The sequence below is a fragment of the Ascidia mentula genome, chromosome 9 (genome assembly GCF_947561715.1).
Source record: "Ascidia mentula chromosome 9, kaAscMent1.1, whole genome shotgun sequence".
NCBI classification, from domain to species: Eukaryota; Metazoa; Chordata; class Ascidiacea; order Phlebobranchia; family Ascidiidae; genus Ascidia; species Ascidia mentula.
This window is the reverse complement of record NC_138574.1, coordinates 8,153-458,534: the sequence shown is the minus strand read 5'-3', so window position 1 is coordinate 458,534 and position 450,382 is coordinate 8,153. Positions and strand designations below refer to the sequence as shown.

General features: G+C 38.9%; 53 protein-coding genes and 1 long non-coding RNA gene across 75 annotated transcripts in view; 26 read left to right on the top strand and 28 right to left on the bottom strand.

Moving 5' to 3' along the window:
* The first annotated feature begins 1,403 nt into the window (after nucleotides 1-1,403).
* LOC145913666 (1-phosphatidylinositol 4,5-bisphosphate phosphodiesterase delta-4-like) lies at nucleotides 1,404-10,674 on the top strand. Of its 2 annotated transcripts, none has more exons than XM_083001405.1 (18): nucleotides 1,404-1,538; nucleotides 1,636-1,924; nucleotides 3,033-3,212; nucleotides 4,254-4,482; nucleotides 4,885-5,017; nucleotides 5,219-5,371; nucleotides 5,612-5,776; nucleotides 5,980-6,092; nucleotides 6,649-6,874; nucleotides 7,555-7,657; nucleotides 7,958-8,046; nucleotides 8,109-8,297; nucleotides 8,357-8,499; nucleotides 8,559-8,692; nucleotides 8,907-9,092; nucleotides 9,324-9,416; nucleotides 9,777-9,920; nucleotides 10,131-10,674. In XM_083001405.1, the coding sequence occupies exons 2-18, from the start codon at nucleotides 1,663-1,665 to the stop codon at nucleotides 10,322-10,324; spliced, it is 2,736 nt and encodes a 911-aa protein (XP_082857531.1). In that variant the 5' UTR covers nucleotides 1,404-1,538; nucleotides 1,636-1,662; the 3' UTR covers nucleotides 10,325-10,674. The 2 variants fall into 2 exon arrangements, with proteins under 2 accessions (XP_082857531.1, XP_082857530.1); XM_083001404.1 differs by having other exon boundaries at nucleotides 1,492-1,538; nucleotides 1,609-1,924.
* A 711-nt stretch (nucleotides 10,675-11,385) lies between these two features.
* On the top strand, nucleotides 11,386-57,176 carry LOC145913516 (low-density lipoprotein receptor-related protein 1-like). The gene is made up of 86 exons (XM_083001214.1): nucleotides 11,386-11,750; nucleotides 11,913-12,053; nucleotides 12,158-12,280; nucleotides 12,723-12,860; nucleotides 13,149-13,292; nucleotides 13,495-13,679; nucleotides 13,908-14,109; nucleotides 14,313-14,484; nucleotides 14,943-15,103; nucleotides 15,426-15,518; nucleotides 15,591-15,737; nucleotides 16,058-16,198; nucleotides 16,404-16,554; nucleotides 16,915-17,017; nucleotides 17,359-17,579; nucleotides 17,891-17,997; nucleotides 18,611-18,729; nucleotides 19,532-19,759; nucleotides 20,128-20,281; nucleotides 20,846-20,986; nucleotides 21,188-21,316; nucleotides 21,833-21,946; nucleotides 22,331-22,423; nucleotides 22,682-22,843; nucleotides 23,242-23,390; nucleotides 23,717-23,810; nucleotides 23,873-24,004; nucleotides 24,304-24,490; nucleotides 24,773-24,945; nucleotides 25,481-25,697; nucleotides 26,032-26,199; nucleotides 26,430-26,698; nucleotides 26,983-27,170; nucleotides 27,321-27,510; nucleotides 27,831-27,963; nucleotides 28,073-28,229; nucleotides 28,425-28,608; nucleotides 29,110-29,242; nucleotides 29,296-29,423; nucleotides 29,561-29,686; nucleotides 29,896-30,016; nucleotides 30,359-30,446; nucleotides 30,518-30,727; nucleotides 31,071-31,219; nucleotides 31,552-31,700; nucleotides 31,762-31,857; nucleotides 32,015-32,112; nucleotides 32,282-32,432; nucleotides 33,365-33,551; nucleotides 40,862-41,072; nucleotides 41,290-41,476; nucleotides 41,760-41,870; nucleotides 42,266-42,431; nucleotides 42,616-42,737; nucleotides 42,817-42,924; nucleotides 43,124-43,240; nucleotides 43,613-43,729; nucleotides 44,038-44,160; nucleotides 44,372-44,530; nucleotides 44,678-44,816; nucleotides 45,072-45,177; nucleotides 45,343-45,470; nucleotides 45,687-45,973; nucleotides 46,400-46,502; nucleotides 46,712-46,809; nucleotides 47,075-47,194; nucleotides 47,681-47,899; nucleotides 48,126-48,277; nucleotides 48,952-49,051; nucleotides 49,394-49,525; nucleotides 49,737-49,862; nucleotides 50,036-50,190; nucleotides 50,584-50,692; nucleotides 50,755-50,865; nucleotides 51,070-51,220; nucleotides 51,533-51,627; nucleotides 51,707-51,863; nucleotides 52,187-52,305; nucleotides 52,516-52,710; nucleotides 52,778-53,019; nucleotides 53,084-53,247; nucleotides 53,355-53,445; nucleotides 53,873-54,080; nucleotides 54,471-55,338; nucleotides 55,723-55,927; nucleotides 56,246-57,176. The coding sequence occupies exons 1-86, from the start codon at nucleotides 11,570-11,572 to the stop codon at nucleotides 56,423-56,425; spliced, it is 13,608 nt and encodes a 4,535-aa protein (XP_082857340.1). The 5' UTR covers nucleotides 11,386-11,569; the 3' UTR covers nucleotides 56,426-57,176.
* On the bottom strand, nucleotides 33,861-39,527 carry LOC145913524 (uncharacterized). The gene is made up of 12 exons (XM_083001226.1): nucleotides 39,500-39,527; nucleotides 39,261-39,350; nucleotides 39,024-39,104; nucleotides 37,469-37,941; nucleotides 37,054-37,302; nucleotides 36,695-36,826; nucleotides 36,355-36,479; nucleotides 36,035-36,244; nucleotides 35,340-35,855; nucleotides 34,998-35,215; nucleotides 34,573-34,756; nucleotides 33,861-34,384 (listed from the first exon to the last, which is right to left on the bottom strand). Exons 2-12 carry the CDS (start codon nucleotides 39,348-39,350, stop codon nucleotides 34,296-34,298), a joined length of 2,367 nt encoding a protein of 788 aa, XP_082857352.1. The 5' UTR covers nucleotides 39,500-39,527; the 3' UTR covers nucleotides 33,861-34,295.
* A 1,174-nt stretch (nucleotides 57,177-58,350) lies between the features above and the next one.
* Nucleotides 58,351-61,558, top strand: LOC145913529 (uncharacterized). The gene is made up of 7 exons (XM_083001233.1): nucleotides 58,351-58,470; nucleotides 58,717-58,827; nucleotides 59,212-59,355; nucleotides 59,665-59,802; nucleotides 59,926-60,189; nucleotides 60,441-60,592; nucleotides 61,102-61,558. The coding sequence occupies exons 1-7, from the start codon at nucleotides 58,393-58,395 to the stop codon at nucleotides 61,208-61,210; spliced, it is 996 nt and encodes a 331-aa protein (XP_082857359.1). The 5' UTR covers nucleotides 58,351-58,392; the 3' UTR covers nucleotides 61,211-61,558.
* A 266-nt stretch (nucleotides 61,559-61,824) lies between these two features.
* Nucleotides 61,825-63,297, top strand: LOC145913533 (NTF2-related export protein 2-like). Its single transcript, XM_083001238.1, has 3 exons — nucleotides 61,825-61,985; nucleotides 62,732-62,821; nucleotides 62,879-63,297. The coding sequence occupies exons 1-3, from the start codon at nucleotides 61,893-61,895 to the stop codon at nucleotides 63,092-63,094; spliced, it is 399 nt and encodes a 132-aa protein (XP_082857364.1). The 5' UTR covers nucleotides 61,825-61,892; the 3' UTR covers nucleotides 63,095-63,297.
* A 597-nt stretch (nucleotides 63,298-63,894) lies between these two features.
* LOC145913736 (uncharacterized) lies at nucleotides 63,895-66,235 on the top strand. The gene is made up of 5 exons (XM_083001484.1): nucleotides 63,895-64,166; nucleotides 64,657-64,829; nucleotides 65,027-65,251; nucleotides 65,389-65,734; nucleotides 65,959-66,235. The coding sequence occupies exons 1-5, from the start codon at nucleotides 63,895-63,897 to the stop codon at nucleotides 66,233-66,235; spliced, it is 1,293 nt and encodes a 430-aa protein (XP_082857610.1).
* Nucleotides 66,236-74,344: 8,109 nt separating this feature from the next.
* LOC145913520 (protocadherin beta-16-like) lies at nucleotides 74,345-87,449 on the top strand. Of its 2 annotated transcripts, none has more exons than XM_083001221.1 (19): nucleotides 74,345-74,513; nucleotides 80,210-80,346; nucleotides 80,616-80,830; nucleotides 80,980-81,151; nucleotides 81,314-81,427; nucleotides 81,515-81,648; nucleotides 81,919-82,130; nucleotides 82,321-82,466; nucleotides 82,613-82,916; nucleotides 83,086-83,268; nucleotides 83,558-83,690; nucleotides 83,830-84,000; nucleotides 84,263-84,433; nucleotides 84,663-84,884; nucleotides 85,141-85,310; nucleotides 85,382-85,487; nucleotides 85,697-85,799; nucleotides 85,935-86,105; nucleotides 86,313-87,449. In XM_083001221.1, the coding sequence occupies exons 2-19, from the start codon at nucleotides 80,223-80,225 to the stop codon at nucleotides 86,993-86,995; spliced, it is 3,534 nt and encodes a 1,177-aa protein (XP_082857347.1). In that variant the 5' UTR covers nucleotides 74,345-74,513; nucleotides 80,210-80,222; the 3' UTR covers nucleotides 86,996-87,449. The 2 variants fall into 2 exon arrangements, with proteins under 2 accessions (XP_082857347.1, XP_082857346.1); XM_083001220.1 differs by having other exon boundaries at nucleotides 83,086-83,260; nucleotides 83,550-83,690; nucleotides 86,313-87,447.
* Nucleotides 87,450-90,033: 2,584 nt separating this feature from the next.
* LOC145913527 (kelch-like protein 24) lies at nucleotides 90,034-97,450 on the top strand. Its single transcript, XM_083001232.1, has 11 exons — nucleotides 90,034-90,413; nucleotides 90,793-90,974; nucleotides 92,506-92,664; nucleotides 92,885-93,015; nucleotides 93,980-94,131; nucleotides 94,309-94,568; nucleotides 94,870-95,012; nucleotides 95,291-95,417; nucleotides 95,959-96,067; nucleotides 96,315-96,440; nucleotides 96,732-97,450. Exons 1-11 carry the CDS (start codon nucleotides 90,155-90,157, stop codon nucleotides 96,935-96,937), a joined length of 1,854 nt encoding a protein of 617 aa, XP_082857358.1. The 5' UTR covers nucleotides 90,034-90,154; the 3' UTR covers nucleotides 96,938-97,450.
* Nucleotides 97,451-107,009: 9,559 nt separating this feature from the next.
* LOC145913521 (complement C2-like) lies at nucleotides 107,010-113,566 on the top strand. The gene is made up of 19 exons (XM_083001222.1): nucleotides 107,010-107,165; nucleotides 107,220-107,363; nucleotides 107,525-107,743; nucleotides 108,434-108,577; nucleotides 108,768-108,944; nucleotides 109,131-109,328; nucleotides 109,520-109,708; nucleotides 109,920-110,134; nucleotides 110,232-110,373; nucleotides 110,587-110,730; nucleotides 110,793-110,860; nucleotides 111,077-111,257; nucleotides 111,540-111,691; nucleotides 111,868-111,988; nucleotides 112,048-112,172; nucleotides 112,297-112,492; nucleotides 112,845-112,998; nucleotides 113,141-113,282; nucleotides 113,341-113,566. The coding sequence occupies exons 1-19, from the start codon at nucleotides 107,087-107,089 to the stop codon at nucleotides 113,515-113,517; spliced, it is 2,967 nt and encodes a 988-aa protein (XP_082857348.1). The 5' UTR covers nucleotides 107,010-107,086; the 3' UTR covers nucleotides 113,518-113,566.
* A 155-nt stretch (nucleotides 113,567-113,721) lies between these two features.
* On the bottom strand, nucleotides 113,722-115,789 carry LOC145913531 (glutathione S-transferase omega-1-like). The gene is made up of 5 exons (XM_083001236.1): nucleotides 115,570-115,789; nucleotides 115,419-115,464; nucleotides 114,909-115,061; nucleotides 114,482-114,655; nucleotides 113,722-114,236 (listed from the first exon to the last, which is right to left on the bottom strand). Exons 1-5 carry the CDS (start codon nucleotides 115,659-115,661, stop codon nucleotides 114,069-114,071), a joined length of 633 nt encoding a protein of 210 aa, XP_082857362.1. The 5' UTR covers nucleotides 115,662-115,789; the 3' UTR covers nucleotides 113,722-114,068.
* A 5,100-nt stretch (nucleotides 115,790-120,889) lies between these two features.
* On the top strand, nucleotides 120,890-133,261 carry LOC145913525 (1-phosphatidylinositol 4,5-bisphosphate phosphodiesterase delta-4-like). 3 transcript variants are annotated; one of them, XM_083001228.1, is made up of 20 exons: nucleotides 120,890-120,960; nucleotides 123,156-123,231; nucleotides 123,777-123,926; nucleotides 124,208-124,308; nucleotides 124,859-124,989; nucleotides 125,448-125,508; nucleotides 125,564-125,632; nucleotides 125,993-126,127; nucleotides 127,549-127,734; nucleotides 127,871-127,983; nucleotides 128,207-128,351; nucleotides 128,407-128,487; nucleotides 128,542-128,620; nucleotides 129,718-129,851; nucleotides 131,350-131,502; nucleotides 131,619-131,736; nucleotides 132,087-132,262; nucleotides 132,333-132,434; nucleotides 132,508-132,697; nucleotides 132,861-133,261. In XM_083001228.1, the coding sequence occupies exons 3-20, from the start codon at nucleotides 123,779-123,781 to the stop codon at nucleotides 132,962-132,964; spliced, it is 2,226 nt and encodes a 741-aa protein (XP_082857354.1). In that variant the 5' UTR covers nucleotides 120,890-120,960; nucleotides 123,156-123,231; nucleotides 123,777-123,778; the 3' UTR covers nucleotides 132,965-133,261. The 3 variants fall into 3 exon arrangements, with proteins under 3 accessions (XP_082857354.1, XP_082857355.1, XP_082857353.1); XM_083001229.1 differs by lacking the exon at nucleotides 120,890-120,960 and adding an exon at nucleotides 121,492-121,567; XM_083001227.1 differs by lacking the exon at nucleotides 120,890-120,960 and adding an exon at nucleotides 122,671-123,083.
* Nucleotides 133,262-135,672: 2,411 nt separating this feature from the next.
* On the top strand, nucleotides 135,673-136,993 carry LOC145913532 (uncharacterized). Its single transcript, XM_083001237.1, has 4 exons — nucleotides 135,673-135,991; nucleotides 136,125-136,298; nucleotides 136,392-136,442; nucleotides 136,539-136,993. Exons 1-4 carry the CDS (start codon nucleotides 135,825-135,827, stop codon nucleotides 136,666-136,668), a joined length of 522 nt encoding a protein of 173 aa, XP_082857363.1. The 5' UTR covers nucleotides 135,673-135,824; the 3' UTR covers nucleotides 136,669-136,993.
* Nucleotides 136,994-148,126: 11,133 nt separating this feature from the next.
* Nucleotides 148,127-153,640, top strand: LOC145913522 (exocyst complex component 2-like). Its single transcript, XM_083001224.1, has 22 exons — nucleotides 148,127-148,382; nucleotides 148,572-148,745; nucleotides 148,802-148,931; nucleotides 149,037-149,169; nucleotides 149,261-149,372; nucleotides 149,554-149,634; nucleotides 149,693-149,793; nucleotides 149,846-149,972; nucleotides 150,032-150,247; nucleotides 150,359-150,423; nucleotides 150,536-150,688; nucleotides 150,993-151,174; nucleotides 151,330-151,451; nucleotides 151,627-151,688; nucleotides 151,798-151,938; nucleotides 152,238-152,327; nucleotides 152,455-152,571; nucleotides 152,673-152,814; nucleotides 152,871-152,926; nucleotides 152,982-153,166; nucleotides 153,340-153,399; nucleotides 153,472-153,640. The coding sequence occupies exons 1-22, from the start codon at nucleotides 148,184-148,186 to the stop codon at nucleotides 153,545-153,547; spliced, it is 2,724 nt and encodes a 907-aa protein (XP_082857350.1). The 5' UTR covers nucleotides 148,127-148,183; the 3' UTR covers nucleotides 153,548-153,640.
* A 361-nt stretch (nucleotides 153,641-154,001) lies between these two features.
* On the bottom strand, nucleotides 154,002-172,174 carry LOC145913517 (sodium channel protein type 3 subunit alpha-like). Its single transcript, XM_083001215.1, has 40 exons — nucleotides 172,022-172,174; nucleotides 171,139-171,291; nucleotides 170,422-170,540; nucleotides 170,107-170,202; nucleotides 169,833-169,961; nucleotides 169,094-169,215; nucleotides 168,644-168,800; nucleotides 168,319-168,490; nucleotides 167,741-167,861; nucleotides 167,398-167,455; nucleotides 167,076-167,217; nucleotides 166,201-166,323; nucleotides 164,693-164,806; nucleotides 164,387-164,578; nucleotides 163,833-164,148; nucleotides 163,555-163,677; nucleotides 163,236-163,369; nucleotides 162,953-163,100; nucleotides 162,758-162,858; nucleotides 162,557-162,691; nucleotides 162,143-162,316; nucleotides 161,754-161,924; nucleotides 161,369-161,539; nucleotides 161,025-161,200; nucleotides 160,317-160,548; nucleotides 160,032-160,133; nucleotides 159,877-159,973; nucleotides 159,485-159,681; nucleotides 159,056-159,229; nucleotides 158,685-158,807; nucleotides 158,211-158,413; nucleotides 157,756-157,858; nucleotides 157,465-157,585; nucleotides 157,152-157,330; nucleotides 156,783-156,974; nucleotides 156,445-156,564; nucleotides 156,235-156,383; nucleotides 155,974-156,104; nucleotides 155,544-155,780; nucleotides 154,002-155,224 (listed from the first exon to the last, which is right to left on the bottom strand). The coding sequence occupies exons 1-40, from the start codon at nucleotides 172,136-172,138 to the stop codon at nucleotides 154,116-154,118; spliced, it is 6,933 nt and encodes a 2,310-aa protein (XP_082857341.1). The 5' UTR covers nucleotides 172,139-172,174; the 3' UTR covers nucleotides 154,002-154,115.
* Nucleotides 172,175-178,881: 6,707 nt separating this feature from the next.
* Nucleotides 178,882-184,254, bottom strand: LOC145913526 (NADH-ubiquinone oxidoreductase 75 kDa subunit, mitochondrial-like). The gene is made up of 17 exons (XM_083001230.1): nucleotides 183,854-184,254; nucleotides 183,693-183,776; nucleotides 183,497-183,621; nucleotides 183,152-183,310; nucleotides 182,891-183,021; nucleotides 182,558-182,743; nucleotides 182,287-182,421; nucleotides 181,788-181,902; nucleotides 181,503-181,648; nucleotides 181,210-181,338; nucleotides 180,978-181,107; nucleotides 180,309-180,485; nucleotides 179,887-180,040; nucleotides 179,518-179,693; nucleotides 179,326-179,460; nucleotides 179,174-179,246; nucleotides 178,882-179,068 (listed from the first exon to the last, which is right to left on the bottom strand). The coding sequence occupies exons 1-17, from the start codon at nucleotides 183,927-183,929 to the stop codon at nucleotides 178,992-178,994; spliced, it is 2,208 nt and encodes a 735-aa protein (XP_082857356.1). The 5' UTR covers nucleotides 183,930-184,254; the 3' UTR covers nucleotides 178,882-178,991.
* A 2,547-nt stretch (nucleotides 184,255-186,801) lies between these two features.
* LOC145913530 (uncharacterized) lies at nucleotides 186,802-188,352 on the bottom strand. Of its 2 annotated transcripts, XM_083001235.1 has the most exons (5): nucleotides 188,175-188,351; nucleotides 188,007-188,100; nucleotides 187,800-187,947; nucleotides 187,558-187,742; nucleotides 186,802-187,354 (listed from the first exon to the last, which is right to left on the bottom strand). In XM_083001235.1, exons 2-5 carry the CDS (start codon nucleotides 188,051-188,053, stop codon nucleotides 187,141-187,143), a joined length of 594 nt encoding a protein of 197 aa, XP_082857361.1. In that variant the 5' UTR covers nucleotides 188,054-188,100; nucleotides 188,175-188,351; the 3' UTR covers nucleotides 186,802-187,140. The 2 variants fall into 2 exon arrangements, with proteins under 2 accessions (XP_082857361.1, XP_082857360.1); XM_083001234.1 differs by having other exon boundaries at nucleotides 188,007-188,352.
* Nucleotides 188,353-190,049: 1,697 nt separating this feature from the next.
* On the bottom strand, nucleotides 190,050-227,845 carry LOC145913515 (E3 ubiquitin-protein ligase MYCBP2-like). The gene is made up of 92 exons (XM_083001213.1): nucleotides 227,605-227,845; nucleotides 227,320-227,383; nucleotides 226,953-227,042; nucleotides 226,777-226,896; nucleotides 226,456-226,609; nucleotides 226,260-226,388; nucleotides 226,046-226,185; nucleotides 225,729-225,855; nucleotides 225,423-225,628; nucleotides 224,814-224,966; nucleotides 224,448-224,592; nucleotides 223,900-224,009; nucleotides 223,593-223,758; nucleotides 223,074-223,241; nucleotides 222,539-222,724; nucleotides 222,178-222,379; nucleotides 221,852-221,946; nucleotides 221,525-221,671; nucleotides 221,286-221,395; nucleotides 221,123-221,229; nucleotides 220,949-221,063; nucleotides 220,594-220,752; nucleotides 220,344-220,442; nucleotides 219,063-219,193; nucleotides 218,827-218,917; nucleotides 218,623-218,769; nucleotides 218,499-218,565; nucleotides 218,084-218,300; nucleotides 217,589-217,723; nucleotides 217,230-217,419; nucleotides 216,678-216,894; nucleotides 216,403-216,504; nucleotides 216,117-216,277; nucleotides 215,805-215,970; nucleotides 215,195-215,358; nucleotides 214,767-214,927; nucleotides 214,367-214,526; nucleotides 214,180-214,311; nucleotides 213,838-214,016; nucleotides 213,408-213,745; nucleotides 213,041-213,234; nucleotides 212,785-212,913; nucleotides 212,628-212,727; nucleotides 212,344-212,442; nucleotides 212,094-212,207; nucleotides 211,709-211,961; nucleotides 211,288-211,499; nucleotides 210,818-211,009; nucleotides 210,108-210,352; nucleotides 209,874-209,957; nucleotides 209,420-209,584; nucleotides 208,954-209,182; nucleotides 208,551-208,644; nucleotides 208,039-208,457; nucleotides 207,667-207,845; nucleotides 206,974-207,431; nucleotides 206,744-206,800; nucleotides 206,517-206,686; nucleotides 206,418-206,456; nucleotides 206,070-206,179; nucleotides 205,802-205,924; nucleotides 205,407-205,619; nucleotides 205,018-205,160; nucleotides 204,846-204,963; nucleotides 204,575-204,665; nucleotides 204,442-204,510; nucleotides 204,278-204,389; nucleotides 204,087-204,213; nucleotides 203,527-203,632; nucleotides 203,147-203,349; nucleotides 202,841-202,999; nucleotides 202,570-202,730; nucleotides 202,144-202,327; nucleotides 201,852-201,981; nucleotides 201,589-201,722; nucleotides 201,342-201,467; nucleotides 200,944-201,120; nucleotides 200,352-200,579; nucleotides 200,144-200,233; nucleotides 199,802-199,966; nucleotides 199,381-199,491; nucleotides 199,042-199,262; nucleotides 198,836-198,929; nucleotides 198,400-198,609; nucleotides 192,547-192,675; nucleotides 192,071-192,206; nucleotides 191,775-191,893; nucleotides 191,280-191,447; nucleotides 191,109-191,216; nucleotides 190,728-190,937; nucleotides 190,516-190,659; nucleotides 190,050-190,424 (listed from the first exon to the last, which is right to left on the bottom strand). The coding sequence occupies exons 1-92, from the start codon at nucleotides 227,754-227,756 to the stop codon at nucleotides 190,182-190,184; spliced, it is 14,196 nt and encodes a 4,731-aa protein (XP_082857339.1). The 5' UTR covers nucleotides 227,757-227,845; the 3' UTR covers nucleotides 190,050-190,181.
* Nucleotides 192,695-198,237, bottom strand: LOC145913523 (uncharacterized). The gene is made up of 14 exons (XM_083001225.1): nucleotides 197,382-198,237; nucleotides 197,074-197,257; nucleotides 196,795-196,974; nucleotides 196,477-196,596; nucleotides 196,272-196,421; nucleotides 195,624-196,006; nucleotides 195,260-195,370; nucleotides 194,977-195,191; nucleotides 194,546-194,651; nucleotides 194,319-194,452; nucleotides 194,076-194,259; nucleotides 193,777-193,972; nucleotides 193,372-193,577; nucleotides 192,695-193,143 (listed from the first exon to the last, which is right to left on the bottom strand). Exons 1-14 carry the CDS (start codon nucleotides 197,564-197,566, stop codon nucleotides 192,900-192,902), a joined length of 2,598 nt encoding a protein of 865 aa, XP_082857351.1. The 5' UTR covers nucleotides 197,567-198,237; the 3' UTR covers nucleotides 192,695-192,899.
* A 1,553-nt stretch (nucleotides 227,846-229,398) lies between the features above and the next one.
* On the top strand, nucleotides 229,399-243,242 carry LOC145913518 (uncharacterized). 4 transcript variants are annotated; one of them, XM_083001216.1, is made up of 37 exons: nucleotides 229,399-229,519; nucleotides 229,587-229,736; nucleotides 229,797-229,967; nucleotides 230,201-230,299; nucleotides 230,537-230,719; nucleotides 230,777-230,857; nucleotides 230,910-231,086; nucleotides 231,319-231,429; nucleotides 231,627-231,774; nucleotides 231,902-232,071; nucleotides 232,228-232,338; nucleotides 232,470-232,649; nucleotides 232,717-232,893; nucleotides 233,193-233,768; nucleotides 233,822-233,968; nucleotides 234,046-234,210; nucleotides 234,288-234,689; nucleotides 235,131-235,238; nucleotides 235,325-235,510; nucleotides 236,055-236,189; nucleotides 236,291-236,452; nucleotides 236,688-237,083; nucleotides 237,150-237,266; nucleotides 237,427-237,606; nucleotides 237,813-237,920; nucleotides 238,029-238,148; nucleotides 238,359-238,517; nucleotides 238,937-239,086; nucleotides 239,448-239,846; nucleotides 240,227-240,343; nucleotides 240,675-240,860; nucleotides 240,924-241,031; nucleotides 241,112-241,243; nucleotides 241,545-241,676; nucleotides 241,750-241,869; nucleotides 241,993-242,187; nucleotides 243,024-243,242. In XM_083001216.1, the coding sequence occupies exons 1-37, from the start codon at nucleotides 229,465-229,467 to the stop codon at nucleotides 243,197-243,199; spliced, it is 6,489 nt and encodes a 2,162-aa protein (XP_082857342.1). In that variant the 5' UTR covers nucleotides 229,399-229,464; the 3' UTR covers nucleotides 243,200-243,242. The 4 variants fall into 4 exon arrangements, with proteins under 4 accessions (XP_082857342.1, XP_082857343.1, XP_082857344.1 ...); XM_083001217.1 differs by lacking the exon at nucleotides 235,325-235,510; XM_083001218.1 differs by lacking the exons at nucleotides 235,325-235,510; nucleotides 236,055-236,189; nucleotides 236,291-236,452; nucleotides 236,688-237,083; nucleotides 237,150-237,266.
* Nucleotides 243,243-245,894: 2,652 nt separating this feature from the next.
* Nucleotides 245,895-252,544, top strand: LOC145913305 (acireductone dioxygenase-like). Its single transcript, XM_083000919.1, has 5 exons — nucleotides 245,895-246,150; nucleotides 251,170-251,289; nucleotides 251,428-251,525; nucleotides 251,645-251,726; nucleotides 252,267-252,544. The coding sequence occupies exons 1-5, from the start codon at nucleotides 246,031-246,033 to the stop codon at nucleotides 252,387-252,389; spliced, it is 543 nt and encodes a 180-aa protein (XP_082857045.1). The 5' UTR covers nucleotides 245,895-246,030; the 3' UTR covers nucleotides 252,390-252,544.
* Nucleotides 252,545-252,695: 151 nt separating this feature from the next.
* On the bottom strand, nucleotides 252,696-254,998 carry LOC145913304 (cilia- and flagella-associated protein 77-like). Its single transcript, XM_083000918.1, has 5 exons — nucleotides 254,839-254,998; nucleotides 254,351-254,563; nucleotides 253,770-253,991; nucleotides 253,464-253,568; nucleotides 252,696-253,097 (listed from the first exon to the last, which is right to left on the bottom strand). Exons 1-5 carry the CDS (start codon nucleotides 254,899-254,901, stop codon nucleotides 252,969-252,971), a joined length of 732 nt encoding a protein of 243 aa, XP_082857044.1. The 5' UTR covers nucleotides 254,902-254,998; the 3' UTR covers nucleotides 252,696-252,968.
* A 574-nt stretch (nucleotides 254,999-255,572) lies between these two features.
* Nucleotides 255,573-258,077, top strand: LOC145913546 (uncharacterized). The gene has a single exon (XM_083001257.1). It carries the CDS (start codon nucleotides 255,590-255,592, stop codon nucleotides 257,843-257,845), a length of 2,256 nt encoding a protein of 751 aa, XP_082857383.1. The 5' UTR covers nucleotides 255,573-255,589; the 3' UTR covers nucleotides 257,846-258,077.
* A 4,870-nt stretch (nucleotides 258,078-262,947) lies between these two features.
* LOC145913250 (beta-1,4-glucuronyltransferase 1-like) lies at nucleotides 262,948-264,734 on the top strand. Its single transcript, XM_083000841.1, has 4 exons — nucleotides 262,948-263,203; nucleotides 263,473-263,671; nucleotides 263,744-264,463; nucleotides 264,557-264,734. The coding sequence occupies exons 1-4, from the start codon at nucleotides 263,085-263,087 to the stop codon at nucleotides 264,725-264,727; spliced, it is 1,209 nt and encodes a 402-aa protein (XP_082856967.1). The 5' UTR covers nucleotides 262,948-263,084; the 3' UTR covers nucleotides 264,728-264,734.
* Nucleotides 264,735-264,772: 38 nt separating this feature from the next.
* LOC145913249 (solute carrier family 2, facilitated glucose transporter member 8-like) lies at nucleotides 264,773-268,298 on the bottom strand. Its single transcript, XM_083000840.1, has 9 exons — nucleotides 268,152-268,298; nucleotides 267,916-268,078; nucleotides 267,560-267,766; nucleotides 266,850-266,997; nucleotides 266,424-266,599; nucleotides 266,061-266,211; nucleotides 265,669-265,935; nucleotides 265,273-265,463; nucleotides 264,773-265,124 (listed from the first exon to the last, which is right to left on the bottom strand). Exons 1-9 carry the CDS (start codon nucleotides 268,199-268,201, stop codon nucleotides 264,903-264,905), a joined length of 1,575 nt encoding a protein of 524 aa, XP_082856966.1. The 5' UTR covers nucleotides 268,202-268,298; the 3' UTR covers nucleotides 264,773-264,902.
* Nucleotides 268,299-271,806: 3,508 nt separating this feature from the next.
* Nucleotides 271,807-284,452, bottom strand: LOC145913230 (GTPase-activating protein and VPS9 domain-containing protein 1-like). The gene is made up of 35 exons (XM_083000814.1): nucleotides 284,318-284,452; nucleotides 283,878-283,998; nucleotides 283,603-283,700; nucleotides 283,185-283,334; nucleotides 282,997-283,091; nucleotides 282,345-282,414; nucleotides 282,036-282,149; nucleotides 281,701-281,851; nucleotides 281,490-281,644; nucleotides 281,334-281,405; nucleotides 281,010-281,159; nucleotides 280,732-280,855; nucleotides 280,165-280,284; nucleotides 280,044-280,112; nucleotides 279,878-279,987; nucleotides 279,512-279,629; nucleotides 279,276-279,427; nucleotides 279,033-279,130; nucleotides 278,546-278,785; nucleotides 277,579-277,738; nucleotides 276,896-277,010; nucleotides 276,586-276,758; nucleotides 275,878-276,418; nucleotides 275,644-275,718; nucleotides 275,485-275,588; nucleotides 275,252-275,432; nucleotides 275,060-275,115; nucleotides 274,772-274,893; nucleotides 274,249-274,578; nucleotides 274,048-274,216; nucleotides 273,844-273,977; nucleotides 273,605-273,777; nucleotides 273,036-273,150; nucleotides 272,706-272,976; nucleotides 271,807-272,575 (listed from the first exon to the last, which is right to left on the bottom strand). The coding sequence occupies exons 1-35, from the start codon at nucleotides 284,381-284,383 to the stop codon at nucleotides 272,435-272,437; spliced, it is 5,133 nt and encodes a 1,710-aa protein (XP_082856940.1). The 5' UTR covers nucleotides 284,384-284,452; the 3' UTR covers nucleotides 271,807-272,434.
* A 3-nt stretch (nucleotides 284,453-284,455) lies between these two features.
* LOC145913231 (eukaryotic translation initiation factor 3 subunit G-like) lies at nucleotides 284,456-285,712 on the bottom strand. The gene has a single exon (XM_083000815.1). It carries the CDS (start codon nucleotides 285,644-285,646, stop codon nucleotides 284,789-284,791), a length of 858 nt encoding a protein of 285 aa, XP_082856941.1. The 5' UTR covers nucleotides 285,647-285,712; the 3' UTR covers nucleotides 284,456-284,788.
* Nucleotides 285,713-286,232: 520 nt separating this feature from the next.
* Nucleotides 286,233-288,654, bottom strand: LOC145913855 (alpha-(1,3)-fucosyltransferase 7-like). The gene is made up of 5 exons (XM_083001618.1): nucleotides 288,451-288,654; nucleotides 287,917-288,120; nucleotides 287,627-287,785; nucleotides 287,343-287,531; nucleotides 286,233-287,140 (listed from the first exon to the last, which is right to left on the bottom strand). Exons 1-5 carry the CDS (start codon nucleotides 288,642-288,644, stop codon nucleotides 286,534-286,536), a joined length of 1,353 nt encoding a protein of 450 aa, XP_082857744.1. The 5' UTR covers nucleotides 288,645-288,654; the 3' UTR covers nucleotides 286,233-286,533.
* A 2,098-nt stretch (nucleotides 288,655-290,752) lies between these two features.
* LOC145914259 (choline/ethanolamine transporter flvcr2a-like) lies at nucleotides 290,753-292,552 on the top strand. Its single transcript, XM_083002063.1, has one exon. The coding sequence runs from the start codon at nucleotides 290,753-290,755 to the stop codon at nucleotides 292,550-292,552; it is 1,800 nt and encodes a 599-aa protein (XP_082858189.1).
* A 117-nt stretch (nucleotides 292,553-292,669) lies between these two features.
* LOC145913918 (alpha-(1,3)-fucosyltransferase 7-like) lies at nucleotides 292,670-295,453 on the bottom strand. The gene is made up of 5 exons (XM_083001688.1): nucleotides 295,242-295,453; nucleotides 294,807-295,016; nucleotides 294,442-294,597; nucleotides 294,024-294,206; nucleotides 292,670-293,860 (listed from the first exon to the last, which is right to left on the bottom strand). The coding sequence occupies exons 1-5, from the start codon at nucleotides 295,433-295,435 to the stop codon at nucleotides 293,236-293,238; spliced, it is 1,368 nt and encodes a 455-aa protein (XP_082857814.1). The 5' UTR covers nucleotides 295,436-295,453; the 3' UTR covers nucleotides 292,670-293,235.
* Nucleotides 295,454-297,858: 2,405 nt separating this feature from the next.
* On the bottom strand, nucleotides 297,859-305,309 carry LOC145913600 (uncharacterized). Its single transcript, XM_083001320.1, has 12 exons — nucleotides 305,174-305,309; nucleotides 304,615-304,725; nucleotides 304,153-304,219; nucleotides 303,476-303,577; nucleotides 303,053-303,149; nucleotides 302,650-302,725; nucleotides 302,383-302,501; nucleotides 301,835-301,982; nucleotides 300,688-300,854; nucleotides 300,292-300,389; nucleotides 299,413-299,677; nucleotides 297,859-299,333 (listed from the first exon to the last, which is right to left on the bottom strand). Exons 1-12 carry the CDS (start codon nucleotides 305,187-305,189, stop codon nucleotides 298,698-298,700), a joined length of 1,902 nt encoding a protein of 633 aa, XP_082857446.1. The 5' UTR covers nucleotides 305,190-305,309; the 3' UTR covers nucleotides 297,859-298,697.
* An 880-nt stretch (nucleotides 305,310-306,189) lies between these two features.
* Nucleotides 306,190-308,347, bottom strand: LOC145913993 (inhibitor of growth protein 1-like). 2 transcript variants are annotated; one of them, XM_083001767.1, is made up of 6 exons: nucleotides 308,109-308,347; nucleotides 307,766-307,914; nucleotides 307,550-307,663; nucleotides 307,335-307,406; nucleotides 306,787-307,182; nucleotides 306,190-306,584 (listed from the first exon to the last, which is right to left on the bottom strand). In XM_083001767.1, exons 1-6 carry the CDS (start codon nucleotides 308,257-308,259, stop codon nucleotides 306,342-306,344), a joined length of 1,125 nt encoding a protein of 374 aa, XP_082857893.1. In that variant the 5' UTR covers nucleotides 308,260-308,347; the 3' UTR covers nucleotides 306,190-306,341. The 2 variants fall into 2 exon arrangements, with proteins under 2 accessions (XP_082857893.1, XP_082857892.1); XM_083001766.1 differs by having other exon boundaries at nucleotides 306,191-306,584; nucleotides 307,335-307,409.
* A 1,153-nt stretch (nucleotides 308,348-309,500) lies between these two features.
* On the bottom strand, nucleotides 309,501-311,382 carry LOC145913169 (large ribosomal subunit protein eL15-like). Its single transcript, XM_083000731.1, has 6 exons — nucleotides 311,344-311,382; nucleotides 310,980-311,152; nucleotides 310,682-310,818; nucleotides 310,157-310,267; nucleotides 309,754-309,930; nucleotides 309,501-309,559 (listed from the first exon to the last, which is right to left on the bottom strand). Exons 2-6 carry the CDS (start codon nucleotides 311,149-311,151, stop codon nucleotides 309,542-309,544), a joined length of 615 nt encoding a protein of 204 aa, XP_082856857.1. The 5' UTR covers nucleotide 311,152; nucleotides 311,344-311,382; the 3' UTR covers nucleotides 309,501-309,541.
* A 278-nt stretch (nucleotides 311,383-311,660) lies between these two features.
* Nucleotides 311,661-314,777, bottom strand: LOC145913455 (Golgi reassembly-stacking protein 2-like). Its single transcript, XM_083001107.1, has 11 exons — nucleotides 314,580-314,777; nucleotides 314,435-314,515; nucleotides 314,285-314,374; nucleotides 314,106-314,219; nucleotides 313,950-314,036; nucleotides 313,756-313,886; nucleotides 313,386-313,548; nucleotides 312,962-313,124; nucleotides 312,772-312,873; nucleotides 312,358-312,501; nucleotides 311,661-312,253 (listed from the first exon to the last, which is right to left on the bottom strand). The coding sequence occupies exons 1-11, from the start codon at nucleotides 314,640-314,642 to the stop codon at nucleotides 312,132-312,134; spliced, it is 1,260 nt and encodes a 419-aa protein (XP_082857233.1). The 5' UTR covers nucleotides 314,643-314,777; the 3' UTR covers nucleotides 311,661-312,131.
* A 255-nt stretch (nucleotides 314,778-315,032) lies between these two features.
* Nucleotides 315,033-317,943, bottom strand: LOC145914288 (protein FRA10AC1-like). The gene is made up of 9 exons (XM_083002094.1): nucleotides 317,785-317,943; nucleotides 317,555-317,664; nucleotides 317,368-317,497; nucleotides 317,115-317,191; nucleotides 316,832-317,027; nucleotides 315,674-315,846; nucleotides 315,537-315,604; nucleotides 315,274-315,400; nucleotides 315,033-315,199 (listed from the first exon to the last, which is right to left on the bottom strand). The coding sequence occupies exons 1-9, from the start codon at nucleotides 317,806-317,808 to the stop codon at nucleotides 315,157-315,159; spliced, it is 948 nt and encodes a 315-aa protein (XP_082858220.1). The 5' UTR covers nucleotides 317,809-317,943; the 3' UTR covers nucleotides 315,033-315,156.
* A 2,929-nt stretch (nucleotides 317,944-320,872) lies between these two features.
* LOC145914286 (pappalysin-1-like) lies at nucleotides 320,873-330,871 on the top strand. 2 transcript variants are annotated; one of them, XM_083002092.1, is made up of 30 exons: nucleotides 320,873-321,293; nucleotides 321,427-321,661; nucleotides 323,686-323,861; nucleotides 323,945-324,117; nucleotides 324,178-324,366; nucleotides 324,530-324,710; nucleotides 324,823-324,950; nucleotides 325,011-325,156; nucleotides 325,545-325,709; nucleotides 325,763-325,891; nucleotides 325,944-326,091; nucleotides 326,146-326,267; nucleotides 326,386-326,512; nucleotides 326,733-326,928; nucleotides 326,983-327,080; nucleotides 327,266-327,358; nucleotides 327,413-327,539; nucleotides 327,589-327,679; nucleotides 327,734-328,050; nucleotides 328,100-328,172; nucleotides 328,307-328,466; nucleotides 328,518-328,591; nucleotides 328,705-328,889; nucleotides 328,996-329,145; nucleotides 329,227-329,577; nucleotides 329,635-329,770; nucleotides 329,844-329,988; nucleotides 330,112-330,259; nucleotides 330,408-330,546; nucleotides 330,597-330,871. In XM_083002092.1, exons 1-30 carry the CDS (start codon nucleotides 320,937-320,939, stop codon nucleotides 330,713-330,715), a joined length of 4,878 nt encoding a protein of 1,625 aa, XP_082858218.1. In that variant the 5' UTR covers nucleotides 320,873-320,936; the 3' UTR covers nucleotides 330,716-330,871. The 2 variants fall into 2 exon arrangements, with proteins under 2 accessions (XP_082858218.1, XP_082858217.1); XM_083002091.1 differs by having other exon boundaries at nucleotides 328,693-328,889.
* Nucleotides 330,872-331,009: 138 nt separating this feature from the next.
* Nucleotides 331,010-340,286, bottom strand: LOC145914287 (discoidin domain-containing receptor 2-like). The gene is made up of 20 exons (XM_083002093.1): nucleotides 340,054-340,286; nucleotides 338,278-338,377; nucleotides 336,953-337,081; nucleotides 336,727-336,829; nucleotides 335,882-336,032; nucleotides 335,538-335,725; nucleotides 335,286-335,449; nucleotides 334,923-335,143; nucleotides 334,564-334,644; nucleotides 333,631-333,845; nucleotides 333,313-333,471; nucleotides 333,128-333,251; nucleotides 332,959-333,068; nucleotides 332,627-332,801; nucleotides 332,410-332,566; nucleotides 332,267-332,347; nucleotides 331,983-332,198; nucleotides 331,667-331,901; nucleotides 331,447-331,596; nucleotides 331,010-331,260 (listed from the first exon to the last, which is right to left on the bottom strand). Exons 1-20 carry the CDS (start codon nucleotides 340,145-340,147, stop codon nucleotides 331,075-331,077), a joined length of 3,039 nt encoding a protein of 1,012 aa, XP_082858219.1. The 5' UTR covers nucleotides 340,148-340,286; the 3' UTR covers nucleotides 331,010-331,074.
* Nucleotides 340,287-346,072: 5,786 nt separating this feature from the next.
* LOC145914770 (phospholipid scramblase 2-like) lies at nucleotides 346,073-350,725 on the top strand. 2 transcript variants are annotated; one of them, XM_083002609.1, is made up of 9 exons: nucleotides 346,073-346,157; nucleotides 346,313-346,442; nucleotides 346,629-346,706; nucleotides 347,026-347,102; nucleotides 348,442-348,572; nucleotides 348,629-348,855; nucleotides 348,992-349,050; nucleotides 349,643-349,684; nucleotides 350,310-350,725. In XM_083002609.1, the coding sequence occupies exons 1-8, from the start codon at nucleotides 346,152-346,154 to the stop codon at nucleotides 349,676-349,678; spliced, it is 744 nt and encodes a 247-aa protein (XP_082858735.1). In that variant the 5' UTR covers nucleotides 346,073-346,151; the 3' UTR covers nucleotides 349,679-349,684; nucleotides 350,310-350,725. The 2 variants fall into 2 exon arrangements, with proteins under 2 accessions (XP_082858735.1, XP_082858736.1); XM_083002610.1 differs by lacking the exon at nucleotides 349,643-349,684.
* Nucleotides 350,726-351,045: 320 nt separating this feature from the next.
* Nucleotides 351,046-353,223, bottom strand: LOC145914771 (phospholipid scramblase 2-like). Its single transcript, XM_083002611.1, has 9 exons — nucleotides 352,846-353,223; nucleotides 352,534-352,645; nucleotides 352,398-352,457; nucleotides 352,139-352,200; nucleotides 351,860-351,993; nucleotides 351,609-351,713; nucleotides 351,389-351,528; nucleotides 351,275-351,333; nucleotides 351,046-351,187 (listed from the first exon to the last, which is right to left on the bottom strand). The coding sequence occupies exons 1-9, from the start codon at nucleotides 352,861-352,863 to the stop codon at nucleotides 351,161-351,163; spliced, it is 717 nt and encodes a 238-aa protein (XP_082858737.1). The 5' UTR covers nucleotides 352,864-353,223; the 3' UTR covers nucleotides 351,046-351,160.
* Nucleotides 353,224-353,895: 672 nt separating this feature from the next.
* On the bottom strand, nucleotides 353,896-358,404 carry LOC145913150 (transmembrane epididymal protein 1-like). Its single transcript, XM_083000705.1, has 7 exons — nucleotides 358,244-358,404; nucleotides 357,516-357,639; nucleotides 356,967-357,143; nucleotides 356,636-356,767; nucleotides 356,321-356,494; nucleotides 354,684-354,805; nucleotides 353,896-354,304 (listed from the first exon to the last, which is right to left on the bottom strand). The coding sequence occupies exons 1-7, from the start codon at nucleotides 358,402-358,404 to the stop codon at nucleotides 354,247-354,249; spliced, it is 948 nt and encodes a 315-aa protein (XP_082856831.1). The 3' UTR covers nucleotides 353,896-354,246.
* Nucleotides 358,405-360,849: 2,445 nt separating this feature from the next.
* Nucleotides 360,850-366,198, bottom strand: LOC145913151 (neural proliferation differentiation and control protein 1-like). 2 transcript variants are annotated; one of them, XM_083000706.1, is made up of 8 exons: nucleotides 365,220-366,198; nucleotides 364,917-365,015; nucleotides 363,750-363,816; nucleotides 362,346-362,462; nucleotides 362,127-362,220; nucleotides 361,984-362,063; nucleotides 361,752-361,881; nucleotides 360,850-361,683 (listed from the first exon to the last, which is right to left on the bottom strand). In XM_083000706.1, the coding sequence occupies exons 1-8, from the start codon at nucleotides 365,296-365,298 to the stop codon at nucleotides 361,531-361,533; spliced, it is 819 nt and encodes a 272-aa protein (XP_082856832.1). In that variant the 5' UTR covers nucleotides 365,299-366,198; the 3' UTR covers nucleotides 360,850-361,530. The 2 variants fall into 2 exon arrangements, with proteins under 2 accessions (XP_082856832.1, XP_082856833.1); XM_083000707.1 differs by lacking the exon at nucleotides 362,346-362,462 and having other exon boundaries at nucleotides 365,220-366,194.
* Nucleotides 366,199-369,713: 3,515 nt separating this feature from the next.
* On the bottom strand, nucleotides 369,714-374,550 carry LOC145912991 (uncharacterized). Of its 3 annotated transcripts, none has more exons than XM_083000480.1 (12): nucleotides 373,286-374,550; nucleotides 372,906-373,059; nucleotides 372,472-372,609; nucleotides 372,228-372,410; nucleotides 372,022-372,126; nucleotides 371,755-371,904; nucleotides 371,238-371,396; nucleotides 370,941-371,117; nucleotides 370,457-370,609; nucleotides 370,252-370,395; nucleotides 370,045-370,191; nucleotides 369,714-369,926 (listed from the first exon to the last, which is right to left on the bottom strand). In XM_083000480.1, the coding sequence occupies exons 2-12, from the start codon at nucleotides 372,955-372,957 to the stop codon at nucleotides 369,838-369,840; spliced, it is 1,497 nt and encodes a 498-aa protein (XP_082856606.1). In that variant the 5' UTR covers nucleotides 372,958-373,059; nucleotides 373,286-374,550; the 3' UTR covers nucleotides 369,714-369,837. The 3 variants fall into 3 exon arrangements, with proteins under 3 accessions (XP_082856606.1, XP_082856607.1, XP_082856608.1); XM_083000481.1 differs by having other exon boundaries at nucleotides 373,482-374,550; XM_083000482.1 differs by lacking the exon at nucleotides 369,714-369,926 and having other exon boundaries at nucleotides 370,051-370,191; nucleotides 370,252-370,384; nucleotides 372,906-374,550.
* A 534-nt stretch (nucleotides 374,551-375,084) lies between these two features.
* On the top strand, nucleotides 375,085-378,990 carry LOC145912990 (uncharacterized). The gene is made up of 6 exons (XM_083000478.1): nucleotides 375,085-375,555; nucleotides 376,609-376,764; nucleotides 376,894-377,182; nucleotides 377,282-377,416; nucleotides 377,476-377,644; nucleotides 377,715-378,990. Exons 1-6 carry the CDS (start codon nucleotides 375,222-375,224, stop codon nucleotides 378,195-378,197), a joined length of 1,566 nt encoding a protein of 521 aa, XP_082856604.1. The 5' UTR covers nucleotides 375,085-375,221; the 3' UTR covers nucleotides 378,198-378,990.
* A 79-nt stretch (nucleotides 378,991-379,069) lies between these two features.
* On the bottom strand, nucleotides 379,070-387,750 carry LOC145912989 (uncharacterized). Of its 3 annotated transcripts, none has more exons than XM_083000476.1 (29): nucleotides 387,208-387,750; nucleotides 386,613-386,724; nucleotides 386,447-386,553; nucleotides 386,278-386,387; nucleotides 385,990-386,049; nucleotides 385,888-385,928; nucleotides 385,792-385,831; nucleotides 385,619-385,717; nucleotides 385,329-385,411; nucleotides 385,006-385,128; nucleotides 384,628-384,724; nucleotides 384,158-384,255; nucleotides 383,764-383,860; nucleotides 383,524-383,657; nucleotides 383,347-383,462; nucleotides 383,123-383,288; nucleotides 382,527-382,792; nucleotides 382,211-382,364; nucleotides 382,117-382,152; nucleotides 381,919-382,059; nucleotides 381,687-381,854; nucleotides 381,299-381,415; nucleotides 381,102-381,210; nucleotides 380,982-381,044; nucleotides 380,856-380,922; nucleotides 380,560-380,801; nucleotides 380,378-380,508; nucleotides 380,190-380,318; nucleotides 379,070-379,869 (listed from the first exon to the last, which is right to left on the bottom strand). In XM_083000476.1, the coding sequence occupies exons 1-29, from the start codon at nucleotides 387,315-387,317 to the stop codon at nucleotides 379,789-379,791; spliced, it is 3,297 nt and encodes a 1,098-aa protein (XP_082856602.1). In that variant the 5' UTR covers nucleotides 387,318-387,750; the 3' UTR covers nucleotides 379,070-379,788. The 3 variants fall into 3 exon arrangements, with proteins under 3 accessions (XP_082856602.1, XP_082856601.1, XP_082856603.1); XM_083000475.1 differs by having other exon boundaries at nucleotides 383,524-383,714; nucleotides 387,208-387,749; XM_083000477.1 differs by lacking the exon at nucleotides 385,006-385,128 and having other exon boundaries at nucleotides 383,524-383,714; nucleotides 387,208-387,747.
* A 2,903-nt stretch (nucleotides 387,751-390,653) lies between these two features.
* On the bottom strand, nucleotides 390,654-391,619 carry LOC145914086 (cystatin-A1-like). Its single transcript, XM_083001862.1, has 3 exons — nucleotides 391,487-391,619; nucleotides 391,219-391,320; nucleotides 390,654-391,075 (listed from the first exon to the last, which is right to left on the bottom strand). The coding sequence occupies exons 1-3, from the start codon at nucleotides 391,553-391,555 to the stop codon at nucleotides 390,947-390,949; spliced, it is 300 nt and encodes a 99-aa protein (XP_082857988.1). The 5' UTR covers nucleotides 391,556-391,619; the 3' UTR covers nucleotides 390,654-390,946.
* A 1,917-nt stretch (nucleotides 391,620-393,536) lies between these two features.
* LOC145914137 (uncharacterized) lies at nucleotides 393,537-395,860 on the top strand. The gene is made up of 4 exons (XR_014403360.1): nucleotides 393,537-393,894; nucleotides 394,782-395,118; nucleotides 395,245-395,443; nucleotides 395,629-395,860. It is a non-coding gene; the product is annotated as an uncharacterized LOC145914137 (long non-coding RNA).
* A 290-nt stretch (nucleotides 395,861-396,150) lies between these two features.
* Nucleotides 396,151-397,382, top strand: LOC145913733 (uncharacterized). Its single transcript, XM_083001480.1, has 4 exons — nucleotides 396,151-396,402; nucleotides 396,616-396,763; nucleotides 396,913-397,019; nucleotides 397,080-397,382. The coding sequence occupies exons 1-4, from the start codon at nucleotides 396,151-396,153 to the stop codon at nucleotides 397,380-397,382; spliced, it is 810 nt and encodes a 269-aa protein (XP_082857606.1).
* Nucleotides 397,383-399,943: 2,561 nt separating this feature from the next.
* Nucleotides 399,944-406,378, bottom strand: LOC145913316 (aminopeptidase N-like). The gene is made up of 21 exons (XM_083000933.1): nucleotides 406,245-406,378; nucleotides 405,499-405,842; nucleotides 405,153-405,343; nucleotides 404,929-405,079; nucleotides 404,616-404,738; nucleotides 404,395-404,521; nucleotides 403,720-403,874; nucleotides 403,547-403,660; nucleotides 403,111-403,314; nucleotides 402,866-402,931; nucleotides 402,461-402,663; nucleotides 402,274-402,356; nucleotides 402,096-402,220; nucleotides 401,974-402,029; nucleotides 401,684-401,831; nucleotides 401,548-401,621; nucleotides 401,362-401,469; nucleotides 401,090-401,257; nucleotides 400,842-400,982; nucleotides 400,685-400,766; nucleotides 399,944-400,588 (listed from the first exon to the last, which is right to left on the bottom strand). The coding sequence occupies exons 1-21, from the start codon at nucleotides 406,309-406,311 to the stop codon at nucleotides 400,433-400,435; spliced, it is 2,886 nt and encodes a 961-aa protein (XP_082857059.1). The 5' UTR covers nucleotides 406,312-406,378; the 3' UTR covers nucleotides 399,944-400,432.
* Nucleotides 406,379-407,817: 1,439 nt separating this feature from the next.
* Nucleotides 407,818-412,272, top strand: LOC145913683 (mitochondrial potassium channel ATP-binding subunit-like). Its single transcript, XM_083001427.1, has 13 exons — nucleotides 407,818-408,092; nucleotides 408,482-408,606; nucleotides 408,788-408,952; nucleotides 409,033-409,197; nucleotides 409,405-409,586; nucleotides 409,636-409,780; nucleotides 409,838-409,955; nucleotides 410,013-410,148; nucleotides 410,206-410,378; nucleotides 411,067-411,200; nucleotides 411,505-411,727; nucleotides 411,790-411,965; nucleotides 412,132-412,272. Exons 1-13 carry the CDS (start codon nucleotides 407,840-407,842, stop codon nucleotides 412,270-412,272), a joined length of 2,136 nt encoding a protein of 711 aa, XP_082857553.1. The 5' UTR covers nucleotides 407,818-407,839.
* A 68-nt stretch (nucleotides 412,273-412,340) lies between these two features.
* On the bottom strand, nucleotides 412,341-420,013 carry LOC145913682 (transmembrane channel-like protein 7). 4 transcript variants are annotated; one of them, XM_083001426.1, is made up of 19 exons: nucleotides 419,842-420,013; nucleotides 419,177-419,240; nucleotides 418,973-419,099; nucleotides 418,454-418,611; nucleotides 417,273-417,339; nucleotides 417,084-417,165; nucleotides 416,591-416,743; nucleotides 416,412-416,497; nucleotides 416,131-416,276; nucleotides 415,630-415,777; nucleotides 415,119-415,444; nucleotides 414,913-415,042; nucleotides 414,738-414,835; nucleotides 414,488-414,595; nucleotides 413,634-413,840; nucleotides 413,324-413,479; nucleotides 413,135-413,213; nucleotides 413,004-413,077; nucleotides 412,342-412,900 (listed from the first exon to the last, which is right to left on the bottom strand). In XM_083001426.1, the coding sequence occupies exons 1-19, from the start codon at nucleotides 419,855-419,857 to the stop codon at nucleotides 412,741-412,743; spliced, it is 2,385 nt and encodes a 794-aa protein (XP_082857552.1). In that variant the 5' UTR covers nucleotides 419,858-420,013; the 3' UTR covers nucleotides 412,342-412,740. The 4 variants fall into 4 exon arrangements, with proteins under 4 accessions (XP_082857549.1, XP_082857548.1, XP_082857552.1 ...); XM_083001425.1 differs by having other exon boundaries at nucleotides 419,446-419,929; XM_083001423.1 differs by lacking the exons at nucleotides 414,488-414,595; nucleotides 419,842-420,013 and adding an exon at nucleotides 414,201-414,308 and having other exon boundaries at nucleotides 412,341-412,900; nucleotides 419,177-419,525.
* Nucleotides 420,014-420,730: 717 nt separating this feature from the next.
* On the top strand, nucleotides 420,731-430,905 carry LOC145913681 (retinoblastoma-like protein 1). 2 transcript variants are annotated; one of them, XM_083001421.1, is made up of 22 exons: nucleotides 420,731-420,961; nucleotides 421,252-421,391; nucleotides 421,651-421,790; nucleotides 422,312-422,548; nucleotides 422,604-422,668; nucleotides 423,073-423,204; nucleotides 423,384-423,577; nucleotides 424,787-424,842; nucleotides 424,902-425,067; nucleotides 425,299-425,474; nucleotides 426,084-426,196; nucleotides 426,253-426,359; nucleotides 426,828-426,965; nucleotides 427,049-427,213; nucleotides 427,318-427,566; nucleotides 427,942-427,993; nucleotides 428,047-428,144; nucleotides 428,207-428,386; nucleotides 428,886-428,957; nucleotides 429,032-429,286; nucleotides 429,364-429,460; nucleotides 430,090-430,905. In XM_083001421.1, exons 1-22 carry the CDS (start codon nucleotides 420,946-420,948, stop codon nucleotides 430,305-430,307), a joined length of 3,066 nt encoding a protein of 1,021 aa, XP_082857547.1. In that variant the 5' UTR covers nucleotides 420,731-420,945; the 3' UTR covers nucleotides 430,308-430,905. The 2 variants fall into 2 exon arrangements, with proteins under 2 accessions (XP_082857547.1, XP_082857546.1); XM_083001420.1 differs by having other exon boundaries at nucleotides 420,731-421,011.
* A 55-nt stretch (nucleotides 430,906-430,960) lies between these two features.
* On the bottom strand, nucleotides 430,961-432,320 carry LOC145913684 (uncharacterized). Its single transcript, XM_083001428.1, has 4 exons — nucleotides 432,069-432,320; nucleotides 431,584-431,728; nucleotides 431,305-431,411; nucleotides 430,961-431,207 (listed from the first exon to the last, which is right to left on the bottom strand). The coding sequence occupies exons 1-4, from the start codon at nucleotides 432,318-432,320 to the stop codon at nucleotides 430,962-430,964; spliced, it is 750 nt and encodes a 249-aa protein (XP_082857554.1). The 3' UTR covers nucleotide 430,961.
* A 6,856-nt stretch (nucleotides 432,321-439,176) lies between these two features.
* LOC145913559 (carbonic anhydrase-like) lies at nucleotides 439,177-442,231 on the top strand. The gene is made up of 8 exons (XM_083001273.1): nucleotides 439,177-439,295; nucleotides 439,366-439,407; nucleotides 439,469-439,636; nucleotides 439,703-439,767; nucleotides 439,853-440,032; nucleotides 440,088-440,227; nucleotides 440,295-440,376; nucleotides 440,496-442,231. Exons 1-8 carry the CDS (start codon nucleotides 439,259-439,261, stop codon nucleotides 440,694-440,696), a joined length of 915 nt encoding a protein of 304 aa, XP_082857399.1. The 5' UTR covers nucleotides 439,177-439,258; the 3' UTR covers nucleotides 440,697-442,231.
* LOC145913560 (carbonic anhydrase-like) lies at nucleotides 441,986-444,110 on the top strand. Of its 2 annotated transcripts, none has more exons than XM_083001275.1 (9): nucleotides 441,986-442,133; nucleotides 442,334-442,416; nucleotides 442,487-442,528; nucleotides 442,590-442,757; nucleotides 442,824-442,888; nucleotides 442,973-443,152; nucleotides 443,208-443,347; nucleotides 443,414-443,495; nucleotides 443,615-444,110. In XM_083001275.1, the coding sequence occupies exons 2-9, from the start codon at nucleotides 442,380-442,382 to the stop codon at nucleotides 443,813-443,815; spliced, it is 915 nt and encodes a 304-aa protein (XP_082857401.1). In that variant the 5' UTR covers nucleotides 441,986-442,133; nucleotides 442,334-442,379; the 3' UTR covers nucleotides 443,816-444,110. The 2 variants fall into 2 exon arrangements, with proteins under 2 accessions (XP_082857401.1, XP_082857400.1); XM_083001274.1 differs by having other exon boundaries at nucleotides 442,097-442,231.
* A 5,202-nt stretch (nucleotides 444,111-449,312) lies between these two features.
* LOC145913617 (carbonic anhydrase-like) overlaps nucleotides 449,313-450,382 on the top strand; it is a 2,135-nt gene continuing 1,065 nt past the window's right edge. The window contains exons 1-5 of the mRNA XM_083001339.1: nucleotides 449,313-449,449; nucleotides 449,757-449,838; nucleotides 449,909-449,950; nucleotides 450,012-450,179; nucleotides 450,246-450,310. Of these exons, the coding sequence (XP_082857465.1) occupies nucleotides 449,802-449,838; nucleotides 449,909-449,950; nucleotides 450,012-450,179; nucleotides 450,246-450,310 (312 nt within the window). The 5' untranslated portion in view covers nucleotides 449,313-449,449; nucleotides 449,757-449,801. The remainder of the gene's footprint in view (nucleotides 449,450-449,756; nucleotides 449,839-449,908; nucleotides 449,951-450,011; nucleotides 450,180-450,245; nucleotides 450,311-450,382) is intronic.

The window sequence follows — 450,382 nt, the reverse complement described above, 5'->3', positions numbered from 1 at the left end:
TGGCGTTGCTAGCTCACCGTGCAATTAACAAATGTTGCAAAACAAACAATATTCCCATCGCTACACGATGTGAACGCACATAAGCGCTTATCGTGTGCGCTGCAAAATTATTACCGTCACTTAGTTGAGGAAGGAATGTCCTTTTTGTCCACATCAAGTGATCATTGAGCGGTTGCTTGGCGACAGTGTTGTGTTTTCTCAGTAACAGCGCCCCTAGTGTGAAAAGTGTCTTCACATGAAGATATGTTTACTGAAATTGGAGAAACCACGCCGAGTCACCTGCTGTCGTTACACGATTGGCGTAAAGAATTTTTCCAAGCATTTGTTACCTAATCACGATTGGTTGTTATTTAAAACGATTTGCACCCGATAGTAAACAATAGTAGATCTTTGATGACCACAAGGCAAAAACATTACGTCAATATTTTGGACAGCTGCTGTTGCAGACCATATTCCTGGTTAGAACATACATACAGTGCTAATTATCTGTTTTTTAGCATATGTCTAAATTTTGCACAAATAAGTTGTGTAATACTATTTTTAAGCCAACAAAAAAACTCAAAATATGAATGCAGGTAAGCAAGTGAATATATTGCGGCTCATTTTCATTACAAGTTAAGTTATTATGTCGACATTGTAGTTTTCAACAAACTTGATAACAAGTAAAAGTATCAAATACTTCTTTTGTTGCCTAATCTTGGCGTCACTTCCCATTTCCAACAAATTGTCATTTCAAGTAAAATATCCATTTCACATGTGTCAAAGTTACAGCGGTCCAACAAAAAAGTTAAATATTTTGTGACGCTAGAAAGTATTGAGAGTGGCATAAATATAGGGTCCTTATTGGCATTCGCGAAATATTTTTACTACGATTTCTGTGTTTGTATTGATTTGTGTCATGAACCTCCACTTGTGTGTGTTTTTGCATGTACCATGCCTAGGTGAACTTCGCGCAAACATTTGAATTAAACTCACAATAATATGTCGGTTGGTTGGGTGTGAATGGCCGTGTGTTGTTTTCACCGACTTTTTTATGCACGCATAACTCACAAAACATCAACTGTTTAAGGAATCGCACATAAATTTAACAATGATGACAGAATAACGACTTTCATTTTTATGGATCGCTTCACTGGATTGAACCTATTTTAACTTGACAATGCTGTCTCTTAGCATAGTAATGTATTTGTATTACACAAACACTTCTGAAAGAATAAAGTCATAACTTAAGGTTACGTTGTCGGCTATTAATAAATGCAGTTCAATTATTGAGGTCCGCTGTAAAAAAGGCAGAACTAGAGGCAATGATTGGTGGCCTTGGGTTACTTCGCATTGTTGTAAAGGTAATCAACGTAGTTAGGATAATGGGACTTGGTTCACAACTGGAGACTTATTGCAGGTTGAAAATATTTTAAAAATAGTTGGATAGAGCTGCACAATTGGACAGCAATGTGTATTAATAGAAACCTCAGTCCGGTGACGTGACAGCCTTTCTCTCTTGGTAAACAACGGCAAAAAGTTGGATACCTGGTTTGCTGGTAAGATACATAGTACTTTATATAGTGGAGGCAAAATGTCATACTGAAGCGCAGTGTTTGTGCATCTAAGGTGAAGTAATAAACAACGCAAATACAGGTTTATTACGAGAGTAGCGGAAGTTTTATGGCTGGAAAACATCAGCAACCACATGGCTGGGGCTATCATTCAGCAGAGCATCTGCTGAATATTAAAACACTAGCAAGTGAAAAGCATGGGAGCAAAGTGTCACCGGCAGATCCGCACCCTGTTTCACAGAACGGTTCAAATACACTTGTTAAAGTAGCCAATAAACTTCCTGGAAGGCACCACGGTCGACACCATTCCAGCTTACCATATTTTCCGAGCAGGATTCAGGAGGCTTTGACGAGCAATGCGAAGTCATCAGGCAAGTACAGTAATATTTTATCGCATTGTAACTACGGCTTTAAAAGTGATGTTTCACATTTGTTCATAGAAACAACTACTTAAAATTATAACTGTATTCGTTACAAGCTAGCGCGTTTGTGTTGTTGTTTCTTATGAGAAATCAAAATTGTTGTTGCCTTCATTCTATTCTTAAGTAACTTTGCTTTAAATGTTCAACATACAGTGAAACCCAGTGTAGATGTAGGTTGTGTCAGACTTTGCAGTAAACACGAGGGCAAGTGACTTTTGTGTGAAGTGTGATTCGTAGTGTTTGACTACGTGCTGTATCTAGACGCTGTGCAAACTCATTTTACCGTGTTGGGTTTTACAAGCAACTAGATGTTCCTCAAGGCGGGAGGATTTAGTAGGTGCAATTGCCACTTGTGGTAATGACGACGAAGACTGTTTTATGGGATGAGTTTAGCCCTAAAGTTGCGAAAATGGTCGTAAAGTTGATTAGTTGGGTAGTAACGGTTAAGTCTGAGTCATCTTTTCTTCCCTGGCGCGTTGAGCAAGTTTTCTGTTCAACAAAACAAAACCACAAGCGACATCTTTTCGTAACTCCTATCAGAGGACTGCAAATATTTTCTAGGGCTGCGAATTTAATTTTTTGGGGCAACAAAACGCATTTTTAACCACTGAACAATATTGTAACGACACTTTTCTTACCAATCTTTCTTTAAAGCTTATAACTTTCGTATAAATAAAAACACAATATAGTTTTATATAAAACGTTGACATCGTTGCATTTGGTTGACTAGAACTATACATTGACATTAGGAGATTAATTCCAGAGAGTAACCAAACAAAGTATGACGTAACTATCGACTAAAAGGATATTGTTAAAACACTGTGTTACGTCACAATTTGAAAGTTAGATCCGCTTATTTATTCAGAATCCCATGTGCTTTCTTGCAAAAAAATACGATTAGAAATTACTGACTACCTATTGATGTTGTCCCTTTCCTGGCCAAGAACTACTCTAACATCATTTAATGCATTTGCTGCTTAGCTGGAAACTGTTGTTATTCAAGCGTTGTGCAAAGGCAAGAACTTGTTCAAGAAACTAACATCTGATTTTATTTCAGTTCATGATGTTCTTGGACGTCTTCAGCAAGGTCAGACACTTTTAAAGATCAGTAGAAGGCGTTGGAGGGGAAAACATATTCCCAAACATTGCAAAGTTGACACCAACTTGCTTTACTTCAAATACGCCTCGATTACTTCATGCTGTGGCATCCAGATTACCAGCAGTCACGAAAATACAGGTATGGAGTTATTGCTTTTATATATGCCCATTCTGGGTACAAGACATAATGTAATTCCATCTGCTGCTTTTTTGGCAATTTGTTTAATGACGCAAAACCTTTAACTCAGTTTTATAAACGTATTTGATTTTATCCAACACCGTTGCCATCGCTACAGAATAATATTTCCAACGGTTTTTGCAACCACGAAACTACTTTAATTAGAAGACTTTGGTGGTTGTATGTTACGTGAAGATCATAAACACTAACAAGTAACATAATGTGCTGTCAATATATAGAAAGTATTTCGCCTAGTTTCAACGGTTTCTTGCAGTAAGCCGATGCTAAACCGACTTCAATGCAACTTTGTTTGCTTGGTGACAAAAACTCACAAAAGAATTGGTTATGGAGGTTTTAACGGGAGGTTGGAGGCGTCCGAGACCAAATATTTGCAGTTGTCACCTCGCACATTAATTTCTCAAGAATATTCGGCAATCGCAAAAATAAGCGGACGTTACAGCTTGCAGAAACCGAACAACTAGTTAAGTTTTAATACTTTTTCTTCTCTTTTTCTCAAATGCATTTCACATTGTCTTGTCCCCAAATTGCTACAATGAAATCAGCTTAAACTTTCAAGAGATTTTATCGCAAAATTTTCCAATATTTTTAACCACAGGGAACCACACTTAGGATTATTTGGAGTCTCGTATTTGCGATAGGCGGTTGTTTACGTGGGAAGGTTTGGGCATCGCACAAATCATTCGAAGCGAGATGATGAGCTTTTACAAACACTGCGTTAATATTTAGCATTTGATAAAAGTTTGTCAGCTCAAACATCACGTGGTTACGGAAACTGTTGTGGCATTTTCGATGCAACCTGGTTTGGCCGCAGATATTTTGATATTTTCGTGTGCTCTTTCTGCAAAGTAAAATGACACATATGTAAATTGTACAGTTTAGAATGCTGTTCGTCCTGAATTCAACGCGGAACCAAGGATGTTGACAACTTCTATTTCATGATAATTTAAAATTTTCCCAATAAAGTTGACATGTTAATTTCAGTCGATCTACGTCACATCCGCACTGTGAGGTTTGGGAGACTCGAGAACAAAGATGACTCCTCCAGTAAGTTCAGGAAGACTGACAGCATCTCTATCGTCTTCGACAGCTCTTCCCGTCTTCCACTCAACTTCCTTGCGTCCGATGAGGAATCGGCAAAGATGTGGGTGAAAGGTCTTAACTATTTGAGGAAACAGATCCTTGATCTCAAACCTCGTCTCCAGCATGAATTATATCCTTTATATTAACTGATTGTAGCAAATTAGATTGGGGAATATTTATTGTTTTGCTCCACAAACACAAATTCAATCACATTATGTTTGAGTAAATAAAAGGTTAAGGCTCTGAAATAAGCCGAGTGCAGGTGAATTCTTCTCTAGAAGAACGTCAATTTTTGTTTGTATTTCATGATGAGTTTGTCACAGGTTCATGAAGGTTGGAAGTCACTGTTTAAGTGCATCTGTGCTTCTTTGCATTAAACATAAATCTGTAGCAAATGAGTTTGGGGACTCATAGAGAATTTGTACGTTATCCGGAACTCACCGAAATGCCGACATTTAAAACGTAACCCGTATTAAACATCCAATCGTATATGTTTCCGAGATTAAACTGGTTTTACCTTAACATTAATTACGACAATATGGGAGAAGTTCGGCTCAGTGGACCATGACAACGACGGTCACGTGACATTCCATGACATAGAAAGAACAATTTGCAGAAATTCCAGCGTTCCGCATTCAATAAGTGAAATGAGAAGTGTGTTTGAGGTGAGTTATTTAATGAGTTTTCAAATTTCACTAATTAACGTTTTTTACGTTTACAATTTTATGAACATAGAAATAAGTGCATCGACATTTTAAAACCTTGTGTACGAGTCGGGTTGGTGATTGGCTTTGCTTTTTTTTATGTTTTACTGATTATTTTGTTTAGCGCAAATGTAACGGTGACCTCTGTAAACCTTCCAACAGAAGCATGCCATGGAAACGGGAACTTGCGATTTTACGAGATTTTTTGATTTTTACAAATCGGTTTCGTGTCGGAATGAAATCGTGGAAATCTTCAACCAAATGTCTGCTGATCATTCATGCATGACAAGACGGGAATTGTACAAATTTATACAAGTATGTTCAAGTTAAATGCTGGTTTCTGTTGGATAAACGTGTGTTTGTAGATACAATAGGACGAGGCATGAGAAGGTGAAGTTAGAAGATGTTATTATTATTTGATTGCTGAGCAACTCGTACATATTTCTTTCTTTTACTTTTAGTAATTAGGAAGCTTCTGTTGCTACCGAGTGTCGGCCAGTTTTAAATCAACGGTAAAAATTTCCACTTTCACAAACGCAATAAAAACTTTTACAGAAAACTCAGTGCGATTCTCAAATCACCGAAAAAGACTGTGCAGAAATTATTGAAGATTTTGAGTCGGATGACAAAGCGAGAGAAAATCTCCTCCTCTCTCTTCCAGGATTCGCTCTTTATCTTTCATCACGTTTCAGTGAAATCTTCAACTGGAGACACGATGAGGTGAAAGTGAATGATATGAAAAAATCGATATTTTTATTAAAACACCGAAATTTTAACCAGAATGGTCGTAGCACATTGGATATTTGTCAGTTTAACGTTTTGAAAAACTTAAGTTAAAAACAAATTTGAACAATTCCTCTATTTAAACAAAAAGCAAGTTCTTCAAACAAACCCTACATTAAAGATACTTGCATATGTTTCAGGTTTACCAGGATATGAAACAGCCACTATCTCATTATTACATCGCATCATCTCACAACACTTACCTGACTGGGGATCAACTTACTGAGAGCAGCAGCACAGATGCCTACATGAAGTATGTACTAACATCATTTCTATGGTTGATTAGAAAAAGTTCGTTTGAACATTTTCAGAATCACTCGCACTCTGGGTTATAAAAAAACTCTTGTGAAATAACATATGTTCTGCACAGCACGCAATGTTGAACGATTAAATTAAATTTAATACAAACATATTGAGTTCACAGTCTACACTACAGTGCACACTTGCGCCATGACAAACAACGTCGAAACCTTTCATTTGGTTTTGGGATTTGCTCACGTTCCTCCGATAAATCTCTGGGTTCAGGGTTAAAAGCATGGCAAACATTGCGCCAACTCTACCTTGCTTAAACATCCTTATCTCAAGCGAATCTGATACAAAAGTTTTCTGCCTATTAAGGCGTGAAGATTAATGTAAACCTCCACCTGATAAAAATCGGCTTTGGGTTCCTGTCCTTGATATGGTTTTAATTTAACGTATAAAAGGCATTTATGTAACTCTAACAATTAAGAGCAATACGAATTTTAATGTGTGGCGATTTTTTCTGGACCTCTGATAGTTAAGCTGTAATCTTTCTTTGCTTTCAACAGCGCTCTTCTGAAAGGTTGTCGGTGTGTCGAGTTGGATTGTTGGGATGGATCAGACGGGGAACCGATCATTTATCACGGATATACTTTTACTTCGAGGATTAAGTTTAAGGATGTGATTGAGGTTATTGGAAGATATGCGTTCGAAACTTCAGTTTACCCACTTATACTAAGCATTGAGAATCACTGCAGCGTTCCTCAACAAGACAAGATGGCGTTATATCTAAAGGTGGGTTGGTGACCGACCAAACATCGGCTCATCGTCTGTGACCTCATATACACGCATTGGAAGCTACCATTATTTCTATGGCATAAATCCGAAAAAAAGATATTGCCATCAGGGTCGCCATTTTGTATTTATTTCTAACATTCGTCATAGACCTTTTTTATAGTCGCAATGTTAGGTTCCACATTAATGAAACCCGTTTATATGTCAGTATTACGGATTTGCTTACATTGGATTTGCGACAAATATTCTGAATTATAATTTCATCTAGACATCACTCAGGTTCTTCGAATTGGCGAGCGTCGGGGTTTCCTGTGTGGTTTTATTGTTTACTCAACATTTAACTGAACTTTGCCATTCGTCGGTGTTTGTAGCGCCAAGCTGGACGCCCTGAAAGGTTGTAGTATTTTGTTCGCGTGGGCGTGCGGTCTCCCCTCCCCCCACTTCATGTGACGTAACCGGTGATTCATGTATTTGTATTCGTGAAACAAATTTAATGCTGGCTACATAATGCAGGGGAAGTAGTGAATGTAAACACAAGACAAACCATAACATAACTATTGTTAATGTTGTCAATTCGGAACCACCCAGCAAGAATTCAGGCTGATTCCTGTTGCCTAAATTACATTTTTCTCGTGGTCTTCAATTCACTTTGCTTCAATTCAACTTTTTTCTCCTTCCAGCAAATATTGGGCAGCGAACTCCTAACAAACCCCATCTATCCTGAAGAACAAGAAATCCAACTTCCTTCGCCCAACGCCCTGAGAGGGAAGATTCTATTGAAAGGTTTGTTCATGTTTTTTGTGTTTTGGATTCATAACGGCTTCAAACATTTGTAATCTCTCATGTGATGAAAATATACAGTCGTGCTTACATGAAATAGGCAATTTGTTTGTGACGTATGTAACGTTACCTCAAATACTATAGTGTTGATTACAACTGTACAAGCTTGTCGCCACTTTTCAGCCTTGTGCTTTACATTTATTTCATAATCGTTTTTGAATCAGAAAGTTTTACGATAAATATTGACACTAAATGTTATTCGAACAAAATCCCATCGTTAATATCAACCTCTGACATATCCAGGTAAAAAGTTGCCTCCTCAATTAGCGACCAACATAGCCGAGTCCGGTGACGTCAGCAACGATGACGAAAATGAAGAAACAAAATTTGAGGTAAATCGCAGGCAGGGTTTATACCAGTAAAATAAATTGTAACAAAAACGTAACCGCTACAGGTTCAGATGGACGATCTTTCCCCTGTCGATGGTCGCCTAGCAACCGAGAGTTCATTCACAGAACACCGGAACATCGCGCGGATCGAACGCGGCAATTTCTTCACGCGTCATTTTCGAATAAAGAACAATCGTTTTTCTGCAGGTTATTCGAGTTCATCGAACAACAGCTCGTCGCGGAAAAGTTCAGGGGTGAAAACGTCATGTGGTTGTTTTGGATTCTCGATTTTAACGTGGAAACTTTTTCACAGAAAGTGAAACACAATTTATCGAGGCCGCTTTCAGATCTCGTCGTTTATTGCAAAAGTGTTAAATTCAAATCCTTCCAAATCGAACCGAACGATTATGGAAAATTTAATCAAATTTCATCATTTTCCGAAACCAAGGCTTTAAAGTAAGTGCAATGTTCCTCCATAATTTAAACGACTTTCTGAGACTTCAGTGTGGTTGTAGGTTGGTGAAATCGAACTTAAAAGAAGCAATCGAATATCACAAACACAGATTGAGCCGAACTTACCCTAGTGGGATTCGAACAGATTCGAGTAATTACGACCCTCAACCAATGTGGAACGCTGGATTTCAAATCGGTAAAAGTTTAGTTTGTTTTCAGATGATTTTCTGCTTTGAGCATTTGTGCTTTACTAGTACACAAGTATATTTCGCCCGAAAAATTTCATAAATCCTACACATGCACACTGACGTAAGAACAACAAAGCAGAATTTTCTCAAAAAAAATTTCGCATCGCCGTGGTTCATCAAGTAGTGGAACGACTTTGTTTATTCTACTTTAATTGTTCTCAGTCGCGCTCAATTATCAAACCAAGTCAGATGAAATGGAAACTTGCGTGGGGAAATTTCGTCAGAACGGAAACTGCGGTTACGTCATCAAGCCACGTCATCACAGACTTCCGCCTACTTCCGCCGAGAAAGAAGACTTATCATCGGCGAAATTGCTTCACGTCCACCTGATATGCGGACAAAACATGGGTGGGAAATTTGTTTTCCCAGCACTCAGTAATTTTATTCACGCCTTTCAACCCACATCAAGATTTTACGTCGAACGTCACAAAGTTTCTATTATTTTATAGTTGAGCTTTGTGGAAAGGTTTTTACAGCCCAGTTTTATCCGGATACGGTTGCAAACTTTGCTTTTTTGCAAATGTTTATTCTCGTGTGCAACTGAAAGATAAATAGTTTTTTACCCTCATGTAATTCCAGGGAAAGAATTCTCCAACTTATTTGCTGAGGTCAGCGTTTCTGGAGATCCGCAAGATGTCGCTCACAGACTAACGGCAACATCAAAACCAAAAGGTATCTTTAAATATAAGCAATATTTTGGATATATCAGTTTCTTAAATCTCTGTGAATATTTGTTTTCAAAGCTTTTTTCAGCAGAAATGCTCAAACATAAATAAATAAAACCTTAACAATCCTCCGCAATACGATTTTACTCGTGAAGATTCGTCACTTCTTTACAAACGTGTTTCATTAAATTTCATCGTGAAAATAAATTTGTCAGTGCTATATTGTACACCGATGGGTCGAGCTTAAGTCATACGACTGACGTTGTATCCCATGAGCAAACTACTTCTTACCAGGACCATGACTTCCACCTATTTCCTTGGTACCCTTGCCGCTCTATTTTACTGGTTTTTCATTTTCCCCGGTCAGGTTGTGACACAACGTGGAATGAAAAGTTTATTTTCTTCATCAACAAACCTGAGATGGCGATGCTCAAGTTCTTGGTCCGAGATAAGGAGAAAGCACCTGAGAAGATCGGACAACACACACTTTCATTCACCAGTGTTGCTCAGGGTGGGATTACCCACAAAATTTGCAATAAACTTTATCACTACACAAGTATTCCACTTTTCGCTGCAACCATGAGCAAAAACAGAAACAATTTTCACGTAATTTTGATGGAAAATATGATGTAAAGTTTATTCAATCTCAACAGACGACTAAACAAAGTAACGTTAATACATTGTGATCTTTTTGAGTGAATCCTGCATGTTTTTCTGACAGGATATCGTCACGTGCCGCTACTCAAGCGCGACGGCACGAAATTACCGGATGCTTCTTTATTTGTGAACGTGCGAATAGAAGAAGCCACAAAACGACACCACAACCAAGGTAGACTCAAATCGTCACGTGACACAAGCGTGGTTACTTTGGAATCAGGAAGTGACATCATGGAATACAGGAGCACACCTTGTTAGTACTTTGGATAAAGCTGCAGAATCGTACTATGTTCAATCATTGATGTTTGGAGCAGGGACGTTTTGTTGACAATCAATTCACCCGTTATCCACTTCACAGATCTTTATTCTTTCTACCTACGGTTTTAGACAGACAACTGTTTTGTTGGCAAACTTGTTCGTTGTTTTTCTTTGATGAAATGCTTCCCAGTCATTCTTTTCATACCTTGAAACTGTGAATGGATTGTTTTAATTTTATTCGTTTTTTTTTACCTATATTCTTCCTTCTATGTCTGTGTACGTTCAACCAAACAGGTTTTGTCTAAATAAACATTCCTACATTTGCCTTCGCGTATTAATTTCTTGAATTTATTGCCCTAATAAATTGTTGTGAAATACAATCTATCAATAAGTGGTCGAAACAAGGTGTTGTCAATTTTTATAATCTGTTTACTTTGCTCATATTTATGTGTCTTTTAAATGTTTTATTCTCTGAACAAATAGCCAGGTATTTTTGCTTATTTTAAACGATTTACAAAAACTTTAGTCTGCTACGAATCTGAGCATGCGCTTAGCTAAACTATCCAACCGTAAATTCGATGCGAATTCACTTTGAACGCTGCAGGTTTTTGTTTTATCAATTTTAAAGTTTTTTATAAATATGTGCCAGTAAAAGCGAAATTTATATATTTTAAATGAATTTGTGGCCATCCAAAATTGTCTTAAGCAGCAAATATATTTGGATGCTACGAGATGATCGTGATCTATGCCAGAAGGAATTTTCACGCTTGACCTGCTCTCACATCCCAATGTGACGAAAGGTCCCAGATTGTGACAAAAAATATTTTCAGATAATAAAAAACTTTTGTCGATTCTTGAGTAAAATTTGTGCCATGTTTTTGTGAAAATGGAAATTACTAAAAACTTGAAGAAGTTTTACGAGGATAGACCGCTATGAGCTCATAGCGCACGTGTTCTGTGTATTGATTTTGTTGTTTGTTTTTAATGCGTTTGTTTACTACGTCTGCGGATGTCCATGTCAGTTGTGTAAATTGCACCATTACTGTTTTATACAGCGCTGCCTTTTTATTTAGAAAGAAATTATATTTTAAGTGTGTTTAAGTGCAAAGTTGTGCTTTTCATTGGTTGTTGGGTGGACGAGCATGTACAGAAGTTTGTCAATAGTAAGGATATATTGCTGACATACAAGTGATTCAACTACCTTTGGACTAAAAATCTTCAAAGCGGAAATAGACTCACAACTTAATGTTTCCAAGAAGAAAAGGATGCTGTCATTTTTCTTTAACAAACCTGATGGCCATGATTAGGTTTTCAGGAATAAACACAACAGTTTTCAGCAGGTTTTCTTGGATTATTGTGATTTGGGGTTTGTGTCAAGTATTTCTGTCGAGTGCTTCCTTGCCGTACAATACTGATATTTCAACTGGTAAGTATTAACTTGACATAGTAAAGTTTATGATAATGTGTTGCTGTGGATATCTGTGATGCACAAAGTTTCCTTGAGTCATACATCTGCAAGATGCAAAATAAATGCCAAAATCTCTGTAATTTGTTTGTAACATATTTGTTTGTTGGTTATCGCTTTCAGAAAATATCCCATCTAAATCAGTGAGGAATTGTTCGTTATCAATGTTTACATGCAACTATGGATTAAGGCGATGTATTTTGATGGATTGGAGATGTGATGGGGAAATGGATTGTGATGATGGAAGTGATGAACATGGCTGTCGTAAGTATCTGCTTATCACTAAACATTGTTGTATCAGAAATTTCTATCTGTGACAATGGCTTCTGATTAAGAAACTCAATTACGCCTTTTTCTATTGGTTTTAGCTTTACAAGGATGTAAGTTGGATAATTATCAACGCTGTGGTGATTCTGCGGAATGCATTGCATCTGGATGGATGTGTGACGGAGATGTTGACTGCAAAAATGGCTTCGATGAAAGCCCACAGTGTAAGAGCCGGATTTGTTAAGCTTTAGAATTCTTCCCTGTCGTAATGGGACAGCATTCTTGAAACACTTCTGTGTTTATTATAAACTGTTTGTGGTTGTAGTAATGTACTATGGTATTCCTCCTTATAGAAAATTGAAGAATTTGTAATTTATCAGAATAAACATTGTCCCAACTTGTAGTTACACCTCAGACAATGATATGCATGCACTGATATCACTGGTATCATGTAAGCAGTTGTAAAAAAAATTGGCATTTTGTGTATACATTGACAAGGCATACAGGAAGTAATAGCTTTGTAATGTTTCCTTATAGTCAAAGATGCCTATTAACATTTCCCACATGAAGTATTGAATTCAAAATTTACCTGAAACATACAACCACATTTTACCAACGCATAAATACACCGGAAAGAGAGTTACACACTGACTGTTATATCCATAGGTGATATTGATCCACAATGTCAGTTTTACGGCGCTCCGTGTGTGAGTCAACCTGCAATTTGTGTTCCATTTGAGAAACTTTGTGATGGAATTGTCGATTGTCCTGGTGATGGATCAGATGAAAGGAAACAGTGCAGAGGTGTTCCTATATTTCACACAATTTACATAAATCAAAAGAATTGGTAAAAAGAAAATATTGGTTCAGTTTGGGGAAATAAGCAGACAAATCTGTGAATGTTTGTGGTTTGCAAAGAGAGTAGAAGTGGATATTTTATAGGTTTCAACACTTACCTCAACCATAACCATGCTTTCAGCATATAAGCCGTACATGGTTGGTTGGTACAAAAAATGTTGAGTTTAGGAAGTTTAAAATGTTTGAAAAATCCCCCTACGCTTTGATTTTGATGATATTAAGTTGTATTTTCAGCTTTAAGGCCTGGCAGTGGAGGTATTTCTCTGTGTGATGATCTGGATTGTGAATATGGTTGTACAGTTTTACCAACTGGAAACACAACTTGTTATTGTGCAAATGGAACAATACTTAACCAGAATGATAAGCGATCTTGCAATGGTAGTTTGTTTTCGTTTGTTGTTGAAACATTTCTTTGGAAGCAAACATATAGTTTGTTGTCATGCAGAAAAATAAATGTTTAATTAAAAAAATTGTGACATTTTTTTGTTGTTGTGTGTTAATAGTTGTTATTCATTAAAATATGGTGCTGTTTGTTTGATTTTTTAAATATAGCAAGGTTATAAGTGTGCTTTCAATTCAGCCATACCTCCATGTGCGATGGTAAACCCATGTGAACAAATTTGTGGTAACGGAAGTCATGGTTGGGAAGTTCAGTGTTCTTGTCGCAACGGATTCATAAAAAATCCGGAAAACTCTAATTTATGTGTGGTTGAGGCAACTGCAACTGCACCCTACATGCTTGTGACAAGCAACCAACATATTCTGGTATGATTTTATTGTTTAGAGGTGTATTGTAGTGAACTTACATGACATTTTCGTTGCAATTTACATCCTAATTTTGTAAAACTGACAGTAGAATAAAATCTATGTTTTTAATATTGCCAAAAGATCGTTAGAAATTATAATATGCCTGAAGAACTAAACAATAAACATATTAGTTGAAGCTAGGAATATCACAGATAAATACCACAATAAAATATTACTGTTATGTAGAATGTCAGCTTGAGTGGGCAACAGCACAAAGTTTACACGTCAAACATTGGCATGAAATTATATTCTCTTGAATTCAACCCACATGAAAATGTGGTTTGTTGGATTTCCGCACATTCAGATCCCAGTCTCAGCCACTTCATGTGTGCAAGCGTCGACGATTTAACCAATCCGTCCACAATCCACTTTCCATATAGTGTTCATAGTAAGTTGTTTATGTGCGAGAAATTCACTGAATAAAACTCAGATATTTTTGTCTCGACATTTTTTTTACTTTGCTTGATTTTGTTGACTAATTCAGCAAACAATTTATTCCCACAAAAAAATGTTAATTTTTGACAAAAGGAATTTTTCCTGCATTTTGAAATAAGATATTCAAACAAGAAATGATGCAGCTTTTACTTTCAGATGTCAACAAGTTCAGGATTGACTGGATCACTGGAAACCTATATTTTGTGGACAACAAGGACAACAGAATATTTGTTTGTAACAAGAATACAGAGAAGACAGTTTGTGTGACTGTAATCCAACTTAATACTTCATCTCATCTTCAGGGTCTTGCACTGGATCCATCGGAGGGGTTGGTTGGATGACAACTTAAATACTTTCTTATACAATTGGAAACTGTATTGTTTGAATTTAATTAGTTATTTAAATTTATGGAATAGTGTGATGTGATTTTTTGAAAATAAAGAGTCTGGCCCATAGTGCTGAAAACTTTGACATGTTTTATTTATTTAAGATTGGCAAAAACTTAAGCCATCATCTGTTTAAAAAATGATGTGGTTGGTTTGGCTCCCCGGTTATATAGAGATGGTGTCGCTGATCTCAGAATAATGAGTGAATTTGTTATTAGTGTTCCTACATGTGTGTTTACTGGGGAGCAATCCAGCTGCACAAGTACTCACAAAACACGATTAAAAATGGTAGTTGCTTACTGAATGTGCTTTTCTCTGTATAGCACAACTACTTTATCTTATTGTCCATCCCTGATTTGTATGCACTTCACAGTAACTGTGTTTTGTGATGTAACAATAGCTTGATGTTCTATACCGATTCTGGGACTTCCCCGAGGTTGGAACGCTTAAACATGGACGGTACAAATAGAGTTGCGATCATTGATCGAAGCATTGTGCTCCCAGAATCCCTTACTGTTGATATCTATGGAAAGCGTCTGTATTTCGTTGATACACACAGTGGTACGTGTAGGAGTAATTATCTTCAATTAACCGGTTCGGAAAATATTTCTTTATTCAAAATTTATTGTAGGTTTTTTTTATGGTTAAATGTTTTTATGTGAAAATGGCATGGGAGACCTTTGAATACCTTATTATAGATTTGAAAATTTGCTTTGTGCAAACACAGATATTTTTTAGTAATCTGATCACTTTTGGTTTTCTAATATCTTATCTCTTTGTGCACTGCTGATAAGAATGAAGCATTTTTGACAGGACGTTTTTCTATTTTTTTCCATGACACCTAAACATGTGTTTTTCCTAAATTTTGTGTTTTGCTTTACAGACAGTTTGCAATGTGCTGATTATACAGGGAAACATCGTCTGTACATTTTAAAATCATCGAAACATTCCTTCAGTGACCTCATGTATTTTAATGGTTGGTACCCTTTTTTTAATCATTGTTTAACTCAGTGAAATGTTAAATTAATGAATTTTTTTACTGGATTAGGTTCAATATACTCAAGTGATTTCCAGAAGAAAAGTATTTTTAAAATTGATGTATGGTCACCACACAAGAATATCACAAAACTAGTCGGAGGAACAAAATATCCATCATCTATTGCACTTATACATCCCATAGTTGCAAAACCAATAGGTTGGATCTGTGTGTTATACTGATAATGTTAATAACTTTTGTGTATTTGGTGGATTATTATTTTTACCATTGTAAATATTTCAAAACATGTAGAAATCACCATCAGGTTTTGTTGAAGTATTTTATCTTTTTGCTCATAAAGAATTAAGATGGACAATTTTTGTTATCACTATTAAAAAAACAGAAATGTTAACTACTTCGAATAAGACAGATATTTTGAACATGGCATTTTTCACTTTTAGTTATTTAAACTAATAATTAAAACTTCAGATAAGTTAGCATTGAAGCAAGGTTTTATAACAATTGTGGTGTTTTGTTAGGTCCCGGTCACGGATGTTCAACGACATCTTGTGAGCAAGTTTGCCTCCTCCAGCAATCCTCTTCGTCTTCTCCAGAAACATTGGGAGTTTGTAGATGTCAAGCTGGCTTCACTCTCAACTCAGATAACTCAACTTGCAAACGTCAGTAGACATGTTTATAACTTACCCCTAGTACTGCATTGATTTCAATATCGCACTTCTGCTTTATTAAAATTTTACAAATTTACATTTTCTGTCAAGCATTAATTTGGTATTGTAGTTTCCAAACTCATTTAGCGAGCAGTTTATATTCAGTGTGATTAGAAATGATTGTGTATTTGTAATTTCTATGTATCGAATCTTCCAGGACCATCGGGAAATCAAAGGTTTCTACTTTTTGGAAAATCAAACCCTGGTGAGATCAGGGGGGTTTCCCTGTTTGCAGATATTGATCATAATTATTCACCGATGCTCCCAATCGAAAACCTTCAAATTCCACGGGCGATGGATTATTATCGGTAAGTTGTTGGTTACAGATATGTTTATGATTTGTTTGTTTGTTGTTGACAACTATGTTGTTATTTGCCAAATATATGATTCAACTTTTGATCATGGAATTAGAATAACATAATTTGCAGCAAAACAACAAGGCCATAAATAAGTAGACGTTTTGTAACACTTTGACTATTTTGTTATGTAAATATACTTACTCATTATATCAATGTAGCAATAAGTTTAAGTTCGATGTCACTTATTATTTGGAAAAGTCGTTCACTCACTTCCTTTAAACACCATCAGTATCAAATTTAAGTGATATTATAACTGCCCAGCTTAAACTTGGTAATAGTTTGAATAAATTTATAATGTGATATTTCCAGAGATGATGATGGAGTTGATTGGATCGTGTACTCTGATATTTCAACATATGAGATGGGAAGAAGAAGATTGTTGTCTGCGATTGGAGCAGGTGTCTCCAGTGAGGTCAGTGCTTGCCATGGTTGAGATAATTCATGTTTGTTGATGCACAGATTGTTTCAATCAAAAGTAATTGGTCTGTGAATAGACATTCATAATTGTTAAAAACAAAGACAAAACTTGACAAACTTATCAAGTGCTTAGAATAAAACTTGCATTTCCATTGATATAAGGTAATATTTATGAGATAATGTTTAAAAACAAACAACCTACACTTTTATATTTCACCTGCTTCAAATTGATTTAATATTTGAAAGTTTGTCGTCTGAAACTTCTCAAACACCAGACGCTAATAATGTAGCACTGGAACATTAATTCATCTAATTAACACTGGTGTCTACATACAGGTGTTAATTAACACAACCTTCCATGGTGTTGAAGGACTTGCTGTGGATTGGGTTGGGAAGAATGTTTATTGGACAGACGACGGTCATGAGACTGTCAATGTTGCTCGACTCCCTCGCGCTTCCAATGAAACATCAGATCCCGGAACCAACATCATGAGAAAGGTTTTAATTCATGGAAACCTCTCACATCCCAGAGCTATCGTGGTCGATCCAGTTGAAGGGTATGTTTCATTATTGTGTGTGAATGTAAATGTGCAAGTGTGTGTGTATTTGTGTTTTGGAACTTTGACTGCCTCTTGAGTTTGTGGTATATCCAGTTAATATTAAACTTAAACGTGACCTTTACCATAATTCTACAATTATTTGTGTATGGGTTGCTTAATACTCACTCAGTGTTACAACTGTTTCCTATCTTGTAGTGTAAGATGTGGGTGGAAGGATAATTCCTAACTTTGTGAATGTTTGTTAATTTAACTTGCAATAATATGGAGAGCTTTCTTCATATAAATGCATACGACCTTCTGTGTTGTAGGATGATGTACTGGACACAATGGCAAATGGTTCGAACACACAATGGTTACCATGGAAGCATCCAGAAAGCTTGGATGGATGGAACGCACAGAAATACACTTGTGTCAAGTCAGTTACAATATTTTTTATTTGTATATTGTAGGTAAATTCCATTTCGACATGGAAAGATTTAGATCAGGATAAGATAGCCATGAACTTAAGGGAACAAGCCGCAAATTTTAACTTTTCTTCAGTACAAGTGTTAACACGACGAAAACCTCATATCAAAATCTAATATCCTTAAAGTGTTTTGGAACCGAGTGTTCGCGCGGTTTTAAAGCGACGAAATGTCACCAACTTCTTCAGTATTGCCAACCACTGGTTCACGTTTTACAATGTGTGGTTTGTTCCTCAAGTCGTGAAATCACAAGTTCAGTCAGTCTGGTTTTGTATCCCATGTTTATGACGAACATAAACTCCCGCTTTGTTCGGAATTCAATGCTCGCATTTTTATTGTAGTTTTGCATTTAATTTTTAAAGTTTGTGTAAAACTTAATTTAAGCCAAGTATAAATTTATGCTACAAGTAACAATTTAATTATTGCCTTATTTGAGACAACTGTTTATATCCTTGTTAGCACACTTGGTTACGTGACACACAGAGTTGTCATTATCACCAACACTCGACCGCATCCATTAACCACTACTCACCGGGTTGCTAATGTACCTGTTTTCTGCAACAGACAAAAACATTCTGTGGCCGAACGCATTGGCACTTGACCTCAAGAGGCGACTGCTGTTTTGGGTTGAGGCTTACTACGACCGAATAGAGTGCATAGGATTGGACGGGAGTAATAGGAAGGTGTGTATCTTCATTTCTATGTTTTACCAATCGTAACGATATTGGATGAGAGGTGCACATTACCATAAAAACGATGTCGTCATCTCTGAGTATATTAAAACAATTTCTTTCGGGCCCTTTAGACACCTCAATGGCCAGACAGTTACGGCCTTATTTAAAATAAATTGATGTAATGTGTACACTTTCGGAATGCTTGTGAACATGAAGATGTCGATACTTTATCGCCACCCATGCCCACACCCCGCAATCCACGCATATTTCTTCACACAAGACAGGTAGCATTGCTCAGGAAAGACATCTTGACATTACACGCTTGACTGACCACACAAAACCTGCATGCCCTCTGCGACAACACAGTCCCTTTGTCTGCCACTGGTCCTCAGAAATTCGCCCCAAGCCTTTGTTGTTCCTGTCGTCCACATCAATCACATGTTGTAACTTTTGAATAAGGTTTTGTGATTACGTGGCGTCCATTGTAAGATAGAACCATGTGACGAGACTGATTATGAGGAAATGAAAAAAAGTTTTTGACCTACTCAAAACTCAGTTACTAAAAAGGAAATTTTGGAGTACCTAAACATAATATATCTCTGCGTAATAAGCCGACTCCAATGCTTTACATAAACTGGAAAAGCAAATTGTTCGTTGTAAAGCAAAAAGCAAATTCTCAGGCTTTCAATAACTAAATACTTTTATGTAAATTGTTCGCGAATTCCATGGAAAAAGCGCAAATAATCTCATTCAAATTTACCTGAATATTGTTCAATATCTGGATGTTAAAATATCCGGTTATCATGGGCAGGTGATTCTAACCGGGAACTTTAACGGGCAACACAACGCTCTGAGTCACCCAGTGTCTGTGGTGCTTTACGACGAACCAGCCAACACCACTTCCTACCTCTACTGGTCGGAATACAGGACTGGTCAGATTTATCGACTCAACCTTGATGTTGCGATGGCCGCTACTGACGGTCACGTGCCAAATAGCGCTCTGTCATTGGTCATCCAGGATAACCCGCCCATGCTGGAGGTATGTCGTAACACATACTTGTTGAGTGAAGGTATAGTTGATGATCCACGCTTACATAGCTGAAGTCATGACGTCATCGTGACTTCACAATCTTTAGTCGAATTAAATTTGTCCATCAGCAAATTGTGATGGGTATAATTTAAACTTTAGTAAAAAAGAAGATGAACTGATTTCTACTAACCTAAATTGCGGCACTGCAAAATCCATATTCTGAATTAAATCATGGAATTTGTTGCATGACTGCCCGGAATAATGGTCGTCCTTCTTATAGTAAATCACTACTTTTAATACAATGTTTGTTCGGTGGTATCGAGCTTTCACCGGGTTGTTCCTAAAAGGAAGGTAGATTTCATGTTGTTGGTTTCCAGATAGTTCTGTTCGATCCCACCAAGTTTAAAGGAAGAAATCCCTGTGTTAATTCCCCATGTAGTGATATCTGCGTTCCAATCCCTGTATCTCCAAACTACAGATGTTTGTGTCCAGAAAGCAGAGAACTTTCATTCGATGCCCACACTTGTACGGGTAAGTTAAACACACTGGAATGTTTATAAATAATGCAACTCTGTTGAAATCAGTTGGGTTGTTTTTTTAACTTAAAACTATAAATCGGGGTTAATCTGGCAGCCATTGGGCCAAACTCGACTCCTCATGGCCCATACCACGTTTGGTTTGCTCGTATTGAGTTTAAAGTACGCAAGAGTTTAAGCGACCATCCCTGCAGTTGAACGAATTACACTTATGATGTAATACATCCACATGTATGATGTAATGCTGCAAATAAAATGTAAATAAAAACTTCGTTTGTATCAATATTTGCAAAGCTCTCTGGATCGACATTAAACGTGCGAACAGAACCTGATTATGCCAATAGACGAAATTAATATTTCTGTCTGTTCAATAAAAAGTCACATATTATGACGCTTACCGTCTGCTGCTCTTTATTAATTTCCTGTGGTTTACTGATACGTTTAAAGATAGATCTATGGGTCAACATGGTCTTGCCCAGGCTAATGTCTCTAGTCATTTTATGACATTTTCTCTTGTTAACCGTGCGAATTGATGACTCAACGTTATTTGATTCAACAGATAAAGTGAACTACACCTCGCCTTCCCCATGCCCCAGTGATAACTTTGAGTGTGGTAACAGTGTGTGCATTTCACATAAGTGGGTTTGTGACGGGGAACAGGATTGCAAAGACGGAGGTGACGAATCGTTTACAAGATGTGGTGAGTTCAACTTCATCTACTTCGGTTTGATGTTGTGTTCTGCGCTAAAATAGAAACAATAATGTTATTTTGTTGTAAAAATATCGATAAAAACTGTTTTAAAACATTCGCCTTTTGTGATTGGATAATATCATTTTAATATGTATCGTGGCCTCGTGTCACTTTCTGCACGTGGTTACTATGACAACTTTGCTGTTCTAGCGAACAAGAGTTGTCCTGAAGGTCATTTTAAATGTCAGTCATCTGGTCATTGTATAACTCCACGTTGGGTTTGTGATGGGGAGGAAGATTGTACCGATGGTGAGGATGAGGATGCTGGGATATGTTCAGGTAATTCAAGTTGTTGTTAAACTATATTAACTTCTATACCCATCCCCTATGGTTGGTTACGGTTAAGTAAATTGGAACCAAATCACCGGGGAAAGTCTCCAAGTTACTCCTGCCTGGAAGTTATGTTTCTGTTTGGATGTTTCCTGCTAGGTTTTACTGCACAGAATTTGTCCATGTGAATTTATTGGAGTCCTAAATATCGTTTTGACGCAAAAATCTTGAAGCTGACTACTTTGAATAAGAAAGTGGACACATTAAGCAGTCGTTTTAAACGCAACTGTGTTTATTACAACACCAGCACTAATAATGAACACAGTTGCTTGCAATGTTGCCTAATATTTCAAGCATCTTAGCTTTGACTTTCTATTGTAAAACAATATTTTGTTTCTATTTTGGAAGCAGTTTGCAGATCAATGTTAGGTTATTTGCTTAACCTTGACATAACCTTGACATAAACGTTTGAATCGATATAATGGTCTTCCCAGGTATAATATTGACATAATGTTTATTACCTAGAGAACACCTGCATAGTTGGACAATTCCTCTGCAACAGTGGTTTATGTATCCCGGATATTTGGAGGTGTGACGGCGACGTGGATTGTCATGACGGATCTGATGAAGCAAACTGCAGTGAGTTGTCTAACTATCTCGTCTGAGTGACTAATTTAATGGCAATACTGATTAGAAACGTTATAATAAGGAAATAAATTTATAATATACAAATATAATGGTAAGACTAGCTCCTAAAAGTAGGCATCTTCTTGATACAAGCGACATCAATTCATTTAGATACGTAGTCAATTGGTGGAAAAGTGTCTGAGATTGGAGTCAGGTAGCTTATTTAAAATACTTGAAAAATAAAGTAACAAGCACAATGTCTTGTGCTGTGGTGCGATCGGAGGTCTTGTAACTTACCACCACACATTCACAAGATACAACCACATTAGAAGTGCGTTGAGTATTCGTTGAAAAGAAGTCACCACACACTGGTTGATGTTGAATAATTTGTCTTAGCTCGTTCGTCTTGTGAGAGTGGGATACAATTCACATGTGATAATGGAAAGTGTATTTCCGAGGAATGGAGATGTGATGAAGAAGATGACTGTGGTGAGTTATTATAACTCAACAAGCATTGCCGTATACGCAGAGCCTAATTTAATATTACGCATGACAGCAACAAACTATATTAACGTTTACGAAAAAAAACAGGTGGTTTTAATTTTTCAAACTAAAAAAACACAAGGTTTAAGTCGGAAAATTCTCATCAAATATCAATTTACTTTTCTTGATATGAAATAAGAAGCATTTGGTGTTCAACTTGGTATGTGTGGCGATTTAACACCAAGAGTACAATTTCATATTCAGGCGACCAATCAGATGAGAGGAATTGCCCGCCTCCAACCAGTCGCGTGTGTTCGCCACATGAGAAACTGTGTGGTGACGGATCAAGTACTTGTATATTACCAGCATGGAGATGTGATGGTGACAGAGATTGTAAGGACGGAAGTGACGAAGAAGGATGTGGGAGTAAGTGTCGGGATAGGGAAATACCCTTCCGCGCAAGCAATTACTTTGTTGTCAATGAAATGATTGAATCAAATTAGTTCCTTTAATAAAAGCTGGTTTTGATTAAATTCCACCTTTTTCCTCATGCAGCCAGACAAGAGCAAACTATAACATACGTTTATCTTTGCATATGTAAGAAGATACATCCAAAATATAGATGGAAATTAATAGTTCTGAATCGACAGTAGACCTTCTTTGCAAAAATAACGTTTTCTATTAAACATATCTTTTTAATGGTCTCAAGACCTGTTTGCACTCGTCGAAGCAGTGTGCGCACAACTGGCTGCAGCGCAATGAATGTTATGGGTTTTTTTCGTTACATCTGCATTCAAATGCAATAAAATGTTTGACTCCCGCAGACACGACTTGCCCGCAGAATATGATGAGGTGTGGTTCCAGTGGCCCGTGTAGTATTCTCTCAATGTGGAAATGTGACGGAGAGGCCGAATGTCCGGATGCTTGGGATGAAAAGGATTGTCCGTGTCCATCAAACTCGTCTCTAGATCAGGTTGGAGGAATGTTTGCAGGGTTTAACGTTGGTTGAAGAAATGCTGTAAAGAACATATGTCTTGATAGTTTGTTTGTCAGGCATTGTATATTTGGGTGCTGGGATTTTGTTATCAGGGAAAAATTAATTTCATGTCTTTATGTAAGTGAACAAATGCTTGGCAACCAAATAAACACGATATATTGCTTGTTTCGATTGAAGCATTTGTTAGCTGGTGAAAATTGAGCGTAAAGTTTTCTTGTTTCAAGTTTACTTCTTGGTCGAAAGTTCTAAACGGATCAGATACAAAGTTTTGTTCAGTTATCCGGTTGTTTTACTGTGTTCAGGTTCGGTGTCTGACTAAATCTTATCTCTATGATTGCGCGAATCGTTGTAACGGAGTGGAGGAATGTCTCGATCATTCAGACGAAGAAAATTGCGGTAATAATTCCAACACTCGCCTTTAACCTTGAACCCGTGTCAACGTATGGTTTGTGTAACAGTACATGGACAGGGAACGTGCGTTAACGCCGGTTGCAGTCATTCTTGCTATGAAAACTTCACGTTGAACGATGGCTACATGTGCCAGTGTCCGAAGGGGATGGAACTGGATAGAGATCATAAGACATGTAGAGGTGAGTTAGTGGTGCAATGTTTCCTAAACATTTTGCTGTGGAGGAAACGATCATCACGAAGACGTTTATTTCCGCCAGATAAAATCAGTCAGCTTTTTTACTCAAGACAAATATATTTCGTGTAAATACGAAATCTATATAACTTACGCATTGTCAGTGTCCTGACACTGATATATCCGGAATAAATACACTTGTTCATTTTGAACATTGGTTCGAAACTCTGTTGTTTTATTGCGGAGTTACCACCATAATATCAATTGTGATTACGATTGCGAGTGCAAATTTGTTGCAATTTTCAGATATTCCATTCTGCACGAAACAGGGTCAGTGCAGTCAGATCTGCCATCAACACCGTGCAACGTATGATTGTAATTGTTATCCTGGTTGGCATATCAACCCTGATGACGTCACCGGATGGGAATGTGTTCCCGACCATCCGATTCCTCCTCCCTTTGTCATCTTCTCAAATCTCCATGCTCTCAGATAGTAAGTTGTCCTTTATTAAGTTACGGAAGTTGGTTATTGTAGGGCTGTATATTATTCCAAATGCGTTCACCCTATTTATTCACCACCTTCTCTACCTTAATCGTTCTGTCTGTTGATTTCTTAAATTTATTCCGACAAAACTCCAACAGTTTGGACATTTTGCGAAGTTTTACTAAAATAAAAGTTATTGTTGTTTTTAAACGGTTCCTTGTTACAGGGAATTATTTTTGTTTTTCAGTTAGAGCAATATTTCTCCAAATATAATACTTTTTATTCTTGCAGTTTTCCTTTAAGCCCTGGCACAGGATCGGAAAATCTTAAATCTGAACATTTGGTGACGGACATGAAGTGGATTTCAGGTTCTCTTGATTTCCACTACAAGAATCGTGTACTTTACTACACGGATATTGCAGACGACACGATCACATCCATACATGTGACGTACAACCATACAGGTAACATCTGAGGTCAACTTCCATTATTTCATATATGTGTCTTAAACTCTCCTCAAACTTTTAAACCATTTAAAAATACGGATGTTGTTTGTGAGTAGGAGAAATATTAAACAGCATTGTGGGAAATTACTTGGGGTTTTAAAGTTTGTAAAAAATCCTGCATAATTCCATAGTATTTCTTTGTGAGTTATTCTGCGTTACTCTGTTTTAAATTTTATATTTTGTGGCGCTCTGTCGGTATCTCTAACGTACCAGGTTCGTGTAAACAAGCTGCGGTTTAGTTTGAACATAAATTATATGAGAAATTACAAGCAGGAAAAATACATGTTTTTGCGTCAGCGTTACACAGGTTTGTGGCGATCTGTTGGTAACTCTAACTTTCATTGTCCCATCCAAACATTTGTGTGTGCAACAAATTGATGTATTTTAAGGTAGTGGTTTGTATGCAATTAATCCCCATCATCTTATAAGAGAACGCAATACTTAACAACGGCGTAGTTTGTAATGTTGTGATTTAACACATACGCATATGCAGATAACAGTTTAAGAGGAAGCAATTCTACTGTTATTGTGTCTGGGAATCTTGGAACGCCCGAAGGCATCGCAGTGGATTGGATCGCTGAGAGAATTTATTTTGCTGATTCAACGTTTGATCAACTTGAGGTTGTTCAGTTGGATGGGAAACACCGTTGTGTTCTCTTGGCTGGAGGAATTTCAAACCCCAGAGCCCTCGCCATTGACCCACGATTTGGGTAGAACAGTTTTGATAAAAGTAGCAGCGATTTTAAAGTGAAAAAAAGCATTAGTTTGTTACTATTTTTAACAAGTCTTGTTTTTTCTTTTTTTTGTTCTGTAAGTTTGACGTTATTTTCTTTACAATGCCCCAATATTTTAGTTGCGACTCGGTTTGGAGGTTCCTCCAAATTAAGGGTTTGTCTTAAATGTAAATCGTATACAAAAAAAAACAACTCTTTCATATAATGTAGTTTATAGTCAAAAAAGACAGCCCTGCCCAACTATAATAAACACGAACAGCCAATGACTAACCATTGGTGCTTTTTTGAATAACTTTTGTGTTCCGTAAAGTTTAATATTCTGGACTGACTGGGAGGAGGGGAATCCCCGGATTGAGAGGGCAACAACATCCGGGAGTGGGAGAATGCAAATATTTAATTCCACAAAACACGGGGGAGGTTGGCCGAACGGACTCACCGTCGATTTCATGCAGAACAGGATTTACTGGGCCGATGCAAAGTATGGAAATCACATCAACCCATAACATAGCCTACCTTATAAATATGGAAACGAGTTACTTTAGAACACCTACTGTACTTGTAATTCTGAGTATAAAGAGACTGGCCCATACTGTCAAAAACATTGACATGTTTTATTTATGTTTCCATGTATTACAACTTTTGATTGTTTCCACAACTGGATGTGCGTGTGACATGTTTATAAGAGTGTTACTACGAACCCTTGCTTAGATCCGACGCGATCTACTCGTCCCGGTACGATGGTTCGAACCAAGTAACAGTGGTATGGCAGATAGACTGGTTATCTCATCCCTATGCACTCACAATCTACTCTCACCAACTTATATGGACTGACTGGAGGACCACAGTCATCGCTACCGCCTCCAAGTGGCCGAATCGAAACTCTACCGTTCTGGAACTTTCCTTCAGTCAACCTTTCGATATCAAAGTTTACCACGAGAGCAAGCAACCGATGACGAAAAGTTTTACGACGAATGAAAGTGAGTCGGAATGTTTTAATACGTATACTAGTGGTGGTAGTTAATTGTGACAACATAGTGATGGGGTTTGAAACAAAATCCTCTTTACATTACTTATGTTAGAATATCTTAATGCGTTAAACACTACACGACCTTATAATGGTAAACCATAATTCTTGTCAGGTTTAAGTGTGATTTAAAATAGGTTTGTTTTTACTTTGTTTATCATGGCTGAGTGTTTCTTATGATCGATAGAAAAATACAAAATAAATTTAAATCGTTTAACTTTGCCATCTTTCTCACAGCTGTAGTGAACGCGTGTTTGAATCATAATTGTGAACATTTGTGTGTGAGTCATCCGACCGCCATCCAAATATCCTCTCCTCCTTCACTTACATACAAGTGTCTCTGTCCTCATATGCTGGAACTTGCACCTGACGGAAGGTCGTGCGTTAAAATAAACGCCTTCCTCGTTTATGCAAAGTTCGATGAGGTAAGTACGTCATAATGCGTCGTTATGACGTCACTTACAACCTGTGATCATGTGCGAAACAAGTTTATTAAAAAGTTTTATTTATCCTACTGTATTATGACGTTTCATTGTGTCAACAATGCTTATTTGTTACAACATTCTCCTTGTCAGATTCGTGGAATGCGCGTTGAGAATTTAAACTACAGCGCCAGTTACGCTCTGTCGAGTCCAAATGTTAAGAACGCTTCCCGATTGGCTGTTCACGTACCACGTGAGGAGATCTACTGGAGCGACTCTGTACTGAAGGAAATTAAACGCGCGAATGTCGATGGTTCGAATATAGAATCTGTGGTGGAAACTGGTGAGTTGTCAGAATGCAACGGTCGCACATGGGTTCAAATTACCCCAGAGGTTACAATGTGTGCTCCAGTTCAAGTCGGATTATTATAAAGAAAGGCTCGAGCGGGTTGTGACGTCATTATGATGTCACGCCATTCCAATGAGCTGCTGTCCACCTTAGGTGGTATTTCTCATTTGATTAACTCTCCACATTTGTTTTTATACTGGGTATAATATTCACAACTGGTTGATCAAGACTTCGATGTTTTACACTTAACACATAGGTTATATCGCGTATTTGTGTCAACCTCGTGTTAATTTAAGCGTTACTTTGACCTTCAGAATCATCCAATGTTCTCGGTCTCGTCGTTGATTGGATGAGAGATCTCATATTTTTTACGTCATACGACGCAGTCATGCATAACGGAAGTACAGTTAATAAAGGAAAACTCTTTGTCGCTTCTTTGGACGGAAGGTTTGTAACTAAAACTGTCACGGCTGACTGATTGGGGTTAAAACACCATTTTGTGGCAATTATTCAAACTATTGCTGTTGTTGTGAGGATTAATTAAGTGACTTTCCAGATACAAGTCACGGTTGGATGATCGTTCAAGTGGATCAAGATGGTCCAGTCTAAGGAGGCCCAGTTACTTGACCTCTGACCTCTTGCAGGGAATTCTTTACTTCGCTGCCGATGACGGGTTATATAAGATTTCTATGGACGGAACTGGTCTGCAACAGGTTGGTGATTTCTATGGAACAAAATCAATTTTTACCAGATAGCAATCATAGTGCAACGGTTGTTGACCATTTACTGTGGGTTCCTAATATAACAAATTCAAACATTTCTAAAAGTACAAATTACTGGCATGAATGAACAACGTGTGTAGATCCTACTTAGTTGGAAACAATATCATAGGAGGTTATTTTTGCCAGATTGCGAGAACGCAGAACGTAACTGACCTCAAGTTCAACAACGGCAGTCTGTATGCGACGATCGGAGGTGTTTTAAGACGTTACGATTCTTGTGGTAAACTCTGGTGTCCATACAATCTTAAGGTGTCAGGCACCATCCTCTCCATACAAGGAACCGACGGATGGTTGTACGACCCACAAACAAGTATGTGATATTTACGTGCAAAGGAGTCGTAATAATCAATGAGAGCTGCTGTATGTTAGTCGAAAAGCTAACTCAGTGCCACAGTCAACAGCTGCACCAAATGAGACATTACTGGTCGAAACAGTGTCACCTACCTGCAGTTCTTATTATGTGTTACTTATTGTCATATAATGTTGAACTAGGGAGACTTTAGGTCGCAGAATTTCTATGTAAAGCGCTGAAGAATTTGTTTGCGGCAAAATGTTCCCATATGAAGGATAGAATGGTGGTAGAAACATAAACGTTGTGATTCAGGTGAACTGAACGTGAGTTTTTACAAGAGCAAGAGTTTTCTATGCCGACAAAAAAAGTTAGTGGCAGAAAATCATTGAAGCGAAGAGAGAGGCCAGAATCTTTGACCAAGTATAACAAGTCGAGTTGGAGCAAGACTATTGAGGTGTAGAATAATTTTACTTTGCGGGAATTTGTGGATTCTGTCCTGATTATTTTTGTTGACCCCAGGTTCAATTTACCAATTGATCAGAGGTACGAGATGGAAACGGAAACTGGCTCGGAATAACATACGTGGGGTGCGGGACATGGTTATGTTCGACACCCTAGCTCAAAACAACGACTCTGATGTTTTATCGAACATGTAAGTTTGACCTTGTGGGAGTTTGTAACACTGACCACGTGCGTGTTTAACAGAGCGTGTCGGCGAAACAACGGTGGTTGCGAACAGATTTGCTTACCATCGCCTAGCAACCACAATGACGTCACTTGCAAATGTTCTATCGGTTTCGAGTCGGTCAAGGTCAACACGTCATCGTGTGAAGGTTGGTGGTTGTTCGAATATCATGCGTGTGGGTCACAGTATTACTTCATGCCCATGTGAAACATCAGCAGTAAAGTGGGCTGGAGTTCGTCCATAGTCAATGGTAGACAGACTACAAAATTATTTCTTGTTTTCCAGCAATCCGTGACTTCCTCGTGTACACTAGCGGTCAGGTTATAACTGGGGTTGACATCCACGGTGATTCCGAGACACTGGTGCCTATTTTCACACAACTTCATGCGACTGGAATTGATTTCTATGAGGGCAAGTTTTCTTTCCAACTTAATGTTAAATTCCATCACGTGGTGGCGGTATTTCCATCACCAAAACTTGTCTAACCATGGCTTTGTAGAAAGAACAGTTTTAAGATTGGTTGATAGATTGGTGAATTACCGGGTAAATTTTCCTTTAAATCATTTTCTGTGACAAAACGCAGAAGAACCCGAAATAAAATTTATCCTTATATTTTCCAGGCAACAGCACCATCGTGTGGATAGATACGTCGGCGAGTTTAATAAAAGCTGCGTCACGTGACGGGAAATCCCAGTGGATCGTCCACTCCCCATATGTTGAGAGTGGGAACATGGAAGGGAGGTATGACGTCAGTAACTTATCTAAAGTCGGGTTGGTAATTTATTGTTTTTCAACAGTTTGTCACTTAAAACACTGGTAAAATTTCAAAACAAGTATAACGACCTGTTGATTTTATGAAATTTAAAATATTATGCAATAAAAAAAAACATAACATATCAATAAAAGTTAATATTTAGTGAGCATATGTATGCACTTATACTAACACAAATCCATTTAATAAAGTAAAAATCTATGTTAGGTGAGTTTTAAAAATGAACGCCGACCGGTGTTTTAGAAATAATGAATTTACCTCCACTAAATTACCCTCAGGATTTTAAACAAACTTTTTCTTTGTGTTTGTAGACAAACTGGAGAGATGTACGAAGGTGTCGCGGTTGACTGGATTGCACAAAACCTTTACTGGACTGACCCTGGACAAGATCTCATCAAGGTCAGTGACGCAATTAACCACCTACTATTTCCTCAAACTCATATCCTTCATAATCCTGATACGTTTCACAGGTGATTCGTCTTAACGGGGATTACCCTTACACGATATTCAAGGGAGGCGAGAAGATTCGAGCGATTGCAGTTCACCCTGTGGAGGGATTGCTGTTTGCTTCAGACTGGGGAAGTCAGGCTGGCATTATTAGAATGAGGTTGGATGGATCCCAAGTCCAACATATTGTCAATGATCTTGGATGGCCCAACGGTCTCACTATTGATTATGAGGTATGCGGTCGTACATGGTTGTGATATGTCTCGTAATGAACTTATGCAATACAACAACATTTTCAACGTCGTTTCAATTTTTACCCATTTTTAATGGAAAGGAATGTGATTTATGTTCGGTTTAAAGACCAGATTAAACCTACACGGAAAAGTTAACTAGCTCCGATAGAACTTACAGGTTACGGTGTCAAGCGCCCATGGTAAATGTCGGTGATTAATCAGCAATTTCATGTTGTAGTTTTTTGCACGAACTGTTTTTGCCACAACTTATTTACATAACGCCTGTATATGTAATATAAAAAATGTTGATGTCAGGACATCTGTAAATATTTTTGTTTTGTAGAACAACGTCATCTTCTGGTGTGACGCAAAATCTGATTTGATCGAGTCCTCAGATTTGGCTGGAGATAATCGTAGAACTGTTGTGAGATCGAACCTGGATCGTCCTTATGGTCTGACCTACCTGAATGGGGTTTTGTACTGGACGGACAGGTAAATACACAATATAGTGTAGTGATGAGATCTAACGGGTTGAAACTGTCCGCATCGCAATGATTATATAAAGCTATTTTGCTTGCATATGATTTGGGTTTCACCGATAACGCCATTGGATACCAAGCATTTGTTTGGCCATAGTGCGCTCCACAGTGGTTCGTATCAGAGGGACGAATGTTGTTTATCAACTTGCATTGGTGGATAAAAACCCCCTGTGTCGCCTCCAGCTTTACAACCCCTGTTTCTAATGCGTAATCTACTTGTTTCCATTGTTCAATAAATATGGAAAGTTAAACAAAACAATTTAACGAATTTCAAACCTTTTGTAGCCATTACTTGGATGGTTCGATCAACAGTTATGACGTCATCGGCAACACAGTCCATTTGTTGAGAAGGCGACTTTCAAATAGATTAAAAGACATCGTTGCCTACAGCCCTGTACGACAAACCGGCAACAACTCTTGTGGGAAAAATAACGGTCGGTAGTTTCGACTCAAACCGGAACCCGGAAGTGAAATAAGTTGAATGTTTTCCCACAGGTGGTTGCGAGCAGCTGTGTTTCTATCTTGGAGAAAATGTACGGAAGTGCGCATGCGCGTACGGGAGGCTCAACGAAGACAACAGAACTTGCAGAGGTTGAAAGAATTTAATGTTGTGTATAACAAACTAACTTTTATGCATCAGTGGTCAGTAGGTTTGTAACGTTTTTGTGTTGAAATCAATTCCATCCATACTAGCCGTAAGTTTTGCATCTTGTTATCTGAGTTTTGTAAATGTTGTCACTGTACGCAGCTTATGATCAGTACATCCTCTATTCGTTCCGAACTGTCATCCGAAGTATAGACGTTTACGATCCATCCGATCTAAACGAACCCTTTCCACTTATCGAGGTAATAATTCTATAACACCGGATGTTTTACGATCATACATAGAAATCGTACACAATCATATACCGCTTTATTAAAGTTTAAATGAGGTTGATTTTGCTCGCAAAGAAATTATGATTTGACATCCGCGTTGAGGGCGCTTTTCGCTAATTTTGAATTTCCAATATTTAAGAATCCGAAGGTGATGCAGTCGGTGGTTGCCATGGCGATGGATTACACAGGGGGGAGGGTATTTTACAGCGACATGTTGAAGGGGAATATCTACGTCATAATCATGAACGCGAGCGGAAGATCGACTCCCAGCAAGAAGCCGGTTGCGAAAGGTCAGTTTGGTTAATTGGTTTGACTGTTGTGAATGCAGTCAACCTCAACAATTAAACCATGATATTTGTACCGCATGTTGTGACAAATTCTCCATAAGTCTCGTCAAAATTTTAAGTCATTTCCATGTAAACCCGATACTAATTTGGCAAAAGTTTGTTCATAAAAGTTTTTGATTCCGTCTTTAAAGTTTTCTGTTAAGTTAATTTGTTGGAACGTGCTGGAAGGTGGGGTGACATGAAATTAAGTTTATTCCCTTACATTTTTCGCAAATAAGAGAGGTTGTAGGCATAGGCGCCTTATTTTGCATTTTTCCAGGGGGGGGCGGCTATATTATGACGTCATAATTTGTTACTATGACGTCATCAAGTATCGAAAAAGTGTGTTTAAATTTCAATGCATATCGCATAATAGTCAAAAGGGCAGCGTTAACGATGAACACACGAGATCGGTCTACGACAAAACCATTAAGTACCTGTTGACATATCGTACTGCGAGACTGACGTTGCAACAACCGATGTCAGTTACGCAAGCGAAACTAGGTCAACATATTTTGTGTGCGTCGTGTAAGAAACACATTGTTTTTAGGTCTTATTATCTTCAAACGTTACGAATGCGACGAGTTACATGGTATGGACAGACGCGCGTAATAGCCACTCGTTTTGTTTTTTTTAAACCTGGGGGGGGCGTCGCCCCCCCTGCCCCCCCCGGACTAGGCGCCTATGGTTGTAGGTAAAGTACACAGTTATCATCCAAACTTTTTGAACCCGTTAACTTCTCGTCGCTTCCATCCGGCGATCCAACAAACATGTTTCAAATTACCCTGAAGAAGCTTTGTTGGATAACAGGCGAAACGTCGGAATAAAGTTACGTTTTCAATGTGCCAGAAGAACAGATTATTAAAAAAAAATGTTTTAAATTTTCCCACATGCAGATGTTGGAACTGTGGAAGGTTTGGCTTACCACAAGTTGCACGACGCCCTCTACTGGACGAGTTACAACGATAAAACCATCAGAAGAAAATTCCTCTCCCACCCCGAAAGCTCGGGTCATGACATCATCGTTCCAACACAATCTGATGGGGACCGCTTGAGGGCGCTAGTGCTGTACGAGTGTCGCAAGTAAGTAGTTTATTGAATTAGAAATGTACGCTCAGATGTTGCGTTCACGTTCCGTACAGATACAAGAATTATTTGAGCTTTTTGGCAAACTACTAACAACACGTGTTTCAAAACAAAGTGCCATTGACCGAGCTTTGCTTCCAGTAAACAAAGAACTTTCAAAATTAACGGAAATAGAATTTTTTGTATATTTTGTGAAATTGGCATTTTAACAATTGAGGAAAATCCATAGAGTTTGCAATAAGTTTGTGAAGTTTTTCAACACCAGTGAATACGAGACTCACGAGTTAGAAATATTCTTCAGCGGAATTCATAGTTTTGATTTTTTCTTCCGTCCAAGTTCACAAACGATAAAAACACTAATTGTTTTTTATTTTTAACATTTTAACCCCGTGGAAATTACATAATACATGTTTAGTCCGATAAAAAAAATATACAATTAGAAATGGAAATAAAAATATTCAAAAAGTATTTTCTAAACAGATATCAAGAAACTTTAGTCGTGTATTTTTATTCAATTATCTTTTGTGACATTCTCATAATCCTGATATAAATTGCAACAACTGAAATCTCAATCAAAGAAGGTGCAACAGTTGGTGGACGGATTAAAAATGATCATTTCTCATAAACAACAAACAGATAATTAACTAACTAACTGCTTGTTTCATCAAACGATACAACACAAAGTTGATAATTAGGGGATGTTTATAATGCGACAGAGTTGGGATGAGGGCTTGTGGAAATTCAAGGTGAGTTCATCGTCTTGTATTTCTCCTTCTCTGCAGCCGAAAGATTTTTCAACCACTTCATCTTGTATTCTCGAAACACTGTCACTGTGAGAAAAGAAAGTTCGATCAGTTGTATTTGACCGCATACACGGCCACTGTTCCGACTTGGTCTCATCAGTACAACTTTAGTGGATTACTACGTATCTTTGCTTGCAGTAAAGCTAATTTTTCGTGACCTCCACGTTCTTACAACCCCACACATATACTGGGTAATATTTCTTAAACAAACAAACCTTTTGGTGTTGGTCGTGTTACTACTGTCGGTTTATACGGGGTGGCGTCCTCACGATCCATTCTGACGTAGCATGTGTGTGACGTCACCAGTTCGTCGTCATCATTTTTGGTGGCGAAATCGATGGCGCCGCTAACGGTGGAATTGTTGTTGGAGAATGTTTCGTCGGTTGCCTCGATTTGGAACTGGAAGTAGATTGCGGGTTGGATACAAAATATCATATTTTTTGGATGAGTTTTCCGTATTGGCAACTAATTCAATCTTTCATCAAACTGTTGTCACCCCAGCTTAATACAAAACTACTTTTCTGTTAAGTCAGTTCTGTTAAATTAAGTAGATTTGTCTACAGCAGTGAGCATATATATCTGTTGTATTTCCACGTATTTTTATTATGTTTAAACTTCACAATTAACCAGCACACAATACCTGGTAACCCTGCCATCTCCTGCTGTTGAACTGGAGTTGCAACGGTATTTGGTTCACACTCGGTCTGTATCCCTCCCTAAACTTTAACTCTACGACCTCTCGCTCACACAGTCGCATGACGTCACTACGGTAGGTGACGTCACTCGGTTTCCACTCACTGTTGCCTTCCATCTGTGCGCTGATGCGTGACGCAGCATCTTCGGGAACCACGTGCACACCTTCAACCAATCAGAGCGTTGTATTTTTTCACTAAAAATATTACTAATTTCCTGTGAATAACTTTGAGGCTTGCGCATATTTTGTGAGGCAACAACATTGGTTAAGAGAAAGAAAACTTCTTACTTATGACTTGAGGTTGCTTAACTTTCTGGTGCACCATAACAACAGCATCAAAAGTCCGATTGTTTTGGAGTAGAAGATCACAAACCTCCCCCAGGTCTGCTTTGGTAGAGGATGAGCTGGTCGGTTGGACTCCAGCATCAAAAACTAAAACCATAAACTCTCCTGGGAGGTTTGCTTTCACAATCACCGGTTCGCCCTGCTGCACCGCAACGGGATTGAGTAAATCTTTTTGATCCGCGGTAATATCGTCCCAAAATCCCGGGAGACGTTTCTTGCCTCCGTCCGTCCCTTCCACTGTTATCGGACGTCTCGCCATGACCTTGATCTCGGGTTGTGCCCACGTGCGCGATCCCGCCTGGCCATTGGCTCCCGGTTGCTTGGCAACGGCACTGACAGGCACTTGTAGTTTAACGTGTGTTGGAAGTTGGACTCCGTCTATGAGGTTCCCTGACCTTCCCATGCATTGTTTGGTAATGTCGATGAATGGACTGGATGCCACTAACGCCCCTGACACACCTTCACATCAACATGTGGTTGTGGATAATACATAATTTAAACAAAGCAGTTAAATCTTGCGTTCAAACGAAATCATACTTTAAACCAGCCTGTGTTTTTTGCGCTGTTCAGGCCACCTTTAATCTACAACATCAGATACAATACACGTCACAAGATTCCTTTATTCTGCTAACGGTTACCTTCAACTGTTCGTGATTCGTGACTTGTTTTCGTGACCGCCTCATCACGACACTTCACGACGCTCATCTCAATCATGTGAGAAATTTGCTTCACCGATCCCTCGTCCAAAGTAATTGTGACGTCAGGTAATATTGTTGACGAAAAGAGACCACCCGCTGACGTCGTCACAAATCTGTCTGACCTTTGTGACGTAATAACAGCAAACTTTCCTAAACAAGAGAATTCCACATTGCTTTCAAGTTCAATGATTATTCTTTCATTTATGAATGACTCGAACTGGAATGGCTGGAGCGGGGAAACACCTAAACTGACACCGTACCGAGGAACTGGGTGTTCGTGACTGCGTAGTAATGTTGGTTGCCGTCAACTTCCTTCGTTTCAATCCTGGTTGGAGATCGTTGCCAGTTGAAGTGTCGAGATGTTATAATGACAACTTCTTCGTGTCTGTGGGAATTACATTGTTAGAATCACCTTGGGTGGAATGAGATACGTAAAAAGTCAAGAAGTAATTGTATTTTAAAACTCCTTTTCAAATATTTTTTGTTCATCTGCCACTTATAGAATGATTTTAATCAGTGAGGATTTAATACCAAGCTGTCATTTATTTCCGTTATCCATAAGAAATTATTGCAAGTGAGTTATCACATGTATGATCTTACTTATTTATACATTCCTCCAGTATCCTCATTCTTACTGTGGCCTCCTTATGTAGAGAGTAAGTTAGAGGAGCAAGGTTAACGTCGATGACGTAACTGCACAGTTTGTCGTCATCCTTCAGGTCCAACTTTGTGCTGGGGAAGATGTAGAAGTTATTTGTTAATTTTCGTATAATTTTGTTCAAATCTTAAGGAAGTTTCCACAAGCTTTTCGTCCAAACCAAACTGTTTTCATGTATTTGTTGTTTTCAACATTCAAGTCATCAACATACTGGTTATTGGTAGCCTTAAATTGCGAATTTGTACGCTCGGTAATCGTCACAAAGTTTCAGGTATTAAAGCAGTAAGTTCACCCAACTTACTGATCGTAATCTTGTGTTTCGAATTTCATTATGACGTCACCACGAAGTGCTCCATCCGGAATGTCGACTTGGGCGTAAAACGGGGACTTCACCTCGCCCCCCTCCCGTGGGACCCTCGTGACGTAGATGTTGGAAGGTGAGGGCTCGGGGTTTTCGGGGTCAGTCTTGTGATGCCACAATGTTGGGGGTTTGCTGATTCGGAACTGGGTTGGTCGTTTGTTTAAACCAAGTCGTGCGAACTTTGCTGAGCTGGAGTAAATGGTTTTGTTAATTCGTCGTTTCTTGACTAGATTTTTGATATTATTTCTGCTGTGCTTTTGCATGATGTTTTGCGCATGATTTTCGACACCAGTCTTATAATTGACGTCCATTATTGTCATTAGGAATATTCTTGGAAGATAAGGAGGATTTTTACCTGATTCTCATCTGATTCTTCCTTGATTTTCTCTCCAAGTCCTCCGGTTCCTCCGGGATTATAGATGGAGGAATTTCCTCTTTCTTAATCTTCCTTACATCAATCACAGGTTGGACGATCGGAGGTTGTGGATCCTGATTCTCCTTCTTCTCATCTTGTTCTTCCTTAACAAGTTCTGCAACATCCTCATCCCTCTTTATGACGTCATCTTTATCACCAGACTCCGATATCTGCTCGGGAGTAGCAGGAGGAGGACTCGGGAACATCCGATCAGGATCCAGCTCATCTATTTGTGTTGCCATGTCAACCTTGTTACCTCCCACCTCTGTTAAGTAAGTCTTGATCTTCTTGTCTCTTGACTTCTTCTTCCGTCCTCTTGATGGAGATGGAGTTGACTTCCGAGATGGTGGAGGAGAGCCGATGGGAGAGCCCACCACCATGGGCATCCGAGGAGTAGGAGATCTTTTAATTTTCTAACACACAGGTTAAATAGTTATAGAATGAATGTTCTGGTTTCTTGTTCCAACAATGGCTTGGCTTCGGGTTTAAGATGTATGAACTACCCTGTAAATATATAAACTACCCTGTAAATATATGAGCTACCCTGTAAATATATGAACTACCCTGTAAATTACCTGCCTCTCTACCCCTGCTTTGGGACTTTCGCAATTACGATCCCTAGCATTCGTGTGTGGGATTAAACTTCTAATGCAGAAACTTATCAGTTTCGTCTCTGGTCACCAAGTGGTTGTTTGAACGTTTTGACATGAGCGATAATTTAAGTAATGATAAGTTGGTATAAATGTTTTTAGACTTGACCATAGGCTGCTTGCTACTGTATCAATTTATTACTGTACCATGTACTAGTTGAATCGGGTAATTTCCAACTGTGTATACAACCCAACTTTCTGGTCACTTTTTGGCATTCCATCTGTGTATCCTGCCTCGAACTAAAAATTGATCAATCCCAAAACTTCTGTTCCATGATTTTACATCAGCCTGAAGCTTAACTAGCGGCGCTCGTCGTCATGACTTCCATCGTAAAGTTGTGTTTGTTCAGGGTTCTGTTATATTGTGTGAGGAGTTATTGTAATTCCCTCTGTCAACAATTCCCGCGCTACCAAAGTCTGACACTCTCTAACAACAAACTTTAAATGTCTTGTTTGCTTGGCTGCCTTTTTTGTGATTTTTTGCTCGAGACGAACTGGTTGGGTTTAAAGTTGCCAATTCCAAGGCTGCTTAACCTCGTGTAGAAACACAATGTGTGTTCATTCCTGGCTCCAGTACTTCACTAACGAGGAAATGTTTATGCCATGATTACGTGTCTTGTTAACTGTGTAGATTCTCTCTACTAAACAGAGCAAAACCGCCCGTCAGTCTTTCGTTAAACAAACTTCCATGTCGATGTTTTAAATTACTATTTTACTTAAACTGTGGCAGACTAAATTAACCCTGATATGCCCATGGTCACAGTTTGATAGTGGTTTGTGTGTTAAGTGCTTGTGGGAAGCTGAGTCCAACTACAACAACTTACTGTGGATTAGTTCAAACTTACTTTGCCCGAACCACGTTTGTTAGAGAATTGACTCGTGAGAACAAACCCCTGTCCGTGTTTCTTCGTCCCGTCCAAAACTTCCTTTAAACAAACGATTTGTCACCTCCATAATCATTACCGTCTTACGACATGATACCATCGTAACATACAAATTATCTAGTAGATATGTAGACACAAATTATCCTAACCGGCTACTAAGCAAGGACGTTCAACTATTATATTAGTGTGTGTCCATACTTCAATCTTCTTAACGTTGTTTTCTTTGATGGCTCTCATCATCATCTTCGTCTGTTCTTCATCCTCAATCTGTTTCTTCGTCATCGACATCTTTATTTACAGATGTTAAAATACCGATTGTTTCACTTGTTAAACTTTGTCTACTAAGCTATCACGTTCTACGAAGCAACCATTGTTATTGGGTTATATTATGAGAATTTATATCATCCCAAGTTACAACTGAAGCCTGGCAACTCAACTGTGTATGAATAATTGAACACCAATATCCGCCTTCTAATTGTTGAACTCTTTTAAGTAATCCTTCTGGTAAATGAACATACATTATGTTGTTACCAATATGTTTCGTCAGTGTGAATTTCGACTAATCAGTATCAAGTGTGTTTCACCTATATATGTTTCGCCTACAAAGTAATCAGTATCATGGAATAAGCAACGCAGTTTAAAACAGTAGTAAGTAAAAAAGCACACGAACTGTCATGAATATCAAAGGACGCGTATATTTATATCCTGTTTACAGCAAACTTTACCTTTACTCAACCTTGCGAATAATTTGATCATATGCGTCATACATCTACATAATACCTCGCCTACCACGGTCTGTTCATTTCCTAAACCGCTTTATGCGAAGTTGCGTCTCCTCCGTCGCTCTATGGTTTCGTGTTACAAATTGAGTGTACATTCAATACAATCAGTTGTGTATGGTGGTAAGAAATACGATATGAACCCAACAATTCCATAAATTCATTAATAACGCTACAGTGTGGTGAATATCAAACAATGTACTTTAAATTGAATTGACCTTTTTGGGGTCAGTTTCATTTACAATGCTTCATTAACACTTGTATGACATTTAGAATGTTTTGTTATCACACAAATGTGTTTGTATGAGGGTATATGAAAGTCAGTTTGATTTGATCGCTGTGATTTGTAGCCGATTTCAAATAACTAGATTCCATCGAGGGTTACAGAACCCTGTTTCTGAAATAAAGTTTGGGCAAAACTTTTGGGTTATGGAAAGTAACTGGGTGTCGTCAACCTAATGTCACATACACTGTGGAACTAATTTGTCGATAAATTGTTGTTGTATTCTGTTTGTTTGTTTTCCACTTGAAAACTTCAAACACCCGCAAACACGCGACTACCCATTGTCTCCATTCTCGAATTGCTTAGCGAAAAACTTGTCCCTTTGATCATCGGAAACACAAAAGAATCTAAACCGACTTTCACTGGCGTTTTAAATTAGGCTCGAGTAATTCGTTGTAACGAACCGCTATTTAGGTTAGGGTAAGGCTGGGGCAACCGTATTTATTTCATTTTCCTGCAAAATGCAGACGTCTACGTGACATTTTCCCCAGTACAGAACACTGTAAAGCCATCCTCAATAGTTTGAATATAACAAATAAGAGTTGATTTCTATTAATCGCCTGTGTAGTCTTTATGGCTGACAGAGACTCAGTAACGGATCAATGCAGAAAATGATAAATAATCCTAAGTTTGAATATAATAATTATTTTTTTTATAATAAATTACACTGTACAATTATTGCCTCCTCATAGACATATACTGGAAACCAACATGGGTTTTTAAATCCATTTTTTTAGACCGAACTACGTGTTTTGGACGAACTGGAATGAGGAATCCCCGAGTGTGATGAGGGCGCAAGTTGACGGTAGTGACGTCAGAGCTATTATATCCACCAGGGTCAGCACCCCCAATGCTCTCACTATAGATATTGTTACAAGCGAACTTTATTGGGCCGACGCTACACTGGATAAGATTGAGAGATGCGACTTGTCTGGTCGTAACAGACAGGTAAGTGCTTGTGTGATAAGAAGTATTGAATTAAGTCAAGTCAGTTTATTCAGCAAAACAAACAAAATAACTGTAAAAACGTTTCGATACAACTAACAATTATGCGACCCAACCTTACCAGCAGCTTTAAATACTTCTAACACGCCTGTTTTTCCTGGTCTTTGTATCCTTAAACGATTTGAACACGAAATAAATTTTATGAAACACTGTTATTCAGGTAATTTTGTCCAGTGGTTTGGAACATGCCTTCTCAATCGCGGTTCTGGGGAAACACCTTTACTGGAGTGATTGGCAGCGGGAGAAAGTGATGCGCGCCATCAAGTGGACGGGCAGGGACGTTGAAATTATGAGGAATTTAACTTATCTCAATCTCCTGGGAGTGTTGGCAGTTTACAATGATACGTGTATGTTGGGTTTGAGTTCATAACTTGACTGGAGACAGGTTTTAAAACAAAATGATTTTGGTGAAAAATAACTCTGGTTAACTTATTAAGTGTGACTTGATCATTATTTCTAAAAGAATCTGACCCTCTCCAAGGCATTATTGTTTTGTTCTCTGCGTTATCATCCACTGTTAGTGTTGTTTTTAATGAAGCTGCAAGGCTCTGATTGATGCCAACAGATGTGATATCAATATCCTCGCTTTCCTATTCCCATGATCGCAGTGTAAACTTACTTTGTTCTTAGGCATTCCGAACCCATGTGAAAACATCCGGTGTAAATATAGATGTGTGGTTTTGGAAGATGGTCGACCTTCGTGTTTGTGTCCTAACGGGGATATCTCTCGTGTATGCCAGGGTAGGTCATCATGTTAGTCGTTACACATGTCTGTATGTTCATGCAATCACGTTCCTCGAAGCAACCTGTGGTATTGGGTTGGATGGTAAGAATGTTTATGGCTGCATTTCCATGAAGTGAATTGATTTGATTTCGTACTTAGTGACTCAATTTTACCTTGTCCCATGAGAGAAAAGTAAGGGTCGGTGTGAGGGCCTTTTTTTATGATCATATTAGATTGTACAGGGGTTGCCAAACGTTTTGTGGTAGAAATCCCTCAGTTTCAAAGTAAACATCGATATTCAAAAGCCTTATTTTGAAATAAATGGCCCTTATGCACCGCGCCAGCGTTAACCACTTTTTATGGGGTCTTCTGTGTTTTATTTTGTAGTTTTTCAAAAATATTTCGTCTACAGGTGATGAATTGAATTGTGGAAAGAATGGATTCAATTGCAGCGTGTCCGCGCCATCTGGCGGCGACCGACAAGAGTGCATTCCCTACTCTCTAACATGCGATGGAATCCAACATTGCAATGATAGTGCAGATGAAGATCCAGTGTATTGTGAGCGAAGATCTTGCAGGTGAGGAATGCTGTTGTTTCTTGTGACGAAGTCCTAAACCTAGTGGTGATTTCGGATAATAAATAAACATAACATTGTTTTATGAATAAATTAATGTTATGGAACTTGTCCTATTTGATGAATTGTTCACGTTGGTAGTGAACTTGATAATGTACATGTTTATAATAAACATTTATCTGTGAAGAGAGAATTACTGGATGTGTGGGAACGGTCGTTGCATTCTAACCAAGTTGGTCTGCAATGGAGTCGACGACTGCAAAGACGGAAGTGACGAAAGTGATGACGTTGTTTGCGTCGGTCCGTTAGGTCAGTATATTATATAAGATTATTTTGGTTGCTTTGTATCAACTTATTTCCAAAACACATCCAATATTTCATTCCCCAGTACCTTGTGCGGAAGGAATGCACAGATGTGGGAATGGAAATTGTATTCCGATGTCGTGGACTTGTGATGGAGAGGATGACTGCGGGGACGGATCGGATGAGCGATGCAGTGAGTGTATCATGTTATTGATTCCTCCGCAATATACACATTGTCGTATAGTTTGCATGAAATTCATTGTTTTCCATTGTTGATTGTTATGTGAAAAAAATATATTTGAACTTTGCAAAATTTAGATTTTGAAATTTTTTGGAAGCCAAACAAAAAACAAGAATGGATAAACTTAATATATTTGTGTTGACATACACAGATGCTACATGCCCAGAAAACAGTTTCCAGTGTATTAGTGAGGGAAATTGTATTCCAATGTCATACAAGTGTGATTATGACACGGATTGCGCTGACGGAAGCGACGAAGACGATTGTGGTAAATTTCCTTGTTATTTATTTGTTGTCATCTAACTTGTTGGCTTTGACTAACTGGTGACCCCGACGCTGTATTACAGGTGTATAATATAAAAGGCTTGTACGAAATTTTGCCTTCCAGATATAAGAATTGCGACGCAGATATGTTAATTGTTATTAAAATTTTGTGTTGGGAGGGAACATATTTATAAAATATCGTCTTTTCAAAATTAACCTAAAGAAATGTTGTTGTTAATTTAACGAAGGCGACGAGTCTGATACCAACATGAATCTCCCAATATACAATGTATTTTTGTGGACAATAAGTTTTTCACTAAAGTAACTCTGATGCTCGTCATCAGATGTTCCCTCGCTAACCAATATATTGACGCAGTTGGCCCGTGTAAGGAAGGGCAGATGCCTTGTGCGGCGAACCATCATTGCATCCTGTTAAGATGGAGATGTGATGGTGAGAATGACTGCCCTGATGGATCGGACGAAAGATTATGCAGTGAGTAAAACAGTATAGACTGTGTGACTCGATGATGAAGAACAATGTAAACGTTTGCGTATGAATTTACAACAGTTATGTGGGCGACCTTGTTTATTTCGGACAATTATTAGTAATTATTAATACACAAGACAGCAAAAGGTGAATCCCAGTTAAATCATCTTCCCATACACCTGTTGATAGAATGATATTTAATACTTTCCTCCCAGCAACTTATTTTTTCTGCGCTAACTTGCAAGATCATTTTTAAGACAAGCCATCAGTCAGTTGACGACTTATTGCCATCATGTCTTTTGCAATTTATTTAGACGGCACTGGAACTTGTCTGGGAGGATTATTCCGTTGCGAAACATCAGGGAAATGTATTAACATGGATTGGAAATGCGACAGAGACGAAGATTGCGCAGACGAAAGTGACGAAACTGGTTGCGGTAAGCGATAACACTACGTCATTTCCGGGTACTTCATAGTCGACAGTTGAAAAAATATTAAAAACTCCCCTGCACTAAAACGCTGATTCAAGTTTGTTAGTTTTTAAATTATTGCGGTCTTGGTCACGAGGATTTGATTCCCACTTGGACGTTTCGACCACTCTTACGATGAGACTTGTTCATACTTAGTTTAACTTTTGATATATTGCAGTGTACGAACCTTGCAATGCAACAGAGGTAACTTGTCCTGATGGGAAATGTATCTCAAACTTGTGGTTGTGCGACGGTGATCACGACTGTGCTGATGGATCCGATGAGAGGAACTGTACATCTACGACATGTGATCCAACCACTGAAGTGCAATGCAAACGTGAGTCGTGGATATAAGATGCATGGGAAGTTCGGTTAAAAAAACTTTCCTCTGTTTCATCTGGATGAATTGTTTGTTTAACTTTAATAAAATGCTGCAAAAATGTTCATTAGCATTTAATCAACGTAAGTGAATCTTGTTTCCCAGCTGGAGTTTGCCTTCCACTGAATAAAACATGTGATGGAAACAGGGATTGTTCGAATGGAATGGATGAGAGTTCGTGTGACGTCGAAGATTGCAAGAACCAAGATCTATGCGATCATATTTGTGTGGAGAAGAAGTTCAGGTTTTCTACCTCTAATGTTAATCTAATAAGTTCATGTTCGTAAGAATGTTCCTAATCCTAATGTTCACCGACATCGCAGCAGAGGCATTGCGTAGTGGGGCGATCTTAACTAGCTATGCGGAAGCTAACACTTCTGCAGTATTCTTAATTATGCGGTAAATGTGAAACGGAAGATGCGTTTCTTGGTAATAGTCGAGTAAAGTTATTCTGCAGAAAACATTTAGCCGTAAATAAGTTTGTTTATGTTGTTATCAGGTGGGCTTGTGAGTGCAGGGAAGGATACAAACTATCAGATGACTATTCACATTGTATAGAAGTGGATGAGTGCAACGATCCAACGATCAACCCTCCATGCTCCCAGGTATCATCCATTTAGTACTTCACATTTTCAATACTTTCTTCCCAACATTCGTTAATAACAAATTTTTATGTTATTTTGTGAAACTTGACATTTTTAACTTTGTGTATCGACCACTGTATATGTTTGTCACTTTTAATGTTTTGTATCAAGATAGTTTTGTTGTAGATTTGTCGGAACATCGCTGGTGCTTACACTTGTGCGTGTGTCACCGGTTACCACAAAGACCCGCACGACTCAACCAACTGCAAAGTTGATCGGTCAACTGGGAATGGATACGTCATGTTCTCCAACAGGTGGAGTTGTTTCGCTTTAATTGCTTACAAAATAGAAATAATGATGTTGGTTGTTACATTTTATTCGCAAATCTTCGCCACCTTTGATCAGTTCAATTATTCTTGATTAATGCGAACATTTCTCGATAATTTTCTTTCAAATCTTTAAACAATCCCCCCCTCCCTTTTTTATTATTAATTTTGGGTGAAAAAAATTTACTTTAAAACTTGGAACAGACATTTCATCGGGAAAGTGGACCTCGGTAAAACCCAGAATTACAGCCGGAATTTCCACCTCTTCGACCCGGTGGCCTTCGATGTTGACTTGATCAAACAGCGCCTCTACTGGTCGGATGTGGTGCGGGGACGTAGCGTCATCAAGCGGGCATTTCTCAACGTTACATATCTCACTCTTGCTAACGACATATCGTCGCATAGTGAGATAGTGGTTAACGTTAGTGTAAGAAATGTACAGGGTCTGGCTGTGGATTGGATCGCCAGCAATATCTACTGGACTGATATGGGTAGGAAAAGTACCTTCATGTGTACGTGAAACCATACCTTTCGAAACTGTGGGTCTGTAGGTGTGTAGACCCTTTTAATCAAATCACACTTTATGGAGTTTCATTCATTCCAATAGAATTACGGTTAAAAAACAGGGGGCCGCGAGCAAAAAGTTTGTAAGCAGGGATTTACTGTCCTTCATGTCATTGACATCGGTTAACACGGACTATATTATTGGTTAGAAGATTTCTATTGGCTCATGCAAAACATTACAAGAACATTTTTTCCGGTTTTAAAGATTTGAATTGATATTTTTCTATTTTGAGCAAAGTTGAATCTTAACAAATCTTGTTTTAAATGTTAAGGTGTTGGATGTGTTTGTGTTTCCTGGCAGATAATTAGAACTAGGAAAGTATATGTAAAAGAAATATGTTGTTGTTCCACAGAATCAGCGAAGATAGAAGTTGCAAATGCTAATGGATTGTATCAGAAAACATTAATAAGTGGGTTGGACATGCCCAAAGCCATTGTACTTGATCCCAGCAAGGGGTAAGTTTCAACTTGTCATTTTACCATCGGCATTGTAAAACTATGTGGTCCATGCTGTAAGTTTCAACCGACCGACACCAGCAACAATATGCATGCATTCTCAAGTAAATTCAATTCTTCATCTTTGCTTCAATATGTTCAAAATATTTGGCTTGGAGTGTGACGTCATCATCGTGTTAACGTGTTATGTGACGTTGTTGTGACGTCAGTTTCATGTACTGGAGTGACGTTGGTGAGAAACCGAACATCGGTAGAGCTGGGATGGATGGAAGTAGCAGATCAGTTATACTGGATGGAAAGAAATTCGGTTGGTTTATAGAACTAACTACGTTGTACTTATCACAAGAATCTTACACTGGACAATATTAGTATACTGTATACGCACCAATGCAAACATATTTAAACCCTTACCGGACAAGTTCTTAAAGTTTTAAAATTCAAAGAACACAACCACAAAAACTGTCTTCTCAAACATTCAGCTATAATTTTATCATGGGTTAAGTTTGCTGGTGATATCAGAGCTGTGCGTTTTTATAAAGTAAGTTTGTTTCCAACCATGTTGTTGTTTAAAGCTGCTTTCTCTTCCCCTGGATCCCTCACAATCGACTTCCCATCATCAAAGTTATTCTGGTCGGACACAAAGAAAGGATTCATCGCTTTTTGTAACTTGGATGGGAGTTACCCTAGAATTGGTGGGTGGTGGATATCTGAAATAACCTCCTGTAGCCTACACACGTTCGGCCAGTTTCCCTCAAGATATGTTCTCGTTGTTCAAATCTCGTTGCTAAAAATATAGATTATTTCTGCAATATTTTTAGGTCATTTTCTAACTGACTGCAATGTGAAGTGAGATATGACGTCATTTAGACCCAAACTGACGTTGTTATTTCTACTAGGGGCAAAACTAATATTTCGGTTTTCCGCAATAAAAGACTGATCGTCTGCCACACTTTTTAAGTTTTATGGGTGCCGTAGAGACAACCTGTCAGAATACTTTGGTTTATTTGATTCATTTTTTATTTATTTACCGACCTTGAAATTACATATATTTATTATCTTTGTAACAAAGATTATATTTTTAAGACCCTTCAAAAAATCGCTTTAAACCAATAGTTTTTAAATGAAATTTAAACTTTATTAAGCAAAACTGATAATTTTTTTTACTGATAATTTTCCAGTTGTGAAATCAGCGGTTTCCCCACAATTCGCTTCGATGTTCGGGGCGATCTCCGTATTCGAGGATCAAATGTTCTGGTACGACCCCAGGCATGCCAGGATTGTGTCCGCTGATAAATTCAACCGATCAACAAACGACGAAATGTCTGTAGCTCTCACCCACGTGCCTTACAAGGTCACCGATTTAAAGGTCATCCACCCCCACAAACAACCGCGCTATGGTTTGTGATTTTTGGTTTAAATTATTTAAAAGATCGAAAATGTCTTAAAATGGCAAATTTAGATTTTATTTCCCTAAAAACCGGAACATCCAAGCTGATTCTAGGACATTATTTTTTGTAGACATCAGCGTTTGGATAATAATGCGCTTGTACCATGTTTCGTGTTGACAAGTTTGTTCCATCTGTATTTCTATTGTTTTCGTTCTTAAGCATTGTTACGTCACAGATGGAGTGGGTCGTCACCCGTGCGTCTCGAACAGTGGATGTGAGGATTTGTGTCTTGTCACTCCAGGAGGAGGACACAGATGCGAATGTCCCAATAACTTCTACCTCGGTGATGACAAGTATTCCTGCATCAGCAATTGTTCCTTTAGTGAGGTATGACGTCACAATCAGAAAGTCTATGTAGTGGAATGGATGGATTGTTATGTTGTTTGTCAGACCATCTACTAAAATGCCATAGGTTTTGTTTCAATAATGTTTTTTGTTGACGTATTTTTTTCAAGTAAGATAAATGTTTGGTCGACGGATTTTTACATATTGTTTAATTATTTCTATCTTCACGCAGTAATATTTCATGGCATGTTTGGCATGATCGCCCCAATGCGCAGGTCCTTGCTTGGCGATCACAGCTATCGTATCGCGATCATTAGGTTTGCAGGCTTGGTAGCCCATGCATTGCAGCCTAGCTGAATCAGCCACTTTTTCCTGACAAATCGGAGCAAGATTTGAAAAATCAAGCTCCCGGTGAGGTTTGAACTCACGACCCTGTGTGAAAGTTGCCTGGCAAGTTGTGCGCACCAGTGTACCTTGGCCACAATATACCCCGTGAAACCACTGAGCTCCTGTAGCTCAGTTGGTAGAGCGTTTGGCCTGGTTAGCCCAGGGTCGTGAGTTCAAACCTCACGGAGAGCTTGATTTTTCAAATCTTGCTCCGACTTGTCAGGAAAAAGTGGTTGATCCAGTTAGGCTGCAATGCCTGGGCTACCAAGCCTAATGAATATTTCTATCTTCACCCTTCTCCATTCCATTTAACACAAAGTTTTGTTCAGTTCATCTGTACGACCGACAAGTGCATCCCTTTCTGGTGGAAATGTGACACTGTGAATGATTGTGGAGATAACTCGGATGAAGACGGAAGTCTCAACTGTCGTAAGTGTCAAGATACTCCTTGGTGGTTAAAATAAAGTTATCGTTTATCATCTGGAAAAACTTGAAACCTGGATTAAATGAATTTCTAACTAAACAAGTGATTCCAAACTTTCGGTGGTCACGATACCCTGTTAAGTAATCATACTGACCCCTAATTACAGTTAACGTGCAACTCTTGTTGAACCATGTTGTATAAATGTAGAAACGTACGTGAAAGTTGAAGAAAACAGAAAACAAAATTAATTTAAAATAAACAAAAAAACACAAAGCCAATGAAAAGTCCGCAAACCCCAGGATTTTCTGCATTGCTCGGTAAATGTAAGTTTTACGTATACTTCGCAGCGGACTTCTTCTGTACCCCCGGACAGTTTCAGTGTCGCAACTCGTCAAGTGAGTCAAGGGATTGCATCAACCCGACTGGTTTGTGTGACGGAAGGAAGGAATGTGCGGATGGCTCGGATGAGATTAACTGCCGTAAGTTGATCACCACAAAAAGTTTAAATAAAAATAACAAACAAACATCACTTTTGCAACCACAGGCGTAGGTTTTTACTGAGTGTTGTTTTTTCCATTTTTTAAAATGCAATAATGGCATCCACTTGTAGTAAATAAAGCACATTCACTTCACATTCACACACGGGACTCGAACCACCAACTTCTTGATTTAGGTTACTTTTCTATTCAGATCATCATGTCTGTCTGCGAAGTCAGTTCAAATGTTCTCAGTCAGACCCCCCGATCTGTATCCCTGACTTGTTCAGATGCGATGGAAGCAACAATTGTCCCCAGGGAGAGGATGAAATGGATTGTGGTTCGTCATTTTCAAACTTAATAATTTGGCAAACATTAATATTTAAAAGCATTCCTTCCAGTTAACTTCATTAAATCATCTTGATTCGAAATAGCTGCCTCATTCCAAATACATAAGAATGCGTCGTTTTGCACACAGTATTTTTAAGTTTAATCGATAAAACCTGTCTTTAGGAACGTCAACTTGTTCATCGAAGCAGTTCGCATGCGGTCCAGCCAGAGATCTGCTCTCATCACCAGAATGTATCCCGAAAAGTTGGAAATGCGATGGAGCAGAGGATTGTCAGAACGGAGTAGACGAAAAAAATTGTCCCAAGAAAACATGCGGGGTGAGTTGTTTTGTTCCTTGTTAAATACGGGTGTCTTTAACCGAGCCTATTCTGTATGTAACAATCGTTGGGTAAAGTGAGGCGTAAGCATGGTATTTGAGAATGTCATGTTCTGATTTGACAAAAATCAGGAGATATAGGATGAGTTTTGATGGCGAAACTTTAAAATATTAAGGATTTATGTAAAATTTTATTTAGTAAACAGTAGATGGCTATTGCTTGGTTGCTTAGCTGACAAGATCGTTATAAGTCACACCGTAGCTGCACTGATGATACTTATTAGGTCGAAACAGTTGCACTATAAAAACCAATTACTGGCTCTATTGTTTGTGAAACAAAATGTTTGAAATCAATTGGTTGAACGGAAAACAAATTTTATTTACGAAACCCCAGGACAAAGAGTTTTCTTGCGTCACTCACAACTCGTGTATTCCAAAATCATGGAAGTGTGACGGAGAGATGGATTGTGAGGATGGAAGTGATGAAGGAATTACTTTGTGTAGTAAGACTGCCCTCATTTAACCCATGTTAATGTTAAACTATCGGATACCTTATTACTTACAGAACCTCAGGCGTGTTCTGAGTTCCTCTGTACAAACGGTCAGTGCATTTCAAAGAAATGGAGATGCGATTTTGACGATGATTGTGGAGATAACAGCGATGAAACTGGTTGTGGTATGCTCACTATTAATTATATAGGACTAAAGATCCTGATACCAAAAGCTATGTTATATTTATAGTAAATATATTTTACATATAATGCACATTATTTACAGATTTAACATCAAAGCAAATTTGCATTAAAAAGATAATTAAACCATCCCAACATTTATGGCATCTTCCATTCATTGTTTAATCTCCCCAAACATTTCGTTGCAGAGAATCGGACTTGTCAAGAAAATCATTTCCTGTGTAAGAGTGAGAATAAATGTATTTTGAAGGAGTTTGTTTGCGATAATGAAGATGATTGTGGTGATGGAAGCGATGAGACGAACTGCACGAAAACTATTTGCGACAAAAACCAATTCGCGTGAATATAATTTGTGTAAAACTAAGTTTGTATCAAATATCCGCTTAAGATAAAATACATAATTATGTGTGGATGTTAACACTTTCCCATTGTAACCCTTATAATCACAACGATTCCCGCGCTTTGTTTTTGACAACATTTTAGGAAAGATGAGTTTGTGAAGTTAAAATCTATTGGCTTTTATATGCAACAAATCTATGTCACTAAAAAGCATTGTTAGTACAAAACCAACACCTTGAAAATACACATTTCCATAGGATTATGGGTGGGATATAATCACTGGTTTCCAGAAACAATCTGTTATCATTTCAGATGTCAGGGACAAAATCTTTGTATTCCGTTAAGTTGGAAATGTGATGGAATCGCAAACTGCCTCAACCGATCCGATGAGCGCAACTGCAACATTTGTAAGTTGATTAAAACCTTGTTACAGACACTCGTAAGTCGTGAGTTCGAATCCCACCAAATCAACTTCTCACTTCGCAGCTTCCATGTTTGAATGCCCATCGTATATGTTCAAGTGCGTGGATAGCAGTTGTGTTCCAATGAGATGGAAATGTGATGGTTCAATGGATTGTCCGGACGGAAGTGACGAAGGTCCAGTCTGTAGTCAGTTTAAATGCCCACGTGACCGACCTTTCAGGTAAGATCTAGGGGGGGAATTAGTTTCACTTGAATCACTGCGGCGACATCGAATAGAAATATCAAAACAACGGTAAAACGCGATTTGTTCTCCACGTGTTGATGGCATCATCAATAATGCAAGCATTGACAAAATATTAGAAGTAGCGAACACGTCACTGATGACAAACCAATCGCGCCACAATGACGTCATGCATACATGTAAAAACGCATATTACAGAATTTATTTTCTAATGTTTTCCTGGAAATCTGCTCTGTGATTTCATTAAACGAACTTTTTTGTAATAAATGAAATTTTATTCCTGGTTAACCCGGATGTTCCAGGTGCAAGACTTACCGCGCGTGTCTTCCACTCAGTAAAGTATGCGACGGGGTGAGAGATTGTTTACATGAAGATACAGATGAAGAAGAAAGTACTTGCAAAGCTGTTCAACCTAATCTAGGTAAGGATTCATGAAGTTGACTCCATGTATGGATGAACTTAGTCAACTTGAAGTCATCATGCAAGCTGCAAACAGATGGCGCTGTTTCGATCCGATCATATTTCGGTTTCATTTTGCTTTTTGAAAGTCCTTGTAGAATTTATTGGAAACTTACAAGAGAATTGTGCTTTTCTCGGATAAATATTGCAGTAAAAACGTGTTTATTTCAAGGTCATTCAAGCGACGGAACGAAATGCGTCGTTTGGCGGAAACAGTCGAAGTTTGTGTTGGATGAGACGACGGACGGTGTACGTGACATGGTGGAAGGATATACGTGTGGTGATGGAAGATGCGCTGGACTCGCTACTCTCTGTGATGGAATACAAACTTGCTCAGATGGAAGAGACGAACGGTTCTGTTCCCAAGGTAACGACCGAATCACGTGGTTATGACAGCAGTAAATAACGTGTTTTGACGACACGTTTGTGTTTAGACGAATGTGTTGAAAAACACAACTGCAGTGTCTCCATCAAAGGGGAGTGCTCCACACTGCCCCCAGTGGCCACTGGAGGTCGCTACAAGTCCATGTGTAAATGCAGGGACGGATTCGAGCTCGACAGCGACCTCCAGTGTCGAGACATCGATGAGTGCCAGAAGCTCCACCCTTGTTCGCAGAAGTGCACCAACCTGATTGGTTCATTTCACTGCTCATGTGACGACGGATGGGCCAGTCAGGTGAGAGCTGCTCAATTGAATCTCGCGCGCTTTTACCATCGTCAGCTACCGTGTATGTTTCCAGTATCACACTTTCTGCCGGATGTCACGAACTTCCCAGAAAACACCAAGACTCGTTACGACATCTGGTGCCCCCACATCGATTCATGATTACACGTCATTGGATTCTGTCAAGGTCACACGTCAGTCGGTGATTCCCCTAGATTCGCAGGAGATCGAAGTTAGCAGGTAGAAGTTTGTGTTTATTACGTCAAGTTGAATAAATCTTCTAGATGCAGTGAGGTCATCATTATTGTGTCAAGCAATACAACAGATGCATGTTTTCTATTTTACAGAATGACGTCATCAGTGGTTAGTGACGAAATGTATTGGATTGATACGGTTCATCGGTCAATATATTCGTGGAAAAACAAGAGAGCGAACTTGGTAAAATTATCTGGATATCAATTTAGTTATAATGGAGTTGTGTGTGATTATTAGTAAGTTGGGCAACTATGGGTCACATTCAGTCATTGGTTAGATTACAACCTTTAGGTAAGTTTTAAATGTTAGTAGAACAACTTTGTGTCCACGCTTATAGTTATAGAAAACATGTTTCGCTTTTTATTAAAGCATCTTCAGTTCATATTCAAATAGTTTTGAGCGAATCATGTTTTCTAAAACTAGAAGCGTGGACACAAAGTTGTTCTAGTAACATTTAAAATTGGATTGAAGGTTTACTTGTTTCACGTGAAAGAAGTGCTGCTGGTTAGGTAGATTTCATGTTGTAAAAACAATTTATTGCAACCTTTAGGTAACCTTCTTTATACTTTTTTTGTGGAATATCTCATATATTATTAAAAATGTTATTCAGATTCTCCGCCTTTCCGACGGCCACAGACCGAGTGGTCTCAGTTTCGACTGGGTCGGCTCCAATCTTTACTGGTCTGATATTGGTACGCGTGCCATACATATGATGAGGTTGACCAAATCACCAACCAAACTACAACACTATACGCTCTACAGTGGAGAGAATTCACCTGTTAACTGGCCGCTAGATGTCGCCCTCAGCATCCAAAAAGGTTTGAATTTCCTGGCTTCAAATCCCGGTGTCAAAAAAATAAAAAATTTTTTTAAAGAAAACTGGGATTCGTGTCCAGTAAAAAATATATATAGGTATAAAAATTAAATCTAAACCTTTAAACAGAATGTTTTGATGCATTCAAAAATGCTCTGGCTAATATGTCTTGAAGCACCTTTTAGCAATCCTAATCTCTGACCGAAATATAACTTCTCAATTACTCAGGAAAATTACTGGAATGTACTTTGATGTTATTTGATTTCATCCTTTAAAAGTATATAAAACAAAAAGCAAACCAACTTATTAACGATTGCATCGTGATGGGTGTTAAAGAGGAACCTCCTATGTTATCCAATATTTTGAAACAGAAAACAAATGATTTTATTTCCAGGATATATTTTCGTGGCCGATGGAGGAACAAATGTCACAAAACCTTCGATTATTCGACTTCCAATGAACGGGAAAATCAACAATTCCCAACTTGTGATAAGAACACCCAGCATGGATTGGCCGAACAGTCTGGCTGTGGATGAACCTGCTGGACGGATTTACTGGTGTGATTCGAAGCTACAGATTATATGTAGTTGTTCGTTCGACGGAAGGGGGAAGGTCATTGTTAGAATGTTCGAGAAAGAAATTCGACCCCAAACAATCGCGTTATTCGGTGATTACATTTTCGCCACCACAGCTATGACGAATCGAGTGTTTCGAATCCACAAACTCTCTCACACAATCCCATCCAGATCCACCAGGAAGATCAGTAAGTTCCAGCAGACGCTCCCATGGTTCAGCGTCGCCACGAAAGTCATCGACCCTTTCCAAGAACTCTCAAAACTCGAATGGGTCGATTATAGTTTGGGGAATCCCCCGGCGATAGGTGTAATGAACGGGATCCCCCAGCAGACAATCGCGACCCAACTCAGCAAGAAATCGGGTAAATGCACTCGCTGTGATCCAAACTCGTCGGAAAATCCGTTCTGCCTCAACGACGGCGACTCGTACTCGTGTCACTGCCCTGAAGTGACGTCGTCTGGCTTGACGGTCATGGTCGACTGCCGCTGTGTCGGGATCACGTGTTCTGAGAACGAGTCATGCGTTGCAGGCGAGTGTCGATGCGCGAGCGGTGATGCGTGTCAAGTGTCAAACAAACCGCAGTCTGCGTCACCGGTCGTTCCAGTTGTCATAGCAACGTGCCTTGTGGTATTGGTGATTTGCGTGGTTGGACTCTGGTTCTTGTACAAGAGGAATGGAAGAATGGGGTGGGTAGTGTTGATTGTCGCAGTAGAACCACTCCTACTGGTGCTTGCAAAATATTTTAACAACCCCTTAGGTTGTAATATTGCGCTGCCCGCCATGTTAACCAGTAATATTTATGTATTTGTTGCAACAGTTCGTTGTAACGAAATGACTGAAAACCTCCCTAGAGGGTTTAGTTTATGAAATAGTTATGTTGTACTTTGTGTGGCGTTGAATCTTAATTTTGCAGGGTCCCTCCAACAGTTTGTGAAGCCCAGACTTAAACCATATATTGCTCCTGAATATTACGTAACATTACACAGGGGTTATTGCGGATCAATATTACGTAACATTACACAGGGGTTATTGCGGATGAATATTTGTAAACTTCCAAACTTTTCTCACAGATTCCGTCACCTCCTGACACCCAGGTCACGTGGCGGAAATGACGACATGATTTACAGCGAACTTGCTGCGAGCGAAATCACCAGTATGGGTGGGGAATCCCCTAAACTAAGTAACGGGGATTCGCTGAGTGGTTCGAGGAGTTTGCTGCAGACCGACGTTGAGACGGAGAATGAAGATGAGGAAACAAACGTGGACGCAGACATGGTGACTTAAAGTTAGGGTTAAAGTTGATGTAATAGAAACTTGTGTGGGACAAGCTTTAATACAGCTTGGTGTTATTGTATTTATTGGGGCTGATCCTGTATTAAAGCAAGTGTTTTTGTGTATTATGGAAAGTTCTTATCCTCGCATTACTAGAAGTATAATTTATGGTGTGAAGGTGAAACAATGGCCACCTGTTATTCTACCAATAAACAAACATACGTCATATGTAGGTTCTGTAATTGGGTCTAATTAACATGAAATAGCAAACCTCAAACTTGACACATTGACCCCCAAATTTCACTTAAGATTTCTATCCAGACCCCTAACGGAGACCACGTGACCATGCAATTCGACCGGATCTACTTTGAACGTGGAAATACCGCCCGCTCATCCGAACACGACCTGCTCCTACTAGATGGGGAATCACCGGAAATAAATCCGGCGGGTGGCGATAAAGAGTCGAATGACGTAAAAACTTACGAAACACCGCGCGTGTGACGTCATACGATGACGCGCCTCGACAGTATTAAGTGAATTTATGCAATCTGCCGTTTACCACCTTTTGTTGTTTTTACTGCTGGTGAACAACATGATCTTGTTGTCTACCTTCTTGCCTTAATATTGTGGCCACATTTTGTTATTTTGCCAAACCACTGACTGCACTTAAACACATTCAAAGGTACAGAAGTTTATGAATTTTCTACTCTGCATTGTATTTCATCCTAGTACGGTCGCGCACAACAAACCGACTTAAATAGGATACACGAGGCGAACTTTGATACGGCGTGTGTGACCTTTTTCGAATATTTTTTATTTCACATGCAGTAAAACTTTCTATATTTCCTTTTTAGCATTTACACGAAATTGTGACACTTTTGAGCAGGGAAGTCCTGTGGCAATTCATCTGTTTTGTTTTTTTGCCTAGTTTTGATTGCTTGTTTGTGAAGTTTCTGGTCGATTTGTGATGGTTCTTGTGTGCAGGCATCTCATGATATTTCAACTTAAAACTTTAAAATCAACTCCTTAGATAACTTGGCCAGAAAAACTACCACTGTGGAAAGTTTTTTTTTTCATCCCAACTTGTTCTGCCACAATTGGTGATCACTTTCCACAAAGTTGTATTTCATCAGTTGCTTAACGGTTTCAGTTTTAAACAATGTTGCCTTTCTTTACCTGTGCCATAACTAACATACTGTTTGCCGTTTGGTGTCTGCATTCCAATAAACCTTTTTCCCGGGAAAATTTTGACGAAAAACCGAGACGTTGTTTTTTAGTGTCGAGTTTTCGTCAACATAATGCAGTCACTGGCCTACCTTTGGTATTATTTCCATGTTAACAAAGGATTTGAATGCAGAAATTTATTTGATTCTTCCACAGACGTCGGGGAACTAAAATCGTGTGATGAGCATTGCGCAATATGTAGAGTTTAATTTGCCTGGAAAGTTCTGAATTCTTTTGTTGGAAAATTCCAATACCTAAATAAAAAACATGTAGATTTGTTGCATGTGCCATAGTTTATTGACCATTGTTACTCGGTCTATACCTCGCATGTTCATGGTCGTTGCGTGCAGGAAAATGAGTTCTGAGGCACGGGAACCCATCATCCAGTTGGGTCGGGTGAAATCGTGCATGAAGAAATTCTTCCAGAACTCGATCGCGCTCATAAGTCTGCCTGCTGGAAAATTGCTTATTCCCGACATTGTATGTTTCAGACACAAACTTGAGGCGTTGCGGCAATTGGCGCCTTCACCGTGCCTGCGTTGGAACAGTTGTCTCCTTTCAACAGGTATCACTTCGACGATTTCTCAATTGCTTGACCACTGAACCGTGACATTGTGTGAAGAGCAGATGAAAGGAGCAAAGAGAAGATGAGCGGAGCGTTACGTCACGCGCGGTGAATTTGGGGAGGGTTGCCATTGTCGTCTCGGCGGAAGAAAATATCAAGTTGCTTTCTTCACAACACAAAGCGCAGCCTCTACAGGTGACCGTGTATCGAACTATTTACCACCGTTCTGTCGCACACTTCACTGGCGGGGCAGTTTGCAGGGAAGACTCCATCTGCAACGTATGATCAACCGATTGTGAACGTGCTTTGATCAGCAGTCAAGGTTTCACCGCAAGTAGACAGTTTTGCTTCTGGATGTTGTCAGAAACCTTCGACCCTACCCCAGTCTTAACAATTGTGCTTGAGGCAGGTTTATTGCTCTGTGGGGACAAGGCGACACAATGAGTTTAATATTTATCTTGCATTCTTGATTAAACACAAGTCTAGTCGCGAGGAACTGGCAGCACTTAACTTTGCTCTCACGTTGCTGCTAAAATTGTCAATCGATAATTCCTAAATCGCTTGATTACCAACGGGAACTTGCCAAGGAAGGAAGCTTGTGTGTTATTGTGTCGTAGCAAGGTATGTCCAGTTGTAACTTCACTCTGTTATTCTCAGGTTATTTTAGTTTTATTACAAAATGACTGCAAGCAACAAAGTGGATTTGATTGTGAAGGACGATGGTTCGACTGAGGTTTTGATTGCTCCGTCCAGAAAGGTTCGTTTTTGAAACGATAGAATGTCGTATATGTTCAGTATATGTATATTTGGTTCATTGACAAACTTAAGGCATATAATTGTCACACAAATTTATTCTAAAATGTTTATTTGGGCTTCAAAGTTTCATCTTTGTTCGTCCTCGTCGAGGAAAATGCAAGAAAACCTCTTACATCTGTGCAAACAATAAACAACTGACCACGTTGTCAGCTTACAATCGTGAAATAATTGTCCTTGAAATATTCAGGTTGTATTCAAGCAACATCGCAAAAGAATTTGCCTCCTTCTGCTTGCAACTTTCGTCGTCCTATTCATCACAGGCTTTCTGGTATTCTTCTTCTTGCACAAGCAGTTTGTGGTAAGTTTTCATCGCAGGTTAAAAAATTAATAACTGCACCTTATAACGGGAACTTGATTTTGTGCTCTGTTGTCTGGAAATATGTTTGTGACGTCACAAAAGCAATAACGTAACGGTCGAACAGTCCATTGTGTAATGACAAAGGGTTTGGTGAATTTGATTCTTACATCAACAAACGGATTAGTCTCTTCTACGTTTCAAAATATCCACACATTGTTAATATTTGTGCGTGTTTGAATAACTAGAACACTCTTAATAGATGTGCAGAAAAAGCCATAATATTGGGGAACTGCAGACAGGGTGTGTACACGCACTGTTTCGACCTAGAACACTCTCTGTTCTTTTGTAGAGATATGAGTTACAAAAGTTATCATATGATTGTAGTCAAAGGATGAGTACAACTTCAAGATGAGTGTGGGTGGCCACACGACCCGTGGAACCATCAAATTCAACCGGGATGACAACACAATATTCCGGAAGTGTGGAAATGCTGACAGATATTTTCTAAGTTCGATCAGCTACGGGATGGTAACTAACATTATTTTTTATTATGTACGATATGGACATTGAAACCTCGAGAAATTGTAGTTGTAAAAAATGTTCAACTTATAAATTTGTAACATTCGTAACAAAACGAACACCGCCCTTGGTTGTGGAACTTCTTTAACAAAAAAATATTCATCGTATTTTGGCACAACGTTTTTGGTGGCAGCAGAATGTCCAAATCATTATCTGTTTGATTCCTACGCCTTGTATGGAAGTCATTACGTTTCCATGTGTGAAATATGTGACATGTGTGACATATCTAACATGTGACAACTGTATTGGATGTCACAGACTGAGGTGACAGCTGTCATAGTGGATGAAGAGGATGGCAAGCATTGCTTGATCAGAGACGATAGAACTTACGGCTATTCTGCACCACCAGTGTTTCCACGAAGAGAAATCATGGACGTGCTGATGAATGAGACAAACGTATGTGAATGTCATAACGACCATTTGGTTAGAAACATGTTTTAAACGTGATTGTTTTTCATCTATTCTTCCGTGATTTGTGTTCTTTGATTTTATATTTAAATTTCATTTCCATGGTGACAGCTCAATGACGTACCGGTAGTGATGGATGACGTAGTGTGGGAGGAAAACAGGAAGCTTCCAGTGAAGCCGTCGTCACTTCCTCTTCCCATACAGATGCAGTGTGACGGACTTCCCATATTTGAATTGACTCCATGGAAATTGGAATCGGAGCCGGGTCCACAGTACAAGAATCTCGAGGTGGATGATGATAAGGAGGAGTACGTGGCGGAGGACCTCATTGATGTTGATTATGACGAAACAAAGGACGAGTACACTGACAGAAAGGTTTAAACAAAGCTGTTTGTTCTGAGCTACCTAATTTACATATATAGTCAAAGCTAGGACCAGTGGGTGATGGGTTCCTTATTTCGTCATCCAGCATAAACAAGTAAAACCTGGACATGACCTTGCATTAGGTCATTGTTCTTAAACCTACCCTAAATATTAGCTCATTTTATTTGAACCAAACAATGTTTTGTACAAAACCAATATCTTCGATTTACTGCATGGATATTGTTTGCTTATATTTGATGCAGAAACGTCAAACTGAAGATGATGATGATGAAGAAGAGGAAGAAGATGAACGACCAGATTCACGTGCTGGTGACCTTGAGAACCAATGGCGTCCGTCCGATCATGGATTGGGATGTTGTAACAATTGCATGGAACCTTACCAAAGTTGCAACAGGTACATTCACAATATTCAATAATTTCGGTAGTTCATACATGTGGGAATAAGGCAGTGATGTTTATACGAAAACGTTCACGAAAAGGAGAGGCTTCGGCTTTAACTTCATCCCAGACGTCATTGCATTCTTTCGTTCAAGTGTCGATACACCCAGAACTCCACGCTTCATGGAGCATGTGGTGGCGTTCGCCCCGTAATGGTTCTTACCGAAACAAAACTTCTAACTAATGGACGCTTCGGTGTTTTTCAACAAAGATCAACTTTATTAACATGTAGCGTCGGAACAACGCAATAAAATCATTAAAAACACAAGGGATTTAACAAGACTTTCATGTGTTTTCTTCTTAAATCAAAACGCCACAAAAGTAGGGAGTTGTAGGTTTGGTATTGGTTGAAATACAGGATTATTGGTTCCTTGCCTACAGCCTTTGGAAGTTTCTTCCCCCTTGTTACAAAACAAAGGAAATGCATAGACTGGTTGTCACCTCACTTACCAACTTCCTTTTCAGAGTTTGCATTCCTTCGAGGACCAACAACTACCCCTACTTCTATCGTAACTGCAACCACATTCAGTGCCAGATATATTTCCCTTGTCACTACTGGCGTGCAAGAGGTTGAGATTTTTCCATCGAGAATCAAAGTGTAGAGGGTAGTGTGAAATGTACAGTCATATTACGAAAAAATTCAAATTTAAAAATATTCGAAGTTATTTGGCACATTCAATGATTAACTCATGATTATTATTTTACAGAAGCTCGCTCGATTTATGTTTGTTTAATTGAGTAATAGTTGTACATTGTTGCTTGCATACGTTTTCCTGGAAATGTCGGGAAGGTCGTTTTAAGTTTTTGAGTTATATTTCCTTTGAAATCTTCAACTAAGCTTGTACAAAGCAATCCGATGTATCATGCATTTGTGTGAAAGTATAACACGCTTGTTCGAATACACAAAAAACTTCACAATGTGTGTTTGGAGTAAAATATATGAAGGAAATAATTTAGAGAATGTATTGTGATAAAGAAAGTTACAATTGTCAGTGTAGCATTATTACAGAAATTGTCTTATTACAAGGTTTACATGCAAAACAAAATTACCGTTAAATTTAATTTCTATATATTGAAAAAATTTTGTGAAACATTATTATGGTAAACACAAACACTTTCAGTCCAGTTGTAGAAATTCAAAACAAGCCCGCCTTGATCTTTTGTTAAATTCTGGCTCCAGTATATTATAATATTTTACACTATTTCGAAGGGTTCAACTCAATTTAAGGCCAAACAATAGTTGAGAATACGATATTATGGGAGAAGTTGGTTTGCAAATTGAACAAGCAGTGGAAGCAGGGACAAAATTCTGCAATTTGTTTTATGAAACCTATGACAAAAGTAGACATGTAAGTACCAGATTGGAAAGTTTGTTTTTTGCGCGGGAGGATACGCAGACGTAAGCAACGTTTTTTCGTATGTTAATGCATTAGCTAATTAAAGTTGCGCTGATTATCGGTAAATTTTCGCAAAAGTGCGCGGTGGATGTTATCCTTTTCCAATTTGACATTTTTTCCAATCTTGTGTAAGTGTTTATCCTTAAACTTTCTAATAACTTTTTGCACAGTTTAAAGTGTCACAACTAGATTAGCTTATGAAGCAAAACTGTCTGCACAAAAACAATCAGCTAATGCATTAACCTTGGAAAAAACTTAGTTTGTCTGCATGATTGACGTTTGTTGAATAAAAATCCACCACAGAAATTAAAAACTTTCCAATCTGCCCACCAGGGCCATGCCAATTCCAGCAAATATTTTAGCAAATGGTTATATTTACATGAATGTAAATTTGTTTTGTTGTCTGTCATTTGGTGCAAGTATTTAAATATTTGCAATAGTTTACAATTATGCTTATTTCTGATATTTACATTTCGCCTACAATTAGACATTGTCAGGGTTAATAGCTACACTAAAATTTAGGCACAATTTGTCAATAATCGTGTGAATTTTAACTATCTGCATGCTCATTCAAGCTCACTGAATAACAGTTTGAAATATCTTGGGTTACAAATTAAATGTTATGTTTGCATGTGTTTTTTGCTAATTTTGAAATAATTGTTGCTTCATGGTTTTTCTAATCATGACTTCTTTTGCAGAAAATTGGTAAAATGTATCACGACTCAGCAAAACTTGTGTGGGAAGGTAACGGTGTTGAAGGAAACGACAACATACAAAAATATCTAAAGGTTTTTTGAAGCTCAAATCTTCCTTGTGTTTGTTACAAACCTCCCAAATTGTTACAGGATCTTCCGGGGTGTTTCCATCACACAGACTGGTATGATGCCCAACCTGTCCTCTCACAGTTTACCAGTGGAAAGGAGACGATAGCTGTTGCTGTCGGTGGAACGGTGAAATATGACGGCCACCCTATGAAGGCGTTTACACAAAACTTTACTCTCACAAATGTTGATGGGACTTGGAAAATTGTCAGTGACAATTTAAGGTTGCGAGCCCCATGACAACCTTTAAACACAAAAATTGTAGATTCAAGTTTTGTCCCCAAGGGGTGTTGTGCGCTGTATGTTCTGGATATTGAAATCAGTCCAATATAGTTAAAATGTCAGTTTGTAATTTTTCATGTTACATTTTGTTGTGGTGGAATTTCAGATAGTATTTACAGGGTAAAATTACTGTGGACGGTGAAAACGTTATGGGAAACACTTTTGGTGGTAATTTGATTGCTCTATTTTACAAAAGGGAATTACCCTGTTTCAAGATACAGGGTTTTTTGTTTGAAGAAATTTTCTTTCATCGAACTTGCTACCTTACAGCCGTCAGTTCTTGTACCAAGAAAAAATTTACAATTCTTAGCGACTAATTAAAGAAAAAAACTTTGCGAAAGGTATGATTTCTATGCGTGTCAGTGGATAAGTGAGGTCCGGTGCTTGAAACTGTTGCTTTGTCAAAACAAGCGGTGGTTTGTCATTTTTAGTAAGTTGGGTACATTAGTGGCACGTGGCATTAGTTTAAGGATTGAGTTGTTTAAAATAGTAGCAGATTTTGATAGTGTACGAGTGCCAAATTATTGGGGTTTGCTAAGCTGTGTCTGACATTTACGATTGAACAAATGGGCAAGTGGCGGGTTCGATTACAACTACTATATTCTAATGCGATCTCTTGACAGTGGAATGTTTTTTGCAAAAGTCATTAAATTTTATAAATATTTGCGTATTTCTTTTCATCGATGGCTTTCAAATAACTTCTTTGTCGACTGCATTCGTCCTAGTTTTCCACAAGATTGCACCGCAAATAAATTATCATGGGGAAGCTTTTGTACGGTCAGAAGAAGAAGAAGAAATCAACATTCTCACTGTCAAGAGTTAAAAAGATTTTAAATTACATATTATGGGCGTTGAACCCACGTCGATTGCTACCCCCTGTTATATTTGTGGCTGGCATGATTGGGTTGGTTTGTGTGCTTGCTTTGTCCTTTTCATCAATGGATCCTGTACCTCTGGGTGATTACATCAACAAGAGCGTCACTTGGGAAGGTCCGTTCGCCATAAACGAAGATCTGCAAAATGCTCGCAGGTTAGAGGTTGATGGTTGTAAACTAGGGTTGCCATACTTTCATTCATACGTCCGGGAATTTAAGAAAAATGGTTTTTGAACGTGGCGCCAATGAAGTAAAGTAATATTCCGTAATTGTGAAGGTCATCTGTGATATATGACCAAAAAGTTATCGCGCTAAAATGTCCTTAGAAATATGGGACCCCAAAACTTGTGAAGGTTTCTGTTCTAAATCGGTCAGGAATTGTGCTTTGACAGATAAAATAACCCTATTTTGAACACATTTGACGGTTCAAATTTAAAGAAACACAATGAGTTTTTGCTTTGAAAATGCCTTTCAAGGTAGGCATTTTCTTCCACCACCAACCGGGTAGGTCTTGTGATTTGTGGAGAATTTTAACCGACTTCTGGTTCCAATAAATATTTGGCTTTTTTAAATACAAAAGATCTTTATTCCCGTACTTTGTTGTGGCTTTGATTCATTTTCGTTTTCTTTTTTGCTGCGGTTTAGAACCCAGGGTGGCAACGTGAATAGACCCCGGTGTGTGGCGTACGATCCAATAAGCGGTTTGATCTACGTCGCCGAATCGAGCGGAAATATTTTCACATTGAAAGCTGACGAGAATGGAGTCCCAGGAGCCGGGGAGTCAAAATATCTGATCAACTTGCCGGGAAACATCGTCGGTATAACTTGTTCTGTGTTGGAAAAGATATCATGGCTTGTTGTGTGACCACTATTCGCTCATTGCAACTTCATAAGAGTTGATCTGGTAAAGATAATGGAAAAACATATATTTAACTTTTTTTAGTAGAAACTTACATTGATTTCTTGGTATTTTTTGTGGTCCAAAAACCTTGTTTCTTGTACAACTTTCCTCCAGCAATCAGATGCATCATGGGTCTTTTATTCGTTGCTGATTCCGAGCACGGATTGCACACAGTTGACCCTAGGGAGAAAAAATCTGCAATTTTAACACCGCTAGATGGCGTTAAACCCCCGATCAAGGCATTTTCTGATTTCTGCATGTCAGAGAAGGGAATTATTTATATGTTGGACAGCAGTTTGGATAATCCGAGTGGATCGCTCACAAGGCAACTTTTAGAAGGTATTAACGTTGATGAAAAAATAGTTTTTTTAATGTTATTTGACATAGCTGTGTTAAATACACGACATCGGCTGAGCTTAAAATTATGCAGGGAATTTAGTGTCAATGTAAATTGCTTTTTACCGATTTGTTTTCAGGGAAATGTACGGGGCGAATTATTGCTTTCGACCTCCTAAAGAACGTTTCCATGGTGATAAAAGAAAATCTGTGCACTCCGACATCCATAGAAATCACAGGCGACAACGAAGAACTTTTAATATCCGAAACCGCTAGGGGGCGTGTGAGTGTCATGAGACTCAATGACACAGAGATCGTATCTCACACGTATTTCCCCGCCCTCCCGGGAAAGCTGAGATCCAACCGGAGGGTGAGCATCTGGCTCACGCTTCACGCCGTGAAAGATGATTTTTTCACGAAGGTGAAATCTTTCTCGTGGCTGAGGAAACTTCTTGGAACTTTGCTTCCCGAGTTCATGCTTAGAAGGTTCGCTTGAGACAAAATATTAGTTTGGTGGTTTGTGGTTAAAAATCTTGCGTGACGTAATAAAACATTAGGGACGTAAGAACGACGACACACAAAATGTTTGAAAAAATGAAATAACACAGAAGGTGAGTTTTTCAGGTTAAAAATTAAAACAATTTTAATCGTCAATCAACTCAATATTTCCTATATTTACTGCTGATAAAGATTTATGGCGTTTTTTGCAGTTTGGCGTTCGAATATCACGGCGTGATCACCGAAATTCACCAGAACGCGACTCCGATTGAATCCTTCCATGATCCGACAGGGATGGTCCATGATTGGGTGACGGATGTTGCAGAGGGGCCGGATAGCATCTTGTTTCTAGGCAACGATAACTCGAAATATCTTGGTCGGATCGGAGAAAAACGAGAGGATTCTCAGCAACAGGGTGAAGGTCAACCGCAAGGTCAGGGAGGGTTTGGTTTCAATCCAAACGATTTTGCCCAAAACACTGAGTTGTAGTTGGACATAACGTCACCTCATAGCAACACAGAAGAGATGTTTTCTTACACTTGCTCATGTTGATCACTTCTTGCCCTTCCAATTCCAAGTTCAGATCTCGGAATTTCTTTGAACAAAACATAATGTTATTTGTTCCATAACTTGTGGCCAAGTGTATATTTTATTAGTGCCGCTAGATGTCGCGGTACACATAGTTACATATATTTCATGATACTGGGGAAGGATGTGGTTTTAATTTGCCATTTTATTCCATATTTCATTACTTTATGCTATTTTAATTGGTGGGTTTTAATGGTGTGTAGGTATTTTGTTCAACATTCTAGATAGTGTGATTGTTTCGTCATAATTTGTTTAGAGAGGTTTGCATTGAGCAAATTAAATAATCTAATATACCGAGAGTAAAAATTCCATCAATTTGACCTTGGGTAAAATGTTAAATAAATCACAACTTACATCCGGGTCATCAGGCCACAGTTTCAAAATAGAAGGTTTCAACAATATCTGAAGTCAAACTTTTCGACCCTCCCAAGAATTTCTTCTGTTAACAATCTTTGCGTCACGCCATGGGTTCGTTTGCATTCGAGGTATTTTAAAACTCCTTTACGTTAACGCGAGGAATTGGGACTGAGGGTGGTCAGTGAAAAGCAGGTTTGCGTTGAAGAATTTTTTGACTTCAAAACTTCCTCGTGCGAAACAAGGCAACAGTTGCCATGCGGACAAAAACACAACATTTGCGTGAAGTTTTACCCTTGGGGTTCGAACCACTTATTTGTTCTGTTGTCGCAAACGGGATTTCGTGCTAAAATCTAGAAGTTTTTTATCAACCACTCTATAATCTATAATATGTTAATTAGTTATTTGGCTAAAACACAGAACTGTGTTCACAACAAACCCCGTCGTCACATTCCTTCGTCCCTAGCGTTGGTAAACTCGACAACACTTTAAAATAAATAAGTGGGCTCTTGTAGGATCAAGCAAGGTATGGAAGCATTAAATTTAGTCGGGTTTTTAACAAGTCGTCGCGCAGTCAAGTGGCATAAACAATCATTTTCTCTCCGACTTGTTTTTGCCACCAGAAACCCGACACTTCTGTTTTTGCGCGCCCAACCGTGACGACCGGTTACCTTGCGCGATCGTAACCCGTCATGCGTAACGACAAGAGTATGTCGTAATTTTTTGAGGCCCTGGAGTGATTTTTTTTCTTTTTTTTTATGCTACAGTTAAAAAACAAGTTATATTGTTTACTGTCTGTAGTGATGACGATGATACTCAATGTGAGCAATTCTGTCTGCAATAATACAGTTTATAGTAAAATAACGTTTGCCACATTAACTTTTAAAAGGATATCTGACATGATTTATCGCAACATAAAATCAATGCAAGTTTTCTTCGATAAATGCAGTATTTGAAACGATACGGAAATAACCACGCAGCGCGACGCCGAATTAACCACAGACGAACCTGCTATGTTTAAAGTTGCGACGGAACGTTCCCAAATATAATTTATTATTTTACATCCAATGGAGTCACAAGGGACCTCGCGATTTGGTGTACCCTGGATTGTTGACATCTTTTCAACATGAAACTGTCCAAGAAATATTCCTGGCATTTTCCTTTCCACTGTGATTACGCAAAGGATTAATATTTCATAAGCTCCGTGTCTGTGTGACGACAAATTTCTTCAGGTTCTGTTTCAACCTCTCTTGCCAACGGATTCTTAAAGGTTCCAACACTAATACATGGCCTCGTAATTCTGGATGCAGCGTTAAATCAATTCTAACGCTTCAAGTCTTATCAATAACCGGCTTTAAAAACTCTTCTTTTCGTTCAGCGCGTCAACGCCGGCAACAGATATGTCAAATTTGCTTGGATAATTTGGTTCATTTTGTTCTGATTCAAAGGCATGTTCATCACGGGAATGGTTCGTCTGATTCTACTCGCATTCAATAAACTTTCTGGATGCTATTAAAAGGAAATTCATCAAGTAAATGTTGCCATACAGTTCAGTATTGTTTATCTTGGCCCCGAACGCTTTGAATGCATAACATTCTTCAATCAAAACGCTTCAAATCATTTGTTAAACACAAGTTGCTTCATTAATTAATATGTATTGAAGAGTTTCAATAAACATGTGAATCAAACCAAAACATTTAATTAACAATTTGTTGGTATTGGTCTTAAATGTGGGGAATTGGTTGGAGGAAAGCTTTCAATGTAAAGTAAAAACAGACTTTCGTCGGAATAAAGTCGATCCCACGCTTTCTCGAACCCCGGCTTTTCTGTTTAACCACAATCTGGTAACAAAGCATTGGTTGTCGATTGATGACGACGAAAACATGAAATCTAGACGGAAATAAACGAACTCTAGTTATTCCCTCATTCACTCATATGTTGATCGCCGAAATAACTCGTTCGAAACAAAAGCAGGCGCGAGAGCCGCAAGCAAAGGTTTCCAACCGGCCGCGACGCCACTACACGACTTGTGTTTACACCCATAACTAATGTAGTGGGACGACTATGGAGTAAGGAGCATTATATGGGGCTTACATGTTAACTGACTCTGTTTGTATCAAACTGAGTTACACGTATTCGGTGTAAACTCCATTGGTGGAAGGTAATCTGGACAAAAAACCCTGAATCGTCGGAACAATGGCGCGCGACGAGGAACACGAAAGCACTCGTGAGGTGGCTGCAACCCGAGAAGCGCTCCATTGTCACAAAGCGTGTTGTGGACTTTCTATCAGTCTTTGTTGCTCCGCCTTGTACATAGGTTGGTGAATGAGGGACGTGAGTTAGGTTACGCCCACTTTCTCGCGGCCTCGCAATCGGAAACAGAGATTCGTTCCACGAAGTTCTGGTAATTAATTTGACGGAAGAAGTTCCCACGAAAATTAAAGTGTTTGTGTCGCGTTAACGGTTTTTACAACAAACAATTGTCAAACGATTCTGACTTTTCTTCAATTAACATTGTGACCAAAATGCGCTGAAGAAATCGCTTTGACGAAGAAGCACGAAAAAAGGAAAGTTCTTCCGCTGTATTTCTCATGTTAAAGCGATCACCGATAAGAGTTTGTTTTTGTTGCAAATCCGACCAAGTTCCCAGGTTTCCTCCTCAATCAAGACTTTCTTGGCTTCGCAGTAAATTGCCCGAGCCAAGTAGAATCAGCCACGTTTTTTACCAAATAGTTGTACATTTCCACACATGCAATGTTACATTCTTGCACAAGGCTTGTTTCGCTTAAAAAGCGCTTCTTCAGCCATTAGGAATAGGGCTAATTTAATATGGTATAATTTATTTGTTACTGAATGCTGTTCTTGCCTTTTCCAGCATGCAATATTTTTAATTCACATTTTTTCCAAATATTTTATGATTCACTTTTTAAATTTTTCCACCAATATCAGTGCACCGTTTTGTCACGTGACTCCACCACGTACCAATCAATAGGCTGGATATCTGGCTTCCATTGGCTAATAGAAGAATCGATTTCGAACTCCGTCGACGCGAGCGACATCAGATTTTATCGCCTTCTCATCGGGGAAGTCGCGACTGACGTTCGAAATCAAGCACGATTAGAAACGTTAGCCTTCGGTAACAAGATTCGTTTCGATTTTTTCCTCCCCCGCAACAAATTACCCGATAATTATTCCCCCTTTCTCGCGTAAACGGAAATTTGTTTCTTCCAAAACCCTCAAGGCGAGAAATAACTTTAACGCGGTTTTATTTCCGACCCGTGACCGCGTTGAGCGATCTTGATGAATTTCACAAATCGATATTCGGCAACAAATTATCGTGTGGATGTTTCTGCAACAACTTTGCTTTGTTGCGAATACCCAAGTTGAACAACGAGAACACAACATTAATTTTACTGATCCTGGTACAGAACAAAAAACATTTGGATTTTCTATGTATCTTTCGTATTGTGTGATCCAGTGTCAATCCAAACCGTGCACGTATAAGTTGTATACAACATTTCCTTGCAGTGGTGAAAGCAACACGCTTTGATCGACCTCTGCTTGTAACAATATATAACCTTCATGTAATCACACCAAATAACCCGGTCTTTAAAATCTTTACACACAAAAGTAATCACGCGCGTACATTTCACTTGAAAAGCGCAGATTGTCGCGAGTCGCATAGCAACAATGTTCTAATAACGCGTGGACCCATTGTTGCGCGTTCTGCTTCCATTCACATGAAAATTGGGTTATTAACGACATGTTGACGCTTTCACAAAGTCGGGCGAAATTTCGATACTTTTCAACCGAACCAAACATTTTTACTCTGCGAAGTTTAAATTCGATTTCCCAAACTTGGGAAAAAATAACTCCTAGAAAAAAACTGTTCATGTTTTGTGAAATTGCGTTCATCACCTTCGTTTCCAGTTAACCTTTTCTTAACCTTGGTATGACCTGAAACATTTGTTTCAAATTAACTTGGCTTTGACCTTAGGACAACACAGGTGTCCCTTGTGTGGCCTGGGGTCATGAAACAACGAACTAAAAAACGTTCCAAAATACCAGATCTGGGTCAACCGTAGTTCAAAACAGAGAAAAAATCACAAAAAGGAATTTTTATGGATTTTCTCTAAGTGACGGTTCGTGTAATTAATTACATTCATGAATTTTTCATTTCCCTGACAAGCAGGATTGGCGCTGGACCACCGGATAATTTGATTGTCGACGATTTTGTTTTCCTTGTTTGTTTTTAAAATCGGTAATTCAAACGACCGCGATTTGCTCTTGTCGTATTTCGTCTGCGAAGACTCATTTTTCTCCCTCTTCCCCTCAAGGGCCCCCAAGGTCAAGTTAATGTTACTGAAGTTTGCGATCTCACTACAACGTATGATGGATCACCATTGTCACTAATTCGTAGATTATCAATATTGGCTGTACCCCGTCCTTTACCATATGACAACCCATCTTGCTCTGTATGCAGAGCATATACGTGAAGTTAAATCATAAAACTTTAAAATTGCATCTGTGAATATCTTGTGATTATAATTGAATTTGTGGCTCCTGAAGGTCACACACGGAAATTTTGATGATGACATTTGCTCATAACACGCCAAGACTTTTCAACGACATCAAAGTTAAAAGCGTTGTGGTTGCGTTTAAATAAAATTGCAGATATTCTGTAAACACTAAGATATGAATAACGATATCTTCGATTTGTGCTTAATGCTGTCCAAATTGCAGTTAGGTTATCCTATAGCTACGATACTAAACGGAAGGTCGGGTTGAACTTTTTCCGCTACCGGATTTAACTAATTGATTTTCCGTCAAAGAAATTATTTTAAACCAAGTTTGGAAACGATTTCTTCTGTTTGGTCTATTCCAGGTCTCATAATACATAACCCCCCAAAAATGTGTCGAGTTTCATTGAAGTTTGAGCGGAAATGAATGACGCAACCTCTGACCCTGTGTTCCGTGTGTTTAATTCAATACATGGGACACACGTTGGAGAAAACAGATGCGAGCGGCGCTTCTAATTAGCGAAGGTGTTAACTCGCCTCTTGAAGTGATGTTTGCTGATTGCAGAGCTCGCCAAACTACGGGCGGCGTTTTAACTTTGAGGTTGGCGTCTGTAATCTCCCTTGCAGCAAGTTTCGCTTCCGCTGCCTCGTGCTTTAAGACTTCTGCCTTGTTTCAAACCAGCCCACAGTTGGGAGATTTGGTGCAGTCGAGTTTTGCATCATTGTAAGTGCATTAATTGTTGGAATCGAGCCAGTTGCAAAACGAGGAGTTGCTTTAGTTACCACCAGTCCACCGCGCGTTAAAAGTTTGCTTTATTTAGTAGAGACAAAGTCAATGCAGTAACAAAGATGAGGCAGTGTCATATATATATGGAAATATATTTTGCACAAGAAAATCAATACGTAAAACCTTTATAACACTGATTATAAAGTTTTTAACGAGAGTTGAGATTTGAGTTACAAAACCGATTTTTGAGTTGCGTAAGCGTTTCTTATGCAACAATATAGCGTTGTGCCAGGGATACTATTGGATCAACTATTTTCGTCAAAGCTCAAAATTATCGATAAAATATTCCCGCTATATTGGATTAAAGTTCAAATCGCATCAAACTCTTGTGAACCCAAGTTGCAAAAGCTGAAAGTAGTTGCGGCATTGTTGCATTTAATTTACGAACGAAAGTGGGGAAGCAAATTGAATATTTTGAACTAAAATAGGTCACATGTATTGTGTAAAGAAGCATTTAATATTTTGAGCCATGGGCGGTGAAATACCATTAACATTTGAACACTTTCTTATATAAAGTCTGTTCTGAATTGTTTGGCTCTTGTTGCGAAATGTGTTTGCAATTTAAACGCTTCAATGTTTACCAATTTACCAGTTTCGACGCGCGGTAGAATCACCATCATCAGCACACACAGACGAGCAGCCGTGGAATTACATCCAGCATTGAACATACAAGTCTCACATAGCGCAGTTTAAACAAACTATCAACTGTTGACAAATGTAATTCACTGGAAAGCAATTGAAACATACGGTTAACGTCTGGTACAACATCCAGACATGCATTGAGTGAATGTGTTTGGAAACGCCGCGTGTCGTCGCGTGATTTCAAGTCAATCTGACGAACGTAGGGTCTGCCCAGACTGCCTGGAACCTTTTTTCCCTCCCTAGTTGTCGTTTTATCCCCGAGCCACCCGATGGTTGGGCAGTTGTTTATCGTTGGAAGTCCGGGTGACGCGGAACCGAATGTGATCCAGATTTAAGGACGTGTATTGAACGGACTCTACTTTGTACAGGAAAGTGAGATTGAGATTTTGTGTTAAGGAATTGTGGTCGACGTTCAGTGTTCAATTTAGACTAACATAGGAAGGGTTAGTAGGAGAAATTCCGATATTCCCCTGCGCTGCCATGTAATGGTAAAGTGTAGTAACAACGAAACACTTCATTGTTTCGTGCAAAGTGAAGTTATGCAAGCTTGCGTTTCCTAAAGAAGTTAAAACCGATTTGTATTCGAGCCGCACTTCGCAAGCGTGCAGTACCCCCTCCCACCAAGGCAGTCATTAATATTTGCCGTTTGACTAAATACTTCCTCACTCATTCCCTCGCAGTCGAACTAACCAGAAACTGGAGGCGGTTCCTTGAAATTTTTGCGACTAACATCCCCTGGTTGGTTTCAATTATGCAGGAGCCACTTGCAGTTAGTCTGCAATTAGAATTGCGCGCGCGTTCCCTTGTTCGGATTAGCGTTAAACACCACTTGTGCAGCTTGTAGAGGTTTCGCGAATACGGAAGCCTCTTTTTTGTTTAGTGGCACGTGTTTGCATTCAATGGTCAGCGAGGGTAAGAGACTTGATTTATTTGTCCAAAGACAGATGCAGGCGAGGTTGTCGCAGCATCCGCGTGGAGATTGAGTTCTCGCTCGGTAAATAGCATGAGAGGTTTTAAAGCAATGTTTATTGGTGCGCTGTACAGCTTGTGTTGCTTATATTATATAAAATATCAATATTCGTGCGCCTTGTATATTTGTAAGATTTTGGTGGAGGTTTGGATTGTTTTTGTGTTGGAAGAAGACAAACAGCGGTTGACGCTTTCTATTGTTCCCGACGTTCGATTACAGAAAGGTGCGACTTATCGCGGGTTTGACAGATGTTATAATGCGCAGTCATACCAACATTCGGTTTAAACCCCGTTCATCGCGCGTTTGTGTTGGTATTAGGTCGAGGTGTGCCCGTGCCACCGTTGTCTTACACCCACACTCACAATCATAATGTTGGTTTACGGACCGAGTCTTGTCAAAACTCAACCCCCCGATTCGTAGTCGCGGTTTCCCGCCGCTTGATTAGGATCGGGTTTGGGCTTACCTCATTTCCAAGACTTTCTGTGTTTGTTGAAGTAAATATTTGCGGTGAATTTGCTTGTTTGTATCTAACACTAGTTTAACGATTTTCAATGCAAAATTAATTCATGATCTTTGGGAACATAACGAAAATTAAAATCAACCTAAAACTGCTATGGTTTTATATTGAAATGTGATAAACTCAGGTTCACTGTGTAGATTTACTTAATTGTTTTGCAAGTTACAATGCGACGTTCGTTTTTGCATCCTAAACTTTAATTGTTTTAATTTCAAGCTTGTTCTTTCACAACAAAGGTTGTTTGTTGAGACACAATAGGAATTTTGCACCCTTAATTAAACCGTGGCCCGACCCTGTCAGGAGATTATTGATTAAGTTTCACGAATAACCGAACTCACCCAAGCCGAAGTCGCCTGTGCAGAGGATTGGAAACCGCCATATATTGGAAGGTGAGATTTCCTTGTTTAAGTGAAAGCCGTTCAACACAGATGCGTTGCAACTAAACGCAGCTGTCCGAATACACACTGCTCTCGTGTCATTGGGGTCAAACCAATTGTATTCCGACGAGAGTTCTAGAATGTTGTTGTGTTACGTAATGCATTCGAGAAGTCGGTTCAACACAGGGAGATAATTCGAATGCGAAGGGAATCGGGACAATTTACACGGTTTTAAACCAAGTTATGACGGCAAAATTCATGTTTCTTGCCACACAGATGGAGAACTTATTTTGGCGTAACACACTTTTAAACCCCCAGCATTAGTTACCTCAACACCGGGTGTAGTAGGGCCTGGTATACGAGCTAGTCATCACATTTGTTTAACTAAAAGCACTGCCACTTGTCCAGGCGAAGTTTTATTGGGGAGCAGATCAAAGGGAGTGCTTTATCGCATTTTCGTCAAGCGTCCTTTTAATCCAGGCCGCTTAGAAATGTTTTGACAACTATTAGAGCGCGCGGTGTTACAAGATGGACGCCAAAGCGCAGTTGACACACATATACCAGAACTCAAGTATACAACCGACGTTTTAAGTAATCCTGGCTATAAATCGTTGGAAACCCGGTGGGAAATCGAGCTAAAAGTGTGATAACCTCTCTGCAAACTGCCAAGTGTGCAATTAGGTATTAAGTGTTCGGCAATTGATTTAATGTAGGTTAAGAAATTTTAATGACTGCTTTGTTTGAGTGCAACTGGTCAGATTGTGAATGTTTGACACCTCGTAAACCGACACGTCCTACAATTTGGAAAGTTTGATTGCCGTTTCTCGTGTTTTCCCACAAGCGTGGACGTTTGACATTTATTGTTGTGAAGGTTTCGGCTGTCAGAAATTCTTGCCAGTAAGCGAACACTTCTTGGTCCCGGGATAAAATGGATATTTCCCTTTCGGCTAACACATGAATGGCCCAATTAAGTAATTACGCTGGCATTCATAGCTTTGTTTGCTTTGCTACCGTAAGCTCGGGTTGTTCGCAATCGCCCATTTTTTCTCCTCACGCTTGGGCTGAAATCTGACAAATTTATAATTGTGAAACCACTGATTAGCAACAGGCCAACGGCAGTGTTTAAATTGAAAGTTGTTTTGGGCAATTATGACTTCACACCAATACGGCACGCGAGTGATTATGACGTACAATCAACGTGTTTGTTAATTGAAAGCACCAGTTCGATTAAACAAGTGGTCGTTTGTAAGGAGAAGCAAACCAGAAAGTCGCTATAGAGTGTAGTTGTGTTGTAGTAAGCAGGTCCTTCATGCGATGCATTGTAGTTGAGTTAGAACAGCATGTGTTAGTTTGTAGCACCACAGATAACTGTTGAAAACAAGCGATGACCCTTGAGTGCTTGGACAAGAGTTTGTTCGGTTTCTGTTGTCTTAAACCTGCCGACAACATCGCGACTCCTTCTGATGTTAATTTGTTCGGATTTTAGTGAACGCGCGAACATCTCGATATCGATTTCCGCGCTCATCGTGTGACCAGCTTTCCTCAAAACAAATCGAGAGCCATCCCAAGTGCCATCTTCACAAATCCTTAACTAGTCTCCTTCATGTGGGCTTCGCTGACCAACAGACTTAAATAACCACTAGGTTGAGATGTTTATGTTTGAAATATGTCTTGGTTTAAGCGCTTGTCAGAACCGTCCACACATTTGTCGCGTATCTTTATATTTTCTGCGGGAAATCATTTCATTTGTGTATTTGCAAGGATTTGGATCCGACACGTATGTTCCTTCATGGGAATGGGCAACTGTATCGCTTTGGACAATATGGCATGTAATTTCTATCGGCCCGTCTCCCGCCAAATCCTTCACGCTCTATTACGTCATAATGCAATGAACAACAATGGCCGACAAGCTGTGAGGGACAGAGAGTTTCGAACTAAGTCTAATTGTTGAACGTCAATTACCACCATTTGTCTGTGGATGTGGAATTAGGAGCAACCTAATGGACCGTGCTACGATTCAAACTTGATTTTTACGTCATTCACTGGTGGATTATTATGGTGGCGCTTCCTAAAAACATAGTGATAAGTTAAGTTGTTCAGTTGATGGATAGCAGGTGTTGGCAGGATTCATTTAGTTTTCTTCAGGCGAAGGTCAGAAACTTGAGGCAGTAATCCATACAATGTCAGACAATTTAAAGCGTAGATTCAAATCAAATTGTGAAAGCATACTGACAGAATATGACAGTATTCGATAAAATGAACTTTGTTGTCGGTGCAAAAAACTTGCTTTGAGTAAGAAAGCACTTTTGCGAACTGCAGTAAAATATACGTTCACTTAAAGGTATTGATTACTTTCTTGTAAAAAAATAGCTATTGATATACACGTATGTAGTGGTTGGAAATTTGTACGTGACGTAGATTTCACGTAATGATTGGATCGACTCAGACAGCATCGCAAGGTGCGAGAATTGCTGCCAAAATCCAGCTGCGCAAAGGCAGGGGGTCACAACTCCACGGGGAATTTTGAGCCGATTCTATTAAATTTCAGGTTGAGATTGTGTCGCACCCCCCGCTACTGACCTGTCTTCCAAACCTAATTACCTCAAAACGATTCGGTTAGATTGGGGTTTTGGGTTTATATTTTGTAAAACCTACCTCTGTAACTAGACGGGACGCAAATAGAAAGACATTCTACATTGCTTTAACGTCCATTTGTATCAAATTAACTGTGTTTGACGCTGGGTGCTGTGAAACTTGTTGCATTAAATTTAATCTCAGTTAAGTCAGTAAATGTATTTTACTTGTACAACTTGGTATATAATGTAGGTAGTTGATATTCTAAACATCTGTTTGTCTTCTGGGCACCACAGAACCGACATTATTGATTTGGCTCCAGGAATTATAAGATGATCCTTTCCTTCTGTAAAAATATGTCGTACTAACGTTGTCTTTTGTGACGTCCGTCTGTGTTCACGAGACTAGAGTCTGTTTAGTTAAGACACGGTCTCGTGTCTAGGAACGTAATCGTCTACTAATACCTTGTAATTAGGTTGCAGATTAATTTGGCGTGCGTCTACTCACAGGTGTTCCTACCGACTGTGGATTAAGATCTTTTTTTCGCAGAAAGATTTTGGAATACGACAGGTTAAGAAACTCGCACTGTGTTGTTGCTTCTGCTGGTTGCATTGGGAAAAAAAGAATAGATAGAATAGCATTTTGAATTAATAACAGATTTAGTGGAATTCCAAGGTTAGGAAGAAAGCGGAAAGGCACACAGTCGGTGTTTTTTTCACAATATGTTTAGGCTTCGATTGCTTCGAAAATCAGACAAGCTCTGGAATCAGATTATCTTGTGATCTTTTTCCACCTCACTGCACACGTATTGAGGTCGCTCTTCCCTCAACTGGGTTAATGTAATTTTACGGCATTTATGGAAGCAATTCTTGCCCTAAAATGTCATTTTCCGGTGTCTGTTACTGACAGTGGAAGGAAGAAGAACTTTTGGTTGGTTATCCAGGTCGAGTTTAAGGGGAAGAAAAAATTATTGAAACAAACTTTTGAAGTAAGGGTTGTATTCAAATGCGTTACCATTTGAGAGTGGAATTTTCCATGAGACAATTGTGTCGCCCAAAGTTTTCGATTCCTCTCAAACAATTTTGAAACCAGCCGCAAAAATGAAGGCACCAGTGTTTGGGTCGTATCTCGTTGCGTTTTAAAACAGTGAGAAAAGTGTCGAGAAATGTGTTTGAGGGAAAGGCACTGACCGTAAATGCGGTCTCATGCGTGAAGTTAAACATCGTATCGACTTTCCCAAGAAGCGCCGACTTCAGCTTCGTGGTGGTCGTGGCTGATTTAACTCTGGTCTGAGTCCCAAACACTAGCAGTGTTTCTCTATGTTGTCGTGAAAAATATTGCCGACCACCCGTTCGTGATGTAGAAACTGCTGCGTTAAAGTTTCCGTCACGAATATGATTCCGGTCGTTAATAAAGTCGCTTTAAGCTACGACGTATCGACGGGTTCAACATTCAATTCCATTAATCAAGCCACGCGGAAGCCGGCACTCGCGATAATTTGTCTGCATCCGCGTAAACCAAGACGTCAATTAATTAAGTCGATGCCGGCGCCATTGCGCATGCGCATTGCAGCAGCCACTCAACCAAATCTTAATACGACGATAAAGGTTAATCCCCTATCGAGTATAGCACGTAGCATCTGCCGCAAGGGAGCGACCATCTTTCCGCCAGCTGCCCCCCCTCAGCGGGATGTCAACTTGTTGATGGACTTGTGAAGTGATTGGACTTCACACGAGACCGCGCGGTTATAACTGTAGAAGCCGACGCTCTACTTTCATCTCACCGTTAATCCCCTGTAAAGGTGATGGCTCAGCTTTTAAGGGTGCGAAGTCGTTGAAAGATTGTTAAGCGGTTTTAATGAAAGAAAATTTCCAGGATCGAAATTGTTCCTTTTTATCCAATCTAACATTTTGCACAAGCTGCATTTTGTAGAACATTTTACATGAAGATTCGGCACAGAAAATATTCGAGCTAAAATCAATCTTTCGGCATTGGATTGTTGATTTAAGAGGGTATTTTTGTAGAGAATATTATCCAATTTAGTGTGGCATCCCAAGTTCAGGGTTGAGTGGCGTTATTAGCCGACCCTCTCACATTGCCACACGTGGCGTGCAATGAATGGATCGAGATTCTTCCATGCGAGGTCGTTTATCTTTTCACAATTTATTGAAATTCTTTCGTGCGACAAATTTACCTTCTGTGGGTTTTGGTGAAGCCGCCAGTGCAAGGGGAAGGTAGAGTTGGAAGCGTCGTCTGGCCTGACGGGGTTGGACCAGAAGTCAACTCTTAACCTCGCATGAAACCAAGCGAAAAATTGCTTGAAAATTCTGGTTTGGTTTGTCGCGTTGTTGTAGTGCTTTTCAACATGGCGTGTCCATGAAGTGCCTGAACGGGAAAACAAAATGTCGGGCATGTTTTCCTCCTTATTCGGGCTACTTGAGTGGGCAGGATTTAATCTTGTTGCATGAGTTGGCGATTTTTGTGTAAAAGAAAATGAATGGAAATGCTCGAAATATGGACAGGATGTGTTTGGCTTTGATTAGTTTGAGTTGAAATCAGATGAAAGTTTGTCGTAAAATTTTGTGAAAGATGAAATAGCAGGAATGGATTAATTTGCACGATTACCACAAACGAGAAGTGCGGTTCGTTGCCGAACATTTTGCTCATCTTATGGTCAACGAATTCCTAGTCATGATACTGACTCGTGTTTAATTCATTTAAATATTTCAGTCGTTTACTAAAAAGCGCTAATTCGATTTATTACAACAGAGTCAGAAATACTGAGGTATCGCGTATCGTTTTAGGTAGGCGGCGATATCAGGTTTCCTGGTGTTTCCGCAGCTTGCAACTCTCCAGATCGCCTCATTGATTTTCCTCCGTCTGGATTGAAACCCTCGCGTAAATTACCAACCTACACTGGGCGTCAACCGTTTGAAAAATGTTCCAAATTATTTCGATCCATTTTGCTATTACGACAAATCGCTTTAACGCCGCGCTTTGTGACTCACAATCGCCAGATCGCGCGCTTTGGTTGATAGGTTAAGTGGGAGCAATTTCATTTGTGCCATTCTGAAATCGTTTCGGCGATTATTGAATAGTTGCAATTTCTAATAAGACCCATTTTGTTTTTGCAGCTGAACTGTAATCATGACGTGTTTTGTTGCGTCATTATTACTGACTGTCATCGTCACAATCTCTGTGCATTGTGACGTGTCTGCAGAGCAAATTATTAAGACATACAGACGGACGTATTTGGAACAAGAAAGCAGAGGTAAAACAAGTTTCACAATTTTTTTCTGCGCAAATTCTAGATAAGATTTCAACTGTTCGAGTTTTTAAAGAATTTTTCTTTAATTTAGGAACATAACTGACGGTTTTATTTATCTTTAATACGAACAAGATTTCCAATTCACCTTCATTTTACACTGAAAATGATTGTAAAAAACAATCGAAACGTCTGTAGCATGAATTTCCCAACCATTGTATTTTCTTCAACTGTTTTCACACTAAATTGAACACTTGAAATACTTTTTACCCTAGGTTCCGAAATCTATAACTTGAAGAAGGACGTAAAAGGCAACGTTCGATTTACGTTGAGTAGTCAAGTGATGATGTCAGGTTCTGACGTCATAGCACGTGACACACAGTGGGTGAGTTTGAACGAATGGACGGGAGTTTTGTCCGTGAACAGACCAGTGGATAGAGAGGAGGATTGTGGAGTCGATGACATCCATGATTGTGTCATAATCGTGAAGGTATGGAATGTTGTTACAGCTGGTAACAATTTGTGGTCAATGTGAAAAGGAAAATTTCAAAACTTGTGAAAATGCATATTTGCGATCTTGGTGTTCAATCGCTTTAGCATAGGCGATCTTGGTGTTTTAAATAGCCATCTTGTAAAAAGGTTGTTCGCCGCGAACCTCTGCAAATTATCAACGTGGAGTTAGATGTGGCCGATGTAAACGACAACAGCCCAGTTTTTCCTGTTAATCCGATCGTTGTGAACATAAGCGAATCCGCCAATATTGGAAGTCGGTTCAGTCTTGATCGTTTCATGGCAACGGATCGAGATATTGGTGAGTCTTCGGTATATATCGGGTCATTCATATTAACTTTGAATTGAATATAAAATGGAAGCATTTGGGGATGGACAGAATTTCGGTTTTGCTTGAATAGATTTGTTCCTGGGGAATTTATCGTTAATTGAGCAAAGTAGGAAAGTTTTGTTTCTGTTTTAGGCGAAAACGCTCAGATCAGCTACAGCCTGAAAAGAAACTCGTATTTTGGGATCAACGAATATAAAGATGAAACTGACGCTTCAAGACTGGAACTTGTGGTTATGGAAGAACTTGGTAAGAATTTGTTTCTCTGGAATTTATTGTGTTAAACATTGGTTGCTTAAAGTTGAAACATAAATTTGACAATGAACTTCCTCACAGACCATGAACGACTGAATCAAGTCGAGTTGACGTTGAAAGCATCTGACCATGGAACTCCTAATAAAATGACAACCGCTGTTTTCCGTGTCAACGTCATCGATGAGAACGACAACACTCCTGTTTTCACTCAGCCAGTAAGATATCACCTTTGGTCTCCAATCTCCCAATCCATAATTCATGCGCAAGTTAAAAATCGAACTCGAAAGATCTTCTACGATAATTGTTGCAACTTGAAATAATCTGCAACCTCTCCTGTTGTTTAGTTGAAACATTTACATTTCTTGCCATTTTGTTTCGTTTTGAAGCTAAATTAAACAAAGTTTTAAACCAGAAAATACAACAATCGCATTTTGCCGCATATCGAGCGTGGTCAAGTAACCCCATGTATTTCTCCCCCATCTCAGATGGTGACGATGAACCTGAGGGAAAGTTTGCCTGTTGACGAAATAATCACAACGGTTGAAGCGCACGACTCGGACAGCGGAAAGTTCGGAGAGATCCGATATTTTATTCCCACCAGAGGGAACTCGAGAGTTGCACGTGGCCTTGTGCGGGTAGATCCAATCACCGGAAGGTTATATTTACGACGTCACCTCAACCATGCGAAACACAACGGGTATGTATCTCACATATTCACATTCCATTCATAGAAACATTTGAATTCTTCATAAAATACAATGTGTTAATTCACATTCACTAAAACACGGGAAATTGAATTCAGCAACACAAACTTTTTGATCTCAAAAAGGCACAAGATGATTTTACGTGGATTATTGCGATTGTTACGTCATAATGTTTGTTTCCAGACTTCGAATCACAATCGGGGCGCGAGACCAGGGTGGTGAAAATTCGAGAATTGGGAAAATGATTCTTGAAATCCGTGTGGTTGACGTCAACGATAATTCCCCTTTTATTCAAATCGCGATCACAGTCACAACTGAAGGAGGGACCGGTATGTGGCGCTGGAGAGCGTGAAAGTGTTTTGTGACGAAGCGAAATAAATTTAACATTTCACAAAAAATAAACCAAACTTAAATAAATTTCCGTCTCAGGTTTTTGTGTAAATTATTCCTAATTTTTCTTCTTCTCATTTTGCAGCTTATCTGCAAGAATCTGAAAAAGACGGAGTTATTGTTGCACAAATCACCGCTGATGACGCAGATAATGGCGTCAACGGTGACGTCAGAACCACAATCTCGACTCGCACACTTCGTTTTCCTACCGTAACTGACAGAAATGACGCAATGGCTAGTGACGTCAGCCCTGTGGTGGGGGAGCCGGTCAGTGGATTCTTTGAAATGGACGAGAGAGGATTTGTGAGTACACTGCGCTCATTGGATCGTGAAAGCATACCGGGTTTCGTGATTGACATCACATCATGTGATGGAGGATCACCGAGGAGGTGAGATCATGTGAAATGACTGAACGCCGCGCCCAGATACGTCACTGATACGTCACAAATAAACAACTAAACAAATAAAATCCTTGTTTTCATGCAAAAACATTTTAATGTTATGAAAAATGCAATGAAATATTTAAAACACCTCGTGACAATCCCCCTCTTTGTGAAGATGTTCGAATAAGAACCTGACCGTGTACTTGCTCGACCGGAACGACAACGCTCCTATATTCGATGACGTCACTCCCTTGCGATTGGCTGAAAACACCGAGATCGGATCGTCGGTTGCCGTGGTGACGGCGACGGACCGTGACCGCCTTTACCAACCTGCATATCGACTTGTGCACGTAAGTTTGTTGGGGGGAGAGGTTGCGGCATTTGCACTTCGCTAAACCCATCGTTCGCGGGGGTAAAGTTACACAGTTTGGGCGTCTTGATGGAAGTGGAGGGGGGGTGTGGACAGCGCTCGAGGACTTGGGGTTATCGAGTTACAGATAGATTACATCTAAATCCCCTTGCAATAATACTGGGTTTAAAGTTTTAAATCATGTCGGTCTGCTTCCTGTGTTCTCGCTTCGAAAATTGCGTTCGATGTTTTAATTAAACTTTCCAATAATAATTAATTTGTGATTCTAGGGTTCTAGGATCGTCCCTTCCACGAACGGAGTGATTCGATATGGTCTTGATGGAGGGAATAGTTGTTTCGGAATCAACGAAAAAACAGGAACCGTGAAACTGATAGGAGCGCTTGATTACGAGAAGAAGAAGGATTGGAATGTGAGTTTGGTTGTTGTTCATCTACTTGGTGTTTGTCACTTCTATTTATGCTAAATAATCTGTTGTTTTTACTGATATGTCAACCGCGTTACTTCCATCGGTGAATTTTTGAAACTAAAGATTTTATTTTTCACTTTAGCTCAAGATCACCGCTAGCGATGAAGGGGATCCCCCACGTTCGACGCAGGTGACGTTGCGTGTTGACGTCACAAACGTAAACGACAACAAACCGATTTTTACGAATCCTTCCGTTTCCAACTCCACTGTTTACGCAACAATAAAGAGTGAAAACGTCATCACAACACTCAAGGTTGGATCTTATTTACAATGACCAAAAGCTCGAACTTTATTGCAAGCTCTTGTCAATCAAATCTGAATCATTTCCATTTTAATGCAACCGTGGTGCTTAACTACGAGTGTTAGTTTTATTGCATAATATGACATTTGTGTTTGATACAGATTATCTGAAACTTTTCGGTTGATAAATTTGCTTCCAGGACAGATAAAGTGATAAACCCGTGCTATGATACCCGCTGCATTGTTTATACAAATGTTCGTTATTTCTCCTCCAGGCTATAGATGCTGATGATGAAAAGGTTCGATATTCGATATCGCTCGAAAACGGAAAGAAGCCAAAATCTGGTGGAAAATTTATTGTGGATCCGAAAACAGGAGATCTTCGTCTAAACTTCAGTAATCCTCATCTCGATGATATGCTGGGGGATCACTACATAACTCTGAAGGTAAAAAATCATTACGTGCGTTTGAACACTTCGACAGCCCCGTACATAAACTATGTGGGATTTTACAATTAATTATACAATGGTGATGATATCCCTTACGTCTTGTGAAGGAACAGCCCGAAATTGTTATCTCCAGAGATCCAACTATAAATACTAAATCAAACATGCCTTGATGTCACGTGATAGAAATATTGACCAATCAGCGTCTAACACGTCTTCCCTTACACAGGCTCACGACTCTGGACTTCCTGCATCTGCCGGTTACACAATCCTTAATGTAAAGGTTACCGACCTTGCTCTGCATCAGATTAGATCCATGCAGGAACAACTTGACAAGGATGTTGCTACCGGGGATCTCACTATCGTCCTCATCGCCTCCCTGGCTGCTGCAACTGTCCTCCTCATCATTGTCCTCACTGGGGTCGCAGTTAAATGCAAGAGGGAGAACAAGGTCAGTTGCAAAGAAGTTTCAAATATCGTTGGTTGGTTAAAACAACATCTGTAGTCACTTTTCAATTGATATTTTACGCCTATGCTTGTTTACATCACCAGTATCGCTTAAGAAAATATAACGAAGTTGAATTTGCAAACTTCGTTTCCAACTTATTCGCTGAAATTCTCAGATTCCCTTAATTTTTCCTGCATCATTTTATCTGTGTATTTAAAATAAATAAACAAAGATGATTAAACTCACTTTGATTCCACAGGAAATTCGAACTTACAATTGTCGAAATGCTGAAACACGTAAAGGATGGCAACTCACCGCCAGCCAAGGAACTCTCACCAATGATGTAGCAGTGACGTCATCAAAACATTTGATGGCATCACGTGATTCGAACTTAAACAGCGTCTGCTGGGGACAGAACGGAGACAAACGGTACGCTGATTGGATAATATCAAATTAGGCAAAAAGCGATTGGTTTGTAATGTGGTATTGTTACGTAACAGATTGTACAGTGACGTCAAAGAGCCGATGTTAAGGAGTCCGATATCACACAGTTCTTCCAATTTGAGTCAAAGAACAATCGAAAGAAAGATGACAAGTTTCTCCAAGGTAAGAAACGAGGATGAAGATATCACACTGCTAAGCAACTGAGTCTTGCGTAAATGCTGACGATGTTTTGTATCGAAATATATTTGTTTGATATAAAAGTAAACAGATTTTAACCTCTGAACTACGTTGTCATAAATGCGGCCTTCTCGACTAAATACACGATGAAGATATGAAACGATTTTAACTAAATAACAATGTTTTTGTCACAGCCCAACGCTCGCTCCGATAGCGTCCACCAGATGGCGCCACAGATAGATGGTGACAGTGGGAGGGGGGATAGTGACCATGACACCGGAAGTTACGAGGACAAAGGTGAGCCACAACAAACTTATTTAACACGTGTGTTATTTTTACATTGGCGCTCGGCAAATGATCCGTGCCCAGGAGGTTGCCCGGACAACCCCGGGATAATGTACAATATACTGACCGCTGTTACTTCACTCACAGAATCGATGCAGCAGCACGAACAACAACCGAAACCTGTGGTTGTTCATTACCATGACGAACCTTGTGACGTGGCAGTGATGGAACTTAACGGGAGTAGCGACCTTGGTCCTCACTGCACGATCAGTTGCAGGGAAATTGGTCACAGCGATAAGTGCTGGCTTCCAGTCTACGGTGAGTGCTCCGGAATGCATTCAACCTGAACTCAATGTTTGAAATGATTTTGTCAATGAAAGTTTAACCAACATAGAAACCGGAGGTTACGATTTGAACACAAATAGTGGGACATATGTTTGTATGATAACCTGTGTCATCTCTTACACTATCACAATACACGTGCATTCCGATGTTCAGCCATCAATGTACATTTTCCTCTCGTAGATTCTCCAAACACCACCGATGACTACGTAGACCCCAGACGTTGTAACACACCATCGTACAACTACCAGCAAATAATTAACAGCAGCCCTATGACACCTAGTGGTCTGGAGACGATCAGTGAAACCCAACCTCTCCACTCAGTTCTGGAGAACCAAGATGACGAATCAGATGCAAGTTACCTAATCGAGCCAAACTACCCCCACGCCCATGCATCTGAACCTTACTACAGCGATGCAATGTACGCCCACAGTTACACGATGCCCTACCAACACCGCATGGACGCAAGATCCCCACATCAACCCCAACACTACGAAACCGTGACCTCATATTTACCCGGACAGAGCTACGTTCAACGTCAACATTCAGCTTCTGATTTATTCCACGACGGACATAACTCTATCGCCCACGTGCGGCAGCAACCACCGCAATATTATCCTACTTATTCATCCAACAGTCGCTGCACGAGCCCTTCAGCAAAAAGCGACATTACCGCCGCTAAGAGGCGCTCTACAGCTTCGCTCCATGGTGAACTTTTGCACCGACGATTCCTCGCCGTGGCCCAGGGGTCATCTCGGGTCGATGACCTTCAGGCAAGGTCAATGACCCCTACGCAGTACGGTCAAGTTAGCATGCAGGAGACGCAGCAAATCATAGACGACATTGACCAACTTATCGACAATTAAATTCCACACCCACGTTTTGTTCACTTCGAGTTCCAAACTCCAAGATTTCTTCAAATTTGTCACTTTCCACCATGTGATGGTCGCTTCATTTTAAGACAACCACGAGTGATTTCTGCACTCACTTTTTACAATCATGCGTGTTTTTCCCATCGCCCCCTCATGACGTATTGAATCATGCTTGTTTTTCTTTTTTTACATTTGATTTTTGTGTGTAATAAAGTAACCCTGAAAAGATGAAAGTTGGTTGTTGTCTGCGCGTATTCCAACTAATGACCTCAAACCAAAGCGAGTTACAACATGCGCCCATTAATTTTGTGTTGAACCGTGGTTACCAAGTTGTTTGTTGGCAATAAATCATGGCACAATCTGCGAATAATTATAAAATCCGTCCAAAAGTTGATGGAAACAAAGAAACTGCAAGTAAACTTCTGGTGAATCAGCTCATGAGCGCTGTAAAAGTTTCCCCAAGCTGAATTTGTTTTTTGTTTCAGAGAGAAAACAATGTTTTACGGGGTTTGCACTACCAGCGTTTTTTAGTTGCGTGAAAATAAATCTTTATTCTTTAAAAATCAATTTGTAAAATCTTATTTCAGTTACCCTTATAATAATTCAGAAGGCAAACTGTCAGAAATGGGAGAGGGGGCTAAAACAGATTAGCAGAAAATTTCCTCAAAGTTTAACCATTTGTGAAATAAGTATGAAAAGTTTCATTGGAAATGTAAGTACTGAAGACCGCATATCAGTAATTATATTAAAATAGTTTTGCCCGCGGGGAATGCCCGTCTTGTACCTGCGTCATAGATAGTCTCAGTTCCGTCACAAGGCAACCGGTGATGCGTTGGGGTCAATTTTCTGGTTGAATGAGCAAGAAGTCACGTGGTGTAGCCAGGGCGATTTTCAGCGTGTTTAGTGCAGTTTTAGTGCATTTTTTGCTCTTCTCAGTCAGTCAGACGTTTGGTGCAGGGTGCTGCGAAAAGTTTAGTTGAAAAATCACCAAAATGTTCAAGGAGATGTAGCTCAAAATTGAATCACAGAAGTATACCTTAATTTGTGATTTTATGTTAGGCCCGCCTCTTGGCTACGCAGTAAGGTGAAAATTAGTTGCAAGATAGTTGCTTAAAGCACCACCTAGGGGTCTTTTAGGCCCCCGATCAGTCATTATTTTAGCTAAATTGGCTGCAAAAAAATGTAAGATGGTTTTGCGAAAAAATGAATCACAAAAACCTCATCCAATTTGCAATTTAATGTTGGCCCTAACCCTTTTCTACGCAATGGCAAAAAAAATTGTCACAGGAAAGTTGCTTTGGTTGCCCCCTGGGACTGTTTTTGCTATCCTATAGGACAAAAGATCCTCCTGGAGGCTCCTCAGATCCTTGCTGTGTTTTGGCGGATGCAGCTGCAATCAATTTTTTTTCTCTATGAATAGTACCAGTAGATCTTCATGGGTCACTGACCACAGGAATTGTTGTTGGCAAAAAAGCAAATCACTCAGTATGGGTATTAATGGTGATAGCCTTCAAAACTAGATTTTTGGGATTTAATACTGATATGCGGCCTGAATAAAACACCTGTTATCTCAAGTGAAATTGAAAACATTTTATATTCTAATACATTTAGCAGAAGTAAATGAGCCAATATTGATCAGTGAGGTACTGGCAGTCGTGATCACTGTTTCAGTCTCAACTGCACTTGGTGATGAGATCTTGTCGGTTAACTAGATCCACTATAATTGGTTGAAACATTTGTGCTTTGTCTGCAACTCACTATTCCATATTGCCATGGTAATGTATTTGTAACCAAACAGCTGCAAGTTCACCGCGTGAGGGTTTGTCACGTCACGGAAAAACCGGTTGGTGGCGCTGAAGCGTTGATGTCGTGGGAACTTGTTAAGGGTTTCGTGGATGATCGTGAATTGTCTTTTACCAAACTCATTCATTGTAGCACTGAAAATGTTACTTTCAAACTTTTTCAAAATCACGTGACTAACAATGTGTTTGTGTTACAATTTACAAAAATAAGCTGTCAAAGTTCAGAAGCAGAGTTTGAAATTCCAAATTTGTCTGTGACGAGAATCTAAAATACACATTAGCCATAAAAAGGCAAGTTCCAAACCCGGTTTTATTAAAACTGAATCATCCCAAACACGAACAGGTTTGCGGCGAATTTGGCCCGGGGCTATTAATGCTTATGTCACGTGACCGCGCACGTCTTCGCGCCTCGCCACCAAACAACCGTTGACTGCGCATTCCATTACCACAAGTCGCACGACGTCTGCCAGACATGTTAGTAATTGGGTCTCAGTGCGTTCGCTTGGGAATGTTCTATCTAAAAGCTCCAGGTTAAGAACAGTACAGTGTAGGAAGTAGTGACAATGTCACAAAGAAACCGTCAACTCATTTTCCGATACATGGACTTAGCAAGAGATACTCAGATTTAAATAACGCCCATGTTAGTATTTTACAATTTGTATGTGTGACGCCATAAGTACATATGTATGACGTCATGTGGAAATGTTGGGTGTAGTCATCAGACAGATAGCTTATTTTAATTTCATAACGCGAACAAACAATCGGGTGATGTCATTAATATTTCATCAGTTTTGTTTAATTCCCACACCATAGCAGCTGGCAGACGAGAGGAACGTCAGCGCTCGGTGACGCAAAAAGAGGTTTGTAAGTTGTTGACATTCTTCTATCGCTGATCGAGCAGTTTGAGAATTGTTTGACGCCAGTACAAGAGTTTCGCGTCAGTCATCGTTTAAACCAGTGAATTACTGCTGAATTTAGTTTGATTTATTATCCTGAGAAAGGATATCGGCCCGATTCGTTCGACTGTGGTTGTGTTTTTGAGTTCAGACACGAACACCACGTGATCAAAGTTATACGACAACAAGTACCCCCGAGCTGGGCAGCGAAGCGTTCAAGCGTGTCCTGTGTCTGTTGCGTCACAAAGAAACGTGCGCACAACAACAAAGAAGTCACGTGTGAACTGGAAGATCGCACTTCCAGGCTCGGGAATCGTCTGTTCATAATTTTGTGCCTCCAGATATCGAGCTGTGTGTGAGTTTGGATGGGAAAAAGAGCTGCAGTAATAATTACACGCTCTTATCACCAGGCAGTGGTAGTAGGATTAGTTCTCCGTTGAATCACTTTAACTGTTATGCCGCTACGTCTGCGGAGACCAAGTTCACAGATGAGCGTCAATCCGCCAGTGGTGAAGAAAGCAGCCATGGATGGCGACCAGGACTCTGACGTCTTCTCCACAGCCACAAACGAAGTTTACGAATTCGAGAACAGCAAACACGCGAGTCAAGTCCTCAACACTTTCAATCAACTTCGTCAGGGTGGATTATTTACTGACGTCATACTTTCTGCAGCGAACCGGGAGTTCCCCTGTCATAGAGCTGTGTTGGTTGCAGGTTTGTGACGTGGGTCAACATATTTATTGTTATTTTGGAGTGTTAGGGATTTTACCAGGTGGGGTTTGACTATTTGTGCCCCGCGTGAGAGCATCGAACCTTACGAACATCAAGCAGTGAACTCTCTGACGCGAAACTTAATTTATAATTTTGTTTATTTTCTTCCCCTTAGCCCGTGCTTTACAATAACCGGTATGCGAAAAACTAGATAAGCGATGCATGTTCGTTAAATACCGGCTTAAAACGTGTTTGTAGTGACGTGACAACATTATGCATTATTACACGGGCCATTCCACCACTGTGTGTGCAACATTCCAACAACGTTAATTGTCCAACTTTTTATCGATGTTTCGAAAAATAAATTTTTGTTTTCCAACAGGAAGCAAATACTTCCGAGCCATGTTTTGTAACGACCACAAGGAGTCGCGAGAGATGCTGGTTCAGATAAATGGAATGCAAGCTGACGTCATGAATTTATTGTTGGATTATTTGTATACGTCACGATGTTCAATAACAGCTGACAACGTCCAGTTGCTCCTGGAGGCTTCGAATCTCTTCCAGGTAAATTAATTGCTCATTTTGTTCCATTCATGCTTATTTTCACGCTGATACATGATTGGCGTCGTTTTCAGTCCGATGCCGCCAGGTTTACATAAAAATTTCATTAAAATTCTAATTGTTTTACACAAAAACTGTTTCAAAACTGTTACTGATTGTCATGGCATAATCTTGAAACAATGGTTATATGACATCTCCCCGTTACAAATCATTTAATACCGTTTCACGTGCAACGTTTCTTCGCTTTTGAAATGGCTGATGTAGTTTTGTGGTGTGTAAAAACATCGCCTACTAACCGCACCAACCGCACAACATACCACCCATAAACAACTTCAACCCGCCTAGTTCCGTTTCCTTGCACCATGCCCTCAGGTCAAAATACCTCCGCAATGATAAGCTGCAATCAAAATTCTTCTACAAGTTATGTGGCAATCTTTATATTAATTGCCGGTCTTGCTTGGTCCAATATTTGCCATAGAATTACTTAATAATTCCCTTGTATATTGACTAACGAATATGTTCGTTAAAGAATTTTGTTTACAAATGTTGCAATTTGCACTCATCAGGTTTTAAACTTTGTGTAGTCGATAATACCCATGTATGAATGATGTTGCATGAAATATGCACGGTAAGGACATCTCACTTTTCATGCCATTATAAAATTTTGCACGATTTAGTACATGAAAAGCCACAAACATCCACAAACAGCCGAACATTGTACAAAACGTGGTATTTCTACATCCACCTGATCATTACATGTAGCTTTCATCAATAAATGGTTTCCTCCATACGTGCGAGTTACAACAATATGTTTGTATCTACACTCTGTCGTGTCTATAAGGTTTGGTAACTGGTGGTTTAGTTGCAACAATGGCGGCTACGTCGCGTCATCACTTTTCATGGGAAAATACTACTACACCGGTTTACAAAGTTTTTTCCAAAGTTGATTCACATATAAACATGTGTAAAACAGAAATCTATGCGAGTTTTAATGATTAGGCGTGAACAGGGCCACCACCTGTTATTTTTGGTTATATATTTATGTTGAAATACTACACGAAATCGTAGCGTTAACATTCGCACAGATTTCTATGTTACATAGGCTTATATGTGGATCAAGTTTGGTAAAAACTTTGTGGCCCGGTGTAAAAGTATCTTCCCCTTCATGAGGTTTCATCGTTGACTAAAAAACACGCGTGGTGCTTCACTGTTGACATAACCCTGAAGAAGTCTCGCCGGATGGCAGACGAAACGTTGGTTTCGAATAAAACTTTAGAAACCTAAATGCCAGAAGAACAATTCTTATCAATAAATTGCTTGTTTTGGTCAAAGTAACTTATTTAAAGCAAGAGACAAAGTGTGTGAAAAAAATTTCTGTGGCTTTGTAACAATTTGGAGATTACACCTGGGATAAGTTCCCTTGGAGGTGCAGTTGTGATAAATTACCTCAAACTATAGTTTGTATTGTGAAACTGTAAAAAGTAGGGAAGCCAGCAACACAAAGACCACTATATGTTATGACGTCCACACGCAGATAATCCCGCTTGGAGAAGCTTGCACCCGATTCCTCGAAGCCCAGCTTGATCCTTGCAACTGCATTGGGATGAGGGAGTTCGCAGAAGCTCACGCGCTATCCGATTTATTCAACAAAGCTTCAGAACTCATCATGGATAAGTTTGCTGACGTCGTTGCGGTATGACGTCATGTTTATGACGTTTTAATTTGAAACATTCTTTATGTTGGAAATGGTTCTTCTCTCATTGAACAGCAGATTTATAAATTTGTTAACTGAAACGCTTTTTTTGATAACTTTCTTTTTCTGCCTTAAGTTTGTCAGATTTTGATTTTATTTATAATCGACATCCCCTGTTTAAACTTGGACCGGAATTATCACTGAATTATTTCGTTTCAAGCACGAGGAGTTTCTAGAGCTCCCGAAAACTCGCGTCATCGATTACATCAGTGATGACGACATCAACGTGTCACGTGAGGAAATAGTGTACGAAGCGGTCAAAAGATGGGTTGCACACGACCCTGTTGTGAGGTGGGTGACGTCATCTATCATTATTGCGTAACAATCAAACCGAAGACTGTCTAGATTCTAGAATATCTTTGAATATGACATTGAGATCTCACTGAGTTAAAGTTTGGAATATTTGGAAGATTAATTTGGGTCGGGGATAATCAAGTGTAAGCTTCGAAGTTTCCAGTTTCCCATATAAAGTGCGCGACTCTACATTGCTCAGTGGAATTTATAAACGACATCATCATCAACCGCCCCAGGGAATATCTGCCGTCAGAAGAACTTCAAGCTTTGAAATTTCATAGATTTTATTCACGAACCTGTCTGATAATCTTCCAGTTGATTCTTCATCGAGTTTGGTTGATTGCGAAGTTAATCAACTCGCTGATGTTGGAAGTTTGTCTCATTGACTAAAACCGCAATTCCATGACAACCGAAATTAAATATTCGAACCTTTAGGAACCAAACTCACATTCCCCACTTGTTTGTCGACTGATTAAACTCAAACTTTGTCCCTTGTGTTTCTGTGGCAAGGTTTGTTTAATTTCTCCCCACGCCGACCCGATACCCTTTAATCTTCTACACGTAAACAAATTACTTACGCACATAACATTTCACTTCCTAGAAACTATCATAAGGTTTTGAATATCATTCCGTCCAATGACGTCATGGCATTAAAGGAGTGCGCCTTTATTTTTTTACACTGTAGGCCTATATGTATTTCCAATCATATGTTATTCCCCTTACATATGAAAATATTCCTCAGGTTCTATGATTGTATTTTTGGTTTGATGTATTTTCTGCTAAAAACAGACAAACAACTAAAACACATGACGACAATATTAAGTAGGCTACAAATTTAGAAAACACTTTTTTCCACACACGCACTAAAATTTAAATGTAAAAATGACGTTGAAAGGAAACCACAGAAAAAAATCCATTGAAATTAGCGGATGAACAACAGAAAGTTGTTTCTCTTCACCAGGTCAGAAGATTTCGCAGAAATGTTGTCGTACGTTCGCCTACCTCTCATCCACCCCAGTTACTTCGTTAATGTTGTTGAATGCGACGAACAAATCTCAACCAACCCGGATTGTCAGTCTATCCTGCAGGAAACCAGGAAGTATCATATCTTGGGTAATGCTGAAAACTATTTGTATCTGTGTGATTTTTGCACACAATATCCTTCGCGAATATGAACCACCTTTTTGTAGTTCAAAGAACTACTTTGAATAAGAAGTCGTATGTTAACAATGTTCAACATTATGTTAAAAACACACACAGTAAACCGCTTAATCGCTTGTTGTGTTTCAGGTAATGAGATAAACAGCGCGCGAACAAGACCGCGTCGTTCGACTGGATGTAGCGTCGCAGTTGTTATAGTGGGGGGGTACGACAGGGTTGGGGGGTACAACATGCCGTACGTGGAAGCGTTTGACCCAGTGACAAGTCAGTGGAGCTCCTTGGCCAAACTCCCAGCTTTCACAAAGTCCGAGTACGCTGTGGCCTCGTTCAGGAACAGCATCATCGTCAGTGGGGGGAGAATCCACTCTAGGGACGTCTGGTTGTACCAAGTGAGCGTTTCATTTGAAAAGATTTTGTGAATTTGTCGCTAAAATTACCCGAACATTTTTTTACATTAGAACTTTAATATTGGAACAACTTGCTAAGTACCTAACATTTATTCCATTTCTTTATTTGTTTTGTGAATATCCAATTTGTTTATCCTACAGATTGATTTCAAGTATTAATTGAATTTGTAAACCCTACATTTAGTTATAATTTTAGAAATGATCGGTAGCAACTTTGACATGAGTCAACTTGGCTCCGAAGGAAAGTCCAATATTCCTTGTTTAAATCAATATTTTGTTTCAGTCCCATCTCGACAACTGGGTGAAGATTGCTCCTCTCTGCAAGGGAAGATGGCGCCACCGTATGGTGACCTTGGGAGGTCACGTGTATTGTGTTGGAGGTTACGATGGAAAAAACAAACTGAAAAGTGTTGAGAGATACGACAGGTCTGTGCAAAATTCCCGAAGTCCAAAAAAAGTTTACTGGTTTCTCAAGTTTTTGAAACAAATTCGCGCGAAATTTTCCCCCATCTGAACAGAATCTTGCCTGAGACATATTGTGACATATTTCTCGAACACTTGCACGATGTTGTAATATTGGTTTCACTCTGTAGTTTTAATATCTGCGACCTATTTTCCCACTCCAATGTTTCCAAAATTGAAATACTGGAAGTTTGTCTCTCCAGATTGAACGAAACAACATCAATACTTTAAACTTATTTCAGTTTCTGCAACTCGTGGAGCGAAATTTCCCCCATGCCGATGCCTGTGAGTTCCTGTGCGCTGGTCACGTGTAACGGGAAGTTATACGTCATCGGTGGAGGAGGGGAAGACCCGAGTGTGTTCAACAAGGTATGAAATTATTCAGGAAGTCGGGGGGTTTTGGCAGACGGGCAGTTAAAGTTCGTCCATGGTTTGTCCTTCAGACACAAACAAAATAGCGCCAGAGGAATAAGGTCGCTCTATGATGTTCGACAGCAGCTGCCCGTTGTGACGTCACATAGTGTACGTCGCGATATTTCATTGAGACGAATGTTCCACGGGGAATAATAGTAACGTTGCAATATTGATGTCACGTGAAGCTTGATGCATAAACTGATGACTTCGATGTTGTTTGCTTGGCATCTATGCTGGGCTGTTATATTTATAGATTCAATTTCATGCTTTCTTGGCAGCGAACGTCTATGGGTGGTTGGAAAACGTTCATACTGGTGCTTGTCCCGTCCAACGGAATTGCCTGGGAATAAATTTATTGTATTCGCATTATTTATCTTGCCCGGGGATAAGGTTTTATGTAAATAAAGAAAGTATTTGAAAACAACTAAAAATTTCCAAATCTTTTAAGTTTTATGGTTGACCAATTGATCATAAATTTTCATTATTATGTCACAAGGTACAATGTTACAATCCCGACACGAATCAGTGGAGCATGAAGAAATCCCTCCCCTCTCCGCATCACTGCGTCTCAACAGCGACACATAGCGGACGGATTTTTGTTGTTGGTGAGATATTTGCGTAAATTTTGTAAAGTTTCAGTTAGAATATGTTGCAGGATTCTCTGTAAATTTACGACCCTCTGTTTGTCGTTTTTCATGCGTTGCATCAAAATCTATGCTGGTTTTATAATCCTGTTAACTTTCATTTTTAATTCTCTGAAGACTTTTTTAAAGAAGGTGTAATTGTGACATAATAATAACTTAATTGTTTTCGTCCCGCTGGTCAAAACCGTCAGTTTTGATTTATTTTCAGGTGGGATTGAGAAGATGATCCATTGTTACGATCCACTCAACGACAGCTGGTCGTCTTCAAACTTCTCGGTTGAAAAACTTGAGAATTGTGGAATAACCGTGTGTGGTGGAAAGCTTTACATAACAGGTGATATTAGCTGTGCTATGATGCATTTACTACTTGTCATAAAACTGATAACCGTGGTTGGACTATTGTTTTCATCCACATCTGGTTTAAAATATGCTAGAAGTATTTAAACAGTCGCTTATATTCGATCTGCGATCTTTCTTGAGTGATTAAACCAAAAAAATAAACGCACACAAAAGACTTTTTTTGACGAAACAATTCATCTGTTTATCATTCCTTGCATACTTTTCTATTGGTGCCACTTCGTGATCCTTGGGTAATTTTAAATCCACTGTTGTTCATGTTTTAAAGGCGGTAAAGGTGAAGGCCCAGAAGCGTCCGACGCAGTTTACTGCTACGACGCCGCTGGAGGCAGCATGGAGCAGGTAGCGACCATGCCACGCCCATCTTTCCACCATGGTTGCGTCACAATACACAGGTTCGGTCCAGCCAATCAAACGACCGCTGAGCAAACAAGTTCAACGACCAAACCATATGGAAGAACGGTGGAGTTTTAAACGGAGCCACTAGAGGCATTTTAACAGAATTGTGTTTTGTTTCTTTAGCGCCACCTACCTTTAGTTTACTGTGCGTAGGATTAAGGTTACGTAGATCGCATTTATCTTGTTTGTATGATGTTTTTGTCTCCATGTGCGGCAGCTAAGTCGTTGTATTGTTATTTTTTGTCATAATTTTCTAACTGTTTTGACTTTTTTACATAGCAATGTTCTTTATAAACGTACAGCACTCGAATATTTAAGCATGTCCTTATGTTTGGGCATAAATTTAACTGACATTTCACCTTTTGTATTCGTTGTCATTGTGTTGCTCTAAAGTTGAAGGTAAGAGATATTTTCTGTTTCACCTGAATTGTTTTTTTGGCCACACCGGGATTGTAACCCAGGAAATCACGCCCCTGTTCACCTGACCACCACTTTACTCAGCAGCGTCGTCTAGCGGTGCGTGAAGTTGGTGAATCGATAAATGAAACATTGTACAACATGTTGATCGTTAATAAATCGAGGCCCGGTATCATCAACATGTTCTGCGCATGCGCAACCAGAAAATTTTCCAACAGTTGTTCTTGATCGGGTGAAAATCAAACAAAAGATGCAACCATGTAATCCAACAGCAAACATTTGCAGAGATTATTGTTCTATTTCGAACTTAAATCATTCGACTTTGCATTCCGCTGGCAACCGCACAGGGATTCGAACCCGGGTTATTCTGACCACTTGGATTTTCTACTTTGCAAACTCCTGCCTTTGTGTGCTTTGGATTAACAAACATAAACTGGGCGGTGGACGCAGAATCGTTCTTGCCCTACCATAGGGCGCAACCCTTCGTTAGATGAAGAATCGCGCGTAAAAAGCGGATGCGTTCCGCTGCTATGGGAAGTTGTCGCTGTCATGAAAACAACGACGCAGCAAGAATTTGGTGATAATAGCAAATATTCAGGCCATTACGGCGAAAGCCCTTGGCCTAGTTGTCCACGTACGCTGATCAAAATCGATTCTAATGTTGTCAACGACCATGCAAAGATTTGTCAAGACCAGGCGGTGGTCGAAGAGTCGATCTTGCCCTACTATGAGAGACAACCTTCGCGTGAAGGCGTGGGCTCAGTGAATGGTTTCGAGTGGCGAGAATGGTGCGGATAAGTTGGAATTTTGACTGGGGCGGTGCGTGCCACGAGGTGGCAGAGTATATGAATGTAGCAAATATGTAGTAAGGGAACAAATGCCTCGCTTGGTGCAGCATGCGTCAAAAGCTGTAAAAATGTAGGCGATTTGAAAAACAAATCACAGGAATAACTTGATTTTATGTTAGCGTGGAGGGAATTTTAATACCTGATGTTGTTGATTAGGAATACGGTAAGCGTTGTCTTGGTAATACTGAACGTGAGCTTGGTTTTGACGAGGGTAGAAAAATGCAAGTAAGAACGTGGCGTTTCCAAATTAGTGGTTGTCACGCAGATATGTGTAAGTGGGTTCTAGAATCAAGGTAGCGGTGGTGCAAGAGGTTATCATCGAAATGTGTCAGTCAAGTTTATAAGCGACTCTGGACGCCATGTTTGGTGTCTTGAGTCGCTTTTTTCCTAAAAAATTTTTATGGGAGAAAAATAAAATTTGCTGAAAAGGCGATTGTGTGAACGCAGAGTCGACAAAATTGCCGTTTTTCGACCATTTTTGGTTAATTTTTCCCATTGTGTACACACAGAGTTGGTCGAATTTCGTCAAAAAAAGAAAAAAAACGCGCGAAAACACAAAATCGAGCAGATTTGGTCGATCGGATGCCCACATTTCGGTTCGAATGACGAATCTCAGGCTGATAATTCAGCTTGAGATCCATCTTTCGAGTCGAGTTTTTGGCATCCGATCGACCAAAAGTGATGATTTTGCGCCTTCGAGCGACACGTTTTAATTTTTCACAATGGAATTGCTTTTGCGATGCCGCAACCCTTCCATTGCTTGCCAGTCGTTCCGACCACAGGAGCAGACCAACATCCGACTTATCCAAGCTTTCCTTGGCTTCCTCCACCAAGTTTCCGGACGGTAGGTTTGCATGCGCGTCACCCGCGACTTTGCCACACCACTCACTATGCAACATCTCATCCCATCAAATCGACTTGCTTGCTTCGCGGCGCGAAAACAAACACCACTACCACCCTACTCATAGTAGTGCGATATCGAATCTGCGTACACCGCTCGGTTTGCACCAACCACGCAAAACACGGCAAGGCAAAATTACATGAAAGTTTGTAACTCTTACGGTCGGCGTACAGTTGCCCTTCCACATAGGGCAGATATCGACTCTGTGTGTACGTTTGGTTCAGAACCCTCCTGGGCAACCTTCAGACGCTAACCACAATGATGGCCATCATCATAGCAGTGCAATATCGACTCTGTTCGCACGTTTTGCTTCAAGTCCATGGGCGCTGCTGGCTGTCTGGAAATATCAAATTTCCCGCAATCAATCTTTACCAATAGTTTGTATGTTGGCTTTCTGTTCGATCGACAAGATCGAAACTGATCAGAATTCGCTTTCTGCAAATGCAGATCAAACACCATCCGCGCGTTCTCTCAATGTAGTTTAATATCGACTCTGTTCACACCGCTCGGTCAAGGTTTACAAAGTTTGAACTTCACCATCGAAAACTTTTCACAGAACGATACACACTAATATCGACCCCCTTCACAACGCGACGACTTGCCCCATACACTAGTACAATATCGACTCTCTGTCCACAGCCACTCTACAAGAGCAGGCGGTGGTCGAAGAGTCGATCTGGCCCTACTATGAGAGACAACCTTCGTGTGAAGGCGTGGGCTCAGTGAATGGTTTCGAGTGACGAGAATGGTGCGGATAAGTTGGAATTTTGACTGGGGCGGTGCGTGCCACGAGGTGGCAGAGTATATGAATGTAGCAAATATGTAGTAAGGGAACAAATGCCTCGCTTGGTGCAGCATGCGTCAAAAGCTGTAAAAATGTAGGCGATTTGAAAAACAAATCACAGGGATAACTTGATTTTATGTTAGCGTGGAGGGAATTTTAATACCTGATGTTGTTGATTAGGAATACGGTAAGCGTTGTCTTGGTAATACTGAACGTGAGCTTGGTTTTGACGAGCGTAGAAAAATGCAAGTAAGAATGTGGCGTTTCCAAATTAGTGGTTGTCACGCAGATATGTGTAAGTAGGTTCTAGAATCAAGGTAGCGGTGGTGCAAGAGGTTATCATCGAAATGTGTCAGTTAAGTTCATAAGCGACTCTGGACGCCATGTTTGGTGTCTTGAGTCGCTTTTTTCCTAAAAAATTTTTATGGGAGAAAAATAAAATTTGCTGAAAAGGCGATTGTGTGAACGCAGAGTCGACAAAATTGCCGTTTTTCGACCATTTTTGGTTAATTTTTCCCATTGTGTACACACAGAGTTGGTCGAATTTCGTCAAAAAAAGAAAAAAACGCGCGAAAACACAAAATCGAGCAGATTTGGTCGATCGGATGCCCACATTTCGGTTTTCAGGCTGATAATTCAGCTTGAGATCCATCTTTCGAGTCGAGTTTTTGGCATCCGATCGACCAAAAGTGATGATTTTGCGCCTTCGAGCGACACGTTTTAATTTTTCACAATGGAATTGCTTTTGCGATGCCGCAACCCTTCCATTGCTTGCCAGTCGTTCCGACCACAGGAGCAGACCAACATCCGACTTATCCAAGCTTTCCTTGGCTTCCTCCACCAAGTGTCCGGACGGTAGGTTTGCATGCGCGTCACCCGCGACTTTGCCACACCACTCACTATGCATCATCTCATCCCATCAAATCGACTTGCTTGCTTCGCGGCGCGAAAACAAACCCCACTACCATCCTACACATAGTAGTGCGATATCAAATCTGCGTACACCGCTCGGTTTGGACCAACCACGCAAAACACGGCCAGGCAAAATTACATGAAAGTTTGTAACTCTTACGGTCGGCGTACAGTTGCCCCATCCACATAAGGCACACATCGACTCTGTGTGTACGTTTGGTTTAGAACCCTCTGGGCAACTTTCAGAAGCAAGCCACAGCAGTGCAATATCTCTGTTCGCACGTTTTGCTTCAAGTCCAGGGACGCTGCTGGCTGTCTGGAAATATCAAATTTCCCGCAATCAATCTTTACCAAGAGTTTGTACGTTGGCTTTCCGTTCGATCGACAAGAACGAAACTGATCAGAATTCAATTTCTGCAAATGCAGACCAAACACCACCCGCGCGTTCTCTCAATGTAGTTTAATATCGACTCTGTTCACACCGCTCGGTCCAGGTTTAAAACTTCGACATCGGCAACTTTTCACAGAACTTAATAACATAAATATCGACCCCCTCCACAACGCGACGACTTGCCCCTTACACTAGTGCAATATCGACTCTCTGTCCATCGCGACTCTACAAGAGCAGGCGGTGGTCGAAGAGTCGATCTTGCCCTACTATGAGAGACAACCTTCGTGTGAAGGCGTGGGCTCAGTAAACGGTTTCGAGTGGCGCGAATGGTGCGGATAAGTTGGAATTTTGACCGGGGCGGTGCATGCCACGAGGTGGCAGAGCATATGAAAGTAGCAAGTATGTAGTAAGAGAACAAATGCCTCGTTTGGTGCAGCATGCGTCAAAAGCTGTAAAAATGTATGCGATTTGAAAAACAAACCACAGGGATAACTTGTTTTTATGTTAGCGGGGAGGGAATTATAAAACCTGATGTTGTTGATTAGGAACACGGTAAGCGTTGTGTCGGTAATATTGAACGCGAGCTGGGTTTTGATGAGAGCTACAAAGGGGAAGTGAAACCGCAGCGTTTCCGAATCATTGGTAAACATGCGGATATTTGTGAGTTTTAGTGTGAGGCATTGGTCGAAATAATTCTTGGAAAGTTACTAGTCCAAATAAGCAACTCTGGGCACCATGTTTGGTGTCTAGAGTCGCTTTTTTTTCTTAATTTTGTTGAAATGGTTACAAAATCGTCCCCGAAAACGTTTATTTCCCAAAATTTTATTAAAAAAAAACGACTCTCGACACCAATGTTGGTGTCGAAGAGTCGTTGAGCTCACCACAAACCTTCTAAAATTAAGTCGGCGTTTGATGTCCTCCGCCACGAATTCCTAGCCCAAAAATTTACCGCACATATCCGCGCATTTACTTTCGACTTTGGTAACGCTACATTCCTTCTCGCACTTTTTCGCCTTCAATAAAACCCAGCTCACGTTCAACATTACTAAGACAATTTACCGTATTTCTGATCAACAATATCAGTTGATTGACTTTTTAGGCATTTGTTCTCTTACTACATATTTGCTACTTTCATATACTCTGCAACCTCGTGGCATGCACCGCCCCAGTCAAAATTCCAACCTATCCGCACCATTCTCGTCACTCGAAACCATTCACTGAGCCCACGCCTTCACACGAAGGTTGTCTCTCATAGTAGGGCAAGATCAACTCTTCGACCACCGCCTGCTCTTGTAGAGTGGCGATGGACAGAGATTCGATATTGCACTAGTGTAAGGGGCAAGTAGACGCGTTGTGGAGGGGATCTGTATTACCATTATTAAGTTCTATGAAAAGCTGCCGATGTCGAAGTTTTAAACCTGGACCGAGCGGTGTGAACAGAGTCGATATTAAACTACATTGAGAGAACGCGCGGATGGTGTTTGGTCTGCATTTGCAGAAAGTGAATTCTGATAAGTTTCGTTCTTGTCGATCGAACAGAAAGCCAACGTACAAACTATTGGTAAAGATTGATTGCGGGAAATTTGATATTTCCAGACAGCCAGCAGCGCCCATGGACTTGAAGCAAAACGTGCGAACAGAGATATTGCACTGCTGTGGCTTGCTTCTGAAAGTTGCCCAGAGGGTTCTAAACCAAACGTACACACAGAGTCGATATCTGCCCTATGTGGATGAGCAACTGTACGCCGACCGTGAGGGTTACAAACTTTCATGTAATTTTGCCTGGCCGTGTTTTGCGTGGTTGGTGCAAACCAAGCGGTGTACGCAGATTTGATATCGCACTACTATGTGTAGGGTGGTAGTGGTGTTTGTTTTCGCGCGGCGAAGCAAGTCGATTTGATGGGATGAGATGATGCATAGTGAGTGGTGTGGCAAAGTCGCGGGTGACGCGGATGCGAACCTACCGTCCGAACGCTTGGTGGAGGAAGCCAAGCCAAGCTTGGATAAGTCGGATGTTGGTCTGCTCCCGTGGCCGGAACGACTGGCAAGCAATGGAAGGGTTGCGGCATCGCAACAGCAATTCCCTTGTGAAAAATTAAAACTTGTCGCTCAAAGGCGCAAAATCGAGCACTTTTGGTCGATCGAATATCAAAAACTCGACTCGAAAGATGGATCTCAAGCTGAATTATCAGCCTCAGATTCGTCATTCGAACCGAAATGTGGGCATCCGATCGACCAATGTGCTCGATTTTGTGTTTTCGCGCGTTTTTTTCTTTTTTTGTCGAAATTCGACCAACTCTGTGTGTACACAATGGAAAAAAATTTCCAAAAATGGTCGAAAAACGGCAATTTTGTCGACTCTGCGTTCACAGAATCGCCTTTTCAGCAAATTTTGTTTTTTTGCCCAAAAAAATTTGTAGGAAAAAAGCGACTCAAGACACCAAACATGGCGTCCAGAGTCGCTTATAAACTTAACTGACACATTTCAATGATAACCTCTTGCACCACCGCTACCTTGATTCTAGAACCCACTTACACATATCTGCGTGACAACCACTAATTTGGAAACGCCACATTCTTACTTGCATTTTTCTACGCTCGTCAAAACCAAGCTCACGTTCAGTATTACCAAGACAACGCTTACCGTATTCCTAATCAACAACATCAGGTATTAAAATTCCCTCCACGCTAACATAAAATCAAGTTATCCCTGTGATTTGTTTTTCAAATCGCATACATTTTCACAGCTTTTGACGCATGCTGTACCAAACGAGGCATTTGTTCTCTTACTACATATTTGCTACTTTCATATACTCTGCCACCTCGTGGCACGCACCGCCCCAGTCAAAATTCCAACCTATCCGCACCATTCTCGCGACTCGAAACCGTTCACTGAGCCCACGCCTTCACACGAAGGTTGTCTCTCATAGTAGGGCAAGAACGACTCTTCGATCACCGCCTGGCCTGTGTACAGTGGGCAGTATACAAAGAGACGATTCAGTCGATAATAGTTCGCGACAATCCCGAAATTATCATTGGACAATTTCCACCCTTCTAGGTAGGAGCGAGGGGAGTGAACAGAGTTCATCCTGGGGTTTTGTGAGAGGAATCACGCCCTCGCGGATGATCGTAAAAGGTGTGAATCAGTTTCGGTCGTAAATATTTTTGGAAATCTGTTACAGACGTTGTTGCTTTACCGAAACGTACACACAGAGTCGATATCGCCTTGGATAAGTCGGATGTTGGTCTGCTCCCGTGGCCGGAACGACTGGCAAGCAATGGAAGGGTTGCGGCATCGCAACAGCAATTCCCTTGTGAAAAATTAAAACTTGTCGCTCGAAGGCGCAAAATCAGCACTTTTGGTCGATCGGATGCCAAAAACTCGACTCGAAAGATGGATCTCAAGCTGAATTATCAGCCTCAGATTCGTCATTCGAACCGAAATGTGGGCATCCGATCGACCAAATCTGCTCGATTTTGTGTTTTCGCGCGTTTTTTTCTTTTTTTGTCGAAATTCGACCAACTCTGTGTGTACACAATGAGAAAAATTTACCATAAATGGTCGAAAAACGGCAATTTTGTCGACTCTGCGTTCACACAACCGCCTTTTCAGCAAATTTTATTTTTCTACCATAAAAAATTTTTAGGAAAAAAAGCGACTCAAGACACTAAACATGGCGTCCAGAGTCGCTTATAAACTTGACTGACACATTTCGATGATAACCTCTTGCACCACCACTGACTTGATTCTAGAACACACCTGCACATATCCGCGTGACAACCACTAATTTGGAAACGCAACATTCCTACTTGCATTTTTCTACTTTCATCAAAACCCAGCTCACGTTCAGTATTACCAAGACAATGCTTACCGTATTCCTAATCAACAACATGTTTTATAGTTCCCTCCACGCTAACATAAAATCAAGTTATCCCTGTGATTTGTTTTTCAAATCGCTCTTACTGCAAACTCTTGGCACGGACGCCCCAGTCAAAATTCCAACCTATCCGCACCATTCTCGCCACTCGAAACCATTCACTGAGTCCACGCCTTCACATGAAGGTTGTCTCTCATAGTAGGGTAAGATCGACTCTTCGACCACCGCCTGGCCTGTGTACAGTGGGCGGTATACAAAGAGACGATTCAGTCGATAATAGTTCGGGACTATCCCGAAATTATCATTGGACAATTTCCACCCTTCTAGGTAGGAGCGAGTGGAGTGAACAGAGATCATCCTGGGGTTTTGTGAGAGAAGCCACGCCCTCGCGGATGATCGTAAAAAGTGTGAATCAGTTTCGGTCGTAAATATTTTTGGAAATCTGTTACAGACGTTGTTGCTTACCGAAACGTACACACAGAGTCGATATCGCACTACTATGAGTAGGGTGGTAGTGGTGTTTGTTTTCGCGCGGCGAAGCAAGCAAGTCTTGAGTGGTGTGGCAAAGAGGATCGATTTTCGCTGGAGAGCCAGGTTTAGCTATTTTTGCCCGTTGTGTACACACAGAGTCGGTTGAACTTTGGGAAAAAAAGAAAACGCGCTAGAACAAAAACGAGCACTTTTGCTCGATCGGATGCCCACATTTTGGTTGGAATGACGAATCTGAGGCTGATAATTCAGCTTCAGATCCACCATCCGAATCGATTTGTGGCATCCGATCGACCAAAAGTGCTGATTTTGCGCCTTCGAGTGACACGTTTTAAATTTCACAATGGAAATGCTGTTGAAATGCCACAACCCTTCCATTGCTTGCCAGTCGTTCCGACCATAGGAGCAGACCAACAACCGACTTATCGAAACTTGGCTTCCTCCACCAAGTGTTTGGACGATAGATTCGCATCCGCGTCACTCGCGACTTTGATGGCCATCATCATAGCAGTGCAAGATCGACTCTGTTCGCACGTTTTGCTTCAAGTCCATGGGCGCTGCTGGCTGTCTGGAAATATCAAATTTCCCGCAATCAATCTTTACCAATAGTTTGTACGTTGGCTTTCCGTTCGATCGACAAGAACGAAACTGATCAGAATTCGCTTTCTGCAAATACAGATCAAACACCATCCGCGCGTTCTCTCAATGTAGTTTAATATCAACTCTGTTCACACCGCTCCGTCCAGGTTAAAAAAGTTTGAACTTCAACATCGAAAACTTTTCACAGAACGATACACACTAATGTCGACCCCCTTCACAAAGCGACGACTTGCCCCAGTACAATATCGACTCTGTCCACCGCCACTCTACAAGAGCAAGCGGTGGTCGAAGAGTCGATCTTGCCCTGCTTTTACCTTCGTGTGAAGGCGTGGGCTCAGTGAATGGTTTCGAGTGGCAAAAATGATGCGGAAGGTTATAATTTTGACTGGGGCGGTGCGCAATAAGAAATAATCAATCATAGTAAACAGCTCCTGTTGTTTTGTGAGGGTATTTCTGATACCTCAACCTTGGATAATTCGTGCGCTTGTGGATACGAAGAAACATTCTCCGTGTGGATATTTGCATGGTTTATAGAAACAACACTGCGACGTGAAGGTCTGGAAATCTCGGTCTATGGATTGCTGATGGTTGTAATACACACTGATTGTTAAACGGCACAATATGACTTTGAACATTACACACGAAACAATAAAGATGGAATTTACATCAGATAAACCTCCTTTCGCGATTTTGCCGGAAGCATTTACGATGTGTTTCATCTCAAATGCAAGCAGTGAATAATCCTCGACGACGCATAGGTGATTAACGCCCTGCAGGCAATGGAATCGACAAGTTAAAGCACAAAAGCCAAGGAATCGTGTGCAGGTGAATGTAGGTAGCCGTAGGCGGTTGCTAGTCGCACTTGTTTTAGCTGTTTAGCAACTTAAGCGTTAGCTTAAACGTTGTTTGCGCTTTCTTCATGGAATGTTGAAAACTCTTGCACTGCTTAAGCTGTTGGTGATATTGTACAGTTTGTTTCAGAATTGCAGCCGACAAGTAGAAACATGATGATTCGTTACACTTTGCTCGCACTATTTTTAATGTGTTTCTGCGCTAGAGAGATCAGAAGTTCAGCTGTAGAAGGTAACTTAACTTTCCACACTCAACTTTCCAGTGGAACTTACACGTTTATTTTAGACTGCCCAAAGCGAAACAAAACTGAAGCTGCTGCTGTTGGGAGAATTCGGTGCAGGAAGAGTTGCACTCCTGGCGACAACAGATGCAATAATGGGAAAATTTGTATGTGTGCCGGAGAATGTGGATATTCTTGCATTAATCCAGGTATCAAAAACATATTCGCATTCCTGCCTAAACAAGAAACAATTTATAATCTGAAATAACTTTTTATTTTAAAAATAAACTTTTTTATATTATTTTACACTGGCTTGCGTAGAGGAACGCGCAACATCGCTTTAAGACTAAACCGAAGCAATCATGTTTAGCCAACAAGTGTCAGATTCCACCCTCAATTCCGAACGTTTACTACGTGAAAGTGGAGAGACCTACAGGGAATGGGAGTCTGACACCAGTCTACTTTCCTCCGTACGATTTCAACGATGTCGCAATCTACGTTTGCCAGCCAGGATTCACAGTCATCCCGGAAAAGCCGCCGGTATGTCACGGAAGAAAAAACTGGACGGCCAGAAGAACAAAATGTGTTCGTGAGTACATGCATACACATATGAGTAAAGCACCCCGTGTACATATGAGTGGCACCACGTGTACATATGAGTGGCACCCCGTGTACATATGAGTGGCCTCACGTGTACATGTGAGTGGCACGCAGTTTATGTACGAGTGGCATCGCATTTACATGCGAGTCACAGCACATGCATCACTATAAATGACTCAACGCTATGTTTCTTGGCAAGCGATGTCCTGCAAAACCATGTCAGGTAAAATATCTGTGCTGGGCATCTTTTGGCGCTCAATGTTATGAAGTATCAACATGTTGGGTGTGAGATGCGAGACGTACAATTTGCCCTACCAGTAGTTTAATATACTTTTGTTGCTGGATTTGGAAACATTTCACGTTCAACGTTACCTGAAACCAAGACAAACAAAAATTAAATTTTCACATCTTTTACCCTCCGGTCATTTCCTTTCATAAAGCACACGTACACACATCGCACCAGAACAAATCCATTTCATGCGAATAGAATATGTATTGAGGAAACGGATGAGGAATATTTGAACTAAGACAATAACGCTTGTTGTTTGTTGCCACCAATTGCTTCATCGCAGTACTTTTGCCCGTGGCGTTATTCATGTGTTTGGCGATATATAAAGTCAATAAGTGGCAACCTAGTGTTTCGCAAGTACCACGTGACCAACATCTTTTATGCTTCCAGGTTTGTGCGAGAAAAGAGATCCCGCAGAAATAGTTGCATCAAACATGACGTGTGGTACATCATGCGTGACGGATGACGATTGTTTAGCCACAAACAAGTCGTGTTTGTGCGATGGAGGCTGTGGAAGGACTTGCGTCGATCCAAGTATGACAATGGTTGCTTTCCACACAATTAGCTTTAATATTCAACAATAATGTCGGGAGCAATTAGCAATTCTTACAGTGATTTTACATCAATACCGCGTAGTCCAGTAAGCCCTCAGGGTGTGTCGGTAATGAACTAATCGGTTTCGGATCTTGAAAAACAAATGTGTTTGACAAGTTTTGTGTGTTAGACGTAGACTGTGGCGAGGCGCCACCTACCGACAACGCAACAATTGAATACACGGACAACAATTTCCAGCAGGTGGCGCACTACCTATGCGACGAAGGATTTTATCTTCAGTCTGGGTCAACATCAAGAAAATGTACAGGAGGAGGGACTTACGACGGACAACTACCAGTGTGCAAACGTACGTAACCTGTATTAAATACTTGATCAACAACAGCGGATCAAAAATGTTGAGAAAGTATAGAAATCAACTTTGCGGACATGTCGTAAACATGTTGATGTAAATGAAAACAAAACATTTAAAGTTACCCACGGGTATTTATTTGCATCATACAACCTCCTTTTTGTGTTTATTTGTTGCTTGTAGGAGTTGTGTGCGGGGATCCGCTTCCAGTCATGGAAGAAATGGGGGGAGAAATTATCAACTACACGCAAGGACCTTATTACGTTGGCTCTAATTTGACCTTCAAATGTCCTTCCTCGTTCCGACTGCTTGGAGCTAAAACGCGAACATGTTTGAGCGATGGGAAATGGAGTGGACCTTCCACAGTGTGTGACTCAAAATGTTAGGACGAAAGTTTGGATTTGTTGATGTAATCTTATTGTTAACTGTTTTTTAAGAAAATTTAAACTTTTTCGGCCACATTTAAATCTAACGAAGTCTGTACTTAGCACGGACTTGTATTTAAACACCAAATATTTAGTACATGAAAAGTTTTTTACCACGGGAATAACAGAAACGTTTTTGTGACGTAGATGATCGAGAGAACCGGTGTCCCCACCCGGGTGTTCCAGTTAACGGTTACATAGCGAGTGGAAACGATTACGAGATCGAAAGTGTCGTTGAATTCGGTTGCAAGCCTGGTTTTGCGATGGTGGGAGAAGCGAGGCAGGAATGTTTATTCTACAAACAGTGGAGTGGGGATGGCGCGCCACTATGTGTTGGTGAGAATTGTTCCGCCACAAAGACGATCATTGTGCATGCGTGCAATAAATACCCGATTTCAACAAAAAAACAAAATCTTGTTTTCGATATGAAAGTGATATATATTCCCTATCTTGTATGGGCAAATATAAGTTTGTTTTCATGGCTTTAACGTAAGTATAAGAATGCCTAACATGAATAGTTTGTTTCATACACTTTCTCATGTAACAGATCCTCGGTATAGCGACAGCTCATCAGCGGTCATAGACAAGTTACGTCGGAGAACGGCAAGTATTAAGTCAAGGATTCGACCAAACGTTGGGAAGTTTATATCAGCTGGTCATGAGGCCGGACATGAAATCTACTTCATTGTTGACGTTTCGAAAAGCGTGAAGTCCCCGGAACTAAACAAATCTTTGTCGTTCTGCGTCAAACTTATTGACAGGGTAGGTAGAGAAACACGCGGTTGTTAAAATAACAATTTGGTTTTAAATGTTGCAATGATGACCGACCCATGTAACATTACAAACAGATTTTCTTCAGCTTTCAGAAAACGCGACTGGGTCAGTGAAGTATGGACTGATGTTGTTCGCTTCCAGGGTCAAAGTCATTTATCATCCGACAATCAACTTCACAAACGTAGCTGATTTGAAGAGAGAAATTAAAGCGATCGTCCCAAACAGACGTAACATGTTAACGTATTGAGACTGTACATATGCTAAATTAAGTGCAAATGTCGCAGGTGTTATCACGTACAACATCTGTAGTATTAAATATTTCTGGGATTTTCTATTTTGCAAACAATTTTGAATAAACATACGATAAGCAACCAACACGTCGTTTAGTTAGGTGGACACAATCCACGTTGGAACCCGTGTAAACCTTGTGTTGTTTTTAGCAAAACTAACCGAAGAATTGAGGGGAGGAACGGCTACATACAGAGCAATGCAAGTTCTGAACACTCATCTTGGGTTGTCATACGCCCACAGCAGATTGCGGGACACACAGGGAATAGAAAGGCACTGCATACTCATTACAGACGGTAATTTGTCACGCATTAACTATGGTAACTTGCACATAAAAATCTCACAAATACAAATTTAGGTCGTCACACGGTAGGGGAATCCCCGGAAGGGTATGTCGCAAACATCATGAACGCCTTCAACTCGCAGGTAAATAATATGACGACATTTTGCATAAATGAAGTATTTTTTAACATTGGAGTTTGCCACGAGTCGAGATTTGACCTCAGTATTTCAAATAACACGTTAACAGCTTCTATTTTTAAAACCTCGTGTTAACTGCGAATACTTCTGTTATTTACTTTTGCAAATCAATTAGGGCAACTTAGTATGCATTAGAGCAGACAAATTGTTGTTTCTTTTAAGGATGACGAAGGAGGGGTGGAATTTTACAGTGTTACGTCATGTAAGGATTGCCAGAACGCACACACAGATGCATACAAAGAACTTCTAGCCCTGGCCAACGGGAAACAGGAAAATTTCATCCGAATAACCGACTTTTACTCAATAAATCGGTTGCTCGACCAAGTTACAGATGCTAGGATAGGTAAAGTTGTTCACGACCAACATACAGTAGACATTAAATACCATTGATATTTAACAATAATAATCCCATGTTGGTGCCAATCACATTCCAGCTTGCTGATTCACCAAACATTGCCAATATAAATGAAAATAGTGGTTGTTAAAAGCTTTACATCAAAAATAACAAAGGTCAAGTAGCGTGTGATGACCAAGCATGACCATCTAATTCATAAGTTTCACAATGATTTCACACGTGTTTGATCAGAATGTAACATGACACAAAGTGTAACGAGGTTTATTGCAGATCACAGCAAGTGTGGACAACCTGGAGATACTCGGGCGATCCAACAGCACGCGAGGCGTCAGATAGGGAGGTTGATAGGCGGGATGAGAGCAGCTGACGAGAGTTGGCCATGGCAGACTCTTCTAGCAAGATACAGTGGAGATATGCTGACTGTAAGTTTACCTTGACTACATTGCGTTGTAACCTCACCATCTATACAGTTAACCAGGCAACTTTTAGGAATTGTACAACGTCCTTCGCTGCAACCACCTTACTAATATTAAAAACATGTGATCAATATTGAAAATGGCAGTAGTGTTGACATCTAAGCCATCCTTAACTCCTGCAGGCGTACGGAGTAAACAACATCCTGGGTGGTGGTTCACTTATCAACGATAAATGGGTTCTTACAGCTGCCCACGTTGTCAGTCACTTCAAAGACAGCCCTGATGCCATCTTACTTACATTTGGTCAGTGCTACAGCACAAATATATAACCCAAGTATAGTTCACATATATATTGTATGTAGGGATATTTAAACGCCCACAAAAGGAAAGTGAAGAACTCCCGCCAGTGGTTCGAGTTTATACTGCGTCTAAGATTTTGGTCCCGAAGGTGTACGACGAGCCTCCGTATCATTATGATGTGGCTTTGGTAAGTTGAACAGACGAACTTTCAAAACTACCACAATCTCTTTCACCTTTGGAGACATCAAACAGCAAACGTGGCATTTTGTGGCGATTAAATTCATGGGTTTCGAAGTGGTTGTTTTTTTTAGGTCCGGCTCGACAAGGAAATGAAATATGAGAAAGGGGGCTGGGTTGAAACCGGAGTGGTCGGATCCATAAAGTTCACGTCACAGGTTCGACCTGTGTGTCTCCCTTGCATCGAGAACAACTGCTTGAGTAAATTATTGAAAAAAGACGGCGTTCTAACTGGCGAAGAAACACACGAGGAAAGGTGTCGGATTGAAGGTAACTCCACGTCATTAATACCTTGACAAACACACGGGAATAATTCAGAACATGAAAGTCAAAGCTGTAAGTCTGCTGGTAAAATCAAACACTAAACTGTGTTCAGCAGGACTAGTGTTTGACTGAATACGGGAATACGACCAATTGCTAACTTATGTAAATGTGGTATCTCAGCTGGTGGATTGAGGCCATTTGCATTTAATATGATAAAACTGGTTTAGCTCGAACTGAGCTTCGATGCCACTGCATCCTCATGACCGATATATCATCTCCAACACAATTGACGTATCATATACATTTGCATGCAAAAGTACGCGCTGCATGTATTGGTAATGGATTTTGGTCGCAACAGGGGATTGGATGATCGAAAGAGGAAGTGAGAATAAACATATTCTCGCTGTTGCAACTGGATTCGGTCACGTAGAACCAAGAAAATTGGGAGGTGTTACACCTGTGCCTTCGGCTGTATTGAAGCAAGGACTGATCAGGATACGAACAGATAAACAGTGCGTTGTTATTTACTCTTCATTACCTTACTTGTATCATATAACTTGCTGTTTAATATCTGCACACATCGGAGAGTGCTAAAATAAGTTGCGAAAATTTAGACATTTCCCATTGGGGATTTAAACAAAACAACTTCTTTAGTTGCAACGATTCGGCGAACAAAATACCCTGGCAGGGAATAAAGGTTCCATACACAGATGCAATGATCTGCGCAACAAGCGGAGAACAACATTTTCTTGTTGATACATGTCAGGGAGATAGCGGAGGCCCAGTGGTTAGACAGGTAACAACTATGCCTGAATTCTTCCGGGGCAACATTATTATGGTTTGTATATTTCCAGGTTTATAACGAGGAAACAAAAGAGAAATGTTGGATCCAACTTGGCATCGTTAGCTGGGGTTGGGGTTGTGGACAATTTTTAGTTCAAGACGGAAACAGAGTCCAAGCACCAGGTTACTATACATCAGTGGCCGCCGTTATGTCCTGGGTTAATCAAACCATGAATGGTGAATCGTAAAGTTTTATGCGAGTTGTTTGTATATTTGTTAATAAACTGGCACACGAAACAATTTATCAGCGAAAAGCTGCAGAATTACAAAGGTACGAAAAACTTGCCACACACAATTTTAGATGTGACTTTTGCGGCTTCGGACACTTTTTAACACAAATTACACGCTTTTTCTCACCTGTTTTTTACAAAAAACAAAAAGGATAAACAAGATAATTTTTGTGGACGCACCTTTTTATTGGTGATAACATTACACAAACGTTAAAATCTATAAAGAAGGTTACGCACAGGACATTCGCTAACTTGTAACATGGACGGGAAAAAAATTACCGAAACATGCAAAGAGATGCGACTTTTTGTGTATTAAAGTCAAGTGCTAAAAATGCTTGCCACTTAAAAAATGGAGCTAATGATTTCTTTGTTAGTCGTTGCAAACATCTTCATTTAATGCACAAATATAATGCAACGAAAAATTACCAACAATTTGCCTCCAAGCAAAAAATAACAGCAGAATATACATTTGCTTTCAAGCGGTATGTGTTTAACCGGAACACATTTGATCAGAAGGCAATTCCCATTTGTAAGTTGTTGACGTAATATTGCTTGTTTTCATTGCTCGGTTCGTTCCGGAATACATCGGCCACAAGAGGAAGCTCGCGCATAGATTTAACCCATAATTGGACGTTTCTGCATTGGTGACCTTTTAACATTTGCGTCCACTTCCCAATCTAAACCACATTAGGAGTTAAAATTACACCGAACACAAATTCTACAAAGACTATTTTTATTTCAAACATTTCTACTAACATTACTTTAGTTTTTATTCATGTGTTTGTAATATTTTCAATTTTTTTATTAGTTCTCTGGAATAAATATTTCCTGATAATATCAAGAAACCCAGATGAACATAAAGTATTGAACAGTAGGCACGACTTTGACAGTTAAATCTATACTGCGTATACTTATATATCACCTTGTCCAGGTAGGGAAATATTCCATAATCAACAAAGTTTGGTTGATCGCCACCAAAATATCGACCCGTGCTTGTCGTTAAGTGATTTTCCAAAAATGACATCGATTCAAGCAAAAGGTCGAATCCTTCTCGAGGGCTTGTGAGAATAACAGAACGCTCAAAGAAGGGAAGGATCTAAAGCAAATAATGTGCAATGTTTACACGATCACTCGCTGACTTGCAGAAACTTATGTAATTGCCTGGTGTACGAACTCCTATCAATAATTTAGAAGTTTTACCCTTAAAGTGTATGACCTTTCGGGATAAACTAATCACGTACTTGTGTATGCAAAGTTAAAAACAAAGTTAATTGTCAATACATGGCTTGCATATAATTCAAGTAAAGATTTCGCATCTGTACTAAAGCAACAAATTATAAACCACATACATGTAACACAAAATGCTCCGAAACTTTCAATTGCTTTTGTCGTTCTTTAGGGTCATCAGGAATAATCTTATGGCCATTTACAACATTCAAAAGTTCTATTGCATCTTTGTAGCTTGTAATAGCTGTTGATCCGTTGCGAGACAGAGTTGGCAACTGATAAGAAAACATCACGTATCAAGTTACAGTTCCATAATGTGTTGCACGTAATAGAAATAAAAAAGAATTTATTTTATTGATCTAATTTTATTTGTTTTTTTGTCGCAAGACAATTTAATCAAGTTGCATCGCAAACTTTCCACGTTTCGCAATCCCATGGAAAATTTTCGGAAAGTTAGTCGAGCCGTTAACGTATAGAGAAGCCGGCACTTGAATCAGTGAAGCGAATCAGTTGAGTATGAGGTGAGCGAGAGACACTGGTTGGACTTTGACCGGTGTATATGACACGGGTTGTAAAGCCACTTTTTACATTGCACATCGAAGTTTGGTCGTGAATGATAATCAAAAGCTTACCGAGTTCATTGAAGTGTCATCCGTTGCAACGTTAACGATTTTGTGCCTGTATTAGAAAAACACGTTAATAATTATTACTAACTAAGTACTGTAGCGTCAGTATTTCAACAATACTAATTCAAACATACAGGCAGAATCTTTGCACACTTACGGTAATCTGCTTGCAGCAAGAACCAGTTTAACTGCTTGTGACAAAGGTGACCAGGGGCGGTTGTAGAACACGATTGAATCAGAAGAATCCATTGCCTTAAATCTTTAGCACAATAACAACACACACAGTATAAATATATCTTTAACTGTAACAAATACAACAGTGCTGTTATTGGCTGCGATCATTCGATCTGTGTTTATTGCTTGCTGTTTGGTAAAAACACATGCTGACTTCTTATGTTGCACACACTGTAACTGTTTCATTTTCTAAACATATCAGCATTGATATCCTTCACAAACCTGCTCAATAAGCGTTGCAAAATACAAGCAGAACTGTGCAGCCGTGAGTTGGAGAGAGGTTTGAGAACCTTCGGCTCCAGCGGCAACTTTATACAGCCCGAGGGTCTGTGAGTACGTGACAGAGCTGGGTAGTCAATCTCGCTGTGACGTCAACTGTCAAACGGGGGCTCGTGGTTCGTCGGCTGGTCTTATGTTTACATACACGTCGTAAGCCACAGTGAATAGAAAGACGCCCTTGTTTGACTCGCAATGTCCGGGCAAACAGCACTGATTTTCACGTGCCCAAGAAAATTTAAGCGACAGTAGAGGCTGAATATATCCAGAGAAGACAATAATATGACATTATGCTTGCGATACTTACGCCACCCAGCTGGTAATACATGGAAGGAAACGATTTGCCACCAGCTGCAGAATACAGGATACCAAACGAGACTAACAACAATTCATAAGCAAAGAGACTGCGGCTAACATTTTTAAGAGTAAAATAATTGTATGAAATTTGTATTTCTAAATTCAGAGGCAATGCCATTTGCTAACTAAAACCCTTGTTCAAAAATTCTGCCGAACAGATTCGTCCGTTTACAAAATGGAAGAAGCATTGTAGCTTCATGGCGCAGACAACAACGCACGTCAACAAAGTATTGCGTGACCCAAACTAGGCAGATGTCCAACGTCACGCATGAGTGCTTTTAGTGGAAAACATGTCAATGCTGGTTCGATCTCACTTAATCCCCACCACAACATATCTCACTCCATGGAAACACGAACGTTTTTATGGGTTGGGCGTTTAACGAAAACTTTACACTGCGTTACACTTCTCATATCCAGTAAACAGTTTTCGCCACAACAAATACGACAATCTTTGATCACATCAGCAACTAACCAGGCGCATATCTCTCTGTACCAGATCTTACTTGAAGCACTTCACTATAAGGTTTATATGACTAACATACTCTAAATCTCGCAGTCCGTCGTAAGATCCTACGACTAACCAAAGCAATCGCCAAGTAAACCAATAGCAGTTATTGCTGCTTTTACGCCCACTTTTTCACTTCTTTGTTGGAAGCACTAAAGCTGGTTGGTACGCCCCCTGAACGTGATTGGTCGAGCATGTGGGCGGATACGAAGTCGATTGGCTGATTTGCCGGTTGGGCGAGTTGCATATGACGATAGTGAGTCAGCTGCATTTCTTTATTGTTCAAAGCATCCTAAATAAGCCGGTCACGATGGCTGTTACCAAAAAAATTTCATAGTCACTCAGCTAGCTGTGACTGGTGACGTCTTTGTCACAACGGCGCAACGCAGCATGAAGAATAAATACATACTACACCATGATGTAGCGTTATTAAAAATACTTTCAATGTTAGTGTATAAGCTATATGACGTAAATGATGTAAAATCTGCGTCAATTTGCGTCCTGACTAAAACGTCATATTAGAAGCAATGAAATAAAACATACAACTGAAGGTTTGTGTAAAGAAATACAGAAAAAAATCTTTTTTAATAGTGGGCAGCAGATAGGAAGTTTGTTAGTGTGTGACATATTTTTATAATCAAAACAAAAATTGTTTTTCACCATTACATAACAGGTTTAAATATCATTGGCAATACATGTTGGGCGTTGGTTGGCAGGGGATAACTTAATTTGTTCGAAACTAAATAAGCTTGTACTTACATTTAACACGGAAGACGGTTGTGTCGATCTTGCGTTCAGTAGAACCCGAGATGACGTTTGGTCATCTTTCATGGCTTATGACTGCCCCCAGGCGGTTATTCGTAGAACATGTTTTGTCTAAAAATAATACTTGGTGTAAAATTTCAACCTTCAAAAAAGGAAATATAACAGATTAATTCTTAAGCGGTTTCGCGCAGGGTGTCGGACGTTTTCTTCATAGCAAGTCATGTTTATTCAAATGTGACACACGGAGTGCGACGAACTCCTTTGCACCCCCTACAAGCTTTGAAACGGATATAAATAAAGTAGTCATAAAAGTATTGGAAACATCCACACTTGGCGGAAAAGCATTGGTCCATTGACACCCAGGCCTCATCACAATATTTGTTCATACAAGAATTCTTTCACTGAGAATTGAATCGATATTATGTGATAATTTCATAACGTTCTGTGCTGCCCAATGGAAGAGTGGTTACACAGCAGGTTCGAAAGGGCTGACCAACCTTGTTGGTTGGGTTGCATACATGTTACTTCTCAGTGCGATGGGTCATCATTATCATTCGATGTCCGTGGATAATTAAAAAAAAAATTTTTTTGAGTGATAAGAAACGTGATATAAATATAAAACATACCATTAGTTACTCGGAACTTGTTTAAGAGAAGATGTTTAAGTTGTAACGGAGTCTCGCTGTCCGCATCTTTATTGCCTTAACCTCTGGGTTTTCTTTTCAAATTAAAAATTTCTGACAAATGTCCGAATTGGCAGTAAAAATTTCGGACTTTAGAAAAAAAATTTTGGACATTTACCACGTATATTTAGCATTCAAAATAAGTAGCTTGTTGCAGTAATTTGCGCGTTCGCAAAGCACACGACTTTTAAGTTGCATATCTGTACTGTAGGGGAGACCGGGGATACCTCGGACACGGGGATACCTCGGACCAGGTATTTTACGTCACAATTAGGTATTGTTAAGACACTTTTACAAAAGCTTTATGTCTCCATCAAACGTTAACAGGAACTTTGGAATTAAATCATGTCTGCTTAAAAAGTTATAATCGAAAAAGTCAATTTATCAGTGAAACCAAGTTTTTCAATTTGTATGTGGAAGGTTATATATCTGTCACAGTTAATCAAAATGCAGTAATTTTGGGTTGATTGCATAATCAAATACGTATTCTTGGATAGGCCAATGATGATTTTGTGTAACCTTTAAAAATACGGCCATAGTTTAAGAATTTCTATGTCGTCACGTGGTCGGGGATACTTCGGACATCATGGCAAAAAATCGCGAGAAGGCAACAATTTTTGAGTTTTATGAAAAATTATCGGACATAGTAGAGAATAAACAGAGGTTGGATGAAATTATTGAATTTTGGCAGTAAGAAAAAGTCCCAAAGATAAAACATCGTTTGTTGACATTAAATCTATGATATCCGTGCTGCCGTTAAACGTACACGATTTACACAAAGCATCAACGTGTGGAAGGGTCGAAACGATAAGTGGCCACGCCCCGATTCCTGAAAGCTTGAATGATATTTTATGCGCTAATGCCCCAATGCTGATATTGCGCCAAGTTTGATTTCAGTTATTTGTTAAATAAACAAAAAAAAACGTCTGTTAAAACTTGCTGTCCGAGATATCCCCAGTGACGTCCGATGTTACCCCGGTACCGGGGTGACTTCGGACATTTGAGACCTGTTTAAAAAATGGGCTGAATAAACATTTTTAGTGAGCTAAAACGAACGAAAAACCTTTTGTTTTTTGAGCAATGCTTTACTACTTACAACAAAATAAAATTTAAGAATGTGGTTCATAATTTAAAAAAATATGAGCAATTTTCCCAAAACCGTCCGAGCTATCCCCGGTCTCGCCTACGTGTGTTTTTCCAAGTTTAACGAAAAACGCAGGAACAAACCGCATTGTTACGAAACGATGCGGCTGTATCCGAGAGAGTATTACGCGACAATGCACATCCCGTTGCGCATCTACTGCTATGGAGGCCTGAAAAACAAAGCACAACGAATCGCGGTAATGACGTCCAAAGCATTGCAAGGCAAACTTCGCGACGCACTATAGGACGCACTTTGCGCTCGCTGTTATTTCTTTGCCGAAATGCATTCGTACATTATGTCCGAAATGGCTTTAATTTTTTCTGACATTACGTAAAAAATCCGTTAATGACCAACAAATGACACACAAAAATACCAGCTTAACCTGATATTTGCTCAAATAAATGTGTTTGAATTTGTGTTTGTGAAGTAAAATTAACGGATATATCAATGTAAGAAAAACCAAGTGCAATGGTGGAGATTTAGAGTGTGATAAACACAATTGCCAGGCAGTGTCAGGTTTAACAAGACGAGTTAAACATTAAGTGCAAATATGTCAAGAGCACTTGAATGAGAAGGTCGAATCAAACACCATTGTTCCCTGCTTTTCTAACAGAATGAATTTCTTTTCACAGAGCCGAGTTTGAACAGCAAGGTGCAAAGTAATTGAACAAATGACATAATGTGTAACATATAAGAACAATGAATGCTGTTATCGTATAGCAATACGGTGTTAAGTTGGCAACCTCGAACGCAACCTGGGTTTAAACTGCGCTCATTAATGATTTACAAAGCACGCGCATGAACAAACAGACCACCTTGAAACGGGGTGTTTATGTCATACGTTAACAATCTGCAGTGTGAGTAGCGACAAGATTATAGTGTTGTTGTTTTTTCTGTTCTGTTCTAAACGCTGTTACACCCACACAAAATTAGACAACGAGTTGGCATAATAAGAAAATAGGAAATGAGCCATGTGTATGTAGCGGAATATTACAACAGAAATATTGATCATTACGCCTCCACATAACTGCAGCAAACGTACAGTGTTGTACAAACAGTGAAGCAGTCGTAAGAAAGATAGTTTCAAAAAAACGCAACAATTTATGATTATAATTATTAATGTCGAGACGTGAGAAACCGTCAGAGAAAAGAAGGAAATTCAAAAGTGGCATTTTTAACTTTGTTAATGAGGCGTTCGATTGATGAATTAAACATTCACATCAACTGCTTAATACTGCTCTTCTGGCAAACTTTATTGTATTTACGTTTCTCGACGTTTCGGCTATTATGCAACAGTCTTCATCAGAAGGAAGTATCTAAGTCTACCTGTGGTCGAGAAACGTAAATACAATAAAGTTTGCCAGAAGAGCAGTATTAAGCAATAAATATGCCTGGCAGCATCAGTGACAATTTATTCACATCAACATTACTTAACTCGTTAAGTTAGACAGATAGTGTAATGTACAGCAGAGCAAAAGGTTTCACCAGATAAGTCTGTTCCTTTTCCAACTCTGTTGTGTATTTTCTCAAACAGAAACAAATTGATACGATTCTGATCAATCTCAAGTGCCTTCATAGGCAACGGTAAGTACAAATTTGCATGTGAACTGGTTTTATTATCCTTGTAGTTTGTCCGCAAGTGGGCGGTATAGGGCGAAGTAACGCGATAAAGTTGATGCAACAAACGTGTCATAAAAGTTAACAAACAAATATGCAACAGATGTGTAATTTTTTTTTTTTTTTGCAATCCAACACACAACAATATATGAGTTGCCATGTAAGATGATTACTTAAGGTACAGGAAAATTTAGACAAGGCACAAGAAAAATTAGTTGTACGTCATAAACGTTTCCTTCTGTTGTCCAAAAAAAAGTTAATTTTTAGGACCATGTAATGTTTGTATTGTATATCGTTACTGATACGATATCTTGGAAATTCCTTTAAACAGTAAAAGTTCATTGGGTCATGAACGAAAAACAACCTTTAAACAGTTTAAAAAGTTAAGGCGGCATGGTGGATTATATATGTGACGTAAATTGGGTCAAAGGCTAGATTGGCTTTTCTCACTCACACGTTTTACTTGTAAGAGTTAGTTCCCGTTGAAGTTGGGTTTGCTGTCATGTTGCTTGGATAATAGTTAGTGTTGATATAGCACAGGTATGATAACAGTCAAGATGAAGTCGGAATACAGGTACATTTATTTAACCATGTAAACTACTTGCAATGGCGTTTCTGACATCGAATTGGAAAGTAGAATAATGTGCTGGGTTTGTAAAACGGCAAATTAAATGGCACGAATAATGCTGCGCGGCTTGTAAAATTTTAATGATGTTTACCCGGTAACTATGTACAATACATTCAGTTTGACGCTAACAGATAATTTCCTTCAAAATATATTTTGGATGGGTCTCGAATCAAAACAGAACCCGAGTATTTCTGTTGCAGGCGAAAGTAAAACCTAGAGGGAAAATGACATGATTGGTTACAGAACCACACGACGGGTGGTAACGTAGCAACAAAGTGGAGTCTGTTGCGAGTTGGGCGAAAATGGAGACAATTTTACACCTAAGAGATTTTTGAACAGTTTCGTCACGGCCTCTTAAAACTTTCAATACTGGAGCCACAATGTCTCGTTTTCTTTCACCACGGCGTAACCCATGTGCGTTGATCCATACAAAGTGTCTTGGAACTTCGCATAGTTTTAATTACAGGAGTAATTACGAAACGCTGCGTGGGTGTTATAAGCGCCTGTAGTGTGCGTGCGTGCACACCGGACACACGTGGGTTGCGTAATTCCAGAAGGTGGCCATTGACCTATCCAAGTACAAATTACCACAAAAACTTCAAGTTGGTAAAAAAATAAAGCCACAGTTTGTTATTACTCACAAACATTTCCTTTGTTGGTCTTCGGTGCGGTTGCCGTGTTTTGCGCCACAACAATGTTTTATTACAGACACAATTGTAGCGCACGCGGTATTGAAACCCATTGAACTGTACTTAATTATTCTAGTACACGCAAAGAATGAAATTAAATTGTCACCTTATATCAACGAGCGCCCAGGAAGAGAAGCCAGGTGAATTGTTAATATTACTGATAAAAACATCGCCTGTAGCTACTATGATCGTTCGCATTCAGTTGAAAAGAAAAAGTACAACGACTGATACGGTTGGGTGAGCACACCTTTCGTTGTGATGATTCTGCTATTCGCTTGAATGACCCAATGTTACGCGAAGGGACGTTTACCAGACGATGACAAAACACAGTATGTTGGCGTTTAAATACTCGCAGTGGATGAGAAAAAACAGATTTGTTTACAAGTCACTGACTGCGCTGATGTTTGCATTAGACAGGAATAGATTTATGCCAGTTCATATTTCACAGTTATTTCAGAAAGGGCTTCATTCTAGAAAAATGTGCATGAGGTCATCGATGAGTATTACTGCGGTGGTGTAACCGGTGAAACTAAGTTTTTATAACGAAGACAATGTACTTTCAATTAACAATAGGGCAAGGTAAAACCGCCGGTGTTTCTAACTGAAGAAATCTGATGCTTTTGTCACCAAGTAGGCGGATAACAGAATAAAAGTTTGTCTTCAGCACTTGGCTACGTAGCCTTGAAAGCTCATTGTTTTGCGTTTTGTGACTTGTACTTTGAAGTTAAGGTGACTTGTTGTGTTTAATAATGGGCGGAAAAATAAAAAAGCAGGTAAATTATTACTCATAGATACTTCAAAATTACTATTTGAATCTTATTTTTATGTTTGTCTTTTGTTTCCAGCGCAAGACTGGGCCACTGCCGAAGGAAATCTCTCAATCTCGCAACGAAGGTTATTCGTACGAGCCCACAGAGATCGGTAACACTTTTTAATCTTCTGTTACAATCGTTGTCTGTTTGCACATTTAAGTAGGTTGTGTTTGGCCGCTTCTTAACGACGTTTATATGGGTCACGTTGGGCAAGCGACCGAAGACTGAGATACATGCGGTTTGTGGCTTCCTACTTGTGTAAAACGAACTCCGGTCTTTGATCTTTTCTTCTTTAACACAGCTGTCAATTACGGTGGGCGAGGAGAAACATAAGCCAGCCGTAAAACAAACTGAGCCTTCTTATGCAACGAAAGTTATGAGCATCGTATTTTCATTACGTTTTAGAATGCAATGATGCTTGTAGCTGGATAATGTGACGTCATACTGAAATTCCCCACCATTTCTATGGGAAATAAATCAGTGGCGCTAGAGAGCAATAAAAATGCAAAAAAAACGCCTCAGAAACAGGGAGTTGCAAAAAAAAATAACAACATATTTCTGTTGCTGCATTTGCCGCAAACTTTTCTACATAATTAGTTTATGGTAGAAATATTTTGTCGCTGGGTCTCTTAAAAGGTTATTGTGACTGTGCAGATATGGCACTGGAAGCTATGGAAGCAGGGAGCTACTTCATCAAGGTTAGATCAAAAAGTTGGCAAAAGACTCGACATTTACAACTTTCCCGAGATCACCTTTCACTTATCGTGTGCAAAGACAACTGTGGATCGAAGAAATACAAACTACGTACGTTCGATTTGTTGGCAATAAAAAATCATTTGTTCAACTTCACAAAACGTGAAGAATTTCATAAACACCGCTTATCATTGGTGTCAATTTTTCACTGTAGTAATCATCTTACTTGAATTGATTTTTGTTTGTTTGTGGGTGCTTTTATTGTGTTAAATGTTTCCGTACAAATACTACCCAGGTGTAACTTTGATAACAACAGCTAATTCGCCACTACAAGCAATTTGTTTCTATAACATTTATTAAAGTTTTTTAATCTAGTATTTTGTAAATTTCAGTGGACATCAAAAAAATCAAGGAGATACGAAGAGGACACCAAAGTCAAATATGGGAAACACTTGGGCGACACCGGGCGGAAGAAAACCAGTGTTTTAGTTTGGTGAGTACAGCCGCAAGAGTGCACCAAAGAGTTTCTCACAAAATATTTGACATTGCATTGTGAAACATGCATCGGTCAAGATATAAGAAAACCTGATCGGGATTCGCAAAGAAATGGGAAACATTGCGCAAAAATCGGCACGTTTTTCATCACCGGTTCCCAACCTAGGGTTGAGAACCCCAAGCCGTTGAAAGAGCAGTTTTCTCATTAAATTGGACATATTTCAAACATTTGTGTTTCTGTTTTTCTAGGCCTATTTTTTAAAAAGTAGTTTTTGAAAGTCTTTTCTATTTGTTGCATGACGTCAATTTCTATATTGTACAACTTAGTGATTTAGACAGCTAAAGCACAAGTTGGTAATTCAGATTCAACTAAATTTTACGTGGGGTCCGCACACTTCATGATGTTACAAAGTGGTCCTTGAATACAAAAATGTTTTAAACATCTGTTTTAAGTATAGTGGACAAAACAATTCAATATTTACCCCAATATCAAAATATTACTACCACCATACAGGGGCCAATACAATGTAGAAACATCGTCTCTTTAGGTTCTGCGGGGCCGATCCTACCCTCTTAACTTTGTGGCAATCGACGCGCAACTGTGCAACCTTTGGACGAAAGGTCTGGAACACTTGAATTCAAACCTGGAGCAGATGCGCCCGGAAATCAAACAAATGTTGTAAGTGCGATCAACACCGTGAAATTTATAATTTCCAACCAAATACTTTGTGAAGTTTTCAGAAGTGTGGCAGCAAAAAAAGTAATTGCCCCACTGTACTTTGTTCTCATGGTCTTCTGTTAGATAACTCCTAGACTGATCTTAAAATGCGATTAAAATGTCACGAGACAAACACGTTTTGAAAGTTATCACAACATATCAAAGTACGTACAACCCCCAACCGAAAGAACGAAGTCCACATGTCTGGCTGCAAACCGCAATTTTTGTATTCTCTACAAATATTTCCAGGAGGACAATCTTGCTATACCACCAGTGCTACTTGTAATAATGCAGTAAGGGTTCGAGCTTTGCACGCAATGCTAAGACGCGCCATTGAAATTATTTCAATTCCTCGAAATGTTCTCGGGTCACTGACCTTCAACGTTTGTGACGTTTCGTAACTACACAGTTGTTTGCAGGTGGGTCTGGGAACATTTTAAAGCCGCAGATAAAGATCAAAGCGATTTATTGTCGTACAAGGTAAACCACGTTTTAACTTTAATTGAAATGCAACTCATGTTTTTGAATTATCCAGGAAATCAAGTCGCTGCTTGACAAGCTTAATTTTAAAGCAGATTCAACTTATATTAAACGCATACTAACGGTGAGTAAACATAAACAACCAGATCATATGGGGTGATTTAAGTAAACAACACAACCAGAAAAACATAACAGCAAAACCCAACTTGGTTGTTTTGCAACGGTTAAACCACGTTAGAGGTTGATGTGGAAACAATTGTTTGCGTTCGCATCTCTTACATTGACCTGGATAACTTTGCGGCTTGTTTGCAAATTATATGCAAGTTGCGTAACAACTGACAACCACTTTATTATATAACCACAAGTTGCATAACCGCCCGTCACTTACAAGAGCAATCAGGGCCATTAAATTTGCAACGGTTATTCAGAAAAAAATCGTGTCAGGCAAATATAAACTCGTAAACAAACAATTGCTACTTTGCAGGAATGCGACTTGTCTGGAGACGGGAGTTTAAATTTTCAAGAATTCGTTGAGTTATTTCAGAAGATTTCATGGAGACCTGAAATTGAACGACTGTACAAGACCTACTGCGATGCTGACTTGATGCTTAGTGCAAAGGTTAATGTGCTGTGGACCTAAGTTGCGCTTTTGGTAAAGGAAGTGATTCATACATTTTGCCAACTTCCATTATGGTAGGAGCGAATCCGCCAGTACATTTAAAGGGATTAAAGGGCGACACGCATCGCTCCGACATCCGGTACGCCGTTTCTCTTTCATGAATCAGTTGGCTGGGACCTGCCATCGATGATTCACACTGTCGTTTAAGAAGGACACGAAATAGGCCAGTCAACGTTTAATCGATAAAGTGCCAAAATTGACTTTTAGCATGCAAAGTAATTTGCCAACGCCGACGATTTATATTGCGGACTCCCTATCTTTACGCATGGTCGTGTGTGTCAAGAATGGACAGGAATGGTTATTTAGTCATTAAAACCATGCAGTCTGCAAACAAAACTTATGGATCCCGAGAATATCAGAAATATCGATATTTCATTGTGACGACCCACATTTCAAATGTCCGCTTGTAAGGACCTACGGACATTCAGGAAATGTCACTTGTCATTAATGCCAATAATCACTCTTATGGCCGCCAGGAAAGGTTTGGATTCATTAAAAACAACGTCAGCAAAGCAAAGTGATCGATGAAAATCGATGAATATATCGAGCGATACGAGAGATATCGCGCTTTTGTAACCAACAAAACCGATCGAGCGTAAGTTACTTTTTTACGTCATGACAGGCAATGTATCAATCGGTTGATGATTCACTAATATTCCTTCACATAATGCTCCCTGTAGTAGATAGTTGAGGCAGGGCCAACAACTATAATGTCGAGAGGTTGGTGATGTCAATAATGCATGTACGTGGTGTATAAATATTTTTGATCGAAGCCGATTATCACTTCGGTTTGAAACGAGGGAACTGCCACAAGTGATGGATTGACACCATCATCGTGGCGTGACAGATAAATATCTCTTATGTTCACTGGCAGATATTCATGTTGCCCCCAAGCAATTTTCGCTCTCGCGTGCGTGGTGCATTTAGCCGCGTTACGCATTTTACTGGACAACACGTTCGGATAAGTTAATTTGATAAACTTGGTGACGGTAAATTTGGCGTGAAACGTAATTGTTCGCTTGACCTGCACATTCCGTGGCGCATCATGTATCCGACCATCACGAATAAGAAGTTACCCAACAAACATCTCAGCCACGTTTTATTCTCACTTTTCGTTCAGGTCATTTTGTGGAAATGATTCACAAAATATCAATGTGTCATAATTTTGGTCTTAGTAAGAAATTTACCCGTGTGTCTATTTCGGCAATCATAAACCTAAAAACCAACCTAACAATACTGAAAAAATCATTCGTGCACAGGACGCACCTACACATATCAGTGTACAGTAGCTCGGTTGATCTAAATATAAAAAGGTGAAAGACGATGTACATACATCAGCTTAAATCTAATCTGTTTGACAGGAGCTTGTCAGATTCTATCGCGAGGATCAAAATGATTTCGACGTCACTTTGGAAGAGGCCTCCCGCATTATTTCGAAGTTTGAGCCAGACCAAAAGTTTAAACAAGAAGAGAAAATGTCAATCTACGGATTTACGTACATGTTGCTTTCACCTCACGGTGACCTCTTTAACTACAAGCACCGACAGGTGACAATTTATAATTTCAGTTTTAAGTCATGTTGTGGCCTCTACCAAGCACGCCGCCCAATCCGGTCGCGCGGAACATTCCGTCATGGTATAAACACGAGAACGCGGATATTTCTAATTACTTTATAAATTCCAGGTTCACATGGACATGTCGCACCCACTATCCCACTACTACATTGCCTCATCGCACAACACGTATTTAGCCGCAGACCAGCTTATTGGAAACTCCAGTGTTGAATGTTACATTAGGTTGGTTGTTAGCTGATGGGATGTTTAAAGCCGATATTTGACAAACAACCAACAATCCACTTAGATGTAGTATTTTAAATGTTATGTCAAAAAAATATATTTTATACTATCAAACAAAATACACCAGTATTTGTTCCGATGTCAAACACAACAACTTTGTCAAAACACTTGCGGTAATTGATTGAACCCTTGCCAAGTTAACAATGCTTGACTGTTTATAAAGTGCACTGGAGAAAGGGTGCAGATGCGTGGAGTTAGACTGCTGGGACGGTGATAACGGCGAGCCTGTTATATATCACGGCTACACGCTCACATCTAAAATACGCTTTGCAGATGTCATTGAAGCTGTGAGGGATTATTCTTTTAAGGTACGGAATAACAAATGTTGAACGTCTTTCACAAAAACAACTTGTGCATGTTTAGGTTTCGGAATATCCGGTTATTTTGTCCATTGAGAATCACTGTTCTGTAGAACACCAAAACAAAATGGCCGAAATTTTGCGGGTAAGTCATACATATTATTTGTTCTATATGAGTCATACGAATGTTTTGCGACAGACGGTGCTCGGGCCACTATTACTCACATCCCAGATCCATGACGACGAAGATTGTCTGCCATGTCCTGAGGAAATGAAAGGTGCAAATATTTTTGGGTCGGGTCGTCTGGGTTAACGAAATGAGCCAGCTCCACAAAAAAGGGGAAACCACTTTAAGATAGTTTTAAATTACCGTTATCGCATATGCACGCCAATCAGATGCTTTTCGCGATGGCTTTGAGCGCTGTGTAAAAAGCGCAGATTGGTAACGTTAATTAAAATCCTAAGGTTCTCAGGCTTAGCATTCAAGGCATGTGAAGCCTGTAAACCTTATAATACGAGCGCTAAGATCGCCAAATATAAAGGACCTGCGCAGTGGTGCAATCCTGCCATGCTATGCGAAATCATGGGTATTACTTCTGCGTTAAAATCCTAAATAACGTACAAGGGAGAAGCAAAGTAGAACGTTTGTGAACGTGTCGTACAATTATGTTGTAAAATAAAACAATTCCTAATGTTGTTGCAAAGGAGTTTGCAGAATATTAATCTAATTAGAATCATGTATAAGCTGCAGACAGATGGCCACTGTTTCGACCTAAAAGGTCTCATCAGTGCAGCTGGTGTGACTATCATACGACTTTGCTGACCAAACGGCCAAGCAAAGACTTCCACTTTGTGGTGACTATACAATCACCATAATCCGTTGGGCACCAAACTAGGTGCAACCAAAACGGAGAAAACAAGGTGGAAACACTATGGCCAAGCAAAGCTCAACCAATAGTGCCGTCAGGCCCCGTGTCACAATAATCATATGATAAGCAATGTGGAGCCAATAATGTGACACGGGGCCTGACGGCACTATTGGTTGAGCTTTGCTTGGCCATAGTGTTTCCACCTTGTTTTCTCCGTTTTGGTTGCACCTAGTTTGGTGCCCAACGGATTATGGTGATTGTATAGTCACCACAAAGTGGAAGTCTTTGCTTGGCCGTTTGGTCAGCAAAGTCGTATGATAGTCACACCAGCTGCACTGATGAGACCTTTTAGGTCGAAACAGTGGCCATCTGTCTGCAGCTTATACACAATTCATATTATTGGTTCCACATTGCTTATCATATAATTAGAATCAGTTCGAACAAAGGTCCCCTAATGTTGTTGAATTGAAAGTTTGGTTTCGTTTGCTAAGCGTTTTGGTGTGCAGGAAAAATTCTGGTCAAAGGCAAAACGCTTCCTCCAAATTTTGCAAGTGATGAAGAAAATGGAGAAGTAAGCGACGAGGATGAAGCTGCAGATGTTGAGGAAAATGGAGTACAGAGGAAACCACAAACATCCGGAGTAAGTCCAGATAAAGTTACTACTCTACATAAATTTGGAAATGTAATAAATAATTCAACTATTTGGGTGCAAAATATTTGGAGGTAATTACTTTCAATATGAAAGCCAAAGCTAGTATGCTGTTAACCATCTTAAGTTTTCGAACACGAACTGCGTTCATCATCAGTACTATTGAATGAGCTACATGCAGCAGAGCACTGAGATAGACACGCGACTTAACGGGCAGAAAAAAAAATAACAACACCAAGCAACACGCCAGAGTCCATCACGTTTCTGCCCGTTCAGTCGCATGTCTACCCCAGTGTACCGATGATGAACGCAGTTCGCGTTCGAAACGTCTACTTGACTTAAGATGATAATAGCATATTAGCTTTCGCCCTCATATTTAAAGTAATTCAACTATTAATTAAGCATAAAACGACCAAATACAACAGAATGTCCAAAGATAAAATGATGTACCCTAGTGTTAAAAATAGTGCAGTTAATTTGTCAACCGATTTCAACAAAAATTTAATAACAACGGTTTACTGACAGACTTCTACAAAAACTTGATTTAAAAGTAAAATAGACATACAAAGATTGTTGTAAAACTTAAATGCCCCTGTTTAAAAGCTGGAAGTTATCTTCCATAGAAAGGTTGTGTTCCAATATAGTTTTGCAGATCTCAAAACCATGGTCATTGTCCGGATTAGATTGTTCTGACCGCAAAAAATCTTGTCTCAAAAATGCGAAATGTTCAGGATTGGCTGCAGCGCTCAACTTCGCAAATACTGCACAATACAAAATGGCGAACTCATTACACGAACTCCAAATTGTTACGGTTTGCGTTCTTCACAACATATCTTGCAATTGAAAAATTAAAATTGTCACGCTCGCATTCGTTATTTCCAAACTCAATATAAGTGGCTGCAATTTTCGGTAGCTCGCTCAACAATTTTCGGTAGCTCGCTTTAGAAATTAAATTACAGGTGGATTTCTTACACGGAATAATTTTTTGACAGCAGATTTTTATTTTTAGAGTGCCTGAAAAAATAAACGCATTTAAATTGAACAATTGACTTTTCACAATTATTGAAATTTCACCCAATTACAATAAGATAGTTTATTTCTGTGACCTTTGCATAACCCACGGTGGCAGAAAGTTGTGTACGAAAAGTACGGTTTAACTTTAAATAAAATATGCACAAAACTTAGCAAGACGAGCAGTTTTGTTATGTTGCCATGCGCTATGATTCTATGAAAGTAAATTTGTTTAAATCGAAGATTTTGGCCGCTCCGGTATTCCCGACAGAAGCATCGAACAAATTCGGTCCAAATTTATGCCAAATTGCCACTTCCTCTGTATAGATTACTAGTCGTTTGGCAATTCAGTCACGACAAACGTATCTTGCCAGCGATCAGCAAATTTTAAGAAGGATTTTACGGATAATGCACCTCAACCAACCTCAATAAAATAACTTACAGCTTACTAACATTGGCCAAAACAAATTATTTGCAGAAAAAAATCAAGCTTTCCCGTGCATTATCGGAATGTGTGGTTTACGCACAAAGCCGCCATTTTAAAGGTTTCGAAGACGCCCACGATCACTCGTGCCACAAACATATATCTTCCCTGAATGAGGACAAGACAGAAAGTTTGATCGCATCCGAGGTAAAAACATAATTGAGCCAAAGTTATGCAAAACATTTTCCCCACATACATTCAGCTTCCGATCCCTTAAAATAAATTGTAAATTTCCAGCAGTAAGAAACAATACTTTTGTCCAGGGTTCTTCATTTGTTAAACATAACCAATGGCAATTAGTCCGAATTTACCCCAAAGGATCGCGAACAAACTCAAGCAACTACAACCCATTGCCGATGTGGACGGCAGGTTGCCAAATCGGTAAGCATCTCCCCGCAACAAGGACTTACGCATGTTTGCCGTCTTTAACGGAATGACGTGTCTTAGATTACTGACATACCGCACATTACCGGGCCTTGTGTTGAGAAGGAGTGTATTAGCTTAACGGCTGTCAAGTATGCGATGTTAGTCAACAAACATTGCGTCGATATTCTGTTTGAAGTCAACAAACCGATTTTACTTTATTCGATTAAGGTCACAAGTCATTTCTCGAGACACGAATTTGTGTGAGTGGTTAATAACGACGGCAATACGCCGGATTTTAAAGCCTGGCACACCTTGTTGCGTCGCTTACTCCTTGTTAAATCGCTTCTTCTAATCGTATTTCACAGTGGCACTGAACTACCAAACTATAGGAAGCGAGACTTTTCTGAACCAAAGCCTGTTCAGGAGCAACGGTGGATGTGGGTACGTACTAAAGCCGAAGTGTCTGCTGGAAGAAAATTTTAATCCAAAAAGCGTTCCTGACTCATCCGACAACATTAATCCAATGGAAATAACAATAAGGGTATGACGTCAGGCAGTATATACGTCACCATGTTTAAGGGCGTTCAGCAGATTGTTAACTACTTTTTCAGATTATCTCAGCGCAGCAACTCCCAAAGCCCAAGACCTCGAAGTCTAGTGACGTGGTAGATCCATATGTGGCCGTCTCCATCCTAGGATGCGATTTCGATAATGTACGCCAGCACGTAGAGCAAATCCAATAATGTTCACATTGTGATTCCAATGCCACCTTTTTTATCTTTACAGCAAACGAAAAGGACAAAGGTTGTGAATAACAATGGATTTAATCCTTCTTGGGTAAACGAAGATGCTTTGGTGTTTCAAGTACAGGCCCCCGACTTGGCCTTTGTCGAGTTTAAAGTATGGGACAAAGACACGTATGGGGACGACGATTTGATTGGTTCCTACGCAGTCCTACTAACCAGCATAGCTAAAGGTAAAAAAACATACAGTTGTAAAACCGAAGTAAATGTTAAGGAGTTTTGCAAGTGTCTCACTTTTGGAAAGGGTCCTAATCCTGTAGTCTTGAAACTTAAATCTCGAAGAATGAGTCATGACAAACAAGCTCCATCAATCACATTTTCCACAACATTTTGCAGGTTACAGACACGTACACTTGGAAACGCAGGGATCCCAGGTTATCAGTCCTGCCACCCTTTTTGTTAACATCAACGTACAAGCATCAAAATTGACAAAAGTATAAATTACGAATGACTTTCACTTACAGTGCTTTTGTTATACTAATCTGTTGCGATGGAAATGTAAAAACTCTAAATCTATTACAATCTAACAACCCGTGTAAAACAGCTGTTGCAATCAAGGCACATTTGCTTATTTTTTGAAGTTTCCAAACCAAGCATATTATAAGGGGACGTTTACCTCTTATCATTTACTGGTATCTCATTACTATTGTCTAAAAAACATAAAAAATCTTATTCTTGCGTTTTTTTTTTGCTGCATGATCATTTTACTGTGTAATAAACTATTGTCATCGCCTTGACATTTCTGATTGTGGCCGATAATAAAAATTTTAAGTTGCAAACTTTTCTCGTCAACTTTATAAAGTGGACAAAGATTGCAAAACGATGTTTGTGTTGCAGAACTACATAACCGCTCATACTTTATTAGTAAGTGGAACCGTAAATATGTCGATCGCAATAAAATAAAGTAACACCATAACCGACAGCGGCCTATGGTGGTTTTCTATTCATGTCACTTACAAAAGGAAAATTAAAGAACAAAAATGTGCAAAAAAGGTGTGTTGAAAAACACGTTTACAAAGCGGTTGCATGCGATTAATGTCATGTCTGCCAAATGAAAATACGTTGGAACAAGTTGTAAAGGGTTTTCCTGAAAAATACTATAAACATAGCAGCACATGCATCAGTCAAACAAACATTGCGGACTGCTTCACGTTGCCAACTATTCCCTGCAGGCATATCTTAATCCATTGCACGAAATACCACTTGATAAAGATATACGCTAAACCTTGGACTTATATCTGAAAGCAGTTTAGTTCAAAAATCGCACCTGATTAAAAACAGAAATTTCTTGCAAATGGGTGAAACTGGTTAAAATAAGCACCGTAATTTCACGCAAAACGATGAAATGACCTGAAGGTAACGTATCGATATAATAGGGATCGCTACTTATATACACGTCTGACAACAAAGCTTCTCACATGAAAAACATCAAAACTATATATAAAGACGCAGTGGCCAAATCCGCCATTAGTCATTATTGTGATTAAGGTAATCATTAGCTTTTCCGTATGTTCGGTGCTTGATACGTGAGTCACCAGAAACTTTGGCGCAGTGTGATCGGTTATACAGTTGGGTTGACAACAAAATATACAGTTGGGTTGACAACCAGGCAGGTCGCGGCGATCTGACAGGAATGCGTTGACAAAAATATCTTCTTTCTATAAATACGCCATGGATACAGATGTGGGTATGAGCGAAATATTGGTTTTGAAGTCGAACAAAAGTTTATCAATGTTTTCGCGTTAAATACGATTTGTTGTATCTGGGCCACACAGCTTGCTCGTCACTTTCTTCCGTTTTACTGATAGTTGATACGAAAGTGGCAGCAAATAAACACCGGGTCGTGTCCAACTTGGTTATCAGATAATATCTGAGATAAATGCGTCACACTGCGTTTTTACACGAATGCAATTAGGTGGGCCAACCCACCAGTCACGAATCTTTATCTTATTTTCCCTAAAAGATACGCGATAAAATGCAGGCGATAAATACAAATACACGGATTGTAGCAAATTGTCGCAGACTAAAAACTTCGTCAGACATAGATGGGCCCAGTCGTCACACGCAGAGTATGGCAAACAAGTGCCGGCAGAACATGTGTTATCACCGGCCGGCTTCACGGGTTGTGTGGTTTTTCCTCGAAGTTTTTTTATACGGTGGCGCATCCTATTCGGTGTTGAACGTATGTTATTGCAAATGAAACTTCACGTCACGTATGATACTGCAAATGAAACTATTACCTGATGTAGGACTGAAATTTCAGTCCCAAAACAACTCTACCAATTTGTAAGAAGATTATACAAGGATTTTGGAGGACAAAAAGGAAACAATGACCTATACGCGTTGTCTTTATTCTTCCCAATAAGGGATACAGTTTCTTGTACCACGACCCACAATTGGTTATTTTATACCATATTTACGTCACTGATTGTAATCTCAGTCGTGATAAAACGTCAGCAAGTGATTTAAAACAGATTGGAGCATGATAATTCCAAGAATTACCCAAATTCAACACAACTGACAAGAATTTATCATTTCTAGTTGCCTTGCTGTTCGATTTCGAAAAACAAAATGATTATGGCTGATCGGTTTCAACGTGCTGATGTCTGGGTGGTCCGCGTTGCGTCATACGAAACTCAATGGAGAAATTGCGTAACTGGAGAGAAATTAGGGCAACTGTTCGATGACCCGCTCAGAGACATTTCAATTACCTTCCCAATGGATTACATCCGGTACTTCAGATGACTTAAAGATACTTATAACCAACAACCATCCAACTACCATGGAGCCGCATAGATGAGTCGATTAATTCTGATTCATCATCATTATCGTCCGCATACATTAACCTACAGATAGATCGATAATCGCACCTAAAAAAGTGCCCAAAAGTCTTAAACCCACCCAATTGAAGTATTGCCTTTTTTGCATCTCTTTTTATAAAGGTAGGATCTTGTTCGTTCTCCACCAGACTTTTCGTGCCTCCAGTCGGTGCGAAAGTAAGCCCGAGTTCTGAGAAATGAAAAATCCTCTAGACCAATGAGACCGACCAGTTGTATAGATGTCTGTGGAACGATGGGAGTGTTACGACGCACTTCGGTTGTTGACATAATCCCTTCCGCCGCAACAAGTTTAGTGGTTACCTCATGTTTGTTTGTGTAAACACTACCAACACTGTGGAAAGCATCAAGAAATTTCTCATTAGCTGCAAGATAGGAAAGGATAAGTAGGATTACCCAAGCATTTTCAACAAACGCTAACTACTTGCAGGACTAATTACGAATAAGTTGTAGGCTGTTGCAAATGGCATCAAACAAAGGTGGACTAAGAAACCGGCAAAATATGGAAAACGTCAAGCTATTTTGGTTCAAGTTTAACTTCCCCACCAACTCCCTAATTTTGCTGTTCGTATTTGCTTGGATGTTTGGAACAGTTTTTTCACTGCCTACATCTACTAAAGCGATTATCAGGTACTAAACAGTTATTCTAACGATTAGCAGCTACGCACACAGATAGTTTGTGTTTGCTTTTTTTATAATGGCACAGTATATTTACGGCGAAACATTTAAAACTATTTTCAAAAAACGTCGTATTATGTTGCAGAATGAATGACCGTGCAATAACAAGGGGAAATGAGGTGGTGATGGCAAACCAAGACTTCAGCCAAACAGCAAATAGACGAGTTGCCCACCCCGCATTGATATTCAACGTCAACGCCAATAAACGAGCATTTTTTGCCCATCAGAGACAAGACGAAACATCGGACAGGCGAAAAAGGTAAAACCATTTGTTATTTGACTGTTGCCAAACGTTCCTACATAGAGGAATACGTTGCAATTATGCAGTATGCTCATTTTTCTTTGTTTACAGGAGTCCCTCAAAGAGACACGTTGGGGCCAGATACTATCGGACACTGATAAAGTAAGACCTGTACGATATTTTTCTTACTACAATTGAGCTTGCATTACGAAACTTTATGCAACACAACAAGTCACACATAATGTGTTTTCTCTTCAGGAAGTGCAAAACGCTATATGCATTTTCCCAAAAAGTCGGTGAAGACGCAGCGGCAACTTTTCAAAAAAACAGAGATTGGTTTTGTCGCTTTTGCCCAGCAATATTTCCCCACTTGAGAAGAAATTGCTAGCGACCTAAATCGTGACACTTTTACCGCGAAAATTCGTACTAAATTATTTCATTTATTTTTTCGCTCGGTGTATAAACCCGTTTCAAATCCCAAGGAGTGGGTACGGCCTACATGTTATATCGATGTTTGTACACGTCATGTGCACTGTGTCACTGAACTGCATTTTAAATGTCAGACAGTTTGCTTTTATAATCTTGTTGATACCTTGCGAGTGTTACCAAACCCATTTTTTTTGAAGTACAGACGCAAATCTGAGTTGTGTGTTAATTTATTTAATTACCCCATGCCGACAGAATTCATTTTGTTTTTACCAGAACCTTTTGCACGATTACACTTGTTGTTGTCAACAAATAAAACATGACTAAAAAGAATTTCAAACACTTTTGGCAGTTCGCGTTGATGATACAACGAAAGCAGCTTAACCCAAAGTAACCTCTCGCTTTTGTTGGCGAAGTAACGAACTTTGTACAGGGGAATGACATTTAGGTGTCTGAGTTTTATTGTAGCATGTAACCTAGCCTCACACAAAACACCATAGCTGCTGCACGATGTCACGAGGATTGATGTCAAGTGATTTAGCACAAATTTTTGCTGATGGCAAGCAAAGAGACCAAAGAGAATGGCAAGCAAAATGACCAAAGCACAGCGTACTTTAATATATTTATATTTATTTTCGGATTGACAACCTCTTCCCCCATTTGCAAATCTCGACTAGTAACATCACAATAACAAATACAAGTTGTGTACTAAAAGAGCTTCTATGAGAGGTGCAGACAGGTGTACACACAGTTGGAACGCAAAACATTAAGCGCATTTTCTTCCGAAATTATTACGTGCTATGTGCTGCTTACTGCTCAAGGTGCGTAATACTCACGTACAGCTTTTTAATATTTTCACGTATAGCTTTTATTCAAACGAAGATTTATGGTAAAATTGCTCTACTTGCACACACACACATGTCCCACGATAATAACTAACATGTGTGACGTTTGTCAACCCAACAAATCACGCCAAATTCAATGCATCTCAAAACAAGGCACAGAAAATATGCAATTATTTAGCATCGATTTATTTACCCAAGAAGGTTACAAATGACGTAGAAATATCGTGCCGTTCAAAACTTGTACTTGTTTTGACTTAAAACGCCCGCGCTTTTGAAAAAAGTTTGAATGCAGTTCCGCACGTGTGAGTGAGTTAATTTTAGGTAAGGATGTAATGCCAAATGATCATTAGAAAGTGAAGTTCTCCTGATGATCTAGTTTTGGCACAGGAAGGCCGATGCATTTAAAGGTGCAACGATAGCGTCGAAATGGCAAAGGTTCTAGAAAACACGGCGTTATCTAGCTATTGCTTACACCGCATCCGCACGGTCTAAATAAGTGTTATGTTTACGATTAACCGCACGAGACCTTATTTTTGCCTTTCGGGGTATTTGCTGGTTAAGAGAATCGTCTGAAGAACATAATCGCTGCGTCACAATGTAGTGATCAATAAATCCGCTCAAAACAAAGGAAGTTAGCCTTGTGAAATCACGTGCCTAAACAAATTTTAAGGGAAAACACAAATACTAGCACTCAGAACACAATGGATGCGATTATAGGGCCAGAGTTTACATACCCATCTTTGGGTATTGATGCTATTATTCGACATTTGCTTGCGGAATGTCAAAAATTTATTGTTTCAAAGATAAGCGAAAATGTCGACCAGGAAACGGCATTTTCTGGACAAATGTTAGACTCTCCCACGTAGAACAAACATCACAGGGCTTATATAGGGGGCAACCATGGAACGCTATTTTGCAAGAGAGAAACACGTAAGGTGGGAAACGTGTAATCGACAACGTACAAGATTATGTCATTGAAGATTTATGCATTCAGTTGCGCTGCATTGTTTGTAATTGCTGTAACCTCCGCCGAAAGAGTTGACAATGATCATATTACGGTAAGTCACGATTTTGTATAAATAAAAAAAACACCTTTCACTGCATACGGCCTTACTGCCAAATTTCATTTACGTTTTAAGAATATCTCTGTCGAAGGCTTTAAGCTATTTTCTTACTACGTGTATCCAAAACGTCATTATCAAAATTGTATGGATCGAAAATTCAGCAAAAAAATTCTCACGCCACGTGGGCGGTGATTCCATAGATAGTCACGACAGCCACGTTTTGTAAATATTTTAATCCTGACTTATTTAAAATTACGCTCGGACTTTTTCATTTTGTTAAGATGTCACGGCTTCTAGAACTTCACAAAAACAAAGCAGCAGCGACTTTAACAAGAACGGGTTCAAGTGCAGAAGACAAAAAAGTGTCACTCGCGGGGTAAGTTAATATAATAAAAAAAATATAGTAAAGATGGACAAGGTTGCAAACTAAACAAATTAATAAATCACACGGTATCAGACACGTTTACCACTTGTAATTTCAGGTTACGAGAAAGCCATCGATTAGGATGGCCTTCCAAACGACTCTCCGCTTCCTCGCAACAATTTCAGGTGCGAAAGCGAAGAGCTGAAGTCGATGTAATTACTATGTTCCGGCGCTTACAACAAATGAACATGAAGCAGACGTTCATAGCAGCACTGCTTGAAAACATGATTCGTGTCGGGTTTGTCCAAGTAAAAGATTCCGATAGACTGCGCGGCATGGCCCCAACATTATGGAATGAATTACGTGCAAAAGGATTAATGTCTTAAGAGGGTGTTTGAACATTCTGAATATGTGACTGCAACAACCTTAAATGTTTGGAAACTGTGAAAACATACTGCTTTAAAGTGTTGTGAAATATGTATTTCCTAGTTGTTTTGCAACGAAATAAAGACCACAAATGGTAAACTATACGAGTACGTCAACATAGCAAGGATTTCTGGCATACGATGCCTGTTCGTTCACAATTATAGCCTTTACATGAAATTACATTGATATAAAAAATTTAACATAGAAAACGAGCAATTTTCACATCTGAATGTCTGTTTATAGCTTTTTTAAGCTTGTGCTAAACACGTATATTTTCAAAAATTGCTTTTACATGACTCTGCTTCATTAAATATTTAATATTGTAAGGTCAACGAATTTCTAAAACAGTCCATTCACTAAAGTGCTTGCGAAGTATTTTAATATTGTGACGCAAAACATTGACGTAGACGATCGTGCGTAATTTGGGCCGACAATTTTCAGGTTGGTAATTAACCTTTATTCGAACGTGCTCGTACCACGTGCGTATTCAATGCAATTACCTCACGGACATGTCGATTATGCGTTTTCACAAGGCTAACACTTTACGAAGATAAAAATTATTTGAAAGGGACATATGTATCCACTACTGACGCTAAGCAGCTAACGAAACTGCCATAAGTAGAATTGCAAAAGCTTTTGAAAATATGTGAATTTGTTTTCTTCATAACACTAGAGTGGCTTGACATATCATGTATGTGCAGTGATCACGAATTACTTGTAAAAACAAATTTTAATTTATTTTGTGGATGCCATCAAATCCACACGAGTTTTTCAAATCACACAAAATCGTGAGGACGTTCCCGCGAGCGTCTGGGCGGATACATAATGACATCATTCAATACGTTCACTTGAAAAATTAAGAATTTTGTGCACGACGCGTTTTCGAAAACATTCGTCACTCACCAAGCGCATCCTGTATCACGCTATCATGTGTTTACAGTGTATACACAACCACACCGGCATACATTGATTTGTGAAGAGTGCTCACGGAGAAAGGCTTTTTGTAAACTAGTCATTGAAATCAGTCGGGAATGCTCAATCGATGTGTTGGCTTCCATTAAACCAATAATTACTAAAAATTTAGTCATAGTATTGTCAATGCTAATTCGGGAGTGAAATACACCGAAAAATATCAGTTTGTATGTAAATTTAACGTCCCGCATGTATGACAACTTTGTCAGGCAAATTGCAGTTCTAATTCGTCACACGAATCGCCGAGACAGACAAACAACCTGTTTACGGGTTTCAGAACTGCTTCAAAGCTTTTTTGACGGACTCCTTGTCACCGATATGTAAAATTTTGTGGCATGATGCCTTCGGCTGATATTTCAAGGCGGCGCTTTGCAAGCGTCAAATAGAATAAATGCTCGATAAGAGCAGGAATGTGCACGTTTTTTGCGCCCTGAACCAAAATACTGATAACATATACTCCGTGCGCTCCAACGTTTCATTGATTTCGAAACAAGATACAAAATAATTTCCAATAAGGTAAAATTGTATAGGTGTCAGCAGAAAAAGGCACCCATGTTTTACATCACAGTAATTAGTAAACACTACATGTAAATTCATATCCTTTAACAACTGATCGACAAACAATTGTTTGTTGATCTCGTCTCATGTCGCGTAATGTCATCGTGAAGGCATTGGGAACGGGTTGCATTCAGGAAACAATTCACCAGATAGACCCACAAACGCCACAAGATCACGACAATCAATTCACAGTGAACTGCGTGTGGCCCCGAAATCCTTGGCGCGGAAAACAGACGGATCATCGAGATATCTCAAACAAAGTTCACACGCTCATGATAAAAATAGTATCACGATTGCGACACCGGAAAGAGACAAACAATAGGAGATTCTTATTTTACTCCCAATCAAGACCGGAAGGCTCATGAGTAACTGTGAGTATCTCCCTGATACAAGTCCCCCTTTGATATGCATACGAAAGAGAACGAAAAGAGTACTCTTTCCTGTCTCCCAATCAGAATGAGAATCTCAGAATACCGGAAGGAAGTCTCCTTGTTCTCTACTCTGTCAACCTTATACTACTCATATGGCTTGATTGCCAAAATGACATGGTTTGTAACACAACTATAATGTTGCTGCCTCTACTGGCTAACATTTTTTCTTGTGGACAAGTACAGTTTCAAAACTACTTGTACGGCCCTGTGGTTTATACAATCTCAGCTGAAATGTATTGGAAACAACAAAAGATTTAACGTAAAAGTATGCACTTCGCACCAGAAGAAATCTAATTGGAAAATAAGTTTTCGTTGAACATACTTTAGCCGGTAGATGGCGCTACTTCTGCTTTTTTTGTTGTTCAGATAAATCAGATCCCTTCAACAACATATTTCCAACAGTCGGAATTTCACACGTTTTGTGGAATGATTTCTCAACAAACTTGAAAGATACAAGTAAGTGTTTCTGTCGATGTATGTTGATGATCTTAACTCCATTTAATATTTTTGGCGTTTGACTGCTGTTGTTAAATGTGCGGACAAATCTCTACAAACTATTGTGGGCATATGACACTGGTTTACATTTGGTTAATTGTATCCGCGGCGAAAATTTTGCATGCCTCGTTTTGAGTTCACTCGTTGGTTGAAAGGCACGTACATACAAAGACTTTGGTCGTGCGTTCTTATTTCCCCTCGCTTGACTTGTCAAAGATATGCAATGCATTCGTATGGTGCTTTTGCCGTTGAATGTACAGCCGCAAAATATTTATCCTGTGTATTATTCGCTTGTAATAGATTGTCACCACATGCGTGTTTTTTCAATTGTTGCGCCATTTCAAGAAAATGCTACATGTCACTAACATCAAAATGCTACATGCCACTAACATCAAAATGCTACATGTCACTAACATCAAAATGCTACATGCCACTAACATCAAAATGCTACATGTCACTAACATCAAAATGCTACATGTCACTAACATCAAAGTGCTACATGTCACTGACACCAAAATGCTACATGTCACTAACATCAAAATGCTACATGTGACTAATATCAAAAATGCTATATGTCACTAACATCAAAATGCTACATGTGCAATATATCAAAAATGCTATATGTCACTAACTTCAAAGTGCTACATGTCACTAACATCAAAGTGCTACATGCCACTAACATCAAAATGCTACATGTCACTAACATCAAAGTGCTACATGTCACTGACACCAAAATGCTACATGTCACTAACATCAAAGTGCTACATGTCACTGACACCAAAATGCTACATGTCACTGACACCAAAATGCTACATGTCACTAACATCAAAGTGCTACATGTCACTGACACCAAAATGCTACATGTCACTAACATCAAAATGCTACATGTGACTAATATCAAAAATGCTATATGTCACTAACATCAAAATGCTACATGTGACTAATATCAAAAATGCTATATGTCACTAACATCAAAGTGCTACATGTTACTAACATCACAATGATACATGTCACTAACATCAAAATGCTACATGTCACTATCATCAAAATGCTACTTGTCACTAACATCAAAGTGCTACATGTCACTGACACCAAAATGCTACATGTCACTGACACCACAATGCTTTACGCCACAAACATCAAAATGCTACATGTCACCAACACCTCGACGCAAGTGCGGCTTAACGAAATTCCTTTTTTGTATTTGCCCGCTTCCGTTTCAGAACAACAATATTCCATACAATGGTAAGATACAGCGAACAAAAACCTGGTAGTCTACGAAGTGACAAGCAAGTTCAACGAAACACGATGTCATTGAACTATGCTAGGCAATTCGCTTGTTTTGCAGATGTCTATGTTTTAATTATTCTTTGCCACAAGTTTCCTTTGATCACGATTGATCAGCCAATCGTTTAACTGGACGATCGCGTCTGATTTTGTTGTGAGTTTTGCGAATATATTTTAGTAACGTTTGGCGACTATAACTCGACACAAATCGAACGTTTTCCTGACGATCGTATTCGCTGCCATGTTGACCATCCCTGATACAGATCGTTACATGAGTATATGGCCCGAAAGTCGCAAAAAGGAAACAAACGGCCGACAAAACACGGCGATTGATGGGAAATCAGCCCAGACAACTTGAACAGGACATGACCAGCGTGATGTCATTAAAATTATGAATCCATGTTAATGGCAGCCCGCTGCGATAAACACATCGGTTTTGTGATAGAGATAGCAACTACCTACACGAACATGTCAGTGCTCCATGCCCGAAAACAATCCACACGCAATCCGGTAAAGTTGGAGTATTCAGGGTCCATTCAGACAGCATACCGCCGCGATGTATCCTATGGGCCGTTTGATGCTGAGAACAAATTAACCGACAGTTCTCTTTATGCCCGAAACAATCCACAAGCAACCTGGGTCGCAGAAGACCTTGACCCTGAATACACTCAACATTGCAAATCCATTGTACAAGTAAGGGCCAGTAAGAACGCACGGCTAACCGAAACGCCGAGTCTGGCGAGAGACGTAAGGATGTACAAAAGTCTTTGTATGTATGTGTCTTGAACCGCCACGCCCATTTTGCAGTGATTAAAAACATGCTGCTAATTATTGTTAGCAAGTTTAACCGCCTACAACTTTTTAGATGCTATAGACGAAAACCTACTGTGCGCTTAAACGTTCGCAAACTGAAACGCTCGCATTCAAGCCCCACCTGGGATTTACTACAACGATATACTTCTCAGTTTGGTGCGATTCGCGAGATTGACGAATCCGAGAGATTTGCTTTGATTCGCAAGATGACGAATACCGGATTCGCTTGACTCCCGAACATGCAGACCCTTCCAGATGCCTGACTCCCAAATATACTATTTTTTTTTCTTTGTAGGTTAGGTCTTTTACTCCCCGCCCAAGTTTAACTTGGCACGCCGAGGGCGTACCCAAGATAAACTTGGCTAATTTTTGGAGGGGGTAAAATTGTTCATTAAATTTTACTAACTTAAATTTAAATTTAAAAAGTTTAAATTGAATTATATAAAAAAAAATTAGGGGGAAAGGAACCAACACATTGTAGAATGGAGTATTTTATCGTCGAAGAATTTTTTGCGCCTTGTTTTTTATCGGTATTTTTGTGCGCTGTAACTGTCTTGTTTTGTCGCCTTTTCTGCGCGGAATAAAAAAATACGGAAAAAAAATAAAAAATTGTGGCCCTGCGGATAGATCACTGTTCACAATATACAACGCAGGGTCGATGACGTAACGAAGCGAATTCGTCTCGTGCGTACACACCGCGAAACGCATGCGCTGTTGCCGAGTCACGTGAGAGTATGGCATCGATTTGTATCTCGTCCATGATGAAGCGAAGTCCGTTACCACGTTTCGAAAGCGGTCAATCGTCACCACGTTATCAAATTCACAAAATGCAATTATCGCCACAGGCGCGGCGAGCGCGTTTTTAAATCGCACCTCCAAGCGCACCGAACCGGAACGCCGGAGGTCGAAGGTTGCAAGGTCGCTGTGGTTGGGTGTCAAATCCACACAAAACAGACAGTATACGCGCGGGTACGAGCGATACGATATGGAATTGCCCCGGTTTTCACAATGCGAATTGGTCCCCGTGAAAAGCGATAAATAGCTTCTTGTGTAATAACCGCCTTGAAAATCGGGCTTAAATGCGGTGGCGGGGTAGATACGTCCATCTACGTACAAAGCTAGGTATGTAATGTTCATGTGTTTAAACATTTCGTTCGAAGGCCCCGCTGTAGGCTGTGGCGTCGACAAACCCGAACACGCATCTAACAGGGATTTGGCCGGTCACCAACGCGTCGCAAACCGTGGTCATACTCCCGCCGACGATAGTGAAAACGCGAACTTGATTTTCACATTCGCATCACTGGCGGCCATCACAGCGAACTCGTCCTTACCGCGCGTAAGGCGCAAGCGTATGTGGACGCCGTTTAAGATGTAATTAGACTGCTGGCATAAACTGACGTGTAATTTAGACAGCATTTCGATTGAACGGCTCTCGGACGCCATCGCGCGACGAACTTGAAATCCACTGTTACTTCGCGTCAATGCGTTCATCTGATTCTGCCCTGCATTGTCACCATACCAAAGCGATGTGGTCAGTTGTGTATTCTTCGCTTCCGATCCAAATGATAAAAGTGTCTCGATGTACGATTTGTATCAGTAATTATTACTGGCGGGCGTCACTGTTTTATTATTGAGAGACAGTTCTATTTGACTGAACAAGGCTGGTGCGAAATAATTTGAAGGTGCAACGGCAGCGTCGGCGTCCAAATTTGTACCGTCGGCTTTGGTGATACGCACCGTGCACGATAGCAACGTGTCGTTTAAGTCAATGTTATGTTCCCCGTCCGTGGCGATCAGAAAATCATACGGCCCCGAGTCTGTTACCGTCGCGAGGGGCAAATGTTCGACGAAGAGCGACGAGTTGACCTTGGTTTGTGTCGGCTTCAGTGTAAACAAATCCGATTCGCTTTTCGCACAACGCATCGAGTGCTCGCTGATCAACGCCATCCCTCAAGCGAAAATGTCGTCACGGGTGCGCTTGCGTTTGCCTGCCGGTTTTTTGCGTTTACGCTTCTTCGCCGGTTCGCCAGGTGGCAACGTCAAGTTCCGACCCGCAGTGGCTAATAACCGGCGACCCGCCTGTTGCGATCACTAAAATTCGCCCGGTTTCGTAAAGTTCCGCATTGAGCGTGTAGCGCTGCGTGCTGCCACCTTGCGTGATATCAAACCAGCCTTCGAAAAAAAGAGTACTCTTTCCTGTGTCCCAATCAGAAAGAGAATCTCAGAGAACTGGAAAGAAGTCTCCTTGTTCTCTACTCTGTCAACCTTATACTACTCATATGGGTAACTTAGGCAACCAAACTAACTACGTAAATAAAGCTACGTTAAACATAGATATTTCTTTGGCAAATGATAATTAAAGTCCAAATAAACATAATTACTTTCAGTTAACCGGAAATAAAGTCAATCCAAACATAATAACCTATTTAGGGTAGTTTGGTAATCATGCTATATAAGTAACTGACGTAATCGACCTAATCGGTAACTTCAAGTTGCGCAATCAACCACAAATAGCAACTTCTAGATGCGCAAAAAGTGACCAACCGCTGACTATATAAGCAGAGTGACTGGCGCCTGCCAATTAGTGTCCTAAAGTAATTGCCTTTTAAGGTAATTAAACAGGCTCCACAGAGTAAAGTTGGTACATTTAACTACCAGGATCTTAACCATCGTCTATGTTTTACCGTGGATTGAATGGATTTAAACCGCGTTTCAAAGAAACGGTGCAAAAATTGTTGTTACGTTTTGACAGAAAGCAAAAACAATTTTTACGTAAAACAATTCCTAAAATTCTCAAAATTTTGGTGTCTTTGATCAAGTCCCACTAAAAATTAACGTAATAAGTTGACCTACATCTTGCTTTCAACATGGGTTGCCTGGATGTGTTGCATGTACGATCATTTGGGCAGTCCTTTAAATTGACGTTTTTTGCCTTTTTCCAGCAACGCAATACCTTGTCTAGGGCCGGCCTTTCATAATCATGTATGGTTATCGCCGTCTACACTTAATTATTGTTCGCAATTTGTGTAGATTTTTAGGCTCTCGAAAAAAAATGAATTGAATTCTGGACAACAAACATAAATCGATACAAAAACCTTGCAAAACGGTGTTTGTGAAGTCATATATGAAAAGTATGTAGGCTATTACTATTGTCATTCTGGCAGAATATTAAATTAATTTTACAATGAAAACTTTCCGCTTCATTGAGCAGCATTTTACAAAAAGGTTTATCAGAAAAACCTCAAACACGGGTCTTTTTACGCTTTTTGCTTTGCCGGTGACGTCACTTTTAATCCAGTGCCAAACAACTTTCCACTCCCTAGAATTTTTTTAAAATCTCTGTATCTGTCAAAAATTGCGTTGCGATCAGCGCGAAAGTAATAAAAATCGGTAGAGATATCACGTACTCAATCAGAATGATATAACCCAGAAGGAACTCATTTGTATAGGTTTAACCTTGTCGTGAAATGCTGCTTGATAATGCGGAACGTAATTTACAAAAAAATAATTTTGGATTCTGCCTGAATGACATTAGTAGGCTACTGCACATATAAGTTACTGTGGGTGAAGGTAAATACTAATAAGCAAACTATTTAAGCGGTTAATAACAACACAAACACTTTAAAACCTCCAAACCTAACTTAAACAAAGACTTCAATGAAACTAAATTTACTCACCAAAACAACCTGTCCAAGTGATGCAGTTGCAATAACACCACTCTAGTTAATCCAAAAGCATCTTGCACTGTCGTCAGTAACAAAATTCAGAAAATACAAAAACGACAAATTCAAAGTCCTATAATGGTTGAATGTAGATCAATCACGCCACGCGTTGATATCAGCAATCAACTTAACACTTGATTAATAGCTTGAAGCAACAACACCTTGTCTGGCAGCGATTAGAAAATACATGCTGTTTGGCTTGTTTTATTCAGAACTGTTTCATCTTCCAAATACCTGCAGACATTTTTCAGAATTATTGAAATTTCAAATCACCTCCTTCCCAACCACATTCTTTGGGCACTGGCCGAATTGTTTTACAAAAGTTGTCTGCTAGTACTGCTACTCTGTAGTGACGTAACAAGGCAAGTGGCTTGTTTTGTTGCTGAAATTTTTTTAGTGGGGACTCAGAACCGAACATTTTTTTACTTGTTTTTCGGTACCAGTTGTGAAAAACTATTAAAGTTTTCTTGGTTTAATAAAACTCAAATCTACATAGTTTTATGACTGTTTTATTTTACGAGATAGTTTGTCGATTTGTTGTACACTGTACACTGTACAGTAAGTACCACAACTGGTTGAAAAAAAAAAACAGAATGCTAGCCCCAGTTGTCACTGGAATATCTCCAAAGGATGGATTGCCAGGGACAAGAGTTACAATCCGTGGAGAAAATTTGGGTAATAATCAAAGTGACATATTGGGTAAGTCTTAAATTTGATATAAGCATGCATATATTTGACATTGTTACGAGTTTTATGTAGGCTAGCCTATTTTATATTTTGTGTTTATAAATTTTTGACCAAACTTTGCTCATGCACTCCTAATTATCTATGGCCTAATGTCGTTTGATAATCCACAGCATGTTAAGGTTCACCAGCACTTGTTTTCAGGTGTTGCAATATGTGGGAGAAATTGTTCTTTGACTGTGGAATGGGTGTCCCCCTCCAAGTTAATATGCCGTACCTCCGTTGGGTTCGGCAAAGGTGAAATAATTGTTATTACCAGAAGTGGTGGATCTGGAACATCAACTGTACACTTTACTGGGCTTAAACCTCGTAAAGTTGGTAAGGAAATGTACCTTTGTAATTGCTGTTATTCTACAAAGTACAATTATGTGCAGGTCCACTGGAAAGTTCCCCGGTTTGGGTTGATGAAACTGAATATGTAGATCAGAGACTAGATAGAACCCAAAAGACTGCTGCATTGTCTTTACGCACTGACCCCCTAGGATTGAACTCCGAAGATTTGGGGTAAATCTTGAAATATTCTCAATGAAATTAATTTATGTGAACAAAATATTCAGTTAATACCCTTCGACCTTTTGAAGCATCATTTTGACTTGTTTTTGTTCTTAGCAATAAAACACAAGCACGCATGCAGTTGGCTGAAATGTTTGTCAAAGGAAGCCCAGATCCTACAGATGAAAACTTCGTCCCTTCTTGGTTTTTACTTGAAAGACACAAAAATACCCCCTTTAAAAACCTCAAGGTAATAAATATTTGTGTATTGCAAGTTTGATGGCACAAGTGTGAATTTGTTTGCATAAAACCCCTTTAACACTGTTCTTATTTTCTTGTAGGATGGGCATGCTTATATGAAAAGAAAAGCTAATCGAAACACAAATAATGCACCATTGAATCATGTTAAAGATAGTCTTCCTGTGTTCTTCGAAGTCCATGAAACCCTATCTAGTAAGTGCATTGCCGAGGATGGAGTTCAGTTGATAATAAATGTGTACAAGTAAACAGAGCAAACCGAAGTATCCCTAAAATTGCCTTGGCATTCATTGTAGGACAAGCTACATTAAGAAATGTAATTAGCAACAGTTCCAGAAACTGTAATGTATTATATAAGGGTTAACTTTGCTTTTAGATATCCATCATAAGATGCTGAAGGATGATGTAGGGGGCAGAAGTGGGAATATTACAGACAAGCTTGAGGCAACACTTATCGGTATATTGATATTTAATTCAGCATCATGTTAAACATACAATTACATTGCTTCCCACAGATTCAAGTGAAAAAGCAAGTCAGTTATTTGACACTGTTCTCCAATCGAAAGACAGGGCTGACTCCATAAGAAATACTCTCAATGTTCTGCAACGATTCAAGGTATGTTTTCCTGTTACGGGTGACTCGACAAAAACTTACACTATTTTCTTAGTTTCTGTTCAATCTGCCACTAAGTATTGATAGAAACATTCAAAAAGGAGATTATGGTGTAGTAATCAATGACTATGAAAAAGCTAAATCATTATTCTCCGACACCAATGTTGGAGTTTTCAAGAGAGGTAACTAAACATGTTGCTAAAGTTTTGTTGCTTCAACAAGATGGTTGAATGTTAAATAGTCTACAATGAGGTGGAAAAGAGAATCGAGCAATTCCGCGTTCAGCTTAAACAAGAAGTACAAGAACTTCCTTCTCCGCTTGCCAGACAAAAGACATTGATTCGATATCTGCTCGGACTTGGGGACACTGGAGATCCAGCTTGGGAATGTTTAGTTCATCAACATGAGTGGATTCAGGAGTCCATGCTTATCTGCAAGAACAAGTATCTTGAGAAGGGTTAGTTTTCTGTTTTATCTCGGTAATCCTGTTCTGTTGTTTGAGAACTTACCTAAATAATCATTGAACTTAAATTTCTACCTGAAATTTATTTAATTTGTCTTTTTTTAGCTTCAAAGTGCACGAAAAACTCAGATGAACAAGGGAAGGTGGAGGCTTGTGAAGAATATTTGCAGGTAGTCCTTTTGTTAAGTTTTATTGCAAACATTAAGATAGAAAGTAAACGTTTCATTCAGTGAAAATTATACTTTACCGCAAATTAACATCAAATATATGTTGTTGTTTCAGGAACTCACAAGCATTGCTGTCAGTCAAATCCCTGAGCATTGGCATTTATGGCAACATTACTCAACCGGTGTGATTTTAAGTGAAACTGGAGAAAAGACAGCGGATGTCGATAAGTTGAAGGAAGCTGCGTCTAAGAACTTTAAACAAATGAAGGTAAAACAAATTTGTTTAAATGTAATATAGCAACTGATAGTACATCTGTTTTATCCATTGCTGGGCCTTTTTTTATCCAAGTACTTGACAATACACGCCTTATTAAACCCGTTGTGTAAACTGACATGCCAATTCTTGAATGACAAATGCAGTTTACTGAACCAATCACTGAAATTCTTAAAATTTTGATCAATATTCACTTGTGTGCTGTGTGAACAGTATTGAATTTATTTCCTAAGCAACCATGAGTTAATTTTGTGTCTGAGAATTGTTCTTTCACAGTAATGAATATTACTTTATGCAGAGTTTGTTGCGAGATACAGTGATCCTGTTTGTGAATCTTCTACGAGCAGCCTTTCTTCCTGCCACGCTTCATGTTGAGGCGGAAGATGAGGAAGATATCAAGGAGCGAGAATCTTATGGAGTCTGGCCAGGGGAGATCCCCCTTCCTGCAACAGTCCTCTCTGATTGTGTTAGATCAGTAAGGTATTCAAACACATTCTCATAATCTCATTCCACTGTCAAAACTTTTAATGCCATATATACACTTTTGTTTCTTAAATTATCTTTTGCTTATTGAGCTAATAAAAATCAAGCGTGCTATAAAAATTGATATGATGCTGATTTGGATTTGTTTGCAGACAAGCTCTGAGTGAACTTTCCCAACTTAACCTTCCTACTGGTACATTACAATCTTTGAAAGATGTTATTCATGACATGCGAGTTTTATCCCTTAGCACTTTCTTAGCAGAAGCAATGGAAGGTGATTATTAGGAGTAAATATAATGTGACTAAACTAATGAATGTATTTGAATGAGATGTACAGAATGACCTTTAAGTTTAGGTGCAATATGTACAGTATGTACACCTGTTGTAATCCAAAATAATCAGGTTGATTTTGGATATTAAAAAAGGTGTTTTCTGCTGTTTTTTTCTAGATGTTCGTGCCTTGAGACTGAAGGAAGATTGGAAAGTGAATAACAAGGGTGTTACACAGTTGGTTGGTGATTTGTATGTTACTTTTTAATCATATACAAGTAACATTTGTGTTGAAGCAATAATTTATGCAATGCATTATATAACCTTCTCAAATGACTGATTATTTTCAGCCATCCCAGTTCAACACGATAGTACAGGAGTTGGTTGCTGTGGTTCGCGACCTTCTCCAGTCCTTGCCAGGTGAAGAACCAGTGTTTGCAAGAGTCGCTGTGCAAAGCAGAATCTCACACCTGCTCACAAACCTTTTTCTGGTAAAAACATTGTAATTTACAGATAGTGGTGTACAATGTTTCAACCTATAAGGTCTCATCAGTGCAGCTAGTGATTCCAATTTGGTTACCAAAGGATCGACATTGACCAAAAGTACCACAAATTGGAAATCTTTTTGCCTGCTAGTTAAAAACTAGCACAGTGCCATCAGTGCAGCTGGTGACAGATTGTAACAGTGTGCACTACTATATGCGCTTCTCAATCATTGTTGTTTTTTTTTAAATTGAACCATTCACTGTTTTACCAAAGTTTTTTCATATTTTCCATGGCAACTGAATAGGTGTTTACATCATGTATTGAACGAACGTCATTCCTAGATGACGTTGTGCCAGATCCAAGTAGAGACAACGCCCCAACTCCACCCCCGCTGGTTTGTCTTTTTGTTGATATTTATATATTTTAAATAAATGTTGAAGAAAGTATGTTACAACAAACAGATTCTTCTAATGCTGGGTTAAAATACAAGATAAGTTTGAAGAATAATTTTTTGTACTCAGGAGCAAAGACTTGTGATTGGAATAAGTAATTTATTCTACACCACCACAAACCTAATCTTCCCATTGCTGCAACATTTTAAACAACTTGACTTTCCAAACGTTGAAGTGACGGAACAAGTAGGAATATGTGTTGTTTATTTGGTGTGGGTGAAAGCTCAGATAATCATGTCCCAGTGTTACTAAAGTTTTCGTGTTTAAACTTGTGGTGATTTTCGCAGACGTGCGAATCTTCAACAAGCGAACTTGACAAAAAACTTTTCGATGCTTACTTGGAACATCGTGTTGAACCACTAACTGGCGCCCTGGAGCTGGGAATGTATGCTGGTGATTTTGATTGGAACGAATGTCTTAAACCTTCAGGTACTAGGTGATTTCAGTGATATCTATCTAGTGTTAACATGTTGTACGTAATACAGACGTCCGCCCGTACATCAAGTCTGCCCTGATGTCAATTATTTCAATTCATTCCGAGGTTAGATGACTTATTATTGTGGTGAAACCCCCAAACCACGACTTGATACTTTCAGGTTTATTCGATTTGTCCCGCCCTGGTTGTCAGGGTGATGAATGACGTCATACAGGGCGTGGCGGAGGAGTTGTGTCGTCTCATGCAGTGTGTTACACGAATCGGTGTGAACGGTTCGCAGCAGGCACGTCTCGACATAGAAACAATACAACAAGCAACTGTGTCGTTTTCATCACCAGAATCCGGGTAAGTTTTTCTGTTGCCTTGTTTGAAAATTAGCTCATGTTGTGTTTGTGACATGGAACCAATATCATTGGAAATGGAGCCAAAATAACACAATCATGAGGGTTTTTTGTGCTGAAATTTCAATTGACTTACGTCATTTTCATATCGGTTCATGTGGTTTCCGTACTTTGCAGGAAATCTTTTTCAGACGCGTTGAAAACTTTGCCACCGCTCACAAACAGTCTTGAACGCCGGTAAGCTGACGTTGTATGTACAGATACATTGACACTAGTTAGTTCACTCACTAAATGCCTTGTTTTTTGCAGCAACTTGGATGAACTGATTGTGCGTTTTAAAAGTCGTCTACTATTTCAACTTCGTTCATTGGAAGTTGTTGGTTAAACGTCAGCAATTATATTCCTATGATATTAAACGGATTCCCAATTGATTGTTAAAAAGTAATATCTGCGTTGAATGCGCCCGTGCAATAAATAAACAGCGATCACGTGACACACGTGTGTTCGAGAACTCCTGGAATGCAATAATTTGGGATAAGGATGTTTATTCAATGAATTAAGACACGTATATAACGTCAATCTGATTTGTACATTTCAACACTGAACGCATCACAGCAAATAGAGAAAAGAACAGGAAGGTATGGAGGGGGTTTGCCCACACACAGGGGCTTGCGTTATTTGATCGCAAGATGCTGACAATTGTTGATCTTGCGGTAAGTTCAGTGCAAATAGAATTTGATCGCAGGCTGCACCTTTCCGGAATTTTTGTTCGCTGTAGCGAATAAGTAGTGACGAGAAAGTAGAAACACAGAAGTGGATTTGAGCAAGGAAACGTCATCACTTCCTCAACGAGCTCATCCAGGTTGAAAACCGCCCCAACTTCAATCAGGGTGCGCAAAACCTCTTGGCTTAACTATCAGAATCACAGCATGCTGTAGCCCGCCACTCTCCGGTTAAGAAACACTTCGTTTCTCTACTTTTCCATTGCCGCCAGTGGGCGCACCTACGCGGTCGACAGTCATGTGACGAGGATATGTTACAATTGCCTCCGAGTTTCGTCGATCAACGGCGGGAGACGAAGGACCTTCTTCTTTGTATTCGTTGGCTAGGAAGGCGGCGTTGGAATTTCGCGGCGTGTTGTCATTATTGTTCTCAGCGTCCGATTCGGTCGGAACCGGTACAACAGCGCCGTCTAACGGAAAAGGTTTATCGTTTTTTTGTTGTAGTGCGGTGGCGCCCTCCGAGTGCGAGTTGGGCGACGATGACGTGGCCGAGAAGGGCGTGTTGAGCGGTGACGTAGTTGACGGGGTCGAAGACATCGTCATCGTGACCTCATTGATTAGAGACGTCGGACGGTGCATCGTGGTTACTATGGGAGCGGCGACTGTTTGCGTGGAGTTAATGAGGAGCGGGGATCTTGTTCCTGGAGTAGCGGATGTTGCCTCCTCATAGGAAGGAGGATGATCCCCCTGCTTATTAATCTCAACCTCCACTGTGGATAAGTGTTTTTTGATTGGAGAAACTCCATTTTCCGCGTCCACGTGGTTACCAGTAGCAACACCTCCTCCTCCACCCGCTGCGTCGTCACCATCATCGCTGTTGCTATGGTGATGATCGCCTGTACCTCTTGCTGCCTCACGATCGAGAAGATGCATTGATGCCATCCTGACTGTGTGAAGGACGCGGACTCTTCTCCACCATCGCTGGATGATCGTGGATGAGACTTCCTCCTGCTTCCGGCGGAGAGTGGTTGTGATCGGTTCATACGAGGCCTTGGATGGATTGGATGCCATGAACTTCTCCTCCATCTGGTATCTCAATCCCTCCAGAGCATCCGACTCTCCAAGGACTCTCTTAGTGAGAGCAAAGAGGACGTCGAGACAGTGAAGTCTATCCCCTATCACCATGGGAAGATCCATTGCAATCAGACTCCTGTTATTTGGTTTCGGGACACGCAGAGGAGACTCCAGGCTATCCACAAAGTCAGAGAGGTTGGAAAAAGTTATGAACTGGGTCGCCTTCGGGTCGAAACGCTCCCAAACCTCGTAGAACATTTCGAAATCTGCAAATACACGAAGATTGTCACAAATTGCGTTCATTACCAACTGTGACGTCACGATTACGCGAACATGCAGCACAGATTGGTTGCAAAAGTAACATCCAGAGGTATAATGCAACAATTGTTCAATTTGTCAAAACAACGACCACAAACACATTTGCATGCACGAGCGCCAGTGAACAGGTGTGTGAGGAAACCGGATGAGATTTTTAGTCACATGCGGGAATCAAACAGGAAACTGACTCTGTATCATGCGGAAGATAACAACACCGCACAGTCGCACAGAGAAGGATCGACATGCAATGAATCCCCAGCAACCCACCATCCTCGCCAAGTGGGTCTGAGCTCTCCTCGGTGGCAACGCCGAAGTTTTCCAATATAATCGCAATGTACATGTTGACCACAATTAGAAATGTGAATATGAGATATGTGACGAAGAAAGCGCATCCTGTGGTTGGATTCCCACAGTTTCCGAGTCCGTTGGGATTTCCATTGTTTAGATCCGGATCACAGTAAGGTTTGTCTGAGTCAAGGATTGGACTCAAAAGCCCATCCCAGCCTGAAAAGGATTAAAAATTATGTAACTTGTCACTATATTTTAGATATTGTAAATTTTCACTATATTTTAAGAGCTTTTCGTGATTATGGCAAAAAAGAAATACTCGGAATTTATTTTTTCAACTGCAAGAATTACCAAGTTGACACAAACTTTCGTTTGAATCGGAACAGAATTGTTTTATTACAATTCCCACCTGCTGATGTTGTAATCATAAACAAACACAGGAAAGAGTTTCCGAACGTTTCGAAGTTAAACATGTCGTCGATTCCGCTGTCACGTCGGACGTAAGCGAACTGGGACATCCCGAATATAGAGTAAATGAACCTGAATCGAACAAATATCTGTTATGCAGAATCACAAACAATATTTACTAAGCAGCAAACAGTTGTGGTAACTGATTCGACCTGCTTTGTTTCAGCTGATGACACGGCAAATTACGTCAAGGTTAACTTACATGACGAGGATGAGAAGTAAGCCAATGTTAAGAAGAGCCGGAAGTGACATCATAAGTGCGAAGAGAAGCGTGCGAATTCCCTTCGCTCCTTTGATCAGACGCAAGATGCGTCCGATGCGAGCAAGACGAATTATACGGAACAGAGTCGGCTGAAAAAGGTCACAAGTTACTTGAGCGGTCGCGTGTTTGAAATAAAGTCACGTGACGCACCTGAACGAAATATTCTTTTATGAGTTCGCTCATCGTGCTTCCAATGATGGAAAGGATAACCACGACCAGATCAAACACGTTCCATGGGTTCTTCAGGTAATGATGACGTAATGCAAATATCTGCAAAATCAGATCAAAATATTGACTACGTTTTGATAATTACACAATTAGCCCTATTAGACTTTGACATTGAACTGCAATTTCGTTTCCTCTCGCTTCATCAGGTGCAAATAATTTGTTATTGTTAAATTGTTTGTAGTCAAAACCAGAAAAGTACGTTTTGATAAAAAACATTTACGCGACTTTGAACGTCCATAAATGTTATTTTCTCCACCTACCTTAATGGTTGCTTCCCCGGTAAATATTGCCACGAACACGTAGTTGACGTACTCAAGAATGGCCGTAAAAGTGTCGGACATATTGTAAGACTCAATCATCATGGTGAGCATGTTGGATATGATCAGTATCATGATTGTGATTTCAAACATCTGATGCGTCACAATGTCAAACATCCAGCCCTGAAGTTTGTTCTGTAAAAAAACGCTTAATTTACCCAACATGTTTCTTCTATTTATGTTTTCTGCTTCATATTCGTTCCACGAAAAAATCATTATGCCGAAATACAGTGAAGAAGAACCAACAAAAATCATTTGGCTTTGACGGTCTTTATTTTCACACTTGGGTAATGAAAGCTCCTACAAACTCACTTTAGGTCGCGGCACGGGTTTCTGGGGTTTCTTGGAACCGAGTTTTTTTATTGCGTTGAAATATTTTCGTTGTTCTTCAGTCATGAAAATATCCTGACCCCCCAGCTTTTTCTTCTGCTGGTTAAAGTTGTCGATGATCACACCAATGAAAAGATTGAGTGTGAAGAAACTCCCGAACACTGTAAAAAACAAATATCTCAGACTTTCTGTGTTATTTTGGGACCTTAAGTAAATTAACACACAGAGTACGACGTATCTCGCTCATGTTTGCTACATTAAAATAGTTATTTTTCCTTTTATTTTTTCGACTCACCAATAAAAGCTACGAAGTAGAAATAACAGTAAAAGTTGGCTTCAAAACTTGGTTGCTTGTCCTCATACGTAATATCAACTGCGTCATACATGATAAATGTCCAACCTTTAAACGTTGCCACCTGGACAGAAACGTCATCATGTTTATTTCACAAACAAATATGATGGCTGGAAACATAGTTGTGTGCAATCGTGTATCAGATTAACTCTTACAGAAACGTCCTATTTATAATGAAAGTAGCCACGACCAAAAGTTCAAATATTCTGCGTTTGGAATCTGACAACCACGAACCTGAAGCAAAGCAAGATATCCGGCGAGAGCATTGTCAAAGTTAACTTTCCCATTGGTCCACTGGAAGTCGGGTGAAAGACTGGTCAATTCCTTGCACACCGTCCTGCAAATTAAATAGACAAGTTGAGGTGACTTCGTATCTTAACCTTCCCGACAACCAAGCTTCATAAGAAAAACCCGTTGTCCTTGTTGTTCATAAGAAACAGCGTTCTCACAACCAATTGTTAAGTTATACTTTCTATAAATAATTCAACTCAAAAGTTGCTTGCACGACGTCCGAAGGATCGATTACAGTGTATAGTTTTTATGACAGAAGAACTTTATGTCTGGCAGAATCAGCATTCAACTTTCCACTTTGGAAATGTGACCATTTTGTCCTTTTTTGGCGACAACAAACAAACCATGATCTAGTCAACATTTCTAGCAGCAAGATATTAAATTTGGTTTTTACTAACTTGTTAATCTCAGGGTACGTGAAGTTGAGATAGGTGAAGTTGAATGGGGGGAGCTTATATCCGCTCGTGATATTTGCGCACTTCCAGAACTTTCCAGCGAACAGATTCACTCCCATAATAGAAAAAATGAGCCAGAAAATCAAACAAACCATCAACACATTTGCGATCGAAGGAATTGCCCCAATCAGTGCATTCACCACCACCTGTACGTAATCATATATTGAATGCCACTGTGAGATTTTCCACCCATCCAGAGCATATATCGATCACATATATATCCACTGTGCAAGACTTCAACCACATCAGCAGCGGTTAATGGGGATTATCCCAGTTCAAGTGCAGTATGTTTAGTTAGAACTTTCACGAAGATTAAGAAGTAGTTTAACTTGTCTACTACCCAAAAGCATACGTCGAACTTAATGGGAAATATTATGGTGGATTGAAGTGAAATGAAAGGTTAATAATCTCATCCACCTTCATTCCTTCAAATCTGGACATAGCACGTAATGGTCGCAAAGCTCTCAGGGTTCTCAAGGATCTGATGCTGGTAATTTTATCCAGACCCACAGCCTCAGCTACAAGTCCCACCAAAGAAACCTGCAAAAAGTCGTGATTTGGTATCGCAGCTACTTTTTAAACCTAAATCACAACCAGATCTTTATATGAAAGTGGTTTATTCATAATTCTGAGAGTATATTTCCAAAGTGCTGAAAACATTCACATGTTTTATTTCGTTAAAACGTTTCGGCAAAAACTTATGAAACCATCAGTTCAAAATTGCTTGTTGTGGTTTAAATGTACAAATATACACGCGCATGACGTAGGTCACTACGTCACCAACTCACCCCGACGATGAGAAAGTCGAGCCAGCACCAGGCATTCGTGAAATACTTCTTGAATCCATACCCGACCCATTTAAGCAACATCTCCAGTATGAAAACGTAAGTAAAAATACGATCCGCGTATTTCAGGATTCTGCGAAGTGTTTTTCGGTCCCTGTAGTAAACATCTTCGAAAGCCTGCGGCAAATATTAGTTTAGTGAGTATTGTGAGGATGGCAATAAAATTGTGAATAGTTTTACAAAGAATTGACCATATATCCAAGGATGAATTCAATGGAATGTATACTTACAAAGCTTAAAATGCCATTGACAAACGCATAACCGCACATATCCTTAAGTATGACAAAAATTACACAAAAGCGTAGTTTACTGTCAGTAGTTAGTCCCAAAACGTAAACAATTTATTGTGAGAACCCGCACAGTTCCACTGACCAATGCAGCACTGCTGAGAAGAATCATGACGATGATGAAAGATTCAAACCAGGGATGTTCCACGATTCTGTAGCAGACTTTCCGAGCGTTCCACCAAACTCTGTAAAACCCTTCATCGGTTGGAGGGTCACAACATTGAAACCTGGCACTCCACTTGTTTGGCCAACAAGACGAAGGCTCGTTTGCAACTTCTCCTTCTGTGAAAGAAAAGATTTTTTTTAAATCGCTGTCAAGCAATCGACATAGAGATCGTAAAATTAACTCAAATTGAACCAACCTGAGCAAAGGGCACCAACATATGTGTATATTTTGGGTTTTATGAAATAGAAGTACAACAAGCTTCTCATGAACCAAATACTCGTTTATAATAAACAATAATCTTATTTTCCTACGTGCAGGTGCTTGACTTCTTTCCAATTCAGCTTGTCTCTTTTCATATTCACTGTTGCTCATCGAAGATACTGATCCTGACATAGTGCTTGTGGATCTCTGCAAATTTTCTATAACTTAACTCCACGTGGTAAAGAAATGACTTGACACAACTCACGTTTGTGATATCACTGCACAGGCTCGAATTGTCGGACGCGTTGTCACTTTCCCGAGTTTCGAAGTCAGATTCGAGAGCAGCGATCGGGACCACCATCGATTCCTGGTGATAAAAAATGTATTTAAATTAAATCCATAGACTTTGGGAAGGTTCGGTAAATACATTGAAATTATTACTTAAATAATAATTTCATTATAGCGGGACCTGAATAGGTAAATAGACTGTAATGTTTAATATGAGAGAAGCGTATGTATTAAGGAATTGTATAGAAAGCATCATTTCCACCTTGGTGAGGAAATCTTTTCCTGTTCCATCATCAGGTGAATCAAGAGGTATTTCGTATTTGCACTCAATTGTATTTCCAACATTTTCGCTTGTTGCGTAGCCATCAAGCCTGCCATCTGGCGGTGAAGAATTTGTATTTGGATCAACCACTACTGTCACCATATCGTTTCGAAAAATGTTCACAGCGTTGGCGCTCAGCCGACCTTCCTTGCCAAGAACTCCAGTTGATTGTCTACAAGAAAATGATTTAATGTTACGCTTGGTCTTGTCATATGGCAAAATTTTGTACAGAAAAAAGTGTGCTTTACTTCCGAAACAGGCGGACCAAAGTCGGGCCTTTGTTTAATTCCTGTTTGGTAATTTAAAAAGTTTGTTTCGTACAAATATTTCGCATCAGTTTACGTCCACCACTGTATAAACCAAAACCAGCAAACAGTCAGGTGATTCTGAGAATAATTCCCCCATTCTGTTGCAACTTATACGATTTTCTTATTGTGAATAATAATACCACAATCACAGAAGCGTTAATTTTGAGGCTAAAATCTTAGTGAAAAAAATTCGATTTGAATAAGACAGTGTGTTTGGTTCTTCTTAAAAGCGAAATAGAGTTTTCTCATATAACAAAACTAATAGATTTTAGTCCGGAATTTAACGTTTCTGTGATTGTGGTAAAAGTTATCACAAAAATTCTTCAGTTAGATTTCCCACCTGCATGATTTAGCGATGGAAGTTCTCCAACTTCGAACATTCCTTCGAAGGAAAGCGAGCCATCTGTTGATCCTCACTATGGATTGTTGGATGCTGTTTGGAGCCGAATCATCGTCGGGGTCAAAACTGTCAGCACTGAATGAGCTCAGGAGCAACGCAAGGAAGAGGTTGAGCACCTGAAAATTTTCACAACACCCGTGAACAAATATAAAATATCAGAGAGAACAAATTATTTTAAACAATTACAGTGTTGACTTTAAAAGCATAGAAATGTCAACATGCGTTTACAGCGGACGTATGCCAGATGAAGTAATCAGGTAAGATTCTGCTTCAAAAATATTTACCACAAGATTTCCAACAACTTGCACGAGGAGAAATACTGGAATGCATAAAGCGTACATGTCCCCTCCCCATCTCATGCAATCCCACATCGTTTCGATCCACTCCCCACATAAGATCCGGAAGACAATGAGGAAGGAATGACCGAAACCCTTCATATGCCAACGAAGGTCACCCTGAGCAAAGTAAAAAGTTTTCAAATGTTGTCCGCCAACACGGGGGAAGTAAGAACAGGAAACGGTGCAATTACTCAGCAAATTATATACTATAAGTATATTTTCTAAACCCCAGCAAAGACGCGACACCTAGAGGACATTTTTACGTTGGTTAAACTAATACGGTCGTCTCATCCGATATCCTATTTATAATAATAATAATAATAAAAGTAACCTCCACTGCTTCGTATCTCTCCCGGAACAATTGCATTCCAACCACAGCAAAGATGAAGAGGATGATGATGAGGATCAGAGTCAAGTTTCCGAGGGATCCCATGGAGTTCCCGATGATCTTGATCAACATGTTTAAGGTGGGCCAGGACTTCGCCAACTTGAACACTCGCATCTGCCATCAATAGATTGTTTGTAAATTGCAAATAACAACAGCTGAGTAGAGGTAAAGGAATTGGCGTTTTTCATTGACCCGGATCCAAATTTCTTTACTCGAAAAAAACTATAGTTTACATGAAGTAAACCACACGAAACAAGTATTTTGATCATTTCTTGGTTGAACATTAAAAATATCAAACTTAAGCTTGAAATCAATCCAGGATGTAAACCCACCAAACGGAAAGTCCTCAAAACAGATAGACCATTTACGCCCTCTAGCGGAAACTCTAGAAGGGAAACGGTGACAATAACGGCATCAAAACAATTCCAGGGTTCTTGGAAGTAGTAATAAGGATTAAGACCAATCATTTTGATGCAAAGTTCCGTGGTGAAGATCACAGTGAAAGCCTGGTAAACAATAGTTGTACCGATAATATGCGTGTAAGCAACAGCAGTAAAGGAATCTGTTTTGTTTCAAACAAGAACACGTTAGACACACATCGACAAAGTGACAATTCGCTGAGTTTTTTCAAGAAAAACTTGTTGCAACGCCTTCCTAATATTGATGAAAATATGTTCCTAATGAATGTGTTCTCAAAAATTAACTTCACTGCAATGAAAATAACCGGACATGATTGTGCAACTTACTATATTGGCGTTTTCCAAAACATGTTGAAAATCTTCGTCCATGGGCTTTTGTTCGATTGCCATAAATGCAGTGTTAATGACAATGCAGATTGTGATGAACAGATCAAAGAACGGATCGTCGCAGACCTTTTTCATCTGTTTGAATTTTCACAAGTTAAAAAAAAGGTTTCTTCGGGTCGAGTTATGACGTAAGAAACTCACCATTTTCTGGAGTTTAATCCAACATCCACAACAATTCCAGATACAGAAGATGTCGGTGAATTTGTACCAGCATGGCGTGCATTTCCGATCGTCATCCAAACCTTCAACAATTCACAACAGATTTTATTCGAGAACATTTGAAATATCGTCGACATGTTTCTTTCAACATTTTGAAATACGGTAACGGTCGGTTACCTTGGCTCATGATTGAAGCTTGACTCATTGCTCGTTGCTTCAAAACTTCAAGTTGAGGTTCCGTGAGATGATCGATGGAGGATAGACGGGACCGTGGGGTCGGCTTCAAAGTATCCATGTGGATTATCTCACATTCACCGGAATACGACTTCAACATGAAGCAGAAGATTACAACAATTACTCCAAATACATAAAAAGCGTAAAAAACACTTCGCACGTAAGTTGGTGCCTTTACAAGCAAACGTTGATAGAAATGTACAAACTTTTAAGGCGGAATCCTTACCTTGGCGTCGTATTCGTTGATCGCTTTCTCCACTACAACATCCGGGAGTGTAGTAGCAGTAGAACCTCGATGGATGAGCGAAACGACCCCGTTCCTATCAACAACTGTTCCGTTGTTAGACAAACTTCCTCTTCCTGTATAAAAACATCTTCTTTATTACCATCATCTTAAATATAAAAGGTAAGAAATCTATATTTGATATTTCTATTTAGTTGAATATTTCTAGGTTACTGCTGCCAGAGGAATTAGAAGGCCATTGGTACGCCTTAACGTGGGCATAATAATTGCTTGAAATTCGATTAAGTTCCTAACATCTGACCAGCTGGAATCCGGGATTTTGCCAGCTTTTTGTTTCCGATGGAATGATCACCAGTTGTTATTACGTCACAAATGCTTGCGTTTTCCGAACCTTCGTCATCCGCGAAGTCCGAATCGTGGCCACCTGGAAAACAACATGGAGATTGTAGATTATTCTAACCATGGTAAAATCTCACTAAAACTTGTGGGTTTTTGCACAGAGAGACGTTAAAGCCACTGGACCAAATTTCCAACGAATTTTTCCAACGAGCTCAAAACAGGAAGAAGATTATCACCAACCTCCACAACTGAACTGACTTCCCTCACTCTCCTTCCTCATCCTTCCAGATCTTCCACCTCCCAACATCTTCTCATGCTCCGCTCCCACTTCAAACTCCCGTTTCATCACAGCCGGAGACATCCTCAAACTTCGGAAAGAAGATCTTGGAGTAGATCCTGAACTCCGTAGGATGCCATGAGGATGATGAGGAACCTCCAATGACTCCGACTCTCTCCTGGTCTGACTCTGGTGGAGTTTGTTCACCGCATCCTGGATTACTTCCGGCGAGGGAAGAGTTCCTGTGATCTTGGGAGCTCTCCCTCCATTCATTCCAATCTTTAAAAGGAAATATTTATTTAGGAGGAAACATTACTTAATGATGCCAAGCGGTTGATCCACATTTACGACACTCCTACTTCAAGCCCAATGTACTGCAGCCGATTCTTTTTGCGTTTAAGCATAACTGAAAGTAGAATGACGCTAACGTGTGTAGAAAACGTTTTTATAATTATAATAATTAAGCAAGCACAGATGAAGTATCAACATTCCAACACAATACTCAGTGGAATCAAACCTCGACGGCAAGTTTCGAAGCAGCTTGACGCGCAGCGACTTCTTTTTCTCTCTTCTCTCGAATCGAGTTGCTAAGCAACCGTAAACTTCCTTTGTCCGTTCTTTTTATTGACGAAGGACGAGAAGATTCCGAATCCTTGGCTCCGGATCGTGGAGTGGATGGAGTGGAACACGCGGGGGTTATCCGACTCGCCTAAAGTGAGGGGAGTGAAATGTTTCGGGTTTCCAAGTTTTTTATGACGTCATAAGGAGGCGCCTGCTGGCATTGACGTCAAACATTTTTATGCCACAAGGTTAAAAATCTTACCCTTCTGCTTTGTAGTCGACTCTCGGCTCTGTTTACTTCCTCCAGGATCGCCATCAACTCCTCCTTCTTCCTCAGCATCTGAGCTTTCTTCCTCTCCTCTTCATCGGCCACGATCTGTACGTGGAAGTTGTTTTAAATGATGTCGGAAACTTGTGAATGTTTGACACAAAACCTCCTCAGGTTTAAATAATGTTTGTGTCATTCTTGCTGCGAATGAAACTTCGCAACAAACCAAGTAACCATTTGAGTGGAAATTAGCTCTTGTGTTCAAAGTTACCAATGCTTTGTTAATTTTAAACGTTCACTATAGTTATCATTACAAGTCAGAAGGTAAACGTGAACTCGCCAACCCCGAACCCGCCGCTCTTGGAAGTTTCGATGTGGAGAAGTATATGTTATTAGCACAATGCAGTAGCCGCCCATGCAATCAATACAACGTAACAATGCGCTCTGTCGGGCGCCCTCTCTCCTCAAAATCGATGTGACTCAAGTCGGGTAGAAGGGAGTGGGTCCTCGAAAGCTCCCAAAACTTGTGCCCGTAATCAATTATAGCGGAATATTCAGTTTAAGCGCCATTCATCGATCGAGTTTTGTAGTTTCTCCGTCGAGTTTTGCCCCATCTTCGATCGTACCGCCAAGTTTAAATGCATTTTCAATGTCACTTTGTGGGGAAGGAAAAATCTAATCTTATTCCGAAACGATTAAGTCAAGTTTTTTGAAGCTGTAGGGTTAATAGCTTTTAAGTGAGTATTTAAATATGGATGATAATGAAGTCAGCTTTGCTCACGAAAAAGGTTACACAGTTTTAATGACAACTGACACGTATTTACTGACGTCGTGAAATCATAAAATTTGTTGATTTCTCAGATATTATTGTTTTCTTGTTGCTCGTGCAGTTGTAACATTGAAAAAAGAAATACGACCACAACGTATGGTGTGAAGGGTGTGGAAATACTGGACAAGAATGCAGCAATAGGTTTTAGTGATGCACCGAAACAGCATTTTTTTTATTCGGCCGAAACCGAATATTCGGCAAAAGTTGCCGAACAAATTCGGCCGAATAAACCGAAACTAATTTTGGTATCCATCTCCTTAAAATCGCAATAAATTTAAATAAAACATGTGCTAGAATGCATCTGATCCTATCATACAACCTTTTATTGGCACTTAAAGAATGCTGTACCAACTGCTTAAAGTTGATTTCGGTGACAATTACCAAATAAAACACACTAGTACAGTTTGAACAATGATTCTAAACTATACTAAACTTTGCGTACCAGTGTTGCATGCAGTAAAAAAGTTTCGAATAATTATAAAAACCTTGGTTTCGGCCGAATAAATTCGGCAAACCGAACTTTCGGTGCATCCCTAATAGGTTTCAGTAATCTATTGTACACTTACGTACTAAATATCCCCCCTAAAAAGCGGTTTAAGTTTCGAGGGACATGGCCAAGTCCAGTGACTACATCCACCCTACGTAATGAATATTCACTTCACTCTAATCTTACCTGATGTTGTTCTTCATACGCCATCGCCACCACAGCAAGGATGAGGTTCACGAGGTAGAAAGATCCAATAAAGATCACCACCATAAAGAAGATTAGATAAACCGATCCGTTTGCACGCAGCGTCTGTCAATGTATTATTCATGATTAGCTATTTGGTGTTGGAGAGTTAACCTTGAGTGAAAAGTGGCTTCGCAGTGTGCCACACATTATCGCATACATTATGTAAACTCCAATTAGCGCTAATATACAAAGAGCTTTCCGCCTCTTTCCAGTTTCCATCTAGAGTTTCCTAATTTTTGTGCCAAGCTGTGACGTAAAACACTTCCTGCGCTTTACTGTTGGTTCTGAATCCCAGCCAGATTCAATGGAGTCCCAAGTAGTAATTAGCAAAACAAATATGTTCAAGGAAACATAGAGTTGGATAATTATTGCTTGCATTAAAACATCCACAAGCTTGGTAAATGTGAATGCTCAAAACTCGGCATATATTATCTCAACAGCTACAAGGCTTTCCAATACATAGAAACTCTCTTAAATATTAATGAAAGGCAGGCAAGGCGTACTTCCGCCATGTACAGTGTTTCAGGGGCATTATTTTTCATTTATAATTCACCACCTCCACTTAAGACGCTTCGCAGTCTCGCAAAGGCGAGAAATATTTGTAAAACCACGAAACTAATATAAACTCGATGACGTGGAGAAGGTTGAGAAGTTGGACGTAATCCAGAGTTAAATAAAACCTCAGACTAAAAAGTTCTTCGGATGTTGTTTCATAATACCTTTTACCCAACCTTGCAGATTAAGTTTTAACACCACAACTACACAAGGAATTAGAATCCAAATCTCTCCATCTGAATCTTGGGCCTAAGACATACCAACATATAAAGGTTTTCCCAATAATCTTGAGCCATCAGACGGAACAAGGATAAAAATGCCCACAGGAAGTTGTCGAAACTCGTGTATCCGAAGTTCGGGTTTTCCCCTGTTTGATAGCAAGTAAAGCCATCCCAACATTGCCTGAAGTCAACGTGATCACGTGGTTAAAACTTATTTAATACGTCACAAGCACACTACGCATAAATACACAAATAAGTGGTTTTATACACAAATAAGGTCCAAATTTGTCCTTGATAGTTGAAAAATATATCCTACGTCACTCTCCCATCAAATGTGACGTGTATAAAGTTGGGTACTTACCCCGCTTGGGAACTGTTCCCACAAAGCCATGCCGCTCCCCTCACAAAGCAGTAATTGCCTGAAATCAAAGAAGTGTTTGAAACAAACAAGTCCCATGTACTAATAACCTGGGTTAGAATTACTCGCACGGATGATTGTGGTACTGAATAATACAACACCCTACTTTAACAAACCGCGGTAATTACTGGCTTCGGTAAATAAAGAAAAAGCGCCCAATGTTTGTTTTTCCACGTTAAAAAAGATTTTCAAACAAAATTTACAAATCGACATATTTTGTGTGATAATAAAGTGAGATTGACGATATTTTACTGCAGATGATTAAGAAAGTTGTTCATGATCTTACATTCGTCTCCAATCCAGTCTTCAAAGCTCTGATTGAACCAACCCCTCATCCGAGATTCGTTACTGCATTTCGGATCCGGATTCGGATCGCACATCATCGGTAGTGACACGAGAGCGCCATCCTTTGGCCAAAATGTAGTTGTTTAAGGGAACAATATTCGCGGAAATTGAAAAAATATTTAATTGATCAAAGGCTGAATTGAGGGGGTGCGACATGACGTCATTATGTGTGACGTCAGTCTAGTTTGGCGGAATATCTCCAACTTCGAAAGAAACCTTTTGCAGGCAATCAAATGTTGCGCTAATCTGCTCTTGTGTAAAAGTGGCAGGTTGCACAACTGATGCGATTGATTGGTTTAATCAAAATCTATGTTCGTATTTGTGTTTTAATCATTTATCGATCGATATCAACGACATCTTGTTCGAAGAGAAAACCAACCAATATGTATTCCCCAAACTCGCATGCGGCCAAATTATGAATCACTGAATGTGGCCACTGAATATTTCCCGGGGTCCAAAGTTTTTACAAACACCGACGTCACTGAGTTTGTCACAAATACGAGATTTTTTGATTCTCACCAAATCCATTGAACTGTTTGTTTCACTGACTGGAATCATTTGACCGTCTGTTGTCTTAAATGCGAACTGTGAAGCTCGGAGATCTGGAGGGATGTGGTATGACCTCACAAACGGCTCTGTGACGTTGACGTAATCTTGTGATTCCCACGCATCCAACAGTGTCTTGTTGTAACTGCACAAGAACAAAAGATTTAGACCACGTACGGATTACCTTTGATCGATGCTGTTTCAATTTACCCCGGTTCAAAGGCGGGACATTTCACATTCTTTGGTACAAATAAATACTTTTTAAAAGACTGGGCGAACAACTGTCGTCCCGCGTTACCTCGGTGGCCACGTTTTTATGCATTTGTTTCTCAAGCTTCCCATGAAGAGTTGAAGTCCGATGAGCGCGAATACAGAGAGTCCGAAGAGGGTGAGGATCATGACGTCCTTCAGGGCTTTCACCGACTCAATGAGAGCTGAGACGATCGCTTTAAGTCCTGAAATATCAAAACCATAAAACATTCTGCTTTGAACAACAACATTTGGGCAATTTATGTCAAATGGAGATGGAGATATGACGTCATGCAGTGCAGCATGGTTACGTCAAATAAATTGACGTCAGCGTAACACGTTTTCTTGTCTAATGAATTATGCATGGTATGAAGCTTGTCATGCTGAGAAAGATTTACACAAATCTGAACGAATTCCTTCTCATTAGTTTTTGTGCCGCACAGAATACGAATATTCATAAAAAAATGTTCAGTTATTCGTGAAGTTTGTTTGAATTTACCCGGGATGGCTGAGATCGCTTTGAGCGCACGAAGGACACGGAAAGCTCGGAGTGCGGCCATTGCTGGAATCTTCTTAGCTTCGCCACCTCCAGCCATCGCATCCATCACAACATCCAGGTAACTGGAAATGAAGATGGGAAATGAAAGCATGCACAATAGCGCCCCGTAGCGAGTTTTATGGACAAGAAAATACAAATGTGAATCTTATCCTCTCATTTTTAAACCTGTTACTTGAAACTTATCACAAAATATTAGTCTTTTTTGTGAAGTTATTGAAGAAAGGATGAAAGTTGTGAATTGCACGCAAGCATGAAGCAAAGTAGAAGAAGAAGGAAGTCAGAGTAGAAACCTTCGCTGGAGGAAATTGTCTTAAAAGTGCGGACGACACGAAAGGCACGGAGTCCAGTAAGACTGCTCACGTGGATGCCAAGAACATAGAGAAGGTCAGATAGAAATCTGCCAGTTCAATTTAAGCTTTAGGAAATTATGATGTCACAATGTTCAAAACATGAAAGGAAATTAAAGGAAAGTAAATTACTAAAAAATAATGACAGTATTCAGTTGGTCTCAAAAAGTTATTCAACACAAAAATATCAAATTGCCGAATTAACGCCATATGTAAACAGATAAAGCATTTCGATCAAACAGATAATTATAGAAATCCACGCAGGAAACTATGGGACAGCGTTTGTCCCTGGAATAACAAACGAACAAACAAGGAACAAAATAGGAACTCACGCTGTTGCGATCACACTAATGTCGAGTAAATTCCAAGGATCCCTCATGTAAGTGAACTGGGTTAGAATAAAACCTCTGGATAAAACTTTGACGATCATCTCCAGTGTGTAGATGGCAAGAAAAATACGTCTACAAAAATAATGGACGGTTAAACTACGTCGATAGTTGGCTACAATGGTCTCGGTTGATGATCTAATTCATTCTGATACTTAAATTAAACACAGTCTTAAACTTAAATATGTTTGTTGTCATCACAGTTACTTTGTCCACTTACTCGACGTAATTATTGACCCAAGGTTTGTCTGTGTTGTTTTGGGTCATGAAGAAACAGTTGACGAGAATCGTCAGCATTATAATGCTGTTGAAAAGCGTGGAAACGGACAGAAAAAAGTTGGTTAAGGAATGGGACAGGTTGGACTTTATAAGGTCAGCTGACAAACCCAACTACACGTTTATAACGTAATAAGCTAACCCAAAAATATAATCTGAGTTTAAATTCACACAACTTAATCAGTCACACGGTACGCGCTAAAACACCCTCAAGTGTTACCCCACGCTTTACACGAAATGCGAATTTAAAAAAGGATATCAATGCACGAGGACCCGGTTGGCAATCCTCCGCACAATGCTTAGTGGACTGAAGCAAAACAAAGCCCGACTTGCATTGAATCTGTAGATCAGATAGTTCTGGTCCAATATGATGTAAGTCTGCACAAGAACAAAATATCGTTATAACGACTTGCTCGATTCCACAGTAGCGGCAACATTTCAATTTTTTTCAGGATAAGTTTATTAAAGGGTAAACAACCAAACTTTTCTCACAAGTTTGCTTAAAACAATTCCTATTCCATGGAGCGTGAATAGTGTGGATCCCTAAAGTTGTCAAACCCCTAAACTCCCAGCCCCGATCGTTTTGTTTCAGTGAGGGCGGAGCCAGACTTTACAGTAGTTTTTGCCTCATGCGTTGGTTCGATGAATTATTTATCAGGGCTACAATCGACTGCACTTTCAAGTTTAATGTCCCACATTTTCCTGCACAGCTAATAGACAACTTCCAAACTTCGTTCCAGACTAATTATCGCACTACATTATACAAATTAAACAATGCGCTACTTTTACTATCAAAAATAAACATCTTTCGCTCCATAGAAAAGTTGTTAAAAAGTGTTTTAGGCGGAAAAAAGCTCCCAGGAACCAGAAGCTATATATTGAAATCTACAGTCCTTTACCACAAGAATCGTTGATTCAACAAACCTGATTCCCACCGATCACATTATGACGAAACGAACATTACGCAATAACTCACATTCTTATCGTCATAAAACTCGTCGGGGTCAACCAAGGGTCGAAATTTGCAATCGTCCGGGACATCCCCTTGCAAATATTCAGGTAGGGTTTTCCCCGCCTCGAGGTCAGAGGTCGCATGGGCGTTCTTTAAAACTTCTTCCGTTTCATCTTCCTGAACATTCAACAAAAAGTTTAAGCGAAATTTCCACTTAAAATCAAAGCAGTTTATTTTTGTTCCATTTGTTGTTGAATTTTTGAAACTCGCGTAAATGTAGTTAGATTTCAAGACCGTTGGAACCCAAAAAAATCAAAATAAATTAAAGAACAAAGTTTTCCACATTGGAATTAACCTATTGTGACGTCATTCCGCTAACGACGTCGTTGGAAAGTAATCTGGTGTTTGTTATGTCGGGGGAAGGAATTTCCAAAGTTTACAAACAACACAAGAAACGTCAAGGCGAAGTTGGGTTAAGGAAAATTCCGCACGTGATCGATATATTGACGAACATGTGACGCGCGATGCATTGGCGCAAGAAGCGTTCTGCGGAATGTTTTACGCATGACTAACCCACCCTCCGTACCAACATTGCGGGAGCAAATAGTCGCGTTTTGTGTTCAGGAGTATTTTAAATGAAGTGTGATGCCACGGCGAGGGTGTAAGTAAAGGATCGATCGTTGAAACAAGAAGGAATCCAGCACATAAATATTTTAAAAGGTCATTATGTGGGTGCAGGGGGGGTGGACTTAAAAGCAGAACTTCAACCGACGACAACTCAAACTTTACACAATAAGTTTTCTTTTAAATATTTTTTGCGACCAAAGTTAAGATTTAAATACACCCCTACCGTGACCACAGGAATACGAATGCAGACGACAGAAACCTCCACAAACTTCACACTAACCTTGAACGTCTTCTTTCTTCTCTTATCATTGGTCAATGCAACGATCCTCTCCTGTTCTCGAATCTTCTCTTCCGTCAGGGGGGTGAAGAGGATATCCAGCAGGGTCAGCGTCGACATGACGTCACCGACCGATTACGTCATTCGGAGAAAGGTGTCCGCTGTCCTGTGAAACACGAAACGTTAGTTTACAAGTTGGGTGTTATCTGGTTGAAACCGCAACCCCGACCCCACGAACATCACATCAAGTTTCTCGTAAAACAACTACCTGACGTCTGCAATGACGTCACTACTGCGTTACACGTCATCGAATATGATTTTTTTTGGTGGTGCAGTTGAACTTAATGAAGACTTGGCATGAATGGGAATTTATCGATCGGTCGTAATTACGTTGATCTGAGCTCCCCTACCTCGCCAAACACGCCCCGCTTGAACAAATAAAAAATCCTCAGTAAAACTTAAAGCAGAAATACTGTGATAATTTCAACGTCATTGTTGTAATATTGGATCAAAAAGTCAAAACACAAACATACGATTGATCAACGTTGTAACATATTTTTATGTGCAAATATTGCAAATATGTTTACATGTTTATGACTATTTTTTACTTTCACAGTAAAAAAAAGGCATCACAAAATATATTTTTTGAAACAATCTTCGAAAGATGGCGGACATCGAGGCACCTTCTGTTAGTTTCCAACAATCTGGTCCATTTCACAGTCGACCTGGTTTTGATTTTGAAATATTCATGACCAGCTCATCGTCACCTGTGCCCCGTCACGCTTCGGTGCTTTTTAATTAACTGTCACGCCTAAGTGCACAACTGTTTCAAACAAATTTCGCTGCGGAAAGAACTCTCTATTTCGTCACAAATAGCGACGCGGTGGACTTACTTTATTGTTGACGTTGTTTCTTGTGTTTTGGGGACAAGTTAACCAGCGTCACACCAAAAGTTACACTTCACCAAAAACCTACATCAGGCAAACAAATGTATTCTCATTACGAACAATTCTAAAAAGGAAGTCCAAAAATTCACGGCAAAGTCGCAGCAGCAAATCATAAATTTCTCGAAAATTCTTGAGACTATTTCTGTTCTACATCAGGTGTGGTTTGCTGCGGATCGCTGTATGTTTGTTGTGAAATTCGTGCGTCAAATAAACCATGAGCTGAACGTGTATAGCGGACCCTCCCACTGATGACTGACTGATAATTTAACTTTGTTTGTTTGTAAAACCGCTGCATTCTTTGCCCTCACAGATTGAAATTCGCTGCAGTTATCTGAAAATATCGTCGTACTTAAAACTTTACTGAGAAGAAACAAAATGCACAAAAATCAAATAATGCCCGGAAACGGAACAAGAGCTGTCATAAAAACAATTAAGTTTGAGTGTTACGTCATAAACGAGTTAAATCTGGACGTCACAAAGCGTTAACCGGGCGACGGTGCGACCTTTCTACTAAATGTAAAAGCGCCGGAGAAGCGAAGGACGGGCAGAAGAGTTTCAATAATTGATGAGGGGGTTGGCGCCGTCGCTAAAAGTACGAGGCCGGAAAATTTTGCCGGCTTTTCAGGAAAGTAGAGGGCGCGGTTTTCTCTGTGACTTTCCGGTAAATTTAAACCACTTAAGGTATTTCTGCAAATGTCAAAGTTTCAACGACGCCATACTTAAAACCAACCTATATTGGTTAAAACTGAACGTGAAGTTGGGATTACTGAACCCGTTTGGGCGCTTGATAATCTTTGTGGTTTAATCGGTGCCCATTCTATTTAGTTTTCTTTGTTTAGTGTTCTTTCGCGTTAATGCTTTTTCCGCAAAATGCACATGATTTGGTTTGATTTGATTGGTATTAAATTGAAACCTATGCCCTCACTTTTAAAGTCAGCAAAATTGTCAAAGACAAAACATTTCACAAAGAAACCAAACTTACAAAAGTGACAGAAAATTTTGCCCTAAGCGACCACAGACCTGACCACCATATGAGCAACTTTGAAGAAAAACACCCCGCAACCTTGGAACCACCAGGGATTTGATAAGCAACATGAATTTGGACATGTGGCTTCCTAAAGCGATCCAATCATAGCTTGCCAATACGGTCGCCTGTAGCTAATTGCGATCGCGGCGCGCGCGCGTAGCCGACGTTTGATGTCGAACACTTCGCCCTCCCACGTGACTTGAACTCGTAACCTCGTCTTCAAGGCTGGTGAATCAAATTGGAGTCATGCGACTGCAGATATACCATATGGGGCAACCGAGTCAATGTATACACTGACTGCATGGAATCAACCTTCACGCCCTTCAACATACTTCAATACACTTTATTGTGGGGGAACAAATCGTCAAGTTTGTTTGAAATTTCAACCCCATTTTGTGAAAGTTGCGAAAGAAAAGTTTAATCTTAATATTTGTTCCAACATTGTTCCATGCGTGTTTTCACAGAAAGGAATCATTTTTAAGTTTTGACGCCGCACAAAGTATGTTTTGTATTCGAATAAAGATGGTCGACGGAAGAAATAAAAACCTGATTCGTTGCTGGTCTTGGCAACACAAATTATATTCGAACATGGAGCGATTCGCGTCGCTTTAAAACCAGCTCGGTCTCTGGTGTTGCGGAGCTGAGGGAGGGGGGCAATAAACCGGGAAGTTTACGACACTCGCAGATGAAGCGAATCAGTCGTAATGAGCGGACAGATGCGTCCACCCTGCGGTCGCGGATCAATAAAATTACCGATACCACGTTTGACCAATGCGAGAGAAAGTATTTGACTTTTGCCCGTCGTGTTTCTGCCTGTGGTTTACAAAGTTATTCCTTAAATAAAATACCATGTTAAATAGTAAAGTGGAAGCCAGTATGCTGTTGATCACATTACCTAAAAGCGTCGACGCTTTGCTGCGTGTAGCTCAATATAGCACTGATGATGAACGCAGTTAGTGTTTGAAACGTCTACTTTTGGTAATACAATCAACAGCATATTAGCTTTGGCTTTCACATTTCTATTGGTTTACTCCAAAATACCATGTAATAGCCAATATTGTTCAGTATACATTTTAAATACAACTGCGTCCAGGACAAAGAACATGCAATGTCAAAACTCTTCGTTTCAAGGTTAAGTATTTGGTACCAAACTTATAATCATTTTCATGAAGAAACAAAACTATCAGAAGTAAAATTAATTTAAAACAAAACTTGGTTTCTGTGCATTACTATGCAGTGGAGTTCACCTTAGCACACGAACGATTTGTGGAACTATTCTAGTGTTAAGAAAGATGGAATATTCGCCAGTTTTGTCACAAAACAATTCGTCGTTAAATATCGAAGATCAGATTGAACTCGAAAATACGATTTAAAGAAATATCGAATACAAAGCTATCTTAATGTGGTGACGATAATTGAGAATCCAGAAGCATTTCTAAAGAAATTTTGTTACCGAAATTTTCGCGGATTCGCACTCAGTTCATTTTCTCGTGTTGGGAAAAATAGGAAAGTTATTGGAAAAGCAGCTGCCCCACCACCAAAACATCTCCTGACTTTAAACGCGTTCCCCGTGTTTGAATTATTGATGCAAGTTACCCGCACGATAATCACGTGATCTATGACTGCCATCCTTCGTGCGGTGGAGGATGGAAAGGAACAAAATCATTCGAGGAACACATTTTGATTGTTACCGCACAAAGAAAACGCCCAAAACAATCCAAAGGTGTTGAAAGTTAGAGTAAAGGTTATCAACGCTATCATTGAACCCAAATAACCTCAAAGTTATGAAATATTTCTACGAGAAGCCTTGTTTGAACGTGTTTAAATCACTCCACGTGTGTTTGTTGTCTGAACATTCATGCGTCAAACCCTTGGCTCGGTGACTGCGAAATCCTCGAACAATGAACACAGCGTGTGTGAAAGGTTGTGTTGCTCGTTTAGTCGGTTGCTGCTGCAGGTGCTGTGTAATAAACACCTGGTAATTACGTGAAGTGGAAATGTAAGTGCGTTTGATCATCAGATGACGTCACAAACCAAGTGTTTTTGCTCTTTTTCGTCAATAGAACCTCATGTGAGCGTCAGAATACAACGGAACGTCACAGAAAACAAATAGGCCATCTTAAATTAATTCGACATCATGTATTTTTTAGGACGATTTATTCTGAGCCAGGTTTGTTGTAGAGCGGATACAAGAAAAGTACCTTAAAATTTAATCCCAACTTTCCTTCAAGAGAACGAATCATAACAACGAGAGCAATCTTCACTCAAAACCTGTCAATAATCTGAAATCAGCATACGTCACAGACAAGACGTCGAGTTGTTGATTATGACGCAAACACTACAATATTTCTTCACTAATGCAAAAGGTTTGATTAAAATATAATTTCACAACAGTGGAATGTCTGCTTCTCGTTTGATTGACGTCTACTCGGTGAGTCCACTTATAAGTACAACATGTGATTACACAACTTCTACTGCGCAGTGACGTGTTTGGAATTCAACAAAATCACTAAAATTTAATCGATCTCGTACACAAAATTCAACACATCACAAAACCAAGTGAAATCTAGTATTCTAGGTTTTGTGAAATATTTTACAACCTTGTATATGCAAAAGCCATGATAATCATTGACTTCCTCAGACAGTACTGCAGAGTGCTTCGACCTGTAAGTCAATGCATTTTACAGCCACTTGTTAATGGTCGCAGACAAACCTTGCAACGAATATTTCAGTCAACATTTTTAGGGTTGTTTTCTTGTTACTCGGTGGTCAACGTACGCTTAACAAATAACTTTGTTACTGAATATTGTACCTTTTAAGCAATGGGGATGTATAATAATGCTAACATTTTCTTTGTTGGTGGGTGACCTTATAATAGTGGACATTGCGGTTGATAGCAGACAAAAGCAACCTACAATTGTAAAAACTGGCAGCAGAAGGTTCGGATTAAGCGAGACGTTCTAATCTTCCCTCGTCGATAATCTAGCCGGGTTGACTCACTCGAATATAATTACAAGCTGCAAATGCAACGGAGGGACTCTTAGTTGTTTCTATTGTGTGTATGAACGTTATTCCCCAGGCAAGAAACCTCCACAATTTGAAAAGTATAAATTGTAACTTATCCACTGTCGAATTTTCGAATGTTTTACTGCCATGAGAACAGAACAGCCTTGATGCGTAATACTGGGGGGTTAATTACAGTTACATTATTGATCGAACTCAATAATGTAACTCATGCTACGATATTCACTGTAGTACTTGTTGTCAGACATATTGTTCAGAAACACAATTGTCTGTTTGTCAAATCGTGTAAATATGCGTTTCGACCGATCAGCCATTTTTACTTTGCTTGCAAATCGACATACAGAGAATGGCGCCGATCGTCTTTTTAAATGCTTGCGGGCAATTACGCATAAGTCATGTCTACTGGGTTTCACCATTTTAATTAAATCCAACATGTCATAGGTTAAAAGTTTACCACCAACCTCTATTCGCGCTGCAGAACCTTCAGTTGTAAAGTCTTTCCCTGAAGCAAAATTGTTACCTCCCGAAATTCCAACGGACTGATTTTCAATCACGTAAATTACTCAAATATTTTGCCTCCTTTCCAACAAAACACCTGCGGGAAAAATTACTGCTGAGATTTTTTCACCAATCATAAAATCTTTTGACTTGTTCTGTTTATTCAGTGTCGGCGATAATGTTTAGAAAACACAGCCGCGTTACGACTGCAAATATCATGCCATCGTTTTTTTGGAGATGTTTTTTCAAAGTTTTCTGCCAGCAAACATTTTCATTTGTCATCAAAGTAAATATTTTTAATTATTTTCTGTCCTCGTTCTTATTTAAAACAAACCTAATCTATAAATTTAACGAAAAACTCCGATATTTTCCTTCTGCTGTACGAGTTTGTGCATTAATGCAAATAATACGGACTGAACAAACAGACCTGACGTAATTGCTGCTGCTCGAGTATGAAAAGAAACGACAGCAGAAGATCGAGCGCAAGACAGAGAAGACATTGCAAGAAGTCGACTGCAGTAAAATAATCGTTATCGAGTCGCGAAGAAAAGGCGCGCGCTCTCCAGGAGAAAGAAAGAAACAAAGCTAAGAGGAGAAGGAGTAATAACGCTGACTATTACACGGCGAAGGTGAAAGAGAGAGGACGGATGTCCGAAGGTTCGATCTGCTCGGTAATTAGCTGTACCCCCACAACCCGGTGGATTCATGCCATCGCCCTCCACTGCACAAGGTAGAGATATTGCGACTACACAAGGGGTGCTGCTCACATTTCTACTCTAGGTGATCGACAACTCAATGAATTCATCGTTGATTCACAAAACGAGGCAAATGACACAACTGTGGAATTCGTTTTGTTCACGAAATTTATTTTAGTTTGAAGTCTGTCAAGATTTCGACCCGAAATATACGCGGAAAAGTTATTTGTGCGTAACTTGAACGAAAAAATCAAACCTAATATTTCAAGGCACAGGATCGATTTTTGTATTATTGTTGAAACAATTTGTTGGAATAAACACAAGGATGTGATGACGTCACACCTAGTGAAACGTGGAGAAGGAGGTTTAACTTAATTATGTAAATGATGGAACGATTTGTGACATCACCACCAACAGATAATAAATTGCAGAATATTTAGAATCCCACCTTTCACGACAAGCCGCCACTACATCACCTTCCACGAGCTGAAAGATTGAAATGTTTCAACACAAGAAACTTCAATATCACCCCTACATCTACCATCCTACACGTTAATAGCGCATTAAAATGAAATAGTTAAGTAACAATTTCCTTCAGGTTTCTTGCGACCCAAAGTCCGAGATCATCTGCTCTACCGTCTCTCTGTCGCCACCAAGTGTCGCAATTTGAAATCGTATCGATTTTTTATTCACGAACGAAACGGAAAGTTTTACGCCGGAAAATATAAATAAACTTTAGTGTATGAACTTATTGTGACGTAAGAAGCCACCGATTAGTGACGTCATAGATCGGGTGAAAGTTCCTCGTTTGCCGCCTTTACACATTTTGCCATTGTCTTCGAGGCTCTCGTAATCGAATCTGAAATGTGACGTCACAATGAATTATTACCATTCTGAAAAATTTCCATAAAGTAGAAAAGTTTTCTGAATGTTGGAAATATTAAAATTGTTATAAAATGTTCACCTGTCATGTAGAAATCAGCCAGGGACAACTGGGAAGACTGCAGAGGTTTGCTGACCAACTGTGGTTTGGCGAGCTGGAAGAAAAGTTTTGTGAAACTTAAGAAGTTGCCCAAGATAGAAAATATATAAAGGCAGGAAGATGCATGGACTCACTTTGGCCAATTCTGTTGCTTGTTTGAAATAATTTGCTCCTTCAACTAAATCGTATCGCGTCAAATTTGGTGAAACTTCGCTCATTCTCGATCGGACTCCCTCCAAATCGTCATACGGCAACGTCATACCAGATATCTATGACGTAACAATCGTAAATAAACACGATCAACGCAACAAAATGACGTCACATACCTCGGACAAGGCTCGGATAATTTTCCAGTCCTCTCTAGCGGCTCCTGGTGGCGACACAGCAGCTTGGGTCTGCTGAGCTCTCCCCTCTGTGTTGACGTAAGTTCCGGGTTTCTCGGTGTAAGCTGCAGCCGGGAGAATTACGTCAGCGAAAGGAGCAGAGACGTCGCCATGACTACCTGCAAGACAATGAAGTTGGTAAATGACAATAACGAACAAATTTACATGAATGATTGGATTTTTAACATATTTTCTGGTTGTAAAATTTACTTTAGGGATTCAAATCCTCTTCATTTTAGTCTGCAACAAATTTACTTCATACAAATAACTAAGCATTAATGTTCCTGAGTATAAAGTTCACAAACAACTGACCGATGTAAACAACACAACAATCTTTAGGGATATTTTGTCGCGTTACAGCTCCTCCATCAGCTCCAAGGATGAAGAGCAGAGAAGGAGGATTATCACGGATTAGATCAACTCCTGGTTTGTATCCAAGATCAAGAGCAGCCACCTGACTCGCAACCTGGGCATCAATATTACATGATAGTAAAATTGAAGTGGAATTGCACTGGTACAAAATTATAAACCTTGAAAACACTAAAATACTTTTGACTTTTAATCAAACTGCTTTGTTACAATGACATTGCCCAGGTTGGTATAATCCCATCTTGTTAAAACTCAATTTAAAAGTATTTTAGTTTTTAAGGCAACTTTAGCATTTTTGACCCACCATGTGTTCCAAATCCACACATAATTTTGCAAACACAACATACCACTGAAGTAGAACTGACCTTGTGCAAAATATTCATAACTTTCCAATCCTCTCCATTGCCACCTCTGTTTGCTTGTGATGTCATAGAGGCATTATGTGCGATGGTGGCGACAGCTGAATGGATTCCGAACGAATCTTCCCTGGAAAACATTTCACTACCAACAACAATCATTGGATTCTTTGCAGCTTTCAGTTTCTGAAAAGCATAATTTCAACTTTTGAAGTTGGACCTCTAACATGTTTCACATCTTGAATGTTAATTATACTCAAGACACTATGATTTTAACTTAAGTAACAGGAATATCTATATCATTGCTAACCAGACAAAGTCTTCTATGCAGATAATATTTGCTCAGTAACAACAAACCATCATTTTTAAATGAAATAATCTTTGTCGTAGTAAGTAACAGACAGGGCCGCTGAATAAACCTGATAGTTATCATCAGTGCAACTATGGTGACTTGGAAAGATCTTGTCAGCTAAATAGCAGGCAAGACTTCCACTTTGTGGTGACTATACAGCCACCATTAACAATTGGTTACCAAACTAGGTGCAACCCGCCGGAAACCAACCAGGTGCAAACAATGAGGTCAAGCAAAAACTTGAACTCACAGTCAGGATCCATGCCACAAAATCACGGAAACTTTTAAAAAATGATGAATTTAAACCAGACAAAATACCCCCAAACCTTGCAGAAAGGATGCGTTCCATCAGAGATTTGTTTCAAGGTGTTTGTGGAGTCACCAAGATGTTCATAGGAATATGTCAGGTCAACTTTGCTGCCAATAAGTGCCACGTCAAGTTCATTGTGGATCCACCTGCCATTTAAAACCAGTGTCACATGCCACTCTATTTCAACTGCCAGTGATAGCAGCATTTCTACAGACAAACATCTCAACAAAATAATCTGATGTACTTACGATTTTCTCAATCTTGCATTGAATAATGGAGCTTCGAATCTTGGGTTTGTTCCAACAAGAAGAACAAGATCTGCTTCTTCAACACCAGATATTGTCGAGTTTAGAAGATAATTTGATCTCAAATCAGTTCTAAAAAGTGTTCAAAAAGCAAATCAGCTAATTTTCTTTTTGTTTGCTGTGAAACTATAGAAAGGCTGAAGTGAAATGGGGATTACAACATGCAGTTATGACATTCACAACAACAGCATGGTTTCTATTGGTCACTTTTTATCATACAGCAAAACGCAGCCTACCCAGCCCCATCTGTGATGAAGAGTTCCTCCGTACACAAACTCTCACTATCAACATGGTTCAGCAAATCTTTGAGACACATTAATGACTCGGCATCTGCAAAACCTCCAACAACGGCAGCAACTTTGTTTCCTTGCGTCACAGAAAGCTGAAATTATCAATAATTTGCATCAAATGGAATCCGTTTCATGGAACAAGATATTTTCAGAAATCAACTTTTGTCATTTGTATCAATGAACAAAGCTGACTTTTCTAAAATATTTCCTGAATTCGTTCGGACTTTTTACCTTTTCAGCAACGAAAGGTAGAGCATCCTCCCACAGACAAGTAGCAAGTTTTCCATCCGGATTTCTTAACATGGGTTGTGTGAGTCGCTGTCTCTTCAGACCATCGTATGCAAACCTGAAACATTACAATATATTTTCAAGCTATGTCTTGCAAAGCTCCCGGAATCTTGTAGTAAGTTTATGCTAAAATAAAAGCAATGTAAATTGATTTTGTTGGAGTGAAAAGGTCCTTTTTTGTTCTGAGGTTTCCAGTTCTGAGTCTGTACTTTGCTTCATGTGGGAAGGTCAACACATATTGAATGAAATTTTTGTTTGAATGAAAAAATATTTGTTTTTACAGTAAATCTAACACTGGCTATTACTGGGCTGCCATGAGTTTGTTTTGCAATTGCAACAATTTATTGTGACCTGCAAACTTAAGAGCAGAAGTGAACATAGAGGAAAGGTTAAGAAGCGTTCTTTTGTACAATATTCAACAATTAAGTTAAAGAAATCATACCTTGTCTTGTCTGAAATCCACTCCTCATTGATATCTTCATGAAGTCTTGGTAAAATCCTCAAAACATCCCCAGCTCTTGTTGAAACCACAATATTACTTCCGACAGCATCCATGACATCCACCGATTCCGTTTTGCTGAAACAGCGGAGGATAAATTAAAGACACATTTGGACACGTTGCTGCTTTGAGAACATTTTTTTTATTTAAATACACAGGTAATGTCTGTATGTAAAAACATTTATTTTAACTAAAAGACTTCAGTTCATTGTACCGTGTTTCCCAAGGCCTGGCTGTAAATGCATAAGGTTTTGATGTGAGAGCACCGACTGGACAAATATCAATTACGTTTCCAGACAATTCTGACTTGAACATCTTTTCGACATATGTCCCAATTTGCATTTCATTTCCTCTACCAGTTGTACCAAGATCTGATACACCAGCTATCTCATCAGCAAAACTAAAGTAAATAAACAAATTAGAAAACTTTCTTCTTTGCACAAAATAATGCCAAACATAGATTTTGAAGTCCACTGATGTTAAATTGCAACTAAATTGCTAATGAGACCCAACATACTATACACAGTGTAGAAATGATAAAAATTACCGAACACATCTTGTGCATTGGATGCATCTTGTCATAATAGTTTTGATCAAAGGACCAATGTTCTTGTCTTCAACTGCACGTTTCTGCTCAAGGAAACGACTCCGATCACTTCCAAACATCATTGACTGATCCTGAAAATGACATTTTGGTAAATGCAGCATTATTCTTTTAGGAAATGTACAATCTCTTATTAGTGGATTAATTGTATTGTTTGGCAACTTGTTACATTTTGTACAAAGTGTTATGAACTTATTTCCAAACCTGAAGGTCGCATTCTCCTCCTTGATCACATATCGGACAATCAAGGGGGTGATTTGCCAACAGAAACTCCATTACTCCTTCTCTTGCTTTCTTTGAAACATCAGAGTCCGGTTTGATTCTCATCCCTTTCATTATTGGCATAGCACATGAAGCTTGTGGCTAAACAAATGTTACTGACTTTGGTATGGAAAAGTATATGGCTAATTTACAACATTTAGATGATAGCTTTTGTACATACATGTATAGATCAGTAAATTAAACATAATCAGAATTAAGCAATTTTTACACAATTCTCAACATTGCTGATGATTCCTATAATCTACAGTTTGCCTCTAGCATGAATACCTTTGGTGACTTCTCAATTTCCACAAGGCACATCCTGCAGTTTCCAGCTACAGAAAGTCTGTCATGGTAACAGAACCTTGGAATCTGTATTCCAGCTATTTCACATGCTTGCAACACAGTCGAACCTAAAATACAAATTTCCAGTGTGTTTTATGTAATATAACTAGACACGGTACAGTGAACATTAAAGTTATACCTGCTTTCACATATACTGGTTTATCATTTACAAATACTTCAACCAAGTCGGTACTCTGATAACGACAGCTTGCAATATTTCCACCTGAAAAAAGGAAATTTTTATAAAATTGTAACAAATAATTGTTGGCACCAAAATGTATTTAAGAAAATTCAACTAACCAACTTTAGCAGATAGAATTGGAAGACACTTTAAAGGTAGTCCACTGGACAATCTTGATGTCGCAGCCCGCAACATGTTTCACTTAATAATGGGCTTTTGTTTACAGATTATTTTTTAGACAGCAATTCATTGGGTATTCTCACCCAACAACAGGCACATTAAACATGTGTACAAGGGTTTTATTATCACAAGTGCAGACCTAGGAATGTCAGCGTTATAATCACATGGATGGGAGGGAGCAATACTTATCAGCTCGAAACAACTAGTTGATCAGGTGCAGGGAAAACGTTGAATATAACAAACACGTTTAAACAAACTGTTTTGTTTGCAGCAACGTCACAACAAAAAGAAGCAAATTAAATTTCAGCAACCAATTCGTGTTTATTTTGATTAAACGTTAAGTATTTTAGTTGTTGAAGGTGAATGTTTTGCAGTTTTGCAGTTGCACAGTCAAAATGTCGCGTGTCGTGTGTCGCCTGCCTTTTCCATCGTTTTACGCCGTATAAAATAAGAATATTCGACATAATTTCTCGAGTAGTTTATTGGCATTTTTTGTGTATTAGTAAATGAAATGAAAACATTTATATTACACGCAGAAATTATTTTTTTATTCACACAGATTTTGACACAAATGGGTTATAAGCTCATCTGCAATTTGGCCACCGGTTCCTTCAACTCCCTCAATGTTATCTTTAATGACAAATATATGTTCCTTTTCTCCAGCAATGTCAAGAAGTTCCTGCATATCAACTTCTTCGTCGCTCTTGGCGTGTTTTAAAAATACGGCATAGATCTACACACAAACTTGGCCAATTGAAATAGGCTAGCTCCTCGAGTGTATCTGCTTGTTATACAATTTTTGCTTGTTTCCAAAACTTACAATGACACCACCGTCACGGAGGGCTTTCGCAGCCACTTTGACGTCATCGTCGGATTTTTTGTCAGTAACCAATATTATGACGTCAGCATGTGCAAGATCCCAATGTCCTTTCCCAAACGCGTGGTCGCGAAGATATTGAAGCGCCAAACCAGTGTTGACTATCCCCTTATCTGACAGAATAAATAAATAAAAACAGAAATGTAAAATATAAGTCCACGAAAATATTGTTTTGTGCAAGGTATAAAATCCTAAAGCCGCTTTGACGGTTGGACATCATGAAATATTTTGAATGGAAAACAAAAGTATAACTGCTTGTATTACATACCAGGCGGAAGAAAGCGCAGTCCCTGGCTAAGTTTTCTGAAATTAACATCTTGCCAATCCAATGTCATGTTCAAGGTCAAGCCATGGTGAACTGTGTCACTGTAAATAATTCTACCCAAGCGGAAAGTCTCCTTGCTTGCCTCTCTTTGTCTAAACAAATTAATGGCATTTTCATTGGCTTTTTGTAACTTACTGCAAGACAGCCCTTTTGGTAAAAATAATTGTAATTTCAACAGTTTGATTTCTATGCAGCAGCCTTCATTAGGATGTAGTGAAATGTGCATAAACGCAGCGGGGCTTTTTAAAAAACAACAGAAATTTGTTTACTTCGTAAACGTGCTGAACAATGTCCTCTCGACCACTGATTGGTCCTCTCGTATCTGTCTGGTGAAAGCCCACATCAGGTCAAATGGAACGTATGGAGGACATGGTCCTGATTGACATAAATTTAGGTTTAATTTTTATTTCATCCCATTTCTGACCCCACAACTCACTTGTACAGCATGGCGGTTTAGGCGTCCATTGCCCATCACCGATGCATTGGGAAGTTCTTGTATGATATGGGTTCAGAGAATATCCTGGCTCTGTGCAGCTGTACACACACTTTGAACCAAGGCTGTTCCTGTTAGTGCATGTAACGTGACCGTGCTGTAGTGAAGGTCGCTGCTGTGGACACTTCGGTGACGCGATTTCAGCTTTTTAGACAAAAGAAACAAAGCGAAATTTCGAACACAATTACGCTGTGAAATAAATGCACCAGCACACCCTGACATGTTTCCCCTCGATTACAAGCGTCTTTTCCGCAGCAGCAAGTACACACAGATGATTGATGATGTTCGTTGCACTGGTTCCTCCCACCGTATTTATCCCAGTTCTTAACAACATAATATTGACGAATGTCTGTTAGTAAATTATTTGTTGAAAAAAAAATCACCTGTTCTCTATCATTCCAACAAGAATCGCGTTGTTTGCATTGCTTTCGAATTTGGTAAGTCGACACATATCTTCGTACAACTGTAGTGCAGATGTCCTGCGTAAAACTTTAAATTTTAGCCGTTATCGTTTGTATTTATTAACTGCTTATATTATAATCGTTTGTTTGAAAACAAACAAATGCCCAAAAAATTAATACCGATCAATGGAAGCGGGGTGTGTTTTTATGATTTACGAGCCCAATGAGAAGATATATTGATGATAAGCAACGATAGATTTTGAACAAACCTCCTCAGGAGGACATGTCATCAGTTGTCCTTCTCGCATGCACTCCTCGTGGCTTCTTGCAGAACACTGCCAGCATTCCAAACCTACACAAAAAATGCCGATCACTGCGTTATTTTGTGGAAACGAATAGCATTGTTGTGGAATGCTATTCGTTTCAACAAATATACTTGTTGTGCTTGTAGTGGAATTTGTGACCGTTTTACTCTTATTAATAAACCCACGACATATTTTTATATTTGATTCGAAATTAAAGCGCAGCATCCATCAAAATTTTTTTACATCGTTTGCTCTCAATACATTACCTTGCACTAGTAGGACGACATTGATCAGCAGCAAGAGTAGAGAATTCATCAAGTTCATCCTTCTGCAATGCTTTGCATCGAGCTAAATCATGAACACTTTTACACTCTTTCATACGATCTTCATCAAGCCCTGCGGGTACAATTGTAATTTTCTTTCATTATTTGGACAAAATTATTCTCCCTCAAGCAAAGCTTCCAGGCAAAGCAGGTTTGTCTCAACAAATTTTATTTCAACAAATTCGAGGTTGATTATCTGCAAATCAATTCAGGAAACTGTAAGTGCACAACTGAGCAACAATAATACTGGAATTAAATTGTTTGATTTGAAATCACAGAATTGAAAGATAGTAAAATTAAAATGCTAAACTTTCATCCACAGCAAGCCAAAACAAATAAAAGACAATCAATATTGAAAGCAAGCAAGAAAACCTGCTCCAGAATGCTGTTAATGTATTGTTTTTGCAAAACGTTTTTTGTTAAATTTATCAGTAAAAGTGAGAACATTTAGGTAGACAAATTGAAGCATGGAAAATAACAGAGGTTTAAAAAATGTATTTCGCTAGTTTGCACTATGATGGTAGCCTTTGTTTTCAGCAAGTTTGAAATGTTTGAATAACATTGCAGGTTGATCACTGCCTTCCCCTCCTTCAGTTGGTGGCCGACACATCATCATGCCAACAGTAACTTTGTCATTTGTTGGCATGTGTGCAATTCTCACAAATCTATAATTGACTCCATCATCACTGACTTCCACAACATAGCTGGTGTTCTCCCTAAAAAAATATATACTCTACAATCACCAACATATTATTTACATCAATTCATAAAACTATTGTATAATCCTTTGTTAAATTCTGTTACTTTTTTGATATTAAGGATGGACAAATTATTTGCAATTAACCTTCCAAAAAATTACAAAAATCAAAGAATAGTCTGAATACATCCTAAAACCTGCTTAGCTTGAAAACAAGTTTACCTGTAAACCCTTACATAGACATCTTTATCTTGCTTCCAAGGTATGGTAGCAGTTGACCAATCAGAATAGTTCCCTCTGGTGACAACAACACTTTGCCATGCTTCCCCATCAACAAATTCAACACCAGCCTTAAGCCATGTTTCTTCATCTTGGCCAACAAATATGCCGGCCTGATCAAATTTCACCTAAACAAAAACCATTGTTATGTTTTGCCCACTGGCTACAGTTAAACAAATGCCTACATTAGGTTTAAAGGTAAATCGAGTTTCAGCCATGAACATTTTCTCTGCTGTGTCAAAACCCAAAACATGTCCATTGTAAACGTCCAGCACTGGGTTGTAGTACGTGTTCTTCCAAAAATCTGTTTCGAAATTTGGACGCACCCATAACCTGCAACAAATGCTTACAGTTATAAAAAAAAATTGGTCAAAACAAACACAAAAGCTTACCCTTCTCCATTGGTCAGTTTATTCAGATCAGGTTCCTTTGCTATCATCCATTGCAATTTGGCAGGCAAAGTATTGATAGAATCCAATTGAACCTCTATAAAATCCATTATTGTTAATTGATTCGGTGCGCGAATGAATGGTGTAAAGTGCAAGTACCTCTGTACCTACCTGTTGCTGTTTGCTGGAGGCAAATATTTGTTGGCGCGATTGACGTTGCAAGGGTTGCAACACCATACGCTCGGATGTTTTTTTAAATACTGGCGAGTTGTTGTTAGCTTCTAATGCAAACGAGAAAAATTATCTAAAACACTATCATGAAAACATAATTTAAAGGAACAGTACTCACAGGCGTGTGACCGTAAAGGTTAACTATTCACATAATCACGCCCAACCGTGTGAAAATATGCATATCACGTGATTATGTTGTCTGCGACAAAGTCCATAGATTTCTATGACTCTGGTCTGCGAAAAGGAAAAATTATTTTCTTTAAACTTGGTAAGTTTTGGCGTGGACTGCTGCAATTTGTGATGAATGTTTCGTGGTCAAAGTACGAAGATATTTTAACAAATTGTGCTTTGAAAGTATTGAAGTTGTCTTTCTTGGACAAAACGGACAGTTCACCTTGCCAAGTAAAAATATTTGTCACCGAACTTGAACCGACATCAACAGAACAGTGTGAACATCTAGTAAAGATTGCAGTGAAAAATCTTGCTATTTTGGAGCTGAACGAGTTAATCGAGTCTAGATGTATAGACGTTCAAGGTGATTTATGTGAACTGTGCTGCAACTTGTATGGAGACGAGCCGCTTAGTGTCAGTTTTAAAACTGAAATACAATCCAAGGGACATAAGTGTGGCGTCCAAACGGTAAGTTTTAACAGGCATTCCCAGTGCACTTTGGTTAAAAGAAGTTTAAAAAGCAATTTTTATGATGATTGCACATCATCTTTTTCAATGAACTTTGCTTGCTCTTCTGCTTTTGCATTGTCATTAAGCTTAAAGTTGAGTGCATACTTGAAACATCTTTACAATATTTCCAATGAATTTTTGTCTATATCTTTTGCTTTCGAACCTGTTGAAGACAGAAGAGTTGAGAAATGGGCTTTAAGCTACAACCAGGAATCACTTGGCCTTATTTCGTTTTCTGATTTTTATACAGATAGTTGCAAAAAACAAGAGCTTAATTTCTCCGTCTGCAACCCAATAACTTGTACATTTGACAAAGTAAACTACTCTTTGACTGTTGCCGCTGCATTCCTTGAATGTGATTCAGTACAAAGTGACGTCTTGGTTTACTTTTACGGTCCATTTAAATTACCCTTTAAATCGGCAAACAATAATAAATTAACCATAAAGGACCTTCTACCAATAACACGCTGTCCTTTCGTGGTCTGCGACGACTTACAAGTGAACAAAACTTACAGATTACAGCCCTATGGCAAATGGACTATTGGTTGGAAGCAGGAGTTTCCACCATTCAGTATTGTAATAGTAATTAACTTAGAAATTGATGGGAAAAATGAATTTGATTTGCCTTCCAAGTGGAACATCCTTAATTATGTCCAGAACAATTACGAACACATAATAAAAAGCAACAGACGAAAAATTAAAGAAGCTTGCATTTTGGTCTTAGATGAAGGTCATCCAATGGCATTTCAGCCAGAAAAAGATGCAATGTACAAAGCTGCAAGTGAAAACACTGTGCAAGCTATATCAGATATTGTCAAACACAGTTGCAACAGTTTGTTTCGTGAAACTTGTTATTCATTAACAAAGTGTATAAGTAACCCCGTGGAGTTTTCTTCCAATTTGTACCATGCCTTGACATTTGCTGACGAAAGGCAATTTCGTGGCAACATTTTTAATGATGGCCACCTGCAGAATGAAAGTAAATTGAAAATCTTGGAAAGGGATGAAACTTTTGTTGGCAATTTAGAGGAAGGTCATTTATCACCTGACAATATATGAGGGTAGCTTTATTACATTTTTTACCTTTTTCTACTAATGAAATGAGTAAATGTTTGTAATACAATAAAATGCTTTTCAATTTGTTTTTTTATTGTTGCCGTAGTATTTAACACAACACTTGACAACAGAACTGAACTTTACAACAAATATTTCATTCTAGGAATTCGCTGCAGTAGCAAACAGAACAAAAACCAATGGTTAGCTTTGCTAAAATGTGTGAGCATTTCTGCATACACCACAACCAAGAGCAAACTCTTCTCCAGTTGGTGGGTGTTGAACATGCAATGGACATTCTTTGCCATCCAACTGTCGGGCTTTTTGACCAGCTGGGCAATGGGGAAGTTCACTTTTTTGCATTCCAGTAATTCGTTGAAAGTCATCATGACAAGGTTGGCAAAAATGTGTTGTTCCAAAGCAAAAGTAGACAGCCACAGAACAGCAATAACGACACTAAGTATAATGGTTCCACATTTAGTAATACTTTTAATTAGGCTTAAGTTATAAGAACTTATTATATGGTAGCTCTTTGAAGGGCTTCTACCTTATACTCCAAGAAATCAGTTCCATGTTTGGGGCATATTTGTGCACATGAAATATCAGAACAGGCACCACAGATTAGTTCTTGGGGATCAAACAGGTCTCCATCTGCTTCAGCATCACATCTCACTTCTCCACCATAGTATGCCTACAGAGTTTAATTGTTACACACAAACATGGATTGAACTGGCCAAGTTCAAATTAACCACCACATACCTTATTGCACTTGCAGCACATGTAGTAGGCATATTTATTCAGGGCAAATCCAGTTGGGTCCTTGTAAAACTTCCCACCCACTGTGGTGATAGTTTCACATTCTTTAAGACCTTCATATTCGAGGCGTTGTAATGCCTTGCGCTTGACTTCTTGCATAAGTTCCCGCAAAGGCTTTAAGTATGTTTCCAAAGCTTCATGATTTACCTCATTCTGTGAGCAACAATTTTTTACCTTATTTATTAGGACACATGACTCATGAAAACACTTGTATCTGATGGAAATCACCAAACCATTTCCACTATGTTTGATTTTTTTAACTACTTTTTTGTTTACATACATGCTACAGTTGCTAATGTACCCTGAGCTTGCAATATTACATACCTTACAAATTGAGCACAGCAAGAAACCAAATGTTATCCTAGGTCCAGCCCATTGCTTCTGCAGTTGTGTTTGACAACAGTGGATGTGAAATATGTGGCCACATTTTAACTGAAATTCAGTGGTACGATGAGAGTACTCTACAATATTTTATTCTGTTACACGCATTTCTACCTGGATTGCAGGAGCAGCTGACAAAGCATCGGTAAAACAAATCATGCACATATCATCAGCATCCTGATTTAAACCAGGATTACATGAGGAATGGAGACACATAAGGCAAGTTTCTTCATCCTTTACTCCACCACAGAGATGTCCACAAGAGTGGGTCTTGGTGCAAACCTGTAAAGTTTAGGTAACTTGAAACATTGACACAACAATATGTCGCAAAGAATCTCCAGCAATTGCACAGAAATTGTGCAATTTATCCAAAAATGATACCAGTCAAAAGATTCCATTTTAATAAAGGTGGAGAAACTGACGATGCCTTTTTTAGGTAAACATTTTTCTCGATAAACTTCCACCATCTGAGCTATCCACAGATCGCTTTGTGGAAATTATCATATAATTATTCAAAAAATCATTGTCAAGAAATGTTTTATGTGGTAAAAGGTTTACATACAAAGATGAGTTTTTGTAAAAAATTACAAATATGCTAAAAAGAGTTACCATGGCAGCATATTTCTGGCAAGTTGTATCATTGCAAATATTGCTCATCACAAGTTGTGTGCTATCACATGCATTTCCACAAAACCGACAAGCATCAGTTGTCACTGGTTGCATTTGACCTTCAAACAAACAAGTTTTTACATAACACCAAATTGACAAATAGTTCAATACATACAGTGGAATAACACAAGAATCTGTATTAAAACTGTTGTTTACAATAACGTAGACACGAAATGTTATTTTCGAGAAGAATGTTTTTTGCATAGAAGTAAATAAATTTGAATGTCACTCCTTACCTGTTGATCTGTTCTTGAACTCGACCATGGCCTTCAGTGTATTGGAGTCTGCAAGTGCCTTGAACCAGAAAAGTTTAATCCTTCCACAACCTTCATGCAAGTCTACTCTGATCGCTTCTTCTTCCTCTTTGAATATCTGCAACATACAATTATTTCTACACAGACTGCAATAATATCACTACCATTTGGGCTGTTTTGACAACTCAAAACAGGAAATGATGATTTTGCATCAAAAAAACATGTATAATGTGTATGTTGTGTTAAGCATATAAGACTTTTTTTTATTGATCTGTAATGCAGGAGATGACATTGAGTGAGGTTTGCTAAGGTACACAGCTGTGCACAAACAACAATAAATAGAGTGTAATAGAGAATGTAAATTTTAGGTATAACATGGCACATTAAGAACAGGAATTACAGCCAGATAGACTGATTCATTTTGCATTGAGTATGAAAGTTCTGCATTTGTTTCTAACCTGACGTTGATGTGATCTTGTTCTTCGATGTAGATGAAGATATCGGTCACATTCTGAACATAAGTTCCCACACTCATTGCACTGGATGATGGCTTGTGTTAATCCATCATCATGGTTCTCACATGTCAGCTATAAACATATTATTGTAAGTATTTGTTTCATATGAATTTATGACAAGTGGGTTTAATTACAGTTTGTTTCGTTCAGTCAAAACATATTTAGTCCAGTTGAAAATATTTTATTCACAAGAAGTAACAGTTTTCTACAAAATATACACAACGACATAATAACATTCATATTAAACAAGATATTGCAGGACAAATTGTCACTAAGGCAGAAAACAATATAAAATATCATCTTCTGGCAGATTCAATTGGCAACAATGTGCCTTCTTCCATCATGCCAAGTGCATGTGCCCAACTCTCCAACATTTGTCGAAATGGAAGCCATGAAACTGGTCTTTCAGCGACATTGTTTGCTGGGTTGGCAGGGTCTTGCACAATAGGTGGGCATTCCGTGTTAGAGCTGCTGCTATACTCGATGTTGTAATCTTTAGGATCATAAAAGCGACCCCATGATATCCTCATTGGAGCCGGCCTAAACAAAATTGGAATTTATTGAGTAAAAAAAAAAATTTTAAAGAAAAGTATGGATGTGTCTATTGTGTATAAATTCTAAAACAAATCAATTTCACTAAAATGCTCCTTCGGTTTAATTCATAGGTTTGTTTATGAGAATTTTACTTGTTACAACTCATGTATTGATGTTTGCATGAAGATAATATTATATACAGCAGACTTGTTAAATATTCTTTTGTTTGACTACCTTGCATTGCCAGTTGAAAGTACAAGTTTTACAAAACACTTGAGCACTGTCCGATTGCTTGGCAAACTTCCTTCAATAACGTGGCATGCATTCTCATATGCACGGATCAACAGGAGGCAAAGTAAATAAGAGGAAGGCCTCCAACGTTTCTCACTCCAATCACATGCATTCCTCCAATGTTTAATAACTTTCATCAAATCTTTTACCTTAAAAAGTTTTACATAGATTTGCACATGAACTTCATGGAAGCATCAATGTATACAGCATAGTTGTGTGGCAACCAAAAATAAGTTATCAAACTATTTTTGTCTCATATGACAGAGTAATGTACTGCATAAGCCCCGCACAGTTGTACCTTGAAGACTAAGGTTTACACTTGCTAGAGAAGTATTTAAAGACACTTACTTGATCAGGTTGTTCTTCAATAAATATCTTTTGTCTGTGAGCAGCCGCTGGACAAAACCATGATAAATTTTCCGAAGTTCTTTGTCTCAGTAATTCATCGTACAAGGATTCATAACCCTCCTCATTCTGCCAGTCATAAACAGGATAAAGATCGACTTCCACTTTGTTGCGAAAGTCAAACTGAACGCTGTACATTCTGTGAGAGAAAATAAGTTGGTTTGCCTCCACCGTCAAATTTTCAAAAAAATTAAAATTGTAAAAATGCTTGGAACTGTGTGCAAGTAAAGTATTCAACTTACGTATGTGTGAAGTTGGAAGAATCTGGAAGTTTTCCATCAATGCTACCTTCTTCCAACATTTTAGCAAGGGCAACAATGAATGAAGGCATCCAATTAGCGTGCCCATTCTGTGGGATATCAGCACTAAGCAACACAAAGTCCACGTCCCACCTGTTACTACATGTTGTGTTAGTTCCAAGTGACCCTGGATAAACACATACAATGGTTAACACACATAGCAATGTATGAAATTGTAACACACACCTGTCATTATTATTTCAGTTATTCTGAGTGCTGTCTTTGCTTGTATAAATTCCACCAGTAGATTTTTAAAGTTTTCCACTGCTTGGTAGGTAGCGGCCAATTCAGCTGGGTTTGGTCTTGCATCCGAAACTAACCTGGAAAGAGTTTCAAAATAAATTGCTTCCAACCATCATTGCAACCACATTAACATTCAATTCACAGCAATGAACATGAGTAGGGACACTTACAAACTGAAGTTATCCCTGTAACTTGTGAATTGATTCATTTTTTCTGCATCTGTAGGTTGATGTGTCGGTCGGTAAACTCTACCAATTCGACTCTCCATAATTTTACCTGCTAAGAAAACCAAGTAGGGAACAGGATTTCAGGGATAAATGTAATTATCTTATATACAATGGTTAAGTTTGGTGTATAAAATTAATATGAACAGCAATTACACTCATGGGTGTTATTATCAAGTGTTTATTTTAAAGTACTTTTAACAACGTTGTGGAACCAAAATCGCCACAAATCTGTGCACTAAACTTTTGCGACAAATATACAAAAAACATATATTTTAATATACATAAAAATACTTTTATTAAACAACAACTAGTTTTCAAGATATCCCTTGCAGTGATTAAACATATAAGTTGCACCTTTCCAGGGTATAATCTACCTTTGGTTGTCCCACATAAAGCCAAGTCACTCAAAACATCAAACAAGAACTTGGAGAAGTCAGGAACAATTTGTACAAAGGAATCAGCTTCACTCCCATCATCCGTTTTAATCAATCTTGTTCTCTCTCTTGTCAGGTTGTCACATTTATTTTCCAACGAAGCTTTTTGTCGAAGGAGTTCTTGGTATTTGCTGTGAATATGAGTTCGGTCTTTTCTGCAACAAAATCCAAATAGCACAATTATCAACACACAAACACCTCAATACTTCAAGCAATATAATACCTTGCATTGTAAAGTAGTTTCCGCTCTCTGTCTCCAGTGGGCGATGGGGCAGGAGTTTTGTACAAAAGATGATTCGACACGATTTCCACATGGATTGATACATACGAGTACCTGAACAACAAATAGCGTTACAAGCTAAATACGTCATGTCTAAGGTGATGGTAAGGCATCATAATCTGACATAAATCACCAAAACCAGTTCATCTTAAACTTTTTGGGTCATTGGCGCACTTGGATCCAAACTCAGTAAATTAACATTCAAAAATGCTGCAGAAATTATGCTTTGGTGTCACAATAAGAAATGAATTACTAAAGTGTCAGAATTACAGAAGCAAATCATGTGTTACTCATATACACAACTAACCTGTCATACCCATCATCTACATCAGTCCTGTATGGATTATCTGTGACCGCAAGATCTTCCACAGCAAGGTCAGACTTTATCACATCTGCATCTGACCAATTTTCACCAAAATATCCAATCAGTGGACCTTTAGTGTTAAGTGGGACATTTAGAGAAACATCTTCGGAGCCGGGTGACACCAAGGTTGCGTTCCACATAATATGCCTGTGGTAAAATTCCATCAAACCGCTGGTCGTTTTCTCATTCTGATCCATCTTTAATTTTAGTTTTGTGGCTTGTAGAGTCTTGAGCACCCATGGGCAGCCATTAATATCTTCGAAAGGTGTCACACATACTGTTGGGTACATGTTTGGTTCAGACAGTGTCACATGAACCTCGTTTACCTACAACAAAAATCAACACCACATCAACTCTTGTTGACTATGCCTTATATCAGTGGTTTCGAAACTTTTTCATGAGCAATGCATATGACAAATTTTACCATACTAAGTGAACAATGAAAACACAAAATGACGCACTGGAGTACAGCGAGGATCAGTTTTAAAACCACTGGTTTATATGTTCCAGTCTGGTACTCAATAAAGAATAGAAATGCTGCATAAACTGCTTGATAAATACCAACTACTTTATACAAAGTAAAGATCTTACCTCCATCACTGTGAGAAATTCAATCCCAACTTTAAGTTTGTTTCCTTTCAATGAGTTCATGAAATCACCTTTATTTGGGAAAGCAACCCCACTTGGCATTTCACTGATGCTGTTTGGAGGGAACGTGTGTTCATAAACTGCCGGGGATTGCTGCAAAGCTCAAAGTTTAACAAACATATCGTGCACTCAATCCCAGACCGTTTACCTGGCCTTCTATAAGAAACTTTGATTTAACTTTAGCCAGATGGTTTGAGGTCGTGCAATGGAGAAACAGAGCAACGTTCCCTTTGTTGTCTTCATCCGGACCATCAGGGAATATTCTTATCTGAAACAAATAATTACACTGGAAATGAGGTTGCACTTTTACTGTTATGATAGTTTTGTGTTTCTACCATAATTTTTAAGGGACAAAATATTTTTTTGGTTGCTAATTAATGTTTACCATATAATAAACAGGTTCAATTTATTTAAGTAATTATTTAAACATGCTACAGTATGACAAAATTCAAACAAATTTAATCACCTGCCATGCGAAGCCTCCGACACTGAATGGCGAAGTGTGGATCATTGGAAAAGGATTTTCTTGTGTTATTTTTGGAAGTTGGATTGATTCTTCAAACACAGTTTTGTACGATTTGCATTCGAGCTCAACCAAAACTTTGTTACCATCAAATATAAATCCACCATTTGGTTTCAACAATGTCTGTTTGAAAAAATTCAATACAGTTCTCAGCAGAGTTTGTACACTAATATCTCATACATCATAAGCGAGAATCACAATTAATCTTTAACATAAAGTTACCTCTCTACGAATAAATTCTTTCCATCCCCATGACAACGCATCATCATCCCTTGAGAATATCCTCCCTCCAGGTGGACTATGGTAGGTGTAATTGTTCTGGTAGTTAACCAAGTTCACAACATTGAATGAATATACGGTGTGAACTCTAACCTCCTTCCCCAAGTTAACAATTCTCAAGTAAAAACTGAAATGTGAGAATATTTTTTTAATCCAATACTGGAGAGTGCAGAAAAAAAGTACAAATGTGCAAAATTACATACACAACACAACATGATAATTGTGAAACATTTTTTAAATACAAAACTTACCTGAAATACTCATTGTTGGGTTTTCCAGTGTAGACATACCACCTGTGGCCGGCAAACTGGAATTCTCTCGAGCGAACATCAAAACTGGAGATTTCTTGTGGGTTTTCAACAAGGAAAGTAAATATATTTGTCCTTTCTTTGTCTTGCAATGCTAGGAATCTGTGCAGTTGTATGCAAGGTGCCATCTAACTTTTCACTACTCTGCTTTCAAACCACACTAGATCTGCCTTAGCTTTCCCTCGAAGCTACTCTGCTGTTTGCAAATGTGAAAATGGGTATTTCTGAATTATTATTTCAAAGTGAAACACATAGCTGATATATATGATGACTTTATAAGTACTTAGGTTTTCAAAGCTATTTCACCAACATGAACACTTTATGCCACCAAATGTTGCCTATTTTCAAAAGCAATCTTAAACAAAAAAATGTGGTTGTGACACAAAATTAGTTGTTCATAAACACTCGAGCCTTAATCCAACATCTAATCAATAAAAACAGAGCAACTTGTCAGAAAACTTTGCTGTAAGTGTTCGTGTGTGTTGGTGGCAAAACTGATGGAGAACCACAATAAAGTTGGAGTGTCATTGTGTAACTGGTATGCCTTGCTGGAGGGCTCTTAACTTGATGCTGGACCGACTGAATGCTTTTCAAACTAACAAGTGTTTGCTACTTGATCCCTTCAACGATACCGCAACAAACCACTCATACTTAACATGTTGCAAATTAAAAACCTGAATATTTAAAGGTTTGGATGCAAAAATGAATGTTTCAAGGTCGTATATATTGGCAACCTGTCATAAAAATTCCATCAACCTATGCGTGTTTAAAACATTTATATCTGAATTATTGTTTTGAAGACATTTTTTATGCAAAAGTAATAAAAAAACAAAAAGTTTTGAACAGTTGTTTAATAATAACCGAACAGCCCTTTTACTTAAAATATACGTTCTGAAACTCTTCTTAACATCACATCACTGATTTGTCATGTAACAAGTTTAGTAAACAAACATGCAAGTACCTTGTTTTTGTTGTTGGCTGATCTTGCTGACGACAACTTTTCAACATGATCTTGACTCAGAACACACAAAGCTGCCAATGCACGCCACAAGGTGGGGTTGTTGAGACAAGCCTCGGATTCCCTTTCGGCATCCGAGAGCCTCGTTAATGCCAGGAGGGATTCAGATACTGCACACTTGGTGGCAGTACACCACTGCTGACTTATCTGGTTCTGGAAATACAACACACAGAAATAAGGCAAAACAGAGAAATCATATCCTGGATTAGTGCACTCTGTAGTGCCACATAGTGGTGTACAAAAAAACTATCAAGAATTTTTTGTTTCAATAACTCGAAAATACAAGAACCTCTGTTACTTGTAACTATTTTTTCAGGCACCTAATTTTGATTTGTGGATCATTATTATGTTGAAATGTATGCAGAATATATAAGGTTACCTCAGTCATGTCAATCAAAATTTTCATTACAGCTTCCACAATTGATTTATCTTCCATATTCCCCTGCATCCACCACATGTGTTCACTTGCATGTCTGCAACAAGGCACTTGTTAAACATTCCATGGTAATATGAATTGACAACAATTTTTGGGTAATATTTGGTCTCTTCGAATCAAAACATATTCATTGTTGTGTTGAACCCTACCTCTGTGTGAACAAGGTGCTCATAGTTATGGACTGTGTTCTCTTCCCAGGTTTAAGAGTATTTGAAGCGTCTCCGTCACCTCCGGGCTGTGACTCAACTTGCATTGCTCTCTTAACTTGAACACTGAGTGATTTGGAAATGCACGCGAGAAGAGGGTCAAGTACACTGAAACGTGGTTCCGATTTCTCCAGTGATTCTGACAGTGAACTGCACGATGATGTCTGTAAGTAACGTCAGGTTAAAAATCTTAAACTACATGGTTTATTTGCAGAATAAGAATCATAAAAATTTACATATTTAGTGCTTGGTTTTGCTCAGATATTTACAACACATTTCTACCTCTGATAATGATTCTGTGAGTTTATCTTGGGTTGGAACTCTTGCCTCAAGTATTGAAGCCATCCGACCTGGAGGAACCTCTGATAATATTCGTCTGAGAAGCAACGTCACCTGGGATAAGATTTGATGAGGTCACAACATCTTGTATGACCCTGGAATGTTTCCGCTCCCAAATTAGCGAAATTAACATGTTTACTTGCATTGTTACATCACCTCTGTGATAGATGAGACTAAGTCTCTCAAACTTTAGTTTACACTATAAAACTACAAACAATTCAGCTTGGTATCATAAGTCACATGACATCTGTGACCACTAAATGCTGATTACTCATTTTTTTCAGCACCTTCCAATTGCCCCAATCCATTTTAAATGGCAAACGTCCCCAGCACCCACATAGAGAACCCCTCGTTCCCATCATACCTGTCTCTGTATGCGGGGTGAACCAGTGTGAAGCAGAGAAATCATATCCTGAATCAGTGCGCTCTGTTGTGCCACATAGTGGCGACCAACATCCGACCCAGTTAATGCAAGAATCATAGAAAGCAACTCAAAACAATAGCTGTCCATATCCACTGTTTTTGGAACCTGAGGATGGAATTTTTACAATCTTAAAAACATCAAGACTTCAAATGAACAGTTTTTATCTTTTTCATTGTTAAGAAATATTTACAAGTCCAACTCATTTCTTGGTTTTTAAACCATCCCTACAGTTAAAAACACAATAACATGAAATGTATTTAGTGATGAATGTTTTAAACTTGCTTGCGAGTTTAAAGAATCCAACGATATTTCCCAAGTTTTTTTTATGTGCGATGCTTCGTTGTGAATTGCTTGGACCGTGTGTTCAAAAACCTGAAACAAATAATTTCTACTGTAAACTGAAACCTGGGTATTTGGGATCAAAAAAAATTTATTTACTGATCTTATTTTATAATTAGGTTACTGGCTTGCAACAAACATTAACTGTCACCTTTTTCTGCAGAGTTGTGAGTTTGCTTCTGCTAAACAAAATCCCAACCATGTGTTCCCGAAGATTTGGATCAACGTCTCTCGGACTGGCTGGAGTAGCAGAAGTTGACGGCACCATTACATCATCTTTAAGTGGTTTCACATCCTCTGCAGGTATTTCTGTGGCTGTCGGGGTGCTTGCGCTGTTCTTGGCTGTAGACGTTTCTTCAGATAGAAGTTGACCGAATACCTGGGAAAGAAACACAGACTTGAAGTTTCCAATTACAACAAAATTTGACCCTCGATCTCCACCAATTAAAACATGCATGTATTTGTTGACAAAACAGTGGCAGTGATAAAAGACAAACCAGCATATATTAACTTGGCATTACAACAACTATGTGTGTGGTTGAATTGCCATCACAAGTGTATAATAATGCGCAGTGAGTTGCATCAGCAACCCTGTAAAGTAGTGAGAGTAAAGTGTGGAAGAATGAAAGTCTTATAAGGTTGTAACGCAATGTTGTTTTTCCAAGTCTTGATAGGGATCAGTGTTGACAAAGCGTTTCACCATCTCAATGCTGTTGGTAAGTGTGTAACTGCCACCAACTTACCTCTGCAGTTAGAAGCTTGAAGACTTTCAGTAGTTCCACTTCACATGTTCGTGCTTGTAAAAGTTTCGCAGAAATTTGTGGTAAAAGTTTTGGGCCTTCAGCTTTGTTGAACCCGAGCACTTTTATCTGACGAACTCGCAAACCATTGTCGGGTCCACGAAGTTCAAACTTAAATTTCTGTAAACATGAAAATAAGCCTTGTACCCACTATATTGGTTAGGTTGGTTAAAATCCATAAAAAAATAAAAATTCTGTTAAACCAGTGGTTCCTATCCTGGGGTTTATGGACCCCTATATAGATTGTTGGAGGTCCATATTTGTGCAACATTCCCTTTCACTTAAAACTTTTCACTCAAAATGTTTATTTTGTGAAACTTCCGTTTCTAGTTGATACTTACTGTTGAATCAGATGGGGATGAGAATTGAACCCATCCTGCAAACTGTCCATTCAACTCCTTCACATTCATTTTACTCCAATCATCTTCTTCCAACATTATCCAGAATGAGACTGAAATCACTTTTTTCTGAAGATCAAATTCAGCAAACAGTTAATGTTTTTGCTGTTTGTAAAGTTATGCATTAAAACTTTAGGAAAGTTGGAGCAAAAACTTTGACATCAATGAGTCCCAAGTAACCCCTCATCACCTGTACATCCCGTGTGTTGTCGATATGAATGTAAATATCCTCAATATGAAGATCTCCATTATTTTTCACATGTCCATCTTTATCACTCATGGCATCAATCACAATGCTTTTAGGTTTATTCTTGTCTTCATCTCCTGAAATTCAAAATTTACTTTGTGTAAAATGTGTAAAGCTACAACTTCCACTTTGTATGAAAACAACAACAAATAATTTAAAATCAAAAACATTTAAAATTAATCAACACTATATCAATTATTTGTTACCAGACTCCCAGAAGGTCTCAGTTGATCCATCAGTCAGACTGCTTGCGATCGCTGCGTGACTGGAAGTCTTGATGTGGACTTTTCCAGTTAAGTCTTCAGAAATCACAACTTTCAGACGTTCATCAATTTTCTGGAATATGACAAAACAAATAAGTTACACAACAGTATCAGCTTTGTGTAATAAAATATATTGATTTGTGCCAAACAGAAGATACATTATAGCTTGGCTTCAACAGAAATAAATGTAATTAAAGCTGTCTATTTTTGTGATTAAATAATCATTTCAACTCACAGCATCCACTGGTACATAAGACGATGACTTTGGTTTGACCTTGACAAGTTTTTTCTTCATAGGAGTGACCTCAGAATTGTTGACCTTGACATCGACCTTGGAGAGCAATTCACTAATATGTGAGAAAACCTGACTTTCATGGAGAAAATGATGATCTGATGGAAGGACTCTTAAACTCCAGCATCTGATTTCAACAAAACCAAGTTAAAACTAACTTCGAATTAATTGAAGACAAATCACCCATACAGTTGCTTATACCAAGTCAACTACATGATTTGTTCTGAAAATAGGGACAATTTACAAATAAAGACAAGCCTTTACAAGCACAGCAAAATTTTTGTAAGTAGAAGCATATTTTTGTTGATAATACCAATAGTATATGACAGGTTAATTAATATGTAAGATGATAATCTTTATCTGGTTAACCTTATGGCCATTAGTTGTACAGGACTGTTTGGTGGTAGATGCATCATCATATCAGATACTGTTTGGAGAAATCCATGGAAAGCTTCTATAAGTGGTCTCATTGAATCAAGTCCAGCCAAAGCCATGTGTTTTACTGGATGCTGACACAAAGCTTTCGTTTCCTTCAACAAAATAAAAGTAGGTTATTTGACAAATCCTCAACATGTAGCAAACACAGAAGGTCTGTGTTTGCACTGCTCTTTAAAGGTCCAAGAATATTATTTGCACAAACCTCCACGTCCTCATCAGCACTTTCACTCCCAACTTCTGCAACCTTGGTCTCGTTCTTGTTATCCGTCACATTTGTCTCAGCAAGGGCACAGACAAAATACCACAAAATATCATGAATGCAATTCTCTGTTAGCACAGTTCGAAGCAACCATGTCATAGCCTAAAACAATATTAAATGTCAGTTTTAATATTTAAGGTGTGATAATTTTTTAATTATTTATACATCACAAATAATATTACAATACTTTGCAAGTCTGCTTTAAAGACCCTTGGTCCTGTCTGCCAATTACAAAAATAATTGACGAACCTGTAAAACATAAACTCTCAATGCCGCTCTTCTCAAGGTCATTTGCAAGGTCAAGTGTAGGGATTTGAGGTCATGACGTTGCATGACGAAGGCCAACACGCTTGATTGAGAAACTACTTCACTCGCGATGTTGTTATTCTCACAAAGCTTCATAAGTTTCATCATGCAAGGTGAGGGGTGGTGTAAAAGGTGGGATCCAGTACCTGATACAAACACTTGTTAAGAAACAAACTTATGCTAATAGATGGTCTTCAAGTTACACCAAAACAAAAAAAAATTCACAAATTTAAAATCTTAGACAAATTCAGATGATGTTTAAGACAAAAAATTATGGTCAGTCTGCCAAGCCACACAGGATTATTTAAAGCGAAACTCCTTACAATTGTCCTCGTTGTTGTTGTGTTTGGGTTTTTGGCCACTTGGTTGGGATCCGGTCGACACCGAACGCATCAGTCGACTTTTGCGGTAGAAGTTCTTGGTCTCACTCTACATAAAATATCATTAATTTAAGAAATGGTCAAACACATGAGCAAAAACTATTTAAATGTTTATTGCATACAAACACATGAGCAAAAACTATTTAAATGTTTATTGCATACAAACACATGAGCAAAAACTATTTAAATGTTTATTGCATACAAACACATGAGCAAAAACTATTTAAATGTTTATTGCATACAAACACATGAGCAAAAACTATTTAAATGTTTATTGCATACAAACACATGAGCAAAAACTATTTAAATTTTTATTTCATACAAACACATGAGCAAAAACTATTTAAATGTTTATTGCATACAAACACATGAGCAAAAACTATTTAAATGTTTATTGCATACAAACACATGAGCAAAAACTATTTAAATGTTTATTTCATACAAACACATCCACATTAAAACTGACAGAAAAATGTCTGTTTTCTAAAAACAAAACATTTTACCTTCAATGGTGTTGCCTCTGGTGTCGTCGACAATCTTTGCAACACATCCTTAAAATGGTCACTAGATGGCGTCACCTGACTTGATAGAGAACGATTCCTATATTCACTTCCGGGACGAAACTTACTTCTGGAACAAACAAGCGATTGTTCAACAATCTTGTATTCAGGCAATATTCATGACAACTTCTTACGTTTCTTTATTGCTGGAGGGAGTGCTTTGTTTCGCTTCACCGATTTTTAACAAATATGAGCAAGGTACAGCAGGAAATGGACAGTGGCTGAATTTTGAAACTGGAAGCAGATCTAGAGTGGAGTATCATTGTACTACGACCTTTCAACTTCATTCAAAACATACCTGTGTTATCCCATGATGGGGGTTTCCCCGGATTAGTTTCTTCCTTCCAGCTATTGATTTGTTCAGAACCTGGGAATAATGTAACAAGATCGTAGATTCAGATAAACAACATTAGAGTCTCATGTTTTTCTACCTGTACTGCTTAGCTTTTGCATTTCTAAGCATGTTGATGCATTTGATGAACTGACAAGATCCAGCAAGAACATGGAATTGTTTTTCATTATCTGAAATAAGTTTTAAGACATTTGTTGCAGATTATGTGAAACATTCACATTGAGTTTCTTTTTTGTTTATTAGTGATTACTGGTTTATCGATGACAAATACTCAGTAATTCCCGTAATATATTTCAGGGGTGACGTCCAACATGATAATAAACATTGGACTATTTGTTGTTGCAACTTACCTGGTGTGCATTGGCAGGTTGCAACAAACTCCTGTGGAATTGTTTCTTCCAATCTCCCACAGTTTTAATTTGATCTTTCTTCGATGAATCTGAACCGCTTGACTTGCTTGCCATGTACCTGATTGTCAGCAAACATGTGAAACAAATATTTATACAAGTTATTCCATCTTACTTTCCACGGCAATCCACACAGAGAAGATACCAAGTGCTTCCACCTATTCCACCATCCCCACACTCTCCAGCCCAACCCCCACAATAATGACCACTGCTGTTGTATCCAAGACCTCCAGCATATTTACTGCAACCTGGGTGAGCCTAAAAAACAACTTATCACATGATTTTTTTTATTTTGGGTTCAACCAAAAACTGTTTAAAAATTAACAACCTCAAAACACCATGAAAATGACAATAATTGCCATAATATATTCAAAACTTAAGTCAATACTTTATTGATTATTTCAAGAAAGAAGTTTCATTAGCACCTTCATCATTGGTAATTACTGATTATGATTAAACGCTAAAAAGCAACAAACATATTCGAGATATGACCGTGATTCCGACCTGTTTCATGTGGTAGGTGACAGGGTAGGGGTGAACCTTGTCACACAAATCACACATTGTGTCTTTGAAGTGATCCACAGCGAGATCAGGTTGTGGAGGAAGATATGGTGGAACAAACATCTGACCCTGGATATTCTTCCGTGCTTGAGCGAGTTGTGGGATGTAGTGTCGCTGGTACGCTTTCCGCTTCAACGGAGGCACTTTTATCATCATCTGCAATAAATACATTATTCACAAAATCAGTCCAAATTGAACCAATTTATTTTACAATCCATGTGAAATTATTGCTTCTCTGACAATAGCTAGAGGTTTATTTAAACGTTTTTATAAACAATGAGTTTTCAAAATTTCATTGACAATCAACCACCCACACATAAGGTAATTGTAAACATTACCCTGGGGTCTTGTATGTCGTTTGCAGCAACTTCTTGGTTCTGCTTCTTGTTTGGTTTAACAACAGATTGTTGGATTTTGCTGCTGTTCAAGTTGTGATTGACAGGAGTTGGTGGGGGGAGATTCTGGTGATGGGAAAATTTACAAATAGTTTGTTGTAAGTTTACATGTATATCGGTTGTATCTGACATATCAACAAAAGGATGCAAACAACTTGTACAGAGTTGAATTAGGTTGTCTGGGAGGTGAACATATATGACTCCCACAAACCTGGTTTCTCACGGCTATCTTCGTGACGGTGTCGGAAAGTTTGTCCCAAAACAATGCAAGATACACCAGTGTATCAGGTGGGTGGGAATCACTGCAATCATCCTCAAAACCTTTAAACAAATGGGAATCACTGCAATCATTCTCAAAACCATGCTCAATAAACAACGTTTGTACAGAAAGTGTGTTGTACAGACCACACAAATATTATTCACAAATCATATTTGAAAATTATGTCTTCACAACAAATGTATGTGACGGATTGAAATTTTGTTGCAATATGTACGCTATCAACAGTTGACCAAAGCCTATTTAAACATTGGCAAGAAACCAAACTATCAACAAGTTTACCTTCAGTTTGAACTTCACTTCCGTCTTTATTTAATAAACCTACAAAACATGATTACAACAGTTTGTCAAAGATTCCATGAAATAAACAATGATGTTCACCTTGTTTAATGTATTCGATCACATGACAACGATGAGTTTGGTTAAACTTTAAATATGAAGCGCATGCAATCGCATCATGAGTAATTCCCTCGTGCCACAGAAATGCAGCAAACACAGATCGGGAAGATTCAGCCACTAGAGGTGATAGAGCTGTGTTGGGGGTTTTCATACTGTACAAGATTGGAGTTTATCAATGTGTAATTTAGAGTGGGTGATTCATATCTTACATCTCTCCACTGGAAAACTTTTTAGGAAACCATTTCCCCGCATGTGCTTTTCTGTAACCGAATACTAAACATTAGAAATCTGGTACAGCAAGGAATTAACTGTGCACTTATAATGAAATTTAACGAATAGTTTCTTTCAGTAAAAGTTGATTTCCAGTTTTTAAGCTTAAAAAACTGCAAAACCGACAGCTACTACCCAGCCTTTCACCAATTTAATGAAACAAACTCACGAATTTTCATTGACGTTCTTTGTCACTGTAATTTTCTTGTTGGAAGATGGTGGAGGTGATTTACCATCTTTATGTTGTTCCATGACATCATGATCCACAATTTCGCCATTAGGTTTGCTCGGTGATAAAATATTCCCTTCCATATCAACCACGTCATCTATGAAAGGAATGTCATCGACACTTGGATCAATATGATTGGCTGCTTCAGTGGGGGTTTCTGTTGTGCTATTGGCTGGTTCACTAGATGTGGTTATCATGTGATTGGTCAATATATCCATCAGCTTTTTTTGACCTCCACGAATGACCTTGTCGGCTGGAGGGGAAGTTTTAGACAAACCCAAAGATTTTTTTTGGTGGGTTTGTTTCTTCCTTGTGTATGCGAGGAAACTTCCATTTGTATATTCATCAGTATCTTGACTTTTTCTTCTGCTCGCCTTCTGCGATCTGTCTGCAGAAATCTGTACCAACAATAATTCACATTTTCAATAACTTTGTTTGTACAAATGGAAACATTTTTTTTGTCATGGTTTCTTCGTTAGAATACGTTTTTAATTTATCGAATTCAAACAGAAAGCTTTTGGCATAGAACAATATTTTAGAACAAATTTGTGCAGAATAAATACTTTTAACTTGAGATATGTTTGTTCGCTGCTGCTCCCAATTTTATGACAAAAACACCCGAATATTAGGTACCTGTTTCTTGGCATGATCTCCGTTTTGTTTGGTGGAGAAGATGAGAAGGGAGTTCGAGCGTCTTCCCGTCCTCCTTGTGGAAGGAGAAGAGTGACTCCTAGTGGTTGTCGAGCTTCTCGAGTTTGAACCGTGATGTTTAGACCGACCTCGTGGGGATGATTCCCTTCCGTTACTTTTAACTGTGACAAGAATATTTCTATGTTGGCCAATAAAGAGCAACTCTTTAATAAATTGTGTAAAGATTGTGTAAAAATAATTTGAACACTTATTTATCCTCTGTTATTTCCAGTAAAGATAGTAATTGATTATGTCTGTTACAAATAACACAAAGATATAAATATTTCCGCTACCTGATTGATGGTGGAGAATTACCTTTTGTCATGACCCTTGTATCAGAAGACGACCTCTGGTGACCTTTGACCTTCTCGATGGCCATGTTAACTTCGTTTGTCACAAAGTTCTTGATGTGCGACTTATTTACTTTAGTCTTCTTCTCTATAGCAGATGAGGAGGCAACAAGTAGGTCAACAGCTTCACTATCTTGTCCACCAGGTGGCGCATTGTTAAATGGATTTGTCATTTTAGCGAGCATCGCCCCTCGAATTGCAGCAGAAGAGTTTGTAACCATGGAGTCGTGCGGAACTAATCTATTCATGTTGACAGTTGGACTCGATGCAATCTTGGGTTTAACTCTTGCTTGTGTGCCTTCCGTTGATTGGATGTAAAGGATTTCGTCGACTGACACTGCTAAGGTCCACGCATACCTTGGGTCGTATGAATCGTCACAGTGTCTACACACAAACAGTTATCAAAGCAAGAGTTTACGACCAAAACCACAAAATCTTTCTGCTATCACGAGTTGAGCCCAATACGGTATTTCTTACTTTGTGGCATCGGTCTCATGGAGTGAAAGCCACGTTCCCGATTTATTTCTGACAACGCTGACGGCTGTGAAGCAACTTCTGGGTGCAAGTTTTCCTGAAAACAATTGTCATGTGAATGCTCATGAAGCTGGAATCAAAACTACATTTACTGGACAAGTAACTCAATAGTTAATAACAAAGTTGATTGTACATCCAGATTTCAAACTTAATACATGCAACAGTGCTCCATAAACTCTATATCAACCAAAAAACTTATCATGGAACATATGATTTTTGTTACATTAATGAAAGCTCATTCATCAGATGAATTAAACCTTTTTAAAGGGTTCTTTGATGATTTCTTTTAAATACATGCTTGACAGCCTATCACCTATGTATGGGTTGAAAGTGGTTTCCTACTTACCAACAGGTGTAGCTTTGAGACTTGGTTTGTATCTGATGTTGTGACCTGAACTTCCACACTTAACCAGCGCGTAACTCCCCGGAACCTTCTCCACCCAATCAACCTCATCTTTCCTCGGTGGTTTGATGGCAAACGGACTGGAGAAAACAGGGGATTTCCCACTGTGGTCTTTAGCAAATGGAGATTTGACGAACTTTGAAGATGTTGGCGTGTCAGGCTTGGGGACGGGCTTGTACGGAAAGTAACATGTGTTGTGAAAAACATAAATGAATAACTTATTTAATATACGACAACATGTTTATTTACACAGAGATCAATTTCAGGTTTATTTCATCATTTTTTTCACAATGATGGAAGTTTAATGAGATTTTGTCAACATATTACTGTTACAAATAACGTTGTTGTAGAAATTACAATAACTTTGTATTCTCGTAGTAGTTGCAATAAAATGTCGATGAAGTGCTACCGCTGTTTGTTCGCCATTAGCTGGCTTTTCCCTCCCCTCAACACCACAAACAGGTTTGTCTGAAATTTCCACAGGGACCAGGAAAGTTCTTCCGTTATGTTTGTGGAAGGAAATACACCAAGCTTCTGGATAGCAAGCTTCCTTGCAATACCTTCGTGTACTTGCCTGAAAAATTAAATAGGATTAAATGAATCTGCAACAAGTTCAAATTAACCAGGAGATATTTCCATTTCTTAAAACGCAATATCAAATGTTTAAAAGAAGGAAATCAACAAACTGTGGTTTGCATGCAATAGGTTTGCACACAAACCCATTTGATTTGTTAATGATATTGTAAACTGGCATGCATTATGTAAATAGTTCCTGACAACTGGTCAAAGGTGATTTATATGATAATATACATAAGTGTGTTCAAGCTTCTTCCAACAATAAACCCATGTTAAATAGTCTTTACCTCACTTAACTTGACCCAGTTTCCATCAGAGTTCCTCGTCTCGTCAACAAACTCGATGATGTCACCGTATTTAAGCAGACCACTCTACAAAGTCGAAAACAGTAATCACTTTGCAACAAAAACATCACAAACCACTACAAACTAACAGTTCTATGCAATCAATCCACAGCCAAACTTGAGGTTTAATTTTTTCATATTTAATAAAATTCTTACTTTCTATTCAGTAAGTTTTACCTGCGGACTCTGCAAGGTTGGGTTGTTCCTAATTCTCAGCCCTCTGCTGTTCTTGGTGGCAAACTTCAGGTACCTCCTGCTCATCTTCAACAACATCGACGCTTGGTTTTTCGGTCGTTCTGTGCAACCTTGTGGTGTCTCAGATACTTCAACGATCTGTCGTGGACCTTTTAATTGCTGGTCCAAGGTCACTTGAAGGGCGTATGTTGTGGCACATGTCGGAATCCAAGTGGCTCGGTATTCACCTGAAGTTAATCCAGAAAATATTTCATCAACCTTCCAAGATACATGTGAGTTTATGTTATCAACATCTCCCGATAGCTTTACCCCTAACAAAGACTTATTATTAGATATAACAACTTCTGTGACAAATTTAGGTGGTTTGTTCAACAAGGTTTGATACTGATGATGTTTGCATAGAAGCATAAGGGACAAATATTTCTCAATTGAAAACCTGAAACAAATGAATTTGGGTTAACAGTGGAAAAGCTCATTACAATAGTTAATTTTTACATTTAATTTTTGGCATCCAGCAATTAATTTAAGGGATCCTGTTGTTTCATTTGCAGCAAAAAATGTTGTTTTTATTTCTGTTTAGATTTAGAACTATTCCAAATATTTCTATGGTTTTGGAGTTGAAAAATGTAAGGTAACAAACTGGTTGATGAATTTAATAAAATGTTGCTACCAGGGCATTACACAGTGCTAACCATTTCCAACACTTGCAACAAGAATGTTTTCAGTTTTCAATGTTCGTTTCAGGGGGTAGGCAAGTCGTAGTTCCTCGAATGAATATTTCTTGTAAGCTCTCATCATAGATATTGAGTGATATCGCGAGTCTCTGTGCTTGGTGGCTTCATACTGGACATCAAATACTGGTGCAGGTTCGCATGGAGAAATATCTGATGACATAGAGCAATATTAACAAAATCAGAGTTCTCCAAACTCACAATATTATCACGTCATCATGTCAGTTATATTTAATAATGTTATTGCAACAGTTTTTAATAAAAACGAATTAAAAACTCTTGGGGGGGAGCTTACTTTATATGTTTCACCTTGCATGACATTGACTGTTTGTGACCCCTAAAACTTGGGAGCCTGTCTTAAACAAATACTGTATTTTTTCCATACACACATTAGTTCGACCACACAAGAAGCAGAAGTGATCCCAACTCACCAAAGGTTCCTCCAACCTCAGGTGGGAGATAGTGTGTTGACGGCTGGGGTTTGGCAGATAATTCAACTTTCAGTGTTGGAACGTGGACAGCGTGTCCGTATTGATCTCGTGTAATTATCGTCACAGATGTAGGAAGGGTGTGGAAAAGTGTTTTCACGTTGAGTTGAAGCAAACAGTGCTTTGGATCAACATAGGAATCAGGCTGGAGCCATCTATGACAGCAACAAACAGATGATTTACAATCAATTATGACATTATATGTGACAAGTTATAGCATGGTAGTGATAAATTGGTTTTGTGCCCAACAGGTTTCAATATTTTTGTGGTGTTATCACTGACATAAAAGTTTTTACGATACAAACAATTTTAATTAAATCACAAAAATGTTTAAATTAAGAAAGTTTAACTTAAGATCACCAACCTTGCCAGCCTCCCTCCACTGGTATCGGGAGTTGCAGAAACAAAATCCAACAGAAACTGTTTTTCCTTTGAGCCATCGTTGATCGGCAAATCACCGGTGAGAGCTTCTGACGCTCCCGGGAAATTATTTAAATGCAAACCAGGAAGAAACAGGGATGAATGTTGCTCAAGCGTGACCGCTGCACTGCTCTCTATCACCTTCAAGTGTTCAATCTTGTCGTCAATAGTGTTGCTCAAATTTGGTTCCACATCATCTGTACAACAACAGCGGACACATCAAAGTTTGAAACACAAACCACACTAAAAATGTCACTGTTTGTTTTTACAAATATATAAGAATGAAAGTAGGAGATAAAATCAGCTTTCTTAATATTTCACATTCTTACCATCCCATAGTTGGTCGTGCAGTGTCATCAGGTTGATTGCACACAAACCAGCTGTATTCGTTAACTTGTTCACCAGCTCATCACTTTTATTGGCGAACGCCATGCTCTCATATCCTGTTGACAATAATCAAAGATATATTTAATAATCGCGTAGGTTTTTAGGAAAGCATAAAAACATTTTGTTCCAACATGACTCAGAGAGCAGTTAAACAAGTGTTGAGTATTGAATAAGATAACAAATATATTGAACCTGTGACTGTGCAGTGAAACCCATAGAAAAGATTTGGTTTCTGATCTCTATTGTTTGTGTAATCGGATGCAGTTTCAAGAGAAAATATTATTTCATGACCTGGAGAAATAACAACGGCCACATATTAAAAAAGTTCTCTAAAAAACCTTAAGCTTTGTTACATTGGTACTTTATCCACTGCATGCACGAAAAAATTACGCTTTGTATTTTATTTCATAGATTCAAACCGGGATACATCAAAGTGTTGCAGACCCGATCTTGTAATTCAAATCCACTTTTCTAACCTGGCAACAACACAGCTTTCTGGGGCCAGTGTTTATCTTGGTACATTTTCTTCAGAACTTGATGGCAGGATTTCATCGAAGACACCTTTGTAACCACTCCCTATCACACAAGGAAGACATTAAACCATGTTGAGACTTTCAAGAACTTTGATTTAACCTCAGTTAAGTTTGACGTCTTCTGGTTTGGATCCACGAGATAAAGTTGTAGGAAGTCTTCACGCTGTGCCGTCAAACATTTGTGGGAGAATTCAACGACCATCCACTTAACTGAGCCAGGGAACGAAACCTGATAATGATTCATTCATTTACACTTTGTTGTAAACATGACAATAAATAACATTGATCAAACTCTGCCACATAATTTCTTGTACAATGGAACATATATTCGTATATACAATATTTAAACAATTTGCCTTTTTTTGGCAAACAGTTGCGAGCTTGTATGGATGATTGCTTTCGACAGTAACGGTGAAAAGTTTTGCTTTCTCATTCAATGGGATGTTATCGAACTGTGCGAGTTGTTGGACGTTGATAAGGGGTGGAAGAAGATCGCGGATTAGATCCATCACCTCCACAGCACAATGCGCGTTATGCTTCACTAACACACCTAGAAGTGGAGAATAAGAATTTAACTTCTGCTAAAGTTTGTCAAAAAGAATGTCTTCAAACTTGAAAAACTTTCAGAATTATATTCTAATATTTGGTAGATACATATTGTTGACCACCTGATACTATGTAAGCTACAGCATGATCGCCAGGAAATACAATGTTTCAACTTGCCAATGTCCGAGAAGAGTTGTGGCAGAAGATCAGTAACCAGTCCAGAATTCAAAATACTTCTTGCACAATCACGAATTTTGTTTCCAACGTTTTGTGAGAAAACTTCACCTTTCTTCAAACCATCCACAGTGACGTCAACTTGACCTTTGTCATGTTCAAGGTCATCTTCTTCGACCAAACATGGCACAGAGTTAAAAATCTCCACACTCGATTCAGTGACAAGGGCAAGGATATTGAGAGCGTGTCGTTGATATGCCAGGGTTGCTTTTGCTGGTGTGGTTGCCGTGCCAATCCATTTGTCACTGGGGGACGTGGGCAGATCTTCATCACGAATATTTCTGTATAATGTCGTGAAAAATATTTATTAACAACTACTTACCTGATAATAACTAAGTGTTTAACCGAATTACTGTAAAAACATATGACAAACCTTTGATAAAGTATGACAGGGAATTGTCCTCGTGAAACACTGCTTCCATTGATGCATTGTGAACAATGAGAAAAGAAGAAATTTGTTCCATCATCACCCTCCACCGAGGGTTGGCCTTGTTCACCACAAAACGTTTGCTCACCAGCGTTGTGCAAACAAACCGCATATACCTGTTTTTTCTAGAAATATAATGCAGCCACATGTTCAACAACCAATATCAATGCTTAAAATACAAGGTTGCAATAAAATCAAGCAAAATTGTTCAAGAACTGCAAAATATTTTGATAAATTGTGTTATTGTGTTATTCCTGCCACAAAATCAGTGTTATTCATCCAGCATACCAGTATTGGTACAGGTTTGTTAAGCTTGATATTGGTGATATTATCAGAGCCACAATCATCGGATGAGTAGGAACCTTTCACGAGATCCATCGTCTCCCAACGAACATGACCTTTCTCACTACCTGATACAACCTTGAACAACAATATTTTTAAGGTACTAGTACTTGTGCATGCGAAGTTGGGCTACCTGTTGCATGAGTTCAAGTTCATATTTGTGTCTGTCTTTCCCTCCACCGAACAAACCAAACCCAACGATGTTAATTCCATCAGAATCAACTGAAAATGACAAAGCGTCAGGAGATCCATTCCCAGTGTTCCACGATCGCTCACTGGCAGTTTTCTCAAACCTGAAATAATCGTTTGAAACATCATGCTCAATTGTTGCACACACATTGTTACACAGAAGGGTAAATTAAGTGTTAGTTTTTACAACAAACATTGCTTACATACAAACATAACAGTTTTTAAAAAGTCAGAACATTCTGTCATTTGACAACTCTAGGTCATTGTAAATACAGAAATTACAGAAAGATTCTTCAGCATAATTGGTCAAATAAATTTGCTGGATTATCCGCACATTGTGTTACCTCTGTGCTTTGTGGATCGATTGTTTTGATTTATTTTTTTCATCCTGTTGATTTTTCGCATTGTCGCAAGCTTTGTAAGCGAGGTCAGAAGTCAAGGTCGTGAGAAACTTGCAGGAACTTTTCACCAACGCTTGGACAGGGTTTAACAGGAAGGATGAAAACTACGGGGAAAATACAGTTTTCAAACTGACAGTAATTTATATATGTTTGCATGTAACTAGTAACAACAGACACATTCAGCCCAAATAAAATGAACTACTCACTACTTAACCATTAATTGACCCTTGAAACACATATTTTAACCTTGAAACACATATTTTAACCTTGAAACACATATTTTAACCTTGAAACACATATTTTAACCTTGAAACACATATTTTCTCAAGTTCAGTCGACAAACATTTTCGATCAAAACAAAAGTATCTCACGAAAGCTTGGGAGTTTGTTGAATGAGACGAGGGAAAAATATTTTGTTTTTCGAGTTGGACGAGGACTCTGGCTGGTGAGCAAGCGATTTCAACAAGGATATTGGCAACTTCATAAAAACCAGCAGCACGTATCAGCATTGGGGTGTCTGTTATAGTTGCAATGTCTGCCAAAATATAAAGTTTGTAAAAAATCAAAATTACACATAAAGTTGTAAAATTAATTCGTTCCAGATGAAGAACTACTGTAACTTGTTGTCGGACATTGTGTTTTATGAGTGACAACAACTTGGTAATTAATTTTTGTTAAAAACTTTTGTACAAAATCCATGGGTTTTCTAACAATGTCATTTGGTGACTTTGCCCTGATTATTGGCATTTTCAGTATTGACCAATGTCTTGTATATAGTAAAAAACTAAACCTTCACATTATTTATTCTATGTTGTATTTTGTTCATGAAAAGGAAGCGAGATCTAGCTCGTGCAAATATAAACGTTTAACATTCAGTCTTGTATCAAAGTACTATAGTTATAAAAACAAATTTAAAAGATCGACAAAATTGATTCAGAACAAATGAGTTGTTTACTTCATATACAATTAAGTTGAACTCACCTGGACCAACACAAGGTGACTGGGCAGCTGATGCGATGCTAGCCAGGTTGGAGAAAGTTCGAGGAAACAGAGGGAGGCATTGAACGAGGTTTATCGAGGGCTGACAGAGAGCATCAAGGACTGCTACAAGCAAACGGGACGCTCGCGGCCGTAAATCAACCGAGCCCTGAATTATAATCACTATTTTACTCACTAGGTATAATAGAAGTAATGTCACAAATATATCTTTCAAAAACCAACAAAAAATTTCACTTATTTTTTATCACGCAATACAATAAACAAGTTTCCATGAAGAACAGGTGATGTACATACAGTGTTGTAATTTTCCAAAGCTTGGGAAAGGTAATTCCACTTCTGTGGTGGGGAGGGATGTAACATCTCCATGCATTCCAACTTTATTCTGTGACACTCGGTAACCATGGTAACTGCTGATGATACAACCAAGTCCTGGTCATCTTGAGGCATCACTTTTGCTGAAAAATGCAACAAAGTTCAATTACCTCTGATTTGTTAGTTTTACTGAGCCATGGTTACATATTAAGCAAACATACAAACAGTTGGAACACGTTTGTGTTGAGAAACAATAAAATTATCTTACAGTCCTCCAAAGCAGCGTCCAGTTCTCCGTCAGTAAGAATCCCTTCTATCAATGAAATAAACTGAGCCGTTAAGTTGGTTGAACCAAAGTCAAGATGATTTCCTGTTAATACAAAAAGTCATGTACATTTCCACATAACCACTTGCCACAAACGAAGAAATAGACAGAATGTATGAGTAGGTTTTATTGCTGTCATTAGGTAAATGACCCCAGATTTTTGCATAATGTACTTGTTGGTTATTATTCTGATAAATGGCAAAACTTTCTTCACCAACCTGAGGTTGAGAGGCTTCGTGAGATCGCAACCCTCAACAGACGGAGGCACGAAGTAAAAACATACGAGAGGTTTTTTATCACGCTTGAAGCTGTTTGTTCCATCGCCGTGACAACCTTGTCCGATTGTTCCTCGTATCTTGTCGATTTCCTGCTCACGTCCATGAACAGAGAAGTCCGACTCCATTCCAGAATGTAGGGCAGAGTGTCAAACACAGTCTGCAAGTTGTACAACTTCAAACAACTCAAGGAAATAAAATGCATAGTGGTTTAAACAACAACAACTTAAATTTAACAAGTAACACAATAACTTGCTTGCACATTTAGGAAATAAAAACTTTATACAAAACACTACATTCAGAAATCCACAAATTTTATTAATGTTCTGGGTCAAGGTTTTCTAACTTTTCACTTTCACTTGTGTAACAACTTAAAATGGAGGTGTACTTTAGAAAAATAAAACAACTATTGTATTTGGCAACAATGTTGAGGAACTCTGTTTTAAGGTTATTATGTGATGCAGGTAACATAAAAATTGACAGAAAGTATGTTACTTCATTGAAATTCATGAAGAAATCTTTGGTGACTTGTTGGACGGGAATGATGTGGTTTAGAGGGGTGGGAGGTCTCGTCTCTACTGGAGTAACCACAGTAGGGAGGGCATACAACAGCTCAGGGATCTGGCCTGATGAAACGTCGGTGCCATTGTTGGATCGTTTCGATCGACGGAATGAAAATTTTATGCTGGAAAAAATCAGATTGTGTCAGGGGTAAGTAAACACCTACTTCGTCAATGCTTTTTTAATCCATTGCCAACAGGTTTTGTGTGTCGGAGACAGATATATTATACACCAAGCATTGCAGTTACGGATGCCTACTCTCAGCATTATAGTTGTTGAATATTCAAACTCACTCATCAGATGTCACAACAGTTTCCTTTCCGTGAGATCCACAGTCGCTCGAGGGTCCTGAAATCTTGGCTGTAATTGTGTACCACTGACCACTTGATATCAGGGCAGGTTCGTCGAATAAAGCGTGAAACTTTTCTCTGTAAATAATTCACATGTTGACGTAAATGTTAAAGGATTAACAAGCTGTCAAGCACTTCATGAATGCAAAAAAACAGAAAATGTTTGTTAAAAAAGTTATAAATTTAACTGCAACAAAATTCCATCTTCAGTTGATGCCTTATTCAAATACACCAAGCAAAACAGGCTGATTTCTACATTTTTCATGTAAAAAAATATTTTCTGCATGTTTTATGAATATTAAATAACAACTAGATGCAAAATATCTAAAGATTTAAAAAAATCCCCCACATTTTATACAAACAATGTATTGAATATTTTGCAAACCTCAATTGAAATCATCCCAGGTTAAAAACTTTCAAACAATAAATTTTCCAAACCTGAATCCACACTCGTAAGGCGTCCTGTCAGTTTCCACCAACAATTCCCCTTCACCCTGCATATCCAGTTCCCCGACTTCCTCAAACAAACTCACAATCACAGAATATTCACCACGTCCTCCGAACACTCCAATCCCTCCGAGCAAAATGTCCGTGTCACACATAAATCGAATCGCTTCGGTTGAGTGAACAGAGTATCCCCAGCCCCCTCCATGACCTGACGAGTTTAACTTATTCCATTTTTTCATGTGAAAAAACCAACACAAAAACTCCACAAAGTTTATTGCTATATTTCCTGACCATAACAAAAATTCCAGAAAAAAAACTTGCAATATTTGTAAAATTATTGCATAGATTTCTGTATTCAGTGTTTGCCATGCCTTAACCAAAACACTTCACAACTTAATAAACTCACTTTTAAATCTATTGACTGTATTATATTCATCAGCTGTATGCGGTTCCTTAATTTTCTTTTTCTGGGACTTCCTGAATATCAACCATTGTTTAAAAAATGACAAACAAAAATTTTCTGACAAAACTTGCTCTGTTTCAGAGTCCTGCTCCGTTCCTGGGGTAACACTCATGCCAGTGGGACACCTAGTGACAAGAGTGTCAATACACGATAGCAGATTCAACCCAGCTTGTGTCCGTGTGATGGTTGAACCAGGTTGGAGGGTAATCGCAAGCTGAAGAATGTACAAGTGGTAAATATACAATGGTAACCAAAACCTTTCAAGTGCTACCTCTGGTAAAATAGTGGGAAGCATTTCAATATTCTCCTTGGTACAACCAGACAGAACATAGGATTGAACTGTCAACTCATTAGAGTTCACTCTGAAGTAAAATAAATGTTAATTTTTCCACTCTTTCCACTCTACATCAGATGTTAACACTCTTTTCACAGAACTACCACCAATAACAGGTAGAATTCATAGAAACAAAACAATTTTAACATTTCTGTTGTGCGGTTTGTACGAACCTCCACAGTAGGTTGTGCGGGACATCAACACAAACAAGGTCATGTTCACAAAGACTGATGCTGTCCTTCTCACTTAACAACCTACAACATCCTGAATGTTTGTCAACCAACAGCAGATTCTTGTTTGTATTCTGAAAAACAGGAAATAATTAAATATAATTTATGGTTTAACATTCTAAGGATACAATAATATCATAATCAGGGCGTTGATTTTTTTCTGCGTGTCGAAGATCTTGAGAAAAATTGCTGTGCATGTCGAATAGCAAAAATGTCGTATCTGGTAACTAACGCATGAAAATGACCAGGCTTATTTCGATTACATGATATTTGTACTTACATAAGTTTAGAATGGTCTGATTGAACGAAAAATGGTACTAGTTTCGTAACAATGCCACATGTTCGGTATCAATGCCACGTGTTCGGTAACAATGCTCCATGTTTGGAAACAATGGTTAGTTTTAGGTATAACGTGCTTATTCGCTGAATGTTAAAGTAAGTGCTGACAGATTTTTGCATGGATTTTGTCCAAAAATTTATTGCCATTGCATTTATTTAGCCATTTAAACAGAAAAAAATATTTTGGGTGGGGATCCCAAACGATGATGCCATTAAGTTTTCAACACTCTGTAACCGGTTCAGTTAAATGCTGTTGTTTGGTAAAGACTCGAAATACAAATTTCTTTCGAAATATTTGTTTGCGGCTAAAAATTGACAACTACATGTTAATTAAGAAAATCAATGTGAATGTTACAAGATTGGCGTGGCCGATATGTTAGACATAATTAAGTTATCATAGCAATTTAATTTATGCACTTTTGTATACAACATTAACGTTGGTCTGTGCGAGGTACTGCATACCGGTAACTTAACATTGATTCACGCCGTCCGTGTTGAACAGTGGCGTCGCGTGTCGAATACGCAGAATGGCGAAAAAGGCATAAATCAACACCCTGATCATAATGTAAGTGCAAAAAAAAAGTAATATTGGAAAGCTGCAGACGCTCCACAGTGGTCCGTCTCTGTTGTTTGGTACTCAGTATAGGGTACCCAACAGATCGACGTCAACCCGAACGGTACCACAAAGTGGAATTTAGTGTGCCCGCCAGTGTTAAAGGCTAGCACAGTGCCACTGTCAACAACTGCACTGATGAGACCTTACAGGTGAGACACACCCTGTCTGCTTGTTCTATGAAGCTTCATGAATTACCCACAGAAAAAAGTAAACCTCACATATTACGTTTGTTTATAGATTGCCACATCTGTCAATACATGGCAAGGTACCTGGTTGGATGAATGCGCAGCTGGTCGATAACTTATACCAATAAACGTGCTGTCAGAAAATATCTGTGAACTTTGAAGTTGGGGAAAGCTCAGAAGAACCTTAAAATACACAAAGTTTTTAATATTCGAAAAATTTTAAAGCTAAATGCCAACAAATTGTTGGTAATTATGGAGTTTTCAAACTGTTTTCATCATAAGTGTGAAAATAGCTGACCAAACACACACAGTCTTCAACCATTACAATTTTTACCTCTTCATATTCAATAAAAGTAGTTGTGTGAGATGCACTGATCCATGACGCTTTAGGGGGATTACCCTTATCTGAAAGTTGAAATTCAAGGATTTTTGTTGGTGTCAACACATCTGTGCTGCCATCAAGTGACGGAACCTTCTCTCCAAGTTGGTTTCTCTAAAAAAAAGTTGCTTGATTTACAAATTGGGCTCAGAAAGTTGCTAACATAGTCTCAGTGCAAAAAATAATGATTTTATTTTAGTTTATTTTATATTGCAGAAAAATTCAGTTTATGGAACTTATTGTGATTGATATCAAACCATGGATTTCATTATTTTAGACCGTTTACAATGAAACCAATAATTTCTCCTACATCATTATTCCCACATCCATAAACGACTCCAGAAGTTGAAAGAAAGAGAGAATGATGGCTTCCAGCTGCAATCTGTTCAATCCTTTCACTTATTGGGATGTGTGTCAATGTGTTCCTGAGTATACCAATTACTCACTATTAAACCAATACAAAGTAAAGCACACAACACTTTACCTGTTCAACTTGTCCCCAAGTCCCAAGTGGCCGTGAGTATTTTGGCCGAATCCATAAACTGATCCATCTTCGAGCAACACAATTGTATGGTGGGCTCCACACATGATCTTAACAACATAATAAAGTAACAACCAGTTTCCTATAGTAACATACTGAAACATACTTGGACTGGTTTTGAAAGATTTTTGTCGAGTCTGATTTGCTGGAGTGGAAGCAGAGCCAGTTTGCTCGCTTCTGTGAGTGTTTCCGGTCCAGTCTGGCCCGACAAGTTGCCTGCAATAAAACATAAATTTATTCACAAGAAAATGAAAAAAATGAAAATTAAATATTTGGGCAAAATATTTCAGCTGGTTTAACCTTGGTTGACCTTCAGAACACCCAAGTATCGAATACACATCTCACTTTTGCCAGAATCTTTGGAACTTTGTAAAGGTTTCTGTTTCTTCTTGTGTTGATAAAAAGCTGCAAGTTTATGGAGGAAAGGTGAAGGTTGTTCAACTCCTGATGGAAGTTCGGCATCCTGGGCAAGTTGGGGGAAAGACCATTTCTCTGCAAGGAATCATTGTTACAGTTGCAAAGTTTCAAAATGAAGTTTCCACCTGTGTCACGCACAACAAGTGGTGTTGCAAAAACATCGATTTTGGAACGAAAATATTGAAAGTCATTGTTACAGTGTCACCCACTAGATGTACAAATAGATTCAGTTTGTTGAAAACATGGTAAACTTACTTTTATCATCGTGGTTAACGTCGGCCTCCCCAGCGCATGTTTTACAGCAACCACATTTTGAGCAACCAGACGAACCAACCCCGCAACCACATGGACTGCAATAAAAACATTAATATGATAGTTTACGAGTTCAAATAGTAGTATTTATGTTCCTAACTTATTAGCACATGATATTTTACTGTAAACCCATCATGAAGACACATTATACTTGGAACAACTGGTTATAAACATACAAGTGTGATTTTTAATAACATCAGCAACAAAATACATTAAAAAATGAATTCCCTACATCTCGTACATCTATTATAAAGCAATCAGATACTCACGTCCCCGGGTACCTCCCCGTGAGGGAAGAATTAACACAGCTTGATCCATAACCCGTGCACTCGCAACAAACTGCACACACCATGCATATCTCCTTCCTCCACTTATGTTTGTCGGGGGAACATATCGGAGCGATAGGGGCATTCCCTGATAAGCTACTGCCTAGCTGGACTTCTTCCATCGATTTTTCCTCAGGCATCGAAACTGATGAAGGGTTCCAGTTTGGGTCAAGAATTTACAAATATGTTTATAAGATAAATGTTGAGAAGATTATTTCTCCAAAGTAAAAGAAAAAGGTCACATTCCAGTTATTTATTTTAATGAATCTTTAGCCAATATTTAGATATGTTTTTGCATGTTTACCATCTTTCTCTTGTTCAACTTCAGCCATGCGCAGAGCCATAGGGGTCATCCCCTCTTGTCTTCCACACTGACCCTTGTTATTGACACCGGCCGTCCAAATACGGCCGTCGTTCGATAAAACCACAACATGAGCTTTCCCCAAACCGACATCCTTCACATGAACATTGTGTAAAGATGAAACCAAACCTGTAATGCATGAAACCACACTTAAATGCTGGGGAAGTTTTGTGTAGAAATTCTGGATTCTATATCTGGGCCAGTACAAATTCAAATAGAGCAGACCTAGACCTTCTAGTTTCCCTTTTTGCTGCTGTTTCATCACAATGAATAATTTTCCTTGTTAATTAGTGTTTATAGTGTAGAAATGTTATATGCATTTGTATGATTGGCAGGATCGCTCCACGTAGACAGCTATCAAGATCATTATGTTGGCATGCATGTCTGGGTTGAGAAACCAGTAAACCTAATGTTAGTAGTCATAACCTTTTCTTAGAGGCAGGGTAATACTAAGATTCAGGTAAAATTAAATTATCACCAGTTTTGTTGTCTGCCTGCGTCGAATCTTTCCCGAATAAATAAAGTTTTCCATCCTTGGTAACAATAGCGCTCGTCCAAGCGTTACAACATGCAGTCACAGCATGTTTTCCATGCATACTCTTCATCAGCTTCGGTTTCTGGGGCTGCGGCTGTCGACGATTTTTTACTGAAATATTTTAAAAAGTTGTCACTGACGTTGAAGATATTTCATCAGATCATCATGTTATGAACATAGGGTTAAGGTGATAAGAAAGTTAATCAAGGTTAAATAACTGGGATAACTTGTCACACCAATAAACATAACATGATGAATTTGGAACAACTTTATTTTATAAAATGCATGAAGTCAAATTATAAAAACATAAAACTACATGATAACTATTCAATCACTAAAAAAAAGTCGAGTAGCAACAAATAATTTTCCACATGTGGAAACAAATGAGCCAATTATGATAAGTGAGCTACAAATGTTTTGATAATTTTCTCGTCAGTGCAGCCGACAAACTTTTCACATTACCTGACTCTCCATCTTCCCCTCTACGCGACGTTCCAACGAAGAACGTAACACCAGCGTCAGTTATAAGGATAGCATGGCCACCGTCTGGCGCCACAGATATGTGTGATATTTTTGTACAACTCGACAGTGGAAGAGATTCCGGGGTGAGAACTTTCCGGCTCCGAGACTAAAATAAAACACACCTTCGTGTGCTTATTTCGGAACAATTGATTTCAGGAAATCAATAATATCAAATGAGAAGTTTCAACAAACACCAAGAAAGTGTTCAACATGTTCCATAAAATGGGAACATCTGAAGTTTACAAACCTTTCCAAGACCAAGCAGTTCGGATTTCCCGGCATAAAATACAGCTCCAGAACTGTTCCGGGATATTGAGAAGTCCTTTCCAACACAAACTTGCACGATGTCTTCATGAGCTAAACACAAAGGATAATATCAGTTGCTTAGACTAACATTAAGATAAACCGAAAGTAAGCTATTCTTAAGTAGTCTAAGACACATGCAGATTTCTTTCTTGCAAATAATTTCAAAGACTTTGAAATTTACAAAAAAAATGAAACAAAAAGATATTGCTTGGTTCCACCAACGCATGGATGATGTTCAAAGATATTTTATGCAGTTCAAGTTACAAACATCACCTACGGCCGATAGTTGACAAAATCCCAAATATTTCTTTAGTGAAGAAACTGACAATGCCATTATGCAAAATTAATATTTCTGTGTGATTTGAAATAAAAGATCACATTGACACTGGTCGTTAATCTCTCTTGTGTGAAAAAGTCAGGGTTTCCTGATACCTATCATAAACTACAACCCACAAAGTTGTGGCCCATACAATTAATGTAAGATCTTACTTGAGTTGTTTTCAACATACGGGCTGAAGCCAAGTGAATTTCCCAAAGCAACAAGATGTTTTTGAGTTGGTTGGACGTTTAATGTTGATCGTTTCATTACAAGTTTTCCACCTTCCAGATTGTAGTTGTTCAGTTTGTACACATCCTACATAATAACAATGATTATTAATTTGTTGCTTTTTAAACAAAAACAAACTTTCTAAAACCAAAACAAAAAAATATTATCAAAGTCATTCCAATCCATCTGGCTGATTCAAAACAATACATTTTTCTTCTACCAAGGTTTAAAAAAAATATTTGCACCCGAGTTGGACTTTTATGGAAATATTACAAATATGTTGACATATTTATGGTTAAATATTTAACCTCTTGTGAGCATTTCATCATGCAAGCAATGCCTTGTCCGTCACTAAACCAAACCCCATCGAGTGATGACAATGTGCAAACCAATTTATCCTTTAATGTCACTGAGTTAATTGAATAAACAGACTTGTAACTCGTCATCAGAAACAGCGTTCCCTGTTACAAAAAACATAAACTGGGATGAAAAAATCGTCAATAAATTGTCCTTTTTTAAATGTAAGCATGGACGAAATAATTCCATTCTGTTTTATTTTTTGATAAAATTTTTGTTAGTGTATATTTAAATGAAATTGCGAAGTTTGTTTAAATGTTCGCTAACTTTCAGCAAGTTAAACTGTTAACACTCTGGATATGCCGCCGGAAAAGTACATGTCAATATTTAGCCAAGAATAGGCATTGTCATTTATGCATGAAAACCGGATTGTACAAAACCTTCCAAACCTAGCACACAAATAATAACATTAGAAAATAGTTATGTTGTTACTGTGCATGGTTTTTACAACTAATGTGTTAAATTATGATGTCATTAAATATTCAGATACATCCGCTATACTGCTTGTATCAAGAAGTAAGCACAATAAAAACTTAACGCCCTTCCTCAAATAAACTTACATCTGCATATAAGAGTTGGGAAGGTTCATTTGAAGTAAGCTTTGAACATCCTTGTAAGTCAAACACAGATCTTCGTTTGTATATTCTGCCCTCTACTGTCCCGTTATACCCACTTCCAATTTTGAGCAGTTGTCCGTCATGCAGTAAAGTGAAAATATAGGAACCATCACATTGCACTGACGATATCTCCACGTCTGATTCTTCAGCTTAAAAGTTAAGTTTTGATCAAAAAAATGACAAGCTATGAGCAATTATAAATAATGTCTCGTTTATCATGGTGAATAAAAAAATTAATATAGAACTGACTTTGTATTTTCCAAGTTGTGAGTATGGCAGATTTGTTAATTCCAACTTTATACGGAAGACAAAGATGGTCTTTTTTCAAAACTGCTGCAATGATCATTTGTTGCAGTTTCACAAATGATGTTGGAATCTGAGGTTTGTTCAAGAATTAAATATTAACAATCTACAAATCTACCCACCTAAAATAAAAAACTTAAAATTTTGAACAACTTTAATTAAGCAGTGACATTCAAAGTTTAACCTTTTTTTAAAAATATATTAAGTTAAAAGCAAGTCAAATGTAAATGTAATTTGTTTAATGTAAACAAGAACAAGTTCACCTTTATGTACAAAGGAGTTTTGTGGTTTGAGCAGTCGGCAATGAACGACGTGACAACAGCTAATATTTTCCCAGTGTTTCCCCATGCAAAAACCAGACTCAGGAGGCAAGAAGATGCAAGGGATGGAATGGAATGAGAGACTGAAATATACAGGAGTTTTTTTCTGGGAAACACTGCGCAGAATCAGTGCAAAAGTTATGTTAGAAGTACCAACCATCAACATTATCAGGAACCGCTCCTAAGCCTGGAAGTGACGTTTTCGACAGATCATCCACATTCTCATTATTTTTTACTTCTTCAGGAGGAAGTCTTGAAAGTTCCAACAAAATTTGAAACAAGTTCTCTAAAGAAAATGTTTAATCAGCGCAGAACTTTTTTATACCAGACAATCTTGATAAAAGAAGTTCCACCTAAGACTTGATCAGGTTCGTTCTTCATCCCCTCCAGTTTTTGTCCTTGCAACATGTTGAGTAAAGCTGAAAGAGCTTTACAACAAATATTCTTGTGGTCGGTCACAGTTTCACGGATAAGTTCAAATACTCCGACTAAACCAAGTTCTATAACCTGTCAATTAATATTTGAACTCAATACTGTGAAACCATCTTCAAAGTTCAATCAGCAAAACCAAATTTCTGAGCAGCTGTTTTGTGATTTTGTGCAAAACCTTACACATCATTTTGAAACAGAACTATTATTTAGACATTTTTACACAAGGAAACAGTGATATTTACCTGAGGAACAGAAACCATTTTATCAGCTTCATTTCCTTCGGTAATCTCAACATCAACAGAGTTCAAGTTTTCAGAAAGAAGCAACTTCAAACTTTGAGCCGACTGCTCAGCATCTTTCACCTGATGAACAATAAAAGTTATTTCTATTGATTGAGCAATTGTTGATGAGGAAATACCTCTCTTTCCACTCTGCACTGCAGGACAGTTGCCGATGGGTTGGGGGTTAACTGAACATTGAGAGGACTTGGAGAAATCACAAGAGATTCCTGAATAAAAATAATGCTAAATGGAATATGCTTGGTTATATACAGAGTGAATGAAAAGATCAATAGTTGTTGTCACATGGAAGTTGGTGCTAGGCCCAATGCACACAAAGTCTAGTTAACATCTCAATGATATATTAAGCTGCTATACATGGATGGTGTACTACAATATAAAGTTACGGTATGGAAGATTGTTAGATGATGCATGCATTTGACAATAGCCTCAAACAGAAGCAACAAACAATGGGGTATTTTTGGTGAGCTTAAAATAGCAGTTTACCATTTGATTGGATGGTTCCTCTTTTTTCACCTCTGGTTTTTTCTTTGCCCAAACTGGTTTTGATCTGGAAACACAACTTGATTTAATACTTTCATCACATTGCCCAAATATTTTACCTAATATGTGGATGTTTACATTGCTTCGTTTAAAACCTTTTGTGTAGGACCTGGTTTTACATAATTTGGGTTTGTCTATCTTAAATCCAGATTGGAAAGAATGTGGGGATTTATCTGGTGTCCAAAGGTTGCACAATATTCTTTATATGGTTGTACAGATTATTGCTACCTTTGTACTGGACGGGGTTTTTTATCCTTGTTTTGTTGTTTTTTGTTGGAAGCAGACCCAGACTTTATTTCCACATTTTCGTCTTTGGGTCGAACAACCAGGTCGAAGAACTTCATGTCCAAGGAACCACATTCCCCCACCAGAGCTGCCATGGTGTATTCCAAATTAGTGGCGTTTCAACAGACGATTTGGAAATAAAACATTACGGGACAGTTCTCAATAACATTGCCAAAAATCTGCCCAAACTGTACAAAAATTATTGAATTATTAAGTTTTGCGCAAGAAAGTACTGCAATCATAAAGTAAGCAGAATATATTGATAATTTGGGTTTATTTTCGGTGTTTAAACGAAAAGAAATTACGGTATTGCAACATGTGCCAACAAAAACACACCCGCCTCATATGACGTAATTGTTAACATACGTCACGCCCGAGTTGCAGTGTTTCAAGTATTTTTGTATCAACGAAGTAAAACAATTTTACATTTTTTGTCGTTTTTTTTCATTTTTTTGACGAAGTTTGGTTCCATTGGCCTGGCAAAGCTTGAACGATTACAGAATTTAATCAAACACAGAGTATTTTTCAGTGATTCGTCTCCGTTGGTTTGTAGTACCACAAAGTGATAAAAGGTCTTTTACAGCTAACCGGCAAGACCATGCTTTACCTATGCACTGATGGGTCCCAATAGGTCAAACGTATGTTCGATTACGTTAGTATCCTGGATTATTAAGAAACTTAAAATTGTGATAGATGCAATGCTGACTTTTTGCACATATGGCACACATAGGCCTTTTCAGACATTTATTGCATGCTAGTTAGCCTACTTTGTTGGATTTTTAGGTTTTGATTTGGTGGCAACGTGATATGATTGACCGTTTACTTGCGATTCGATCGTGATTTAGCTGTGTGACGAGGTCTTTAACAAACTATCTTTTTGATTTCAACAGAAGCATTAAAACATATTTCTGTTCATTCGTGTTTTTGTATCTTCAGTATAGCAACTGCTGTAAGCATTAACGGTAAACAGAACACTTGCAGGTTGCACAACACAATATTACTTTACTAAAGTGCGACTGCTTCTAGCGCGTAAATAACCTTATTCCACAAACCGCAATACGTGCAAGTACGTTGTCGATGATTCGTTTCGCAAATGCTTCGGGCAATCCTGAAATCTGCTTTAAATCTGCAAAACAAGGTTTCGGCTCCTGGTTATTAACGCAGCCATGTCTGCGTTATTTAGTGTATGTAGATACCAAGGCTTCATAGGTTAAAATGCTTAACTGGACATCAACGATGTGTCAGCTGCGTTCATTGGCGTTACGAAATTAAGTAATGGGTATTGCTGAATACTGCTCTTCTGGCAAACTTTATTTTTATCGACGTTTCGGCTGTTATGCAGCAGCCTTCATCAGGAGGTAAGAAATGTAATTACCTCTTGATGAAGGCTTCTGCATAACAGCCGAAACGTCGAGAAACGTCGATAAAAATAAAGTTTGCCAAAAGAGCAGTATTCAGCAATACCCATTACTTAATTTCGTATGCCTGGCAGCGTCAGTAACAATTTAAGTCATGCTTCTGAGTAAGAGACTGGCCCTTATTGTTATTAACATTGTCATGTTTAAAAGAAAACGTTTCGGCAAAAACTTATGTCATCATCAGTTTGAAAATGGTGGCATAAGGCATGGCATAAGTTTTTGCCAGTCTCTTTATAGGCCTACTCAGAATTATGGGGAAATCCGTGATTTGTGTTCCTAAGTCATGCTTATTTAATATATTTTCTACGTATTGTTTCATAGACAGCCTATTCCTTTTATAGTTTTCCCGATAACGTCTACTTAGGGTCGGTTCCCATCAAGTGCAATGATGGGTTTCAAAACCTTGTCATGCTGCCTCCTAATACTGGTTCAAGTGCATGGTAAGCTATCACGTGTAATCGAATGTCTACAAGTTCGGAATCACCAAGGCTTGTTGTTGATCGCTAGGTATTCAGGCTCAGCAATGCAACAGGATCATGGCCAGAGTGGAAGCGGGCAGAAACTGTAGGAAGGCTTGTACGACCACAGCCGATTGCAAGGGCGTGAGGAAAAGATGTCTCTGTGATGATTTCTGTGGTTGGTCGTGTTTTAATCCAAGTAAGTCGGAAATTTGGATTGCATTTATAAGATACTGACATGTAAATACAACTGATACAGACGCTACATGCAATGATCTCGAAGAGCCGCAGTTTGGTCGGATCAGTGGAGAACGAACTTACGGAAAAGAGGTGACGTATTCATGCAACCAAGGATATGTTTTGAGTGGCACGAGCACAAGAAGATGTTGGTCAGATAAGAATTGGTCTGGAAACGCCCCAACCTGCGTTGGTTAGTTGCTGTGTGAAAAAAGTAGTTTTTTATTGCGATTTTCTCCTGATAAAAAAAACAATCATTTTCTCGTAGCCTATTTCTTTTTTCTTTTTCAACTCCCCTTTTTAATTTAATATTCTTTTGTTGGTCACTTAGTGGCGATTTAAGCGATTGAATATTTGGCGCCCTTTCTTGCTTCAAGCAGAACTGCGAATGTCTTGCTTGTTAAAACTTTGTTGTTTCTGTTACAGCTGGATGCTTCCCCCCAAATGCCATAGGCTTGGCGTTTCCTAACGCACGAAAAAGTACATATCTTATTGGAGAAACCGTCAGTTACAGTTGTAGAATCGGTAAGCTCGCTTTCATACAGATATATTGCATTTTGTTGACAAATTTTTTTTGATACACCCCTTCATTGCCAGTGGATGAGAAAATGCATGTATGGAAAAAACTATTATTAGACCAAACTTTGTGTCAGTAAAAAAGAAGGCCTTATTGTGCAGTCTGCCTATTTTGTCCTAAATTTTCCTTGTTGACTTTTGAAGTTTATTTACAATTAAGTAAAAAATTAATGCTTTTTATTTTAGGATATTTCATCGCAGGCAGTGGTGTTGTAACATGTCGGAGAGGTGGATCGTGGGCATCTTCTGCATCTGGGTTCCGCTGCAAAAGAGTAAGCTGTGGAATTCCCCAAGAACTGGACAATGGATATTTTCTAACACCAGATGGGGTTGAGTTTGGGGCAAGAGCAAATTATTTCTGTAATAGAGGTAAAGCACTCATTAGGTTTTAAGGCAGTTTGTAAAGAAATTTATAACATTTTTTAGGGTACATATTTGTTGGAAATCAAATTCACAAAACTTGTGGGACTAAAGGAAATTGGTTGGGCTCTCACCCACTTTGTGACAGTAAGTGGTGCAAGTTTGTACAAAGATGGCCACTGCATTTTTATGTGTGTAGTTGTAAGATGCCCTGCACCTGGTGCACCTGTACATGGTGATGTTGACACTACCAAGTCTGATTTCACTTATAACAGTCAAATAACCTACACATGTGATCAAAGTTATAAAGTAGAAGGACAATCTACTGCCAGATGCAATGAAAATGGAAGTTGGGGTGAAGTGCCAACTTGTGTATGTAAGTAGCTTGTTGCTGACAAACACATATAAACCCTTTCAATTGGAAACAAAGCACTGTGGCTTTCATTAAAAGTATTAATGGTCTAACTGTGGACAAGGAAAACAAAGTTATCATCGTTACAATAGTACAAACTAACTGCATTTAATATTTTAGCAGTAAACATGAAATACAGAGAAAACAGCAAGGCTAAACAATATCTCTGTTTTAACTTAGAACTATATTTATTTAGTAAACAAGGATTGCAACTTTGAAGAATTCAACTTGCCATTGTGTGGATTTGTCAGTCCAAATTCTTTATGGGCAAGAAGCTTTTCAACAAATGTTCCAAACACAGCCAGAGGTATAGTTATCCAAATTAAACATTCTAAAGCTATCATACATTCTAAAGTCATTGTAGTTTGCTTTAGAAATGCTCTTTTTAGATGGGTGTAAAGTTGCTTGCTCTTGCAAAATGTGGTTTATTACTGTCAGAAACTTGTTGATGCAATAAAATGATGCCATGAACAGAAGGTTTAATTTTCAACGTGTTAAATATAGGTTACGTAGCACGAGTTACCTCTGCCAATGGCATTGCTCTGTTGGAATCACCTTTATTGGAGGCACAAAATCCACAGTGCCTAAAATTTCGGTACTTGGTGAAAACGATATCTAGAAAAGAAGATTTCAGTGTCAGGATTAAAACTGGGTATGTTTCTGCCAAATCCTTTTTTTCGTTATCAACTCATTCTCAGATTGCAAAAAAAAACTTGGTGGAAAATGTAATAATGTAAGTGATTCTGTTCATTCTTATAACACCTACAACCTATTCAAAGCCGGAATACAGTATGGACTTTACCAACCACGGTTGGCATCAAAAACCAATGGCTCAGCACAGATATTGTGATTCCAGCACAGACCAGAGTATTTGCCATACAGTTTGTTGCTTCACGATTCACTTCAGTTGATGTTGATGATGTGGAGATTACTACTGCAGATCAGTGCTGTAAAATGCAATAATTTTTATTGAAACAGACTAAAATCCTTTTGGCTATTCCCAACATTGTAATGCATAGATTTTGCGTTTTAGAATGATTTTCCTTATGTTTGGTGTGAATGTTAATCACTATTTTTGACCTGTATTTCATTGCATTGAATCTAGTTGACGATTGTGCATCAAATCCATGCAACAGCAATGGGATTTGTCTGAATCTTTTTGGTGGATTCCAATGCAATTGTTTTGCAAGATATCGTGGGCAACTTTGTGAATTGTGTAAGTGATTTATTTTGGACGTAGTTAGATATTTTGTTGGGTGCAAATGTATTGTTTTGCTTTATCTTCATGTAGACTTGTTGTTGTTTATATATTTTATTATTTTTATTCCAATAAATTTTATTTTGTAGTAAAAGCATGTGTCGTCCCTTCACCCCCACTTAATGGATTCGTTAATCCCAACCAAGGGACAGTTAATGTTGGTTCAAGTATACAATTTTCATGTCGGACAGGATACATATTATCTGGTGCATCATCTGCATCTTGTTTAACAACAACGGAATGGTCCAACACTACACCTACATGTTCAAGTATTGATAACTCTTGTGAAAATGAATAAATTTGTTTGATTATAAAATATTTTTTCATGTTCCCCAGTTATTTGTCCAAATCCAGTTTTGACCTCAAACTTAGTTGTCCGTCCGATCAAAGGTACATATGTGCAAGGTGACAGTGTTACATTTTCATGCACACAAGGAACAAGTATATCTGGTAGATCAAGGTTGGAATGTCTGGCTACAGGGAGGTGGTCTGATTCACAACCAACTTGTCAATGTAAGTTTCAGTGGTAAAGTCCATGCAAATATGTTTCGGTTTTGTTTGTCAACACTGAGAAGAGATTTATTGTAGTTTAAATAAATTAACACATTATTTTGTGGGTTTAACAAACGCTGTTGATTGGCAGCCACCAAATGTTTTCACATATGTTTGTGGACTTGCTTGATATATATGTGTGTTATGTTCGAAGTTGAAAATGTTTGTAAATATTGTTGATTTGAATCTTTAGCATTGTAGAAAAGTCATGGCAGTGAAATTGCTTTTAATTAAGCTTGACATAGGTGTTATCATTACAGCAGCCCCTGTGTCTGTTCCACAAGAACCAAGCAACTGCCCAGATGGATTCTTTAGGGCATCTCCTTATTGTTACAAAACAATTGATGTTGCATCGAGTTATATTGATGCTGTTGCTCATTGCAGACAATATGGGGCCACTCCCCCTGTTATCAAATCATCAAAAATGCGTTCAATTTTAATGAAGATTCTTAAACCGCGAGTTCATTATTTCTGGGTAGGAATTGACAAAACACCGGATGGGGTCATGCAATGGACGGATGGACAAACCTATGATGAAAACATTTTGAAACCATACAACCGTGCTAATTATGAAAATGGCCACGTTTTCCATATGTCTGCTAACAGTGGACGTTTATATTCATATGGGCATAGGAAAGTGGTGACTGTGTGTATGATGTTTGAAGAAAAAGTTCTGCCAATACAAGTTGAAGTTAACAGTGAGACAACAGGTTTACCTGGGGTATATTATCCTGTGTTTGGGAATATTGACCGTGATTATCCGATCTATGAGAGGAAAACTAACTCCACATCTACATACATCTATGCTGGTGGAAAGTCTATAAATGCACCCAGTAGTAGGTGAACATGTTGTACATGAGGTGGCACAATGGTAAAGTCTTCTTTGTAGATCAATTTTATTATGTTGGAGCATATCCACGCACCAGAACATACCATTGCACTGTGACACTAATTGTTGAATATTTGCATGACATCAAAGAAACTTGGGTACACATTCCAGGGCAAAGAAGGCTGCAGATTTCATTAAATGCTATTGGTAAGTTGTTGTTTTTTGTGAACTTAGGTTGTTGATATAATACACAATGATTTTGATGCATTTCATTTCAATGCTAGATTTTTGGGACGATTGGACCAGTTGGTCAAAATGTACAAACAATTGTGGTGAAAGTGGAAACAGATTAAGAAGAAGAACTTGCAGTAAAACACTTCCTTCATTTGTTTACTGTAGGGGGATAAACTCACAAACTCAAATTTGTCCAATTAAGGAATGTATTCAAAGTAAGTTGTTTGTGTTTTGGTTGTAAAACATTTGTTGGTTCAACATTAAATCACATTTATTGCAATTATGCCCTTAGGCTTTGGTGGGAAGATCTACAGTCTGCATACTCAAGGAAAAGTAACTTTTGCAGTGGCCAAAAAGAAATGTGAAGATTTGGGTGGAATTCTTGCAATGATAAAAACAAGAGAAATCCAAAACAGTGTTGCTCCTATGGTGCAAAATTATTATCGAAATAATCCAACATCTATAGATCAGATTTTTATTGGAATGACTGGGACTGACAGACGTAACTGGATATGGCTCGATCGATCTCCTGTTAATGCTCATGGGACACACCCTGCACTCTATTCTAACTGGAATGTGAGAGAACCAAATGATGCTGGGTATGCTGAGGATTGTGGTTCAATGTTTGTAACCAATCAAAAGTGGAATGACGTCCCCTGCACTTATCTTGCTTTCTATTTGTGTGAGAAAGTGGGTAAGTTTGTTTCTAATTTCACCCAATTTGTTGAAACAGTAGAAGTGAACTTTACACCATGGACTTTTGTGTTAAAGTTTGTGGTGAATGTAAGTGTTTCATGTTCACTACCTCAGTCCCATGAAGAAATACCAGGTGTAGCCACAGCAGGACAATATTTTTTAAAAATTTGAATATTTGCCAAAGCTAATCCAAACTTTATGGTTAGACTGCATTTATTTGACCATTTAATTATATTGTGACATCATAACTCTAATAAATTGGGTTGAAGTGTGATGTCATTGTAGAAAGGTTGCAGAACACTGGATTGGTTAGAAACAATTAATAACTGATGCTCCCAGGCATATTATCAGTACAAAATACTTTTCTAGCAATAATGCAAGAGGTTATTTCTGGAATATTCTATGTTTGGAGTAAAATGAAATTGTTTTAACTTATTAGATCCATGTCATAGCAAACCTTGCATGAATGAAGGGGAGTGTGAAGTAGTTGGAAGCGATTACAACTGCAATTGTTTAAACGGTTACACTGGAAGGAATTGTGAAACTGGTAGGAAGAGTCAGGGTTTCAACTGAGTTTTATTTTTTTTCTGAAGGAGACTTGAAGGAGGAGATAAACTTTAATATTTTTTGCAGGGATGTTTTGCAATCGACCGATGCTCAGCTCGGCAATTGTAGAAAGTCCACTTGAGGCTGTAACAAAAAAAAAGTTTTTCATTAACGATGAAATTATTTACAAATTGTTGTTTGACAATGGTGAGGTCCGCAATAGAGTAAAACTTACATGTAGAAGCGATGGAACTTGGGATACTTTAAGTTTAGGTAAGAGTTCAACAAATGTTTGTTAATATCCTGTGGAGATGTAACAACATGGGTTCGGTCATAAATTTACTTATTGTTTGTAAAAATCACACTCTTCAGTTGTATTTTTTCTGTGTCTCTGCGCTTAATTCCAGTTGTAAATCCATGACAAGGTTTCTCAACGTTGGTCTATTCTAGGGGGTTGGGGGGTACAGAAGTAATCTTTACTGATCATGTGATATATAAGCCATTTGAGTGTTTGTAGATCACAGACCCTTGATCATACATAAATTTACAAGTGTTTGATTATAAAAATCCTGTTTCCATTCATCTATGACAAAGTTGCTTAAATCAGGCATTTGAGATCCACTTGTCTACGAGAATGCATGATTCTAAGCTCCATTGTTTAAACTTGATTTAAACACATTGAGTGTATGATTTATGGTCTACATTCATATATGGACAAATCAGGAAATCAGTCAAATCCCCATATTCCTTTGAATCACTAACACTGAAAATTAAACCTGTTGGATTTCGTTATTTTCGGGAATACTTTTATACACAGGTTTAGGTGAAAGTGTTTGTAATGCCAGCATTTGTTTGAATGATGGAGTTTGCCAAGAAAATGGAAATTCATATTTGTGCAATTGTGGTGATGGTTTTACTGGGAGAAACTGTGAATTTGTGCAGCAATTTACTGGTAGGTGTTGAGTTTAGCCAGCTGATGAAATCTGTGAAAAAACTTTCACTTGATGACACTCTTTTTCTAATCTATGAGTGAAAATAAAATGTTCAATGCAGGGTGGAGTGATTGGTCGTCATGGGCAAGTTGTCCAACTTCCTGTGGATTTGGTGGAGAAATAAGAAGAAATAGAACTTGTCGGAATCCTCAAGCTGGCTCAACTGAATGTCCCGGTGTAAGACTTCAGAGGAAAGTTTGCATAAAACCACCGTGTAGGCTTGGTGAGCATTTATACAGCTTCTAACTCAGATATAATAGTTTATGAAAGCCCATATTGTATCATAATGTAGAATATTGTTCATTATTTTCATTCACTTTGCTTTATTTCGTTCAGTCAGTTGAGAATTTCCTCCTTTCTTGTGTTTATTTACTTGAGAAACAACCATAGTATATTATTTCCACTGTAAAAATAGGTTTTGATTAAAAAAAATTTTTCTTTTTATTTTCAATTTTCAGTTCATGGCAACAAAGTGTACACAGTCCATTTTGATAAGATGCGAACTCACGAGCAAGCGACAGAAGTTTGCACAAACAAGATGGGGAGACTGGCTATGATAAAAAGCAGTGAAATCCAAGAAATTATTGCTAGGGAAGTTGCCAAACATTATGCTCTCACCAATAACAGAGTGAATTTATTTTTCGGACTCAACCGTGTGGACAGCAGATATTGGCAGTGGCTTGATACTACTCGTGTTGACACACAAAACAGACAAAGTAGTTATCAAAACTGGCGTTCAGGTGAACCAAATGATGCTGGTCAGGAAGAAGACTGTGGTAGCATGTTTTCAGACAAAATGGACTGGAACGACCTTGCTTGTACAAATTTGGGCTATTATATCTGTGAAGTAAATGGTATGATTTGATGTCAACCCAATTTCTGTTTCTGAGATCAAATATATTTATTGCATGTTTTTAAAGCTGCTGATGATCCATGCTTCAGCAATCCTTGCCAAAATGATGGAAAATGTCAAGCAGATGGGAATAATTATATTTGTGAATGCTCATCTGGTTTCACCGGCAATGATTGTGATCAAGGTAACTTACAAATGTTCATTTATTATACGTTTGCTCTTAAAATATTTTAAAACAATCGGTATGTTTGCAAAGAATTTCAGAGCAGTTATTTGGGCTGGATTGTTTGTCTTGGAAATATATATAGCTTCAAATCATGTTCTTACTTAAAATTATATTGTAGAAAGTTTTTGTCGAGCTCCAAACCTTACATTGGCTGAGGTTGAAAGCCCTGCAGATGCAGTTGGAAAATCAAGATTCCTTGTTGGTGATTCTGTTGTTTATCGAATGCTGTTTAATGATAGAAGTGTGAGAAACTACATTAAGTTTACTTGCACAACCGATGGGTGGATAAGTCAGAATGGTAAGGAATCTGTTACAACACAAACACAATATTTGGGCTGTGTGTATAAGACAATGAAGTTTGGTTCTGACCAAGTCATAAGTTGCAAACTTGACATTGTTCAGGTGGCAGTTAAAGTTTATTACACAACCAACCAAAATTGAGTGTTCAACACAGACCCATTAGTTTATTCCAAACTATATTAGATTAATTGAATGATTCAACAGAACCATGTCGAAGTTCACCTTGTGGTAATGGTGGAAGTTGTAAGAACAGTGGGACAAAGTATGTTTGTACTTGTGCATCTGGCTTTACTGGAATAAACTGCCAGGATGGTGAGCGTTCTATAAACTCCATTTGCAAGTTTTTATAACCCAAGCTACTTTTACTTAAGGCATTTGCTGTAAGTTTTACAAAACTACAACCAATTAAATTATTTTAAGTTATTGATCCGTGTGCAAGCGAACCGTGCCTGAATGGAGGAGTGTGTGAAGTTAGAGGTGGAACATTCCATTGTTCCTGTCCTGCAGGATATACTGAAGAAAACTGTAGACTTCAAATTTGTAAGGATTTCCTTGCTTTGATAGTTTATTGTTAATTGACATTCATTTTATCTGCATATGTTAGACCAGTTTATGTTAGACCCAACTTCTTAAACTAGCCAGAAATCTATTCAGTAGACAATGCCATTTTAAAGTGATTGTGTACAGCAGCAATTTTAAATATTGTTAATGAAACTTTTTTATTACACTAAATTTATTGGTCTTAACCAGCTTGGAATGGGTGGTCGGTGTGGTCAGGCTGTCGAGCAACATGTGGAAACAACGTATCAAGTTCAAGACTTCGAACTTGTAATGGGGGATCACCTGGTGGTATCGGTTGTCCTGGCAACACAATGCAAACAAAATCGTGTAATTTGGATCCATGCCCAGGTAACAACTTGATTCAATAAAATTAGGTGGGGTTTTTGTGGAAGGAATAAGTGATAGTTATCTGAACATACTATAAATAATATTGAGTTGTATGTTTAACATTTATTTATATATATTTGCCTGTGTTTGCAGGCATTTTCAGTATTGCTTATCAAAAAAATGTAGACAACTCTGGATTATTCATAACATTTTCTGCTAAATCTGTTACAGACTCCCTGTTAGCCAGAGGGGCAACAGGCGAGTCAAAGAAAACAATCTTTCATTAATAGTCAACTGCCATAAAATCAGGTGTCGACATGTTCTGCTTGCTGCCATCATTAACGAGAAGTTGTTCTATCCTAACGTTGTCGCGACTTCTTTGTTGTATCCAGATTAACTATGTTTATGGTTGAACTTCTACATGAAATTATGTGTTGTAGAGTGGAGTGAGTGGTCATCTTACTCGCGATGTTCCATCTCCTGTGGTTCTGGTGGAATGAAAACCAGAACTCGAACTTGTAACGCTGAGGTTGGATGTCCAGGAAATGGGGAAGAAACTTTAGTTTGTAACTTGCAACCATGTGTGATTGGTAAGAGGCATGGTTTACATCAAATAATTTATACCTTTTGGTTGTGTGACCCCTCTTGTTAAAGTACTTCCCACTTACCTTCTTTGTTCATTTTAACCATATAAAGTGCATAAAACCATGATTGGGTACAAGAAAAGAAATGTGAAGTGATGGAATGTATAAGCTAAAATGTTTTTCAACTTTCATATCCAACGAATGGCGTTCCAAATTTGTCATGTATGCCCTGTGATGTAAACTCTGCATGTTAGGTCACTAGAAACTGATGTCTTTCCATCATTGTCGTTGTTGTAGGAATGTCATAAGACATGGTTTATTTGTGGAGCTATATTTTAATTTAGAAAAGTAAGTTCTTTTTATTTAGTTCATGGAAACAAAGCTTACACAATCCACACAGACCAGCAGTTGAATTACAATGCTGCCACAGAGGCTTGTGGTGTAATGGGTGGCACTTTGGCAATGTTAAAGAATTCACTCATCCAAGGAAAGGTTTATTCTGAAGTTCGAAAGCATCACATTCGCACAAACTCCAGAATATCATTCTACCTTGGAATGACCGGCGCAACCATAACAAGATGGAAGTGGGTTGACGGCTCTGTGGTTAACAGTCAGTATCAGAACCCTACCTTGTTCCACAACTGGGACTCAACGGAACCAAATGATTATTCTGGGAGTGAGGATTGTGGGGTTTTGCTTTCCTTCATTGGGAAATGGAATGACGTTAATTGCAACTCTCAATTTTATTACATCTGTGAAGTTGATGGTGGGAAAAATGTTTTACCAAGATGTGAAATTAGGCTGTTAAAGATTTGTCACATTCTAAAATTAGCAACTATTTGCAACAACTTTAAGTATGAAATCCCATGTGGTTTGTCTTTTGATGTTGTTTGACACAGTAAATTCATTTCACCTGCTTTATAGGCATCAGCGGTATCGCTACCTGTTTATTTCAATAAAATAAAAAATAAATAAATATTAAACAACATTGTAAGACAAATGACTTGAAATTTTGTTGTTACAAGTTGTCTGTTATCAATTTTTTTGTCAGCCATAAAGTTATTATAAGATTCTCACAGTTTAAACTTGCATCCCAACAATTAGTTTTTATATGTAATAATTTTTGTGCAATGAATTTGTATCCAGTTGCAACTGAGCCTTGCTTCAGTAACCCATGTGTGAATGAAGGCAACTGTGTGGCAAATGGGACAACATACAGTTGTATATGTCAACCTGGTTACATAGGTCTTAATTGTGAGACTGGTGAGTATATTGTATTTGTATTCAATTTCAGTGTACATGTACTCCTTACTCAACTTTAACGGAAAATGTTGTTGTGTATTGTATTAATGAAGTTATTTCACGAGTGACTGTTTTTTTGTCATGCGCTGACACTAACTGTTGCTCCTCTAATGTCTCACTTTAAATTAACTGGTAAACTTATGATCAACTTTGTTGTTGATGTAAGTTATTGTTGTGACTTACTTGGAATATGTTCCACTCACACATATCTAAACCTGTTTACCGTAACATCGATAAGGATCCAGATTCGCAATAAATAACTTTTTATTATAACTAATATTTAATATTCCAGACACTGCTTGTGGTTCACGTAATGTAACTGGAGAAATAGAAAGTCCAAGCAATGCCGCTGACAAAACAAGATTTCTGATCAACGAAAGAATAATTTATCGACTATTGTTTAATGATGGTACAGTAAGAAACAGGATTATGTTAAACTGTACTGAGGATGGATGGCAATCACACAGACTTGAAGTTGGTAAGTTCCGTTAAACATTAAACTATTGTCAAGTCTCTCTCTGAGCATTAATTAAAACTTTAGGTGAATGCCAAAGTTTGCCATGCCTGAATGGAGGCAGGTGTCAAAGTACAAGGGATGGGTACGCTTGCCATTGTCAGCCAAACTATCTCGGGACTAATTGTGAATTTAGTAAGTTCATTTTCTGTAGTTCATAGTGGCAATGAGCATGTTGATAAATATGCAAATTATCATTGTTTTGTCATAAACAGTCATCGACTATTGTGTAAGCGAACCATGTGCTAACAATGCAAGATGTGAAAGTGTGGGTGATGATTATCTTTGCATGTGTGCTGATCAGTTCACTGGAAGAAATTGTGATGTTTCACTTCAAGCCAGAAATGGTGAGACAGGATAGTTTTGTTTTAATTTCTAATCCTTGTTTTTAATTAAATTGTTTAGTCACACTGTTTCCAACCTGTTTTGAGGAGACCAAACTTTAAAAATTCTATTTTGCAAAATTCCCGTGACCCAAGCATTGAAATCATGCAGTGATTTCGACATAATAAACGATATAAGAATTGCAAACATTAGTATTAACCAAACATAATTTTTTTTAAATATACTTGCAACAAGGGACTTCAAAAACACTTTTCAGATAACCCAACATCGAGTTGACACATAATGTTAAACATTGTTTTGTAGTAATCGTTGATCCATGTGCAAGTGGGCCATGTTCAAATGGAGGTCGTTGTGAAATAGTGGGGAATTCCTACACATGTTCTTGTCCATCAGAATTTACTGGTGCAATATGCGACATTGATGTTCAGCCACCAGGTGGGGCTACACTTTTAATCAAGCCACATGTTCTGTAACTCATTTAAGTACAACTGCTGTGTAACTTCAACAGATCCTTGTACCAGTCAGCCATGTAATAACAATGGAAATTGTGAAGCTGTTGGTGACATGTTTAACTGCACGTGTGTAGATGGATTCCATGGGGAAACTTGTGATGAAATAGTTGAAAATGGTGAGAGTGACAGAGCATATACTAGTGGATTATTTAAACTTTTACAAGAAAATTACCACATTCTGCCAAAAATAAAACTTTCAATCATGTTGTTTTTTACCTAAAACCAAATATTTTTTTCAGAGCCAGAAAATGCACAGACTTGCAAAAATATCACAAAACCTCAAAATGGGTCAATGCTACTTTCTGATACAAGTCTTGTATTTGGTACTGGAATTGTGTTTGAATGTGACGAAGGTTTTGTAATTGACGGAACGGCTGTAACGATTTGCAATGAAACCTTGCAATGGGACCCTCCTAATCTACCAAGATGCCGAGGTTTCAGCATTTTTTATGCATAGTTTCAAACCAACTCCACATGTTAGGTGTTTTTTTCTCTATTTCTGAAATTGTGGTTGTCAAGTTATGTTTATTATTGAAAACAAACAGTCCAACTTGTTCCACACATGTGCACCTATTCAAATAATGATTATTCATATAGAGAATACACATAACAAACAACATATCTACTGAAAGAACATGTGACAAACAAGTCTTAAACTTTCTTGGTTGCGACTCTTGACATCATTTATTAAATCTTGCACCTCCCACTCCTCATAAACATCTTTTACATTTTTAATATCAATCATCATTGGGAGGAACAGGTCTGTTCTTTTTAAACCACGTGTTTTTGTGGATGAAAATGCACATTGCAATTCGGCTGCACAGTTGAGTTTGTTCTGTGCTTTTGTCTCCGGACTTTCGTAAACAAAATGACCATTATCGCGTCTCAGCCACCATTGTAACTAAATTGAAGAGGAGCTGTTGACGGCTAAATCTTTGGTTAAGTTCACCGTAGGGTTTCTGCACACAGAAAATACTAATCATGGATAGATCTCTGATTGGTTACTAGATGGGTGTTATACTTTTGCACTCCCCCACCTTGTCAACTTTCCACGCCCCCCTAGGGCCCCCAGTTTTAGAACCCCTGCACTAGCTGAACAGGATGAGTGACAGCTTATACAAGTTGCCACATGCACAAAATCAATCATCCAGTTAAAGTAGAATTTACAAATTTAATTGTAGATGAAAGTTAACAGCTGTTGTGTAAAGCATGCATCCTGGGCCTCCAGTATTGCCCAAATTTCACCCATGCATAATTCTTGTTGATGCAGAGTTGGGATGTAAAGTAGATGATATTACTGATGACGTAACAATCATCGATGCTCTGAATGGAGTCACGTTTCAAGTCGGAACCACATTTAATGCTACTTGTAATAATAACCGGGATGTTTTATTTCAAGTCGAATGTGTGGCAGACCAACGATGGCAGCCAAACGGATGTACATAACTTCGACCATCGTGATATATTGCTTGTTCAATAAACCGCATTCAAACAAACTTGATATTTCTATAATTTGCGAGGGTTTATGTAAGTTATACCCGCTCAGTTATAATAAGCTCTTAACCCTTTTAAGTGCGGTTACTGGGAAGACCGAAAACTAATGGTTGTTGAACTGAACCAGCGAACTTATTTTGATCCAACCAGCATGGCTCGCTTCTGCGCAGTGTGACAGTGGGTAAGTCGTGTATATTTGGTGGCGGATGGAGCAGAACTTCGCTGGTGATCTGGCCGTCGTTTCCTTGTCTGCTAGCCGGGATCGCCGAGGGTTTCACTGGACTTTGTCTCGATCTGAAATAGAGTTACGCCAGTACCTGGCAGATTTGGTCATTCGAGAAAAGGAATGTTGTGCCGTCGCGAGGACCTTTTCGTTTCGGGATTACAAAAACTTGTGGGTGGGACCCAGCCTTTACGACAGAAATTCCTTACTTTTGAGAAAAGCAATGGTGTTCGTGGGTTCCCTAGTTTGGCATGGGCCCCGGTGCGCCCTCTCGTTCGGCCTGCTTGCGGCGACCCATGACCGTTTACAGGTGCTGAATCGACTGTTCGGTGGTTGGCGCCGGAGCTGCCGTGTATCTTTACAATTCCAGTTACTTCCGGTCAGTAAATTCACATGTGCGGCCGCAAGTGAGACAATTTAGAACATTTCAATCCAATCCATAATTCGCATGTGTTTACATGTGAGGTTTGGTAATTTTTATTGACTCAAAAATGTGGTAAAATAAACAAACATCTAAAAATAGGCGAAATTCTCTTGAACAGCAGCCGTTTCCGATGGAAATAAACTGAAAAGATTTAAGTGTGCTGGAATCCATTCCATTGCATGCAATGTGGGACGATCCACACCTAAAACAACTTTAAACTATATGCGAAGCAATTGTCTTTTAATGTTTATCATTTATCTAATGCAATGTGACAAACTGAAAAAAAGCGCACACCAAAAACCCTTCGCATTTGTCTGTTCTCCATAGTGGATTGACAGCGAAGCGAATTCAATACACCTCCTTCGAACGGATTGAGCGCTTCGTCGCTCTTGCGCAAAAACGGGAGGAGCGATCGCTTCAATTGCTCATGTAAAAGAGCTTCGTCACTTCAAACATTGCTAAAAGAGAATTAGAGGGATGTTCTAAAAATGGATATATTCTCACTTGAAATGGGTTTTGCGCCACCATCAGAAATAAATTGTTGCGTCACGCGTGCGTTCGCTAAAAATTGACCATCATACAATCAGTGGAACTACAGTACCCCCCATCTGCACTTCATATCAACCTTCAACATAATAAGTTTTTATTTTTAATTCTCTCCATGAACTTGTACAATATTATCCTTAAAATCAATCTCATCGCCCAACTTATAAAAAAACATACAAAAATTTGTGAATGGGACTTCCCCAAATACTGATGAGTTTTTTTGATTGATTGCTGATTCGCGGGTAAATGTGAATACATATGTGCACGGTTACTCGCATAGGGCAACGTTTTGGAACGTATAGGCTAGAAATTTATATTACAGCATTTGTTTTCACTATGAGCTGCCTCTGCGCATGGACGCGGCTCGCTTGGCCTTTTTTTCTTCTCGTTTTCGGGATTTTTGCGCAAAACATATTTAGCATTGATTTGTCGTCCTAAGTTTGAAAACTATCACGACGATCAGTTTCGCCAAACTAAAGCTAACACCCACAGTGTCGTAGTCCAGTAACCCTACTCTTGAAAATCAAATTTATAACCAAATCCACAACTATTGTTTATCCTTGATGCTTGGTACCTTGTTACAGCTGTTAATACCCAAGTGTGACAAATGGGTCAGGATTTGACAATCGTGTAACCAAGAGTGTTGTTTAATTTCTATAATTATACAGCATCAGTTGTTTCTTGCGTAAATTCAAAATGTAAATCACAAAGACCAAATAAAATACGGTAAGCCCGTCACCATGCCGCAAAATAATACGCAGTAGCATGAGAGCGATTGCATTTGACGCATGCAAACTGCTTCGCGGGTTGCCATATCACAGGCTGACTCAACGTCGTCGTAGTATGACGACTTCTGTGTCGTTTGCGCTGAAACGTGTTCAGTGTACAGCCAACATGACTGGTGAGTGTAACTATTAGATTTGTTTCGTCACAATGTGTTTGCAACAGTTGTTTTCGAATTGGATCTGACCTTCAAAAGGTTGAGAACCTTTGGATTGCAGTACCCTGTTGCAACCTTATGCAACTTTTTTCATGTGTCAATTAAGGTAGTGCCTGTTCGTATAGTCTGTGTAGCAATGTTATATATTGTTATTGTGTACGAGAAATTCTTGAATGATTTGCTGTCTTGTATGCCATTGTATTGACTATGGAATACCTTGCTGTATGCTGGCCTTTCGTCTGTTTCGTGACATTTCGGTCATGCTGGTTGATGGGTTTAAGGGGGCACGTATTCCAGCTACGAATCATACTGGGTTTCCCCAGTGTCCTGCATGAGTAGCTGCACGTTCTCAGCAGTTTATATCATTCTTAATTGCGCAATCCTTGCAAAGGCAACGTCAAGTGGTTCTTTAAAAGTTCCATTAACTGGCGCGAATACGGGCTGGATTGTAAAAGAGAAAAAAGGACGTCCACGTGCCAGCTGCTGCGCTATCAGCAAACTGATTACAATTTGGTTGTCACGAGTTGGGTAAAAGCGGAAGGTGTCGTTGCATTGAATTAATGTTTAGGCCTTCAGTAGAGGCTATGGTGTGCTTGTATGCAGACTGCATATAGTAAGTTGGTTAAGCTGGTGATTTATAAGCAGGAAAAATGGTTAGGGCGTGGTACTTAAATTTGAAAGAAACACAAGAAAATCAAAAAGCACCTGGATGGACAGAGGAAAATGTAACTTTAAAAGAACTGCAAGATATTGGGGTGGAGTATTACAACGTGCGCACATAACTATGTGTATACATTATATACTACTCATTTGTACGTGCTCACCTTTTTACCTAATACCTGACGTGTTGAAAATCAAACAGCAATTTTATTAACATGGGTAATGAAATTCATTTATCTTAAACTTAGTAAAAAATTAAAGTGCACACTTTTTGTACAAGAGACGTCCACGGGCACTTTGTAAATACATCTGGTTGCGCAAAGAGAGCAGCGTCGTTTTCTCCGTGCTCTCGACCACCGTCATTTCGGCGAAATGGAATTTGGTTAAAACCGAAATTATTTCACGCACGAATGAACACGGCTTCAAACAATTGTGTTCACACAAAATAAGCATTAACACACGAAAAAAACAAAAATGAGTTGTAATAACAAACATTTCAAACAGCAAGGTGTCCAATATTTGCAAAACAATATCTACACTTTAAAATTGCAATTTTTGAACACCTATAAAGTATATAACAACGAAATGGGTTTGACTGCGGTCACGCTGTGTGAATCCCAGCGATCGTGTATTTTCGGCGCTGCATACAAGTGCCAATTTAGTGATGTTCCGGGCCATAGGATTTTTTAAAAATTGGTGTAGAATAGGCTCAGAGCATGTAGATCACATTACAATAGCGTTTTTTGAACACCTATAAAGTATATCGCAACGAAATGGGTTTGACTGCGGTCACGCTGTGTGAATCCCAGCATGCATGCGCATTGTTCGTCAAAGGCTTTGACTGAAACAGTAGGCAGTGAGCATTTGCGGCGCTGCATACAAGTACCAATTTAATAATGTTCCGGGACATAGAATTTTTTAAAAATTGGTGTAGAATAGGCTTAGAACATGTAGATCACATTACAATAGCGTTTTTTGAACACCTATAAAGTATATCGCAACGAAATGGGTTTGACTGCGGTCACGCTGTGTGAATCCCAGTATTCGCGTATTTTCGGCGCTGCATACAAGTGCCAATTTAATAATGTTCCGGGCCATAGGATTTTTTAAAAATTGGCGTAGAATACGCTCAGAACATGTAGATCACATTACAATAGCGTTTTTTGAACACCTATAAAGTATATCGCAACGAAATGGGTTTGACTGCGGTCACGCTGTGTGAATCCCAGCGATCGCGTATTTTCGGCGCTGCATACAAGTGCCAATTTAATAATGTTCCGGGACATAGAATTTTTTTGAAAATTGGTGTAGAATAGGCTTAGAACATGTAGATCACATTACAATAGCGTTTTTTGAACACCTATAAAGTATATCGCAACGAAATGGGTTTGACTGCGGTCACGCTGTGTGAATCCCAGCATGCATGCGCATTGTTCGTCAAAGGCTTTGACTGAAACAGTAGGCAGTGAGCATTTGCGGCGCTGCATACAAGTACCAATTTAATAATGTTCCGGGACATAGAATTTTTTAAAAATTGGTGTAGAATAGGCTCAGAACATGTAGATCACATTACAATAGCGTTTTTTGAACACCTATAAAGTATATCGCAACGAAATGGGTTTGACTGCGGTCACGCTGTGACATATTCGAAATTACCTCCGTTTGTGTTTTGAATGTTTTTTTTCGCAACATTTACATTGTTATGCGTGGGCGGAAATAAAAAAGGGGAGATTGTGATACTAAGAGGTATATTTAATTAACATAACATAATCGTTGCGATATACTTTATAGGTGTTCAAAAAACGCTATTGTAATGTGATCTACATGCTCTGAGCCTATTCTACACCAATTTTTAAAAAATCCTATGTCCCGGAACATTATTAAATTGGCACTTGTATGCAGCGCCGAAAATAGGCGATCGCTGGGATTCACACAGCGTGACTGCAGTCAAACCCATTTCGTTGCGATATACTTTATAGGTGTTCAAAAAACGCTATTGTTATGTGATCTACATGTTCTGAGCCTATTCTACACCAATTTTTTAAAAATCCTATGGCCCGGAACATCACTAAATTGGCACTTGTATGCAGCGCCGAAAATACGCGATCGCTGGGATTCACACAGCGTGACCGCAGTCAAACCCATTTCGTTGCGATATACTTTATAGGTGTTCAAAAAACGCTATTGTAATGTGATCTACATGCTCTGAGCCTATTCTACACCAATTTTTTAAAAATCCTATGGCCCGGAACATCACTAAATTGGCACTTGTATGCAGCGCCGAAAATACGCGATCGCTGGGATTCACACAGCGTGACCGCAGTCAAACCCATTTCGTTGCGATAAACTTTATAGGTGTTCAAAAAACGCTATTATAATGTTATCTACATGTTCTGAGCCTACTCTACACCAATTTTTAAAAAATCCTATGGTCCGGAACATCATTAAATTGGCACTTGTATGCAGCGCCAAAAATACGCGAATGCTGGGATTCACACAGCGACACCGCAGTCAAACCCATTTCGTTGTTATATACTTTATAGGTGTTCAAAAATTGCAATTTTAAAGTGTAGATATTGTTTTGCAAGTATTGGACACCTTGCTGTTTGAAATGTTTGTTATTACAACTCATTTTTGTTTTTTTCGTGTGTTAATGCTTATTTTGTGTGAACACAATTGTTTGAAGCCGTGTTCATTCATGCGTGAAATAATTTCGGTTTTAACCAAATTCCATTTCGCCGAAATGACGGTGGTTGCTCTCGAGCAGAATGCGCGAGCAGCCATTTTGAGAAGGGGCTGTAACGTTAAGGCCCGTTTACACACGAACACAGTATGGCACGGTACAGCACAGTCTGGCACACATGGCGTTTACACTACTGGAATAATCGAGCACGACTACAGGGATTTCCCTGTAATGAACACGAAGCCGACAAGTGCAAGTGACAAGTTGCGTTGATAATTTTTTAAGGCTGTCAGTCTTGACTTGCATTTCTCGGCCCGCCAGCGATATTATAGATACAAATTAAAGTTGTTGTTATTGGCTGTACATGTTCTTCAACAAAAAGCATGTACTGTTTTACACAGTTAAGGCATGTAATGTTTTGCATAATTTTTTACGACGCAAGGTAACACTACAATATGCTGAACCAAACACCACAGATTATGAAACCAAAGATGGTATAATTGAAACAGGACAAAGGTTTTCCACAGCAGCATCCCGCTGAGACGCCGTTCCACACATCACACAACCACCACTAAAATCTCTCCTTTTAAGCAGTCACCTTGCACTCTCGCATCAATGTGTGCCGAAATGTGCCCAACTGTGCCCGAATTTATGCTCGTCGAGCAAAAGCGAGCACATCTTAGCACAGACCGGCACATTCCATCCCAGCACAACTAAAACACAACACACGCGCACAATAAAACAAACACGGAATCGTCTGTAGTGTAAACGGGCCTTTACGGCCAACATAGGTAAGCGTCCAAGATCAGTAAACTGGACAAATTCGGTAACCTAAACACGTGACTGCAGCGGCAAATGATTTCAATTTCTCCCCTTGGATGAAAATATGTACCCTCCCTGTTTGCCGCTGCAGTCACGTGTTTAGGTTACCGAATTTGTCCAGTTTACTGATCTTGGACGCTTACCTATGTTAGCCTTAACGTTACAGCCCTATATGGCCATTTTTGCGGTTTGAGCACACAATGCTGCGCCGAGCACGGAGCAGTTGGCATCGAGCATGGTGTCTAGTGTTTAGCAACCAACTCGTACCGTCACGTTTTGGCTCAACAACTTCCGGTTCACGGGTCTGCATTCTGCGACCTTCCGAACATCGCGAGTCAGTTTACAAACCCTTTTAAGATGACTTTGAGTGCCAATGTGTGTACACAAAAATGTGTTGGCTTTTTTTAGTCACCTTTTTTAACCGTTCTTCGAGACGATCGGTCTTATAATTACCAAGTTAAATCATGTTTCCCATGTGAACTGTTAAATGCTAGTTCATCTGACAGCGTAAATTGTTTCCTCTTCTCTTGACTGCCTGCGCTGCAGTCGGTCATTCTAGTCTACTACTATCGCTTGACAAGTGCACGGTTTGCCTGCTTCGGTCCATATCAAGGATCGGGGTAGACCTAAGGCATACATTGCAGTATCAATGGCTAGGGATGGGCAATTCAGAATAGCGAATCCGGAGGATTCGAATCTTAAACTATCCAAATCTAAATTGTCTTCATACCGAATAATAGGTTTCATTCTATGTACGGTAACTTTCCGTATTTGCGCATGCGACGGTGTTAAAAAAATAATGTAAGCCGCCCTCGAATGCAAGCCGCACGTAAATGTTAAAGGCAAACTTTGGTGCCCTACAATAATTGTTAACAAATCTTTCGTTTAAAATTGTCACGTACACTAAAAACTGTGTTTGATAAAACGTATTGGTACGGCAGAGCGAGTTAAAGGTGAATTTCATTAAAACTCAGAACCGCAGACAAAATATCGGCGTGACATTAAATAATGTAAGCCGGCCTCGATTGTAAGCATCACAAACGGTAGGTTAAACAACTTTATAAGCTTCGACTTACTATCGAGTAAACACAGTGCGTATCTTTTTTCGTCAATCTTCTGATACGGTTGTGACGTGCGGGTTTGACAGCCACAAAATTACGTTGTCGCTTGGCAGGCAAGCACGTAGGGAGCCTAGACACATTACAGTGCAATAAATTTATTCTTTGATTGTGCTTTGTTTTTGAAGTCATGTAAAAAAATCTTTATGTTTATTGTGCTTCAGTGCACAAGCTAAAACAAAAATAGAATAGGATTCGATTAACTATTCTAGAATGTTCTAGAATAGTGTGTTATTCTATTTTGCCCATCCCTATCAATGGCCATCATAGTACCAGTAGTCCTAGACTTAACTTAATCTGTTCAGGGTTGAAAAAGTGCCCAACTGGCAACCTTGTGTCTGTCATACCTTCATGTTTGCTGTTGCCATAGCTACAGTTTATCAGAATACATTATATTGAATTATTGACATTTCAATAAGGTAATTTACATCCAATAAATACATCGCAAAAAATAAAATTTGTTCCTTAGATTCTTAACTTCTCATTGTTTTCTTGTTAAATTTTAGTTTGGTTCTGAAACATTTGAGGACAACAGTGAATATTGGAAGCTTCGTAATTCAAGAGGTTACACTTATTTTGACCTGATCACTGTTAGTCCTGAAACACTCCCCAACTATGAAGCAAAGGTGCCATGGTTTGTGTTCCCATTTTGTGGAAAATGCAGAAAAAAAGATAAATTATTATGTGGCAATTAAATCCAATCAGCAAAGTGAATGTAAGCTATCCATTGTGATAATGTATTTAATTGTATGTTTTATGTGAAGGTAAAAAGCTTTTTTGAGGAACACATTCACACAGATGAAGAGATTCGCTTTATTTTGGATGGTTGTGGATACTTTGATGTTAGAGACAAGAGTGATAGGTAAAGAATGTGAAGAGATTGACCCCCCAAAAAAACTATCAGGAATTTATGTTTGTTAAAGATAAACATTTTTATCAGTGGTAAAGTTGAACAAATATATCTGAATCCTATACTTTTAGGTGGATTCGGATAGAATGTGTAAAAGACGACCTGCTTATTCTACCCGCTGGAATTTATCATAGGTTTACCTTGGATGAAAAGGTAAATTTTGCCTCAACTCTTGCTTCCTATGCCCCTTGTGCTACTGATTTTTATCATAAATGAATTGTTTGCGTCTACGTATTTAGCCTGGCACCAAGACACTGAATCATTGTGATTTCGGATAATTGATCATTTATAAGACACCTATCCATTGGTTTAACTGAAAATAGTAACCTACATTCTTTGTAATAGTCGTCAAAATGTATGTTTAAATTGTTTCGCCAAACATTTCTTAAAGTTTGGGCATCAAATGATTTCCACATTTGATCTTAGTTCATCTCACTGTAATGAAAAACACATGCATTAACGTTAACAACCTGCTTCCTGTGCAATACGTCATCTTGTTAAACTTACAAATCACCTTGTTATATCGGAATATCATCAAGTTTGCATAATTGAAACATTTTATGTTGAAAATCAATGTTTTGAGAAATACCTCAATTCCATGCTGAAAATTTAAATTTTATACAGTTGAACCTTTTTTAATTATTGGTTGAAAATGAGGAAAACGTAGTTAAAGTGTGACAATATTTCCATTAGGATTACATTAAAGTCCAGCGTCTGTTTGTTGGTGAACCAGTGTGGACCCCACATAACAGACCAGCTGATGATATGCAGGAAAGACAGAAGTATGTGACACAATTTGGCATTCTGACCAACTGATGATAATTTCCCAGAATTTTAAATAAACTGTTCCAATTTTGTTTTACCTGTTTTCGAAATTTTTAAAGTGGAACAAAATTATCGTAACACTTTTACTTGTTTTTAAGTTTTGTGTCTTATTTGCAAGTGTGATTGTACAAAACAACTTCTATCAGAACTGCTATGTTATTTTCAGTACAGTCCATGCATGTCAATATGTCAGCCTTAATAAACGCTCGTGTAATCTTCATATTAGTTTATATAGTTTTTGATGATATGACCATATTACTGAAAACTCTAGTAAAACAAATTCACTTGTACAGAAAATAGAATGTTTGTCATGTTAAAATTAATAAACACTCCTGATTCTAATTCAAGTTAAATTGGTTAATCTGCTTTTTTTTGATAAATAATTAACTTTTTTCACATTAAAGTGCACTATGTCAATAAAAGCATTAACCAGTCTGCGTTTATACTGAAAGCATTTTAAGACGAAGACGCCAATTCAATAACACACAAAAGCCACATAGAAAACACAACAAGTGCAAGAAACAGGTGGAGAAAGATGACGGACATGTGCAATAAGTGATGGCAAAACTTTTAACTTTTTGCTGCTTCATAAATTCCATGACCAAAAACACCTGTTCGTGATGTTGCATCAGTCTGGTGGTGTCTGAATGCGTCCATACGTTTCTCAGGTGAGCGAAAGGTCTCCAAATGTGCGGCTCCCTGAAAGCGTAACAGTGCCAATATGTACGAATGGTTTATTAGAAACAAAATTAATATCAAGTGAGACTTAAACCAATGGTCACAAACTTTTTGAAGTGCTACTCATTTGTGAAATTATAAGTGTGTAAATGTAGAAATATGACCAGAAGGAGAATTAGAGGTAACTTTTTTTTTGGAAGTATTTACTCTGACTATCATTTTATTATGTTCATATTGGTAGCAGATAGAAAGATAGTTTTTCAAAACTTTTGATCTTGGTAACTATTCTGTGTTTACGTAAACACAAATGGTATAATGAAATATTCATTCCTAATCTTCATATTAACTGCAGACATGTTTCTGCACTTTGTGGCAAGTCAAACTTACTTGACTGAATCTTGGCATTTGCCACAATGGTGGATCTTCAACTTGTGGCTGATATTTCCGCAGTAACGATGCCCTTGTCTCGTAAATCCTCCCATCAATTTTTTTCTATAAAGTAGTTTTAATTCGAAGGACAGAGATAACTGGATGGTCCCAAATTTCAGACAGAGTCAAATTCAGACATGTGGGATTACATATAATACCCTACTATGTGGCTGATTGGTTTGTCCAACAATATTATGTATATATGTATGTTGGATATCTTAGTCTGAATTCATAATGTGTACATTGCTAATTACTCCAACACACCTGTTGCACTGTTCGTGCTCTTCGAGCTAATTCAGCTTCTCGTCTTGTAGCAAGCCACCTGTCCTGATATTTGTGTTCTAGAAGGTCAAACACAGGGGTCGAAGGTCGGGTGCTGATACCGAAGGTCATGTCTGGGGGGATTCGTTTGGTAAGAATCTTTTTCTTGTCCTCCTCTGTCACTCTTCTTCTCACATCATTCGTCGCTCGATACTGGGAATGCTCCTAAAAAAAAATACAAAAAATGAGTTGCAATGATCCAAATAGTTTTCTTTTAAACTCCATTCGACAAAGTGGAGCACAAAGGATTTTAGTCCGACATACAATATTGAAATTTTATCCCCACACATAAAGGGTCATAATTCAAACGAAGTGTTGTGGCAATAAAGGTATTGTTAAAATTTTATTTGCACTCTTCCATTGGTATTTTAGCAGTGAACAAAACATTACACACAATACAATCTGTCAGTATTAGAAGCTTGCAAACAATGTTTACATCAATGCTGAAACATTGTAGCTTTCAACAAACATTGAAACTATTGACACCAAATGTATGGATAAGAATATAAAACTCCAAAACTTACTTTTGCTGATACAAGGCCGGATGAAACTGCCCCCTTGTTCAATGCAACAAAGTCTCTTTGCAAAGGTTTTTCCTTTCTTCTGTGAATAGGAATTGGCTCCTTTGTTATCATGGCCTCCGCTGCCCCACCATCGAGTGTAACATTGGGTCTTCCATAGATGAACCCATCCATAGGAAGAGTGAAGCATCTTTTTAATGGCATGCCAAGTTCCGACTAAAAAAATAATTGTATCAGTAAGTAAAATACACCTTGCATTCCAATATAAGTATTGGAAGTGTTTCATACATTTTAAGCACGTATTTTACGATATATAAAATACTTTATAAAAACAAAACCACCCAAACAAATTTTGGTAACCTTGTATGCTATGTTTTGTCTTATATGCAATTCAAGCACAAAATACGTGACCTATGATACAGTGTAATGCGACTAGTTAAAACGTAAACATATTAACAACTGTTTAATCTGACAGTCATTGGCATACTTACTTTCATCAGCAAAGGATTATCGTTCATCGAATCCCGATACACACCAAGTCTGTGTTCGCCCATATTTACCTCTTGGTGTGTTCGGAATTAGCAACAAATAAACTTTTCCAAAATTTCACTGATCACCCGGCAAAATTCGCCAAGACGCAAAGTTAGTTGTTACGTGTTGCCATAACAACCTTGGTGCGTGACGAGTTACATATTTTTGGCGTCGCTTGGATGGTTTTGCGGTGGTCTTTGCAAGTTCTTGACATAATATTGATCAAATGATTTTTTATGCGTCGAAAATATTTCCAGAAAAAACAAGAAATATAAATTATCCTAATTTTAAAATATTTACTTAACCGTAACATAGGCAATGTTGTTACTTTAACCTATCACATAAAGGTCAATATTAAAGAAAATTTAAGATATGTCGCATTTTTTGTTTAAAAATGTTTAAGAACTAATATTTTGTAAACTACATCGAAACTGCAAAGGATTTCTATCGTTTAAACGAGCAACTGGAAGGAAATATTTTCCCCTGTTTCACAATATGCAGTGTAAAAGTGGTAAAGCCGTTGTTTACTTTTTGATTTTCTGTTGACGAATTGTTTTGAAAGTTTTACATTTTTATTAAACAGCGTATTAGTTTGGTTTTGTGGGCAGAATGTTTGCTTTCTTGTGAAAAGTTTGCTCTCTGGTAAACTTGTCAGCAATAAAATGTCTTAACGATTTCTGTTTTATTGAAGGTTGTCTTTTTTCTTTAGTCATGTTTGAAAGTAGTTACCTTCAAAACGAGGCACAGCAAGAGGCAGAAGATATCATTTCATCTTGGATAACGACCAAAGAATGTGCACACTTGACTGGCCTGGATATAGACGCTGGTGAATATTTAGGAGAAAATAATTATTCCAATGGACCGTCATCTTCTTCATTGTCTTCACTCCTTGGTGGAAGTTCAAGGGGAGAACAACCAGAAGATGAGAGTGATGCTGTAATGAAAAGATTAAACAGTTGTCTCTCATTTGATAAAAAAGATTTGCTGAAGGAGAAAGTTGTAAAACCAAGTTTTGTTCGTCCAATTATTACCATGGAGATCCGACACCAGAGGGTGAAGGAAGCACGTCGGAAACGTCAGGAGGAAAGTGAAAAGAGGCACAATTTACTGATGCAGAAGCAACAGATGAGGAAGGCTGCAGAGGACATTGTAAAGCAAGAGGTGAAAGAGGAGCAGATGAGGAGGAAGATGGAAGAAGATGCAATTCTCATGGAGATGAATCGAATCCGAAAGATTGTGCAAGATCAAAGGAGGGCTGTTGCAAAAGCTCAAGTTGTGGTTGAGAAAGAAAACAAACAGGCAGAGGATGGAAGTGATGCTGGACACAAACATGATGTGGAACAACCAGCGAGATCACATGATAAAGTCAGTTTTGTGAATAAGATCTCTATTGATAGGACATATTTGGTTGAGAAGCTTTGTCAGAAGCAGAGGCGGAAACTCATGAAAAAATGTTTGGTTACTTGGTACAAAGTTGTTCTTGACAGGAAATCAGCTCTGGGTAAAGCAAAGGCATTGGCTGAATGGAATTCAACCATGAAAGTTTGGAATGCTTGGAGGAAGTACACAATTGTTCAGTCTTCAAACAGATCCTTAAAACATCATGAAACCAACTTGAAGCAAACCAAGCTTCAAGAACATTTAGCCGACCTTAAATACAACAAAGTTATACTAAGAAGATATTTCAAGACATGGATGACTTATGTGAAAGCCAACGTATACAGCAAAAATATTTGGAAAGCTCATGAGACAACCAAAGCTAAGATGGAAGCACTGGTTGGTGCAATTGTTAAAGATAAACAACCGAAAGAGGATGACCTTGTGGTGGAGTGTTTGGACGACTCTTCGTATCCACCCAGTGTTGTTGAAGACACCCCTTCACAATTTTCTTCTGTGCGAAGAACTCATTTGACTCCAAAGTGCAAACCAGCTTGGCAAGTAACTAAAGCTGACGTCAAAAAACTGTCGAAGAGCGAAATGTTGCAGCTCCAACCGCATTTGCAAAATCCTAAAAAAATCAATAAACCCAACAACACCAAACCTTGTGTTGATGATGACAATTTTCAACATCCCTTAGAGGTGATTGATAAAATTAAAAAGGTACAAATTCCCCAAAAGAAATTGCTAAAAGAACAAATATCAAAAACACATAAAAAGGAATATGTTCCACGACCAAAAGTTTTAACAGAGATGGAGAAGCGAGCTGTGGAAAGATCAAGACGTCGGCAGGAAATGAACGAGAGGAGAAAAGAAAAAGAAAGAGAAAAAATTGAGCTGGAAGAGCAAGAGGAAGAAGAGAGGATCAATCAGGAGAAAGAAGAGAAGAAAAGAAAAATCCAAGAGGCCCAAGAAATAAAAAGAATAAAGGAGCAGCAAATAAAAGAAAAGCAAGCATTCCTAGTTCGAATGCGTGAACTACGTGTTGTTGCTGATCAACATTACAAAGTTAATCTACTGAGGAAATGTGGATTGGAACCTTGGAAAAAGTTTGTTTCTAGCATTCGTCAAATTCAATTGATTGCAGTTTCACATTTTTATAAACATGAAACTGAGAAGTGTTTTTATAATTGGTTGTCCGCATTTAGGAAAAGCCGTTCTGATAAAGAAACACTGGCTGATAACTTACAAATATTCCTGACAAAGAAGCATGCTTTCAAACAGTGGTTAGCATACGGGGAAATTGTTTCAATTCAGGAGAAAAAGGCAGACTTGCACTTCTCTCATCTGGTAAAAAGGAGGTATTTGATTGGATGGAAGATTTTTACCACAAACCAGCAGTTGGAGATGTTTCGAAAAGTGGAAAATGCTGTGTATCATAACAAGACACGACTGCTGAAAATGGGATTTCATCAGTTTGTGAAACACCAACAATTTATTGCAAGGGAAAAAGACAGATCCAAACATGTGTCTGACATGAGACGTAAAATAACAGAATTGTTGCCGGATTTCTGCCCAGAAGAATCATAAAATTTAACAAATTAACACTTTCCCCTGTATTTTTGACTTTACTCTTCAAGTTAGATTTTATTGGTGCTGCAAATTGCTCTTTTGTTTATGTAGTGCAACTTGTTTTTTGAATTTATTTTTATTAGTAATGCTTTACTTTTTTATGCGTTTATTTTGGTTCCAAGCAAAAGGCCAGGAAATAAAAGAATAATTACAAAGATATGAAAACTTCAATTAACATTAATTTTAAGGACCCACCAACGTTGGTGTTGCAGTGATTGGTGTTTTGTTCAATACTGCTATGACCTTGATTTTTTTTTTTGGGTGAAATATAAATTTTGAGTCGACAAAATTGTCGTTTTTCGACCATTTTTGGTTAATTTTTCCCATTGTGTACACACAGAGTTAGTCGAATTCCGACAAAACACAAAATCGAGCACATTTGGTCGATCGGATGCCCACATATCGGTTCGAATCTGAGGCTGATAATTCAGCTTTTTTTTTTTGCATCCGATCGACCAAAAGTGCTGATTTTGCGCCTTCGAGCGACAAGTTTTAATTTTTTCACACTCGGATTAGTTTCGGTGGTTCTAGTTTGAGACATAGGTCGAATATAATCTTGAAGGGTTTCTAATCCTAATAAACGACTCTGGACTCCATATGTGGTGTTTTTTTGTCATCAAAAATGTCTGAAAACGCGCAGAGGCAAGGAAATTAAAGATTTTAGGCAAAAAAAATTATGAAAAAAGCGACGCAAGACACCACATATGGAGTCCGGAGTCGTTTATTAGGATCAGAAACTTTCCAAGAACTTTATTACATTAGAACCCTCCAAAACTTTCTTTGTTTGGAAACGCTGCTATTTCGCTTCCCCTTTTATGCCCACATCAAAACCCAGCTCACGTTCAGTATTACCAAGACAACGCTTACCGTATTCCTAATCAACAACATGTTTTATAATTCCCTCTGCGCTAACATAAAAACAAGTTATCCCTGTGATTTGTTTTTCAATTTGCATACATTTTCACAGCTTGTGACGCATGCTGCACCAAACGAGGCATTTGTTCTCTTACTACATATTTGCTACTTTCATATACTCTGCCACCTCGTGACACGCACCGCCCCAGTCAAAATTCCAACCTATCCGCACCATTCTCGCCACTCGAAACCATTCACTGAGCCCACGCCTTCACGCGAAGGTTGTCTCTTATAGTAGGGCAAGATCGACTCTTCGACCACCGCCTGCTCTTGTAGAGTGGCGGTGGACAGAGATTCGATATTGTACTAGTGTGAGGGGCAAGTAGACGCGTTGTGAAGGGAGTCGATATTAGTGTGTATCGTTCTGTGAAAAGTTTTCGATGGTGAAGTTCAAACTTTGTCAACCTGGACCGAGCGGTGTGAACAGAGTCGATATTAAACTACATTGAGAGAACGCGCGGATGGTGTTTGATCTGCATTTGCAGAAAGTGTATTCTGATCAGTTTCGATCTTGTCGATCGAACGGAAAGCCAACGTACAAACTATTGGTAAAGATTGATTGCGGGAAATTTGATATTTCCAGACAGCAGCAGCGCCCATGGACTTAAAGCAAAACGTGCGAACAGAGTCGATATTGCACTGCTATGATGATGGCCATCTTTGTGGTTTGAGTCTGAAGGTTGCCCAGAGGGTTCTGAACCAAACGTACACACAGAGTCGATATCTGCCCTATGTGGAAGGGGCAACTGTACGCCGACCGTAAGAGTTACAAACTTTCATGTAATTTTGCCTGGCCGTGTTTTGCGTGGTTGGTGCAAACCGAGCTGTGTACACAGATTCGATATCGCACTACTATGAGTTGTGTGGTAGTGGTGTTTGTTTTCGCGCGGCGAAGCAAGCAAGTCGATTTGATGGGATGAGATGTTGCACAGTGAGTGGTGTGGCAAAGTGGCGGGTGACGCGGATGCGAACCTACCGTCCGGACACTTGGTGGAGGAAGCCAAGTTTCAATAAGTTGGTTGTTGGTCTGCTCCGTGGTCGGAAAGACTGGCAAGCAATGGAAGGGTTGCGGCATCGCAACAGCAATTCCATTGTGAAAAATTTAAACTTGCCGCTCGAAGGCGCAAAATCAGCACTTTTGGTCGATCGGATGCCAAAAACTCGACTCGAAAGATGGATCTCAAGCTGAATTATCAGCCTCAGATTCGTCATTCGAAACGAAATGTGGGCATCCGATCGACCAAATGTGCTCGATTTTGTGTTTTCGCGCGTTTTTTTCTTTTTTTGTCGAAATTCGACCAACTCTGTGTGTACACAATGGGAAAAATTAACCAAAACTGGTCGAAAAACGGCAATTTTGTCGACTCTGCGTTCACACAACCGCCTTTTTAGCAAATTTTTATTTTTTTGTCCAAAAAAATTTTTAGGAAAAAAGGCGACTCAAGACACCAAACATGGCGTCCAGAGTCGCTTATAAACTTTACTGACACATTTCAATGTTAAACCTCTTGCACCACCGCTACCTTGATTCTAGAACCCACTTACACATATCCGCGTGACAACCACTAATTTGGAAACATTGCATTCTTACTCGCATTTTTCTGCCCGCATCAAAACCCAGCTCACGTTCAGTATTACCAAGACAACGCTTACCGTATTCCTAATCAACAACATGTTTTATAATTCCCTCCACGCAAACATAAATTCAAGTTGTCCCTGTGATTTGTTTTTCAACTCGCATACATTTTTACAGCTTTTGACGCATGCTGCACCAAACGAGGCATTTGTTCTCTTACTACATATTTGCTACTTTCATATACTCTGCCACCTCGTGGCACGCACCGCCCCAGTCAAAATTCCAACTTATCCGCACCATTCTCGCCACTCCAAGCCACTCACTGAGCCCACGCCTTCACACGAAGGTTGTCTCTTATAGTAGGGCAAGATCGACTCTTCGACCACCGCCTGCTCTTGTAGAGTGGCTGTGGACAGAGAGTCGATATTGTACTAGTGTATGGGGCAAGTCGTCGCGTTGTGAAGGGAGTCGATATTAGTGTGTATCGTTCTGTGAAAAGTTTTCGATGGTGAAGTTCAAACTTTGTCAACCTGGACCGAGCGGTGTGAACAGAGTTGATATTAAACTACATTGAGAGAACGCGCGGATGGTGTTTGATCTGCATTTGCAGAAAGTGAATTCTGATCAGTTTCGATCTTGTCGATCGAACAGAAAGCCAACGTACAAACTATTGGTAAAGATTGATTGCGGGAAATTTGATATTTCCAGACAGCCAGCAGCGCCCATGGACTTAAAGCAAAACGTGCGAACAGAGTCGATATTGCACTGCTATGATGATGGCCATCATTGTTTTTTTGCGTCTGAAGGTTGCCCAGAGGGTTCTGAACCAAACGTACACACAGAGTCGATATCTTCCCTATGTGGATGGGGCAACTGTACGCCGACCGGAAGAGTTACAAACTTTCATGTAATTTTGCCTGGCCGTGTTTTGCGTGGTTGGTGCAAACCGAGCGGTGTACGCAGATTCGATATCGCACTACTATGTGTTGTGTGGTAGTGGTGTTTGTTTTCGCGCGGCGAAGCAAGCAAGTCGATTTGATAGGATGAGATGTTGCATAGTGAGTGGTGTGGCAAAGTGGCGGGTGACGCGGATGCGAACCTACCGTCCGGACACTTGGTGGAGGAAGCCAAGTTTCGATCAGTCGGTTGTTGGTCTGCTCATGTGGTCGGAACGACTGGCAAGCAATGGAAGGGTTGCGGCATCGCAACAGCAATTCCATTGTGAAAAATTAAAACTTGTCGCTCGAAGGCGCAAAATCAGCACTTTTGGTCGATCGGATGCGAAAAACTCGACTCGAAAGATGGATCTCAAGCTGAATTATCAGCCTCAGATTCGTCATTCGAACCGAAATGTGGGCATTCGATTTTCGCGCGTTTTTTTCTTTTTTTGTCGAAATTCGACCAACTCTGTGTGTACACAATGAAAAAAATTTTCAGGGAAAAAAGCGACTCAAGACACCAAACATGGCGTCCAGAGTCGCTTTTAAACTTTACTGACACATTTCGATGATAACCTCTTGCACCACCACTGCCTTGAATCTAGAACCACTTACACATATCCGCGTATTTAATATGGAAACGCTACATGCTTACTCGCGCAATTCTGCCCGCATCAAAACCCAGCTCACGTTCAGCATTACCAAGACAACGGTTACCGTATTCCTAATCAACAACATCAGGTACTCTAATTCCCTCCACGCTAACATAAAAACAAGTTATCCCTGTGGTTTGTTTTTCAACTCGCATACATTTTTACAGCTTTTGACGCATGTTGCACCAAACGAGGCATTTGTTCTCTTACTACATATTTGCCACTTTCACATACTCTGCCACCTCGTGGCACGCACCGCCCCAGTCAAAATTCCAACCTATCCGCACCATTCTCGCCACTCGAAACCATTCACTGAGCCCACGCCTTCACGCGAAGGTTGTCTCTCATAGTAGGGCCAGATCGACTCTTCGACCACCGCCTGCTCTTGTAGAGTGATGAGAAAGCAAAGTTCAGTCGGTGGAATCGGCATGGAATTATATTTCACACACACAACTTAGATTACTTCACCCACATGTCTTTCTCTGGGCATTTCATATACGCCACGGATTTTTGTGTGTAGTGAATCCACTCTCACATAATCTGCTATGTTTGATCGTTTTTTTTTGTCCTATCTTTATTCACACGCATTTCTCATGCTGATAAATAATCTGCAACGTTTGCGAAGAGAAAATCACAAAAAATCACACGCAGATGCCGATCAAAGACAACTCTTGCCAGGGATGGTAAATTATACCCGGCTTAAGAATTATAATTGTTCACATCGCGGTTTACAACTTGGCAAATAGTTGGCTGACGTCACGTTTGAGGACGTTGTACCTTCCCATAATGACGTAAATTTCAAACAATCCGAATAGACATATTGTAGAATGCCTTCGTAATCTGTTTGTAGCCTGGGGCATTGAAGCAATCGTGATCAATAATTAAATGTAGACCGAAGCAGACAAGCAGGATATTCCGGTGCAAGAAATACACAAGAGTTAGAAGCAATTGCGTTGAAGTCAGTTTTCTGGTCGCATGTTGTAGATTAAATGCTTGATTGTTGCAGGCAGCAGATTATGGGCAGTTGGGTTCACATTTCAACAAGCTTCGTGTTCAGTCTTTAAAACGGCATCGGTCCTTTCAAATAAATTGTTGTGAACACACGATTGAAATTGATGTCACGTCACGCGTCTTGCAAACGTCACTTCGTCTTTCTTGTTCAACTTTGGTTGGTTGTGATCTTTGTCTACGTCATCAAGTTTGGTAAGAAAGCGACCTTCCAAGTTCCCACCAGGTATGAAGTGGCGAGATTCATCGAATGTTCGATTACTTAAGTTGTAAATACTTTAGTGACAAAATAGTGTGACTTATATTGAGATAAAATTATACCCAATAAAATAAAACAATCCAAATGGAAAAATTGACTTCAACTCAGCTTGGAATTTATTTACAACAAAATATTCAGTGCCTTGTTATTCTTCAGCGATTGTAACAGAAATTCAGGGAATGAATCTCAGAATTGATTAAATTATTATTCCTGTCAAGATTTTGTTTTTCTGACAGATTAAGTTGTGAAAATGAAGTCATCCATAAAGTTGGCGAATCCGAATATTTACAAATTATCAGTAATTTGGTTCCATCAGATCTGGTTCCTAACATGAAAGAAGTTTCGGTTTTGGTGCAAGGCGATATTTCAAAACTCCACCACATTCCTGACTTAGCTGAATCATGGAATGGACCAATTGAGGTGGTCGTTTACAGTGTAGGTGAAACTTAATCATGCATTGAAAATTCAAGTGACCAAACCACGTGACCTAACCACGTGTTTTCTCAGTTTGGCGGAATTGATCACGTGGTTTCGATCATCCTTCAATTGCGTTCATATTTTCCTGCCGTCCGGAATCACGTGACCTGGCACTACGTAGCACCGCATGACGCAGAAAGCCCAGCGAGGGGATGTCCCGAATTGGAGTCGAAGGTCGCTTTGCTGCCACCTTCCGACGACTCGTGCGAATCTGAATGCGAAAATTTGTTGACGAACTTGAAAAGTGACGTCTGCGGGGGAAGTTCGGACAGGTGGTTCCCCGTTAACGTTTTACGCAACGTGGCTCGAAATAACACAAAGACGGCGATGCATTTGACCTTGGATATTGACCTCACTCTGTCTGATGGACTGAGGGAAAGATTCTTGGATTTTTCCGAACGCCATCATCTGTTTGACGACTCCGACAAAGTGGTTTACGTTCTTCCAGCTTTCGAGTATCATCCCAACGCCGAGTCGATACCACGCAACATACAACAGCTTCTATACCAGTATTACGTAACAATGAATACTCGAATATTTCACGATTGGTGCACTTCGTGTTATCACCTGACCGGATATGACGAGTGGTTTAAAACAAGTCGGAAAAATGAACTAATCGGAGAGAATGACGTCAGCATCTCGCATTACATCAAATGGCGTGTGCCCCTGGAACCATACGTCATCGCTTCCAATGGGATTCCCCTTTTTCCAGAGCAATTTAGGGGTTACGGGTACAACAAAGTGAGCCAGGTAAGAAATATCAGTTATTAATGTGAAAGAAACTGATTGACGTAGAAACATGTCATGGAGTGTTACGTCAGAATAACCATTGTTTGTTTTCAGTCATGCGAGACGGCTGCAGCAGGTTACAAGTTTGGGGTTCTTTCCAATTCTTTTGTGGTTCACGATGGATGGAAATCCCCGACCAAAGGAAATAAGAAGAAACAATTGGATTACAACACTCAACTATGGAAAGAATTCCAGGAATCGATTGCTGAAAAATACACGACATGAATAACCGAGAGCTCAAACAACAAGAATATGAGGAAAAAAATGTTGATTCACATTTAAACACATGGTGGCGCCACACACAACACGATGTGCAACGCGATCATATTTTATTGAATTTGCCTATTTCAAGCTGTTGAGCGTATAAAACACTAACAAACAAAGCGTATGATGGGTGACGTCATACTGATGTAAGTGAAGTAATTTCAATGGCGCGGGAATGTTCTTGATCAATTGTGATGTCATTATCGTTGGGATCGGAAGATTTCTGGCCATCGAACAAAGATTCGATTTCGAAAAGGGTTTTCCCTTTTGTTTCGGGAAAGCATCGCCACGCGAAGGCAGTAGAGAGCAAACTGACCCCGGCAAAAAACCAGAAAACTCCGTGTGTTGTCATGACAACCTGGAATGAAGAAAGTTGTTTTGTGAAGTTCCGGATCTCCGGTTTGTAGTCGACGATTCATCATTAAATGCATCGCTAACATTGTTGATTTTCCCGCTTTTAGAATCAAATTATTCCTGCAAACATATTTTGAGACAAGTTAACTTACCGAAAAGAACGTGAATGTTTTGACGATGATGAAAGCGGATATTGCGTTCACCGAAGTCGCGATCGAACTTCCGACACTACGATATTTTAACGGGATTATTTCCCCCAAGGCGAGGTAGGCGATTGGTCCCAAACCGATTGCGTAGAAAGCCATGAATAACAATGTACTGAGCAGTGCGATCCAAGCAACAACTAAAACATAAAAATCATACCTGGGTTTGACGTAAAGCTCCCCGCTCATCCATTCAGAAGAATAAATTTTACATATTGTTTCTATGGCATCATCTAAACCTAACTTATCAATAAAAGCAGCAGCCACGAAGTTGGCCAATCCGCCATATACAGGAAGGCAACCCCGCACGTTTAAATATTTTGACAAATTGGAGAAAACATTTACCTGGGGTTTCCCCGACACCTGGTTGCACTTGAGGGGAAGCACCAGTAAAATCGCTGACGTTGTTTCCGGTTGAAATCAACAAATCTTTAAGCGCCTTATCGTGTTCACTCATGCGGAACAAACACGCGCCCAGGGTGGCGTTGCAAGCAGCGACACCAAGTGATGAAATAATGAGTGATTTTTTTCGGCCGACTTTTTCAACGAGATGCATTGTAAAGAACATCACAACTGCTTGGGTGAGGACTACGAGGATGGATGGGAGATGTTCTGTGGGAGAAAACTATGGGATATCTTGGAAGAAACTTGCTTCGAAATTTCACATTCCAACATTTCAGTTTCGGAATTCAAAGAGAACGAAAATAACTCGGGGGAAAATAAACCTAAATTCTCACCATTTTCGAATCCGGCTTTTTTAAATATCGAATGAGCGTAAAAAACAATCGCGTTGATTCCTGTGAAATGTTGGAATGCGTGGAGGCAAACGACGATGGAGATTGGTTTGTAGAAGAAAGGTCTCCGCAAGGAATCAAAACTCCATTTCATCTAAACAAACATATCAGTTTTCAGGTTCAATAAAAAACGAACACTTTAACCTTGAAACAATTCCACTACGTTTTGTTTTAATATAAATTGATTTCAATATGTTTGGCTCAATCGATTATAAATAATGTTAAACAAGTTTTTGTTTTTATGATATATTCATGGCAGGAGAATCAAACACTTTTTTGGTCAACAACAAAATGAATGCAGCCCACCTTTGGTTGAACAGGAGCATTTTCGTATTCGGAAATTCTTTGCCTGATTCTGATCAAATATTTTTTCCCGCCATGAAGAAATTTGAACGATCGTATGGCATCCGCTTCCTTGTCACGCTTGAGTAACCAGTAGGGACTTTCAGGAATGCAGGCGGCGGAAAGAATTGCGAGACAAACTATGAGATCATTGGAAAGATTAAAATCTTCTTCACTTTAACGTAGAGAGAAACAATTTCAACAATAGAAATCCAAAACACACTATGACGTCATCCCCAATACCCTTGGCTTTACAAACTTGAAATTAAAAAGTCTGGGAAGCTCTTGGTTAAATCTCTTCAATTTGTTGTCATGATTATGAAGAAAATAATTATGTTGTAGGATAATTTTTCTCAGTCCAAGCATTGAAACAATATTAAGGTATTTTACCTAAACCACCACCAACTTCGGCTAAGACCTTCCAGTTGGCAAAGACTCCAATCCCGAACGCCAAGAGGACACCAAGCGCCAGACCAATGTTGAAGAGAGTTCCGAGCGACCCTCGTATATACGGAGGCCCAACTTCACCTAAGTACACCTGAACTACAGTGGTTTAAACTCGGCAAAAGTTGGACCTCCTGCACGCGGTCCAACCTGATCATAATCAAGTTAAATCACAAATTTAAACTTCTCCACCGGGTTTTTAAATGAGAGTTTTAAACAACGCATAAAGCACGAATTATTTCGTCCAAGATTTAAGTCAAGCAATCATCTGAATCCACAAACACAAACTAGGTGGAAGAAATTGGATACGGTTGTAAGTGTGTCATATCAACAAACTTATGTCGGGTTCGGTTACTTAACTCGTCTGTAATGTGGGCGTTCACACACGTCGAAGTTTTGGCATCAAACGTTCAAAACTGTTTAAACAATCGGGATTTTTAAAGTTACATTTTGAGTGTTGATTACTATGCAATGTTAAGTCTTCCAAACAGAGCGACGCTCTGGTCACTGAATAACATTTTTGTGTGCGCTGGAGGAACCGAGATAAGTTGGCGAAACGCTGGCAGATTGAATTGAGCTTCCACTGAACTAAATGTTGACGTCACCGACATACACCCGTGCCAAACGATTCGAATGAGCCTGGTATGGAAACTAACCGGAACAACTGTAATTGTGAAACCGAATCCAACTCCACATAAACTTCTTCCAACGAACAAAACAACGACTGATTGTGACGACATAATGCACAACCATCCGGACAAATAGATGCAGTGTTGAATCATAATGGCCTTTTTCCTTCCTAACTTCTCCATACAAGGAGCGGAAGTGACGCAACCAAGTAAGGTTGTCAACATCACAATGCTCTGTAAGCAATTTTGTGGATTACTTCACTGGTCAAATTCACGTTCAAGAATTTTATTAAATTCCTCAATTCCTTGAACGTTACGATTTTGTACAAAGCGAAAAAGTAAATGCGGGACTTCCACTTTTGACGTTATTAGAACTACCTTACCCCAAACCACGTGGACTGATCTCTATTAAGTTGAATCCCATTTTCTTCTCCACTTTCCAAACTCTCAGTGGCCGGTGACGAGTAACCAATCACATAACCTCCCGCTAGAGGCGCTAGACACACCATGAGAACAATGATGACTGCTGGAAAATGTTCCGGGAATCTGAACAAACTACTGTTTAACCAAATGTTGACATTTTCAGTCGGAAATACGAGTTTAAAATACAAAGTCTTACTTGCAACACGGCTTTGCTTCTTCATGCTGGGAATACTTCTGTTCATCCATGAAGTTTGTGAAACTGCTTCGAAATCTCGATTCTAATCCCGGCAACAAATTCCCACAGTAGCAACACTGACTAAAATATTACCCTGAGATTTCTGTAATACTTTCCATATATTTATGTGTGAGTTGGAAGTTGTAAATGTGGACCATGGAATGAATGACAAGAACAGGCCAAGGTTAATAGGTGACATGTTTGTGTGCCGCCTGGTCCGCGTTTAGATACGAAACTGACACAAGAAACTGCTATCTGGTCTGGTAAAGATCAAACTTCAGCTGTGTCATATCTCACAAAACATGTCAAGCTCACACCTAATATGTCACATGTCAACCTTACATATAACATGTCAACCGTACATATAACATGTGGCATATCAACCTTACACATAACATGCCACATATTAACCTCACTAGTCAAACTTACATCTTGCGTGTCACAAGTTAGCCTCACATGGCACATGTCAACCACCGACTGAACCGGTAGAGTGGATACCATATGGCAAGACATGGGGTTATCCTGCTACAATCCCACTGTGACCTACTGGTCTGGTTTTATCATTTACGACAACCAAACAACATCGCGTAACATACGAAAAGCGCCTGTTCACTAAATCATTGTTCCCGCAGAGAAACAATAAATTATTCAGATAATTTCCGCTGTGTTGATTAGAGTTGCAGCTTAGATTACAGGTGGCAATGTTTCAGCTTCTGCTGATTCAGCAAATAATAAATGTTCTCGTGGTGAACATTCGTAATATTATTGATCTGTTTATTAGTTTACATCCGCTGGTTGCATGCAACGCCTACGTGCTCCGCGTTTTAAGCACAAGTCCCAAGCACTCAACACAGCAATGAGAAAGTTTCGACAGAAGTTCTTTAAATATTTGTCCTCAAGTTCAACAATCAATAAACCTTGAACACCGATGTGATTAGTAAATTAAATCTGGATCAAAAAAACCAAAGGCCCCTGGCAGGCTGTCGATCGCACACCGTATCAATAATAATGTATTAAAATCCAAACACAGCGATCTTCAGACAGCTCAGATCGATTTATTGAGAGAAAAATATATTTCGCCTAAAACGGCATCATCAGTTTCTCCATTTACCAAAACTTATGATTCTATTTGAATAAGTTTTGGTAAATGGAGAAACTGATGATGCCGTTTTAGGCGAAATATATTTTTCTCTAAATAAATCGATCTGAGCTGTCTGAAGATCGCTGTGTTTGGATTTTAATACATTATACCTTGAACACCGATTGACCTTTGACCCCACGAGCGAGTGACGAAATCGATGTTGTTTGTTCCATAATCACACAACGCGCGATATCGCTTCGACTGTCGATTTCCTTTGCATCGTCACCAACTTTCACAAACACGATTTCTCAGTGAGAAAAGAATGAATTCATTTGTGGAAGTAATTCAGCCACAAACATGTGCTTGTAAACAATATTGCGTTGCTCTACAACACACTGAAGTATCTGAAAGTTTTTAAAGCTTTCCCCAAACACATATCTCAACAACAACCAAGCTTCCTCCTTACCAAGGTTACCTGACACCTCCACAGCACATCCTGAAACACCCGGTATACATTACAACCTGTACTTCAACACTCTGGCTTCAGACTGAGGACAATAAGTGTGTGCGTGTGCGCGTGCGCGTGTGCGCGTTCCCAATGCGCGCCACCCGCATGTGTGCAATTTTAGTGTTGAAATCAGGAAAAAAGTTACGTCAATACGATCGTCTGCAAACGACCTAACAGCTCTTACGACCCACACACAATGCACGGGATTTATAGCATGGTGATGTTAACACCAACAAACCCTTTCTCAAAAGCTTTAATCCACTTTAACAAACACAACAGTTCCAACGTGCAGAATATTCGATCCGTTTTACAACGTTTTAGTTCACACCGTTGGCTTCCACCTCTTCCATTTAAGTACGTTTGTTCACCATCCCAACTTCCTGTTTAAGTGTGGGACGTCATTTGTTACACCTAAAGCGAGAAATAATCTTGCGAAAGCTCATCGTCTTGCTAAACTTCCCAAAGAAATAATGCCAAGACAGTAGAAAAGTGCACTTGTAGCATCAAAGGGCGCACTCTCCAGTAATATGAGGCTGCTACTGCTTGCTGTGTTAAGACCAATAGTCACGCCAACATCCGGCTAAACACAATTGAGAACGGGAAATTACCTTTCTTGCTTTGTGCCTTGCCTGTTACGTCACAATAGTTGATATTCTCATCAGGCCCCATGGAAACGCGGGGAAACTCGCAGAGTTCTTACATCACAATGTCATTTGTTTGCATTCTGCGCTGCCCATGTTAGCACTTCACAAATATTGAGTTGTGCAATTTAACAACAAGATGCAAGAGCGGCGTGGGTTAGAAAGAATTTTTACCTCAGCTTATTTGGACCTGAATGTGTCCACAAATAACTAAGCATGTGGACAAATTCCTTCCCAAACCACGACCCAACCCCACCGATCAGCAGCCACTAAAACTGCTCGCAAGATTCTTTAAGGCCGCATCTCACAATTAAATCCTAAAAATTGAGTTTTAGAAGTCATTTATCATTGTGCACCTGGTTACAGTTTCTCTTGTTTGCCAAAAACAATTGCCGGGTCTGATGACTCATGAAGGGGGACTACTATTGCTGAACAGAAAAAAAATTGATTGCAGCTGCATTAAGACAGCACATTGGGGGGGTTTGCAAAGGCTAACTGCTAAATTGTCAGTCCTAGGGGGTGTACAAACAGCCCCGGTGGGTCCCCAAGACAGTTGCAAGACATCTAATTCTTAATGAATTGTGTAGAGGAGGGTTGGTGGCTTCACTTAATCGCAAATGGAGGTAACTTTCTGTGATTCATTTTTTCACAAAACAAACCTACACTTTTTTCTGTTTTTTTGGCCAAAATGATGGCCAACAGAGGGTCAAAATGCCCCCGGGGGAGCAGTTAAAGTAGTTATCTCGATTATAAATTTGGCCTGAATTCCTAGTAAAGGGTCGGCACGAACAGAAAATCACAAATTGACCATACTTTCTGTGATTCATTTTTCCACAAAATCTACCTCAATATTTGGGTAGTTTTTCAGCTACATGTTCCACCGCACCCTCTACCAATTTACTGCCTGACTAATAACCCTGAAAACCATAGTAAAACTGCCCAAACCCCGCTGAAAATCGCCCTGGCAACAGCCTGTTCATCTGCGCTCATTCAACCAAAACACTGGCGCCCATTGCATTGTTACACATAATTTTACTCTGTTACGCAGGACAGAGTTCGAGAAGGGCATTTCCCAACCGGGAAAGTCTTTTCCATAGAAATACAGGAGCTCAGAAACACAGCTTCCACCAACGAAACTTCTTCACAAATATTTACAGGCGATCCGGATCTATTCATAACGAAAACTAACTTACAGTTTTGCAGGTTTTTCATCCATGCAGTGTTGCAGCTGTGATGCACTTACCTGATACATTACAACCAACATCTGCTACACCAAATAAACAATCCACATTCTAAAGATGACAAATGGAAACCAACTTTACCTCAACAAACACATCTTGTGTTTGTGACTTCATAAAGACAGAATCCTTACTGTTGAAAGTTTTGTGAAAACAAATAAAGATAAACTGGATGATCAGTAGGTGCAAAACATGATCACTCATGCATATCATCCGAAAAAAACCATCAAATAACTTTCGTGTCTTTGATCGAACCTCAGCCGTTTCAAAATACAATAAAATGGCCAAAAACTGCAGTTTAATTGCAATAATTAGCACATAGACGTTACATTATGACGTAACAGGTATATGGATGGGATGAAACAATCATAACATTAACACAGGGGAATCCCCAGGTATTATAAATTTGACCACAAAATAAATACCAAAAACAATTACTAATAAAAACAATAATGGTTATTATGACGTACTCTAATTGTGACGTATTGCGGGGCGACCAGGCAGATTCAGAGTAAGTGTGTCGCAACAATGATCGTTTGTTACGCGTTGCTCAAGCGACGCAAATCGACATTTGGTTTGGAACAAAATCATAAAACAAAGTGCTTAACAGTTTTACAATAATCTAATCTTAAAAATCATGCTGACAGAAGCTTTGACGTCATACCGACGTCATGCAAGCGATGATGACGTATTGTGGATGTTACAAAGCAAGGTCCTGTCAGAAACACCACGTTCCAGCCTCACTATGGTGGGTTACTTGCGGTCAATTAACGAGGTTACTTTCGTTCATCTATAGTTTTAATGAACTCTGTGGCAGCGGTGAATTGCATCCACCAGTAAGCTTGCTCACCAGACAGTTGGTTGCCAAGGAAACTGTTTACAAACTGAACCGTGGAAAGTAGATGAGGGGGGTTGGCCTGAACATAAAATATCAAGTCTATATTTTACGATTGAGTTGAAGTAAATAATTTATGTAACATAGGATTGCAGATGAACAACATTAATATTGCAAATGACTCACTGTGCAATCCTTCACACAAAATTTACCTTGATCAAAACAAAAACCAGGACTGGCGTGAAATCATCAGCTCCTGGAGCTTCACTTTCATCGGCAAGTTTAAGGAGATGCATGACAGCCCGGCAACATCTCAATGCGGATTCAAGTTTACCACGTGGGGATCTGTGGGCAGCAATAGAGCTGGCCTCTCTCTGTGCTGATGGCCACGGAGATTCCAGAAGATACTTCCGACTTACTTGCAGGGAGGGGTGCGCAGGTGTTATAACAGCGGAGAGGCGTGAAATATGTTGATGGAACAGCCTGTGTAACGATAATGGCAGTATTGAAACCACTTTTGTGGTAGAAATTAATATACTCACTGATCTCTCAGTATATCCCCGTCCCCATTGGGAAACAAAACGTGTTTATAAATATGAGTGAAAATGCTTCTTTCCACGCAAGCTTCAGCCTCAGTAAGTTGCTCTGGTGATGAACCTGGAATTGATAAAAGTGAACAACACAGTAATATTTTGGTAATTTGTTCTAACTTTTATGATAAATATTACAAGCATGTTTATTTCTATATCAACTCCGCCCCACGCACCAAACAGCAACATGACACGCCCGCATGCCCCACACCAACACCACATGCCCCACACCAACACCGCATGCCCCACACCAACACCAATTGCCCCAAATTAACACCACATGCCCCACATTAACACCACTTGCCCACGCGGCTCACATCTAGTATCCTACATTAAAGTCAATTCCAATCAATCGAACTTGACTTTGATTAATTGTTATTTTATGTCTGATGTTAAATTGTTTTAGTGAATTTAGTAATTCTGATCTAATTTACAAAAGATAAAAAATTCCATTTGCCCAACTCGGCCTGAAGCCTGGCTTTGTTACAATAACAAAATTATTCCAACAACGTAACCAATACCTTCCCACATGACGTCATCAGCCATCTCGGAACGGAGCCACTTGAGGAACGTATCAACCAATGTGACTTTTTCGTCCATAGCGCTCGACCGAACAAATTTGTGTCGAAAGTTCGCGAAGTTTGATTCTCGACGTTTCAGGAACAATCGGACGCATTGTGACGTAAAGTTACGTCTGTGGAAATAATTAAATGATATTCTGGAAAAATTTAATTTCGAGTCTGTTGGAACAAAACTTTACCTGCAGATAGATCGGTCACGCTCTGTGCACATGGTCACGTGGTCTAGATGTGAGAGGATCGCGATTAAATGTTGTCTTGACCTTATAAGGTAAGTGTGGTAGCAACTCCTGGTCCTGTATTCCCTCCACAATCCCTGGAAAGATACACAAAAAGTTTCGACTCCTGCCAGAAAATCTACGTGACGTCATTGTCGACTAACGCACCTTAACAATGGATCTACAGTTCTGCTCCTCCAGCGCCTCTACACAGCGGATGACTTCATGGATCTTAGAGATCCTCGACTGATCTTGCAACATCATCGCTTCCGCATGTTGGATGCGGAGGAAGGAGAGGAGTTGATCCCGGATCCTGTGCAAAAAGGACAATGAGATTCTTTCATCCAAATTACTTTACATTCTTCCCACCCCGCAGCATCCTCCCTTCTTCCAACTCTCAATGAATCTTGAAGAAACTCAACTGATCTGTGTGACGTCACGATGGTCCTTTGTGGCCTCAGAATATGTGACGAGGGTTTGGTAGAAGAGAGAACGACGCGCAACTTTCGCTTTGCATCTCTCTTCACTTCCGAATCCGATCTCTTCAGAGTCTCCTCCTGCTTGCCACCGCCAGTGGGCGCTCTCCACTCGCCGCTGACGTAGGCGGCTGATGACGTGGATGAAGCGCCGCGCGTTGCCGTAGTAACAGTGTCGTCACTGTGCGGTGATTGGGCGGTTGTAGCTGTTGATCCGCTCACACTGAGAAGTAAAATATCACGATAACGAGATCCTCATCCATGAGGTTTTGCTGTGCAGAAAACTGTCACAGCTCGAGCGTTCATAGATTAAAATATGGATTTGTTGTCATGTGTCATGTTGATCATGTGTCATGTGCCATGTGTCATGTTGATCATGTGTCATGTGTCATGTTGATCATACAACAAACACTTACTTTTGAGATTCGTTTAAATCGGAACCAGATGCATCAGGGTTTTCCCCGTTTGGCGTTTGTTGTTGAGTTGACGTCATTTTTTTCATGTACTTTTGCATTATGTCATCACCAGGTGCAGATTTCTGAATTAAATGATTGTTATTGATCTGGTTTCCATGGTTGCCAATATTATGAAAGTGGAAAGCACTGCTACTTGACTTGGAAACAATTTACCCATGCATCCATCAAACTATGACATAAACATTTTACTTGAAACTATCCACGTACAATTCCCCAACCAAAAATCACCTGCTCATCTTCCTGCTTGCTTTGTGATGAAGTTGATTCTTCATTTGAATTATTTGCTGACACAAAAACAGTTAATAAAACTTCTTGTTTAAAATACAGCTACGGCATCACAACAACACATACTTATTGGTGACCCTGACCATTACTTTGACTTAAGTTCAAGATGACAATAAAAATCATCAATTAACTCACAAGAAAACGACTCAAAACTGCCAATTCTGGGACTCCCCCCGGCTGTATCATATGCTCCCTGGGGGGCGCTGTTGTGCTTCACAGGTCGAGTTCTTCTCCCGAAAGTGAGTCTGTTCTGTTTCCACCAAGATTTCTTGCGATCAACTCTTCCTCCGCTCCTTGGAGCCAACTCCTGTGGATCCTGCAGCAAGATTGATGATAGTGGGAAGAATTATGACATGAGAAGATCTTACATAATCTGCAGACATCGATCGAGCAGTATATGATGACCTTTGACCCTTGGGTCGACTTTCTGGAGGAGGGTGGGGTCGAGTTTCCTTGTCAGACGATTTGGATTCTACATAGGATTGTACCGAGTACTGAGTATTAGAAAAGAATAGTCAGAATATTACCGATAATATCAGTTAGTGTGTTCGTTGACGAAGCCAAATTGTATTCCTGAGTTGAAGTTGGATCTACTTTGTCAACTGGAAACATAAAAAGAAATTAAGACTTTATTCAGGATAACATAAAATAAGTTTCCATATTTGTCAGAAAGTTTTAAATAAACAGTAAATTGTAAAAAAAAATATTGAAGTTAAAAAAGATCAATTGGTGACAAGTTTGCTGTAAAATTTTCTGGCCACCTTTAATTTCTCCAGTGATGTTTGGATTTGATTTGGATTTGAGGGGATCAAAATCATCCAAAACTTCCTGGTTGATGTTCCTCCCCCCACTTTTCACGGGGAGGAAGGCTGATGAAGGATCGTGGTTCTCCATACTGGATGCGGAGGTTGAATCGTGAAGAAGTCCGTTCACTTTCAGCGACGGATTGCTTCGCTCTTCTTGAGGATTATTTTCATCCCAAGCATAAACTGCCTGGTTGGATGAAGTGTCTTCAGATGATGGATTTTTATCACTTGTTGGATTTTTGTTTTGTTTTTTGTACGGACTCCTCTTGATCGTGTTGATATGTTCATCAAAATCCATCACAGGCAATCTTGCTCCTGGACTTTCCACCTGATCCTCGTTTTGCTCCGGGATGCTCCAAGCAACCGTCTTTTCACTCAACTCTATCATCTTCGGGATCTCTTTCTTCATCTTTGGTTCGGAATGCTTCCCAGCATCGGACGATTCTAATCGTTTTGATGATGTTGCCATGGGAACAGGAGAGTTATGGGCATTCTCCTGAGAAGAAAGTTTTCATGATAAAAACTTGTGACTGACTTTAAAACTAACATTAGAAAAGTTGTATGGTACAAGATTACAGAAACAATGCACATAAATTAAGAAGGAACAGCTTGTGATGTAACAGTTTGTGATGGAACAGATTGTGATGTAACAGTTTGCGCTACCTGAAATCTGGGTGATGAAGAATGAGGTCTGGACCGGTCGTTCATCTCACTGCTGTTAGAACTTCCACCACCATGGCTGCTCTCTCCCGATCCTCCTTCTCGATTCAGAAGATCTTCTGCATCCGGACTAATACTGCACGGTCCTTTATATCCAACCCATTGTTCAACAGCAGCTGAAAAGTCAGTTGAACAAAATTCTTTACACATTTCTTCGTATTTTTGAAGTTTCCACAAACAAACAATTTTTTTTTTAATCAATAAGAGTGCATCAGCAGATAAGATTGTAAAAAAGGGCATTACCCACTTGTACCTTTTGACTGAGCATTCTCAGAGACCGACTCCGATACCCCACTAAACCCAGATGCTGCACTAAGACTAGGAGTGCTTGCACGGGATCGATTATCCTCCATCGGGTCCTCGGCAGGCTGAAAACAAAACATGAAGAAAATTGTTGTCACAAAAGAAAAGTTCTGTTGAATAAGCGATTCCTATCAACATGCAAAGGTAAAATATATTTATCGATTTGAAAACCTTAAGAAATGACTTGGGTTTTGTTGCTAAATTACTGTACCTGTTGGACAGTCTTTAGTCCTTGACAGTATTTATAGAAAGCAGTCTTTAGCTCTTGGGAGTCATTACCCAATATTACAGGAATTTAATATATGTCTTATTCAAATATAACCTTATTCAAATAGAATCATAAAACAAGTATATAAATTAATGTTAACTATAAAGTAAAACAACTTGCTACAACCATGCACCTAACTCAATACAATCATACAATGCACTGAGCACCAACACTTTGACCATCACCAACCCACAATGTCATTCGGTCACAAGGTCACAAGGTCACATGGTCACATGGTAAATCCATCCAAACCAGCAGGGTAGAATACAAGGTACAACAACAATTAAATTAACAATTAAATTAAGGTACAACAGCAACTAATATTAACAGGTTTTATTACAGGAGAAACCTCTTGCATTACTCACAGCTTGTCCGGATTCTGATTCAAGTTCTTGTAGTCTCACATCAGACTGTATGTCAGGTGGTTCACTGTCGCTAGGCAACACTTCCACACTCCAAACATCACTCCTTGAATCTTCATCGCGAGCAAGAGTAAGGAATGAACCAACTGACATTGAAGCGCTCCTAAAAATATTTCGGAAGTCCAAAACTTTCTACTCAGGCTAAATGTTTGGTTGCAGGTTTTGGAAAATCCCAAGAATGACTTTAATGCCACAAATAATTTCAAACCGCAGAAAAACACTGCTAAAAACTTTCTAATAATATTCATGTAACAAACATTAAGCTGGAGTTTAATGTCATCAATGTGTCTTACTGTTTACATGTCAGTAAGCGCGTTCACATGTATGACCGGCCCAGTCACTTGCACGACCGGAAGCGAATCGAATTGGCTGGAAGCGAATCGAATTAAAACATCTCAATCCAATCCATAATTCGCATGTGTTTACATGTGAGGTTTGGTAATTTTTATTGACTCAAAAATGTGGTAAAATAAACAAACATCTAAAAATACGCGAAATTCTCTTGAACAGCAGCCGTTTCCGATGGAAATAAACTGAAAAGATTTAAGTGCGCTGGAATCCATTCCATTGCATGCAATGTGGACGGTCCACGCCTAAAACAACTTTAAACTATATGCGAAGCAATTGTCTTTAAATGTTTATCATTTATCTAATGCAATGTGACAAACTTAAAAAAAGCGCACACCAAAAACCCTTTGCATTTGTCTGTTCCAAGTGGATTGACAGCGAAGCTAGTTCAATACACCTCCTTCGAACGAGATTGAGTGCGATCTGTGGCTCCTCTTGCACAAAAACGGGAGGAGCGATTAAGCGAAGTGGATTTGAATTAGCTTCAATTGTTCATGTAAACGGGCTTACTATCGGAACATTATATTGCTTCACTTATTCTATGGGTTCTTGGACACGATACCTGATATGCCCGACTGGGTCTTCAGCTATCTCATGAAGTCTCTCAGATTGTGATTCTTGTTCAGCAGGTGGTTCTGAATCGCTCGCATAAACGTCAACACTCCACGTTTCACTCTTGGCATCCGCAGCTCCTGGTTGGCTCTGGTCATCTCTACGAGCTTCAGGGACCCCAGGATCAGCAAATCTTACTCCAAGCTCTTGTCGAATTTCAAACTTCCTCATCTTATCTTCAATACTTTCTCTACATAAAGAAAAAAACTATTGAACTTGGCTTGATGACATGTGTCCGTTGTGGTGACATGTGAGTGTCATGGTGGCATGTGTCTTTTGTGATGGCATGTTTATGTCATAGTGATATGTGACTGTCGCGGTTGCATATGTCTTTTGTGGTGGCAGGTGTATGGCATGGTGACATGTATCTTTTGTGGTGACGTTTCATCATCAGTCAAACAAAGGTTTTACACTTTGAGGTTGGAACTTTCCGCTACCTTGATGTTGGGAGTTTATTCCTCAAAGCTTTCAGAGCTTCATCGTTGTTAGCGTGAGTCACGCTTTCCTGGTCTCCACCTTCCTCCTCATCCTCATCCTGCAAATGGGAGAGAAGGTAAATATTCCACAGTAGCAGTGTGGGTTTAATATTAAACTTATTATTTCTTGTTCTTGTTGGATTTGATCACAATAATTAAACAACATTGTGTTGAGTAAAAAGTTTGTTGATCAATAAATCGCACCTGGTTGCCATGGGAACTGCCAGCATGAATGCTGCTTCCATCATCAGGAGGAACACTTTCTGTTTGATCGAGATCTATTGATGAGGATCCTGATGTTCGAGAGATTCCGTCTTCTGTCGGAAGTTCTTCCCCAGCTTCACTCAGATCGGAAACTGGAAACAAAATAACTGAATGTAATCAGAATATGTAGAACAGAAGGTTTCTCATGTAGTTGAATAAAAGCAATAGAAACTTACTGCCAGAGTAGAGGGAGAACCTTGACTGTTTCTCTAATCTTTCTGCTTCATTTTCATCCAAGTGACCACTTCCAGTATTACGGCACCGACTCACACTCGACTTGTACATTTCCATCACCTTGGGAACATAACTTATCAACAATCTGACCTCTTTTACATAAGGAAAACATTTTTTAGCTGCATAATACAATCATCCAAAATCAGAAGGAATGTTTAATATCGTGTTGCTGCAAGGCATGTGGTAATTATTAAGAAAATGACCTCCAGGCAAAATTAAACAGATTTTTTCACCTAACATTTCACCCAATACACAATGAGTGCCCGTCAATAAAACCATATCTAATTGTGTCGGAAATGTTAAATAACCTCCGTCTCCGTGAGCGTTCCAGGCATCTCTTGTGAGTTTTCAGTAGATGAAGGAAGAGAAATTATTAAAACAACTTCTGACGATTCAGTTGAACTTTGAGACGCGTTGTCTGCAAACAAATAGTTTATGCAAACATTGCATTTCTTCATGAAGTTACAACAATACCTCCAGTTGCAATTTCATCATTTAATTCATTGTTGGTAGAATCATATTTGCGAGGGGATTTTATTTTTGCTGTAAAAAAATTCATTAAAACACCATCAACGATTCTTTGATTCAATCTTACATTTTTGTGTTTTATTGTTTTTCTTGCTTTTTGGAGTTACACCATTATTCGCCATAGCAGCGAGATCACCAGCCGAGCCACCAGATGGCGTTAGGTTTCCGTTATTTTTTGACTGGAATCCTTAGTGAACAAATTTGATTTTAAAAGTACACTTTTTTGAAAGAAAAGCTAAATATTTGACATGGAGTTGGCAACCATATGACACATGCTAGTTTAACTATATGACACATGCCAGTTTACCCGTATGACATGTGCCAGTTTAACCATATGACACATGCCAGTTAACAAATCATGTCAAACTGTTGATGACTTCATACCAACATTTTTGCTTTAAACAGCATTAAAATAGGAAATTGTAATCCAATTGTGGTGAATTTTTGCTTGTGACTCACGCTGCCCAATGATATACACGTAAGTAACCTTGTAGAAAGTAGTCTGGATTATTGCATTTGGTTTGATGCTAAGATTGAAAGCCTTACAAACACATAACCTGCAGCAGCCAAAGGGAAAGTTGACTTCAAAGTTGACTGAAGGGTTATTGACCGAAATAGTTTTATTAAGACTTACCATCATCAGATGAATTTAACACTGATTCAGACGCAGCTCTTAACATACAGGGAGGTGGTTGACTGGGTAAGTGTGACAATATCTCACTGAGAGTCGACTGATCGACACCGCGAACATTGGATTGCTGTGAAGTCAGATTTCAACTTTTACAATAGAGGCACAAGAAATAACATGAAAACCTTGTTAATTTAAAACGTTATTCAAGAGGAATTGCCAACTTTTTGCTGGTGGGATTTCAAGGTGGTGATGATATATAGTTTTATCTGCAAGAAATCTACCTGTATATCCATGAGGAACTGGATCAGTTGTTGCAATTGTTGTGCTGTGAAATACACAGAGGCTGTATTGAGGTTTCTATTACTTCCTTGTCCCAAAACCTCTTCACTATTTGTGTTGATGACATCATCAATAAGTTGATGTATCGGCTCCTGGAGTAAAACAATTGCATCATAACGAGGAAGTACTTTCAATCTAATCATGAAATGATGAAAACTACACTTGGTGAACCTTAACTCAACTTACTGCCATAAGTAATCATGAATACCTAAATAAATATTTCTGTTGTTAAACAAATTTAAGCGAACCCCAAATTTGCATCTTACTCGATTTAGACGTGAATAGAATGAGTCTTGTTGCTGACTTGACTCATCCAAGTGAGCCATCACCTGCAAAACCTGCAAGAAAATATTCTTACTTCCCTCTTCAACAAAATGCAGTAAAACCTAAATTAACAAAGACAAACCACAACATAACGTCACCTGGGCAATCTGCATTAAGTTGAATCTGGTGAGTTCACTAACAGGGACATCCCCTGTAACCCCGTACAATTCAGGGTTAACAATGGTGTGACATACAAAGTGTTGCAACAAGAAGTCAGTACACAAAGCACGTGCCTCTGAATGTGATACCAGGCCTAAAAAAGGTTTTGTTGATAAAAAGGTTATTTATGTCTGAGTTCAAAGAAAATACCTGAGTCTTTTACAATTTGATACGCACGGGTTATAATCCAACCCAAACTTTTTGGAAACCAACCCATGGCAGACGACAAACTTTTAACAAACGATGAACATTTATTAATGAGAGTTTGCTCTGTCTTGCCCACATGTTCTTTAAGTTTCTCCTGAATGAGAAAACGTTAACGGATAATTCAGTTTCAATTATTCCTTATTTTGTTTAGAAATGTTGGAAAGTTGCCTGAACATCCGTAAGTTATTGGGTAATATGATATAACGCTTACAATTGACCACAGGTTATGCAGTAAACACATGGTAATCTATGCAAAAGCGGTTACAGGGAAGTTGTACCTTAAAGGTTGGGTCATCGAGTTGTCCGAACCTCTTCTCAACTTCAAGTGGAGTCAACCTTGATAATATCTTTGTTATATTTGTTTCCAGAAACAATTCATCATCCATTAGTACCTTGAAAACCAAACGCAACAGAGTGAAACTTGTCAATATATAAAACAGAGGCTGGGTCATATTGTAAGAAACAACACTTATTAAATCAATTTAAAAAGACCGCATGCATGTTTATAATAACACAACATATATCCGACTATTATTGTGTGTTGGCCAACAACAAAAGTGTGGCTTCAACGTAGGTAACGTCCTCACCTCCATAACAGGTTGATACAATGCAGAGGTGAGGAACAGCTTTCCTGCTGTCAGTGACTCAACAAACAACCTACAAACACATGAAAAGTTGCATGGGGTCCAAATCATGGGTCAGGGAAACAAGTAGTGTTTATCCAAGTAGTGGTTCATGTGTGAATATTAACATAACATATTCCCACTCATAATATGTGTTTATCGTGTAGTTCAATGTTACAACAGCCATGAAAACTTTACCACAATAGGATAAAATTATTTCAAAACACAATGAGATCATAAATTAAAAACATTTGAACACAAACAAGCTATCTGGGCAGTAACGGTCAAGAATTTTCCAAATCAGGGTAAAGAATAAAGCAATCATCACTAAAACTACAGGAGAGGTAAAAAAATCAATGAAACTCAAGTTCAACCAGGGTCAGATATTCATGTAAGTGACAATAAAACAAAAACTAATGTTTCCTACTCATATAATTTCATACCACAGTGGGTTTGGATCACATGTTAGTAGTACTTATATATGGATTATGATTTTAATGGAATATTACCATGTTACCATTAGCTTGAATGAATAACCACATGACTGTTAGACTGGGACAGATTAAAACAAACAAGTTACTGGAAAGAAGTTGGTGAAGTAAAAACAATTTTTCACCTGAAAACAACAGAAAAAGCACAATTTCCTTTCTGCAGAAGTCTCCTTGGTTGTTCTTCATCGGATAACTGAAGCAACATCAACGTTTCCATCAACTGAAAACAACAAGGAAAGTTGAAAAACAACAGAAATTAAAACGTTTGTGAGACTTTTGACATGAAGTAAGCATAAAGATGGCTGTTACTTACTTCAAGAAGAGACTTGTGATTGTCAGTTATCAAATCATCACCATAACAACACAAAACAATAGTTCTTGCAACATCGGTGGTTGAGTCAAGACCCAACTTGTCGCCGTATGCAAGACAGGCAGCAGCAAGTGTTGGGTTGTTGATAAAAGCCTGACAACCAAACAAACTTCAATAATAATATTGACTGATTCATATTTTTTGTTATAAATGTTTGGGACGAAACAATGAACTGTTCACTTGTGCATATGTTTAGAAATACGGCCATAAGTTTTATGAGACCAAGTTCATCAACTTCCATTGGCGTACATGTGACCATATGTTAGTGAAACAGTCGTTCTACTATAACCATACAATGCCTGAAGGTTTGTTGCCCGCAGACATCACATGGTATAGATGTATGATATATTGCCGTTGTTACCTCTATGAACTGACTGTACATTGATTCCTGGTACCCAAGTTCTTTGTAGGCGTCGATAAATTGTATTCCGTCAAGTTTGTTTGCTCGCTGGCTGCAAGCTGTGAGAAAACAATTTGAACAAAATACAAAAGTTACATTCAATATTTAAAATACTTCCTTATTTAAAAAAAGACTGGAGTTGAATTTTTATTCCCATATCAAAATAACATCAAATTAAATTGCAAAATAATGTCATTGGTTTAATTTTACTTGTGTTTATTAAAATATTTTCCAACCTTGCGACTGGTTGAGAACAAGTTTGTTCATATTAAGATAATGTTGTCTGGTCACCCAGAATAAATGGGATAAACTGTTAGAATGTTGATTAACTTCTTCATTTAACTTCCATATCAGATCCTGTTCAACAAAACATTTTCACATTTGATTCCAACATAAGCAAACAAAGACAATTTTACATTTAACTAAACTAATTTTAATGATTTTGGTTTGAATCTATTATTGAAATAAGCAAAAATTAAACAGATGTTGGACTTTGGTCATGCTGTACACTTGCTAAATAAATGTGCCATGACTAAGAATTTTAATAAATTTTATATTATTACAGAAATTACGTAACACACATTGCAAACTTATTCTCTGAAGCGAATTAATAACTACAAAACAATTTTCTATATAAATTTGATTTTTTTAAATAATTAAATAAATTAAAGATTACCTGCTCAGATTTCACAAACTGAGTCTCTTCATGAAGTTTTTGTGCAAGTTCTTGAAGATTTGACATCTTTAACAGTTGCAGTTAGTCAGTAGTTAAACAGTAACATCACTTGAACAAAGTAATCCTACACAATATACATCTGAACATGTGGGAAGCTGTTACTGTATGCTTTGTTTGGATTTTAGATTGGAAAATAGAACAGGACAACATTACACAAAAGTTTCAACAAACCATATGATTGATTATGACACAGGAAATTAGTTAAATTTTCAAAACAGCACCAAACAACAAAGTTATTCATCCACTCAAAACACTATCTAAGTTTCCATATTTAAGAATAACCACAAAATTACTTTTTCCTTCTCCACACAACCACAATATTACAATTTCCCAATGTCCCGACAAATTTATGTACAGATTATTCTTCTCCTTCCAAATGTATTTTCCAAACCACATTTTCTCACAAATAATTTAATTTGACGTTGAAGGTTTCGCCCATTCAACATTTAAGATGAGATGATCGTAACCAAAACCACAAACAGACTTAATTGCTTTTGCTGCATCTTCTCTATTGTGAAAATTGATGAAAGCAAAACCCTTCGACTGTTGGGTATGCTTATCTTTAGCCAGGTAAATTCTCTGGATCGGCCCGAATGGTTTAAAAAGTTCCTGGAGATCTGGTTCCTTGGTTTCCTCTGAAAGATTTGTGACACGAATCGTTGCTTGTTCGTCCCGATTTCCTCTTGATGGCATCGTTGATCCAGCAGAAGTTCCCCCTCCTCTTAAACTTGGAGGAACATATTTCCCTGTAGAACTGGCGGCTGCAGGAGTGTTTGGCTCCTCTGGTTCAATCTTTTTTTCCTCCTCCGTACTTCGATCTCTTGCCGTCCCTTTGAAGTTTTTGAAAAACATGTAGTATTGTAGCTGATGCTTAAACTTGGACAAAGTTGGGTCATCTTGTTCCTGCATCATTTCCTCCTCCTTGGTTGAGACAAACTGCATTACCACCTCCTCAGATATTATGGTTGTTGCTTTATTTGGCCCAGATTCATCATGTTTTGATAGACCAAACTTTTTTAGAAGTTTTCTTCTTGCAACAGATTTCGACGTTTTTTTCACCTCAAGTTTGTATTTTCTGATAACTTTTACTTTCTGGTCGTCCTTGTCCAACTTGTAATCGATGACAGTTTTAATGTCCCCCTCAACCTTCTCAGTACTTGGTGGAAATTCCAATCCACCGGTTTCTTCCTCTTCAACTTGGTCTGCCCAACTAGTTTTCTCATTTTCACCAGAATACGCCCATGCTACAGGTTTATCCTCCGAAGGCATTTTGCAATTTTTGTCTAAATTGTTTCCAAAGAAACTAGCTCAAGAAATTCATTAAAAATAAGATTAATGTCTGAAAAATATTATCAGTAAATTATCAGTTAGAAATATTAATTCCCCTGTCATAGTAGATTCTGAAAGTCTGATTAAAGTATTAATATCGACTTAAATATGACAACATATGTTGTAGAGTCGTGTGCCGCAAACTAAATTTATTGACTTGTGGTAAAAAAAGTTATCCACTACACAGCAGGACCAGAGCAACCTACAGTAAACTGGAAATTTACACGTTTTCTGAAAATCATTCTAAAATAACAAACTATATAATTATTACTCCACGATATAGTTACTTGCCTTATACCAAACTTAAATGCGATGTATTGTGCATGACAGCGGCACCACGACACGACCAAGTGCCAAGCGATGTGCAAGAGAGAACTATAGAAATCGTATTTTTTTCAAAGAATCTTTATCTTTCATTATGCTTTTACAGCTGTAACTGTCAACCTTGTAATGTATTCCTGTTTTGTAATTTTCGGAAAAATTGACGCAGATGTTACGAAGTTTGAAAAACATTACGTTTTTCGGTTATTATGATTTCGTTGTAAATATATTTTTGTAAAAGTTGCACAGAAGACAATTGGCGACAAAAAACAAAAACAATTTCCTGAACATAAATTGCAAAACAATATTTGCATCGGGAACAAATTTGCAACATTAGCCTTATTTTGAAGTACTTATTACACGTACAGCCTTTGTGTGAGCGACATCAAGAAAAATTGTCGCATGACAACACAGAATCAAAACTGAATAAAAAAACATTGCGCTTCACAAATACAAGGAGATCAGCAACAAATTATGTTGAGGAAATCATGGTGATTTGTTCACGGTTACCAACAGCAACAGGGAGGTTTGTGAAGTTTTCGTGATAAAAAATAAACTAAAAATGCGAGAAATGCGAAGAACGTTGAATATCCGAGAGTTAGAAACCAGCGCAGTGGAAACCCGCTCTCATCTCTTCCACACGTTGTGATCGAATCCATCTTGCTGGGAGAGTAACCTTTGCCGTACCACCACGTGTCAAGGTCACCCACCACCTCTACTTGACCTTGAAGAGGTTCGTGCTTTAGTTTTTGGCACAATCCACAGATCCCGACCTTGGTTCCCTGCAGTCTACTGTTGAGCAAACCTTTTGCCTCAACTTTCCTTGCATTCACGATCTGATCCAACTTCCAGTGAGGGTTCGACCACCACTTGAAGTACTCAGCATACAACTCGTCGTGGTTGTCGAGTTTTTTTAAATACTCAGCGAGTTCCTTCACCGACCCGAAGTCGTCCACGTGTATGAACGAGTTGGGGGGAGCAACGAGTTCGTACTCGCTTCTTGGGGGTCCCATCACTACTGGAACCGTTTTACTTTCCAAAGCATTCGACCAGAACTTCTCTGTGATGTAATCCAAACAATGGGAGTTTTCGAGGGCGAAGTAGAACTTGTACCTGAAACCACAAGCAAATGTGAGTCAATGTATTCAGTAACACACTGACGTGGATAAATAAATTCGGTCGGTGTGAAATAGAATTAATTTTACAGAAATTTTTATGTCCGTCTCTATTTCATGCTAATCATGCCGAACTTTTCTTGTGGAAAGTGAGTTGGATCATTTAAAGTTGTCATGAAACTTTTCAATAACACTCTTACCTCGAAATAACATCTTTCTGGCATTCGTCTCTACACAAGTCAACTTTTGAGCACTTCCCGTACTCATCAATGCTTACATATTTTTTCAGTTCTTCGATTAGATTTCTTCGTTTGGAAGCGTGACAATTAGAAACAACCCAAGCTCCAAGGGAAGATGCAGTTTTCATTTTAATTATCTCCATAGTTGTGCTGGAAGTGAAACGTAGAATTTAAACCAGAAAGATGTTTTAAACAAGTTAAATACAAACTATCAGCACACACAATTTGTCAAACCGGTTTCGTACAATGTGTGTGACGTGAAGTTGACGAGTTCATATGAGTTCAGGACATCGGAATCGACCCTGTACGTCATCGTCCAATTAAAAACGTCGTTCAAAGGAGTCAAAGTTTTCTGGAAAACGTTCCGGACATTCCAGGGCGGTTCCATACACATCCAAACCCATCTGTACAACAACAACGTCACTACGGGAACAAGTCTTTTTTGCGCTTGTCTGTTTATCAAAGGGACAAAAGTAATGATGACTCAAGAGGTGGGGGGTGGGGGTGAGGGGCGAATCTTAACAGGGTTAAAAACCTCTGATTTGCGCTTCTTCGTTTCCATGGAAACCATGACGCATAATCGCGAATTTCACTGCAATGGAAAACGACAGCGTCTGCTTCCGTCACGGTTGATTGGTCGTAAGTGACGAGACATCCGGGACACACATGGGGCGTTGTGTAAAGCGCGCCAAAAAACGGTTTCCAATATAAAATCAATTTCTCCTTTGAAACGTTTGAACTGAGAACAAAGACATATTGTCAGCATTTCTAAAAACACAAAACTCTAAAATAAATAAACAAGGAAATAACTGAACGCGAACAGAGAGGCTGCGTTTTGAAAACAAACCTCTGAGCTGATAATAAAACAACATAATAAGAATTCCAACAATGGTTGCCGTTATTGTGTCAACTAGGTTCTGTTTCTTGAAACGAACAGATTTGTGAAGGCGAAATTTGATTAAATTACTTTGAAATAAAAACGCTGCAAAAGTGTTATCCAGGTTTTACAACAACAACAACAACAACAACAACAACAACAACAACAACAACAACAACAACAACTTCTTACTATTTGATTTTGTCAAAATGAAACAGTTCCTTTGAAGTTTGCTGTTTCTTAAGATTTTTGTTGGTTTTGATCCAGTTTTGGATTAGAATTGTGGATTCAAACAGGTAAGAGTCGTAGAAATACAAAATAACCAGATAACTCAACGCTATGAGGAGAATGACAGCGTTGGATTTACTCTTTGTACATGCTGACATTCTGTGAAGTTTAAAACAAAGTTTCAAGTGTTTGAACACGGGTCGTAAATATATCAAGGTAATCACACTCCAAATACAAAACAATCACTAACTTATGATATAACAACATTACTGCCAAAATATTGATGACAGATAATCTCCCTCATTGTGAGTGCCACTTTTTAATAAATGCCCAGTAATTTGGTCGGGCCTCGTGGTAAAAGCAAATAAACCATAAGCTAGCTTCACGATTCAGTGATATCGAACAATCACGTGAACTCATACGTCACAAACGCGATTGAAAGTCCACAAACAAGAGTGGGTTTTTGAGTAAAAACCCGGTCAATAACTGGGCGTGAGTTTATTCAAGATTTATTCCACCTTAGTTAAATCACTGTGGCTCTTATATTATTTCACACATTCTCATAAATACAGTAGCTTCAACACGTGTAATTGCAGTGGTCGGTAGTCGGTACACGAAGCTACAAACACTTATCACATATATCAGTTCCACTGCAGGCACACACCAGCACGTTGACACCAAGCAGTGATCAACTTACATACGCTGTTTCAACATAAGGTAAGTTCACCAACTACACTATGCGTTACAAACTGCGATCTTCACTCTATCTTTTCTGAATGAAAACTCCGCGAAAGGTAAATACAGCACCTTTAAGGTTTTTACCTAATGAGGCGCGCGTTCGGCGACCCGAATATGAGATAAGCGCTGGCGCTGAGTCTGCTGCAGGGCTGCCACTTGACGGCCATTTTTTTTTTCTCTTACGGCCAAAATTCGGCCAAATCACGTTTTTGATTTTATTTTCTCTTACGGCCAAAATTCGGCCATATCACGTTATAAGTTTGATGATTTCTAAAGAAACGACTATATAGCCGGAAATAAATTCGTAAATTGTATGTTTAAAACACTGTTATCTATATGCTTATCAGTGGTTTCAAACCCGGTTATGTTGCTAAAACATTACGATTGCAGCATAATTCTTTACCAACTCAGTCAAGATTAGTTTATGACGTAACAATTTTTCGGAGACACATTTATGACAACACAATCGTCCACAAATCTATTGATAACCTGAAACCAGCAACGCCATTTGTGGATTTATATAGTACCAAGTGAAATTCGGCCAAATTCGGCCAAATATCTGCCTTACGGCCAAACGATTTTTTCGTGGCCAGGCCGATTTTTAAACGGCCAAATTTCTGGAATTTGGCACACGGCCAAATGGCAATCCTGGTCTGCTGTATCGTGACGATACGCACGACTGCACACGTTGTTGCTAGAAACGGAAGATACTTTTACACCGGGTCACAAAGTTTTTTTCAAACTTGATCCACATATAAGCCTATGTAACATAGAAATCTGTGCGAATGTTAACGCTACGATTTCGTGTGGTATTTCAAGTCAAATTTATAAACAAAAATAACAGGCTGTGGCCCTGTTTACGCCTAATCATTAAAATTCGCACAGATTTCTGTTTTACACATGTTTATATGTGGATCAAGTTTGGAAAAAACTTTGTGACCCGGTGTAGTAGTATTTTCCGCTAGAAACAGGCAACTCTAAAACGCTGGTCTGATGCGTTTTATTCGCAAACTCGTTGCTGCGTTTACAACACAAATATTGTTTGGGTTTACCAACTTTTATCAAACATATTTCCATGTATATTTCGTGAAGTTAAAAATCCCAAAGCTCATTTTCGCCGCAAACGGTAATCCGTTATAACGGGTCTTAAAACGCAATTAATCTCCCCTGCGAAAACCAACACACTCAATTTCCTCTTAACAGTTTACATTCTTATATACTTATACTAATCTTATTCTTGTGACAGGATGCAATGCAAAATGTATAAAGACCTTGGGTTCGTTTGCAACTGGTTGAATGTCAGGGCGACTTGCTGGAAGAGTGGGGTCTCGCGAAACTTACATGCGCATTATGTGACGGTGGAAATAACCCAGTTTTATCTGCTAAACCATGTCAGGGTTATAATTTAGAATATCAGCATTAATTCATAGCAAACACACTTTAACATAAAAGAGGTGATCAATATTTTCTGTAAACATTTGAGTTTTATTTTCAGAAATTAGTTGAAATCATTTGAAAATCTGGAAACATGGAAATTGACCTTCAGAATTTGACCTTCAACAACTACAGAAAGCAAGCCAAGTGCGTCATCACTTACCATGACGAAAATCACCCACACTGGTCAGGTGACGAAGACGAAACGTCATGCTACGTCACCGATACGTCAGACGTGCACTCGATGACGAGTAGTGACGTAGATCAAGCTGATGACGAACTGAGTGATGGAAGTTGTCTGGGATCCGTAAGAGGAGAAAAGATCCAAGAGTCCTCTTCTGACACGGATGACGAAGGATTCGGTGGGAGGAGAGGGATCACAAGGAAGATAAGGAAGGTGGAGTCGGAGGACCCGGATGAAAACAACAATATTGAGAAGGATGAAGAAGTTCTGGTCGAATACCAGGAAAATATGAGGAGCTTCTCTGAGGATGCAGCGTCGGTGAAAGCAGAGATGGAGGAATGGAATCTTGTTGAAATGAAGGAGATGAGGATCAGTCGTTCGAGGTGGTCCGTCCTCTTCGTCGTCTGCATCTCCATCTTCGTTCGCTCATTCGTCTCCGTCGTTTTCGGGCAAGTTAATGACGTATTCTCTGCTTACTACAATGTCCCTCCCGGAGCTGCTGATTGGCTGACTACCAGCGGTTTCCTAGCAACGCTCTTGGTAGCGCCGCTAGTGGCAAAACTGGGTCGTGGAAATGCGAACTTGCGACGGTTGTGTTGTTTTATGACCGGGAGCGCCTCGGTTGGCACCGTGCTCCTAACAACCGCCGTGGTTGTCAGGGGTTACGGATTCTTCCTCGCCATCGCCGGCCAAGTGGTGATGGGGGCAAACAATGCCGTTGCCATGACAATACCTCCTTTAGTGGCGGCGGTTTGGTTCCCTGAGTGCGAGACTGCAACCTCTCTTGCGTTATCGCTTGTGTCGGTTGGCGCTGGAGATGCACTAGGTTCCTATATTCCTCCCTTGTTGATAACAGGCGGCCAATCCGATTCAATCCAGTTGAAACTGGTTACAATGTTCGCCTGCACAGCCGGTGCCTCCATGCTGACGTTCATAATAGCAATCGCGTTTGTGGATGAAAAACCGACCTTTCCTCCCAGCAAAGCTCAATTGTCAAAGAAGGAAATCTATGACGACACAAAGTATTCTGGCGTCAGTTTGTTATGTGACAAAGGCTTTATGATGGTGGCGTTCTTTTACGGGATTTCTGCGGCTTCTGGAGCAAACAGCATTACCCTGCTCTCATCCATCATGAAGGTGACTTTCGACAAAGAAAGTTCCTCGAATCTTGATTCTGTAGCAGGAAAGATTGTGTCCATGATGTTCGTTTTCTTCTCTCTTGGTCCTCTGATCGCCGGGAGGTTGCTCGATAAGTGGAAATGTTACAGGGGAATCACCCTTGTCGGGTTAGGGGGGTTGGCAGTGGGTACAAGCGGGATTCCCCTTTCATTGTTGTTCGGTAGTATAGGGGGGTTATATGTGTCCCACATGTTCGTTGGACTTTTCATGGGAATTTCAGAAACAGCTTTGTTTGAAATTGCTTCAGAAATAACTTATCCCCAACCTGAGATGGATTTTAGTTGTATTCTGGTGATGACGTGGATGGCATTCTTCGTCACCTACCCCGTCATCGGACGTCGCGCGTTGAACACTGACGTAAAAGGGATTGTGACGTCATCGGTAGTTGCGTCACTCGTGCCTGCGGCGTGTATCGTAGCGTGTTTGATTCTCGCCTTGTTCCTGCTTAGGCCGGAGTGCAAAAGAAGAGAGGCTGTGGATGCTGCGGACCCGGATAAAAGTGAAGAAACAACTCCATTGTTATCAGTGTGACGTAATTACTGTGTTATTGTGACGTAGGCAATTGTTTTACGAATGCTCTGTTGTAGGAAATAAAACAAATGTGTTTTTTTGTCCAAACACTTGTTTGTACTAAGTTTAATCTCGGTAAGAAAAAAAGTGCAAACACTCCATGAAACTTATTTCTGCCTTTGCCTTAAAACCTTTCCATAAAAATTGCATAACAGCCACAGTACCGCAACAAAGTTGAAACCTTTCATGTTTTTATGGAAAGGTTTAAAAAAAAAAGTTTAAAACCTTTCCATAAAAACATGCGTAAATAAAATTGCATAACAGCCACAGTACCGCAAACAAAGTTGCCCACATTGCACTACAGTGTGTCCAATTGTGTCACATCTAGTCAAAATATTTCCAGTTAAAAACGAAACGCAAAAATCTCAGTTACGATAAAATGATCAATCCATCAACAGTAACGCAGTAATATTTCATGCAATGGCATGATTGGCAGGATCGCCCCACTGCGCAGGTCCTTGCTTGGCGATCACAGCTATCGTATCGCGATAGTTTTCACTCAGTATTCACTTTCCATATTGAAGAAGTACGTTGGGAGCGAGGTTGTTTATACCTGGACCAGCACATAGATATCATATTGCATTTGCTTTACTCTGTTATGGGGGGTTTCCCTCCACCTGCATAGCACGGGAAGATTTGTTCGCTCATCTCAAAGCGAGTTTTAATCGTTTCGATATCGGGGAATAAATTCCCTTGAAAGGTTTGTGAGCAAAGCACCAGGTCAGGATTAACACAAGAGCGAACCCGGATGTGTAAGCCAGTGTAATCCTCCAGTGGTGGGAGTAACCACTGTCTCCAGTGTTTCGTTTACAGACAGGGAAGTCACGGAAGCCCCTGTATCCCTCCCCAAACCACCACTGCTCCAAACTCTCGACAACATCAACTTCATCGTCGCCTGTTTCTCGAAGCTTCTGACACAACCCGCACTCCCCGTTCTTAAACCCCCCCTCCCTGTAAGCTCGCAGCGCGTTGGCGTTGCTAGGCAACTGTCCCGTCTTCTTCATCCAATCCGGGTCGAGTCTCCATTCGAAATATTTCCGGTACAACTCGTCGTGGTTGTCGAGTTTCTTCAAATACTCAGCGAGTTCCTTCACCGACCCGAAGTCGTCCACGTGTATGAACGAGTTGGGGGGAGCAACGAGTTCGTACTCGCTTCTGGGGGGGCCCATCACCACAGGGACAGTCCCGCATTTGAGAGCGTTGTGCCAAAATTTTTCCGTGATGTAATCTTTACATTCTGAGTTTTCGAATGAGAGATAGAATTTGTACCTGGAGGAATGTTGAAGGCCAAGGTTAAGGTACTGCACATACTGACTTTCCTATTTAAAATAGTAAGGCTTTGTACTTTTTTTAATATTTTAAAGCTCCTATAAAATTTATAAGTTATAACAAATATTCACAGATAGTTGAATTTTCTGGTGACGTCACTTACTTGGAGACCACGTCATCAACTGAATCGATTCTTTTGTTCACACATTGACCGAACACATCCACGGACACGTAATTTGAAATTTCCTCCATAAGATTGCGGCGTTGGATAGAAACACAATTTGAAACCACCCAAGCCACGAGGGAAGTCGCATCTTTTCCTTCAATTAAAACGTCCAGCTCATCTCTGTGGAAAGATTTTCGTAGTGAAATTTTCTCTGGGTTTTTGTTGCTCTGTACGAACTTTTCCCAACAAATTTACAAAGGTTTGTTTCCAACCAACGCGGATTTTGTCACAACTTCCATGCATTCAAACCAACAACTTTACTGAATACACCGTAACTTTCACCATAAATGAAACTAATTTGTTTCGCAACGAAAGGAACAAAAATACATTTCAGCTGAAAGCACTTGAATCCTACCTTGATATTTGGGGTATTTCCCTTACATAGTTGGCGAACACATCTGAGTCTGTGCGATACGTCATCGTCCAGTTGAAAACCCCGCCCAACTCGGATAACGTTTTCTCAAACATAAACCTTACATTCCATGGCGGTTCCATACACATCCAAACCCATCTACACAATAAACATCAGGGGATTTACCTTCACCAATACAATGATAATTGGCGCCAATAAGATCTGCGGGGTCAACACGCTTGGTTGAATTTTGCTGCATCGACTTTAAAGTTTAGTGAAATTGAAAGTTGACGCATAAAATTTGCTTGTAAAGGTCATTGAAGGTCATTACGTTTACATTATCTCGATGTTTATGTTGGGATTTTAACCTTTGCTTTAAATGTCTGTGTTTCCATGGATACCGATCTACAAAATCTGACGTTTCAACGCAATGGAAAACCACAGCATCAGCTACGGACATGCTTGACTGATCATAGGTGAGGACGCATTGAGAATCACAAATATCAGATTCTGTATCGAGATATCCAAAGAATGGACGCCAATGAAGAATGACTGGTTTCTTTTTGCCGTTCTTGTCCCTGAAATCACGAGAACAAATAAATTAACAATTATGCTAAGGTAGCAACCATTAAAATCCCCAAACACTACACGGAAATCTCTCAGAATATGAAGACATCTTGACACAAAACGATTTGAGGGAGAAAGTCGCACTCAAGTATTTTTAATCTCGGCATCAAAACTGCCCGGTTGGTTGGAATCTAATTTAAATTTCTACATTTCACATTTCCTCAGACATTGCTTACCTGGGGATGTTATCTCCATTCAACTTGAATAGTTTCTTTGCCTCTGGTTTAAGTTGAAGATTTTTGTTTGTCCGGATTCGGTTGTCAATTTCCTGCGACCATTCGAATATTCGTTGGTCGAAGAATGTAAACGTGATGACGTAGGTCACAACTATCAGAAGTATGACGTAATTCAACTTGGGTCGAAAATTCATCACAAACTAAACATTCATCTATCTACAGGAAATACAAGTTCAACGTCACAATCATCTTTCTGGAACTTAGTGGGGTAGGAATATAACAGTGACGTAAGACATTTCGTCACAAACGTTGACTGTCACGTGTTTCACGGGGGTAATATTTGTATTTGACGCAATGATGAATGCCAGTGTGAGAAAGAAAGAGAACAAAGAGAGAGAGAGAGAGAGAGAGAGAGAAAGAGAGAGAGAGAGAGAGAGAGGAGAGAGAGAGAGAGAGAGAGAGAGAGAGAGAGAGAGAGAGAGAGAGAGAGAGAGAGAGAGAGAGAGAGAGAGAGAGAGAGAGAGAGAGAGAGAGAGAGAGAGAGAGAGAGACAGAGAGAAAGGGAAAGACAGAGGGGAGAGAGAACAACGAAAATTGTGGCTGAATGAAAACATAACCTTCCATGAAACGTTTAACCGGAAAATATTTACAAGATAAAGTAAAAAAATACTAAAATTAATATAAAAGTACTTAGGTGTATATGTGGGTGATTAACAATGCGCACTGTGCGAATGTTGAAACAAAAGTATAATTCTAACATTCATAATTGCCACAAACGAACATTTCAGTAAAGTGAAAACTGCCGGAAGTCCTCTAAATCACATCCTAAAACGTGTAGGTAGGTTTTTTGCTGCTAAGTTATCGATTAACGAGTTGGTACACAAAGCTGATCTTCCACCACATACAAACCTACAACATGTGGTTTCAATGCTACCTGCTTAAAACACATTAGCTGCGTGTCCTGGACAGTTTCCAATAAACAACAACAACAACAACACTGAACCAACTTTACTTCCAACCGCCTACCTCTCACAGATGGCTTGCACTGACATAAATTATTAAAAACTACAAATCCACCCCCTTTGTGATTAATCCTGGGTGTTGTTTGACCGGAGCAATCCTGAATGAAATTATAAACGAAATCTATCAGAAACTGCCTGGACTTCCATTGAAAATATCTTCTTTCATAGCGAGAGAACATAGCAGACATTTTTCCATTTGGATAAGATTGAATGTTTGGACAAGCGCGAATCTGACAGTCAGGCCCATAGCTAAGACTTCCTGCATAACCGACACGTACAAGGCTTACTCATCTGTCAGGTGTTCGTGCACAATTCCCTGTAACAAATAAGCGAGGTCACATCAACTTCGAAACATTCGGCCAACGTTCGCCGCCATTTTCTTCTCTTTCATTCAGAATCCCTTGAGTGGGTGAAAAGCTACCACGCTTGGCTTAGACGCGGCATTCAAGCGGCCATTCAAGCCGACACACGGCAAACATCACAAGGCATTATTCCGTTTGGGGAGTAACATTCTAACGAAGACTTAATGGCATATTTACAGGCTCAGTCCAATTAATAGGAGTTAGTGGACAGGCGTTTCATATCAAATTGCTGCCTAACCCGAAATTATTCAGAAAAAATAGAAATACCACAGCAGCGTTAAAATATGAACAGATGTTAATCTGAATTTGTCTTAGCTGCAAAATGTGAACGTCTCTGACGCCACCAACATACATCCTTCCAGCGCTGACTGACTTGACATCACAAAAAAACAAAGCATTTTCCGCAGAGCTCGCCACGGTTTGTTGTGAAATGTTGCGCCTACGTTTATTCTGCAATGCTGGTTTTAAACCTGAATTGTCCTGCTTTGGAACTCTGATTTTTATATTATAACGGAGAAAACTGACTTTAAAATAACGTAAACTAGCTTTCGGGACCAACCCTCGCTTCATCAGATGTAAATGAATTTCTGATAAGCAAACACTCAAGTTTTTCATCCAAAGCCTTTAGCTCCAAACCTTGTTTTGAAATAACGCCACAGAGGAAAAGGACGGTTGCAGAAATAATTTGGTCAAATACAAGCGCCTGTTATTACGTCCACATATTTTACATTGCGTAACATACCGAAACTTCCTCATAAATTATTGTTAATTGGAACAAATTCCGCGGCTCACCTGAGCATGTTGTACTACCATTGGTCCAGCAGACGAACGCACAATGTCTTAACGGTTGACTGCTCACACTAACCTGGTGACGTATCGTGAAACAAATGTAAAAAAATCTGTACTTCTTTGTAGAAAATGTTTAAAAAGCTTCAACAAATAGTACCGCCCAGTCTGTAGTCACTTAGCTGCAAATTTCCTTTCTCTAAATAGGAATCCCCACTAGTGAGTGCAGTGTCACGTGACTCCCTGGAAATAAGGCGACTTGCTGGCACAAAATTTGCGGTTAATCGCCATGGCGGTAAAAACCACATGCAACGCTTGTGTTTTCGCTGTAGCGACATCAGTGTTGTACGTTGCGTGTGGGATTCGGTGTCAAAGTACGTCGGAATCCGCTGAACCTCACGTGCTAAAGTTTAAAGTCGAACCAAGGACAAAGCCATTGTTTTGTGGAAGACTTCGGAATGATAATCTGTATTTGTCCACAACAATGCACATTATTACGTCACAACGTTTGCAAGTGCAAGGAAAGTTTTGCATTGTGACGGAAGAAGTAAGAAATAAGACACAAACTGTACTGCTTTGGACAATTTTCAACCACACGGCTACGGACTAATACAACATAATATCTAGCAGCGTTTTAACGTTACGCTTCGCTTCACAGTAAAAATTCGCACCTTACGAACGGGAAAATATTACTACACCGAGTTTACAAAGTTTTTTTTGTCAGACCCACATGAGCCTGTGTAACATAGAAATCTGTGCCTATATTAACGCTATAATTTCGTGTAGTATTTCAATTCAATTGTATAAAAATAACATGTGGTTTCCCTGTTTACAGCTAACCAATAAAATTTGCACATATTTCCATTATACACAGACTTATATGTGGATCAAGTTTGGGGAAACTATTGTGGCCCGGTGTTGTTGTATTTTCCTTACGAACGCTGCACTAAAGAACGCCACCTTGTGGCCATATAAGACTACTACTATCCAACGCTAGTGGGCACACTACCAGCATAGTATAACTTTTAAGGCACTAGAAGAAGATTGTTGTAAACATAATGCACACAGGTTTAGGGCAGCTTGCTTCAGTACAAGAGGTTAATGGGATTGAAACTGGAAACAAAAAGTGCCTCCGGATACGTCTTTTGTTGAAACACAGTTGTCGACATGCATTAAACTACTTATTGTCACACTTCATAGCACATAAGTGTGGAATGTGTTGCGTGGGTTTAACATCAGACACTGAATCTTCACTAGCCATGGTCACAATGTCGGGAAATCACCTGTTACGCTGGACTAAACACGTGACCAAAACCATTAAAAGACAAAGATTTCTTCATGCGTCCCTCTTCCTTTGTAACGTCATCAGAGTGAGTGACGTCACCTTCTAGCCCGTCAGCATTTGGGTGACGTGGACTCTTTTGCGACGTACAACTTACGGTACAACTGTCAAGCCTTCCTTCAGTGACGTCAGGCGTTACGTCATCGTACCCGTTCTGGTCATGGTGGTTGTGTTTACAAAAGCTATAATTTCCCGGCCGTCTTTTTCGATAGAAATACGAACCATCCTTAAATACCATGTTAGATTGTGGGAGAGACCGAGCTAATTCGATGAAAGTGTCTCCAGACAATGCAGATCGCGCTGCAAATTCGCGTCTCCGTCTTCGCGCGTCCGTCAACCGATGTTTGGGTCGAACTTGTGATTGTGGAACAAGAATGCATTGTCCGCTTCGCGATGATGACTTTCCACACTTAACAGTTGTTAAACCACTCGGGAGGGGATAAACGTTTGAACAATTGTTCTGGTTGAGTTGCGATGACGTTACGTGGTGTGCGCAATCGCTACTGACGTCATATACATATTTAGATTGACAGGTTGTAGGTGGGTGGCAGGAGAATGTTGTGGAGTGACAGGAAGGTTTCTGAAACAATTAAACGTAAAATCTCAATGAATTAAAATCGGTTGAATCCAAACACGGGGGGTTGGAGGGGGGGAAGTACCTGCAAAGTGTCAACAACCTTGGTGGGGGAGATTTTGAGGGGGGTGTATTGTTGTTCCACGTCACAATTGACGTCATCTTCATCAAAACCACTTGAGGATTCGTTTTCGTCGCTCTCGCACGCCCCCTCGTGGGGTGTTTGATCGAAACCGACACTAGATGGAGCCAAATGAGGGGGTTGTCGAATCACACCGACCCGACGCACTCTTGTTCCTTGTGGGGAGGTATTGTGACGTAACTTATGATCTTCGCTCGTGTCTTCGTTGCTATAGAGATAGAGTGAATATATTTTTAATCTGTGCAATTATTTTCCTGTATAAAAACGGCGATATAATAAAATTATTGCCAAAAGAGTTATCGCATCAATAATTATTAATTATATTTATTATGAGTGAGACCGTATGAACTTACAAAACATAAAAATGCCATCGTGGTATTTACTGGCAGTTTTGTGGTGATATCAGTTAACTGGTTTCAACCAGAATTATGACAACTTCCTAAACGAGTGATTCAACATTCTGACGCAACAACAGATGCATTGTTGGGTTATCAGTTTTTGAACAATCACTTACAAAGGATGTTTCGAACGCATTTATTGTCCGGGAACAATGGGTGTATTATCATAGTTAGTTTAACCAGGGCAATGGCACATTTTTATGCTCTTTTGGTAAATTCTATGCCTACGCAAATTTGCTGCATGATATTTAAAAAAGTTGTGAACTGGATGAGCTGGGCATCGGTAGGGAAACAAACATGGCTTCAAATCGATCTGTGTGTTGGCTTCATAATCATTTATTTAAACGACAATTGTCTGCAGCAATGAACTGGCGGGTGATGTGGAACCTGTCATTGTGGTACAACATACAGTATGTAGATGTACCTCGCTATCTCCTCTAAATCAAGCGACTCTCCTTTGCCCGTTGCTAATAGTGATGTTTTCGCTAAATGCGGAGTCAGCCCGCCGTGCAGATGTTCCTCCTGCCAATAGAATATATCCATTGTTTAAATAAAACTGTACACAGTGTGATGTCACAATCATTTCAATGGTGTTTGTTCTAGTTATAACATTGGACTTTGTTGCAAACATGTTCCTGTTCCAAACACATGCGTCTTATAACAAAATAATAAATATCATAAAACAACATGGCAATAATTCGAACAACATTGCAAAAAATACATAGCGGAGAAGCATTAACATCAGGGTTTTCGCCTAATTCATATTATCTGTGTTTCCAGTTATGGGTGTACACCAACCCGCTATATGTTCTTGATGTACCTTGTCAATACGTCGACTCTCTTCCTGGAAGCCACGTGACGTGGTGACGTAGGACATGCTTGATTGAACATGTTCGGACGCGGTTTTGTGGTCAGAAGTAAACACACCGTCGCTAATGTTGGTGGCGGTTTTTGGTGTTTTTGGTGTTTCTGGTTCGCGCGGACAAACTGCAAGTCGGTGAACACAAATATGTTACAAGGGAATCTACGAACCATGAAGCACGACAAAATGATGGAAAATATTTCTAACAGCCTAGAAATAAAACGTGTGAAGTATGAGCTCCTGAGGTAAAAGTACTACCGCACGCACCGAAATATAACGTGTGAAACATTTAATCGGCTACCACACGTCACAATACACCACAATTGCCACTGTGACGTCATATTTGGGAATCGGCCGGCTGTACCCGGAAAAGAAATATTGGCAATGAATTATCCATTTCAATTAGGCTGGGATAAGAGTAGCTTTGTTACGTCATAGAATAAACAAAGGCTATATGGAATGACATTATTATGTACAAAAGCATATTTTTCTTTTCCCACTTTAAATTTGTTTTCATATCAGCTATTGGAATTAGTATTGATTATGTCGACCTTGCTTATTTGAGGTTAAGGATAGAAAATATTAGAAATTAAAATTATGGATAAGTTGGTGTCTGAGAAAAATTCGTCCAACACTAATCTGTCCACAAATAAAAGACAAACATCCAACTACTACCACTAACTTTGAAAGGCTTGTTATGTAAACAGTTGGGATAATTGCACCAACATCAAAGCAGTGTGTTAAGTGGATGAGTCCATTCAGATTTCTACTTTACATTTAGATATTGTGCAACAACAACCACTAAAAGCCCTCTTAAGATTAACAAATACATAACATATCATTTGGCCATAACCACATCAATACATTTGTATATTTGTTGGTAATATAGCAATAATATTAGGCCTACAATACATAATGAGGCATAACCATCTTATAGCATTAGCGCACAAGCCCGGTCTTATTTGGTTGCAAGATTTTCCTATTGATTGAAGTTCATTTTAGAAATCTAAATGGGTTTTTAATGTTCTACCCGCACATCATCACAAACCGGGAACAGAATATTTGTCATTTCCAGATAGAAATTGTATTTTATCATGAGTTATACCTTCAGTGGACGCATCTTCCTCTTTCACTTTTGGTAGCAGAAGTTCAAATGAAGGTTGCCGAGATTTGGAAAATTTCCTTAGTTTAAAAACTCTTGGCAAATTTCCACGTTTTCCCGATCCACCAGATTCACCACCTGACTGTGCACTCTGTGACATCACAAACAACAAATTACAAAAGAAACATAAACCAAACAATACATCCCTAAAATACTTGCAATAAAGATAAGTTGTGTAAGTACCAGTTGTTTTAAATTTATCAACAAATTATCACGAATGCAGTGACTTAGTATAGGCCAGCTACAAACTGCCCTCAAAATGTTAAGGTTGAAAAACTTAGAGCAATTTTCTGTAAGCACTTACACAGATTTAAACACAACAAAATGGTTTACGAAATTCCATACAATCTTCAGCTTACAATTGAGCAAATTGCCGACTTTAATACAACAGAAAATGTTGACCATAAACTATTTTTATTGTGGCTGTGAAATCTTTCACAAAAAGCAAGCAATGATTCATGCTGTCAAGATTTATACGGATCATGACAAACCTGTCCAACTTCGTCATTGGTTTGATGGCTCGTTCTATATGTCAGCCATTCTTGGGCTTTGTGAATGCTTTCAGTAATATCTGCAGTACTTTGGATTGGAACTGATGAATTGTTATAATCTAATACATGAAACAAGTTGTTTCTTATTTATCAATAAGCAACACATATTGAAAGCAAACTTAAAATCTAAAGTAAAAAAATATAAGAGAGATTGATATAAAAATCAATTTAACCAACATAGATTTAAGAAAAAAAAGAAAGTAGTACCATCATTTCTGTCGTTAGGTTCAACCACTGTATCTTCTGTGGTAGTGAAAGATGGGTAATTAAATCTTGATAAAATCTGTAATAACAATAAATATAAACATTACACTTTCATCTTAATTTCAATTAGGTGTACATAAATAACTTTTAACAACAAATTTGTATTGTGCACCAGAGGGATCGGTAAAAGGATGAGTTAAGTGACACGAGCAGATCACACCACTTCAGTATGTGGGTTTGTGCAAATATTCGTGATATTTGCTGAAAGAATTTGGCAAACAGCAGGGCTAAGGAATGTTGGGCCAAATGGTGGACGGTGCAGTTAATTCTTTGGCATGCCAGCAAGAAATCCATGTTTTAAACCAAATTGTAAACACAACAAATCTGGGACTTAAGTAAAACTTACGTCTCTTTTTGTTTGTTCCTCATCACGGACGACAAAACCAAGATTAACAAGAACTTCAGAAGCGTTGCATTCCCGTGCATTGATCAAATCACTTACACTGTGGGATAACTTGCAATTAGTCCCGCACTTTGTCAAGTTAAACACAATCATCATATGAGGATATATCAGAATGTGATAATATATAAGTATACATGTGATTTAAAGCAGTATGTGACTTGTTTTATAATAAAATATCACAATAATAAAATGTTGTCAAATACAAACTATTAATTATGTTTTGTTTGTGATGAAATGAAAATAATTGGTGGTTTGGAGGATAGACTTGACTTGATGACAAGAGACAAAATGACATTAACTGTTGCCCTGAGTCACAGATTATAGATTACATAAACCATAGTGACATGAGTATTCAATTAGTCACACCTGTTAATGGAGGAATGAGTGTGACTTGTATGGCTTGAATCAAACGAAGTAAACCGATCGTGACAGACAATCAGTTTGTTAACAATTGCATTTCCTGATTTCCTGATAAAAAAACATTCAACTTTGAGGTAACACAAGTGGGAAATGTGTTGGTAGCTGAAAGCCCACAAAAGTATGAATATTACAACTTGTGATGCCAAACTTTGCGGAAGGTTCTCTTTGTTTGAGGTGATTTGAAGAGGAAACTTCTTGCCAATGGTAAAAATTAATCCTTCTTAAATTAAATTGTGAAAAAAAAGTGACAAAGTGAAACAAAAATAATGGACCAAAATATTTTGAAACAATTTTCCTTTTAAACATAATTTGCTGAAAGGAGATATTCACTAATTTTTTTATAAATAGAAACACCTTGCTTTGAAAAGCAAACACAAAAACCACAAGTTAAACATTTGATTGTTTAACAAACAAACCACAGTATTCTAATTTTTATGTTATTGAAATTATTTGAAAATTAATGTTTGGAATTTGACAAGATACAATTTCAATTTGTCTCATTTTGTTTGTTCTATCTGCCAACAAGCAATATAAAGTTTAGAAGGTGCCAAATATTTGTAGACCAAGAAATTTCTTGATTGTTAAGAAAACTGTTATGAAAACTTTAACATGTAAAAAAATACCTTTCTAAAATTGGAGCTTCATGTATTCGTTCATCTTTCCTCGAAAAACCAAAATCAAATGAGTTTGCTGCAAAAACACAAGATATGTTTTATTTGTGTAAAACACTTATTCTAGCTTGTTTACTATTTTGTTACTTCAAATAAACTTTAATAAAGTTATTAAATTTTACAAAGTTGTGAATACTAAAAGAATTGTGCAGTTAAAATGCAATGACCTCTTTATCAAATCATGTCTACCTGTTTCTGACATCTTCGTGTCTGTTCAATAGCAGTTTATAAATATTATTGCAACAGACCAACATACAAACTTCTAAACTACACCAGTGACATGAGGTTAAATTACATCGCACCGGTATATTGCAGTTAGTCAACTCATAATTGCACCAAGTCCACCCTTTTTCAGAGAACACATGAGGAAGAAGTCATTCAGGCAATTGTTTATATATAAGTAATGGAAATTACCCTCAGCTCCTAGGTAAAGATCATCTGGGTCCTCACTAAGTGATGTTGCCAATGACGATGTGCAACTGGTGCTGTCGTCATGAAGCAATTCATCTTCATAAGCGACTTTATCTGCAAATCAAGCATATTGTTTTTTGCATGGAATTTTTTTAAAAACTTCAAAGAGAAATACTTTAATTTATTGTTCAGATATTCGTATGAATAAAAATATTGATTTTATCTATAATTGCCTGATTACTTCAATTAAGCCAAAGGAAAACTGAAACTAGACAACAATATTTAGTTTTGCAAAGCTGCAGACAGGGTGTGTACATGCACTGTTTCGACCTGTAAAGTCTCATCAGTGCAGCTGTTGAGTGGCACTGTGCTAGCTTTCACAGTGCCACTCAACAGCTGCACTGATGAGACCTTACAGGTCGAAACAGTGCATGTACACATCCTTTCTGCAGCTTTGCAATATTATGGCTTTTTTTGCAAATATTTAGTTTGACACAAGATATCAACAGGAAAATATACAACAACATTATCACAAAGATCTTTGAACAACAGTTGTTCTTACCACGTGTTGATTCCATCCAGTAAAGTTAGGCAACCTATAATACGCCTCCCATTGTGTTGTAATAAAATAAAACTTCTATAGTTTTTGTTTTACTGTTAACTTTGTCATTTTTTTTTAAATAACAGATTTTTTTTCTAAACAAGCAAAATAACAGAAATAAAGTTTACGAAAAAGAATTTTACATAAAATTTATAAATTGATAAGTATATGAAAATGTTGAAAAGAGCTATTCCCAAAATTATCTACAGACAATTGTATTATTTAAATATCAATTATTAAAAACCTGATTTCCTAATACTGCTATTATAAATAGGCATAATACTGTAAAACCATCACTACATTAAATCAAAGTTAATTAATAGCAGTTAGACTACGTACAAGATACAATCGCATGAGCAATCATTGTTTAATTTACTACGCAAACTAAAAAAAAAATAAAATCAGAAAAATCAACGTTGGGTAAGAACATAAAATAACGATTAAAATAATTTACAATAGCACAACATTGTCCCATAAGCTTTTACATAGGCTGACATGAAACCAGATAAAACCCACCCTCTCACGAAACTCGCAATAATCTGTGTTGTCGTTACGCTCCGGTGATTTGGCTGTCAGCTGATTCACAAAATCCCAAATCGAGCAAAATTTCAAAATAAGTTTTTTTTTGCTCTCTAATTTTGATGTTTATTTACAGCATTGCACATTTAAAAAATGCTTTGTATAGAAAACCGGAACGCTTAAATTTCACTAAAACAAAAAGGCTTTCGAATGCTGGATAATGTTTCTTAAAATTAACTAAATGAAAAAAGGTTTCGTTTAACTATTTGGGACACCAACAGTTGATCTTTGTGTTGTGCTGGCAAGGAACTCGTTATGGGGATTTTAGTGTTTGGAACTTTTGTGACAAATAGGAGGTAATATTTAATAGGTCACGTGCGAACATTTCTTCCGATTTTCTTTCCAAACATTGCAACTTACTCACAATGTATTAAAACACAAAACTGACAAAAGAAGGATTTTATTTACATTATTTTGATCCTGGTATGATTGAACCAGAGTTCAACTGCAATTTCACAAACTTAAACATACTCATAAAGTAATGATGAACTTCCAACAATAAAACCCATCAATTTATGTTGTACCAATTGTTAGTGCAATGTTCGAAGATCTATCTGTGTTTTGATTCCCGCTTTCTGTCTCGCAAGCAATCAGGGCAATACCATTTTCCCTTTGGATTGTGGGTAAGTCCAACACACGAAAAGTGGAACCACTCGATGGGGCACTTCTTATTATCACACCCGATCATTTGACCAAAAGAAACTTGGCCACAAAGACAATATGTCGGCTCATCTGGGTCAATAGGGACCTCCGGTGGTGAAGGTGATCGTGCAGATTTGCCGTCAAGGTAATTCTAACCAATGTAAAAACATGTATAGGCAAAAAAAAAATTAAAAAGTAGGTTTATTATTTTGCATGAACTTTTGCGTAACAAGTATTGAAAAAAAACATGGAATATGACTTTATTATTTAACCAATTATTGGTAGACTGTGGTATTTTTTTATTTTTTGGGGGGAGCTGGAGACAGGGCCACTGTACTTCAATAGTAAGTTACCTTTACAGATTTTCTTTTTTTCTTTTTGCTTTTAACGGCAGTCTTATTGTTCCCATTGGAAGCTGATGTTGAGACTGGGGTTGAAATGTTTCTTGTTGAAGTTGAGGAAGGTTTTGATGAGTTAATCTTTTTATCAACTGCGGCTGCTCTGGAGGTTGTTGACAGCGCTAATGATGATGCACTTGTAGGAACAATTGAAGTTGGTGACGTTATGTTTACAGACGAAGTTTCCTTCTTCTCTTCCCCCCTTCTACTTAGTGATGGAGGATCTTCCTCAACCGGACTCATTGATGACTCGACAGGAAGAGAGAGCATTGGTTTACTGATTGAAGGGTTTCCATTCCCATAAAAACTAGAATGAGCTGGGCTTGTATCCATTGCAAGGTATTTTTCTGGCTGCACAAAAAACATATTTCCAAAGATTAAAATCAACAAATATTAGGTTTTCTTGGGAAAAACTATTTTGCAATATTGCACAAAGAAACAACAACATATTTTGTTCTCAGAATTACTCCAGAAAATTAAGTTATAAATGTCATTATACAAACCCTTTCATTATGTTTCTCACTTCCATGGTGATTTCTTCTTCTTCTTGTTCTTTTAGTTCCTTTGCTATCGGACTTCTTGTAAGAAAAAAAAACAAAATTATTACAATCCAAATTGTATTATTGAAATTACTAACATGTTTGCCAGGTTTATAAACAAAGTATTTTTTTTCGCAAATAAAAATATACAAAGCCCTTATCACAAGTCAAAATATAACCTGAGAGTCTCTTTTTCCGTTCAAGTCATCCTTTAGGTCTGGTCTGTATGCTACTTTGAAGCGGTAGGCGGAATGTTCAACCTGTTTCTTGCGTGTGTCAACTGTTTCAGAGATCTAAATACAAATAATTTAACAAATCATATATGATTGTTTCAAACAACTAAATCTTGTCCAGAAAAAATATTTTTTTTCATTTGTGACTAACTTGACCAATACCTGCTGGACAATAGCAATTTTTTCATCTCCAAGTTCCTGACATTTTGCAAAATGTCTTTGGATTTGTAACAAAACATTTCTTCCCTTCAGGGTTATATCTTTATCTTTTGTAAAACTTGCAGATAAAGCTTCAATTTCAGATATAACATCTAAAACAGCAAAATATTTGTCAGGCCATACATTTAAATAGTTGACACACAAGCAAGTTCACAAAGAAAATTTTGACTAAAAACCTATTACAAAAACCAAGTATAAAGAGGCTACTTAAAATTAACAAATAACCAAAGAGAGGCAAGCGCTATGTCGATAAATACAATTTGTTTTCGTTTGGTTTACAGCTTACCTCTGCATGCCATGTCAATTTCTCGAAGTCTTGTAACATTTCGTTGAAGATCAAATGGAAGGTTTTCAACGTAATTTACATATTTTTCAGCGTAATTCGATGCAAGATCAACAACTTCTTCGCTTGCGTCAATAAGTGAAATGTGATCCATTTCCTCAGTACAACATTTAGCCTCCTGACAACACTCTGTATTAAACACAACTTGTCTGCAATGACAAATACAAACTAAAAACGTTCACAATCCAATTACAAAACCAATTCTGTTGTTCGTGCGGCTCCTGCTCATCCGACCGTGACTTAACTGTATGACGTAATTATACTGCGCCTCTATCAGGGTTGCCAGAATATTTTTTTGTTTAGAGCCAGACAGTACGACAAAAAACGCCAAAACTAGTTTTGAAGGAACCAGAAAAGAGCCTATTTTAAATACTGTATCGTTTAATTTTCTGCTTACCCTGACATATGTTAAACTGTATTCACAGGCAAAGTACATTCATGTGGTAGAGCAACGTATAATCTATGCTTTGTTTATTTATGCTCTTGGATTATTTTCGTCTTTCTATGTGCATATAGCAGTGCCAGTGCTAACTTTCAACAAACAGTCTTTCAAAACTCAAATTATGACGTCACTATAGAAGTAGTCAAGTTTTCGCTACCCAGGCATGAGTTTGTGACGCTTCTGTACTAGCTTGGGCTGTGATGCGTGACGTTTATTTCGGAAAAGAAGCATGTCACGAACCAGCTTCGTCACGAACGAGCCCGGGCAACTTCCGAACGCAAAGCTAACAGGGAAAAACGCCAGAAAGGGGCCAAATCAGCCAAACCAAGTTTTGGGCGCCAGACAAAATAAAAAAAAGCCAAATTTAGGGAATTTGGCGCCGAAAGCGCCAGTCTGGCAATCCTGGTCTCTGTCAGTTAATTTTGTGAGAAGTCAAAATATACATTCGAAATTCTTACATAATCTTCTTGTTTTCGTATTAAAACACATAGCTGTCTGTTTTTCATTATTTCGCTTGCAGGCCCAATGCGGTTGGATGTGAACATGCGCAGTGATGCATTAAATTTAAACTTTCAAAAATCATTGCGTAGTTAAAAATTTAATGAAACCAACAGACATCAGTGGTAACGAAGACATTATTGTTTCGCACAATTTCATTGTTTTATGGCGAAAAATGCTTAGGAATAGCGTAGTGCAGAATTTTCGTTGCCTGGCAAAAGCTGGTGTCTCAAATATCATATGGTTCCACTCAACCAACTAAAAAGTCCTGGCTTGGTGGTGATTAAGAAGCCTGTCGTTTACAAGAGAAACAGGTCCTTCAAAAAGCTTCTTAGTTTCTCGTCTTTCATGTTTTTGCTTTGAATCAGGTTCACAAAAACCAATGACAAATACAATTGCAATGTAGATTTTATTGTCTTTTGAGTTAGCAGGAACATTATCGCTTGCGACGCATCTAAACAAAAAACATAAGTTTACAAAAAAGCTTATAAAGTGCTTTTGCCACTTCTACCAGATTCACAAAATATTGGTTGCCCAAACTTAGATCAATATATCTATGCTGTATACAAAGGTGAAAGCTCCAGCAACTTTAGGATTGTTGCTCAGTTATCGAAGTATTTATGTTTTGTAATAAATCCACATGCTTACCTGCGTTGTGTTGTGTCGCTTCCACGCAGCATGGACAGATCCTCCAATGGTGTGGTTGAACCTGTGACCTTTGCCCAAACCTCTGCTACTCTTGCCAGCTGAAGTAAGACCCCTGCATTCACGATGTTTCATCACCGACTTACAAATCCATTGGATGGATGGATCTTGTCTGATGGTCTGATAAAAAAAAATTTTTTAATTGTAATTGGTGGCAACTGCGAGGCTGTTACAGAATTCTCAAATTTTAACTTGAAGCAAACAATATTTTGGAAACCATCTGGTTGCAGTTGACTAGAATATGGAAAATCTAGCTGCTATGAAATTTTGTAACAAGTTAAATAATTAGTCTTTTTTTGTTTTTTAAAAAAAAACAATATATTGTGTTCTGTGAGTAAATAAAAACCTTGTGCATTGGATCAACCAGAATGATCTCAAAATATTTGTAAGTTGAATCTTCAGCAACCCAGTAGCTGTTTAGAACTCTCAATGCTCCACAATGACGGCCAGCCCTTTCCTGGTGAATACAAAAAACAACTTTTCAGAGGAAAGAATAGACAAGCAAAGTTTTTACACTTTTATCTGTACAAAAATGATTGGCTAAATCTTTTTCATGTGATGCACTAAAACAGACTCACGGCACTAAGACCCACCAATCATAAGCATATCAGGGCCATTTGTTCACATGTTCATAATTTTCATTGCACCCATTTTTCCCCCAAAAAAACTCAATTGTGTTTATTTAAATTGTTATGCAGTGCATTTGGAAACTCTAACATCACAACATAGTCTCCGAGCTTATGCATTAAGAATTAAAAACACCAATTTATCCATGCAATACACATTCGCCAACAAAAAATTATTCTCTGCGCAAATTATCAACACCAGGTGCAGCCTGAAACTTTCGTAAAAATATTTAGATCCTTTTTACCTCAGCTACATTTTGCAGAGATCTTGCAAATTTCAACTGGTTGACACCCTGGTGTACAGGTTTGCCATAGGTGGCTCCTTTTGGGACGGGTCGTTTGCGTCCACCACGACGAACGCGAACACGATAAATTACATAGCCTTAACAAAATAAAACATCATTACGCATGATTAATAGATGATGAAATTTGAAACAACATTTAAATGAAAGGACAATGACAAGATTAAAACACCACTAGAAATATCTTTCGTTTAGTTTTCACTGGTCTGATCCAGGGTATAGCCACGATTAACAAGGTTACCTTGCTTGGCCTTGTACCCGAGGCGTCTGGCCTTGTCTGGTCGGGTTGGTCTTGGGGCGCGATGAACGGCAGAAAGTTGGCGGAAGTACCAACATCGTACACGAAGCAAATAACGTAGGACATCGGACTGCTTCTTGCGCCACACCTCACTCATGTACTTGTACGCTCCCATCCTGAAAACAATTTCAACATTCCGATCTAATAGCAAAAAGTTTCACCAAGTTCACTGTATAATTAACAGTTCTGTAACTTCCAACCAAACCTCTTAGGTAACCCAGTTGTCACGTAACAATAAGTGGTTATTCCAGGTATCTTGTTGAACTATTTAGGAGCCAGATTGTTGCGGATATATTTAAGGATTTACCTGACTGTTCAGAATGTCGAGCACTACAGCGAAAAAGAGAAACACATTGGCGATGTGTTGTGGAAGTGAGATTTTTGACCACATTCGGCGCTATATGCAACAAATTATTTTGTTGGGATCAAGTGTAATAAAGTTTGTTTTGTTGAACTTACACTAGTTGCTTTCTGAAATGTTTATCAATTCCAGAGTATTTTTATATTCTGTTTGCAAACCTTTTTACCAATGTATCGTTGGAGTTAACGCATTGTTCTTTTCGAAACTTGTTTATACAATGTACTTGCGAAATCGGCACATAGCACCTAATTTGCAAAATTCAGTTCAACCCAAAAAACGGAAATTTCAATCGAAAGTAACACAAAAATTACATTTCTTTAAAAGGTTTTAAGAATTTATTTGTTAACAATTCAACTTAGCTATATGACTGCAAACTACAGAGAAGAATTTGCTGAAGCAATGAATATGCTACTGATATTTTAACACGAACCAGCAACACATAACACAAAGTAAAACAACCTTTGCATAAAACATGGATATACTAATGTTCTCTACTTCTCCTTGTTTGCAAAAGTTAAAATACATAGATACAAAAGTATTTACTTTTTTAATGTTAAAGGAGAATGATCACACAGTATTCAGATAGTTTACATATATACGTTTAAAACATAAATTCCAAAATACTTCATGACAAGCACATATAACTTAACAAATAAATCCATCTAAACAGTTACATGAATAGAACTGCTGCACGACGAAGCTGTAAATGAGTATTGCATGTTCCCTTATCTACTTTAATTAGTTTCAACAACTTGTTGCTGGGTTGGCTCCACAACTGGAGTTGCTTCTAAAATAATAGGATCCACAACGGGTTTCGGTTCAACTGGGACTTGGGTAACTTCAGTGGGGGCTGCTTCTAAACATATGAGAATATTTTGTAACTTAAACACCTCACATAAGAATAAAGCAGGTTTGGATTGATCACTCACTTTTGAAATACTGCTGTTTACTGTTATTTACCTGCTTGTGTTGTGGCAACAAAGGTTGTTGGTTGCAATGGTGGCAAATTTGCTGCCAAACTATCCAATGATGGCAGTGGCATTCCCCCCGGAAAGGTCAATGGTGGCAAGTTTAAGTTGGGAATTGTTGGTAGTGGAGCTATACCTGGCACAGGGAAAATTATTCTTATTATATATTTATGACAAATTGTCAGCAACAATTTTTAATCCCTACCATTACTATCAAGCCGCCCACTTGCTTGAAAGCATGAGGGGTAAAATTTTGTGACATCATAATGTGCAATGTTCAAACACTTGATGCACTAACCACATTTATTTCTTTTTACATTACAGAATAAAACAGAAAATACAAAGTTTGTGTAATGGTTTTATGGTCATATTACGTTAAATGTGTAACAAAAAACAGCAAGTTTACCAGGGGTCAAGTTGAGTTGTGGAATAGAAGCAGGCTGGTATGAAGAAGTAATACTGGCTGGAAGGGTTGGTGGCATTTGAATGTTAACCAATGGTGGAATACCTGAAGATATGGAAAAGTTAAGTGGATTTTGCACAAACATTGCATCACTGAGAAGTCAACAAACATATGAATATTTCCCTGCAATCACCTGACACTGTTGCTGCAATACTTGCAGGTATCGCTCCATCAGATGGTGGTACTCCATACCCAGGCATAGCTCCAACACCGGTGTTACCTGGTAACAGATTGGAGCTAGTTGCCACAGGAACAGCAATGTTGGGCATTGTTGCCACTGAAGTTTGAAGTGGAACCTAAGCAATGAAAATTTTTTTTTTGTCTCAAAGTGCAAAAATTTTTTCCTCACATTATACAACATTTTTATTTCTTTCCTTAACCAAAAATGTTTGATTTAAACCCATGAAAAAAACAGAAACTTTCCTTGTCCAATTGAACAAAGCTGATAAAACACATAGAAAATTTGTTTGTAAAATAATCTTGAATCTGAAACCCTATATTGTGCAGTCAGTATAGAAAATGTTATAAGCTGGCTTGTTTGTAGTTTCATGGCATACCTCTGCAAATCCATCAGTGACTGGAGGTTTGCCAGCCATGTTCACTACCGTGGCATCACCACTAGCTGGCGGCACAGGGTGATTTACACTTAAAGTTTTTCCCTCTGTGAAAGGAAGAGTTGGAATTCGATGCAAGTATCCGTAACCGATTCCACATCCAAGACTGTAATCATATATTTGTAAAACTATTTATCAAAAATATTATTTGGAAAACTAATTTCATTTTCAAAAGAAAGTAAAAAAGTCTCTGTTAATTAACATTAGCAAATCTAATTGGGATCGTTGTGCTTTCCACTAATGATAAACATACCTCTGGCTTTTCAAATTATCTTTTACATTATTTTTGTTCACCCATTGGCAGAAACCTTACCTCCCATCACCTCCCCATGCACTGTTAGGTGTAATAATCACTTCCCGAGAAGCATCTGTGTCGCTGTTGTACACGAACAACTTCAGCTGGCGTCCGTCGTGAGACTCAATCAACGTAAACAAATCATCTTGCTGCAAGGTTTCACACATTTATAACAAGTTCAAACATTTTCTTAACTTGACAAACTTTCGTACCTCACTCAGCAGTGAGTCTGCACCAATGATGTAATCGCTGTAAGGCCTCAAGCCAGCAAGGTATGCCGGGGAATTTGGTTCTACTTCCTTTTAATTGTTAAGTTAATAAAAATGGATGATTTTATTAGAAAAATCAAAGCATATTAAACTACTTACTAAAACATGCCACACATTTTCATTTGCACCATCAAATGAACAGAATCTGATTGAAACTCCAAGAAGCCCCTGACCTCCCCACATCGTGCTTGGGGTTATGGTAACTTCACGGAGCTAAAATGCATAGCAAAACACTTGTATGTTTCATTTAATAATGCTTACATACAATTGTTATCTACCTTCAGTGTCTTGCTGCTGTAAACATACATTTTAACAGGCTTTTCCACATTTGCACGAAGTAAATCTTTCAATCTGTCGTCATCTTTGTTCTGAACAATAAACCATGCATTACTTAAAACATTCAAAACAATTAGGTCATAAATCTTTACCAATCTTGTGTTCCCAATCATAACAATGAAGTCAAAGAAAGGCTCCAAACCTGCATTAAACCCTGGTGAATTTTCTTGAACCTGAAACAAATTCATTTTTAAAATACTTTCCAACAGTTAGGCCTAAATGAACAATATATCTAACCCTTAGAACATGATATCCTTCTGATCCACCCCCAGGTATTTCAACACTGTTACTACCTCCCATGGTCGAATGCAGAGACCAACTACAAACCGCCTAGATAGATCGTATACGACTGAATCCAAACTTTTTTTGGTGCAATTCTAATCAATGTTGACTTAAAATTTGAAAAGTTCACTGCTGAAATTACAATTCATTATATTTAAGCATTTTGCATACATTGCGAACAATTATATACACGAAGGCTGTGGTGGCAAATATCGCATCAAACAAAATGCATTATCTCAAACATTTCGTAAATCTTTTCGTCCACGAAATCTTCACGTTTCCACGTCATTTACAACTTCTTATTCTCACCCGACTTCGCACAAGCATCAAAAATACTATTTCTATGTGGTAACATTGTTATCAGCTCAATAAGAAAATACTCCTATATTTATAATTTCAACATAACAGCCACAATTTTTATTTTGAAGTAAACACCATCAAAATGAAACAACGAGAATATTTCCAAACATAAAACAGCGTGATTGACTGTTGGCAGGGGAGTGAAACTTCGGTAAAAACGTAAATCGTTGCGTCAAAGAAAAAGATCCTTAAAATATTCGTCGAATTCTTCCTCTCTGTGGAACAAGCTTAACATATTAGTATTTCACGGGGTTTAAAATAATGGGCACAGAATATTTGTAAACACTACCTTGATTTTTCCTCCTCTATCTGGACAGGTTTGCTCCAAATTTCGCTTTCTTCTTCTTTCTCTTTCTCCAATAATTTCACGGTTGATGTCCCAGGTGTTTCATCATCAGAATTATTTGAATCAGAACCTTCCAGAAGAAAACCAATTTTGCATAAAAAATATGCTGTCTAATTGCATGGAATTGATATTTAAAAAAGGCCTTTTTAAAGATGCCAATTCTTTGGTCAGATAATACCAAGTGAAAAATTAGAATGTTTTCAAACCATGCTTTTTTTGTTTTCGCTGTTTCTTCTTTTTGACTTCAGATTTTTGTCCTGTTACATCTTTGCGTCTAAATATTACAACATAATTCTGACAAACATCGCTTAAAATGCAAAGTTACATTAAAACAAACACACACTTGTGATGGTAGTTTAGTTTGTACGAACATTCTGGGCACAGACGAAGTTTAACAAGTGCATTTTTCTTTGTGTAACCTTCAACGTATGCAAAGTTAACTTCCCAACTCCGAAGCCCTTCTTTCTCATCACAACGCTTCTTCCCACAAATGAACTGACCCTTTCCAGATATTACCTGAACACAATATAGTTTGTACAACGCTCAAACAGGGAATTGTAGCTGTTGTGGAAACACTCAATGTCCCTTAAGCAAGGATTTTATTTCCACAAACAACCTCAGTGAATGAAGTGCCACCTTGCGACCAACATCAACATAAGTTCTTACAAATATAATGTTTTTGTTGCTGCTAGGCATATTGTAACTTAATAATCTGTGCTTCTGGCAAAGATAAAACGTAACTTTATTGGCAAAGATAAAACACCGAGACTTTGCAGCGAATGCTGACAGATTATGGGATTAAGGTATACATTAGACCCCATACAACACTCCGCAGTTTGGTGTCGCACCCCATTGTCATGGAGGTAGCGGAACCAAAAGGAGTAGTTTATTCAATTCCATGTGGAGAGTGCGAGGGTGTCTACATCGGGGAAACCGGAAGAGCCTTGAAAACCAGAATTAAGGAGCACCGCCGCGACGTTGCGTCGAAAGACGCAAATAAAACAGCGTTAGCCAAGCATGCTGCCTTAAAAGGTCATCAGATCGCCTTTGACAAGGCTAAGGTTTTGGAAAAGGAGGTGGACCATACAAAGCGCCTCTTCCTAGAAGCGCTCCACATCCACAAGAACAATCGCTGTGTTAATGATAGGGAACAGTGCGTTTACTTCCCGGTGCTCTATAACAACTTACTGTAACTGTAGTTTTCCCGCCCATTTTTTATACATCACATGATTTTACAAGCGGTGTTAGCGTTATCCCCTTTTTCGTGTTGGCACGTTTTTTGGCGTTAGTTGTGTGCTGCACTGTACCATTACCTTGAGGAAGCCTTGTTGAATAACAGGCGAAACGTCGGTGAATAAAGTTACGTTTTATCTTTGCCAGAAGAACAGATTATTAAGTTATAAGTTCTTACAATGAAAACTGGACACTTAGATTTATAAGAAAATATTTCAGAATGATGTTTGTGTATTTAGACACACATTTAAACATAAGATCAACTTGCCTCCTTTTCTATTCTCCACCTGAGGGCAATCTTGTTCTCTTTATATTTTGAGAGATCGCAGATTGTATATTCCTTGTAAAGTTTGTCCCAGTACTTTTTAGCTAGTTTTCTTTCCCAAGTTGTCGCTGACTCATCATCCTCCCATAAGAACTGGTGGTTCTCTTTTATCACATCATGGTCAGTTTTGTCTTTTGATCTGTAATCATTTTTTTCTTTCATTGCAACAACTATTTAAAAAAACTTATGTTACAAATTGCAATTCCAAAAAATATAAATAACCAACTTGTCTCGTTTAAAATCTGCAGTTTTTCCACCATACAGAAACAGGTAATCATTGACCATTTTCTGATGTCTTGCGTACTTATTATGAAAATAAAGGACTGATGTTTTTACAAATCAAATGTTTTTTTAAGCAAAAGTTCAAGTCACACAATTTAATAAGTGGTTCAGATTGCAACCTCAGCATATATGAAGTTAACATGAAAGTTTATGATAAGATGGTTCGCAGCAAAGGTTAAAACATGTCTTAAGGATACAGCATCCATTGCCAACAAGCCATGATATCTCATTCTTTTGCCTTCTTCTTTATCAAGAAGGTCAACAGCAACCCTCTTCGAAGGAGCACGGTTCCTTGCAGTCTTACTGTGGAGAAGTCCAGCATGGCCTCTGACAACAAACAATCAAGGTATTACCAAACTGTTTATTGTCAACACATATTCTTACAGATCGGGCTTTTTGAGTAGTTCTTCATCTTTTCTTCTTAATTCTTTCCGTTTTGCATTTTCACTGTCACTTGCAAAATCACTAAACTCTGATCCAAAATCATTTACCTCCTACATAAAAGTTCAACAAATGAATTTGGAAAAAAACGTCACTTTAACAACCAACAAAACTAAAAATTTGTGCATTTATATTAAATCCTCATTTATATTTTCTGCAACAAAATTTATTACCTCATAATTTACTTTTCTTGACATCGTTTTGCTTGGGGCAGAAATAACAAATTGTTAAGTTCAAAAAGTACTTGCCTGAATTTACACACCCTAAACCTGGTTATTATTCCAACTTAAAATGGAAAAATCGAGTAAAATTGTGGCACTCTCCACTTATTCGTTGTACACAGAATGCTTCAGTGTTTTTGCATTATTGAAATGAATGCTTTCGGATATTATGAACTAATGTTAAATCTTTGATGTTTTTTTTGTTCTCTACTCATGCGTGACCACCGTCCCTTTTTTTCAAAATGATTTTCTGGAGTTTTGTTCGTAAGCAATCGTTTATTTCGGCCTCCGCCAACTGCAAATAAATGTATTTACAATCATGCGCAATACATACCGGATAAACAAATTATTGACCACGGCAAATTCGCAAAGATTAGGTCAATAATTAAAAATATTTCCGCAAAAAACAGTTATTTAAAGATTATTTCTCAGTATTCCATCAGGAAACTATTTAAAAAGTCGACAAAAGGTTTCACATTGGGGAAACAAGCGCTTGCACTCAACAAAATAATGGAGGATTTACCCAAATCCTTAAACCAGTGGTTCCCAAGCTTTTTGATCCGCGACCCAAATATTTTGTTATACCGGTTTGTGGCCCACCAGGAACATTCCTAAAAATGTCTGTGTTAACCTTTTAAGGTCTCCGTGATCAACTACAGGGCCCTTTTTAGGTGTATGGTTAAATATGTGAAACAAGCCAGGAACAAAGGGTAAAAATTTGTTTCAAAACAAAGCATTTATTTTGTTGAATAGTTCGTTTCTAAAGTATTGGATTAGGGTTTTTCCCATCCTAACAACACGCGAAGGTGACAATATCTGTTTCCATATAAGGAATTCTTGTCAGTTGATACGTTGTAAGCCCGACCCCCTTTTTCACGCAACAGTTGGTTTTGAGGAAGGAACCAGACGCATTTCACGCTGTTTCAGGTGACACGAGGTCAGTTTAATCACACCAAGGAACAAAACAAGTTTTACAATTTTCGGTCGGTGCAAAATGACTAGCGGATGTTCTGCTTTAGTTTTAGCAGTTGGAAAATTTTTTTTGCGTAAACCCAGAGATTAACTTCAATTTTAACGTTTCGACACATTTGAATGCAAAGATTAGTTACCGAGAGTATTTTAGTTTTCTATTTAAATTAATAAAAACGCTTTGTTTCTTTCGAATCTACGACCGAGCAACTCCTCTTGTTGTTCGATTAAAATCAGGTTAGAGCCGATCACAGGAATATTGAGTCGATGAACACGAAGTTAGGTTGAAACAAGCGCCAGACGGACACGAATCAGCACTTAGACACGAAACGTGTTTAACAGACTCCATGTTGAGTATTTCAAGATAAGAGGTTGGATTTAGTTTGTATCGACCCTGGTGCGATGGTTCCACCGATAACAGATGCTCTGCATTGATTTCCCCTCTCAGGTTTTAAACAGGTTAATATTATGGTGGAAAATATATCTCGCAAACATTCGTTCGCTCAAATCAGGTTTTTATTCCTGACATCAGCGTTGCGTTCTTGAAACAAAGATTTCAGACCAAATCATGTGAGCAAGAAATTCGCCGAACACAGATTTCTCACCCGACCAACACGAGCGTGAGCCACGTGGGAAGATGGACGAGGCTTTCCACAAACTTTCGAATCAAACAGGGAGGTCCTCGCACACGTGGGTGGCCTGACGTGTCAAAGATGTGGTAACTCTCACCCCCAAATCACCCCTAATCTTACCCACAATCCGCATTTGGAAGAGTTGGGCACCTCCACACACATGTGGGGGAATAATTTTATATCGATTTTAAGTCGCCCAATTCAACCAAAGTTTTTCAGGAGCAAAAAATTGAATTTAACGAAGAATATTTGGTTTGACCTCAATTGACCTTTCCACAACCACAAACGTTTTCGGTATTTGTGGAAATAGTTGGTTTTACTCTGCAGGTTTCTGATTACGTCCGGTAGCGGGAATTGTGCGGGTAATTTGTTTCCGCTTCTGCAACTTTGAAACATGATCTGTTGACGCAACAAATTTCGCACAATTCGCACAATATTGTCCAACGGACAACGTGTTTCAATGCTAATTCCACGTAAAAATCTTGCTTGTTTCTCCCCCATGTTGATTAGATCGCCACCAACACAACATTTGAATCTAGACTTGTTATTGTGACGCCACAAACGCGCAAGTCACGTGAGCGCGGTCTCAGGAATTCTTTACCCTCAGTTGATTGACGCTCGAGGGTTTGCAACTAACGGTTGATCCCCAAGTAAAGTTAGTGCACATGGAGGTCAGTTCAGCCACTACGACAGAATATTTGTTTTAGGGGATGTTAAACTAAGGACCGACTTGAGGCAATGTTTTATAAAAATATTGTGATTTTGAAATCATTCTTAAACCTGGCAAGTTCGACGTTAAAACAAAATCGGTGTTTTTTTTTTTGTTTTTTTGTTGCTGCATGCCGAAGCGCAGAAACAGCCAAGATTTATCTCAAACACTTGATTCAAGTCGTAAAAGCTTTGAAAGGTCGATTATTCGGTCATAAAACCAACAACGCCGGTGGCAACGTGACTTCAAACCAAAATCGAGACTGGATTTTCTTCATAGGAAGCATTAATTAAACCCTCTGCCTTTTTCTTTGCTTCTCTCACTTCACTGGGGTTTATGGATGAAATCTTTTAATCGTCACTTGCACAAGTGGTTGGTGAGAGTGGGATGAGGATCTCAGTGTTGACGAAGCGAAGTGAGAAGGTTTGTGGATAAACCCTGACCAGTCTAAGTACCCTCACCTGTCTCGCTATATTTCACCAGCCCAGATTTTACTTGGAAGTTCCGACGTGGAGGAAATGTTTGGTTGTTTATGACAACCTTGAGTAATTTCAGTGTTGCTTGGAACTTGTAGTAAAGATGGCACAAGTTTAGGCGGGAAATTGGTTTGCGTGAAAGTTATTTGACGTAATAGAGAATTATAAATGAGATGAAACATGTTTGTCACGTAACCATATTTGGGCACCGAATTCCAAATAATCATCAAAACCACGTTTGTATTTCCAGGTTCAAGACCTAACGTAACTCTGAATGTTGGAAACATTGTTTGACCAAGTTCTAATTTATTTCCCATCATGACTGTTTGCGGACGACGTAACAGCACTTTACGTCATATGTGTTTCGTCACGGTTTTGGTTGTGATGTGTTACGTCATTTGGTTGGATCAGGATGATGACGTCACAGCGGTTGGTGCGAGACGAAATTTCAACTCGATGATTTTTGCTGAGGGATCAACTTTACGTGGAGGAAGAAAACAAATCACGAATTACAAAAGACGGAAAAGACTCCGCGAGAAAAGGAGGCAGGAATTAATTTCAACTACGGAGGCTTACAAGGACTGGAAGGAGGCCAAGGAACATCTCAAAATTACAAACAAGGAACCTTGTTTCACTGAAATTTTATCCGAGAAGAAATCTGCAAAACGATTCCAGGTTTGAAATAAATTACATCCCGATCCCCTTTATCCCCAATAATATTAAACCTCAAAGGAAAATCCACTTTATCGACAAGAAATCACGCTGAGATGTCAAAAGACGAAATTAGAAATCTTTGTTCTTGTTCCAGGAGTTGATCGAAGAACCGATCCATTCTAAGAGACGACATCGACCGAAACGATCGAATTCCGACCAGGAAAACGGTGGCTACGTCACTTCCTCATCATTGTACCTCTCCGGACGTGACGTACTTTCTGCAGAGTTGAATACTTCCTTGGCGGGAATCGATGGAATGTTGTCGGGTTTTACGATGGAAAGTTGGTTGAAACCGGATGGGGGACAAAGAAACCCAGCGACAATATTTGGTGAGAAGATTTCCAGTTTTATTATTTGTGATGTTTACATATTCTCCTTTAAAGTTAAAGGTAAACTGTAGCGAGTTATTGAACATTTGCACATGGACGAGATCTGCTGAAAAATTCAGATTTAACGAATTGTTCGACTTGCTTGGTTGTGACAAATTGGTGTTCAACCATGTCCTTGCACAAGGTGTCAGACTCTCAAACACGTGGTACCTGATCCCATTCGACTTAACCTTCACATGACCTTCGTCCACGAGGTTGAGAGTTTTAGTTCAAAACTTGTCGTATGTCTTACGGTTGTATGTTTGTGTGGTTCTGAATGTGATTAAATCTCTTAAGCAAGGCCAGGCTGAAGAAAGATCCAAGAATTCATCAAATTATTTCGTCAAAAACGCCACAGGTTTTTAATATTGGGAAATTGTGAATGATTCTGTTTGCTTTTATGTTGATGAAAGAATAACCTCGATGGACTCAATAGTTGTAACTGGATTTCTTAAACCACAAATTTCATCAGCGTTTTACTTGCTGACATCACAATCAATCTTGGTGCACCTGTGGGGGGTTGGGGGCGATTATTTGCACAGTGTTCGACAACCTGGCTCAAACCCTTGTTATGGAGAAACTCTGAAGGTCGTGGATGGCATTTGATCCGCTGGGAAAAATTCACGCCTTATTTAAAACGCAGCAAACCCTTAAGTGGCCTCGGCGTCCTCCAACCCCGTATCTTGCACACGTCTACCCGCATAAGCACAGACTTGCTTTATCGATTTCCGGCCAAATTATCGCCACAACTAGAACGTCTCGGTCACATACCTGGAGAAGCTTTTAACTGAAAGTTTATCTTGTGTAGCGTGACAGACAATTTTAGTTTGATTTTAATCTTTCTCAACTCGCGGCAAATGATGACACATTTGATCGGTTTAAAGGGAAACTAAAGATTTAAAGATGAAGTTTTAAAGGGGAACTGGGACATTTTATTTGCTTCGCACAGATAAGACCTTGAAAACAATCAACCAGATTATTTGTGCGAAACCAACCTGAGTCTTCTACAGAAAGTTTAAATCTTGTAGAGAAAATATCAACTTCGGAATATCAGTTACATTCATTCCATTCTTGTGACAAACAAATCCCACCAAGTTCCACGTGTTGTTGTTTAAGTACTTTATATTAAGTGGCGGTTTCTCCTACGTTTCTCCAGACATCAAAGCTGTGTTATCAACCACAACATCATCGCATTCAACATTCAATTGCCTGAAAAAAACTTTGACCAAGACTTTGAAACAAACAGAAAAATAATTCAAAGTCAACAAAATTATGAGTAGCTTAATCAATTTTCCGAATGCTATTTTTTATTTCAACCTTGTCCAGGTTTTAATTCCGAGTTCAACCAATAATCAATGAAATAAGTTTTGCTGTGCCGTGGATTTGGGGACGTATTTTCCGACCTTGTGAATTAAATATACAACACGATTGTGCAAAAAAGTATTGTCATGATGTGTTCGAACCCCAACCATTAGAGTGGAATATGGACAACTTCCATCCAAGATATCGGGAAATATCGTGGCCTTGCTTCCGAACGTGAACAATCACCGAAATAATCCCTCATTGTTCCATGAAAGAATGCAGGATCTTCTGACTATTTGTCCTCAACTGAGCGTCCATAACAAGGATTAGAACGGATGAGCGGGAGTGTTTGATGCGCAGATGTTTATGTGACGCATCAATGCGTGTGTATATAACGCCCCCCTAAACATGAGTGCTTGTTATGAAATTTTCCGATTGTGGAATGACGTAGTTGGATTGTTCGGTTGCGATCACGTGCGAAGCCTGGAGGTAGAGGGTACGTCAGCTTCACGCTTGAATGATTGTCTGATGGGAGGTTATGAATCTGTCGTTTGAAGATTACCTCTTATTTGTGGCTCGGCATCTTCCTCAACTCCAACTTTTACCGAAATATTTGTTGGAAATTCTATGGCCATCCCAGGAATCTCGTGTTCTCATTTTTTCCCGAATTTATTTTTCCACAGAGTTGAACGCTCATCAATGTGGGGACGATGTGCGCATGCGCAGAAAACTGTGGACCATTGGATTAAAGGATCAAAGTTTACTCTCGTGTTCGGGATTATTTGTGAAAATGCATTCACGAAGTGGGAGGTTGAACATAGCGGCCTCCTCCCCATTCTGCATCAAAACAAACGAATGGGTGAGACCAGGGGAAAACACGAATGTGATAATATGGAAATCTACATTTGAACTTCAAAAGATTTGACTTGATTTTGTTCATAGACTCACGTGAGTGCATCATATGATGGTTTGTCGATTCATATGATCGTAAACGGTGTCACGGTGTCCGCTGTTCCCGCCGAAATCGTGGCTCACATGAAAGATCCGCTCCATAACGCCACCACGTGTTTACAACTTGCTGTCGGGTGCAGAGTGGAGGGGTCGCATTGCTACAGGTGATAACACACTTACCACAAGATGGCGGTTTAACTCAAACTCTACTCGTTCATTCGCAGGGGTCTCATCGGGAATATTAAACTAAACAGAGGTTGGAAAAGTCAGCGGGAAGTGAGGAAAGGAATGTACACGTTTACGGGAGACGAACTTCTGTTTGAAGGATTCAACGACACCAGACTTTGGAATAAAACCCACGGGGGAAACGCTTTCCTAGTTGAAGAAAATCCACCAACAGAACCAAGACATAGGTAGGAATTACGATGAGATTTTAAATTGTTTTTGAAGAAAAGTATGTTTTGAATATTCACCATGCGTTAATGGAACCAGAGGCGTCTGCATTTTACAATGATAATTTTTGATACAAAACATAACAAGCAAAAATCCCTTTCTTACGTCAGCTACAATCCATAGACATAAACCTGTTGTGGTGCCACCTTGCGGCAAAACTGTGTGCGATAACCCGGATGTGGCACTAACTTACGCCACCCAGTGGAGATTGCGTAGACCGAAGATTGTTCGATATCGTTTCGTCAACGTCAGCAACGACGATGGAACGAATCCTATGATTTCTATAGATGAAGTTAGAAGGCAGGTGAGTGAAAGGTGCTTCAGTTTTCTTCCGTTGATTCAAGTTAGTCGAAGTTCCCCCTTCAGTCCAGATAGATGTTTTCAATATACTTAAACTTACCTCTGTGCAATTCCAGCATAATTACTTGAATTTGATCTTCAATCGCTACAACATCACGTGGGTGAACGAAGTTATTCACGTGACTAATACGTCACTGCGTGAAAAAACAATTGAATGCGAAGCATCAGAAGCAGGAAGTATAAAGTGAGTGATTACGTCATCTTTCAAGAATTTCGACTTTGCTTAATATTGTGTTTTGTGTAGGGCTGATCTTTCGGTGTCAGAATACAAGGAAACGTTGAATGTGGACAACAGACTTCATCTGAACGTTATCTTCGCCAACTGGAGCAACCCTAATTCTATCGGAATGGCAACGTTTCCTTGGGACAAAGAAGTTTTCACCAACCAAGGTGTGAAGTGAAACATTGCAGGGGATGTTGGAACGATCACGATTATCGCGATACCGAACTTGCGTGGTGTGTTGTCTCAGTCAACGGAGTAATTAATTATTTTTATCGGGCTTGTGTGAAAAATTACTCCGTCAATTGATCCAGACCATCCAGGTTGCGTTTCAACTTGAACTGAATCCGATGAGTGATCTGAGTTAAGTTGTCCAAACATTTACGTATTTAATCATCCCGATGTCTGGAATTAACTGGAAGCTTCAGGTTTTAAAGCTTAAACCTCAGTTTAAACTGCGTATATTTTAACAGACTTATTGTTGTTTTCGTTTATCTGATGGATTTTCCTGGAGATTATCAAATCTTAGTCCTAATGTCACGTGATATATTTGTGAAGGAGGGACAGTGGTACAACTTAAACCATACGAGAGCGCTAGTGAGATGGCGGGAATTATCCATGAATTCGGTCACAACCTGGGTTTGTTGCATGTTCACCATGGACTCGGAAGGGATGTGAATTGTGACAGTGATTGTGTTGAGATGGAACCTTCCATGTTGAAAGGTGGGTAGGAAGAATATTTGCTGGAGGTTCAGATTCAACTTCTCTTCATCCAGGTGATTTATGTCTGGATACGAACCCGACTCCCATCAACACAATGTGTGGGGATCCGGTGACTTCACAAGATCGTTGTGGGTTCCAAACTTTCTCCAACACTCCGTATTCAAACTTTATGAGTTACGCAGGTGAGACAACGTTATTTCCACGGTTGGCAAATGTTACATGAAAGTTTTCCAGATGGTTCCTGCCAGGACACTTTCACCAGGCAACAGACAGCTCGCATGCATTGCTACCTCGAACTCATTTATCCCAACTGGAGACCAGATGAAAAAATTCCCAGCATTCCACTTTCTATTAAAATCGTTTCTGCGTCTGTACACGACAGGTGACGTCATTACTGGTAATGTCAACAACATTCTGAATCTCGTTTTAACTTCAGATCCGTCACTATCGGGTGGCTTCCCCCCTTGGGGATCGGGTCACGTGATGAACGTGATTGTGACGCAAGATGCGACGCGGGAAAAGCCTTGAGACAATTCGCGTCAAGTGCTACGTCACCAGGTGGTTACATACGTCACAATTCACGCCATGTTACGTGTAGATTATCTTCTGCTATGTGTGATAACGTACCAGGTTTAGTTGTAGGCAAGGAGTTAATATTTCACATTTGTTCATCAAGTTTTGGATTCCCAGCAAAGTCCGGATCAAGCCACGGGTCCTCCGGATCAAGACCCTTGCTCAATGAGGGGCATGAACTTCTGGATGGCTCTGGACCACACACAAAACATGATGTTGTGCGATAAACGGTGAGTTTCACGTGAAAACATGATGTTGTTGGATAAACGGTGAGTTTCACGTGAAAACATGATGTTGTGGGATAAACGGTGAGTTTCACGTGAAAACATGATGTTGTGGGATAAACGGTGAGTTTCACGTGAAAACATGATGTTGTGGGATAAACGGTAAGTTCCCGTGAAAACTTAACAAATTATTGGAGAGAAATGTTTTATGACGTCATCGTTGCAGGTGCTTCATCGAATTTAGTTTTGAGACAGAGGTCGTTCCTCATCAAATAAGACTGTGGGTGACTTATGGGACTGAATCTACTTCCAGCGTACGGGAAATCGAATTACGTCACAATGACGGAACGGTGACGTCACTGGGATCGCACCGTGCTAAATGTGGGGAACCACTGACATTGAGAACAGACGTTGATACAGAGGTAAGCTGGGTATTTCCCGGTGCAAGTTGATGAAAATTTATTTTTCTTTCACAGGTTTCGAGCATTCGTGTTTACGTGCGTCACACATACACAGCTGTTGATGCTATAGAAATCATATCACCAACCAATCACCGGTCCTGTCGCTCCTGCAGGTTTGCTTGAAAGTATTAAGAAATGTGACAAACATATTGTTTTGTGAATTATTTTCCAACCGTAGAGTTTCACAGCAAGTTGGGTTGTTTAATATTGACAATTAACACCAGTGGTTTTTACCAAAATATAAATAACTTCAAAAGTATCAGGAATCTTACAAAAGACAAAATGTAATATTTTACAGTGAGACCTCGTATCGCATCCGAAGAATCCCGAACTTCGATGGATTTTCCGAAAACGACTTCATCACGATTGATGAGGTTTTCTACACAGACAAGTAGGACATAAAGATATGGAGTTTGTAATAAAATTTTATCCTCAATCATTTTAGAGGATTGAAGGACGGCGTAGAGTATACGTATAGTGTCCAACCCAAAGTAAATGACATCATCGGTGACGTAACGTCGCCAGTTACGTATTTTTTCGGACAGTCTATTTGTGGTGATAGCATTGTACAGGTAAGTGGAGTTTATGGGGAGTATTTGTTACGTAACAATGGGTTAACAGTGTGGAGAAGAGGAATGTGATGACGGGAATCAGGATGGGGATGACGGATGTAGTCCGAATTGTGGGGTTGAGGAGGGATTTGTTTGTAAAAGTGAGGATGTTACAATTTCACCAAACTCACTTACTTAAGACAATCCTTGTTTAGATCAACCTAGCGAGTGCCACGTCATATCCGAAATCCTTGATTCAGTGGCCTGGCATGGTGACATCACATGTAGTCCTATGACGTCACAGGACTACATGGACGTTTGGGCGTCAAACGTTCGCTTCCTTACGACTCCCATGCGAACTGATCAAATCGACGACGTGACGTCACTTTATACGTCATGCAGTGATCCCAACGTCACTATATCCGGTTTGCCCAATGCCATGTCATTACAGTCGGAGTTGTATTGTGACATAATAGTTGATTCCAGTCAAGTGTGGCGACCATGTGACCACGATCATTTCATGGGACTTGAGGTAATTTGAATACTTATTGTTTCTATGAATTAAACTTGTTTTATTCCAGGTCAGTATCGGGAAATCGGTGACTCTGTCAAGTGTTTTAATTTACGTTGTTGATGATCTTGTGGCCGATGCGGGTAAGAACGTTAACAGAATTACGTACATACCATATTGTCTGAACAACACAGAAAGTATAGCAAACCTGGCAACCAAAACATTTCATTCCCCTCAAATTGCTGCAACTTTAACAAATTCCACTGCTTCCCTCCAGATTTTCCGATATCACTCATCGACACGCTTGGCCAGTCACATCTTGTCCAATCAGAAACGAGAATTCTACGATGGTGTACTGGCCACGTGATTCACTGGATACCCAATCAAAATGTAGTTGATGACGTCGGTCCAGTGGATACGATCACCCTCCATCAGTGGTAAGATAAGTTGGTAGATGTGTTGACCGACTTACGTTGTGAAACTTGCAGGTCGGGATTCCTTGCGATTGATTCTGTGGCTTTCAGGACGATTTCAGATGAAAAGAACATCCATGACGTCACAGGTTCGATATAGGTTCTAACTGTTTCACTCAGAATGTCTGAATGTTAAAGTTATTTCGCTTTGTAAAAGTTTTTTAATCGTTTATTGTGTTGATTTGTTCAGATACGGTTGCAGGTGTTGGAGTGACGTCAGAAGAGGAATGCTTGGATTGCGGTCACGTGCCAACCCAGGGAGAGAACGATTGTTTGCTGCCAAATGATGACGTGGTTCAATGTCCCCGTGTGACGTCATCAGTAAGGAACGGGACATCCTGCAGATTGTCGTGTCCTGAAAGAATGAGGCCTGCTGGTAGCGGAGAGGTGAATCCCCTTATTATGATTGCTTCACTCTATGTGTAGATAAGCTGAGTCACGTGACCAGATATATGGATCAGTCGATGTTAAATTACTTGGTTTTATTGTGTAGGTCGTTTGCGTAGACGGTGAATGGATTGGAAACTTGTCATGCATGACAGTCACGTGTGAGGCATTGCACTCAGCCGTGACGTGTTCTGACGTATTTAATTTGCAATCCGTGTGTACAGTTAGATGCCCGGATGGCCAACAAAACAAACAGGTGCTGAAATTGGCCTCAACCACATCGGGGTTGTATGCAAACATCACCTAACTAGTTTCTTGAAAATAAATTATTTTCAAGGTGAAATGTTCGACCTCTGGAAGTTGGGAGGATATCGGCGAAGGTTGCATATCAACATGCGGTCCCCCTCCCCATCGCTACCACGCCGTGATGTCACGATGCATGACGTCACGCCTGGGCGTATTTCTTCCACGTCAAACCTGTCGTTACCGATGCGTAGCTGGATATCACGTGATGCCAGAAAGAAGACGCGCGTTCCGCATGACTTGTTTGGATAGCGGTGATTGGTCGGGACCTCGGTGCGAGGCAGTGATGTGTGACGAGTTTGATGACGTAGATAGTGGGTTATACAATTGTTCTGGAGGAAGGAGACCTGGAAGCGTATGTGGGTGTGGCAGGGGGAGTGGCAAGGTGTGTTCCTTGTGGATTTCCATGAAATCGTGTTGAAGTTTTATGCTAATATTGCAGACAGACCAAAAGGTAACTTGTGATGAATCTGGACACTGGGTAGGGGAACTACCCATATGTACGTCAATTCCTGACGAATGCAGTCATCCAGAACAATCACATGACCTCAACTTCGAGTGCAGCGGTTACACAGTGGGTGGGTTTCAACCTAAACTGATTTAAATATTTTCCTGTGATTTCAACCAGACATAGTTACGTTGTAACTTCAGGTAAAACATGCATCGCAACTTGCAAAGCTGCACATCACGATGTCGTCATCAATAATTCCCACCAATCAACGACCAAAATCAGATCACGTGATCAGAAAGATCTAGTAAAGGCGCAAAAAATTATTGTGTGTGAAGGTCATGGAAGGTCAGTCAACACCTTTGTTGTCAGTCACAAACATTGTATTCTCACCCATATGGGTTTCAGCATTGCAAATTTACGCCCAAGTTTTTTCCACAGAAACTTTTAAATATCTGCATTCACAATCAGGTGGTTCCCCGACCTCTCTTCACTGTCATGCATGAGTGAGTGTTACGTAGAAGACCTGGGTGACGGTTGGTGTGACCCTGACAACAATAGAAATCACTGCAACTGGGATAATGGCGACTGTTGCGCCAGCACGACACCTAGTGGCAAGGTTTGTTACGTCTGAGCCATGTTACTCGTTGTTGACAGAGCACCCAAACTCAACTGTTCGGGTTTACAAGATTTATGCATATTTTATATAACTGGGTCATTTTCTGTGGTGACGCCATTGCAAAAGTTTAATTCAAGACTTTTTTCAGGTCGAACCTTTTCCAAGAACCTGCACGAATCGGTGTGAGTGCAAGGACCCAAACAGCATTGAAATGAAAGGGAGCGCCACCCAGCGGAAAGGTGCAGCCCGAGCTCTGAACAGGAAATCTCGCAGAAGAACGAACCAAGGTGGTTTCCCTTGCAAAAATTATTGATAACCGGAAGTAAACATTTAACAGGCCGGAAGTTACGTGGCGGTAGACGAAGACACCGAAAAAAGGGCAACGAGGTCATGAGGTTTCGTTCGAATCGGAACAGAAGAATTCGATTCCGACGTGATCCGGATAATAAGTTTTAGTCGACGAACGACTTCAGCAAAACACATTTTTTTCTACATTTTATTTATTTTTGACAACCTTGAAAAAAGTGACCCTGGACGTCGACGTCATTAATGGTGACGTAGGAATGTGTGATTTTTATTTCTTGTGACAATAAACTCTTGCGATTGAGTGAATCAATGTGAAAAGTACCAGTGACGTAAATAAAGGTACCAGGAGATAAAATACAGTGCGAGTGGGAAAACGTGAACATAAAAATAAGTTTCAGAAATTTGACAACTTCTGACAAAGTTTTGAACTTGTAACCTCCTCCAACGTCCCACACGGCCAAAGCAGCTTGAAAATACGACACCAACTCGTGACGTCATGCACGAGAACGTCACTTTGGCGGAGGGGGTTTGATTTGGGGAGGTTTTGTTTTCACATCCGGTTTGGATCGAACTTTTTCAAGTAGGTAGGTTTGCATTTGCTGGAAAGTTGGTCGGTCTTCAGGCGAACGTTTCCAACATTGTCTGATCATGTTGAAGAGGGCGGCGGGACATCGTTTCGGCCGTGGAAGATAAACCTTAACACAGGGATAAAGAAGAATCAAATTCTGTTTATAGATGATGATTTATTAAAAAGTTGCAAAAAGGCTTTTAGTTCTAACTTTGCAAAGTATTTCCCTTCTTGAGTCCATGCATTAGGAAGTCTCTATTTGAATTATTGACGAGCGTCTGGATTAAGAGAAAACTAATGAATTATTAATCACCTCTTCTCTAGTTCGTCTGAACATGTGGTGCATGTTTTCTATCACTTGCTGGTCGCTCAAGGCTGAGAAAGGTTGGTGTTTGCATAGGGAAAACATTTCCCATAGAGTTACACCGAACGACCACACATCGCTCGCACTGCTGAACTTCCCCTGAACAATCAGAAAATTCTTTAACATCGAATACTTGGAGGAAAACGAAGTCATCATCATCCCAACCTACCATGAGGACACACTCCCAGGACATCCAGCGGATGGGAAGAACAGCTCTACCCTGTATCCTGTAGTAATCACTCTGGTACATATTCCTCGACATTCCAAAGTCGGCGATCCGGATCGAATGATCGGATCCAACCAGACAATTCCGAGTCGCGAGATCCCGATGAACGAAGTTTAATGACGACAAATAATTCATTCCGGATGCAATCTGTGCCGCCATCATCATGATGATGTCATTGCTGATGACGTAATCACGTGGTTAATAAATTTGCGTTTTTAAATTAACTCGACTTTACCCAAGTGCAAAATAAAACAGTTACCTGATCGATAGAAGTGGTGGCGCCTGATTGGAAGAAGTTGGTGAAGATGCGGGAAAATCGGTTCCGAATCCACGCAGATACTGGTTGAGATCTCCGTTCTCCATGTACTCGGTTATCATTGCATAAGGTTGATCCTGAGTGCAGACGGCGATCAAACGGACGATGTTTGGGTCCTGAAGTCTGGCCATGATTTTCACTTCCTTCAAAAAGTCATCCCTGGAAAAAAACCAAACTTAAAATAAAGAAAACTTGAATAAATTACGAAACATCAAAGAAATACTTACATTGCGTTGGATGATGCGTCTTCTCTCAAAACTTTCACTGCTACCATCACAGATTCCTCTGGCGCTCCGGATATATGGAATCTACAATTCCCAACAAGTTTGTCAGATTTTTGAAATATTTCATCAATCAAATATAAACTCACCCATCTTCTTCGGCAACTTGTCGTATGCTTGCATCGGCTTTACAAAGTTGGACTTCACCAAACTGACCCTCACCCAAAATCTCAATGAATTTGAGTTTACTACGGGGGAATTCCGGCGGGTCATCCCCTAAATCAGTGAGCAGTCCCAATCTTTCTTCTGCAAATGATGAATTCGGTGAATATTTACGTTGTGAATTTGACTAATCTCAAGATTTACCTGCGTCAGCCAATAGCGTACTGGCTGCGGAAGGCGTGGAAGAAGAAGTAGTTGCATCATCAACTGACGTCATAGTCCCATTTTTCTTGTTTGCTTTGTGACGTCGTTGTCGTTTGGGGGAGGGACTTGACCAAGGAACCGCATAAATATTATTCCCGGTCACTCCCTGGATCGGCTGCGAACAGAGTTGAGAAGTTGTGAAACGTTTGGTAGCAACGCTTGAATAAATTATTGTATGTTAATAAAGCTTGTACATTGGAGCGATCACGTATGTTAGGCGGCACATTTGTACAAACGTAACTATGTTCTTACACTTGCAGCACATTGAATACCTGAGCATCGAATGTGGCCATGAAAAGATCTGTCTCGGCATAGTGTGAAGTGTTGCTGCTTTCACCATGTTTCAATACATCAGGTTGATCGAACTGACGACGCTTCGAATCTGCACAAAAATAAAACTAGAATTAATTTGGGTGACAAACAAAGAATGTCGTGACGTACTGGCTTGTTCGGCTAACTGCGTCACTTCCGGTAAACTTTGATACGGTGGAGGTGACGTCATCACTACGTCATTTGGCTCCAAGTACACATTATCGTGTGGAATGCGGGTGGGAACCGGGTCGATCTGAAGGTCAAATGAAGGTTGAATATCACGTGGTTCAACTTTTCGTCAAATGACCTTTTACCTCTTGGTATATTGGAACCGGAGGCTTTTCCGTCATTACTGTGGTTTGGTGTGACGCTCCTGGTCCGGATTGCGTGACCAGGGGTGTTAGCGTCACCATGTGGTCGTTTCTGTTCCCTCCAGGTCTTGTACTTGAGGTGTAAGTATATCTGGGAGGTGTCTAAAGCAGAATGTTAGGAATTATTAAATATTCATGCGGTTTGTGAACAGATGCATGGCGTGGATGGCAGGAAGTTCCATGCGAACGCATCAGGGAATATTTTAGCAGGTCAACAAATTCACTCAATGTTTACAAAGTTGCATTCATTCAAGTTCTCACCAGAGTCTTGCGGAGTCGGTGTTGACGATAACAGAGCCCAAGAACTATGACGACCAAGAGAACAATGACACCGACAAGACAACCCACAATTATTGGGATGAAGTTAACATGGGTTGGAGTTACAGTAGCTTCGGTTGACTCATTACTCCCATCTGCCGATTTATCCACGGGATTTTCAGCTAAATATCGCTCTGTGGCATCCGGTGTCAATGGAGCTGAAGAAAATATTCTCATTAGAAAGTTTTAACATTTCGGATGTGGAGCAAGCGACATAATGGGTTGATTGGTAGAGGCAGCAAAGCAGTGAGTGACACTTGCATGCGAAATACTAATCGTAAGCAGATTGTGTTGATATGTTTTGGGAAAATAACCCGAATTATGCAATGATTGAAATGAATTAAAGCCAAAAGTTAATTACTGTAAGGATTTGTGCCAAGTGGTTTATGAAAATCGTCTTCCCCTGGAAAACCTCGGCACGACTAGACATTAAATCCCATGAGAGATGAAACAAACCCTGGCACATGAGTTAAGGAGACGGCAGCTGAGTTTTGACCGCATGTTGCCCCGAGGCTACACAAACTCTGCCAAATTTTCCATATAAATCGATTAACATTTGAGCCTGGTGTGTCTGTGTCGCCTTAATACCCAATACAACTTCAGTAGTTAAAGTTTAAAACATTAACACAAATATAACTTTTTCGTTTCAGTCACGTTTTTTTTATAGTTTGGCGACAAGTGGGAGATTCCCACCTCAACAACCAGCATGGTAGACTGAATCCACACAGCGGTAGAAACTTAAGTTTCGCAAAATAGCAAGCTGCATGCAAAGCTAATCAAGAAGCAGAATCACCCATGGTTAGATTAAAACAAAATCAAATCTAAGTGCAAATAAGAAAGTCCGGCTGAAGCTGACACAAGGTGGCGCACTATCACCTGGCAGGGCTGGCCACGTTGGTCGTGGAGGGGGCTTGGGGGGCAAGAGCGCCTCTGGGGGCGGAACGAACCACGATTGTTCTGTTTGTGACGTAACAAGGGACCGTGCACACAGAACAACATGCAACAAAAACAGACATGCGTTGATTGGGGATTTCCCGCATGTGACGTAGAAATTAACGAGTTTCTGATTGGTTGCTCGTTATGCAATAGAATAATATTTTCCCAAAACACTTAAACAAAAATGTTTTAACTCGACCTGGGAATAAAATAAACAACTTTGATGTCAAGTAAAAATGATGGAAGAGATATCCTCCGGATTATACAAGGTTGGAAGTGAAACGAGATAGTGGACGAACCGTTGATGAATTGGATCTCACTGATGAGGAGGAGGCGATCTCGGAGGTGGATGCGAGTCCGGATGTAACGAGCGATTACGTGATTCAGTGGGATGGTGACAAAACGCGATGACGTGTCCCCTGCGTCATCCTTGACGCGGTATTTCATGTGGGGAGATCCCGCGGTGTTGGGGTACGTCACTCCGTTTAAACCGAACGCGATTTCGATGGAGGAGAAGAGTCTGGGTGGAAACATTGGGTTATATCAATATCACCTAGGTCACACAACATCACAGAGGTCACGCAACATCACAGAGGTCACGCAACATCACAGAGGTCACGCAACATCACAGAGGTCACACAACATCACAGAGGTCAACATACCTCGCTCCGATACTGATGTCGTTGCTACAATGGATTCTCATCTCCGTGAAGTTACGGATATCGATGAAACGAAAATACATAGTTACAGTTTTATCCGTGTCTACAGGCTTCGACCAACCCACGTAATCATAACCGAGAGAAGCCCTGGAGTTCCGCGAGTTGCTCTGGATTAAACAATTAATTGTTATTCAAAGTTTAGAAACAAATTGTGAATCCAATATTCGGCATGATGGCATCCCAACCCGACATTACCTTCCCAACATCGTCATCCCCGACAACCCCGTCTGTGAGTTGCCCCAAACCCCCACGGAACATCCGGGTTCCTTTCATGCCATCGTACGTCTCATCCGAATAACTTGTAACCGTTCTACCCGAAGAACGAACATTCGGGTAAGTCCCAGAATCAACAGGGGTGGGAATTTCGTATGAAAAGAGACCCGCTGTGATGTAATAATATAGTTATTATTACATTTACAAAAAACTATTTGTTCTGTTGAAGGTTTGTGAGAGGTTTCCTGGTAAATACGCCACGCCATTTTGGGTAAGACCTTTCGGAAAATATCGCTGGAACAAACAAAGCATGATGATATACTCACATTCCCATGGACATCCGTACAACTCCAATCTGAGACAAACGGAGAGTGGTCGGTTTGTGACGGGGATTACCCTAACATATTCCACTCCAGTGACTGGCGGTGAAATCAATTGTTTGTTCACAGAGGTCGTGTCAGTATTGCCTTGAAGTTTCTAAAAGTTGGAGGTAGTCAGTTAAAATCTTGGACAAATTGTTGTTGATTTTATTGCATAGTTTGACTTCAAACTTAAAACAAATTTAAATTGTAAATATGTGATTAGTAAATCAAAACTGGATCAAAAAACCAAAGGCCCCTGGCAGGCTGTCGATCACACACCGTATCAATAATAATGTATTAAAATCCCAAAACAGCGATCTTTAGACAGCTCAGATCGATTTATTTAGAGAAAAATATATTTCGCCTAAAACGGCATCATCAGTTTCTCCATTTACCAAAACTTATTCATTCTATTTGAATAAGTTTTGGTAAATGGAGAAACTGATGATGCCGTTTTAGGCGAAATATATTTTTCTCTCAATAAATCGATCTGAGCTGTCTAAAGATCGCTGTTTTGGGATTTTAATACATTATTAAATTGTAAATATTGAGGAATTTCTAGGTTGCTATAACAACAGATTTAACGCAAATATTATTTGGAAGTGGGACATCCGGGTGTTTTATGGATCTCACAAACAAATGAAAAAACAAACAACGCAACCATTTTAAATAAATTGTTGTGAAACGTAAACAACAGGTTATGAAGGAATTCAACATTTTATCGAAAACGCAGCTGTTTAAACAAACCCATTGTGACGAGACAAGAAAATAAGTCAGAAAATAATAATGTCGTCATTGGTTATACTCACGTTCAGTCCCTGGTAATTCGACCACTGCTTCCAATTCTGTCCATCCCTTGAGTAGTTAAACTTGTACGTGCTCACATATTCCTGACCTACACCTCCACCGTTCCTGTGAACACCAGGTGACGCTTGTGAGTACTTATTACAGTTAACATTGAAGACTTTGAATCAATCCCCGTTTGTAAAAGTTTTGAAAGATTAGGATTAGGAAAGTTTAATGTTGAGCTCTCACCTTCCTTGTGTGGCAACAATTGTGATGACGCTCGGGTTAGGGAGGTGAATTTGTAAATATTCCTTCTCAGTTCCAGGGTTTACGAAACCATTTGGACACCAAGCACCATCCGCGTCTTCCCTGTTTAATCTGTAACATATTGGAAGTTATTTACTGATGGCGTTTGGAATATTAATGCAATTGAAGAAACTTGTACATTAAAAGTCAGCAATTGGGCATCAGATAATTATCAGGTGTTTTTTTCCACAAGAACACCCAACATGTAAACACCACATGTTAGAAAACTCCTTTCTGTCGTCATAACAGAGTGGCAAGCTTATTGTTTCTCATAATGAAGCGTTGATTCAAACTAGCTTTAAGCGTTGCCTCGTGGGATTATAAGTTGATGTTTGATGTAAATTCGGCCTCGGGTAAAATAACTTAGGTTGACTCCTGATGCGCTCCATGGTTTTATGCTGAGGCTTTCGATATTTTTGTCATCAACTTTCATCCCAACAGGGGCCCAATTATTGCATTAAGTTTAAAATTAAATTCAACACAAAATAATTTAACGTCCTCCAATATTCCTTATGTTGTAATGCTGCAGTGCGAAATGCGATTCGCCAAGTTTTAAAACTGCGTTACTAGCAAACACAAATGCATTGATTGCAAAATCGCTGAAAGCTGCTTTGAATCCTATTACAATGCCATTACTGATAAGTGCGTCAGACATAAACACGCAGAGCTGCTGTTTCGGTTTGACGAAATAATCCTGTTTGGGAAACGGCTGCACCGAAACCGATTCTATTCCAACGGAAAATTCGTTTAAATCCAGTTTGTAAAATAAGATTATAACATAGGAAAGATCAGACGTTATCATGTATTCCCTTGTCACACAGTAAGGTTATTGGACCGAGACTGAAGGATTGAAGAGACGCGAAAAGATAGCGGAAGTCGTCGTGCGATTAAACCCGTCAGAATGACGGATATTCTTCACGAAGTCTAGACCGAAACCCGATAAAAGATTTTGATGCAAATCACCAACATTTATCCAAAACGTTTGTCGATACAATTGTGAATTGTGATGCAACAACGAAATAGAATGGAACATTATTGCTTCTTTGTCTACATTGAAAATGTGTCTGGGAAGTTCGGGGTTTGGAATCAACTGAGGTTCGAGCTTTAAAGCAAGGCAACTAAAAACCTTTCTAATCCTAATGGAGTAAAAATCGATTGATTTGAGGTGAATTAAAACCAACGGAAACCTGGAGTGGAAAAAATCGATAAAAAGTAAAGATTGGAAATGTTGTCGACGAAATGTTCAGGGTGGAAAATCTGCAACTCACCGGGCGAATCTCGCGCTGGTTCCAAAGGCGTGCGACGACGAGGATGTGAGAGCATTGTCAGCTATTCTTTTGTCATGCATTCCAAGCGGATGGCGACATACTGGGAAAGATTTGGGTGAAAGTTATTGGAAATATTTTACGGACATTTATTAAGTTTCTGACGTCATCAACAAACATTTATCCTCAACACTGCAGTAGTTTTGGTGAAAGCGCGATGGTTTCCATCATGGAAAATAACTAATGCAACATAGAAATAATAGAGTGGAACATCTCTCAACCAATCAAAGTCGTATGGACTGAAGCACATGTGACAGAGTTTAATGCATAATGCATGAGGGGGGTGACAGTTGGTGGCACGCTTCAAAACCATCACTGATAATTAACAGATTCTTATCAACAAAAAAACACTGGCAGGAAGAAGGGGAAAGCTTGTACCGGGGGAGCTGGGCGTTCTCTCATTAATATTAATCCATCCCCGAGGGGGGTCAATTATCTTAAACTGTGGTCGAACCATCTTTGTTTAACGGAGTCGTAAAAACTCGTATGAGATGCAACAGAGTGTGACACCATGCGGCCCTGCCCACAATCACGTCGTATAAATGACAACGTAACCCCTGCAACCCTGTAGATCACCACCGTAATCACGTGACGTATACCAGAGGTTACTGCAGGTCACCCGGTCAACCCGCATCCAAATGTTTATCAGCTTCGTGTGTGAACTGATAAGGCAAATATATGCTCCTTCCATTGGTTCCCGTAATTCCCGAGGGAGTGGCGTCAGTTGGAACTTGTAATTCCACACCATCACACAGGGCTTGTTACAAACAATACACAACCTCCTTATCTTCGGATAAATTTACGCACATTTAAAATAATAACCATTACTGCAGGTAACGGCGAGTCCGCAACGGTGTTGTTAATTGCAAAGGTTTTGGGACGTTATGTAATTGTAGAAGTGTGAAAAGAAACCGCTCGTGAAGATTATGTGGAATTGTAGTTCGCTAAGTGCCTCTTAATTTTTTGTAACGAGCGAAGTAGTCGAGTTAGGGGGGTTTCTAAGTGCGCTGTTGGTTTTAAGCGGATTAAGCGGATTACCGACAATTTCACAACTCCTCATATTTCAAGAGTCTGAAGAGCGGGAAATTGTTCCAGGTTTGTAAAATTTTCCCGTTAAAAAATTTTCAGTCCACAAATTTTCTACTTTGAATAATTCAGCATTCCTCACTTTTAACCAATAGTAAATTATTTATTTATTTTTTAGCGATGAAGTGTGGAGGTTTAAGTTGTTAACTTCCACAGCCAAGGTTGGTAAAAGTTGATGCAGAGTCTGAATTAAGACCATAAAAGGCATGTTGCGCTTGATTAGGTAACGACAACTCACTTAACATTGGAGTTAGGGTTTGTCCCAAGTGGACAGTTAACTTGTTTTAAAACAACCGCATTGTGACCAAATAATCACATTAGAATTTCGGCTTTGTTTATTTATTTTCTACTTTAATATGAGTGTTAGATTATATTTGTTTTCTAATAAAAGTAAAACCTACATACAAGTTTCAAAGGACGCACAGGTGTCCAAATATTTTGAATGGTTTTTACTTCCAACAAGTTTCCGGGTTAATTTTCACTGTGGAGCGATTCTGTGGGAGGAAATTCCTCGGCGGACTTTTAAGCGCTTCACTAAGCCAGAAAATTACCCCCCAACCTTCAACACTGAGCCAAGAATCGAACAAAGCTAAATCCGTGTTACCATGGTTATCCCTCAAATAAAAATCTTACCTGGGTCGACCTGTCCGGTGACGTCATGGCATAATAGAGCGACGACGAGAAAGAATTGTTGAAGCGCGCGACGCCAGGTAGACTGACCAACCATTTCGGTAACATGAAAGGAATGTTCAATGGATGTATCCGTTACAAAGAACCAAGACAGCTCCACTGCTTTGTCAAGCTTTCCACAGCGGTTTGATTATTAACTAGTGTAAACTGTGTCAGTTGTCACAACCTCGCCACTAATTCCTGGAGGCAAACATAAGGTGATTTACTGAAGAACGCTGCGACTGTAAGCCTGCATTCTTTCCCATGAAATATTAGATCTACACTCAAACCTAGAGTTTACATTGAATTTTATGCTGAGTGAATCATAATATAATGAAACTAAGAACACTGTATTGAAGTTCCTCAATTTCACAAACATTAATAAACAATCGAAATGAGAAACAAGACAGCAGTCAGTTTCACCTTCACAACCACTGAACTGAACATCGAACGCAGCGCAAAACAGCCAAGCAATAAAATCAACTCTGACAACAGAAACAGACTTCGCCCGGCAGCACAGCGATTTGGAATCTTTTTTCCTTTTTGACGAAAGAAAAACCCGCGCACCGCGTACGGTCACGTGACAACCATTCAACCGTGTCGAGTGCTTGGAGTGTATTTGAACGTGATGTAATGCAACTGCACAGACAAGGATTAAATTACACATGAGCGACAAGGTGTTATTCACGATTTCATCCATCGACGGCGTTAACCATGTATTCTTGATGGCAAAAGTTTTATAAAGTTGCATCCAATTATACCCAGACGATTACAATCAAGTTTAGACTTAAAACAATCCATAAAAACCAAACAAAATGATACGACTTTATTCCAGGAAATACATTCGAAAGTTCCTAAAGTACATTCGATAAACTGCACCCCAGCTGTGTACATAGTGTGTACAAACCCAACATGAAGAGCTTCCTATCCAACGCATTTCAATAAAGCGTGGATAATGTGAATGTTAGAATATCCTGTATCCCGTCTGGACCCAGTTTGAAGCATGAAATCCAACACAAAGAAATCTTTTTCTCAAAGTTGAACCGAATAACGAAATAAAAACAATTTTTTAAATATCTCCATCAATTTCTCCACAAACCTCGTCTGGCCTTGTTACTGCCGTGTGACGTAACAATTGCCAGTGAAGTGATGGAATAAGTTTCGACAGCTACCGAATGGAAAATCGTGGTAGAGGCCACTTAAATCTGACGGTTGCTAAATTTAATTTAAAGACGGTTTAATTTCGAAAGTAATCTTGGAGCTTGGGGAGTTTGGTTCCATTTCGATAAAAAGGTGAAAAGCAAGAATATTCAGTTGTTGTCAACTCATAACCTTATCGGAATTATTTCTCAACAATAAGGTATATTACGTAATAATGTATATGATAAAAATTTAATTAAATTCACTCCATTTTCTTGGTCGAAGTCACATGGTCTTTAGACTGCAAACTGTTCAATAAACCCAAACCTATGCAATGTGGAGTTCACCGTGGCTGTGAGGTCGTCTTGGTAACGAAACAATTCATTTTTAGAATCAATGAAGCAAAACTATAGTTTTACCATGACAGAAACATTCAACTTATCCGGATTCAAAAATCTTCATATTTAATGAATTCCAAACTGAGCAGACCACCAAAAAAGCTCATTCCACAACCTTTAACATCAGACAAAGCGAAGCCTATTATGATGTCACAGTGCGGCAACCTGAAGCGGCGCCGAAGCAATCGATTACCACGCGACCTATTTTGGAATGGACGGTCGTTCCCCCTCCGAGGAGGGGTCAGGAAAAGTTGATGGGGAAACCCCCACCTCAATATCAGCAACATATGATGTTCAACGTGGAACGCCTGAATAAGTTGGCTTTCAAAAAGATGGAAAATTGGTTCCGGGTACAATTAACTAACCATCTATCGAAGCAAAATGGTCTTCGTGGTAAAACACTGGTGACGTCATTCCTCGTTTCGTCACAGGTCGTAAAAACCGATACGTTATAAAGATGGTCGTTTTTGATTATTAAATTATACAAAAGTGTTGCTCGCGACAGTGACAAGTAATTACCGAACGCTTCTATTGTTACGCAAAGAACAACACTTATAATGACCCCAAATCGGGCGCCGCCAGGCATCGGACAATGGTGGGCGGCAACTTTCATCAAGTTTACGGCAGGAAATAAAAATCCATGTTTGTGATGCTTCCAGTGTACACGTGTCACAGACAACATGTCATTTACACACTTCCACCACTTGACGTGCCATGGCGTCCACTTGTAACGCACATCATTTGTTTATTGTTAACCCCCTGCATTGGACAGGTACGTGAGGACGTATTATCTGATATATCTTGGTTAAACATGGATTGTGGTATCTGGATATTAAATCCGTTTGATGTTTTTGCTTTGTCAGTTGCACGTCAGTTACACGTTAGCTGTATGTTAGCTGTATGTTATTCTCCACTGATCTCTTTGTTTGAATTCATTTCCAACACTTTCAAAATTCCTCTCTACGTGAAATAAATCAAGCAGGACAAATGTTGAACTCGAACCCGTGCGTGACTCCAACTCAAATTCACAAACATAAATAAATAAACATTTGGGTCAGAAGGACTTTCAAGCCAGCGTTTGTAAATATTTTGACATGCTGCATTTTCCTCTTAATGAATTCCTGTTGGTAACTTCTAACGTTATTACAAGTTTAGTTGCTGCAGGTGAAAATATTTAACGAATTAAAAATAATTTTGACTCCAATTAATCTTTGACTTTTTTCCAGGAACCGAACGAAATAAAAGTTATTATTCGGGTAATTTTACCTTCATCCAAGAAATCAATAGAAATAACAGCTGGCAATCTTTCCAGTCATTTTAAATGGGATTAAGCTGTACAGGAAAAGGGGTGCTTTTGACCCACCGAGTCGCATACCGGTGAATAATTAAAAGGAATCACCAAACTGCACCTGCCATGAAGCAAGGACAGGAAATGTAGTTGAAAAACGCCGCCAGACAATTTGATACAAAAGAAATCAAGTGGTTTTAGGAGTCGGGTGCGTAAAGCGACGCAGAGAGCGCGCGATCTGATTGTCAAACAAGGAAGGCGATGTTAGATACAAACACATGGGAAGATATTTCCCGACTGTTTGTTCTCACTCCGTTTCAGGATCGTCCAGCAGAGTTCCTCAAACATCTGGGGGGGATTTGAGCCACTTTCAACTTCCCTCCTCACAAACCAAACATGCTCCACATTCTTGCGCAGTAGTCAGTTCACACCCACGTGTTTTGCAACAATTTCCAACCAAGTTTGAGAGATTAAAAAGCCAACCGACTTTTGCATTAAAATCCCACATTATTGCGTTCAAGCAGCTCGCAGAATTCATAATATTAACTCCATGCTTACTTACATTATTGATCTGTGAAATTACATTTTATTCCGAGGATTTTGACTGAAAAATGTTTAACCGGCTGTGAGACAAGCGAAGTGAAAATACCACAATTAACACGTTTAATTTGTTTTACATCCTGAAACATTTGGAATTTTACCTAAAAAACTAATTCATTGCACTAAGATTCCCAAACCTGCTTTCTCCCGCAGAAGTCCCTGGCACAATTAGTATACGACCAGTAGCGGTTTTAATCTCTTGTGTTGATAACAAGGCAACGGCTTCTGTTTGTCAGTTCCAATTTTCTTAACCTCGATTTTTCATGTCAGATAGTAAGAATGTCCCAAATGCATTAAAGCTATGTTAAAGAGACCAATATTGCATCGGCCTAAATTGCAATTAGAAGACAGTGGTTGAATATTAATTGTTAAATAAATTTTTGATGTGTAATATTTTGGTGACGTCATGTACCAACATTAACATTGAAGTAAACTCGCTGTAAATTCAATATTTCGTCGGTGCCGAGGTTTTACGTGAAGTTTTCCACAGCAAGTGAAACTGAACTTGTTTGTTGCGACATGATTCCTCCATCGATCAATATAGAAGTGAAACCGACCATACGCCTGAATCCCAAGCGAATTTCTAAATTGCTTATTGATGACATGCACCCGTGAGTATTCGATTGTGACGTCACCTGACCGCGATTTTATGAAACTATGTCAATATTACAACAAACTGTTCGCGATATTTAAAGAAATTATCTTAATCCTCACTGGTTTGCAAACCTAGCAATCGCTAACTAGTTCTAAATGTTTTTTCCCGTGACAATGACTTGTGACGAAACTACATTGTTTTAGAAAGCCGGAGCCAAACATCGTCGAGTGGAATGGAAAACTGCGGGATAAGAGCTTCAATAAGTCGGCGGATTATTAAACGTTCATTTGATATCTCTGTTTGCATTAGTTCCAGCTGGTAAAGAGGACGTCGTATTATCGAACGGATCGCGACGCCGTTTCATCCACAGATGCAAGCGATATTACATCCTTGTTTCCATTGTCTCTGGGCTCGGATTATTCTCGAATTCGTTTCATGACGTCAATACCCGAGTTTGGCGTAAAATCGATGAATGGCGTTTTAATCTCCGTCGTTTGCATGTTTCTCGCGACGCGGTTTTACATAAATTATTTGCAGCCAGGACCAGGATTCGAACCCTGGTTATCCTTGGCAAGAATTCCGACCAACTTTTTCTACTTCCCGATGCCCGATTTTGGGAAATACAACTACACCGGGTCACATAGTTTTCCCAAACTTGATTCGCATATAAGTCTATGTATAATGGAAATATGTGCAAATTTTAATGGTTAGCTGTAAACAGGGAAACCACATGTTATTTTTATACAATTGAATTGGAATACTACACGAAAGTATGGCGTTAATATAGGCAGGCACAGATTTCTATGCTACACAAGCTTATATGTGGATTAAGTTGGGCTAAACACTGTTGGGCTTAACTCTGGAGATCCATTTAGCGGAAATAAAATGTGTCAATTTTGCCACGTGGTGGCAGTAGAAAACTACATAGTTTTTCTTGACCGTGTCAATGATTTTTGTTGCGTGCGTAAGTTTCTAATATATGTTCCCAACACATCACATATTCTCTTTCACCAGACTGCCAACATCGCCTAATATCTGCAGTTTGTTTCATTTGTGACGTTTACATGCGTTGTGCAACATTTTGGTAAATGAATAAGTGCAGATTTTTGAAGATTTCAAAGGCGAGTCATGATGACGTAAAATCTCCTTTATTTTGTAAACAAATAGATAAAAGAATTTATAAGTGTGATAAACAGTTTTGTTCTTTAACATTATGACATCATCTCACTTTCGAGTGTGTAACGAATCCAATGCGTGCCATTGTTCGCACACAATGCGCCGGAGAATTCATCTTAGTGGGGCAAGAGTCATCGGTATTTAGCGAAACGTGTTTCCATGGCAACACGTCGTCACGCTTCCCGAAATTCAACGGATAAGTCACGTGAAACGTAACGCTTGATTGACCACCAATACATCTGCCTGCTTTGGTGATGAAAACGCCTTGGGCGTCGCAGCTTTGTTCGCTCTGATTAACACACCTGAGGAAGCCAGTGTTAGGACGATGCAAGAACTTTAAACTTACACAGTGGCGTGTGGATGTCGGCTTTTATAATTCTAACTGTAGAAACGCATTTCAAACTCAAAATATGTAAACATGTTTGCATATGATTAAGTGGTAAAGTTTGGTGCACTGTTTTTTTCAAGTTTTTTTTGTCGGGTTGGAGATTTTGAAGATTCGCCTTCGTAGAGATGGCTTAACGATTGATTGGAACGTTTTTATTAACTTCTGGTTTAGGGAAGTTAAACCCACGCATTGGTCATGTTGTCAGTTGCTCAGAACGCAGGAAACGATATTTTGCTTGCGTCATTATATCAACCAACCAGCACGTGCTGACTGTTTAATGCGTTGATATTTAGCTGGGAGGTCGTTTGGCTGCAGTTGCTGCAGTAGGTGCTTGTGATTGAACAATACCAGTATTACGTCATAACCGACAATTATTTTGAATTGGTGATAAATTAATATTTTTGTGTACTTGATTACAGTCACTGTTATTTAAACTGTGTGATTTTTTATACCGATTTTCAAACCAATTTCGAAGACATGCAGGTTCGTTGTATTTTTATGTCACATTTTCGTCGAAGTTGCAAATGTTTACGAACAATTTTACGCCAAAACCGGTTGTTGTTTCGAGTTATTTAAATGGCATTGATTGAGAAATTGTGTTTCATTTATACGTTGTGCAATAAGATTTTCTTGCTCAGCAACCAGCAGTTGTAAACCAACCTCAATGGATGGCAATGCCAGAAACGATTCCTGGTTGTCCACCGGGTTTGGAATATTTGACACAACTTGACCAAGTCCTCATACACCAGCAAGTTGAATTGTTTGAAGGTGACACTTTCGAAAAAAAGGGGCCCTAATAAATTGCTTGTATAATTGACAAATGTTAATGTAAATGGATAATTTGTAGAATAACCTCCCAAGCTTGCCATGGTAAAAAATCTATTACTCGATCGACTGCCGTTATGCAACCGACCCTAGCATAAGCTTAATTTTTTATTGCAACATACGTTGCAGCTATAACGGATATTGAGACGAAGAACCGTTACGCTTTGAAAAACAGCGTTGGACAACAATGCTACTTCGCTCACGAAGGTAAGATTACCAAGCCCTGCTTAAGCAAACACCTCACAATGGAGGTTGCCGGGCCCTGCTGAGCACTTTGTTGCGCAACAACTTTGAAATCTAAACACCTCACTTATGCTGAATAATTTATGGGCGCAATAAACATGAATTGTTACAACCAATTATTTCAGTCTAGTACAAAATTAATAACCAAGTGGTTTTAAACTGGCAAGTTCAAGCTCGTTTGCGCAAGTATGTTGATATGTACAGTAAACAACTTCTTTAACTACCAATACGACCCTTGTGTGTAGAGGACACATTTCATTTAGTTTTGTTATTAATTATGTAGAGTCTGAGCTATGCATGCGGATTTGCTGCGGGAATCAGCGCGGTTTCCTGATGCATATCACTGATAATTCTGGAAGGGTGAGTCGGTGATTTAAATTTGTTTTGTTATCAATTAATTCAAGTTGCATGAAAATGTTACCAGATGATGAAACAGGCGCAAAGGTTAAAATTAATCTTGAAGATTGGGTTGAAATAATGCGCCCAGGATTGGTGGCGAGTCATTGTTGCAGTTATTCTAAATTTAGCCAGATCTTTTTGACACATCGTCTGTCGGTTATTCCATCAAATTACTTCCTGTGTGTCGTGGTCATGCATCACTGCAACTTTAGGTTGCCCCTTGTAAAACATTAAGAGGAACGTCTGTGTTTTAATTGTGTCTGAAGGTTGGTTTGTTGTTGATATTACAGCTCATTTGTCCAAAGCAGGTTGACGGCAGTAGATTGTTGTTGTACTTTCGGTTTTGTTTCCATCTGCTTCCGCATCTGTTGACTTCCACCACCCAGTGCGAAGTAAAGAAAGTTGTTGAAAAGCCTTGTGTGGCATCAAAACACTGTGTTGTTGAAAATGTAAAATATTTATGACGAAACACTAATGTACGCGGAAAGCGTGCGCAACAGCTTTAAAGGTAAACCGGCATTTTCGTTTTCTTGCTTCGATGAAAACCTTTAGTGAAATTGTCGTTAAACATTTCGCTTCATGTTCAGACAGTGACGGCATAATAGGCATTCATCAATTCGAGTGTTTGTTGAAAAACATGAAAGCAATCATTAACCAACTTGTGTAAGTCGTAATAACTGTCACATCAGTATAGGTAACCGTGCTATTGCTTTCACGACTCAGTCAAATCCAACTTCTGTTCATAAACCCTCATGACAATCACCTTTTCACAGCTCTCTATGTAGTCCCCGTTTGACTTTGGTGAAGTAACAGCAGACGTGACTATTTTAGTGAAATTTGTTGTGATTGAGAACTTGTAATTAAGGCTATTTGGGTCGATGGTTTTCCGGCGAAACTCGTGGCAGGGTCACGTGAACGATCTGTTTATAACGTCACGCTGTAGCCGTGATCATTCTTGTGTGAATTATTATCAGGTTTTTCCACACCCACGACTTGCTTGTTATTATTTGGTTTGGTAATTTATCAGACCTGAACCATTGGTGAAATGCTGACAGTTGTGACCTTGTGGAGGTCAAACGTCAATGGACCGTGTTCCCACTACCGTCATCGATACCGCGCAAACACCGCTATAGGTTTCCATCGGAAAGGGCGTGCCAGCATACAAATGTACCAAGTGTTGAGTGGAACAGTAGCAGGGGCGTTTAATGTTTGTCAATATTGTATTGAAATTTATCCTAAAACTTTAATACGTATTGAAATTACCCAACTACGTTTTTCACCTCTGAAAGTTATTGTGTAGGAGGTGATCAGAGTGAACAGACCTTTCCAGTGCTGTGCAGGATGTTGCTGGTGCGCCAACGCTGACTGCTGTGCGTTCGTCATTGATATCGAGTCTCCAGTCGGGACAAAGATTGGAAGCATCCGACAAATGTATGTGGGAATAATTCTGATGAGGTGTTGACTAAACTAATATATTTACTATGCAGGCAATCTTGTTGGATTCCATACTATTCAATACGCGACGCCAACGATTCTGAGATTTTCACTATCAAGGGTCCTTGCTGTGTCTGCTCTGGCCCCTGCTGTACGTGCGATTTCCCGTTCGAAATCTTCACTAAAGGCGCCACTGAGCAACCAATAGGTCGCATCACCAAACAGTGGTCGGGATTGGTCAAGGAAATGTTCACAGATGCCACCAATTTCTCTGTAACATGTAAGCTCGCATGCCATTGGTGGATTGTCGTTATGACGACGCGTACCATAAAAGTTTAGTAATCTGGATGCTGAACTTCTTTCTACTCTGATGCGCCATCTAGCGGTTTGATTTTTGTTGTTTTTATTTTAATTAGTCCCTCTGGATTTGGACGTGAAGATGAAGGCAGTCCTTCTTGGAGCCACATTCCTCATTGTGAGTTCACTCAGATGCTTTGAACTATTTGTTTAACTGCAGAGATCTGACCAACGCATTTGAACAATCTATTTCATCTTAAGAAACTTTCTATTTCAAGCAACTATAGGGCAAAAAATGTTAAAATATGGTCCGACGGGCAATGGATCAAGCTTTGCCTATGGGCTTACAAAGTGTTTACAAAGCTTCATAAACTGATTTATTTGCATTAATTTTAGTTTAAAAGCTGTAACTGAAAAAACTTTCCCGAATGTCTGTTTAACTACATAACAGTGTTTCTCATAAATCTATGCAAACTTCTGGGCCAGGTTGAAAGATCCCCAGCCCCCAGACATAGTTGACCCATGACCGGGGTCACGTATTTTGTAAATATTTGCGCTGTATTATCATTGATGGAAGTTTTCCTCTCCTGCTAATGTGTATTTGGTATTTTACCACAGTTTTGTATCTGACCAATTCTACAAACCATTATCAAAAGTTTATTTTTTTAGCTTATATATGGAATACAAATATATAGACAGTAAAAAATATTTTACGTTAACTTTGAATGGAAAACCAACGATGCATTTAAATTAACTTGGATACTTTTTAGGACATGATGTTCTTTGAGAATCAAAACCAAGAATAACAAAATGTAAAATCTGAATTTGTAGCCACTGTTTGTCTTGCATGGTTTAATTTGTATGTAACGGTAGATGATCAGCTAATAATTAAAAGTATTCCAATTTCCTTAGTTATGCATGAGGAAAACAAATGTAGCCTTTTCCTGTAGTGTACGATCTCACGTATATCTACTTACTGTATACATGTTTTACATCAGGCCCAGAAAAATATTTGTAGTTGTGATACCTCTACCATTATATTCACATAGAGGTTGTTGGCGGCCCACCAGGGAAAATTAATCAATGTATTAAATGTTCATAGTTCAGTGTTACAAGGTTGATGTGGTTTGTGGGTAGTAGTTGGTAGTTTAGCTTTTGGTAGTTTGTTTGTGTGCTTTAGCCCAAGAATAACAAAAAAAACTTGTCACAGAATTTCATTAAATCACAAACTTTCCATGAATTGGATATATGTAAAATATCAACTTTGGCTAAACTCAGATGGTTTACTTGACGCTAAGTGAAATTTGAACTGGGTAATAATGCATGTATTCCATTAATTGTCCACAAATTTGCACTTGGTCAATAGTATTTAAATGGATCAATACATGTTGTTTTAATGTTCTGACTATAAAGTAATAATTCTTGCTTTCTTTATAGGACATGATGTTTTTTGAGCAAAATCAACAATAATTTGGTTCACCTGAAGAAAGTAAATTTTTTTGGATCAACAACATCTGTTGCTGAAGTTTCATTGTCATTGTTTATATATTGCATCACATTGTTAGTATATATTGCAAGTGTATAACTCGACATTTCATCACTTGTTGCAAAACAATTGACACACTTTTGCAGCTATTCTGTAAATCCAAAATTTGGAAAAAAACTATCATTTATTGGATGGTTCAGAGGTTTTCATGCAAGACATTCCCCATCACTGTTTTGAATTGTTATGCGGTTCAGCTTGTTTGTAAATTCATGGAATATCATAGTGTAGTTTAAGCGGGGTTGGTTGCAGTTAATTTCACATTACTCAATATTAATTGTTATGAATAAAGTTACTGATTGTGTGATTTTTGATTTGCAAAAACTTGTATATTTAACTTTTCTAACAAGTGTGTATATTTTCATATTATTTGGTTTAAAACTACTGTGCTTTGTTTGTATCCGGACGGTGACATCCAAAGTATTGTAACAAATATTGTTTATACATGATTTATTAACATTGTTGCAGATGTACACAGAATAAAACTTCTACGTGCAAATCACAGTCAAAATAGTTTAGGCCAAATCTTTGCTTCACAAATCTGGCAAAGTACAATTTTCAGCAAAACAATGGAGTGCAAGTAAAGAAAATGCTAGAGCAAAAATTTGATCGAGTAACAACGATAACTCGGCAATATAGCAAAGAATCCTACCCAAATAAAATTATTGCAGTAACAAGTAACTGCATAAATGCAATAAAGTATGTTAGGTAATGTTTTGGTGGTCCATTCAGAAAAAGGTAAGTTTTAACTTCGGCGATAAAAGAAGCAATCCTAAAAATCAAAGAAATATTTGGTAAACAATTTATTCATCAAGTTTAACACAAACATGGTTTCGTCAAACATCATTGCTGTACTTACAAAGAGAACAGCAATTCCAATTAATGCCACCTTCATTTTTGAATCTGCAGTTCTTGGGACTAAAATAGGTCAACCATTAAATTTTGTTACATAGTTACAAAATAAATTTCTTACAGTTTATTTTAAAATTGGTTCCTGTGCCATAAGCCTCCAGCTGAAAGCCACTGTAACATTTGATTACTTGTCCAACAACTTGATCTTGGGTTCCATGAGTTGCTCCATGGGATCTTGTCACTATTTCAAAGGGAAAATCCCTAAAATGTAAAATAATCACTAAATGACTTTGAAATGTTAAAGAAACTTACGTAATATCAATCACAAGATACATTCTCACCTATTTACACCCCCACCCTTTACAACACAACAAGGCCCTTTAACAATAAACTTTCTCTGTTTGTTTGCGTCTTTAATCTCATATTGACGACTGCAGTTTGTCTTTCTGTATAAATATAATATTGTCAGTTGCATGGGTGAAAAATACAACTGATTTTTTTTTAATTTAAAATTTTTGCTAAACTTCTTTTCTACAATTCAAATGTTGTAATTAGTTTTGTTGAAATATTCTGACAATAAGTGATAACTTACAGCTGTGAGATGGTTCCAAGTGTTGAGAAATCTGGTGTGCACACGGATATGTTGATCTGACAACATCCGCCCTCCCCTGAACAAACACAACAACCTCTTGTCCATGTAAGAGGGCGGCACACAATAAACTTTACCTGCACAAAAAACTCCACTTATGAAGAGCCCATGGAAATCTTACACTGGTGTATTTTGAAATTATTTAATTTTTGTTTCAAGTAATGTTACTAAACTTGCAACAGCTTATTAAAGCAAAAATAAATGTGCTAATGTATTTCTAACATTTCTGTCATGTCCATGAAATGAAACATGGTGCTCCCATTGATTTTCAATCATTTGCAAACCTAGAAAAAATAAACAATAGGAGGCTTTTTAATTTAGGCTCCTAATTTATTTTACATAATTAGTTTTAGCCATATAACACTGCTACACTGGAATGATAAGAAACAACCAATTTTGAAACAAAAGCGACTTAAAGGGAAACTGGCCAGACAAAAAGTGGCAGAATTTAAAAACCTTCAGATCATATTCATAAAATTACCTTCTGTCCCATAAAAAAGCCACTGGTCATGTTGGTTTTTTATCTCATATGTGTGCGAACCTGTGTCAAAATTTAGTCTTTATCGAATAATGTTGTTGAATAAAACAGAAAATAAAGCTTCCGTTGCAAATAGTACCGTACTGTCTTCTATGTAGTTGTATTTGTTGTTCAGCATTAAATATTGAAATAAAATCTTCTGATACAATTTGGTCATGCGCTGGAAGAGACCCAGGCTGGTCGACCACAACCTAAAAGCAATTCATTGCAAAAACATCTTGGCAAAAGTGAATAAAAGTGATAGCATCAATAAAACCATAACCCAAATATGGGCAAGGGACAACACAAATTGAAGAAATATGCAATGCCCAATAGTTTGTAAACATATGGAAACAAACAAACGATTTTCAAAATTTATATAGTATATAAATAAAAGTATTTAAAAGGAAACCTTTGTTTGATGTTCCATTTCCTTATTCCTACAGCAAGTAAAGTAACATTGTTTACGCCAAATTATTTTCACATTCTTTTCGTGCGTGTTGTCACGATCGCAAAAGGGGAATTCACAGCTGGAGCATTTTTGAGGAAAATACTACTACACCGGGTCACAAAGTTTTTTCCAAACTTGATCCACATATAAGTATGTAAAACAGTAAAACAGAAACCTGTGCGAATTTTAATGATTAGGCGTGAACAGGGCCACAGCCTGTTATTTTTGTTTATAAATTTGAGTTGAAATACTACACGAAATCGTAGCGTTAACATTCGCACAGATTGACCCGGTGTAAAAGTATCTTCCCATTTTTGAAGTGCAATAATTCAAATTCACTCATCCACATTACATGCTTGGCGGGAAAGAATCTTGAAGACTTCAACTTGAATTTAAGTTTCCAGGTTTTAAATTTGAACGCGTTGTGCGCACTCAATTGCTGCATTTAAACTAACTATGTTGGGAAAATAAATGTAATATAAGAATACATTCGTTGATGTACATGTGTGTGAGATGTACATGTGTATGTAAACGTCTGCCACTTTACTGTCACATCCACAAAGTAATTTAATGTAAGTACTGAGACGTGTTAATGACGGAAACCATGCTCATGAGGTGTATAGATACAAAATGGTTCATGTCTAATGTTTTTTATAGTTTTGAGATTAGACCTATGGGGACCTCTTGTCTGCGCATGTATGTCAAACTATTTGTAATTGGCCTGCATGCAGCATTTTTAATCGTGAACAGACATTCTTGTTTAAAAATGTAGGTAGGTTTTCCTGAAAATAAATTAAAAGAAGCAAACTCATAAGAAAAAGAGTGTTTGTGCCTTAACTACACTCTGGGCAATTGAACTAAAATTATTTGTCTGTAACCAATGTCTATCAATGGGGACTGGATTTTTTGGATTTGAAACTGATATACAGACTTCACATAATCTCCCCACAATTCCACACATCAAATAAAAATACTTGCATTATTGTGCTTGCATATACATGTACACTAGGGTAATATATACACATTCTACATTATGTGCAGTTGGTACAACTTTTGTTTTCAGTTAGGTCAGTGATACAGGGTGTTGACTGACTATTTACATGTCACATACATATTATGATAGAATGCATTTGCATGTTTGAAAAGCCAAATTTCAAAAATCCCACTAAAGAAAATCAACATTTTACATAGCATAATACTGCATTTTGTGAATGAGTTTTCAATGTCCCTGCCTTTTTGCATTAGAAAATAATTTTGTCAAGTTTGTAAACCCCAAAGATTACATTGTGACTTGCATAGTTGTACTAAAACACTTTATTTTTTAGAAGACATTTAAGTTTGAAGACATGCTTTGTATGGCCATCATGTGTAACTGGTTTCTTGTCCTGACAGAAATGGTGATGTTTCATTTTTTTCCTGTCTGTGAAATACAATCAGTATTAAACAAACTGGGGTTGATCAAGTTCTGTTGTGAAAGTCAGAAGCAACCAGATGAAAGTTCATATTATAAAACATAGAAGGTACAAACTATTTGTTTTTAATCTGTGCATTTTGTTTCCACAGTCCAGTGTGTTTATTATAGATTGGTTTAACGGAATGTATGCTTGTTTTTATTGAGGAAAATTTACATTTTTCTACAAACATGCTTGTTTTACAAAATATAATTTTGTTTGTTTTGCCATCATATTATTTAAGTAAATATTATACTAGGCATTTACATATGTCAATTGCAAACTTAATCTCTGTAGATAAGGTAAGACAAAATCTGTGTTGCAACAAAAATGATTGAGAATAATTACCTGCATGGTATACTGGGTGTCACTAGAGAGCTTTCTAGATCCATCTCGTCGCTTGAATCTTGTGATTTGCAAAACTGCATTTCTGAACTTTCCAATGTGCGGTATATTTGTTTTTTTTCAAACTGTGATATAAAAGTTTTTTTTCGCTCAATAATTTGTCCTATTGCCAAAACTGCTTACTTAATGTATTATGTCACAAAGTCGTCTTATTTTAAGGCAGAATCAGTGTTGCCAATCAACCGAATCGGAAAAGATCACTTGACCTGGAGGTTTAATATAATCAATTTTTTTATGTGCAAAAGTCGTGTCACGTGGGTAGGGCATGTCACGTGGGTTGAGTTAACTCTGGGCAGAGCCGAAGGCTTGTCACGTTTGCACTGAGCAAATATTTGAACATTAAGTTGGCCTCGATTACTCACTGTATCAACTTTATGTGCGCGTGTGTGCAAAGGCGTGGTTACATTTTTACACGTGGGACGAGAGATGCGAGTTTTCTGGCGCCACTAAAGTGCGATGGTGACTACGGTTGGAAATATTGTTCCAAACAACTCTGCATTATATGCATGGGATGCGTTAACTTCTTGTTAAACGGGTATGGTTTATACAAGCCTATAATGTCTACCAATGCTCGGTGGAGCATAAAGCGGATCTGACGTGCTTAATAATGTCCAAGTAAAACATAATCATTAGGCGTTTTTGAAACTCGCAAACCATGACTGTATTTCGCAACATTTACACGTTATCTCATCAACCTATTGTTGTCATGTGACTCTTACAAATATTTGGAGTCAATAAGCGACATGCAATCACGTGACATTGGACTGTCACGTACACAAGTGACGTCACAAAACAACGATAAACGTAGAAGGCTTAATTCCTTTGTTAAACCTTTGTTCGTTTCCCCTCTGTTAAGCGTGTGGGTTTAGAGGAAAATTGTTCTCAAACTTTAAATTGATCGCATTACCTTTTTTTGCAGCCTAAACGTAAAACTTCCATAAGAATGATTGGGTAACTTCTTGACCTGGAATACGTGCATTGTTATTTAGTTATTTACACAACGTCTCCAAAGCGTTCCATGATTGTTGGACACCAAACAATGCCATACGCGCCGAGATGTAATAAACCGTTTATATTTTGTCATTTGTTTGTTTAACCCTGATAGCTCACGGGGAGAAGTACGCCAAAGGTTATCGTGATGACGCGGTAAATTGAGATTCGGATTCGGCGCAATACCTTCAGTCAATATCCGAAACGTATCCGAATATGACGACACTATTCGTTACAACGCTTGTTTTGCTGCAAAAAAGTTTATATATTCTCTGTATGGTTTCACCACGGGTTTTCTTATTATTGCGGAACGTTAGTTTCGTCCAATCTTCGTGAGAAACCACAATGCACGATTCCAAGCGCCATTGTTATATTTGACAGATTGCGTGGAGGATTTGCTCTTAATATTCGGATTCGGTCGAATATGATAGTGTACTATTCAGGTAAATCCGAGTATTCGGTTCGGCAACTTCCTAAGTGAGGCTTCAGTATCGATTGAAAATGTCGGGACAAAAAAATTGTATAATCGGTTTGCACAAAATCTACGCGTGCGTGTGGGCCGAACATTTATAAATAATTATAATTAATACCTTGATATAAAGATACTGGGATAGGAAGATAAGAGAGAGCACTGTAATGTTGAGGAAGATGTGCCAGCAGAAGAATATGGGAAGAACCATCTGATTCATCATGTCATCAGGATCCCACTCGTGTCCCTTGGATGGGAACAGGATGAAGGCGAGGTGGAAGAGCCAGCTTCCCAACTACAAAGTGAGTGCTTGTAAGATACATTGACCTCATTAACCTTCGTTACAATACATACTATGGTAAAGAAGAGGAAGTGTTGCAATTTTTCACATCTCATAAAGCAACCGTTCGAATACCAAACCACTCCAACGATATACCTGCATTACCAGCACTGTATGAGCCCACATAAGCCGTCTGTCGAATGGCCTCCACACCTCCATAGTCAGTACCGCACACATCATTAGGCTGGCGTACAGCAAGAGTTCGTGTGCTTCCAGCTCAAGCTCGTGCTTTGCAAAACATGACGGCGATAAGTTTAAGTTTAAACTGCGCGTCATTAGGGCTTGGTCGTCATGGCAACGCAACCCTCCCACGTTTTCCATGTGGGCTATGACTTATGTGAACATTTATGTTGTTTTATCTACACGTTCCCAACCGAGAAACATGTCAGTTTGGATTAGTCAGTGCTTTGACTGGAATTGTATTTACCTTGCCGTGTCTGTGGTAGAACAGAAGGATCGCTGTTATGTAGAAAGCCACGGCGACCGCCGCCTTCTCCAATGAAATAACCCTTTTCTTCATGACTTTTTGACTCACAATGTCGATCACTCCACTTATAGCAAATGACATGTACATTGTAAAGTGTTGCCATTCATTCAGGAATACCTGGAAACCATGTACGGTGGCGGTTTAACGAAGTAAAGAAAACTATGGGATATCATGTGTTTATATGTGCAAAAAAAGCCGTAATATTGCAAACATGTGTTTATTTCACGTAAAACATTTGTGCTTCCTGACATTAAAAGTTTCTTCAGCGAATTCTGCGCAGTGCACGTAGCAATCTATTTATGGAACTACTGAGTGTTGGATGAGATAAAATTGTTGCCGAGTATTTGTTCATACCTGACCTCTCTGAAAACTGTTGAAACTTCTAAAATTTCGTTATGTTCGTGGGTTTAACTTGAATGGAATGTTGTCGGGTTGACCATTATTGACAAAAGCGCCTCCGTTTAATTCTGATGTCAAATAAGTTCTCACCCAACCACCGTCCGAGTCCACCATGTACAACTTGTTGGTTCCTGGTGGGTAAAACAATTCCGCCATAGCAGCTCCAAATCCATAAAGAATTTTAAGAAAAGCATCGACAGGAAACCTCTTTATTCTGAAACAAAACAGTCCAAGTTAAGCCACTCCGCCTTCGTAAATTAACGTGTGTCACTTGTTTGCATCAACAACTGATTCATTCATGATTGGTTTAGCGATTTTTCCATTGAAAATTATGCAGTCATAAAAGATTTGTAACTAAACGAAATTCCTGTTGTGTTTTTGGAAACTTATTTGTTTTCATCAAACGTTTGTTTTTTTATATTTGCATTTTGGATTCGCTCGGAAAAAGAATTTCCACTGCTGATAAAACCGAGCAAATTTTCCAACCCAACCCTGTCACGGTCGCCACATTTTCACGGGATGTGAATAAAAGTTCAAGTAGTGACGTCACGTTTTTTGAAAGCCACAGTGCGAGAAGTTATCAGTCATGCGTAACTGAAACACAAACATATTTCTATCTGGTGGAACGGAGTTGCGCAATGTTGGGGTTTCCATCATCACTGATACCCAGACCAGCACGTTAGTTTCGCTATAATATTGAGTTGATCATGATTGCAATGAACCATTTATCAGGGCGACAACAATACCGTCTCCTGGTCATTGTAGGCATTGAACTCCGTCAACTAATAGTGTGTTGCCACAACAACGCTGCTTCTCACTTGACATAAACTGTTCCCAACTTGCCCTTGACCTTCTTCTCCTGGCATTTGTGAAACTTTCGACCTTGAAGGAGATATTCCCTCGCATATTGGAAGCAGAAGACGATTCCGAACGAATAAAACGCTACGCCGGGCGAGATGTGACCTTCCCATGTACCCATTGTGATGTAACACTTACCAAACTATTACACGCTGCACAGTGGTGTCATGCGCTACTGCCAACTTTGAAAGAAATATTATCCTACAAATAAATATGCATGTCAAAGTAAACTGCACTAAATACGATCATTTATTTAATTTAAACGATTATTTCCTCTTCACAAATTCATCGTACTTGGAAGTTATTTTTGTTTATTTTTTGTCTTCCATGTGTCATGCCCTAACTGACACGTGCCACGGAAACCCGGTTATCTGACACGTGCCGAGGACATACAAGCCTTACTTTTAGCTGCTCCAAACTCATGTAACATTCTCATGTAAAGCAGTTGCCAAGAAATGATCGCTCTTTTGACAAACGCGAACTAAAAAGGCGACTTGTCCGTGTATGAGGGGTTTGTATGGGCGAGTGTCCGTGCAAAGTAAATACGTCGACTCGCCGGTGGAACTTTCAACGCTTTTCTCACCACACGGAACTTTTCAAATTATTGTTTAGATTTTATTTCCACCCACACGAAACCACACGTCAACATTGTCTTTATTCACACGAATTCACCTGCTTTGTGGGTTATGTTTTGCCGCTTTTGCACCTTACAGTAAATCTATATTTAATCGCTAATATAACGTTGAGTCAACAATCATTAACCATATGTGAGGCCTACGTGCTTACAAACACAAACCGGTTTTGTTTCTATTATTCACAAACCGGCGCCAACGTTTTTGTACTGGAATCTACGAGAAAGATTTTTGATCGCTACAAGCTAACCACAGAATCCTGACTGTCTTCTTTGCTTATGTTGTAATTATCCAACGTTCCCAAGACAAGACTATACTTCTGGTAGTGAGACGTCCTCAACAACAAGACGGCATGACGAAGCAGATCAACAGGCGAGAAAAAGAAGGACGCTGCCTGGTTGTATATTAACCTCACAGTTTAATATTCCGTTAAGCGTTTATTGCGCTTAGAACCACGTTTACTTGACGTAACATTTCATTTTGGTTTTCTTGATTCAATCGAAAAAGTGGTCGATGGAAGTACCTCCGGTTCTGTGTTTTATCCGTTACGATATTATATTGCTCTCCTCCAGATGCTATATATTTGTTTTGTAAACGATCCAAAACATACAGGTAAAGGAATGTGTTGTATATATTTCATGTTTCAATCCAGTTTTGTTTAAAGCGCTATTTCGGTAAATTAAACATGGCGTGTGTCGTCACGTTGCTTGGATGGAGTGGGAAATGGTGTCTTTATTAAAACTGTATCCATATGAATATGTTTGCTTGCAGTAGTTCTTCCTCGAAGATTCGTGTTATCTCCGCCGACCATTAATTCCACAGACATGAATGTAGAAAGATGGACCATTGTTGTAAAATACGGTTCCTGCAAAATGTAATTTGTCTGTGTACATTTTTCTGGTATTATCCGAAGTTGCGCAATGCTTGTTTTTGACCAACAACCTTGGTTTAACCATAACGTGTATGGTGTGCTTTTTTGGAGGGGGTTGTGTTGTTTTGTGTGTTGGAATTTGGTAACACAACGGCCCACTCACCTACCGACTTAACTACAAGAAATCCAACACTTCGCAAAAGTACAGTGGAGGCGACCACCGTTTGTGTCCATAGGCGTCGATTTAGGCCTAGGGGTGACTGGGGGATGTCACCCCTCACAAACAAACAGGGGTGACAACGTATGTATCGTCACCCCTGGATTTCGTTTAGGTTAAAAATTATTGTCAGAAAAACCACTCACATTATAATATGTGTTAAGCTAGTTTCAAAAGACCTTTATTATCACCATTACTATCATGACAAACACAAGTGTCTCGTGGATTGTTACGCAGCGTGAAACAAAAGTGTCCCACTTTCAGTAAGGGGGTCCGTAATCGAAGTGTTTAAAATTTAGTGCTACAACAGCATGGTTCGGTATAAAAGAAACTGACACGAAACAGAATTTGCGTCGTTTTCCTATGTTTAGGGCGATACGACTAACGGAATGTTTTTTGCGTGTTTTTAAAACCTGGTAAAATCACCCTTAATATTTTACAAAACGTTGAAATATCGACGCCTAAGTTTGTGTCCAATATAAAATGAAGATATAATATTGTTACTTATTAACCAGAACCTGGCTTGCTTTGTTAGCTCGTGAGTGACCACTGGAAGAAACATAGTTTCTAAGATAAGAAAACGAATTGCTGGCAATCCACATAATCATATTTGAATTAAGTAGTTTTGCGAATCAGCCCTGTTGGATTTGTCACAAAGATATTGTAAAACGCAAAGGGCTCAGAAATAATTGTTGTCGTTTTCGAGAGCAGTGGCGTGGTGTTAGCCAGCAACTCGAAATTACTCGCTGTCTCATGTTTGAGAATGATTTCTGCGACAAACTTATAGAAATCATGCGAATAATCTTTTTTCCATTCCTAAAAAAGTAAAAAATTCATCAGCCCTTTATTCGGGGAGTACCCTTAGTAGCAAGAACGTTCAACGCGGATGAATATTCAGTACATTGCACTGTGCGGAGGAAAATCATCGGGTGCAAATATATAGAGAACACAGAAGACACGTGACTATAATAAGATTGCGCAACACAATGGAACTGTGACGTCAGAGAGGTTTTACGTATTTTACAGTTGGACCTCGACGAAGTTTCTGAACAAAATATATTTGTTTAAAAATGACGTCTTGGTAATTTTTTTCTGGCTTGCTTGAAATTGAAATGAATATCTGCACTTAAAGTTGGTCAACAAATATATACAAAGTGCACTGACTACAGGAACAAAATAACCACCACTAGTTGTCGCCCTGTTTACCGATGTATAAAAAAAAACAGCATCGTGTGGGTTGACGAGGTTTGAATGATCACCACTTCCATAATCAACTCGGGGAAACTTTTCTGTTTCTCCGGCCACGAATAAACCAAATGTTTGAAAATCAACACGAGTTTATCAGTGTTGAGATTCGTCACTGGTTGAGCTCCTGTGCAAGTAGGGGAATCCACTTACAATGTGACGGGATACAACCAAGGATATGCGGGGACCTTGAGGTTTGTTGCGGGCTAACTTCTGTCTTCGACAACTGAACTTTTATCGGAAGACAGTTCGCAAACATTTTCCTTGATCGCCCACTTGCGATCAGTGTTCAATTGACCGCTTGGTGGCCTCATACATTGAGTTTGTTTGCAACTTCACTCCGTGATTCGGGTTTGGAATCCCGCCGTTTGTGTTTAATTTTTCCAAAGTTTCTTCAAACAGAGGATTGTGGATTTCCATTGGTCCATCCATTGTCTAAAGTGTATTTTTGTTTAAAAAATTGTTCTTTCTTACCTGGAGGATTTGAACGCAGGAATTCTCACCGATGCGAAACCCGAGCATTCGTACACTGTGTACTCCCCGTCACTTGTCTCCTCATCGTTCATATCCAACTCAGCAGCGACATCTTGCAGATCGTGTGTCCGCGACGAAGAACTTGACTCGCTTGTGGCGCTAAAGAGTAACATACAAATTACTCATGTGCGGTCGGGCTGAAATTTTGTGACGAAAATGGAAATGTTGGGTTTCCACCTTCAATACATGACAAAATATCACCTGGAGAAAGCTTTGATTTGTTTTTTAGTTTGGTTGTAATGAAACATCTCCGCATTCTTGTTGAGGTTTTTGTCAATTGGCTGCAGAGATAATTTTTACTTTTATGAAGGAAGATATTGTATTGACGAACATGACGAACTTACAGGTCTGTACGAATCTTCGTGTAGCGGATTGGGTCCCGTCACCCCATATGCAGGGTAGTCTGTCCGTTTTGCGAGTCCCTTTAATGTCTGAACCCTGTAATATTAACCACTGTTACTATCATGGAATCGTATAAAGTTTCGCCGAGTTATGATCACATATATTGGAAATATGGCATGCGTTGTTTCACAAACATTGATGTCTTTTATTTTCACACTTACCCGTTGCTCCCTCCCTTACAATGATCGTTGAACTGACCGTAACCGTTGTGAATCAACACAGACGAATCCGACGAACGGTACAACACTCTTTGTGACGCAACAAGCAAGTTGGTGTGTCTGTCCAATGAGCATGCGAAGCGTCACAAAAAAACTCATACGTCATGCACAGGCACATGCACGATTAAGTTTTTGATACAAAATATTTTTCCCCCCTCCCCCCCTGGCCGGGATGAAGATATTTAAAAAATTCATGGCTCATAACTGACATCTACATCCGAGCTAAACAAACACGTTTGGATAACATTGAAATATCTGCAAACCATCAATATTTCATTGAACACGTATTGAACCACCTGCCACCACCTTGTTTATTTTGGGCCAACATTTATTTTTCCGCCTTCGTTGGATTTCAATCGATTTTAGGTTGAGTTTCGTGTGGGTTATGTCGGTTTTAAGCTCTACCATAGCCGCTTGGCATCTGCTGCATCTCGCAAAACAATTCTGCCCTGGTTTCCATTTTTTAAAATCGGGGCATGGTGAGAATGCGTCATTCTTTAACCTTAATCGTTGTTCGAAACCTTTAACATAGCCCACCTCCCCCCCTTTCTTTTGTTCCAACTTAGCCGATGGAGATAATGAAATAGTTATTTGACCAAATCTTGATTCGTTATTCCCGAACCCCAGGATCAGATGTCGGACCACAGTTCAACCTCTGCCCCGGAGCCACTCAAACGTTAATCAGATGTGAGTTAAACCGATTGCATTTTGTAACATTCGAACCTTTCAGCAACTTGTTATCTCATGAATCAAATGGTTTCGTTTTATTCATAATTGATATTAGAGAATATCCGTGACGTTCAGCTTGGGGTCATGAAGTTTGTGTAAGAAGGATAAGTTTGCAAACACTACAACCCGTGTTGTGTGGTAAACGTGCTAAGTACTCGGTAAGCCGGATGTAGAGGCGGCTCTGATGGGTTTCTTTTAGTTTTCACACGTTCGAGATCTCAAACCATTTCAACTTGACCCGTGTTTTGTTTAAACACAAATGTTGCCAAGAACCATGTTGGAAATTACGGCGACCGAACAAACGATTTGTTTTGTTGTAAAAGTGTTGCCTGGACCGACTGTGTGCTTGTTGGCGCTTTTACAAGTGATTGTTTGAATTCAGGTTTGCAGGATTTACAGTTTGTTTCCGAACCTAGAGGCGCAACTTTCTCGGGATAATTTACTTCATTTGTGAAGTTTGAGGTAAAATATTTTCTCCTTTTGTTTGAACCCGGAAGTAGGATTTTAAAAATTAAAGAGATTTTTTTCGTTTTGAATCAAAGCTCACAGGCCATAACAAAACCATGGCTGGAAGTTAGTCCAAGAACGCATGCATACGATTAATGTAATGGAACTTACCTGTACCAGCAAACTCCCGCCGCGATAATTCCGATTATTCCGACCACGCACGAAACTACAATCGCAGCTGAAAGTAAATTGAAATAGTTTGGAAAGAAATAAGCTTTATAATATTGTGCAGTTTCATCAGCTATTCTGTTGTCGCTTTCTGTCACTATAGCAACGTTGTGGTTAACACTTAGGGTCTATCTCCACTTGGAAAAGTTCAAAGTTTGCTATTTTTCTGCAACCATCAGCAATTAATAGTTTTTACGCAGTGATCCTTGGTCCCAATCAGCAGAACGTGATATTTTGCATGGCGGATCTATTCATGCTGTGGTTGACCTTCAGATGTTATTGAGTGAGATATGATGGGTTTTTGTATCGATTCTTTTATGCATATTTCATGTCCTGTTTCTAATTGACCGCCGCCATCCAGATTTATTATTAAAATAAGTTCTGCCACAAACTGTTACTAACATAATTCACCGCTATGCACTTGACAGTTTAAATTATTAGTTGTAAAGCTCATGCGGGCGAATCATCGTCGTCAAACCTTTGCATAATGCGTGCATCTTCGTGTAATGTGACGGTTACACGTGCTTTTAACGACGTGCAAAGCCATTAGGGTTTGGTTTATGACCAACAGGATCCCTTAACGACCATTTGGGACTCTCTCTAATTACTTTTAAGATCACAATCTGTAGATTGGATGAGCTGATCAGATACTCTTGCATCCGCTTTATCAACTAAGGTTGAGATCTACTTCAGAAACACGCGAATCCAACGTTAAGTTTCATAAATATTGTGAATTTTGGCCTGTTTAGTTTGCTGGAAAGCTTTAGCAACATATTTAAGGGTGTTTCGTGTACTTGCCGCACGTTCAGTTTTGATTCCACATGAATTTGCATGCGCTTTGTGGAGAGGTGGTCTTACACAAGTCATGTTAAACCGCTCGTATTGTTATTACTGAGTCGCGCCAGCAATATACAAACACGAGCGACTCGTGCGGTTTTAGCGGTTTTTTATGTAAGCACTGACAGCACAGGAAACGTAACATTTACACGCTCGGCATTCACTGTCTCCATACCGCGTTCTGTGGCATGGAAATTATGAATCCAGTAAAATTTTGGGGTCGCTTCATGACTCGAATTAATTTTCACATTCTTTCATTCAATTGCTTCTTACTTATGTACACGACGCTCGACATCCCATTGTCTGGATGTTCGTAAATTACTTCTTGTGGTGGCTTCGGTGTTACAGGTGAACCAGGTGTCGTTGCAACTTCTAAACAAGTTTTTATTGTGGTTATAATTTAACCAATACTATTTTCACTTATTATTATTCACATTTAGTCATGTTGCTCTCGGGTATGTGTTGAAGCCACGGTAGACAGGTATTGAGTTTCATAATTTTTACTTTTTACTGCATGGTGTAACACATAGATATGCACTGGCAGGCATCAGCTAATAACGAACGGAAATATCTAACCTTGAGCTCCAGTATGTGAGATGATAATCCAGAAAACCGAGTGAAGGAGCGCAGTATGGACCTGGTATGTTTGGCTCATTTCTTGTTTCAACCCGAAATCTTCGTCATGCCCAAGAAATCAATATTTCTTTATATCTTTTTGAGAATAAATCGTCCCTTGTCCCAGGACAAACTCCTCTCATGTGTTTTCCCCTGGTCCTGGTAACCGGCTATTGTTTAACCCCCGCTCCTCGGCGGTAACTGTATTGTCCTACACAGCTTCCGTAACCCCTCCAGGGACGCCTGCTGGTTTTTTTTGAAATTCACTGCGACGAAAATGTCAGGGTGGAAAATCAATGTATGAATATTTAACGAAGGCTGGGGGATTGACGCCTCTGTTAACCCTTAGCCAGCATCCTATGTTATGCCTGGAATGGCAGATGTTTTTATTCTTAGCATTGACGTCAGTTACGTGCGAATACGTCATTACGCGTTGTTCTGCATGAGTGATTTGATGGAAATATTAACGTAAATAATATATAATCTAATGTCGGAGATAATGTTGAACTCGACTCAAACGATGAAATATAACTGCCAGCTTCCCTCACTACCTTTAAAGGAGGAATTTTAAGTTTGTGAACTTCGTCGTATCTACGTCACATCTGATATAGCAACGCAAAATGAAAAGCGACGTTTGTTATCCCAAAGAAACGACGATACATAAATAATTTAACCGAGCCACGAAACAAAGTATAAAGTTACTCTAGTTCCGCCAAGCATGGAAAGGCTCATGATCATTCTCCCCAACTCATTGTTTGTTCAGCCAACTAAATCTTCAACAGGCACTTTTCTAAAATATTTGACCTTTTGCTAAACCCAGGTTTGTTGTAATCGTGATCAAGTCCCTCCACATGAAAACGTTCTCATCGATTTTTTACCGCTGTCATTTGACGTCAACACCTACGTGTGGGACCCGTTGGGAATATATTGGTTTTATTGATTATTATCAAGTAACCGCGGCAACTAAATTCAACAACAAATACTGCTATCCCTATCCACTCCATATGAAACACAACATAGGACTAACACCTAGCATATCAGTCATTCGTGTTAACCGAAGCGTTATAATAAGCGCGTCTCTTACTGCATTATTTCATTATTTTTTGTGTTCAAGATGTTTAAAAACTTAAGTTTTGGAGTAAATTTTGTTTATTCCTCTTGATGCATGAATGTAAGAGGTTGCTTCAATTCCTCATTAAGAGCTGACATAAATATTCATATGGATCAAATATCCGTTGTACAAAAACGAGCACGACTGAAAGGTTTTTTTACGCGTGTTATTGGGTGTCACAGATCGCACGAAACCTTATTTTTTAAAGTTTTTGTAAATCACTGTTTCTATCCTTCTCAAATCCCAATCTACTGTCCAGGATCGGGTTCACCAACTTACGATAAACGAACCTCCACTATTTCCAATGTCCGCCATAACTGATATTAGGGATGCAAACACAAGAACACAAACATGGCTATTGTGTTGGAACACAAATTTACGCGACATTTTTCGGCACGGTCTGACGAATGTCACAAAGCTAACATACAGGGAGCACTTGGATCGCTGTAGTAAAATGTTTCATTGTTTGCTTCGCTGCGTCCACGCAACGCCCAGTCTGATATTTACATTCACATTTTGGAATGTGATTTTGCTTCAAACTATCCTTAACTTATTTTCTGCTTCATGTTGCAGCAAAAACTTTCAACTTGTCACAACCATATCAGACATTTTGTCGCTCTAAGCTCATTTCAATAATTTTGTCCCGAAATAGACAATAGATTTTTAGCAGTCATAGAACGTTTCCCATTGTTTAAACGTTCGAGTTATTTCGCGGCGCAAGGTTATTGTGTTTCAGTGCGTGTCGACGCTTGGAAAGAAGGTGCCATGGGAGTAACTTGGGTTAAACGTTGCGCTCGTTTAAGCATGAATGAAATAAATGGTTGCGTGGAACAAAGTTGAACCAGAACATCGAAATACTCCAAGCAAACTTGCAAAATCTTCCACAAATCTTTGAAATGTATGGACCAGATTATTGTGTACTCAGTGTGATCTGGCAACTTCATATTATGATTGTTCCTCAACCTGACACACAACATAACTTATCTGACAACCGGTTGATCCCCTGCTCGATGCTGGCTCTGTTTAATTTTACCAAAAGTTGGATTCACATTCGTTACTCTACGCTCATATTGTAAAAGAAAGATCACATTTTCGATTTCTCCGTGTGCGGCCTCAACAAACTTAGGCTGGAGTTGATTTTTCACATACAGGCTTAAAAAACACAAAACCAATGCACGTTAATCAAGGTATAACCCCACAGTATTCACATACAACTTCACTCCCTCCCCCAAACCCGGATGTATTCAATCGCACAAATGGTATTATGACGACACAGAGAGAGGCCATACCTTGAAGCACACTCACAATACGCGGGAAAACATGCTGGGATCGATTTTATTCCACTTGAAGTTAAAACAACTCCAAACTTGTTCCCACTATGTAGAAAGCCAACACATGTATACCACTTAATGCATACAAACCTGTGCTAGTTCACGCCAACTTGCATAAACAGTTGGATTCCGGGAACACACGTAAACTCCGCGAGCTTGTGTGTCTTTTCCTGCAATCTTAAACACTGATTTACTTGAATTTTTTTGAAACTTGATAAAAAGCTCTGTTTTTCGCCTCAAGTGATATTGTAGCCTTCTGCCAAGTATAATCAACACTACTTCACCGTAAGCCTGCTGCCAAGTATAATCAACACTACTTCACCGTAAGCCTGCTGCCTGAGACAAATAAATATAGAGGGAGCCGTTCCTTAGTCAAGCTACCGGACGCGTTAAATTATTCATGACACCTCCGCGTGCTTCTCGTGGTTGGGTTTCAGTCGGAATAAACGGCATTTCAATAATTGTAAGCCGGATGTGACGCATATGTTAATTTCTTAATCTAATTGAACTTCCGGTAATTAAACAAAGTCGAAAAACTTTAACAAACATGTTTCCGAGTGACATTGGGGGAACTCCCACAACGTCACAATGAAACGGATCCGGGGCGAATCAACTTTGAAAACAACAATCATTCCTTATATCTTCACACCTATTCCATATCTTCCCTGTGCTTTCAATACTTGGAACGTTGTGAACCTTACCTTGTTATAAGTGTGACTGCAGGAGAAAAACAAAATAAACTCTTCACTGAAACGTGGACGATTAAATTCTTCGACAAAACATGTTGCAATTATCCAGCAAGGCGCGTATGACGAATACAGCAAACTTCACAATTCTATCTATCCACATTACACAAGAAACGTCTCCACCTTTATCACACTGTAGCAGCTGCTTATTCTGTGTCTGTTTGAAAAAGCGTCCAAATATCCTATATCCACAACTTTTCATGAAATTCCAGGTCATTCGACATTGCAACTCGCGAACGCGACATTAATTCAACATTTAACCGAGGAAATTCGCGGTAGTCGATCTGACCGCCACCAACATTTTACCACGTTTTAATGTTGGTGTTTTCAATCCGATCGCTTGAGGAGTTTGAACTGGAGATAATTTGTTATTATTGCGTTTTTTGATGTAATTTTATGCCTGTGACGTGTTGGTGTTGATGGGCCGGCAGAGTGATTGGAGGTTACAACGCGATCACCCCATGTCACATGTTTCCCGGGGATAAGTTACACACTATGTTGATGAAAACACAACCCAAGCTTGTAATATTTGTTGGATGCATTGTACGTCACAATCAGCACCTTTCCTGTGGAACCTCAAGACTAGCAGTTTAGCCTTCAGCAATGTTCCTATCTATTTTAAAAACTTTTCAGATGCATGACGTCAGTAACACGCGACAAGTGTCACAATCTATTATGTTCAACCTCACGAAAATGTACATTTGATAATTTAAATATCGCGTACGCCACCAAGCTTCTGCATAACCATCCCATATTTTTACCTCCATGTAACCTCTCTACAAAAAAAGTTAAAAAGTATCTGCATGCTTTCACCAACACTCTTAAACTACAGTGCAAAGATTCAGAGGCAAGTATTCCGCTCGACAATATAACGGATGTTACGTCACAATCGCGAGGGGGCGTGACACGTGATTAGACAGAGTTTTGTTTGATTAATGGGGAATGTTTCGATGCGTGGTTATAAGCCGTTAATATAATGTATAGTGTAGATATGTTGCGCCATGGTTACGTTTGACCCACAGTGAATTGAGGTATTTTGCAAACAATGTTTTATCCAATGAGCCGGTCTGTTTGAACCCGGGTTCAGTATTCCATTAGCTGTTCGACGTTTTAGAAGCTTGCATTAGGGTTTAGTTGAAACATAGCAGAGGTTTTTAATCTGGATCTCAGATTCACTCGCTTTACTGAAAGCTTTTGCTGTCTGACGTCACAGAACATACTTCACAATAATTTGTGCCAAGTATTTAAAAAATTAACTCTGTTTTATTTATTACACACAAAATGAAGCCGCCTTTCTCGGGCCTGATTGGGTGATTACGTCACTGGATTGTTATTAACTAATTTAATTAACGAGAATAAATGCATAGTGGCGTCATAATTATGTGGAGAATTCAATCAATTAGTAATAATGACGTCATTACAAATGCCAGCAGCGGGAATAAAACTGAACCACTAAGTGGCGCACCGGAGTTGGTGAAACCTGTTGAAGCAAAGCTGTTGTTAATTTATTGTGGTGTGGTATCAAAAATATTACAGTTTACATAAATGTGTGAACGTTTAGGAATATTTCATCGAAATTAAAGAAATTTCATGGTTACCAAGGTTACATCCATAGGTTGAACAAGTTTTGTTGCAGTTTTGCGTTGTTCCGTCCCCGTACGCATTGTCAACACATTGAGTTCCGTAACTGTTATAAGTGCAACCTCTTGTCATTGTGCGGTTGTAACCACTTATCTGCGGCTGAGCTGGAAATATTAAAAGAGAATTGTTGGGTTGAAAGTACGAAAAAAAAGTTGTAAAGTCACCATTTCTACTGGTTGTATCTTTAGGAGTGTTTATTTCTTGGAAGAAGCAATATCTGTGATACGGATACAGGCAAACCTGTGGTGTTCCAGGATTCCAAACACAATCTGAGGAAGGTCCGCATCTTGCACACTTCTGTCGTGCAGCTTATGGTTTAGAATCACTTTTATTTATTTTTCACATTCGATTTAAAGCTTCTCCACTCACGCCAACCGCCGTTACATCCCTCCCCTGTGCATGTTTCTGTGCACGTAAACTTTTTTAAACTACTTCCTCCGACTGATTCCTCCCGACAAGACGGCGACACTTCCATACTCGAACAACCACGGGATATTGAGATAAACATGTATTCCGGTTCAGCTAAAACAAAGAAACTCAAGTTATTCCAGCAAACTGTGCGCATGTTTGAGAACCACTATTTGAACAGTTGCAGGTGGCCTTTTTTGCTTGTTAGGGGCAACAAAGCTGGCTTACGTGAATGTTTAAATTGCTTAGGAATATAACCGAGCCTGACAGTTTAGGCACAAACCTTAAGATTTAGCCCTAAAGTGAAAGTTTGCAGTTGTGATTTATAACAAGGCAAGCTGTTGTGATGTAACAATGCCCTGTATCTGTGTAAGGAGTGATTTGAATGACGTCATCGCCCTAAAAAATACTCGACTTAAATATGTCAGATGAAGTTCCGACTGACCTGGGTAGTTTGTGTCCTGTTTCTCGGTCAGGTAGTACTGGACAGTCGATGTACAAAACCTTTGTGATGAAGGACAGGTCATGGTGGTTGATGGCATGCAAGATGTTAGGTCATTACTTGTACATTGGTAGCAGTTAGTTGCTTTCATATTTTCTCCGGGTTCAATCACACCGTCGGCTACAATGCATTATTCCAATCTGAGTTATTTCGACCAAAATTGTGTCCAAGTTTACATAACTTGAAAAAGTTTACAATAACTAAAAAACAGCAACGAAGCATGGATATGTGAAAGCTCACGTGTTGCCTTGTTACAGTTGTCAGTGTCACATGTAGTGATGCAAGTGTACTCGACGTAATCATCATTCTGGTTGTCCGTATTACTAATGAAGCACTCATCCGATGAAACGTATTCATTTGAACAACTTTTTACAACACTGGTGCGGACATCGACGCCGGCTGAAAAAAATAAACTGTTGCCTGGCAACCAGTCACAGCTTTGTGACATCACATCTGCTGTTCTACGTTACGAATTCCATTAAGGATAAAAACATCTTCAAGCTCTTAACATTCGTTGTTAAATGGAAAAGAATAAACACGGAAAGCAGATGTTTTACGGCGTTGCACACTAACAACGCAAACAGTTTGATTGACGTGACGTCAGACACGTTGTTAGGAAGTAAATTCCTGTGTGTACCACGCCCATTATTTGCCCGATAGAGACACTGTATCTCGCAAGCATAATCGTATGATGTTTATTGTAAGTAAACATCACGTGCCAACCCTGACATAATGTTTCTGGTCGAACAATGCACACCTGAGTTGTAAGTCGTGGTAACGGTGATTGCGCAGTAAACGTCCAGTGGAGAAGCGCAGAGTGAACCCTGGGTCTTCTCCACGCAGTTTCCGTTATCTTCCTCACTGCATTGAACACAACTTAGGAAGTTCTCAGCAGGGGGGGCAGCGCCTAAAAAGTTTCCAGTGATACAAAATATTTCCTGTGCTGACGAACTTCGGGGCAAATAACACGATTTATCGCAGGAACCCAACAACCTCGCAACATTTAAGTTATTATGAAACTTACCTGTTGAACAGTTATCACCAGAATAACCATCATTACATGCGCAGCTGCCGGTGACGTAATCACACAGTCCATTGACACAAACGTTGTTGCATGAAATTAAAGCTCCTGAAACAAACGCACATAAATATTATTTCGATGGCGCGGAATTTTTCTTCCGCAAGAGAATTTTTGCAACACTTGAAAAATTCCCCTTTCAGTTTGCTTGCCAGGTTTAATGTCGTTGCAGTTCTCTGTGTCGTTACAAGAATAGTTGCAGCTTGTCATTTCGACGTCATTGATGGTGACGTCATATGAAGAATGACAAGTGGGGTTGGAAGGCATGTAATCAGTCGTGAGATCCCCGTCTGCAGCTCCCACGGCGCAGCTTCTCACTAGCTTTGTTACAATTCCTGAAACAAAAATGTTTTTAAGATCTCTATGCAGAATATCTCTGTTCGTTTTAACACCCACCGTCCGTTAGTGTGAATTGTGTTAAACAATAAATATTCAAACTTTCTGCGAAGGGACAAGTTGTAGTTTGTTTGCTGACTCCGTTCAAACAATCTTCATCTGAAGGCCACACGCAGTCCTGACATGTGAGAGTTTGTGCTGAAAAGCAAAACGTGATATTTCGGATCCGAATTAAAAAATAATTTTGCTCAAAAAGATGTTGGCGTATTTTCCCATACGTCCATCCGTTGGGAACCAAGCTTGTTACAAAACTGTATTGCCAAACAACTGCTTGAAAAACGAGGTTTTGTGTCCCGTAAATAATGTAAATGAAAACGGCCCGATAGGTTGAACAAGTTGGAACTTTCTGCACTGATCATCATTGGCTGATTAGCTTCGAATTATTTTATATATGAAAAATTATATTTTTTATTCTTTATGTTACTCTACTTCACCTCGAGCGTTGGAGAATCCGAACCCCAGTAATATGGTGAGGATCAAATACATGATAACTTTCTATATCTGTCCGAACATTTGACCTGAAACTTCTTGTCCAGTCTTCCAGCTTGACTGCTTTCTTTTTCGCCGAACGTTTTGTGCCGAGACTTCCTGTTACGTGGGAACAAATGCAAACAACCGTTAAATCGGCTCAATCTTCCCTGCCTTGACCTGGTTTAAATATAAAAGATACCGAAAAGTTATTTGTTATAAAACTTTAGGGAATGGATACATTGACCAATGCTAGCATGAAAATCATTGTAATTATTGAAGTTCATCATATTGGAAAATAACTTCGTTCCCTAAACAAGTTCGCACAAGATACAATCAATATTACCGACTACACAAGGTGCGTTGAAACCATACAGAATTTCAAGGTCACGCTGTCCTGATTCGAACTTTTCGCTATAAAGTTTCTTGTTTCTGATACGTTTCTATGGCAACGATTTCATCATACAACTTTGAGTCGTCGGGAAATTTGTGCAACTGCGGTTGAAAAGTCAGCTTGTATCGGTATTAAAATGGCTACAAACCTTTTTCCTGGAAAGCTGAGAAATTTGTTCAATTCTCATGCCGGGAATGGCCAGGATTCGAACCCATGCCTTCGTGAACATAAATCCCGGCCAGGTTTAAATAAGTTCCCCCAATGCAATATCGGAACAGAAAGATAAATTACAAAAGGAAAACAAAGCATAGCCTCCATCCCGTCTTCGTTATAAAGTTATTCGACGGGAAATCCCAACAATTCATGTTGGTTGTAGTAAAATACAGTTGACTCACTCAAATTTACAAGTTGCATATCAAGCATGAGGGACACAGTTAAAAAACGTTCGTGTTGTTTTTGACTACATCGGGATTATCCAAAAATATATGGAAAAAAACACTGCAGCGACACCAAGCGTCTCATGTAATGCACAACTTCCTACCAATAGATGGCGTCGCGTACAAAATATGATCTGTTAAGATTGTTTCGGGCAATGGGTCACATAACCACGTGTACCAGATGAAAAACCTGATCGGGATTCTTACTCTGGAAAGCAGTGGTTCGAATCCCGGCGCAGCAAAAAGAAATGTTGTTGTTTGTTTCCATTGAACAGGAATGTTGTGGGTTGGAATCCCACCACAGGTGCCTCGTTTTGTCGTTGTGAAACGAACATTGATCAGATTCATTTATAATCGTGTAAAACTTAATATTAAATAAATCGCTTGCGACGCCCAACGACATCTCTCTGAAGGCAAACCTGCAAACATTTGCATTTCTTCCAAATTAGTGGAGCTGCACTGACGGACAACCCATGGAAACTCGTTACGTTTTCGCTCATTTCCCACTTCCAGTTTAACGGAAATCTTTCTTTCCTCACTAATATTGAAGTTCTTAAACTTTTTTGCCGTCATGGAATGACCAGTAAGTGTACGACACACAAGAAATACGGAATATAATATTTTCCTGCAATTACCTATGTGTGTTTTGGAGCCGACTAATTAACCACCTACAACCAAATTGTTTCTCACTATTGGGGAATTTCCGTCCGATTCAAAAACACTGGTTACTAAATGCGAGATGTTGTTGAGTTCTTAGCTTGTTTTGAAACTTGGTTTAGGTCACAGGGCGGGAGAGGGAAAAAAGAAGGTGTTTACTCCGTCACGCATCACTTGGTAACCATCCGCGTGTGACCAGTAGTGTGCAGCATTTGGTTGAAAGTCACAGCCGACTTGCGAAGATGTTTTTCGTGGTATTGAAGCAGCTACAAAGGTCGCTGCGAAGATTTGATACTTTGTATTAAATTACTTTCCTGAGTGGAAGCACTTATGAAACTAGTGACGTAATTTGTAACTTGATCTCCCGAACAATTACTGGTTTGGTTAACAAACTAACAGGGAAAGTGGGTTGCCAGGTGATTTATTGTTTAACCCCAAACTGCAGTCTTGTCCTCATGAAAAACACCCAGAAGCAAAACCATTTAAGTTTAAAGGAGTATCTTTATACGACTTTGTGTTGGCCAGACAGCGGGCGTGGGCGTATTCGCTTTTATGCAAATAACAAGGAAGGAACTTCTTCCAATGCAATGTAGGTTTGGTTCCTGTTGGAGTAAGTTACACTTTGAGAGCGCAGAAGCAAACAGCAGATTAGACAGTTTCAATAACGTAAGACTATAAGCTTTAAATCTGCACAAGGATCGTTTTTAAAGGCATCAAATGCTTGTGTTACATTATTTTCTGGTTTACGACCATGTTACTTACCCAGTGAGCCGAGAGGTTTGGGTAAAAAGGAGATGACGGATTTTTGCGGACGACTTCATGTTTTTGTTCCAGATTGTTCGGGCAAAAGACTGTTATATGTACCATGTTACAAGCACCAAGCAATGTTAACTACATTCTGTTGGCTTCTCCTGTGTGTATCCGGCATTAAAGCTTTCAGAAGCAATTCTTTGTGCGGTTCTGCTTTGAACGGATGCCCTGCAAGAGATTGCGATGTTGACTTAGACGATCGAGTTATTTCAAGCTGTTTCTTCCAATGTCATTCGATCGCTCATATCCCGGATACATGTGACGTCAGGACGATAACCATAAGCGTGACCGCATCATGCGTGACCAGTGTACATCAAGGTAAGATGATGGGGTTTGTGCTTGCGGTGCGCCAAGTGTTTGCGGCATCTGTTTTATCGCCCCGCCTCTGTGATGCAAAATAAAAAAAAAAAAACGAAATGATTTAGAATTTAAAAAAAGGTTTGTTTTGATCTGATGACGTCACTGACAAGTTTCACCGCGGAGGCAAAGGCGATGACGTAATTATGTAAATTAATGTGCGAAAGCGGAACCGTTACCGGGGATTTTCAACATTTTACGATTTAGGTTTCACTTAACGTGAACCTGGAGATGTTGTGTATTAACAACCACCTGTGCGGGTTGGGTAATAACAACCACCCGTGCGGGTTAATCGCGAAGGTAAAATGAAAGGTGCTTTGCGCATGCGCAGTAATGGTGTATGAGCCAAGTACTTATAAAAGATAGTCGTGACAACTGCCTCGCAATTGTTCAAGTTAAACATTAACCGTCGAAGGGGGAAATACGTTGTTTTGTTTATCCTCGTTTCGCTATTTCAGAGGCAAACGGTTTCTCAGTCAAAGTTGGGAATTTCTAGAAACACAAATTGGAAAAAAAATTCATTTAAAACCTTTTTGTATGTTGTGGTTGTGAGTAAAAATCACCTGGGACGAAAGTTGGCGCTCGTTTGTAAGAGAAACTTGTTCCTCTTCACTCATCCGTTAAAACTTATCGCTGACTTAGCTTCAATGCTTCACGCTTGACTGGATTTAACCTGACCTAAGCAAATCTCATGCAAACAACGTGGATTTCCCGTCGGTATATTATTACGAACATGGCGATTTGTGTCCGTAATTTCCTTCGATTCCGAAACATTATCGCATCCGTTCCATTGAACTTACACATTTGTGCAGCCAAGCATGACGACGGGGAGGTAAAAATAGCAGGTGACGTAACCATGGCAACATACACAAAGCATCCCGGGTTGAAGTGTGAAGGATTGACTTACAGCTTGACGCGTTCAACCATAAGTGCCCCCATTGTGTACAACTGTACACAGAAACTTATAACGCATTTCTTTGCAATCTTAAAACCGACGTGATTGATATTTTGTAGATAAACTTTCAAGATATCCTCATCTGACCTCTCTCAACCTGTCCTGTAACTTTGTCACCAATATCACCACAGGTTTATTCGATAATAATCCACATTTGAATGAAATCAATCTCTCTCATAACAAAATACGGGAGGTTGGCGTTGGAACTTTCAAAGGTAGTTGTGAGCAGTTACATCACGAACTTACCAAAATTATTTTTGTACCAAATAAATATTATGCGTTATCAACATGTTGAACTTTTCACGCGAAATTTAGTTAACTTTTTGTTATTTTGTCTTCCGCAGGTTTGAGCAACCTGGAATTAAACTTGGCAAATAACGAACTTGTTGCGCTTCCAAATGGCGTTTTCAACGAGTCTTGTCAGTTGAAGAACCTCTTCCTTGACAAAAACCAACTTGCAAGTGTTAAACCGCAGTGGTTCGGATTAAACCAAACCCTGATAATTCTCTCGCTCAGTGGAAACCAAATAAAAACTTGGCCAAAACTTAAAGCTTTGCGCAATCTTGAAAAACTTATTTTAAGCGAAAACCATCTGAGTTCCTGGAATGAAACTGAAGAATTGACGAAGTTGTGGTAATTCATTGTTATAAGATTCACTGCTGTGGTGCCTGGTTTGCCTGCAAACCATTTGTAAGATTACCTCCGGATAATAATAAGTTTTTTTATTGAAAGGAAACTTGATCTTCGGGGAAACCGGATTGAATTTATCGCAAAAAATGCTTTTACTTTCAACAAAAATTTAAGGAGCATCGATCTAAGTGAAAACTTGTTGCTCTCATTGGATTCAAATCTATTCTTTGGATTGCGGTAATTGTTGATTATTTTTGTTTTTAATCAAATGAAATTGATCGAATTTCTGAACGCAGGCATCTCCACAATTTAAACGTCCACTGTAACAAACTCAAGGTAGCCGACCCTCAGTGGTTTTGTAATGTGGTCGGAAATATAGAAGGACGGATCTCTGAATACAATACGTCAATCGTAACCTGTGACGACAATAATTGGCAATGTGACGTGTCAAACTGCAAGTTCAAGGTACATTTACAGTAAATCCAACCAGAACTAGAGACAACAAGTTATATTTGTGATTAAATTTGTATTTAAGATTTTTTTGGATAAACTCCAAAGTGAGGACAGCGAAGTAAAAGACAAGGCATTGTGGTGGAAATATTTTCGGATTATTTGCAAAACTCCTTCTGATTCAAAGGGAATGAATTTGTTCCACGCCATCAACATCTCTGAATGCGAGGCATCGGCTAAACCACCAATTACAACCCAGCAACCTCAGGGATCTTGGACATTCGTTGTGGTTTTTATCTCTGCCCCCTTAATACTGATCATAATTTATGTTCTATGGAAGGTTTATGTCAGAAGAAGTTTCCGTAATCCTGAAAAACAGGAGAATGTCTCCACAAGCAACAGCGATCCTGAGGATTCTGATCACCAATTTCCGGAGGTCTGGGATGAGGCTTACGTTAATACTGCTCCTAAACCTCCTCGCCCTCCACGACCTCCTCCTCTTCCACCACGTGATGAGGATGAGGAGAATGGAGGATATTTTAACGTCCGCCATAAATTCATCCCCTGACATTTGCATTATTTCCAAAATAAGGGGCGTAGGAATTTTTAAAAACTCACGATTACCCGGTAAGTTCCTCAGCAAGACATCAGCACTTTCCGGGGCCAACGGAGCCCTTTCAAAATTTCTTTGTAGATCATTTGTGAGGTTGGATTTTTCAAATGTTAAATTTATTTGAATTAGTTTTCCAACTTGCGACAATATTTGAAACCGAAACCCATCAATTTTGGCTTTCCCCGTGCAGCAAACTTCCATCGTTTCTATTTTTAAAGATTTGCTATTTCGTGTGAAAGAGCATCTCAAAATTTTATTTGTTATTTTATGAATTTTAAGTTGTGTTATTTTGTAAATATTTAAGTTCTATTTTTTCTTCCGAATCAAAAAAGAATTCTGTCAATTTATTTTTACACACAAGATCTGCAAACATATTGATTGTGGATATTTAAACCACTAGGACTTTAGTATGCAAGTTTGTAACGCCTTTCTGCAATCCACATGACGTCATCAATTCTTGTTTTAATTTCTTACAACTGTGACGTCAATAATCCTGAAAGTTTCACAGCATAATGAGTTCATGCGAGATGCCAAATGTACCTTTTATGCAAACTTTACAGTCAAAGTGCCAATGCGTGTTTGTAATTAATTGCACTTATCTCATGAATTGGTAAAAATGCCTTGTGTGAGAACTGTTTCTAACGGACATAAGTCATTTATACTTTGCCGAATTTCTGTTCGTTTGTAAACTGTATGTTGTGAATGCGTCCCACGCTTGTACTGCCATAAATACGACGGATTTTTTGTATATGGAGACTTTCATGCACTTTGGTACATGAAGAATCACTCGAGGTTTTCAAAGTCTCCTTCAGTAGTTTTCACAAACGTCGAGATTAACTTGTTGCTTGTTTAAACAGCGGTTATGTACTGTGACGTCACAATAACATAATGAAATAAGTGTACAGAGAAGAAAGACGAGAGTTTGTAGAAGATATTGGGGATGGATTATTAATCGATTAAGCATTGGTGGGGTACATAACATATAATGCATTTAAATGGAAATAAACACTTTATGACATCATCATTCAAAAAAGGAAACGGCGTCTACATCGAAGGCGGACGGTGCAAAATATATCAACTGTAAAAGTAGTGAATTGTAATCAAATGTATACATATATGTATGCTGTGTATGTTAAGGTTTCAGGATTGCGTGGATGGCAAACCTGTCTGCAGTCCCTGCGGGCACTGGTTCCACTTGGTTGGTTTTTCATAATTCGTGTTGACTTCATAGATTCACTTTCGTCTCTGCGATAAAAAAGTGATTGATTCGTGACAAACGACTTTGGAATGCAGTAAAGCATGATATGTTCATATGATGCCAAGCAGAAATGTCTCGTCGTCTCCCCATTGGAAGACGTTTTTCATTCAAAATTGAAACATTTGATTTTGTATAAATCTTCGTGACAAACCGGTATCTGCGGGCTACGACCTTTGCGGTTCGCAAGAGATATATAATGTTGCAATGTATGGAAGATCTAAACGGTTTTCATCTTGCTTGGATTAAAATCACCGGGGTTCGAACCCTCGCCCTCGCGGTCATGTTATATCAGAATACAAACCATAAATGGAGAACAAACGGTTTCCTTCCAACATTCTCATCCAATCTCAATCCGCCTTTCTCGTCCGGCTACGCGTCACAATAACTAGCATTATACTGACGTCATTGTGCAACATGCAAGTGACAGATGGTGCAGTTAGTGTCACAACCGTATGCACAGATGGTGCAGTTAGTGTCACAACCGTATGCACAGATGGTGAAGTTAATGTCACAACCGTATGCACAAAGTGTAACCCCCATGCTTGTTTGCAAGTTTGACCATTTCGGTTTAAAATATAAAACAAAGGCATGCGTGTGACGTCACAATCATGCATAATTTGAGAACGCAAGATGTCACTTGATGCAAAGCATTTCAGTCCAAGACTCTTGCAGCACACATGACGTCATACCTGAAACGTGACGTAAGTATTATTTTCGGGTGTTGACGTCATGACCATCTTCCCTCCTCTCATTGTGATCGACCCTCTGACGTCAACATTTCGTTCCATGGGACTCAATTCCCGAATTGCTTTGTTGACCTAACAATGGACGCCGCGAATCAACAAAATGGGTTCCTTTCTTCCTTAAGGTTTCTCACCAGGGAAGTTTTCTCCGGTGCGGTCTCCTCTACTTCAATCGATTCTTTTTCAATCACCACCACATCAGGAAGTGAACATTTCGAATTACGTGCTTCCGATGACGTAATAGATCGGTTTTCGTCATCAAATTCTAAACAGGAAGGTAATATAATGTCAACTTCCGGTTTAGTTTAATTCAAACCTGAGGTAATCGTAGAAGTATCTGCGTCGTATCCGGTGGGTCGATCAGTCGATGACGACATCATAGAGCTGACGTCAGAATCAGAATCATCAGCTGTCTTTTGTGACGTCTGTTTAGTTATTTTTGCTGACGGAAAACTTGAGGCGAATAAAGAGCGGCGTTGGACGACCGACGGAAGTGACGTAACCGAGTCATCTCCGGAAATTAAACTGTCGCCGTTCGGTGACGTCATAATCGATAATCTATAATTAAGGAACAGCGGTTCGATGGTAAAGGGGGTTAATTATAGAAGAAACCTTTGTGGCGTTTCTACAATGAAATCACGTGACGGTACGTCGTCTCCTGATTGGCTGGCGTTTTGGTCTACAAACAGTTAATAAGAGTTTATGGTGAGAAATTAAAATAAATGCGTTGAATCAAACCTGCTTGAAGTAATTCTGTCAATGAAACTTGCTTCACGGTTGGTTCATGTTTCTTGTAAGTTGCTAAAAATAATTTAGTTAAAGGAGAAAGTTCATCCAAAACCCGGGGTGTTCACTGACCCGGATCGACCTTGAAACCGATGCTCGTCCAATCCTCAATGCGTTTCGCAACACTAGATGGCGCTTCATTGCGCTGGGAAGGGTTTGATTGTGATTTCCATGGACGCTCCTGTAGTAACATATATGATTGTGACGTCACACAATCCGACTGAGCGATTTAATTCTATAATAACACAAAGTTTGTTATTTTTACTCACATTGATGACAGGAGCACTAGGGGGGGTGATGCTCAACGACGATCTGTTTATTCGGCATTTGTTTCCAGACAAACCAGCGTTCTTTAAATCTGCTATAATCCCATCAATAGATTTTACCTGAAATTAGAATGCAATGCTCTCAAATATTTGATATAAGCCAAATTTTGCCCAAAAAACGGAAAACAAATCGAGAAATGCACACAAATACAATATATGATGATGACGCACGACATTCACTACAACTTGATGGATATCTGGCACAAAAGTTTAGTGTTTTGTTGATGTTTCGGAAATGTCAAATGTTGGCGGTTTATTGACAGGAAATTGGCTGTGGGCGTTAATGTGAACTCCAGCGTATACAAAAAAACCTAAATACAGCCTTGATTACTTGTAATTGTTCTTCATCAGAATTAACGTCCATTTCATAAGCTGATAAATCTGGCTTTTGATTGGCTGATTTTGGTGATTTTTCGATTTCATTGGTCATCTCAGGAGCCAATGAGCTTCCGCTATCCGATATAACGCTTCCTTCCTGTGTTTCCGAATCACTTGATCCCTGTCATGTTAAGTAAGTTGATGATACGGTTACCCAGGTAACGCATGGATTACGTCATGCTCACTCGAACGTCTGTTTTTGACGCAAGTATTTCACGTTTGCTTTCCTCGCCCATGACGTCATAATCCTCCTCAGTAGTTGAAGAGTCTGTTACGTCATCATTTTCAATTACTTCATCCTCTGCTTGGGAGAAACGGACTTTCCTCTGAGAAAAATATTTCTTTACCACAAGTTATCAAAAAAGTGTCCTAACAGAATTAACCTGGGTTTCCGGAGAAACTTCTTCCGCATCTTTTTCCTGAAAACAATCAAATAATTGAATAAAAGGGAAGAAATCGTTTTCAGCAAATATTTACTTGTGTTTGGACTTCGTGTCGTTCGATTGCTTCGGAAAGTGCATTTTCAAATGCTTTGCTTTCACCAAGAATTTTGTAGCTGGATTTTAATCTGGGAGCAGGTTTCGGGGAAATGTCTCGGTTAGGATCTCTTTGCGGCGTAAGGATTGTTGGTCTGGCCAGGGATAAAATGTGTTTAATTAAACGTTGTTGTCAACTAGTATGTGGTAGGTGGTGGTTTGCAACATTGTTAACGTATGCAGATGTTAATTGTTGTGTATAAAACATTTCAACGTTTCGGTGACAGAAAAACATTTTTGTTGACAAGAAATCCAACCTTTTACGTTGAGACATTCGTTGGCTTCCATCAAGGGACGAATTACTTGAAAAAGTATCAAATTCTTCCTCTCGTTTTCCCGCAGTTCCACTCTGGAGGGAAACATCTGACTGATATGCTGAGTCATCGTTTGATCTTTTACTCAATGACTGAAAAGCTGAAACTGCTGACGTGAGGGGAACCACCGACTGGTAAAGCACCCTTGCGTCACGTGACTGGGGCACAATGGTTTCTTCTTCGATTCGTGGAAGCGAATCCTGGGCGCCCTATCCGTATCAACGTTATACAAATATTTTAAAAAACAAGATTTTGAGGATATTTGGGGTGGAAGTTATCCAGCTTATTTGTTTGAGGGCAGAGGTTTTTCCAAACAAGGAGTAAATAAAAGTGGAAATGCATTAATCCGGAGCTACAGAAAGCAACTACTGACTTAGCTCCAATAAACGAATCGTTTTATAGAAGTAAAAATGTGGAAGTTATAATATTCAAAAATCGTGTAAAACTCGTCGTCAATCAAAAACACAGGATGAATTTAAATTTTTTGCCGCATTAACGTTACGGTGGGTGTGGTTTTGTGTTGATTTCACTAAACTTACAGCTTTGATATTTTCCTTTGTATCGAGGTCACTGTTCATTGCTTTCAATACGTCATCATCCACTACGTCACAAACAGATCTTCTACTTAACTTGACCGGATCTGGTTCCTTAATTTCACAATGGTTGGCGGACAAACTCCTCCCCGATATTTCACTAAATTCCTTTCTGCAAATCAAGTTACAAAATAGGGATATCCCCCATACTGAGTACTGCTATTGCGTACTTCACGTTGATCGGCAGTATGGCGTCTTCCACTATGACGTCACTATCAGATTCGGAGTCAGGCATTTGTTCGTAAGCTGAAGGTAAATCAGTTTTGGGAAGAAATGTTTTCGAAGTCTACGCAAAAAATATAATAATCCGTAAGCAAGAAGGCCGGCAACATTTATTACCATTCAACCTTCAAAAATCCGTTCTGCTTGAATTCATTTCCCGGCACAATCCAATTCTCCCCACCTACGTCATTATTTTCACTCGTATCCGATCCACTGTCCGACTCCTTTCTCACAAACCTTGGTCCTTTTACCCCAACTGCTGTGAATTTAAACTCGGTGCTGAATTCCTGTCGGGGTTTTTCGGTCTCTGCTTCATCTGCAGTGAATTCTTTCAGTTGAATGTGGACAATTGATTAAATACTCACCGATCATTCCGGAAATTGCTGAATCAACTTCGGCTCTGGCGATCATTTGATCCTTTTGCAGAACCGGTCCTTGGACCACGGACAGAGTATCACAAAACTAAAAACAAGTTCCAAGTTTGAAATGTTCCGTTTGTTATAAATCGACAATTGTGAAAAATTGCTTTCGTTTGTGATATTCGCAAAACTGTCTTTTTTCATAAAATTTCGTACCAGCGAAATTTTGAATTGGAAACAAACGTAACCTTCACTGGAGTTGACGGTGGTGTTTTTTTAAACCTGTGTAAAGTTTCGGTTACGCTTGAGTACATACATAACTTTACTTGGATGGAAATCATAAAACAATCTCAAAGATTCGCAGAAAACGTTTCAACCAACGAACTTGTCGGGGAATCACCTGATTCACGTTTAGGATGTTTCGCAAGGATTCCGGGCTTAAATTTCTCATTCTTTCTGACAAGGGGGTTTTGAGGCTGGATCGCGACCGGACGGAACCTTCAAATAAAATAATGTCTCTGAAAACTTTCGGGTGAAGTACTTTTACACCAAAGTATTTTGGACATAAACTTGAACCGAAAGCGACAAACGGTGAAGCTTCAATTAAACTCACAAAGAATTTTCACTTAAAAATTTAATTCGCTGACACTTTGTACAGTTTCATGTTTGGACCTAAACCTTTGAACGGTGACGTCATCCTGCCGTTCCTGTTATGACTCATTAAAAGTGCGCGTTATTTGTCAGGCATGAAATAATGCAATGTTGCAATAAAATATGTTGCTATAAAAGTGTTTGCCTGACGCCACGCTGAGGTTGCGTGGATATGACTTTAAATGCAAATATGCAGCAAACAAGTAAAAAATGACTGACCTGATTGGACAGACTCACTGTCAGACGCGTCTGTCATCGTTTCAGCGTCTCTTAGCGGAAACTTTCCATTCATCGGCGAACCACTTAGTGGAGCATCCTGCATGCAACCACCAACTATAAACATCTTCCATGTTCAATTTTAAATGTTACTAGAGCAACTTTGTGTCTACGCTTCTGATTTTAGAAAACATGTTTTCTTGATTTGATGGTTAACTTGTGTCACGTGAAAGAAGTGTTGCTGGTTAAAGTAGATTTCATGTAGTAAAACAATTTATTGCATCTTCCATGTTGGAATAAAATTTAGAAAATGGCAAAGAGGGAGCACATTCCAAGCAATAGAGTTATTAATGCAAGTTTTAGTGGAGGTAAAAGTGCAACCTGTTGTTGTTTAATTTTCATCAACACAGCTTTCAATACGCTCTGTTTGTGGTCGCGTAAATATCGCCGCATGAGGGCGTTATCGTCCTCTGCGTCATCGAACGGTATAAACGTGGAAGGGGTCTGTCAATGCAAAGGTTCATGCAATACATGCAGTGTAAGAAGTTAGTAACAGCAAACTAACTTGTTTAGATTATGAAATATATTTTTCACAACAAATTTAATAGAATATCCGACCAACACAGTTTATATAATATTGAGGTTCATCAAAGTACTTTAACCAATCACTGTTGTGTTACTTTGTAATAATTGTTCTCACTTACAGCAGACAACTGATCAATTATTTCTTCAACAAGTTTTGCCGAACTCACATCATCCTTTCCTCCCCGTGTCTGAATTGCTTTTACTAAAAAAGGGGAATTTTCTTGTTTAAAAATTTATTGACTTACTTCTTATATAAGGCGGCAGCGAATGCTTTTGAAACAATATTAACTTTACAAGGCAAAGTTTTTTCGTAGATATAAAAATCCATGTAGGCGTTCCCTGGTTTAACACGGCCGAGTGAAAATGGCGCGACGGAATCTGTGGAACCTTCACATGAACAGAAACTCACACTCCTCGAATTTAGGAAGAATTGTTGAAGCGATGACGTCTTCTATTTCTTTTCTCATCTGTGATTGGCTGATGGTCACGTGATCAGTGGAATCGGTTTCTACAGATGTATTATGGGAAACTTATTACCATTAGGAAGGTTTACAAAACCAACCGACAAGTAGATTTTCCCACCTGTAATTCCTTTCCCGATATCTGACTCAGCAGTTTCATTCTAATAATAACAAGAGATTGAGTTAAGCAATAAATTGTTCAACAAAATTCACTTACGATTGTTTCCAGTTGAAGTTCCGTAACAGAAAAACGAATCTCTAAAAAGTAAATAAAATCACTGTCCATAAAATGAACAATGGGTTTCACGTCATAAATTACCTTCCGTTCTGGCCGGGTTGTCATGGTGAAGACGGGGTGGTTTCGGTGGTGGGGATTCACCTATGAACACACAAAAAAGTTTTGTGAAAACAAACGGTTGTAACTTGTTTGTTGATGAAAACGTTTGAATATGCGACTAAATGCCATCATCAGTAGTAAGGCCCGGTTGATTTGGATCCGACAATTTCATTCGAATTAGACGAAAATTTGGATTAACAGAAGTTGGTGAGCTATACAATAAAGCCAAACATTAAGTGAAAGTTAGAACATGAATAATTTTCATCTAACCTCCTTTCTTTGTTTTATAAAACTCGCGGACAATTTTTGCTCCGCCGTGTCTTCGGAATTTGCTTCTTAACCTCGAATAAAACCAATCCAACGATTTCCATTCCACCTCCCTAACGTCATACAAATCATTATGACGTAACTTTTGTTTGGTTGTTATGTAATAACATACTTTTGTTTGTAACAAAGTGTGCACGTCCAACCCCCAACCAGTTTGCTCGGTTTTCCACATGAATCTTTGTCCTTACAGAAATACGAGTCGCAGACGGTGCATTTTACCTGGAAACGATCGTGGAGCAGATTATGCGGGGCAACAATTATTGGCACAAAACTTTTACCTTTTGGTTGAAAATCCAGAAGAATGAACTCCCACAAACCGTACATGTTGATTCGGGGTCGGGAAAGTTTGAAGTTTCTTGAGTTTTTCTTCCAACTTTCTCGTTCAGTTTACTGAGAAAATAAGTGGGTTACGAACACTGGTTGGTATATCTGGGGTTTTGCTTGGGAACGTACATCTAATTCTGTTCAATTCAAAGTTAACAACATGTTCTAAGTAGTGGCTGATGTTGGTATGTTACTTTACACAACCTAAACAGACACCTTTAGAGCTTGTCTTGCTCAGCAGCGCGAGTCCTCTTTTGTGACGTCATAACTACATTAAATAATCGAGGTAAAATTTACTTTCTGGGTTGGGTTCGACGAAGCTCAGTTTGTTTGCGAACTCGTGAAGTTGGAATTCCATTAAACCTACCTCAAGACTGTGGGCTGGTATTTATAGCGTCCTAAACTTATTTGTTTTGCGTGAATCTGCTATGTTTCGAGGCACAACAGAAAACTTAGCTACCGAACATTTGTCACACAAAGATTTCAAACGATGTTGCCCAAATATCTTGAATAAAATTTTTAAATTTCTCCTGAATAAATTCTCCTCACCCGATCCGTTCACTTTCTTTCTTACGGAGGTCGAAATCTCTTTGGATGACTTCCAGAATAATCTTCTGTTCCTCAGGAGAAAGTTCGCTAACATCAACTTTCCGACCCATCGTCCAAGGTTGCTACAAGATGTGTATGTGAAGTCACAAGTCCCTAATGTTTAAGTCACAGGACTTATATTAAGTTAAACATGCCCATGCAATAAGCTGTACATATATATATGAGCTGTTGATCCCGACTGAACTCCGCCGAGAACAGCAAATCCAATTCTTTAACTAAATGGTTAGAACTACCATTAGAATCTGCAAAATAATGTTTTTCAAAAAAAACCTAAACACAAACTTCTTTGCGTCTATTGCATTGTACTAACCTTACTGTAAAAAAAAGCAAAACTATTTTGCCTTTTAAAACTAATCTGTCGCATGCAGTAACAAACCTTCCAAAGCATTGATTCTAAAGAAAGGCTAAATTGTTCGTCACAAACACACAACAAACACCATTTTTTCTTCCTTATCGGAAATTGCTCAAGCGCGACAAAATGGTGTGGAAATTGATACGTTGGGTTTCTGTGTGTGTAGACTGGGCTGACATTCCAGTACAGTCCCTCTATGCTCTCCTTTAACAACAATTGCTTCTGCCCTAGGGTTTGACGCTGCAAGGTTGATAATAAATCCATCGACATAATGCAGGTTCGCCAGATAACAGCTTCAACGACGTGGTGCTTACGCGTTGGGCGTTCAGTGCGAACGAGACAGCTGCTACTTCCAATGTACCCAAGACACCTTAGGTAAATATGCAGAGTACCAACGTGACGATGAACAGCGACAGCTAAAACTTCTTTTCCCTTGGCATCCGCCGACGACCACAAGTTACGCTACCTCATACTTTCGTCACAAACATTAACGTAAAGTGTATGCAAGAGAGAGACTATCTGTTCCACATAAACAATGCTCATTATTAAATGTTTGTTACACAACAAAGATACTTCACAGCAAAATATCAAGACTTTTGTGTTGTTTACATTGCCGCACAATTTCATCCTTTCAACTTAACATTCACAGTTTTTTCTGCCTCTGCGCCAAACCAATCCACGACCGTGAAAGCTTTTACCCGAATACGTGGCTCCCGTGCACCTCAAATATTGCTCGCTTGGCTGAGGGTAAAAGCCTTTGGCCCGTGACCATTCTTACAAATAGCGATGGCGGCATTTAAATTAGACACACTTCGTGGTTGTGTGAAGCGATTACAATCTACTGCATTTAAGATTGAATCTGATCGCAAGGGAAAATCATGATTGCAATGAACCATTTATCAGGGCGACAACAATACCGTCTCCTGGTCATTGTAGGCATCGAACTCCGTCAACTAATAGTGTGTTGCCATAACAACGCTGCTTCTCACTTGACGTTAACTGTTCCCAACTTGCCCTTGACCTTCTTCTCCTGGCGTTTGTGAAACTTTCGACCTTGAAGGAGATATTCCCTCGCATATAGGAAGCAGCAGACGATTCCGAACGAATAAAACGCGACGCCGGGCGAGATGTGACCTTCCCATGTACCCATTGTGATGTAACACTTACCAAACTATTACACGCTGCAAAGTGGTGTCATGCGCTACTGCCAACTTTAAAAGAAATATTATCCTACAAAATCAATATGCATGTCAAAGTAAACTGCACTAAACACGATCATTTATTTAATTTAAACGATTATTTCCTCTTCACAAATTCTTCGTACTTGGAAATTATTTTTGTTTATTTTGTGCGTTCCATGTGCCATGCCCTAACCTGGTACGTGCCATGTGCCATGCCCTAACCTGGTACGTGCCATGTAAAGGCCCCATATTAGAAATAAATCCCTAAATCAAGTTTTGAAGGCTATCAGCATTTATACCTGTTGTGTAATTGTATCATTATGTGTCCCAAAGTTGACCTTACAAAACGGCGCTTAAGACTCGCCGTGCAATCAGCGTGTCTGGCAATGCGACTTAGGCCTGTGGATATACTGCGAACCTCAGTAGGTAATAATTGCGTTCCTGGCGTTATTTGCGTGTTGGCTTTGCCTATAAAACCTGCACACCGTTTTGTATCAATACACTTGAACTGTTTGTGACTGAAGAATACAACAATACCCATACTGATTGATTTGCATCTTTGCCCACAACAATTCCTGTGGTCGGTGACCCATGAAGATCTACTGGTATTATTCAAAGAGAAAAAAAATTGATTGCAGCTGCATCGGAGAAGACACAGCAAGGATCTGAGGAGCCTCCAGGAGGATCTTGTAGTGATTTTGGCTTGCCGTAATTCGAATATTTATTGATGTTTTGTTTTAAACTTGGTTTTTCTACTCTTTTACATTTACACCCGTCTTTCTGACGCCATCGCTGGTTATCTCACTTGCGTTACATCTTTCAACTTGCGCTACTTCTTCTACGTCTCCTTTGTCGCGTAATCGCAGCAATTATATCTTTGTTTCTGACTCGTCTTTGATGTATCCTTATATATTTGCGACTCTTTCCACAAATAAACATATCATTGCTTCCGGTCTCCCGGATCATCATTTTCGGTCTGAGCTCACGTATTCGGTCTCCTAGATCATGGCTTTTGGTCTCATCGACCAGCACAGATCACGGTGCTCGGTCCCAGATCACGGTTTTGTTCGGACAGGACCTGCAGGCAGCATGTTGTCTCACCGGGACTTTCTGGACAGGTTTGATGTTGGGTTCGCGGTGATGCAATTTCTTCAAAATCTTCGGACAAACCAACTACGACCCTTCAATCTTATGTCCTATAAGATAGCAAAAACAGTCCCAGGGGGCAACCAAAGCAACTTTCCTGTGACAAGTTTTTTGCCATTGTGTACAAATGGTTAGGGCCCACATTAAATTGCAAATTGGATGAGGTTTTTGTGATTCAATTTTTCGCAAAACTAACGTACATTTATTGCAGCCTAGTCAGCTAAAATAATGTCCAACCTGGGGGCGCTTTAAGCAACTAATTTTGACCTGAATGCGTAAACAACAGGCGGGCCTAACATAAAATCACAAATTAAGGTATACTTCTGTGATTCAATTTTGAGCTATGAACACTTGAACATTTTGATTCTTTTTCAACCAACTTTGTTGCAGCACCCAACACCAAATGTCTAGCAGAATGAGAAGGGAAAAAATGCGCTAAAACTGCACCAAACACGCTGAAAATCGCTCTGGCTACAGCACGTGACTCCCTGCTCATTCAACCCGAAAATTGACCCCAATGTTTCACCGGTTGCCTTGTGACATCACTGAGTTTCTCTGTAACAGAGTAGAACAAGACGGGCATTCCCCGCAGGCGAAACTTTTTTAAAAGAAATACTGATATTCCCCGCAGTCTAAAGCAGTCACCAACTAAACTTTATTCTGTCCACCATAGGTCTTCCATTGCTGTTTATGACTTACTAACTGGACCCAGTGTACCACATGTTGAATATTAACCCAAAACTGTGCCAATAAAAGGTGCAACTACACAGGAGCAAACTAAATTTAAAAAAAAATAAATAAACAAAGAAGCATATCTGACATTACTACAAAGCAATTTGACCACTACACAATATAAAGCGCTTTGATACATCACAACAACTGTTAAAAACAGTGATTGTTAATATTTCATTGTTACAAAATTTACATTATTTGCTTAGTTGCATAGGAACCATCCACACAAGTAAACAATAATCATTCAATATGATATACAGACTTGGTGTTAAAAAAACACAATTTCCGCATTTTCTGTTGCATCTTCCTGTACAGCAGTAACAGAAAGACCCTCCCCAGCTTGTGGCAACTGTTTGAATACTTTAATGTGGATCCAACTGTCTGACCCAACTTTTACCTGCAATGTTTTGATCAAGTCATCATACTAGATGTAACTACTACATAATCTTTTGTGTGTGAAGCCTTATATCTTTCTACCGCAACTTTTTTGCTTGAATTATTGGTGTTTGTTCATTGGTTACTTTATTTTGAAAGACGAACCTTGATGTAGTAATTTGATCCAGCTACAACTTGGCTCTTATACTGGGTTGCTATGAACATTTCAAATGACTTGCCCGCTTTGGTTGCAACTTCCCCTTTCACCTTCATAAGAAAGCAAGTTTATTTCAATTTGCGCTTAACTTAAACTTCCAAGTTCTTGTTACAAATACATGATTAAAACACAAACATAGCTCTCAAAGAAACTCCATTAGGTCCCAACTGTTACATATAGAGTCACCTACAACAATTAGCCGATTTTATGTCCAACCTTATCACAGATTTGTTGTATTTCATCATTAGCAGGTTGCGCAGACCCAAGCCCTCCAACCATTGTCATTATTGCCACTTCACATACAAAATAATCCTAACTCTGCAAGAAGTGAAAAATATCATTTTTCCTTCGCAAATACAGTATTCTTACGCTGAACTCATCCAGCTTGCTTTTTTAATTTGTATTTCATCATATTTATATTTCGATGACCACTATCATCAGGAATATATTTCGCACATTGGGCCATAATCAGTTTCTATTTGTGGTGACTATTATAAGTTCAGTGGACTTTCCAGGCGAATCTTTTAAGGCTGCAATTACCTGTGGGACAGCGTGGAGTTTTTCAAAAAAATAATTTTTCTCTTGATGTTGTTGTACATTTTATTCCATAGCTTTACCCAAACACCCATGTTGTCCGCTGTGTTTTATTTTAGCAAAAAATCTCAATTGCGGGTTTATTAAAGTTGGAAATCTTTCTGGGCTTTCTTCTTCAACTGGTCAGCCTTTTTTTGGACAGGAAAGACAGGATTGATTGAACAGCTTTCTATTTTATTTAAGTTATTTTCTCAAACAATTCGCTTAGTTTACTTTGCAAGCTTCGTTATATGCTCTTGTCAGTTTATTTGTGTCACCAGCAGTATAGTTGTGTATCAGGCAGTATTACACAATTGTGTATAAACCCGTAAGGCTTCGCCCTGTAAATAACTCTTTAAGTGTCTCAGCGATATTTAACAGTGCCTCGATAGCATGAGCGCGGGATGAGTCTCTTATATTGTAATAATTTCTTCTACCTCGTCTTGCAAAGAAATCAGATCTTGGATAATTCTCCGAGTATGATTGTATTGAAATCTGTCATATGATTCATTAAAACGAACTCTGCAATACGAACATTTGATTCTACCAAGCTCGGAGAGAATTGCAGTTATGATGTCGAATGATTGGAGAATATTAATAGAATCATAGAAGAATGTTTGAATAATAGTAGACTGATAGAAAGAATTACAGGTACACACTGGGCTTTTTAAAGCTCTCCCTACTGAGAGCCGATTGATCGATAATATGGGCGTGATATCATGAATCGCTTGAAATAATATAATACAAGAATAAGGATGTGGTGTGACCTAAGCATAGGAGAACATTTTATGTGGTAAACAGGATGTTGAATGAATCACTTTACTCGAGAACATAAATCATTTGGGTCACATTAAGTCGTGTTACGTGCGAGACGGTGAAGTAGCGAGTTTGATGAGGTCATATTTTGAAAGCAGCCAGGCAATATCATTATGTTCGGTAAACGCACGGCGAAAAATCGCTCGGCCATGCTTGGATTTGTTCAATTGTAGAACATACGCCGAACATATATCCAACATTTAAGTACGGTGAACATGCGTCGCCCAAGCTTGATGCCAAGCGTATCTTGACATAAAGTGACAAGGGCCGTGCCTAAATTTATGACTGGGATACGTTGTGCAACCGCAAAAGCAATACTGGAGTACCAGCGTTTTCCTCTGTATAATAAACCTTGTACTAAAAAAAAATATTTTTTATCGAAAAGTCATATACTGCAAAATGGACAAGCGCTGAAATCGCACAGTTACATCCCAGTCAAAAATTATCTACCCCTTTAGTATGGGCCTAGCTTGGTTTGAGCTCGGTTTAGTGCGTTTAAGCTTGGCACGGCCAATCAGCACTTATTCGGACGTACGCCAAACTTATACGTTCGGTTTACGAATGGTGCGCCGTGCTTAAGTTTGCATAATTTTCGTGTAATACTGTGCGTGAAGGCGAGTTTCGGCGGCGGGAGTTTTTCCTTGTATACCTGCGTAACACATATCATATTGTTTTGTCATAAGGTGGGCATAGAAGCATGAAGTTGATTTTATTTTATTTTGAGGTAGTTTGGTTGTACCTCTCTTGGTGAGTTCTGCCGTGGGGTTGTGACACCTGCAGTTTTGGAGGGCAAATTATTGTCAGTGATTTTTACCATGATATTTGTTGATTTTGCGAGCTAACTAAAATGTTTTTTTAAATATTACAAAGCGAACAACATGTTTTTTAACTAAAATGGTTGGGTGAACAACAAGCAGGCAGGGCAGGCTAGTAGAAGGCTTGGCTCTTTCACGTATCTGCGTAATGAGTTGTTTGTTTTAACGACTTGACGGCGGGAAACCTTGTCTAAATTTACAGGTGGTTTACGACAGCAGTTGTTTTATGTCAGGTATTTATGTTTAATATACTTGCGACTCAATTTGATCAAGGGTGAATACTTTGCCAATCGGGTTTGCAAGTTGGAAATAATCAAATAAATGCTGCAAATCGAACAGATGCAGATTTTTTCCATCACGTTGATGGATGCCAAACACCATATTCGCACCCCAGTGCTTACTGCTTTTAATGCGGAACTGGTAAGTGGACTTGTCCTGGATTAAATGCATCTTGCATGTTTGGGTGTAATGCGTCGATTGTTAATCTGGTGGAGGGATAGACCACGACCACGCCAATTGCAAGTTAAGCTTTCTTCAACTGTCGCCATGTTAACATCACCACAACCTTACAAAATATAAGGAATTTATACCGCTTGAATTCAACAGAAAATCGAGGCCTTTGTCAGATTTGCTTTACTGGAAAGCAATATAATTTAGACTATTTATGCTGTATGTGGGAGTGGTGCTGTTAAAAGATAAAAATGTGCTGTGCCATAAACGTATTGTCATTTTCTGCATATTTCTTTAGCTATGAGGCTCTTGTTGTCGCCAAACATTAACACACATGAGTTTTCGTTATGAGTCCAAATGCCAAAAGACTTTGTCAGCAAGTCTTCACATATTTATGGTAGAGCATTTGTCAGTTACAATGTTCATTGTTTGATCCACTTGTGTAATGATTATGAAAAACATGGTTCATTGGAAAACATTGGCTGTTTTCAATTTGAAAATTACTTGGGTTGTTTGAAAAAAAGTTTTAAATCTGGCTACAAACCTATGCAACAAATTGCAAGATTTGCATTTTATGAAAACCAAACTTCCCATTATATGTTTCTTAATTCCATATAATATCCCGTCGAAAAAACTGTCAAAGCAATATTGCCCTTTGTCGTCTTTTCAAAAACCTTGTCAACTTAAAAACATGTCGGAATTTACAAAGTGTGTGGTTTGAATGGTGATTATTTTCTGCTGAAAGTTAATAATCAAATTAAAAAGTGTGTTCTGTTGCCATATAAAGGACATTTCGTTGTCATTAATTTGCTTGATGCCACATGATATATCTGCATGTATATTTGTTTCTTCCACAGTACATTAGAATGGAAAATTTTGTTTGTATAAAATCCCCAAAAGCTGGATGGTCGGCACCAATGCATGTAAGTGGATACCCAGCAATTTGGATGTACAAAGCTTCTTGAAAAATGAAATTTCTGCGGATGCAGCTTGGCAGACATGTCCTTCCACCATTCTTTGTGAAGGGAGTAAGTTGTGTGTTTGTGCCAAATAATTATGCATTTTGTTCTTTTCAGGCACACATGCCCATTGTTTGAAAAGAAAATGTAGATCTGCCGATCTGGAAAGGGACATTCTAATGAGCGAATCCACTGAAAGCAGTTCTTCTCCCATGATTCCCATCTTGCAAAAAAGGTGTCCATAACCCTTGTGTTGATTTTTATGCATAAAACTGGCACATATTTTTCATCTAGTTTTTTAATTGACCGGGGACCTTTGCTTGTGTATTTGCTTGTTTTAGTTTGCAAATACTTTCCACAGGTTCTTGTCACCCAAGCAGCAAAAAACAACCCAAGTGATTGACATGGACCAACTTTGTGGCACCTTCCGGAATTTTGTAAAGCTGTTTATGACAAAACACCAGGCTCTTCAATTTTCGTGGAGTGGGTTGTTTTGGCGGTTGGACGCAGGAAAACAAAAATCCCATTCAAATCACATACTCCGTTTGCATTTTTGTTGGGTGAGTCAAATTGCTTTAGAAATCTCACAAGACACTCCACACTGCGGGCCTCATTGTAAAGCCTTCCGATTGTGAAGTTGTCACAACTTTCACATATTTAATTCCGACATGTCAAATATTTAATTTCTGTACACGATGGCATGTTACCAAAATTTTAACTAAATCATATGTTTTATGTTCTGCAGACGCATTGAAAGATGCAAGACGCAGGCAGTGAAATACCAAGAAATCGCCACGGCGGTGAAACGAGTTTTACCTGGAGTTGTTGACGGAGTGACGACAGAATATCAAGAAACGGCAATCAATCCTCAATAAAGCCCACCACGTCCCAGAGTACATAGTTTCGTCGAACAGTGCACTTCAAGTTACTCCGTACTTCCACTGCGCTTGCCACTGTATTTTTATTTATATGTTGTTACTTTCAATAAAATATGATGTAATTTAAGAGGTTATGTTTACACTTGGGTCGGAAGTTGCGAAATATGCAATACATCTGGTAAGGGGATTGCAAATGCTTGTGCAATGCTGCAAACGAAATGGATTATGCAATACTTGTGCGATACTGCAAACAAACTGGGTGTGTTACACCCCAAACATTATTTTCTCCTCAGCATCATTTGACACCGTCATTGGTTTAATATTTAACAAAGCTTTCAGCAGTAAAACAATGGATGGGAAGCACAGACCTGAATTTGTTTGACGTCAAAATGAAGGTAATACTTGCCGGCTATGCAAAAACTGGAACCAAATCAATGCGTCAGGCATTTGATATACTTGGATATAATACATACGACTTATTGGAACACAGCTATTATCACCACAAAGAATGGACGAAAATCATAACGAAAGGTTCAACTGTTGAAGATTTCCGTCGTATGTACGAAGGGGTTGACGCGGTGACTGATTTGCCAGCTTTTTTCTTCTGGGAACAAATTCATGAAGCGTTTCCTGATGCAAAGGTATCACATTATGGAAATGAAACGTTTTTACGATTAATTCGTACATGGTTTCAACCCAGGGCCTGTCAAATGTATTTATTCTGCAATCGAGTTGTTTCTAAAGAACTTAATCAAACCGCAGAACTTATTCAGACATAGCTGGGATTTGTATTTGAGAATCCCTGATTTTTATATATTCATTTCTGGCGTGTTAACTTATCCCTAATCGTGAAGATAATTCTCACACTCCGTGACGAGGACAAGTGGTACAAAAGTTACCGGAACCAGCTACATGAAATCAACACGAGCTACATGCTTTGGATCCTAAATATTCTTCTGTTGCCTATTTCGTGGAGTCGACGGAGTTACAATTACCACGTCAGTGAGTAAATGTATTGTAAAGTATTTTTATACTGCTATTTAGTTTGACAATTTATCTTGAGGTTTTGTGGGTACAAATGCCATTTCATGTTTATTGTTATTTGCGTGTAGTTACTATGGTTACAAACCAAAAATGATTTCATTTGTTAGTGAAGCAGATCTGTGACGTGTCCTTCTTTCCCAGCAACAAATTTGTTTTGTTTGGTGCGACTGTAATGAAGAACAAATATAGACAACACAATGCTTACGTGAAACAGGTGAAAGCGTGATTTTTACACATTAATCTTATTTTCTAACCAACATACAAACGACCATAGAAAGCCCCGAAAGACAAACTGTTGATATACGAAGTGTCCCAGGGTTGGAAACCATTGTGTGAATTTCTTGGAGAGGAAATTCCCGATCAACTTTTCCCACACAAGAATAAAGGTAGTTCTTTGTTTCACGAACTCGCCAAAGAAAATAAGATTATGAAGACTCGTATGTTACAAGCTGCATTCTCTGCTGGTGTTTTATCGATACTGGCATCTTACGTCGGTTACAAGGTTTATCAAAATGTTGATTTTGGTCATGCTGTGTTCAATGCTGTTTCTCACAAATTCTCATCACTGAAATTGTAAACGACAACATGTACCTCGTTATAATCCAATAAAGGTTCCAGAGTGGGTGATTTCCAATACCAACCTTGACGAGTACAGTTTCCCACTAAACCTGGAGGCAGGGTTGCCAACTACAATAAAGAACACACAAAACTTAAGTGCATGTTTTCAGGCCCTACTGATTACAGTGATTGCATCTTGTTATATTCGCGTGACACTTGGTTTTCGTAGACTAACTAAAATCCTGATGAAAGTGGGAATGGTCCGTAATAGTGAAAAGAAACTTTATAAATAAACAAACACACAATTAATGGTCACACTTCGCTTTAGGAAGGGATATATTGGTACTCGGCTGCTTATCATGGGTTATACCTCCAACCGCACAGTGCAGTACAGTGACTATTTGCAACAAAACTAACTTTATGATGAGGTGTTAGTTTTTCGTAATCCAAACGTTCAATGACTTTTTCCTCAGCCATTGTAGTTTATTGTCTGATTTTTCCCAAATGTTTGCCTTTTAAAGAATGTTCTGACTGTTTGAAGTCATTCTGATGGAATACCTTGGATTTGTACCGATTTTAATTGTTTTTCCGTTAATCAGCACTAGATTCTTAAAAGATACAGAGATTTAAAAAAAATTATAGGGGGCGGAAAGTATTTTGGCACGCGGTTAAATGTGACGTACCCCCCCTAGCAAAACACGCAAAATCGCTTGTGTTTGAAGTCATTCTGATGGAATACCTTGGATTTGTACCGATTTTAATTGTTTTCCCGTTAATCAGCACTAGATTCTTAAAAGATACAGAGATTTTAAAAAAATTATAGGGGGCGGAAAGTATTTTGGCACACGGTTGAATGTGACGTACCCCCCCTAGCAAAACACACAAAATCGCTTGTGTTTGAAGTCATTCTGATGGCATACCTTGGATTTGTACCAATTTTAATTGTTTTCCCGTTAATCAGCACTAGATTCTTAAAAGATACAGAGATTTAAAAAAAATTATAGGGGGCGGAAAGTATTTTGGCACGCGGTTAAATGTGACGTACCCCCCCTAGCAAAACACGCAAAATCGCTTGTGTTTGAAGTCATTCTGATGGAATACCTTGGATTTGTACCGATTTTAATTGTTTTCCCGTTAATCAGCACTAGATTCTTAAAAGATACAGAGATTTTAAAAAAATTATAGGGGGCGGAAAGTATTTTGGCACACGGTTGAATGTGACGTACCCCCCCTAGCAAAACACACAAAATCGCTTGTGTTTGAAGTCATTCTGATGGCATACCTTGGATTTGTACCGATTTTAATTGTTTTCCCGTTAATCAGCACTAGATTCTTAAAAGATACAGAGATTTTAAAAAAATTATAGGGGGCGGAAAGTATTTTGGCACACGGTTGAATGTCACGTACCCCCCCTAGCAAAACACACAAAATCGCTTGTGTTTGAAGTCATTCTGATGGCATACCTTGGATTTGTACCGATTTTAATTGTTTTCCCGTTAATCAGCACTAGATTCTTAAAAGATACAGAGATTTTAAAAAAATTATAGGGGGCGGAAAGTATTTTGGCACACGGTTGAATGTCACGTACCCCCCCTAGCAAAACACACAAAATCGCTTGTGTTTGAAGTCATTCTGATGGCATACCTGGGATTTGTACAGATTTTAATTGTTTTCCCGTTAATCAGCACTAGATTCTTAAAAGATACAGATATTTCAAAAAACTATAGGGGGCGGAAAGAATTTTGGCACGCGGTTGAATGTGACGTACCCCCCCTAGCAAAACACACAAAATCGCTTGTGTTTGAAGTCATTCTGATGGAATACCTTGGATTTGTACCGATTTTAATTGTTTTCCCGTTAATCAGCACTAGATTCTTAAAAGATACAGAGATTTTAAAAAAATTATAGGGGGCGGAAAGTATTTTGGCACACGGTTGAATGTCACGTACCCCCCCTAGCAAAACACACAAAATCGCTTGTGTTTGAAGTCATTCTGATGGCATACCTTGGATTTGTACCGATTTTAATTGTTTTCCCGTTAATCAGCACTAGATTCTTAAAAGATACAGAGATTTTAAAAAAATTATAGGGGGCGGAAAGTATTTTGGCACACGGTTGAATGTCACGTACCCCCCCCTAGCAAAACACACAAAATCGCTTGTGTTTGAAGTCATTCTGATGGCATACCTGGGATTTGTACAGATTTTAATTGTTTTCCCGTTAATCAGCACTAGATTCTTAAAAGATACAGATATTTCAAAAAACTATAGGGGGCGGAAAGAATTTTGGCACGCGGTTGAATGTGACGTACCCCCCCTAGCAAAACACGCAAAATCGCTTGTGTTTGAAGTCATTCTGATGGAATACCTTGGATTTGTACCAAATTTAATTGTTTTCTCGTTAATCAGCACTAGATTCTTGACAGATACAAAGATTTTTAAAAAATTATAGGGAGCGGAAAGTATTTTGTCACGCGTTTGAATGTGACGTACCCCCCTAGCAAAACACGCAAAATCGCTTGTGTTTGAAGTCATTCTGATGGAATACCTTGGATTTGTACCAATTTTAATTGTTTTCCCGTTAATCAGCACTAGATTACTGACAGATACAGAGATTGTAAAAAAATATAGGGAGCGGAAAGTGTTTTGGCACGCGGTTGAATGTGACGCTTCGAAGAAACATATTCGGATTCTGCCAGAATGTGAGTACTGTTTCACTACTATCTTTTCTTAAAAACATTTCTTAATGTTAATCAATATCTTGCACATTAAATTATGAACTACATAAAACATTTTCAAAGCAATGCTATTCATGCTTTGTACCAAACAATATACAAAAGAGGATTCTAAACAGAGACTTTTTCACAGGAAATTAATCGCACATCACTAAAATATATTCTTTAGTTCAAATGTGGAGCAGTATAGAAATGTTATGTGAGAAATTCTGGTACAATGTGCGTTTCTTAGATAGCATGATGATTATTGAAATGAAAATTATATTCTTCACTCATAAGAATTATTAAAATAATTAACTCTACATGGACTTTTATTTTCAACAATTTTTTTAACGCTAAATTTGACTGAGTTTTTTTGTAAGCCAGTTGTAAACTTCATCCTCGTTCATTTCTCTCCAGTTTATGTTGGTTTTAGTTGCTTCGATCGCTTGCTCTGTTGCTCTCAACCCAGACCCAAGCTTGTCTAAATTTTCCTGCCTAAATTCTTCCAACTGAAAATATAAAAATTAAATAAAATACATAAAACATCAAATATTTTTTCAATTAATTGATTTGCTTCTATGGTTTTTAGAATACCATATGTTTACCTCCTGTAGCTCAAAGTCTGTAGAAAAATGAGAAGTGCAGCTTGAAATTATTCCACTGAATGAGAAGAAGGATGTTCCATATCTTAAAGAAGACAACAATTGTTAACCAAGCTGATTTTATACAAGTTTGTTTTAAATTTCTAATAATATTACTCACATGTCATAAATGTTACTCCACTCTTGTCGAATATAATCCCAGGTAATATCCCGAGCATATTCATTATAACATAAATCTTCCAGGATTCCAGAGGCATCCTGGCTTCTCACATAAGTGTCATTCAAAACGTAGTCCAAAAGCCTTGACATAAATGGGCAGTTTACAAATGTTTTGATATTTTGCATCTTTATGCAGCAAGTAATGTGTGCAGACAAAAGTAAATAACAGCAGAAAGATTTCAGGCCCACCTTCGAATAATCCATGGTGTCCTTGTACAAGTCAACGCATACTGCAACTTTGATTTCTCTTGTGAATTCTTTTCACTTAAATATTCATTCCACACAAAATCCCATGTTTCAGATCCGGTATTAGCCAGGGCATGACAGTAAACGGTAGTACGCAAGTTAGGTGTTATCCTTTCAAAATAGAGGTTATGTTGGTAATGTTCCATGTTGTATTTATTTATCTTTTTACATATTAAAATAAGCTAAGATCAATGTTAAACATTTTTCACACTAACATGTTGATGTTGGAGCTCGTCCAGTTGTTAAACTGGTTAATGGCTTCATCCACACATCCTGAAACACCATATGAACATGCTGCACCAATTGCATTGATTCTTTGATACCTCAATAATCAAATGATGTTTAAGTTTGCGTGCTAAATATGCACCGAAATTATATAAACTGTTTGTACCACTACTTACTGTTCCAAATGCGTTCCACTATCTATCCAAGTCAGGTTTTTGTAAACATTTTCCACCAAGTATGCCAGATATTTCTAAAACAGGATCCACAAGTTACAGTTTACCAGTTTAAAAAAATAAAGCTCTATAAATTAACCGAGTAAGATCCATAAACTCTTGACCTCCCCAGCACCAAATCGAAGTAAGACATTTCATCTAACGCGCTCTCCCATGGTATGTAATCATAATCATTACGTAACGACTCTGTGAGATCAAGTGGAATGTTGTAGCTAATCTCCTCAGCTCTGCATCACATGAAAGTAACAGAATGCTGTTGTTTAATGTTTCTATTGCTTTTAGTATTTATTTCTGCATCATAGATTGTGTAAGTTAATAAGTTGGTAAAACCCGGAAAAGAGTGAGACCCCTAGTGGTAATATTTATTACCTTGCAAGGTTGAAGGCATCATTTATGAGTTGGCCTCGAGTCCTAGCATCGATATCCTATTGCATGGAAGAAAGTTGTCATCAGGTCAGGCAGTTTTCAAACATAACCATTTAAAAACTTACATTGAAGTTTGTGAGTAGAGCGTCTGTTATCAGCCCCCAGTTTTGATCATCGTAATTCACCCTGTAGTAACCAAACCCTTCATAGTTTCCGAGGAAGTATTCACCCACAGGCACGTCCACAGTCACTACATTGGTGAAACTTGGTGTCATACATTTAAGTAAAACAGCCAAACATTACCTTCTGTATCTGGTTCAACCCACTTTATGGTCTTGTTTGCTTCTGATTGGTGTTTGTACCACAAAGGGATTATCCATTTGTAACTATGACCCAAAACAAAACTGCATAAAACACCACTATGTGCTGTTTATGGTTGTTACACATAAAAAATATCAATTAGTTGCAAGCTATAAAGAATTTGACGTACCCAAATGGACTTGGGGGCTCCAATTTATCTGCATTAAAATCAAGAAGGAATCGCTGTTGGGTGATTTTAACTTGTGGGAGGTTCGGATCAGGTCTTGCCATCTTAATAGTGGGTAGGCCCATCTGGAGGACCCATGTATCCATGACATCTTCAAGTGTGGCACCAGAACCAGGCTTTACTGTGGTTCCCACACTATCGTGCGCCTGTAACCCATTCAATATATTTACTGCACTTGACACCAACTAACAAGCCCGGCAGATGGCGCTAACGAGTTAATCGATATAATTTGCAGAAAACGCGACATCCGAAAAAAAGATGCCGAAATTCGTGCGCAAGATAACCGGGGTTTAAAACCAGGTGTAGAAAAAATAGAAATCTAACCAAAATGCAAAATTGTAGTTTTACCTTTGCCCAGAAATCGAACAGCTGGTTATGGTCCACTGGCCCGTAAGCGTATGCGTTCAAATATTCCTAGAAACCATAGACAGTAAACATTACAGGTACAAAATGTTGGCATAGAAATAAGCATTGGCACAGTAAGTAAAATTTACATTACAAGGTGCGATAAGTTGAGACATAGGTTCAATTACCACAGAACTTTGTGCCGATAGCACCGGCCCGACTGGCACAAAGTTTATGCTGGTACTTACTGTTAAACCTAATTTAAAAGCTTCCTCTCCGATAAACTCGTTGATCATGCGAATAATACAAGCTCCTTTGCTATAAGATATCGTGTCAAACAGTGCGTTAATGTCATCAGGTGTCGACACGTTCTGTGCAACGATTGGCCGAGAGGTTGTCAGACCGTCCACAGCCATCGCCCTCTGCAGGTCGCTGGTGATAAACTGGTCGTTCTAGAAATGCAGAAAGATCTTCTTGAAGAATTTTATAAACCTAATGCAATTTTGCTCAAACCAATGCATGATTAATTCCGTTTTGTAAAAGTTTTTTTCGAACTTGAAAATCAAACAGCGATTATTATAAAAAAAAATTTCTTATTTGTAGAAGAAATATGTAACAGTATCTTGTACCTAACCCACGTGGGTAAGAAACAAACAAGTTTTTCCGTGTTATTTTGAGACTTACCATCCGCCAGGTGGGCTCAACGTGGTCAGTCCCCAAATACTCAACGTAACTCGCAAAACCTTCATTCAGCCAGAGTTCATCCCACCACAGGGGGCTGATCAAGTTCCCGAACCACTGGAAAAACAATTGTCATTGGTTTCTCTACAAAAACCTTTTTTTCAACCCCCACTAACCTGATGTGCAAGTTCATGAGCGACAACTGCCGCCACACGTTGCTGGTTTGATGCTGAGTTGATGTTAGGGTTGTACAACAGAGCTGTCTCGCGGTAAATCACCAGACCCCAGTTTTCCATCGCACCAGCGGCAAAATCAGGAACGGCGATCTGGTCTGTGTTTTATTAAAATGCATCTCGCACATGAACAAAATTGTGCTACATTAATTCTATGTGAGTTTTGTAATGAGTTGCCAATGGGTCATGATCCAAGATTTCATCAAGAAACTTGTGTGCGCACATTGCAAGCATGTCGTAAAAAGTGTAAAATGAGACCAGAATGCTCATAAAACGAACTAAGCAAACAAATCTTTACAATTTTTGCTGATCGGAATGCTTTATTACCATTTTTGTCGTAAAGTTGCGCAAGGGGTTGCTCGTATTGTTTGCTCGTGTGTTAGTAAAGGTTTGGCCCGATCAACATTGTAAATGGAACATATTGTGTTTGTACCGCAACCCAGCTAACTTTGTACTATTTACGAGGTCGTAACCTAAGCCCGTGTAACGGTTGGCGACATCAAATCTTTGTGATCACCCAATGATTTGATAGGAAAGCATCAACAAATTTTAGCAACAGACAAAAAATTCACAAAGTTGTAAAATAAATTCCTTCAAACAAAATACTGAATTTCTAACCTGACTTTGGTAATGGATAAGAAACATTAAAATATTCAGCAAAGTGTTCTAAAATTTTAGGAGTAATATCGCTTGAGTAATCCGCGTTTCCTGCGGCAACTTGTTCCCGTCTTGCGTAAATTCTTGTCTGCAAATATTTGCCAAGTAAATTTCATCGGGTTTGCAATTATGCCTTCATCATTATTGTTGTTGAAACTTCTGAGCTATCACAGCATCATTACCTGTGTTGTGCTTGAAGTTGTGTTTTCCACGTAATCAAAATCACAGACGACGAAAGCAAGTAGGTAAGTGCTCATGACCGGCGTCCGTTCGAACTCTGTCTTCTTCCAACCACTTGTTCCTTCCTACAGAGCAAAGATCGAGGTTGAGCGAAAACTTGGTTGAATTGATGCGAAACCAACAACGCACAGGGATAATAAACACAAGAAATAAAATGGCATCCAGCACACTGATAAAACCATAATGTTGGTGCTAAAGCTGAACAATTTGCCGCGAATTTTTGTGCACAAAGCTCCCCCCTGCTAATAAACTTACAACAATTGAAACGTTAGGCATGTTCGAGATTGCAAAGTTGGGATCCTTGTGTGAAAGAAAAATATCAAAAGTCGCTTTCAAAGCCGGTTCATCGAAACATGGGAATGCTTTCCTCGCGTCAGTTGGCTGCATTTGTGTGGTTGCTATGGTTCTGAGCACAAATACGTCATATATTAAATTTATATCGTTTTGGCCACAAGATGTTGGCAATTGTTCACACTTACATTGGGTCTCCGGCTGGGTTCGTGTATCTGCTTCTGTAAAGTCCCCCCAGGTCATCTGAAAGCTCTCCATTGAACTCGGTATGGAGAGATACATTGCTTCCCACAAGCAAATCATTGGACAGAGGGACGATTAGATACTGGTACCCTTCGTGGAGCCACCAACCCGTGCTCGCCTGCTCCAACTCCGCACCCTGAACAGGTTACTTATCTAAGTTCATTCTGGTTGGTTGCATTAATTATTATAACGTGTGAAAGTGACCATGTTTGTCTAAACGACCACAAATCGGTTTCAGAATATCGGAATCATTTGAAAAGAAAGCTGAATATTTTGTTGATATCCACTTACATTTTCGTCTTTAACTGTCACCATTGTGTAATTGAGCTTGTTGCTGTGAATATAGATGAAGTTTGTGCTTTGCTTCACTTCCATGAAAACTACACTCGTGCCGTTGAACCAATTCTTCCCATTTGAATCCGGGGTTAAGTCAGGAACAAGATCAACAACGTAGTGACGAGGAACCAAATGAGATGGCAACCTTATGTTATCCCATGGCCCAGTTGGTTCAGATGGTGTCTGGCTGGTTGTAGCGATGGTTGATGCGGCTGTGGTAGTTTTTGGTGGTTGGGTTACATCTTCACATGTTGGTGCTCTTGGTCGAGCGACCAAACCAACAAGGAGTCCAACCGCAACTAAAATTGTATAATCATATAAAGCAGTGTTTCCCAACCAGTGGGTCGCGAAGCTATTTCAGGTGGGTTGCGAAGTATTTCTAAATGTTACAGTTTTCTATTAGATCACGAAATTATTGGATAATAATTGTGTTTTATTCGTTTGGTTCTCATTGTGGGTCGCACAATAAAACTTACATTAAAAGTGGGTCGCGAACTGAAAAATGTTGGGAAGCACTGATAAAGCATGGTGGATCACTTTATGGTGTATATTTGAGCCTGAACTGGCATTCATTTCTATAATTCTCTACAAGTTTCATGCACGGTGCAACGTTGAACAACAAATTACTAATCGCAATTATCTCGCAAAGTGCGATCAATGTAAGGAACACGTGAGACCGCCAAGATTGCGTAATCACTTACGTATGATGAGCAGAGTAACAACAACATAGATAGCGGCGGCACATTTGCTGATGACAAGCTTTCCCATTTCTCCTTTCCCCTAAAACTCCTGTAGTGCAAATAAACAATTTGATTAAAACTTGTGGAGTTATGTTGAGATAAGGTTGAACTGTACTCGTCGTCTCGATCGAACGCATCATTTGACTAAACACTGACATGACAACTTGATGTAGCAATATAGCATTCGGTGTGGGCATAAGATTGGATGGACCTTATTTAGAATCCCCCGGGAGCAACTGGAGTTGTCTGATCCACCACTTTGTCGAATCGCGCTGATCGACTTAATGGCGTCGACATAATCGTCTACCCCAGCTGTCCATCAGAAATATTATATTCATGGGCCATTCCTAATTTAGTCACCGTCGTTGTAAGTGTGGGGCACGCAAAACCAAAACTTGCTTTTTATCTGGCTGGGGCGAAATCTTTTTTGAAAATATTGAAAACAATCTTCCTGTTCAGTTTTGGAAACAAAGAAGGTTTCCCTGCAAATACATCTTCCACTGCTAAGAACATTCAACGAACAAAACTGTTTGTAAAGTGATGTAAAATCACGTTATAGTTTTGCGAGGTTTGTTGGTAAATAACACAACCTGTTTACACAAGCTTGTCGTTACATGACATGCCAGTGTTTCGCCGCAAACTTTCCTGAACTTTTTAATGACCAACATTTCCAGGTACCACATTCAAAATTAACTACAATACACAAACAAAATCTTGTTACGAAACAACAACATAGATTTCAAACTTCCCAAGTCAATGACTTCATTTCGTCAAAACTTTGCCAGATCAGCTTTTGGGAAATTTTTATGCTTTCCAAAGAAAGAAAAGGGCTTAGCCCCGAGTTTTCTGAGACAAAAATATTTGTTTGTTCAATGCAAACATTGCGTCAATGAACTATAGATTCAATGCATGTGCCTGCTATGCAATGTATTGAGTACGTTCAACTGGTGTTCGTTTACATAGTTGTTCAAATAGAATGCATTTGTGATCGTTTCACATTGATTTTATTGTGATGAAAAGACCCTGTTTGTGTTTCCGGTGTTCCCGAACGTCCCGTGCTGAAGTGAGGGCAAATACATCAAACGTCTTGTGCTGAAGTGAGGGCAAATACATCAAACGTCTTGAAAGAAAGAGAACGGGAATAATAAAGTTGCAAATGAGATCGATCCATGTCGCACTTTTTCACTGTTTGATGTGACTTTTACTGTTTTTTCAACAAGTTGCAAGATTACTCGAAAACACAGTAAAGAAGAAGCAAAAAAACGCATATAAAGCATGTTGATTAAGTTTGTTTTTAGCCCATTTTCAGGTAATATAAACTCACAAACACATGACATTGTGGTCAGAAATTCATTTTTAATTACGTTGCTGGATCTTCTAACGCAAAATGAAACCAGACAAGCATATGAATGAGTCGTATTTGGAATTTTTATATTTACCGTAACTTACTCTGTGGCGTCATCTAACGGTGTTAATTCCTTATTCGACAAGTTAGGGAAAGTTCCCTGTTGTGGCCAAACGTGGAAATCTGCTGAAATTGTAGTGCGTTCTCAAGCATGTTGTTGGGAAGTTACGCATTGTTTACCAGAACAAACATGTTCAACAGGATTTTCAGACAAGCAGGATTCAGCCAACCCTACACAATTTTTCGAACAAAGTTTGGTAAACAAAAAAATTTGCGAAGTTACTTCAAATATATTAAAGACTCAAAGTTTCATCAGAGAAAAACTTTTGTTAAAAATATAAAACGAGGTTTAATGGGAATTTCAACTCCATTGCTTGCAGCTGCAACAGTATCAGCTATAAACAGTAAGTACAAAATATTTTTTTGGGCTGGTTGTGGCCACCAGAGGGATGTAAGTTAACAAAAAAAATTGCCAGTCAACAGAATATGAACGTGAGTAACTCGACCATCTCACGAGGTTTTCACATTATATATTTCATAGGCTGAACTTTGATATTTGGTTATGAATATGATATGCATATTAATTACAACATAAGTTGTTACATAATCAGGGGCCAGGGCAATTTTTTTTATATGTTCCTCTACATGGATGCTCACGATCACTTAGGCTGTTGTACTAAAATGTTGTATCCCAGATGTAAATATGTATTTTTATTCAATAAATGACTCCAATGGATCCCAACCTATGTTTTATGATCAACTTACTTCCATAAAACAATAAATTTCACCACAGTAAAGAAGATGGTTTGTGAAGAAGAATCAATTGTGGATAATGTTGAAGATACAAACTTCCCTTGGTCAGACTTCTTTTGGAATTACTTAGTTCCAGAACTTCTTCCTCTGTCCTTGGCAATTATTGTGAGTTTTCCATTAGATAAAATTGCTTTGTTTGTATAAAATGAATAAATACCAATATTTTGTGCAAAAAACCTAATTTTCTTAACTTATTGATTTAATAATCTAGTTTATAATTTTTACCAGGAAAATAATAGTTTCACAATAAGAAACTAGTTAATAATGTAACATTTTCATTGTTCAGAGTGCATTAGTTGGTGCTATGATGAACATGAGAATCCCAGTTGCAATTGGTGACTTGATAAATATTCTAAACCATAACTTCCAAGGAGGTATCAATAACTTTCAAGCATATATGGAAGCCTTAAATGCCCCTGTACGGAACCTGGCTACACTTTATATTTGCCAGGTATTTATTGCAATATATTTCAATGAATCTTAAACATAAACAAGAAATAATAAAACTTATGTAATTTCTGATGTTCAAAGGGAGCAACCACATTTGCTTATATCTCTTTGCTGAGTCATGTTGGTGAGAATGTGGCATGTAAATTGCGACAGAATCTTTTTAAAAGTTTTTTGCACCAAGATGTTTCATTTTATGACGAGCACAAGACTGGGAAGTTGATTGACAGATTAACATCTGATGTACAGGTGAAAGTTATTTCGGACCATTTTTGGTTTTTGTAATGAATGTGTTTGGGACAATATTATCATCTGAAATTTGCTTCAGTAATATTCATCCAACATCCAAGTTTTGTTATAAAAATTAAGTCCTATAAATTTTTATTGCTTAGGAAAGTATTTATCATAAAAGATTGTGTTCAAGCAAATGAGCCATAATACGAGGGATGTGTTTAGGATTTTAAAAGTTCATTCAAACTGTGCATATCGCAAGGTATCCGGTGCATTGCTCAAACAACAGGATGCATATTTTCCCTCTATTCTACATCCCCTACTTTAACTCTTGTGTTGGGAATTTCAATTCCTCTCCTTGTTGCATGCGGGGCCCTGTTTGGAACTTCACTTCGGGTTTTATCAATGTAAGCGACAAAGTGATTGTGACAAAACAATCAAAATACTGAATTTCAGGTTATCCCAGAAACATGCAGCTGAAGCAACTGCAAAAGCAAATGAAGTAATTTCTAACTTCAGAACAGTCAGAGCTTTTGCAAATGAACCTTTAGAAGAAAAACATTACAACGAACTAGCTGAGAAGTCCTGCCAAGTTAGTCAGGTACAAATCATTCCAAACCTGTTTAAGATTTGTAGAAAAAATTACTTGTGGTATTAGTACCTAGGTCTGGGTATTGGTGTGTTTCAAGCTGCAACCAATATTGCTCTAAATGGAATGGTTTTGGGGGTCATATTTGCTGGCGGATATTTGGTCACAACCGATGAAATAAACCCTGGTTTGATATTTGCTTCTTTATAACATTCTATCAAATTTTAAAGTGTTTCTGTCACAGGTCAACTGATGTCATTCCTTGTTTCATCACAAATGATCCAACGCTCCCTTTCGTCGTTGTCAGTTTTATCAGGATCTGCTGTAAGAGGCGCCAGTGCTGGCTCTCGTGTGTTTGAATATATCAACACTATGCCCAAGTAAGCATGCGCTAATAAACATAAAACGTCTTTGAAAAGCTGCGTACTATTTTGTAGATTTTCTATCATTGAAGGAAAAAGGGTTCCTTACCACTGTTTGTTTGGACACTTGCAGTTTCATAATGTTAACTTCAGCTACCCACAAAGACCAGATCATGATGTTTTACGGGGAGTTAGCCTCAATATTAAGCCTTGCCAGAAGGTGGCGCTGTGTGGCTTGTCTGGTGCAGGTGTTTAACATTAAGTACTTCAAATTGGATAAATATATAAATTAGAGCTACTATTTTTTCATCATTTTATACATATAAAGGAAAGTATTTTAGGCTGAGATTTTAATCTTCAGATGCATCGAATGAAATACGAGATTTCGTAATTGGCCTAATTTAGGTTTTGTTTGAAAAGAATTTATTAAATTCCACAGTTGTGCTATTTTGACTGCATATAAGAAGGTTAACTCAAGTCCATTTAAAACATATTGCCCATGAAGTTGTATTGCCACTGTTTAAATTAATCTAAACCAGTTGCAACCTGTGGTCCAAGGCCCAAATGCAGTTCATGAACTGAAACTCTGTGGCCTCGTTTCTGTATAATCTTAGATATGAAAAACCTACGGACTTTGTCCTTGACTCACAGTGAATTGAAACTTTTATTTTCTGATGCATTTTACACTGGGCACAGTGGAAATTACTCATTTATCTTACTATGCAGTTGGTTAAAGTGGCTGGTGGTCCAGGTTGGTTGCATTTGCCCAAGCTATGCTTAAGGTTGAACAACCCTGGTCCAAATAATGCAGTGAAAGTGACTGAGGTTAAAAGTGAATTACAAACAAAATAGTTGAGATGAAAAAAAGGGAAAATATTAATTTTTTTTGTCCTGTATGGTAGCGCCATACAAAACCTTTCATCAAGTTCATTTTAGGCAAATCAACACTTGCATGTTTATTGGAGAGATTTTATGAACCTACATCTGGTCATGTTACTTTGGATGGGATTGATTTGCGAGATTTAGATCCATCATGGCTCAGAGGGAAAGTAATTGGATTCATTAACCAGGCATGTAAACATAAATGCTTGTTGTTTCCAGTGAGATTTAAACCTGTTCATTCTGGGCTGAAGGCCGTATCTCACTATTATATCTTGGAAATTGAGCTTTAGAGGTCATTCGCTTTCATGTACCTTTGCATTGTTACAAACAATTAACTCTGTTACATAGGAGTTAGAGAAGGGCATTTCCCAACCATGAAACTCTTTTCCATAGAAATGCAGAGATACGGCCTGAACCAGCATATCTACTTGTGTTTGAAATTCCACCCAAATTCTTCTGTTTATTTGAGTGATTTCTGTTGGCATTTTACAGGAGCCTGTGTTGTTTTCTGGAACAATTGAAGAAAATATTTTGTATGGATGTCCAGAGGCAAACTTAGCTGAAGCAAAGGAGGCTGCAAAATTGGCAAATGCCGATTCTTTCATTGAAAAATTTCCTGATGGCTACAAAACTGTTGTTGGTGAAAGAGGAATGGCGCTATCTGGTGGACAAAAACAGAGAATTGCCATCGCCCGAGCATTGCTAAAAAATCCAAGTGTGAAAAATGAACCAACTGCCATTTTTCGTTTTATAAATATTTACAAATCATTCTCCAAGGTATTTTGATCTTGGATGAAGCAACAAGTGCTCTTGATGCAGAGTCAGAAAAGTTGGTGCAAGATGCTCTGGACCATGTCATGATGAATAGGACTGTCTTGATTATTGCACACAGATTAAGCACTATTAGAAATGCTGATGTGATTGCTGTTATGAAGCATGGTGTGGTTGTGGAGGTGGGGTTAGATACAAAAGCCATTGAAAACAAATTGTTTTTTTTGTAAATCTTCTATTTTTATGCATTTGGCCTAAATTGTGATTTACCAAATGCCACATTTGTTAACAAATTTAAAGGAAGTTCAAATTTATTTTAATGCAAATAAAATAAACATCTTTTTAAAGGTTGGAAGCCATGATGAACTTAAAAAGAAACAAGGATTTTATGCTGATCTTATCCGACTCCAGGACAGCGATGTGTTGGACAAACCAATGCCATTTACAACAAGATTTAAAAGCAAATTCCGAAGTTTTGATAATAAGTGATTCGTGTATAACCTTAATTTATGCCTTGTTGCAAAACTAGTCATGACAAATATAAATTGTAAAACAGTATATATAGCTTTATTACAGTACCAAAGGAAAAACACATAAAAGAACATTTTAGAAAATATAAAATTAATAACTACATCTTGCAAATGAATCATTGCTCTTTGGAGCATCAGCATAAAATTGCATCTAAGAGCACAAAGCGTTGATGTTTTGTGTGGTTTCACTCTGTCATGACATTGAACTGAATGAAGGCACAATGTAATGAATACAGTGGGAGAAGGCTTTTTTACATTGAACAGAAAATGATGAATTACAGAAATTCTGCAGCAGTAACGTTCCTGGCAACTTTGCTATAACAGATAAATTTAAACAAAAAACTGCAAACAAACTTTGCTGCATGGTTGCAATACCCTAATACTTAACAATGTCATGTAAAATGCAGGAAACAAAAAAAAACACAGTCTATGGACCGCCTTTGTCACTTTCATCATGATCAGAGTCGATTCCTGTTTGTCCAGGTAAACTGCTATCTGTTGTTTCCCGAACGTAACCAAGATTTATTCGACCACTTTCTGTAGCACTAGTCGGACGTGAAGCACCTTTTACTTGTTTTGAATCATTCCTATTAAAAACCACCCTGTATTTTAATCAAAATATACAAAATACGGGAAAAATCATTTCAAACATTTGATGGAAGAGTTCTATCTATTTAGTGAAACACTCACAATTTTCCAGTGCCTTGCAGTTTCACAGTCAACTGGTTGACTCTGTTCAGTAAAAATTGTTTGTCTTTTCCCTCCTGAAAATATTTTCATTTTATTTGCAGTTTTTAGAATAGTTACAGATGGCGACAAACCAGAGCAAGTTGATCTTTCAAAAGGAAAATCATTTTTTTGTGGGCAGAACTCAATGCCACGTAGTAGTAGAGAATCAAACTAGAAAATAAACAGGATTGCTTTTATGGCAAGATTTATTTCCATATTTTGTAGCAGACGATTGTCAATATGATCAAGCCAAGAAAAAATTTTTTAGTGAAAAAACTCACCATAAAATGACACCAACTATGACCGAGAAGCCAGCAGAGCCAATAAACCAGAAGATATCACGTAGCCAACTTGGAAGTGTTGCAATTTCAGTTGTTAATGCTTGGAACATTGTTGCCAGTCCGCGGAATGGACCGCAATCAGCGCTTGGTTTGATTCTTCGAAAGAAATAATATTATTTGTGAATCTTTTTTGTGTTCATTTAATGTGGAAGTTAACTAAACCACAACAACATAATGAAAAACTTTTATGCAACGTTAAATTTATAATAGTTGGTTTAGTGCTGGGAAGATATTCAACTGTGAAACGTACATTGCAACACTGACAGCAACAGGGAAAGCTGCAACAGTAAATCCGACCAACAAAATAATGAAAAAGAAAGTTCCTGAACGTGAAGCTCGATACGGTCGAGTAGCTGGCCGACAGTTGTACAGTAAGGTCAGTTTTTTCAGGTAGAAAAAAATAAAAAATTTAATGACGACCATCACTGGAAGCAGTGGAGCGTAAAATGCCCCGATCCTGTTTTGAAAAAGTTTTGCATTTAAGGAAAAATGTATCCAAGAAAAAATTGGAAATAATATTCAATAATTTAAATGAACAGAAACATGCAGATCGAATGCAGGCTAATCACATTGTTTTTAAACGTGGTCATTGCAGAAAAATGAATGAGACTTTCATGCAAACTTGGCAACATTGGCTTTCACTTTTATAAGTTTGTATCAAGCAGGGTAAATAATTTGCCCTTCGGATACCAGATAAGTGTAACAATGACATGTTAGAATTGTGCAGGTTGCAAGGAAAGCAGTCCTACTCAATCCATGTTGTTGCATTTTTGCTGAGATCAAAACAACATTCTGTGACAAATCAGTAGAAACTTACCATGCCAGAGTTTGAGCATAGGTGATACTTAATACATTTGTAGGAATGTGAAATTCCTGTTGACCCCACCACTTGAATACTTCGATGTTAGTATGTTGCACAAGCAATCTGCGGATCACATGCAACACCAATAATCGCTTCATGCAAAATAATTACTAAATGCACATTGTGGCATGACAATTGTGTTTGATGAAACAAAGTTTTGTGTTCATGATGTTAATGTGTTCAAAGCTGCCCCACCATCAACACATGCTTTGCATGCATGGGTGCGATGATGCATGACTTACCACCCTATTGTTTGGGCATAAACAATATCAAGAACATTTTCTGGAATAGAGAACTCTTGATGGCCCCACCAAGTGGCCAAACCGCAATGACAATGCTCCACAATCAATCTAGCATAAGGCATAACATACAAAATTATACTATCTCATCAAATATGTTAACTGTGAATTTTTTTTCCCGGAAATTTAAAGATGAAAAGTCAACATAACGCTTTCAGTTCAATAATCGTTTACAAAAATTTTATTGACTAACTTCCTTGGAAATTCAACGAACAAAGTGACTGCAATCACAATGAAGAAGTCAAGAATCGTCAGCTTATACATCTCCTGACCTAAGTACGTTTCCCAACACTGAAAAAAACTCCAGTTAAAAACAGCTGGATCTCAAACTGGGGTAAGTCCCTTGATTATAGTCGGTAGTGTCATACCTGCATCCCAGTACAATAATTGCAATGTTGGACAGGTTCAATTCCTAAATCTGTATATGTCTGGCAGTTAATTTGCAGGTAAACCACCACATAGAGGAACACAACTGATGCAAGACGTAAGAAAACCGTTCTAAATTGTAAAAACAGTAGTTTTGCACAAACTGCATTTTTGCTGTTTAACCAAAGCATTTTTATATATGTGCTACCTGATGAGCGTGAATTTAATGGTAAATGCTGGGGAGTAGTCTTCAAATCGGATGAGGATTTCAAAGAGCACAGGAGCGATGAAGTTTGCTACGGTTATCACAATTGAAGTAAGATAAGTGACAATGAGGTCAAGGAAAAAGTCGTTATCAAATGTTCCTGTGTTTGCAAGGGCATAAATTGCTGCTCTATAAATAGCAAAAAGTGAGGCTCCTAGAATAAGGAGCACCACCAGGTTGATGAAGAATCGCTTTGTGTAAAGAATTGCTTTTTCTTTTCTGGTCCGATTTTGTTGCCTCGCACGGATTCTTTCCTCCTCCAGGTCGGTCTGGATGTAAACATTGGATTAATTTATTTGAAAAACTTTTTTTGGGGCATAAAGTTTTGAGATTTTTAATACAACCGACATTTTGTCTAATTTTTTTTAACAAAACCAATGTAGAGTTTGTGAAAAGATATAAGTTCATGACAAGATTTTTTATCAGTAAGTTGTTGAGATGCTGAAGTGCTTACTTGTAATTCATACTTGAGACTGCTGTGTTTTAATGTAGCAGCTCGTTCATCATTTATACAGAAATCCCAACCAGCAAATACTTTGTTGCAATAAGTATAGAACCTGTCTTCATCACCAACTAGTGATTCCTTTAATCCTGTTGCAGCTCTGGGTAAAATTTTAACTTTTAAATTGGATTAAGCAATTCATTTGTGCTGATGCTTGTTGCAATACATAAAATAACATGTTCATGTATGATTACAATTACATACTTAGACTTAGCAAATGTAATTGTGGTTGTATTTTGTGAAAACACTTGTACATTTATTTTCAATAGCAGCAAGCATTTGGATGGGTCAATACTCTAATGAAATGATTGTCATTTCCTTACAAAGTGCTGGCTAACTTCCTTTGACATGTGAAGTTTTCCCACATGTATTCGTATAGGATGTTTTTAATTTGCATGTGATGCATAAAGGTTAATAGAATTGTTTTGATGTTTGACACTTTTTCAAACCCACCTCCGTACAATTAGAATGAGACTGAGTAGGAAGTAAGAGAATGCAATAAGAATGTAAGCAAGCTGTATCTCGTAGTTGAACACAACAAGAGATATTGGAGCACTTTCATAATATCCATAAAATAACAATGTGTTTTCCATAAAACCCTGCAATAAATATCATCACTAAATGTCAAATTATCAGAGAAAGGTTCATTTTATCAAAGTAATACAATGGCCACCTACTATTTAATGATAAATTTACAGGAAGCTCCTACGTGTCTACAATGTGTGTAGGCTTACCTGACCAGTAAACCACCAGATGATGTATTGCTGGAACTCACTAACTGTATTTGGATCATAAGGATTGTACTGGCATTCCACTGGAACTACAACAAAATTAATTTGTTGAAATATGGGCAACCAACGCATAGTTTATTGTCATCATCAGATAAACCATAATTCTATGACACAATTCTCACCATTGCTTGAAGTATTTGTTGAAGTTTTCAGGTTGTCATAGGCGATCGTAGGAACACAGATAAAAATGAAAATCATGAAGAAAATGAGTAAATTTAAAATAAACAGCCATCGGAGGAATGAGAAATATGATCGTACTCCATTCCCAAAGCGTCCTGGGGGAATAAAACATTGAAAAATATCTTTGTCATAAATTTTGAAAAAATGGCTAAGGACGGGCTTAAGGCATTGAAATTCTCTCACAAACAATGTTGACAATCTGATAAAAAAGCTTCAGACATCAAATAATAATTATTACTTAAAGCATGTTGAATGAACAATCAGTTGGCAGCACTTTGTAATTTCTTCAACATTACAAAGCTGAACAGGCATATTTACTTATAAAGTTAAGTTTCTTGCTACAGGTTAAACTTTAACCATTGAGTCAATATTCCCAGTATCTATGGGGGTTTTGTGCTGAGCGAAAGTGTTTCAAAACCATTAAACTAACTCAACCTTCAATTTCATGAATCGACGACCTCCACAATGTGGATTGACGAACCACCTCATTCATGTTTTCCTGGAAACGCTTCCATTTCTAATCAAAACAACTTCTCTTGAAAGTAACAATTTTACCAACAAATTGAAATAGTGTAAAAAGATTAGAGAAGGGAAATTCAAGTCAACCATAGTTAAACTTTTTACCACATTGTTGTTTGTGTTGAATCTACTTTGGTTTTGTTTGCCATCATGTTCATCAATCAACTTTCGCCTGTAACAAAACAAACACATTTGTGCATTATTTTCTGTGGATAGTAAACACTATTTAAGGAAACTGATGGTGTTAAATAAACTTTTTGATTTTTTCTGAACAAGGTGATGATGTGTGCTGCAAGGCAGGCATTATAACTTCCTTCTATTTATGTAACATGACACACAACCATCACACTTGTCTGACATCACAATGAGTCTTTGTTTGAACAAGAAAACGCATTGTTCCTTTAAGCCTGGTGACCACAGCAAATCCACAACATTGCCAGAAACCTCAAAAGGTTTAAAGGTTTTTTTTCTTTACAATACCATAAGTTCACTAGAACATTGCTCAGGCGTTGACAAATAATAATTTATATTTTAAACATTACCAAGGGTTGCCAAAGTGCATTACCTGGTATCAAAGTAATACCAGCCAGTATTGCTTAAACAAGATTCTGTGTAATATTGTATAACCAACAAATTTCACTTTGAGTGATTCACAACACCAACGGACACTACATAGTGGTACTTCTATGGTCAACAAACCCAACTTTACCAAGTCAACAATGGACTAAACGATAAACTATTTTCACAACCATTTACATACAATACCCACTACAGTCAAATGTCTTGTAAATATGATTATATATAATTTCCAAAAGACATTGACACCATGTTTGGTGATAGTGCTTTGCACGCTAAACTAATTGCTAGACATTTCTTAAACATAAGCGACCTGCTGCAGAGTTTTGCCCAATTGCGTTTTAGTCGAATAACTTGAATTTTTCTTGCAATTCTTGCTTGTTTCTTTTGTGAATATTTAGACATTTTGTTCAACACAGAATGTAGCTGACAGTGAAACAACATTAACTTTGACAGGGATCAGTGTTATGGCTACAGCAGACACGCACACTTGAAATCTTTAATTAAATCACTTTTTTCCGAAAAAGAAAAAAAGACTAATTCGAAAACACAATTTTTTGAATGGCGTTTTAGTGGCCAAGGTTAGAATTGTTGTGTAACCCCAATGTAAAGTAATTGTAAATTATTTTAGTATTTGATATTAGTAAAGCAGGATATGTGGTATTGCAGTTGTATGACCTTACAATATCAATGCAAAGTTTAGTAATCACCTAAGCTCTTTCTTAACATTCATGGAACATGTCATCTCCTTAAGATGGTTGAGATCTTTGTATGTCAGCTCATCAACAAGAGGATCTGTCTGACTTTTAGCTGCAGACATGGGTTTGCCTCTTGCAGATATTTCTGGGGTAATCTCATCTTCACCAGGCTAAATGTTTCATAAATCATTTTGATAGGAAAACTTTTCTGTCATCCATTTTCTTTGTGCATTTTCCTTATTACAATTTTACTAGTTAAATAATGTGCTTTCATAGTACATTTACAGTACCAAAGAAAAACTTACTTCAGCCTGTGATGTTAGCACAACAGCCAAAAAAGAGTAATAAAATGTTTAAAATTGAGTTTAATAACAGTTCATTGTAGATTTTTCACAACAGTACAGTAGCCCAGTTATCACAGCCCAGTTTTTTGTGTGTACTGATATTGCAGAAAGGTTGTGTTCGTTTATCTCCACACACACAAAGCTAGTTAAGTTATTGGTGTTGGATTATTTAGTATTTGGAGAAAACCTGTGATTGTAGAATGGGTTCCATGTTAATTACTTCATTGCTTCCTTTCCTCTTTGCTGACTTCCTCTTTTCTGCAAGCTTTCTCCGGGTAAGCGTGGTCCCCCCAATACCATGGTGAGCCAACGCACTACATCATAAAATTATATTTTTGACAGAGTATATATATATATTTAATATGAAACAATAGTTTAAAAAAATATTTACCTTGGAAGTTGAGCTGTTAAGTTCTGGGTTGCTTGTGTTAGTTCATAATTTCTTCCAGAATAATCTGTTTTAATTAAAACTTTTGTGAGCAATGTTCCATGTTTACAGAAATATTTGGTGTGTATGTTAAATATGGATTTATCAATTAAAATTTTCATCAGAGATTTCATGTGAAAATGTGCTCCATGTTGATCTGAGTGTGTTTCTATTAAGTGCGGTCACATATGAACATGCAATGTTTTTAATATATCATGCAACCATTTAAATACCTCCAAAGTCAAGATCCTCATAATCTTGTGGGCTTGGACTCCAAGACATATTTCATGCAAAGTTAAAATACTCCAAGCAAAACTAAATATACGCTTAATACTTTCATGCAATATTTGTTGAGTTGTTAGTGGGTGATATTTTGATGTTTTGTGGAATATATAATAATAAAATAAATACGCTGAAGAATTTTTTAATAGGAAACTCAACAAAGTTAAACAAAATATAAAATCCACATATTATGCAATCCCAAAATACAAATATAGAAATAAGTGATGTTTTTAAATATTGAAAAATTTTTGTTAAACACTACAATCACTAACTGTTAGAAGGTCCAACTGATGTTAATGCTACAAACTACAATCAAAGCAAGTCACATGCAAATATTATAACTATACCTGTTGATTCTTCCATTGCTGAGTAAAATTAGTTGCAAAACCACCCTTGCATACAATAAACTATGATAAAATTCAGTAGTGTTTACACTAAAATAAAATGGGTATTAGCCTTCAAACCATGATGAGTTATTCCAACCTTTCTCCACACCAGTTTTTAAACGATTTAGGCACACACTGCACCTGCAGCACAATTATTTCACTACATCTATAAGCTACATTTTATAAACTGACAAAAATTTTGCACAAACTGTATATCTTATAAAAACGGACAAACTATTTAGAACTTAACAGGAAACACAGTAGAATTAACTTGTTTAGCAATGAATTCACTTGATAGTCTGCCATGGGAACACGAAACTGTCAACACCTTAATCTCAAATTACACTTTTTTAATTTTTACTTTAGTTGCCAAACACAGGAAGCCAAGGCGTCACAGCCTAATAATGCCCCCTGGTGATAGAAATGTGTGTTGACGTATTGCCGCCAGGTGGTAATAAGCAGAAAATTTGTTCAAAGTTTTCAGCATTGGCAGGATATCCAAATCTAATTTTAACAGATTGTTTATTTTCACTCTGCTTACATACTGCACTTCGGAACTTTGCATGTGAAAATAAACTGATAGAACTCTTATAATATGTATAGAAATCTCCCAACGGCCTTTTACATCAGAGCCCTATGGCAGTCAACAGTAGGGTTGTGCCAACACGCAAAAGATTCGAATCCGGATCGAGTCAAAATATTTTTTACTAACCTGCTGCGTCATCATTAAAATACGAAAAACAACATCACCTACACCAAAATCACTCTTTTCATATTAATATAAACTGTGTTCGCTACACTACAAATAGTTTTGCATATATGATTCATTCACAAACAAAATAGAAATACAACAACTAATGCAAGAATTACACCTTGCGTAAATGCAAATATAAAGCCACTGGTCTCTATGGATGCAACACAGTATTTATAGAAATCAGAGATCAGAAGAAAGGGGGGTAATCACGTGATCTGTTTTCGCGCCAAACGGATCAGCTGATTAAGAAACCACAGTAAAAAATCAAGGAAAGGCGGTTGGAAAACCTCGTGCATTTTTGTTGAAAAGGAATGATGGGAAGAAGGGGTGTGTGACTTAAACATAGCAGTTATTACCTTTAATGATGTCTCAGCAAGGTAAATGAAATTTCGAAAGTCAAGTTAAATAACAGCTAACACCAAAAGCTCTTTCAGCCATATAGGACAGGAAACTGTCACTTTTTAACAAAAATTCAAGCAAGATATTGTTGTTGCAAAATAAAATTACGAAAAAATGTCACAGTGCTGTTTAATGTCAAATTTGTTGCCAATTTGATGTTATATTTAAGTTTTCAACAGTGTTTGTAAATAGGCCAAACAAAATTTAACTTTGCACAGAAATGTCAAACGGTGATGATGAAAGTGATGAGGTGGCTCTGAGATTCCGTGAGTTGTGTCTTGCTGTAAATATGGATAAGCCAACAATGGAACTTGCATGGATGGCATACGAGAACACAAGAATGCACTATTCCCTAGAGGCGAGTTCCAGATTGAAAAAAATTTTGTGCGCACTTAATCGAAAATGTACCGACAATCCACGCAATATTAATGGGCCAATGGCATTAACATACGAAAAAACCTTACAATCTTACGCGCAATTAACGATAGCCAAAGCGCAATCCTCCGCACAAAAAACAAACTATACGATCATGGGCAAGTTCAACTTTGTAAAGCATTGTGGTATTTAACAAAGTATCTCAGTTGTAAAGATGGTATTGCAAATTCTGTTTGTTACAGGGTGACACTTTACATTGGCTTGTCTGCTCACTTTACGCAGCATGTCGTCGCAACTTACCTTCCATCCAATCTGTATCAGGGCAAGCCATGCAAAGTAATTGTGTTTCACTTACCAAGTTGTTACGTGAAGCTAAATTCAGGTAAGCTGTCTTTAACCATTTATGTAATCTTACACTTTTTTGGCACAGTTATAATCGCAAATAAACTTAGTGTGACATGAAAGAGATACCCCAGAGCTAATATAATATTCTGGCAATTTTTGCCAGAAGAGCTGTATTGCAGCAACTAAACATGCCTGGCAGCATCAGCACTAATATTATAATTATAATAAGAGCAAATGTTGGAAATACTTAGTGTGTTCATCATCAGTGCTGTGAAGTAACTGAGTTGCAGCAAGACACCTTGCGAATAAACATTTAACCTTAACATAGTTAGGTGTACAAATGCAGGGTTGAATTAAAAATATCCGGATTATGAAAAATCCAGAAAAGCTCACAGTTAAATCCAGATTAAAATTCAGATTACTTGCAATTTTTTGTTGAGAGATTATATATTATTTGAATCCCAAAATTTCCAGATAAACTGAATTAACGGAGTTTCACAGTATATATGTAATGTATTGATGTGATGAGATTAAATGTCTTGCTTTGTATATTTTTAGCTTCATCAGCTTTTTGAAAAAAGTTGACAAGTGGTTGCAAATGAACCCAAAAAATGAAGCATTGTCTGACCATATTTCATCACTTGGCCGCAGTTTTGAAGTTTCAACGAATGTGTTTAAAAACTACATGGAAATATTTCGTTATGTTTTTCTTGACCCAGATGACCCAAAGTATTTGCAAAACATTAAAGCAAATATACATAATCCTTCAAGACCCCACAGAAGCAGAAGACACAGGTTTGTGGAACAAACAATTTGTACTGAATTTTTTCACCATTTTAATTTTCGACAGAAAAACCAATTGCACTCCACGAGATATTTTCAACTTTTGTTGGACATTTTTTATCCATGCCAAAGGTTGGTTGTATAGCATTGTGATTGTAGGCACACACAAGTACCTGACTATTAGAACAGCCTTGTTGTTGGCTTAGTTGATTGCCATAATGACAATGTCCGAGCATTACAATGTATATTTGTGCGATACCTAATCCAGACTTGTTTGCCATAATCTTCTTGTATTTTTCTGACATTTCTAAAAAAAATTCTGAATAACTGGCTTTGACACAACAACCCCAGGGACCATCTGGCTGAATTAAGGAATAAATGTTTCCCTATGTTTGCCACTGTTGTGCACAACCTGTGTATTTTGTGTCACCGAGTCTTTTTGTGATTGGTCAAGTACGAGACCCAGCATAGATTTCTCTGTAACAGAAGCCAAGAAAGCTACAAATAGATTCCACTAATATTCTGTGTCTATGTAGGAACCCAGTATTGTGCGATAAGCGATGAGCTGGTGAGCTCTTTCCAGCTTCTACTTAGTGTGATCAACTTGTGTTACCTCAATGCATTGACCTGCGATCACCGAACGTTGTTACTTAACCCAACTTTTCCCGGTTAGTTGCTAAACCAAACATGATGATCGTTAATGGTTTAGATCTAAATATCAATATATACATAACTTTTTGAAGCTAGCTTTAGTAATGTGCCACGATGGTAAACTTTTTGTTTGCAAATCAGTTTTATGCATGATTTATTTTCTTTGCAATTGTAGTTTTTTATATTTTCCACCCAGGTCTGCCTGCAAATTGGAACAAAGCAGACTTCAATGCTGGAGAAATCGGCGAACATGAAATTATCGGGCTTTTAGTCAAACATAAAGCAGGTCTTTCCAAGGAACAAACAGAAGAATTTCTTCTTCAAACAAGAGTTGTGAACATTCATAATTGGACAAAGTTTGTTCAATCTCTTCTGGACCCAAGTGCCAATGTAAGCTTCATTACACACTTGCCTAATTTGCGGATGTGTGCCTGACCAGGGCGTTGATTTTTTATTGCGTGTCGAACATCTTGAGAAAAATTGTCGAGCGTGTCGAATAGCAAAGATGTTATCAGGTAACTAACGCATGAGAATGGCCAGGCTTATTTCGATTACAGGATTCTTGTACTCACATAAGTTTAGAATACACGTTAAAATAACGACAAACAATTAAAAATCTTGCATGCTATAGGCTGCTATGTCGCTTAAGATCCGATTTAACGAAAAAATTATACTTGTTTCGTAACAATCGAACATGTTAGGTAACAATGCTCCATTGGTCGGAAACAATGGTTAGTGTTACGCGCTTGTTCGCTGAACGTTAAAGCAAGTGCTGGCTGGTTTTTGCATGAATTTTGTTCTAAATTTATTGCGATTGCATTTATTTAGACATCTAAACAGACAAATTTATTTTGGGTAGGGATCCCAAACGATGATGCCATTAAGTTTTCAACACTACGTAACCGTTCAGTTAAATGCTGTTGTTTGATAGTGACTCGAAATACAAATTTCTCCCCAAAGATTTGTTTGTGGTTTGAAATTAAACGACTTATACTGGCACCAACGCCTTCAATACTTTTGCCACCAGCATGTACGGCAAAAAAATGACAACTACATGTGAATAGGAAAATCTTTGCTGACCAATCTTTGAAAAAAGAAAACTAGTACGATCGATTTGAATGTTGCAAGATTGGCGTGACCGATATGTTAGGCTTAATTAAGTTCTAGTAATTCAATTTATGGACTTCTGTAGATAACAATAGCATTGATCTGTTCGAGGTACTGTATACCGGTAACTTAAAATTTATTCAAGCCGCTCGTGTTAGACAATGTTGTCGCATGTCGAACACTTTGAATGGTGAACAAAGCATAAATAGACACCTTGCCTATGACGGGTGGTATTATATCATATTGAGTAAAATACCCATTGCATCCCAATTGCTTACTTCCAAAACTTCTATTGATACAGTTAAGACACTGAAAATATTGTAAAACTATTCTGTGTTGTTCATGTACTGTAATACTAAAACATGTTTCTGTAACTCTACCAATGGCAGTAAAGACCCTTTTTCAACTCTTTTCTTTCAGAAAGTTACATATTGTTAACATACAGATTACCTGCATGTGTTTAACCATTTTGTGACATTTTTGTTTGCACAGGTTTTGGTGGGAACTGAAAGAAGCTTGTTGATGCCACAACATTTTGACAATAACTTGTGAGTTTTTGCATTCTGTTAATGAACAACATTTTGTTTGAGGATTATTTTTATGGCAGCAAATCGATCAACCGCCTGTACGAGGAATACGTTTTAACAGAAGGAGATTTTGATGAGAGAGTATTTCTATGTGACGATGTTGATCGTGAGCTAGGAACCCCAATAAAATCACCTCCACCTAACACAGGAGCAGGGCATCGTGAAATGGTCGATCATCTTTCATCAGTAAGTCCATGTTGTTTGTCATAAATTCATATGTGGATTATCATGATTATTTTTTGTATGTGGTTTAAGACTGATCATTATACCGCAACAATATTTCAAATACACAAGGTTTACAGGCTTAACAGCCAGGGCATTGCAGCCTAGCTGGATAAACTACTTAGCAGACTTGCGCAGTGGCACAATTCTGCCTGCCACAATACTTTTAATGTTTTCAATACATCTTTGGTGTAGAGCCAACCATCAATGCTGAGGACTCCACTTACAAACCGGGAATATTTGAACAAGTCGGACGGAGGCGACAACTATCTTACCCCTGTTTCTAGTGCAGTGCAATCCTCAATTAAACTTAGAAAAATATTGAACACAAAAAAGGACAAACCATCAGACAAACTTTCATCCGTATTCAGGTTTGTTGCCGGTTTGTTAAGCTACTATGTGCATGTTGTTTTAACATAGGTATATACCATGTGCATGTTGTTTAACGTAGCTACTATGTGCATGTTGTTTTAACATAGGTATATACCATGTGCATGTTGTTTAACGTAGCTACTATGTGCATGTTGTTTTAACATAGGTATATACCATGTGCATGTTGTTTAACGTAGCTACTATGTGCATGTTGTTTTAACATAGGTATATACCATGTGCATGTTGTTTAACGTAGCTACTATGTGCATGTTGTTTTAACATAGGTATATACCATGTGCATGTTGTTTAACATAGCTACTATGTGCATGTTGTTTTAACATAGGTATATACCATGTGCATGTTGTTTAACGTAGCTACTATGTGCATGTTGTTTTAACATAGGTATATACCACGTGCATGTTGTTTAACGTAGCTACTATGTGCATGTTGTTTTAACATAGGTATATACCATGTGCATGTTGTTTAACGTAGCTACTATGTGCACGTTGTTTTAACATAAGTATGTACCATGTGCATTTTGTACTATACCATGTGCATGTTGTACTCGCCCATAATAGCTGCTGTGAAGTGAATTTTTGTACACACAGTGAATGCACAGAGAACCCTGAAGGTGAAATTGAAGAAAGGCTTCTAAGCTTGTGTAAAATATTTATGCGAGAATATGTCAAACCCTATGGGGAGATTCCTGCTTCTCAGAAAAGTAAGCATTGTTAAATGATGTAATAAGATAGTTTTGCAACGTTCCAGTCTATTCAGGTTTTGCCGAGTCTTACTCACAAACGACAAGAACTCTATACTACCACCTCCTGGAAGGAATTATGATCAGAGAACGATCGAGACTAAATGGAAAAGGAGATCTTACTGTAAGTTGTTAATCCCACACTGAGTTTGTGAACATTGTTCCATTTGGTGCAACCGGTATTTGTTTGTTTTCATATTATGCCAGATATGTGGTATTGTATTTTATCGAGTAGTGTAGCTTCCTAAACTCTTTGGTCCTTTTAATCATGACCCCTTTTAATTGGTTGTGCAGCAGCAGTGTAATGGAACCTGTGAAAACCTCTCAGTACTTTATGAAATAGTAAAATATTGTACTTTGTGTGACATTGACACATTGTGACCGATAAAATTTGGTGCGGATTTAGTAATCATAGGGTTTTGTAGATGGGTTTTATCAATTAAAATAGACCTTTTTCCAATTTTCTGTATGATATATTTTCAATGTTAAAACTTTGCACCAAATGCAATTTATTTATGTACAAATATTCTTACAGTCTGTGGATGTTTGCTGAGTACCAAAATATACAAAATGAAAAATACAACTTTTTCAGCCTTTACTAAAGAGAGATGACTTCCATTCTTTATTATTTGCTTGTTGTGTTGAAATTGTTCTTGATTGCAACCAGTCAAGAAGGGTATTCCCCTGGATTGTTGACACTATGGACATCTTTCCTTATTATTTCTACAAGGTTTGTTTTTGTGTTCACTGAAGCTTGCTTTATTCAGTAAAGTTTGTTCACATAATGTTTAAATACTCCAACAACAATTTCAGGTGATTGAACTTGTAATAAGAGCAGAGGAGAATCTACCAAACCAATGCATTAAGCACCTGAACCATATTGAGGAGCAGATATTAGAGAGTCTTGCATGGAAACATGATTCACCGCTGTGGGTTGCTCTGGACGATCTCGGTGGGGTTTGCCCACAATGTGAGGAGGTAAACTATTAATTTGTTGTTTTCAGAAGCATTGGTTACACATGTATAGTCTTTATTAGGTTTGGATGCAAAGGTTGGTCAACATGTAACACTTGATTGTTAAGGTAAACCATTCCCAACACTTGGAAAGTTCAGCTTCCTCATCAGCTTCAGGAGTTCATGCAATCGGATCTTCACCTCTTGCTCATCCAAGGATTAAAGCTGTTGTTAATGACGACATGGGAAGTTTAAGGAAGTCTGAATCGAGCTCTGCCCATGATCGATTTAGTTCTCCTTCACCGGGTTCAGCAAAACGTCGACTTTTTCCAATATCCAACGAACCAAAATCACCGAATGCTGGAAGTTTTCAACATGTGCGTATCTTGCATTTCAATTTGCTTAGTAGCTGTAGAGGAATCTAGGCCTCGGTTAGGCATTGTTTTATTATCTGCGACAGCAAATTACTTTGGTTCGCATATATCATGAAGCAAGACTCTCAGTTGCAAGGGTGATTTTTGTGTGCATTTTATTGCTTTTATTATTACTACTACGTAATTTTTGCAGAAACTGACGATGCTTACATAAGCGAAATCGATTTTTTACAAATAAATCTGCTGACTTCAATCTGAGCCTTGTTTCTTCATGATATCTTGCATTTCAACTTGTGTATTCTCACATAAAGTTACTCAGACTGTAGAGTTTTTTAATATCCCAAAATGTGAAATACTATAAGGTATATTCTATCTCAGGTTGCACCTAGCAGTCCAGGGGGAAGCAAATCTATCACTACTTCCCCAACAAGTACGCTAGTTTGTGTTTCTTTATTTACACGATTTAACTCAATGTTAATGTAGGGGGGAAAAGTATCACGCTTGTATCCATTAAAAAATCACAAACTCCAGAAAATAGAAGACCCCAAAAAGCTGGTTCTTTGGCGTTGTTCTTCAGAAAGGTGATTTCCATATTTCATACCCCCAGCATAATGATTTAGACATGTGTTTTCTGTTACAACAGGTTTACCATTTGTCGGGGGTGAGGCTCAGGCACTTATTTGGAAACCTTGTGATCGCAAATGATCTAAGAAGCAAGATCTGGACGTGTTTTGAATATTCAATATCAAAGAAGGCATTGGAACTAATGAGGGATCGTCATATAGACCAGCTGCTTATGTGTTCCATATATGTGATGGCAAAGGTGTTTTGTAACTTGCGTTAATATTTATTTTCTTCTTATATTTTTCACAATCATGTATGTCAGTAGATTTAAATATGTGTGTGGACCAAGCAAATGTTCATGCCAGTTTGCAAACTTTTGTGTTAGCGAATGTTAGCATTTGACGTAATGAACAAAGAATTAAACGTAAAACACTAAACAGACGGTCTACTGTATTGATGGATTCCTTAATGTACTGGACATTTTAGGAGACACTTACTGACAAGATATAATATTTTGAAACTTGTAATTATCTATGTAACACTAATAAATTAAAACAGGAAAATTGGTAAACTTGAATATTCACCATGTGTTAATAAGTGTTCATGTTCAACATATTTGCTACTAGACTGTTATTGCTGGAATTGTACATTGCTCCCTCTTGCACAACGTGTTTGCTAACCTTGCCGCTTTCCCTTCGGTCAAAGTTCATTTTCTCAGCTCATGATGAAAGGTTTCTTAAACCAATATTTGTTTTCAGATAACACAGCATGATTATTCCTTCCAAGAAATCATGAGATGTTACAGAAATCAACCGCAAGCAAACAGCAATGCAAGTTGCATTATTTCATAAAAATGTGAATTCCTGTTTACAGAAATATGTAAAAATGTTTTTTTTGTCACTAGGTGTACAGAAGTGTGTTGATCCATCGAGGAAGCCCAGTTCTTATGCCATCTAGTGGCACTCCCCCAACTTTAGGTATTAGGTCCGAGAGCACTTTACCAGGGTCGAACTCTTCTGAATCACCTTCCTCAACACCGACACATAGTGGCCAACAGCATGAAGAAAGAGATGACCTCATACAGTTTTATAACAAGGTGTATGTTCCAGCTATGAGAGATTTTGTAAAACAATTTAGTTCTTCTGGGGAGTCAGCACAAGTAAGTGGAAACATATATCCAGTCAGTTTTTTGAAAAACTGTTAATTGGAAATAATTACAACAAGTTTTTGCAACAGCTGGAAGTGCCAATTTCACCAATGCCATTGACAAGGAAAATGATACAATCACCGAGGAAAGTTGCTGGAAATGTTTACATTTCACCCCTGAGACCAAGTAAGATTCCGACAAACTTGACCCCTGTGTGGGGTTCGCTTACATTCTTAAGCTACAATAGGCGTCTACGACCGTCTGTTTGTTCCTAGTTCACGCCACCTTGTATTCTGTCAGTGACGCACTAGAGGGGACTGATTTGTCGTTGTCCCTTTGTTACGTCATATTGGTACAAGTAAAAAGTTTTGCCTGGATAACCACGACGTCATTACGACGAAAGTTATATTCTACGGTCAAGCGTCTGTACACAACATTGAAGCATTTTTACTGGGGGCTGTTCTAGGAGTCCGACGGGGCCCTTGGGTGCCAGAAAAACACAATCGTTTTTTTGCACAAGCAAATCCGCATTTATTCAAATAAGTTTTGATTCCAGGTATGTGTAGTATACACACTTGAATTTAACGCATTTACACACAGGAAGACAGTTCGTAATCTCTTGTTATGTCATAATCCATGTTCACTCGCACTGATGCGAAAGCGATCGTGGCTTTGGTCGAAAAGGGCGCATGAAACAATTCCACGTATATTAAATGTGTACAAAATTACTTTTTGTGTTTGTGAAACAATAATGGAGTTTTGTGGGTGAAAAAAAAATGTAAACAAAAAACTAAATAATCTTTTATTTCTCCTAGGATTGAGTATGACGCATGGTTGTATGATGGAATACAATTTCCAGAGAAGCCCAAACAAACAGTTGAGAGAAATCAATTCAATGATGCATAAACATAAAAGTCCAGCGATTAACGGTAAACGACATCTTGCTTTTGGCGAGGACGGGGAACCAGACGCAAAGAGACCTGTTTCAAAACGACTCCAGATGGTCCAAGCCCAACGCAATGGCTTCCAGTAATCCAGCATGGTTGTTAGTAACGATCTAAAATACTTGTTACCAAGTCAACAGCCAACTTGTACAAATCATGCTCTGGATTAAAAGCGACGTTTTCTTTTTTTAGGTTTGATCATGAGTTTTTTCCTGTTGTGGTTTCAGGAATTTTTAGATGCTGTGTTTTTACTTTTATGAGAATAATGAACCCATACACTGTGTTCATTGCATCTCACAATGTCTTTGTTATTTTATTGTTAAATCGGTTTTAAAGGTTTTTAAACCTTTTTTACAATGTCTCAACAAAATCATCACAGGACTGTTTAAATGTTTTTGTTAACTTTTATTGTTCAAAGTTTGTGGCAATCATTCAAAATTTGTCAACCGTGATGAATTGTAGATCAATAAACTTGATGGTTTGTTGGAATTCGTTTCAACGTGGACATATTTTGGCTGCAACCAATTACTTCTAAATATGGCGAACATTTATAAAATTTATTTATTTGGAATCAAACAGATTTATGATCAAGTTTGATGAAAGTTTCTGTTAAAAATGATTCACAGCTTTTAGGGATGAGGCAACTTTTAGGTTAATTTTATCAAATTGCGACCAAATTGTTCGATTAAATCGTCGGTTTCATCGGGCGTAACTTGAAATTATGTTGCCATTGTATGTCAACTTTACCATACACTCCATAACCACCACGCCATAAAACACATTAGCACTGCCACAATGGAACCCGATGTAATTGCTTGTGTGATGTAGATCTTCAACACCTTGTTCGTGCTTTTTAATTCGTCGAATACAGAACTACCTTTGTTCTTGTGTGGGAAAGGTTGATCGGGAATTTCCTCTCCAAGAAATTCACACAATGGTTTCCAACCCTGGGACACTTCGTATATCAACAGTTTGTCTTTCGGGGCTTTCTATTGGAAATATATTTTTCGAATTATGAAAGAATAAATTGATCTCACGTGATTCCGAGTCAACATATTGGTTTTATTGATATTTCAAGGTTTTTACCTGCTTTACGTAAGCGTTGTGCCTTCTGTACATGTTCTTGAGCAAGGTGTCGCTGAAAAGCGTCAACTTGTTGCTAGGGAAACTCGCGACGTCACCCATTAACTTGACTGCAAACATAAGTAATAGTGACGTATTTGGCATTCTTTGCCCACCAATATTGTGGAAACGCAAAGTTTTGCCAACAAAATATTTTAATTTCAGCAAACCGACGCATGCTTTATAATTTAGTTAATGAATCGGATATGAATTATTTATTGCCCGAAACACAAGGTAACTTACACATGTGGTATCGAAAGTTATTCCGGATTAAAACCGATGGTGAAAAGAATCCTGTAAACCAGACAAAAAAACTGTTGTTTAAAGTTTCCATTTGGTGACGGAAGCTTTTGTACCACTTGTCCTCGTCACGCTCTGTCAGAATAATCTGCAAGTTTCACGTGCTTATACTTTCTTTGTGAATAACAACGATTTCGGCATAGACAAATTAATTAAAAAAATAATAATAACTCCAACCTGTCAGTGACCTGTATAAAAAACCAAGGCCGATTAGCAGCAAATATTACGCGTGCCAGTAAACATGTGGTTCCTCTATAAAGTATTTTCCTGTCAATCAGTTTCCATATTTACTTCATAATGTTGAATATACACATGCTGCCAACAACAATATTTCGCAATTATGAAAGAGACGCTCCCGTTTTTTTGTTAACAAAGTTTAAAATTGACCTCCACAAATTACAGCTCAAAGTGACAAGTTTGCAATATACCTTCGCATCAGGAAACGCTTCATGAATTTGTTCCCAGAAATAAAATGATGGCATATCAGTCACCGCGTCAACTCCTTCGTACATAAGACGAAAATCTTCAACAGTTGAACCTTTCGTTATGATTTTCGTCCATTCTTTGTAATGATAATAACTGTGCTCAAGAAAGTCATAAGTGTTGTATCCAAGTATATGGAATGCCTCGCACAATGACTTAGTGCCAGTTTTCGAATAACCTGCGAGTATTACCTTCATGTTCAAAACTTTCCGCTGACTTAGGTTGAATTCAACTTCAGTATGTGAAGTTAGAGAGGAATCCTCGGTAATCGTTAACTTGACGTTTCCAGGAACTCGGCGGTGTTTGCTTGCCCAACACAAGCTTAACAGAAACATTGGGCATCAAACTTTGCAAATATTCGAAATTGTGTCGTTTAAAACAATTAGCGTCCAAGGAAAACCAGCTTTCGCTATTATAATGAGTTTAAGGTTTTTTTTTCTGTGTGCTGTCGCCAATGCATACTTTTTCTGTATTTCTACTAGACCAGGGCTTCCCAACCAGTGGGTCGTGACCCATAGTGTCCAATATGCAAGTCCAATATGCAAGCTCAAGATTCGCATTAATAGTAAATTGGATGTGTATACATTGTTTCTTTTCTCATTAAATTGTTTTTCATTCGTTTGGTCATATCTCATTGTGGGTCGCACAATAAAACTTGCATTAAAATTGGGCCGCGAACTGAAAAAGTTTGGGAAGCACTGTACTATTTTCACACTGGGATTTGAACCAAGGATATCCTGGCCCTATATCCCAAAAAGGTTTTCTTCCTGGTATATTGTTTGGGTGCTTGACCAATATTGCAATTGACCGCTCCGTTTTTGCGTGTCATTGTAGTATAATGTAAGTTCTCCCACTAGTGACGAGGAAATGTAACAAAGTGTTCCACTAGGTGGAGTAGTCGGTTTGCACCAGTTGGGTTTTCAAACGGAAAATTTCTGGTACAAACGACAATTTTTCCAGATGATTCAAATTTTAACTGATTTAAGAATTGGAATCGAAATTGCAAACAAGTGGGGGAAGTAGAATCCGATTATTCCGAAGTAGATGGATTGCTAAACTCGACCGAATCCAAATGTTGACACCGAATCCCACATTCAGTGTAACTTGGAATCGCGCGTTGTCATCAAGCACGATTATGACATTGCACTAAACAAACCATAGCGAATCCATGTCGTGAATATTGACATCAAAGTACAATAAACAATAGTTTCAATCTGCAAGTTTACCAGCTAATATTTATTATCTTTAGTGTCAAAGATTCAGGTCGTTTGTAAGAACTACATCAGAATATTTCAACAAATCAACAGGAAATCGCTATCCTTTTATGTGTTTATCAATACACTAACTTGTTAGTGGACATTTGAGCTGATTCAGTTGAGATACAAATTAATTGTACAAAAAACTGAATATGTGGAACAATCAGTTGACAATGAGTTTTGTTTGCTTCAATAAGTGATTGTGTGGTGACAAAGAATTCAATGTTAGTTTTTAAGGCTTGGGAGGATTTACCTTGTGACTTACGCGAATTGTACCTAATGGCAAGACGGTAAAACATTATTGACAGGCTGCAGTGGCATTTTTTAAGTTTTGAGCGCTTTAAATCCGATTAAAGCAGTCGCACCCATATGTTAGTAGAACTTTAAGTGATTAGAGGATTGTGATTGGAAATATAAACGATTGCACTTGGTGCGTTGCACTAAATTGTGGTGTAAGAAGGCTTGCATAACGCACCTTGTGCTGAAATGAAACATGTTTAGTTTTAATATCCTGCAACTGCATCAGCGTGGGAAGTATGGCACGTTCGCGTTAGTCATATGCACTGAGCGCTTGACACAGTTCAGCTTAGCGTAACAAAAGTACTTTTGTCGCACCAGGTAATAATTATACAATGTGATGCACTGCACCGCCATTTTCAACAATCGCAAAACTGTAAACCTTTTTGTTAGATAATAATAACTTGCTTTGTGTGGATTATGGAATTGTTAGAATGTGGATAATGTAATCATATACCACAACGTGACTTGTTGAGGGATAAATTGTGAATAAAATAGTGGAAATCTTTTGCTGAACATTTAAAAGCTATATTCTGTTTTTATTTTTTTAGCAACTTAATAAAGCTGTTGTACATTCGTACGAGGATCAATAGACGCGGTTAACTATTCTAACTTGTGACGTCACAAGTATGTTTACACGAAACTTGTTTCGACAGTAAAACGCGGACCCTTAGCTTGTGTTGACAAGTGCTGCTTAAAAGTCACAACCAGTTTGAAGAGTAAAGCCGCAACTGTCCATAATGCTTTCAGAAATAACTCATGAAACTACGTTTTCGTAATCGGCAAATCAGAACATAAAAAGGATTGGACAAGTACGCAAAATCTAAAGGTTGGATGTCATACAGGTTTAGCGGGAGAGAGTATTAATAGATGCTTTATAATAACTTTCAATACGTTGAATAGAAATATTCGTAACAATGGTTTCTTTAAACATGCGCGGTTAATTGTTTGAAGCATTGTTGGTGCAGTGACGAACAATGGTAGATAAGTTGTATGAGGTAATTGTAAAAATGCTTTCATTATTCAAAGCCCCTCTGGGTGCATTTAAATATTGCAGTAACTGAAAAACTTGCTAAACTTGAATCCGCTTAAGAATGCCTCTTATTCGACTGGAAAAGCCGACTTCACCAACAGGCAGGATTAGCAAAATTTGTTTGTAAACACAATGGAACGTTTTAACAGAAGCTGCGTGAGGTTGTTCAAACAAAACTTGATGAAAACCATGTCATGTCTTTCATGTTGCACACGTCAGAGCTAGCGGATAAAGTGTTTAAATATTTCTTGTATGTAAGCTTTAAAGTGTTTTGAGAATGTGGTAGATTAAAAAGAAGTCTCAAACATGTTAATTTTCAAATGTCGGAAAGTAACGGTCTATTGCCTTTTACCAATGATAAGTAAAATCTGCTGTTTTTTTGACATACCATCACCAACCTACGGGTGGTAACGATGGATCGGCGTTTGAGAGGATAATCCTCAGCTAGACTCACACGAAACGAGATTTGTTAATGATGATTGATCTTCGTTTCTTACTTTTCAATCACGTAAAAACGTCCGTGAAAGTTTTTTGGCGCAGCTAACCAAGTCTTAAACTTTTCAACCACAAAAACTACTGAGCGTGCTAATTTACTTATGTTATCTGTTTTTTTTTACAAAAAAATCGTTCACATACGCTTTCATAATTGCCCTCAGTGCAGTAGGGGTCAAGGTTAATGACTCACTTTCCTGTGTAAAATCGTTCGATGGCGTCACCAAACCAATATCTAAATATTATGTAAATATGTGAAGAAACGAATTTAAAAATATATTTAGGAGCCGAGTCATCCTAAACGTTGGTTAGTTGGTGTATTGACTTCTTTAAACGTGACTTTCGACAACCAGTGGATACTTGGTAGGTTTAAGAACAGGAAACAATGCCCATTACAACGTCACCAGAGACATGCATAACTTTTCCTGAGAGTAACCAAGTTGGAATTGAAGACAAGTAGCAACGTGAGTCAGTCTTCAATCACTGAAAATTCTCTTGTTTCTGTCAAAATGCTCGTTTATGTTTGATTTTTCTGTTTTGTTGCTGTTTTACCTTAAAATTGGTATTTATTGCGGCGAGTTGTCAGGAATGCTTCAGACATAGCATTAAAGTTTCGGATTAAAACCGCATCGCGGCGGTCACCGTTGCTTCGGGCAATTTGCACAGAGGAATGTTTAATAGCGTGGTGGAACATATTCAACAACTGCGCCTGCCGCATTCTGTGCGCTGATTGATGGAAGGGCGTTATTAGGGCAAAAGGTTAAAGTGAAATAATCCCCATGGGCTGCATGAGTTCTGTGGACATTTCCTAAATCGTTTTACCGCTGTGGGAGCAATAGATTGTAACCATGCAGATGAGTTCCAGAGAAACCGTATTTGTCCTCGTGGCATCAGTTCACCAATGATGGCAAAAGTTTCAGGAAATCTTATACTTACTGAAAGTTTAGAGATAGTTTTTAATTCACGCTTCTATTGTAAAGATGTCATAACTAGGCTGTCCAGGCCGCCGTTAATTTCCACAAACAAATGCACATCGCACAAGCTTGCCAAGAAGTGTTGGCTTTGACCTTGAGGTGTGCAAAGCTTACACGCGTGTTGTGCCAATATGTTATTTTGGGCGTTCGGTAACTTTTCGTCACATCCAAATAAATTTAATTAGGAAGTTTTAGATCTGAGCGTTCTTTGGTGGTCAATGCAGTTGAACGCAGCTCCAAGTAAAAATACACACTAAACTAAGCTTGTGGCGATAAACCGTGTCGAAGGTTGCTACGCTTGGGTGCACCGGGAAGAATTAACAGTTGTGCTACGCTTTGCTACACTTAAACCCGTATAACGTTTTGTGATATTTAGAAAAGGTTCTTCTGTGCCGCACGTTTGAAGATACTTTGTTTGAATCCAACCGTTTTTGTTGGGTCGTTTCGAATATACCTGTTTACATGGCGACAATTCATTGAAACGATTCTTCTTGTTGTTTCCGGATGCAGAATCGTGTCCTGATTGAAATGGTAAAAGGTAGTAAGGTTAAACTTTGTGGGGATATTTTAGTGGAGATTGGTTTATTGTTTTCTCGTACGAGACAGCTATTAATGGTTGATAGGATGTTTGAAAACGCCGATTTGCTTAGAGTTGGAAAAGTTCTAATACAGGAAGATGTTGAAAGTTGGAAAACCAAGTCATAGAGTGTCTCTGCTTTGTACCACTGCTCAGCTGAAAGGTTTGAAAACGCGCTTCCCGCTTGTTTGTGTAATTGAGCATTTAGTTCTGGTGTTAATCCTTTGGCCAAAATATTCTGGACCAAATATCATCCGGGTTAGATTTTTACATTAGCGTATTCCGCAGAGAAACTATAAAATGCTTCACATAAGCAAAGTCGTCTAAGAGTCACACCAAGCTGCACTAATGAGACCTTCTAGGTGGCTATATATGTCTGCAGCTAACAGAAATTATAAAATAAGTTGCCTAATATATTCACCCTGTAACGAGATAGTGACCAAGAAAACTGCGTTGTGAGTTTAAGAATAAAAGAATAATTTAAGGGGTGAAATTTAATTAAGAATGCACCATGCAAATCGGATGCCGATATTTTAGGGTACGTGTTTGCGATACGAGTAAAACAATCAGTAAAATATATCCTGTGTAAAGTTAGTTCGCTTGTGAGATATCAGGAAACCAATGGAGGTTTGTGTGTTAAGCAAGCAGCTTCTCTGGAAAATTTGCAATTGTTTCCGTTTCAAGGACGCCCGGTACAAGCGAAATAGCACTTTACTGGGTATAATGTTACCAAACGTCGAGATAACCTTTGTAGCTGGGGGCGTTTGGGATCTCATGTTACGTTGATCCACGTTACACATATTCGTGGACATAGTGGGGAGTTTCTGCGACGATTCTTTGTGTGACCCCCAGAGTCAGGCTTGCAGCCCGTATTAGTGCTCAATGAAATAAGTCAAGGTAATTAACCCACAGTACGCCATTTAGCTCACAGTCATAAAATAAATCTCTTTCAATCCGCTCTATGTGGTTGGTACAGACGGGTTCACTTTTCGTGAGTTATGTAACACCTTATATGGGCTTTGTTCCTTGCCTGCTGTACTTGCACCATGACGAAGGGTAGCTTTGCACTAAAAAAACAAGTTGTGTTCGCTATCAACATTCTTGTTGCAACCCAAATTGCCAAGTCATGTGGGATCATGCGTAAAACGAGACAATGCAGGTACTTGGTAACACAATTCGCTGCGACATGCAGCAAAATCTATGAGAAATGCCTACGGTTTTAACCTAAACCCATTTTGCGCAGAAAACGACAGTTTCACACTTATTGCTGGTTGAGTTTTGTCTGTATATAATTTCTGTCCGAAACAAATTTAGTGCAACATTTATTTTGTGTTTATTGTGTCGGTGACGTAAGGCAGAATTTTAGGGTTGACAAATTGGCTGCAATAACGCGCACGTGGTATTAGAGGTTGGACGACCTGCTTCGTGTTCGGTTGTAAAACATTCTCCGCCCTTCGACCTTTTTGTTTAAATCCATTGTGTGGAAAGTTAGAAGTTGTTCGGCATCTTTCGATTTGCCTTCAAGCAGTTAGCGCCGAGAAAAAGGTTACCATCGTGTAATTGATTACTTGACATTTTCTGTACGAGAAATTTCATGTTCAAACATTACTGTCTGTAGTAGGCAGCGAGGAGTTATTTGTTGTAGATAACTTTGCTACGAATCGGTGTCTTGTCGCTTTGGCGATTAATTTCAGGCTTACACAAATTATTCTCAATCGCATAAATAATATTCACGGTTGAAAGGATTCTCAAAACTTTTTCAAAATAAGAAAATAATTTTGTTTCAACAGGAAAACCCTCGCGGAGTATAATTGCTCGAGTTTTTTGTGGTAGGGCATTGCAGATAGTTACGCTTGGCTGCGCTTCAAGTCTTCTGTAATTCAAGTAAAGCTCTTTGTTACCGAGAAGAATTGACAGATGTAAAGGATTTTTCAGCTGGTATTCGAGGAATTGCTGATGGGGCGTTTTTTCTTTCGAGAATCTTTGTGTTTAGTTCTCTTGCAGTTTGCTCGTCAGCTAATGAGTAAAACTACTCGAATTTAACAAGACTTAAATTTATTTTAGGTTTTGTCCAATTGTCAACAAATATTTTATTTGAACCTTAACATTTTAGCTTAAACCAGTATATTATTTCATAAATACTTAACCTTCGAAACTTAACAGAAAGTTTCCGCATGTGAGTTTGGGACGGAGATTTATAAGAAGTAAGACTGAGAAAAAGTTTTTGGTTGGTGGGAATTAGTGAAGAAAGGCGAGCCGTAATTACAGCTGGCTTTTACCGCTAAGGAATTTTTGCCGGCATTTGTGAATAGTCTCGTATTTTTTCGGCAGGAAGCAAAGTGCTTGGAATCTTGGGCTGGGTTTAAACTTGCGGTGTAACTTGTTGTCGTTCAAAACTCCGTAATTTTGCTGAAAATATATTGGTTTGATGCAAAGTCAGAAGGTTATTTTTGTGCTTTAGAAAATAGGAAATCTTCATCAATTTAATTAATTCCGAAAAAACAAAATGAACATCATGATTCTTGTTGTGTTGTCATTCCTGGGTGAGTATTGTCATTCTATTCTGGTGGAATTTGCTTCGTCTGTAATTCCTTAAATTTTGTTTTATTTCAGGGCTTTGTAGCGGCGTTGAATGGGGGTATGAAGGACCTCATGGTAAGAAGATTATTTTCACAATTTAACAACTTGAAACAAATATTTTCACCACGTTACGCAGGGCCATCACATTGGGCGGCTGATTATGAAGATTGTGCTTTGTTATCCCAATCTCCAATCCACATCACTCACAACGACACAATATTAGATGAAAAACTTGGCTTGTTCAAACATTCCATGTTCACATCTCCTCCTGCTTCAATGAATATTGTCAACAACGGCCACACACGTAAGTTTCCCCCACGTATAACGCTGTACAAAATGTAACCGGTTCAAACGATGTTCGTTTGTTTAGTTCAAGTGAATTTCGACGGCGGTTACGTCATCTCAGACTCGTCTGTGCTTCCTGCAGATTACAAGGTATCATAACAATTGCTCATATTAAGTCAGTGTTGTGAACATATGTTGGATTAGATATAATAATAAAACCATTAAACCCCCCCAGGCTGGACAGTTTCACCTCCACTGGGCGGCGGAAAACAGCAACCACGGCGCCGAACATGAATTGGATTCAACTCATTATTTCGCCGAACTCCACATTGTTCATCACCAGACAAGTTACGCAACGATTGGAGACGCCGTCCATGTTGACCAGGGATTGGCTGTTGTCGGGGTTTTCATTGAAGTAAGCGAAATCTCTGCTTTGTTCATGACATTCGATAAAAGTTAAAACATTACAGGCTACAAGCCACGAGGACAACTTGGAGTTTGAGCGACTTCTCACTCCCAACACAACATTGGAGGGACAAAATTATACTTACTCCAACCGGTTTGCACTTGAAAGGCTTCTGCCACATAACTTGTTTTACTACAGATACCAGTAAGTGGGTGTTTAACACAACCAACAAATCATAACTTTCGACAAAACAAAATCAATTTGCTTGCAGAGGTTCTCTCACAACGCCACCTTGTGCTGAAAGTGTTGTCTGGTCTGTTATAAGGGAACCAATTCGCATCTCACCTTCCCAAGTATGAGCGAACAATAAGATATCACATGTTTAGTTTACACCTTTCTCTGTCAGCAGTTTTTGTAGTTGTTAATTCGACTTTTTTTGTGAGGAAATAAATCTGATTGTTTGACTTTCCAGAAACTGAGGCTCCAACGAGGATTGCTTGGACATTTTTCCAACGGAACCGTTACCAACATTGGGGACAACTTCCGTCCAGTGCAACCGCTAAACGGACGAGTTGTCACAAGACCTGTGGATTGTAATTCGTCCACCACAACTTTTCCAACTTTGCACGTCATCATATTTGCTTTCATGACGCTCTTTGGCTCCCTCTTGTAACTGTAATTATCCTACAGAGTTGAGAATGAATTTGCTTAACAATCACAAATGACTTACAGTATAGTAATAGCTAACCGAGTAATTGTACATATTTGCATTGTATTTTTGCTTTGACACAATATAGGCAACTTTCAATTTAAGAATGTCTAAACTCTCGTATCATTGAAGCTTTGTTCAACGAAACGGTGTTGTTATTAAATTATGCGTATGTTATTCGCATCTACTTACTGTTGTAGACAAAAGAGTTGCCTTAGCTAGGGTTAGTACAGTGATACTTGTCTTGTTAAAGTTTTTCGTCACAACCAAATAATTTTAAACAAAAAGTTGTAGATCTGAGCGTTCTTTGGTGGTCAATGCAGTTGAACGCAGCTCCAAGAAAAAATACACACTAAACTAAGCTTGTGGCGATAAACCGTGTCGAAGGTTGCTACGCTTGGGTGCACTGCAAGTCTTTTGTAGTTCAAGTAAAGCTCTTTGTTACCGAGAAGAATTGACAGACGTGCTACGCTTTGCTGCACTTAAACCCGTATAACGTTTTGTGATATTTAGAAAAGGTTCTTCTGTGCCGCACTTTGAAGATACTTTGTTTGAATCCAACCGTTTTTGTTGGGTCGTTTCGAATATACCTGTTTACATGGCGACAATTCATTGAAACGATTCTTCTTGTTGTTTCCGGACGAGAAATCGTGTCCTGATTGTAATGGTGAAAGTTAGTAAGGATAACTTTGTGGGAATATTTTAGTGGAGGTTGGTTTCCTGTTTTCTTGTGCGAGGCAGCTATTAATGGTTGATAGGATGTGTGAAAACGGCGATTAGCTTTGTTTGTGGAATATTTGATATCTCCGCATATTTAGAGTTGGAAAAATTCCAATATGGGAGGATGTTTAGATGTTGGAAAACCAAGTCATAGAGCGTCTCTGCTTTGTTACACTGCTCAGCTGAAAGGTTTGAAAACGTGCTTCCGCTTGTTTGTATAATTGAGCATTTAGTTCTGGTGTTAATCCTTCGGTAAAAATATCCTGGAACTCGTGTCGCGTTTCTATACCGGATGCCAATCGCCACATCCGGGTTACATTTTTGCATTAGCGTATTCCGCAGAAAAACTATAAAACACGTTACATAAGCAAAGTCGTCTAAGAGTCACACAAAGGTACACTGATAAGACCTTCTAGGTCTATGTAGCCTTGTTTACATGAAATGGTTTGCGAGCGAGCTTGCGCCGTTGAACCATGAAAACAAACAGACCATAACGAGCGAGCTTCGGTCCTCAATTTACATGCTCTGATGTTTTTGCAAAATGGGGTTTGTAGTGAAATGACTGTTGTAGTTCATGATCATTAAAAACGATGCCGGTTGAGAAAAGTATTTGCTTTTGTTACATCCTGGTGCAAAGCATTCTCTAAGCCGAAGATTTGGGCGACCTTTTCCTGGGCAAAGGTAATTGTTTGCTTGGAATGACTGGAGTTCGGGACGGAGTCTCACAAGACATAAGTAGGATAAAAAAGTTTTTGGTTGGTGGGAATTAGTGAAGAAAGGCAAGTCGTAATTACAACTGGCTTTTACCGCTAAGGAATTTTTGCCAGGATTTGTGACATATTGGTTTGATGCAAAGTCAGAAGGTTAAATTTGTGCTTTAGAAAATAGGAAATCTTGATCAATTCAATTAATTCCGAAAAAAACAAAATGAACATCATGATTCTTGTTGTGTTGTCATTCCTGGGTGAGTATTGTCATTCTATTCTGGTGGAATTTGCTTCGTCTGTAATTCCTTAAATTTTGTTTTATTTCAGGGCTTTGTAGCGGCGTTGAATGGGGGTATGAAGGACCTCATGGTAAGAAGATTATTTCCACAATTTAACAACTTGAAACAAATATTTTCACCACGTTACGCAGGGCCATCACATTGGGCGGCTAATTATGAAGATTGTGCTTTGTCATCCCAATCTCCAATCCACATCACTCACAACGACACAATATTAGATGAAAAACTTGGCTTGTTCAAACATTCCATGTTCACATCTCCTCCTGCTTCAATGAATATTGTCAACAACGGCCACACACGTAAGTTCCCCCCACGTATAACGCTGTACAAAATGTAACCGGTTCAAACGATGTTCGTTTGTTTAGTTCAAGTGAATTTCGACGGCGGTTACGTCATCTCAGACTCGTCTGTGCTTCCTGCAGATTACAAGGTATCATAACAATTGCTCATATTAAGCCCGTGTTGTGGAAATATGTTGGATTAGATGTAATAATAAAACCATAAAACCCCCCAGGCTGGACAGTTTCACCTCCACTGGGCGGCGGAAAACAGCAACCACGGCGCCGAACATGAATTGGATTCAACTCATTATTTCGCCGAACTCCACATTGTTCATCACCAGACAAGTTACGCAACGATTGGAGACGCCGTCCATGTTGACCAGGGATTGGCTGTTGTCGGGGTTTTTATTGAAGTAAGCGAAATCTCTGCTTTGTTCATGACATTTGATAAAAGTTAAAACATTACAGGCTACAAGCCATGAAGACAACTTGGAGTTTGAGCGACTTCTCACTCCCAACACAACATTGGAGGGACAAAATTATACTTACTCCAACCGGTTTGCACTTGAAAGGCTTCTACCACATAACTTGTTTTACTACAGATACCAGTAAGTGGGTGTGAATACAACCAACAAATTATAACTTTCGACAAAACAAAATCAATTTACTTGCAGGGGTTCGCTCACAACGCCACCTTGTGCTGAAAGTGTTGTCTGGTCTGTTATAAGGGAACCAATTCGCATCTCACCTTCCCAAGTATGAGCGAACAATAAGATATCACATGTTTAGTTGACACCTTTCTCTGTCAGCAGTTTTTGTAATTGTTAATTCGACTTTTTTTGTGAGGAAATAAATCTGATTGTTTGACTTTCCAGAAACTGAGGCTCCAACGAGGATTGCTTGGACATTTTTCCAACGGAACCGTTACCAACATTGGGGACAACTTCCGTCCAGTGCAACCGCTAAACGGACGAGTTGTCACAAGACCTGTGGATTGTAATTCGTCCACCACAACTTTTCCAACTTTGCACGTCATCATATTTGCTTTCATGACGCTCTTTGGCTCCCTCTTGTAACTGTAATTATCCTACAGAGTTGAGAATGAATTTGCTTAACAATCACAAATGACTTACAGTATAGTAATAGCTAACCGAGTAATTGTACATATTTGCATTGTATTTTTGCTTTGACACAATATAGGCAACTTTCAATTTAAGAATGTCTAAACTCTACAATGCTACAACCTTGCGCCGGGAGAGAAACTAGTGTGTAACTGTAAAGCAGTGATACCAGATGATTTTAATGCATCGTGTTTTTAAACAACCACAACCCCATTAATTTTGTCCCGTTTTTGTTTACTTTCTGTTGCACCCACTTTATTTTTTTTTGTTTTCTTGTGTTAATTTTATAATGGCGTCGTATTTAAAGATATGTACCCTTAATGTTAACGGCCTTGGCCAAGCCCCCAAGAGAAAAGCCCTGTTCCGGTACCTTTCCTCTTTAAACTTTGACATTTTTTGCCTTCAAGAAACTCATTCTACCCCCCAAACCGAATCCCTGTGGAAGTCCGAATGGACTTCTGGCCCCATCCTCTTAAACTCGACACCTCTAAAAGGCCCAGCCTGCGGGGGTGTCGCAGTTCTTCTAAACTCCTACAATCTTCGAATTCTTAACTCCGTTTCTGACTCTGACGGTCGCATCATTGCGGCCGACATTTCAACCCTGACCCACACCTTTCACTTAGTTAATATATACGCACCCTCTGGCACAAATCACTACATACTCAATAATAAATTCTTCGATTCTCTCTACCCCTACATTTCTTCTACCCATCCCATTGTTTGTACTGGTGACTTTAACTGTGTAACTGACCCTACCTTGGACAAACACCCCCCAGTACCCAATCGACAGCCCAGCTACAACCTTATAAAATTATTAACAACTTTTAACCTACAGGATTCATTTCGGCTGCTTCACCCAAACCTCCGCCAATTTTCCCGTCGTGCCCTAAATACACAGTCCAGAATTGATAGAATTTATCTTTCCTCTTCGTTAATTCCCAACAAACATTTATTCATCCCATGCCCTTTTTCGGATCATGATTCAGTTTCGGTTTCCGTCAACCTTATCTCTGCCCCACCCAGGGGACGAGGTACCTGGAAGAACAACACTAAAACCCTTAACGACCCTCTTTTTCGCCTCGATTTTCACCGCTATTACCCTCTTTGGCAAACTCTCGCTCCTTTCCACTCTAACCCCATGGACTTTTGGCTTACTCTTAAATTTAAATTTAAATCATTGATAAAATCCCACTCCAAACGCCTGGCTCAAGAATCCCGCGACCAAACCTACACCTTACAGCAACAACTCGACACCGCCCGCCAAATTCTCAACGACAATCCCTCTCCCGATAACTTCCGTATTTTCCAATCTATCAAAAAAAACCTAAACTCTCTTTACCTTTCTAAATCCCGTTCTTTAATTCTAAAATCTCTTTCCTCCGACGCCCACTTTAAGAATATAACTGATAAACTCCTTTACTCCCAATTGCTCCCCTCACGCCTTCACAGTCCTATACTAGAGCTTCAAGACACTTATGGTCTCCCTCTTTCTACCCCCAAGGAACTTCTTTCCCACACCCGGCAATTCTTTGAAACTCTTTATTCGGATCAACACCTTCCATTACCCGACCCTTCTAATTTATTTGTTAAAACCCCTTTAAAAGTAATTCCAGATCAATTCCTTACAACCTTATCGAATCCCATCACACTGCACGAAGTAAGAAAAACACTTTCCCTTTTTCCTTCAGGCAAAACCCCCGGCCCCGACGGTCTCAGCAGCGAGTTTTACTCGCTTTACTGGGACCTCATCGGGGCCGACCTCACCCAAGCTCTCAACTACGCATATTTCAATTCCTACACCCCAACAGAATTTAACCTTGGCCATCTTACCCTAATTTTCAAGAAAAATGACCCCACTCTCCTTAATAATTATAGACCCATTTCTCTGTTAAATACTGATCTTAAAATTCTCCACAAACTTTTGAACCTAAGACTCAAACCCTTTATTCCCAAAATTCTTTCTTCAAACCAATTCGCTACCCCCGGCTCATCCACATCCGACGCAACTTCACTCTTACGCGATCTTCACCACCACGCATCCTCCATCAATTCGGACACTTTCTTCATTTCCCTAGATTTTCAAAAAGCCTTCGATTCTGTTTCATTCTCCTGGTTACTTCTTCAGTTAAATCTTAAACGCTTTCCCACTTGCTTTACTAATTACCTTTCTGCCCTTCACTCTAGCGCCAACTCCCGGGCCTTCGTAAACGGCTTTGCCACAACGGACTTTCCGATCAGGAGAGGTATCAGACAAGGTGACCCCCTTAGTCTGAACCTCTTCCTGATTGCCCTAGATCCGCTTCTCGTTGCCCTTCAAAACAACCCTGCTATCACTTCAACCCCGGTGCCATGCCGCAACACACCCAAGGCAATCGCTTACGCCGATGACGTCACCCTAGTGGTGGCTCATCGGCACTCCCTCACCAAAGCCCTCGGTCTCATTGACAATTTTGCTAAATTTTCTGGTTTAAAACTCAACCCCACCAAAACCGAAGCGATTGCCATCCTTCGACCTCCCCTTGACGACCCAACCTTGTGTAATATAAAGTGGAACCCTAAATCGATAACTCCGTTAAACACCCCGATAGGCGCACCATCAGACATTACCGCGACATGGCACAAAACAATCACCTCTTTACAATCCCGCGCCAGATCTATCAGCAACCCTTTTCTTACTTTTGACTCTAAATGCATCCTCTCAAAAACTATACTTTTACCCCAAATTTCATACGTTGCTAAAACTTACCCCTTACCACCCCAGCAACGAGAACGGATCGACGGCATTGTGGTAAAGTTCGTCGTCGGCCCAAATAATCCAACCTTGTCAATTAACATCCTGGCAGCCCGTCGTAACCATGGTGGTTACGGCGCGGCAAACATTCCCCTCTACGCTGACCTATCACTTCTCTATTCTATCAAACAATATTACAATCACCGCCTTTTGGATTCCCCAACTACTCCGCAACTTTCCTTCATAGAATATAATCTTGGACTCCCCCTCAGCAAACTTTTCAACCTTCGTACTAGAAATTACCTACCACACGCAACAACACCTTCTCCCCACTATCTATATATTCTAAACCTCCTCAAATCTTTAAACCTTACCGAAACTGAACTCATGACCCATAAACTAAAGCCCCTCTATCACCGTATCGTGGACGAATCCACCACACCCCATCATTTCAACGACTGGTCCCAAATCCACCACCCTATCTTCCCCAACTACCTTAAAACTTTTAATTATCGCCTTACCCTTAAAATTCTTCCGCTAAAATGCCAACGAACCTATCTTGCCCTGGATCAAGAACCCCACTGCTACCTTTGTAATTCCTCATTAGAAACTTTCTCTCACCTTTTTCACAACTGTCGCTCCATTCAACCTCTTCTCACCCAAATTAAAAATATTTTCCGAACTTTAACTAACTCAAACTCTTCTCTATTTGATACACCTTTACACATCGTCTTTCCACAACTTCATAACACAACACCATACACAAAAACATTAGCAGCATTCCTTAACACCTCACTTACACACACTATTTGGAAAACACGGAACAGAATTAAACACGACATACGACCCATCAACGACATTTCCCGGCATTTGGTATCATCCTTCAAAACCTCTGTACACTTTAAGCTAGCTATCCAACGGAACAGGGGCAACCCTTTTCTCGAGGAAGTCCTGGCTGATGTTGTTAACGCCATACCCAACCAATGAATCGCAAAAACCGTGCTCTACCGCCCTCTCCCGGATGACACCCCAAAATTACACCTCCCTGTTCTTTTGTATTGTATATTGTATATATTGTAAATTGTAACTACATGAAAACTACTCTCCCGGCAAAATGGACAAAATCTCGCCTCAGCGCCCACTTGCGGACCTTATTGTAAGAGCCATTTGACCACCTTGTGTCAGTACCCGTCAACTTTTTTGTGTACCCGTATTTGTTGTGTCATTGCGAATTTCCTTAATGATCGATACCCCTTTTTCTTTCTTGTTTTTTGTATATTGTTGTGTTATTGTTATCTTCTGTTAATGTTCGACTTTTCTTTGCTACGTACATGCACTCGTTGTGTTGTTGTTTATTTTTTGTTAACGTTCGTTAACGATATTTCTTTATTACACACCTGTACTTGTTGTTTCTATCGCCTGTTATTGTTAATGCTCGACATTTCTTTATCACGTACCTGAAACTTTTTTGTTACTATTGTATTTTTTCGATATCGTCCGATATTCGTGGGGACTATTGGTGCCTCGAATAAAAAAAAAAAAAAAAAAAAAAAAAAAAAAGAATGTCTAAACTCTCGTATCATTGAAGCTTTGTTCAACGAAACGGTGTTGTTATTAAATTATGCGTATGTTATTCGTATCTACTTACTGTTGTAGACAAAAGAGTTGCCATAGCTAGGGTTAGTACAGTGATACTTGTCTTGTTAAAGTTTTTCGTCACAACCAAATAATTTTAAACAAAAAGTTTTAGATCTGAGCGTTCTTTGGTGGTCAATGCAGTTGAACGCAGCTCCAAGAAAAAATACACACTAAACTAAGCTTGTGGCGATAAACCGTGTCGAAGGTTGCTACGCTTGGGTACACTGCAAGTCTTTTGTAGTTCAAGTAAAGCTCTTTGTTACCGAGAAGAATTGACAGACGTGCTACGCTTTGCTGCACTTAAACCCGTATAACGTTTTGTGATATTTAGAAAAGGTTCTTCTGTGCCGCACTTTGAAGATACTTTGTTTGAATCCAACCGTTTTTGTTGGGTCGTTTCGAATATACCTGTTTACATGGCGACAATTCATTGAAACGATTCTTCTTGTTGTTTCCGGACGAGAAATCGTGTCCTGATTGTAATGGTGAAAGTTAGTAAGGATAACTTTGTGGGGATATTTTAGTGGAGGTTGGTTTCCTGTTTTCTTGTGCGAGGCAGCTATTAATGGTTGATAGGATGTGTGAAAACGGCGATTAGCTTTGTTTGTGGAATATTTGATATCTCCGCATATTTAGAGTTGGAAAAATTCCAATATGGGAGGATGTTTAGATGTTGGAAAACCAAGTCATAGAGCGTCTCTGCTTTGTTACACTGCTTAGCTGAAAGGTTTGAAAACGTGCTTCCGCTTGTTTGTATAATTGAGCATTTAGTTCTGGTGTAAATCCTTCGGTAAAAATATCCTGGAACTCGTGTCGCGTTTCTATGCCGGATGCCAATCGCCACATCCGGGTTACATTTTTGCATTAGCGTATTCCGCAGAGAAACTATAAAATACGTTACATAAGCAAAGTCGTCTAAGAGTCACACCAAGGTACACTGATAAGACCTTCTAGGTCTATGTAGCCTTGTTTACATGAAATGGTTTTGCGAGCGAGCTTGCGCCGTTGAACCATGAAAACAAACAGACCATAACGAGCGAGCTTCGGTCCTCAATTTACATGCTCTGATGTTTTTGCAAAATGGGGTTTGTAGTGAAATGACTGTTGTAGTTCATGATCATTAAAAACGATGCCGGTTGAGAAAAGTATTTGCTTTTGTTACATCCTGGTGCAAAGCATTCTCTAAGCCGAAGATTTGGGCGACCTTTTCCTGGGCAAAGGTAATTGTTTGCTTGGAATGACTGGAGTTCGGGACGGAGTCTCACAAGACATAAGTAGGATAAAAAAGTTGTTGGTTGGTGGGAATTAGTGAGAAAGGCAAGTCGTAATTACAGCTGGCTTTTACCGCTAAGGAATTTTTGCCGGCATTTGTGAATAGTCTCGTATTTTTTCGGCAGGAAGCAAAGTGCTTGGAATCTTGGGCTGGGTTTAAACTTGCGGTGTAACTTGTTGTCGTTCAAAACTCCGTAATTTTGCTGAAAATATATTGGTTTGATGCAAAGTCAGAAGGTTATTTTTGTGCTTTAGAAAATAGGAAATCTTCATCAATTTAATTAATTCCGAAAAAACAAAATGAACATCATGATTCTTGTTGTGTTGTCATTCCTGGGTGAGTATTGTCATTCTATTCTGGCGGAATTTGCTTCGTCTGTAATTCCTTAAATTTTGTTTTATTTCAGGGCTTTGTAGCGGCGTTGAATGGGGGTATGAAGGACCTCATGGTAAGAAGATTATTTCCACAATTTAACAACTTGAAACAAATATTTTCACCACGTTACGCAGGGCCATCACATTGGGCGGCTAATTATGAAGATTGTGCTTTGTCATCCCAATCTCCAATCCACATCACTCACAACGACACAATATTAGATGAAAAACTTGGCTTGTTCAAACATTCCATGTTCACATCTCCTCCTGCTTCAATGAATATTGTCAACAACGGCCACACACGTAAGTTCCCCCCACGTATAACGCTGTACAAAATGTAACCGGTTCAAACGATGTTCGTTTGTTTAGTTCAAGTGAATTTCGACGGCGGTTACGTCATCTCAGACTCGTCTGTGCTTCCTGCAGATTACAAGGTATCATAACAATTGCTCATATTAAGCCCGTGTTGTGGAAATATGTTGGATTAGATGTAATAATAAAACCAT

Excerpts from the sequence above, each read along its gene's own strand:
- LOC145913230 (XM_083000814.1), bottom strand. The coding sequence starts at position 284,383 with ATGTCAAATCTTCAAGAACTTGCACAAAAACTTCATGAAGAGACTCAG. Across the intron at positions 275,589-275,643 it reads CACACTAACTGATATTATCG|AATCCAAATCGTCTGACAAG; the intron begins GTAATATTCTGA and ends AATCCTATGTAG. Across the intron at positions 275,116-275,251 it reads CAGTTTTGAGTCGTTTTCTT|CAAATAATTCAAATGAAGAA; the intron begins GTGAGTTAATTG and ends TTTTTGTGTCAG.
- LOC145913150 (XM_083000705.1), bottom strand. The coding sequence starts at position 358,404 with ATGGGTACATGGGAAGGTCACATCTCGCCCGGCGTAGCGTTTTATTCG. Across the intron at positions 357,640-358,243 it reads TTGGGAACAGTTTATGTCAA|AATAAAGAGGTTTCCTGTCG; the intron begins GTGAGAAGCAGC and ends GTTTTGTTTCAG. Across the intron at positions 356,495-356,635 it reads ATACAGTGCTGGTAATGCAG|TTGGGAAGCTGGCTCTTCCA; the intron begins GTATATCGTTGG and ends CTCACTTTGTAG.
- LOC145914771 (XM_083002611.1), bottom strand. Across the intron at positions 352,201-352,397 it reads GCTTTTTTATGGGACAGAAG|GTTTGCAAATGATTGAAAAT; the intron begins GTAATTTTATGA and ends TATTTTTTCTAG. Across the intron at positions 351,714-351,859 it reads CTTGGAACCATCTCACAGCT|AAAGACAAACTGCAGTCGTC; the intron begins GTAAGTTATCAC and ends ATATTTATACAG.
- LOC145914770 (XM_083002609.1), top strand. Across the intron at positions 347,103-348,441 it reads TCACTGATAATTCTGGAAGG|GAGGTGATCAGAGTGAACAG; the intron begins GTGAGTCGGTGA and ends GTTATTGTGTAG. Across the intron at positions 348,573-348,628 it reads ATTGGAAGCATCCGACAAAT|GCAATCTTGTTGGATTCCAT; the intron begins GTATGTGGGAAT and ends TTTACTATGCAG.
- LOC145913316 (XM_083000933.1), bottom strand. The coding sequence starts at position 406,311 with ATGGGAAAGCTTGTCATCAGCAAATGTGCCGCCGCTATCTATGTTGTT. Across the intron at positions 403,875-404,394 it reads TTATCCATTACCAAAGTCAG|ACCAGATCGCCGTTCCTGAT; the intron begins GTTAGAAATTCA and ends AATAAAACACAG. Across the intron at positions 402,030-402,095 it reads CTCTACTCACAAACTTCAAT|GATATCGATGCTAGGACTCG; the intron begins GTAAGTTTTTAA and ends TCCATGCAATAG.
- LOC145913529 (XM_083001233.1), top strand. The coding sequence starts at position 58,393 with ATGACTGCAAGCAACAAAGTGGATTTGATTGTGAAGGACGATGGTTCG. Across the intron at positions 58,471-58,716 it reads TGATTGCTCCGTCCAGAAAG|GTTGTATTCAAGCAACATCG; the intron begins GTTCGTTTTTGA and ends TGAAATATTCAG. Across the intron at positions 59,803-59,925 it reads TGCTGATGAATGAGACAAAC|CTCAATGACGTACCGGTAGT; the intron begins GTATGTGAATGT and ends CCATGGTGACAG.
- LOC145914288 (XM_083002094.1), bottom strand. The coding sequence starts at position 317,808 with ATGTCAAGAAAAGTAAATTATGAG. Across the intron at positions 317,028-317,114 it reads GCAGATTTTAAACGAGACAA|ATCAAAAGACAAAACTGACC; the intron begins GTTGGTTATTTA and ends AAATGATTACAG. Across the intron at positions 315,401-315,536 it reads GCGAAAACAAAAAAAGCATG|GTTCTGATTCAAATAATTCT; the intron begins GTTTGAAAACAT and ends TTCTTCTGGAAG.
- LOC145913666 (XM_083001405.1), top strand. The coding sequence starts at position 1,663 with ATGGCTGGAAAACATCAGCAACCACATGGCTGGGGCTATCATTCAGCA. Across the intron at positions 5,018-5,218 it reads AAATGAGAAGTGTGTTTGAG|AAGCATGCCATGGAAACGGG; the intron begins GTGAGTTATTTA and ends ACCTTCCAACAG. Across the intron at positions 9,921-10,130 it reads ATTCACCAGTGTTGCTCAGG|GATATCGTCACGTGCCGCTA; the intron begins GTGGGATTACCC and ends TTTTTCTGACAG.
- LOC145913515 (XM_083001213.1), bottom strand. The coding sequence starts at position 227,756 with ATGGCAGCTCTGGTGGGGGAATGTGGTTCCTTGGACATGAAGTTCTTC. Across the intron at positions 206,457-206,516 it reads GATCGAATACATTAAACAAG|GTTTATTAAATAAAGACGGA; the intron begins GTGAACATCATT and ends CATGTTTTGTAG. Across the intron at positions 203,350-203,526 it reads CAACAACAACGAGGACAATT|GTACTGGATCCCACCTTTTA; the intron begins GTAAGGAGTTTC and ends TGTTTGTATCAG.
- LOC145913682 (XM_083001423.1), bottom strand. The coding sequence starts at position 419,346 with ATGAAATCTCTGATGAAAATTTTAATTGATAAATCCATATTTAACATA. Across the intron at positions 419,100-419,176 it reads TTAACAGCTCAACTTCCAAG|TGCGTTGGCTCACCATGGTA; the intron begins GTAAATATTTTT and ends TTTATGATGTAG. Across the intron at positions 413,841-414,200 it reads TATGCTCAAACTCTGGCATG|GATCGGGGCATTTTACGCTC; the intron begins GTAAGTTTCTAC and ends TTTTCAAAACAG.
- LOC145913250 (XM_083000841.1), top strand. The coding sequence starts at position 263,085 with ATGTCACGTCACGCGTCTTGCAAACGTCACTTCGTCTTTCTTGTTCAA. Across the intron at positions 263,672-263,743 it reads TTGAGGTGGTCGTTTACAGT|TTTGGCGGAATTGATCACGT; the intron begins GTAGGTGAAACT and ends GTGTTTTCTCAG. Across the intron at positions 264,464-264,556 it reads GGTACAACAAAGTGAGCCAG|TCATGCGAGACGGCTGCAGC; the intron begins GTAAGAAATATC and ends GTTTGTTTTCAG.
- LOC145913520 (XM_083001221.1), top strand. The coding sequence starts at position 80,223 with ATGACGTGTTTTGTTGCGTCATTATTACTGACTGTCATCGTCACAATC. Across the intron at positions 80,831-80,979 it reads ATTGTGTCATAATCGTGAAG|GTTGTTCGCCGCGAACCTCT; the intron begins GTATGGAATGTT and ends TCTTGTAAAAAG. Across the intron at positions 83,691-83,829 it reads AGAAGAAGAAGGATTGGAAT|CTCAAGATCACCGCTAGCGA; the intron begins GTGAGTTTGGTT and ends TTTTCACTTTAG.
- LOC145913733 (XM_083001480.1), top strand. The coding sequence starts at position 396,151 with ATGAAGGTAATACTTGCCGGCTATGCAAAAACTGGAACCAAATCAATG. Across the intron at positions 396,764-396,912 it reads GAGTTACAATTACCACGTCA|TGAAGCAGATCTGTGACGTG; the intron begins GTGAGTAAATGT and ends TTCATTTGTTAG. Across the intron at positions 397,020-397,079 it reads ACAATGCTTACGTGAAACAG|AAAGCCCCGAAAGACAAACT; the intron begins GTGAAAGCGTGA and ends AAACGACCATAG.
- LOC145913522 (XM_083001224.1), top strand. The coding sequence starts at position 148,184 with ATGACTGTTTTATTTTACGAGATAGTTTGTCGATTTGTTGTACACTGT. Across the intron at positions 150,248-150,358 it reads GAACAAGTATCTTGAGAAGG|CTTCAAAGTGCACGAAAAAC; the intron begins GTTAGTTTTCTG and ends GTCTTTTTTTAG. Across the intron at positions 153,167-153,339 it reads TTTTCATCACCAGAATCCGG|GAAATCTTTTTCAGACGCGT; the intron begins GTAAGTTTTTCT and ends CGTACTTTGCAG.
- LOC145912991 (XM_083000480.1), bottom strand. The coding sequence starts at position 372,957 with ATGTATTTGATCCTCACCATATTACTGGGGTTCGGATTCTCCAACGCT. Across the intron at positions 372,411-372,471 it reads ACAATTCACACTAACGGACG|GAATTGTAACAAAGCTAGTG; the intron begins GTGGGTGTTAAA and ends TTTTTGTTTCAG. Across the intron at positions 372,127-372,227 it reads CTGCAACGACATTAAACCTG|GAGCTTTAATTTCATGCAAC; the intron begins GCAAGCAAACTG and ends CGTTTGTTTCAG.
- LOC145913560 (XM_083001275.1), top strand. The coding sequence starts at position 442,380 with ATGAACATCATGATTCTTGTTGTGTTGTCATTCCTGG. Across the intron at positions 442,529-442,589 it reads GGGGTATGAAGGACCTCATG|GGCCATCACATTGGGCGGCT; the intron begins GTAAGAAGATTA and ends CACGTTACGCAG. Across the intron at positions 443,153-443,207 it reads TTGTCGGGGTTTTTATTGAA|GCTACAAGCCATGAAGACAA; the intron begins GTAAGCGAAATC and ends AAAACATTACAG.
- LOC145913681 (XM_083001421.1), top strand. Across the intron at positions 425,475-426,083 it reads AAACTTTCATCCGTATTCAG|TGAATGCACAGAGAACCCTG; the intron begins GTTTGTTGCCGG and ends TTGTACACACAG. Across the intron at positions 429,461-430,089 it reads CATTTCACCCCTGAGACCAA|GATTGAGTATGACGCATGGT; the intron begins GTAAGATTCCGA and ends TATTTCTCCTAG.
- LOC145913546 (XM_083001257.1), top strand. The coding sequence starts at position 255,590 with ATGTTTGAAAGTAGTTACCTTCAAAACGAGGCACAGCAAGAGGCAGAA.
- LOC145913524 (XM_083001226.1), bottom strand. The coding sequence starts at position 39,350 with ATGTCGATGACGAAGAAACAGATTGAGGATGAAGAACAGACGAAGATG. Across the intron at positions 36,827-37,053 it reads GAAACACAAGATTACGATCA|CACAAAGTTGGACCTGAAGG; the intron begins GTAAGTTGGGTG and ends CATCTTCCCCAG. Across the intron at positions 34,757-34,997 it reads GGAGATGGCAGGGTTACCAG|TTCCAAATCGAGGCAACCGA; the intron begins GTATTGTGTGCT and ends ATCTACTTCCAG.
- LOC145913525 (XM_083001227.1), top strand. The coding sequence starts at position 123,060 with ATGGGCGGAAAAATAAAAAAGCAG. Across the intron at positions 123,927-124,207 it reads ATCGAAGAAATACAAACTAC|TGGACATCAAAAAAATCAAG; the intron begins GTACGTTCGATT and ends TGTAAATTTCAG. Across the intron at positions 128,488-128,541 it reads AAATGGCCGAAATTTTGCGG|ACGGTGCTCGGGCCACTATT; the intron begins GTAAGTCATACA and ends GTTTTGCGACAG.
- LOC145913736 (XM_083001484.1), top strand. The coding sequence starts at position 63,895 with ATGGGGAAGCTTTTGTACGGTCAGAAGAAGAAGAAGAAATCAACATTC. Across the intron at positions 64,167-64,656 it reads GATCTGCAAAATGCTCGCAG|AACCCAGGGTGGCAACGTGA; the intron begins GTTAGAGGTTGA and ends GCTGCGGTTTAG. Across the intron at positions 65,735-65,958 it reads CCCGAGTTCATGCTTAGAAG|TTTGGCGTTCGAATATCACG; the intron begins GTTCGCTTGAGA and ends CGTTTTTTGCAG.
- LOC145913559 (XM_083001273.1), top strand. The coding sequence starts at position 439,259 with ATGAACATCATGATTCTTGTTGTGTTGTCATTCCTGG. Across the intron at positions 439,408-439,468 it reads GGGGTATGAAGGACCTCATG|GGCCATCACATTGGGCGGCT; the intron begins GTAAGAAGATTA and ends CACGTTACGCAG. Across the intron at positions 440,033-440,087 it reads TTGTCGGGGTTTTCATTGAA|GCTACAAGCCACGAGGACAA; the intron begins GTAAGCGAAATC and ends AAAACATTACAG.
- LOC145912990 (XM_083000478.1), top strand. The coding sequence starts at position 375,222 with ATGACGGATTTTTGCGGACGACTTCATGTTTTTGTTCCAGATTGTTCG. Across the intron at positions 377,183-377,281 it reads GAAGAATTGACGAAGTTGTG|GAAACTTGATCTTCGGGGAA; the intron begins GTAATTCATTGT and ends TTTTATTGAAAG. Across the intron at positions 377,645-377,714 it reads TGTCAAACTGCAAGTTCAAG|ATTTTTTTGGATAAACTCCA; the intron begins GTACATTTACAG and ends TTTGTATTTAAG.
- LOC145913530 (XM_083001234.1), bottom strand. The coding sequence starts at position 188,113 with ATGGATTTTATAGAGGTTCAATTGGATTCTATCAATACTTTGCCTGCC. Across the intron at positions 187,743-187,799 it reads GATTTACCTTTAAACCTAAT|GTGAAATTTGATCAGGCCGG; the intron begins GTAGGCATTTGT and ends GTTTTTGTTTAG. Across the intron at positions 187,355-187,557 it reads GTCTATGTAAGGGTTTACAG|GGAGAACACCAGCTATGTTG; the intron begins GTAAACTTGTTT and ends ATATTTTTTTAG.
- LOC145914259 (XM_083002063.1), top strand. The coding sequence starts at position 290,753 with ATGGAAATTGACCTTCAGAATTTGACCTTCAACAACTACAGAAAGCAA.
- LOC145913249 (XM_083000840.1), bottom strand. The coding sequence starts at position 268,201 with ATGGATGAACAGAAGTATTCCCAGCATGAAGAAGCAAAGCCGTGTTGC. Across the intron at positions 266,212-266,423 it reads ATGCTCCTGTTCAACCAAAG|ATGAAATGGAGTTTTGATTC; the intron begins GTGGGCTGCATT and ends ATGTTTGTTTAG. Across the intron at positions 265,464-265,668 it reads AGGTGTCGGGGAAACCCCAG|TTGTTGCTTGGATCGCACTG; the intron begins GTAAATGTTTTC and ends TTTATGTTTTAG.
- LOC145913531 (XM_083001236.1), bottom strand. The coding sequence starts at position 115,661 with ATGGATTCTTCTGATTCAATCGTGTTCTACAACCGCCCCTGGTCACCT. Across the intron at positions 115,465-115,569 it reads CTTGCTGCAAGCAGATTACC|GCACAAAATCGTTAACGTTG; the intron begins GTAAGTGTGCAA and ends TTTCTAATACAG. Across the intron at positions 115,062-115,418 it reads ATGACACTTCAATGAACTCG|TTGCCAACTCTGTCTCGCAA; the intron begins GTAAGCTTTTGA and ends TTTTCTTATCAG.
- LOC145913305 (XM_083000919.1), top strand. The coding sequence starts at position 246,031 with ATGGTTAGGGCGTGGTACTTAAATTTGAAAGAAACACAAGAAAATCAA. Across the intron at positions 246,151-251,169 it reads TTGGGGTGGAGTATTACAAC|TTTGGTTCTGAAACATTTGA; the intron begins GTGCGCACATAA and ends GTTAAATTTTAG. Across the intron at positions 251,290-251,427 it reads TCCCCAACTATGAAGCAAAG|GTAAAAAGCTTTTTTGAGGA; the intron begins GTGCCATGGTTT and ends TTTTATGTGAAG.
- LOC145913169 (XM_083000731.1), bottom strand. The coding sequence starts at position 311,151 with ATGGGAGCGTACAAGTACATGAGTGAGGTGTGGCGCAAGAAGCAGTCC. Across the intron at positions 310,268-310,681 it reads CTCTGCAAAATGTAGCTGAG|GAAAGGGCTGGCCGTCATTG; the intron begins GTAAAAAGGATC and ends TGTATTCACCAG. Across the intron at positions 309,931-310,156 it reads TGGTTGATCCAATGCACAAG|ACCATCAGACAAGATCCATC; the intron begins GTTTTTATTTAC and ends TTTTTTTATCAG.
- LOC145913231 (XM_083000815.1), bottom strand. The coding sequence starts at position 285,646 with ATGCCTTCGGAGGATAAACCTGTAGCATGGGCGTATTCTGGTGAAAAT.
- LOC145913855 (XM_083001618.1), bottom strand. The coding sequence starts at position 288,644 with ATGTCAGCATGTACAAAGAGTAAATCCAACGCTGTCATTCTCCTCATA. Across the intron at positions 287,786-287,916 it reads CGAAGAAGCGCAAATCAGAG|ATGGGTTTGGATGTGTATGG; the intron begins GTTTTTAACCCT and ends GTTGTTGTACAG. Across the intron at positions 287,532-287,626 it reads AACTTCACGTCACACACATT|CACAACTATGGAGATAATTA; the intron begins GTACGAAACCGG and ends TTTCACTTCCAG.
- LOC145914287 (XM_083002093.1), bottom strand. The coding sequence starts at position 340,147 with ATGGTTGGTCAGTCTACCTGGCGTCGCGCGCTTCAACAATTCTTTCTC. Across the intron at positions 337,082-338,277 it reads ACCAGCGCGAGATTCGCCCG|ATTAAACAGGGAAGACGCGG; the intron begins GTGAGTTGCAGA and ends AATATGTTACAG. Across the intron at positions 333,472-333,630 it reads ACCGACTCCGCAAGACTCTG|ACACCTCCCAGATATACTTA; the intron begins GTGAGAACTTGA and ends ATTCTGCTTTAG.
- LOC145913683 (XM_083001427.1), top strand. The coding sequence starts at position 407,840 with ATGTTGTTGGGAAGTTACGCATTGTTTACCAGAACAAACATGTTCAAC. Across the intron at positions 409,956-410,012 it reads AACCGATGAAATAAACCCTG|GTCAACTGATGTCATTCCTT; the intron begins GTTTGATATTTG and ends TTTCTGTCACAG. Across the intron at positions 410,379-411,066 it reads GTGTGGCTTGTCTGGTGCAG|GCAAATCAACACTTGCATGT; the intron begins GTGTTTAACATT and ends AGTTCATTTTAG.
- LOC145912989 (XM_083000475.1), bottom strand. The coding sequence starts at position 387,317 with ATGGGTCGGAAAGTTGATGTTAGCGAACTTTCTCCTGAGGAACAGAAG. Across the intron at positions 383,463-383,523 it reads AGCAGAACGGATTTTTGAAG|ACTTCGAAAACATTTCTTCC; the intron begins GTTGAATGGTAA and ends TTTTTTGCGTAG. Across the intron at positions 382,365-382,526 it reads CGAATGTCTCAACGTAAAAG|ACCAACAATCCTTACGCCGC; the intron begins GTTGGATTTCTT and ends ATCCCTGGCCAG.
- LOC145913993 (XM_083001766.1), bottom strand. The coding sequence starts at position 308,259 with ATGGATCACATTTCACTTATTGACGCAAGCGAAGAAGTTGTTGATCTT. Across the intron at positions 307,915-308,108 it reads AATTGACATGGCATGCAGAG|ATGTTATATCTGAAATTGAA; the intron begins GTAAGCTGTAAA and ends TTGCTGTTTTAG. Across the intron at positions 307,410-307,549 it reads ACGGAAAAAGAGACTCTCAG|AAGTCCGATAGCAAAGGAAC; the intron begins GTTATATTTTGA and ends TTTTCTTACAAG.
- LOC145913527 (XM_083001232.1), top strand. The coding sequence starts at position 90,155 with ATGCCGCTACGTCTGCGGAGACCAAGTTCACAGATGAGCGTCAATCCG. Across the intron at positions 94,132-94,308 it reads CAGGAAGTATCATATCTTGG|GTAATGAGATAAACAGCGCG; the intron begins GTAATGCTGAAA and ends GTTGTGTTTCAG. Across the intron at positions 95,013-95,290 it reads AGTGTTGAGAGATACGACAG|TTTCTGCAACTCGTGGAGCG; the intron begins GTCTGTGCAAAA and ends AACTTATTTCAG.
- LOC145913521 (XM_083001222.1), top strand. The coding sequence starts at position 107,087 with ATGATGATTCGTTACACTTTGCTCGCACTATTTTTAATGTGTTTCTGC. Across the intron at positions 110,731-110,792 it reads CTGCATACTCATTACAGACG|GTCGTCACACGGTAGGGGAA; the intron begins GTAATTTGTCAC and ends ATACAAATTTAG. Across the intron at positions 112,999-113,140 it reads AGGATACGAACAGATAAACA|TTGCAACGATTCGGCGAACA; the intron begins GTGCGTTGTTAT and ends CAACTTCTTTAG.
- LOC145913516 (XM_083001214.1), top strand. The coding sequence starts at position 11,570 with ATGTTTCCAAGAAGAAAAGGATGCTGTCATTTTTCTTTAACAAACCTG. Across the intron at positions 20,987-21,187 it reads CGAATCGTTTACAAGATGTG|CGAACAAGAGTTGTCCTGAA; the intron begins GTGAGTTCAACT and ends TTGCTGTTCTAG. Across the intron at positions 28,609-29,109 it reads GTTGTACGACCCACAAACAA|GTTCAATTTACCAATTGATC; the intron begins GTATGTGATATT and ends TGTTGACCCCAG.
- LOC145913151 (XM_083000706.1), bottom strand. The coding sequence starts at position 365,298 with ATGAGCCAAACATACCAGGTCCATACTGCGCTCCTTCACTCGGTTTTC. Across the intron at positions 365,016-365,219 it reads CTCACATACTGGAGCTCAAG|AAGTTGCAACGACACCTGGT; the intron begins GTTAGATATTTC and ends AAACTTGTTTAG. Across the intron at positions 362,064-362,126 it reads ACGAAGATTCGTACAGACCT|CCAATTGACAAAAACCTCAA; the intron begins GTAAGTTCGTCA and ends TTATCTCTGCAG.
- LOC145913517 (XM_083001215.1), bottom strand. The coding sequence starts at position 172,138 with ATGTCGACGCTGACCCTGCTGGATATCCTCTTCACCCCCCTGACGGAA. Across the intron at positions 167,456-167,740 it reads AGACTGGATTGGAGACGAAT|GCAATTACTGCTTTGTGAGG; the intron begins GTAAGATCATGA and ends CTTTGATTTCAG. Across the intron at positions 164,149-164,386 it reads CTTCGAAACTTGCCGTCGAG|ATTGGAATGAATGGAGGGAG; the intron begins GTTTGATTCCAC and ends TTCCTTTTAAAG.
- LOC145913526 (XM_083001230.1), bottom strand. The coding sequence starts at position 183,929 with ATGTTGCGGGCTGCGACATCAAGATTGTCCAGTGGACTACCTTTAAAG. Across the intron at positions 180,486-180,977 it reads GAACGCATCCTTTCTGCAAG|AAACTGAAAGCTGCAAAGAA; the intron begins GTTTGGGGGTAT and ends TATGCTTTTCAG. Across the intron at positions 179,247-179,325 it reads AAGCAACAGAATTGGCCAAA|CTCGCCAAACCACAGTTGGT; the intron begins GTGAGTCCATGC and ends CTTTTCTTCCAG.
- LOC145913918 (XM_083001688.1), bottom strand. The coding sequence starts at position 295,435 with ATGAATTTTCGACCCAAGTTGAATTACGTCATACTTCTGATAGTTGTG. Across the intron at positions 295,017-295,241 it reads AATGGAGATAACATCCCCAG|GGACAAGAACGGCAAAAAGA; the intron begins GTAAGCAATGTC and ends TCGTGATTTCAG. Across the intron at positions 294,598-294,806 it reads CACAGACATTTAAAGCAAAG|ATGGGTTTGGATGTGTATGG; the intron begins GTTAAAATCCCA and ends TTTATTGTGTAG.
- LOC145913518 (XM_083001216.1), top strand. The coding sequence starts at position 229,465 with ATGATGGGTTTCAAAACCTTGTCATGCTGCCTCCTAATACTGGTTCAA. Across the intron at positions 241,032-241,111 it reads CGGGACTAATTGTGAATTTA|TCATCGACTATTGTGTAAGC; the intron begins GTAAGTTCATTT and ends TGTCATAAACAG. Across the intron at positions 241,244-241,544 it reads TTCACTTCAAGCCAGAAATG|TAATCGTTGATCCATGTGCA; the intron begins GTGAGACAGGAT and ends ATTGTTTTGTAG.
- LOC145913532 (XM_083001237.1), top strand. The coding sequence starts at position 135,825 with ATGGCATCAAACAAAGGTGGACTAAGAAACCGGCAAAATATGGAAAAC. Across the intron at positions 135,992-136,124 it reads TCTACTAAAGCGATTATCAG|AATGAATGACCGTGCAATAA; the intron begins GTACTAAACAGT and ends ATTATGTTGCAG. Across the intron at positions 136,299-136,391 it reads ACATCGGACAGGCGAAAAAG|GAGTCCCTCAAAGAGACACG; the intron begins GTAAAACCATTT and ends CTTTGTTTACAG.
- LOC145913684 (XM_083001428.1), bottom strand. The coding sequence starts at position 432,320 with ATGAAGGTAATACTCGCAGGTTATTCGAAAACTGGCACTAAGTCATTG. Across the intron at positions 431,729-432,068 it reads AAGCGTTTCCTGATGCGAAG|ATTATTCTGACAGAGCGTGA; the intron begins GTATATTGCAAA and ends TGAAACTTGCAG. Across the intron at positions 431,208-431,304 it reads ACAACGCTTACGTAAAGCAG|AAAGCCCCGAAAGACAAACT; the intron begins GTAAAAACCTTG and ends TATTTCCAATAG.
- LOC145913523 (XM_083001225.1), bottom strand. The coding sequence starts at position 197,566 with ATGGCACCTTGCATACAACTGCACAGATTCCTAGCATTGCAAGACAAA. Across the intron at positions 194,453-194,545 it reads TACAGGGATAACTTCAGTTT|GTTAGTTTCGGATGCAAGAC; the intron begins GTAAGTGTCCCT and ends AACTCTTTCCAG. Across the intron at positions 194,260-194,318 it reads AACTGAAATAATAATGACAG|GGTCACTTGGAACTAACACA; the intron begins GTGTGTGTTACA and ends GTGTTTATCCAG.
- LOC145914086 (XM_083001862.1), bottom strand. The coding sequence starts at position 391,555 with ATGACAATGGTTGGAGGGCTTGGGTCTGCGCAACCTGCTAATGATGAA. Across the intron at positions 391,321-391,486 it reads TACAACAAATCTGTGATAAG|GTGAAAGGGGAAGTTGCAAC; the intron begins GTTGGACATAAA and ends TTTCTTATGAAG. Across the intron at positions 391,076-391,218 it reads GATCAAATTACTACATCAAG|GTAAAAGTTGGGTCAGACAG; the intron begins GTTCGTCTTTCA and ends AAAACATTGCAG.
- LOC145913600 (XM_083001320.1), bottom strand. Across the intron at positions 303,578-304,152 it reads GAAGCTCCAATTTTAGAAAG|GAAATCAGGAAATGCAATTG; the intron begins GTATTTTTTTAC and ends TTTTTTTATCAG. Across the intron at positions 302,502-302,649 it reads ACCTAACGACAGAAATGATG|ATTATAACAATTCATCAGTT; the intron begins GTACTACTTTCT and ends TTCATGTATTAG.
- LOC145914286 (XM_083002091.1), top strand. The coding sequence starts at position 320,937 with ATGACTGTTTGCGGACGACGTAACAGCACTTTACGTCATATGTGTTTC. Across the intron at positions 325,157-325,544 it reads AGAAGTTTTCACCAACCAAG|GAGGGACAGTGGTACAACTT; the intron begins GTGTGAAGTGAA and ends ATATTTGTGAAG. Across the intron at positions 329,989-330,111 it reads GTGTGTGAAGGTCATGGAAG|GTGGTTCCCCGACCTCTCTT; the intron begins GTCAGTCAACAC and ends ATTCACAATCAG.
- LOC145913533 (XM_083001238.1), top strand. The coding sequence starts at position 61,893 with ATGGGAGAAGTTGGTTTGCAAATTGAACAAGCAGTGGAAGCAGGGACA. Across the intron at positions 61,986-62,731 it reads CCTATGACAAAAGTAGACAT|AAAATTGGTAAAATGTATCA; the intron begins GTAAGTACCAGA and ends CTTCTTTTGCAG. Across the intron at positions 62,822-62,878 it reads ACATACAAAAATATCTAAAG|GATCTTCCGGGGTGTTTCCA; the intron begins GTTTTTTGAAGC and ends AAATTGTTACAG.
- LOC145913455 (XM_083001107.1), bottom strand. The coding sequence starts at position 314,642 with ATGGGAGGTAGTAACAGTGTTGAAATACCTGGGGGTGGATCAGAAGGA. Across the intron at positions 314,375-314,434 it reads TGATTGGGAACACAAGATTG|AACAAAGATGACGACAGATT; the intron begins GTAAAGATTTAT and ends TTTATTGTTCAG. Across the intron at positions 314,037-314,105 it reads AAAATGTGTGGCATGTTTTA|GAAGTAGAACCAAATTCCCC; the intron begins GTAAGTAGTTTA and ends AACAATTAAAAG.
- LOC145913304 (XM_083000918.1), bottom strand. The coding sequence starts at position 254,901 with ATGGGCGAACACAGACTTGGTGTGTATCGGGATTCGATGAACGATAAT. Across the intron at positions 254,564-254,838 it reads ATAATCCTTTGCTGATGAAA|TCGGAACTTGGCATGCCATT; the intron begins GTAAGTATGCCA and ends TTATTTTTTTAG. Across the intron at positions 253,569-253,769 it reads GAGCACGAACAGTGCAACAG|AAAAAAATTGATGGGAGGAT; the intron begins GTGTGTTGGAGT and ends ACTACTTTATAG.